This window comes from Geotrypetes seraphini, chromosome 2 (genome assembly GCF_902459505.1).
Source record: "Geotrypetes seraphini chromosome 2, aGeoSer1.1, whole genome shotgun sequence".
In the NCBI taxonomy this organism is placed as follows: Eukaryota; Metazoa; Chordata; class Amphibia; order Gymnophiona; family Dermophiidae; genus Geotrypetes; species Geotrypetes seraphini.
Window position 1 is genome coordinate 90,067,554 of NC_047085.1, and position 576,716 is coordinate 90,644,269.

Below are 576,716 nucleotides of genomic sequence, written 5' to 3' on the forward strand. Positions count from 1 at the left end.
CAGTCAAATAATTATTTGAATTAATTTTGTTATTCTTTTTATATGAATTATTATTAATTTTAAGAATCCAATAAAAATGTTTGCCATTACAGTAGACTTGTTTCCATAAGTGTTTATGTAATTTGCTGATGCAGTACAACTGTTGGGCAGATTATTTAGTTGTTTTTTGTTTTTCATAACTAAGGGTCCCTTTCAGAAAGCCCTGGTTGTAATTTCCCCTTGGCAAATGCACAGAAACCCCAAAGAATTGAATGGGCTTGGGTGCATTAGACACAGGGAAATCACTACTGTGGCTTTATAAAAGCAGCCCTTACAGCATTTTAAGTGCCTTGTGGCCATAGGTATAAAATAGGATGGTCGCCATTTAGCATGCTCTAAGATTTAGTAAAAGCGACCCCCCACTCCTGATGTCATATCCCCCTCTTCCCTGTTCTTTTACTTTGTTTTTAATGATGTATTTATTGACTCCCCCTTCCCCTCAAGTCCAAGTTTGTATTTGTAAATTGTCCTTAATGTTCACTCTTCCCCTTCTTATAATTATATATATATATATATTTTAAAACCTTTAAATTTTTTAGCATTGTAAACCGGCTAGATGCACGTCGATGGTCGGTATATACTAATAAAACTTGAAACTTGATCAGGTACTCTCTTAAGGGCGCTCTTTGCAGCTGTATACCTAATACCCAGCCCCAAATGACTTCTCACCACTGCTATTTAGCATTCATAAATAGAAAGCACCCTTAGCAGGGCCTAACAGAATCGGCATGATAAGCGTAATAAAGCAAATAGAACCAAACTATCGTTACCATCGAAAATCAGCTCCTAAGGCACAACAAAACTACGTATATCTTTTTGATTCCTGTGGCCGCCGAACCTTGTTTTGGCTGTAGAATTCCTTCCGCCCTAAACAAAATCCGCCACACCTTACCCAAACACCACTAGTCTAGAATGGTTGAAGGATGTGGATGACGTCACTTGAAACCGTTGCATTTCACGTCGTGAGGGGGGTGTGACTGAATGACGTCACGCAGGGGCGGTGCCGCAGCGGTTGGGTGGGCTGAAGGAGCGCGCAGTGGCGGATGTGGTGGCGGTAGTGTGATTTGCGAGTAGCTGTTGGAGCCTTCCAAGAGCAGCAGTCTGGAAAGTAACGACGGCCATGGATAACAGTAGTGAGCAAGGTGAGGATTTTTCAGCTTAAGATGTACGGCTTGTAACGTGTCTGGCGTCCTGTTCTGGACGTTGTGTTCGGTTGCAGTATGTTTGCTTTCTCACCCTTTTGTAGGGTGTGTGTGTGACCCCTGGCCTTGTCTGCGTTGTAGTGTGTATGTGTGCGCTCGCGCCCCCACCCCTCATCCGGGGGGGTGTTTGGTTTGTAGACCCTTTTTTCTTTTTCCCCCTATCCTTAAGGGTGAGGGCATTTGCAGGTTGTGGTGTGTCAGGTGGGAATGATGAGTTTTCTTTGACAGATCCCATTTAGGGAAGTGGGAATGGGCTCTGATTTTGTGGGAGAGCAGGCTTGTGTTTTGTCTCTTTTCTGATTTACTTCTTGCAGTGCATATAAATGTTTCATTTTCTTTTCTTCTCCCCTCCCCCCTTTTACATGGCTTGTCTTTGTTATGCAGTGTTTTGGAGTTTAAGGAGATCCCATGTTGTGCAATTCTCATGAGGGCTAACTAGCAGGTCCTCTTTTTGAAAGGGGGCGTTATGAACGTAAGTTGCTAACAGTGCAGACGTGTCTTATTTAAGTGAGATCAGACGGCCTATGGATTGGTTTCTTTTTCAAAAAAATAAGGAAAGCATTTGACACCGGAGGAAAGCTTCATTTCTTGTTGCTGGAAGCAAGTCTAACAAATATGAAAAAATAACCCTTTTTTTTGCATGATTGTATTTTCTGCAACTTTGGCTTCTGGTGAGCTTTGGAAAAGTGAAAAAGTTTGTGTGAGTGTGTGTATATAGATTCCTTTTTGGGTTTAAAAAAAATCTTACTTAACCTAACATGTAATTCACCTTTTTGGGGCATCTTGTATACAATATATGTTGTTTATTATTACCTTGTTTCCTGTTTTTAAAAGCTTATTTGAGTACTTTCATATTTTTAACACCTATCTTGTAGGATGGTTGGATTAGCTTCTAGAAAGAATCGGCAAAGCACACTGACTTGCTTAAATTCAAAGTAAGCGAGATTATCTAAAAGGAGTATTACTTAGGGTTATCAGATTTCCTCTTTTAAAAAAGAGGACACTTGGCCCTACCCTCACACGAACCTCATGTTTCCTTCCCCGAGCTCTGGGCTGTGTCTAGAGGGCCTCTGAGCATGCGATGACATCGCGTTCATGCTCGCATGCATGAGATATCATCATGTCGACATCTGCTTATGCGCAGAGGCCTTCCATATCTGGCCCTGAACTTGGGGCCTTCCAAAACCCTGACAAGCTGCCAACAAATATCTTCCTACTTGGGGCCATGACACCAATAGTGCTTCACAACATTCATTCCTACCAGAACACTTGGCCTTGGTCATACATGTAAAACACAGATAAACCCTATGCAAATACAGGTCCACAAACTAAACGTCCTAATACACACAAACGAAAACCTAAGATGCCAGACTGCATGCAGTACAACAACAGAGAAGTAGAAAGAAATACATTTCTTCCTAAACAGAGCAAAATATAGACAACAGATGTAAATTCTGAAAATTGACACACATTTCAATCACTAAATTGAAAATAAAATCACTTTTCCTACCTTTGTTTAGTGATTTTATTTTTCTGCTCCTCTTTTCTCAGTCTCTTGTTGCACTTCCTTTTGTCTGTTTCCATGGCCTTCTTATCCAATTGCTGTTTTTCTCTCCTTCATTTTCTACCCTATACTCATCTTTGTAATTATAATAATAATAATTTTTATTTTTGTATACCGCCTAACCAGCAGTTCATAGCGGTTTACACAATAGGTACTCAGCGTACAATATAATAATATCATATATAATAAAATTCTAAGTAACTAATAAAAGCATTAAAACTAATGATTAAGGAAAACACAAAATAAACTAAAATAAGTATCGATAAAAAGATTAAAAGTATATTATAACTACATAATATAAATCAATAATGTATATTATATTGTTTAAATAAGTGGGTTTTAAGATCCAACTTTCTTCCAGTTTTCTGCTTCCTCATCAAATCTATCAACTTTTCCATGTCTCCCCTTCCCATCTATCCACATGTACCATCTTCTCCCCTATTCCCATCTATCTATACACCGCATTTCTTCCTATCCCCTCTCCTCCCATCCTTATGCACCATCTCTTCCCTCGCTCTCCCCTTCTCTACCCCTCACATCTCTGTGCACCGAGTACTCCATCCCTCTCCCTTTCTTCTCCATCCCTGTGCACCATCTTCTCCCTCTTTCCTTCTCCTATGGCTAATCCCCCTTTCTCCCTCTTGTGGTCTGGGATCTTTATCCTCTCCTTCCTATAGTCTGGCATCTCTCTGTCTTTCCCCTTCCCCCTCCTCCTTCCTTTCCCTGGTCCAACATCTCTCTATTTTTCCCCCACTCCCTTCTCCATCCAATGATCTGACACATCTCTCCTTCCCTTTCCTTTCTCCCGTGGTCTGGTATATCTATCTACCCCTTCCCTGGAGGTCTAGGGTATCTTTCCTTCCCTTTTGTCCCCATTCCTGTAGTCCAGAATCTTTCTTACACCCCTCCGACCCTGTGCTTGCTCACCTTACACTGCCTTTGGCTATCTGGAAGCTTTTTCTCCGCAGAGAGAAAGCTTTTTGGTCACCAAAGGCAGCTTGTTTAGTTCACTGTTGCTGATGACTGCCAAAGAGTTACAAAAACACTGTGTGAGCAAGTACAGGATACCGCGTGTGTGTGTGGGGGGGGGGGATCTGGAGAGGGAGGAGGACTCTGGATAGGTATGTGGGGGCAGCTGTAGAGGGAGGAGGACTCCGGATGGGTGTGTGGGGGGGAGGGGGGCTGAAGAGTCAACAGGACTCCGGATAGGTGTGCGTAGGGAGGAGGAAGAGGAGGATTTTGGGTACATTGAGCTGCTATAGGATTAACAGATGTCCAGTTTACCTGGACAAAAGTTGTTAAATTGAAAAACTGCCCGGACTCCTGACTGTTCTCAAAAAGAAGACATGTCCGGGGAAATCTGGTAACCCTAGTATTACTACTTAAATATTGCATTAGGCATGAAATAATAGTTTAATATGAAACATGGTGCTCTTAATAACTTTTTGCTCAGCATGCAGCTTGGATTGAATAAGTTATTGATACTTCTGTTCTAATGTATGTTCTCTATGGATGGATGGATCTGTAAGAATTTTTTTTCTGTTGGCAGCCAAACAAAATTCTTCTTTTGTGACTAGGGCAGGATTAAGATATAGGGAAAGTAGGAATGCCCTTAATGTTCAAAAGTATAGGGTGTCACTGTGAGATGTGCTCAGGACTCAAAAGATTAGGATAGTCGACTCTGGCTTCATGCATAAAAGGCCAGAAGGTAGAAAGATAACAAATGTGACTGGACTGGACTTTTTTTTGTTTGTTTGTTTTTAGCATGCTATAGCTCTCTAGTTCTCCACAATACAGAGGCTGTGGTAGGATGCAACTAATGGGAAGGTTGCTCTAGACCAGGGGTGCCCACACTTTCTGGGCTTGCAAGCTACTTTTAAAATGACCAAGTCAAAATGATCTACCAACAATAAAATAATCCCCCCCCCCCCCCCACAAAGCACACTGTACACAGAGAAAATGTTAATTATCATTTATATTCTGGGATTTTTTTCAAAGAGGTCAAGGCAGATGACTCTATGGACTGTCACCTCGATAGCAACCATACAAAAATAGACAAAATATACACTTCCTCCTCCCCATTCGCGGTTCTTGCACTCGTGGTTTCATATAATCGCAATTTTTTCTGGGGAGGGGGAAAATAAAAAAAACAGTCTTAATGTAAAAAAAATCCATCTTTTTTTCCTCCCTGCCACCTTCCCAGCCTTACCTGGTGGTCTAGAGGACTTTCGGGGCAGGAGCGATCTTCCTACGCTCCTGCCCCGTGCAGATCGCCATGAGGAAATGGCTGCTGGGAGTTCCCGTAGTCTCTTGAGACTATGTCGGGAACTCCCTACAGCCATTTTCTGATGGCGATCTGCACGGGGCAGGAGTGTAGGAAGATCGCTCCTGCCCCGAAAGCCCTCTACACCACCAGGTAAGGCTGGGAAGGCGGCAGGGAGGTGGGGGTGGGTCAGAGCCGGATAATCGCGGTTTTTCGCGAATGACGAGGGATAAGTGTAACCTCCCCTCCCTTTTTACTAAACCACGATAGCAGTTTTTAGCGCAGGGAGCTATGCTGAATGCCCAGTGCTGCTCTCGACGCTCATAGGCTCTCTGCGCTAAAAACCGCTATTGCAGTTTAGTAAAAGGGGGCCATAGTGCAAAATATAGACAGCAGAAGTTTGAATATTTCAGTTTTTGGAGTCCTCTAAAGGTTATATTGCAAAAAGAGCAACATTACTGGTAACATTAAAATCTGAAATGGAAAAGTAAGCTATTCTTAAACTTTATTTTATTTATAAGCAAGCTCTTTTCTGTGGACAGAAATTAAATGTGTTTCCAGATGCTCCAGGCAAACATAATATTGGAGAAGACAGTTCCTACAACAGTTCCCTCTAAGCTGCGCTGGCGTGCGCTGGCGCACAAAATATTAGGTCGCAGCGCACAAGTTTCTCGTCACAGCGCAGGACCGGCAAGATTGACTAATTTGAACTTCCTGCCGGTCCGCGCAGGACCGGCAAGATCAGCATCGGAAGCGTGCGCTGGGCCGGAGAGATCTTGGGGAGCCTCCGACAGTGGCTTTCTCCCCTCTCTGCAGCTCTCCTTTACTTCCCAGCACAGCGATTCACGAAGGCAGCCTCGGGGCTTTTGCTGAGTCGCGGGTGCCTCTGATGATGCAACTTCCTCTTTCCTCAGAGGCGGCGCGACACAACAAAGGACCCGAGGCTGCCTTCGTGAATCGCTGCGCTGGGAAGTAAGAAGAGCTGCTGGGAGGGGAGAAAACCACTATCAGTCTGGGAAGCTGCTGGGCAGGGGAAAAAAGGGACAGCTGCTACTGGAAAGGGAGAAGGAGAGATGCTTCTGGGAGGGGAGGAGGGAAAGGAATCTGGGAAGCTGCTGGGCCAGGAAAAAAAAAGGGACAGCTGCTACTGGAGAGGGAGAAGGAGAAGGAGAGATGCATCTGGGAGGGGAGGAGGGAAAGGAATCTGGGAAGCTGCTGGGCCAGGAAAAAAAAGGACAGCTGCTACTGGAGAGGGAGAAGAAGGAGAGATGCTTCTGGGAGGGGAGGAGGGAAAGGAATCTGGGAAGCTGCTGGGCAAGGAAAAAAAGGGACAGCTGCTACTGGATAAGGAGAAGAAGGAGAGATGCTTCTGGGAGGGGAGGAGGGAAAGGAATCTGGGAAGCTGCTGGGCAAGGAAAAAAAAGGGACAGCTGCTACTGGAGAGGGAGACGGAGAGATGCTGCTGGGAGGGGAGGAAGGGAAGAGAGTTACTGCTGGACAGGAGGCTGGGAGAAAGAAAGAAAGGGGGCAGGCAGGGAAACAGAAGGAAAGAAGAGAAACAGAAAAAAAGAAAGAAAGGTCAGGGAGAGAGGAAGAAAAAGTTGGGGGAGGGAATGAGGTGTGGAGGAGAGAAAGCATACAGGCTGATAGAAGGGAAGAAAGATTGGATGCACAGTCAGAAGAAGAAAGTGCAACCAGAAATCACCAGACAAGATAGGAAAAATGATTTTATTTTAAATTTAGCAAAGTGGAGGCAGTATTACCACAGTTTTCAAAGGAATTTGCCCAAATAACTTAATAGTTAACTGGGTAAATTCCCAGAGATGAAAACTTCCCTTCACTTACTATGCACAGTTCTGAATTTATATCTGCTGTCTATATTTTACAATATGGTCCCCTTTTACTAAACCGCAATAGTGGTTTTTAGCGCAGGGAGCCTATGAGCGTCAAGAGCAGTGCTGGGCATTCAGCGCAGCTCCCTGCGCTAAAAACTGCTATTGTGGTTTAATAAAAAGGATGGAGGGTATATTTGTCTATTTTTGTATGCTATAAAAACCAAATACAGAGAGAGACTGAGAGCTGTTGACGAAGAGCTACGTGTGTGTCTTTCTTCCATTCCAGCCAGAATATCAGCTTTGTGTTCAGCCAAACAGGCCCAGGTTTCGCACTGAATAAAGTATTTTATAATTTTTATAATTTTTATTTCATAATAAAGTAATTATAAAATACTTTCTTTGTGTTTATTTGATTCCTATTCAAGAGAATTACTTTATATATAGTCAATATAGGCAGAGAGTTAAATTTTTTAACATTTTCTAATGGTGGTGTGCCTCGTGATTTTTTTCATGAAACAAGTGTGCCTTTGCCCAAAAAAGGTTGAAAAACACTGGTCTAGAAATTGAAAGCATCAAACGTATTGTCTTCTGGACTGTTTTTAATTTACAGTTTACACATATGGATGTAACAGACATAACTACATTTGTTGTAAAACATTTATTAAGATATCATTTCATCCCTACAATTTCTGTGTTCTTAAAAATATTATTTAACGTTATTTAATTTAGCGTGTAGGCCTAAAATTCCTTTGAATACCTCGTCCTCATGTATCAGCAACTTTGACAACATATTTATTTGGCTCATAACTTGCTGGCGCCCGATATTTTTAGCTCACAGTGAAAAAAGTTTGCTCACAACACCCGCCCGCTTAGAGGGAACACTGCCAAGACACAAGTTTTGGCAGTAGGAGCTTTATTCTTCCTTAAATTTCCTTGTAAATGTTTGGTTACATATGAGAGTAATAAGTATAGTTTTGTTGACCCATCTCAATTGGAAATTTTCTTACAAGATAAGCCTAAAGTAGTTAAATTACCTGAGATTATTACAGAGGTTGATGAGAAGTGATAAAAGAAAGGAATATAGATGTGTTTGCCAGATTATAATTTAATTATCTTGTAATTATGTGATTTGTCGGATGATGTCACAGTCTCAATAACGTGAACATGGAATTGAATTTATTTTCTTTGATATAATAATTAACTTGTCTATATTAGTGTGTATTCCTATTTTTATTTGTTGTAATAAATGATTAAATGTATACAAAAAAATAATATAGACAGCAGATATAAATTCTCAAAACGGACACATTTTGATCACTAAATTGAAAATAAAATAATTTTTCCTACCTTTGTTGTCTGGTGATTTCATGAGTCTCTGGTTGCACTTTCTTCTGACTGTGCATCCAATCTTTCTTCCCTTCTTTCAGCCTGTATGCTTCCTCTCCTCCAGACCTCATTCCCTCCCCCAACATTTTCTTCCTCTCTCCCTGCCCTTTCTTTCTCCCTGCCTTCCTTTCTTTTTCTTCTCTCTTCATGCCCCCTTTCTTTCTTTCTGTTTCCCTTTTTTCCTTCTGTCTCCCTGCCTGCCCTCTTTCTTTCTTTCTTCCCTCCCCCAAGCCACTGCCGCTGTCATCGGGGAACAGGCCCCAAAGCTGCCGCCCCAAGCTCTCCCTGCGTCAGGCCGACCAGTCTTCCTCTCCCTGACATCAACTCTGCCGTCGGAGAGGAAGTTCCGTGCCAGCCAATCGCTGCTTGGCTGGCCCGAAACTTCCTCTCCGATGGCAGAATTGACGTCAGGGAGAGGAAGGCTGATCGGCCTGGTAGATCTCCAAGGCAAAGTGAGTCTATCACGGAGCCCGGGATGGGCTCCGCAATCGACTTACTTTGCCTTGGCAATCTACCGGTCGATTGCGATCGACCTATTGTCACCCTGCTCTAGACATAGGAAGGACACTGTGTAAGGGCCTGGAAAAGAGCCAGTGGAACCAATGAGTGTCCTGGAAAGGGATTGTTGAAAAGGTGCAGGACCTTTAGAGGAGTAGGAGAAAGCATGAGAGTCTTGTGAATGCACACTGATGGGCAAAGATGGGGCACTAAAGAATGAGCAGCAGACAGCAACTCAACACCAGAAGATAGTGTTGTGTATGTGTATGTTTGAAGAGCAAGAGTATGCATCTGTGTGATGAATGGGTAAGCATGCATGTGTGACTGAAGAGTGAGAGCGTTAATTCATTTGTGTAAGTGTCCCCACCAGAGAGAAATTGTCATATAAATAGTTTCTTTTTGAAAATTTGGGCTGGTGCAGAAATTTGATCTTAATACTGTATTGTACAAAGTTCTCATCATTACTTTCCAGGCACCTTAGCACAGATTGTGATCCCTATCTGGGACAGATAGGGAGATTCTTTATGCCATACTTGCACATGGTTTAACCAATTTCAATATTATTAATTTCTCCTTTTATTTTTTGTACATTGCCATGAACCGAAAGGCATTTGTGCGTTTATATAAATAAAGAATTATGCTATGTTATCTCTCCTATCCTTCCTGTAGTCTGACACATCTTTCTCCTCTCCATCCTTTCTATTCCCTGGTCTAGCATCTCACTCGTCTTCCCTTTCCCCTTCCCCCTACTATGGGCTGGCATCTCTGTCCTGTCCTCCCTTTCCCTTCCTTCCCCTGGATGGAAGTGGACCTTGCTGCACCTCCCCACGGCTGCCGATTCTGCTCCGGAACAAGTAAGTGATGTTGGAGGGGGTGGACCGGCAGTCACGGGGAGGTGCAGGAAGGTCCCGTGGCAAAGTAGGGTGAGAGGTTCCGGACCCAGTGTGCCAGCTGTGCACCTCCCTAGAGTGTGCACCCTGGGCGGACCGCCCCCCCCCCCCCCCCCCGCCCAGCCCTTGGTACGCAACTGGGTATAGGCAATTGGAGGACAGTAAGATCTGCCACCAATATCTATGTGTGTCTGTCTACAATGTGTGTGTGTTTGGACAAACTCTCTTCTGGTGGTAGAACATATGCTTGTAGCTTAACTATTAGACTGAGTGTGTTTCTTTGTCACTAGTTTAGGCAAAGTGTTTTTTTTTCCATTGGAATTATCTTTTATACTGATCTACAAGACTTTCTGACTCCTGATGCAGGTGGAGACACTGAAACATAGCCTGTATTAGGTCCATCATTAAAGTAGAACTAACCGGAACTTGAAGGACGTTTGTGCTTTTTTTTATGTCCTTTGTGGTTTATACTCTGAATCCCTCTTTTCTATGTTTTGACCTTTATAGTCGTATGATTTGTGAAATTTGCATTAATAGACACTTATTTGTAAGGTATATCATATTCAGTAAATAAATCTTATGTTGGATAGAATTATTGAAAATGAAAACTTATTTAACCAGAGAACTGGAGAGTGTGGCATAGTGGTTAGAGCTACAGCCTCAGCACCCTGAGGTTGTGGGTTCAAACCCCATGCTGCTCCTTGTGATCCTGGGCAAGTCACTTAATCATCCACTGCCTTAGATACATTAGATTGTGAGCTCGCCAGGACATAAGGAAAATGCTTGAAGTATCTGAATGTAAACTGCTTTGACTGTGGTTGTAAAAACTTCAAAAAAGGCGGTATATGTCCCAATCCCTTTCCTCCTTCCTTTCCCTAATAGGATTTAGAATAGAGTTGCGTAGGGACAGAAATCCCGCTTGTCCCCACCCATCCCCACCATTATCCTGCCTGTCTCCCCCCCCCCCCCCCGTAAAAGTTACCTGTCCTCATAAAAAGCAGCAATTACTTCTGACAGTTTTGATTTTTTTTTAAAAGTCTTAGTTTATTTAAACCAACAATAAAATACGATATAAACAAATAACAGTGAACAGAAATAAGAGATGCATACATCACCGGAAAGAATTAGAATAGACATTAGGTCATGTGACTGTAGGATCAACCATTTCTTATTAAAAGAAATAAGAGTTGGATTTTTTTGGTAATATAAAGCTTGTATCTGTAGAGCAAACTAATCTAGTTCTACCATCTGGAATAGGTAACTTTGTGAGAGGTCCTTCCAAGATCCACAAATGGTTTTTAATGCAGCAATGAGTAAAGAAACAATACAGCATCAAAATCATTTAAAGCAGAATTGAGAGAGGCACTTTTCAGAACAATGGTTGCATAAGAAAAATGTGCCAAAACTGAACTGGAAACCCCAAAACAAACTTGGCAAGTACTTCATTTTGTACTAAACACAGTTGGTGGCATAACCATGAGAGGGGGCTGGGCCTCCCACTTTGAACTTAGCCCCCCTCAAAATGAACATCTCCCTTGCTGTAGCTGGTGGGACATTTTGTTTTTACATTATCTTGGTCCCAGTTTCTACTTTTGTCTATCTTCTACTAATTCTCTTTACAGCCCATGGGAGTCCCGTGAGCCTGGGGGGATGCCCGCAGGAGTCCCATAAGCCTGGGGGGGATCCCCACGGGAGTCCCACAATCCCTGTTCCTGTGCAGACCTCTGATTTGAATTTCCCTCTTCAGTTGTACCTAGTTTTATCCCAGGACAAGCAGGCAGCGTGTTCTCGTGTATGGGTGATGTCACCGATGGAGACCCGGTATGGACCACTTTAAAAGTGTATCGCCACTTTAAGTCTTTAGAAAGTTCATGATAGCCCGAACTGTGCATGCCCGAATGCCTTCCCACCCGACGTGGTCCCTCAGTTTCTTAGTTTCCGCGGAGCTATGAAGACGTGTTTTTTCAACGGCCATTGAAATCTCTTTTTTTGCTGCCTTCCCGCTCTTGTGGATCTCTGACTTTTTAGTCAGTTTTTGTTTTTCTGGTTTTAGTAGTAAAATTTTTTACTTTTTCTCTTTCGCAGGTTTGGCCCAGCGGGGCCTACTCTTCCACCTTGGCCTCGGATTTTAATTTTGCCGAGGCCACGTACCCTTCAATGTCCCATCTGCAAACGGGTTTTAAAAAGTGTGGACATTGTGCTTGCCCCATCTCACTAACTGATCCACATCGCTGGTGTCTCCAGTGATTGGGGCCCGTCCAGAGACTTGTTCCCGCTGCTCGTCGCTTCAAAAGAGAGCACTTAAGAATTGCCTTATCCAGCAATGACTCCTTTTTGGCGCCGGCATGGAGGAAGACTCGACATCAGTTTTGGTGTCAACAGCACCGTCTAAGTCGACACCGCAACTCTTGACATCGGGAGAGCCCTCTTCGGTGTTGCATACAGTTTGTAAGCTGGCTAAGAAGCCTTCCCCCACCCCTTCGGGTCCCCAGGTCACTGCAGCAGTGAGTCAAGTCCTGCTGATCTCGAGGAGACCCAAAAAGCGTTTCGCTTCAATTTCGTGAGTGCCTCGACATTGCGTAGAGCTGCACCGAAGGTACCGGCCACAAAAACAGCGGTATTGGTGCTTACTCTTAATCTTACAGATCAAAACACTCCACAGTTAATTTCTCCACAGACCCTTAGTTTGAAATACTTCACATATATGGATTCTATGGGTGGAACTTTATATTCTTAGAACTTTATATTCTTAGAGATTTCAATAGACCTCGGTGATACCTTCTGTATGCCATAAACTTTTTATTCATACAGAGTACTGGCACCCAGAATCGTCATCGGTCTAGTAAATATTTAATTTATATACTTTATATATTCAAAAGATTATACTCATCTTGTTCTATATGGGAGGGGGCAAACACTCCGACATAGAAACTATGTTTCACCCTAATTGCCCGATTAGGGCGAAACATAGTTTCTATGTCGGAGTGTTTGCCCCCTCCCGTGTAGAACAAGATGAGTATATAATCTTTTGGAATATATAAAGTATATAAATTTAAATATTTACTAGACCCATGACGAATCTGGGTGCCAGTACTCTGTATGAATAAAAAGTTTATGGCATACAGAAGGTACCACCGAGGTCTATTGAAATCTCTAAGAATATAAAGTTCTACCCATAGAACCCATATATGTGAAGTACTCTTAATCTTAAACAGCAGATTAAAGAATTGCTGCAAGAAGAATTAAGGGAGCAACTTCAAATGCCCATGCTGACTCCCATGTCGACATTGACTCCTCTGGTGCCGGTCCGGTCTGAGCCCTTGACACCGGTTGCACCTATTCAAGAGTCTCCATTGGTGCCACCGCTTCTTGTTAGACAACCGACACCAAAGACTCGTCGACACCGATCGTCTTCTACACAAACGTCACCTGAGACGATGTCTGTACGGTCTGGGAAGGCGCTGCGGAAGTCATAGCTTCGGTACCGTCTTTTCGACACCGAACTACTAGAGATTCAGACTAGAGAATGACACGGTGACAAAATTCATCACCGTTCCCGTCCCCACGGATAACCGCGGGAAATAATCCCATGTCATTTTCTAGTATCTATTTCAATCTCAGTCCTTCTACACCAGCATTCTTCAAAGCAAAGCTTATGGCTCAGTGGTTGTGGCCATTCATACTCTGATTCTTCCCTCTCTCTTTAAAGAATTACATGAAGATGGTTTCCCGCAGTTATCCGCAGGGACGGGAACGGTGATGAATTTTGTCACTGTGTCATTCTCTAATTCAGACCTCTGGGGGGATTCTGACCAGAAACCTCTATTCTCTGAAAATGAGGGTTCTTTGGAAGATGATTCTACTCGCTATTCTTCTCAAGAGGCTCCTTTACCATCTGAAAAATCTTCTTTTGCCAAGTTTCTCAGGGAGATGTCTGAGACATTATCCATCTCCGTGGAGGCTGATTCTAAGAACATAAGAACTGCCATCTCCGGATCAGACCTTCGGTCCATCAAGTCCGGCGATCCGCACACGCGGAGGCCCTGCCAGGTGTACACCTGTCGTAATTTATAGTCCACCATATCCTTATATGCCTCTCTTAAGGAGATATGCATCTAGTTTGCTCTTGAAGCCTAGGACGGTCGATTCCGCAATAATCTCATCTGGGAGGGCATTCCAGGTGTCAAATCTAAACAATCTAAAAAATCTAAACAATTCCTGGATGCCTTGGTCTATGATCAGACAATTGCTTATGAACAAACTTATGCAGACTAATTTTTATTATCGAACCTCAAACACCCAAGGCACTACTTTTTTATATTTTTTTGTCCTTAGTGGGGTGACGTGTTCATCATCGGTCTGATTTTGTAGTGTAGGCAAGACCCAAATGCATTAATATAATGCTATAATTGAATCATTTAGAAGAGCACTTAGCTTGTGGCGCAACGGCTACCCAGCCGTTTCACTGGCAAAGTTTCATCAGGGGCTGATAACTCTTATGGGTCCGATTACCATTCTCCCCGTACCTCTCTTAATGTCTGCAGTTCATTGGGGCAATCCTAGACACTACTCTCATGAGAGCTTTTCTTCCTTCAGATCGCCTTCAGGCTCTCATTTGCCTTTGTCAGCAACTGCTTCCTCTGCAGTCCCTCTCCGCAAGACACATGATGGTCCTGCTGGCCACATGGCTTCCACTGTTCATGTAACTCCACTGGCAAGACTTCACCTTCGCACTCTCAGTGAACCCTTGCATCTCAGTGGCCGCAAGCGACGAATCGTCTCTCACAGCATATATCTGTAACATTATTTCTCCTTCAGTCGCTTCAGTGGTGGATGACCTCCTCAAATCTTTCCAGAGGTCTCATTTTTCACTTACCCCCCTCATTACAAAGTCATCACGACGGATGCCTCTCCTTATGCTTGGGGGGAAAATATGGACAGTCTGCAGACTCAGGGTCTTTGGACCGCCAAGGAACAGAAATTTCACATAAATTTCCTGGAACTCAGAGCAATGTTTTATGCCCTCAAGGCCTTCCATCATCTTCTCTGCCCCCAAGTTCTCCTCCTTCGCACAATCAAGTAGCAATGTACTACATCAACAAGCAAGGAGGCATAGACTTTCTCCTGTTATGTCAGGAAGCCCAGAAAATCTGGACTTGGGCAGCTGCTCGCAACCTTTTCCTAAAGGCTGTCTACATTCAAGGGGAGAAGAATTCCCTAGCAGACAACCTCAGCAGAATTCTTCAACCTCGCGAATGGACTCTCATCTCTGCCACTTTCCAGTCCATCTTTGCTCAATGGGGCATCCCACAAGTGGACTTGTTTGCGGCTCCTCACAATCACCAGTTGCCCCAGTTTTGCTCCAGACTTTACTCTTCCCTCCGTCTGGAAGCGGATGCTTTTCTCCTGGATTGGACAAGCCTGTTTTTATATGCATTCCCTCCAATTCCTCTAGTGTTGAGAACTCTTTTCAAGCTCAGACGAGAAGCAGCCACCATGATCTTCATTGCTCTACGGTGGCCCAGGCAACATTGGTTCTCCCTTCTAGTTCAGCTCAGTTCCAGGGATCCAATACTTCTTCCAGTATTTCCCACTCTGCTTACTCAGAATCAGGAATCTCTTCTACATCCCAACCTGCAATCACTGTACCTGATAGCTTGGTTTCTCTCAGGCTGACTTCATCTGATGTACATCTCAAGCGTCCACCTGTGGTCTGGGACTTTAATGTGGTACTTTACAGTTTGATGAAGCCTCCATTTGAACCTATGGATATAGTTCATCTTAAGTTTCTCACACGTAAAGTGATCTTTCTTATTGCTATTACCTCTGCCAGGAGGGTCAGTGAGTTACAAGCATTGATAGCAGATCCACCCTTCACTGTTTTCCATCATGACAAAGTGGTTCTGCGCACATCCAAAGTTTCTTACGAAAGTTGTCTCAGTTTCATCTCAATCAGTTGATTGTTCTACCAGTATTTTTTCCAAAGCCTCATTCTCACCCAGGAGAAACCGCTTTGCACACTCTGGACTGTAAAGGGCTTTGGCTTTTTACCTTGACCGGACAAAATCACATTGCACTTCTCCTCAGTTGTTCATCTCTTTTGATCCCAACAAGCTGGGACGTCCTGTTTCCAAAAGAACGATTTCCAACTGGCTGGCGGCCCGCATCTCGTTCTGTTATGCTCAGACTGGACTGGCACTGGAGAATCGTGTCACAGCAAACAAAATTAGAGCTTATGGCAGCTTCTGTTGCTTTCCTCAGATCTACTCCCATTGAGGAAATCTGTAAAGCTGCCACCTGGTCCTCAGTTCAAACATACACTTCTCACTACTGTCTGGAGTTTTTCTCCAGACAGGATGGGCACTTCAGCCAATCTGTTTTACAAAATTTATTTTCCTAAAGGCCAACACTCTCACCATCCCATTTTTCTTAGCTTGGAGGTCACCCATACGTGAGAATATGCTGCGTGCTTGTCCTGGGATAAAGCATAGTTACTTACCGTAACAGATGTTATCCAGGTACAGCAAGCAGATATTCTCACAACCTATCTACCTCCCCGGGTTGGCTTCTTGGCTGGCTTATCTTAACTGAGGGACTGCGCGACCATATCAGGTGGGAAGGCACTTGCGCGGTTTGGGCTATCGCAAACTTTCTAAAGACTTAAAGTGGCAATGTACTTTTAAAGCAGTGCTTACCGGGGCTCCGTTGGTGACGTCATCCATACATGAGAATATCTGCCTGCTCTCCCTGGATAACACCTGTTACAGTGAGTAACTGTGCTTTTACTTCACCGTATCCCTTGACAAAAGTGCTTCAGCAGGTTTGTGATGATCTATTTTAACAGTTCAGTTGTGGTAAGTGGCATACATTACAAACAACTTTTTGCCCTGTCATCTCAGTGTGACAGGACATTGTCTTAAGGTTGCCATTATGACCTTGACTTAGAATTTCCTGAATTTTATGTGTGTGTTTTCTAATAGTTGCTGCTCTAGATACGCTCTGGTTTGTCAATCTCTTTCCATCAATGCCTAATAAAAAAATATTTTTTTAATTAAAACTCTGCAAAGTATTTTTAAAAATTTAATTTTGATGTGATTTGACAGCATTGATAGGTTAAATGACTAACATAATTCATGTAACTAATACTATTTATCTTGCACAAATTCTATTAGCCAGTCATTTTGATTAGTTATTGGATTTTAAATGTCTCTTTTGTATTGTAGGTTTATTAAAAACAGAGACATTAACAGAAGTTGGGGAATCTACAGCTGCAGCTAGTGCAGTAGAAGCATTGTCGGAGGAAGAACAAATAGAATTAAGAAAAGAACTTGAAAAGGTAAAGCTTTGTCATTATCAGCGTTTCCCACTGAAAGGTTCAGAAGCATTTGTATGAAACAATGCGCGCTCGAGTCCTAGCAATTTGATGAATTACAGATCAGTTTTGTGTTACAGATCAGTTTTGTCCTACAGCATCATACCCATAGTTGTTTTCAACATGTCCAGCCATCTGATTGCAGGTCGCCCTCTTTACCTGGTTCCTTTGATCTTTCTCTTCTGAGAGTGTGACCAAAATAAGTCATAACTTTATCATTTGGGCTTTGAGTGACATAGCCGGTTTGATCTCTTCCAGAATTGATTTGTTAGTTCTTCTGGCAGTCCTTGGCACACATAAAATCCTTCTCCAGAACCAAAGCTCAAGAGTCGATCTTCTTTCTGTCTTGTTTCTGTAGTGTCCAGCTTTCACATCTGTATTTGACCAGAGAAAATGTGTGTGGACAAGTCTGATCTTCATTTGGAGTATTATTTCCTTGCCTTTGAATACTCTGTCAAGAGCCTCATTGCTACTCTGTGAAGTATTTCTTCTCTGCTAGTTGCTTCTTTGAATTCCTTTACAACTTCTATTCTATCTCCTGTGTTCTTTCATAAACAATCACCTTCATAATTTTCCATGTTCATGATCTTTGGCTTGTTTATGTTCAGTTCTAATCCCATGTTATGACTTTTGGCTTTGACTTTTCTCAGCAGAAACTGCATGTCATCTCTGCTGCTGGTGATGAGCTTTGTATCATCTGCATAGTGCAGGTTGTTTATATTTTGACCACCAAGAACATAACATAAGAACATAAGCAATGCCGCTGCTGGTTCAGACCTGAGGTCCATCGTGCCCAGCAGTCCACTCATGCGGCGGCCCAACAGGTCCAGGTCATAGAAACATAGAAACATAGAAAGATGACGGCAGATAAGGGCCATAGCCCATCAAGTCTGCCCACACTATTTACCCACCCTCTTAAATCTACTGACCCCCTAAAGAATAATTGTAATTATAATGTCACTCTACTGACCCGCTCATTCAGTCCTAGTGACCCTATCCCTTGGCATGACCTCGTAGGGATCCCACATAGGTATCCCATTTGTTCTTGAAGTCTGAGATGCTGCGTGCCTCGACCACCTGCACTGGAAGCTCGTTCCAATGCTCAATCACTCTCTCCGTGAAGAAGTATTTCCTGGTGTCTCCACGGAACTTCCCTCCCCTGAGCTTGAGCGGATGTCCTCTTGTGGTCGAGGGTCCCCTGAGAAGAAAGATATCATCTTCCACCTCTACCCGTCCCGTGATGTACTTAAATGTCTCAATCATGTCTCCCCTCTCCCTACGCTCCTCGAGAGTGTAGAGCTGCAATTTGCTCAGTCTTTCTTCGTACGGGAGACCCTTTAGCCCCAAGACCATCCTGGTGGCCATCCGCTGAACCGATTCAACTCTGAGCACATCCTTACGGTAATGTGGCCTCCAGAATTGAATACAGTATTCCAGATGCGGTCTCACCATGGCTCTGTACAGTGGCATCATGACTTCAGGTTTCCTGTTGACGAAGCTTCTCTTGATACAGCCTATCATTTGCCGTGCTTTAGATGAAGCCTTCTCCACTTGAGTGGATGCTTTCATGTCAGCACTGATGATTACTCCTAAGTCTCGTTCTGCCGTAGTCTTGGCTAAAGTTTCTCCATTCAGGGTGTAAGTTCTGCAAGGATTTCCGTTGCCGAGATGCATGACCTTACATTTCTTGGCATTGAAGCCCAGCTGCCAGATCAAGGACCAACTTTCTAAAGTACGCAGGTCGTGCTCCATAGCATCCTGAAGATTATAGCCGTTTACTACATTGCATAGTTTGGCGTCATCAGCGAATAAGGTTACCTTGCCTTGGAGCCCTTGAGTCAGATCCCTAATGAATATGTTGAAGAGGAGTGGGCCCAGGACCGAACCCTGTGGCACTCCGCTGGTCACCTCTGACATTTTAGAAAGGGTACCGTTGACCACCACCCTCTGAAGTCTGCCACTAAGCCAATCTTTAACCCATGCAGTTAGAGTCTCTCCTAATCCCATAGATTTCATCTTGTTCAGCAGCCTGCGGTGTGGGACGCTGTCAAACGCTTTGCTGAAGTCCAGGTACACGACGTCCAGGGACTCTCCTGAGTCCAGTCTTCTTGTTACCCAGTCAAAGAAGCTTATTAGATTGGACTGGCATGACCTACCCTTGGTGAATCCATGTTGGCTGGGATCCCGGAGATTTCCCTCGTTCAGGATCGTATCTAATTTATACTTAATTAGTGTTTCCATGAGTTTGCACACTATAGAGGTGAGGCTTACCGGTCTATAGTTCGCAGCTTCAGCCTTGCAACCCTTTTTATGTAGAGGAACGACGTTGGCTGTTTTCCAGTCCAACGGAACTTTCCCCGTACTTAGTGAGAGATTGAAGAGCACCGCCAACGGTTCTGCCAGGACATCTCTCAATTCTCTGAGCACTCTTGGGTGTAAATTGTCCGGTCCCATGGCCTTGTTTACCTTTAGCCTTGCCAGTTCGTTGTAGACGTCCCCAGGAGTGAACTCAAAGTTCTGAAACGGGTCATCCACGTCTTGTATTATCATCAACTGTGGTCCGTGTCCTGGTGCTTCGCAGGTAAGACTGAGCAGAAATATTCATTTAGTAGTTCTGCTTTTTCTGAATCCGCCACTGCGTAGTTTCCGTCCGGTTGTCTAAGGCGTACTATACCGTCTGTGTTCCTTTTCCTATCGCTGATATACCTAAAGAAGGATTTGTCCCCTTTTTTAATGTTTTTTGCCAGAGTTTCTTCCACTCAACGTTTGGCCTCCCTAACTGCTGTTTTGACCGCTGCCGATCTGGTCTTATATTCTACTTTAGTTTCTCTTCTCTGGGTGTGTTTGTAGAAAAGAAATGCTTTTTTCTTCTCCTTAATGAGGAGTGAGATCTCTTCAGTGAACCATTGGGGTTTGTTGTTTCTTTGCCGTTTATCTACTGATTTTATGTAGCGATTAGTTGCTTCGTGTATGGATGATTTCAGGTACGACCACATAGTTTCCACATTGCCGGTCTCTGCTTGGTCCTGTAACGTCTGATGAACGTGATCTCCCATACGTGCGAAGTCGGCGCCCCGAAAGTTGAGCACCTTTGTTTTTGAAATTGATTTAGGGGATCCTTTCCCAATGTTGAACCATACCATGTTATGGTCGCTGGAGGCTAGCGTATCTCCTACTGAGACCTCTGAGATGCTTTCCCCGTTTGTGAGTACCAGGTCTAGGATCGTCTGGGCCCTAGTGGGCTCCGTTACCATCTGTCTGAGATGTACTCCTTTTATGGAGTTCAGAAGCCTCCTGCTGCTGCTGGTTGCTGCTGAAAATGTGTTCCAGTCTGCGTCAGGCATGTTGAAGTCCCCTAGCAGCACAGTGTCACCCCGTAGAGTTATATTCTCTATGTCTTCAATTAATTCTGCATCCATGTTTTCCGGTTGTCTTGAAGGTCTGTATACCACACCAAGATACAGGCATTTTTTACTACCTCGTGCCAGATTAACCCAGAGGGACTCCCCGGTATACTTGACATCAGTGATCCTGGTAGTTTTGATGTCTTCCTTAATGTATAGTGCTACCCCTCCACCTAACCTGCCCTCTCTGTCCTGACGAAGTAGATTGTACCCCGGTATAGCCATATCCCACCCATGTGCGTCAGTGAACCAAGTCTCGGATATTGCCACCACGTCTAGGTTGGCATCCCTTATTTCAGTTTCTAGTTCTAGAATTTTATTGCCTAAACTGTGTGCATTAACATACATGGCCCTCCACACTGTGCAGTAATCCTCTATCTATACCCTTCTATCCCCTTTTCCAGCAGGAAATTGTCCAATCCTTTCTTAAACCCCAGTACTGTACTCTGCCCTATTACGTCCTCTGGAAGCGCATTCCAGGTGTCCACCACAAGTTGGGTAAAGAAGAACTTCCTAGCATTTGTTTTGAATCTGTCCCCTTTCAACTTTTCCGAATGCCCTCTTGTTTTTTTATTTTTTGAAAGTTTGAAGAATCTGTCCCTCTCTACTCTCTCTATGCTCTTCATGATCTTGTAAGTCTCTATCATATCCCCTCTAAGTCTCTTCTTCTCCAGGGAAAAAGAGACCCAGTTTCTTCAATCTCTCAGCATATGAAAAGTTTTCCATCCCTTTTATCAGACGTGTCGCTCTCCTCTGAACCCTCTCGAGTAACGCCATATCCTTCTTAAGGTATGGCGACCAATATTGGACGCAGTATTCCAGATGCGGACGCACCATCACCCGATACGATGGCAGGATAACTTTTTTTGTTCTGGTTGTAATACCCTTCTTGATTATACCTAGCATTCTATTTACTCTCTTGGCGGCCGCTGCGCACTGTGCCGTCGGCTTCATTGTCATGTCCACCATTACCCCCAAGTCCCTTTCTTGGGTACTCTCATTCAATAACATCCCTCCCATCGTATAGTTGTACCTCGGGTTTCTGCTTCCCACTTCCCACATGCAAAACTTTACATTTCTCAACGTTGAACTTCATCTGCCATCTCGTCGCCCATTCCCCTAGTTTGTTCAGGTCCCTTTGCAATTCTTCGCAGTCCTCTTTAGTCCGAGCTCTACTAAATAGTTTGGTGTCATCCGCAAATTTTATTATCTCGCACTTCGTCCCTGTTTCTAGATCATTTACGAATATATTAAATAGCAGCGACCCGAGCACTGAGCCCTGCGGAACACCACTCGTGACTCTCCTCCAGTCCGAGTAGTGGCCCTTCACCCCTACCCTCTGTTTCCTACCCGCCAACCAGTTTCTGATCCATTTATGTACGTCTCCGTCCACCACATGGTTCTTCAGTTTCCAGAGTAGACGTTCATGAGGCACCTTTTCAAAGGCTTTTTGGAAATCTAGGTATATGATGTCTATGGGGTCTCCTCTGTCCATCCATTTAATTCCTTCGAAGAAGTGCAATAAGTTAGTTAGGCATGATCTCCCCCTACAGAAACCATGTTGGCTGGTTATCAGAAGTTCGTTTCTTTCAAAATGTTCATCGATGTTCATCAGTGCTACCACCATTTTCCCCGGAACCGAGGTCAGACTCACCGGTCTATAGTTTCCCGGGTCACCTCTTGATCCCTTTTTAAATATGGGCGTAATATTGCTATCTTCCAATCCTCTAGGATCACGCCTGTTTTCATGGATAGGTTGCAAATTTGCTGCAGTAGTTCCGCTATCTCCTCCTTTAATTCCTTCAGAACCCTTGGATGGATTCCGTCCAAACCCGAGGATTTGTCAGTTTTTAGTTTTTCTATCTGCCTGCGCACACTTCCATGGATATTAATTTTTCTGCTTGATTTCCATTGAAGAATTGCTCAGGTTTCGGTATGTTGGTTGTGTCTTCGTTTGTAAATACAGATGAAAAGAACATGTTAAGTCATTCCGCGACTTCTTTCTCCTCCTTCACCACTCCCTTCCTGTCTCCGTCGTCCAGCGGTCCCACCTCCTCCCTAGCCGGCTGCTTCCCTTTAACATATCTAAAGAACGGTTTGAAATTTCATGCTTCCCTGGCTAGCCTCTCTTCATACTCTCTTTTTTGGCTTCTCGAACCACACGGTGACATTCTTTTTGATACTTTCCTGTGCTCTTTCCAGTTCCCCTAGTTTTGTCCTTTTTCCATTTCCTGAATGAATTTTTCTTATTGCCTATCGCTTCCTTCACTAATTTAGTTATCCACGCCGGGTCTTTTGTTCGACTCTTTTTGCACCCCTTTCTGAATCTGGGGATATACAGATTCTGCGCCTTGCTTACCGTGTCCTTGAAAAAAGACCAGGAATGTTCTACCATTTGCCATTTTTTTGGAAGTGTTCCTAAGTTTCTTCCTTACCATTTCCCTCTTTGCTTTGTAGTTTCCTTTCCTGAAGTTAAAAGTTGTTGCTATGGTTCTCTTTCCTTTCGGTTTTCCTACCTCAACCTTGAACTTGATCATATTATGATCGCTGTTTCCCAACGTTCCCACTACTTCCACTTCCTTTGCAGGTCCCCTTAACCCATTTAGGATTAGATCCAGAGTGGCATTTCCTCTCGTCGGTTCTCTAACAAGCTGCTCCATGAAGCAATCTTGTGTAGCCTCCAGGAATTCTGTCTCCCTAGCGCATCTTGAGCTTCCAAGACTCCAGTCTATCCCGGGGTAGTTGAAGCCTCCCAAAATAACTGTGTTACCGCTTTTGCAACTTTATCAACTTTGAAACCAACGCGCTCTCCTTCCAAATTTTTCTGAAGATGGCTTCATTGTAAAAGTTGTATGAATAATGCAGGTATAGTGAAAATCAAATATCAAAATGAATAACACTTTCACATAGTAAAAGTGTTATTAATTTTCATTGTAAATATTGAACAGATAGGTGACAAAATGCATCCTTGCCTGACACCATGCTTTATTGGAAACCAATTAGTGCTGCCATATTCAGTTCTCACTGCAGCTTCTTGATTTTAATAAAGACTCTTATCAGCTCAGTTTTGCGTTTGGGTATTCCCATTTGTTCTAGATTTCTCCATAGTTTATCATGATTCAGATAGTCAAAAGCTTTTCTGTAGTGTAGTCGATGGAGCAAAAGTATTACAATGTGTTTAGGAAGCTATTACATGTTTAGGAAGCTGCTGAAGGCCAACAGACCTACATTAGGATAAAATGATGAAGGGTGCCAATTTTGAATGGTAAACAAAAATTCTAGGTTTTGTTTTCATTTTTGCATATGAATGCTTGAATTGTTCAGTGTTTATATATGGATTTTTCTTTGGACTAGAGACAGAAAAAATATTGAACTAATGAATGTCATACATTTTATTTGTTCAATACAAAATATTGCTGAAAATAATACAACAAAGGCTACAATCATACGTTGAGCAAGAACTACCCAAAGTTCAGGCTGGTTTCAGAAAAGGTTGAGAAACAAGAGACTTTATTGCCAATGTTAGATGGACATTGGAGAACGGCAAAGAATACCAAAAGCCACTTTCCTTCCTAAAGGCTTCTGGCAAAGAAACCCATAAGCTTGTAACTGAGGGCCGAATTCTTAAAACTCACTGGTAAAATCACAGACTTCTAACTTCAGACCAGTTGCCAATATATCTTTCTTAACCAAAATTTTAAAAACATTTGTGAATAAGCAGCTTTCAAGGTTCATTTATCGTTTTTCCTAACTACATGATACTTACGGCCTCTTTTACAAAGCCGCACTAGTGGCTGCTGTGCGGAAACAGCCACGAAGCCCTTTAATTCTCTATGGGCTTCGGGGCCGTTAGCGCAGAGCAGTCACTAGTGCGGCTTTGTAAAAGAGGCCTTTGGTTTGAGTTTTGAACCAAACACAGTACAGAGCTGCTATTGCTAACATTAACAACTAAAGTTAAGTAATGGTCGAGTCAAGGTAATCGATCTATTTTGTTTCTATTCAATATCGGTGCAGCTTTTGACTCGGGCGATCATATTTTTCTGATCAGCAAATTGAGTGAGTTGGGTATAGGTGGGTCTGTACTTAATTGATTTAACAATTGTTTAGTAACCAGGAATTATAGCTTGCTGAAGGATTGAACCTTTTCTAGGAGCTGGTCTTTTTTTCTGTGGAGTGCCAGAGAGCTCTTCGATTTCTCCTATGCTTTTTTTCCACTTGAAAGTTTATTGGAAAATTTTGTCAAATACAAAAAGGAAAAAGGGGAACCAAGATCAACATATTAACATCAACAAAATCAATAGAGAAATGCGTTATTCATATATTAGCTACAAAAAGGAAAGAAAAGAAACCATGAACAAACAAAATAATGATTCCTCTAAAATTGAGGTACAATATAATAAACTAGGGGAAAGATCTTAATAGGGAAGGGAGAGAAAGAAAAAGTAAGATGGGAGGCGAATAAGAGGGAGGAAGAAAGGAGAAATAACAAGGAAAAGAGAAGGAATCCCCCAGAGGCCAAAGAGAAGAAAGAAAAAGAGAGATATAGTAGATAAAGAAGCAATACTATGCCAATAAGAAAGCAAATTTTAAAGAGAATCCAAGTAGTTTTGGAAAAAGGCCCATTTCGTATGTGTTTTGGTATTTAGAGGCATAGTGGAAGAGATCAATATTTCATGTTTATGTTGTAACAACACCGATTGTAGCCAAAAGTGTATATCAACCGAGTCAAATGATTTCCAATTGGAAAGTATAAGCCTGAGAGCGATAAGTTTATCAAACAGAGCATGTTGAGAAGTAGGGATCTAAAGTGAAGGAGTCTCGGATTTCAAAATAATTGTTATAGGAAAGGTCAGACTGAAAGTTGAAGATATGTTGTATAGTGGTCCAAACATCAGTCCAAAAAGATTTCAAGCAAGGGCATTCAAAAATCATGTGTTGTAAAGTACCTGGCAATAGCTTACAATTCCAACAATGATTGGAGGGAAGAAGTCCTGCAACATGGAGTCTTTGGGATGTCCAATTTGTTTTATGATGTAAGAGGAACATAGATTGTAGCAAATTAGCGGAAGGGATAGTTCTAATAATTTTAGACCAGAGAATAGACTATTGCCTATCATATATACTACAGCTCGGGTCTGTTTCCTAAGATTTTTGTTGTGAATTCTGAGTATCAAATCAAAATTTAATGAATATCTTATAAATTTGTGAGGCTATATGACCAGTAGCCTGCAATTTAGGAAAGAGAGAGACCAAGGAAGGTAGGCCTATAGTTTTGGAATGCAAAGTCTTTGACCTTTTGAGAACACTAGTCATTTGGAGCCATTGATAAAATGACGATGATGGGAGTGCATATCTAGTTTGTAGCTCTGCGAAGGTCAAAAGCTGAAGGGAAGGAGTACATACGTCTTCCAGATCCCAAGATGCGCCCATTTAGGCCAGAATATGGAAGATTTATTTATAAAAAAAAATTGGGTTATTCCAAAGGGATATCTGAGATGAATCATTGATAGAGAATTCTAACAATTTGTTTAATTCTAGAAGGCAATGTACTGTTTGGGAAATGACTGAATTTGTTCTATGTAATAAAGTATCAGATGTCAACAAGGGGATTAGAGATGGAGAGGTATCAAAAAGGATATGTTCCAATGAAAGCCAGAGGGGGAAGTAGGCAGAGGCTGTGGAAAACCATTACTAGTTTGTTGTAGAATATAGCCTTATGATATGTTAGGAAGTCGGGCAATAAAACTCCTGCTCAATCTTTGGAGGCCTTACGTTTCTTAATAGCAATTCGTGGGGGTTTATTTTGCCACAAAAAAGCTGAAATTTGTTTGTCTATCTTTTTTTTTTTTTTTTTTATAAAAGGAAGCTGGGAATAGATGAGGGATCATACTAAGGACAAAATTAACCTTGGGTGCTACTACCATTTTAATTGTTTCTTTTATACCCAACCAGGAGAGATGGAGGAGATGCCAAGACTGTAATAACGATTTAAGTGTGAGAACGAGATTGTCACTATTGTGTTTGATTGTAGCTGATAAGGTAATCTAGAGATCAATACCTAAGTATCTTATATGAGAAGATGATCTAAGAAGATTAAATGGTTGGACCAGTTCTGGGTGTGAATAAACATTAAGAGGCAAAACTTCAGTTTTCCCCTGGTTAATTTTATAACCAGACATTAAGGAGCAGGAGTGTATTAGTGCAAAAAGGGCGGGAAGAGAACTTTCCAGTTTAGTAAGATATGACTACATCATCAGCATATGCTGTCAGTTTGTACTCCTTTTTTTTATGTATAATACCCGAGATCTTTTCAGTAGAATTAATGGCTAGGAGGAGAGGTTCAAGAGCTAGAACATAAGAATTGCCGCTGCTGGGTCAGACCAGTGGTCCATTGTGCCCAGCAGTCCGCTCATATGGCGGCCCCCAGGTCAAAGATTAGTGCTCTAAATGAGTCCAGCCTCACTTGCGTACGTTTCAGTTTAGCAGGAACTTGTCCAACTTTGTCTTGAATCCCTGGAGGGTGTTTTCCCCTATAACAGACTCCGGAAGAGCGTTCCAGATTTCTACCACTCTGAGTGAAGAAGAACTTTCTTACGTTTATATGGAATCTATCCCCTTTCAAATTTAGAGAGTGCCCTCTCGTTCTCCCTACCTTGGAAAGGGTGAACAATCTATCTTTATCTGCTAAGTCTATTCCCTTCAGTATTTTGAATGTTTCAATTGTGTCTCCTCTTGTCTCCTATTTTCAAGGGAAAAGAAGCCCAGATTCTCCAATCTCTCACTCTATGGCAACTCCTCCAGCCCCTTAACCATTTTAGTCACTCTTCTCTGGACCCTTTCGAGTAGTATCGTGACCTTCTTCATGTATGGCGACCAGTGCTGGACGCAGTACTCCAGGTGAGGGCGCATCATGGCCTGGTACAGTGGCATGATAACCTTCTCCGATCTGTTTATGATCCCCTTCTTAATCATTCCTAGCATTCTGTTTGCCCTTTTTGCCTTCACCGTACATTGCGTGGACGGCTTCATCAACTTGTCGATCAGAACTCCCAAGTCTCTTTACTGGAATGTCTCTCCAAGTACCACCTCAGACATCCTGTATTCGTGCATGAGATTTTTGTTACCAATATGCATCACTTTACACTTATCCACGTTGACCCTCATTTGCCATGTCAATGCCCATTTCTCGAGCTTGATTATGTCATGTTGCAGATCTTCGCAATCTCCCTGTGTCTTCTACACTGAATAACTTCGTATCATCTGCAAATTAAATCATCTCACTCATTGTACCAATGTCCAGATCGTTTATAAAGATGTTGAAGAGCACGGGTCCAAGTACTGAGCCCTGCAACACCCCACTGGTGACGCTCTTCCAGTCTGAGTATTGTTGAAAAATAAGGTGATGGTGGACAGCCTTGATGAGTGCCTCTTTGTAAAACAAAAGAGGACGATAAGATGTTATTGGTGAGAATAGTAGCTTTGGGGGAGGAGTAAAGAATCTTAACATAATCAATAAATCTAGAGTGAAATCCAAACCATTGCATAGTCTGAAACAAACATGGCCATTCGACCCTGTCAAATGCTTTTTCTGCGTCCAGTGAAATAGCTATACAGGGATCTTTAATGAATTGAGCTATAGAGGCTAAATGAAAAAACAGCCGGGAATTCAGTTATGAGTAAGGTGACCATTTTATTTTTTTCATCAAAAGGGGACATCTATTAATTCTCAGTCCTGCCCCCAATTTCTTCCATTCATTTTTCATGTACACATAATATCTTCATAATAATTCATAATGGTAACCTTAAAATTAAAAAAACACTACAAAGCACACTATACGCAGAGAAAATGTTAATTATCATTTATATTTGGGGGGTTTCAAAGATGTCAAGGCAAATGACTTTAAAATATGCAATGTCACCTCAGTAACTATAGAAAAATAGATAAATATAGTTCAAAATATAGACATCAGATATAAATTCTCAAAACTGACACGTTTTGATCACTAAATTGATCATGTTGAAGAGGAAGTTCGGGCCAGCCAGGCAGCGATTGGCTGGCTCGGAACGTCCTCTCCGAATTCAAAATTGACGTCGGGAAGAAGCAGCAGCGGCGGCCCAGGGTTAGAATCGGTGTGGCAGGGAGGGAAAGTGATCGCCTGTCCTGGTGTCCCCGCTCACAGCTTCGGGACGCTGTCCCTGAAAATGGGACATTTCGGTGTCCCAAAGCGGTGGGTCAGGACAATGGGACGGTCGGTCCGAAAACGGCACTGTCCGTTGAAAACTCCTAGATCTGATGGAATTTCAGTGTCTTATATTCATTTGAGGCCCAAAAAAGGCACTAGGTCTTATTTTTGGGTAGGACTTATTTTTTTTTCATGTACATGATCATCTCTCCCTTCCTCTCCTTCACTCCAATTCTTCCTCTTTCCTTTCTCTCCCCAACATGTGCAACATCTTTCCTCCCCTTGTGCCTTCCCTCTGCAGCATCTTTCTATCTCTGGGCAAGGGTTCTGTGCCCATCCCTCGTACAGCAGAACCCTTGCCCAGCTTCTACCCTTCGCTCCCATCCCTCATACAGCATAACTCTTGCCCAGCTTCCATACTTCCTTCCCTCCCTCCCATCCCTCGTGCAGCAGAACCCTTGAGCACCCACCGCCCCCCCTGCTGCGCAGCCGAACTGCCAAACCCCTGCTGCCCCTCCATCCTTCCCTCCCATCCGAACTCTGCCGACCGTGGCCATAAATACTTTCCTGCAGAACAGCGTCGGGCCAGCAGCACTCTAAGGCTACTTCGTGGCCTTCTTGCTGGGGAATTTCCTCTGCCGCATCACTGATGATGTTATCAGTAACACAGCACACAGAAGGCCCCAGCGAGAAGGACGTGAAGCAGGCTTAGAGTGCTGCTGGCCTGATGCTGCTCTGCAGGAAGGTATTTGTGCTTGCGGTCAGCAGGGTTCGGATGGGAGGGAAGGATGGAGGGTCAGCGGGGGTTCGGCTGCGGGGCGGGGGGAAGCACGGCTGCCAACAACTAGGGCTTATTTTTTGGGGTAGAGCTTATATTAAGACCTACCCTGAAAATCATGCTAGGTCTTATTTTTGGGAAACACAGAAATAAGTTGAAATTGAATGCAAGTAAGTCGAAGGTTTTTTTGTTTCATAATTCACTATCTTTGGTGCCTCTATTTCTTATTCTACAATCGGGTACTACCCTGCGAGTAGATAAAACATCCAAAAGTTTTGGGTGTTCTTTTAGACTCTTCTCTTACATTTGAAGATTAAATTTCTAATTTATGGAGGAAGATTTTATATATTGTGAGGAAACTTAGGCTAGTGAAGTTGTGCTTTTTTGAACATCATTTTGCACACATCAGATTAGTGTTACTAAACTAAACTAAACCTTAATATATACCGCATCATCTCCATGGATGTTGTGGAGCTCGGCACGGTTTACAAGAACTTAAAATATAGGAAGAGAAGGAAAAAAAAGGTTTACACGAACTTATATATAGAAAAGAAGAGTAAGGGGGGATAGAATTACATTTTAGTGAAAAGCCAGGTTTTCAGTTGCTTGCGGAATAATTGGAGGGAGCCCAGGTTCTGCAGTGGGGTAGTAAGGTCGTTCCAAAGACCTGTGATTCTGAAGAGAAGGGATTTTCCCAGTTTGCCTGCATAGCGAATACCGTGTAGAGAGGGGAAGGATAATTTATAACTTTGGGCGAGTCTGGTAGAGTCAGGACTCGAGGAGTTATAAGATAGTGGAATTAAGGGAGGATGGATGCCGTGAATGATCTTAAAAGCCAGGCAGGAGCATTTGAAATGGATTCTGGAAATCACTGGGAACCAGTGAAGTTTGGCTAGGAGTGGGGAGACATGGTCAGATTTGCGTTTTACAAAGATCAACTTGGCTGCAGTATTCTGGATTAGCTGGAGTCTTTGAAGACTTTTTTTTGATAGGCTTAAGTAGATGGCATTGCAGTAGTCTAATTTGGAGAGGATGATGGATTGGATAAGGACGGCGAAATGTTGTTGGCGAAAATAGGATCTTGCTTTCCTCAGCATTTGGAGGCTGAAAAAGCATGATTTAGCCAAGGAGTTGAGGTGGTCATTGAGGGAGAGAGAAGAATCGATAATGATGCCAAGGACTTTGCTTGAGAACTCAAGCTGCAGTGCAGTGCCTGAGGGTAGTGTGAAGAGGGTGGACAGGTGTTCTAATTTTGGGCCGAGCCAGAGTAATTTTGTTTTTGATTCATTCAATTTCATCTGTACCGAGAAGGACCAGGAATGGAGTCTCATTATGCAAGCTGTAATGTTCTCGTGGAGGTTGGTGAGGTTCTGGTCTGTCTCAAGGAGGACAAGGATGTCATCAGCGTATGTGTAGATCGTTTCAAGGGGGGATAATTGAAGGAGTTTCAGGGAGGACATATAGATGTTACCTCAACTTGATTACTATAATTCTTTGTTTGAGCTTCACATCAAAACTGATCAAAAAATTGCAGTGTTGCTGCAGAATACTGCGGTTAGATTAATTTTTGGTCTAAAAAGATGTGAAAGTATTGCATTAGCATAAAAGAATCTTCATTGGTTATCAGTTGAGAGGCAAATTAAGTTTAAATCAGCTTGCATAGTTCATGGTATATTATAGACTGACTCTTCAGATATTCTGATTTTGCTTTTTTTTCTCATTTACATTATTGTTCCACCATATTATGTGGTACTTTATTGCTACATTTTCCACAGATTAGATGAATACGGTATAAATGACAACTCAGCCTCTCTATTGTTTACACTGCCATTACAATTTGGAATAATCTACCTGTTCACATTAGGACTGATATCAATCACTTGATATTTCATAAAAATTTGAAAGCTTTTTTATGATTTTTGTAATATTTGTGTTATGTTGATATTTTAATTGATTGCTTTTGTATTTTCCCATAGATTTTACAGCCTCTTTGAATATAAATCGCCTTGAACCGTTTTGGTATAGTGCAATTAATAAGTTGGGTATTAGATTATATTTTCTTTTACTGGCGATTCTGAGCATAATAGCATGCAAATTATATGCATGGTGTTGCGGAGAATCACCGGTAAAGTTGGGGGGGAGGGGGGAGAACTGTGCCTGGTGCTTGCTCAGAAGAGTAATTGCTAGGTAAAGCTCCTCTCTCCTGTCAAGGCTGCTCTTCCTGTCCCAATCAGCTGAGCCACAGGTTTTTGTGAGTTTTGGTGGCTCAGCTGATGGACCGGCAGGGAGAGCAGCAGAAAGCAAAGTCCCCCTTTGCCTGCTGCTGCCCGCCCCCCCATCCCACATATATCCTGTACAAGATTGGCAAGAGGGATACTCCTCCCTCCTGCCTTGGTCACCACTGCCTAGACCCGCCCCCTCCCCACACCCCTGTGCCTTAGCAGGAAGGAACTCACTCCCTCCTGCTGGGTCCCCTGACAACCTCCTTCTTCCCCACCCCCCGCTATCTTTAAATTGAAAATGGCAGGAGGTATGCTTACTCCTCCTACCGGCAGGTCTGCCTCTTTTAAAATAGTAGACCTTCCCCTTCCTGGTGCATCCTGGGATGCACTAGGAGGAGTCTAAGGCCCTCATTGGCTCAGGTGCTTAAGGCCCCTCCCTATCCCAAGATGCACTGGGCAGGGGCCTAAGGCTCTGATTGGCTTAGGTTGTAAGGCCCCTCCTAATGCATACCATCCCAGGATGCACCAGGAAGGGGAAGGCCCACCATTTTGAATAGGCGGGTCTGACGGCTGGAGGGAGTGAGCATCCCTCCTGCAGTCCTTCAACTTAAAGGTCCGGAAGGCATGTCGGTGTTGGGGGGACATCGGTGGCCTGCCGGCAGGAGGGCAGTAGGAATTGGGGGCCTCTTATTTTATTTTGTGAGCAGGAGGGGATTTTTTTTTGTGATGGATCTGAGCTGTCAAGCTGTACTTTCCTGTCAGTGACTGAGCCAATCAGCGCTTAGATTAGAAAGTAAGGCTATGACAGCATGATGATACTGGGTTATGCTAGCAGGTCAGCAATTTCATATTTGAGGTCTTTTAGTACTCTGGGATGTATACCAGGTGATTTATCACTTTTTAACTTGTCAATTTGGCTTACTACATTTTTCAGATTCACCAAGATTTCTTTCAGTTCCTCCGCATCATCACCCTTGAAAACCATTTTCGGTTCAGGTAGATCTCTTACATTTTCTTCCGTAAAGACCGAAGTAAAGAATTTATTCAGTCTCTGCTCTATGGCCTTATCCTCCCTGAGCCCCCCTTTTGCTCCTTGATCAAACAATGGTCCCACGGATTCCCTTACAGGTTTTCTGCTTCTGATGTACCTAAAAAAATTATTATGAGTCTTGCCTCTTTTGCAAGTTTCTCTTCATATTCTTTCTTAGCTTTCTTTTATTAATGCTTTGCATCTAACTTGCTAGTGCTTGTCTCTCTTCTTATCTTCTTCATTCGGGTGCTTTTCCTATTCTTTAAAATATTTTTTTTTTTTTTCTCTAATAGCCTCTTTCACTTTACCTTTTAACCATGCCAGCTCTCATTTCCTCTTCTTTATACCTTTGCTGATATGTGGAATACATCTGGTCACGCATGGTTTACAGTCCTAACCTTTGCAACTGATCCTTTTAGCTTCTTTTAGCCATGTTCCTCATTTTATCATAGTTGCCCTTTCGAAAATTAAATGTCTCTATAGTAGATTTCTTTTGAGTTGTCACTCCCAGTATCAACTCAAATTTGATCATGTTAGATTACTGTTTCCCAGCGGACCCAACATAGTTAACTCCTGTGCTGTGCCTTGCATTCCACTAAGGACCAAATCTAAAATATCTCCCCCTCTTGTCGGTTCTTGGACCAGTTGCTCCAAGAAGCTGTTATTTATTACATCTAGGAATTTTACCTTCCTGGTACTCAATTTATCCATTCATTTTTGGGTAATAGAAACTGAACAAAATAGAGGAAAATTGAATATAAAATTACTATCAATATAACAAAATATCCAAGCTGCATTATTTAATTTGCATAGCAGTGAGATCTGTTGCATGCTTTGCTTCTCATTGTTTTGCTTTTGTAGCAGTTAAATAACTAGGAGTGTTCCAAGCTGGATTGGGACCTGTGTGACATGCCCTCTAATGCCAGTGCCCCACCCACTGTGCTGGGGGGGAGACCATGAATGGGGAGGGATATTTTTGCTTCCTCTCACCCTTGTGCTCTGCATGCCCACACGGCCTGCAATGCCCACACGATGGCCCTGTAACTAACGTGTTAGAGGCAAATAATAAAACACTTGACATTCAGTGCATTTTATTTGGCTAAAAACTTGTCATGCTCTTAACTCAGATTCCTTGTCGTGTGTACCAGGAGACTACAGAATTGTGCTGTTCATTTAATAGAATACTGTGCAGTTCAGGCAATGTGGTATTTATCTCCAGTAGTTGGTAGATGGTCACTGTGCAGCTTCTGGTATTAATTTTACTTTTAACTTCTGATTTGGTTAATGATTAGCCCTTCAGACATTAAGGGGGTAGGACAAATGAAGGGCTGCTAATATTGCAGTATAATTTGGTCTTTTGGGGTCACTTTTCATCTTTTCTCCTTTGTCCTAGCTTTCGTCATAATAATAATTTATTTATATGCCGCCATACCAGGGATGCAAGACCGAAGTGGCTCACAGCATGAGAAAAAAAACCTTTGTTGTCTCCCCTCCCCCAAGGCTTGACACCTCCTAGCTGTTTCTGGTCCTCTCACCCCCCCCCCCCAATTCCCTTGCTATCTCTAAGCACCCCCCAGCAGAACCTCCGGCTTTCTCTGTTCCCCATTTCATGTTGCCCCTTCCCCTTTTTCTCTCTTTCTCCATCAAGACCCACCCTGTTTCATTTCTCTCTTAGCCACTATCCTGTATTTTGGCTTTGAGCTTACCATTAGCTCTGACAAGCAGTACCCATGGCTAAAGCCATCTTTCACTAAAATTTAGAGTTGTGACCCATCATGCACAACACTCATGGCTGTAGCCTCCAAAATAGCCTTGCGAAAGTCAGCTCCCATTGCTGTAGTTGCATAGCTCTTCATTTTAGGCCCATGTATGCTGGCATGTACAGCTGCCGTTCCATTTAGATTCACTGAATTCATTCTTGCAGCCAGAGCTGTCTCGGCTTGTACAGCTGCGACCACCTCATCTCAAAACCACAGTGAGCTGGCATTAATAGTTGTGGCCATCCACCTCTGGGCTGCCATCATCTTGATTCAGGCAGACCTAGTTAATGATTACTTTTTGCTCTTTGCACAGAATTTTGCAAGGAAAATGCAGTTATACCAGGACAAGCAGGCAGCATATTCTCACATGTGGGTGTGTCATCCACGGAGCCCCAATGCGGACAGCTTCAAAAGCACTGTTGCACTTTAAGAATTGTAAGAAAGTTTGCGACTGACCGCACCACGCATGTGTGAGTGCCTTCCCACCCGACGTAGGCGCACATCTCCTAGGTTCTCCGTGGAGCTATGAAGTCGTGTGTAAAACATTCTGTTTTATTTTTGCTTTCCCGCTCGCAAAATTACTGATTTTTTTTTCCTTCTTTTCTTGTTTCTTAATAAATCATAAAAAAAACCCAAAAATCTTACTTTCTTTTTCTTTTTATGTTTAGCCGTTTTTGACGGCGGGGCCTTTGCTTCAGCCCTCGGGTTTCAATTTGGCTGAGGCGGTTTTCTCTCCCTTGTTCTACCCATTAACCGGCTTTAAAAGTGCGGCAGGTGCCAGTGCACTATTTCCTTAACTGATCCCCACAAGTAGTGTATCCAGTGCCTGGGCCCAGACCATCGCATAGAGTCTTGTTCGCGCTGCTTGATGCTTCAGAAGCGTTGCATAAAAAGTCGCTTTCTCCAATAAAAACTACTTTTTGGCACCATGAATGCATCACAGGTAACTTCGACATGGTCCAAGCCCTCGATGTCAAAAGGCATCGCCATCTGAGGAACCTGCTTCCATGCCACAGACTATAGCTCCATCAGGTAAGCCAGCTAAAAAGTCACCAGCTTCCCAGATTTCAAGGAGGCTTATACTCACATTCCCATTCACCCTGCCTTTGCAAGTTTCTCAGATTTTGGGTGGGAAATCATCATTACCAATACAAGGTTCTTCCCTTCGGTCTTGCCTCCAGTGACCACAACATGGTATGGTTCAATCTCAGGAAAGGTTTCACTAAATCTACCACACTGACCAAGGTCCTCAAATTCAAGGACACAAACTTCAAAGAAATGGGAGGCTTCGTTCACCAGGCGCTACAAAGCCAAGCAGAAACCGATAACGTGGAAGAAATGTGGTCGACTTTGAAAGCCACCATACAAGAAGCAACAAACCGCTATGTTAAATCAGTAAGTAAACGGTGAAGGAACAATAAGCCACAGTGGTTCTCTGCGGAGATTTCGGACCTCATCAAGGAGAAGAAAAAAGCATTCATCTCTTACAAACAATCAAGGAAACAGGACTCTAGGGAAGTCTATCTGGCCAAGTCAAAAGCCATCAAAACAGCAGTTAGGGAGGCCAAATTCCGCATGGAGGAGTCTCTCTAGCAAAGAACATCCAGAAAGGAGATAAATCCTTCTTCAGGTATATCAGTGACAGAAATAAGAACTCAGGCGGGATAGTACGTCTTAAGAAACCAGACGGAGGCTATGTAGAAGCGGACTCAGAAAAAGCCCAACTGTTAAATGAATACTTCTGCTCAGTCTTCACCCACAAGGCACCAGGACTCGGCCCTCAGCTACAGACAAGGGTTGACGCAGATGACCCGTTTAGTAATTTCGAGTTTACACCCAGCGGTGTCTAGTGCGAGCTGTCAAAGCTTAAGGTTAACAAGGCAATGGGGCCTGACAACCTACACCCCAGGGTGCTCAGGGAGTTGTGTGATGTCTTGGCGGAACCGCTATCTGCGCTCTTCAATCTCTCCCTTAGTACGGGTAACGTCCCTTTGGACTGGAAGACGGCTAACGTCATTCCGCTCCACAAGAAAGGCTCCAAGATGGAGACAGCAAACTACAGACCGGTGAGTCTCACATCAATAGTGTGCAAACTAATGGAAACTCTAATCAAACGCCAATTGGATAAGATCCTGAACGAGGAGAATCTACGGGATCCCCGTCAACATGGATTTACTAAAGGGAGATCCTGCCAATCCAACCTGATCAGCTTATTTGACTGGGTGACGAGGAAGCTGGATGTTAGGGAGTCCCTGGACATCGTATACCTGGACTTCAGTAAAGCATTCGATAGCGTACCACACCGCAGGTTGCTGAGCAAGATGAGTTCTATAGGATTGGGCAACACATTGACGAAATGGGTTGGGAACTGGCTTGGAGGTAGGCTTCAGAGGGTAGTGGTGAATGGCACCCCCTCCGAAATGACAGAGGTAATCAGTGGAGTGTCGCAGGGCTCGGTCCTGTGCCCGATCCTATTCAACATCTTTATAAGAGACTTGGCAGAAGGGCTGCGAGGTAAAATAACATTATTCGTTGATGACGCCAAACTAAGCAATGTAGGGGGCAAAAGCACAACAGACATAAATTCAATGTCCGACAACATGATGCTCGACCTACTCCTACTGGAGCGCTGGTCTAGGTCCTGGCAACTCAGCTTCAATGCCAAAAAATGCAAAGTCATGCACCTGGGCAGCCGAAATCCATGCAAGACTTACACCCTTAATGGCGAGATCCTAACAAGAGCTGAAGCAGAACGAGACTTAGGGGTGATCGTCAGTGAGAACATGAAGACTGCCAATCAAGTGGAGCAAGCTTCATCCAAGGCAAGGCAAATCATAGGTTGCATACGCAGGAGTTTTGTCAGCCGTAAGCCTGAAGTCATTATGCCATTGTATAGATCCATGGTGAGGCCCCACCTGGAATACTGTGTGCAATTCTGGAGGCCGCATTACCGTAAGGATGTGCTAAGACTGGAGTCGGTCCAGAGAATGGCCACCCGGATGGTCTCGGGACTCAAGGATCTCCCGTACGAGGAACGGCTGGATAAGTTGCAGCTGTATTCACTCGAGGAACGCAGACAGAGGGGTGACATGATCGAGACATTCAAGTATCTCACGGGCCGCATCAAGGTGGAAGAAGATATCTTCTTTTTCAAGGGTCCTGCAGCAACAAGGGGGCATCCGTGGAAAATCAGGGGCGGGAAACTGCACGGGGACACCAGGAAATTATTTTTCACTGAAAGGGTGGTTGATCGCTGGAATAGTCTTCCACTTCAGGTTATTGAGGCCAGCAGCGTGCCTGATTTTAAGGCCAAATGGGATAGACACGTGGGATCTATTCACAGAGAAAGGTAGAGGAGGGTCATTGGGGTGGGCAGACTAGATGGGCTGTGGCCCTTATCTGCCGTCTATTTCTATGTTTCTATGCATCATCTCCCAGAGTCTTTACTAAGTGCTTGGTGGTGGTGGTAGCGGCTTTACGAAATCATGGTTTCCAAGTTTTTCCATATCTGGACGATTGGCTCATCAAAGACCTTTCATCTCGATCTTATTGCTGACTTACAAGTGTGTTCATTCTGTTGCCCCTCAATATCTCTCCTCGCTTCTCTCTCATTATACACCTCCCAGAGAACTCCATTCCTCAGATAAGCCACTCTTAACGTTACCCTTCTCCTCCACTGCCAATTCCAGACTTCATTCCTTTAATTTAGCTGCCCCCTATGCCTAGAATAAATTACCTGAGTTTGTCCATCAAGCCCCTTCCCTTCCCTTGTTTAAAAGCAGATTGAAAACTCACCTTTTTTTATATAGCTTTCAATCCTTAACCCTACTCCTCTGCCCTTCAACCCAGCCATCTTGTTTGCCTGTCTTGCCTGTTTAGATTGCAAGCTCTTTTGAGCAGGGACTGTTTTCTTATTTTTTGTGACTCTCTGTATAGCACTGCATGCATCTGATAGCGCTATAGAAATAATTAATAATAGTAGTAGTCTCAGTGTGTTACTGTAGCGACACAACAGACTATACTATTACTACAAAATTTGGGATTCGAAATCAACTTTCCCAAATCTCAACTGCAGCCTTCTCGGACTCTTCAATTTATTGGAGCTCTTCTAGATACTGTGCAGCTCAGAGCATTCCTTCCCCAGCAACGTCAGGATGCTCTCATACACCTTGGCCATCGAGTGTTCCTCCTTCCTTTACCCTCGGCGAGGCACATGATGGTTCTTCTAGATCACATGGCCTCTACAGATCACGTGACTCCTTTTGCCAGACTTCACCTAAGGATTCCTCAGTGGATGCTGGCTTCTCAGTGGTCACAGGCTCTTGACCCGCTTTCCCAGCACATTACAGTAACATCTTTTCTTCGGCGATCTCTTCAGTGGTGGATGCTCTCTTCCAATCTATCCAGAAGTTTGCTGTTCCAAACACCACTTCATGAGAAGGTTCTCGCAACAAATTTATCAACTTACACTTGGGGAGCTCATCTAGATGGTCTCTGTACTCAAGGACACTGGTCCACCACAGATCGTCGCCATCAAATAAATCTGTTGAAACTTGGAGTGATTTTCAGTACTCTCAAGACTTTGCAACATCTTCTCCAAGATCAAGTCATCCTCATTCATACAGACAATCAGGTGGCCATGTACTATGTGAACAAACAGGGGGGAATAGGTTCTCTTCTCCTTTACCAGGAAGCTCAAAAGATTTGGCATTGGGAAATCCCTCAACATTTTTCTCAAAGCTGTCTATATCCAAGGAGAGAAAAATGCACTAGCAGACAAATTACACAGCATTCTGCAACCTCATGAATGGACATCAATTCTCCAACTCTACATCAAATTTTCACTCAATGGGGAACTCCTCAAATAAACCTTTTTGCGTCTCCCCAAAGGCCTTTTTGAAGTGGCATTTCTCAAGACCAAACACTGCTAAGCTAAGTTAATTTAAATGACAATTAAGTCACTTTTTTCAGGCAAATAAGAGTTGTGCACATAAAAGTGTGCTAGTGTGAAGTTATTTAATGAGCACAGAATGTGATAATAAGAAGAAAAAGTTTTAAAAAATATATACATTTTTAGAAGTTAAGATTTTATGGCACAATAATATTTAAGTATTAAAAATTTATTTAATGTAAACGGGTTTTTGGTGGCCAATGATTGGAGCTAGGAGCGTGGCAACTACGCTGATCAATCCAGTCGATGACTGTGCGTAGGCTCCATCTCTGAGGCCTTTTCCCGTATAGTAAAAGATTATTAAGGAAATGCACCTCGAATTAAGTGGGTTTTTCTATTATATTATTGGACTATTCCTACCACTTGGGTTAGTTTATTTAGGTTATAGTCTGCTTATATAGAGTCACGGTTCTCTTCTTCATCCCAACCTGCAGTCTCTACATCTGACAGCCTGGTACCTCTTGGCATAGCTTCACACTTTTAGTTTTCTCAATCTGTCGGAGACATTTTGAATACTTCCAGAAAACCAGCCACAAGACAATGTTGCACTTAAAAATGGACTAGGTTTTCTGCTTTGTGCAATCTTCATCACCAGGAGCCTCAGTCTACCTACTTGTCTTCAGTTCTGGATTATCTATTTCATTTATCTCATTCTGGCCTCAAATCCACCTCCATTAGAGTCCATCTCAGTGGAATTGCTGCTTTTCATCAACCATTAGATGGAAAACCTCTCTTCTCATTCTGTGGTTTTCAGATTTATAAAAAGACTTTTCAGTGTCAAAACCGCCTCTCAAACCACCTCCAGTGGTTTAGAATCTCAATGTTGTGCTTGCTCATCTAATGAAGCCTCCATTTGAACCAATGTCTATGGCTCATCTTGAATATCTCACTTGGAAAGTAGTCTTCCTCATTTCTTTTATGTCTGCTCGCAGAGTTAGTGAACTACGAGCTTTGGTAGCGGACCCACCATTTACAGTATTCATCATGATAAGGTGGTACTCCGCACCGATCCAAAATTCTTACCCAAAGTTGTTACAGAATTTCATCTCAACTAATTGATTGTTCTCCCAGTGTTCTTTCCCAAGTCTCATTCTCATCATGGAGAAATAGCTCTTCATACTCTGGACTGCAAACGAGCATTGGCCTACTATTTGCAAAGGACTAATTCACATAGATCTTCTACACAACTTTTTGTCTCCTTTGATCCAACCAAGTTGGGGCATCTGGTTTTCAAAAGGACAATTTCCAACTGGTTGGCTATTTTCAGCTCATGCTGTGCTGCAACTGGAATGTAGCGTTACAGCCCATAAAGTTGGAGCTATGGCAGCTTTAGTAGCTTTCCTCTACTCTGCTCCTATTGATGAAATATGCAAAGCTGCTACTTGGTCCTCTGTTCATACTTTCACTTCTCATTATTGTCTGGAATCCTATTCCAGATGGGATGGCCACGTCGGCCAAGCAGTATTACAAAATTATTTTCCTAAAGGCCAACACTTCCACCATCCCATTCTGGTTAGCTTGGAGGTCACCCACATGTGAGAATATGCTGCCTGCTTGTCCTGGGATAACTTTCAATATTTATAGTATATATAAAGAGAATCTCACTCTTTTTACACCAAAACAGTTCACTCCAACTTAGATAGTATAGTAGCACTAGATAATATATCAATGTTTTATAAATTCTTTCTTAGTCCAGTTTCTTTACAACAGTACATCTTAGGAATTCAGATATCCACCCTTATCAATAGATACAGGTGGTGGTATTCTTCATGATTCCAAGTACTATTTCCCAACTATTTACTTATTTCAATTATTTTATATAAATATAATAAATAATAGACTTAGCTTATTCAAAGTCCATTCCCCTTCCCGACATGTTTTGCCAAACTTTCTCAAGGTCGAGGGAACTGGACATTACAGCATAGCTTCTCCTAGTATAACCAGCCATTCAAAGATAAAGCATAGTTACTTACCGTAACGGGTGTTATCTAGGGACAGCAGGCAGATAGCCTCACAACCCCATCCACCTTCCCTGGTTCTCTTCTTAGCTGGCTATCTGAATTGAGGAGAAGCGCGCCTACGTCGGGCGAGAAGGCACTTGCACATGTGTGGTGCAGTCAGTCATGAACTTTCTTAAGTTCTTAAATGGCAACAGCGGTTTTGCAGCTGTCCACATCGGGGCTCTGTGGTTGATGTAACACACATGTGAGAATATCTGCCTGTTGTCCCTGGATAACACCTGTTATCCCAGGACAAGCAGGAAGCATATTCTCACTGATGGGCGATGTTACCACGGAGCCCCGGTACGGACACTTCAAGAGCTTGAAAAAAGCTCTTGACACCCGCACCGCGCATGCGCAAGTACCTTCCTGCCCGATGGAGGCGCACGGTCTCTCAGTTCTTTAGTTTCTGCGGAGCTAAGAACGGCTGTTGAAAAATTTTTCCTTTCGCTTCCTTCCCGCTCTCGCGGTTTCCTGACTTTTTGTCAGTTTCTTCTTTTGTTTTTCTAAGTTCATCTACTTAAAAAAAAACCCCAAAACTTTCATTTTATTTTTTCTTTTCATTATGGGTTAGGCCTTATGGATCGCCATTTTCTTTTCTCCCCTCTACATGGTTCTTGTCCCGGGCTGGTTTTTCCTGCCCATTCTTCATCCACATGGTTGTTTTGTGGGGGAACTTGTCTTCACCGACATCCTCCTGTTATTTTAGAAAATTCAGGGCCTTGACCTTGTCATTTTTTTCTTCCTTTGCTTTCTCCAGAAGCTGTTTCTAGTTGACGACGCCATCCATCCGGCACCGGTCAACGCCGGTGATCTGGTACCCAGCGTCCTTCCGACACCGATTTTCCAGCTGCACTGTCGGTGATGTTTCTTCTTTTGATAAGTTGGTTTTCTCATTTGAGTTTCAGTTTATTGTAATAGCTTGGTTTACCAGTGAGTCAAGTCCTACTGACCTTTTTTCAGTCCTCTCTAGCTCCGCTTCGATGTCGATGACTGTCTTGATATAGGCATGTTCATCTTGGAAGTGTGGAGCGACACCGATGGTGCTGATCATGAGACAAGGGTACCGGTGTTCTTTTCTTCTATTCTGCAGCCACACCTATGGTACCAGTCCTCGACCATGGGTACCGGTGTCCTTTTATCCTGCAATCCCACCTATAGTACCGGTCATTGACCACTGGTACCGGTGTTCTTTTCTTCTATTCTAAATAAATACGACCATATCACAGAGGCGTACCATGACTTATCTTATTTTATCTTTTATCTTATTTTAACTTGTAAACCGGCTAGATACTTGCTGATAGTCGGTATAGTAAAATTTAATAAACTTGAACTTGAACTCACACTGGCTCCCAATACAAGCCAGAGTGCAATTCAAATTCCACTGCTTACTATTCAAAGCTATAAACGGAGACAGCCCTACCTACTGGAACAATAGACTAACTCATTCCACCTCAACCAGACACAGGAGAACCCACACAATATTCACACACCCACCAACCAAAAATGTCAAACGAAAAATAATGTATGACAACCTACTGGCCACCAGAGCAGCGAAACTAGACCGACAACTGACTTCGACCACAGACTATAAAACCTTCAAAAAAGAAACAAAAACCCTACTCTTCAAAAAATACATAAAACCAATATAACTCAACCAAACAAGCCCCGAACTCCTCCTGCTATACCATGTACTCATCAACAAACCTGCAATACCATCTACCCATCAACAAACCAGGAAATGTTAAAACTATTCCCTAATATCTCTTATTATCTTAGTAATATGTATTTCTTAATATTTTAATCAACACTTATGTAATCTGCCTTGAACCGCAAGGTAAAGATGGAATAGAAATCACTAATGTAATGTAATGTATTCTAGAGTCACACCTATGGTACCGGTCATCGACCAAGGGTACTGGTGTTCTTTTCTTCCTGCTCTGGAATGACACCAATGATACCGGTTGGGGACCAGGGGTACCGGTGTTCTTTCTTTCTCCTCCGGGAGCGGCACCGATGGTACCGGTCATGGGCCCTGGGTGCCGGTGCTTTATTCTTTCTACTCTGGACTGACACCATGGGTACCGGTCATGGACTAATGGTACTGGTGTCCTTTTTTTTCTCTCTGCTTAGCAATGACACCATCGGTACCGGTCAGGGACCAACAGTACCAGTGTCCTTTTCCATCTGCTCCGGGTGCTGTGTGCCTTGATATCTAGGGAGTGTTGCACCTTGGTACCAGCGTTGTATCCCTTTGTACCGGTTCTTCCTTTTTCACATTGTTTTCTTTCATGCCATGATTTCGGTCGCCCTCGGCATGTTTTCACTGTTCCTGTCGGTGATGTCGACTTCTATATCGACGTCATGTTAATGTCGTCATTTCTGATCGATGTCGCAGTCCATATTGACATGCAAGTTGATGTCGGACTTTCTTGTCGACATGTTCCACTGTGATTCCAGTTATTTGGATTGTCAGCCTTGTTGACACCATCTCTTCTAGTGCTGCCCTGCCCGGTTGAGTTTTTTGTTTCCGGGGACATTTTCACTTGAGTCTTCTCTGCTTTTGACTCCTATCCCGTGACACCAGTTGTCATTGCAGTTTCCGGTGTCGATGTTGTTTCCAATATGGGAAGACTTTGCAGTCATCAAGCTGTATTTGGCCTTCAACATCGACTCCTTGCTGGTCTTGGTTTTGACTGGTTGAGAGACTTGGGGTGTTTTTGGAACTACGCCCCATCTCTCTTTGAAGTGGTGGGTGATTCTTCATTGTATATGCTTTTTTCCCTTGAGTGGGCTTCACAAAGCCTTCATAATTGTATGCCATTTTGTTTTTTCCAGATCTGTTAGGGAATTTTCTGTAAATGCATTCCTTTGGGAATTGACTTTTTACAGTCATTTCTTTCCCTATGGAATTTCTTCCTTGTATTTATCTCCTCATGGGTGGTTTGCTTCCCTTCCTTGATCTCTATGGGGACTTTTTTGACACGGCCTATGAAGCAGTTAACGGGTGTCTTTGTTTCCTTCCTGGTGGAGTTCCTCCTCACGGCTAGTGTGTAGCCTCTGTATTTCTGGGCAGAGAGAACAGGGCTAGGGACTGGTTAGCCAACTGGGCTTACTAGATTCCTCTACTGCCTGCAAGGATTTTCCTTGGCATACTTTTGTGTACACATGCTATGTAGCCGCTTTTCAATTTCAGTACTTGTTTTTGCAGATCTGTTTTTTATGGATCTGGTCTACATCTGAGTGTCTGTTTTTATCATTATTCAACAGCACAGGTTCTTGATTAAGTTTGCTTTGGGGAGGTGTTCCTGGGGCTGTGCTGGAACATGTTCTCTCTCCATTATGGACCTAGTGAGTTTCTCTGGCCGTATCTGTGTAGCAGTTTTCACTTTAATGGCGGCTGTCATCAGTTTTCATGTACTCCTATGAGTCTAGCTTCCCTGAGTTCTCTTCGTGTGGAGGCTTTATTCACTTAATTGTTTTCACTATTCTCAGACTCTGGTTTCTTTTGAGAGTCTACGTGGGATCTTAGGCTGTCATGTTTTTCTCCTGCTAATCCTCCTTGCAGGGTTCTCTTCATTTACCGGTCTTTATCTTAATTGTCAAGACCTCTGGATGTTGGTGTTTTTTCTGGATCTCAGACCTCATGGCTCTGCTTCCTGATTTTATGGGCAGCTGCTACAGGCTCCAATTCTTACGGCTTTTGAGCTGTATTCTTCATCCGTTCTCCTTCCCAGTTTTGGGTTGTTTCATTCCAGATTCAGGAGGTGTCTACTTGTGCTGGCCACATCTATTTGATTACAGGGTGTTCTTGTTTTTCCATTTCTGAACATCATAGCTTTTACCCGGTTGTTTTTTCCTTGAGAGATGGTTCAGCTGTTTTTCTCACCCATCTCATTTTCTTTACCGTTTCATTTTTTGTACCCGTTTTCTTTGGGGTACTTTTTCACTCCACTCTTCTGAGAGTGTTTCTTTTTCATATTGTTTCAATCTTCCTCATGCTGTTTCTTTTGAACAAAAGGCATTCTCCTGTTTCAGTTATGCCACGGATCGGACTACATTCTTGTACTCCTCAGTGGTCTTTTGTTTTCCAGTGGTACCAGGCAAGGGCTTGTCTCTCCACGCATGTATATCTTTGATCTCCTCTAGTCTCTACGGAAGTCCCCTTTTTTACTTGTTACCTCTTTGCATAGTCTTCCTGCTTGCTGCATCTTTTTTTTTATGCCTGGGGGGGTTTCTATAACCATTCTTCAGCCTCTGGGTCTTTTGCCTGCCAGGCATCAGATCTTTCCTCATTATTGTAATGATATTTTAGAACCTCACGATTTTCATCATCTACTCTGTCCTCAAGTCCTCCTTCCTTGCACAGTCCATTCAGGGGTTTTATACTACATATAATTGAGCAAGGAGTCTAGGGTTCTCTCCTGTTATCTGAGGAGGCCCTGTTTTTGTGACCTTGGAGGCGATTGGTCATCTGCTCTTGCTGATGAGAAGCTAAATTTCGTAGCAGCCAATTTCAGCAGGATTCTTTAATCCTTTTACCCCCAGAAATTTTCTTCGTCTGACAAGTTAATTTTCTCCTGGATTAGGCGAGCATATTTTTCTATGCATTCCCCTCGCTTCTTCTCCTGTTGACTTTTTTTTTCATCAAGCTCACGAGCACTGTTGCTGCATGATGCCCAGTCAACATGGGTTCTCCCTTCTTCGTCCACTCAAATTTTTTGGAACCCTCTGTTCTTCTCATTTTCCTGCTCGGTTCACTCTGACTCAGGAATCTTTGTTCTCTTCTTTGGTTTTTTTATTTGGGCTGTGTCTGTTTTATTTACATCTTTCTCAGCCTTTCTGTTGCCCTCTGCCAGGACACTAGCCACTTGCCTTTGTTGATATCAAATGTGGTTTCATTTTTTTTTCCTGGTGTCTTTATCTGCCTGTTTCCACCTTCCTAAAAGTGGTATTTTTTCTTTGTTGCGTCAGTCTTGAGTCTATAGCTTTCAGACTTCTTTTTCATGCTATTGCATTTTTTCCCTTGATCTCTCAAAGAGTACCTTCTTTTTAATTACTCCTCTGGTTCCCAGGATCATGACAGACGTTTTTCATGTCTGTAACCACATCTCATTCCTCTTCTATCCGCTGGACTATTCATGTGGTTCTTTACTGGTCGTCGATGCTCTCATTTGTAATATTGGGCGTCAGCTCCACTTGAGTTTCTTTCCTGGGAAATGTTTTTCCTTATGTCTCTCCCCTCTTCCAGGGGTAACGGTTAGTTTCATGCACTACTTACAGCTTCACCCTTATCAGTCTTTCAAGTCAGGGTGATTCTGTGTTCAGGTCTACAGTGTTTTCTACTGTTTTCATTTTGCTCAGTCAGTTCTTCTGTCTGTGTTGTTTCCCGCATCTCGTTTTTCCTACGAGGAGCCAGGTTTTCTTTTGTTTTTGTCCTTTACGTGCTTTTTTTCTCCTCCTTGTTACTCAGGTCGGAGCCGTAGTGAGTTTATCCAAACTTTTTCTTTTTGATTCACCTCTGTTCGGATATCCTATATTCACGAGAACGATCTTTTGGCTGATTGCTTTTCTCTCATTCTCTTTTACTCCGACTGGCTGGGCACGGGGATATCGTCTCCCAGTCCTTCAGTTCAAGTTCTGGCAGCCTTTCTTGTTTTCCTTTCAGTTACATTACTGAGGAACTCTGTACAGCTGCCTCCTGGTCCTCAGTTCATTTCTTCACATCTCCCTATTGTCTGGTTTTTTCTCCAGACGAGATGGGCACTTTGGCCATTATGTTTTCAATTGTATTTTCTTTGGCCAACTCTCCCACCATCCTATCTCTGTTAGCTTGGAGGTCACCATCAGTGAGAATATGCTGCCTGCTTGTCCTCGGATAAAGCACAGTTGCTTACCATAACAGGTATTATCCAGGGACAGCAGGCAGATATTCTCACAACCCTCCCACCTCCCTGGGTTGGCTTCTTAGCTGGCTTATCTTAACTGAGGGACCGCGCGCCTCCGGGTGGGAAGGCACTCGCGCATGTGCGGTGCGGATATCAAGAGCTTTTTTCAAGCTCTTGAACTGTCCGTACTGGGGCTCCATGGTGACGTCACCCATCAGTGAGAATAACTGCCTGCTGTCCCTGGATAACACCTGTTACGGTAAGTAACTGTGGTAGGGGAATTCTGTACAAATTCTGAATGACTTAATTGTGCATAATCCCCTCAAGAATATTTAATGATGGGTCCAATTTTACCAAATTGGCATGTGTGAGTTTGAGCTATATCTCTTAGGTTATGCATTATCTTGGAATACCACTGGGGACAGAATGGTGTTGGTGTACCACACTAAGATCTGAGCTATGAAGAGGGTCCCTTTCTCTGCCATATTTACAGTTAGTTATCTGAGTAGTCTCAAAAGCTAGTTAATTTTTAAAAGTTGTAGTATTTTGACCTTTTTTGTTAATGGGAATGAGATTTCAAATGATATCCTCCTTTAGGTATAACATTTTGTCTTGTAAAAATTAGTTTCTTTTTTCGGTTTCTCCTTAAACCTAGGTAGAAGAGGAAATCCAGACGCTTTCTCAAGTGCTAGCTGCCAAGGAGAAGCATCTAGTGGAAATCAAACGAAAATTAGGGATCACTTCACTAGCAGAGCTGAAGCAGAATATTACCAAAGGATTTCAAGATATGACTTCAACCACAGTGTATGTCATCATAAATTGTTTTATACTGACTTATATATTACTTCACCACAAAATATTCAGAAAAACCCACTATACCAGAGATTATCTAGATAAGTTCCTATCAACAAAGGAGAAAAGACCTCAATTCTTTCCAGGGATATTTGTCATCTGGAAAATTCTATGTTAGCTATAAAACTACCATAGGAAAAAAAATCCCTGGTCTGCAAAAACTCCGTATAATAATTATCAGTTCATTGCTTTAACAACACTGTTGTAGAAAAACTTCATATCAAAAATAGGAAACCAACACTTTTTTTTATTTTTTTTAAATTAATCTTTATTCATTTTTAAAGCTCACAATAAGTGTAACAAATAATACAATCATTAATACTTTAACATCACTTAATAAATCTTCAAATTCTAACTCGCATCAAATAACCCCCCTCCCTTATACCCAACAGTTATTCATAAGCAAAAGAAATCATAACATATTCCCACTCCCCACTCCACCCCGGACGTGTATGAACAAAAGGGAAAAAATTAATATTTATTCTATGCAGTAATTTCAATCTTTACAGTATCTTGTTAATGGCTCCCAAATAACCTGAAATTTCTTAAAATTTCCCTGCTGCATGGCAATTATCCTTTCCATTTTGAATATGTGACATAAGAGTTCCACCAAAAGCTATAATTCAGTCTCTCCCAATTTTTCCAGTTATTCGTAATCTGCTGTATGGCAACCCCTGTCATAATGAGTAGAAGCTTATTGTTATTAGAGGATATTTGGCTTTTAGCCCTCATTGACATACCAAACAATACGGCAGTAAATGAGAAACAGGGCCTGTCAGGAATTCTATAGTTTTCTCTCCCATGCGTTACAGTTACAGCAGCACTGGGAGAGTAGGATTATGAACTACTAAGCTTTTTACCACATCCAGAGGACAGAATACATTTAAAAGATAAGTGTTGTTTTCCTATTTTTGATATGAAGTTTTTCTACAACAGTGTTGTTAAAGCAATGAATGATAATTATTATACAGAGTTTTTGCAGACCAAGGATGTTTTTTCCTATGGTAGCTTTATAGCTAACATAGAGTTTTTCAGGTAACAAGTATCCCTGGAAAAAACTGAGGTCTTTTCTCCGTTGTTGATAGGAACCTATCTAGATAATCTCTGGTATAGTGGGTTTTCTGAATATTTTGTGGTGGAGTGATTTTATAGATATTCAGCTTGTATTTATTTATTTTTGTTATATATTACTTCATTAACTAACTGGTATGTCACTTCTTGCCCCCATTATTTATTAAACCTAAGCCAAAGATTTCTATGGGCCTTTCTGATAGTGGAATAGTATTGCTGAGGAAGTTATTGACTTTCATGTCAGAGCCTGAGGATGGGCCCAAAGAACAACACACTTGGCATGAAGCCTGTCAAAAACTTCTAGCATTAATGAGTTGCCTTTTTTTTCTCTCCTCTAATGGTTCATGTCCGTCATATTCAGTCATAAGAACATAAGAACTGCCATCTCCGGATCAGACCCATGGTCCATCGAGTCTGGCGATCCGCACACGCGGAGGCCCAGTCAGGTATACACCTGATGTAGTTTTAGTCACCCATATCCCTCTATGCCTCTCGTAAGGAGATGTGCATCTAATTTGCCTTTGAATCCCAGCACAGTGGATTCCTTAATAACCTCCTTTGGGAGAGCATTCCAGGCGTCTACCACTCGCTGCGTAAAACAGAACTTCCTGACATTTGTCCTGGACTTGTCCCCCCTTAGCTTCAAACCATGTCCTCTTGTCCGTGTCGCGTTGGACAATGTAAATAATTTATTTTCCTGCTCTATTTTATCGATGCCTTTCAGCATTTTGAACGTCTCGATCATGTCCCCTCACAGCCTCCTCTTCTCAAGGGAGAACAGTCCCAGTTTCTTGAGTCGTTCCTCATATTCCAAGTTCTCCATACCTCTTATTAACTTCGTTGCTCGTCTCTGCACCCTCTCCAACAGTTTTATATCCTCCTTTAGGTTGGGAGACCAATGTTGGACACAGTATTCCAAGTGTGGTCTGACCATTGCTCTATAAAGCGGCATTATGACTTTCTCCGATCTACTCGTGATTCCTTTCTTTATCATGCCTAACATTCTGTTTGCTTTCTTTGCCGCTGCCGCGCATTGTGCCGACGGCTTCAGGGTCCTATCTATCAGTACACCCAGTCATATAGGTGGTTCACGGCATCGACCCAGAATACATTTTCTAAAATTTTTCAGTGAAGACTTCAAATAAATATCTGGCCTTTGGGCATGTTGCAAACACTTGACTTTTTTTTCTGAGTGCAGCATGGATGATATCACCAACAGAGCCCGTGCACAGGAAGTACTCCAACCTAGTGATACTAAAAATCTTTTGAGCCCCCTTGCTGTGCATGCATAGTATTTCCTATCTGCCAAGTTCATACAGGAGCACATCAGTTTTTATCTTTCTGCAGATCTGGTTGGTCATGTGTTGACTAGAGCTCATATCTAGTCATGTATTTTCATTTTAAAAGTCACATTTTGTAATGTTTTTTTTCTTGTCCCTGTTGCCAACATGTGGTAACTCTTTCTATTTAGGTTTAGGATTGTTTTTTTACATTTTTTTTTATTTTTCATACTCTGTCCACTATAAGCCTCTGATTGAGAATCTCCGGCTCCCTGTCGGGATTTTGTTTAAAACTGAGTAATCAGATGTCACTTTTTTCTGGATGACATATCTGAGAAAAAGTTTCCCATTGGCTTTGACATGCACCCAGTACAATAGGACCATATCCATTAGGGATACTCACAACTGATGCCAGCAATTCTTGGGGCTTGACCATGAATCTTCTTTATAACATAATGTTCAGAGGTGTCTTTGTGGTTACAAGAAGCGGTGTAAATGAATTTTTGGCTGCCAACAAGTATGTTTCATCTACTTTGACGTTTTCTGGAAGCATTAACTGCATCAGATGTTGGGGATGCATTGGCATCAATACACTATTGATCACCCTTGACATTAAGCATCAATGGAGGCCTTTGGAACAGTTCATTCTCAGTCCTCCCTGGAGAAGCGGAAGGCTTTGTTTTCAGCCTTATTGGTGCCAAGGGCTTGTGATACCAAAAGTCAGGCAGAGACTAACCCATGTCGATGTTGCACCTTATTGGAGCATTATTCTGAGAACACTAAGGACACCATGTTCTTGAAGCTCAATTACAGGGCCCTTAGCAGCTTCCAAGGACTCCAATATTCCTCTATTTCGCAAACCTTTGTCAATAGCAGTATTTGTTGAGCCACTTTTGAAGATTTGATGAGTGGATGAAGCACTTCTTTGGTTGACATGATGCTGTAGCTTTAAAATCCATCTGGTCTTCGAGTGCTCTCTGCAGAAGCAGCATTGACGTAGAGAGCTCAGCCTTAGGGTCAATGTCGGCCACACTGTTAAGTATGTTGGGGAAGAAGCTTCACCAAAGTATTAGAGATTCTGTGCGTCTCAACTCCCTTGCCAGTCAGGTCAGTGGACCCACTATTTTCAAAGACAAACTGCAGACCTCACAGCATATCCTGAAGAAAGTCACAGTATGATGGCTGAAACATCTCTTCCTGAGAAGACTCAGCGAGACTCGGAAACCTGAAACAAGACCTTTGCCGAAAGCATGACGATGTCCTTGGATCAAAATAGGCAGAGGCTCAGACTTAACCATTGGAGTACTTTTTAGGGCCCAATTGAATGCTCTTTGGATTCTAAATATTAGCCAATGGTATTCTCTAAACTAGGTTCAAGTGGCTTACTATTGGACCCTTGTGAGAGAAGGAAGTCCCCATTTGAGGAACTTATTGATGCTATTCAGTTTAAGATGGAGAAGAGAAGAAACACAGGACAGAAGCATTCAACATACTTCAGTTCTCCCTTAAACTACCTTCAAGCAGGGAATACCCCCCACCCATACAGGCATGAGAGAGCAGGAAGTAAAAACAAAACAAAACCCTACCTGGCAGAACAGGATGGAGGGGGTGGTGTCCTGAGCAAGGATCCTCCCAGAGAGTGTTGGCTTGGCTTGAGTACTTAAGGGGGAATTCCAAAGAAAAAGAATGGCCCTAACTCAGATGCTTGCACACTGTTGTAGGAAGCCTCAAGTCTATGTCTCTAGGAATTGTGTGAGACGTACCTGAAGATTGTCAAGGTAGGTCAGTTATCCCTTGGCTATTGTTACTGTGAATATTCTAGAACAGTGGTTCCCAACCCTGTCATGGAGGAACACCAGGCCAATTGGGTTTTCAGGCTAGCCCTAATGAATATGCATGAAGCAAATTTGCATGCCTATCACTTCCATCATATGCAAATCTCTCTCATGCATGTTCATTAGGGCTAGCCTGAAAACCCGATTGGCCTGGTGTTCCTCCAGGACAGGGTTGGGAATCACTGTTCTAGAAAATTGCATATTGAAATGTTTAGCCACATCATGGTCAGGCTACTGAAACTTGGTCTATGCTTGAAAAGACATAGAAGTACCAAGTTTGTGAAGAAACACACTTTCCTTGTGCTTTGATTTTACCTGCAACCTGTGTGTGCCTCATTATATGAGGTCCTGCAGTTAGCCACTAGCCACGCTGCTACACCTCCACACCTTCTAGGATCGCTTACACTATCAAATAGTTCTCATCTATACCAACAATCAGGTTGCCATGTTCTACTTGAACAAACAAGGGGGCACAGGGTCTTGCCTTCTCTGCCAAGAAACAATAGAAATATGGATTTGGGCAATTGCTCACAACTTACTGCCCAGAGTGGTTTATCTAGCAGGGAAGTGGAACATTTTAGCAGACAAACTGAGCAGACTCCTTCAACCTCATGAGCGACTTCTCAATGCATCTACCTTATAACAGATCTTCTCAGATTAGGAGACCCCTAAAATAGATCTCTTGCTCTGCCCCCCCCCCCTTTTACAACAGACTTCCACTCTACACTCCTAGTCATATGAAGTCGAATGCCTTTCTCCTGAACTGGTGGTAGAAGTTATTCTAGGCATTCCCTCCCATGTGTCTTGTCAGTAAAACTGTACTCAAACTTCACCAAGATCAGGACATCATGATTCTTATTGCACCTCACTAGCCATGTCGGCCTTGGTTCCCTCTCCTCTTACAACTCACTATTTGGGAAACCATCACAGTTCATTTGTTCCCAACATTACTCCCACAGAACAAAGGCTGTCTTCTCCATCCCAATCTATGCCTGCTAGTGATCACCTTTCCAATTCTGGCCTGAAAACTACTTCAGTATGAGTTCATCTTGGTTCTTTCAGTGTTTTTCATTCCCCATTGGAAAATAAACCATTGTCTATGCATCCCTTTGGTATCCAGATTCATGAAAGGACTTTACCATACCAAGCTTCCTGCCTTTATATCTATAATGATCTCCTTTTGAATCATTCTCGACTTGTTCCATCAAACATCTTACTTGGAAAGTGGCATTCCTCAAAGCCCTTATGTCTGCACACCGGGTAAGTAAACTTCAGGTACTAGTATTGGATCCACTCTATACAAGATTCTACTATGATAGGGTTGTTCTCCGAACACATCCAAAGTTGCTACCAAAAGTTGTCTTAAGAGTTTCACCTCATCCAGTGTATAGTTCCACCATTCTTCTTTCCAAGGCCTCATTCTCACCGTGGTGAAGCAGCACTACATTCCTTGGACTGTAAACATGTTCTTGCATACTATTTGGATCTCATCAAGCCTCATAAAAATACCACTCAACTCTGTGTCGTTCGATCCTAACAGACATGGAGCTCCTGCCACCAAAAGGACTGTCTCCACTTGGCTGGCAGACTGTATCTCCTTTGTATATACTCAGGCTGGACTTATGCTTGAAGGCCATGTCATTGTTCAGAAAGGTCGAGCTATGGTGACATCAGGAGCCCATATTCACTGCATTGTTTTTGCATCTGTATTTACTGAAGAGGATATATCCAATATACTGGAAGCTGACAGGCTATATACAGGAAATGAAGACGGGAAACTGACAGGGACAATGGTCAGTCTAGAGGAGGTATGCAGACAGATTGATAGGCTTAAAAATGATAAATCCCAGGGACCGGACGGCATCCACCTTAGGGTAATCAAGGAACTGAAAGGGGTTATAGCTGTACTGCTCTAACTAATAGCAAATCTGTTGATCAAATTAAGAAAGATTGGAAAGTGGCGAATGTTACGCCGATCTTCAAGAAAGATTTGAAGGGAGATCTGAGAAACTAAAGACTGGTGAGTCTGACTTTGATACCAGGAAAGATGGTAGAGGCGCTGATAAAGGACCACATCTTCGATCACCTTGACGGACACAAACTGATGAGGACCAGCAAGCATGGCTTCAGCAAAGGAGATCTTGCTTGACAAACTTACTGCACTTCTTCGAAGGAGTAAATGGGTAGATAGACAAGGGTGACCTGGTCAACATCATCTTGCAAGATCAGGGATCTCAAAATCCCTCCTTGAGGGCCGCAATCCAGTCAGGTTTTCCCCAATGAATATGCATGAGATCTATGTGCATACACTGCTTTCAATGCATATTCATTGGGGAAATCCTGAAAACCCAATTGGATTGCGGCCCTCAAGGAGAGACTTTGAGACCCCTGAAATAGATTTTCAGAAGGCATTTGACAAGGTTCCACATGAATGTCTACTTCGAAGAATTGCGAGCCATGTAATTGAGGGTGATATACTCGCATGAATTAAAAATTGGTTGGCAGATAGGAAACGGAGAGTGAGGGGTGAATGGTAATACTCGGACTGGAAAAGCGTCACGAATGGAGTGCCGCAGGGTTCGGTGCTCGGGCCTGTGCTCTTCAATATATTTATAAACAACCTAGAAATGGGCACGATGAGTGAGGTAATTAAATTTGCGGATGATACAAAAGTTATTCAGAGTAGTGAGGACACAGAAGGATTGTGAAGACCTACAAAGAGACATAAATACGCTTGAGGAATGGGCTGCGAAATGGCAAATGAGGTTCAGTGTGGATAAGTGCAAGGTGATGCATGTTGGTAACAAAAATCATGCCGAATACAGGATGTCTGGTGCTATACTCGGAGAGAGCCCCCAGGAAAGAGACTTGGGAGTACTTGTAGACGAGTCACTAAAATCGTCCATGCAATGTGTGGTGGTGGCAAAAAGGGCAAATAGAATGCTCAGAATGATTAAGAAGGGGATCACAAACAGATCTGAAAAGGATATCATGCCATTATACCGGGCCATGGTATGCCCCCACCTAGAATACTGCGTCCAACACTGGTCGCCGTACATGAAAAAGGACATAGTACTACTCAAAAGGGTCCAGAGAAGAGTGACGAAAATGGTTAAGGGAGTTGCCATACAACGAGAGGCTAGAGAAACTGGGCCTCTTTTTCCTTGAAAAGAGAAGACTGAGAGGGGACATGATCGAAACATTCGAGATAATGAAGGGAATTGACTTAGTAGAAAAAGAGAAATTGTTCACCCTCTCTAAGGTGAAGAGAATGAGAGGGAACTTGCTAAAGTTAGACGGGAAAAGATTCCGTACAAACGTAAGAAAGTTGTTCTTCACTCAGAGTGGTAGAAACCTGGAACGCTCTTCTGGAGGGTGATATAGGGGAAAGCACCCTTCAGGGATTCAAGACAAGGTTGGATAAGTCCTACTGGAACAGAACATACACAAGTAAAGCTAGACTCAAATAGGGCACTGGGCTTTGACCTAAGGGCCGCCGCGTGGGCAGACTGCTGGGAACGATGTCCCACTACTGTTTGGAGAACCATTCCAGATAGGACAGTAATTTTGTTATACACAGCAAAATCTGCTCCCATACAAATGGGGGCAGAACAAATAGGGAGTCTCGTGTGTTACTGTAAGGAACTGCTTGCCCTTAAAGAAAATAAAGTTGCTTACATGTGACAGGTTTCTCTGAAGACAGTAGTTCACAAATCCTCCTTGGTCCCCTTCTGGAGTTTATCATAAGTTCATTAGCCTAATTACAGAACTGAAGCACAATGTGAATATACTGGGATTGCTGTACATACTTTAGAGAATGACCAAAGAATCTCTGGAAACACATGCTGTGTCTCTGCATTAGGATAGTGTCATCCATGTATGTGGTTGGTGAACTGTTACACAAATTAAGTATCTGTAGCTATATCTCTTGAATATGCATTGTCTACCAAAATAATATGTTCGGAACTTATCATAAACTTTAAATAGCTAATCTTCTATGAATATCTATACCAAAAAACTAGATACATTAAACCATACATTCAGTGAAGGGAGAGATCGTGGTTTGGACTTCCCAACCATTTGAGCTGCAGTATATGAATAAGTATGATAAAGCTACAAGTATGAGAATTGGAAGTGGAGCTGTGACCACAAGCTTCTGAAGACCTCTGATGGCAAAACACAGACACGTGTAGAGCTGGATGAAATTTCAATTTGGATGTGAAGGGGATGTTTACCATTATGAGATCAATTGCACGTATGTGAGCCATGGAATCGAGTGTGATATACTCACGTGGATTAAAAACTGGCTGTCGGATAGGAAACGGAGAGTGAGGGTAAATGGACACTGCTCAGACTGGAAAAGTGCCACGAATAGAGTGCTGCAGAGTTCAGTACTTGGACCCATGCTCTTCAACATATTTATAAATGACATGGAAAATGGTACGATGAGTGAGGTGATTAAATTTGCAGACGATACAAAGTTATTCAGAGTAGTGAAGACAAAGGAGGATTGCAAGACCTGCAACGTGACATAAACACGCTCGAGAAATAGGCCGCGTCGTGGCAAATGAGGTTTAAAGTGGATTAAGTGTAAGGTGATGCATGTCGGTAACAAAAATCTTATACACAAATACAGGATGTCCGGTGCAGTACTCGGAGAGACCCCCCAGGAAAGAGACTTGGGAGTACTGGTCGACAAGTCAATGAAGCCATCTGTGCAATGTGCGGCGGCGGTGAAAAGGGCGAACAGAATGCTAGGAATGATTAAGGGGATCACAAACAGATCTGAAAAGGTTATCATGCCATTTTACCGGGCCATGGTATGCTCCCACCTGGAATACTGCGTCCTTCACTGGTCGCCGTACATGAAAAAGGACATAGTACTACTCAAAAGGGTCCAGAGAAGAGCAACAAAAATGGTTAAGGGTCTGGGGGAGTTACCGAACAACGAGAGGCTAGAGAAACTGGGCCTCTTTTTCCTTGAAAAGGGAAGACTGAGAGGGGACATGATCGAAACATTCAAGATAATGAAGGGAATTGACTTAGTAGGAAAAGAGATTGTTCACCCTCTCCAAGGTGAAGAGAACGAGAGGGCATTCGCTAAAGTTAGAAAGGGGATAGATTCCGTACAAACATAAGGAAGTTCTTAATTTGCCCGGAGAGTGGTAGAAAACTGGAACGCTCTGCCGGACCCAGCCAGCTGAGAGGGTCCTTTTGAGGATCTTTAATTGCCGGTCCAGCCGTGAGGGAGCTTGCCGCCAGTGCTGTTTAGCACTTTCTACATCGGGACAGGCAGTCCCGCTGCTGCCTGACCCAGCCGGCTGAGAGGGTCCTTGTGAGGATCTTTAATTGCCGGTCCAGCTGCAGTATGCAGCCCGTGATCGCGAGCCGAAGGGGCGTGGCTAAAGGGGCTTGCCCCTTTTGAGCCCCTTCGGAGCCCAAGAGGAGCAGGGAGCAGGGTTCAATATGGGCAAGAGGAAGGCCAAAGCAATACAATCTGCTGCAACAACGGGCTCAAAGGATCGCCATCTTATGGTTCCCGTTTTGCCACATGTTGAAGAGCAGGCAACTCTAGATATTCAAGCTGTCTCTTTATCCTCTGGGGAACCAACACCACCTCCTCAACCATCATATTCTTTAGGGTCAGAAGAATCCCCCCCTTTTAAGGAGGGAGTAACTTCTTCCCCACAATTATCTTTATCATCTGGACTGGAGGTTTCAGGACAATCCTTGGGGCAAGCTAAAGAACTAATTCCAGTACAGATGATTACTGGGCAAGGCTCGGATGTTCTCCCTAAGGATAAAGTGATCACTCTAAATGATGTTTGGCTAAGCATTAATAGAATAGTTATCACTACAAAAAAACGTTTTGAATTTGTCAATTCTCATCTGATATAACAGTGGAAATTAAAGAGCAAGATGTTAAATTTGGAGAAACAGCTGTGAAGTTTGAAAAATTGGATCAGGCAGTAAGTACTTTACAAGCTAGTGCTGTTTCTAATATTAAGGATAGTATGATGATACATGCTAAATTAGAAAAAATGGAAAATTCTATCAGGGTTAAAAATCTTCGTTTATTAAATTTTCCAATTACACACTATCTGTCCCCGATGGAGCTCTTGAGAATATATTTGAAGGAGATATTACATTATACTAAAGTGGAGGCTTTTGAGGTTGATAATCTTTATTACATCTCAAGAGATTCTAAGGGAAGGGCAGATGAAGGTGAAATGGATAAAATGGTGTCACCTGATAGTTTGAATGTATCACAGTTTTTAGAATCATCCAATGACATAATAGATAAGCGAGCAACTCTTCTCATGACCTTCAAGACAGAGTTGGTAAAACAAGCTATTTTAAAATTATACTTTTTGAAAAAATAAGAGATGTTTTGTGGTCAACGGGTGATAATTTTCCCGGATGTCTGTAGACAAACCCAGTTTAAAAGGAAGCAGTTCCTTCAGCTAAAGCCGAAGGTTTTGACAGTTGGAGCTACTTTCTTTTTGAAATTTCCATGCAAATGCCTTATATCGTATGGAAGTGATAAATAAATATGTGTTTTATGATCCAGTCCAGTTAGAAGATTTTATTAAAGAGAAACCTTTGTAATTTCTATTATTGTTTTTTATTTTTGGAGGATGATGTATAATATATAAATGCCATTTGCCTGTCCTTAGATGGTAGACAGATAGATTTGATTTTTCTTTTTAAAATACTGGCGACCATGATAATATGGACTAGAACACGGTTAATTAATTGCCTTATACATGCTTTAATGTTCTCTATAGGGAGTTTTTTTGTGGTCATTCATGAATATTTGTTATCAATGTATTGTAACGAATAATCAAATAAAGAAATAAAAAAAAAAAAAAAAAAAGAACATAAGAACTGCCATCTCCGGATCAGACCTTCGGTCCATCAAGTCCGGCGATCCGCACACGCGGAGGCCCAGCCAGGTGTACACCTGGCGTAATTTTAGTCACCTATATCTCTCTATGCCTCTCGTAAGGAGATGTGCATCTAGTTTGCTTTTAAATCCTAGAACGGTGGATCCGCAATAACCTCCTCTGGGAGACCATTCCAGGTGTCCACCACTCGTTGGGTGAAGCAGAACTTCCTGATATTTGTCCCCCCTTAGCTTCAGTCCATGTTCTCTTGTCCGTGTCGCATTGGACATTGTAAATAATTTTTTTTTTCCTGCTCTATTTTGTCGATTCCTTTCAGTATTTTGAAAGTCTCGATCATATCCCCTCGCAGTCTCCTTTTCTCAAGGGAGAACAATCCCAGTCTCTTAAGTCGTTCCTCGTATTCCAAGTTCTCCAAACCTTTTATTATGTGTGTAACGATATATAAACCGTTTAGGTTTAGTAAAATAAAAATAAGTAGTAGTCTACTTTTTAATCAGTCCTCATATTTTCTTTATTTTAGTTATAATGAATATATGACACGTTTTCTCCATTTTAATCTATTTTTGAGCTATCTTTATTTATCTTTTTGTTCTCTTAGATACCGGAAGACATCTGAAACACTCACTCAAGCTGGACAGAAGGCGTCTGCTGCCTTTTCATCAGTGGGCTCTGTGATTACCAAAAAACTGGAGGATGTGAAGTATGTTTTCCCCTGTAGTACATTCAGGATCCAGTGCATGCCATTTTGCTTTTTGGTCATCTATAATCATGGCGGTCAGGGTAGATAAGAAAGATCCACCAAGCCATGGGGCGCATCATGCTGCCCTTTTAAGTAAGTCTCAGCATAGAGACCAAAAAAGAAAGGATAGATTCTGAAAATAATCTTTACCCTATGTGCAATTTTATACAGTGACTGCCTAGTCTATATGTTTGCTCTCATTAGATCTCTTCTGCTTTAGGAGAGTATAGGAAGTAATTACAACTATTACCACTATCATTTCTAGGGCACTATCAGATGTACGCAGTGCAGTACAAATCACAAAGGAGACAGTCCCTGCTTGAATGATCTCACAATCTAATCAATCAAGACAGATGAACAGGATACCAAGGATAAGGGTTACAGTTAGTGGGGATGGTTAAACTGCTGGCTAGGGAGGTGAGCAGAGGGCAGTGGAGTTGAAAGCGCTCTTGAAAAGGTGGATTTTCAGCCTACTTTTGAACAAGGGAAGGGGCCTAATGCAAGGACTCAGGTAGTCAATTTTAGACATATGGGGCAGCAAGGTATGAAATCTGAAATTGGCAGTGGAGGAGAAGGGTACAGAAAAATGCTGCTTATCTGAGGAACGGAGTTATCGGGGAGGCATGTCAGGAGAGAGGAGAGATACTGAGGGGCTGCAGAATGAACACACTTGTAGTTTAATAATAGGAGTTTGAACTGTATTTGAGAGCAAATATGAATCGTAACAGTGAAGTGGAGAGGCGGGAGCGGCTAGCGTAACCGTACCTCTGCATGCTGACAAAAAGGGCAGCTAGCCCATTGGGGTTGCCATCTCTATTTTTGGGGCCTGGAAATAGTGACCGTTCTGCACATAAGGACGTAAATGTCCCGCAGCCCAAGAAACACAATGCAAAGTCATCTCAGGGTGATTCAATTCAGTGCTCCCTAGTTAAGATGTCTGCTCTGACTTTCTGAAATTTTTGTGGAAAGCCTTTCTTGAAAGCTGGGCTTCTCCTGCGTAGTTCCTCTGTGCCTCAGTTTTGTTCCCATGTGGCAGTGTCTCCCAAGACATGTCTTCTACGCAGTCTGTCACAGTTCAGGACGTGGGAGACCTCTGCCCAGAGATACTGATGATGATGATCATTTTGCTGATTCTTTATATTCGGGGGATGCTCCTCATGTGGCAGGGGTCCCAGGACTGTATTCAAGCTCTTTAGATCATGCTTTGGCTCTTGAATCAGGGGACAATACCACGGTTTTGAATTTAAGTATGCAGCCTTGCTGGATCTTATTTCAGCTAGCTTCTTCTACTTTCTCCTCCCTTATGTGTGGAGTGAGAGTGCAGTCTTCAGCATTTCCTTGGCATCCTGATATTAACCTCTTCATCTTGGTGCAGTGAGACTTTCCGGAAGGAACTCCCAGGGTTGTAAGATCTATGTCCTGGCTGTATCCTATGGCACAGGGGTGTCAGCAGCTTTTTAGTCAGCATAAAGTGGATTTCCTGGTTGCACAGGTCACTAGGCACATCTCCCTTCTCGGCGAAGGAGGAGTGGTGCCTAAGGACATGCAGGACTGCTGAATGGATGTAGTTCTCTGGAGGCTTTTTGGGAGCAAATCTTCCTCGGCGGCATCCTTTGTCACACGCGCTTGTCTGTCCAGACTGCGCACTTAGAGGAGAGTGAGGGTGATGAACTCCTCCTCAACTTCTTTTATCTGGGGTAGATTATGTAGTTGACACCCTATATGACATTTATGTCTTGGGTAAAGCGTCAGCTTATTTGATTTTTGTGCACAGAATGCTCTGGATAAGACAATGGGCTGATTCCACCTCTAAAGCCACTCTTGCTAGACTCCCTTTTAAGGGGCAATTATTTGGTAAAGGCCTAGCTGATCTCATGAATTCTGTGGTGAACTGTCGCCCCAAGTCCCTGCCTGTTAGTAGATTCAGAACCTCTAGTAGCATTGGCTTAGCTACCTTACCTGAGGAAGACAGTGAGGATAACCCCTCCTCAGGAGAAGATTTATTTAGGTGATTTCCCCGAAGACTAAGACTTCCCAAATGAGGAAGGTTTGATTAAGGGCGAAGTGAAAATCGAGATGCCCGTAGAAGACTTCACTGGGTTCGGAGTGGAGGTCGAGGCTGGAATCAAGGTATCCATGCCACCAAAAAGCTTGTGTACCTGAAGTCTACAATGTTTCAGGGCTCGAGGCTGAAGCGAAGCACAGCGGGCACAAGACACGGTCAGGTCCTAAACACTGTACACACCATTTGTATGGGTCAATAAAGGAGATCGCACGCTGGCACTGGCTATACTTCTTGAAGCCTGTAACTGGTCATAGCAGGCTGAAGCTGCGGGGTAGGCCCCGCCGTGACACGAACAAAAAGGAAACTTAAATTTTTTTTTTTTTTTGAAATGAAACGTGCAAATAAACACAGCGACCTTGTAAAGAAATACATGAGCTGTGGTGAGAGAAGGCCCGAGTAGAACTAAGTCTGGCGCAGAGAGTCGAAACGAGTGGCTTCTCAGCTCCGCGGAGAACTGAGGAGATGCGCGCCCTATGTCGAGTGGGAAAGCACTCGCGCATGTGTGGTGCAGCAGTCGTGAATTTTCTAAAGTTTTACAAACAAGTCTGCTTGCGAGGCTGTCTGCATCGGGGCTCCGTGGATGATGACCCCCACATGTGAGAATATGCTGCCTGCTTCTCCTGGGATAATGGGAAATTTACTTAAACAAATCAACTGTTCTGTCAAACAGAACAACATTTGAACACTGAACCAACAAGTATCAGCCAACAGAAGCATCAAAGGAGCTCTGGTAGCACCTCTGTAGACAACAAAACATATTATACAGTATTCTTCAGGGCCCAAAGGGCTGACTGGCATCCAACAAACTTCTTGGAGAAGCATAAACAGAATGAGACAGTAGGCAGGCAAAGGAAGGACAGGGCGGGAGTCTAGAATGACACACCTATCTAGTGGAAAAGTTGGTATCAAGGTAAGGACAATCTCTTTTTCCAGTGCAATAAGTGTGTCATTCTAGACAAGCGGGACATACCAAAGCAGTCCCAGGAATTTAGGGCAGGCTGACTGTGCCAGCCCACAACATAGAGGAACCAAATGCAGAGTTCTCCCTTGCCGCAATGTCCACTCTGTAAAACTTTGCAAATGTGTGGAGAGTGGACCAAGTTGCAGCTCTACAAATCTCCTCTGGAGAGGCTGCCCTAGCTTCCACCCACAACAAAGCTACACTTCTAAGTCAAATACGCCTTCACAGAAACAGGAGACTGCTTCCCACAGACAATGTAGGCTGACGAAATGACCATGTTTAATTGAATGAGTCAGCACAAAAAGATGGTCAGAGAGCCTCTAGATAGTGAAGAAGCACTCTTCTCATGTCTAAATTCTTCAAAATGCGGTCCTATTTACTAGAACCTATAGGTTGGAAGACAGGCAAACAGACCTCCTGTTAACATGAAATACTGAAACCAGAAAAGAAGGAACAGTGTGTGTGTGTAAGGATATTCCAATCTCTAAAATTCTAAGGAAAGGCTCTCTACAAGAAAAAGTTCAGAGCTCCGCCGCTCTGAGGTCACAGCTACCAGAAAAAAGCATCTTTAGCGTAAAGTCCAGAAGGGACGCTTCTTCCATAGGCTCAAATGGAGCTTTGGTGAGGCCTTTGAGAACCACATTAAGGTCACATAAAGGGAATGGTGGCTTAATCTGTAGTCTAATGCAGAGAGCACCTTTAAGAAATCTGGTGATGTCTGGATGAGACTCTAGCATAGGTCTACCATCCTGAGCTCTGAAACAAGCGAGCCCAGAGACTTGGATCCGAAGCAAAGCCACGGTGAAGCCCTTGTCAAGGCCCACTTGGAGAAAAGCCAACACTACTAAACTGGAGCTGAAAAAGGCTCCACACGTTCTTGGGTGCACCAGTACTGGAAAGTCCTCCATGCCTTAGCATAGGCAGAAACTGTAGTAAACTTCTTAGACTTGAGAAGGGTGGCAATGACTACATCTGAATACTCTTTGAGTTCTATTGTCTCACGTTCAATAGCCATACCATAAGAGCAAAGTGATCTGGATCCTCCATGCAAACCGGACCCTGTGAAAGAAGGTCTGGATACATCTGCAACCAGAGGCCATGGCCTGTTTGAAGACGCATCAGGATCTGTGTACCAAGGTCTGCGAGGCCAATCTGGAGCCAACAGAATGACTGTGCTGTGATCTTGGGTATAGAAATGTGAATCTGAGAATCATCAGCATATAGGTGATACTTGAAGCCATGTGAGGAGATCAGGTCACCAAGGGAAGAGGTGTAGAGAGAGAAGAGGTCCTAAGACAGAACCGTGGGATACACTAACTGTTAGTGGGATAGCAGCAGAGGATGACCCACCAGCGCATACACTAAAGGTGCAATGGGAGAGATAGAAGGTAAACTAGGATAGGACAGATTCATGGAATCCAAGTGAGGACAGTGTATCGAGGAGTAAGCAGTGATTAACAGTATCGGAAGCAGCAGACAGGTCAAGAAGGATGAGGATTGAGTAAAGGCCCTTGGATCTGGACAGGAACAGATCACTGCAGACTTTAGTAAGGGCAGTCTTGGTGGAGTGTAGAGGGCAAAAGCCAGATTGTAGAGGATTGCATCGGTTGAGATGAAAGGAAGTCAATCAATGATGGAAGACGGCACGCTTGAGTAGCTTGGATAGGAACAGAAGGGAGACACGTATAGTTGGAGCAACAGGTGGGGTTCAGCAAGGGTTTTTTTCCAAATATGGCTTAGACACCACATGTTTGAAGGCATTGGGAACAGTTGCAGTGGAAATGGATAGGTTGAGGATATGACAGCAGAGTTAACAGTATTTGAGATGGGGTCAAGTAGAAGCGTGGAAATGAGTCAGAGGGTTTAAACAATACACTGCCAGTTTCACTTTATGCTTTGTACCATTAGGATCTGCAAGATTTTTTTTTCAATTAGTTTACTGGTATGCTTTTTTGCTAATACATTTGTATTACTGTTTTTGTAGCTGTAAGTACAACTGCAATATGAAATTTTGTCATGTTAACATTTAATTGCCATTCTAACCAGTGAGACATTTTCATCACCTATGAGTAATTTGTAATTGTGTACTTTTTTAATGTTTGCATTTGATGCTTTATGGAGACATATTTTTGTTTTTGGTGGGGTGTTTTTGTTTTGTTGGTTTATTTATTTTTTTTTTTTTTTTGCATTCTCATGCAAAGGGCCTGATTTTATTATTATGTTCAGCTATAACTGGCATTTAACTATTAAAAATAATAATAATAAAAAAAGCAAACCACTAAACACCTCTTAAGAAGCAAAGTGACTGATACCTTTAAAATATGTCCTGTTTTGAGTTTAGAATGGGATTAGTCTATTTCTAAAACTGCTCAAATTATTCACAAAGTAAAGACAGCCCTTACTTTCCTATACATAATCTGGTCCTGGTAAAGCAGCTTCTTTTACACCTGAAATGACAGCTTTGTTCATATATATTTTGTGCTATAATTAGAGCATAATAACCTCTTAGGTTATATCAAAAGATATAATGCATTTGCATTAGCTATCAGTGATAATGAAGTCAGTCCAGCTTTTTTTTGTCTTAAGTGCAGCCTTTCATTTCTATATTTTTATTTTTAAGGTTGCTTATTAGATGTAGCTTTTTGCTTCATTTGTATCATTTTTCATTTTTGGATTATTGAATTGTTAAATTTATTGGAACTTCCTTTTTTTTAAAACTGCTTACTCTGGCTTCCTGTAGATTGCAGGCCATTTCACACTCTGTTAGGTAAGGTAGTATCCAAAAAACGTTTTGTGAAACCATTTTCACTAACCATTTTCACAAACCATTTTCACTTATATATTACCATTCTTCTGGAGGTCAAATAAATCCTTCTTACTATGAGGAGCATTTTTTTCATTATGCATTTGCTTCAAATCTGTATCCAAGTCCTTGGGTAGATGTCTCCATGGTTTTTAGCTCTGATTTATATAATAAAATTGGGAATTGATTTAGGACTTTTAAACAGGAAGCCAACATTTTAAAATCACAGACCAGCATGTAAACACATTGGCCCGGATTCTGTAAACTGTGTCCCAATTGTAGGCAGCTGTAGGCGTCCGACAGCTGTCTAATCAGCCAATCGGGACGCACGTTCAAAAAAAAAAAAAATGCTCCCCAGGCAGGCCGTCTATGTTGAAGGCGCCACTGGGACCCTAGGAAGGCCCGCCAGCCAGCCAAGTCTAGGTGGTAGTCTTAGGCGGCCCTATGTGTATCCCTAGTAGAGCAGGAGACACTTACAATGTAGGCAAGCAAAATGCTGGCCGACATTGTAAGTAGATGCGGCCGCTATACTTAATTGCGGCAAAGGATCTCCCTGCCGCAATTAGTATAGTGGCCGCCAGTCTCCCCCCATCCCCCTAAATGAACGAGGCAGGAGGGATGCCCAATCCCTCCTGCCGAAAGACCCCCCTACCCACCCCTGTGATCGCTGGCAGGAGGGTGCCCAAACCCCTCCTGCCGATAGGCCCCCCACCCTTTCCCAAAAATCACCGGCAGGAGGGTGCCCAGTAACGTACATGGTTATACTCGGTTTGTAAAATCGTGTATAATGCGCGCGTTATATGCGTGAAAATACGGTAACCCTCCTGAATTTGCCTGCACAAAAATAAGCCTAGCTGCAGTATTCCGTAAAAGTTGGAGTTTTCTTTGCAGTTTCAAAGGTGCTGTATTGTGGAACAAATATTGATTGGGCTATAACCCCAAAACTTTCCTTACTCAGAGATGACTTAGTACTTCTTAACTGATGTAATTTGAATAAGAAATGTTTAATTAAGAGGTTTATCTGGAATTCATTAATTTAGAGTCCAGAATATCCACGATGACTATGCATGAAAGATTGTCATACATTATCACTCTATGCAGTGTTCTCCCCAGAAATTTTTTCCAGCCGGGTGGCACAAAAAAGTAGCTGGGTGGGGCGGGATGGGGAAATTTGGTAGTGCAAATTTGGTGCTATGCAAATTACCCCTCCCTGCTTATGGTGAAGGAGTAGGAGCGGGGAAAAGGGTTGGCGCACAGCCTGGAACGCTATGAAAATTACCCCTCCCTGCTCACGGTGAAGGAGTAGGGCAGGGTTGTCCAACCTTTTGGCTTCCCTGGGCTGCATTAGACAAAAAAAATTTTCTGGGGCCACACAAACTCTAACACTAGCTGATGAGAAAAAAAAAAGGATGAGCAGGTCTCATATTTGCAATCACTAATATAGAAGATGTACGTATCTACTATAATAAAATCCTAAGCGCACATGCGCACTTCAAACTTTGTGATCCCTGTGTCCGTGATCCGTAGATCCATGCCAGTAGAACGAGCCTGTGGTGGCGGAGTTTGTGACCACGGATGCAAGGAGGCGGAGAACATGCCGGTGACTCCCCCCTCCTGCCCTCACTCACTCTAACATGGTAGTAAATCTATTCATTCGCGTCTGCCCTCCTCTTCAAAGCAGCCTGCTGAGGATCACCAGCTGGCTGTAGTGAACCTCGGTAGCACGTTCCCTCTGATGCGATCCCGTCCCTCCTCTGACGTAAGGGATCGTGTCAGAGGGAACATGCTACCGAGGTGGAGAGCAGCCTGTGAGGTTCGCTACAGCCGGCCGACGATCCTCTGCAGGCTGCTTTGAAGAGGGCAGACGCGAATTAGACTACTGTCTTAGAGACTAGTCTAATAATAAACCTTCATTAAAGGGACACTGTGGAGAGGAACGAAAAAAGCAGTAATGCTTACCGTGACTGAGTGATCCTCCACGTGCACCACTGACAGTGGAAGCAGCCACTGGCTTCTGCATCCCCATTCTGATGAGCAGGGATGCGCACTCCTGGTTTTCCCATTCACATCTATTACAGCTATGGTGAGCCTCTTCAGAGGTGAGCCTCTTCAGAGGTGAGCCTCATCAGAGTGGGGATGCTACATCAGCTGTCATCGACGCACGTGGAGGATCATTCAGTCAGGGTAAATATTACTGCTTTTTTAGGCCTCCCACTTTGAGCTTAGGCTCCCTCAAAATGAACATATCCCCTGCTGTAGTTAGTAGGGATCCCCAAGCTTCACCAACTGACGGCCACCTCTTCCCCTCCAACTTCCCAAGTTCTGGAGCTGGCAGCAATATTCCAAAGTTGCTGCCTTCCCTCCTCCCTGCCCCCCCCCCACCTTGGCTTTCATGCATGCATGAAAGCAGTGGCAGCTTGAGGATATTGCCATTGGCTGCAAAGCTTGGAGATTTTGGGTTGTCAGACTGGAGGAAGATGTTTTCAGGTGGCAGGGCTTGGGGATCCCCAATAGCTCTAGTATTTGTAAATTGCACCCAGGCGGAGAGAAACTTTGGTGCCCATCCACTAATTTTGGGCTCCAGTCCCTCTCCTAAAACAGCTGTATATGACTATGCCACTGAATACAAAAATAATTGTGATGCACATATCCCAGTTAATAAATTCAAAATAAAACAATTTTTTCAACCTTGTTGTCTGGATACGTTGTTTTTCCATCATCTTGGTCCCAGTTTCTCTTTCTGTTTTTGTCCATATTCAACTAATTCTTTTTCCAATGCCTGCTGTTCTTCATCTTCTCTCGGTCCCTAGCTCTCCCATTTCCCATCTTACTCCTTTCCCAACCTTCTGTTTCTTTCTATCTACTTCTCACTCATCTTGTCATCTCCGTTTTGACCTCATCCACATGGCTCACCACTTTTAGAATCCCCTCCCTCTTTCCACTGGTCAGGCTATAACTCCCTGTCCCTTTCTTTCCATCCCCTTTCTTATCCCAGATCTTATCCCTCCTGTCCTCCCGTAGGTCCATCTATCCCCATGGTCCAACATTTTGATCTCTCTCGTTTCTGTTTTTCTTCTTCCCTCCCCTTTTGATGCTGAACAATGAAATGGAGGAAAAAAAAGAGAATGCTGCATCTCTCTGCCTTCCATCCACAGGCCTAAAATTTCTCCCTACCTCCCTTTTATCTCCAGATCCAACTTCTCTCCCTTTCTCTTCCCAACTGCCCCCCACCCCATCTCTCCCCATGTCTGCCTGCCTCCAGCCCTCTGGTCCACCATTTCTCCCTCTCTCTTGCCAACAGTTCTCCCTTCAAGTATCTATTTCCCTTTTCCTCCACACCACCCCAGGTCCAACTTCTCTCCCTTCAGACCATTGCCCACCATCTCTCTCTGTCTTCCCGTTTCTGGCCCCATAAGCTCTCCCCCCACGCCCAATCTGGCACTTCTTTTAATACCCTCCCCCTTTGTACTTTTAAAAAAATAACCCTGTCCAGGAGGCTTCCTTGGCCCAGCATGTTCTCCCCCTCCTCTCCAAGACAATGCATCTCTACCTCACTCCTCTCCCACCACCATGTCCAATAATTCTCTCTCTCTCCCTCCTTTCTCTAGTTCTCCTCTTTCTTCGTCTCTCCGTGTGAACCATCTCTTTCCCTCTCTGACACCCAATTCTCCCTTACTGTTCCCTCCCTCCCTCCATTCTTCAATCCTATGGTACATGCGCACTCCCTCCTTCCTTCATCATTTGTCCAAAGTGCTCCCTCCCTCTCGAGTCCCAACACGACCTTCTCCCTCCCTCCCTTCTGTGCCTCCCTCCAGCAGTTATTTACCTTCTGGTCGGCTCCCATGCTACAATCGTTTTTCTGGTGAAAGCTGCGGGTGGTGATGGCTGGCTCCTCAAACGATCCATGGCTGTGCTGGAAGCATTTATTTTATGGCCGTCGGCGATCCGCGCCTGTGCTGGAAACATTCCCTCCCTTCTGTGCCACCCTCTGGCGGGTAGTTTTCTGGCCCGCTCCCTTGCTGCAGTCGTTTGCAGGTGTCGTTGGCTCCTCGCACACGATTCATGGCTGATTCGGAAGCCTTCTCTCTGACATCGTGATATCAGAGGGAACGCTTCTGACACAGCCGCAGATTACGCACGAGGAGCCGATGAGGCCTGCGGACATCTGCAGCAAGGGAGCTGGCCAGAAAACTACCCACGGGAGGGAGAAGCTGGGCCGCACAAAACTCCTTGTTCGGCCGCGGGTTGGACACCCCTGGAGTAGGGGCAGGGAAGAGGATTGATGTGCGGCTTAGATGCGGAGCTCCCGGCTAAAACACGCTAGGAAGAACACTGCAGTACTGTCATTCCAGGTTCAAGCATTAATTCTATGAATGGAGCTTCTCTGAAGAGCTCCTGCAACTCCTGATCACTCATGGCCTCCAGTGCATCCATACTGCTGTGGTAGAGTGCAGTTGGGCATTTTTTGGCATATGCCAGCCCCTCTTTGCCATGAACAAGCTTGGTTATATCTGCTGCAAGGTGTTTCTGAGGCCCTAGCTTCTCTGGCTTTTTCTTGTGTATGTCCATGATGTGCACAATCTCTGGAAAAGGCAAAAAAGTGAAAAGTTTCAAAAGTCTTTCTACACAGGAGTCCTGTTGTCGGACAAAGAACTGGCAGACATCTTGCCTTGTTACGCTCTGGATGAACTCATAGCTGTCATTATGTTGCCCAGCTGGTCGGAGCCACCAATCTGGATCCGGCAGTCATAGTGCTGGTGTAAGAAGTAGAAGTCATAGGCCTGGAACATCTGATAAGACAAATTCAACTAGGCTCATGCCCTCTGGGCTCTATAGGTGAGACTGCACACTATGCCAGCTCAGCAGCGTGCCCATGCGAAAATGGCGACCCATCGAGGCCAGAAACTCCAAGGCTCTACGTTCCTCATACCAGGCGGAGTTCAGGATACTCAGGCTGCCTCACACCTTTTCCCTCTGCCCTCCAACCCAGCTAGCAATAGTTCCCCTTAACAGTATCCACGATATCCTGTTTGTGTCTAGATTGTAAGCTCTTTGAGAAGGGACTGTCTTTCTGAGTCTCTACAGCGCTGCATATGTCTGATAGCGCTATAGACATAGTTAATCATTGTAGCAGTTTTTCAACGTAATTACATTTAGATTAGATCCTTTTTTTTAAATTGCAGCTGAAGTTCAGATTCGCAACGTGACTTTGTACATGGCTCGCTGCTCCTGTGCTCTTTTTGATCCCCCAACTCGCCCTTCTCGGACTCTCTTAGGCTGCTACCTGGCCGACGGTCTCCAACCCCCGCCGTGCCCTCCCTGCATTGAGCTGCACTCTGCCGCAGTGACTCCGGAGCCCAGCGGCTCACTGGCCCGGTGTGGCTCGCGGCCACCATGGCCACCAAGATGTCGGACTCCCGGCTGGAGACTGAGATTGAGCGCTGCCGCTGCGAGTGCCAGTGGGAGCGTATCCCCGAGCTCGTCAAGCAGCTTTCGGCCAAGCTCATCACTAACGGTACAGAGCGGGCCTGGGCCTAGTCAAGCCGCGAAGCCTCGGACTTTCTTGCCAGGCAGACCCGGGGAGGGAGTGTTAATGGAAGCACCCATTCACTTCTGAATATTTATGACAGGGGGGAAGGACAGACAGGGCTTCAGCAATGGGAACTTTACAAAGTAAATCTGCAGGGGGAGTTTGGGTCAGGGCAGATATGTCAGCAGAACATAACACAAAGAATAGCTTTCCTGTAGGGTTATGGCCACTACATGACTAGATTTCCCCGTTGACGCACACGTCACAAACTCTCACGCAGCCCACACATGTTCTGCACCAGTTGCTCAAGTGAAAATGGCTCACGTACACCTATCTGTCCACTGGGGTCTCCGATGTGTGCGGTGACCTGCGCGCTGAAACTACAGGAACGCCAGTATAGCTGGCAAGTGGCCCACGTGTAAGGAGTCGGCTGTGGGATCAAAACCACAGTCTGTGCGCCGCTCTGCAGTAGAAAAAAAATCAGGCTGAGGTGGGAGTCAAATGTTGAACTTCCAGCTCTTCAGACTGTGCCTGGGGAATCCCCAAGCCGGTGAGAGGGTGTTTAAAAAAAAAAAAAAATTGAGCAGCAGGATTTGCGGTCATCTAAATTAGTCAGGTGGAGCGCCCTGCTAAAAGGCTCTAGGGAGAACACTGCTATGCAAATATACCTCTCACTTAAATTAACCTTATTGTGGGGTCTTGAAGACTGAAGCTGGCTATTCCTATACTTTATAAGGTCAACTGAGAGTTTGGGAAAAGGCCATATACTGTAAGACACACTTTTTGGCTTGTGAGCTACTTGTAAAATGACCAAGTCAAAATTATTTACCAAAAGTAAAAATTTTAAAAACACAAAGCACACTGTATGCACAGAAAATGTTAATTATCATTTATATTTGGGGTTTTTTTTCAAAGAGATCAAGGCAGATGAATTTAAAATATGCAATTTTCACCTCAGTAACAACTATACAAAAATAGACAAATATACCCCCTCCTTTTTTACTAAACCACGATAGCAGTTTTTAGCACAGGGAGCTGCGCTGAATGCCTCATGCTGCTCTCGACGCTTATAGGCTCCCTGCGCTAAAATCCACTACTGCGGTTTAGTAAAAGGGGGCCATAGTGCAAAATATAGACAGCAGATATAAATTCTCAAAATGGACACATTTTGATCACTAAATTAAAAATAAAATAATTTTTCCTACCTTTGTTGTCTGGTGATTTCATGAATCTCTGGTTGCACTTTCTTCTTCTGACTGTGCATGCAATATTTCTTCCCTCCTTTCTGCCTCCTGCATGCTTCGTCTCCTCCAGACCTCATTCCATTCCCCAACCAACATCTTTGTCCTTCCATGAGTCCAACTTTTTCTTCTCTCCCTGCCTGCCCCCTGCCACACTCCATTCCCTCCCCCTTTTCCTTCTTTTCTCCCTGCCCCCCTTTTCTTACTTTCTTTCTCTCCATCTTTCTTTCTGTTTCCATACCCCCCTTTCATTCTTTCTGTCTCCCTGTTCTTCCTCCCTATCTTTCTGTCTCCCCGTTCTGCCTCCCTTTCTTTGCCTTTTTTTTTCCTCCCCAAGTCATCACCCGGGCTGTGGTCTGGAAACAGGCCTCCAAGCCACTGCCAATATCTGGGAACAGGCCCCCAATCCACTGCTGACGTTGCCGCCGAGTTCTCCCTGATTCCCGACGCCGCAATAGGCCAGCAGCCTTCCCCCGACGTCAATTCTGACGTCGGGGGGGGGGGGGGGGAAGGCTGGCTTGCCTGGCACTTCTGCAGTCACTGCTGGCCTGTTGTGGCGTTGGGGAACAGAGATAATGCAAAGTCAACACGTTGCCTTTGGGATCAACTGGTCGATCGCGATCGACCTTTTGGACACCCCTGCTGTAAGAGGTATAGAAAATAATTGAGAATGGAACCATAAAGTCTTAAGTTGATATGAGTAACTTCACTTGTTTGGATCTTGGATTTGATTGTAGGGTTTCTGTATCATAATTTAGGGTTAGGAATACCATACCATACCGATTCTTGTATCCCGTAAATGTCAACTAGGCATCATTGCGGCTTATATAATATTAGAAATGATACAGAGGTGTATACTACATGTACATAAATACGTTACAACAGAGTTGTGTGTGGAGTTTTGCATACACTAAAATTTTGAGCTTGTTTGCGTTTCATCTTGTGATGTTGCTTGATTTTCTTGTTGAGCTCAATAAAATATATTTGGACATAAATACGTTACAACAGATCAGTGTAGTGAAGAGAATAGATGTGTTTTCAGTGCCTTCCTGAATTGGAAGTGTGTAGTAAGTCATCATAGGCTGCTTGGGAGTTCATTCCAGACTTTGGGTCCTTGGAATTCAAAGGTGGGGAGGGTAGTGGTAGCTTCCAGCTTTGAGTTGTCCTCGACTCATTAAAGGACTGTAAGACTGGGATGGCAGAAGTGAGACCAGCTGAGTTTTTTCCATATATAGCTTTATGGACCATACATGCAATTCTAAACTGAACCATGCTTTTAACCGGTAGCCAGTGCAATTCCTTAAGCAGTGGACTTGCTCTCTCATATTTGGTTTTGCGAAGGATGAGCCTTGCTGCTGTATTTTGGAGTACCGGCAGTTTCTTAAGGTCTTTTTCTGCAATGCGGCAGTAGAGGGAGTTATAGTAGTCCAAGTAGGGGAGGAGGACTGCTTGGGCCACTGTCCTAAAGTTTTTTGGGCTTAGGGCTGACCTGATTGTTCTCAGTGTCTTAATCGAAAGAAGACCACCTTGACTGGTGAGCTCACTTGATCTCTCATTGTCAGTTCTGAGTTGAGTATTACCCCGAGCACCCTTGATGTTCTGCTTATAGGTATCTGCTTGCCCGTGTTCAAGGTGGTGTGCTTTGGCTGCCAAATCAGAGCACCTTTGTTTTCTGTTTGTTCAATTTGAGGAAGCACTAGTGAGAACATGAGTTTGTCTTCTATTAGTGTAGTAATGTACTGAATTGTGTCTGGTACAGAGTTTTTAGCCACACAGAAGGTAGAGGTCGTCTGCATAGAAGACGGTGTAAACATTGGGGTTGGCGGCATGTTGACTCAAGGCACTTACATAGATATTGAATAGGGATGGTGAGAGAAGGGAGCCTTGAGGGACACCACAGGATGCCTTCCATGGTTGCGATTTCTTTTGGCCTTTCCTAACTTTGTAGGTTCTTTTGGAATGCTACAAGGAGATAGGAGTTTGTCCTCAATAGGGTGGATTTAATTTAAATCAAATTGATTTAAATCACTAGTCAGAAAGACTTGATTTAAATCATGCCTATGATGTTATGAATGGATTAATGGAATTCATTTACCCCCAAATTTAAACACTGCCTGAATAAACAGCCTCATGCTGTATAATTATAATGAATAACTTTTGAACTATAATATATCAAATAGAAAACTATCTTTATTTAGATAAGAGTTTACCTAAAAAGAGCATTTTATTAAAAAATTGTGATTTAAATTAAAAAAAGAAAAAAGATTTGTTTTAAATCATTGATTTTTATCCACCCTGGTCCTCAGACTTACGGCCTCATTTACAAAGCTGCGCGGAAACAGCCCCAAAGCCCTATAATTCTCTATGGTCTTCGGGGCTGTTTGCGCAGAGCATCCGCTAACGCGGCTTTGTAAAAGAGGCCATTTATGTCCTCATAAGTTGTGTTCTGAGGGGGAGCTATTGTTTTTGAGGTACTTGGCCAAGGTTACTGGCTGTGATTGGGCTAATTTGCGAGTATTATGCCCAGAGTAGAGGCAAGTGAGGGCTTATGATTTGTAGCCCAATGGCAGAGATACTAAGGGCTCCTTTTACTAAGCCGCGTTAGGGCTTTAACGCATGGAATAGTGTGTGCTAAATTGCCGCATGCTATACCTTAGCATTGAGCTGGCGTTAGTTCTAGCCGCATAGTGGGTTTAGCGCGTGCTAAAATGCTGCGTTTGCTAAAAACGCTAACACAGCTTAGTAAAAGGAGCCCTAAGGGAGAATCATCCCAAAGAGTGAGATTTACCACAACAGAGAGTGAGACTGGAGGCCAAAGAGTAATATTTTTCAGATGATGTATCCAGGGTATAGAGAATTGCTTATGAACAAACTTATGCAGACTAATTTTTATTATCGGACCTCAAACACCCAAGACACTACTTTTTTATATTTTTGTGTCCTTACTGGGGTGATGTGTTCATCATCGGTCTGATTTTGTAGTGCAGGCAAGACCCAAATTCATTAATATAATGCTATAATTAAACCATTTAGAAGTGCACTTAGCTTGTGGTCCGACGAAATAAGAGAGGAGCGGGGAGAACAGTAATCGGACCCATAAGTTATACAAGATACCAATGAATTTATGAAGAGTATCAGTCCCTGATGAAACTTTGCCAGTGAAACGGCTGGGTAGCTGTTGTGCCACAAGCTAAGTGCTCTTCTAAATGGTTTAATTATAGTATTATATTAATGCATTTGGGTCTTGCCTGCACTACAAACTCAGACCGATGATGAACACATCACCCCAGTAAGGACACAAAAATATAAAAAAGTAGTGTCTTGGGTGTTTGAGGTCTGATAATAAAAATTAGTCTGCATAAGTTTGTTCATAAACAATTGTCTGTTTGAATTAAGTTGAACAAACTGTTTTTCCATTGTTCATTTGGAATATCCAAGGTATATACATCAGTGGTTCCCAAACATTTTCTGTTCATGGCTCCTTAATGTTTCAAAATTTTTCCACTGCTCCCCAAGCCAAATGATAGTTCTGTAATCTAATACATACCTGATAGTTGTTAGCTTGAGACCACTATTAATTAAAAAAATTAAAATAACGTAATATAAAGATTATCACAATAATCTTGAATTTATTTTAAAAAATTCAACAACGAATATAAAAAAAATAATCACAAAAAAATTAATAGAACGATTCATTTTTTTTTTTGGGGGGGGGAGTTGGCAAGATGGCATTCTAAGCAGTAGCAGTGTTGAGAGCTCCCGTTCTAACAGCAACTGTTTTTTGAATACCACTCTGGCAAATAATTATTTCGATGCCTAAAAGAAGGGGAAAAAGAGGGGTTTTCGGACGGCAAGTTCTCGCTGAGCCCACAAGGATCGCACATGCCCCCAAAGCCCAGGAAAACATTGGCAGAGCAAACGATGCAGGAGGGCTTGCCGAATACATTGAGCACGGCACGTACTGAAACGGACCCAGAAGTGATTTCATCGATGCCGACTCTGGGATAGGAGCCGTTGCACTTTGGGAGCTTTGAACCTGTGGGAACCAGTGGTGGGGAGGGCGAGGGAGCCCAGAGTAGAGAGCTGCACGGGGATCCCGTGGGGACGCCCCCTAGGGTCGCGGGGATCCCGTGGGGACGCCTCCGAGGGTCGCGGGGATCCCGTGGGGACGCCTCCGAGGGTCGCGGGGTTCCTGCGGGGTTGGATCGCAGCGGGGTTGGTCGAGCCGCGAGGGTAGTCTCCTTCTCCTTACCTGCCCTGTCGCAGCACACATCCGAACGGAAATCTTCCCGATGTCAGCGCTGACGTCGGAGGGAGGGCTTAAGCAAAGTGCCTCGAGATTACCAATGAATTTTGCGTATTGGATCACCTTTTTTATTCTGATCAGTCATGCCATGAACAGGAAGCTGGCATCTAAGCCTCAATTTCCAGATGGATAAAAATGCCATTTCTTCATGTGGGCAGAGACTCGGGTGGTTTCACCCAAGAAAATCTATAGAGCAGCTACTTGATCTACCCCTCATACCTTTACCAGGTTCTACAGTGTGGACTTAGCAACTAGGAAAGACGCAGCTTTCGGGTCCTCTGTTTGGAAGGCAGGCTCAGCCGGCCCGCCCTAGACTATGGGGACTGCTTTGGTACATCCCTAGCATTCAAGTCCACTAGACACAATGCACTAGAAAGAAAGATTAGGTTCTAACCTTGATAATCTTCTTTCTTGTAGATGTCTAGTGGTCCTGAAGCCCTACCCTGTCAGTGAGCTTTACCTACCTTCTGCTGTGTTTAAATTTGGAGAATTTTTTGTCTCTCAGATGGACTGAGAGGATAGATTTAAAAAGAAAAGGAAAAATGCTCAAGAAAGTAAAAGCCTGATTTAAGACTGCTTGATTGGACATGCTAGTAACTACAAGCTCTAAATAAGATGGCGTGCTAGTTGCACACAGTTTTTGTATCTATTTTGTTCAGTTACTTGCATGTTATAATGTTGTTTCCAACAGTGACCAGCCCAGGTCCCAAGTATCTAGATAGATCCCAAGTAGTAAGACAGATTTTATGCTGCTTATTCTAGGAATATGCAATGGATTTCTCCACTCATGATCTCCAGCTTCGCTTTGGACACCAGTTTTTTCACCGCTTCTACCAATATCTTACCAGCGCTTCACCAAGAGTGTCCATGCGTACTGTATCAGACATCCAAGACAGACGCTTGATAAAGGCACAGATGCTGAAACACTGCCAGTGTGGAGTCTATGAGCCCTTGTGGCGTATTTATCAATAAAGTGACTTTTGAACTATACACCCTTAGCTGATTACTTGACATCTTATTCTCACGACTCCTATTGCCGTGTGTGCTTCCTTTGTCGTTGAGGCCTCTTCTTGGCTTCTGATCCAGTTTCTCCAAGCTATCTCAAATTCATCAGCTGCTGAAGTACCATGTATACTCAAATATAAACAGATATTTTTAGGCCAAAAAAATGGCCCAAAAATGAGGGTCTCTTTATATTCAGGTCAGCGCTGACTCGTCTCCCTCCTGAACCTATTGCAGGCCTCTACTGGGCCTGCCGTAAGACCTGGGGTCTAGTGGTGGGCTGGGACAGAAGGGATCCCTCCCGCCTCTTGTCTTGGCCGACTCTAAGAACTTTTACCTCCGTCCTACCTCCCTTGCGTAACTTTTGAATCCCTGGGAAACTAATATGGTATTTTCTTATCAGCGTAATCTGAATTTGAAAGATCAACTGTGTCCAGCATCTGTTTGGACAAGAGAGGGTTCAGAGAGGGAGGAATCGGGAATGCATCGGAGTTGTGGACACTGTTCTGCTTATATGCTAATGTTGGAAACTTCTGAATTCATTGATGTATGGACAAGAAGAAAATTGAAATTGAACTATCAGACTTCTTATTTCTCTACCAATGTGATTTATGCTTTGATATGTCCCTGCAAGAAGTTATACATTGATCAGACTTCCAGGCAATTTAGAACTAGACTGGTTGAACACAGGCACTGTATCTGTGAGGAAGGCAATTGAACCTTTGGTGGACCATTGTGAAGAACAGGGGCATATTTTTGCAGATTTTAAATGTGTGGTTCTTGAACAGATCAATGCTATTTGAGCGCAAAGGAGATATTAGAAATAAATTGAGAAGGAAGGAACAACGTTGGATTTTTACCTTACACACCCCTATACCGATGGGTTTAAATTTTTCAATCGAGTGGAAGGCGTTCCTGTGAAAGGCTGTCTCTCTACTGTTTGCTGTAATTGGCTGAGAGGTGGGGCCAGGTACTGAAGTCATGCTGTTCTGAATGTGCAAAAAGGACGCTAAGGGTCAGCCCTCCGGTGTGGAGCAGAGGGGTGTGTTGTCTCTTTTGTTTCCCCTGACAACGTTTGTGTGCAAAATGGGGTACGCCCATCGGGATTTGAAAATTCAGTGTGGGTGAGTCTCTTGGTGCCACAACGAGAGAGAAGTGCTTCTGCCACTAGTGCTTGAGTGCAGGATTTAGTGGACATGTCTGCAGTGCTGGAGAGTAGAACGGATGCTGGGAACAGCATCTTTCAGTTAAGTTTTGTTTTTCAATCTGTTTGGTCTGGTTGTTTTTTTTGTGTGTTGTTTTTTTTAAATTGTTCTGTTTTTGTATATTTTTGCTTGTTTTTTGGATATTGACATTAGGGAAATTATAGATGGAACTGAAATATATTGAACTGCATAGTATCGAATGTATCCTATGTTCTGTGCCCCTATATGAAGATTTACACCAGTGGTGGGGATATCTGCTGTATGCAGTTTTTATGACCGATTCCCATGCTGATTGGACATGTTAGAAATTTGAATTTTGCACCAAAATATTATTTCCATTATAGTTTCCAGGAGTTTGTGGGGATGGACCGTTAATAAAATTGATGTGTGGAGTTTTTTTCTAGGATTAGTGTGTTCCCTCTTGATTATTGTGGCTTTGCCTCTTTAAGAGGTGCGCTGTGAGCACTGAGGTCTTTTTTTTTCTTTTTTTTTTCTCTACATTATTAAAATTGTTGGAGCAGATTATTTCCCACATCTCCTGAAGAGTAGTATGTTGTATTATGTATATTGAGTTAATTCCTACTCTTGCCCTGTTGTGATTGTTCTGGGGATACTTGAGCACCCATCTAAAAGTTGCTTCTAAGCAACATACAGACTGAAGTACTGTTATAGGAGTGGCTATTAAAGGAATACTTGCAAGCACTTACCAGAATTTTTAAAACTGAATTGAGGGGAGGGAGGCAGACAATTTCTCCAAGCTGCATTGATTTGATGCTGATATGTGATATCGCCCACTGCCTATGGACAACTTCTGTTATAGATAAGCTATTTTGCTGAATTTTCTAGTAGAATATAGTATGGCGACTTTAATAAATTGAATACTATTTTGCCGATCTGTGTTTAGTTGCTAAGCCCACCTTGCAGCAGTAAGCATTTTTTCTCACCTTTTTAAACAACTTCCTACCCTGTAGGTTTAGAATTATAGGTAGTGGAATGGTGATATGGTGCTACTTCTTTTGGGGTTTTTAATTCACAGTTGTGGTTTAACTGTTGGCTACAGTTAATCAAGTTTTACTATACAACAGCTTCTTCTCTTGTTTGGCTAATAACCTTTGTATAGCATGCTTTGATTGGATTCAGCTATGTGCACTGTTGATGTAGGTAACCATTATTTTGCTACCTAGAAAGTGTGATCTTCATTATTCTAACCTAGGCAGTGAGAATCCTCCTTGGTCCTTCAGGGCTGCAACCCAGTTGGGTTTTCAGAATTTCCCCAATCATATGCATGAGATCTGTTTGCATGCACTGCTTCCATTGTATGCAGAGAGATCTCATGCATATTCATTGGGGAAATCCTGAAAATCTAAATAGGTTATGGCCCTCAGGGACTGATGTTGCCCACTCTGGCTATAACCACTTCCCAAGAAAATATTTCATATGGTTAGAACTTGTCTTTAATATGACTAATCTGTTGCTGTCTCTTTTTTTAATGCTGACCTGTAGTATACGCTCCATACAGCATTCAATTAGCATGCCTGCTATGAGGTAATGTATTTTATTGTTAAATTTAGCCATTGCATTCATGGAAAAAGTTTTTGAATTTTTTTGCCCCAATAATGAGAAGTTTGTTTCTAAGTAGATATTTTTCAGCATTGTAAATGTAACCCAAAATAGTCTTATTTGAAAATATTTTGAGGTGTAACATAAAGTAAGTCAAATTGTTTGATAAATAGATTTAGCCATACACAGGCTTTCTTCTGATTAATCACTCTGAATTGGTGATACATATATATATATATATGCCTACAAGACCATGATGTATGCATTTCAGGTATGATTAGCCTGGAGCTTACTTTTATAAATGTTGCTAGTTGATAACATTTATTTGCATTATGTTATACCAGGCTTTTACATGATTTCTGAAGAAATATTGACAATCTTCTGTACCATAACATTGTCATCTTTTTGTGCCACTTACACTGGTACAAACTCAGTGTGGGATTGTCTTTCTTCTTTTGCCTATATCTGATTTAAGAAAACAGTTACATTATCCAGAAGCATTGGTATTAGAACTCTTTCTTTCCTGCGTAGCACAACTGTAAGTGGCACTATAAACCTTCCATATAACCCTATACTGATAAAGGACATTAAACTTTTGTTCAGCTGACTCAGCATTCTTTCTCCTTTCTTCTAGAAATTCTCCCACTTTCAAGTCATTTGAAGAAAAGGTTGAGACTTTAAAGGTGAGTCTCTTAATAGTGGAGTGACCTGGACTTTGTGGCTTCATTTTCCATTGCTTTTTATAAAAACTCCAGAAGATCTCATGCCCTCTTTATATTTCCATCTGTTAAAGTCTGTAAAAGTAAAAAGAATAGCATGATCACACTTTCTATGATAAGGATTTTCAACAACTTATATCTTCATCCCACTCTTATCCACATTTTAGAAAACAATTAAAAACATTTCTTTTTTTTTTTTTAGGTTTATAGCTAATTAATCCCTCCATATGATGATCTCTTAATTGTACTCTATTAATCTTTTTGTAAACCGCACTGAACTTCACGGCTAAGCGGTCTAGAAATTCGATGTTATGTTACCTTAATATTTTTCAACAAGCTTTCAAGGACAGAGCCACCTTCAGATCAAGTATGAGCAAAAGATGACAATATCAGAATATACAGTACATGAGAAACATGAAAAGCTTTTCAATTAGGGTCTTAAAGGTCAAGGGAAAGATCTTCAGAAATTCTGTATTAGATTTATCGTTCCCATTTTGTGTGCTGGAGGTTTTTATTTTTTTTTTTTTGGGGGGGGGGGTATTTTTGTAATAGAAAGGCAAATAGGAAAATGTACAAAGAGGAAAGATACTGTTTACGTTCCAAAACTGAAACACTGTTGGCATAGCAAAAGCTAATGAATGTTTTCAGAGGAGAAGCAGGTATAATATTCTCAAATGTGGATGACGTTATTCACGGAACCTGGTATGGACGCAAACCAAGTGCACTGTCGCTATAAATTTTAACCAAAAATTCCAAAAACCCTTTAAAAAAATCTATTGTAAAAAATAAATAACCTAAGATACTAGAGTGTATTAGCTACAAAAATAAACACAACCAAAAAAGATTTAAGATTTAAAAAATTACCAATACATGCAGCTAATTAAAAACTGCCTTTATAGGTAAATAGTTTTATCCCAGGACAAGCAGGCAGCATGTTCTCACATGTGGGTGACGTCATCCACGGAGCCCCAATGTGGACAACCTTGTAAGAAGACTTGCTTGTAAACTTCAGAAAGTTCATGACTGCCGCACTGCGCATGCGTGAGTGCCTTCTCGCCCAACCTAAAGCGCGTCTCCTCAGTGTCTTCTCAGTTTTCCGCGGAGCTGAGAGGTCTCTATTCGACGCTCTGCGCTAGACTTAGTCTTTTTGTGCCTTCTCTCACTGCGGCTTGTGTATTGTTTTTCTTGCTGTGTTTTCTTTTTTGTGTCTTTTTCTTTCGTGTCACGGCGGGGCCTTCCCCGTGGCCTCAGCCTGCGGGCTTCGACATGGCCACGGCTATTTTCCCTTCTATGTCCTGACCGCTCACAGGTTTTAATAAGTATAGCTGTTGCCAACGCGCAATATCCCTCACTGACCCACATAGGTGGTGTGTTCAGTGTTTAGGGCCTGACCATCGTCCGGAGTTGTGTACTCGCTGTGCTACTCTTCAACCTCGAGCCATTAAACGTTGTTGAGTTCAGGTAGAAAAGATTTTCGACGGTATGGATACTCCAATCCCGGCTTCGACTTCGACCTCAAATCTGGTAAAATCTTCTACGGGGCTCCCAAGATCTACCTCATCCTTGGCCTTAATTAAACCTTCCTCGTTTGGAAAGTCCTCATCTTCGAGCAAATCTTCTCCTGAAGAGCAGCTCTCCTCACTGTCTCCCTCAGGTAGTTCAGCAGCCTCCTTCGGACATGCCATTCCCTCTCATTCTCAAGACTCTGGTCAAATTGAAGAACGATCATGCCACCATGATTCTAATCGCTTCTCGGTGGCTGAGACAACCCTGGTACTCCCTTCTACTTCAACTCAGCAGCAGGGAGCCATACCTCCTACCAGTTTTTCCTTCTCTGCTTACACAGAGTCAAGGATCTCTGCTTCATCCCAACCTGCACTCTCTACACCTGACAGCCTGGTACCTCTCAAAGTAACCCCTCTTCAGTTTTTTCAATCTGTAAGAGATGTTTTAGAAGCTTCTAGAAAGCTTACAACTAGACAATGCTATCACCAAAAATGGACTAGATTTTCTACATGGTGTTTTTCTCATCATAAGGAGCCTCAGCATTCCTCCTTATCTTCTGTTTTGGACTTTCATTTGCACTTATCCAATTCTGGCCTCAAGTCTACATCTATATGAGTCCATCTCAGTGCAATTGCGGTTTTCCATCAGCCTATTGAAGGGAAATCCCTCTCTGCTCATCCGGTGGTTTCCAGATTCATGAAAGGACTTTTCAATGTCAAACCTCCTCTCAAACCACCTCTTGTGGTTTGGGATCTCAATGTTGTCCTTACTCAACTCATGAAGCCTCCATTTGAACCAATTGATAAGGCTCATCTGAAATATCTCATCTCCATGGCGGCTTGTATCTCTTTCTGCTATGCCCAGGCTGGATTACCCCTTCACAGTAAAGTCACAGCCCATAAAGTCAGAGCAATGGCAGCTTCAGCAGCTTTCCTCTTGAGGAAATTTGTAGAGCTGCTACTTGGTCATCGGTTCATACCTTCACTTCTCATTATTGTCTGGATACTTTCTCCAAACGTGATGGACAGTTTGGCCAAACAGTATTACAAAATTTATTCTCCTAAATTGCCAACACTCCCACCATCCCATTCTGGTTAGCTTGGAGGTCACCCATATGTGAGAATACCTGCCTGCTTGTCCTGGGATAAAGCACAGTTACTTACCGTAACAGGTGTTATCCAGGGACAGCAGGCAGCTAGTCTCACAACCCACCCACCTCCCCTGGTTGGCTTCTCTGCTAGCTATATGAACTGAGGAGACGTGCCCTGTGTTGGGCGGGAGGCACTTGTGCATGCGCGGTGTGGGTGACTCGAAACTTCGAGTTTCTTCAAGCAACCTGCTTGTGAGGCGTCCGGGCTCCGTCGATGATGTCACCCATATGTGAGAATAGCTGCCTGCTGTCCCTGGATAACACCTGTTACGGTAAGTAACTGTGCTTTCTGGTTCCACTCACCTTGCTAAGGGAAACGCCAAGGGCAGATAGACAGCTGAGTTCTTGTTTTCTTCTGCTCGTGGACTCTCATTAGGTTGTTTCTTTAGCATGGACTCCTCTAGGTCTTTTCCACTTCTTTAATCCAGCACTTAGCTGTAGTTAAATCTTGGGGTATAGCAGCCCCTTTAACTGGGAATCGTGAAGACTGCTTCCCAGACTGCACCTGAGTTCCCTTTGTACTTCTGTAACCTCCTCTTTTCCTTTGAACTGCTATGAAGGAGGATTTGGTGCTCCTAAATATGGAACCTTTTATTTTTCTCTTCAAAAGAAATGAAGATAGAACTAATCTACTGTTAATTACTGATCAGGACATATCTTCAATTACTTTACACTGCAAGAAGAGTCAGATTAGAAGGGACTTGGCTACACATACAATATTGCACTTTTTTAGAGGCAGACTTGAATCAGAATTGGTTATCTGTTTGGATGTAGGGAAGAGATGATCAGGGTGACATTGCAGATCTAATTCATAAAAGTCAAAATGATTTTCTGATTTTGAAGGCATGACCAGCATATTTTAAATCTGATCAATCTTCTTTTGAAATTAAAAATTGCACCCAAATTGAGGCTGTTGCAACCCATAGTTTTTGAAATTTTAATGATCTTTGTCCTTATTTCCATACTCTATGCATTTGTCCTATTCTACAGCTAGTCATATCCTGTATACCCCACATGATTCCTTTGGTATCACTTTATTAACTGATTGCAGAGTGCTTTCAGCAGTGTCATTGGTACCCATTTCGTGGCATTCTGTGAACATGACTCCAGGCTTCCTGCAGCTAACTGGGTAGATTCAGCAGCAAAGTTGCTGAAATTGTATGGTACATTTGCATAAATTTTATGATCTGAACTAATGTGGAAGAAAAGAGGAAAAGTTTTAGTTTCAGGAAGGGAAGAAACTGAATAAGAGAAGGGCTGTGGAGGAGGAATAATGATTGGAGATATGGAGAGGGGAAGTAAAGGGAGATAATCCACTTATATCTCACTTTGTTTCTACCAATTGGTTCTTATTTTCTCTCCACCTTGGAATCTGTCTTTTTTTTTCTCCTTCCCAGGTACCAATATGTACACATGTAACTATTGCTCATTAAGCTCTTTGTCATGTGCTACAACCATTTCCTGAGCCTATTTTTCATAACTCCCATCTATCAGCCGCTCTTTAACACATTCTTTTCTCTTTCACAAAATATCCCATATTCCTACATTAATTAAACAATTCGGAACCAGCACCATTTCAAGCCATGTCATATTCAGCAGCCCCAGGGCTCTAGGTGTTCATAGAACTAGTATTGTCGTTCTCCATTTTTTTCTTCCTATTTTATTTTTTCCTATTTATCTAAGCTTGTGTTTTATCATGATTTGTTTCAGTTCAAAGTTGGAGGAACCAAGCCTGCTGGTGGGGGAGATTTTGAAGAGGTCTTAAATTCAGCTGCCAATGCTAGTGCCACTGAACCTCTTTCAGAAAAGAAACAGGAAGCCCAATGAGATACCTCTGCTGCCTTGTTCTGCCACACACTGCCAGATGCTGCAAACAAAAGTCAAGCACAGTTGTCTTATTCTTTGCTGTTTCTACTGGATACATGTTTCTTTTTTATCACTTTGCTTTCTATCATTTATTTTGATCAGAGAGATTGTGACTTAGGAAATAGAGGAGTGCCAACTTTTACAGTGACGATTGTAATTAAAAAAACGTGGAACTTGATTTAGATATTTTTTGTTTGGGGAAGAGGAGAGGTGCATGTTGTATTTAATTATCTCAGATTTTTGTGTTCTGCAAAAACAAGAACCCATAATTTTTTGCAGAATACAAAAATCCAATTACTGTGCAGAACTTATGCCTTTTAAAGGCAGTGCTCTTAGAAATTGTTTTGATGGCGCTCTTTTTTTGTTTTGTTTTTGGAAATTGAGATTTCCATAATGCTACTAATGGCCCATTTTTACAGATGTTAAGATGTTTCATTGAAAGGGAATTATTCAAATATACTGAAATTCCTGATGTAAAGTTAATTGTTGGTCACGTTCCAAAAGTGACTTCAATTTGATCACATGTTAAGAGGAAAAATTATTGTGGGGCAACTTTTTTGATTCTATGGCTTATCACTTTCTTCTTCTCTTGTACTGTTAAGAAAAGGCAACTTCACTTTTATTTATTTTTATGCTGAACTAAAGAACATTTACTGAGACTGACTACTATCCACTATTTCATTCAGCATACTTGCGATTACCTCATGTTGTGACAGATTTGAAATCTGAATGTTTATCAGTAGAGCAGGCAGTTTACAGACCAAAGCAAATCCTGGTTTGCCACTATGCTTAATTTTAAAAACAAGGGAAACTAAAAGGAGAAACACATACACAAAGAGGACCATTGCAAATTGATTTATCCAGACATCTGTAACAGGTTCTAGTTCTTAACTTGTGACAGTAACTAAAATTGCTTTAGCTATCAAAATTTAATTTGCCTAAGTAATGTAGGGGATAAATGTGTTTTTGTGACTCACCTTCATAAATGTCTTCTATAGGCCAGTTTAAAATTTGCTAACTTTCCTTTTTATTGGTATAGCTTTGAAATGGTAGCACAGAATCATACATAAATACACTGGACTCATGGCAGTGGAGATAATTTTAGGAGTCATTTAGGTATCCTCTTTGTTAATTTTCTGAATTTCTTTAAAGGGCAAATAACTCCAAAAAATAGAAGATTGGGAAAATAACTGCATCAACAGAGTGTAAAATTCAGTCTTAAGAGGAACTTTGATATTAACCACATTTTAACCATAAGAGTTACAGAAACAGGAATTTATTAATCAACAGTTGGTTATTTGTTGGTGCCTGTTATAATCTTAAGCATCTTCCTATGAGACTGTGTAACAAAAAATGAGCATCTTGATAATCAGAGGTATTGCTATGAAGAAAATAAATTTTATTTGTATACAATCCACTTGTAGTTTAATGCAGAGAAACATCCATCTATATTTATTATGATTGTTGTGTAGTTGAACTCGGAAAATAGTAGCAGTTAGGGAACTGATGCTCAATTTCGTTTAAAATGTTTTCTTTTTAGTGACAGCTCACCCTTTTGCTTAGGCCCGCAGCAAACCTTGTACAAAGGGCTATGCTTGTTTGCATTTCTTGACGGTCAACCTTGAGAGCACACATAGGCTTTGGGAGTATATTATTACAGCACACAATGTGCTGTTTGTCTCTGGTTTCTAAGTACCTGTTAAGCATGTTTCTTTTGCCAAATGTTACCAAACTTGGAATAAGTAAGGCTTTTAAAAATTTCTTTTTCAGAAGTCAGGAAAGCATAATTTAATGTCTGTTTCTGTTAGGAAATCAAAACCAAATTCAAAACTTTGCTGCTCTTGGTGGTGGTTAAAATTTATACACTGTATTTGCCTCTAGATTTCTGTAAGCACAACAGATTGACTTTATATGCTCAAGTTACATGTGAAAAGCATAATAAAGCTTCTGTACTTCAACAGTACTTTCTGTGTTTGGACTTTAATGTATCCATTTTATAATGTTTAATTTAGTCACTGATATAATTTATTAAATAAAGATTTTTGGATGACATGATAAATGTCATGAGTAATATACAGAACACTTTTCTGATTTTGTGTATTTTTAATTGTATTTTAATTGATTTATTAGTTATATTTACATGCCAAAAACACAAGTATATCCAATTCAAACACAGCATATAAATGCTCATCAAATAAAATCAAAGGCAATAGTTTATCAATGATCAAGTCCACATTAAATGGCCGAGAATGCCAAAGCTTAAAAAAAGAGTAAAGTAACAAACTTTAACATCTTGGCAGGCTAAGAGATGTGGCACATTCTTTAAATCATCAGTTACACTCTCCAGAAAAACAAATAATAATTTAAGAAACTGTCTTCAAAGGTTTATTTCTAAGAAAATTTTCTAACTGGACTGGTACCAGAAACACATATTTGTCACTTGCAAATGAAATAAGGCATTTACAAGGGAATTTTAAAAAGAAGGTCGCGCCCACCTCTAAGGCTTTAGGCCTAAGCAGTAGAAACTGCTTCCTCTTTATCTGATTCTGCTTAGAAACATGAGGAAATATTAACACTTGTTGGCCACAAAACAGAGCTTGTTTCTTAGCAAAGTTCAGCTTCAAAATAACCTGTTTCTCTAGTTCTGTTTTGAAAGCTACCAAGAGTGTAGCACTTTTTGTGATTGAGTCCTTAGAGGACTCAAGAAAATGAGACAGAACAAGACTATCTGGCGATACTAATTTATCTATTTCTCCCTCATCTACCACCTCCCTAGAAGCCCTCGGAATGTAAAAGAGATTATCAGGCTCAAAGGTATCCACATTAGAGTATTGCAAAATCTCCCTCATATACATTCTTAATAGCTCCAATGGAGATAGGTAATGAGTGATGGGAAAATTTTTAAAATGAAGATTTTTAGCTCTCATATAATTCTCCATTTTTTCCATTTTGGCATGAACCGTTATAATATCTTTAATGTTAGTAGAAGCAGTACTTTGTAAATTATTCACTGATTTATCTAGTTTGTTTCCTAGCTCTGTTATTAGAGTTTCATGCTCATTTATTTTAACTACTGTATCAGAGGAGAGCTGGCACAATTTCAAAACTGTATTTTGCAAAGAAGACTCAGTTCTATTGACAGTTAACCATACATCATTTAAAGTGACTACTTTATCTTTAGGGAGAACATTCAGGCTTGGCTCTACAACCATTTGTACAGGAGTCAAACTTTTTGTTCCTACCATACCAGATTGATCTGAAACACTAAGTCCAGTTATATCAGACAGTTGTAATGAAGAGGTTTCATCCTCAGTCTTGGAGGGTGTCTCTACTCTTCCAACAAAGCTTAATGGCTGGGAAGGTGGTGATGGCTCCCCAGAGGAGAGAGAGGCAGACCGTATACCTAAAGTTACCTGCTTTTCTATCTGTGGCAATGAGGAAGCCATAAGGTTGCCGATCCATTGGGCCCACGGCTGAGGCTAATAGGTGGATTTTTGCCTTTCTTTTGCCCATGGTGGAAGGAATTGATAACAGACCGCTCCCAACTCCTCACGGGCTCTGAAGGGGCTCAAAAGGGGCAGGCTGTGCCCCTTTGGCCACGCGACTGCAAGGCTGCGTACCACGGCTTCCCTTGGTTTTTATAGAGCCTCAAAGGACTCTTTCGTCATGCTGGATGCCGGGATTGCTGCGGGGACTACCTACCTCCGATTGAATGAAGAGTGCTGGCGGCTCCCCTTGGTTTTTATAGAGCCTCAAAGGACCCCTCTGGATGCCAAGACTGCTGCGGGGACTGCCTGCCTCCGATGGAATGAAGAGTGGATGATCTGCTAAATGTCATGAGTAATATATAGAACACTTTTCTGATTTTGTGTTTAAATAAAAATAAATTTTTTTGTCGCATTCCTCTGCTAAAAAGGAAACAGAAAGATCTTAGTAATTATTAGTAGGGGCATTTAATAATTTGTCTCAAGGTTACGCATTCACAGTTGCAACTCAGTGTGAATCTAACATTCCAAGAGACAGGATGTTAGGAAAATCCTCATGCAAATCAAGTAAGAAACTGCTAGATTTGGAGCACCATTCAGTGATAAAATTTATCACAAAAGAAGGGAAAAATCCAAAGGAGATCCATGAACGCATGACTACAGTTTATGGTGAATTTGCCCCATCAATCCTACAAAATAAAATTTTGGAGCAAGCAGTTTAAGTAGGATTTCTCTCTGTGATGGGAGAAGGGTTCCTTGGTGGAGACGCTGAGGGAGTTGTCTCCATCTTATATGCTGATACTGGTTTTTCGCTATATTGTACAATCCCACGCTATTCCTGAACAGGTAAGTTATGTGTCCCTTCTTGTGAGATTTCTTGTGGGAAGTCTCATTTACATATTTTTAATCCTCCCCTCTTGCCTCAGGACTGCTCTTTGACTTCCAGTTGCTTTCTTACAAGCAAAAGAGTAGGAGCTAGTCTTTTCTGCTTGTTTATTTTTCATTATTTTCAGTATTTATGCGGCTTCTTGCTGCAGAAGTTCCCTGCGGGGATATCTCTGGATGTGGGAGATCGCAGATTTTGCAGATAGTCTGCTTCCAGGGGGTTGGCTGCTCTGCTGTGCTCCCACCTGGACAGCCTGCATTCATGGATTGGAGCTCACAGACTGTTCTTTTGAGAGCGCTGCTCATCCCAGGTTTGTCCGATAGTGGGTTTGAGCTTAAGCTGTGTGGCTCCATTGAGGTGTTTCTGGAATTGGGGCCAACTGCGTTCCTCTACCCATTTACGTGTGTGGCGTTTCCAGGTGCAGTGGAGGTCTCTGGGCAAAGCGTTGGGCCTGAGAGGCAGTCAAGTCCAAGTTTTATGAAAGAAGAGGATCTCCCTGTAAGCTGTTTCAGCTTCCATCTTGCAGCTCCCAGCACACACCGCATGACACAGTGAGTACAAGGTCGAGACAGAAATCCTGCCCGTCCCCACCAGTATCCCACCTGTTCTACCTGTCCCCATGAGGAATCTCTTCTATCCCTGTGAGGAATTTCTTCTGTCCTTGCCTGTCCACCCATTTAGCAATTACTTCTGACAGTTCTGATTTTTTAAAGTCTTAGTTTATTTAAACTAAAAATAAAATACAATATAAACAAACAGTGCACAGAAATAAGAAATGCATACATCACCGGAAAGAATTAAAATAAACATGAGTTCATGTGACTGTAGGGTCAACCATTTCTTGTTAAAAGAAATAAAAGTTGGATTTTTTTTGGCAATATAAAGCTCATAGCTGTAGTGAGCAAACAAATCTGATTTCACCATCTGGCATAGGTAACTTGTGAGAGGTCCTTTCAAGATCCACAAATGATTTTTAATGAAGCAATGAGTAAAGAATCAAACAACACAGCATCAAAATAATTAAAAGCAGAATTGAGAGGACAATGGTTGCATAAGAAAAATGTGCCAAAACTGAATTGGAAACCCCAAAACAAACTCAGCAAGTACTTAATTTTGTACTAAACACAATTGGTGGCATAACCATGAGAGGGGGCTGGGCCTTCTACTTTGAGCATCTCCCTTGCTGTATATTAGTTAAAAATATTTTCATTTTTGATGTTAGCGTGTTGTTTATTATTTTGATTTGATTATTTCACACTTCCTCACTAGGAGTGTGTGTGTGTGTGTGTATGTATGTATGTATGTATATATATATATATATATATAAAATAATAAAATGCTAGCCCACGCATGCGCACTCGCGACGCTTGTTCCCTGATCCCTTTTCTGTCGGGATGTGGCCGCACGAGTGCGCATGCGTGCTTACTAGGTCACTGGCAGAAGACGAACCGTCACAGAGGGAGTGAACGCGGAGTCCTGCCGTCCCTCAAACGTAAAAGTCTCCTCCTTTGCCCGACTCCGGCCTCTGCTCCTCACCAGTCCTGCCTTCGGTCCTGTCCCTGTTAAACCGGCTGCCAATAACAAAGCCAGATGCCATGGGTTCTTCCCTTTTGCCAAATTGCTAAAGGCTCTGCTGGTTTCGATCCTGCCCATCTCTGAAGTTACTTCCTGATTTTGAGGGGCGGGATCGAGACCGGCAGAGCCTATAGCGATTTAGCAAGAGGGAAAGCCCCCGTGATGTCTGGCAGAGTTTGCCGTCGTCCCTCCCCGGCGCATCCAAACCCCTATTGACTTTCACATCCAACCCTCCCACCGCTGAGTCTGGCAATGAGAGGTTTCCTCAACAAGAAGCGTCGGGTCAAATTCAAATGCTCCCGGCAGGTCGGGAGAGGGCAGAGCAGGCTCGCACACCCAGCGGGGACAGGGCAGGAATGAGGCTCCCTGCAGGAGCAGGCCCGATGGCTGGAGTTCTCCGCTGAGTCCGGTAAGGAGTGGTTCCCTCAACAGGAAGCGCCGGGTCGAATTCAAATATTCCTGGCAGGTCGGGAGGGGGCAGAGCAGGCTTGCACGCCCAGCGGGGACAGGGCAGGAATGAGACTCCCTGAAGGAGCCGGCCCGATGGCTGGAGATCGCCGGACTGGACGGGGGAGCAGGTAAGGGGTGCTGGGAGGGGGAGCAGGGAAGAGGTTGTGCTGGACAGGGGTGAGGTAACAGGAAGGAAGGCCTACTGCTGGACAGGGGGAGCATGGAAGAGGTGCTGTTAGACGGGGGGGGGGAGGAGATAACAGGAAGGGAGGCCTACTGCTGGATAGGGGAAGCAGGGAAGAGGTGCTGCTAGACGGGGGAGAGGTAAAAGGAAAGGAGAAGACCTACTGCTTGGCAGGGGGAGAATGAATGGGTGCTGCTGGACGGGGGAGACTTAAAAAGAAGGAAGAAGGGCTCCTGCTGCACAGGGGGAGCATGGAAGGGGTGCTGCAGGACAGGGGGAGCAGGCAAGGGGTGGTAGTGGACAGCCGAGGAAAGAGAGAGAAAGAAAGTGGCTAGGGAGAGAAAAAGAAAGACAGACACACATATTCTAGCACCCGTTAATGTAACGGGCTTAAAGACTAGTATATATATATATATATATATATATATATATATATATATATATATATATATATATATATATACATACTAGTTTTTTAGCCTGTTACATTAACGGGTGCTAGAATAGAAGTGTAGACTTAGGCATTTCTTTCTTTCTCTTTCTTTCCCTGGCCCCATCTGTCTGTCTCTCTTCCTTTCTGTCTCTCCCCCATGTCCAGCGGCACCCCTTCCCTGCTCTCCCTTCCTTCTACCACCAATCACCCCCCTCCCCCCCCCCCCCCAAGGAAAGCAAGATTGTTCTCTGGGCCCCTTCCCCAGCACCCCGCCCCCACTCTGTCCTTTACCTAAATCAATGCACAATAGTTAACAACTTCCCCAGCACACACCCTTCACCCAAAACAAAATGCAAGTATTTTTTTCCTGTCCAGCAAACTGCTTTTATTAAAAAAAACAACAAACAACCTTGCCTTTGGCAGCAACCGTTGAATGCGCATGCTATTACCACAGAGGTGTTCCAGCTGTAAAGGTATTTTGCTCGTTAGAGTACTGCAATATCTTTGAATTAAGTGAGGGCGGGTATGTGGTGCAAAAGCGGTATTTCCCTCCACGTCGTCCCTTACCGGATTTTTTTTTTTTGTGTGTAAAAGTGCCCAGCGGCTTTTCTCAGGATCCCTGCCTGCCTCCCTTAGTCCCTTGCCACCCCCTTCCCGCGGTCCCGACAAATATCCTTACTCCAGCAGGGGCCGCAGCACTCTAAACACGCTGCTTCGTGGCCTTCTACTGGCCTGATTTGCTCTGCCGTGTCGGGCAGAGCAAATCAGGGCAGTAGCAGGCCGCGAAGCAGCATGTTTAGAGTACTGCAGCCCCTGCTGGAGTAAGGACGTTTGTCGGGACCGCGGGGCGGGAAGAGAAGAGGAGCGGTGGCAAGGGACTAAGGGAGCCGAAGGTAGGGTCGGAGGAGAGGCTGAACGGGGGTTTGGGTGTGCCAGGGATAGGAGCGAAGATGCCGACGCCGACCGGCCAGAGAGAGAGATTCGCGCGCATGCGCACTCCTACCTGAGGTACCCTACAGCTCACGGAAAACCGGCGCACGCAGGTGGGAGTGCGCATGCGCAGCTAGAGCTTTATTATAATTATAATTTCCTCCATTTTTGTTTTTGACTTGGGGCCTGTTTTACAAAGCGCACGGTAACGGCCCCGCAGCCCATAGAGATTTAAAGGGCTACTTTTATGCGCTCTCTTGTGCACCAGTAATAAGTGCCTAAACTATGCATTTACCAGAGGCTTCAGCGTTGGCGTCTAGTATGACTAAGATGATCATATGTCCTGTTTTCAATGGGACTGTCCCGTTGTCCTGAACCACTGCTTCGGGATGCTGAAATGTCCTGTTTTCAGGGACAGCGTCTCGAAGCTGTCCGTAGGGACAACGGGACAGGCAATTGCTTCCCCTCCCTCCAGTGCCGATTCAAACCCCCTGCCTGCCGCCGCTGCACCTTCTTGCCGCCCAGAAGCCTTCTTCTCGAGGTCAAATCTGACGTCGGAGAGGAATTTCTTGGCCAGCCAGGCAGCGATTGGCTGGCCCGGAACTTCCTCTCCGACGTCAGAATTGATGCTGAGATGAAGGCTTCTGGACAGCAAGAAGAAGGTGCAGCAGCGATGGGCGATCGGGGGTTTGAATTGGCGCTGGAGGGAGGCAGGCTTTGGCACGGGAGGCAGGTAGGCATTGGCATGGCAGGGAGGGAGGCAGGCTGACTGGCTTCGGGGGAGGGGGTGGGACAAAGGCTGGAAGGCAGTGAGGGGGACATAGGTGGAGGCACTGAGGGAACTAAGGACACAGGAAGGGGCACTAAGGACATGGGAAGCAGGCACTGGGGGCACTAAGAATACAGGAAAGGGAACCAAGGACATAGGAAGGAGGCACTGAGGGAACTAAGGACATAGGAAGGAGGCACTGAGAGCACTAAGAACACAGGAAGGGGCACCAAGGACATAGGAAGGAGGCACTCAGGGAACTAAGGACACATGAGGGGGCACTAAGGACATGGGCAGGGGCACCAAAGACATAGGAAGGAAGCACTGGGGGCACTAAGGACATAGGAAGGAAGGAGGGAGGGAATAGAAAGGCACAATTGTTGGACCTGAGTGCAGAAAGAAAGAAATGAAAGAAAGGATGCACAGTCAGAAGGAAACTCAACCAGAGACTCATGAAATCACCAGAAAGCAAAGGTAGGAAAAATTATTTTATTTTCAATTTAGTGATCAAAATGTGTCAGTTTTGAGAATTTATATATATATTTTGCACTATATTTGTCTATTTTTCTGTAGTTACTGAGGTGATATTGCATATTTTAAAGTCATCTGCCTTGACATCTTTGAAACCCCTCCAAATATAAATAATAGTAACATAATAGATGACAGCAGATAAAGACCCGAATGGTCCATCCAGTCTGCCCAACCTGATTCAATTTAAATTTTTTATTTTTTCTTCTTAGCTATTTCTAGGCAAGAATCCAAAGCTTTACCCTGTACTGTGCTTGGGTTCCAACTGCCGAAATCTCTGTTAAGACTTACTCTAGCCCATCTACACCCTCCCAGCCATTGAAGCCCTCCCCAGCCCATCCTCCACCAAACGGCCATATACAGACACAGACCGTGCAAGTCTGCCCAGTACTGGCCTTAGTTCAATTTTTAATATTATTTTCTGATTCTAGATCCTCTGTGTTCATCCCACGCTTCTTTGAACTCAGTCACAGTTTTACTTTCCACCACCTCTCTCGGGAGCACATTCCAGGCATCCACCACCCTCTCCGTAAAGTAGAATTTCCTAACATTGCCTTTGAATCTACCACCCCTCAACCTCAAATTATGTCCTCTGGTTTTACCATTTTCCTTTCTCTGAAAAAGATTTTGTTCTATGTTAATACCCTTCAAGTATTTGAACGTCTGAATCATATCTCCCCTGTCTCTCCTTTTCTCTAGGGTATACATATTCAGGGCTTCCAGTCTCTCCTCATACGTCTTCTGGGGCAAGCCTCCTATCATTTTCGTCGCCCTCCTCTGGACTGCCTCAAGTCTTCTTACGTCCTTCGCCAGATACGGTCTCCAAAATTGAACACAATACTCCAAGTGGGGCCTTACCAATGACCTGTACAGGGGCATCAACACCTTCTTCCTTCTACTGACTACGCCTCTCTTTATACAGCCCAACATCCTTCTGGCAGCAGCCACTGCCTTGTCACACTGTTTTTTCACCTTTAGATCTTCGGACACTATCACCCCAAGGTCCCTCTTCCCGTCCGTGCATATCAGCTTCTCTCCTCCCAGCATATACGGTTCCTTCCTATTATTAATCCCCAAATGCATTACTCTGCATTTCTTTGCATTGAATTTTAGTTGGCAGGCATTAGACCATTCCTCTAACTTTTGCAGATCCTTTTTCATATTTTCCACTCCCTCTTCGGTGTCTACTCTGTTACAAATCTTGGTATCATCTGCAAAAAGGCACACTTTTCCTTCTATCCCTTCAGCAATGTCACTCACAAACATATTGAACAGGATTGGCCCCAGCACTGATCCCCGAGGGACTCCACTACTCACTTTTCCTTCCTTCGAGCGACTTCCATTAACCACCACCCTCTGGCATCTGTCCGACAGCCAGTTTCTGGGTATAGTGTTCTTTGTGGGGTTGGGTTTAAAAAAAAAAAAAAAATTTATGGTTACCATTAGGAATTAATAAGATATTATGTGTACATGAAAAATGAATGGAAGAAATTGGGGGTGGGATTGAGGGCAGGACTGACAATTAATAGATGTCCTGTTTTGATGAAAAAATAAATGGTCACGTTAAGTATGACCAATAATTAAAAAAATGTGCGTTAAGCCTTCATTAGAAGCTATGCCTTAAATATTTTAAAATGAATAGTAAGGCATAATGGGAGTCGACCAATATTTTAAAATGACTGGAGAGGTATGATTAAGGTGACCATACGTTCCATTTTGAACGGGACCGTCCCGTTTTCAGACCCCCTGTCCCGTTGTCCCTACACACAGCTTCGGGACGTTGAAATGTCCCGTTTTCAGGGACAGGGTCCTGAAGCTGTGCGCGGGGACAACAGGACAGGTGATCGCTTCCTGTCCCTGACCCTGCCACGCAAAAAAACCCAAACAAAAAAGCCTCTTTTTCTGGCCTCTTGTAGCGCTGGAGGGAGAGAAGGGCAGAGATGAGGGCTAAGTGACGCACGGTCTTCAATCCCTTTCAGTGCTGATTGGTCAGAACAGTTCCTGGGGCAGGGAGAGTCATAGAAGGGTCCGCCCTCTAGCTCTGATTGGGGGAGAAGAGAAAAGAAGGCGTCACTCTCAGCTCCTTCTGCTACTCATAGCTAGGGCGGGAGGAAAAACCAGGGCTGGACATGCACCTGGGAAGATGGGTGCCCGATTTAACCCCTCCCCCATTGGCCGCCACCGCTTGTTCTCCTTCTTACCTCCCTGCTGATGCTAGTAATCGTCCCTCAGAAGCCTTCTTCCAGACGTCAGTTCTGACGTCGGAGAGGACGTTCCGGGCCAGCCAAGCAGTGATTGGCTGGCCCAGAACGTCCTCTCCGACGTCAGAATTGACATCGGGAAGAAGGCTTCTGGGCAGCGATTGCCAGCAGCAGCAGGGAGGTAAGAAGGAGAGTAGCAGCGGCGGGGGGGGGGAGGGGGTCACTTGGGCGCTGGAGGGAGGCTTTTTTTTTTTTTTTGCAGTGGCAGGAAGGGAAGGAGGTAGGTAGGCATGCAGGCAGGTTAGCTTCGGTGGTGGGGGTGGGACAAAGTCTGGAAGGCAGTGTGGGGGGGGGGAATCATGGGAAGGAGGCACTGGGAGCATAAGGACATGGGAAGGAAGCACTGGAGGCACTAAGGACACAGGACAGGTACTGGGGGGCACTAAGGACATGGGAAGGAGGCACTGGGGGGGCATTAAGGACATGGGAAGGAGGCACTGGTGGCACTAAGGACATGGAAAAGAGGCACTGGGGGGCACTAAGGACATAGGAAGGAAGGAGGGAGGGAATAGAAAGGAACAATTGTTGGGCCTGAGTGCAGAAAGAAAGGATACACAGAGAGCAGGAAACACAAGGAGAGACTCATGAGCAAAGGTAGGAAAAATGATTTTATTTTCATTTTAATGATCAAAATGTGTCAGTTTTGAGAATTTATATCTGCTCTCTATATTTTGCACTATATTTGTCTATTTTTCTATAGTTATTGAGGTGACATTGCATATTTTAAAGTCATCTGCCTTGACATCTTTGAAACATTTTCTATGTGTATAGTATGCTTTGTAGTTTTTAAAAATTTTTATGGTTACTATTATGAATTAATAAGATATGTGTGCATGAAAAATAAATGGAAGAAATTGGGGGTGAGGCTAGAGTGGGATTGGGGCGGGACTAGGGTGGGATGGGGCGGGGCTAGGGCGGGATTAGGGGCGGGACTGACAATTAATAGATGTCCCCTTTTGATGAAAAAAATAAATGGTCACCTTAGGCATGATAGGTGTCAGCTCTGTGGGAGCTTGAGAACCCCCAATATTGAACAAACATTGCCTGGGGAGAGAGAATATATGTTGGATTTAGCACCCCCAATCATTTTGAAATGTTGGCTCTTCTGCCTGGATGAACACAGTGAAGGAGCTTGCTCAATAGTGGGACTACTCAGCATTCACTGCAACTAGCTCCTATGCCTGAGACTCTAATCCTAGTTTTCTTCGCTTCGCTTCTTGAAAACAAATTGTCAGAGTAAACAAGCAGCAGCGCTCACCCTAACTGTCCTGCCACCTCCGTCTTCTCCTCCTCCTCAATCCTCCGGTTTATCTCCAGCCGGCAGAGGGCGCAGCTCTCGTTTAGGCTTGCTTTCTTTTTCTCCTCAGGTTGCCGCTCTTCCCCATTTTCACCTCGGGGATTCGGGATTTATCATGGCTGCGCAGTGCTGGAGAGTCGCTAGGAGCCGGCTGCTGCTGCTGTCACTATCAATGCGGTGCCCAGACCGCCTTTGCAGCAGCGGGTTTGAGATTGGAGGCTCCAGCAAACCTGCTTCATCCAGGCCAGGGGGCTTAGCGGTGGTGCTGGAACCAGAAAGTTCCTCGGCTGCTTCAGCTGAGAGCGGTAGGAAGGTGAGTTGAGCAGACCAAATAGAATGAATGAGTTCAGAGTTGATCATTTACCGAATCTTATCCCTGCATCTCAGCACAACATTCTTAAACTGAAACCAGCATTATTACTGTGTTATGTATGGCCTACCAAAAATTCAATTCGGTGAACATTCAGAGCTTTACAGTTTTCTAGAAAAGTGAAGTAATATATAAAGTCAGTATGGTACCGTTCAACAGTACGTTTAAATCATACACCAGTAGACATCTAACTTTGTGGAGGAGTAGCCTAATGGTTAGTGCAGTAGCCTGAGAAGCAGGGTTCAATTCCTGCTGCAGCTTTTTGTGATTCTGGGCAAAGTCAGTCAGTTAACTCTCCATTGCCCCAGGTACAAAATAAGTATCAGTATATAATATGATTTTATTGTGTGGTGTAATCAGATTTTCTTCCTTGCTTAAGAAGAAATGGAGACTTCTTTCTGACTGGTACCGTTTGAGTAAATGAACTACAACACTAACAGCAAATGCTACTTTTTGAAAAAGAAAATCTTAACATAAGTATTCAATTTACCAATTCAACCACCAAAAGGCTGAGGGGTAGTTTATTCCACACTCTTTTTACAAAACTGTAGCGTGGTTTTTAGCACCGGCCATGGCAGTAACAGCTCTGATACTCATAGAATTTGTGTTACCGCTGTGGCTTGTGCTAAAAAAAAGTGCTATGGTTTAGTAAAAAAAAAAAAAAAAAAGGGTGGGGGGGAGTTATTTATTTATTTATGTACTTCATTTATAACCCGCTTACAACTAAGCGACTTATATCAAATTTTCACATACACAATTGCATTAAAATAAAAAGGAGAAGCGTCATATTTATGAAAGAATGAACCTGAACAGAACAGGGAATCAACATATATAATAAAATAAATAGCCAAATTTTAAGCTACTTTCCAAATTGTTGGTTAAATATACGTAGTTCATGGGTTTGCTTCTTTGTGGATGATGTACAAGAAAAAAAGAAAGGGGGGAAAAGGCTTGCAGCACACACATAACTATCTAGAAAGACTTTGTTGATAATAGACAGAGGACCTTAAAAAAAAATACAGTGAAGGAGGAGGGGTAAACCATCAGTAATCAATTGAAACAGGTCAAAAGATCAATAAGTTGTTCCAGATCCTGTTTCCATCACTTGTCTAAATCCACTTTTCTCTTAAAAAAAAAAAGTTCTGTAGTCACTATTAAAACATACATTTATTCAAATATATTCAGTAAATCTAATATATACTTGTACAGTGGTGCCTCACACAACGGACGCCTCGCACAGCGCACGCTGCGCACAACGAACTTTATGTCTTGATTCGTACAACGAACTTCGTTTCACACAACGAAGTCGCCCGAGCTGCATCCTTCCGCGCAGGCACTGCGCTTAACTGCCCTCTCTCCGCCTGGCTCCCTCTTGCCCCCCCGACTCCCCGACACGATCGGGGCAAAAAGGAGCCCAAGCCCTCTTGCCCCGCCGATTCCCCAACTCCCCGACAATATCGGGCCAGGAGGGAGCCCAAGTCCTCCTGGCCACGGCGACCCCCTAACCCCACCCTGCACTACATTACGGGCAGGAGGGATCCCAGGCCCTCCTGCCCTCGACGCAAACCCCCCCTCCCCCCAACGACCGCCCCCCCCAAGAACCTCCGACCGCCCCCCCAGCCGACCCGCGACCCCCCTGGCCGACCCCCACGACACCCCCAACCCCCTTCCCCGTACCTTTCTGTAGTTGGCCGGACAGACGGGAGCCAAACCCGCCTGTCCGGCAGGCAGCCAACGACGGAATGAGGCCGGATTGGCCCATCCGTCCCAAAGCTCCGCCTACTGGTGGGGCCTAAGGCGCCTGGGCCAATCAGAATAGGCCCGGGAGCCTTAGGTCCCTCCTGGGGGCGGGGCCTGAGGCACATGGGCCCAACCCGACCATGTGCCTCAGGCCCTGCCCCCAGGAGGGACCTAAGGCTCCCGGGCCTATTCTGATTGGCCCAGGCGCCTTAGGCCCCACCAGTAGGCGGAGCTTTGGGACGGATGGGCCAATCCGGCCTCATTCCGTCGTTGGCTGCCTGCCGGACAGGCGGGTTTGGCTCCCGTCTGTCCGGCCAACTACAGAAAGGTACGGGGAAGGGGGTTGGGGGTGTCGTGGGGGTCGGCCAGGGGGGTCGCGGGTCGGCTGGGGGGGCGGTCGGAGGTTCTTGGGGGGGGCGGTCGTTGGGGGGAGGGGGGGTTTGCGTCGAGGGCAGGAGGGCCTGGGATCCCTCCTGCCCGTAATGTAGTGCAGGGTGGGGTTAGGGGGTCGCCGTGGCCAGGAGGACTTGGGCTCCCTCCTGGCCCGACATTGTCGGGGAGTTGGGGAATCGGCGGGGCAAGAGGGCTTGGGCTCCCTTTTGCCCCGATCGTGTCGGGGAGTCGGGGGGGCAAGAGGGCTTGAGCTCCCTTTTGCCCCGATCGTGTCGGGGAGTCGGGGGGGCAAGAGGGCTTGAGCTCCCTCTTGCCCCGATCGTGTCGGGGAGTCGGGGGGGCAAGAGGGCTTGAGCTCCCTCTTGCTCCGATCGTGTCGGGGGTGCCAGGGACCACACGGAGTCACCCACCGTACCACCCGATTCGGGTAAGCGCAGGTATCGGTGGGTGGCTTATTTGCGGGGGGGTGCCTTATTTTACATTTTTTTCTAAAAAGGGGGGGCTGTCTTATTTGATGGCCCTGCCTTATCATCGGGGAAACACGGTAGAAAAAAAAAAAAAAATGAACAGTTAAGTCCCAGTTTTTGCCGCTGAGACTCTGCCCTCTCTCACTGTAAAATTAGACTCTACTTAGTCTGTCTTTAAATTTAAAAAAATGTGTGTTGTTTTAAAAAACAATTATGTTTTTAGATGTATCTAAATAAAAATAATAACCAAAAATTTATCTTTTTTTATGTCATCTTAGCATATTTTATGCTACAGAACGAATTATTTTTTTTAACATGTATTGTTATGGGAAAACGCGTTTCACATAACTAACTTTTCGCATAACAAACTTGCTCCTGGAACGAATTAAGTTAGTTGTGTGAGGCACCACTGTATGTGAAAAAAGGGCCACTTATCTGTCAACCATAAAGCAGCACTGGCATTTGAATCAAATATCCATTGCTCTTCTGGGTTAGTTACACAGGTCCACAAGCAAAAGTATTTGAAATAGCATGATACCACTTCTAAAACTCGCGGCACCTTTTATGCACCTTGTGTCCTTGAAGACCATACCTTCTGTTAATACTATAGGCTATGATAGTTAAGTTTCTATCTGGCAGAAAGTTCAACTTTAAAACTTTAGAAAAAGCTATGGAAACTGGTTAATAAAGATTTTGGCTTATTTTAAAATTGAAACTTGTCTTTAGCAATAAACCTACAGAGGATGTGGTAAGATCGGTTAATGTAGCTGGTTTAAAAAAAGGTTTGCAGAAGTTCCTGGAGGAAAAGTTTATAATCTGCTGTTGAGACAGACATGGGGGAAGCCACACCTTGCCCTAGTTCGGTAGCATGGAATGCTGCTACTATTTTTGGATTTTGCCAGGTACTTGTGACTTGGATTGGCCTCTGTGAAGACAGGATCCTGGGCTAGATGGACTGTTGGTCTGACCCAGTAATGCTATTCTTATGTTCTTATCCCCAATCTTGAAATCACCAAAGCACAGAGCAAAATTCTCACTCGGAGAAATGTCCTCTTACGCTTTCTTGAATTCAGTTACTGTTTTGCTCCAACAATTCCTCTGAGAGGCCATTGAATGCATCTACCTCCCTTCTTAGCTCTTTCAAGGTTTAAAGTAATGAAATTGGTTCTTGTTTATCATGCAAGATAGAACATAAAAATGCTTGCATCCTCTACTTCATCACTGGATAGTTGTTAATATCTTCAGCTGCAGCAAAAACTATTCAACCCAGTGATTTTCAGTCATTATTTAGGTTAAGGAACCTCTAGAAGCAGGATGAGGTTCCCTTTTAATTTCTGGGAGGGACCTTCAGAAATAAAAATTTGGCCGAGGGGAAAAAAAGAATAATTTTTTTTGTATACTAGTAGCACTTTGTGACTCATTGAGTTCTAGTGGTATGAAAGGACACAGTTGTTTAGAGGGCTTGGGGGCATGTTCCCCGATGGTGGTGGCAGCAACCTAGTGGCTTGGGGGAGGGCAGGGAGAAAGAAAGCAAGAAAGGGGGAAGGGAGACAAAGAAATAAGGGAAACAGAAAGATAGGGGGCATGGAGAGAGAGAAAGGCAGGGAGACAGAAAGAAAGAAGGGGGCAGGGAGAAAGAAAGAAAAAGTTGGGGTAGAGAATGAGGTCTGGAGGAGAGGAAGCATACAGGAGGAAGAAATATTAGATGCACAGTCAGAAGAAGAAAGTGCAACCACAGACTCATGAAATCACCAGACAAAGGTAGGAAAAATGATTTTATTTTCAATTTAGTGATCAAAATGTGTCCGTTTTGAGAATTTATATCTGCTGTCTATATTTTACTAAACCACAATAGCGGTTTTTAGCACAGGGAGCCTATGAGTGTCGAGAGCAGCGCGGGGCATTTAGCGCAGCTCCCTGCGCTAAAAACTGTTATTGCGGTTTAGTAAAAAGAGAGGAGGTATATTTGTCTATTTTTGTATGGTTGTTACTGAGGTGACATTGCATAGAGTCATCTGCCTTGACCTCTTTGAAAAAACCCCGGAATATGAATGATGGTTAACATTTTCTCTGCCTTTCATGTGCTTTGTGTTTTAAAAATTTTTTTATTGTTGGTAGATCATTTTGACTTGGTCATTTTAAAAGTAGTTTGCAAGCCCAAAAAGTGTGGGCACCCCTGACGTAGGTATTTAAACATCTCAATTGTATCTCCCCTCTCCCGCCTTTCCTCCAAAGTATACAGATTGAGATCTTTAAGTCTGTCCCCATATGCCTTATGATGAAGACCACATACTGTTTTAGTAGCCTTCCTCTGGACCGACTCCATCCTTTTTATATCTTTTTGAAGGTGCAGCCTCGTGAATTGTTTACAATATTCTAAATGAGGTCTCACCAAAGTCTTATACAGGGGCATCAATACCTCCTTTTCCCTACTAGCTATACCTCTCCCTATGCAACCTAGCAGCCTTCTAGTTTTCGCCGTCACCTTTTCAACCTGTTTGGCCACCTTAAGATCATCACATACAATCACACCCAAGTCCTGCCCTTCTGTCGTGCACATAACCTTTTTACTCCCTAATCTGTACTATTTCCTTGGGTTTTTGCAGCCCAAATGCATGACCTTGCATTTCTTAGCATTAAATTTTAGCTGCCAAATTTCAGACCATTCTTCAAGCTTTGCCAGGTCTTTCTTCATGTTATTCACACCATCCAGCGTGTCTACTCTATTGCAGATTTTCGTATCATCCGCAGAGGCAAATCTTACCCAACAACCCTTCAGCAATATTGTTTATTAAAATGTTAAGAACAGGCCCCAGAACAGAACCTTGAGGCACAGCACTGGTAACATCCCTTTCCTCAGGGCGATCTCCATTGATCATTACCCTCTGTTGCCTTCCACTCAACCAGTTCTTGACCCAGCCCGTCACTTTGGGACCCATCCTGAGGGCACTCAGTTTATTTATTAGATGTCTGTGTGGAACACTGTCAAAGGCTTCTAAAATCTAAATACACCACATCTAGCTCACATCCTCTATCCAAATCTCCGGATATTTGCAATTCTGATAAGCACACACTCGGCTTATGTGCACAGATGTCATAGGTCCAACCTCTATTCTTTCATGTTATGTTCACTCCGGTTAAATGCAATCACGTTCTGACGTGAATGAACCACATGTTTTGGAACTGCCAGGCCTGGCCAGGTGTTCAAACTTTTGGAACTGCATCATGGCGTTGCGTGAGCAAAAATCATTGTATTTTGCTGAACGTGTCCACCATGCTGGACAAAAATCATTGTCTTTGGCTGAACCTGTCGATGTGTTAAAGAGACTTGACCAAAGATAGAGTTGGGTCTCTATTTGCAAAACATTACAGCATTCATCCTAGCCAGATTTCTCAGATTTATAAAAAAAGCAAGTGATATTCTACCAGAAAACAGAAGAGAATTGGGAAGGCTGGAGACGTTGAACAGGCGTTGCTGCGATGGTTTGCTGAACCTAGCTAGAAGTCGACAACTGCCAATCAGTGGACCTCTATATTTTGCACTATGGCCCCCTTTTTACTAAACGGCCAACCTCATGCTTCTGGAATGAATTATGCTCGTAAACCAAAGTTCCACTGTATTACAACCACTTAACCAGTTCTTATACAAGAAACTGAGCAAATGCCCACATAACATGGGGCAGAACAGTCAAGCATCCGCTTACCTGGATGGTATCATGGGACCCCCCCTAGAATTTTTAATGCTCCTGTAATTAATGTTCCTTATAGTAAAATTCTCAAGTGATGCTAGAAATGGTATTTTTAGATTTTCGCATCCCATTAAAACAGTAAACATTGTAGTTTGAAATATGAGGGGCATTCAATAATTTATCTACCTGAGTATGAAAGAAAGTAGCAAGCATGTTGCAACAAGTCTGTGCATGTTATGACATGTTTCAAGGTTGCTCATGCACAGTTGTGGCTTTGTACAAGTCTAACATTCCAAGAGACAGGATGTCAGGAGATTCCTCATGTGAATCAAGTAAGAAACTGCTAGATTTGGAGCACCATTCAGTAATACAATTTCTCACAAAAGAAGGGAAAAAGACACAGGAGATCCATGAATGCATGACTGCAGTTTATGGTGAGTCTTCCCATCATCCTACAAAGTAAAATTTAGCGCGAGCAGTTTAAGTGAGGTAGAGAGTCCATTGACAATGACCGTCACACTGGACGGCCTGTGGAAGCAACTTCCACAGAAATGTGCAAGAAAGTCAAGGATTTAATTTTTTCAGACAAACGAATTAAGGTTTTCCGAATAGCTGAAGAAATGGGCATCTCAGCAGGTACAGTTTGGAAAATAATTCATGAAAAGTTGGGCATATTCAAAATTAGTGCAAGATGGGTTCCAAGAATGCTGATGCCATGTCAGAAGTCCACCAGTGCTGTCGGAAGTTCTTGGAAATGTTTCGTGAAGCCCAAGTGGATTTTTTCATCATTTGGTGACTAGATCACAGAGATCCTAAGTCCAAAATGGAGTCAATGCAGTGGAAGCACAAATCCATACCCCACCCCAAAAATGTCCAAGACAGAAAATTCTGCAGGTAAAGTCATGGCAGCTGTCTTCTGGGATGATGCAGGATTTTTACTTCTGGAGTTCATTTCACACAAAACAACCATAACCAGGGAGAGTTACACCAACACAATAATTTCTTTGCAGGAGTCAATGAAGGAGAAAATATGAGGAAAAATCATAGCAGGTGCTGCTTTTTCACGACAATGTGCCAGTGCACATGTCATGATAATCCCAGGCTGCCATCCGAGAATGTGGGTTTCAGCAGCTGAACCATCCATCCTCCAGTCCGTACTTGGCTCCCTTGGATTATTTTCTGTTCTGAATTTTGAAGAAATCTCTCTATGGGACAGTAGTTTTCAAGTGATGAAGATGTCAAGGAAGCTGTGATATCCTGGTTTGAAGGTCAAACAGAAGAAATCTTTTCAAAAGGGTTAAAGTTATTTCAAACGTGGGTGAAGTGTATTGAGCTATCAGGGGACTATATAAAAGTTTTTTTGAAACTTTCCTCTTTCCTACTGAGGTAGATAAATTATTGAACGCTCCTCATAGGCCATTATTGAGATGGCTTGGGGAAATCTACTGCTTATTTCAAGGATAAGCATCATAAAGTCTTTTTTACTACTTGGGATCTAGCTAGATACTTGGGCCCTGAGTTGGCCAATGTTGGAGACTGGATGCAGGACTTGACGGATCTTCGATCTGTCCCAGTATGGCAATTCTTATGTTTTAATTTTTGGCTACTCATTCCATAATCACAATCATTTCTTAATGTATATACATATGTATTTCCATGTAGTTCAATGGATTTTGTATACAGTTCTGTGTAATTTGTATATAACTGTCAAACAGAAGTGTGCTTGTGGTTGTTATGAAATAGTCACAATAACCGAAAACTATTCCAATAACCACAAGGTGGAGATATTTGAGCAGAAAATGAATTCATTGCATCCTTAGCAGAATTTCAGATTAGGACAGCAGAGGGCATCTGGAAGTTACACTAGTATGAATAGTTTATTGCAAGGATTACATATAGGTTATGATTCTTGTCTGCTTCTGTAAACTTCAGCATCAAGGAAAACACCACCCTTGGTTCAATCTAATATCATATTTCTTGCAGATTTTGTTGTTTGCCTTCACCATTTTTGTTTGTGAATGTTGACATTATTTCGCAAGACTTAAAGTATTCATCTCATTCAAGAAGAATTTCTGGATTTTTTTTTTTTTCAATCCTTTTGGGTTTTTTTTTTCTATGTTTTAGGTATTTTTGTCCAAGTGAGTACATTTAGTATGTTACATTTAGTATGTCATATTTAGTAATGTTTACAAAAACATTCACTAACAAGAAAGGATGTCCAAATACTATATATCCAAAAACAACATCCAATGTTATTCAGCACAACCTCTACAGTACCTAAAGAAAAAGGAGAAAAGATCTCAGTGTCTAATAGGGGTTCCACAAAATTTTCCACATAGACAAGCCAATCTCAAAATCACCACTTTGAGACCAGCAGACACATCCTCGGTCAAAAACTCCAAGATAAGTGGAATTATATTATAAAATAACACAGTCTTTCAATATCATCACTTATCTGAAAAAGTAGTGTTCCAAATGTTCTTTAACGTAGTGCTGAGATGTGGAAGCAGGTAAAACCCACATAGTGGAGCATAAGCATACAACACAACAGCTAAACAGTCATCACCGCTGGCATAATGTTTCCACAACATTCAACAGGGCTCCCTGTTTCGCAATCAAGCTTCTTCAGGGATTTGCTATAAACAAAAAACGGTTTCTATACAAAAATAACCAAATTAAACACCAAAACAAATCACAGCCCAGCTCACAGCGTCAGTTAACCCGCTTCGTCTCCTGTTATAAAATGGCCACCCGGCGTTCTGTCTGACTTAAAGCTCCTAACGTCACCACGTGCATGTGATGATGTCACATCATTTCAAATAAAGTGAAATAAATCCTCAAAAAACTAAAATCAAAAACAAGCTCTCCATTCCACACAGCTATTCAATCCAATGGGTACACAGGTTTGCAGAAAAAAGATCCAACACTGTTCTCTCCGCAGCAGCAGCAGTTTAAAATCACCACCTCGAACAGAAGGAAACACTCGCTCCAGAACCCAGCATCGCAGATCTTCAAAATTATGGGCTGATCCATGCAATGCTGCATCATCGGGGCTTCCACGCTTTCTTAAAATACTTGATCAATGTTCTATAAGTCTGGTCTTGAAAGCCCTAGAAGTCTGTCTCACATAAAGTTTTTGACAGGGACATCTGATGATGTATACTATCCCACTGCTCTCACAGTCTGTAACTTGACATAAACTGTAGCATTTCTGATCAGCTAGGTTCACAAAGGATGAACACTCCTCCATAACATTGCACACAGAGCAGTGCCCGCATTTAGTATGACCCACCCTCCCACTCTTATCTTCCCGCATAGTAGAAGATTCAATTGCTACTTTACTTGCTGGACAAAGCAAATCTTGAAGTTTTGTTACGAGAAAATGCAAACATCACAGTGCATTCTCGAAAACAGGAACGCACTGACAAACAATTCCAAAACTTCTTTAAACTGTGACCATAGATACTCGCTTGTTGAGAATATGGGAGTATGCATGTAATTCTATGGTCATCGCATTTAGAATTGGAGTAATCCAGAAGATGATCTCTAGGATTGTAAAGCGCCCTAGTATATGCCCACTTCACACATTGTTCTATTTAACCTCTATTGCACAATTTATGTTTCAAAGTTGTTGCTTGAAATTTAAACTCATCTTTAGTGGAACAGATTCTTCGGTATCTCAAAAATTGAGAATTAGGTAAACTTTCCATTTGGATGAGAACTTTGATAGTGCAAAAATGTATTACGATCTTTATTTTTGCAATATACAGTAGGAAAAAAAGTTAAATTTCTAATCTTAATCAAAACATCCAAGAATGCTATCTTCTTCAAATCAAGTGTGCAGGTAAATTTGATGGTCTGGGTACATCGATTCAACTCATCCATTAAACATAAAAGATCTTCAGATAGACCTTCCCATAGCACAAAGATGTCATCTATATAATGGCACCATAGCTTAATCTGTGAGAACCATCTGGATGGATAAACATATGTGTTTTCAAAAATGTGCCATGAACAAATTGGCTAGAGAGGGAGCACATGATGCCCCCATTGCTGTTCCACTACAATGCTGATAAAATACATTCTGGAACACAAAAAAATTCTGTTTCAAAGAAATGGATAAAAGTTGAATGATAAAATTTGAAGGTACCAGATGTGGATGAGGACGGGATTCCAACATCAAACCAAGAACTACGAGAGTTTCTTCTTGAGGTATATTCGTATAAAGTGACTGCACATCTAGAGTTACAAAAACTGTAGTATTAGTAGGATGATGTTGTTGTAAAATTTTCAAAAAATGAGTAGTATCCCGTACAAAAGATTTAATCAAAGGAACTAAAGGATTCAAAAATAGGTCCATATATGTTCTTATGTTCATATATTGATTTAACACGTTCCAGCAGGGACCCTTTAGCTGATACAATGGGTCTCCCTGGCGGACAAGAAATATTTTTATGAATCTTCGGAAGAGTATATAAAAAAGGAATCCGAGAACATTTAGGTGTGAAAAACATGAACTCATGTTGCGTAAGGAAACCTTGTTATAACACTTTCCCTACAATTTCTAAAATCTGCTCTCTAATAATGGTGGTAGGATCTTCTTGCAATGGACTATACATAGTTGTATCTTGAAGCTGATGTGCAATCTCACCAATGTATTGCACCTTATTCTGCACCACAACTGCTCCACCTTTGTCCGCCCGGCGGATCACTAGTTGTTCATTATTTTGCAATCTCTTTACAGCCTCTTTCTCTTCCTTTAGACAAATTCCAGATAGGAAAAAAATTCTGTTTCTGTTTACGTTCAATATCTTGCAAGACCAAGTTCTTATATGTCTGCAACGCTGGATCCAAAGGTCCTGGTGGAGTCCAAGTGGATTTCTCCCTCACTACTGACCTATCTTGCCCTATATTTTCCTCTTTGTCTGCAAAAAATAATCGCAATTGAAGTTTTCTAAAAAAAATCTTTCTAAATTTACTCTAAATTCAAACGGGTCTATTTTCTTCTCGGGCACAAACGTCAGACCCTTAGCTAATACATCCATCTCTTCTTTAGACAATTGCACCTTGGAAATATTCACTACTACATTGTGGCCTGCTGTTGAGTTCTTGTCACAGGTCGATTGTTGTTCAAAAATCTCCCTCTGTTTCTTCTTTGGCCTCTTCTTCACTGGCCACCTCTCCCTAAGAAATATCTAGATTGTCCGTCACTAGAATCGGAAGACAGATGAAATCGCACTGGCTGTTTACTATTTTCTTGATCATTTGAACTAACCGGTTTCATCCATGTATATACATAGCCTTCTGAATAATCTTTTTCATCTCTTGAAGTTTTGATTCAGTTCGAAATTTCTCTGTCTTAGATTCTAATAAATTTAGTTGAACTTCATAATCAGCATTTGATTGTAAACTTTGTATTTGTGATATTAAATTAGCAGTGTCAGAACTAATCTTAGATTGGGCAGTGCAAATTAATAGGATCATTAACAGCGGTTTAATATTTTGTTCCATTGAGAAATAAAATCGCTGTCATCAATATACATTCTTGGAGCTTTTTGTATTCGCAGACCCCTTGGTATAATTTCTTGTTTGCAATAGTCTACCAAAGAAGCACTATGCAATTCTTGTTTAATTAAATTCTTCTTCAACAACCAAATATCATCCCATTGAGTGGATGCTAAATTACTGGAATCTCCAGTAAATAATGCTGGAGCTTGTAATGTAGATCTTCAACCGCCGGTCCGTGGACCGGTGTCGGTCCGCAAAAAAATCTTGCCGGTCTGCGAAGGATTCGGGTCCCCGCCGCAACGAAAGGTGCTGGCGTCAGCTGACTTGCAACTTCTTGTTGCCGTCGCTGTGCCGGGACTCCTGCCTTTGCTGGGACTCCTGCTGCGTATGCTTCCTGCCTTGTCTCCGCACCTTCAGACCAGCAGCGGCATCTCTGTGTGCTTTTAACTTCGGCACAGAGCTGCCCCTAAGCAGTAGTTTAGCGCGGTTTCATGAGGCAGCCTCGGGGCCTTTGCTAGGCCGGCCCGCTTTGATGATGCGATGTGGGCCGGCCTAGCAAAGGCCCTGAGGCTGCCTCATGAAACCGCGCTAAACTATTGCTTAGGGGCAGCTCTGGGCTGAAGTTAAAAGCACCCAGAGCTGCCGCTTGCCTAAAGACTCTTGGGCCGCTGAAGGAGGGCAAAGAGCAGCTGTCCTGGAGGTTTCCCTTCCTCTCACCTTTGCAGGTCCCTTTTTTCCACCTTTTTTTTTTCTTCAAACGGCAACGGGCCCTAGCATCGACATCAAGTAAGTTCCACTGTTCCATGCAAGCGGTTCTGCTCGGCCAAAGCTTCCCCTCTGACATGAGCCACCCTCAGGGGAAAGAAAGTGACCCACAAAGGTGCGGGGAAGGGGGGCAGATGATGGAAGTTGGGGAGGGGGAGAGAGAGAAGGGGACAGATGATGGAAGTGAGAAGAAGGGAGAGAGCAGAAGGCAGATGGATGTCAGTTGAGAGGGGAGAGCAGATGCTGAATGGAAGTGGGGAAAGAACACATACTGGATGGAAGGAGGAGATAAATAAAGGGAGAACATAAGAACATAAGAAGTTGCCTCCGCTGAGGCAGACCATAGGTCCATCCTGCTCAGCGGTCCGCTCCCGCGGCGGCCCATCAGGTCCATTGCCTGAGCAATGGTCTATACCTATCTGTACCCCCCAATCCCTTTTTCTTCTAGGAATCTATCCAAACCTTCTTTGAATCCATTTAGTGTTTTCTTGTCCACAACAGCCTCTGGAAGCCCGTTCCATGTATCTACCACCCTCTGAGTGAAAAAGTACTTCCTAGCGTTTGTTCTAAACCTGTCCCCTTTCAATTTCCCCCAATGCCCCCTTGTACTTGTGGTGCCCCTTAATTTGAAAAATCTGTCTCTGTCTACTTTTTCTATGCCCTTCAGGATCTTGAAGGTTTCTATCATGTCTCCTCTAAGTCTTCGCTTCTCCAGGGAGAAAAGTCCCAACTGCTTCAATCTGTTGGTATATGGGAGATTTTCCATTCCCTTTATCAGTTTGGTTGCTCTTCTTTGTACTCCCTCAAGTACCGCCATGTCCTTCTTGAGGTACGGCGACCAGTACTGGACACAGTACTCCAGATGCGGCCGTACCATTGCACGATACAGCGGCATGATAACTTCCTTCGTCCTGGTCGTAATACCCCTCTTAATGATACCCAGCATTCTGTTTGCTTTCCTAGAGGCTGTGGCGCATTGCGCCGATGCCTTCAGTGTTGCATCTACCATCACTCCCAGGTCTCTCTCCAGGTTACTAACCCCTAGTGGTGTTCCCCCCATTTTGTATGTGAACATCTGGTTCTTTTTCCCCACGTGCATGACCTTGCATTTTCCCACGTTGAAGCTCATCTGCCATTTTTCGGCCCACTTTTCCAGCTGCGTTAGATCTTTTTGGAGCTCCTCGCAGTCTTCCTTGGTTTGAGCCCTGCTGTATAGTTTGGTGTCATCTGCAAATTTAATGACTTCACACTTTGTTCCCGCCTCTAGGTCATTTATGTAGATATTGAACAAGAGCGGTCCCAGCACCGACCCCTGCGGAACTCCGCTCGTGACCCCTTTCCAGTCTGAGTAGTGACCCTTTACGCCAACCCTCTGTTTCCTGTTTGCCAGCCAGTTTTTGATCCATCGGTGGACCTCCCCTTGTACCCCGTGGTTCCATATCTTTTTAAGCAGTCTCTCGTGTGGCACCTTGTCGAAGGCTTTTTGGAAGTCAAGGTAAATGATGTCTATAGATTCCCCTTTATCCACCTGGCTGTTCACTCCCTCAAAGAAGTACAATAAGTTTGTGAGGCATGACCTACCCTTACAGAAGCCATGTTGACTTGGTTTTAGCTGCCCATTTTTTTCGATGTGCTCACAGATGCCGTCTTTAATCAGTGCCTCCATCATCTTTCCCGGAACTGAAGTCAGGCTCACTGGCCTGTAGTTTCCCGGGTCCCCCCTTGCGCCCTTCTTGAAGATGGGCGTGACATTTGCTATTTTCCAATCCTCCGGGATCTCTCCGGTTTTTAATGATAGGTTGCATATTTGTCGAAGTGGCTCCGCTATTACGTCTTTTAGTTCCTTGAGTACCCTTGGGTGAATGCCATCCGGACCCGGCGATTTGTCGCTCTTTAGTCTGTCAATCTGCTTGAGTACATCCTCTTGGCTTACCTCTAAGTTGACCAGCTTATCGTCTTGGTCTCCTATTACGATCTCCTTGGGTTCCGGAATGTTGGTTATATTCTCCATCGTGAAGACTGACGTGAAGAACTCATTTAACTTGTCAGCTATCTCTTTCTCTTCTTTTACAACTCCCTTTCGGTCTCCATCGTCCAATGGTCCCACTTCTTCTCTCGCCGGTTTCTTCCCCTTGACGTATCTGAAGAACGACTTGAAGTTTGTTGCTTCCTTTGCTAGTCTCTCTTCGTATTCTCTTTTTGCTTTTCTAACCACTCGGTGACATTCTTTCTGGCGTTCTTTGTGCCCTTTTTGGTTCTCCTCTGTTTGGTCCTTTTTCCATTTTCTGAACGATGCTTTCTTGTCGCTTATCGCCTTCTTCACTGCACTTGTTATCCACACTGGGTTTTTTGTTCTATTTTTTTTGCACCCTTTTCTGAACTTGGGGATGCATATGCTTTGTGCTTCGTGCACAGTCTCCTTGAGTAAGGTCCAGGCTTTTTCTACGGATTCCGTTTTCCCTATGTTGCCTTTGAGCTTCTTTCCCACCATTTTTCTCATGGCATCATAATTTCCTTTTTTGAAGTTGAGTGCCGTCGTTGTGGTTCTTTTCCCCTTTGTTGATCCAATTTCAAGCTTGCACTGGATCATGTTGTGATCGCTGTTACCTAGTGGGGGTAATACCGCCACCTCCTTTGCTGGCCCCCCTAGTCCGTTGAAGATTAGGTCAAGAGTGGCATCGCCCCGTGTTGGTTCCGTGACCAGCTGCTCCATGAAACAGTCCCTCGTGACTTCTATGAATTTTGTTTCTCTTGCGCAGTTTGAGTGCCCAATACTCCAGTCTATCCCAGGATGGTTGAAGTCCCCCATGACCACCACATTTCCGCTTTTGCATACCTGTTTCAGTTCAGCCTCCATCTCCTGGTCGATTTCTTCCGGTTGTCCAGGTGGGCGGTAGTACAGACCCAGTTTAATGTCTGCTCCTGCTCCTCCCTGTAGCTTAACCCAAGAAAATAGTAAGATAATGGAGGGGTGAGGGAAAGGGGTGACAAGTTGTGGGTAGACACAGTGAAAAAAGGGAAACAGGACTAAATAGTAAGAAAGAATTTAATTTAAATGGAGGCAGAAAATAGAGAAGGAAGACCAGAGAAGGGAAGAGAGAGCAGAGAGCGATATCAGATCTGAGTGGAGGAAATGAGAAGAGAGAGATGCTAAAAACCACAGGGGGGAGGGAAGGACAGAGATGCCAAACCATGAGGGGAACAGAAGGAAGATGATGGATGCCAGACCAAATTGGGGGGGGGGGGGCAGGAGGAGAGATGGCAGGGAAAGACAGACAGTGAATGGAAGGGGCAGATGCTAGACTGAAGAGACAGAGAAGGTTATCATGCCGCTGTACCGGGCCATGGTATGCCCTCACCTGGAGTACTGCATCCAGCACTGGTCACCGTACATGAAGAAGGACATGGTACTACTCGAAAGGGTCCAGAGAAGAGCGACTAAGATGGTTAAGGGGTTGGAGGAGCTGCCGTACAGCGTAAGATTAGAGAAACTGGACCTCTTCTCCCTCGAACAGAGGAGATTAAGAAGGGGACATGATTGAAACATTCAAGATACTGAAGGGAATAGACTTAGTAGAGAAAGACACTATTCACCCTCTCCAAGGTAGGGAGAACGAGAGGGCACTCTCTAAAGTTGAAAGGGGATAGATTCCGTACAAATGTAAGGAAGTTCTTCACCCAGAGAGTGGTAGAAAGCTGGAACGCTCTTCCAGAGGCTGTTATAGGGGAAAACACCCTCCAAGGATTCAAGACAAAGTTAGACAAGTTCCTGCTGAACAAGAACGTGCGCTGGTAGGGCTAGTCTCAATTAGGGTGCTGGTCTTAGACCAGAGGGCCGCCGCGTGAGCGAACTGCTGGGCATGATGGACCACTGGTCTGAACCAGCAGTGGCAATTCTTATGTTCTTAGGGCAGACGCTGGATGGAAGAGAGTGAAAAGGCAATGAAAGCAGAACCAGAGACGACAAAAAGGTAGAAAAAAATTATTTTATTTCTATCTTGTGATTCAAATATATCAGATTTGAAATATGTATCTTGCTAGACATAACTGGGGAGTGCAAAGCCCAGGCAGTGATTCTTTAGCTTCCAGCTGGCTTAAGGCTCTCTCTGACCAGGGGGCAGTTGCCCTAGTTCCACTCCCCTAACACCATTCCTGTCATGTGTGACTGTGGTATTCTGTTACATGATATTTGTGTAGCATTCTGTAATAATTTGGCTTATTCAGTTTTCTTGATAGTAGAGGGGATATATGTGAAGGGGAGGGGAGACAGGGGTTTTGTTGATCTTTGCCCTGTAGTATATGTATTTATAAAATGACAATTATATAGAATACTAGCTGATGCCCCGGCGTTGCACGGGTATTTAATTATAGCAATAACACTGTAAATGGATTCAAATAAAGATACTTTATAGTGGTGAATGAAATTATTTTTTAACAGCTTTATAAAAAGTACAATATTCAAATTATAATGTGAAATATTTGACAAAATGAATACAATACAACTAACACAAAACTTGATTATAAACAACATTTTTAGTTTCACCTCCAGGAGCAAGAACATATAAATTCTTGGGTGAACCCACCCTTTAGCAAGCAACATAGAGTTGTCCATAGGAAAAACAGGGGGATCTTAAATCCACTCCACAGTATGTAATAGTCTGTCCCTGTGATTTGTTGATTGTGATAGAGAATGGAAGTCTCACTGGAATTTGCAATCTCTTAAACTGAAAAGGAAGATATGTTGGAATAAGTGGCATCCAAAAGTTTCAGTATTGATTTAAACAACTCAATATGTGGAAACTCAGGTTGAAAAGAAACTCCATGCAGTTTTTTTCCCGGTTCAGAATGGAACCTGTGTTCCTAGTTCAGCATATGTGAGTACTCATGTAATGTAATAACATTATGAACTGGGGTGCATGAAGGAAACAGTTACAAACACAGTTAGAACATACAAACTCTATATGTATGGTGTCCGTGGTAGAATAGAAACGATGTCCCTAGTGGTTATAGTGTCATAGAAAGTGTTTTATAGTTGGAATTACTGTGAGAATGGCAGCTTTTTACATTTTTTCCATTGACATGAATGGGTGAAATCTGATGTTCTGTTTGTAGCTCCGCCCACGTGTGCAGGTGGGCTGCGAGACCCCCAGAACATATCACCCAGGTAGTGAGGGATCTGCATACCAAGTTTCGTTCAATTCGGTCAAGCCGTATTTGAAGTACTGTGAGAATGGCAGCTTTTTACAATTTTACCATTGACATGAATGGGTGAAATCTGATGTTCTGTTTGTAGCTCCGCCCATGTGTGCAGGTGGGCCGCGAGACCCCCAGAACATATCACCCCAGGTAGTTGGAATTACTGTGAGAATGGCAGCTTTTTACATTTTTACCATTGACATGAATGGGTGAAATCTGATTTTATGTTTATAGCTCCGCCCACGGGTGCAGGTGGGCCGCGAGACCCCCAGAACATATCACCCCAGGTAGTGAGGGATCAGCATACCAAGTTTCGTTCAAATCGGTCAAGCCGTTTTTGAATTACTGTGAGAATGGCAGCTTTTTACATTTTTACCATTGACATGAATGGGTGAAATCTGATTTTATTTTTGTAGCTCCGCCCACGTGAGCAGGTGGGCCGCGAGACCCCCAGAACATATCACCCCAGGTAGGTGGAATTACTGTGAGAATGGCAGCTTTTTACATTTTTACCATTGACATGAATGGGTGAAATCTGATTTTATGTTTATAGCTCCGCCCACGGGTGCAGGTGGGCCGCGAGACCCCCAGAACATATCACCCAGGTAGTGAGGGATCTGCATACCAAGTTTCGTTCAAATCGGTCAAGCCGTTTTTGAATTACTGTGAGAATGGCAGCTTTTTACAGTTTTTCCATTGACATGAATGGGTGAAATCTGATTTTCTGTTTGTAGCTCCGCCCACGTGTGCAGGTGGGCCGCGAGACCCCCAGAACATATCACCCCAGGTAGTGAGGGATCGGCATACCAAGTTTCGTTCAAAGCGGTGAAGCCGGTTTTGAATTACTGTGAGAATGGCAGCTTTTTACATTTTTTCCATTGACATGAATGGGTGAAATCTGATGTTCTGTTTGTAGCTCCGCCCACGTGTGCAGGTGGGCCACGAGACCCCCAGAACATATCACCCCAGGTAGTGAGGGATCGGCATACCAAGTTTCGTTCAAAGCGGTCAAGCCGTTTTTGCGTGATCGCGGCACATACATACATATACACATACATACCTCCGATTTTATATATATATATATATATATATATATATATATATATATATATATATATTGTTTCTTTTTATACTTTAATAAAATATGTTCAATATAAAATTATAACAATTTGAGGCTTGTGCGGATGGGATCAGATGTTTTGTGGGACCGGGCTCAAGGGGACGGGGCGGCGATGGTTTTTTAAAAAAAATTTCAGTCTTAGTAGTTTGCCGGTCCACGAAATAATTATTTTATTTCCACCAGTCCATAGGTGTAAAAAGGTTGAAGAACACTGATGTAGATTGCCATTCGCTTTCAGAAAAACCTAAGCCAGATTGCCAAGTATTGGCCATTTTATTAAACTTCTTGAATAATTTTTACAAAAACATTCACTAACAAGAAAGGATGTCCAAATACTATATATCCAAAAACAACATCCAATGTTATTCAGCACGACCTACAGTACCTAAAGATGTTACATGCATAGTGCTTTCCTAGGAGTGTTACTTGATTATCACATTTAACTTCTTAATTTTCTTAAACATTGTTTCATTTTTATTCAGAACTTGGTCCTTTTTATCATTTATTTTGTTTTTTGTCCCATGCTCACCAAAGAGCTCAGAATTAACATACTTACACAATTTTTTTGATTATGCCCCTCTAAGTCCTTTTATGGCCTAAGGTGGTAGGCGCCCAAAATAGACAGCAGGGAAATTCATTCTTAAAAAAAAGTCCAAAATGTGGGGTTTTTTTCCCGAGAATGGGCCTACCTGTAAATTCAGGCGTTTAATTGCCCAGACCACCACTACATCTACCATTAAGCCCTATTCTCGAAAAAAAAATTTGTCCAAGTCCAAAATGCCCAAAACAAGACCTTATAGGCATGGGAGGGACAAGTCCATTGCCTAAATCCACAATTCTCTAACCGGCGTCTGTCATACGCACTGGTTAGAGAATTGTGGAACCTCTGCCTCTGAGTTTTCCCCATTGCTGCCTCCCTCCCCCAGTTATGGAACTTTATCAGGTCTTCTCTGTCCTCTCTTTTGAGCTTTGATCATACACTTACTGATAGTCTTTACTAGTGCTGCGTGATTTAGGGAAAATAAGGCGGTATATCAAATTTTTAAATAAACCTGATTTGATTCAGCCTATTGAATTGATTTTTCGATTCGATTTTCCTGCCCAATTGGGTGTTTTGTTTTTGTTTTGTTTTTTCAAATGTCCTGGTGGGTTTATTTTGTAGCCTCTTCACCCACCCCACCACCTTTGCCCGCTCCTACCCACGCTGGCACTGTGGTGTAAACAAGCAAAAAAGACTAGATCCTAGCTCAAGCTCACTGTCTAATATCAGCTCTGGCAGGATAAGCATTTAAAATCTGACATATTGTAATCAGAAAACAGAAAGTTATTTTTTCTACCTTTTGTTGTCTGGTCATTATTCAAATCATGTTGGTCTCGGGCTCTGGTTTCTGTTTATCTTCTGTTAACTCACTTGCCAGGGTTTCCTGCCCATTTTGAGATTTTCTTCTTTCTCCTTGCTCGCTATCCATCTTCCATCTCAGTCCTTCCCCTCTGTTTCCCTTCCGTCCCACATAGGACTGGAACATCTCTCTCTCTCTCTTTTTTTTTTTTTTGGCCCCATCCCTGCAGTCCAGCATTTCTCTGACCACTCCCCCCATCCAGTATTTCTATCCCCCTCCTTTTCTCCATGCCATCCCTTGGGTTCATCTTCTCTCCCTTTTTTTCCCCTCCCTCCTTCTATTGTCCACCATCTATCTCCCTCTCCTCTATTTTAAGACCCCTTATTTCTTCCCCTTCATCCCCACCCTCAGTTCGACATATGCCCCTCTCTTTGAACCCCCTCCCTCCATGTAATTCTAATAGCTACTTCAGGGGGCCTCCCGAAGGCCAGCATGTTTTCCCCTTCTCTCCACCGTCGTCCAGCTTCCCCCTGGCCTTCTGATCTCACTTTCAAAACGAATTATGGCCTGCAGAGGATCGCCGATGATGTAGCAGTTCTAACAGGCTGCACATTCCCTCTGCTGCGGTCCCGCCCCTCCTCCACCATGAGAGGCACGTCCTGTAAGCAGTCTAGCTGGTGCCTCTTGGCACATCTGGAATATGCTGCGGCACACAGTTTGCGATATACTTGATTAAGAGGAACAACTGCAAAAGTTAAGAGTTTAAATAATGTATAAATGTTGTCTAAAAATAACACATAAAAAAGGTGTAAGGAAGGCAAAATGATTGCTAGTATGGTTAAAAGTGAGGTGAGGGAGGGTATTCTAGTCAAAAGAACCTCTTTCAAAACTGGAAAAGAGATCCAAATGAAGAAAACAGGAATCAGAATATGCACTGGCTAGTTAGATGCTCAGCACTGATGGTGGGGCAGCAAAAAGAATTTGAAAAGAAACTCGCAATAAAACCATTTTCAGATGCATTTGAAGTAAAAAAACAAACTGAGGGAGTCATTTGGACCATTAGATTATTGAGCTGTAGAAGGAGTGCAAATGGCGCATACCGATAGGCAAATTACTGTAAAACACTTCAACACATTTTGTGGTAAGCTTCCCCCCCCCATATTAAGCACATGTTGGCATTTAACACGGTATATTAAAGGGAGCCCTTAAAGAGAGAAGCCTTCTATTTGTTAAACTCTAAAATGAAAAATTTTTATCCAGCCTAAACTGAAGTTGGAAAATTATACAATAGACTAGTGTTTAAGCCCGTTACATTAACAGATGCTAGAGTAGATGTCTGTCTGTCTTTTTTTTTTTTTCTCTGTCTCTCTCTCCTTGGATGCTGTCTGTCTGTCATTCTTTCTGTCTGTCTGTGTCTCTCCCTGGCCTCCTGTCTGTTGGTTTGTCTATCTTTCTTTCTTTCTGTCTCTCTGTCTCTCCTTGGCCGCTGTTCGTCTGGTTTTTTTTTTTTGGGGGGGGGGGTGTTTCTTTTTCTCTATCTCTCTCTCCTTGGACGCTGTCTGTCTGTCTCTCTGGCCCCCTGTCTGTCTGTCATTCTTTCTTTCTCTCTCTCTCCTTGGCCGCTGTCTGTCTTTCTTTCTTTCTGTCTGTCTCTCTCTCTCCCTGGCCCACTTTCTTTCTATATGTCTCTCTGTCTCTCTCTGGCCCCCTGCCTGCCTATATTTTTCTGTTGTGCCATCCCTGACTGTCTCTCCGTGCCCCCCAGCATACCCCTCCCCCCCAAGCAGCCCCCTTTCCCTCTCCCTGACTGGCTCTCCGTGGCCCCCTTCTGTCTCCTCCCCAGAGCAAAGCTGTCTGCCTCCCAGCACACCCCTCCCACCAAAGCAGCCCCCTTTCACCTGCAGTACCAGCACGACACCCTCTAGCCATTCCTAAACTGCCACTCAAATTCCTCCAGCGCCTATAGCCGTCCAAGCCGGTGCATGCGCCTCAAGCCGCCGCACGCTGCCACTGTTGTAAGCCGCCGAATATGGCCACGGAGGGACACAGCATGAATCAGGTAGGACAGCCTCCTAAGTGCGCATGCGCGCTTAAAGGATTATTATAGAGGATGTTCAGAATGTTTCTTTAGAAACAAAATAATTGTCTGAAAATTTAACAAAATAGGGTAATATGTAGCATGTGGGAAGAAACTGGTAAAAAAAAGGTTCAAGTTCAAAAATGGGCCAGTTCAGACTGGGGATTCTAGAGAAATAAGCTCTCCAAAAAGCAATAACCAAAAAGACCAGATTCTGCAAGAAGACCAAGAAGCAGAACCAGCCTAGAGAGGAAGCTATAGCAATTTATTAAAAATGACACAACACAGCTGTGTTTTGGCGAATTGTATATGTCAGGGGTCCAAAATCTAAGATACAAATATATATAAAGATATAAACCCACATGTAGATGGATTATGGGCTATATATAAAGAATTGTATATAATGAAAGCGTAAACATAATTATTCAAATATATTGTGGGTTGAACATAATAGAAGCCACATATAAATACCAGATTATAAAATAAATTGTGTTAAAATCAATTGCTTGGTAATTACAATTGAAAGAAAATATAGACAACATGGTAAAATGGGGGGACAAGACATTTTTTAGGTTAGAGGAAAAATTTACCTTTTTGCTGATGTTGCCAAGATTTGCAAGAGTGGACTCCCTGAAGGGAGTGAACAGCATGAGAATAGATCTACAAAAGAATGGTTGAATGTTTGGCAGTTAAAATTTAGGGCTCCTTTTATCAAGCCGCGCTAGTGGTTTAACACGCGTAATAGCATGCGTTAAATCACCGGCTGTGCTAGCCGCTACTGCCTCCTCTTGAGCAGGCGGTAGTTTTTAGCCAGTGTGGGGGTTAGCACGTGATGAAAAGTCACACGCGTTAACCCCGCTTGCGCGGCTTGATAAAAGGAGCCCTTAATGTGAAGTAATGCAAAGTGATGCACTTGGGGTGTAGAAATCCAAAAGAGGTGTGTGTGCCAAGGTTGAGAGACCGACATGCATGGATCAGAAGAGAGACCTTGGGATGATAGTGTCTGAGGATCTCAAGGTGGCAAAATAATGTGATAAGATGGTAGCTGCTGCCAGAAGAATTCCATGCTGCATAAAGAGAGGGGTAACCAGCAGAAGTGTTGATGCCCCTGTACAAGTTGGTGAGGCCCCACTTGGAGTACTGTATCCAGTTTTGGAGGCTGTAACTCCTTAACGGATAAAAAAAACTTGAGATCCTTCTGAAGAAGGTGACAGAAATGGTGCATGGTTTGTGCCGTAAGATGTATGAGAAGAAATTGGAGGACCTGAATAAGTATATGCTAGAGAAAAAGGGAGAGAGAAAGGAGTGATATGTTACAGACATTTAAGTACTTGAAAGGTATTAATATTCAAACAGACCTCTTCCAGAGACTTAGGGGCAATAGAGCTAGATGATATGAATGAAGGTTGCAGAGAGATAGAAGATGATACAGTGGTACCTCGGTTTACGAGTGCACCGGTTTGTGAGTGTTTTGCAAAACATTCGCAAAATTGGGGCCTCGGAAACCGAGCTTGCCTTGATGTACGAGCGCTTCCCCCCGCGATCTGGCACTCCCCCCCCCCCCCCGCCGCGATCCGGCATCCCCCACGCATCCATCCACCCACCCACCCAAACACATCGCTTACCCTCCATCTGGCACCCGGCACCGGCACCAACACACAGGATGTGCCGGTGCCCGAAGATCTGACGTCCTTTTTGCTGGGCCTTGAGCATCTGTGCATGCTCAAGGCCTTCGAGTTCCCAATTTGTGAGAATGAGATAAGTCAGACATTCTTAACCCAGGAACTGCTTGTATATACTGTTGTTTATTGTTTATCTCTTTGGTTCTTGGCCTTCTAAGGATAAATTCCTGAACTTGACTGATTTTACAGGACTTGAGGAAAGTATGTGATTAGTTAAGCTTAGGTTCACCATACTCTTCCACAGATGATGATGATCCATTTTTCGTTAATAAAGTTTTCCTGATGAATTTCTTAAGTTTGCTTGCGATAACTAGTTTTCATGTGATGATCTCTTTTGTATCCCTCTGTACCTCTTGCAGTCTTCCTCCCTTTCCTTCTGCCTTTACAGTTTTGTTTCAGAGGTCATGGCTTTTTTTTAATTTGATTTTTTTTATTTGTAACAGAACCCATGTTCTTTCTTCTGAGTTATCTGTTTACATGTCTGAAATGAAAAAGTCTTTTGTTCAAAATAAATATCTAAATGAAGTACAGAATCCTTCCTGTCTTTGTGGTTGGCCACTTAAGCTCATGAGTTTGGTCTGTTGGGGAAATACTATGAACTTTAATTGTCTGATTTTTGTAGGCCTCAAAACCAAAGACATCTAATGAAAGAGAGGCAAAGAATTATGTTACACTGGGGGAACAAGATTTCAAAATACAATGTGGACTAAAACAGTAGACAGAGTGGTAATTATATATGTAATAGACTGAAGTTGTCAGTGTATGTAAAAATTGTTAAATTTTATTTACCTACTGATAAAAGTCCTGCCATATGTTGTGAGCGTTTGAGCACTTAGATCTTTCCCTAACATTTAGGACTCCTATACCCTGACCCTCACAACTAGAGAATGACACGGTGGCTGTTACCGCCGAAACGGTGTGTGTGTGTGGGGGCGAAGTGGTCACTGTGGGCATGGGGACAAGGCCATCCACTGCCCCGTGGAGCGGTGAATGGCCTTGTCCCTGCAGTTAAGGGAGGGAATGCGTGCGGCCCCCTCCCTACCAACCGAATCTATCTCCCTCCCTCCCCCTTACCTTCGCAGCGCGTTAGTAAAGTAAGTTGCTCAAGCCGGCCGAGCCTGCCTGCCTGCAGTCGCATGTGTGTGGACCGGTTGCGTCAGAGGAGGAGCTTCTGCTTGCACATACATGGTTGCAGGCAGGCTCGGCCGGCTTGAACAACTTACTTTACTAACGCGCTGCGAGGGGGAAGGGGGATTCTCGGGCTGTGCGAGGGGGTGCTGAAGGGCGGTGAGGTGGCGAGAGGGAAGGGTGGTGGTGGGGAGAATGCGCTGGAAAGGAAATGGGGAAGACAAGAGTGGGCAGAAGACGCTGGAAGGGAAATGGGGAAGACAAAGAGTGGGCAGAAGACACTGGAAGGGAAATGGGGAAGACAAAGAGTGGGCAGAAGACACTGGAAGGGAAATGGGGAAGACAAAGAGTGGGCAGAAGACGCTGGAAGGGAAATGGGGAAGACAAAGAGTGGGCAGAAGATGCTGGAAGGGAAATGGGGAAGACAAAGAGTGGGCAGAAGACACTGGAAGGGAAATGGGGAAGACAAAGAGTGGGCAGAAGATGCTGGAAGGGAAATGGGGAAGACAAAGAGTGGGCAGAAGACGCTGGAAGGGAAATGGGAAAGACAAAGAGTGGGCAGAAGATGCTGGAAGGGAAATGGGGAAGACAAAGAGTGGGCAGAAGACGCTGGAAGGGAAATGGGGAAGACAAAGAGTGGGCAGAAGACACTGGAAGGGAAATGGGGAAGACAAAGAGTGGGCAGAAGACACTGGAAGGGAAATGGGGAAGACAAAGAGTGGGCAGAAGATGCTGGAAGGGAAATGGGGAAGACAAAGAGTGGGCAGAAGATGCTGGAAGGGAAATGGGGAAGACAAAGAGTGGGCAGAAGACACTGGAAGGGAAATGGGGAAGACAAAGAGTGGGCAGAAGACGCTGGAAGGGAAATGGGAAAGACAAAGAGTGGGCAGAAGATGCTGGAAGGGAAATGGGGAAGACAAAGAGTGGGCAGAAGACACTGGAAGGGAAATGGGGAAGACAAAGAGTGGGCAGAAGATGCTGGAAGGGAAATGGGGAAGACAAAGAGTGGGCAGAAGATGCTGGAAGGGAAATGGGGAAGACAGAGATGCCAGACTATGGGGAGAGCGGAGGGAAGAAGATGGGTGCGAGACCAATTGGGGGGGGTGTGTATAGGGAGAGGCACAGTAACAGAGCAAATGGAAGTCGCTGAGAGAAGACAGTGGATGGAAGTAATTGAATGGGAAGATGAGGAAAGCAGAAACCAGACAACAAAGGTAGAAAAAAATTTCTATTTACGGTATTTCCTTTTTTTTTTTTTTTTTTTTTGCTTTTAGGATAAAGTAGTATATTAGTTGTGGTGATAAAAATTTATAAACAAAGCCCTGCCAGCTGAACATTTCTTTCTCTAGTTCAGCAGCTAGAACTTTGATTTGTAAGGAAGGAATAAGCTAAATATTGCAGTACTGAGGCTTGTATGGATGCTGGGGGGATGGGGACGAGGCGGTGAAGGGGATGGTGGTCCGGGGACAGGGCAGTGATGGGGACATAATTTTTTCCCTTATCATTCTCTACTCACAACAATGAACCAGAATATATAAAGGAGTAATTAGCTGCCAAAAGAACCCAGCACAAGAGATGACTGAAGCAAAATGCTGCAGGCACAATGAACAAATAACCAGCAATAGGTTAGCAAAAAAAGAGCAAGCATCCCAACCCACCTGCCCTTGGGGCATTTAAGTGGAAGCACCCAGTTGTAGAATTATCTTTCTAGTGTTTTGAGCAGGATGGATAAATTTGGTTTCCTGCAAATGGTGCCACAAGACTGCCAGTATGGGCTGTTAACCTATATTTAGCAGAGTAATATAGTACACATGGAAATATATTGTTTTCAAAGAATGTTTATGAATAATGTATAGCATGACATAATTTATTATGGTAAATAGCACAAGATCAGTAAAAGGAAATATATACAAGATAATTTCTTACCCTTCAAGACCAGTGCTCATAAAATGTAAATTCCTTAGCACCGGCAGCAGATATGGGATAGCACACATCGACCAGCAGGTGGAGATAGAGAACTGAGTAACAGGTGGTCATCTTGCACGGAACGTCTCTTGCAGCTTCAGTATGCTCTATCTCCCAGCAGGTCATGGTCGCTATCCTAATAGCTCCTGAATTCTGGCTGTCTATGGTCGTCTGATCTCCTGTTGAGAATTTTCTTCAGTGAGAAAGGGGTAAGAACATAAGTTGCCTCCGCTGGGTCAGACCAGAGGTCCATCGCACCCAGCAGTCCGCTCCCACGGCGGCCCATCAGGTCCATGACCTGTAAGGTGATCCTTTGTCTAAAACCTTTCAATCCCCTTTATCTTTCTATCTATACCCTTTCATAATCCTATCTCTACCTCTATCTGTATCCCTCAATCCCCGTATCCTTCAGGAATTTATCCAATCCTTCTTTGAAACCCCTTAATGTACTCTGTCCTATCACAACCTCTGGAAGTGCATTCCAGGTGCCCACCACCCTCTGAGTGAAAAAGAATTTCCTAGCATTGGTTCTAAACCTGTCTCCTTTCAATTTCTCCGAGTGCCCCCGTTTCAGCGGTTAAGGCCGGTCAGAGGGCGGTTGTTTCTACAAGGCAGAGCTCTATTCTACCGGCGGGGCAACTCGGAGCGGACGCGGTACCCAGTATGACTGCTGTACTTTCCCAGTCCCAGCATTTGCTGTTTTCCCCTGAGTTTGTGCTGCTTTTGCATAAAGCTTTTCTTCTCCAGAGCTCTCAGCCTTCTCTTCAGGGAAGGTTGCTTTACCTGCTTCTCCTCAGGCTCCCGTTGCCCTATCTCAGCAGAGTTTACAGGCAGCTAAAAGGTGCAGAGTGGCCCCTGTGGATGGCAGGGACAGTTCATTGGAACCCTCTTTATCCCTTCCTCCTCCTGAATCTCTAGCAGATAGAGATTTAGCCGATTTTGAGTTAGAAGAGGCTCTAGGTAGGGAGGTGGATGATCCCACAGTGCTCCGGCTTTTCCATAAGGAGGAATTGTCTTACTTTATTTCTAAAGCATTGCAGGGTTTAAATATATCTCAAGCCGATCCGCAGGTCTCAGAGATGGCTAACCCTCTTCTGGCGGGCACGAGGAAACCGCCTAAGGCATTTCTGGTCCACGAGGCTATGACAGAACTCGTATCTGCCCAATGGGACTCGCCTGAGGCAGGTCTCCGTGTGGCAAAGGCTATGCGGCAATTGTATCCGGTAGCGCAGGAGGAGCTGGAGATATTTAAGCTCTCGAGGGTGGACGCTTTGGTGGCCGCGGTTACCAAAAAAGACTACTTTGCCAGTTGAGGGAGATGTAGCGCTCAAGGACTCCCAGGATAGGAAACTTGAATCTACGCTAAAAATTTCCTTTGATATAGCGGCGCTTACCTTGCAAGCGGCAGTGTGTAGTTCCTATGCGGCACGAGCTTGTTTGCAATGGGCACAACGAATGGCGGATAACTTATTGGAGTCCGGGATGACTATTCCTTCTGACTTTCCGGTTATGGAAATGGGTTTAGCTTGTTTGGCGGCTGCATTGTATGATATTATTTGGGCTTCTGCTAAGCAGATGTCTCTTTCGGTTGTTGCTCGCTGCTCATTATGGCTCCGTCATTGGGCTGCGGATGCGGCATCTAAACTTCGACTCGTAAGGCTCTTGTTTAAGGATCATCTTTTATTTGGTGAGGATTTGGATAAGTTGGTCAAAGATTTTGGTGATTCTAAAACGCAGAGATTGCCGGAAGATAAACCTAAGGAACCTTTAAAGCCTGTAACTCCCAAACCCCGCTTCCGGGATGTTAGAAGATATAGGCCTGGGAAATCGTACTTTCAGAAAACAACAAACAGACTGCAGACAATGTACAAGATGCAGGCGTTGTTTATTAGTAAATGCAGTAACATATACAACCTTATAGCCAACCAAGGGACCCGACACGGTCCGTGTTTCGGATGACACGCCTTCCTCAGGGGTCCATGATGGTTAAGGTATAAAGCAAACTGCGTAAAAGATAACAAACACACGCCAATCACGATCAAATGGGGTCAAGCAAGTCTTACACAATGGTAAAAAAAAAATCGTACTTTCAGCCATCTTATGGGACCTCCTTTCATTCCAAGCCGAGGTTTCAACAAAATAATTCCTTTCGTCCTGCAAAGCTCCCAACCGCTCAACCTGCCTGTACCCCGGCCGTACGCAGTGCTCATTGACAGGGACAGGGACTTGGCTCTCTCCGCCATTCCCATCGGGGGTCAACTGTCTTCCTTTGTGGCGGAGTGGGCAAAGATAACGTCCGATTAATGGGTGTTGAACATTATTTGAGAAGGTTACAAATTAGAATTTTCTTCTCCGGTCACAGATTCTTTCTTGGTGTCCCTGTGTTCGGGGGCAGCCAAGAAAGAATCGGTTTGTGTCACCCAGATTCTTCTGGAACTAGGGGCGGTAATTCCTGTTCCTCTGGAGCAAAGGGGCCAGGGCAGCTATTCCATTTACTTTGTAGTGCCCAAAAAGGGAGGATCGGTCAGACTGGTGCTCGATCTCAAGCGGTTCAATCAGTTTCTCATTGTCGGACATTTCTGCATGGAAACTATAAGATTGGTTATTGCAGCGGTTCAGCCAGGAGAGTTCCTTACCGCGCTAGATCTCAAAGAAGCCTACTTACAGATTCCCATTTAGTCGCCACATCAGCGGTATCTTCGCTTTGCCATTCTCAGCCAGCACTTCCAGTTTCGGGCAATGCCATTTGGCCTTGCCACAGCTCCGAGGACATTTTCAAAGGTGATGGTAGTTGTGGCAGTGTTTCTTCGCAAGGAAGGCATTCGGGTTCATTCTTACCTGGACGACTGGTTAATCCCAGGACAAGCAGGCAGCATATTCTCTACATGTGGGTGACGTCTTATAGAAACATAGAAACATATAGAAACATAGAAGATGACGGCAGAAAAGGGCTACAGCCCATCAAGTCTGCCCACTCTGCTTATCCACCCCCTATCTATGCAAAAAGCACAAAAAAATAAACCCTTCTCTTTCCTCTGTTAAATCTTATTTCCTCTTCCTCTTCATAGGAATAAGGGTAAGTCTTATAGTCCCACCATATATAGAGACCCAAATAATCAGGACTACTCAAATCAAGTCACTTCACAACCAATCAAGATGACCTTTATTCTATGCAATCACTGTGGCGCTTTAATTCCAAGACATACTATTTGGAGGCTTAAGACTTGCCCCATCTGTCTTCAACTTGCTAGTATTAAGGAGGAGCTCTGCAAACTTAAACAAGAATTGAATACAATTAAAGCAGCTTTCATCACTCCACAAAATCATACCAACTTACCACCTCTACCTCAAAGAATAAAACAGGCCAGGAATAAATGGGTCACAGTAGGCTCAGGACATGTAACACAGAAACATCCACCTTCACAAATATTACCTCTACAGAATTCCTTCGCTCCACTAGTGCACTGCGATACTCAAGAAAACAGAAGGGAGGTGGGACTGGAACCAATGAAGGTAACTCAAGAGAGCAAGCACACCCTAAGCACAAATAAAAAGGCCAAAAACAGAAAACTATTACTGTTGGGGGATTCCATCATCAGAGGCATTAACCTTGGAACACAAGGCGAGGAGACCAAAATAGTGAAATGTCTTCCAGGATCCTCAGCTACCAGGAGTTCCAGGCAAATACAGACTATAATTAAGGAAGAAACTAAGGATTTTAACACTGATGTTGTCATCCATCTGGGAACAAATGACCTGGCCAACAACTCCACACTTGCAGCACAGAAAGCTTTTCGGGAGCTTGGTGAGGGCGTGAAACCTTTTGTAAACACTTTAGGGGGAGCAAAGAGTGAAAAACACAGAGGACTTTAATAGATGGCTCAAAGCCTGGTGTCATCAAGAAGGCTTCAGGTGCATAGGAGGATGGGGAAATACATGGAAGGACAAGAAGCTATATTGCACTGATGGGCTACATATTACTACAGCAGGAAAAAGAAACCTTGCAGAGAAATTTAGACAATATTTTTCTAGGCATTTAAACTAGAAGGTGGGGGTGGTGTATGTACGAAGGACAATTATAGAGACCACCCCCGGTAAAAGAAAAGATGTGATAGTAGTAAAGACTGCAACATAAGCAATATCGGCAACTCATTTCTTAGTATTGCAACGGAAAGTGAAACGAAACAAAAATCCATACGAAAAAGGAGATTATCGCTGAAAAATAGCTGGAAAGCGATGACCACAAATGCTCGTAGTCTAAGCAACAAAGTTCATGATCTGCAAGCCCTGATGTTAGAGGCAGATCTAGATATTGTCGCTATCACAGAGACATGGTTCAGTGAATCACATGGATGGGATGCAAACATACCGGGATATAATCTTTTTAGGAAGGACAGAGATGGCCAAAAAGGTGGAGGAGTAGCTCTCTATGTAAAAATCAATATCCAAGCGACCGAAATGCAAGGGACCTGGGGAGAGGAAGAAGCGATATGGATTGCTCTGAAAAGAGAAGATGGAACTTCTATCTATGTGGGTTTAGTCTACAGACCTCCGACTCAATCGCAGCAAATTGATAAGGATCTGATTGTGGATATCCAAAAGTTTGGAAGGAAAGAGGAGGTTCTGCTGTTGGGAGATTTCAACCTGCCGGATGCAGACTGGAATGTTCCGTCTGCAGAATCGGAAAGAAATAGGGAGATTGTGGATGCCTTTCAAGAGGCTCTGCTCAGACAAATGGTGACGGAACCCACAAGGGAAAAAGCGATATTGGATCTGGTCCTCACAAATGGAGAGAGTATCTCTAATGTTCGAGTGGGTGCTCACCTGGGAAGTAGCGATCATCAAACAGTTTGGTTTGATATAACGGCTAAAGTGGAGAGCGGCCGCACGATACTTAAAGTCCTAGATTTCAAACGTACGGACTTTAATGCTATGGGAGAGTACCTGAAGAAAGAGCTGTTAGGATGGGAGGACATAAGAGAAGTGGAAAGACAGTGGTCTAAGCTGAAAGGAGCGATAAAAATGGCTACGGACCTTTATGTGAAGAAAATCAATAAAAACAAGAGAAAAAGGAAGCCGATATGGTTCTCCAACCTAGTGGCTGAGAAAATAAAGGCGAAAGAGTTGGCGTTCGTGAAATAGAAATAAAACCAAGAAGAGGAGAGCAGAAAGGACTACAGGGTGAAACTGAAAGAAGCCAAGAGAGAGATACGTCTGGCGAAAGCACAGGTGGAAGAACAAATGGCTAAAAATGTAAAAAAGGGAGACAAAAATTTTTTCAGATACATTAGTGAAAGGAGGAAGATGAAAAATGGAGTTGCTAGGCTAAAAGATGCTGGGAACCAATATGTGGAAAGTGATGAGGAGAAAGCAAATGTGCTAAACAAATATTTCTGTTCTGTGTTCACAGAAGAAAATCCTGGAGAAGGACCGAGATTGTCTAGCAAAGTTACAAGAGAAAATGGAGTAGATTATGCGCCGTTCACGGAGGAGGGTGTTTATGAGCAACTTGAAAAACTGAAGGTGGACAAAGCGATGGGACCAGACGGGATCCATCCCAGGATACTAAGGGAGCTCAGAGAGGTTCTGGCGAGTCCTATTAAAGACTTGTTCAACAAATCTCTGGAGACGGGAGTGATTCCTGGGGATTGGAGGAGAGCGGATATGGTCCCTATTCATAAAAGTGGTCACAGGGATGAAGCAGGAAACTACAGGCCGGTGAGCCACACTTCAGTTGTTGGAGAAATAATGGAAGTTTTGCTGAAAGAAAGGATAGTGTACTTCCTTGAATCTAATGGGTTACAGGATCCGAGGCAACATGGCTTTACAAAAGGTAAATCGTGCCAAACGAACCTGATTGAATTTTTTGATTGGGTGACCAGAGAGCTGGATCGAGGACATATGCTAGATGTAATTTACTTGGATTTCAGCAAAGCCTTTGATACAGTTCCTCATAGGAGGCTGTTGAACAAACTTGAAGGGCTGAAGTTAGGACCCAAAGTGGTGAACTGGGTCAGAAACTGGCTGTCGGACAGACGTCAGATGGTGGTGGTTAATGGAAGTCGCTCGAAGGAAGGAAAGGTGAGTAGTGGAGTCCCTCAGAGATCAGTGCTGGGGCCAATCCTGTTCAATATGTTTGTGAGTGACATTGCTGAAGGGATAGAAGGAAAAGTGTGCCTTTTTGCAGATGATACCAAGATTTGTAACAGAGTAGACACCGAAGAGGGAGTGGAAAAGATGAAAAAGGATTTGCAAAAGTTAGAGGAATGGTCTAATGCCTGGCAACTAAAATTCAATGCAAAGAAATGCAGAGTAATGCATTTGGGGATTAATAATAGGAAGGAACCGTATATGCTGAGAGGAGAGAAGTTGATATGCACGGACGGGGAGAGGGACCTTGGGGTGATAGTGTCTGAAGATTTAAAGGTGAAAAAACAGTGTGACAAGGCAGTGGCTGCTGCCGGAAGGATACTGGGCTGTATAAAGAGAGGCGTAGTAAGTAGAAGGAAGAAGGTGTTGATGCCCCTGTACAGGTCATTGGTAAGGCCCCACTTGGAGTATTGTGTTCAATTTTGGAGACCGTATCTGGCGAAGGACGTAAGAAGACTTGAGGCGGTCCAGAGGAGGGTGACAAAAATGATAGGAGGCTTGCGCCAGAAGACGTATGAGGAGAGACTGGAATCCCTGAATATGTATACCCTAGAGGAAAGGAGAGACAGGGGAGATATGATTCAGACGTTCAAATACTTGAAGGGTATTAACGTAGAACAAAATCTTTTTCAGAGAAAGGAAAATGGTAAAACCAGAGGACATAATTTGAGGTTGAGGGGTGGTAGATTCAAGAGCAAGGTTAGGAAATTCTACTTTACGGAGAGGGTGGTGGATGCCTGGAATGGGCTTCCGAGAGAGGTGGTGGAGAGTAAAACTGTGACTGAGTTCAAAGAAGCGTGGGATGAACACAAAGGGTCTAGAATCAGAAAATAAGATTAAATATTGAACTAAGGCCAGTACTGGGCAGACTTGCACGGTTTGTGTTTGTATATGGCCGTTTGGTGGAGGATGGGCTGGGGAGGGCTTCAATGGCTGGGAGGGTGTAGATGGGCTGGAGTAAGTCTTAACAGAGATTTCGGCAGTTGGAATCCAAGCACAGTACAGGGTAAAGCTTTGGATTCTTGCCCAGAAATAACTAAGAAGAAAAAGTTAAAAAATTTAAATTGAATTAGTTTGGGCAGACTGGATGGACCATTTGGGTCTTTATCTGCCGTCATCTACTATGTTACTATGTAATGACCCAATTTCCTTATCTTGACCCTCGTAGGGATCCTACATGGGTATCCCATGTATTCTTAAAGTCTGGCACGCTGTCTGCCTCGATCACCTGCACTGGAAGCTTGTTCCAGTGATCAACCACTCTCTCTGTGAAGAAATACTTTCTGGTGTTGCCATTAAATTTTCCGCCCCTGAGTTTGAGCGGGTGCCCTCTTGTGGCCGAGGGTCCCTTGAGAAAGAAAATATCATCTTCCACTTCGACACGTCCCGTGAGGTACTTAAATGTTTCGCGGACAGCCTCTCAAGCAAAACTTGATTGAAGATCTTAAAGTTTGCTAGTGCTGCCCACGCATGCGTGCCTTCCTGCTCCACTAGAGGGTGCATCCCCTTCTCGTGGTCTTCAGTTCTTAGTTTTCCGCTGAGCCAGAAAGCCCTGTCTCTCTTCTCTGCGTTCTCTAAGTGCCTTTCTAGCACCGCGGCTTCTTTATTTTAATCGGGAGCCGTTGTGCGGTTTGTTTATTGTTTTCCTGTTTCAATCGTGTGTTTTTCTTTTTTCGATTCGGCGACCGGGGGCTCCCGGTTTTACGTGGCCTCTTGGTCTTGGCTGCCTTTCTGACTTATGTCCAGGTTTAAGAAGTGCTCCCAGTGTGGTCGGGTTATTTCTATCACAGACCCGAACCGCTGGTGTATTCTTTGTCTGGGTGCTGATCACCTGACGGACTCCTGCCCTCGTTGTGCCACTCTCCACCTCGGGCTGTTCGCCGTCGTAGGGCCAGGATTGCGGAGCTCTTCGCCATGGAGGCTGCTCCTGCTTCGACCCCGGTCTTGGACTCGACCTCGGCCTCGACGTCGGCCTCGAAGACCTTGGCCCCAGGCAAGTCTCCCTCAAGCTCGAAGGCCTCGGCAGTCTTGACCTCGGCTCCGGGTAAGTCCCCTCTTCCTCCTTCAGGTTCAGCTCAGCTACCGAAGAAGCCTTCCTCGGAGTCTCTGGCCATCCAGGCGGTGAACGTAGTCCCACCGGACTCGACGAGACCATCCGCAAAATCCTCCAAGCGTGCTTCTACAATATGGGAATACTCTTCTTCAAGGTCACCCTCAGTGGAACGCACTGCTGCACCTACCCGGCCTTCCATGGTCATGGTGCCGATGTTTAAGGAGGTGCTGAAGGCGATCATCTCCTCGGAGCTCTCCTCGGCTTTGGCTCAGCTAGCGCCGGCCTCGACCTCGCGCTCTGTGGACCAGCCTGAGCGTTGCGTCGAGGTTCCTCAGGGCAAGGTACGTCGGTCTTGGCGTCTGTCCTCATCGGATTCCTCGCCTCTTCCATCGAGGCACACTTCTCCTTTGAGCCGGCCTCAGTCGAGGCACCGGTCGAGGCACCTTGCAAAGCGTTCCCGGGACTCCCCCTCGAGGCAGGGTAGGTCTCCAGGACCTCACACTACCGGGTCCATTAAACCCTCGGACCTCACCTTGTCCGACCTGAGTCTGATGCGGTCTCCTGTCCGGTCGGGGACCCCTCTCCGCGACGCACCGGCCTTGGGGGACCCTACCTCCTTTTCCTGAGGCTTGTCTTCGGGACGTGGTTCTCCGGGGAGGCGTCGTTGGCCCTCGGTGGCCTGGACGCCTGGGTCCTCCCCTCCGGGGACTTCTAAACGCAGGTTTTCCTCGACCCCATCCTTCTCCCCCCCCCTGTTCTTTTAGCGGGGCATCCTTGGCGTCCATGATGGTGGATACGGATATGCCAGCGCAGTATTCCAGGGAGGCTTTCCTCTCCTTTTCCGCTGCCTTGAGGTCTCGTTCCACCACTCCACATGAGGGTCATTCTGAAAACAGGCCCTCTTTCTTTACAAGATTTGTTCAGGATATGGGGAAAGCGTTGAAGTTGGACCTCCAGTCGTATTTCTTTGGGCGGTGTATATCCAGGGCGCCCAGAATTGTCTGGCGGACAAGTTGAATCGCCTTCTTCGGCCGCACGAATGGTCGCTCCATTCTCAGACTCTGCGGCACGTGTTTGTTCGGTGGGGAACTCCGCAAGTAGATCTGTTCACTTCGCCCCTCAATCACAAGTTGCCTCGATTCTGCTCGAGGATGTACTCCCCAGATCGTCTCGAGGCAGATGCTTATCTTCTCAATTGGACGGGGAGGTTCCTCTATGCGTTCCCTCCCTTTCCTCTGATTCTCAGGACTTTGGTGCACCTCAAATCGGTCCGCGCCACCATGATCTTGATAGCTCCTCGGTGGCCTTGGCAGCCGTGGTTCTCTCTGCTCCTCCAGCTCAGTGTCGGGGATCCTCTGCTTCTTCCTGTTTTTCCTTCTCTGCTGTCTCAGAGTCAGGGTTCACTATTGCATCCCAATCTACAGTCTCTTCACTTGACAGCTTGGTTCCTCTCCTCGGGCCTTCCTCCTTAGATTTCTCTCAGTCGGTGCGGGAGGTTCTCGAGGCCTCCAGGAAGAGCTCCACGCGACAATGCTATTCCCAGAAATGGACCAGATTTGCTGCGTGGTGTGCTGAACGCCGTATGGAACCTTTCTCTGCCTCCTTGTCAGCTGTGCTAGATTATCTGTTCCACTTGTCTCGGTCTGGCCTCAAATCGACATCTATTCGGGTTCACCTCAGTGCGATTGCTGCCTTTCATCGGCCACTTGAGGGGAAGCCGCTCTCTGTCAATCCGGTGATTTCCCACTTTATGAAGGGCCTCTTCAATATTCATCCTCCCCTTAAGCCCCCCCTCCCCCCGGTGGTTTGGGATCTTAATGTGGTTCTTGCTCAATTGATGAAACCTCCGTTTGAACCCATTGACAAGGCTCATCTGAAGTATCTTACTTGGAAGGTGGTGTTCCTAGTTGCTTTCATGTCTGCTCGCAGGATCAGTGAGCTGCAAGCTCTGGTTGCGGACCCACCTTTAACTGTGTTTCACCATGACAAGGTGGTCCTGCGTACTCATCCCAAGTTCTTGCCCAAGGTAGTTTCAGACTTTCACCTGAATCAGTCCATTGTTCTTCCGGTCTTTTTTCCGAAGCCCCACTCTCACCCTGGTGAGGTGGCACTTCACACTCTTGACTGTAAGAGGGCTTTGGCCTTTTACCTGCGCCGCACCGAGTCTCATCGGACGGCTCCCCAACTTTTCATCTCTTTTGATCCTAATCGGTTGGGCTGCCCTGTTTCCAAGCGCACCTTATCCAACTGGTTGGCTGCTTGTATTTCCTTCTGCTACGCTCAGGCTGGTCTCTCGCTGCAAGGTTGGGTCATGGGGCATAAAGTCCGAGCGATGGCGGTGTCTGTCGCTTTCCTCAGGTCCACGCCAATTGAGGAGATCTGCAAGGCTTCCACTTGGTCTTCGGTTCATACCTTCACCTCTCACTACTGTCTGGATGCTTTTCCAGGCACGACGGCCAGTTTGGCCAGTCAGTTTTGCGTAATCTGTTTTTATAACTTGCCAACTTTCCCTCCGTCCCTTTTTTGGTTAGCTTAGAGGTCACCCACATGTAGAGAATATGCTGCCTGCTTGTCCTGGGATAAAGCACAGTTACTTACCGTAACAGGTGTTATCTAGGGACAGTAGGCAGATATTCTCGCAACCCTCCCGCCTCCCCGAGGTTGGCTTCTTTGCTAGCTATCTGAACTGAAGACCACGAGGAAGGGATGCGCCCTCTAGTGGAGCGGGAAGGCACGCATGCGTGGGCAGCACTAGCAAACTTTAAGATCTTCAATCAAGTTTGCTTGAGAGGCTGTTCGCAACGGGGCTCCGTGGATGACGTCACCCACATGTAGAGAATATTTGCCTGCTGTCCTTTGATAATACCTGTTACGGTAAGTAACTGTGCTTTCGGGCCTCTTCAAGACAGGAGAGTCTGATGGTGATCCAAAGAGTAATTTCTCTTCTTCAATCTTTGGGATGGGTGGTCAACTTTCCGAAGAGCTCTCTTATTCCCTCCCAGTCTTTGGAACATCTGGGGGGGGGGGGGGGGGTGTTCGATACAGAAGTGGGGAAGGTCTTCCTTCCCAGAGCTCTGGGAGAAAAGTTGCAGTCTCAAGTTCGTCTTCTTCTGCGGTCTCCCGCTCCAAGAGTATGGGATTATGTACAAGTTCTCGGATTAATGGTGGCAGCTCTGGAGGTAGTGCCTTGGGCTTGCATTCACATGAGACCACTCCCAACGCTCACTTCTCGCTCGGTGGTCTCCATTGTCTCAGGATTACAGTCGTCGACTTTGCTGGACTCCTCAAGCATCGCTCAGCATGACTTGGTGGGTCAGCGGGACCAACCTATTCAAAGGTATGCTGCTAGAATTGCCTGACTGGATCATAGTTTCTATGGATGCCAGTCTGTTGGGTTGGGGAGCTCAGTGCCTTCAGTCCTCGGCGCAGGGGGTCTGGTCTTCGGATGAGGCTCAGTGCTCCATCAATCTTTTGGTGTTGAGGGCGATTCGGCTGGCGCTTCTAGCGTTTCGGGCCTTGATTCAGAATCGGCCAACCAGGGTCTTTTCCGACAGTGTCACGGCGGTGCCGTATATCAACAGGCAGTGGGGTACCCGCAGTCCTAAGTTGGCAAGCGAGGCGGTGGTTCTGCTTCAGTGGGCGGAAGCTCTTTTTCCTCTTCTCTCGGCGGCTCACAATGCAGGACAAGCAAATGTTCAGGCAGACTTCCTCAGCAGAAATCTTCTAGATCCGGGAGAGTGGGAATTCTCCGCTCAGGCATTCCAGCTGCTGGTGCAGTGCTGGGGCGTTCCAGAAATAGACCTCATGGCCTCGTCTCGAAATGCAAAGCTTCCTCGGTTCTTCAGCAGACACAGGGAGCGGGAGTCAGAGGGGGTAGACGCTCTGTCTTGGCCTCGTGGTCGTCTTCTGTATGTGTTTCCCCCTTGGCCGATGATAGGTCTTGTGCTCCATCGGTAGCTCGATTTCAGGGCTCGGTGATATTGGTGGCTTCAGATTGGCTGTGCCGGCCGTGATATGTGGATCTGTTGAGCCTCTCGACGGGCAAACAGTTGCGGTTTCCGGTGACTCTGGATTTACTTCATCAGGAGCTGATAAACATGGAAAATCCGTCCCGCTTTGATTGTACGGCCTGGCTCTTGAAAGGTCGCAACTGAGACGTAAGGGTTATTCCGAGCCAGTTATTTCCACCCTTCTCCAAGCGAAAAAGAGATCTACTTCTGCGTCTTATGCTAGAGTATGGAGAGTGTTTGAGTCGTGGTGTGCTGATCAGGGTATTTCTCCTTTCCATGCTTCTTTAGCTAACATTCTATCTTTTCTACAAGATGGAGTTGCCAAGGGCTTGGCTTACAATTCTCTTAAAGTTCAAGTGGCGGCAATTGCTTGTTACAGGGGCCGCGTGTCTCGTTCTTCCCTTGTGGCTCAGCCTGATGTGGTTCGTTTTCTGAAAGGAGTGCAACATATTTGTCCGCCTGTTAAGAAGCTCTGTCCGGAGTGGAGCCTTAGGGTAGTCCTTGGAGGCTTACAGAAGGCTCCATTTGAGCCTTTGTCCACTGTGACTATAAAAGATGTCACGTTGAAAGCAGTGTTTCTTGTAGCTATGGCTTCAGCCCAGTGGGTTTCTGAGTTGTAAGCGTTGTCATGCAGAGACCCTTTTTTGCGCATTTTGGATTCAGGGGTCTCGATTCGGACGGTACCTTCGTTTCTTCCGAAGGTTGTCTCTGCCTTCCATGTCAACCAGTCTCTCTTCCTTCCTACTTTTCGTAAGCGGGATTGGGGGGGTGCGCTTTTCGTTGCTCTGTTTCCTGGATGTGCGTAGAATTCTTCACTATCTGCAGGTTACTAATGACTTTTGCTGTTCAGATCACCTCTTTATGCTGTTTGCGGGACGCAACAAGAGTATGGCAGCATCCAAAGCTTCCATTGCTAGGTGGATCAGGGAGGCCATTGCTTCCACTTACTTGGTGGTGAGGAAGTGTTTGCCGGAAGGTCTTTATGCTCATTCCACTAGAGCGATAGCTACTTCATGAGCTGAGTCTAGGGGCTTTTCATTGGAGGAAATTTGTTGTGCGGCTACTTGCTCTTCGAAGAATACCTTTTCTAAACAATACAGGTTGGATGTGGTAGCGCGTGCGGAGACTGCTTTTAGTGCTTCGGTCATCTCGGAGGTGACTTTTGCTTCCCACCCTGTTTGAGGATTGCTTTGCTATATCCCACTAGTCTCTACTGCCATTGCTAAGGAAGGAAAAATTACGTCTTACCTGTTAATTTTCTTTCCTTTTAGACGCAGCAGATGAATCCAGAGCCCCGCCCTTTCTGCATATTTTCTGTTGGGTTTGTCTTTCGCATGTTTCAGAAGTTTTGTTATAGTTGGTAGTTATGTTCTGCATGAATATCTTTGAAATTTGCTATTGGAAAGAAGTGTTTTACATTCTGAGAGTTTTCTGGTTCCGGATGCTTGAGCAATGAGCAATACTGAAGCTGCAAGAGACGTTCCATCCAAGACGACCACCTGTTAATCAGTTCTCTATCTCCACCTGCTGGTCAATATGTGCTATCCCACTAGTCTCTGGATTCATCTGCTGCGTCTAAAGGAAAGAAAATTAACAGGTAAGACATAATTTTTCCTTATTATTTATGAATTGTGACTATATAACTGCTCCTGCCTTACCATTTGTCTTCCTTGAAAATCGTTGCTTGGCAGACCTGCATTCTGTTTCATAGAGATTCAGTGTTACTGTTCAATGAGTGCAGGATTTTGAGCCAACATGTGTATATAGTTCCTGCAGCAGACCTGCATCACCTTCCCATTTTGCAAGGAAGGTGTGCAGCTGCTACAAGGACTGGGAATATGTGGGTAGCCAGGTGTTAGCTCTGAGTAATTTACCCCTGTTTTACAAATGTGCTCTAAATATCACGCACTAAACAAGCGCTAAATGCTAACGCGTGTATGTTATCCTATGGACACGTTAGCGCACTCATTGATTCAGCGCGTGCTAAATACATGCTAAACGCTTAGCGCGCCTATGTAAAAGAGGGGGTTAATGTTTGCTTTAAAAAATAGGGGCATTCCATGCTGGGAAAACTGCTGATCGCTGTCATGGGCTTTCTGTGTCCTACATGTTAACATAAGAATTGCCATACTGGGACAGACCGAAGTCCATCAAGCCCAGTATCATGTTTCCAACATTGACCAACCCTTGTTTTTTTTTTTAAATTTTTGATACTGTCCTGTCAACACCAATGAAAAGAAAAATTAGCCTTCCTAGAAGCCAGAGATGACTGTAGCTCTCATATCAGCTACCCCAACCTATGAGTACTAGTGCTGCCTGATTCACGATTCAAATCGGTTCACCGATTCACTTCGGGTGAATCAATTCGAATCAATTTAAAACAAAAAAATTAATCGGCTTCCCGATTCGGCTGATCCTCCCCCCTTGTCCCCTAAAGCAGGAGCGGCAGCGCTGCTCTTGCTGGCCGGCCGCTGCTGCACCTGCTTTAGAGGGCGAAGGAGGAGGGTCAGCCGGTTAGTGCTGGCGTCCAGTTCCCCCCCTGGTGTCTGGTTCCCCCCCTGGTGTCTGGTTCCCCCCCTGGTGTCCGGTTTCCCCCCTGGCGTCCGGTTCCCCCCCCCAGCCTCCCTGCACCGTTTACCTTAAAGAAGCAGCCTGCAGACAAGATCACGATGTTAGCGATCTTTGCAAATTGCTTCTGAGCTGTTTCCTCCGCCGCGATCCTGCCTCTGATGTCAGAGAAGGGGCGGGACTGCGGCAGAGGAAACAGCTCCGAAGCAGTTTGCAAAGATCACTAACATCGCGATCTTGTCTGCAGGCTGCTTCTTTAAGGTAAAAGGGGCAGGGAGGCCAGGGGAGAAAACCGGACGTCAGTGGGAGGCCAGGGGGAGCATGCAGGCCTTCCCGGGGATGGGGGGGGTGAGCAGTCCTTCTTGGTGGGGCAGGCCTTCGGGGGGGGCAGGCCTTCAGGGGTGAGATGTAGGCCTTCAAGAGGGGGGACAAGCCTTCAAGGGGGGACAGGCCATCAATGATAGTGGCACAGCCCTTCAGGGGGTTCAGGCAGGCCTTCAGGGGTGGGGTGCAAGCCTTCAGGGGGAGGTGTAGGCCTTCGGAGGGGACAGACCTTCAGTGGAGGGAGGCCCTGGTGTAGAAGAACACGGAGGGAGGGAGGGAAGGGGAGATTCAAAGAGACATGCATATGCTGGACTTTGGGGGGAAGAAATAATGGGTCTAAAAATAGAGGAGAGAGATGATGGACAATGGGATTTAGGGAGGGAAGGAACAGAAAGCGAGAGAAGTTATACACAAGGGGTTGTGTGGAGTGGGGGATAGAGATACTGGATAGGAGGGTAGTCGGGAAAAGGAAAGGGAGAGATGGTGGACCCTGGGGTGGTGGAGAAGGAGGGAGAGATACTGGATGAAAGGGTAGTTAAGAAAAGGTGGATCTGGAAAGGGAGACAAAAAAAGGAAAGATGCCAGACCTCCTGGGGAGGGAAGAGAAATGGAAGGGGAGGACAGAGAAGACAGGTGGATGGTTAGCACAGAGAAAGAAGGAGACCCTGGCAAGCAAGTTATCAGAAGATAACCAAAGCCTGAGACCAAGAAGATTTGAATATTGACCAGACAGCAAAAGGTAGAAAAAATAATTTTATTTTCTGTTTTGTGATTACAATATGTCAGATTTGAAACGTGTATCCTGCCAGAGCTGGTGTTAGACTGCAAACTTGAGCTAGGATTTAACAGAGAGAGGAAAAGTCTTTTTTGTTTGTTTACACCACTGCGCCAGTGTGGTTAAGAGAAGGCAAAGGGGGGTGAAGAGGCTATAAAATAAACCCACTAGAATCATGGTTACAACCAGATAAAAGCTTAATTTTTTTGAAAAATAACTTTTCAGATTAGTTTTACAGTTATATCAAAAGTTACTGAACTTATGGTAGGGCAGTATATAAAATAAAGTTTATTATTATTATACAGATGTAGAAGTACTATAACAAAAACATAGGTTCTTATAACTGCAAACTGCAAGAGTCAATCCATCCCAAGAACATCCCCCCCGCACCCAGCCTACTGGCGCAGTAGGATGAGTAAACCAAACTAGAAACGGCTAGCAACTCTGTCATGGTCACACACACACACATGTTATTTGCGGTTTTTCCATATTCACGCCTATATCCAGAACGCATCCACGGAGGGAGAAGTGTACAAGGCAGAACCCAAGACACCCATATTATAAAGTCTATTCTGGGACACATATGCCAACAAAAGAATCCTATATTGACAGTCCTGCAATTCTGCTGAACTAGCCCAATATGGGATAGAACCCAGGAAAGCAAAAAGATCCTGGATAGAAATAGTGTAAGCCAAATCAACACTCCAGTGAGCAGCTAGGGTGGAAAGATCTTTTTGTGGCAACTTCTGATGATAGAGTGAAATGGAGGGAGGGATGTCAGGGGGAAGGACCAAAAGATCCTGAATAGTAGTAGCCACAATCGGTGACAACAAAGTAGGTGGCAAGGGACCTATATATTGCCAAAGTTGAAAATAGGCAAAACGATCTGACCAAGTCGGCAAAGGACCCTGTAAGGATTCTAAGCTTAACAAGCTTCCCTTCCCCAACACCACATGCTGCACTCAACTTAAACCTTGTAATTGTCAAGTCAAAAAACAGGGGTTTTCCATGCCTGACAGGAATCCACCATTGCCCCTCAAAGGAAGTAAACAACTACTGCGAGGAGAAAAATGGCCCCAGCAGGCTAAAGACCTCCAGAGTCCAAGCAGAGAGCAAAATACAAGACTGGTTCCAAAATGGGAAGGTAAAACCCTAGCCTCTGCATGCAACATCTGCAATGGACTCAGTAGAGTTAACCCAATCTCCCAAGTGGCACACTAAGCAAGCCATATTATACATTTTCATATCTGGTAAACCCAAACCTCCTTGCTGCCAGTTACCAAACAGCAAAGAAAATTTCAGTTTCGCTTCTTCTCTCCTCCCCCCCCTCCCAGCAGAAGTACCGAAGCATTTTATACAACCGCTGGAGATCCTTACACAACAAATACAAGGGAAGAGTCTGCAAAAAATATAAACATAAATGAAATAGCACTATTTTAAATAAACCTAAGCATCCCATTACCAACAAAGGAAGGGTTGCCCACTGTTGAAAAGGTTGTTTCGAGATGGCCAATAAATGGGACACATTCAGTTGATAAACCTCTTTAGTATCAACACACAAACTCCTAAATATTTAAGTGAATCTGCAGCATTGTGCAACAGGCGAGACTGAGGTATGGATTGTTCTCCAAGAGACATACTAGATAAGTATTCTGATTTAGTGTAGATAAGTATTCTGATTTAGTGAGATTCAATTTGAACCCAGAGAAATCTCCATATTCTGCAAAGGTTTCCAATAAAGCTGGGTTCGTAATATGCGTTAAAATATCAAGTTTCAAGTTTCAAGTTTATTAGGATTTTATATACCGCCTATCAAAGTTATCTAAGCGGTTTTTACAATCAGGTACTCAAGCATTTTCCCTCTCTGTCCCGGTGGGCTCACAATCTATCTAATGTACCTGGAGCTACGGAGGATTAAGTGACTTGCCCAGGGTCACAAGGAGCAGCGCGGGGTTTGAACCCACAACCCCAGGGTGCTGAGGCTGTAGATCCAACCACTGCGCCACACACTCCTACCGTATAATTCACAAGGACTGAAAGTTTAAAAGTCTTCCTGCCCAACTTCACCCCTTCAACTTCCGAAGAGCAAAAATATCTCTAAGTAAAGGATCCAGAACCAAGACAAGCAAAAGGGGGAAAGCGGGCAATCCTGCTTGGCCTCTTATTTAAAAGGCAAGCATATTAAGCAACCTATTGCCAGTATTAAAGCAACTCTGGAGAGATTCACAATGGAAATCCTGGTTGTGTCCATTTAAAGGATATATTGGGAATAATAGGAGCCTGGATGGGGGAGGGGGTTTCAGGTCAGGATCAGCTTCTTCTGAAGGCGGTCTCTAGTTTCCACAACAGTCAGGAGGTGTGGTTGCCTGCCTTTGTTCCCTCAAACAAACATGACCAGATCTGAAGTCTTTAGATGTGCGCAGAATCTTGTTGAAATATTTGGAAGTCATGAAGGAGTTCCAAGTGTCTGACCACTTGTTCGTGCTGGTGGGTCCTGCCCATAGAGGCAGTTTGGCTTAGAAAGCCACCATTTCCAGATGGATCCGCATGGCTATTCATCCGCCTATATTTCAGCAGGAAAGATGCCTCTGATTTTGGTAAAGGCTCATTCCAACAGAGGCGTTTCCTCCTCGTGGGCTGAGTCAGCGGCAGTTTCCCTTGAAGAGATGTGTAGATCTGCTATTTCGTCCTCCTTGCATACTTTTACGAAGTTTTACAGGATCAACATGATAGCCAAGCAGGATACTGCTTTTGGTTCTTCCGTACTGGCAGCCAGCTCATCAGACCCGCCCTGACTTGATGTGACTGCTCTGTTACGCCCCATATGTCCAGGAATAGAGTGGGATTGTATAAGAACAAAAAGAGATTGTACAAAAACAAAAGATTAGGTTCTTGCCTTTGCCAATCTTCTTTCTTGTAAAGCCACACACTATTCCTGGAACCAATCCTGGGAGTTGCTGATTTGTTGATTGCCTTGATAAGTATTGGTAAACTGGACTTATGGTTTCTTGACCAGCCTTTCTAAGAGTAGCATGTTTTTCACTTTGATTTGGGGGTCGCTAGCTCTGGTGTCCTCCTCTGATGGTGCAGGCTGTGTCTCCTTATAGCACTTTTTTTCACGTTTATGCTGTTCGCTAACCCAGTGTTCTTCAACCTTTTTACACCTATGGACTGACGGAAATAAAATAATTATTTTGTGAACCAGCAAACTAGGTCTGAAATTTAAAAACCCCGTTTCCACCCCCCCTTCTCTGTGAGCTCGGTCCCCGCAAACCATCTGATCCTATCTGCACAAGCCTCAGTTATGATTTTATATTTAATGTATTTTAACTGCTATAAAAAAAACCCTTAGCATTCATGTGCACTTCAATCTTCATGTTATGTGCCTCCATGGCGGCATGCCGTGAATGCACAGTGCCCGCCTCAGCTGATTTCCTGCTCCGATCTCCGATGCTGGCTGACTAGCTGCCTTCTGACTACACTGCTGCTACCGGGATGCCTCTTCTTCTCACCCCGGACAAGCAGCAGCAGCTGTGGTTTCATCAAGCAGCCGCAGGGCATTTGCTAGGCTGGCCCACTTCGATAATGCGAGGCGGGCCGGCCTAGCAAAAGCCCCGAGGGGGAACAGGGAAGGGGTGCTGCTGGACAGCGGGAAGAGAGAAGGGCTACTGCTGGACAGGGGGAGCAGGGAAGGGGTTCTGCTGGACAGGGGGGAGGTAAAAAGAAGGGAGAAGGGCTACTGCTAGACAGGGGGAGCAGGAAGCAAAGAAAGAAAGAAAGGCCTCAGCGCCCTATTGTGCTAAAAGTTTACACATCTATTCTAGCACTCGTTAATGTAATGGGCTTAAACACTAGTTAAAGTATAAAAAGAAACAATATTCTGTGCAATTGTCATTTTATAAATACAAATAATACAGAGCATGGATCAATAAAACCCCTGTCTCCCCTCCCTTTCACATATATATCCCCTCTACTATCAAGAAAACTGAATAAACTTACAGAATGCTACACAGAAATATCATGCTAACAGAATACCGCAGTCACACATGACAGGAATAGTTTTAGAAGAGTGCAACTAGGGGGAGAGAACCCTAAGCCAGCTGGAAGCTAAAGAAGCACTGCCTGGGCTTTGCAGTCCCCAGTTATTTCTAAGATCAGCTCTAGCAGGATATATATTTCAAATCTGATATATTCTAATCACCAAAATAGAAATAAAATTATTTTTTTCTACCGTTTGTTGTCTCTGGTTTCTGCTTTCATATTCTTTTCACTCTCTTCCTTCCACTGTCTGCCCTCTCTGTCTCTTCAATCCAGCATCTGCCCCTTCCATCCACTGTCTGCCCTCTCCCCCCTTCCATACAGTATCTGTCTTCTTTCTATGCCCCTCTCCCCTTTCCATCCAGCCTGTCTTTTTTACATAATTCATTCCAACTTCACTGCTCTTTCATTTTTATCTCTCCTACACCAGATCTAGCATTTTTGTCCCTTTCTGCTTATTTCTATGCTGACCCCTTTCCCAACATCAATGTCTCTACTTTCTCATTCCTGTCTCTCCCCTTTCCCTCATCTGATCTCTCCATTCCACCCTGACCCCTTCCCCTCCTCTAATCTCCCTGCCATCTATTTCCTTCCTTTTTTCCTTCTCCCTTCCCAGTAACTCTCTTCCTTTCCATCCTCCCCTCCCAGCAGCATCTTGCCTTCTCCTTCCCTCCAGGTCCAGTAGCAGCTGCCCCTTTATTTTCCCTTGTCCAGCAGCATCCTAGACTCCTTTCCCTCCTCAGATGCATCTCTCCTCCTTCCCTCCAGTTCCAGTAGCAACTGTCCCTTTATTTTCCCTTGTCCAGCAGCTTCCTAGACTCCTTTCCTGCCTTCTCTCCCACCATTATCTCTTATCCTTCCCTCAAAGTCCAGTAGCAGCTGTCCCTTTATTTTCCATTGTCCAGCAGCTTTTCAGACTCCTTTCCCTCCTCCCCTCCCAGCAGCATCTCTCCTTCTCCTTCCCTCCAGGTCCAGTAGCAGCTGTCCCTTTAATTTCCCTTGTCCAGCAGCTTCACAGCCTCTAACAGTGGCTTTCTCCCCTCCCAGTAGCTCTAGGTACTTGCCAGCACAGGATTTCACTAAGGCAGCCTTGGGTTCTTTGATGGGTTGTGCCGCCTCTGAGGAAAGAGGAAGTTGCATCATCAGAGGCGGTCCGCGATTCTGCAAAAGTCCCAAGGCTGCTGAAGTGAATCGCTGCGCTGGCAAGTACCGAGAGCTGCTGGGAGGGGAGAAAGCCACTGTTGGAGGCTTCCCATGATCTCGCCGGCCCTGCAACGGCAGGAAATTGCACCTCGTCGATCTCGCCAGCTCTGTGCGGACCGGCAGGAATTTTCTGCACACAGGCACTGGTCCACGGACCGGCAGTTGAAGAACATTGCGCTAAACTGTTTCAATTTTGTAATTTCCTGTTATGAGCAGATTAGATGTGTTTGCCTGCCTTGTTCTCTACAGGTATAAACTGTCTGCTTTTGACAAACTGGTGACCAGTGGGCAATCCTGAGGTAAAAGGGGAGGGTCAAAAAAGAATTATGTAATGAGGCTTCCTATAAACAGTCTCATGACATGGATTTACAAGAAAGAAGGTTAGCAAAAGTAAGAACCTAATCTTTAATTATCCAGCATCTAACAGTTCTCATGGGGTATTACTGTATAAAGCATTGCAAGAAATGTGTCTCGGTACTGCAGTATATTCACCTTCTACTAGACTCAATTTGAATTCAATGGTGTCTGTATCTGCTGTGTATACATTTGTCTTTTGGAGGTTATATGCCAGTTGAGAAACGTACTGAAATATCACACTGAAATCTGCTCATAGTATTTGCTGTAATGTTCTGTGACCTGGAGGATATGCAAGATAATTCAAATTTTAGAAAAGAGTACAGTGTGTGGAAAGGTTGAAAACTACTGGCCTTGAGAACTACCATTTTCTGTCAGTTGCATATTCCTTTGTTCAATACTGCCCTGCCTTTTAGACAAAGTGGTTCATTGATGTGAACTGCATCCTGAATACTTTTTCTTAAAAATTATATACAGTATAATGATGCTCGTTAATCAGCCAGTACAGAACTCTATGGAGCACTCCCAGTCCCTGAGGGCATAAATAACAGTAGTTAAAACCAGGAATCTAAATAGGGCAGAATGCTATAAGCAGGGCATCTGATATAAAAAGTAACCAGCATTCAGTTAAGTGTTGAGGCCTTTGCAAAAAGGGTGAATTATATACCAAGAAGTAAGTTTTAAATGTTGAGAGGAAGGAATTAGAAGCTTGCTATCCCATCTGGGAGATAAATTACCACATGTTGCACCTTTTCTTTCTCTAAAGATACTTCAGCCTCTCACCGAGTTTTGTTTTAAATCATTTGTGTAGAAAAGGCTTTATATTGAGAGTATAAACTAAAATTATATAGAACTGTGGTAATCGTATCTTATGTTTTAATGCACCTGTCTTCAGATGTCGGACCTACGTAATTTTGCTAAAAATATACATTTTTAAAGTTTTATTTTTCTCATTATAAAATCAGATAGATGCCAGTTAATATCAGCTTTAGATTTTCAAATGACAGCAGAATATTTTTCACAAGTACTCTGATCACCTTTAATGTACTATGAGTTTGATATGCTTAGTCATAAAAGGCAGTGAAGGCTACTAATGAGACCTTTTGAATAGGTTAAAGAAAGATGGTGACAATCATGATACAGATTTTAAAATCTGAAGAACCTCACTTTCAAGTTCTGCATGGAGTTGAAATTTTAATTGTGATACAGTACTGAGGTGTTTGAATCTCAATTCTAGCTTCAAAATGTTCTCTTAAAGCATAAGAAATAAGATTGCATTTCTTAACATTTATTGTGAATTGGAAGTCTGACACTTTACTTGTTAAAGGGGATAACAGCCTGACTTGTACCCACTATTACTGAAAATAATTGGCAGAACAGTTTAATGACTGATAATTGGCAGAACAGTTCATCACTCACTGAATGAGATTAGGAAAATAACTTGTAAGATAGTAGGCTCCTTGAGGCAGGTATGTAGTAACTGTATCAGCCGTGTAATTTTTAAAAGGGTTGTTTTGGTTGGGTTGTTTTTTTTTTTTTTTCTTCATACAGTATAACAAGATGGCATGCACTTCTAGCCATACAGGCAATCTCAGGGGTATATTTTATAAAATAAATACCATATATACTCAAATATAAACTGATCCGAATATATATATGTCATCAGGGACGCGGCAGAGGAAATTAGGCCAGTAGAAGACCCGAAACAGCGTTTACTATGCCTGGGACGCTGCTGCTCCTGCCGGGTTTGTCAGCCCTGTAGCAGTGGGAGGGTCAACGGGGGTTTCAGTTGTGCCTGGAAGGGTTGGCCGGGGGGGGAAGGAGTCGGGTGGGGGGAGTCAGGCAGGCATCATAGGGGGGGAGGTTCAGTGGAAGGGGAATGGGAGGCAGGCAGGCTGGCATCGGAGGAGGGGTGGGGGGTTCAATGGAAGGCAGACAGGCAGGATGGCATGGGGGGGTTCCATGGAAACATGCTACTCAGGGGGATGGGAGGCAAGCAAGCAGGCAGGCAGGGGGATGGGGGGGTTTCAGTGGAAGGGGAATGGGAAGCAGGCAGACTGGCATGGGGGGGTTGCTGGAAGGGGGATGGGAGGCAGGCAGGCTGGCATTGGAGAGGGGGTGGGGGGTTCAATGGAAGGCAGGCACGCAGAATGGCATCGGGGGGGTTCCATGGAAATATTCTGCTCAGGGGGATGGGAGGCAGGCAGGCTGGCATGGGGGGGTTTCAATGGAAGGGGGATGGGAGGCAACGGAGGGGGTGTCGGAGGGGGGAGGAAGAAGGCACTGGGGGCACTAAGGACATAGAACGGGGTACTATGGACATAGGAAGGGGCACTAAGGACATAGGAAGGAGCCACAGGGACATTCACAGACAGAAAAAATGACAGAGAGGCAGCATGCAAGGAGAGAGAGACAAATAAAAAAAATACCCAGACAGACAGATATGAAGGGAAGGGAGGGGCCGACAAAGAAGAGGACTCGAGCCGCAAGGAAGAAGCTGGGCCTGCCTGCCTGTGGGGAACGCTATAAGGGAAGGGGGGGCCATGGAGCAGGCTACACCACGGGAAGGGAAGGGAGAGGAGCCGAACGGAGCAGCTAGATCGCAGCAGGCCACAACACGGGGGAGGGGCCAAACAGAGCAGGCCAGATCGCGGTAAGAGAAGGGAAGGGGTGGGGGAAATGCTGCAACTGCTGCACAGGAACCTGGAGGGGAAGCCAAATACTGCTGCTGCTGCACAGGGAAGTCGGGGGGTGGGGGGAAGGGAAATGCTGTTGCTGTTGCTGCTCCACAGGGAAGTGGGATGGAAATGCTGCTGCACAGGGAAATGGAGGCAAAGAATGACTGACAGACAGCAGGAGGGAGGGAGACAGACAGAAAGGAAGAAAGACACAGGGGCAGGGAGAGGGACAGAAAGACAGACAGAAAAAGGGAGCCAAGGAGAGAGAGAGAGAAACAGCGGGGGAGAGAGAGAGAGACAGAAAGAAAGAAAGACAGACAAACATATATTCTAGCACCCGTTAATGTAACGGGCTTAAAGACTAGTGGTATTAGAAGTACAAATGGAGTAGTTTGCATTCCATTTTTCTGCCTCCATCTCAAATCTATCTTTCCAAGTCTTCTCCTTCCCTCCATCTGTATGCCATCATCTTCTTCTTGCTGCCCATGGCCTCCCCTGCACTGTTCCTTTGCTGCAGTCCATCCAAGTGGAAACAGGAAGTTGCTTCAGAGGAGGGTGGGCCGCGGCAAAAGAAAAGTACAGAGGAGGCCACCATCTTAGGTACTCCTATCCTCCACTACTCGCTTCTCCCTGTCCCAGATTGACATTGCACTTAGCTCCCAGAACATCAGAACGGATGCTGATGCTTTGTGCTGGGCTGATGAAGGGCCTTGAGCATCTGCACATGCACAAAACTTGCTGGCTCCCACCCTCTCCAGGATTGCATCTGCGCATGCTCAAGGCTTGCTGGACTCCCTTCGAGAATCCCAGAGAGGGTGGGAGCCAGCAGGCCTTGAGCATGCTCAGAAGCTCAAGGCCCTTCAGCCCAACACAGAGTGTGGGTGTCGGCTTCCAGAGCATCAGGCTGTAAGTGCGATGTCAGTCTGGGGCAGGGAGGAGCCGGGTAGTGGAGGTTAAGAGTGCAGGTCATCAGGGAAGGGGGGAAATAGGAGTGCCAGTCATTGGGGGAGGGGGGAGAGATAGCAGTGCCAGTTATGGAAAGGGGGTGGAGGGCATTTGGAGGGTTAGAAAATAGCATTGTTGGTCATTAGGTGGGGAGTTAAAAAAAAAAAAAAAAAAAAGCACCATCATCCAAAGGAGGCTTGAATATAAATCAAGAGCCCCATTTTGGGTCATTTTTTGGCCCCAAAATCTCGGTTTATATTCAAGTATATACAGTATTTAAAACTATCCTGTTGTGAGCAAACTGCCAACACAATCAATCAGAAAACTCATAGAAATAATTAGCCAATGATAACATTTTAATGAAGGACCATTAGCAGAGAACTTTGTTTGCTCAATGTCAGTGTAAAACTGTTACCAAATATTAGTCATCAGTTTGTACAATGTCCATAATTAAAAAAAAAAAAAGCAAAAAAAACCCCAAACCAACTTAAAAAACCTTTCTTGTATGAAATTCATTTGCTTAGTTCTGTAAAACTGCTTCACAATCAGTATCTCTCCAATTCAAGCTTTTCAACTCTTCACTGATTATTCACTTTCTCTACTGAATATAAAAATGGTAGCATTAATAACTAAAGTCACAAGAGTATGTTCAATCGATAACGATCAAATCAGAGTCAACCAGATGGTAGAGTTAATTGGCCAATTTTCTTAAGGGAGGAGTGCTGCAGGGATCTATACTGGGTCCGGTGCTAGTTAACGTATGTATAAATGATCTGGAAGTTGGAACAATAAGACCCCCTTTATCAAGCTGTATAAGGGGTTTTATCGCAGACCGCTGTGGTAAAAGCTCCGATGCTCATAGAATTACTATGAGTGTCTGAGCTTTTTACCACTGTGGCCAGCGATTTAAACAAAAACTTAATGCGGCTTGATAAAAGGAGATGGGTAAGTGCGGTGATTAAATTTGCAGATGACATTAAGGGCTCCTTTTACTAAGGTGCGCTAGTGGTTTTAGCGCGCGCTACAATACCACACGCGCTAAATGCTAACGCCTCTATAGAGCTTACATTAGTATTTTTTGTTTAGCGCATGCAAAAAAGGCTAGCGCACCTTAGTAAAAGGAGCCCTAAATGTTACTGCTGGTTGCACTTTGATAGATGGCCTGTTTTGTTCCACTTTGTTATAAGTTTTGATTAACATTGTTTATTATACTTATTACAGAGCAGAACAGAAGTATCTTGTCAGGGAAGTTCCCCATACCCCTCCTCCTTATATTTCCTATTGTAGTGGTTATTGATTGCTTTGGTACAAACTGAAGAGAGGCAGTACAACCCACTGAGGAAGAAGGCGGAGTTGAAGAAAGTGTATGATTTTTTTTATTTATTTTTCATTTTTTTGCAACAGCTTGCAATTGGGGAAAGTTAACCCATTAACTAGGACTTGTATGCCCTGCTAACAGAAAGAAGATTATTGAGGTAAGAAACTAATCTTCCTTTGTGTTTTTCATTTTTATTATTTTATATTTATTTAATCATGTTTTGTTTTTTATCATATTTATCATATTTTATTTACATTAGGGTTTGTTTGTTTTTTAAATTAAACTACATAGTGTTTTTTGTGCATATGCAGAATATAAATGCTTTCAACATTTAGGGCTCCTTTTACAAAGGCACGCTAGCGGGGTTAACGCACGCAACTTATCACGCGCTAACCCCGCGCTGGCCAAAAGCTACCACCTGTTCAAGAGAAGGCGGTAGCGGCTAGCACGTCTGGTGTTTTAGCATGTGCTGTTACGCGTGTTAAACCGCTAGCGCGCCTTTGTAAAAGGAGCCCTTAAACTTAATATAAGATAGCATGTCTGCTTACCCAAACATATGGCTAAAGAGCAAGTAATTGTTTTGATATTCCATTATATTCAAGTGCTTTCTTCCCCTAGAAGGCTCACAATTTCTAAGTTTTGTGGAGTAATGGAGGGTTGAGTCACTTGCCCAGGGTCACAAGGAACTGCAATGAGAATGAAACCCAGTTCCCCGTATTCTCAGCCCACTGTGCTAATCATTAGGCTACTCCTCCATATATAGTAGAATTAAAAAAAACATACAGATATGCTAAAGAACCATCAATAGATCTTGCCAAAAAAGTAGATTTTGATTGCACCATTACATCTAATTACCTTCTGCATTCATTTGTCTGATTGTACGTATATATATTCTGGTCTTTGCTTTATCTATGATTGTAATTCATTCAGCAAGTGCTGTATATGCTAGTTCTTTTTAGTAATCTGGTCTTTTTGTCATATATATCTATTTTAGGGACCTGCAAAGCGCACAGAATCTTTTGCCTATCTTTTGAGACAGTCTCCTTTAATTCAGTTGGGACCTGCCAAAGATAAAATAGCCATTGGCAAAATCATCCATGTTTTGGAAGATGACCTCTACATAGAATTCGGAGGCAAGTTTCATTGTGTTTGCAAAAAGCCAGAAAAGGATGCAAAGTAAGTATGGGTTAATATAATAAATTCCTCCTGGGGTTTTTTTTGGTGTGTGTGTAACATTTTGATTCCATAATAATAAACAGAAGCAGATCACCAGTCTTGAAGAGAAGCATGGTTTAAATTAACCAAACACCCAATGTGCCCACGTTTCACCCTCAGGCTTTCTCAAGAGTGAGAACTATAGGGAATTGGTGACAAATGTTTCCCTATCAGTCAGCACATATATCCACTCAGCAACTCACAGCCCTCTCTCCAGTCCAGCAACATTTCTTCCTCAAAAAGGAAATGCTGCTCGACTGAAGAGAAGTACAGTGGTACCTCGGTTTACGAGTGTATCAGTTTGCGAGTGTTTTGCAAGACGAGCAAAACATTTGCAAAATTGGCGCTTCGGAAACCGAGCTTGCCTTGATTTGCGAGCGGTGCCCCCCGCGATCCGGCACCCTTCCCCCCCAGTGATCCGGTATCTCCCCACTCGCGTCGCACTCCCCCCCCCACCGCGATCAGAAATCCTCTAGCACTCACCCGAACACGCTGCTTACTCCCATCTGGCCGTCGGCACCGGCACCAACGCACAGAGCATGCCGGTGCCCGAAGATCTACGTCTTTTTCTTTGCTGGTCCTTGAGCATCTGTGCATGCTCAAGGCCTTCGAGTTCACGCATGCTCAAGGCCTAGCAAAGAAGAAGACGCAGATCTTCCGGCACCGGCATGTCCTGTGCGTTGGTGCTGGTGTCGGCGGCCAGATGGGGGTAAGCAGCGTGTTCGGATGGTATAAAGTCTATGCTGTACTTATATTACTTATACCATTTGATATTAAGCATCATTTGTAATTGAAATTGTTACTATACATTATAAAAGATTATATACCAGATACACCTAATTCACACATACCCATACAGTCTGATCTCTCTTCCAACTGACAAACTGCCATAGAACTTCAGGAGCTGTTTCTGACTGAATTCGTGTAGCCAATCAAAAAATGTTAAGCAGTTTAGTTCTTTTCAGCATTAGCTGTCATAGATACTGTCGCTGCTCATTCTTAACGTTAAACCAAATTGCACAGTCTTTTTAAATGGGTCTGTCTATCTGTTTATTTAATCTAGTGCAATGTGTCTAACTAGTCCTGAACAGTAGGGTTTTTTCTCTGAACTTGCAAGTTGCTGCAGAAGGATATAGCACATCTTTCGACTCTGCCTCCTTCCCAGAGGTCTGTGCCATGCTCCCTTAGTTTCCCTTCTTTAAGCAAGTTGAGAATAAGTCTTTCTGCTCTGCTATGTGGTTCTTTGTTATTTTGGGGTTTTTGCATTCAAAGTTAAAGGCCCATAGTTTCCCACTTGGTAGGATCTCTGCCTGAGACAAGACGCAGACTTGCGCAGCGATAGTCTACTGCTAGCAGTATCAACCTTTGAAGATACCTGTCTAGCCAGCCTGCTTTAATATTTTTGGAGATTGGGATCCATTCCCCAGTAATTGATTGCATCTCTGATTTATCAGGAACTTAAGCGAAGGCTGTTTAGCCCTGTGTGCAGCTGTTTGGTCTTTATCTGAGCTGACTGCGTTTCCCTCCCCCCATCGTGAAGCAAGGAGTTCAGAGAGTTAAGTCTCAGTCCGATTGGCAGCCAGAAGACCACACTTTGTGTGCAGAATTTGAGGCACAGTCTTCTCCAGCTTCCCAGCTGCAGGCTCTGAGCTGACAGAGACAGGCTCCACAAGGCACTATAAGTAAGGTTATTGTAGCCTATAGGAAAAATCAGGGGTTTAAAATTTTTAGAAGTTTCTGGGGCCAGGGATAAAGTCCCCCATCTTGAGAAACACATGTTTACAATTTTAGTTTTTCTTCTCCAGGCTGTTTTTGACACCAAGATCGCTGCTGTGGTGGCCATCTTGAATTTACCTTTTTTTTTTTTTTTTAAAAAAAAAAAAGCCTCAAACCCCCTTGATTTTGCTTAAAATCGATAGGGTTAGACTCCTCAGACCTTTCTGCCAGGTTTGTGCTGAATGGTCAGCCAAAGAGCATCTGTGTACTGTGTGTCATAGAGCAGTGGTCCCTAACCTTTTTGACACCAAGGACTGCTTTTATAGGAGTAGGGTTAAGGATTGAAAGCTATATCAAAAAGGTGGGTTTTCAGTCTGCTTTTAAACAAGGGAAGGGGTTTGACGGACAAACTCGGGTAATTTATTCTAGGCATAGGGGGCAGCTAGATGAAAGGAATGAAGTCTGGAGTTGGCAGTGGAGGAGAAGGGCAACACTAAGAGTGACTTATCTGAGGAATGGAATTCTCTGGGAGGTATATAATTTAAAACTGCAAATGCAAAACAAAAGGAATCTCTGTGAACCTGCCGAATGGACTGTCCTTCAATTCCTCAGGTCTCTCTCTAAAAGTGAGATGGTAGGAGTTGGTCTTTTCTGCTTGTGTTTATTTTTCAATTATTTATATATATATTTTGTTTTCTTATTGACCATTTGTGAGGCTTTTTGGTGCTGCAGAAGATCCCACTCTTGGGACAGCTCTGGTTTGGAAGAGCGCAGACTCTAAAGTCGAGGGTCTGCTTCCAAGGGGCAGATTGCTTTGCATTGCGCCCACTTGAACAGCTTGCACTACCAGTGTCCCCTTACCCTTCCCTCTTCTGTTTTCTCTCCAGGGCTGACCCTGCTTTGGTACGAACTGAGGAATTGCAGGACCCCCTAGAAAGATGGGAGGTGAAGCAAAAGAATGCTAATGAGTTCCTACAAGAATTCTCATGAGAAGGGATTAACTAACCACACCTTCAGGAATGGAGTGTCTGTCTATTAGAAAGAAGATTATCAAGGTAAGAACCTAATCTTTCCATACAACCTCCTAGGGATATTTTCCCATACTTTACTAGTATACGTATTCTCTCCAAACTCACCAAACCTAGTCATTGAAGTGATGGTCCTTGGCCCTGGGACCATGTACCAGGACTCCTTCCCATACCTTGTAATACTTGGCTTTAAGCTAATTACTAGATTCTGTAATTGTGCATTACTTGGACTCCCCTTTCCAGTGACTATCATCACAGAGTTCCTAGGCTTAGCCTTTGCCAGCCTTTGCAAATCACCCGTCCTGAGAATCAAACCTAGGAGTTTGTTATTAATTATTTCAACCAATAGAACTTTTGTACAGCCCAATTGTTTATATCTGTGAATGCAGTTAACTTGTTTGATACTGGACATTTATTAGTCACTGATACTAACTATTGTACTGGAATTACATGAAATTACATAAGTGCTCATTTACTTCAGACCTGTTAAAATAATTGTGATATCCAGATTCTGTGAATGAAGTAATTTATGACGTCTTCCAATATGGCTATTTCTAGGAGATCTTGGTGACTGAGGAGAGTTTCTAAGCATTTCAAAACATTTCTCCCCCCCAAAGGAGGAAAAAATGGTTGACTCAAATATAAGTCGGAGGCTTAATATTCAAGTGCCATACCCTGCCAGGATCTGCACCTAGTGTCCCCTCCGTCACACTCTCCCCTGCAAGGATCTGCACTCAGCTCCCTTCCCTCCCTGCACTCAGTCCCATTCCCTACCAGGCTGTGAACCAAGCCCCCTTCCCTGCCAGGCTCTGAATACTGTTCCCCCTCCCTGCCAGGCTCTGAACACTGTCCCACCTTCCTTCCCTGTACCCTCTTCCCCCTAAAAAGAGCCAACCTCATCAGTGATGTCACAATGGCTTAATTGTCCCGTACTCCCCTCTGCCCTCTAACCCAGCCAGCAGATTACCGGTAACCATTCCCCTTAACTTAAACCACCTAGTGGTAGGCCGGGGCAGGAGGGATCCCTCCCGTCTCCTGCCCCGGCCGACACTAACAATTACCACCTTCCCTCCCTTGCATATCTTTTGTTCCCTGGTGGTCTAGCGTGTATCCCGTCCTGAAATCCTCCAGAAGATTCTAAAGGTAAGTAGCCAGCGGCGCACCCAGGCCGGCACGCAGCAGCGAGCTTTTCGTGCTGCCGGCCAGCCCTGCACCGCTCCTTGATAGGCTGCCGCAAGTCCTCACGGGATTTGCGGTTCTCACGGTAGCCTATCAAGGAGCGGTGCAGGGCCGGCTGGCAGCACGAAAAACTCGCTGCTGCGTGCCGGCCTGGGTGCGCCGCTGGCTACTTACCTTTACAGTCTTCTGGAGGATTTCAGCGGGGGATACACGCTGGACCACCAGGGAACAAACAGGTACGCGAGAGAGGGTGGTAATTGTTTGTTTGGGGCAGGAGATAAGAGGGATCCCTCCTAAGGCAAGCCTGCAGGAAGTTCGGGAGGGTTTCGGGTGGTCACAGGGGGATGACCCAAATATAAACCGGGACCCCCATTTTTGGGCCAATTTTTTGGCCCAAAAATCCCGGTTTATATTAGATTATATACGGTAGTACAGAAAAGACATGAAATTATTTAACCTGATTTCATCCTTGCATATTGTCTTGTTAATATTAATGACCTAGAGCTGAGAAACTTCATCATTCACAGCTGCCATCTGATGTCTGTTTTTTTAATCTCTTCAATTTCTATCCCTGACCTTCAAGTGGTAAACTCCTGATGGAAGAGACCTCGAAAGAGCTCTATAGAATGGAGTGCAGGAGCCAGTGAGGCTGTGTAGCAGCAGTAACCAGACTTGTTTTTCTTGAGGTCTGTGATTGCTCTGTTTCCTAAGGCACATTATGGATAGATTTCTGTGGCAAGGGCTAGCAAAACCTGCAGGAGACTTTTCAAGATCATTTTGCAAATTTGCATGCTTTTTGCACAAAGTTTTACATTTCTATATACATAAATGAAAGCTACTCTTGTTGAAAATCTTTCATATTGTGCTTAAACAATATTTAAATTACAGTATAAAAAATAAAATACTTCTTATCCCAGGACAAGCAGGCAGCATATTCTTAACGTATGGGTGACGTCACCGACGGAGCCCCGGTACGGACCTTTTTAACTAGAAAGTTCTAGTTGGCCGCACCGCGCATGCGCGAGTGCCTTCCCGCCCGACGGAGGAGTGCGTGGTCTCCAGTTTCTTCGTTTCCGCGGAGCGAAGAAGACGCATGTGGTATTCAACGGCTGTTGAACACTCCTTTTTTGCCTTCCCGCTCGCGTTATTTTGATTTTTTCTGCTTTTTTCCTTCGGGTTTTTCCTTTCTGTCTAATTTACAAAAAAAAAAAAAAAAAAACAACTTTATTTTTTCCTTTATTTTTCAACAGGCCCCGGCGGGGCCTGTTGCCATCATACAAGCCTCCGACTTTGATTTCGCTGAGGCCGTATTCCCCTTCATGCCCCCTCAGCCGGGTTTTAAGAAGTGCCAGCGGTGTGCACGCCCGATTTCCCTTTCGGACCCACACAACTGGTGCCTACAGTGCTTGGGTCCGGAACATCGGGCTGACACCTGCACCCGCTGCGCGACTCTTCAAAAACGCACACTTAAAAATAGACAAATTCAGCAGAATCTCCTCTTCGGCACCGGTTCTGCTATGGATCCGACCCCGACGTCGACGGCACCGCCGAAATCGGCACCGTCAACATCGACACCACCTGATCCTTCTGCGGGGTCGATGGCGCCAGGTAAGCCAGCTAAGAAGCCTTCCACTTCCCTTGAGCGCCCTCCAGCCACGGCGGTGACACCGGTCCTTCCGACGTCCCGCAAGTCCCGTAAGCGCTCCGCTCCGATAACGGTGAGTGCCTCTTCATCGGCCTCCTCATCACCGGAGCGTAGAGCGGCACCTATGGTACCGAAGAAAAGTAAAACGGTACCGGTGCCCCCATTGGAGGACCGTATCTCGGCCATCCTCCAAACTAAATTACAGGAGCAACTCGAGCACCAGCTTCAGGAACTGCTCCCAACCCTGCTGGCACCGCTCCTTCCGGTACCGGTCCGGCCCGAGCCTCGCACCACTACGCCAGTGGCCACCCCCTCGGTACCGATGAATACTTCGATGCCGGTCTTATCGGCACAGCCTACATTACAGACCTGCACGGCGGAGGACCCATCCCGAACCCAAGATCGACATCGATCGTCTCGGGACCGGGATCGACACCACTCCTCCCGGGACAGAGATCGGCACCGGTCTTCATCCCCCGGCACCGTATCCATGAGATCTGGCAAGTCCCTTTCTAAAACCCGCCATGCTGAGCCGGCCATCAGGGACCCTGACTTATGGGAGCAATCCCCCCTCGGTACCGAGGAGGATGCCTCTTCCACTGATGAGGAACCCTCCATGGCTGAATCCACCTCCAAGCCCGAGCAGTCCTCATTTACAAAATTCCTTCGGGAGATGTCTGGGGCTCTTTCCATCCCACTCGAGTCCGACTCTAAGAAGTCCCAGGCCTTTTTAGAAGCCTTGGACTTCGACCAACCTCCCAAGGAATTTCTCAAACTCCCCGTCCATGATATTCTGCGGGAGACGTTTTATAAAAACTTGGAGAACCCCCTTACTGTTCCAGGTGCCCCTAAGAAACTGGACAGTTTATACAGGGTCATCCCTATCCCGGGATTTGATAAACCCCAGTTGCCACATGAGAGCCTCCTAGTAGAATCCACTCTCAAGAAATCTCATGGTTCCAGTGTCTATGCCTCCACCCCTCCTGGCAGAGAGGGTAAAACAATGGATAAATTTGGAAAGCGCCTATACCAGAATGCCATGCTGGCTAGCAGAGCCAACAATTATTCATTTCATTTTTCTTTTTATATGAAATATCTGGTACAACAACTTTCTGCTCTGCAAAAGTACATCCCTGAACGCAAGGTCCCTTTGTTTCAACAACAAATTTCCACCCTCCTTCAGCTCAGGAAGTTCATGGTACGCTCAATCTATGACTCCTTCGAGCTCTCCTCCCGTGCCTCTGCTCTGGCAATTGCTATGCGACGCCTTGCCTGGCTGAGAGTATCTGACCTGGATGTCAACCACCAAGACCGCCTTGCCAACGCGCCCTGTCTTGGTGATGAACTTTTTGGGGAGTCTCTAGATACCACCACACAAAAACTTTCGGCTCACGAGACCAGATGGGACACCCTCATTAAGCCTAAAAAGAAGACTCCGCCGACACGACCATACAGACCTCAGTCTTCTTACCAACGTCGCTTTTCTGCTAGGCCGCTGAATCCTCCTCAACAGCAATCTCGTCGGCCTCGCCAACAACAGCAACAACACTCTCAGGCTCGCTCGCAATCTCACCAGACAGCTAAGCCTCTCCCTCAAACTAAGCCTCCTCAGCCCTTTTGACTCTTTTCTCCAGGGCATAGCCAGTCTCCAACCCTCGCTGCCTCTGCCTCAACCTATCGGGGGCCGCCTCACCATCTTTCTACGACGCTGGGAGGCCATCACATCAGACCTGTGGGTTCTAAACATCATCCGTCACGGATACTCACTAAGATTTCAGACTCTTCCTCCAGACCACCCTCCCGTAGAGTCTGCTTCTCACTCCTCCCAAACTCCTCTCCTCCTCAGGGAGGTCCAATCCCTCCTCCTTCTCAATGCCATCGAAGAAGTTCCACCAGACCAAAGAGGTCAGGGATTTTACTCCCGCTACTTCTTGGTACCCAAGAAAACAGGAGATCTTCGTCCTATCCTCGACCTCAGGAACCTCAACAAGTGTTTGGTCAAGGAAAAGTTCAGAATGCTCTCACTTGCCACACTTTATCCTCTTCTGTCTCAACACGACTGGCTATGTTCCCTGGACCTCAAGGAGGCCTACACTCACATCCCAATCCATCAGGCTTCACGTCGCTACCTCCGATTCCAGATACTCAATCACCACTATCAGTACAAGGTGCTTCCCTTTGGTCTCGCATCTTCGCCCAGGGTGTTCACCAAGTGCCTGATTGTGGTAGCGGCCTGTCTCAGGTCCCACAACCTTCAAGTGTTCCCCTACTTGGACGATTGGTTGGTGAAAGCAACGACCGCTCCACTTGTGCTGCAATCCACTCACCACACCATCTCTTTCCTCCATCTCTTGGGGTTCGAGATCAATTATCCCAAGTCGCATCTGCTTCCCACGCAGCGCCTTCAGTTCATCGGAGCACTTCTCGATACCAACTCCATGAGAGCGTTCCTTCCTGCCGACCGGCACCGGACACTGCTTCACCTCTGTCGACAGGTGCTCATCCAACCATCCATCCCTGCTCGCCAAATGATGATTCTTCTGGGTCACATGGCCTCGACAGTCCATGTGGTTCCTCTGGCGCGACTCCATTTGAGGATACCGCAATGGACCCTCGCCAACCAATGGTCGCAGACCAGAGATCCTCTTTCTCATCCCATCTCTGTGACATCATCTCTTCAGCACTCTCTTCAATGGTGGTTGAACTCCTCAAATCTTTCCAGGGGCCTCCTTCTTCATCCGCCCCCTCATTCCATGATCATCACCACAGATGCCTCCCCCTATGCATGGGGAGCTCACATAGGGGATCTACGCACCCAGGGACTCTGGACCCCTCAGGAGCGTCAATATCACATCAATTTCCTGGAACTCAGAGCCATGTTTTATGCTCTCAAGGCCTTCCAGCACCTTCTCTATCCTCAGGTTCTTCTCCTGTGCACGGACAACCAAGTCGCCATGTACTACATCAACAAGCAAGGCGGCACCGGATCTCGTCTCCTTTGTCAGGAGGCCCTCCGAATTTGGACCTGGGCCACAGCCCACAATCTTTTTCTCAAAGCAGTCTATATCCAGGGCGAACAGAACTCCCTGGCCGACCAGCTCAGCCGCATCCTTCAACCTCACGAGTGGACCCTGGATCCTCCCACTCTCCACTCCATCTTTGCTCGATGGGGCACTCCACAGGTGGACCTCTTTGCAGCTCCTCACAACCATCAGCTGCCCCAGTTCTGCTCCAGACTCTACTCTCCTCATTGTCTGGCACCGGATGCATTCCTACTCGACTGGACGGATCGGTTCCTCTATGCCTTCCCTCCACTTCCTCTGATGTTGCGGACCCTGTTCAAGCTCCGCAAGGACAGGGCCACCATGATTCTCATCGCCCCTCGGTGGCCCAGACAACATTGGTTCTCCCTCCTGCTTCAGCTCAGTTCCAGGGATCCCATTCCTCTACCTGTGTTTCCTACTCTTCTTACACAGCAACATCAGTCTCTACTACATCCCAATCTGTCTTCGCTCCACCTGACAGCTTGGTTTCTCTCGGGCTGACCTCTCCAGAAAACCTGTCTCAGCCAGTCCGTCGCATTTTGGATGCCTCCAGGAAACCCTCCACACTCCAATGTTACCATCAGAAGTGGACCCGGTTCTCCGCTTGGTGTCTTCTTCATCATCACAATCCCACCTCTCTGGCGGTGGAAACTGTACTGGACTATTTGCTCTCTCTCTCCGACGCTGGCCTCAAGTCGACCTCAATCAGAGTCCACCTCAGTGCCATCACTGCGTTTCATGAGCCTATCCTTGGAAAACCCCTCACGGCTCATCCTCTGGTTTCCCGGTTCATGAGAGGCCTCTTCAATATCAAACCACCTCTTCAGCCTCCCCCAGTCGTCTGGGACCTCAATGTGGTTTTGTCAGCCCTCATGAAACCTCCTTTTGAGCCTCTGGCTACTACCTCGCTCAAACTTCTCACATGGAAGGTGCTTTTCCTCATTGCCATCACCTCTGCCAGGAGGGTTAGTGAGCTACATGCACTGGTCGCCGATCCACCGTTCACTGTTTTTCACCATGACAAGGTGGTTCTGCGTACCCATCCTAAATTCCTTCCTAAGGTGGTTTCAGCCTTTCACCTCAACCAGTCCATCGTGCTGCCTGTTTTCTTCCCTAAACCCCATTCTCATCCTGGGGAACAGGCTCTTCACACGCTGGATTGTAAGCGTGCCCTGGCGTACTACCTTGACCGTACCAGGGCTCACCGCTCCTCTCCTCAACTTTTTCTGACCTTCGATCCTAATCGTCTGGGTCACCCTGTATCTAAACGAACGCTGTCCAATTGGCTTGCTGCCTGTATTACGTTCTGTTATGCTCGGGCCGGCCTGTCACTGGAAGGACCTGTCACGGCCCACAGGGTCAGAGCTATGGCTGCTTCTGTGGCTTTCCTCCGTTCCACTCCTATCGAGGAAATCTGCAAGGCGGCCACTTGGTCTTCAGTTCACACATTCACTACTCACTACTGTCTGGATGCCTTCTCCAGACGGGATGGACACTTTGGTCAATCTGTGTTACAAAATTTATTTTCCTAATGGCCAACCATCCCTCCTCCCTCTCTGTTAGCTTAGAGGTCACCCATACGTTAAGAATATGCTGCCTGCTTGTCCTGGGATAAAGCACAGTTACTTACCGTAACAGGTGTTATCCAGGGACAGCAGGCAGATATTCTTACGACCCACCCACCTCCCCGGGTTGGCTTCTTAGCTGGCTTATCCTAACTGGAGACCACGCACTCCTCCGTCGGGCGGGAAGGCACTCGCGCATGCGCGGTGCGGCCAACTAGAACTTTCTAGTTAAAAAGGTCCGTACCGGGGCTCCGTCGGTGACGTCACCCATACGTTAAGAATATCTGCCTGCTGTCCCTGGATAACACCTGTTACGGTAAGTAACTGTGCTTTATGTAACATAAGACTTGCTACCGATTTTAGCGTGTGCTAAACGCTAACGCGCCCATTATATTCTATGGATGCGTTAGTGTTTAGCGCATGTTAAATCTGCTAGCGTGCCTTAGTAAAAGGACCCCATAGTGTTTTTTTTGTGTTTAAATATATTTATTGATTTTTAAATCATATAATCAAGAATACCTTGTACAGAAAGCAAATTAGCAATTCCACATAAAGCAAGAAACATTCCAATAACATTTAAATCATGTATAAACTAAAATGCTCAAGTCCTCAAATTTGGATCCAAGATTTCTTATCAAAAACAAAGATAGAAGAATTGAACAAATGTACACTCTTTCATAAAGTTAGCTGGAGGGCTGATTGCTGGGATTAATCAATAATCTTAGAGCTTATGATTTTTCTACCTCCAATCGGGAGAGCGCTAAAAAGGAAGTCAACTGATTAGGCTCAAAGAAAACATATTTAACTGATCGGTGATGCACTATACATTTACAAGGGTGTCGCAAATAAAAAGTAGCACCCAAAGATATAACACCTGGCTTCAACATAAGAAATTCACGACGACACTTTTGAGTCTCTCGTGATAAATCAGGAAATACCTGCACTTTACAACCCATAAATTCTTTCTGTCTATTCTTAAAGAATAGTTTTAACAACCATACTTTATCAATAGAGAGAGCTACTGTTATAATCAAAGTACTCGGTTCTACAGCCTCTTTATCAGATTTTTCCAATAACTCCGATACATCCAATAGTTCTTGTTCCGATGACTTTTTTGGTAATTTAATCTTATTAGGTAAGTAATAGACTCGTGATAAAGGAGGTAATGAATCTTCTGAGGTCCCCAAAACTTCAAGAAAATATCTTTTAAACATTTCTCTAGGTGATGTCAATGGAAGCCTAGGAAAATTAATTAATCTTAAGTTATTGTATCTGGAGTTGTTTTCTAAGTTCTCCATCTTTCTTCTAAGATTAATATTGTCTTTCATTAAAGTTTCCTGTAATTGTTTGGATGATTTAATTTCCTGTTCAAGCTTTTGAACAGAGGAATTAGAGGCAGTCATATCATTTTTCAATTCTTTAAGTTCAGTTGAATGTTGAGATAATTTCCCCTCAATTGACTGAAGTTTGGGACTTATGGTCTTCACTAGTCCGGCCATAAGATCCCATAGTGAGTCCAGAGTTACTTCTGAGGGTTTTTCCAAAGAAATTAAAGGTAAAGAAATGTCATAGTGCTCACCGTCCAGTTGATTAACTTGTCGCTGTCCCTGAAGGTTAACTCGCCTCTCCTCAGATGATTTCCCCTCAGCTTCTTCAAAGGAGCTCATATCCATAGGAGCTCCTGTCAGCAGGCTCTGTGATGGACTACTTGCCTAAGGGGAAGGCAAGACCCCGACCTCCGGGGTTTTCTTACCCCTTGGAGAGCTGCTTAGCTGAGGTTGCGGGGGCGGCGCCCTAACGTCGGGGCTCAAGGATGTCTCCAATCCCGGAGGAATCACCACGGCCTCACTGACGCCGCTACTCCTCTGCGGGCCTCCCTCCGATGCCGAAAATACTCCCTGCATCCGTCTGATGAGTTCCCCGATGTCACCAGCCACGGGGGTGGCCGTGGGCCGCGAGGCACCAGCGGCGCTACGGCCCCTCCGTTTAGGCATCGGGTAAGTGGTTAACCGCTAAGAAATTATTAGAAGAAAAATCCTCAGAGCGGCTCCTCAGCGCGTCCAGCCTGACGCCATCTTGGATCCTGGCTTATTTCCTTCCCCATAGTGTTTTAACAAGTGAAGACCTGCAGTACACTGCAGTCTTGTGAATTACCGTATATTTTGCTTTATAAGACATACTTTTTTATTCCCAAACCAACCCCCCCCCCATTACCTTAGTTAGATCCGGGTTTCTCACCCACCGCCGCTGCTGCTGCTACTCGTCACCCGCTGCTGCTAGTAGAGGAAGGGAAAGGCCAAGCGGATGTAGCGATTGCACGCTGCCGGCCCAGAAGCCTTACCCCCGACGTGAATTCTGACGTCGGAGAGAAGGTCCGGGCCAGCCATTGACGTCGTGGGTAAGGTTTCTGGGCTGTCAGCATGCAATTGCTGCACCTGCTTGGCCCTTCCCAGCAATTTGTTCTGTGCTGGATCCCCGCTCATCCATCACTCTTGGGCCGCAGCAAAGCCATGGTTTTCGGTGCCGCGCTGACGAGTTTGACCTTCTGCTGAGCCAGGCGTGTTCCCCCCCTGCTGCTGCTGCGTCCGGCCTGGAGCACACGCCCTTCGGTGACGTGTCTTCATGGCGGCAGCAGCGGGAGGTAATTAAAACGAGCATACGGGCAAGCTTGGGGGGAGAGGGATTTAGACAAAGGCTGGAAGGCAGTGAGGGGAACGTAGGAGGGATGAAGTGAAGGAGGGGGAAGGGACATTTGTTGGGCCTGAGGAAGGAAAGAAAGAAAAAGAAATCACCAGACAACAGGGGGAGGACACCGGAAGAGGACAAAGGCTGGAAGGTATTGAGGAAGGAAGGGACAATTGTTAGGCCTAAAGAAAGAAAGAAATCACCACACAACAAAGGTAGGAAAAATGATTTTATTTTCAATTTAGTGATCAAACTGTGTCAGTTTTGAGAATTTATATCTGCTGTCTATATTTTGCACTATATTTATCGCTTTTCTATAGTTTTTACTGAGGTGACATTGCATATTTTAAAAAGTCATATGCCCTGTTCCTGCGTGCCCTGTCCTGGCCTACCACTAGACTACCAGATGGGAGACAGAGTACAGAGTCTGGCAGGGAGGGGGGACAGGGTGCAGAGCCTGGTAGGGAGAATTTGGTTCAGCGAAAAATGCAGTACATAATATGGTTGTCACATTAGTATACTTGTCCATGGATATGACAAACTGAACACCGTTATCCATGGCTAAACAAAATAGCCTAAATATTTCATTGTTTTTTTAAAATGGTCCAAAGAAAAATATAAACCATTCTTAAGTTGGTACATTTTATCTCACTGAAGTTTCACTTAACGTTTATCAGTGAGACATTTGGGACTGATACACAGCAGACAAATTGGGGTTGAACAGTAGACAAATTCATGCTAAACTGTCTGCTGCAAGAAACTTTTACCCATTCTGGAATCTAAACAGAGCAGAGCTCGGATGTTTCCCTATGTATCTTGAATGATTAATAACCAAACCACTATGTAACGATGAAGATGAAACTGGAAATACTTTTTTATTGTCAGGGTTACAAGCCTCAGAATTTTGCAGTTATTTTTACCCTATTAGAGTTATTCAGTGGAAACTGCCCACTTGCTCCTGCTCATGTCACTGGCTGTAACCTGTGCTAAACTACTGCTAGTGGCAGCTGTGTGCTGAAGTTAAAAGCAACAGTGAGCTGCTACTAGCAGTGACAGGAGAGGTATTGCTGGACAGGGAAGGGAGAAGGAGTATTGCTGAACATGGGGAGCAGGGAAGGGGGAAGTAGTACTGTTGAACATGGGGAGCAGGGAAGGGAGAAGGGGTACTGCTGGACATGGGGGGAGGAGGGAAGGGAGAAGGGGTACTGCTGGACATGGGGAGCAGGGAAGGAAGAAGGGATATTGCTGCACATGGGGAGCAGGGAAGGAAAAAGGGATATTGCTGCACATGGGGAGCAGGGAAGGGAGCAGGGTTACTGCTGGACAGGGGGAAGGTAAAAGGAAACGGAGAAGAGGTGCTGCTGGATCTGGCAGAAAGGGAGAGAAAGGAAAGGTGCTACACACTGGAGGGGAGGGTGAGATGGTGCATGTGGAGAGTGCATGTTGGGTTGGGGGGTGGGAAGGAGGGATGGCACTCGAAAGAGGCAAGGGCAGAGAGAGACAGCGTGCAGGAGGGAGAAAGTGTTGGACTCATGGAGAGGGCGAGATGGATGGGGAGGATAGAAAGGTGAGAAGGAGAAATGTTATACTCTGGGGAAGGGGGAGAGGGCAGAGAGTGAAAAGTTGGACTCATGGAGAGAGAGAGAGAGAGAGATGTTGGTTGGGGGAATGAAGGAGGACCAGAGAAGAAGCATGCAGGAGGAAGAGAGAAAAAAACGTTGTCTGGTGGAAAGGAGGGAGAAATATTGGACTTGGAGGGGGCCCAGAAATGAGGAAGGGCAGGGAGATGGACTGCAGAGATCAAAAAGGAAGAAGGGAAAGGGAAATGTTATGTTACACTGGAGGGGGGGAGGAGAGATGTCTAAAGGAAGGGAGAGATATCAGATTAGGGAAGGAGGGGAGCCTGGTAGCGCTATAGAAATAATAATAGTACTGTAGTAAAGAGAAATGCTAGATTATGTGGAGAGGAGAGATATGCCAGACTGGGAAGGGGGGAAAGGAAGGAGAGAGATGTCTTCAGACCACTGAGGGGGGAAATGGAGAAAGATGTCTTCAGACCACGGGGGGGGGGGGGGGGGAGGAAGGAGAGAGATGTCAGACCATGGAAATAAGGAGGGAAAGAGAGAGAGAGAGTAGATTTTGAGAAGAAAGCAGAAAAATGGAAATATTGAATGTTAAGTTAATGCCAAAGATGGATGCAAGGAAGAAAGTGAAGATGGAGAGGAAAGCAGTCAATGAATAAGAAGGCTCTGTAAACATAGTTAAAAGCACAGAAAAATAGTCACCAGACAACAAAGGTAGGGAAAATGATTTTATATATAGTGATTGAAATGAGTCCGTTTTGAGAATTTATATCTGCTGTTTATATGAAAAATGAATGGAAAAAAATTACATTGCAATTAGTAAAGGGGGTGAGATCTGGGGAAGAGCTTAGGTGGGTTTAAGGTGGAGCTTGGGAGGTCTTTGATTGGGGGTACTCAGTTGATATTTGTTAGACTTTCTGGCACGCCCTACTGGCATTTCAGGGCCTGTCTGGAGGGCCTCTGCGCATGCATGGATTTCACCATGATGATGTCATCACGGCAACATCCGCGCACTTCTGGGTGCCTCGAGCTGTGGCTACCATCTTTAGTGTGCCCCGGCTTGAAAAAGTTTTAGAGACACTGATCTACGGTATGCAATTCTCAAATTAGCATTCTGAAATCTCCCTGTAATTATAAGCATTGGCCAGTGCTTTCTTAAGATTTTAGATACAATTGAGCTACACTTGTGATGTTTTCAGGCTGATCTTGTTGAGCCTATACAAGATCCATTTTTTCCTTTTTAGGGGCTAAGAGCATATTCCTATTATTGTTAAGAGCCCTTTTATATGCTGAGTTGATGATATATTTTGGGTAACCCCTCTTAGCAAATCTTTCTTTCATCTCTTTTGACAGGATCTTGAATTCAATTGCTGAAGAGCAAATTCTTTTTAGTCTAAGAAATTGGGAGAAGGGAAGGCTTTAAGGCCACTGGATGAAAACTGGAAAAATGAAGTGCAGAATTTCTATCTGTCTCTTTTCGATAGACCTTAGTCTGAAAATTTTCTTCATGCCATGCAATGTTTGCATCCAAAAAAGAGATATTCTTTGTATCATAAGAATAAGTAAATTTTACGTTTGGATGACAAGAGCTTATGTAAGTAATAAATTTTTCCAGTTCCGACTTAGTCTTCCCATATGAAAAAGATGTCATTAATATATCTGAACCAGATCAAAATTTTTGAAAAAAAGCTTGATGCATAGACCCGCCAGTTTTCAAATGCAACCATGAATAGGTTTGCCACTGAGGGTGCCAGGGTAATGCCCGTTTTCTGCTAGAACAGGTTTTCCACAAAAAGAAAAACTCTTTCATGGTAATCTCGGCCAGTTCTATAATAAATTTTGTTGGTACTAGATGGGGTCTCGGGCGTTATTCAAGGTTTTGCTGTAAAATATAAAGAGCCTCAGTTTGCAGAATTATAGTATATAGCGAACACACATCCGTAGTAACAAGAAAATCAGTCTTATGTAAATCGCATTGGATTTGGACTATGCGAAGTAATCAAAGAAATTAAATAAACTTGAAACTTGATAGTTTCCTCAAAAAATCCATGGTGTCTTGGATGCAAGATTGACTTTCAATCACAAAAGGTTGAAGAAATTTATCAACATATACAGACAATGCTTCCAATGAGTGGCTAGTATAACGAGCAATGGTCTAAAACTTCACTGCTATTTGGCAAGGAACAAAATGCTAAAAAATATTGAAGTGCTACTTCAGATAAGTACTAAGAAATAACTACCAAAAATGGTTTACATTTTTTGCTTGCATTAGCCTACCGATTCTGTGTTCTGAAATGAGGTGGAACATATATTAAGAAGCCATAAATTATTGATTTGTTAGATCACAAAAATCAAATTTTAAAGATATAAAAGAATTTTGAAAATAAAAAAATGAAGTGATTGTTTAAAGAAATGTTAGTGAGAGTTGAGGGTGAGTTACAGTCCGTGACGTGAGCAGGAGCCATTGGGCAGTTTCCACTGGATAACCCTAATAGGGTAAAAATAGCTCCAAATTATGAGGCTTGTAACCCTGACAATAAAAAAGTATTTCCAGTTTCATCTTCACTGTTACATAGTGGTTTGGTTATTAATCATTCAAGATATATAGGGAAACATCCGAGCTCTGCTCTGTTTAGATTCCAGAATGGGTAAAAGTTTCTTGCAGCAGACAGTTTAGCATGAATTTGTCTACTGCTCAACCCCAATTAATGGTTTGGTTATTAATCATTCATTGAATTTTGAGAACCACATATTTCTATTTTTGTGTCCCTATATATCTTGCCATCCAAATTTTGGAGACCATATCTGGCAAAGAACATAAGAAGATTTGAAGTGGTCCAGAGAAAGGCGATGAAAATGGTAGGAGGTTTTTGCCAAAAGACGTATGAGACTGGAAGCCCTGAATATGTATACTCTAGGAAAGGAGTGACAGGGGAGATATGATTTAGATGTTCAAATATTTGAAAGGTATTAACATAGAACAAAATATTTTCCAGAGAAAGGAAAATGATAAAACCAGAGGGCACAATTTGAGGTTGAGGGGTGGTAGACTCAAGAGTAATGTTTGGAAATTCTTTTTTACAGAGAGGGTGGTTGATGCCTGGAATGCGCTCCCAAGGGAAGTGGTGGGAGGTGCCTCAATGCTACACCGTTTCGCTTAACATCCACAATGAAACTTTTGGGAGTCATTTTGGATAGTAAATTAACATACCACCAACAAATTAGCTTTGTCATTCAGAAATGCTTTCACAGACTCTGGCTTGTATGCTCTCTATCCAAATTTCTCAACCCCTCTTCATTGAACATACTGATATATTCCCTTGTCATACCCTGTTTGGATTACTGTAATGCCTTATACAAAAAGAGATCAGGCATCTACAGATAATAATACGCAACACCTTAATAAAGCTCATCGAAAATGCAAAAAAAATATGATAGTTACACCGCTCCTAATAAAAGCACACTTACTCCCTCTAACCCACAGAATAACATATAAAACCCTACTCCTGACGATCAATTTTTTTTTTAATTTCTGTCAAAAATTACAAATACTAGGGGACACTCGATGAAGTTACAGGGAAATACTTTTAAAACCAATAGGAGAAAATTATTTTTTCACTCAGAGAATAATTAAGCATTGCCAGATGTTGTGGTAAGAACAGATAGCAAAGTTGGTTTTAAGAAAGGTTTAGACAATATCCTGGTAGCAAAGTCCATGGTCTGTTATTGAGAAAGATACTGCACCAAGTTGATAATAATAGATAAACCTAAGTGGAGGAAAAGATCTCAGATGCACCACTGAGGAAACATTTACTGTACTGAAGAGCATATAAAGTGCTATGTGCTTAGTAGCGTTAACAACTCATATTGCACAACTCTTTTAACTCGCTCAATGGGTCCCGTTTCACCTTATAAAGGGCTTCATCAGGAAATGAGCTGATACAAATATAAAATGTAAATTATTAGAGAGTCATTCAAAGTTAATACATAAAGTTGACATATTTACACATGAATCATATAACTAAAAGAGTATAGAAAAACTTACTGCTTGTGTGGGATAGATCTTTTCTATTCACATCAGATTTCATTCAAAATGGCGCTTTTAACCACACAGAACACCAACACAAGCGCAGTAAATATGCAAATTTGTTTGACGTCAATTAAAGCCCTACTGAACTATCATGGCTTTTTATAACACTAGCGCATGCGTGTCAACTGAGCAAAAATTTTTGACGTGCAGTTTAATTCCCACTCATCTATAATTTAAAATGATACATGTGAAAGATTTAAGTCACTTTAATAATGTTGGGCATTAATCCGGAAAATCCATTGATGTATTTTTATATGGACAATCGACCAAACTAAATAAACATGGACCACTCAACTTTGGTGTTGAGCCCATGAGGATATGTACTATTTAATCTATAAATCCATCTGGACTCTCGCTGTTTGAGACGGCAGAATCGGTCTCCACCTCTGATAGATTTCAGTTCAATGTCAATGACTAAACACTTCAAATCTTGAAAAGAATGATTCATCGATTTACAATGCTCAACTATGACTTCAGAGCACCGTTCAAGTTTCAAGTTGGATTTATGTTCGCGCATTCTAGTTCTCAAGTCTCTAGATGTCATACCAACATAAAACTTGTCGCATGGACACATGATCAGATAAACAATATAGGTAGTTTTACAATTAGTAAAATGTTTAAGAAAATATGTTCTTTGATCATGCGGGTTAGTGAATTCTTTGCATTCTTTAGTAATACTGCAGATGTTACAACAGCCACATTTATAATGTCCTAGCACAGTATCTCCTACTGAAGGTTTGATAGATCTTTGAGAAATGAAAGATGGATTTAAGATTTCTTTCAGATTTTGATTTCTAGAGAATGCAATCCTCAGTTGTTTGTGCTCAAATAATGGATGTAAATTCACTATGTCCCAATTTCTTTTAATAATATCAACTGCTATTTTGCTTTTAGAACAGTATCTCATGACAAAAGTCTCATAGTCGTCTTCTTGTGCTTCAGATGAGATTCCTTTAAGCTGATCTAGCAGATGATCTTGGTTTAAAAATTTTGCACGTTTACGAGCTCTATTGAGAATGTTCTTAGGATAACCTCTTGATTCTAATTTAATTTGCAAAGCTTTAGATTGTGTATTATTATATTCCTTCAAAGATGAACAATTTCTCCTAATTCTAACCATTTGGGAAAAATGAAGACTTTCTTTCAATTTCCTAGAGTGACTACTATCAAATTTCAAAAAAGTATTACGGTTAGTAGATTTGATGTGTACCTTTTGTTGAAAATTTTTTTTCAGAATCAAGTGAAATGTCGACATCTAAAAACTGAATATTATCAATAGATGAATTCATAGTAAATTGAATATGGGGATCACAGTTACCCAACCAAGTATGGAAAAATTCTAATTCCAAGAATGTACCTCCCCATAACATGAAAATGTCATCTATGAAACGATGCCAACTCAAAATTTTTTCTGCAAAAGGTGAATGAGAAATCCATTCTTTTTCAAAATTTGACATATACAGGTTAGCAATGGAGGGGGCAAAAGCCGCCCCCATTGCTACACCTGAAGTCTGCAGATATAAATCACTGTCAAACATGAAATAATTTTCAGTGACCGCTAATCTTGTGATGTTGATAAGAAATTCTGGTGGAATTAAATGAGGTCTTGGAAGATTCTCTACTGCTTTTTTCACAACTTGTATGGCAGCATCTTGAGGGATTGAGGTGTAAAGAGAAATGACATCCAATGTGACCATAATACAAGAAGTATCATTTAAAGGAACCCCATTCAAAATTCTCAAAAAATGTGCAGTGTCTTTAAAATACGATTCACTATTAGTGACCACATCTTGTAAAAAGAAATCAACAAATTTACTAAGAGGTTCCAGCAAAGAATTTCTTGAAGAGATGATCGGTCGACCAGGTGGATGGTCTAAATTTTTATCGATCTTCGGTAAGAATAGGGATACAAATATACAAATACAAAATAGGGATGACTGGATGAAATTTATTTAAAAATCTAACATCCCTTTTGGTTAAAAAGCCTTCTTTATATCCTGTATCGGTTAACTTTTTAATAGTATTTTGTAATCTTCTAGTAGGATCTAATTTGATCTTTCTATAGGTAATGGGATCATTGAGTTGTCTATATGGTTCTCCCATATAATCTTCCTTGTTTAACAAAACAATGGCACCCCCCTTGTCAGCTTTTCTGATGACGATAGAAGTATCTTCAGTTAAATTCTTCAAAGCTAATCTCAATTCTTTATTTAAATTATTGAATCCTTGTGTTTTGTCAATAAGACTTGATTCAATCTCTTTTAAAACTTTATCTCTGAAGATACTAAGAGTATTATCAAGAGGACCTGGTGGGGAGACAAAATTGAATGATCTACACATTCATTACCCTGAAAGAAAATTTTAATCTGTAACCTCCTAATAAATTTTTCAAGATCTATATTAAATTGAAAATAATCAAAATTTTTGGAGGGTATGAATGATAGTCCACAGTTTAGTAATTGCATCTCTTCTCTAGTTAAATCTTTATGGGATAAATTTACCACACTCGAATCCTGTCCCAGAGTTACTGCTGAAGCTGCTGTGACCTGGTTTGAGGTCGTCCTCTCTGGAGCCATTTGCCTCTTATATTGCCATAATGTCCAAAGAACATTTATTGAGAATCATTTTCCATTTTTCCACAAAGTCTTTGTCATCCTTGAAAATTTGTGGACTGGTGTTGACACGTAGGCCTCTAGGGATCCTACCAGTTCTGCAATATTCGATCAAGAAGGCACTATTCAAATCGATTCTAGTTAGATTCTTTTTCAAATTCATAAGTTTAGGCCAATTATTGTCATCGACCGATGGATTAAAATCACCAAATATGGATGGAACCTTCAAAATGTCCAACATCTTATCATTAGAGAAGCTCAAAGTTTGCAACAAGGCATTATCAGCCATCTTTCAAATACTTGAACTATCAAACAGGATAGTGAAAGATGTATATCAACTATTGTTCAAACAAGATACTGCACCAAGTTGTTAATAATAGATAAACCTAAGTGGAGGAAAAGATCTCAGATGCACCACTGAGGGAACATTTACTTTTTCTCCCTATAATCATGTGGTGTTGGGTTTCTTTCATCGAACAAAAACCTCCACTATTTTTAAACTTGCTAACCATTGATCATATTGTTTATTTATATTTTTTATGTTTTATTAAATCAATGGTAGCTTATTCAATTTTGAAATGACACGCATGGTGTTAACCATTAAATCATAAATTATGAATCAAACATGCAGAAAAGAAAAATTACTTATCTGCTGCTGAAGAGACAGGTTAAAGTGCTCAAGTGCTTCAATCAAAAGTACAAAATGCCAATGCTGAAAAAGATATTGCACAAAAAAGATAACGTGCTGAGTGCTCATTTATATTGCACAATATTCATTCTACTGATATTCATCAAATATGCAGAAAAGATCACTTATCTGCAATTAAAGGAGCAAGTATCAGTGCTGTACTGAAGAGGGAGAAAAAGTAAATGTTCCCTCAGTGGTGCATCTGAGATCTTTTCCTCCACTTAGGTTTATCTATTATTATCAACTTGGTGCAGTATCTTGTTTGAACAATAGTTGATATACATCTTTCACTATCCTGTCTGTTATTGAGAAAGCCATGGGGGAAGCCATTGATTGTCCTGGATTGGAAGCATGGAATGTTGCTACTCGTTGGGTTTTGGCCAGGTTCTAGTGACCTGGATTGGCCACCGTGAGAACGGGCTACTGGCCTTGATGGACCTTTGGTCTAACCCAGTAAGTCTATTCTTATGTTCTAAAACTCAGAACAGGAAATAGTCCGAGGGAGCCATGTCAGGTGGGTGCTGCTGAAATCCACATTCTCGGATGGCAGCCTGCGATTGTTGTGATATGTGTACCAGCGCATTGTTGTGAAGAATAGCATTCCTGCTGTTAGTTTTCCTCATATATTCTTGATTGACTCCTGCAAAGAGGTGATTTGTTGGCGTAACTTTCCCCAGTTATGGGCCTTGATGGCATGAACTCCAGAAGCAAAAGCCCATTATCCCACAAGATAGTTACAATGACTTTGCCTGCAGATTTTTCTGTCTTGAACTTTTTTTGAGACGCTTTCACTACATTGTCTCCATTAAAAAAAAAAAAAAAAAAAAAAAATATATATATATATATATATATATATATATATAATTTATTTATTCTTTCAACAAATTATACCAAGGCATTATTATCTTGTATAGCAAGATAGATTAAGACAATTATAATTGTTATTAACAGCAATATAGCATATACAAGAAATTAAACAATTCTTAATCTGTCTCAAGTCCTCAAACAGAAGAGCATGAAATCCAAGATTAACTTGAGTGACTGACAAAAGAAAAAAAGGAAATTTACCTTAAGAAAATCAGTAGTTACAGATGGATTAGAGACATTTATTCTTTTACAGCTGTTAAACTTTCTTCTCTCCCAAGACGTTTAAGAGACACAAAACTGGATAAATGAGAAGGTTCTTGAAAGACATATTTTGCAGACTGGTATCTTATTATATTCTTGCAAGGAAATCTAAGGTGAAATATACCACCTATCTTGGTTACTGCAGGTCTCAAAATCAAAAACTGCCGCCTCCTTTTTTGTGTTCCTTTTGAGACATCCGGAAACATCTAAATTATATATCCTAGAAATTCTTTAGAAAAAACATTCTCAAAATCCATTCTTCGTCCGGTAACAAAACTACTGTTAAGACTAGTGTTGCCGGACTAGGAACAGCTGTATCAGAGACTTCTAATAAACTTGTTACATCTAGTAGGGTTTGTTGTTGATTTTTATTTTCTGGCTGTTGTTCTGTTTTAGTTGGTACATAGTACACTCAAACAAATGGAGGAATAGAGTGTTCAGGTACATTTAGTACCTCTATAAAATAATACGTGTTATCATAGAAATTCTTGGAAAATTCAACAGACATAAATTATTAGCTCTATTTTGATTTTCCAGCATCTCTAACTTTCTCCTTAAGAAGGTATTATCAATAATGTCTCCTGGATTTTCTTAATTGATACTCCTTCTGTTGATATTTTTTGAGATTAATTTTTAACATTGGATACGTCTTGTTTCAAAGAAGAAATTTCCTCTCTTTGTACTTAATTTTTCTCCTAAGTCTTTAGCTTGTGAAGACAAAGATTTTCCAAGATTATCAACAAGGTCCCATAAGGCGCTTAGAGGAACCTCGGGAGGTTTAATCGAAGACACTCCAAGTGTCCCAAGTAATTTTTACTTTCCTAGTCGTACCTCTTGTTTGTCTTGGTCACTCTCCCTCTTCGATATTCCCACCTCAGGTAGTTTCACAGGGCTGGAAAATTCCCTCTCTGAACTCAAAAGCAAGCCCTCACTGGCCTCGCGTGGCAAAAACATTGCCTTTGAGGATGTGTTCAGCTCGCTCGGAGAGCTTGCACTCTGAGGCTGTGGGGGTGGAACTCTGGTGTCGGGACTCAGAGTTGCATCGAGCCCAAGGTGTTCCGCCATGGTGTCGCTCATCGCCGGCGTCTCCCATGGGCGATTCCCTGACAAATTAGACTCTCGTTGCAGACGTCGTAGAAGTTCATTAATCGTACTGATTGGGGGTATTTCTGAGCGACGAGAGGCTCCTCTGACACTTTCCCTCCTTTTCGGCATAATATCAGGTAAATCTCCAAATTAAAGGCAAAAATCCTCAGCGTCTCACCAGCTGCAAAGCACTGTGGCCATCTTGGATCCTGATGCATTGTCTCCATTTTGGACTCAGGATCTCTGTGATAGACCCCAGTCTCACCTACGGTCACCAAACATTAAAAAAAAATCACTTGGTCTTTACAGAGCATGGCGTCAGAATTCTTGGAATCCATCTTGCACTAACCTTGGATGTGCCCAACTTTTCATGAATTGTTTTTCAAACTTTACCTGCCAAGATGCCCATTTCTTCAGCTATTTGAGAAACCTTAATTTGTCTGACAAAATTAAATCCTTGACTTTCTTGCACACTTCTGCGGAAGTTGCTTCCACAGGCCGTCCAGTGTGAGGGTCATCTTCAGTTGACTCTCTACCCCACTTAAACTGCTTGCTTCAAAATTTTACTTTGTAGGATGGTGGGACAGACTCACCATAAACTGCAGTCATGCATTCATGGATCTCTCTTGGCTTTTTCCCTTCTTTTGTGAGAAATTTTTAATCACTGAACGGTGTTCCAAATCTTTCAGTTTCTTATTTGATTCGGATGAGAACTCTCCTGACATTCTGTCTCTTGGAATGTTAGGCTCACACTGAGCTGCAACTGTGCATGAGTAATCTTGAGACATGTCACTATATGCACAGATGTGTTTCAACACGCTTGCTACTTTGTTTTATACTCAGGTAGCTAAATTATTGAATGCCGCTGTATATAGATGTTTCCATTTGTAGTAATGTTTGCAGTTCTGGAGACACACCTTCAGAGGGATATAAACAGGATGGAGTCAGTCCAAATATGAGCATCAAAATAATCTGTTTTGTCATGAAGAGGGCAATTCTATAACTGGGCATCTCCATTTAGGTGCAATTTGTATCCCAGAAAGTACTTTTTCTGTTCCCCTTACATCTCATACACTCATTGTATGTATCTTGTTTTAAACATCTCTTACTTCTTGTTGTAAACATCTCTTACTCTCATTGTATGTAACTTGTTGTAAACCGCTTTGAACTTATGGTATAGTGGTATATAAGAAATACAATTATTATTATAATTGTTATTATTATTATTATAGGAGCCTATTTATAAAGATACCAGGGTGCCCAGGTGCCATTAGATAATTCTAGCATAACTTGGTATGAATGCACCTAACATTACATGCCATAGTTATGCCAGCCATAGATCTGGCTTAGGTGCGGGTGCCTAAATGTAGCATGAATACGCATAACTTAAAGCAGTCTATAAATTATTCACATAACTGGGAGCTCCGCACATTCTCTAGTTATGGTACTTTCCCCTTTCATTTATGCTGTGTAAGTGAAGTGCACTATTACAAAAGAGCACTTAGGCCCTGCTGGTACTTTCTTTACGGAGAGGGTGGTGGATGCCTGGAATGCGCTCCCGAGAGAGGTGGTGAAGAGGAAAATGGTGACAGAGTTCAGAAAAGCATAGGATGAACACAGAGGATCTAGAATCGGAAAATAATAGAAAATAGTGAAGAACTAAGGTCAGTACTTGCATGGTCTGTGCCTGTATATGGCCATTTGGTTGAGGATGGGCTGGGGAGGGTGTCAATGGCTGGGATGGTGTAGATGGGCTGAAGTGAGCTTTGACAGAGACTTCAGTAGTTGGAACCTAAGCACAGTACTGGGCAGAGCTTTGCATTCTTGCCCAGAAATAGCTAAAAAGAAAGAGAGTGTTTTTTTTTTTTTTTTGGATTAAATCAAGTTGGGCTGGTTAGGTCTTTATTTGCTGTCATCTACTATGTTACATGTAAATATACATTTATGCGTGTAAGTGCTAATATTTTAGATATTTACATATGCAAGGACTGTGTAAATGAAGGAAGCTAGGTTGTGGAATTGCCCTTGTACTTACGCTTGCCAATATGGGAAATTTAGGAGACACCTGAAAACATATCTGTTCTTAAAGTATATAGGAAACTGATTTGCACAATCTCTCTCACAACAACTGATCTCTAGAGCTGTTAATCAATAGATAATAACTATGTCAATTCTACTCAATCTGTAACATTTATAATCATTGTAAACCGCATAGAACTTCACGGTCATGTGGTATATAAACCGTTATTATTATTATTGTTGTAGTGTGCAGAGCCAGATTTAATGATCTAACTATTGCCATGTGCACTGGATGATGAGTCCTCAGGTGACCCAGGAAAAAGATTGCACTCCAGCAAGAACCAGAGGAATCCATGTAGTATCTTTGTTCAGGTTCACTAGTGGTTCTTGTTTACTCTTACTGGTACACTTAACGGTGAAATGCAAAACAATGAAATAACCAAGGGCTTATCAAAACAAGCAAGAGTTCTCCCACATGAAGTTCTCTCTGTAAGATGTGCTGCCTTCCTTGCAGTTCAGAGAAAAAATAGAGAGTAGCCTAATGGTTAGTATAGTGGCCGAGAACCAGGGTAACCAGTTTAAATTCCCACTGCAGATTCTCGTGACTCTGGGCAAATCACTTAATCCTCCATTGCCCCAGGTACAAAATAAGTACCTGTATTTAACATAAACCCCTTTGGGCTAGATTCACTAAGCAAACCAATCGAGTACTGATTGGTTTGCGACCCCTTTACTATCAAATTTCCATCTAGCCTGATTCACTTACCTCTCCTGCGATCTGCTTTGAATCCGTGCATGCAAATGAGGTAAATCGCATGCAAATTGGACAGCGACCCAATTCACTACACAAAATTTCGGATCCGACTGGGCTGGCCAATGACCCGAAGAAGTGACTGCTGGGGACCAGTCAAAAACGTCTTTCCCACTGGAAGCCCTGCTCTCTGCCCTGCAATCTCTCCTGCCTGCTCGCCCCGAATGCTGCCCTGTTCTGCCTCGCCCTTCCCCGAATCTCTCCTGCTGCATTGCCATTCTCCTGCCCTTCCCCGAAGCTCTCCTGCCCTTCCCCGCCCAGCGAGCCCCTGGCTTAAATCTGGAAAATTGAGCCCTCCTGAAAGTTTTGGAGGTTTCAGTTTTCGAAGCAAAATTTGGTGAGGCTTGTTGTTCCAAAGAAAGTTAAGCATTAGTTTTTCTAATTGTTTGTAAAAAGAAGTAGGTAGTAACAAAAGGAACATGCTTAACATATAGATGATTTTGGGCACCACCATCATTTTTAGGGTGTCGAGTCTACCCCACCAAGATAGGTGTAGGGGGGACCAAGAAGACAAAATGTTTTTAACCTTGGAGATGGACTTAGCAATAAGCAAATAAGAGGTGGATTTAATGTCCCTATCAAAAGGTATGCCCAAATATTTTATACCTGATTTAACCTATGTAAAAGGATAGGAAGGAATGGTGAAAGGTATTCAAGTGTCATTAAGGGATATGATAGAGACTTACAAGATTACGAAGGGCATAGAGAAAGTGGAGAGGGACAGATTCTTCAAACTTTCGACAACTACAAGAACGAGAGGGCATTCGGAAAAATTAAAAGGGGACAGATTTAGAACCAATGCTAAGAAGTTCTTCTTTACCCAACGGGTGGTAGACACCTGGAATGCACTTCCAGAGGGCATGATAGGACATGGTACGGTATTGGAGTTCAAGAAGGGATTGGACAATTTTCTGAAGGAAAAGGGTATAGATAGAGGGTTACTATACAGGTCCTGGACCTGATGGGCCGCCGCATGAGCGAGCTGCTGGGCATAATGGACCTCTGGTCTGACCCAGCAGAGGCACGGCTTATGTTCTTATGTTATGACATGTTAGAAAATAAAGAGATCAGTTGGACTAGGGATGTAAGGGAGGTCTTAGGATCTGACAAGTATAATAAAATGTCATCGGCATATACCGATAGTTTAAATTCTATGTTGGCTATTGAGATGCCTTTGATGGAAGTGGATTGTTGTATGGCAGATAGTAATGGCTCTAAGGCCAGATTGAATAACAGCGGGGACCTGGAACACCCTTGTCTGCTTCCTTGGTGAAGAGTAAAGGGAGCGGAGATTTCATCATTAACTATTAATTTAGCAACAGGTTGATTGTATAGTAAGAAGATTATATTAGTAAATTATTTAGGGAAACCAAAATGATCAAGACACAGAATAAGTATCTCCACTCTACCCTGTCAAATGCTTTCTCGGCATCAAGAGAAGCTACCATTAAGGAATGTTGATTGGACAGGGCAGAGTGGAGTACATGGCAGAATAACCTGGTGTTGTCCGCCCCATATCTTCCTTTTAGAAACCCGACCTAGTCCCTATGGATCAAAAGTGACATAACTTTTTCCAATCTAAATACAAGAATCTTAGCAAAGATCTTATAGTCCAGGTTCAATAAGGATATTAGGTGATAGTTTTTTACTAGATGGGTATGTCTATTTGGCTTTGGAGGTACGTTGATGTTCGCTTCATGAAAACGGTGGAGATTATCTGGAGAAGAGATGAAAGATCGGTAATAGGTGAGGAGATGCGGGGTCAGCATTGAAGAAAATGACTTGTAGAACTCAGATGGTAGGCCATCAGGTCCCGGTGCTTTTGATGAAGCCATGGAGGCTTTGGTGATTTCATCAGTATGAATGGGTCGTTGTAGGGATTGATGCTGAGATTCAATTACTGATGGTAAGTCAATTGAATGTAAAAAGTCCGCAATATGGTGTTCCGAGCAGGATATTTCCGACGTGTATAAGGATTCGTAGAAAGCATGAAAGTCTTCCAATATGTCCCGAGTGGCTGTACGAAGTGTTCCAGAGGGAGATTTTATGTGTGTCACTCTTTGCTTCATCCTATGACCTTTGAGGTAAGAGGCCAGAAGATGACCAGCTTTGTTAGAGTTAGCGTAATACATGATGGATTGCCTAAATAAAAAGGAAGAAGGAGAGTTGCTAAATATCTCATTGAACTGAAACTTGAGACGCTGCAAGTTTTTGTAGAGAGTTGAATTGAATTTATCATATAACTGAGTTTCATGAGAATGAATGTCCTTTTCTAAACATTGTAGTTCAGCCTTTTTTGTTTCAGGCGAAATGCTGAATAGCTGATGGTTTCACCCCTTAACCAGGATTTGTAGGCTTCCCATAGAATGGAGTAGTCAGTAACTGAGTTTTGGTTAGTAGAAAAGAAGAGCCGAGATTCACGAGAGATATGAGAAAGGAACTCCTCATCATGTAATAGGAAGTTTGTTAATGCTCCAGAATTTAAGTAGACTTAGGGGACCAGAGAAGGAAGCAGGAAATGGCAGCATGATCTGAGATTGTGATATCATGTTTCTTAGCTGCAGAGGTTTTGTCCAGTATGTCCTTGGATCCTAAGATATAGTTGATTCTGGAGTAGGTGTTATGCAGTGCGGAATAGAATGTAAAATCTTTTGTCGTGGGATGAAAAATCCTCCAAATATGAGATCTGCCATAAGTGTCCATTAAACTGGAGAGTGAAGATCTGGAATGGAGTTTGGAAGGTCGACATGAAGATGATCTATCAATGAAGGGGTCAATGGGAAAATTGAAATCTCCTGCAATGACTGTGTGTTTAGACAAAGAGGATCTACGCATAGTGTGAAAGGAGTGGAAAAAGTCTGGATTGTCTGATTTGGGAGCATATATATTAAGCAGGTTAAGTGGTAAGCCATCAATAGTGCCTCAATATAAGACCATCTTCCAGTAGGGTCATATTTGTGGAGAGAGAGTAGAAAGTTGAGAGATTTATTTATAAGAATTATTGTTCCATATTTTTCTTTTAACCTTTTTACCATCTGCAGGGGCTGCAAAGCAGTTTTGGATCTAGCCGCCAGACAATTTCTGTGCTTCTGTCATATTGAGGTGTGATTCCTGTATCTGACAGATATCAGCATTGAGATGTTTGAAATACTGAAGTATCTTTTTCCGTTTAGCAGGGTTGGAAATACCTTTAACTTTCAGAGAAACAAGATTAATCTTAAGCATTATGAATCACAAAGTGATAGGAGACTAGAGGACGTGTAGCGATTACTGATGAGAACACAGCAAAAAGTATTAGCTTTTGCCCTGGTAGATAGTGCGTGACAAATTTCTAGTATGAAGAAAAAGGTAAAATGGGAAAAGCTCCACAAAAAGAGAAAATTGTAGAAAAAAGAACAAGTAAGATCCATGATTGCACAAAACACGTTCAATAGAAAAAAAGAGAACCAGCGATGTGGTCACATGCTGACAAAATGTGCCCAGCATACAGCTCCTCAGCTTTCAAAGGCGATCAAAAATAGAATACTGATCAACCCACGAATGGAGTAAGGGATATTTGATTGAAGTAGAGAGATCATTCACATTGTCATCCAGAAATTTCTGTAAATCCTTAGGATCCTCAAAGTTCTTAGTGGTGTTAAGATAAGTTATTCTCATTTTAGCTGGGTAAAAAAGGCCATATTGCGCGCCAATACTTTTGAAATGAGGACGCACTGAAAGGAAAATTTTCTGGTTTTTTTGCAGATGATTTAGACAGATCTGGAACAAATACGATTTTTTTACTCTCCACAAGCAGCTAAGACTTTGTTTTTGCAGCTTGTAAAATTTGTATCATTTGTTGATAACAGAGGATCTTCATAACTACTGGCCTTGCAAATTTGAACTGGAAGGGAGGGTCAGAGGGCACCCAGTGTGCACGTTCGATCTCTAATGAAGGGTTAAATTGTATAGCCAGAATTTTGGGAATAAACTCATGAAGATAAGAGATGATATCCTTACCCTGTATGCCCTCAGGGAGACTGATTAGGTGAACATTATTCAGTCACATTCTGTTAGACATATCTTCAATGTCACGTTGCATGAGATCCATTTTGTGATGGCCTTGTTACACCTCTTGAATTTGGTTATCATGGACCGAGAGACGTTCTTCGGTTAAATCTAAGCGTGCACTGTATTGTTTTAACTGAAGTGTGATATTATTAATTTCAGATCTAATGTCTTCAGTCGCGGCTAGATTATCTTGCATGAGACTGCGTAGGATTTGTAGATCATTAGTAATTGAGGCTCCCTGATTTTTAAGAGCGGATGGATGTGCAGGCTTTTTCAGGTGACTTAAGCTTGTGGTTGGAGCGCTTTGATGCATTGTGCACTATTGTGGCACTAGAGGATGGCGAACCATCCATTTTAGAAGTTTTAGAAGACATTATTGAGCAAACTGAGGTATTTACTGACCTCTAGTCCAAGTAGAAAAGGTTGAAATTGGTACTTTTTTAGGAAGGCTGGAATGGAGGAGTTAGCTAGGCTTCCATCTTGTGACTGGTCACGTGATGTCCCATAAATTTATATTTTAACTCCAGCAAAATTATTCATATCATGCTACACTAACACACACATTTCACACTTTAACAGGCTTGCATGAGATGTGCCTTTAGCATACACACATGTATATTATATGGTTTCTCATAAGAACATAAGAACTGCCATCTCCGGATCAGACCTTCGGTCCATCAAGCCCGGCGATCCGCACACGCGGAGGCCCAGCCAGGTGTACACCTGGCGTAATTTTAGTCACCCATATCCCTCTATGCCTCTCATAAGGAGATGTGCATCTAGTTTGCTTTTAAATCCTAGAACGGTGGATTCTGCAATAACCTCCTCTGGGAGAGCATTCCAGGTGTCCACCACTCGTTGCATGAAGCAGAACTTCCTGATATTTGTCCTGGACTTGTCCCCCCTTAGCTTCAGTCCATGTTCTCTTGTCTGTGTCACATTGGACATGGTAAATAATTTTTTTTCCCTGCTCTATTTTGTCGATTCTTTTCAGTATTTTGAAAGTCTCAATCATATCCCCTCGCAGTCTCCTTTTCTCAAGGGAGAACAATCCCAGTCTCTTAAGTCGTTCCTCGTATTCCAAGTTCTCCATACCTTTTATTAGCTTCGTTGCTCGTCTCTGCACCCTCTCCAGCAGTTTTATATCCTTCTTTAGGTTGGGAGACCAATGTTGGACATAGTATTCTCAGCCCTATAAAATGTATTGTACATGCATTCGGTGGCCCAGACCTTTCATATACTCTTCTTGCATATGCATTTCAATGCTACTGGCAACTCTTGACCTTTTACTAATTTTGGATCGTTAAAGGCCACCAGGTGATGTCAAAGCATCGTCTGAAGTGCTCATTTTAATATTAATGACCTTATTGTATTACATTTGCATAGCAGAGTCAAAGGCTGCTACGAAGCATGGTGGAACCCAAGGTGAGCCATTATGTGCATCATTCAGTTAAATACTTCAACGCTAAACCAGTTAGAACTGTTTAGCATTGATTTTTAAATGCACAGCAGGTTTAGAGCATTAGGGCCTGAATGTACATCAGTATTTCACCTTTCACCTTTTGGAAGCTTTCCTGAAATGCATTTACAAAGAATTTGACACTTGACAATCCAATTTAGAGTTACTTTATGATTTGTTTCTAAAAACCTTATGTTGCTTGCAAGTGTTTCTGAAGTGAAGTGCATTGTAATCATGTTTGCATGGAAGGCATTATGGCCCTCTTTTACAAAGCTGCTGTAGAGGTTTCTATCATGGCCCACATGGAAGGCATTATGGCCCTCTTTTACTAAGCTGCTGTAGAGGTTTCTATCATGGCCCAGAGCGCTAAATGCTCTGACGCTGCTCCGATGCTCATAGGAATTATGAGAGTAGCGTCAGAGCATTTAGCGCTCTGGGCCATGGTAGAAATTTCTACTATAGCTTAGTCAAAGGGGGGGGTATATCTTATTCAAATTTAACATTTCTCTGTATTTTTTTAAAAATTAAGATACTAGCTCTTATTACCTCATATTTCTTAGTTGACTTCCTTAGATAACCAGGTTTAGATGTGGTTTATGAATGTATTGTTGATGGACTCGTTGGAGCCAGTACGTCTGGGGCTTAGGACATGCTGTGCTAATGCAAAAAGCATTAACACTGAGCAGTAAGGGAAATCCTGCCACCTGGTGCCAAATCTTTAACAAATATGTCACATTCTATTGGGGAAAGAAAAAAATCTCTATTGACAAAGATGTAGAATAATGAAGGGTCAGCTGCTAGGAGATATACAAGTTAATTTTTATTTTCAAGTTATCTCAATTATACCCGTGTAACTCACACTTAACATGATGAGAAATATCTAGTGGTGAGAGATGTAAACTACAACTGAGGAAAGAAAAAAGCTATATAAAGCCTAACACTATTATCAGTGTGGTAATGAATGGGGAATATAAAGCTTTTTCTACATTTTTCATATATGGAAAATGGCTCTTGTGTGTGGCTATGTCACTCAAAGCCCAAATGATGAAGTTACGACTGTCTTATTTTGGTCACACCATCAGGAGAGAGCGAGAGCACTGGAGGACATCAAGTTTAGGAAGATCGAAGGAGCCAGGTGAAGAGGGCGACCTGCAATCAGATGGCTGGACACATTGGAAACAACCATGGGAATGACGCTGGAGGACCTTTCCAGACTAGCACAAAACCAACTTCTTTTTAGATCCACAATTCATTAAGTCGCTAGGACTTGAACACGAGTTGATGGCACCTAACAGCAACAACATGCACATACAAAATGTAGACACACCACAAGACTACATGTTTTGATATGTGTTTAGATTTTCCTTGGATATAAGTTGGACAGAGTTTGGGCATAGCTGCACTGTGCATACATATTTTATAAAATATGTGTACCTGTATAAATACTCACATTTGCCTTATTTTTAGAATGAGTATAAATTTGTATGAGAGAATTTGTGTTAAGAATAATTCTGAAAGCCCTTATTGCATTTACATTTGTAGTGCAAAAAGCATATGAATCTTGAACCAGTGGGTTATTCACCTCTACTCATCAGTTTGTGCAAAAGGCGCCATCTACATTTTTCAGCTCCATCTCCTCTGATGCTGTTCTGTGCCCTTCAGTTTCTCCTTCTACATACAAATTGCTGTCTTATTTGCTCTGTTTTCAATTTATTATTTTTAGGTTTTTATTAACCACTTTCAGAGAGGCTTTTTGGAGCTACAGAGAGGATACATAAGAACATAAGAATTGCCGCTGCTGGGTCAGACCAGTGGTCCATTGTGCCCAGCAGTCTGCTCACACGGCGGCCCTTAGGTCAAAGACCAGTGCCCTATTTGAGTCTAGCCTTACTTGCGTATGTTTTGGTCCAGCAGGAACTTATCTAACCTTTTCTTGAATCCCTGAAGGGTGCTTTCCTATATAAAAGCCTCTGGAAGAGCGTTCCAGATTTCTACCACTCTCTGGGTGAAGAAGAACTTCCTTATGTTTGTACGGAATATATCCCCTTTTAACTTTAGCAAGTGCCCTCTCTATCTCTTCACCTTGGAGAGGGTAAACAATCTCTTTCTCTACTAAGTCAATTCCCTTCAATATCTTGAATGTTTCGATCATATCCCCTCTCAGTCTTCTCTTTTCAAGGGAGAAGAGGCCCAGTTTCTCTAGCCTCTCATTGTATGGCAACTCCTATAATCCCTTAACCATTTTTGTTGCTCTTTTCTGGATCCTTTTGAGTAGTACGATATCCTTTTTCATGTACAGCGACCAGTGTTGGATGCAGCATTCCAGGTGGGGGCATACCATGGCCCGGTACAGCGGCATGTTTGTGATCCCCTTCTTAAACATTCTTAGCATTCTGTTGGCCTTTTTCGCCCCCGCCGTGCATTACGCGGATGGTTTCATTGACTTGTCTACAAGTATTCCCAAGTCTCTTTCTTGGGGGCTCTCTCCAAGTATAGCACTGGACATCCTGTATTTGTGCATATGAATTTTGTTACCGACATACATCACCTTGCACTTATCCATGTTGAACCTCATTTGCCATTTCACGGCCCATTCCTTGTGTGTGTTTGTCTCGTCGTAGGTCTTGGCAATCCTTCTTTGTTCTCACTACTCTGAATAACTTTGTATTGTCCGCAAATTTAATCACCTCACTCGTGCCAATTTCTAGGTCGTTTATAAATATGTTGAAGAGCATAGGCCCGAGCGCTGAACCCTACAGCACTCCAATCGTGATGCTTTTTCAGTCAGAGTATGGTCCATTTACCCCTACTCTGTTTCCTATCCGCCAACCAGTTTTTAATCCACGTGAGTATATCACCCTCGATCCCATGGCTTGCAATTTTTTGAAGTAGACGTTCATGCAGGACCTTGTCGAACGCCTTCTGAAAATCTAGATATACGATGTCAACTCTTGTCTATCTGCCTATTTACTCCCTCGAAGAAGTGCAGTAAGTTTGTCAAGCAAGATCTTCCTTTGCTGAAGCCGTGCGGCTGGTCCTCATCAGTCTGTGTCCATCAAGGTGATCGATGATGCGGTCCTTTATCAGCGCTTCTACCATCCTCGCCGGTACCGAAGTCAGACTCACTGGTTTGTAGTTTCTCGTATCTCCCCTCAAACCTTTGTTGAAGATCGGTGTAACATTTGCCACTTTCCAGTCTTCCGGAATCTTTCCTGATTTGATCGACAGATTGGCTATTAGTTGAAGCAGTTCAGTTATAACCCCTTTTAGTTCCTTGATTACCCTCGGGTGCCTGGGTCAGCTCTGCCTTGGTGGAGACACAGATCTTTGGTGTCAGTTTTCTATAGATGGGAGGGACACCCTGTTTCAGAGCACCTACTTATCTAGCCTGAATTAATATTGTGGCTTGAGGACCTTTCCCCCTTGTAGCAAAGCTTGCTCTTGGTCGATACCGTAGTTTGAGCACAGTCTGGCATTTGTTTCGGTTCCTGGGACTTTAAAGGGTGCTAGCTGTGTGTGTCGTCCCCCCCCTCCCCCACCCACCCACAAAAGAGATATGAACTCTAACACAGTCTGACTGGCAGCCAGAAGAAACAAGCATCTGGAGGATTTTTGTATGCTTGTCTGAGTCAGTAAGTCTCCACTGTCATCCAGTTTCTGTTTAAGCTGAAGCAGGCATAGCACCAGTAGCACAGTGAGTACTGCCCATTGTAGTCTATGGGGCACATTGTAGGGGTGGGAGGAGGGGGTAAATTACTGTTTTGGGGGTTTCTGGGTTTTATTTTCAGGTTCTCTATCTCCAAAAACCCTTTTCCAAGTTTTTGAGCTTTATTTTATTCCATTGGGTTGGTTTTTGGCACCATCTTGGATTTTCCATCTCTTTTTTTAAAAGCTTCTATTTGCCTCAGAAATGCCTTCATTTTTAATAAAATTGATAAGTATGGATATTCAGGCTGTATTACTCCTGATTCATGCCAAATTTGCACTGGATGGCCATCTGAGGAGCATCCTTGTTCCACATGCTGCAGAGCACATGGGAGGGGAGGGGAAGGTTCACTGAGCATAGCCCCCTCCACCCCTCTAGGGTGGTGGAGTTGCAGGTGGCATGAGTTTTGGGAAAGACCCTGTCCCTGGAGCCCTCGTACAGCAACTCAGTGGCGTCTGAAATTTAGGCATATTACTGCTGCTACTATTTATTATTTGTATAGTGGTATCAGATGTATGCAGCGCTATACATTAAACACACATGAGATGGTACCTAATTGTGAACAGAAGTTTCTGGACCCACTAGGAGACAAGGGGTGTACGTGAAGGTTAACCCATATCCTCCTGTTTTGGGATTTACCCCTGATTTTGTCAGACTTATATTTTGAAGTCTATATGGGCTATCGAGGCTCATCTCGCCCCCCCCCCCCCCAAAAAAAAAAAAGAAAAGTAATGCCAGCTGGCTCACATGGGGGTTTTCCCTCTCAGAGTGTGACTACCCCTCTGGCAGTTCAGCAACATGAGCCAGAGGTCCAGTTGGAGAGACATTGGGGTCTGAGTCAATCCCCTTACTCCCTCAAGAGGAATCGTCATTTTTGGACAATGCGGGTTACCAATCAGAAGCTCCGAGTCAGGAGTCTTTGATATCTTTGGACCAGGGGGTGCTATCTATTTAAGCCATCCGATTTACCGGAGGTCATCACTGAGTTCTTGTGGGTCTTGAAGCTGGAGCCTCCACAGACCTCCACTGTTCAGCATTCAGTTATGAGCAGTTCCAAGCCCCAGACAACTTTCTTTTCCTTCATATCCAGATATTACTATGATTGTTACAGAGCACTGGAAGTCTCCGGAAGGTCCCTAGCAAGTTGCCAGGACCATGACAAAGTTGTATCTACTGGCTCCAGATTTTTAGGAGTTGTTTGTGCTGCCTAAGCTGGATTCCTTGGTTGTGCAGGTTACCAAATGCACCTCTTTGCTTACTGAAGGTGGGGTGATTCTAAAGGATGTGCAGGACTGCATGATGGATTTGGTCCTAAAAGGAGAATTTGAGGCATTGGCATTGGGGCTTCCTTTGTAGCACGCACCTGCCGTACTATCCTGCATCAAAATCCTATAATGGAGGAGGTCTACTGCCCCCAGCTGCTGGTTTTGAAGGTGGATTATGTAGTGGATGCTCTCTATGTTGTGTTCAGGGTAATGAGCAAAGTCTCAGTCTGCTCCATTTCCACTCATCGGATGCTATGGATTAGACAATGGGCTGGAGATTTGGCATCCGAGGCTACTTTGAGTAGACTACATTTCAAGGGTCACATGCTCTTTGATCAGAGATTACAGGGTCTTATGGCCAGTGTTGCAAATTGTCAACCTAAGTCTTTGCCAAACAGTAGACAATGTGCCCCTGGAGGGGCGGATCCCACAAATAGCTAAAGACAGAAGATTTGGCAGCTCCAGTATTATGTATGACTTTATTATCAACTCAAGGGGGAGGGGAAAACATCTTAAATAACAAGTTAAGTACTGTTAGCAATATTTTGGTTATAACATACGATGATACACTCGTATTTAACTGCCTATGGGGCTCATTTTCAAAAGAGAAAAACATCCAAACAGTGGCATAAAGAGGTAGATGGATGTTTTTCTCCCCAAACCCTTCCAATTTGGTATTTTTGAAACCTGTTTTCTAGATAGATTTCAATGCTGTTCATCTGCAGTTTGTCTAAATCTCAAGGGGGTGCATTGAAGTCGTGATGGTGTTGGTGTTGGGGAGGACTAGGGCAGGCTTATGATTTGGACATTTTTTTGCCAAACATTTAAGAATACATCCAAGGCACAGTTTGGATGTTTGGGGCTAGACCTGTTTTAATAATGAATAAGTGCCAAAAAGGTACCCAAACTGACCAGATGACCACTGGAGGAATGTAAACATGATGATCTCACACCCATTCAAGTGGTCACTAACTCCATCCTACCTCCCAAAGGTATGAATGAAATAGTACATACCTGCCTGTATGATAGCTTCAGATGGAATGGGCTGTCCTAGTGGAGCTGCAAGCAGGTCTGTGGAGTAGCCTGGTGGTCAGTACTACTACTATTTATTATTTCTATAGTGCTGAAAGGCGTACGCAGCGTTGTTTATTTTAATATACAATAGACAGTCACTGCTCAGAAGAGCTTACAATCTAATTTAGACAGGACATTTCAGGGTTGGGGAGGTTATAGTAGGTAAAGGTATCTGACAGCAGTAGAGTTGGGGAGATTATAGTGGGTATAGTGGACACCAGAGAAGAGGACCCAGACCCACATCCCACTCTGCTACACTTGTGGTAGAAAGTGTGAGCCTACCAAAAAAATAATTGGGAGATCTTTACGTAATTGTCCGACGCATTTTGTTTTTGATTTGCCAGAGGCTTTCAGACATTTGCCTAGGGGTCATCGGGTGCTGTGTAGGAAGATGAGTTTATTGGCCAAAAAATGTATTTTACAATATTGGACGGTCCCTGACCCCCTGAAGTTTTGGCATTGGCGAAACCAGTTACATCAGTTGGCCATCTGGGAGGCGAGAGATGCTGAAAGGCCTGAGAAGCGAAAGTTGATGTTTACGAATATATGGGAGCCTTACTTACAAACCTTGCATCCTAAGAGACGTAATGCGGTCTTAAGATGGGTGTCCTAGAGTGTATTGATGTGTCATAGTGAGGTGAATTAAAGAATACCATTGGGAGAGAGGGGGGGTATTTATGCTTCTTATTTTATATTATTTGATGCATTGTTGTTGTATTATGCAGGGCTTATAGAGGTGAAAGATGATATCTTCAGTCTTACAGGGCCCTCGGTAACCAGAGGGCACTCGCTGAAAATCAGGGGAGGGAAGTTTCAAGGTGATGCTAGGAAGTATTTCTTCACCGAAAGGGTGGTCGATCATTGGAACGAGCTGCCTCAGCAGGTGATTGAGGCCAGCAGCGTGTTGGATTTCAAGAGGAAATGGGATATTCACGTGGGATCTATAGGGGAGTAGAAGTCAGGGAGTGGGTCATTGGTATGGGCAGACTCGATGGGCTGTGGCCCTTTTCTGCCGTCAATTTCTATGTTTCTATGTTTCTATGTTTCTATTTTTGTTTTTGATATTGTTTGCATCAATAAAAATTGTTTGAATCTAAAACCTACTGAACCTACATATAGGTGATACCTGCAGATATAAGGGCTATTGATGTGGTGGTGTCCAGTAGGTTTTAGGTGGGATTGGGAGGGCTCACCATACACTATAAGGGGGTTATGGTGAGATGAATGCCTGGGACCTTTTATGTGAAGTTCACTGCAGTACTCTTCTAGGATGACTGGTGTGGCCAGTCTACTACAAATGCTCACCTACATTCTAGTGACTTGTTATGTGCATTTTTCATTTGTCTTAGACACACTAAGAGCAAACGCATCTAGAAATGGTCATTTTTTGGGGAAAGAAACATATTGTTTCAAAAATAGCCATTTTCTCTACCCGATTTTTGGGTGCTTCTCCAAAAACAACTGGATTTAGACTTCATATTGAAAATGGCCTTCTATATGTAGTTAGCATGATGTAAAATAGTCAACCAATGTTTAAGCATGCTAGATTATATTGCATTAGGGATTTTTATTCCGCCATTATCTTGCTTTTCAAGGCAGATTACAGAAGAGGATTTCTGGACATGTCTAGAAGTGTTACAGAGTAGAGCGGGTTGCTTCAGAGGATTGAAATGTTTCATTCAGTGTTAGTTAGTCTTCATGGATTTTTTGAATAGCAAGGTTTTTCTTTTCTGAAAGTTTTGTAGTCTGGGGTCGCGATTAGTAGATTAGAGAGTTGGTGGTCTAGTTTTGCTGCCTATGGTTAGAAGGCCATCGTACAGTTTTTTTCCGTTTGATGTCTCTGATTTTAGGGTGTGTGAATGGTGTCTGGGTTCTCCTGTGTCTGGTTTAGGCGGTTGTTCAAGTAGGCTGGGCTGTCACCATTTATGGATTTAAATAATAGACAGTAGAATTTAAATAGTATTCTTGCTTAAATTGGGAACCAGTGTGAGACAAGGTATGCCTCGGTGATGTGGTTGTGTTTTCTTAGTGAATAGATTAGTCTCGGGGCTGTGTTTTGTTCTGTTTGTAGTTGTCTTAGATTGAAGGTGAAATTCTTCTACTACTCTGCCGTCTTGCAATAACTCTTTATTTAACTGAAAGAAATCTCAGTAAATCTAGAAGATGTACTAAGCCAAATCAACAAGTTAAAAAGTGATAAATCACCTGGACCGGATGGTATACATCCCAGGGTACTAAAAGAACTCAACATGAAATTACTGACCTGCTGTTAGTGATATGTAACCTGTCGCTAAAATCATCTGTAGTACCTGAAAATTGGAGGAAGCACATAGACAAACATGATTTAATGAGACAGTCAGCATGGGTTCAGCCGAGGGAGATCTTGCCTCACCAATTTACTTGACTTTGAAGGTGTGAATAAATATTTGGATAAAGGTGAGCCGGTTGATGTAGTGTATCTAGATTTTCAGAAAGCTTTTGACAAAGTTATTCACGAGAGGCTCCTGAGAAAATTAGAGTCATGGAATAGGTGGCAAAGTTCAGTTGTGGATTAGGAATTGGTTTTCAGATAGAAAACAGAGGATAGGCTAAATGGTCATTTTTCTCAATGGAGGAGAGTAAACAGTGGAGTCCTGCAGGGATCTGTACTAGGACCAGTGCTATTTAACTTATTTATAAATGATCTGGAAATTGGGATGATGAGTGAGGAGATTAAATTTGCAGATGACACTAAAATGTTCAAAGTTGTTAAAACGCATGCAGATTGTGAAAAATTGCAGTCAGATCTTAGGAAATTGGAAGACTGGGTGTCCAAGTGGCAGATGAAATTTAATGTGGACAAATACAAAGTGATGCACATTGGGAAGATAACCCAAATCACAGTTACCGGATGCTAGGGTCCACCTTGGGGGTTAGCGCCCAAGAAAAGGATCTGGGTGTCACTGTAGACAATACGATGAAACCTTCCACCCAGTGTGTGGCCGCAGCCAGGAAAGCAAACAGGATGCTGGGAATTATTAAAAAGGGATGGTGAACAAGACTAAGAATGTTCTAATGCCTCTGTATCACTCCATGATGCGACCTCACCTTGAGTATTGCATTCAATTCTGGTCTCCTTATCTCAAGAAAGATATATAGCAGCATTGGAAAAGGTTCAAAGAAGAGCGACCAAGATGATAAAGGGGATGGATCTCCTCTTGTATGAGGAAAGACTAAAAAGGTTAGGGCTCTTCAAATTGGAAAAGAAACAGCTGAGAGGAGATATGATTGAAGTCTACAAAATCCTGAGTGGAGTAGAACGGGTACAAGTGGATCGATTTTTCACTCCGTCAAAAATTACAAAGACTAGGGGACACTCGATGAAGTTACAAGGAAATACTTTTAAAACCAATAGGAGGAAATATTTTTTCACACAGAGAATAATTAAGCTCTGGAATGCATTGCTAGATGTTTTAGTAAGAGCAGCTAGCAAAGCTGGTTTTAAGAAAAATTTAGATAATATCTTGGTGGAAAAGTCCATGGTCTGTTATTGAGAAAGCTATGTGGGAAGCCACTGCTTGTCCTGGATTAGTAGCATGGAATGCTGCTACTTCTTGGGTTTTGGCCAGGTACTAGTGACCTGGATTGCCCACCTTGAGAACAGGCTACTGTCCTTGATGGACCATTGGTCTGTCCCAGTAAGCTTACATTGTTCTAATTTTCTTCCTGTTTCCTTTGTTTACATCTCTTCAAGTAGTTACTAATGCTTGCTTTATTGATTTCTACAGGTCATAATCTTACCAATGGTAAGTTACCAGTTTGTGTTGACTTTGTGGTATACCATGATCCCAGGATATATGAGATGAAAGCTAATTAAAAAAAAAAAAGATGTATGTAATAAATGTCATGGGGCTACTTTTGTTCAATGTATTTGTGAGCGATATTGCTGAAAGGTTAGAAGCAAAAGCATGCCTTTTGGCAACAGAGTGGACATCCCCTGTGACCTATAAAAATTAGAAGCTAGGGCTAATGCTTGGATGTTAAGCTTTAATGTGAAAAAATGTAGGGTCGTGCATATGGGATGCAGAAATTGAAAGAAACTGTATGTGATATGAGGTGAGAGACTGATGTATATGGACCAGGAAGGAGACCATAAAATGATAGTATCTGCTTTCAGGTGATGAAGCAATTTGATAAGGCAATGGCCAAGGGTAGAATGATGCTAGGTTCAGTTTTGGAGGATATGTCTTGCCAATGATGTAAAAAGACTCAAAACTGTTTAGAGGAATGTGACCAAAATATTAGGGGGGGGTCTGTGTTGGAAATCAAATGAAAAGAGGCCTGAAGGCTTGAAAATATGTATACCCGGGAGGAAAGGAGAAATGGAGGAGATTGGATACAGATATTTAAATTCTTGAAAGACAGCAAAGAACATAACAATCTTTCCAAAAACAGAGAAGCTATAAAGCAGTGGTCTTAAACTCAAACCCTTTGCGGGGCTACATTTTGGATTTGTAGGTACTTGGAGGGCCGCAGAAAAAATAGTTAATGTCTTATTAAAGAAATGACAATTTTGCATGAGGTAAAACTCTTTATAGTTTATAAAACTTTCCTTTAACAGTTAAAAGAAAAGATATATAAACTATAAAGAGTTTTACCTTATGCAAAATTGTCATTTCTTTAATAAGAAATTAACTATTTTTTCTGCGGCCCTCCAAGTACTCTATTTTTTTCTGCAGCACTCACATTTAAAGTTCAATATCTTTTCTTTCTCAAAACTGGCACATTTCAATCACTAAATTGAAAATAAAATCATTTTCCTACCTTTGTTTGGTAATTTCATCAGTCTCTGGTTGCACTTTATTCTTCTGACTGTGCATCCAATACTTCTTCCTTTCTTTCAGCCTCCTGTATGCTTCCTCTCCTCCAGACCTCATTCCCTCCCCCAACTTTTTCTTTCTTTCTGTCTGTCTGTCTTTCTCTGATTCCGTGCCCCATTTTTTGCTTTGTTTCTGGTTCCCTGTCCCCCCTCCTTCTTTCTTCCTTCCTCCGTGCCCCATTTTTTGCTTTTTTTTCTGGCTCCCTGTCCCCACCCCACCTTCTTTCTTTCTTCCTTCCTTCCTGCCCTCCCCCATGCCGCCGCAGAATAGGCTGCTGCTGCTGCCGCTATCGGGAACAGGTCATCTCCCTGCTTCTCTTCTGCACCGTGCCGACCAACTCTCGCCGCCCGACGTCAATTCTAACGTCGCAAAGGACGTTCCGGGCAGCCAGGCAGCGATTGGCTAGCCAGAACGTCCTCTCGACATCAGAATTGACTTCGGGCCGTGAGAGTTGGTCAGCTCCGCAGGGAAGAGAAGCGGGGAGATCAAAGAACACGGTGCCGGCCTGATCCCCGATGGCAGCAGTGAGAAGGGAAGAGAAGCAGGTTCGGCACTCTAGGGAGAACAGTGGACCGCCCCCCCCCCCCCTTGGTACGCCACTGGAGCAGCAGCGTGTCTGGCCGACTCGTTCGTTCAAAGCCGCGGGTGGCGGCTCCTTGCGAGATCCGTGCCTGCGTCTGAAGCCTCTCTGATGTTGTGACATCAGAGAGGCTTCCGATGCAGGAGTGGATAGCGCAAGGAGCCGCCAACCCGCGGCTTTGAACGAACGAGCCGGCTGCTGCTCCAAAAGGAAGAGAATGATGCCTTCAGACTGCGGGCCGCAAATAAAACCTGGAGAGCCACATGCGGCCCACGTGTTTGAGACCGCTGCTATAGAGCTAGATGATTTGAAATAACATTGCAAGGAAGAAAACTTAAAAGCTATATAAGGAAAATTCCTTTTTATGGAGAGTGTGGTGGATACTTGAAATGATCTTTGTGGGAAGTTGTAGGATCGAAAACCATGATGGAATTCAAAAATGGCATAGGATAAAACTCAGAGGTTCCCTTTATTTATTTATTAGGATTTATTTATTGCCTTTGAAGGAATTCATTCAAGGTGATATACAGCAATAGCATGAGGATGGAATAAAAGTATAGAGCATTTCCACACAATAAAATATGAACTAACTTTTGCATTTTAAAGAAAAAAAAAGAGAAATAGAGGGGAGGTAGGCTGCACCAGTTGTCTGTTATAACTCTAAAGACAAATAAGATGTTACCGCACACAGTTGCAGGTACAACTCTGACCTACTTCCTGAGCAGACTGGATTGGCCATGCTGGTCTTTATCTGCTATCATTTACTGTGTTACTATGCATTACACATTCAAATTATCTGTACAATTTTGAATCAATTAAAGAGACTTCTATTTGTTGGAAGGAAGATGTTAGATTATCCCCCCCCCCGCCCCCGCTTCCATATTTGGCAATTTACCTCCATGAACTAAAAATGTAATTAAAGTATTCTGGAAAAATGACCAGAACACCAGGTTCAGTTTCAAATCCACATAACTGAGGATGACCTATAGTCGTCAACATCAAACATTATCTGGCACGCTTGTTAGTGCTTGGTCTTTTCACCCAGTTCCCAGGGGTACATATTTAGCAGGGTTGGTTCTGGTGTCCCATTCCCACAATGTTGCTGCAGTTTGGAAAAGGAAAACTTATTGTTTATTCTCAAAGACTATGAAATTCAGGAGGTGGTATAAAATCCTTTTTATAACAAAGCTGCTATAGAGTTTAATTCCTCCTTGCTTCTAGCCCAAAACAATACATGTGGTGCCAGCGAGTCTGCTGTCAAACAGCTTCAGCTCTTCCGTTCTGAAGCTTACTCATTCCTATAGCCATATGCTTACAGAGTTCAACTGTATCATGAAACAAATAATCATGGACATTATTTATAGCAGTGCAGTTTTTGAAAATTATAGCATCTTATCCCCCTGTGGACGTAGTATACCATTTGCTCAGTTCCTTTGTAATTTGACGTTTTACCACCCACTGTATACAGTTGCATAGTTGATATTTTGAATCTTCAATTGCGTGGGGTGGTTTTTTTTTTCATATAGCACTATACTACACAAAGATAGTGCTGTAAGATCTGCTGGAGTCTGTGCTACAAATAATTTTTTAAAAGTTTGGTTCTTTTGGAAGAAAAAAATTAAAGATTGGAGGTTGCGTTATATTAAGGTGATATTAAATGTTTTCTTTGAATACAAAGGCTGCTATAGTACCATCTTATAGATTTTTTTTTTGTTTTTTTTGTTAAAGAATATCTTTATTCAATCTCCAGCACGGTAATTACACAGGAACAGGGCAACAGAACAGTACAAGTCAAATGGTGAAAAAAAAAAAAATAGTACAAGTTATAACAAGCAGTCCACTGTTCACAACACTGCACCAGAATAACCCGGCCCTGGGTAAACCGGCCCGAGCCCGTATTTTAGAAGAGAAATCTACAAGCAATCCAGATCCCCTCCTAAACCAGAGGTGAACCTAAATCCAAGAGAAGTAGAAAGAAAAGAGAGAGATCACACCATTCATACGCCATACACCCCACATTCACCCCAAGATGCACTGATAGAGAAAGTCCCAGGCTAGAGCGCACAGGCTAGAACAAACAAAGAGAAGCCCTCGCTCCCCAATCCACCTCCAGAGATCTCACCACTATAGTCACTGCTGCCAGAGCCACATATAGCGGAGACGTGCTGGAGTCTGTCCCCTTCCCTGTTAGCAAACTACCCTAAAAATGATGAAATAATTTTTATATGCCCAATTCTTCCTCATAATTATTTGTTATAATTTGGATACTTTATATAAATCACCTGTTGATATTTTCTATCTATCTTATAAATTCTTTTTTTATTGTTTTGGCATTTGTTTGGATTTATGTTTTTGGTTTTTTTTTGTTTTTTTTTGCTATTATAAGTAAAAATCTGATGGTGGATGTAGGCAAATGAAACTTAGCATGAAAGAATGGCTCATTTCCTGTCGGAAAGGCCTGTGGAGTTTTCTTCTTGGCTTTTTATCTAAAATCAAATGTGATATCAAATACGGAATTCTTAGCTATGAGCTAAGAAATAGTCCCTTTTTGGCTGCAGCTGAATGCTGTGAATATTGTTAGTAAATGCCAGCTGATATCATTGATTCAAAAATCATTGTCAAAGCAAAATGATTAAACCTCCTGTTGAAAACTGTAAAAATATTCCTGGAGCTGCCAGAGAAATTCAGCACAATGAGATGACATAAGGGTCCAGAAGGAAACTCCTGAAGGGACGGGGGCACAAAAATATATTAAAGGGTGTGAAGGGTATGGGTATATTTCCCCCAGAAATCATTGATGGTTGTGTGGGATGGGAATGAAGTCTTCTTCCTCCCAGTTCTCAGAAATGTTCAACACTGGGAGGGCTTAGTCATACTCTTATTGTCACCTCACTTCTGGGGCCTACTGCCATTTTCTGTTACCACCACCTTCAAGAACAGGAGCACTAGATAGCAGCAAAAAGTTCAGTGCATAGGGCTTTGAAACTGAAGTGTTATTGCAGGCTTTTCAGAACATTACTCTTTCCTCCTGCTACCATGGAAAGCCGTGCAAAGGCAGGTCTTCTGCAAACCCTAAATTTGGATGTCATTTTCCATGTTCCATGTTAAGTTTTTGCAGTTCCGCAGTGTTCCTGCTGCTGTGCCTCAAAAGTCTTTTGTGGCAGGCCCAGATTGTGGCAACGTACCGTAATAGTGGCAGCTGTCTAGAGCCTATAAAAAGTTGGCACCAGAGGCAGTTCCTGACTTTGCTTATTCCTAAATCTGCGTCTTGGTGAATTTTGTCTCTTAGTGAATGTAAAGGAAGCTGTGACAGCTTTGCCCAATTCTGTTGTTTGTTTGTGTTATGTATTTATATATTTCTCAATCGCCTATCCAAGAAAATGCTTCTTACAACTTAAAAATATTATTTACATAGAAACAGGACAGAAGATAAAGGCCAGATGCTCCATACGGTCTGCCCATCCGCAGCATCTAATATTTCCTCCTCTCCCTAAGAGATTCCATGTGCCTGTCTCACACTTTCTTGAATTCAGACAGTCTTGTGTCTCCACCACTTCTCTGGGAAACTATTTCATGCATCTACCACTCTTTCTGTAAAAACAAGTATTTCCTCAGATTACTTCTGAGCCTATCACTTCTTAACTTCATATTACCGTATTTTTCGCTCTATAAGACGCACCCACCTGTAGAGGAGGAAAAACCAAGAAAAACATTTTTAAACCAAATGGTGTACGCCGTACTCTGTCCCCCCTCTGGTAGTCTAGTGGTAGGCCGGGACAGGGTACAGGGAACATCTAGAGGTGGCCATGTCTAATGGTAAACATGCGTAGTGGCAGCCAGCACGCCCCCCAGCCTCCCCCATATCTTTTTAAATCCTCCCCCTGTACTTTTAAATCATCCCCCCAGTATTTTTAGTGATTGAGTTTGATACCCCTGCGCTAGAACAAGAGTGGCAATATAGGGGAGAGTGGTGCAGTGGTTAAAGCTACAGCCTCAGCACCCTGAGGTTGTGGGTTCAAACCCAAGCTGCTCTTTGTGACCCTTGGCAAGTCATTTAATACCCCCATTGCCCCAGGTACATTAGATAGATTGTGAGCCTGCCAGGACAGATAGGGAAAAATGCTTGAGTATCTGAATAAAATTCATGTAAACCATTCTGAGCTCCCCTGGGAGAACAGTATAGAAAATTGAATAAATGAAAATAAAATAGAGGAAGAAGGAAGGTTAAAGAGAAAGAGAGAATGAGGTTTGAAGGGGAGATTGGAAGATCGGAGGATTTGGGGAGAGGAAGAGTAAGATTGTTGCAGCTGGGGGGTAGGAAAGGGCTGAAAAAGGATGAAAAGAATGCCTTGGTACGTGGAAAATGGAGGACTGCAATAAGATGAGATGAGGGCTGTCACTTTGCTAAAGAACTGCTATGTATTTTCCTCTGCTGCAATGAAATTATGAAAGGGTAGAGTGAGATCACATAGGAAATAAATTTTGTACCTCAATAATTCCACAGTAAATATTTTCTCATCTATCAGGCATCCCAAATATAATAAAACACCTATTTACAATTTGGATTAAGCATATATTTCTAAATCCATTCATTTAATGTACTGCAGTTCCGTGACACAGTGGTTAAAGCTAGAACCTCAGCACCCTGAGGTTATGGGTTCAAACCCACATTGCTCCTTGTGACCCTTTGCAAGTCACTTAATCCTCCCATTGCCCCAGGTACATTAGATAGATTGTGAGCCCGCCAGAACAAACGGGGGAAAATGCTTGAGTACCTGAATAAATTCATGAAAACCATTCTGAGCTCCTCTGGGAGAACGGGATAGAAAACTGAATAAATAAATTGTTGGTGGGCATTAGGATGAAAATGCCCACCACTTATGTATAGAAGTATTCATCATACATGAAAACATTACTGACATCTGCTTGATAATTGACCAAAAATAAAGATGGATTTCTGTTTCAATGTAATTCTATCCCCCCCTTACTCTTCTCTTCTATATATAAGTTCATGTAAACCTTTTTTTTCCTTCTCTTCCTATATTTTAAGTTCTTGTAAACCGTGCCGAGCTCCACACCTGTGGAGATGATGCGGTATATAAACTTAAAGTTTAGTTTAGTTTAGTTTTACCATCTGAATTTTAGAGGAGAGGAGAAATATTTTGCTAAATTAAGAACCAGCCCAAGATAATAGGTACAAGAAAATATTTTTCCTTGGAATCGCTTTTTTCCCCCCTTTTTGCTTTGTGTATTTTCTTTTTGTTTGTTTATGTTTTACTTTGTTTTCCCTTTGCTTCAGTTTCTTCCTTGCCATGCCTTATTCCATTCTTTCCTCCTCTCCTTCCAGCCAAACTCTTCACAGCCAGATCTATCCTCCTCCCACAAACCAGCCTGCCTCTCTCCCTCCTTTCAGCCTGCCTCTCCATCATGGCATCACCCTAAGCCACAGTTCCTCCTCTTGGCTTTGAGTTGGGTCATGCAGTGTCTGCTTTAAGATCTAAGTGAGGTTGGAGGAACAGCTTCTCTCCTTGGGTTTGGGCAGTGGCAGCTACTCTCTTGAATCTAGCAAGGAATGCATGCCAGATACTGAAAGTTAAGCAACCTGGCATCTTGACTCTTTTCTCCTTTGAGAGCATTCCATTTCAATTCCTACCTGCAAAAGCTGAAAGAAAGATCGACTTTATAGCAGTAATGTCCTGAAGCTGCTAAATTTTCCTGTTTCCAGACAGTCCAAGGAAACCTATTCTGTGGTTATCTTTGCTATTTGAGCTCATCTCTTGTGCTTTTTAAATACCCTTAAACATTGATGGGTTGCAATTTATTTATTACAATTTGTGTGTTTTAGCTTGCCAGTTTTCTACTGCTACTTTTATTATTTTCAGTTTGATTAGAACCAAAGCTGGAATCTGCTCATGAGCCTTCATTTGTGACTTCACAGGATTTTTTTCCTCTGTACTTCCCCCTATCAACATACTTACTAGCCTAATCATTGTAGTAATAGCCTGAACTCCTATAACTGCAATCACACTGTATACCACAGGGGAAATTTTTTTTAATAAGGTTTTTTTTTGCATGTGAAACATCCTTAACAAATAGATAAACCTTTATAAAATTATTCCCCACATGACTAGTAATAAGACAACTTAAAAAAAAAATATTGATATGGGTAAATTGCCCCAAGTCCTGGTGCTGGAATACTTTTCCTTTGATAATTTTTTTGGGGGGATCTGTTCTGTTTGAGAGTACGATTTTACAAGTGACTTTGAAACCTCTCAGGTGACCTGTCACGAGCCTCTAGAACGCATTGCTGGCTATGGGAGAGACCATGGAGCCTTTTTCCGCCTTCACTTCCTGGGCTCTTTAGCCCCTATTGAGTTGAGAACAGTGGCTGAGTACAAAAGCTGTATACACTGTACAAACAGAGCACCAAAGCAGCAGTACACTGACTCATTCTTCGCGCTGTGTGAGAACTGAGGGAGACTCTATTCACTTCCTTTGTGCTAGTGTCTGTCAACAGCGCTGTTTGAGGCAAGGCCTATTATGCTGGCCAGTGTTTCTTATTGACCTAAGTCTGTGCCTGCAGTATTCCCAGGGTCGAAGTTGCGAGTGAGAGAATGTTTGAAAAGGAGTAATCGTAGGCTAAATCCATTTTGCTGTATTGTCATCTGACCTATTAAATTTAAACTGTGGTCTGCGTTAATGCAAACAGGTAATTATGTAGTCACAGCTGCAGCTATTGACATCTGGTTACCGCCCTACAGAAAAACAATAGATGTGGTTTTATCTTCAGTGTCTTGGCCCTTAAATGCTGGGCTTTAATGATATTAAATGAAAATAGAGAATGGATTAGTGAAACTGACAGGTCAACAAGGTAGATACTTTATCCATGTAACCAAATCCAACTTTAGCCACAGCTGTTTGCACACTTCACCTACCTTGCGTGGCTGAGCTTTCCCATGACACCAGGTTTAACTACTTTCTACTTAGGAACTTTATTTATTCTAGGTTACATTCTTCTTTGTACAATAGGTTGGGAAATCTTAAGAGCACTGGAATTGGTTAGCAGCCTTACAACCATCAGATTATAGTATACATAAGTGTACAATGAGTATAGCATCAATACTTCCAAACTCATCTTCAGCAGAAAGCTTTTATGTTATGAATTGCTCTCAGTTCTCTTTTTCACTTAATAAGAATTTATCTGTAATATTGTAGTACAATACTATGATGTAAAAGAAATGTAAACGGTGAACAGTTCAAGACTAGCAAAAAGTAGAGATAAAATTATCTAACGGTACATCTTGTAATAAGTTATAGTCAAAGGCTAGTGGACGCTGGAATAGATTCAAATCCATTCATTAGGCAAATTGTTTCAACAGTGCAGGGAAACAGTCACCCTATAAAGCCATATTTATAGCTAGTGACCATTTTGCACATTTTGACTCACTTGCTTCTAGGCTTCTGGGATTTAAATTTATTTCATTATTTAGCCTGTCCTTCCAAGGAAGCTCAGAACGGGTTACAAATCAGGTACTCGAGCATTTTTCCTATTTGTCCCAGTGGGCTCACAGTCTTATCTAATTTACCTGGGGCAGTGGAAGATTAAGTGACTTGCCCAGGGTCACAAGGAGCAATGCAGAATTTGAATCCACAACCTCAGGGTGCTGAAGCTATAGCTTTAGCCACTACGCCACAGTCTTTGATTACTTGGGTTGGATAATAGGTTGGGCGTAGTGAGGGCTAATAAAAAAAGGAGAATAAATAGTTGTAGTGACATACTAGGATCACAAGATGATTCTTTCATGACTGATAGGGTTAACATAAGAACATAAGCAGTGCCTCCGCCGGGTCAGACCATAGGTCCATCCCGCCCAGCAGTCCGCTCCCACGGCGGCCCGAACAGGTCACGGCCTGTCTGAGTCACCAGAAGGGGCCCCCTTGCCACCTTGGTTTCCCATTGAGTCCTATCTTCCCATCGAAGTCCTAACCCTCCGGTCTTGCACATGCACGACCTGGTTGGATTTCTATACTTATTACCTGGTTAGCTTTCTATACCTGTGTTACATCCCAGCACCTCTCTCAGTATCCCACGATCCCCCTATCCCTCAGGAATCCATCCAATTCCTGTTTGAATCCTTGTACCGTACTCTGCCTGATCACTTCCTCCGGTAGCGCATTCCAAGTGTCCATGACCCTTTGGGTAAAAAAAAACTTCCTTGCATTTGTTCTGAACCTATCTCCCTTCAGTTTCTCCGAATGCCCCCTCGTTTTAAGTAAACTTATACTGTATATTGAGGTTCTTTTAGTGCAGCTTCTCTGAGAGTGGAAGGTGTATTTGTTTTAGAGGCTTGCTTAACACTTTGTTTTAGATTTTTTTTTTTTTTTTTTGTAACCTCTGTTTGTTGAACATTGATATAGAACTGGCAAGGACCAGAGGTAGGCATGTAGGTACATTAGATAGATTGTGAGCTCATCTGGGCAGACAGGGAAAATGCTTGAGTACCTGAATAAATTCATGTAAACCATTCTGAGCTCCCATGGGAGAATGGTATAGAAAATTGAATAAACAAAAAATTTAAAAAATATTGTTTTAATGCTCCATATTTCCTTGTGTTATAGTTGAGAAAATTCTGGGGTCTATGCTTTCTGTATGAAAGTAATGCAACAGAGGCTTGGATTTTGTGTCAGACTTGTAAAGCAGATGCTTCCATTTGGGAATTTTGAAGATCCTGTTAGGTTAAGGAATGAGGGCTTGAAGTTTCTTGCTAAAGGAGGTGATAGTTTTAGTTTCTAGAGATGGGAGCTGCAATAGGCCATTTAGACCTAGAAGTTATAGAGGAAAGGGAAAAGAGTCCAGGTCAGAGATCTAGCGCTCTGAGATGCAGTATGTCGTATAAACAGACAATTTTGAGTAATTTTATAAGGTGGGAAACCTTGTGGGGCCTTACCTAGATACTCAGAGACTTTTGAGCCATTTTTGTGAGAACTTGCAGTGTGCCTTCCCCAGGCATTTCTCAGATAGCTTTGCTAATCAGTTTTAAGAAGAATCTGATTGGTTGCCTTCCTACCAAAGGTAAGATATATCGTATATATTTGAATATAAGCCATTCAGGAAGCTGCTGAGCGCCGAGCAGAAGTGCCAAAGCACGCTATTGCTCGGTACCACTCAGCGGCTGAAGCCGGAACTCGCAGCAGCGACCGACCGGGTTAGCAGTGGGGCAGGAGTGCGGAAAGCTTGCTCCTGCCCGCTACACCTCTGGACCACCAGGGATTCCAGCAGCAGAGGAGGTACGATGGAAAGGGCAGAGAAGGGGGGATAGGATGCAGAGCCTGGTGACACAGCGGAGGCCTGAAATAAGTCTGGGAGGGGGGGCGGGTGGGCGCTGGCCCAAATATAAACCGGGAATCCCATTTTTGGGCCAAATTTTTGGCCCCAAAATCCCGGTTTATATTTGAGTATATACAGTCGTTTTTTTTTTGTAATCATTAGTGCATGGCTATTAAAAAAAATTACTCTGTTAGTACTTTCTGATACCATTTTATAGGCACTATGGGCTCATGTGGTAATCCTATGCTAATCGTTGCACAGTAATATAGTTGTGTTTACTGATTAGTGAAGAAAAAAGCCCACTCTCTGTCCCCAGACATGTCCTCTCTGCACAAAAATAAGAAATATTTTTTAGTGTGCAAGTAGCACATACAGTTTAGGAACTTACCGTGGGACACCTGAAGTGCATCCCGCAGTAAGACAGTTAAGGTATAATAAGTACACGCTAGCGCTTACTGAAGCTTAATGAAAGGACCCCTGCATTTATTATGTAACTAGCTGATCACACGGTGTTACCCTGATATTTATTTATCCCAATCTTCCAGCTTCGATAGACTTGTATTCAGTGATTACGCCTGGTAAAACGGGAAGTATTTGACAATTATGTCTACTTGGGTTCTGGTTTACATTCACTTGAAGATTTACATCACACAAATTTTCAGTTTTCACTTTCTGTTTAGGCTTCACCACAGCACAGCTGCACTTCCTTATATACTGTTGAATGACTGTGTGACATCATTCCCCAAGCTTCACACAGCTCCATCTATGTAACACACATGTCGTATATGTCACCCCCATCCTACCCCCACAGTATTTTTTCCCAGATAGTAAGTGATATGTACTGTATACCATGTTTGGTTGAAACCTCTCCATGCGTTTCAGAGTTATGTTGGAACAGACTTACACACACATAGAAATATAGAGATAGATATAGAGATATAGAGATAGAAATAGATAGATAGACAGACATACATCTTAGGAAGCAGTATTTTAAACCTGCCTTGGTAGTGACATATGCTGCAGTTCTTCCCTGGGTTACTAGAAGCTATTTTTTCCTCAGTACCGCCAACCTATTAGTCATCCTACATAATCTCTTTCCATCCCAGAAGCCTAGCAGCAAGTATGTCAGAACATGTGAAAATGTCACTGGCTGTAAATAATCATTCTGGTGACTGTGTTTTCTGTGTACTGTATAGAACTGGGTTGCAGAATCCACCTGTACTTCTCTCTAAACTTTTCCAAGATGCAGCAATAAAGAATTTGCCAATCTGGACTGACTGCTTTTTGTTAGTCTTCTACTGTGTAGCACTGTAATTATTATTATTTTTTTTGCCTCCTGATCCTGTGCTGCTGTATGGAAAGTAAAGCCCTTTGGCTACAACAAGAAGTATTTGTATAATGAGGATGCTGATAATGGGAAGCTGTCATTTTGCTTTTCATTAACACCTTTGTAAAGAAATTGCAAACGAATAATAATCACATCCTTTAGGCTGTGTACACATTTTCTTTAAGTTTTTTTTCCCCATAAATCTATTTTCTACATGGATCTCCCCATAAATCTATTTTCTACATGGATCTGTGTAGTATGACAGACTTATCTGTTAATGTCATTTAGAATTCTTAGCAAGTTTTGCATTTTTCTGTTTTCTGTTGTATGTGCAGTACTGCTAAGATTAAGCTCGCTATTACATGTGTAAGTGATGCCAGTAAAGCCATTTGAAAACAAAGGTAATGCAGAAAGCAAACAGGTTTGTCATATCTAAAGAAGATACTTAATAATTCTCTTTTATTATATGCTTATCTTGCAAAGACATCTTACTTATACTATATTTATGAGGTTTTGGATCTATAGATTCTTTTGTTTGCAATCTATTATTTGCAGTAATTTCAAGGAACTAACTTGAGAGTCCATCTTGGTTACATTAGGTTTGAAATGACAAGTTTGGAAATACAGAAATACATCACTAGGATGTATAAATTGTTTTGAGCATTTGCAAAATCACCTTGTAGGGATAATGCAGTGTCAACAACATAATGAAATTCTGCTGCTGTTTGAATGTCACCAGTACACAGGCTGAAAAGGAATTTTAAAAAGAATCCCCTGGGGAAGACAATCATTCTGCACTTGTCAGTGGGTTATATACTTGCCAAGGTGTACATGAAATTTACAGTTTGATAAGATCATCTTTATCAGTGCAAGAGTTGGCCTGCACTTGATAATTGCCAGCTTTAGGAAAAACCCTTTCCTCCAGGCAGCAAAGGTAAGGTTTATAAATACTTCCTTTGATAAAAGCATCCTTCCTCTGTGGATATGATAGCTTCCTAAGTAGATTTGAGATAAACAAGAATTAACCTATCCATAAATTGGTAAGGCATGAATAGGTGAGAGATCAGGCTTTCAATGCTTTGATGCATTGATTTTCACCTCTTTCTACTGTTTGGAGAGCCTACAAACTAATCTCAAAGGAATGGCCTCAGGCTTCTAAGGAACAGTAGAAATATACCATCAAAGCCATTAACTTTCCCAGATTAATTATAGGCCATTTGGGCTAGATTCACTAAACCTACTGATCCTATAACGACGTTTGGAAAATCAATTTTACTGGATTTGCGATCATTCCCAGACCCTTACCCGATTCACTAAGCTGCTGCCTGATCAATTTCCTATCCGATCCTATCCAACCCATGCAAATTAGTAAAACCCCATGCAAAATAGTCAAGCGATTGATTCACTAACAATTGCTTGGCTATTTTGAATTGGGTTTTACTATCCTAAAACCCGACTGCTGCAGACCTGCCGGTTTTTTGAAAGGCCTGCCTGCCTTCATTTTTTTTCCATGGCACAGATATTTTGCATATGTCACATACGCAAAATATCTGCCCCATAAAAAAAAATATGAATAAAAGACAGGCCTGTCAAAAAAACATGGCACCCTCCCCCGACAAACACGCCCCCCCTCCCCCCATGACCCACAAATGGCAGGAGGGATGTCGACTCCCTCCTGCCATCGGTGCTTCCTTTCCCCAAACATGAACCCCTACTCCTGTACCTATAAAGTTGGGAGCAGGAGGGGTGCTCAGTCCCTCCTGCTCCATAGGCATCCATCCAGCAGTGGGAGCAGGAGAAACTGCAAAGTCCTCCTTCTCCTCCACCCTGCCTGAGGTGAATGTGTGCCTTAGACCCTTCCCCGCAAAATATTTGCCCAATAAAAATTTTATTTTTAAAGCACCCCTCCTCCCGAACCAAAAAAAATGGCAGGAAGGGATGCCCACTCCCTCCTGCCACCACACTCTCGAATATGGCAGGAGAGATGCCCATTCCTTCCTGCCATTGCCCGCCCCTCCACCACCGAACTAATATGGCAGGAGGGATGCCTACTCCCTCCTGCCATTGGGTTCAGACGGGTTCCCCCCCTCTCCGCCGTTCCCATACCTCAGTCCCTCCTGCTGCTTGCCGTCACAAATGCAGGCCTTAGGCCCTGCCATGGTGCATCATGTGATGACCGGGGAAGGTCCTAAGGCTCTGATTGGCTCAGGATGCGGCGCTGGTGTGAAGAAGAAGGATTCCACTTTGTGCGCAATGGGACGATGTTCTGGGGGAAGGATGGGCTTCACCTCAGCAGAGACGGAATGAGGCTACTTGCTGGCAACATCAAGAGAGAAATTGAGAAATTTTTAAACTAAGAAGAAGGGGAAAGCTGACAGTCATCCAAGAGTCGATGGTTCGGGAACTGGTATACCCAGAGGATACCGTGCAGAAAGACAGCGGGGAAGACTCACTGGATCACAGGCAAGGCAGAAATCCCGATGGATCGAAAGAGACACAAGAGGGAAGGAAATGCAAGAAAGTAACAGGCCGCAAACTCAAGTGTATGTACACGAATGCAAGGAGCCTAAAGAATAACATGAGTGAATTAGAAGCTAAGGCACAAAAAGATAACCTTGACATCATCGGCATCACAGAAATATGTTGGAACGAGGAAAACGTCTGGGACACTGCTTCTGGGATACAAGATATACTGCAGAGACACAATGGCTCAAAAAGGTGGGGGCATTGTCATATACGTCAAAGAGGGAATTGAGTCTACCGGAGAGAACACGAAGAATAAGTTAGATTCTATGGGTCAAAATTCCAGGAACAGAAACGAAGATTGGCATCTACTACCGACCCCCAGGGCAGTCCGAAGAAATTGATGGAGAAATAACGGATGAGATTAAACGCAACAGCAAGGGAGGCAATGCAGTTACCATGAGTGACTTCAATTATCTGGGGATAGACTGGAACCTAGGCACCTCCGGCTGCGGTAGGGAGACCAAGTTCCTGGATGCTGTAGGCGATTGCTTCCTGGAACAACTTGTCAAGGAAAATACGAGAAGAAACACAATTCTGAACTTAATTCTAAATGGACTATGAGGACCGGTTTAAGGTGTAGAAGTAAAGGGGATGCTGGGAACCAGTGATCACAATATGATCCGCTTTGACCTGGACACAGGGGCAAAACATCTATCCAGAACGACGGGCATGGCACTGAACTTCCGAAAAGGGAATTGCAAAGGGATGAGACTCATGGTGGTGAAGAAGATTAAAAAAAGGATAACCACTGGTCCCTTTTTAAGGACACAATCACCGAGGCACAAAATCTATATATACCACGTATTGATAAGGGATCCAAGAGGAAAAAAAAACGAGGAACCGGCGTGGCTCACTGTAGTGGTGAAGGAAGCGATCAGAGACAAGAAGACTTCATTTACGGAATGGAAAAGGTCGAATACAGACAAAAACTGGAAAAAGCACAAACAGCATCAAAACAGGTGCCATAAAGGCGTTAAGAGGGACCAAAAGAGAATACGAGGAAAAAATAGTCAAGGAGGCAAAAAACTTCAAGCCATTCTTTTGATATATTAAGGGGAAGCGGTGGGGCCGTTGGATGACCATGGAATAAAGGGAGTGCTAAAGGAGGACAAAGCCATCGCCAACAAACTGAACGCATTTTTTGCGTCTGTGTTTACCGAAGAGGATATACACAACATACTGGAAGCTGACAGGCTATACGCGGGAAACAAAGACGGGAAACTGACATGGTTGACAGTCAGTTTAGAAGAGGTATGCAGGCAGATTAATAGGCTTAAAAATGATAAATCCCCGGGACCAGGTGGCATCTATTCGAGGGTAATCAAGAACTGAAAGGGACTATAGCTGAACTGCTTCAACTAATAGCCAATCTGTCGATCAAATTGGGAAGGATTCCAGAAGACTGGAAGGTGGCTAATGTTATGCCAGTCTGCAAGAAATGTTCAAAGGGTGATCCAGGAAACTACAGAATGATGAGTCTGACCTCAGTACCGGGAAAGATGGTAGAGGCGCTGATAAAGGACCACATCATTGAGCACCTTGATGGACACAATCTGATGAGGACCAGCCAGCACAGCTTCAGCAAAGGAAGATCTTACTTGACGAACTTGCTGCACTTCTTCGAGGGAGTAAACAGGCAGATTAAAAAAGGTGACCGGTCGACATTGTATATCTGGATTTTCAGAAGGTATTTGACAAGGTTCTGCATGAACGACTGCTTCGAAAAATTGTAAGCCATGGAATCGAGGGTGAAATACGTGGATTAAAAACTGGCTGGCGGATAAGAAACAGAGAGTGGGAGTAAATGGACAATACTCAGACTGGAAAAGCGTCACCAGTGGAGTGCCGCAGGGTTCGGTGCTTGGGCCCATGCTCTTCAACATATTTATAAATATCTAGAAATTGGCATGACGAGTGAGGTGATTAAATTTGCAGACTATACAAAGTTATTCAGAGTAGTGAAGACACAACGTGATATAAACACACTCGTGAAATGGGCCTCAAAATGGCAAATGAGGTTCAATGTGGATAAGTGTAAGGTGATGCATGTCTGCAATAAAAATCTTATACACGAATACAGGATGTCTGGGGCGGTACTTGGAGAGACCTCCCAGGAAAGAGACTTGGGAGTACTGGTCGACAAGTCGATGAAGCTGTCCGTGCAATGTGCGGTGGCGGCAAAAAGGGCGAATAAAATGCTAGGAATTATTAAGAAAGGGATCACGAACAGATCGGAGAAGGTTATCATGCCGCTGTACCAGGCCATGGTACGCCCTCACCTGGAATACTGCGTCCAGCACTGATCGCCGTACATGAAGAAGGACACGGTACTACTCGAAAGGGTCCATAGAAAAATGACTAAAATGCTTAAGGGGCTGTAGGAGTTGCCGTACAGTGAGAGATTAGAGAAACTGGGCCTCTTCTCCCTTGAAAAGAGGGGACATGATCGAAACATTAAAGATAATGAAGGGAATAGACTTAGTAGATAAAGACAGGTTGTTCACCCTCTCCAAGGTAGAGAGAACGAGAGGGCACTCTCTAAAGTTAAAAGGGGATAGATTCTGTACAAACGCAAGGAAGTTCTTCTTCACCCAGAGAGTGGTGGAAAACTGAAATGCTCTTCTGGAGGCTCTTATAGGGGAAAAACACCCTCCAGGGATTCAAGACAGACAGACAAGTTCCTGCTGAGCCAGAACGTACGCAAGTAGGACTGGTCTCAGTTAGGGCACTGGTCTTTGACCTAGGGGCCGCGGCGGGAGTGGACTGGGCACGATGGACCACTGGCCTGACCCAGCAGCGGCAATTCTTAAGTTCTTATGTTCTTATACTCAAAACTTTTTCTCTTACCTCCCTCCAACTATTCCACAAATTACCTCTAGCTAGCAAGTTGTCCATGGAGTCTGTCCTCTCTCTCCCACTTCCACTCCCAGCACCCCTCATTGCTCACTTAATTACTCATTCACTCTCTCTCCATCTTTCCTCCACAATATACACCATCCTAAGGAAGGAAGAAACTTCTAACATTGACCTCTGTCTAATGCACTAGCACGTCTGCCATATATTTAGTGTTTCCAGGCCTGTTATTATGAGGGACTGCTGAAAAGTTAGCCCAGTCAACAAAGTTGGGGCAGTCTCCGTTGAAAGCTATGCCCTAATCCAGTGATTTTCCACTTTTTTCGTTCTGTCGGAAACATACAGAACGAAAAAAGTGAAAAATGAAAAATTGCTGGACTAAGTGTATAGCCTTTGATGGAGACTGTATCAACTTTGTTGGTTGGGCTGAGAACTTTTCAGCAGCCCCTAGTATGCTCAAACAGCCTTGTATATCCTCCTGCTAATCTTCCTGCTGAGTTGAGGAGTAGCCTTATAGTTAGTGCAATGGGCTCAGGCGCCTCGGGCCCCCCTCCCCGTGCATCATATGATGCTCCGGGGCAGGGCCTAAGGCTCGCATTGCGTTGGAGGAGCAAGAGGGACTGAGCCACCCCTCCTGCTCCCAACTTCAAGGTACAGTTGAGGGGGACGCCCGGTGGCAGGAAGGAGTGGGCATCCCTCCTGCCGTTTGTTTCAGGAGGGAGAGGAGTGAGGGAGCGAGTGGGCAGGTGCCTTCAGGACAGGAGGGAGTGGGCATCCCTCCTGCCTTTTTCTTTGGGGGAGGGGAAGGGGTAGGTCTTTCCAGGTAGGAGGGAGTGGTCAACCCTCCTACCATTTTATTTGAGGGGGGGAGGGAAGGGAGGGAGCACCTTTGTGGCAGGAGGGAGTGAGCATCCCTTCTGCCATTTGTTTTATGGTCAGGGAGGGGCGTGATTGTCGTGGATTGTTGTGGGAGAGCTGTTGGCAGCAGTGGGGCGGGGGTGGGTTCTTTTTTTTTTAATGGGCAGATATTTTGCTTGTGTAATACACGTAAAATATCTATGCCATTAAAAAAAGAAATAAAAACCCCGGCATACCTGTCGGAAACACAGTTATCCCAGGACAAGCAGGCAGCATATTCTCACATGTGGGTGACGTCATCCACGGAGCCCCGATGCGGACAGCTTTTCAAGCAAACTTGATTGAAGATTTCAAGTTTGCTAGTGCTGCACCACGCATGTGTGTGCCTTCCTGATCCACTAGAGGGCGCATCCCCTCCTCATGGTCTTCAGTTCTTAGTTTTCCGCGGAGCCAGAAAGCCCTGTCTCTCTTCTCTGCGTTCTTATAAGTGCCTTTCTAGCACCGCGGCTTCTTTATTTTGTTAGGGAGTCGCTGTGCGTTTGTTGATTGATCGTGTATTTCTTTGTTTCAAAAAAAAAAAAAAAAAAAAAAAGGACTTTTTATTGTGTTTCTACTGGTTCCACCGGCAGGCCCTTCTTGGGCCTCAGCCATGCGGCTAGGCCTCATTTGGCTGCAGCTGTATTTCTTCTTCCCTGGCCTCTCTCTGGGCTCACCTCGTGTGAGCAGGATGGCCAGGACCATTTTTCCTTCGTTGGAATCGGACTGAGTAGCTTCGATCCCCGGTAAGTCTTCTTTCTTTCTTTCTGTTCTTCTAGCTGCGTTACCTCGGTAATGCCACCGGCTGAGTCTCAGGCATTCCAGGCATCGAGTGCAGTCGTGCCCGCCTCTACGAGACCTTCGAAGCGTGCCTCCTTTCATGGGAATACTCATCTCGAGGTTGCCCTTTATGGAGCGCACTGCTGCACCTTTATTACCAGTTTCATTGGTACGGTGCCGACTTCTGAACCTCGAGGTGCCTCGACGTCGACTGGAGCTTCGTGCCTCGACGTCGACTGAGGCTTCGTGCCTCGACGTCGACTGAGGCTTCGTGCCTCGACATCGACTGGGGCTTCGTACGTCGACGTCGACTGGGGCTTTGTGCCTCGACGTCGACTGAGGCTTCGTGCCTCGACGTCGACTGAGGCTTCGTGCCTCGACGTTGACTGGGGCTTCGTGCCTCGCCGTCGACTGGGGCTTCGTGCCTCGCCGTCGACTGGGGCTTCGTGCCTCGCCGTCGACTGGGGCTTCGTGCCTCGACGTCGATTGAGGCTTCGTGCCTCGACGTCGACTGAGGCTTCGTGCCTCGACGTCCGCTGAGGCTTCGTGCCTCGACGTCCACTGAGGCTTGGTGCCTCGTCGACTGGGGCTTGGTGCCTCGATGTCAACTGGGGCTTGGTGCCTCGATGTCGACTGGGGCTTGGTGCCTTGACCTCGACTGGGGCTTCGTGCCTCGACCTCGACTGGGGTTTTGTGCCTCGACGTCGACTCCGGCTTTGTGCCTCGACGTCGTTTGAGGCTTTGTGCCTCGACGTCGTTTGAGGCTTTGTGCCTCTACGTCGACTGGGGCTTTGTGCCTAGACGTCGACTGGGGCTTTGGGCCTCGACGTCGACTGCGGCTTTGGGCCTCGACGTCGACTGCGGCTTGGTGCCTCGACGTCGACTGCGGCTTGGTGCCTCGACGTCGACTGCGGCTTGGTGCCTCGACGTCGACTGCGGCTTGGTGCCTCGACGTCGACTGCGGCTTGGTGCCTCGACGTCGACTGCGGCTTGGTGCCTCGACGTCGACTGCGGCTTGGTGCCTCGACGTCGACTGCGGCTTGGTGCCTCGACGTCGACTGCGGCTTGGTGCCTCACCGCCGCCTGAGGCCCTGTGCCTCGACGTAGGAGGCGGCTTGGTGCCTTGACGTCGTCTAAGGCTTTGTGCTTCGACTTTCTGCCTCGATGTCGACTGAGGCTGGGTGTCTCGACGTCGACTGAGGCTGGGTGTCTCGACGTCAACGGATGCTTTGTACCTTCGACATCGGCTGCGGCCGGGTGCTCCGCGTCACTTGACGCTTGTGCTTCGGCGGCGCCTAAGGCTTGTGCCTCGACGTCGACTGAGGCTGGGGGCCTCATTGTCGGCTGGAGATCTGTGCCTCGTCGTTGCCGAGGCTTCGTGTCTCGCCGTCGACTGGAGCTTTGTGACTTGACGTCGCTTGGGGCTTTGCCCTTTGGTTGGCGGTGGCCTTGTGTCTCGATGTCGACTGTGGCTTGGTGCCGCAACGTCGCTGGGGGCTTTATATCTCGGCAGCGGCTGAGGCTTTGGGCCTCGGCGTCGACTGCGGGTTTGCACCCCGTTATCGACGGGGGCTTAGTGTCTCGACGTCGTCTGGGGCTCTGTGCCTCGGCGTCTCCGGCTCCTGTTCGAAAGGGTTCCCCGCTTTCTCTTCAGTTCATTCCGGGCAGCCGTGACGGAATCTTGTAGTATGGAGTTTGGTTGTCTGGAGGAGACTCTCTCCCTGCTCCGGCTCTATTGCTCCTGCCATGCGTTATCTCGCTTGGCGCAGAGTGTGGCTGAGGATCCGAACCTCCAGGATCGTCTCGCCACTTTTACTTGCGTGAGTTCTGCGCTTCTTGAGGCCTCTCTTGCGGTGGCCACTAACCGCCTCTCAGAACGCGATCGGTCCTTCGCCTATCGGGACGCCTTCAGCTGAATCCCGTCTGCCTTGGTGGTTTGGACTCCTTCTCCGGAGGGGCACTCCAGATACCTTTCTTGTGTTCTCGGCCTCCTTCGCAGCAGCCGCAATAGCTGCAGCAGCGCCGGGTTATGGTCCAGTTGCCGGCTTCGGCGACTCCTGGCCGTCTTTTTGACTATTCTCGCATAGCCTCCGGGCTGCTCTCCTTCTGGGATTCCTCCCCTCCCTTCGGGAGGGGTGTCTCCGTGTCTACGCACCGGGAGTATAGCCTCGCTTCTGTCGGTTGGGCATTCCCATCCTCCCATATGCGTCTGGTCCAGGCCCTTCATGACCTGCACTAGTTCTAGTCCGGGAGTGGTTCAGACTCTGCCCACCCCAGTCTCGGGAGTCCGTCGGGGCGGACCTGGACCCAGTTTGTCTGCGCTCCTTCTTGTCTCGGCCTCAGGGGGTGGCCCTTGTTTGTTTATGCCGAAAGGTGGCCCCTCTGTCCTCGGTCCGCCTCCGGTCTTTTCTGCCTCGGCAGGCCGCCTGTCTGCGCTTGAGTCAGCTGGTGTCTCCGCAGTCTTCGGCCTCGGCTGAGCTGATGCTGATCCTTTTGGGATCATGGGTCTCCACGGTTCATGTCTCGATGTTCGCCTGGTTTCATCTTCGTGTTCCCCGCTGGACCCGAGCATCTCAGTGGTGGCAGGATCGGGATCCCGCTTCCAAGCACATTTTGGTGCCTCCCTCCTTGATACGCTTGTTTTGTTGGTGTGCCACCTCTTCGTATCCCCGCATCAGAAGGTTCTGACGATGGACTCCTCGGCATAGGCTTAGGGGTGCACCTCGACGGCCTTCGGACTCAGGGTCTTTGGTCGGGTGCGGGCCGTCGCAGCCGCATCAATCTGCTGGAGCTCCGGGCCATTTATAATGCCGGGGTGGATTTTCGTTATTGGTTGCAAGATTGTGGGGTCCTGGTGCGTCCCGACATCCCGGTGGCGATGTATTCTGTGACCAAGCCAGGGTGTACAGGTTCCCTGTTACTTTGCAGGGGAGCCCTTCGTCATTGGCAGGGGGCGTTACACCACTACTTATTTCTTTGGGCGGTGTATTTCCGGGGCGAGCAGCATTGTCTGGTGGACACGTTGAGTCGCCCTTCTCGGCCGCATGAATGGTCGCTCCATTCTCAGACTCTGCGGCATGTGGTTGTTCGGTGGGGAACCCCACAGGTAGTTCTGTTCGCTTCGCCCCTCACTCACTGGTTGCCTCGATATTGCTCGAGGATGTTCTCCCGGGTTCGCATCGAGGTGGATGCTTTCCTTCTCGATTGGATGGGCAGGTTCCTCTATGCGTTCCCTCCCTTTACTCTGATTCTCAGATCTTTGATGCACCTTCTGTCGGGCTGCGCCACCATGATCTTGCTGGCTTCTCTGTGGCTCTGACAGCTGTGGTTCTCCCTGCTCATTCAGCGTGTCAGGGAGCCTCTGCTTCTACCTATGTTCCCTTCTCTGCTGTCTCAGTGTTGAGGTTTCTGTTGCCTCCCAATCTGCAGTCTCTACACTTATCAGCTTGGTTCCTCGCAACGTGCCTCCCTCCTGTTTCTCTCAGTCGGTGGGGATATTCTCGAGGCTTCTCGTATGGGCTCCACTCGGCAATGCTTTTCCCAGAAATGCTCCTGATTTGCTGCGTGGTGTGCTGAGCACTGCATGGATCCACTCTCTGCCTCCTTCCCTTCAGTGCTGGATTTTCTGTTCCACTTGTCTCGGTCTGGTCTCAAATCGACATCTATCCGAGTCCACCTCTGTGCGATTGCTGCCTTTCCTTGGCCACTGGATGGGAAGCTGCTCTCTGTCCATCCGACGGTTTCCCGCTTTCTGAAGGGTCTCTTCAATGTTCATCCTCCGCTCAAGCCCCCTCCGGTGGTTTGGGATCTTAGGGTGGTCCTGGCTCAATTGGTGAAACCTCCGTTTGAACCCATTGATAACGCTCTTTTGATCTGTTTCACCTGGCGGGTGGTATTCCTGGTTGGTCTCACGTCTGTTCGTAGAGTCCGTGAGCTGCAACCTCTGGTTGCGGACCCGTCTTCTGCTGTATTTTATCAGGACGCAGTAGTCCTGCGTACTCATTACAAGTTCTTGCCCAAGAAGGTTTCGGACTTTCATCTCAATCGTTCCATTGTTCTTCCGGTCTTTTTTCCGAAGCCCCACTCTCATCCTGGCGTGGTGGCACTTCATACGATTGACTGTAAGAGGGCGTTGGCTTTTTATCTTCAACGCACTCAGTCTCATCGGACGGTTCCTCAATTGTTTTTGTCCTTCGACCCTACTTGGGTGGGACGCCCTGTTTCCCAGCGCACCTCGTCCAACTGGTTGGCTGCTGGTTTGCTACGCTCAGGCTGGTCTCGCGCTGCATGGTCGAGTCCCGGGACATAGAGTCCGAGCGATGGCGGCTTCTGTAGCTTTCCTCAGGTCAACGCCTATCGAGGAGATTTGCAAGGCTGCCACTTGGTCTTCGGTTCATTCTTTCACCTCCCACTACTGTCTGGATACTCTGTCCAGGAGCGACGGCCGGTTTGGCCAGTAGGTTTTGCGTAATCTGTTTTATCCCAGGACAAGCAGGCAGCATATTCTTAACGTATGGGTGACGTCGCCGACGGAGCCCCGGTACGGACCTTTTTAACTAGAAAGTTCTAGTTGGCCGCACCGCGCATGCGCGAGTGCCTTCCCGCCCGACGGAGGAGTGCGTGGTCTCCAGTTTCTTCGTTTCCGCGGAGCGAAGAAGACGCATGTGGTTTCAACGGCTGTTGAAAACTCCTTTTTTGCCTTCCCGCTCGCGTTATTTCTAATTCTTTCTATTTTTTCCTTCGGGTTTGTTGTTTTCTTTCTAATCCAAAAAAAAAAAAAAAAAAAAAACTTTCTTTTTTCCTTTATTTTTCAGCAGGCCCCGGCGGGGCCTGTTGCCATCATACAAGCCTCCGGCTTTGATTTCGCTGAGGCCGTATTTCCCTTCATGCCCCCTCAGCCGGGTTTTAAGAAGTGCCAGCGGTGTGCACGCCCGATTTCCCTTTCGGACCCGCACAATTGGTGCCTACAGTGCTTGGGTCCGGAACATCGGGCTGACACCTGCACCCGCTGCGCGACTCTTAAAAAACGCACCCTTAAAAACAGACAAATACAGCAGAATCTCCTCTTCGGCACCGCTTCCGCTATGGACCCGACCCCGGCGTCAACGGCACCGCCGAAATCGGCACCGTCAACATCAACACCTCCTGACCTTTCTACGGGGTCGATGGCGCCAGGTAAGCCGGCTAAGAAGCCTCCCACTTCCCTCGAGCGCCCTCCAGCTACAGCGGTGACACCAGTCCTTCCGGTGTCCCGCAAATCCCGAAAGCGCTCCGCTCCGATATCGGTGAGTGCCTCTTCATCGGCCTCCTCATCACCGGAGCGTAGAGCAGCACCGATGGTACCGAAGAAAAGTAAAACGGTACCGGTGCCCCCATTGGAGGACCGTATCTCGGCCATCCTCCAAACTAAATTACACGAACAGCTCCAGCACCAACTTAAGGAACTGCTTCCAACCCTGCTGGCACCGCTTCTTCCGGTACCGGTCCGGCCCGAGCCCCGCACCACTACGCCAGTGGCCACCCCCTCGGTACCGATGAATACTTCGATGCCGGTCTTATCGGCACAGCCTACGCTCCAAACCTGCGCGGCTGAGGACCCATCCCGACCCCAGGATCGACTCCGATCGTCTCGGGACCGGGATCGGCACCACTCCTCCAGGGATGGAGATCGGCACCGGTCTTCATCCCCCGGCACCGTATCCATGAGATCTGGTAAATCCCTGTCTAAGACCCGTCATGCGGAACCGGCTGTCAGAGACCCTGACCTATGGGAGCAATCCCCTCTCGGTACCGAGGAGGATGCCTCTTCCACTGATGAGGAACCCTCTATGGCTGAATCCACCGCCAAACCAGAGCAGTCTTCATTTACAAAATTCCTTAGGGAGATGTCTGGGGCTCTTTCCATCCCACTTGAGTCCGACTCCAAGAAGTCCCAGGCCTTTTTAGAAGCCTTGGACTTCGATCAACCTCCCAAGGAATTTCTCAAACTCCCCGTTCATGATATTCTACGGGAGACATTTTATAAGAACTTAGAGAACCCCCTTACTGTGCCAGGTGCCCCTAAGAAACTGGACAGTTTATACCGGGTTATCCCTATCCCGGGATTCGATAAACCCCAGTTGCCACATGAGAGCCTACTGGTAGAGTCCACTCTCAAAAAATCTCATGGTTCCAGTGTCTATGCCTCCACCCCTCCTGGCAGAGAAGGTAAGACAATGGATAAATTTGGAAAACGCCTGTACCAGAATGCCATGCTGGCTAGCAGAGCCAACAACTACTCTTTTCATTTCTCCTTTTACATGAAACATCTGGTACAGCAACTCTCAGCTCTGCAGAAGTACATTCCTGAACGCAAGGTTCCGTTGTTTCAGCAACAAATTTCCACTCTCCTTCAGCTTAGAAAGTTCATGGTGCGCTCTATCTATGACTCCTTCGAGCTCTCTTCTCGAGCCTCCGCCCTGGCAATTGCCATGCGACGCCTGGCCTGGCTGAGGGTATCTGATCTGGATGTGAACCACCAAGACCGCCTTGCCAACGCACCCTGTCTTGGTGATGAACTTTTTGGGGAGTCTCTAGATACCACCACCCAAAAACTTTCGGCTCATGAGACAAGATGGGACACCCTCATTAAGCCTAAGAAGAAGACTCCGCCGTCACGCCCATACAGACCCCAGTCTTCTTATCAGCGTCGTTTCTCTGCTAGGCCACTTAACCCGCCTCAACAGCAATCTCGTCGGCCTCGCCAACAGCAACAACAACACTCCCAGGCTCGCTCGCAATCTCATCAGACAGCTAAGCCTCTCCCTCAAACCAAGCCTCCCCAGCCCTTTTGACTCCTTTCTCCAGGGCATAGCCAGTCTCCAACCCTCGCTGCCTCTGCCTCAACCTATAGGAGGCCGCCTCACCATCTTCCTACAACGCTGGGAGGCCATCACATCAGACCTGTGGGTTCTAAACATCATCCGTCACGGATACTCACTAAGGTTCCAGACTCTTCCTGCAGATCATCCTCCCGTAGAGTCTGCTTCTCACTCCTCCCAAACTCCACTCCTCCTCAGGGAGGTCCAATCCCTCCTCCTTCTCAATGCCATCGAAGAAGTTCCACCAGACCAAAGAGGTCAGGGATTTTACTCCCGCTACTTCCTGGTACCCAAGAAAACGGGGGATCTTCGTCCTATCCTCGACCTCAGGAACCTCAACAAGTGTTTGGTCAAGGAAAAGTTCAGGATGCTCTCCCTTGCCACGCTTTATCCTCTTCTGTCTCAACACGACTGGCTGTGTTCCCTGGACCTCAAGGAGGCCTACACTCACATTCCAATGCATCAGGCTTCACGTCGCTACCTCCGATTCCAGATACTGAATCTCCACTATCAGTACAAAGTGCTCCCCTTTGGTCTCGCATCATCACCCAGGGTGTTCACCAAGTGCCTGATTGTGGTAGCGGCCTGTCTCAGGTCCCACAACCTACAAGTGTTCCCCTACTTAGACGACTGGTTGGTGACAGCAGCAACATCTCCTCTTGTGCTACAATCAACTCACCACACCATCTCTTGGGGTTCGAGATCAATTATCCCAAGTCGCATCTGCTTCCCACACAACGCCTTCAGTTCATCGGAGCACTTCTCGATACCAACTCCATGAGAGCGTTCCTTCCAGCCGATCGGCACCGGACACTGCTTCACCTTTGTCGGCAGGTGCTCCTCCTACCATCCCTCCCAGCTCGCCAGATGATGATTCTTCTGGGTCACATGGCCTCCACAGTCCATGTGGTTCCTCTGGCGCGACTCCACCTCAGGATACCGCAATGGACCCTCGCCAACCAATGGTCACAGACCAGGGACCCTCTTTCTCATCCCATCTCTGTGACATCATCTCTTCAGCAATCTCTTCAATGGTGGTTAAACTCTGCAAATCTTTCCAGGGGCCTCCTTTTGCATCCACCTCCTCATTCCATGATCATCACCACGGACGCCTCCCCCTATGCATGGGGGGCTCACATTGGGGATCTGCGCACCCAGGGACTTTGGACCCCTCAGGAGCGTCAACATCACATCAATTTCCTGGAGCTCAGAGCCATGTTCTATGCTCTCAAGGCCTTCCAACACCTTCTCTGCCCTCAGGTTCTCCTCCTATGCACGGACAACCAGGTCGCCATGTACTACATCAACAAGCAGGGCGGCACTGGATCCCGTCTCCTATGTCAGGAGGCCCTCCGAATCTGGACCTGGGCCACAGCCCACAATCTTTTTCTCAAAGCGGTCTATATCCAGGGCGAACAGAACTCCCTGGCCGACCAACTCAGCCGCATCCTTCAGCCTCACGAGTGGACCCTGGATCCTCCCACTCTCCACTCCATCTTTGCTCGATGGGGCACTCCTCAGGTGGACCTCTTTGCAGCTCCTCACAACCATCAGCTGCCCCAGTTCTGCTCCAGACTTTACTCTCCACACCGTCTGACCCCGGATGCCTTCCTACTCGACTGGACGGATCGGTTCCTCTATGCCTTCCCTCCACTTCCTTTGATGTTGCGGACTCTGTTCAAGCTCCGCAAGGACAGGGCCACCATGATTCTCATCGCCCCTCGGTGGCCCAGACAACATTGGTTCTCCCTCCTGCTTCAGCTCAGCTCCAGGGATCCCATTCCTCTACCTGTGTTTCCTACTCTTCTTACACAGCAACAGCAGTCTCTACTACATCCCAATCTGTCTTCGCTCCACCTGACAGCTTGGTTTCTCTCGGGCTGACTTCTCCAGAAAACCTGTCTCAGCCTGTCCGTCGCATTTTGGATGCCTCCAGGAAACCCTCCACACTCCAATGTTACCATCAGAAGTGGACCCGGTTCTCCACTTGGTGTCTCCTTCATCATCACAATCCCACCTCTCTGGCGGTGGAAACCGTACTGGACTATTTGCTCTCTCTCTCCGACGCTGGCCTCAAATCAACCTCAATCAGAGTCCACCTCAGTGCCATCACTGCGTTTCATGAGCCTATCCTTGGAAAGCCCCTCACGGCTCATCCCCTGGTTTCCCGGTTCATGAGGGGCCTCTTCAATATCAAACCACCTCTTCAGCCTCCCCCAGTCGTCTGGGACCTCAACGTGGTTTTGTCAGCCCTCATGAAACCTCCTTTTGAGCCTCTGGCTTCTACCTCGCTCAAACTTCTCACATGGAAGGTGCTTTTCCTCATTGCCATCACCTCTGCCAGGAGGGTTAGCGAGCTGCATGCACTGGTCGCCGACCCACCGTTCACTGTTTTTCACCATGACAAGGTGGTTCTGCGTACCCATCCTAAATTCCTTCCTAAGGTGGTTTCAGCCTTTCACCTCAACCAGTCCATAGTGCTGCCTGTTTTCTTCCCTAAACCCCACTCTCATCCTGGGGAACAGGCTCTTCACACGCTGGATTGTAAGCGTGCCCTGGCGTACTACCTCGACCGTACCAGGGCTCACCGCTCCTCTCCTCAACTCTTTCTGACCTTCGATCCTAATCGTTTGGGTCATCCTGTATCTAAACGAACGCTGTCCAATGGGCTTGCTGCCTGTATTGCGTTCTGTTATGCTCGGGCCGGCCTGTCACTGGAAGGACCTGTCACGGCCCACAGGGTCAGAGCTATGGCTGCTTCTGTGGCTTTCCTCCGTTCCACCCCTATTGAGGAAATCTGCAAGGCGGCCACTTGGTCTTCAGTTCACACATTCACTACTCACTACTGTCTGGATGCCTTCTCCAGACGGGATGGACACTTTGGTCAATCTGTGTTACAAAATTTATTTTCCTAATGGCCAACCATCCCTCCTCCCTCTCTGTTAGCTTAGAGGTCACCCATACGTTAAGAATATGCTGCCTGCTTGTCCTGGGATAAAGCACAGTTACTTACCGTAACAGGTGTTATCCAGGGACAGCAGGCAGATATTCTTACGACCCTCCCACCTCCCCGGGTTGGCTTCTTAGCTGGCTTATCCTAACTGGAGACCACGCACTCCTCCGTCGGGCGGGAAGGCACTCGCGCATGCGCGGTGCGGCCAACTAGAACTTTCTAGTTAAAAAGGTCCGTACCGGGGCTCCGTCGGCGACGTCACCCATACGTTAAGAATATCTGCCTGCTGTCCCTGGATAACACCTGTTACGGTAAGTAACTGTGCTTTCTTGAATTGCCAACTTCCCTCCGTCCCTTTTTGGTTAGCTTGGAGGTCACCCACATGTGAGAATATGCTGCCTGCTTGTCCTGGGATAAAGCACAGTTACTTACCGTAACAGGTGTTATCCAGGGACAGCAGGCAGATATTCTCACAACCCGCCTGCCTCCCCAAGGTTGGCTTCTTTGCTAGCTATCTAAACTGAAGACCATGAGGAGGGGATGCGCCCTCTAGTGGATCAGGAAGGCACACACATGCGTGGTGCAGCACTAGCAAACTTGAAATCTTCAATCAAGTTTGCTTGAAAAGCTGTCCGCATCGGGGCTCCGTGGATGACGTCACCCACATGTGAGAATATCTGCCTGCTGTCCCTGGATAACACCTGTTACGGTAAGTAACTGTGCTTTACTGACAGGCCTACAGCAGTTGGGTTTTAGGATCGTAAATCCCGATGCAAAATAGCCAAGCAAACGTTATTGAATCAATCACTTGGCTATTTTGCATGGGGCTTTACAAATTTGCATGGCTGGATCAGGAAATGGTCGATCAATGGGGAAAACATGCGATGGGCCGTTTTGTGAATTGGGTTGGTTAGCAGCAAACATGGCTAAACCTATGAAAACAGGTTTAGCGACGATCACTGACTTTAGTAAATCTGGGCCAAAGTCATCTGGTGCAGCTATTTGTGGCATTGCAGTATAAACACTCCTCATTTGTTAACTACCCAGGGGTTTTTCCTTTTCATTTTTTAACCAATTTACCCTTTGAATGACATTCTTTGGTCAGGGGCCACAGATTATGGCTTCCTCCAAAACATAGTATTCATGCAACTGAGACTGGCAAGTGGATATAAATGATGCTTCTGCAGCATTCCTAAGCCAGCCAGTAAGCTAAACCCAGAAACTGAATCCAAATCTCCTGAATGCCAGCCAATAGTACTGCCATGAATCTGTCAAGGCAGGTCTATTTTAATTTTATTATGTATCTTTACATGAATAAGAAAAAAAAATTATTATGCATTAGAAGTCTGTCTACATTTACAATGAATAGATACACAGTGGTTTGTAGCCTGAAGTGATGCAGCTTAATACCAATAAAAAGAATATATGTACTGTGGTTTTACCCTTAAAACAAACCATATGCAGATCTGTTTGGAAATAAGAGAAGTACAGAACTCAAAAGAGAAGCATAACGTTCACCCTCAGTATTGAACATTAATAGAAACCATCAGAATTAGTCATCTTCTTAGTCCCAGACAAAGAAGAGGAATGATTTATCATTGGTTTCATTGCAGCTGAGGGTTTGTGATGCTGAATGCTAAGTGAAGAATGCTAGAAAGAAGGGGAAACATGCAAGCCTTTAGGGGGGGGGCTGGTGTAGAAGTACATGGAGGGAGGGAAAGGGGGGCCTGGTGTAGAAGTACATGGAGGGAAGAAAGGGGGGTCCAAAAAGATGTGCATATGTCGGACTGAGGGGGGGGATAGGGGAAGAAATGATGGGTCTAAAAACAGAGGAGAGGAAGAGCGATGATGGACAATGGGAGGGAAGGAACAGAAAGGGAGAGAAGTTGGACACAAGGGATGGTGTGGGGGGATAGAAATAATGGATAGGAGGGTAATTGGGAAGAGAAAGGAGAGCTTGTGGACCCTGGGGTGGTGGGGAAGGAGGGAGAGATGCTGGATGAAAAGGTAGTTGATAAAAGGAGAGATGGTCGATCTGGGGATGGTGGGGTCTATCGCTGCAACTGCATGAAAGAAAGGAAAGATGCCAGATCTCTGGGGGAGGGAAGGGAAACAGAAGGGGAGGACAGAGATGGAAGATGGATGGTTAGCACAGAGAAAGAAGAAAGCGACAAATGGGCAGGAGACCCTGGCAAGCGAGTTATCGGAAGACGTTTGTCGCAGAGCCTGGGACCAACATGATTTGAATAATGACTAGACAACAAAAGGTAGAAATAATAATTTTATTTTCTGTTTTGTGATTACAATATGTCAGATTTGAAATGGGTATCCTGCCAGAGCTGGTATTAGACCACGAACGTGAGCTAGGATTTACGAGAGAGAGGAAAAGTTTTTTTTGTTTGTTTATTTTGTTTACACCACAGCACCAGTGTGGGTAGAAGAGGGCAAAGGGGGTGAAGAGGCTATAGAAATGGTGAAGAGGCTATAAAATAAATCCACCAGGATATTTGAAAAAAATACCCAATTAATTGGGCAGGAAAATTGAATCGAATCAAAATTTTATTTTTTTTTTACTGGATCTGGCAGCACTAGTATGTACTGTATGGTGCTGTGTAAGCAAAATTTTGTTGGTGGGCATGGGTTCTCCCTTGATAGTGGTATGGATAGGCTGGCAAGAAGGCAACATTTAGACGAAATACAGGGACACTTTCAATGCAGATACTCCAAGCCTGGTTGTGAATAAGCTGGCACTTGTACAATTCATAGACTGAGGAAATGAGCTTGTGTGATTCTTTATCCTCCCTTCAGTGACCAGTGAAAGTGACTAGGTGTAGCTCTGGCACATAAGAATCAGGGATTTGACAGCTTTTCTGTAGTACAATCAAAGTGATTTACATTTATCATATAGAGGTACTTTCTTTGTACTACTGGGCTCACAATCTAAATTGTTGTATCTGGGACAATGGAGAGTTAGGTGATTTGCCCAGAATGACAAGAAGCCACAGTGGGAATTGAGCCCAGTTCTCCAGGTTTGCAGCCCACTCCTCAACTCAGCAGGAAGATTAGCAGGAGCATATTCAAGGCTGCTGAAAAGTTCTCAGCCCAACCAACAAAGTTTGAGCAGTCTCCATCAAGAGCTATACACTTAGTCCAGCAATTTTAGTCTCCCAGTATCAAAAATTCATCAAAAATCTGTATAAGAAACATTAAAGTGCAATGTGCTAACATTAAAAAGTTATTGAAAAACTGTAGCCATTAATAAGAAGTACTTAGCTGAATCGCATCAAAAGTTTGTATCGCCACTTGACAGAGCCCCATTTCGGTATCTTCATCAGGACTGGAGTGGAGATTAAAGTGCTGGTAAGATGAGATGCAAAAGAAACTGGTTCATTGTAAAGCAACAGGCAACCATAAATCCTGTAAACATAATCCACCAAAGCTTAGTGAAATCAAACTAATGCCTGTTGCTTTATAATGAACTAGCTTCTTTTGCATCTCATCTAACCAGCACTTTAATCTCCGCTCCTGATGAAGATACCGAAACGGGGCTCTGTCGAGTGGTGATACAAACTTATGATGGGATTCAGCTAAGTACTTATTAATGCCTACAGTTTTTCAATGACTTTTTAATATTAGCACATTGCACTTTAATGTTTCTTATACAGGTTTTTGATGAATTTTTGATACTGGGAGACTAAAACACTCTTAATTCTTTTATCCCAGGACAAGCAGGCATGATATTCTCACATGTGGGTGACGTCATCTACGGAGCCCCGATGCGGAAGCATTTTCAAGCAAACTTGATTGAAGATTTAAGTTTGCTCTGCTGCTCCACGCATGCGTGCCTTCCTGCTCCACTAGGGGGTGCATCCCCTCGTGGTCTCCAGTTCAAAATTTTCCGCGAGCCTAGAAGACGTGTTTTTCAGGCTCTGCCCCAACTGCCTTCTAGCACCGCGATTTTTTCTTGTTTTTTCACGATTAAGTCGCTGTGCGCGAATTCCTTACCTTTTTACTTGATTCCTGCTTCGTTTTCAACGACCCGGAGGCTTCCGGGTCCCCGTGGCCGCGTGGCTAATCGAGCCGCGGCTACTTTCGATTTAATGTCCCGGCCTTTGACCGGCTTTAAAAAGTGCACCCGGTGCGAGCGGCTTCTTTCTCTCACAGACCCGCATCGCCGGTGCATCCTTTGTCTGGGGGCGACTCATCCAACCGACTCCTGCCCCCAGTGCGCTATTTTCCAAAACCGGGCCCTCCGCCGAAGAAAAGCCCGCATGGCGGATCTCTTCACCCCGGACCAACCCTCCACCTCGGCCTCGAGGTCGGCCCTGGCCTCGGCCCCGGCCTTGACCTCGGCCCCGCAAACCTCGGCATCGCCTCGAGACTCGACCCCGAAGTCCTCGGGACAACAGAAAGCCTCGGCTCCGGGTAAGTCCCCTCTTCCCTCTTCAGGTTCTGTAACAGCGAAGAAGCCAGCCTCGGGGACAACGGCGACGCATGGCGGAAGCCCCATGCTTACAGCCCCGTCTAAGCCCTCCAAGCCTTCGGGCCGTGCCTCCACCACACGGGAATACTCTGATACGAGGTCGCCCCCGGTGGAGCGCACCGAGGCAGGGGACATGCCTTCGATGCTGTCCGTGCCCGTCTTCCAGGACCTACTCCGAGCGATGATCACGTCGGAGCTGTCCGCTGCAATGGGCCAGTTTCAATCGGCCTCGACCTCGAATGTGCCAGACCAACCTGAGCCTCACACCGAACAACCTCGAGGAAAGGTGCGCAATCCTCGCCGCATCCCATCCTCCTCGGACTCCTCGCCGAGACGCCCGAGACGTTCCCCCTCTGCGAACCGCCGAGGGGCAAAACGTCGGGCTAGAACGACAGAAACCTCGAACCGCCGTACCTCCAAGAAGGCCCGAGGTTCACCAACCCTACGAGGCCGTTCTCCCACACCTCGTACAGGACCACTAAGGGTGGCTGAGTTATCACTCTCCAACCCGCGTATCCTCCGAACTCCCCCTCGGACGCATTCTCCGAGGGAGTCCGGATCGAGGTCACCAATCCGACATCGATCGGTACCCCTAACCCCGGCATCGTCTCCGAGGGGCTCCTCGAGACGCCGAAGATCGACAACCCCGGAACACTCTCACAGTGCTTCCCCAACCTCGGAGCACGGATCAGAGCATGAACCTCGATACTCGAGGGAAGCCTCCTTATCCTTCTCCACCCGACGAAGGTCTCGTTCCCTGACCCCGCACGGGGCCCCGGGGACATCTCGCCCATCCTTCACTCGCTTTGTCCAAGACATGGGCCACGCATTGGACTTAGACCTCCAGTCCGACTCCAGATACTCTAAGGAGTACCTGGCGGAGCTGGATATGCCATCACTGCCCAGAGAGTCCCTTCGCTTACCACCTAACCGGGTACTCCAACAGGCCTTCTTCAGGAACCTGGAGACCCCCTACATGGTCACGGCCGTACCCTCCAAAATGGAGGCCAAGAACCGCACAGTACCTTATCCGGGATTCGAGCAACCACAGCTCTCCCACCAATCGCTGCTAGTGGAATCCTCCTTGAAAAAGGCTCACCCGTCCCGGGTCTCAGCAGCGGTACCCCCAGGCCGGGAAGGCCGAACCCTGGACAAGTTCGGCAGGAGACTATACCAAAACGCAATGATGGCCTCTAGGGTGCAAAGCTACACTTTCACCTTCACATCATACCTCAAACACCTCATTGGACTATTGAGAGCCTTTGAGACTGACCTACCGGCCTCCCGGCAGGAAACGTTCGGCCTGCTTTTAGAGTCCCTCTCCAACCTGCGCCTTCATCTATTCCACGCGGCCTACGATGGCTTCGAACTCTCCTCCAGAGAAGCAGCCTTCGCTATCGCCATGCGCCGACTAGCTTGGCTGCGCCTGGTCGACATGGACCCCAACTTACAGGACCGGTTGGCTAACCTCCCCTGCGTGGGAAAGGAATTGTTCGATGACACTATCGAGGCGGCGACAAAACGCCTCTCCGAACATGAACGCTCATTTGCCTCCCTTGTCCGGCAAAAGCCCAAACCGCCAGCGCCCAGGCCATACAGGGCCCCTCCGCGCCGCTACCCACAAAAGTCCACCCCTGCTTTCTCGCGGCCCCCACTCAGACGTCCGCAAGCCCATCACAGGGCCATGCCCAAGTCCCAACCGCCCGCGACCACCAAACCATCCCCGTCCTTTTGACGGGACACGCGGAAGGGGGCGGGCCCCCTCCGCCATAGTCCCAGGCCGCCTTCCCATCGGAGGTCGACTCAAAGCCTTTTACCCTCGCTGGGAACAACTCACGACGGACGCATGGGTCCTTGGCGTGATCTCATCAGGGTACTCTCTCAACTTTCGGGCCATTCCCCCGGACAACCCCCCAAGGAATTGCCCTCCCAACAGGACTCAGCTACCTCTACTCCTCTCCGAAGCTCGAGACCTGCTTCGCCTGAGAGCAGTGGAGAAGGTCCCCCCCGACCAACGGGGGAAGGGCTTCTACTCCCGTTACTTTCTGGTACCGAAAAAAACGGGAGACCTACGCCCAATACTAGACTTGAGACGCCTCAACAAATTCCTGGTACGGGAAAAGTTTCGGATGCTCTCACTACCAACACTCTACCCCCTGATCGACGAGGGCGACTGGCTCTGCTCCCTCGATCTCAAGGAGGCGTACACACATGTCCCAGTGCACCCCGCTCACCGCAAGTTTTTGCGTTTCCAAGTAGGGGACTGGCACCTACAATACCGAGTCCTCCCCTTCGGACTAGCATCATCACCTCGGGTCTTCACCAAGTGCCTCGTGGTGGTAGCAGCAACCTTACGCTCCCAGGGCCTCCAGGTATTCCCCTACCTGGACGACTGGCTAATCAAAGCCCCGTCCAAAGAAGGGGCTATCTCAGCGACCCAACAGACTATTACCTATCTACAAAGTCTGGGGTTCGAAATAAACTTCCCAAAATCTCCCTACAGTTCATCGGGGCCACGCTGGACACGGTTCGCCTCCGTTCCTTCCTCCCCCCTCCGCGCCTGGAGGCGTTAGTAAGTCTGAGCCGAAGGATCTCTCGGCTGACCTCAGTATCAGCCCGACAGATGATGACCCTCCTGGGCCACATGGCCTCCACCGTCCATGTCACACCCTTCGCCTGCCTCCATCTGAGAATCCCTCAATGGACCCTGGCGTCTCAATGGCGTCAAGACCGGGACCCGATCGACCACTCCGTGACAGTGACTCCTTCATTGCAACGATCGCTCCGCTGGTGGGCCGACTCTTCAAATCTTTCCAAAGGTTTGCTCTTCCTCACCCCACCCCACAGCAAGGTACTCACCACGGACTCGTCGGAGTACGCTTGGGGAGCCCATCTGGACGGCCTACGCACCCAAGGAATGTGGTCAGCACAAGACCGCCGCTGCCACATCAACGTGCTAGAACTTCGGGCCATCTACCTCGCAGCAGTAGCCTTCCAACATCTGCTCCGCGACCGAGTGGTTCTCATCCGAACCGACAATCAAGTAGCGATGTACTACGTAAACAAACAAGGGGGCACAGGGTCTTGGCCCCTTTGCCGGGAAGCCCTGCGCCTCTGGAAATGGGCAATCTCCAACAACACCTTCCTTCGGGCGGTGTACATACAAGGAGAACAAAACTGCCTGGCGGACAGACTCAGCCGCCTCCTCCAGCCACACGAGTGGTCACTACACTCTCAGGCCCTACGAGGAGTGTTCGAACGGTGGGGGACGCCTCAAATAGACCTGTTCGCGTCCCCTCACAATCACAAGCTGCCTCTCTTCTGCTCCCGGATATACTCCCCGGACCGGCTCGAGGCCGACGCCTTCCTCCTCGATTGGGAGGGAAGGTTCCTGTACGCGTTCCCGCCGTTTCCTCTGATACTGCGGACGCTTGTCCACCTGAAAACAGTACAAGCCACCCTGATCCTGATTGCCCCTCGCTGGCCACGCCAGCCGTGATTTTCCCTTCTACTTCAACTCAGTGTCAGAGACCCACTGCCTCTGCCTCTGTTTCCCTCTCTACTGTCACAGGGTCAGGGTTCACTGTTACATCCCAATCTTCAATCTCTTCATCTGAATGCTTGGTTTCTCTCCCCCTGACTGCTCTCCCCGTGTCTCAATCAGTCAAGGAGATTTTGGAGGCCTCTAGAAAAACCTCGACGAGAACCTGCTACTCCCAAAAGTGGACCAGATTCTCAACCTGGTGCTCCTCCCACAGCCAGGACCCGGTGTCGGTCCCCGTCCCCCTGGTCCTTGACTATCTACTTCAACTATCTCATTCCGGCCTAAAGACCAACTCCATTCGAGTACACCTCAGTGCGATTGCGGCCTTTCATCAGCCCCTGGAAGGGAAAGCCCTCTCGCTCCATCCCTTAGTCACTCGCTTCATGAAGGGCCTGCTGAACGTCCACCCCCCTCTCAAACCTCCCCCGCTGGTTTGGGACCTTAACGTGGTTCTGGCTCAACTAATGAAACCTCCATTTGAGCCCCTAGACAAATGCCATCCAAAATTCCTCACTTGGAAGGTAATTTTCCTACTCGCGCTCACGTCCGCACGGCGGGTTAGTGAGCTACAAGCTCTGGTAGCGGACCCACCCTTCACGGTATTCCATCACGACAAGGTGGTACTCCGCACCCATCCAAAGTTCCTACCTAAAGTAGTGTCTGATTTCCATCTCAATCAGTCCATTGTCTTACCTGTGTTTTTTCCCAAGCCCCACTCTCACCCCGGAGAAGTGGCGCTCCACACTCTTGACTGCAAAAGAGCGTTGGCCTTTTACCTCCAACGCACTCAGCCACACCGGAAAGTCCCACAACTGTTTTTGTCCTTCGACCCAAACCGGTTAGGTCACCCAGTTTCCAAACGCACCTTGTCCAACTGGTTGGCCGATTGCATCTCCTTTTGCTACGCTCAGGCTGGTCTCGCGCTGCATGGTCGAGTAACGGGACACAAAGTCCGAGCGATGGCAGCCTCCGTAGCCTTCCTCAGGTCCACACCTATTGAGGAAATCTGCAAGGCTGCCACGTGGTCTTCGGTTCATACCTTCACCTCCCACTACTGTCTGGACTCCCTGTCCAGAAGCGATGGCCGATTCGGCCAATCGGTGTTGCGAAATCTATTTGCTTAAATTGCCAACTTCCCTCCATCCCTCTTCAGTAAGCTTGGAGGTCACCCACATGTGAGAATATCATGCCTGCTTGTCCTGGGATAAAGCACAGTTACTTACCGTAACAGGTGTTATCCAGGGACAGCAGGCATATATTCTCACAACCCACCCACCTCCCCGAGGTTGGCTTCTTGGCTAGTTAAGTGAACTGGAGAGTGAGACCACGAGGGGATGCACCCCCTAGTGGAGCAGGAAGGCACGCATGCGTGGAGCAGCAGAGCAAACTTAAATCTTCAATCAAGTTTGCTTGAAAATGCTTCCGCATCGGGGCTCCGTAGATGACGTCACCCACATGTGAGAATATATGCCTGCTGTCCCTGGATAACACCTGTTACGGTAAGTAACTGTGCTTTTTCACCTGGTTTGATTTTATGTCTATGGTTCACAGATTTTTTGCATTAATAAATTTAAAATATTGGACACAATGATGTACGGGGCAGTCTGCTTATCAGCCACACTAGAAAGGGAAACTACCTCATTGGCCTCCCTCCCCCTCCTGCCTGGTGATATATAACAATGAATGTTCAGATGAAAAGATAGAACTTAGCTCAGGCAGGGTTTCATTCAAAAAATCTTCAGGTCTCTTTAAACGCTGGGCAAGCGAGGACAGCATTTAAAGAGACCTGAAGATTTTTTGAATGAAACCCTGCCTGAGCTAAGTTCTTCTATCTTTTCATCTGAACATTCATTGTTATATATCACCAGGCAGGAGGGGGAGGGAGGCCGATGAGGTAGTTTCCCTTTCTAGTGTGGCTGATAAGCAAACTGCTGGCAGCATATGGGGATCTGAGGCCCCTCCTCTTAGCATAAGAACTGTATCACATTTAAGTTGGGATTGGGCTAGTGTGTAGAACATTGAACACTGGTCTATAGTATAAGTTATAATAAAAGACTAAGCGCATATGCGCACATGCGTGTTGCCTGCCGCTGTGGTGTGTGTTCCGTGGCAGCCAACCCAGCGGCAGGGAACATTCTGACCACTCCCCTCCTCCCGCCCTCACTCACCGTGGAAGCCAGGCAAGCTCTCTCCCTGCCCACGTCCTCGGCAGGGAACACACCTCGGCCCTCACTTGCCGCTGCCGCTGCTGCTGCTGATCCTCCTGTAAAGAGCAGCCTGCGATGGTGGCCGGCTTTAGCGAACCTCGCAGGCCGCTCTCCAACTCGGTAGCACGTTCCCTCTGACGCGATCCCATGCATCAGAGGGAACGTGCTACCGAGGCTGGAGAGCGGCCTGTGAGGTTCGCTAAAGCCGGCCACCATCGCAGGCTGCTCTTTACAGGAGGATCAGCAGCTGAGAGGAGCCGCTGCCAGCACTTTTAAAAACTTAAAACAAAAATCTTCGGCCGCAGCAGGCCAGCCCATGGGAAGGGAAGGGGGAGGGGCCGAACGGAGCAGGCCAGATCGCAGGGAGGGACTGAAATGGAGCAGGACAGCTCAGGTAAGAGAAGGGAATTGCTTCAGCAGGGACCTGGAGGGGAAGGGAAATACGCTGCTGCTTCTGCAAATGAAAGTGGGGGAGGGGAGAGAAGGGAATGGGGGGTGGGGGAAAATGCTGCTACTACTTCACAGGGACCTGGAGGGGAAGGGAAATAACCGTTGCTGCTTCTGCAAAGGAAAGTGGGGGGGAGGGGGGGGAGAGAGACAGAAAGAAATACAGACAGACAAAAGAAGGCCAGGGAGAGAGACAGACAGAAAAAAAGACAAACAGGGAACCAGAGAGACAGACAGAAAGAAAGACAAACAGACAAAGGGTGCCGGGGAGAGAGAGAGAAAAATAGCAGGAGGGAGATAGACAGAAAGAAAGGAAGAAAGAGACAGGAGCAGGGAGAGAGACATAAATAAAGAAAGACAGACAGGCATATATTCTAGCACCCGTTAATGTAACGGGCTTAAACACTAGTAAGTTATAAAGTGTGCACAGAGAGGTATTAGTTTTAGTTTAGAGGAGCCTGATTGGCCCAGACGCTTAAGGCCCCTCCCATAATTGAACTAAAGCACACTGAAATGGCTTCTTTCACACAAGCAAACCAGACTGCATTCAGTCATTACCTGCAGTCATTATCTGTTGCTTCTTTGAACCCAGAACTATCTCCCTCTACATATGCTCTTTTTGGGACAAAAACTTATATAAAGTAGGTGGCATATTATTCTGTGAACTGTGTACTTCTGACAAATATTGTTTTGAAGTGTTCAGATAAGAGTAGAGTTATAAACACTTCAAAACAATATTTATCAGAAGTCTTACTCAATCTCCATATAAACTGTCTTCTTGTCTTTCTAACCATTTCCAACTGAACCACACTGAAATGGCTTCTTTCACACAAGCAAACCAGACCAGACTGCACTGCAGGCAACATTGAGAGCACTTACCCTGACTTAAAGGCAGTGGAGAGTAAGTTGAAATAGAGAGGGTAGTCTTCTGACTCTGCTCCAGCAGATCCAGACAGTGGACCTTGGGGTTTTGCTTTGTCCTCCCTGGCATGGACAGTGAAGCTCCAGAGTCTCTGTCCACACCCTCACTTCCCAGCACTCATTCTAGGGTCAGAGTGTTTAGTTTTACTCTCTCTCTGCTACTCCTGCCTGTGACAGACAGAGAAAAAGCAAAGCCATACTTGCTTTTTATTGTATAAAGCACCCTAAAAGTGATTTCATCTGACACTTCAGGTTGGAGAAAAATAGAAACATTTTCAATGAAAGGTGATTTTTTGCATTTATAACTAGATGTAGATTTGCCAAAGAATCCCAAAAACTTTAACACAGAAGTTTCTAACAATGCCACAGAAGATTACTCTGAGCAGAAATTGAGGGGCTTGACTATACATGCATACACATTCCTCTCTCATTCCCTTTTGCTGACTCCTTCTGTTGGAGTCCTTTATTAGTTTCTTTCATGGTTGCCTCCATGAAAGTAGAACAAGGAGAGGGTTAACAATTTTGACATTCTCAGTTGCTTCTTTAAGCCTTGGCAGTAAAACCTGCTCAGTGAAACAGGCTCCGCCTAAGAGCACAGCACAAATGAGTGGATTTGAGCCACTGTGTAAGGTTTGGAACACAGATCATCATTCTCTGCCTGTGCCTACCTGTTGCATGAAACTAAAAAGCTGTCCAGGCCTGAAACAAAGCAGCCAGCCATCTTCCCAGCTAACTCTGCTATTTTAAGAAAGGTGCCTGTCAATGTACATGTCATTCACAGTGATTCACTACGTGCCCTGGGTCTTATGTTGCAGCCTGGTTTAGTTAATATTACAGACCAAATCTATGCTTTCTCACCTGAGGCATAGGGTAAGGAAAGATGTTTGCTGTATAAAAGAAAGACCCAAGGATTTGAGATTTTCAAGTCGGCCATGTTTATCTTGTGTGAAGATTTTATGTGCTTGAATGTGTTGGTGCTTGCCTGTGGTATTTTCATACTTAGAACACATTTAGAAACTTGTTTTACTATCACTATGATTTTAGCCTTGGTGTTAGTAAAGGGGAAAAATATTTGACTACACTGACACCTGTCCCAGTTTTATTGTTTCCAACCCAATGGAATTTGGACAGAATTATGCAAAAGGGGTTGATAAATATTTGTCTATCTGGACTTTATATACTCAAATATAAACCAAGAAATAGCTAAAAATGGGGATCTCGGTTTATATTTGAGTCTTCCCCCTCTTACTGTGTGCAATTCTGGCCACTGTATCTCAAAAAAGATATAGCTCAATTAGAATAAATACAGAGAAGGGCAACAAAAATTATAAAAGGGATGAGTCAACTTCCCTATGAAGAAATGCTAAAGCGTCTAGTGTTCTTCAGCTTGGAGAAGGAACGGCTCAGGGGAGATATAATAGGGGTCTATAAAATACTGCGTGAAGTGGAAAGGGTAGATGTGAATTCCTTGTTTACTCTTTCCAAAAATATTGGGACTAGGGGGTATGCAATGAAGCTACTAAGTAGTAGATTTAAAACAAACTGGAGAAAATATTTCTTCACACAATATGTAATTAAACTCTGGAATTCATTGACTGATAATGTGGTGAAATCAGCTTAGCAGAGTTTAAAAAAGGTTTGGCTAATTTCCTAAAACAAAAGTCATAGAAACATGATGTCAAATAAAGGCCAAATGGCCCATCTAGTCTGCCCATAAGCAGTAACCATTATTTCTTCCTCTCTCTAAGAGATCCCATGTGCCTATTCCACGATTTCTTGAATTCATACACAATCTATGTCTCCATCACCTCTTCTGGAAGACTGTTCTTCACATCTACCACCCTTTCTGTAAAAAAGTATTTCCTTAGATTACTCCTGAGCCTATCGCCTCTTAACTTCATTCTACAAGCTCTCATTCCAGAACTTCCTTTCAAATGAAAGAGACTCGACTCATGCGCATTTAAGTCACGTAGGTATTTAAACGTCTCTATCATATCTCCCCCTCTCCCATCTTTCCTCCAAAGTATACATATTGAGATCTTTAAGTCTTTCCCCATACACCTTAAGACGAAGACCATGCACCATTTTAGTAGCCTTCCTTTGGACTGACGCCATCCTTTTTATATCTTTTTGAAAGTGCGGTCTCCAGAATTGTACATAATATTCTAAATGAGGTCTCGCCAGAGTCTTATACAGGGGCATCAATACCTTCTTTTGCCTATTGGCCATACCTCTTCCTATGCACTCTAGCATCCTAGCTTTTGCTGTCACTTTTTCAACCTGTTTGACCACCTTAAGATCATCACATACAGTCACACCCTAGTCCTGTTCTTCAGTTGTGCACATAAGTTCTTCACCCCCTGAACTTTTCCATTCCTCATTATTGAAATGGCTTGGGAAATCCACTACTTATTCCTGTTTTACTTCTTGGAATCTTGCCAGGTACTTGTGACCTGGATTGGTCACTGTTGGAAACAGGATACTGGGCTTGATAGACTTTCGGTCTCTCCCAGTATGGCAGTTCTTATGTTCAGACTCATCGCAGGCCTCTTCCTGGGCCTACCTTAAGACTTGCTGGTCCAGTGTTGAGCCAGGGCAAGAGTGATCTTCCTATACTCCTACCCCATGCAGTCTCACTACTCAAAATGGCTGACTCAAGTTCCCACAGTAACCTTGCAAGACTGCTGTGAGTTCGGTTTATATCTGAGTCAACCTTTTTCCCCCTTTTTTATGGAGAAAGGTCATCTCAATTTATATTTGGATGGGTTTATATATAAATATATATGGTAGCTTTTCGGAAATTAAATGGAATAGTATTAAACATGCCATGAAGAGGACTGGTGAAAAAAACACTGTTGTCGTAATCGCTGCCGTTTATCTCCCTAGTGTTTTTTCAAGATTCTCATACCCCAAAAATTTACTCTTTGAGATCTAATACTGATTGTGGCTCTAGCAATGTGATCTATTTTTTGATATGTCCGTGTAATCTTATATATGTGGGCCAAACCTCAAGATTTCTTAAAACTCTTTTGATTGAACATCAGCACTGTGTACCTACATAGTGCAAAGCATTAGAACTATTACTACTATTAAGCATTTCTAGTACGCTGCAAGATGTGCACAGCGTTGTACAGAGTCATGAAGGAGACAGTCCCTGCTTAAAAGAGTTTACATTCTAAACAGACAAGACAAACAGGATGCCAGGGTGGCGGATACAGTTAGGGGGGATGGTTAATCTGCTGGCTAGGATGGTGGGCAGTGGAGAATAGGGTTATGGATTGAAAGCTATATAAAAAAATATGGGTTTTCAGTCTCCTCTTAAACAAGGGAAGGGGCGTGACAGACTAATTCAGGTAGTTTATTCCAGGCATATGGGGCAGCTAGATGAAAGGAATGGAGTCTGGAATTGGCAGTAGAGAAGAAGGGTACAGATAAAAGCAGCTTATCTGAGGAATGGAGTTCTTGGGGAGGCATTTAAGAAGAGAGAAGAGATACTGAGGGGCTGCGGCATGAAAACACTTGTAGTTTAGTAATAGGAATTTGAACTGTATGCAGAAGTGGATAGAATTTTATAACTCTGCTAATTCAACCAGTAACCTTAAGCGTTCTACTTCTTCCATTATGTAAGATTGTATTGATGACTTTGTATTGTGACCTCTTTGCTGATTGTCCAGCGCTTTTTGTTGTAAACCGCCTTGAACTTTCATGGCTTTGATGGTATATAAGAATAAAATTATTATTATTATTATAGGGAGCAAGTGAAGTGATTTCAGGAGAGAGGTAAGATCAGGGTAGTGAATTTGGCAGGAGGGAAGTCATGCAGTTGAGTTTTGCACTGATTGCAGGGGGGAGAGGCGGTTTAGCGGGAAACCTATTAGAAGTAAATTGCAATAGTCTAAGCATGAGATTACAAGAATATGGACAAGGGTCCGGGTAGCATGCTCAGGGAGGAAGGGGTAAATTTTGGTGATGTTGTAGAGTTAGAAGCGACAGGCTTTAGCAATCTGTTTGATGTATATAGACTCCAAGGTTGCAAGCAGAGGAGACTGGAACAATAGTATTATTTACAGAGATGGAGAACAGAGGGAGAAGAGCAGAGGGGTTTTGGAGGAAGGAGAAACAGTTCAGTCTTCAACATGTTTAGTTTCAGGTGGCAGCAAGATATCTAAGCAGCAATGTCAGCCAAACAGGATGAGACTTTTCTTGGACTTTAGGTGAAATTTTGGGTGTAGAGAAGTAGATCTGGGAGTCATCAGCAATAAGATGATAACTGGAAGCCTTGGGAGGAGATCAGGGCACTAAGGGAAGAGATGTAGAGACAGAAAAGAAGAGGTCCTAAGACAGAACTCTTGGGTATGCCAACTGCTAGCAGGATAACAGTAGAGGAGGACTTACTAATGCATACACTAAAGGTGTAATAGAAGAGGTTAAACTAGGAGAGGAAAGATTTTCAGAATCCAAGTGAGGACAGAGTGTCAAGGAGTAAGCAGTGATTAACAGTATCAAAAGCACACAGATCAAGAAGGATGAGGATCGAGTAAAGGCTGTTAGATCTAGCCAGGAACAAGTCACTGCAGACTTTGATGAGAGCAGTCTCTGTGTAATGTAGAGAGCAAAAGCCTGATTGTAAAGGATCAAGAGAAGAGATGAAAGAAAGGTAAAGCAGCCAAAAAAGCAAGCAAGATACTAGGAATTATTTTAAAAGGGATGGTTGACAAGACTAAGAATGTTGTAATGCCTCTGTATCGCTCCATAGTACGACCTCACCTGGAGTATTGCATTCAATTCTGGTCTCCTTATCTCAAGAAAGATATAGTGGTACTAGAAAAAGTTCAAAGAAGAGCGACCAAGATGATAAGTCTACACCTAAAAGAGATTCATCAACAGACTCCTACCCTATCAAGCAGCCTCCAAAGATCCTGAATGGAGCCAGCTGGTCAGAACGTCAACCTCTTACATGAACTTCAGAAAGCTCCTAAAAATGCTCCTCTTTCCCAAACAGGACAACCCACCTTAAATTTTCCATGAAAGACTCTCGATCCATTGACTCTCTATTCCACATTGTTGTTCTAAGACTATGAAAATTCTTACCTATTTATCTCCTTTCTTATAAAATCCTGCTTAACTTCCCTCTATGCGATGCATACATTTATCAGTCCTTTGTCCATTGCTGTAGCTCGCTGAATCTCCTCAGCCATTTTTCCTGTAAACCGCCTCAAACTGAAAGACTTTCATGGTATATAAATAAAGATTTATGTTATGTCTTATCACTCATCCTTTTTTACTTTAGGTATCGTTATCTTTTCTCTGGAGGAACATTAGGAACCCCCCACTGACCCGTTTGCTGAAGTAGTCTTACTCTTTGGACTGGATCCAGCCTGTGGACTAGTTTGAAGACCCATTCTGTAAAATAGATTATAGGATTTTAAGTTAATATTCCTAAAACTAGAATTCTAGATTTCTCGCTAAATGTTCTGGAAACATTTTGCAACTTAAATGTTTTGTTTACCCAAGAATGTAGATAAATTCCTTTGCCTCTGAATAAAGTTACTTATTGTGCGCTCCAGCTGATGCAGGGATTTGTTGGTGGGATTGCTGCTGTTAAGAATGTTGTTCAGTCAGGCTTGAAACTGGCACCTGCCAGCAATAAATTGACAAATGATTTGTGAACAGTGGTACTTTATTTTCTGCTATGCCAGCACCTGGACCAGCTGAGAGTCAGGGTAGTGGTACTATGTTATCAGTCCATCACTCACCTTCAAACAGTGCTTCTCATAATGTTGTCTACTACTGTATAATTGTCTAGTATCATTTTAAAGTGTAAGCCAGGTATGTTTCCCATGCTAGGCTGTTTTAATCAAAATGGGTTGTATGTGTACGACATAATTTTGAAGACTAAAGATGAGTAAACATTGGTCTCTTAAATTCATATGCTGGAGAATACAGTAGAATCCAGATTATTAAGCAACTGGCACTCACCCAACCGGTTAAAAAATAAATTGTCCTCCCTCCAGCCCCTGAAGTGGCAGTGGTTCCGACCCAACAACCCTCCCTCTGTCCCTCCCTTCAACCCCCGAAGCAGCTATGGCAGTGATCCTGACCAGACAGCCCCTGACGTGGCAGCAGTCCTGACCCACCAAACTCCCTCTTTCCCACCCTCACTTCCATGAAGCAGTGGCAGCGGTGGTTGTCCTAACCTGCAAACCTGACCTTCTAACCCCGAAGCAGCAGCCACAGCGGTCCTGACCCACTAACCCCCCTCCCTCCCTCACATAAAACAGCAGCGATGGTGGTCTTGACTTGCCAACCCTCCTTCCCTCCCACCCTCACTCACATTAAGTAGCGGTGGTCTTGACCCTCCAACCCCCTTCCCTCCCTCCAGCTCTGAAGCAGCAGCCGCAGTGGTCCTGATTCGCCAATCCCCTTCCCTCCCTCACTTACCTGAAGCACAGCAGCAGCCGGTTAGCAGAGGCAACGCTGTAAACAGGCTGTTCATAGCTAACCCCGACAGGGTTTTTCATATGCCATGTCACTTCCGACGCTGCAGAGGAAAGGCCCTGCTGGGGCTGGCTGCAAGCAAACTATAGCACTGCCTCTGCTGTCCAGCTGCTGCTACAACTTCAGGTAAGTGAAGGAGGGAGGGGGAGTTGACAGGTAAGGACTGCTTTGGGTACGTGAGGGAGGTCCAGGACCCTGCAGAGGGAGGGAGGGCAGACCCGGGGGTATTGAGGTGCACCACAAAGGAGGGGGGGGGGCGGTCCATCAAAGTGAAGGGGAAATGGATGGATGCTGGACCCCTAAGTATGTGTGTGTGGGGGGGGGGGAGCAAGGGGCTAGAGAAAGTGACTCAGACCAGAAAGGAGGGTGGGAAGGGAGGAAAAGATGCTGGATCTATAAGTGAGGATGGGGGGATGATAGAGGAAGAGAATGAGGTAGGAAGGAAGAAAAAACTATTTTTAGAGTAACTCTCAAGCAACCAGAAACTATAGTTATCTGGCATCTACCAATCCCCATGGGTGCTGGAAAACTGAGAGTTTACTGCTCATAGTGATATGAGAGTGTTGAGCCACATCAGGGCCAGTTTGGATTGGTAAATCCAGACCTCGGACCATTTGGGTTCCTGGATTTGAGTTTATTTACTGAGCATGGTGCTTTTGGTGAAGCATTGTTTCCAGAAAATTTTGGAGTTAGGCCTGTCCCCAAAAGGACTGAGGGACTGTTATATACTTCCAACGTTATACAGGCAGTCCCCAAGTTAAGAATGAGTTCAATTTTCTAAACTGTTCTTAAGATGAATTTGTATGTAACTTAGATCTTGTTTCTCTTCACAAAGCCGCAGGCAGTGTTTCCTACACGCTGGTCCCAGCTGACCCGGAAGCCTTCCCTCTGAGCATAGAGTAGTGGAAAACTTTCTTTTTCTCTCCCAAAGTCTGATCCTAGTATTCTTCCCACTTCCTCCACCTCCCTGAAGTCCCTCTTGCATCCCTTTCCATCCATCCCACTGTTCCCTCTCCACCACCACATCCAACATTTCTTCCTTTCATCTCTCTCTTCCCCATGCATCTCTACCTCACTCCTCTCCCACCATCATGTCTAATATTATTTTCTCCCTATGCCCAAAATTCTTCTCTTCATTTCCCCATGTGAAGTTCAAGTTCAATTTATTTAATATACCGCAAATATAAAACCAAAGGTAAAGCGGGTTACAATAAAAATTTAAAATAAACACTATAAAAATAGGGTAGGGAACAAAATTAAAACTTTCAGTACAATTGAAAACATGAGGAAAGAATAGAATCCTCCATGCCCATCCATCACACACTCATGCCCAACAATTCTCCTTTTCTATTCCCTCCCCCACCTCAGAATCTTTCCATCACTCACTCCATTTTTCTATCCTATGATCTAAGTTCATACTCCCCCTCCTTCCATTCTGTGTCCCAAGTTTGTTCCTCCCTCCTGCGGGTGTTTACCACCTTCTAGCCGGCTCCCTCTTTCTCCTCCTTCCAGCCACACTCATTTCTCTTCACAAATATGTGTGCAGCAGCTCCTACATGCATCCCATGGCTGACCCGGAAGCCTTCCCTGTGATGTCAGAGGAAGCTCCATTTGACGTTAGAGGGAAGGCTTTCAGGTCAGCTGCGTGCCGCATGTAGGAGCTGCTGCCCACGGATTTGTGAAGAGAAATTAATGCAGCTGGGGAGGAGGAGGAAGCCAGCAAGAAGAAGGTAAACATTCGCAAGAGGGAGGCACAGACTTGGGACACAGATTGGAGGGAGAGAGAGGGGTGTGTTGGGACATGGGAGGGAGAGAGGCATTTGGGACATGGGAGGGAGGGAGAGGGGCACTGAAAGGGAGAAGCAGGACCCCCCCTTTCATAAGTACGAGTCCAACATAAATCGGATGTTCGTAATCTGGGATTGCCTGTATTATATTTTTCAGCTTATATGTATCTGAGGTCCTGTGTGAAATGTGCTTCAAAATTCAAACCCAATTGTGAGTGTTAGTTCTGCTTCTATCAAACTTCCTTGCTGTTAATGAGCCACAAGGGACCACCTACCAAAGAATTAAGATGTTTTAAAACATTTTACCTTTCTTGTCGATTCAAGAGATGGTGGCAGCCATATCTTTCTGCTGAGGTAAGTGAGAAAAACGGGCTTGCGTGACTATTTGGGGCATTTTATCTTAGGCTGTTATGGACCATTGCCCTAGGCCACAGTTCTTCAACCGCCGGTCCGCGGACCGGTGTCGGTCCGCAAAAAAATCTTGCCAGTACGCGAAGGAATCAGGACCCCACCGCAGCAAAAGGTGCCGGCGTCAGCTGACGTGCAACATCCTATTGCCGTCGCTATGCCGGCACTCCTGCCTGCCACCACCGACTCCTTCCGCGTATGTCTCTGCACCCCTAGAAAAGCAGCTGGCAGGTCTGTGTGCTTTTAACTTCAGCACACAGCTGCCCCTAGGCAGTATTTTAGCGCGGTTTCATGAGGTAGCCTCGGGGCCTTTGGTAGGTCGGCCCACATCGCATCATCGAAGCGAGCCGGCCTACCAAAGGCCCCAAGGCTGCCTCATGAAACCGTGCTAAAATACTGCATAGAAGCAGCTGTGTGCCGAAGTTAAAAGCACACAGAGCTGCCCCTAGCCTACATCGAGGAAACATTTGCTAGAGGGAAGGAGGGAAGGGAGTAGAGGTGCTCCAGGACAAGGGAGGGGAAGGGGCTACTGCTGGCAGGGGAGAAGGGGAAGGGAAAGGGAAGAGAGTTACTGTTGGATAAGGAGAGGAGGAAAGGGAGAAGGGGTACTCCTGGACAAGGGAGGGGAAGGGGCTACTGCTGACAAGGGAGAAGGGAAAGGGAAGAGAGTTACTGTTGGATAAGGGGAGGAAGAAAGGGAGAAGGTACTGCTGGAACATTGGAAGGAAACAGCTGGCAGGGAGATTAGAGGAGGGGAAGGAGTCAGGATGGAATGGAGAGATCAGATGAGGGAAAGGGGAGAGACAGAGGAATGACAAGGTAGAGAGAGATTGATGCTGGGAAGGGGGGATTAGATGAAAAATAAGGAAAGCGGGACAAAGATGCTAGATCTGGTGTAGGAGAGAGGGGCATAGAAAGAACGCAGATACCATATGGGAAGGGGAGGGGTAGGGGTAGAGGGCAGACAGTGGATGGAAGAGGCAGATGCTGGATTGAAGAGACAGAGGGCAGACGCTGGATGGAAGAGAGTGAAAAGACGATGAAAACAGAAACCAGAGACGATAAAAGGTAGAAAAAAATAATTGTATTTCTATCTTGTGATTAGAATATATCAGATTTAAAATATGTATCCTGCTAGAGCTGATGTTAGACATAACTGGGAGTGCAAAGCCCAGGCAGTGCGTCTTTAGCTTCCAGCTGGCTTAGGGCTTTCTCTGACCAGGAGGCAGTTGCCCTAGTTGCACTCCCCCTAACACCATTCCTGCCATGTGTGACTGCGGTATTCTGTTAGCATGATATTTGTGTAGCATTCTATAATAATTTGGCTTATTCAGTTTTCTTGATAGTAGAGGGGATATATGTGAAGGGGAGGGGAGACGAGGGTTTTGTTGATCCTTGCCCTGTATTATTTATATTTATAAAATGACAATTGTACAAAATATTGTTTCTTTTTATACTTTAATAAAATATGTTCAGTATAAAATCATAACTATTTGAGGCTTGTGCGGATGGGATCAGATGGTTAACGGGACCGAGCTCGCGAGGACAGGGCGGCAATGGGGTTTTTAAAAATTTCAGTCTTATTAGTTTGCCGGTCCACTAAATAATTATTTTATTTCCGCCGGTCCATAGATGTAAAAAGGTTGAAGAACACTGCCCTAGGCCATAGGGCTGACATTTCCCAAATTAATCTCCTGTTTATGCTCTTTGGGAGGCCATTCGCCTCTTCTCACAAGAACTAAAAGGAACCAAATTAAAGTAAGGAGGCTCTTGAGGGACATTCCCACTAACCCTAACCCCACTCCCCCACCATGTAATTACATCATCCCCTTTGTATCAGTAATTGTTGTTCCTTTCTTGCATACAACTAACTGGAGAGCTGTAACAGAATCATGGACCCATGAAATCTAATATAGAAATGTATGTGACACACCTTTTAATGTTTGAATAGCCTCACTTCTGTAAATGTTCTCAAACTAAGTTTTCCAAGATTATCCAGTGAAACTGCCATTGAAGCTGACAGTTTAATTTGTATACCTAAAAAATTCACATATAGGTTTACCCACATTTTAGTTGCATTTTGCAAAAAGAGAGTCTATTATTGAGACTGAGTTCGTCTTATTGTTGTACTGCCATCATCCATCTATTTTGTTAAAAAAAAACAACCAAACAAACATGGCCTGAGAGAACCATCCTAACCTCTTGATACCTACCCCTTGTGGTATTTTTGGTGTTCATTAAAGAACTTAGTTTTAGTAGAAATTTAGGGTTACAACCTCTCCAACCCCACATCAGCTCTGTGGTGGAAACAAAATAAATAAAAAAAGACTTTTCCTCTCTCTTTTAAGTCCTAGTTCACGCTTGCTGCCTAACACCAGCTCTGAAAGGATACACATTTCAAATCTGACATATTGTAATCACAAAATAGAAAGTTGGGTTTTTTTTAACCTTTTGTTGTCTAGTCATTTTGTTTTTACATCATCTTGGTCCCAGTTACTCTTTCTGCTTTTTGTCTATCTTCTAATTCTCTTTCCAGTGTCTGCTGTCCATTTTTTCTCCTCTTCTCTCTTGTTCCATTCCCTCCTCATGCATGTCTCAAATGTATTGATTTTTCCCATTCAGCTTTCTTAATTTTAATTTTCTTTTTTTGCCTCTGTCCACTCAAATCTTGCCCTCTTTTTAAATGTTCAGCTACCTCCATTTCTCCATCTTCTCTCAATCTCTAGCTCTCCCATTTCTCATCTCACTCCTTTCTTTCCCAGCCTCCTATTTCCTTCTATCTACTCCCCATTACCACATCTCTCCCCATGGTCCAACATTTTGCTCCCTCTCTTTTCTGTTGTTGTTCTTTCCTCACTCCTTGATGCTGAATAATGAGATGGAAGGAAAAAAGAGATGCTGCATCTTTCTCTCCCTTCCACCCCAGATCCTACTTCTCTCCCTTTCTCTTCCTAACTGCCCTCCCCATCCCATCTTTGCCCCTACCGCCTTGCCTGCCTCCCTCTTCCCAGGTCCACCATTTCTCCTTTTCTCTTCCCAACAATTCTCCCTTCAAGTATCTCTTTCCCTACACCACCCCAGGTCCAATTTCTCTCCCTTTAGACCATTGCCCACCATCTCTCTCATTGTCCTCTGGGCATGGGGGGAAAGCTTATGGGTCTGGCACTGCTTTTAATACACAACCACCCCACCAAAAAAAAGTTAGTCCAGGAGGCTTCCTCGGCCCAGCATGTCTTTCCCCTTCTCTTTGCGCCATTCTGATGTCGCCCTCACCTTGTGTCATGCTGAAAAATCTGCTGGCCTTGGCAGTGATTCAGCAACATTGCCGGTGGCTCCCCTTCCTGCTTTTCGTCTGTCGTAGTCTGTCTCCAATGATGCAACTTCCTTTTTCTGCCCAGGTGGACCATGGCAGATGGAAAGCAGAAAGGGGAGACGCAGGCAACGTTGCTGAATCGCTGTCGAGGCCAGCAGATTTTTCAGCATGACAGAAGGTGAGGGTGACATTGGACCAGTGCGGAGAGAAGAGGGAAGACATGCTGGGCCACAGGGACTACCCAGAGCCTTGAAACCGGGCCATGAGATGGAGAAATTCCTGGACCATGACTCCAACACAGGGAGCACTGCCATGGACCACATAAAACAGCCAGGCAGGCCGGATTTGGTCCGTAGGCCTTGTGTTTGACACATGTGCTCTAGAGGCTGTATTTTCAAAAATAATATTGCAAGGGGTGACCTCACAGTATCAGTAGACTACTGGTAGGGGCTTGGCAGTGCCATGTTTACATATGATTGGGGGTTGAGGGGAACCAGGGGAATGGTGGTATTTTTCTTGCAGGAAAGGCAGGGCCAAGAGGTTAATACTCTTGTATTCATGTGACTGAGGGTGCGAAATGAAGGACTTACTATTTTATTAGACCATCAGAGAGAGGTCATGGCTGAGGGTATATTTTTTTGAATTGTATGTCCAAATTAAGGCCCACTATGTGCATTGCTGTGGTGGTAATCTGAGCTGCAGCAACACTAAGAAAATTATCACAGGATTCATCCTTGACGTTAGGGGGACAGCCTAAACTGGAAACCATCAGCGCTGTTATCATCAGTTCACATCCCTCCCTTTCATATCTTGTTTGAGTGCTCCACATTCAATGTCTAAATTTTTTTTTCTTTTTCATGTTAGATTGTTTAAAGCTGCCTTCTACATTTCCCAAAAGCTACTTTTGCCAAAGTCTACAGGGACCTCCTTATGACCAGTGTCGAGGCATTTACTCTAGCCTCATTCTCCTTGATCTCTCTGCTGCTTTTGACACTATTGATCTCCACTGATACTCTGCTTTATCCAGGTTTTTTTCTTTTCTCTCCCATTGTACTTTATGTATCCTGTGAAGGTTTTTCCAGGAGTACCTTTAAGCTTGGTTTTAGGCACCCCTTCATATTTTTTGCTACACTTGTTCTCTAGTGCTCTGATCTTCTCTCAAGGATTTCAGTACTATTTTAATGTTGATAATTAATAATTTACCTCCCCTACTTTGGAAATTTCAGCAAGAATGTAATGCTAAATCTCAGCCTGCTAAGGGTTAAGACAGAATTCCTTATTCCTCCTCTTCACTCTTGTTTCTCCTGATGGCATGCCCATCCTTCTAGTTTTCTCATAGTTCCTCTCTCTCCTCCTCTATGTACATTCAGACATTGCTGATGTGTCAATTTTCATGTCATCATTGCTAAAATCTGCCCTTTTTTTTCTGTGTATAGGTACAAGATCCTTTATCTGAAATTCTTGGGACCAGGCATACTTCAGTTTTAGGAAAGACAGACCATAAGATCATAAAATTGCCTCCAGACTTTATTTCAAAATAAGGCACTTCAAAACGCAAACATAAATGAAGTGTCAAATTTTGGTTTTCGGAATTTCGGATAAAGGATCTTGTATCTATACTACCAAAATGCATATCCATGCTCATTGCCATCTGCCTAGACTATTGCAGCCTGTTCTTGGACTCCCATAGAACCTTTTTTGCCTCTGCAGTCTTCAAATTGCAACTGTACAACAGTTTCTTTGACATTGCTACAACCATGTAGGCCCCTCCTAAAGTCATTAAATTGACTTTGATTCTCATCCATATACAGTTCAAGCTTCCATTGCTTGCCTATGACCCTTTCACTCTGCAGCTCCTACTTATTTCTCTTCTCCCTGAACTCAGTTCATCACTTTTATCTGTGCCTTTCCCATTCTACTGCTCACTCCCAGTTTTGTCTTTTCTACCCTGCTGCATTATAATCCTAGAACAGCCATGCTCCTTTTCTGTCCATATTTAAAATACTGTATAAAACCTCACCTTTTTTGAGGTTGCTCTTATATTTTTACCACTTCTCTATATTATATTTCTTCCTCTAGTCCTTTATTGGTCTTTTTGGTTTGTCTTGATTAGATTGTAAGCTATTTGGGGCAGTAACACTTTTCTGTGTGTCTGCAGAGAGCTGTGTTTAACACTTTACAAAATAGTAGTAGTAGTGTCTTACGGGTGTCAAACTGTTCCTGTTTACAATTATGGATCTGACAGTACCCTAAGGAATATTCAAATATATTGCATTGTAGCCTTGCCTTAGTCTATATTTTAAATACCTTTATCCTAAAGTTGTTTTGGCAGCTATGTGTTTTACATGTTTAGACATTTATTCAAATTCTTTCATAGCTCAGGAATAGGTTGCTTCTTCATCTTGAACTGTTGAACCAACTGAATTGTGATAGAACAGAGATGGACTTTAATATTATGGCCCTGTTAAGACAAGTTTTGGAAATGGAGCTAATTTGGGTTTGTTAAGACAATGCATGGGAAGATTTACCCAGTTAAGACTTGTTGGTTTCTTTATCTTCATTATTTTTTAAAATATTTCTATAATTGTTCTTTCATGTAGATTGTTGTCTTGAACAGTGAAACAAAACTCCTGTTTTAATACATCTAGACTTCTATTTTTTATACAGCAGAATGTGAAGGATTTATCTAATCTAATGCAATTCTTAGTCTTGTATACTGAATCATCTAAAAATAGGAGCTCAATTCGGTTTACATAATTAGATCACAAAGAAAGATCCATTAACATTCATTGGCACTATAGCCTAAAAAGCAATGAAGCATAGTAGTTTTTAAGGTTTTGTAAAAGATCTGAAGAGATAAACACGATCTAATTTGAGGAGGTAGTCCATTCCATATCACAGTTTGTAAGTATGGAAAAGAGTGTGAAATTTTTCTGATGCACTTGATTCCTCTTAATGATGGAAAAGAGAGCTTATACATATGAGTTATTGTGCCCGAAGATCTCTTGATGTTTAGAGAGAAAGACATCAAAGGAACAAATAGTCTATTTATGAGAATGTGAAGACTTTTGCAAGGCAATGTATTTATTTGTTCATACATCTGAAGTCCTGGGAGTATCTGTATGATAAATTGCATTTTCAGTTAATGTTGGAGAAGAGTAAAAGGTTCTGAAGGTATGGTTGTCTTTTTAACTGGATATCCCACAAGTGATCATAAGAATTGCCGCTGCTGGGTCAGATCAGTGGTCCATCGTGCCCAGCAGTCCACTCACGCAGTGGCCCTCTGGTCAAAGGCTAGTGCCCTAACTGAGACTAGCCCTACCTTTGTACGTTCTGGTTCAACAGGAACTTGTCTAACTTAGTTTTGAATCCCTGGAGGGTATTTTCCCCTATGACAGACTCCGGAAGAGCGTTCCAGTTTTCTACCACTCTCTGGGTGAAGAAGAACTTCCTTATGTTCGTATGGAATCTATCCCCTATCAATTTTAGAGAGTGCCCTCTCGTTCTCCTTACCTTGGAGAGGTTGAACAACCTGTCCTTATCTACTAAGTCTGTTCCCTTCAGTACCTTGAATGTTTCAATCATGTCCCCTCTCAATCTCCTCTGTATGAGGTAGAAGAGGCCCAGTTTCTTAAATCTTTCGCTGTACGGCAACTCCTCCAGCCCATTAACCACCTTAGTCGCTCTTCTCTGGACCCTTTTGAATAGTACCGTGTCCTTCTTTATGTACGGCGACCATTGCTGGACGCAGTACTTCAGGTGAGGGCGCACCATGGCCCGGTACAGCAGCATGATAACCTTCTCTGATCTGTTCGTGATCCAGGAACTTAGTCTCTCTGAACTTGGTCTCTCTGAAACCACAAATAGAATAGTACACAGTATACCAATGAAATTCTTGTGTGTGAGGGAGAGTTTTCTGGTGCTTTTAAATGACTGTTTCCAATATGCAAAAAAAATAAATAAATAACAACAACAACATAAAATTAGCATGAATTTACATTGTACAAATAGCAGCAGCAAACAATTTAGAGTAAAAAGTTTTAAGAAACAATCTTGGAAGTTTAAAAAAAGTGTGATTGAATGCCAGCTGATAATACAGTTGTCTGTAACTGTTCAGTGAATCTTGCATACATTCCAGTGTAGAATGAAGTGTCATTTTTCTGTCGCCTATCTTTATCAATGTTTGAGTAAAGGTTAAATACCAGACCTTATCTGGCTGTTCCCTGTATACTGTAACATGGCCTCCTCACTGACCTGTTTGTTCTGAAGACCCTGAGCTTATTGCCAGCATGTGCTCCTCAGCACAGCAGTGAGAGAGGGAGAGGGCAAGAGTGTCATGCATGCGTCTGAGAGTGTGTTGTGTAGGCTGAGTGACATGGGCAAAAATGGACTTAAGCCGCACAGGCTGCAGCCCGCTGAACAGCAGCAGCTGCTGCTTGATGTCTCACACTGTGAGAGCACCTTTCTGACAGGTTCTCAGGCTCAGCTCTAAGGTCACCCTGGGATTAGTACTGGGAACCCACTCCGCCTGCATGGACAGCTGCACAGTTGAGTCAGCATGCTGTGACTTCAGTGCCATGGCCTCTAAGGAATGTTGTTTAATTAATTTACCTACTATCAAAAATTGTCTTTTGCAAAGACAAAACAGAGCACGTTTGTTCTATGGACCATGTCTATTAGTTCTCAACTGATGATGCTTGGAAACAAAAATTGTTATCTATTTAATCATCTGATCAAGTGAAACGATGAAGTTAGCATAAATGTGGGTGTTTTCTTTTGTGGTAAATTTAAATCAGGTTTAAATCGTCCAGGTTGGACTGATCTGATAATATTTCTAGTAGTCACATTTTCTTACAGCTGTCATTTTTTAATGTGACCTTTTAAAGTGTCTCAGGAGAATTAACAAAAAAAATCCAGTGTTCAAAGATGCCAGATTAGTAGAGTAGTTGAACAAGCAAGTCCCAGATTAATAAACATTAAAGCAAATAAAAAACAATTAACAATAATAATAAAAATATTTAATAAACACAATGCACACAGTAATAAAAATTATATCTTCCTTTAGAAGCAGGTTACTGCCACAGGGAAGCCAACCGCTGGGTCTCCACCATCGTTTCTCACAGAAAGCCTCGTAGCACCCAACTTCAAAGAAACAGCCCCAGGAGTTTCTCTTGAGAGAGAGGGGGAGATAATGGCTACTGCAAATGGGCAGTCTGGGTGGGCCATTTGACCTTTATCTGCCATCATGTTTCTGTGTTTCTATTTCTCCCCTCTCCTCCAATATATACATATTGAGATATTTAAGTCTGTCCCTGAACACCTTATGAAGTAGACCATGAACCATTTTAGTTGCCTTCCTCTGGACCGACTCCATCCTCTTTATATCTTTTTGAACGTATGGTCTCCAGAATTGTACACAGTATTCTAAATGAGGTCTCACCTGAGTCCTATATAGTGGCATCAATACCCCCTTTTTCCTATTGGACATTTCTTTCCCTATGCACCCAAGCATCCTTCTAGCTTTCAATCTATTTGGCCACCTTAATTTCATCACATACTATTGCATCCAATTCTCGCTCCTCTTTCGTGCACAAAAGTTCTTCACCTCCTAAAATGTAATGTTCCTTTGGGTGAAATTTCAGACCATTTCTCAAGCTTTACTAGGTCCTTCCTCATGTTTTCCACACCATCAGATGTGTCTACTCTATTGCAGATTTTGATATTATCTGCAGAGAGACAAATCTCACCATACAGCCCTTCAGCAATATCGCTTTCAAAAATGTTAAAAAGAGCAAGCTGAAGAACCGAACCTTGAGGCACACCACTGGTAACATCCCTTTCCTCAGAGTGATGCCCATTGACCACTACCCTCCATCACCTTCCACTCAATTAGTTCCTAACCCAGTCCGTCACTTTGGGGCCCATACCGAGGGCAGTCGGTTTACGTATTAGATGCCTATGTGGAACATTATCAAAGGCTTTACTAAAATCTAAATATACCACATCTAACACTCTCCTATCCAATTCTCTAGTCATCCAGTCAAAGAAATTGATTGGATTTGCCTGACAGGACATGCTTCTAGTGAATCCATGTTTCCTTCTGTCCTGTAATCCACTGGATTCCAGAAACTGCACTATCTGTTTTAAAAGTGTTTCAATTAACTTACTTACTGGCCTACAGTTCCCTACTTCTTCCTTACTTCCACTTTTGTGGAGAGGGACCACATCCGCCTTTGAAAAAGTCAGCCAGCGGAGCCACCAAAACTTTCTTAAGTTCTTCAGTACCCTGGGATGTACAGCATTTAGCCCCATCGCTTTATCCACCTTTAGTTTAGCGAGCTTCTCAGAAACAAAATCCTCAAAAAAAAACCCAAATCCAGGTCTACCGCACTTCCAGCCCTATTTGCTTTTGTTTCTGTGGTCCTGTTCCTGGCGCTAGAAATATTTGTTATGCAATTCAGCCTTATTTTTATCAGTTTCTACATATTCTGGTAAAAGGACCTGTGCTTGTGATGGTCCCATCCAGGACAGAAAGAGGGCAGTCTATGAAGTGCCTACATTTAGACACCTATAAAACATCTATTTGAGCCCATTCTACAATGTAAAGCGCACACACACTTTTTAAACATGGAATACCAGCATAACATGTTAACCATGCACCTAGAATTGAGACACAATCACTTAGACCAGCTATAGAGGTTATTTAATTTTTGTACTCAAATCTTTTATCTAGAACAGGCATGTCCAACAGGTAGATCACGATGTACCTGTAGATCGCGGAGGGGTCAGAAGTAGATCGCCAGCCCCACTTAGCTCCATCTCTCCAGCAGCTCGCTCCGTCGCTAGGAAAGAGCTCGTGCCGGCAGATTGTCTGCCGAGAGCTTGCCGCCGCTGCTGATCCTTTGCCTGTATTTTTTCCCTGCCTGTGGGTGTATTGTTTTCATGCCAATATTTTGTGGGTACCCCAGGGGGCCATCGAACACCCCCCGCAACGATACATCACAGGCCCAGCGTCATACCTGGTCTCCTGCCTCTCAGAATCACCCATTCCTGTCCCCGCCCCAACACCCCTTCGAAGTGTGTTATATACTGGGCGATATCCATTCACCCGGGCTTTACCTGTATACACTTACCATATTAGTTGTGTTGTATGCTGGTCTTTGTTCGCTTTATAGTTCGTTTTCATTAAATGTTTTCGGGCAGACACAACAAAGTGTCAAGAATTTGGTGATCTTGGCAGGCTTTACCAATTCTGTTCTAACTTGCCTATGCTTTGCCTTCGAATTGCTTCAAACCACTGTGACTTTTGCTTGCCTCTAATTTTATTTTGCCTAGCCTTTGCATTGATTCTACACTGTGTGCAGAATTTATTAAATTGTGTGTGGTGGTATTTGAACTTGTTTGGCAGTATTTGATTTTCTGGTTTGCTGGACAGGTGTTTGAGTTTTTTTGATGATTGTTTGGTGGTATTTGATAATTGGTGCTAGTATGAAGAATTCTTATTTTTACTTTTAGAATTGCATGTGTGGTTTTGGCGTCGCCAGTCCTTGTATTGCACATCATCCAGAGGTCTTCAGTTCCTGTTGATCTTTAATACTTTGGAACAGTGACAGTTTTGGACCAGATTCAGCCAGTGTTTATACTAACTTTGCAGATTTGGCCTTCTTAGATCCAGCCACCCCAGTATAACGAAGATGAGTGTTCCAAAGAAAAGCAAAACCTACCACTTTCATGATGAATGGGAATTGGACTACTTCTTCATCAAGGTGAAAGACAAGTGTTGTTGTCTAATTTGTAACGCCCCAGTATCCTTGCCCAAAAAGAGTAGTCTGGAATCTGGAAGGCTCTGCATAGGAATAACTTTGATGCTGATTTTCCACCCAAAAGTAAAATTCGTAAACTGACGCTCAAAGAACTTAAATTGAAATTGGCTACTCAGCAACAGTTGACGGCGAAGCCAAGGTCACATTCAGTCAATGCAACCATAGCATCCTTCAAGGTCAGCAACCTGATCGCAAAGAAATGCAAACCTTTCACTGAAGGGGAATTTGTAAAAGATTGCTTTCTTGAAGCAGCTGACAATCTTTTAGAAGGATTTAAAAATAAGAAAGAGATCATAGCTGCTATTTAAGATGTACAATTGACAAGTAACACTGTCATGCGGTGAATAGAAAAGATGTGTGGAGACACAACTGAACAATTGTTGGAGGATGTTTCAAATTGTGTTGCTTTCTTACTCCAAATAGATGAATCTACAGACATAAGAGACCTAGCCCAGTTTACTAGTCTTTATCCGGTTTTTGAAGACTTCAGTGTTAAATAAGAACTACTTGGAATGATTTCTTTAAAAGGGAGAATTACCGATCAGGAAATATTCATTTCTTTCCATTCTTTTGTGACAAGGTGTAATCTTCCATTGCATAGACTTGTTTACATCACTACTGATGGAGCAAGAGCAATGACAGGTAAGGTTAAAGGTTTCATAGCCCTCTGTAGACAACTTGACGACTTCCCAGATTTCCTTTCTTACCACGGCATCATTCACCAGTAAGTTTTGGCAAGCAAGAGACACAATACAAAGACTGTCATGGACATCACTTTCAAAATTGTAAATTCAGTTCGTGGAAGATCACATCAAAGACGGCTTTTCAATCTTACTCTTGAAGGGGCAACGGAAATCATTTTGCACACAGATGTAAGGTGGCTAAGTAGGCACAAATTTCTGCAAAGATTTTGTGATTTGCTGAATGAAATAAGAAGGTTTTTGAAGGAGAGGGGAGATGACTAAGCAGAGTTGGAAGATGAGGATTGGTTATGTGATCTGGCATTTCTCGCTGACTTTACAGGCAAACTAATTGATATGAACCTTGAACTACAAGGTAAGAACAAATGCATTGGCGAGATGATGAGTACAGTTTCATCCTTCAAGAGCAAATTTGAGCTAATGATGACTGACCTTGCAAACAACACTTTTGATCATTTTCCTAATGCGCAGGACCATCTGGGACAATATCCAAATTTTGTTTTTTAGAATGAGAAGTATGTGACAGAAATCTGTTCTGTTATCCAGGAATTCGAAAATAGATTCTGTGACTTCCGAAAATTTGGTACAGTTGGTGGAGTACTTGTCATACCCATGCAAAGTAGATGTGGACATTAAAGAAATTGCAGCTACTATCAGTAAAAATTACTCATTGAACAAGCCATCTCTTGAAAACGAAATATTAACCCTTAAAAATAACATTGTTCTCAAGACCCGTGCTGAGAACCCAACTTGAGAAGATGCAGTGAAAGCTGTACACTCCTGTTTTGGTTTAACTTATTTTATTTGTGTGAATCTGCGTTTTCCCATTTGAAAATGATAGAGTACACAATGTTCCAACATGACAGATGAACATCTCCAGGATTCCCTGAGACTGGCCCTCATGCAATATTCACCCAACTTCAAAAAGCTGGTGGATGAAATGCAGGCTTAGATGTCTCACTAATGAGCAAGAGCAAAATATTAAAGATTGTGCAAGATCAGCCTGGATCAATACTCGACCTAAATTTAACACAAATTACTCAATAAAAGTTAAAGAAAGTTATTACTCAATAAAACTTTAAGAAAAAATGTATTTTCCATTTCCCCTCACAGTTCTTACTGGATCTTCATCTTTCTGTTTTGTTTTTGATTACATCCAAGTAAATGACAGAAGGTTCATTAAAAAGGGGGGGGGGGGAGGAATCCTCCAACTTTATTGGGTTAAAATTTAATTTGAAACTTAATTTTCATAGTGGTAGATCACTGACATTTTTGGCCGGAAAAAGTAGATCTTGACCTGTTTGAAGTTGGACATGCCTGATATAGAATAATATTGTTGTATTTTTAGTATGTGGTTTCCAACTTGTTTCTATTCTTTACTGGTTGTAATGTCTGTGAGTGATTTTAGATTCAGCATTACCATACAGGAAGATCATCTTTGTTGACATCTAGCCTAGTTTGCATGTGGTGTATGAATATGCAGTTTAAAAGCTATATACACTGAACAGAAAAAAATATTTGTCTTATCATCCACCTAACTCAGCTGATTCTTATGAAATTTAATGTCATATCCTGAATGAAGTTGATATAAAATGTTGTAAATATTTCCTACCGTACAACAACACTATCTTGTGAAAATGAATTGTGAACTGAATAAAAACACATCAAAAAGTTTTATGGCATAGCTTGCAGAAAAATGTAAAATCAAAAAGTATTTTTATAATTAAACAAATGTTCGAATTACACTCTCTTTGCACAAAGGCACGCCCATTGATCTATGGACTTTTGGACGATGCTTTACTTCAGCTTCAACATCAGATATTACTGTCTGGTAGGCATGTTCCTGTATCAGTCCCTAGATCTGGTAGTGAACTGGGTTTAGGTCAGTGGTCTCAACTCACGGCCCATGGCCCGCCAGGTACTATTTTGAGGCCCTTGGTATGTTACCATTGTTCTGGAATGTTGCCCGCCTCACTGCTGTACCCTCACTCAAGTGCTTTCCTGCGTCTTTAGACAATTGTGAGGTGCCGTGGAGAGGACAATCGCGTATAGACGCAGGAAAGTGCTTGCGTGAGGTTACAGCAGTGAGGTGGGCAATGTTCCAGAATGTAAGGTAACCATTGGAGACAGTGCAGCTTGTGCATATGTACGCAATCTCATGAACTCTCGCAAAATTCGGCACCTCTCCTGGCGGTGACTGCTTTATGTAAGATGGCGGTTGTGTCCGGTGCTGGAGGAGGTGAGAGCTGAAGGCGGTTGCGGATGCGACCACTGGACACTTAAGGCACAAGTTGGATATTGATTCTCCCCTCAATAAAAAAGCCTAGAGGACTACACCAAAATCTTGTCTCTTGCAGTTGATACTTTAGAATCTAAATCACAATTTTGCATGAGGTAAAACTTTTATAGTTCATAAATCTTTCCTTAATTGCTTCTGATAATTTCAGCTATACACAGCTGAAAACAGTGCAACATGGAGAAAGTGAAAAACTATCTAAATTTTACTTTCTGCATGTTGCACTGCTTTCAGCTGTGTATAGTTGATATTATCCCAGGACAAGCAGGCAGCATATTCTTAACACATGGGTGACGTCACCGACGGAGCCCTCGGTACGGACCTTTTTAACTAGAAGTTTCTAGTTGGCCGCACCGCGCGTGCGCGAGTGCCTTCCCGCCCGACGGAGGAGTGCGTGGTCCCCAGTTTCTTCGTTTCCGCGGCCGTTGAAACCACTTTTTGCCTTCCCGCTCGCGCTTTTTTCCATATTTTTTCTTCTTTGCCTTCGGGTTTCTTTTTTCTTTGCTTTGTAAAAAAAAACTTTGCTTTTTTTTCCCCTTTTTTTCGATTTTGCCCCGGCGGGGCCTGTTGCCATTATACAGGCCTCGGGGTTCGATTTTGCGGAGGCCGTTTTCCCCTTCATGCCCCCGCAGGTCGGTTTTAAAAAGTGCCAGCGGTGTGCACGCCCGATCTCCCTCACTGACCCACACAATTGGTGTTTGCAGTGTTTGGGTCCGGAGCATCGGGCGGACTCCTGCACCCGCTGTGCCACTCTTCAAAAGAGAACCCTTAAAAACCGAAGAATTCAACAAACTCTCCTCTTCGGCACCGGGTCGGCGATGGACTCCTCGACATCGACAGCGGTACCACAGAAATCGGCACCGTCTACTTCGACACCGCCCGACCCCACATCGGCGTCTCTGGCGCCAGGTAAGCCGGCTAAGAAGCCTTCCTCTTCCCTTGAGCGCCCTCCAACTACGGTGGCACCGGTCCCGCAAGCGCTCCGCCCCGATCTCGGTGAGTGCCTCGTCATCGGCCTCCTCATCGCCGGGGCGTGGAGCGGCATCTAAGGAACCGAAGAAAAAGAAAGCGGTTCCGATGCCACCCCTAGATGACCGTATCTTGGCCATCTTAAAGGTTCAACTCCAGGAACAGTTACAGCAACAACTCGAGCACCTGTTGCCCACTATCCTGGCACCGCTCCTTCCGGTACCAGACCGGCCCGAGCCCCGTACCGAACCCCCGGTATCCACCCCTTCGGTACCTATCAACACCTCCATGCCGATTCTTTCGGCTGAGCAGCTTCATACCCATCCAGTGGTTCACTCCCATACCACATCGGATCCTCCTCGGCACCAAGCAGTGCGTCATTCTTCCCGAGACCGGGATCGACGCCGGTCTTCCTCTCCTGGTACCGTTTCGGTGCGTTCTGGGAAATCTTTATCCAAGACCCGCCATACCGCACCTTCCACCCCGGTGTCTCGACATGCACCAGAGGTCCGGGACCCTGACTTATGGGAGGAATCCCCTCTCGGTACCGAGGAGGATCCCTCCTCATCTGATGAGGACCCGTCGGCACCCGATGCCACCTCCAAACCGGACCAGTCCTCATTTTCTAAATTTCTGAGGGAGATGTCTGCAGCCCTGTCCCTTCCTTTAGAATCTGACTCAAAGAAGTCTCAAGCCTTCCTGGAGGCTTTAGATTTCGAACAACCTCCTAAAGAGTTCCTCAAGCTTCCCGTGCATGACATCCTACGGGAGACTTTTTACAAAAACTGGGAGAATCCCCTTACGGTACCGGGGGCCCCCCGTAAACTGGACAACCTCTATCGAGTCATCCCTATCCCAGGCTTCGACAAGTCTCAATTGCCCCATGAGTCCCTTCTTGTTGAATCCACCTTGAAAAAGACTCAGGGCTCCAGTGTCTATGCCTCTACCCCTCCTGGCAGAGAGGGTAAGACCATGGACAAGTTTGGCAAGAGGCTCTACCAGAATGCCATGCTGGCCAACAGGGCGAACAACTATTCCTTCCATTTTTCTTTCTATATGAAACATTTGGTCCAACAGCTGTCTGCCCTCCCAAAGTACCTGCCGGAGCGCAAGGTCCCACTGTTCCAGCAGCACATCTCTGGCCTTCTTCAGTTGTGCAAGTTTATGGTCCGCTTGATATACGACTCATTCGAGCTCACCTCCTGTGCCTCTGCCATGGCCGTAGCCATGCGCCGCTTGGCCTGGCTGAGAGTCTCCGACCTGGACATCAACCACCAGGACCGTCTAGCCAATGCCCCCTGTCTCGGGGATGAACTTTTTGGAGAGTCACTGGATTCCACCACCCAGAAACTCTCCGCCCATGAAACAAGGTGGGACACCCTGATCAAACCAAAAAAGAAGGCTCCGCCTGCCCGACCTTATCGACCTCAGTCATCTTATCAGCGCAGGTTCTCAGCCAGGCCACTCAATCCGCCTCCTCAACAACCTCGGCGGCCCCGTCAACAGCAGCACCATGCCCAGGCTCGTTCTCAGGCCACTCAACCCTCCAAGCCTCTTCAGCCTGCTAAGCAATCCCAGCCCTTTTGACTCTTCTCTCCAGGGCATAGCCAGTCTTCCACAACCAATCGGAGGTCGTCTCACCATATTCTCCAGCCGTTGGGAGGTCATCACATCGGACCAGTGGGTCCTCAACATCATCCGCCACGGCTACTCTCTCAACTTCCAGACTCTTCCACCGGACAACCTTCCCGTAGAGTCTGCTTCACACTCATCTCAAACCCCCCTCCTCCTGAGGGAGGTTCAATCCCTCCTCCTTCTCAATGCCATCGAAGAAGTACCTCCAGATCAAAGGGGTCAGGGATTCTACTCCCGCTACTTCCTGGTACCCAAAAAGACGGGAGACCTCCGTCCCATTCTCGATCTCAGGGACCTCAACAAGTGTCTGGTCAAGGAGAAGTTCAGAATGCTCTCCCTTGCCACGCTCTACCCTCTTCTTTCTCAACACGACTGGCTATGTTCCCTGGACCTCAAAGAGGCCTACACTCACATCTCCATCAATCAGAATTCTCGCCGCTACCTGCGGTTCCAGGTGCTGCACCACCACTATCAGTACAAGGTGCTACCGTTCGGCCTCGCTTCCTCACCCAGGGTCTTCACCAAGTGCCTTATAGTGGTAGCGGCCTTCCTCAGGTCTCACAACCTCCAGGTGTTCCCCTATTTGGACGATTGGTTGGTGAAAGCACCTACGTCTCAACTTGTGCTACAGGCTACTCATCACACCATCTCTCTCCTCCACCTCCTGGGGTTCGAGATCAACTACCCCAAGTCGCATCTGCTTCCCACCCAGCGACTTCAATTCATTGGAGCAGTTCTGGACACCACACTATTGAGGGCTTTTCTCCCCTCCGATCGTCAGCGGACCCTGCTCCACCTCTGTCGTCAGGTGCTCATGCATCCCTCCATTCCTGCCCGACAGATGATGGTCCTCCTGGGTCACATGGCCTCGACGGTGCATGTCCTTCCTCTGGCACGTCTCCACCTTCGCACGCCTCAGTGGACTCTCGCCAACCAATGGTCACAGACTACGGATCTTCTTTCTCATCCCATCTCTGTGACATCATCTCTTCAGCAATCTCTCCAATGGTGGTTGAACTCCTCAAATCTTTCCAGGGGTCTACTTTTTCATCTACCCCCTCACTCTATGATCATCACCACGGATGCGTCCCCCTATGCGTGGGGAGCTCACCTAGGAGATCTACGCACCCAGGGACTTTGGACCCCACAGGAGCGTCGTCATCACATCAATTTCCTGGAACTCAGAGCCATGTTCTACGCCCTCAAGGCTTTCCAACATCTCCTCTGTCCTCAAGTCCTCCTCCTGTGCACAGACAATCAAGTCGCCATGTACTACATAAACAAGCAAGGCGGCACCGGATCTCGCCCCCTTTGTTTGGAGGCTCTGCGCATCTGGACCTGGGCCACGGACCGCAATCTCTTTCTCAGGGCGGTCTATATCCAGGGCGAACAAAACTCCCTGGCCGACAATCTCAGCCGCATCCTTCAACCTCACGAGTGGACGTTGGACCCTCCGACTCTGCTCTCCATCTTTGCTCGATGGGGCACTCCGCAGGTGGACCTCTTTGCAGCACCTCACAATCATCAACTGCCCCTCTTCTGTTCCAGACTCTTCTCTCCTCACCGTCTGGCCCCGGATGCATTCCTGCTCGATTGGAGGGATCGGTTCCTGTATGCCTTCCCTCCACTTCCTCTGATGTTGCGGACCTTGTCCAAACTCCGCAAGGACAACGCCACCATGATTCTCATCGCCCCTCGGTGGCCTCACCAACACTGGTTCTCCCTCCTGCTCCAACTCAGCTCCAGGGAGCCCATTCCTCTTCCTGTGTTTCCTACTCTACTTACGCAGCGGCATCAGTCTCTACTGCATCCCAATCTGTCTTCGCTCCACCTGACAGCTTGGTTTCTCTCGGGCTGACCTCTCCAGAGAATCTATCTCAGCCGGTCCGCCTCATCTTGGACGCCTCCAGGAAACCGGCCACCCTCCAATGTTACCATCAGAAATGGACCAGATTCTCCTCGTGGTGTCTCCGGCATCATCAGGAACCCACCTCCTTAGCGGTGGAAACTGTATTGGAATATTTGCTCTCGCTGTCCAATGGTGGCCTCAAAACTACCTCCATCAGAGTCCACCTCAGTGCCATCACTGCGTTTCATGAGCCTATTCTCGGAAAACCCCTCACGGCTCATCCTCTGGTTTCCAGATTTATGAGAGGGCTCTTCAATATCAAGCCGCTTCTCAAGCCTCCTCCTGTCGTCTGGGACCTGAATGTGGTTCTCTCAGCACTCATGAAACCTCCTTTTGAGCCTCTTGCCACAACTTCGCTCAGGCTCCTTACCTGGAAGGTGCTTTTCCTAATTGCCATCACCTCTGCCAGGAGGGTTAGCGAACTGCATGCACTGGTTGCCGACCCTCCGTTCACTGTTTTTCACCATGACAAGGTTGTTCTGCGTACCCACCCTAAATTCCTTCCCAAGGTGGTCTCGGCTTTTCACCTCAACCAGTCCATTGTGCTGCCCGTCTTCTTCCCTAAGCCTCACTCGCACCCTGGGGAACAGGCGTTGCACACGCTGGACTGTAAGCGTGCCCTTGCTTACTACCTTGATCGTACCAGAGCTCACCGTACATCCCCTCAGCTATTTTTGTCTTTCGATCTCAACCGTTTGGGTAGTCCTGTCTCCAAACGGACACTTTCAAATTGGCTTGCTGCCTGTATTGCATTCTGCTATGCTCGGGCCGGTCTCTCACTGGAAGGTGCTGTCACGGCCCACAGAGTCCGAGCTATGGCTGCTTCTGTAGCTTTCCTCCGTTCCACGCCCATCGAGGAAATCTGCAAGGCTGCCACTTGGTCCTCAGTTCACACGTTCACTACTCACTACTGTCTGGATGCCTTTTCCAGACGGGATGGTCACTTCGGCCAATCGGTGTTACAGAATTTATTTTCATGATGGCCAACCATCCCCCCTCCCTCTTTGTTAGCTTGGAGGTCACCCATGTGTTAAGAATATGCTGCCTGCTTGTCCTGGGATAAAGCACAGTTACTTACCGTAACAGGTGTTATCCAGGGACAGCAGGCAGATATTCTTACGTCCCACCCACCTCCCCGGGTTGGCTTCTTAGCTGGCTTATCCTAACTGGGGACCACGCACTCCTCCGTCGGGCGGGAAGGCACTCGCGCACGCGCGGTGCGGCCAACTAGAAACTTCTAGTTAAAAAGGTCCGTACCGAGGGCTCCGTCGGTGACGTCACCCATGTGTTAAGAATATCTGCCTGCTGTCCCTGGATAACACCTGTTACGGTAAGTAACTGTGCTTTATCAGAAGCAATTAAGGAAAGATTTATGAACTATAATGAAATTTATCTCATGCAAAGTTGACATTTATTTAATAAGACATAATTTTTTCTGTGGCCCTCCAAGTACCTACAAATCCAAAATGTATCCCTACAAAGGGTGTGAGTTTGAGACCGCTGGTTTAGGTGCAGTGAATTTGCAGGCCATAGATCTGGACCAATGAAGTCAGGGGTCTTCCAATATAACAGTTCCGTACCCAGTGTGTTAGGGCATTGTCCTGTTGGACAATAAAGTAGTCTCCTGACATATGTCATTGTTGGCAACAGCGGGTGCATCAGAAGGACGTCCCAGTAGTATGCGCCATTGATCTTAACTACAGGATCGATTAAGAGCAGATATGTGAATCCGAGTTTCGTGATTGCAACCGAGACCATGACTGATTGGCTGAAGATCAGGCGGGTGCATAGTAAGCGTTTGACATTAATCTCGCACTTCAGTGTTGTTGAAGGCACGTACAGGCAATCATTCTGTGTTAATTGCTGGAGCTACTGTAAATATCTTTTCATCTGAAAATCAGACGAAACTGACGCTGTGCTCCGGATACTTGATCAAAAGCTGCTTGCACCTTTTCAGGCATATGTCTTTGTCGTGTAAAGTTAACTCTTGGGCTCAACGCTTTTTAAGAAACTTTAATTTTAGATTGTCATGAATTATCCTAACCACAGTTGTCTGGTTTATTCTTGCTATCTAATGGATCCAGTTCCATACCTGTTGCAGTACTGCAAAACCTAGTGGATATTTGGCTTTGCCTTCCTTTCCTTTGAACTAATGATTCTGTGTGCTTATCCCAGACCTCCTTGGATTCTTTTTTTTTTTTTGTCTCTCCACTACTTTTGCTGGGAAGCTGTTCTATGTATCCATCACCCTTTCTGTGTAGAAATGTTTCCTAATTTTACTACTGAGCTTAACACCTTTCAGCCACATATCATGACCTCTTCTGCTAGAACTTCTTGCCACTGAAACAATGTTTGTCTCTTGTACCTTTGAGGTATTTTGAGTGTGTCATTTATTTCTCCACTTCTATCCTATAAAACTCATGTATTAAATTTTAAAATCTGTGGCTTGTTGGTTCTTTGTATTTTATGCTGATAGTCTCGGTGGGTCTCTAAAAAATAAGAAAGAAGCAAAGATAAAAAGCACATTAGGGTATATAAATGAAATGTAAAAATTCAGTAATGTGCCTAACTTTAAAATATTTATTCAGTCTAAAGTTTTAGCCATAGGAGCAACCTTTTTCCTTAAATTAACTTGCAAATGTTTGAATATGAAAACAACAGATGTATATGTTTGTATCCCTTGCAGCTTGAATATTTTCTTTCTGGGAAACCAGTGAAGGGAAGGTCTAGCTACAGCTGAATTTTATTTTTTTTTTAATGGGGGGGGGGGAGTTCCCTTTGAGGATAAAGGGGAAAAATGAGTTATATGTAGTCTGAATAACCAATTATTTGTAGTGTTTTTATTTTTTTAGTATGTGGGCTAGAGTATTTGTTTATTTATGATGAAGATGATGATGATTCATAGACTAGATTTATAATAAACTAGTGTTTTAGCCCGTTACATTAACGGGTGCTAGAGTAGATGTCTATTTTGGGGTTGTTTTTTTTCCTTTGTCTCTTTCTCCTTGGACGCTGTCTATCTGTCTATCATTCTTTCTGTCTGTGTCTCTCCCTGGCCCCCTGTCTATCTTTCTTTCTGTCTCTGTCTCCCTGGCTCCCTGTATTTCTCTGTTGCGCCATACCTGCCTGTCTCTCAGTGGCCCTCTTCCTATGTCCATAGTGTCCTATCCTATGTCCTTAGTGTCCTCAGTGACTCCTTCCTATGTCCTTAGTGCCCCCAGTGCTGCCTTCCTACGTCCTTAGTGACCTCAGTGCCTCCCATGTCCTTAGTGCCCTCAGTGCTTCCTTCCTATGTCCTTAGTGCCCTTTCCTACGTCCTTAGTACCCCCAGTGCCTCCTTCCCATGTCCTAATTGCCCCCAGTGCCTCCGTCCTGTGTCCATAGTACCCCCAGTGCCTTCTTCCTATGTCCCCCTCACTGCCTTCCAGACTTTGACACAACCCCACCCCTGAAGCCAGCATGCCTGCCTGCCTCCCTCCCATCCCCCTGTGTAGTAGACCCAATGAACAGCATATTTAGATTTCTACCCCCCCATTCCCCCTGTACAGTAGAACCCGGCATTTTTATTTCCCTCCCTCCCATCCCCCCTATGCAGTAGAACCGGTGATCAGCCTGTTTCCATCTTCCCCCTCCCCCCCCGCCACCGTGCAGCCGACCCCATTGACCCTCCCATCCGCCCCTCCCACTGCCTACAAACTTTCCGGAACCAGCAGCGTCCCCAGCATTTTAAAGACGCTGCTTCGCGACCTTCTAATGCCGATTTCCTCTGCCGCATCCCTGATGACATCATCAGAGACAGAGACGCAACAGAGGAAATCGGCATTGGAAGGTCACGAAGCAGCGTCTTTAAAGTGCTGGGGACGCTTCTGGTTCCGGAATGTTTTTTTTGTTGTTTTGGGGTGGATGGGAGGCTCAATGGGGGTTCGGGTGCGGCAGGGAGGGGGGGGCGAAGATGCCGAACTGCTTCCTTATAGTGAGTCGAGGGAGGGAGTAGAAGCACGCATGCGCACTCTTGCCGGCGGGGACCTACAGGTTCATGGAAAACGGAACACGCAGGTAAGAGTGCGCATGCGCGCTTAGGGTTTTATTATATTAGATATATTTCTGTAATTGTAAGTGAAAATGTATTTGTTTATTTTTGGTATTTATTTATCATTTATTGCTTAAGTGGTTTACATTTAGGTACTTAAGCATTTTCCCCTATCTGTCCCGGTGGGCTCACACTCTACCTAATGTACCTGGAGCAATAGGGGATTAAGAGACTTGCCCAGGGTCACAAGGAGCAGTGGGTGCTGAGACTGTAGCTTTAACCACTGCACCATACATAGAACAGCTTCCCAGTGTCTCTCTTATCAACTGTGCTAGAAGTTTAAAGTGCGAGCTGGCGCAGTAAAAGCTCCGATGCTCATAGAATTCCTATGCGTGTTGGAGCACTTATCTCACAGCCTGTGCTAAAAACCTCTAGTTGATAAAAGGGTGGGATGTGGGTGTGTTGGGGGGGGTAATTTATTTTGTTTGTTAAGATTTAGTGCAGGGGTGTCCAACTTGTGGCCCCGTGAAGTATTTTGTGCGGCCCCGAGAGCGATGCAGTGTTTTCCTCTGCTGCCCCCGGGTGTTTACTATCTTGCCAGCTCCCTCCTCTGTCTTGCTGCAGCATTTGCGCGTTTGTGCGGCCCCAGAAACATTTTTTTTCGGCCAGTGCGGCCCAGGGAAGCCAAAAAGTTGGACACCCCTGATTTAGTGGCTGGCATTTTTGAAGAAATTCACTCTAGATGGTATATAGCAAGAATAACTAGACATAAGCACTTTGTATTTTTCTTATGGATGTTTTAATTGATGTAAACCGTTTAGTTGTTTTTTTTGTGTGTAAACGGTATTAAAAAAAGTTTTAAATAAATAAATAGTGGCAGTATGACCATAATAGAACAGTGCAATATCCACATAGTGCACAGTTCAAACAGGAAGATAAACTTGCAAACAAGCAATTAAAAAAAAAAGTAATAACAATAACAAATCTGGTAAGATCTTGTTTTCTCCAGCATCGACACATTAACTAGAACACTGCACTACTGATGTTAACACAAAATATATGTTGCCTGAAAATGACTAAACATGTTCAAAATTCCTTAAGTAAACTTCGTCTGTCGGAGCCTGACTTGTAAAAGGTTTTTCCTGCAAGCGCAGACTGAAAGAAAACTCTTGATTAATGAGACCATGTATTTTGCTGGCTTCCTACAAGAAAACTAGTGTTTGAAGTGCAAGACGCATTTCAGCCTCTTAAAGTGTGTGACTGTGTTGTTCCTGCAGGGAGCCCAGGGAACAGCAGAGATGAAATATGGCAACACTCGTCTGATTTCATGGTCATAAATGCAGTGTTATGTCAGTGCCTCTTTTCTTCCAAACCCCCTGAGACTTGACGTTCACTGCTAAAGCATTTTCCCACCAGGAGATGAGAGGAAAGGAGAGACTAAAAAGAGTGGATTGTGCCAGGGTAGAAGTGCAAGATTTTGGAAGATGGTCAGAGAGGTTGCATAGAGAAATGAAGAGAAGTTTCCTCACTGCCCCTCAACTATGGAACCTACTCCCCACTTATTTGCGTGAAGAACTGAATTTGGAAAGATTTAAGAGCCAATTAAAATGCTTTCTTTTTAAAGATGCATTCGACAATTAATAAAACTAGCTTTTGAACATTAATCAAAAATAGATTTCAATTCAGATATTTTAAAATCCCAATTATTAAATTTTCAGAAATTTATTGAATCTCCCATCCCTAATGTTTCTTTCCTGTAATGTCTTCTTTACTATTTTAACTTGTATTTCTTACCCCTTCCTTCCTTCTGTATCCTGTCAGTTATATTTATTTTATTTGTTTCCCCTCGAATATGTAACTTATATTTTTATCTTCTGTACCTCGCTTAGAAGTTGATATAAGCGATTAATCAAATACATAATAAACTTGGAAACTTCTATGCACACTGTGCTGTCTTTAGAAGCCTGCTCATTTTATGGACTGCAAGAGAACGTGGGGAGCCTGAAGCTTGGCTAGCTCCCCACATCTGCTACAGAGGTGTTTTCTGACACTTCAGCCATGTTGTATGTCTTTTTTCTGTCCATGCTGCATATTGTTAATTATGAGCTCTCTGGACAATGGTGGTTGGAAATTTTTCACCTGTCAGCAGACCCAATGGCTGAAAGCTTGGAATTTCTTTTTTTATTCATAATGTTCTAGTTCAAAAGAACGTAGTTATGTCAGATATGTCTAGTGTAAGTGCCATCCTATGATAAGTGATTGGGGCAAGGTATATTGCACTGAAATCAAATGATCCTTATGCCTGAAGAAGAAATTTTGCAAATCAACTCTGAGAATTTCTGTGAAAAGTGGAAAATAGACACTATATTGCAAATTTAGAAGCCTTTTACCAAACAGTGGTAAAAAGTGTTCTTACACTAAGGCCATTTTTTAACCACTGGAGTAAAGTGGCAGAATTTCTTTTTTCTTTTTTTGTATTCATGAAAATATGCTAATTTTGTCAATTGCCTGAGGCCATTAAAACAGATTAGTGCGTGAGCTCTTACTGCCATCCATTTTGTATGTGGTAAAGGCTCATGCGCTAATCAATTAGCGCACATCAGTGTAATTGTAACTGATTAGTGCGGAGCACGCCCATTGTCCTCATCCCAGACATTCCCCCCCCAATGGAAAAAATGATTTTATATTTTAGTGTGCGGATAGTGCATGCACATCCTGAAATAACCACGGTATGCCTTTTTTTGCCACAGTAAGCATGTGTTGGTGCTTACTGCAGTTTTGTAAAAGTGCCCCTTAAAGTGCCAGCTAAATACACATTTAATACATGAAAATATTGTTTTTTTAAAAAACAAAAATTGATAAAAGTTTGATCTAGAAGTTCTTCTTCCTGTTCCTTGGGCAAAAATTCATCTTGGAGGGGAATAAGAGGCCTGAAGTGACAAACTAAGAGGTAACCTTTCTCTCATTAAAGAGAGTGCGAATAAAATTTCCCACACCCCATTCAAACTAATTGAAGACCATATGAGAGGATTGAAAATTGTACTACCAGGCTCCATGCTGATTTCCTCCGTACAGACTACGGATGTTTCCGCCTCCTTCCCACCATGATAGCAAATGACAGCAGATAAAGAGCTGAACAGTGCATGCATTCTGCCCTATAGTCACACTTATTATACAGTACATTCATGGTTAAATTGTCTTTTCTTGAATATTTCTGGGCAATAGACCCTAGAAGTCCGCTCAGTACTGTGTTTAGGTTCCCACTGCTGGGATTGCCATTGAATCCCACTCCAGCCTATCCTAACTATCCTGTCACTGGAGCTTCTATCAAAGCCCTCTCCAGCTCATCCTAAACCAAATCACTATATATGGGACACAAACCGTGCAGGATTGCCCTGTATTGGCCTTTGTTTTATACCATTCATTTTCTTAGAGAATCTGTGTTCATCCCACACTTTTTTGAATTCCGTCCCCGCTTTCATCTCCACAACCTCCCTCAGGAGGGCATTCCAGGAATCTACCACCCTCTCCTTGAAAGAGAATTTCCTAACATTACTCCTAAGTCTGCCACCTCGCAACCTCAATTCATGCCTTCTAGTTTAGCATTTTCCTTTCTCTGGAAAAGATTTGATTCTATATTAATACCTTTCAAGTATTTAAACGAATATATCATATCTCTCCTGTCCCTCCTCTCCTCTAGAGTATACATTTTCAGGTCTTCCAAGCTCTTCTTGTATTTCTTTTGGTGCAAGTCCCATACCATTTTCATCACTTTCCTCTGAACCGCTTCAAGTCTTTTTATATCCTTAGCCAGATAAGGCCTCCAAAACTGAACACAGCACTCCAGGTGGGGCCTCACTAATGACCTGTACAAGTGTATCAACAACACCTTTCTTCTACTGGTTATGCCTCTTTCTATACAGCCCAGCATTCTTCTGGCTACAACTACTGCTTTGTCACACTGTTTCATTGCCTTCAAATCCTCAGACACTATACTATCACCCCAGGGTCCCTCTCCCCATCTGTGCATATTAGTCTCTCACCTCTCAGCACATAAGACTCCTTCAGATTTCTACTCAAGTGCATCACTCTGCACTGCTTCACATTGAATTTTAGTTGCCAAATATTAGATAATTCTTTACTTTTGCAGATCTTTTTTCATGTTTTCTACCAGGGCTGTGGTGACGGTAGATAAATGCTTTGACTCAGACTCCTCAGTTTCAGGTTCCCACGACTCCAACTCCGACTCCAGGTACCCAAAATTGATCTGACTTTAACTCCGACTCCACAACCCTGGCAGGGCTGTGAAATCGGTAGATAAATCCTTCGACTCTGACTCCTCAGTTTCTGGCACCCACGACTCCAACTCCAGGTACCCAAAATGTTTCAGACTCCTCGACTCTGACTCCACAACCCTGTTTTCTACTCCCTACGGGGTGTCCACTCTTTACAAACCTTGGTATCATCCGCAAAAATCAAATCTTACTTTCTAACTCTTCAGCAATATCGCTCACAAATATATTGAATAGAATTGGCCCCAATACTAGCTCGGTCCCTGTCCCCGCAAACCGTCCGATCCCATCCACACAAGGCTCACATAGTTATGATTTTATATTGAACTTATTTTATTAAAGTATAAAAAGAAACAATAACTGTACAATTGTCATTTTATAAACACAAATAATACAAAGCAGGGATCAACAAAACCCCTGTCTCCCTCCACTATCGAGAAAACTGAATAAGCCAAATTACTACAGAATGTTACACAGAAAAATCATGCTAAAAACATATCGCAGTCGCACATGACAGGAATAGTGTTAGGGGAGTGCAACTAGGGCAAGTGTCCCCTGGTCAGAGAGTATCCTAAGCTAGCTGGAAGATAAAGAAGCACGGCCTGGGCTTTGCGGTCCTCAGCTATGTCTAACACCAGTTCTAACAGGATACATATTTCAATTCTGATATATTCTAATCGCAAAATAGAAAATAAAATTATTTTTTTCTACCTTTTTTTGTCTCGTCATTTTATTCTTCAAATCATGTTGGTCTCTGGTGCTGGTCTCTGTTTACTTTTGTCTTAACTCACTTGCTAAGGTTTCCTGACCATTTGACATTTCTTCTTTCTCCATGCTCACCATCCATCTTCTGTCTCTGTGTAAGTATTGGTCCCCATTGTCAGCATCTCCCTTCTCTGTCTCCTATACGTCTCTTGCTAGTATTTCCCTGTGCCCTTCTCCCTGCTTTCATCACCTCACCATTCTATGATCCCCTCCCCCTGTGTACAGCATCACTCTTCTATATCCCTATGCCCCCCTGTCAACAACTTCCTTCTGCATTCTTATTCTTCCCCATGTCCATATATCTTCCCATGTCCTCTGTGAATGAAAAACAAAACTGTGGGATGGTCAACATCACAGAGTTGGTCCTGACTCCCACAGCAATGGACCTTGGTGCCACAAAATTCACAACCGAAGAAAAGTAGAACCAATTCCTGAACTCCCAAGAGTTAAAAATGGTGTAGTTTATTCAACACAATTTCAAATACAAAAATCACAATGTATAAAAGCCAAATGTATTACAGAGAATAAGTCACTTGCTGTATTCTGATGACCAGACCTTACACGGGCTGTGTTTTGGCAGGGTTTGCCTTCTTCAGGAGTCCTTTGTAATGCAAGCATATAAAACATGAACATATATATAATATAAAAACACATGAATAAATATATTTAGAAAATATATAAAATATATATCAAAACCTTCATTTACAATTTTAATGATTAAAAACAAAAGAATAAACAAATATGAAAGATATGTAGACTGTGTATGAAATGTATATTAAAAAACCCTTTATTTGCAATATTCAATGGTTCAAAGCAACAGATATAAACAATAAAGCAAGTGTACAAAAATGAACCAACCTTGTATACAGCAATGAAAACAGCAACTTCATAGAAACATCCTATAAAAATCCAAAAGCAATCAAACCTTGAGACATTCCGTGAAAAACAGACATGCTGCTGGAAAACCCTTAATGAAGACTGAGCATGATAAAACTAACCAAAAGTATAACAAAGAAGTAGCAAGGTGGGGGCCAACTTCCAGATAATAGGCAAGAAAATACCACAAAAAAACTTAAAATCACATCGGAAGACCTTGCATCTATAACTTGCATATAAACGTAAGGCATACTGAGGATATAATAAATCTAATAACCATGATAATCATGGGTGGGTTAAACTTGCCAATGCGAACTTAGGGCACAAAAGACGAAAAGACTTTAAAATGAAAAAAGGAGAGGCCTTAATGATGGGCTTACCATGAAGAAGTTCTCTAAAACTCCTGTCGTGCTGGCTAACAGTGCAAAGAATCAACAGGTGGCGAGAAAACAGTGGTTTAAAAGTCAGCAGGTGCTGTAAAGATCAAAGTACAGTGTGTGCATAAACTACCATGTGCAGCTGCAAAACATAGCGCGTGAAAGCGCGATGACGATATCGGCCATTTTTTAAAAATAACCAATTTGACAACTGACTTGAAAGATGAAAAACCATGTTGAAACTACATGTTCACGGGACCTGTAATAAAAGGTAAACAAAGTGCGATCAATAAAATCGCATTGTGATTGGAATCGGGCTCTAGCCATGTATAATGAGGAAGGTGTCTGTGGTTGTGACATCATATGCTCATGTGGTTTTGCAATGTAGCCTCAAAAATGAGACATGCATGGCATATTGCTAGGGGATTGTCATCAAAAACAAAAATCAAAATCAGAAAAATATTTCCAAATATCGTTGTCATGCGTTCAATAGATGGGGATGACAGAGAGTGTACCTATCCAATGCTAACACAATAACTTCACAATAGCAAGAACTTCAAGCGGGAAGAATTACATGGTTCTTCATCATCAGCCCCAGCGTTTTTTCTATTTACTCAAATATACTTTCAATAAATTAATTTAAAATTCATTCAATAAATATTCACTGAAACTTTAAATAAGCTTTAAATTTAACTTTATCATAGTTAGTTTTCCACCCATGTTTCGCAAGTGCGCTTTATCAAGGGTCCCCCTAAAAAAGAGAAACAGTCAATACTATCTATTAACCTGTAACTCCTAAATTATTTTTTATTTTATAATTTTTATTTTAACCCAAAATAACACCACGGCCGCTAATGCCATCCGACTCCTAAAATTCTTAAAGAGTAAGATGGCGACATACTACTATTCTACTTTTATTACACTCCCTCCAAACAGCTTACATCCCCTGCCTCCTATTGGACAAAAGCCCTTAACCTATCAAAGACGCCTATTACACCTCCATATTCAAACCCTGTGGTTCCACCGTATCCAGCTGATAAATTAATCGCTGTTCTTTTTCATTTAATATATTTTCAATATTTGCTCCCCACCACCCCTGCTGGATATTCTCGATAACTCGCCACCGTAATTCTTCCACCGAGTGCCTTTTCCTGATCCAGTATTGAACCATAGGGGCTTGAAGGCATTCAGTATTTATCCGCGACTTATGTTCTGTCAATCACAGTTTTACCAGCCTGCTCGTGTGCCCTATATAGATTAACTGGCACAGGCAAGCAATTGCATAGATCACATATGCACTAGAGCAGTTAGTAACACCCTTAGATTTTAAAACTATGTTCCTCCCTGGAACTTGCCAACATTTCCCCTCAATGGTCTTAGTGCACCACTGGCACCTCCCACACTTCACTTATCTACCGCTTGTCTTTCTCCAAATTTTTGAAAATTAAACCTTTGCCCTAATTTCCTCCCTTTGGAGAATGCTATTAGGAAATCCTGCAACGGGGGATGTGTCCTTATAATATACAAGAATTCCTTTATGATGTTAACTAACTTCAAGGCTGCTTGTGAATAAGGGAGATTATATGTTAATTTTCATTCCTTCCCCGCCTATATATTTTCCTTCAACAATAGTTCTCTCTGAGCATATCATGCCCGTACATAAACTTGACGAATGGCCTTATTCGGATACCCCCTATCAGCAAACCTCCGACGCAAACCCACTGCTTGGTCCTTAAAAATCTCTATTTTGATTTTAGAGTCACAATTGGCCTCAAACTGGGAACAAAATACTTTGCAGGCCCGGTTGAAAGCTAAATATAATGAGATCTCCTCACAATTGGCTAGGAAAGATTTGTTTGCTCAGCAAGCTCTGTATTATGGAAACTCGAATAAAGTGGGAAGATTGCTGCTATAAAAGATGAGAAAGATAAAATTCATTCTCAAATTGGAAATATTTTGAAATAATTTTTGGAGTATTATAAAGCTTTATATTCTTCTGAGCTTTATTCAAATAAAGAAAGTGAGGGTTTAGAATTTTTGAAGTCAATTCATTGTCCAAAAATTCCCGAGCATGTAAAAGGAAATGTAGACGCACCTATATCATTTAAGGAACTCCAGACAGCGTTGAAATCCCTCAGAGTTGGATCCGCTCCAGGTAGTGATGAATTCACTGTGGAGTTTTTCAAATCATTTCAAATGATACTTTTACCTCATCTTCTAAATTTTATATCAATCATAACTAACTAAAGCAGGGGTGTCCAACCTGCGGCCCCATGAAGCATTTTGTGCGGCCCTGGTGGAGAGCGATGCAGTGTTTTCCTCTGCTACCCCCGGGTGTTTACCGTCTTGCCAGCTCCCTCCTTGCTGTAGCATTTGCACGGCTCCAGAAAAAAAATTTTTGTCCAATGCGGCCCAGGGAAGCCAAAAGGTTGGACACCCCTGAACTAAAGGTTGTATTTCAGGTACTATGGCAGAATCTTTAATTATTGTTTTGCCAAAGCCAAATAAAGATCCTATGTTAGTTTCAAACTACAGGCCTATTTCTTTAATTAATATGGATGGAAAACTCCTGGCTAAGCTATTGGCTCTAAGATTAGCCAAGGCTCTCCCTTATATGATCGGTATGCACCAAACTGGTTTCGTTGCTCAAAGACATTCTTCAAATAATACTAGATTGGCATTTCATATGCTAAGTTTATCAAAAACAATGAATGATCCGGCTTTCTCTGTCTCTTTGGATGCAGAGAAGGCCTTTGATTGTATGGAATGGACTTTCATGTATCAAGCGATGGATTAGTTTGATATAGGATCCGGATTTATTCAAATGATTCAAGCCTTGTATAGTTCCCCTTTAGCCAGGCTATATATTAATGATACATTTTCTGAATGTTTTTGTCTGGGGAGAGGAGTTAGACAAGGATATCCCTTATCTCCATTGCTTTTTGATATTGTTCTGGAACCCTTGTTTTTGGCTATTCAGCAGGCAGAGGAGATACAGGGTTTTCCTTATGCAGGTCGGGAATATAAGGTCTCTGTTTATGCAGATGACATCTTGCTTCATTTGAAGAATCTTTAATCTACCATCCAGCATTTACTGGAATTGATTGATCGATTTGGTAAATTCTCAGGATGCAAAATAAATTGGAGCAAATCGGAGGTTCTTCCGTTAAACGTGCATTGTGTAAAAGGACTATTTGATTCATTCCCATTCCTCTGGAAGGAAGAGGGTATAAAATATTTAGGTATCATGATTCAAAAAACTCTGGAAGACACAATGACAGTAAATGAAAATCTTTATTGCTGAAAGTCAAAGAAATGTGTGAGCATTGGAATTCATTACATCTCTCTTGATGGGGGAGAGTCCAAAATGTCAAGATGATTTTGCCTGTAATTTGCTACCAAATGAGTATGTTGCCAGTTTATTTTGAGGGGTCCTTTTATAAGAAATTAAATGAAATTCTCACTAAATTTATTTGGCTGAGTAAAACTGCTAGAATTGCTTTAGTATCTTCCAATTGTGGTGGTGGGGTAAATTTTCCAAATTCCTATAGATTACCATCAAGCTTTTATTATGCGACAGGGTATGTATTGGATCCTTCCTGAAGTCTTGGAGCATCTTCCAGACTGGCTTTACCTAGAATGGCAACTTATGTTCCCATTGAGATTGTACACTAACCACTGGAGAGATATACAATATTACTCTGTGATGATTGTTAAATCACTTTTTACTTATATCACAGCTCTATAAATAAATTCAATATAATTTAAATATAATGATAATTATTATAATTATGAAGTGTTCAGACCAATACCCGTGAATTCAGCAATCTCGCCGAACTGGAGTATATTTGGGACCATCATATCACTTCTTTTGTCCCTTTGCCAGCCTCTTTCATTTATACACTACAATAGATCTTATTGTGTATGCTTGTAATGAGATAGATTCCACTTATCTTGAAGGAAACTTCAATGGGCTTGGCCTCTATCTCCTTTGTCTCCAGCTGCGGTGAGATTAAAGTGCAAAAACCTTAAAGTGCTTTGTGCTACTTGTGCTTGCCATTGTGATCGTGCTTGCTAGGCAGTTAGACTCTCAGCGTGCTCTTTCTTTGATGGTAACCCAGTAGTAGTAAGCCTTACAGGGACCCCTCCTGACGAAGGACCCGAAACTCGAGTCGGGGGGCCGGGCTTAATATCAACTAATTTTAGCAAGCACGATCACAATGGCAAGCACAAGTAGCACAAAGCACTTTAAGGTTTTTGCACTTTAATCTCACCGCAGCTGGAGACAAAGGAGATAGAGGCCAAGCCCATTGAAGTTTCCTTCAAGATAAGTGAAATCTATCTCATTACAAGCATACACAATAAGATCTATTGTAGTATATAAATGAAAGAGGCTGGCAAAGGGACAAAAGAAGTGATATGATGGTCCCAAATATACTCCAGTTCGGCGAGATTGCTGAATTCACGGGTATTGGTCTGAACACTTCATAATTATAATAATTATCATTATATTTAAATTATATTGAATTTATTTATAGAGCTGTGATATAAGTAAAAAGTGACCCATTGAGATTGTGTCATGTTTTGAGTATCAAATTACCACATATTTATAAGGACAATAGTATTTTGCTAGCTACATGTAAAACCTTAAAATTTATCAACAACTTAACATCTGTACTGGTACAACAGTCCACGTGTCAATCCTTATGGTTGAACTCCAAGATTCAAATTGGCGAGTATAAGATCCTCTGGAAGCATTGGATGCAGGCAGGTATACACATGTTAGATGAGGTGTTATCAAATGGGAAAATGCTTGATTTTTCACGAGTGCAACAATCATTTGGTATTACAAAGTCTCAAGCATATAAGTGGTTGCATTTGAAGCAGGCCATTCAGAAAGGGTTCCCTGATTGGCGAAATTTAAAGGATCAGTATAGCTTGCTGGGCCTATGCTTCCAGACAGATTTGCTAGGTCATCAGGCTGCCAAGTGGTATAAATTAATATCAGAATTTTTAAATAAGAAACCAAAAACTAGTCTTAAAGACATTTGGAGCATTGAGATAAAGCAGCAGATTTCTGCGTCTCAATGGCCACGAATTTGGACTTAGAGGATGAGATGTACAGCGTCAGCATCTATGAGACAAACATGGTGTTTTGTTTTGTTTTTTGTTGCATAGAAATTTTTGGACCCCTGTTAGATTACAAAAGCTAGACAGTTCAAAATCTAATAGATGCTGGCACTGTCATCTTGACATAGGGACACTGGATCATCTGTTGTTCTATTGTCCTTTGATACTCAATTTTTGGAAGTCTATATGGGGACATATTAATTTGATTCTGGAGATTGCGGTTCTGCTGTCGTACGAAGCGGTAATCTGTGGTATGTTGGTATCTTTTACTCCTCCAATAGGTAGACATAAGAACAGATTACTCGGTATAATGACCGGGGTAGCTATGCAAATGGTGACTACAAATTGGAAGAATTTTGATAGATCAAATTTCACCTTTTGGTGGAATTCATTATGCTGGTGTTATAAGTACGAGAAAATGAATTCTGAACAAACGGGTAATAATAAGTTGTTTAAATTGACGTGGGGGTCAATTGACCAATTTTATCAATTCTAAGTAAATGGTTTATTTCTCTATTTCTGGTTTGATTTGCACATCCAGGGGAGGGGGTGGGTGGGAGGGAGAGGGATATTAAATTAGGATTTGCTTATTAATTACATGTATGTATGTATTGTTGTATAGTTTATTTGGATACATTGGAATCAGGGTAGGTGGGAGGGGATGAAAATGGTTTCTCGTGTATTTATGGATGGATCTAAGTGCTGTTTTTCAAATGTATTCCTTTGTGCACTGTTTTTAGACTGAAAAATGTATGTATTCCTTTGTGCACTGTTTTTAGACTGAAAAATTAATAAAGATTAAAAAAAAAGAATTGCCCATAATTCTCAAGGTGAGGTCCCACGGAGCGGAATAATGTTTGTCTTATTTTCTATCCTATCCTAAATAGAATGTTAAGAATTATTAACATTATTGTCCACAATGACACCTAGATATTTTTCTTAGTTGGTGATCCCTAATATGGAACCTAGTATAAAATAACTATCATTTGGATTATTCTTTCCAATGTGCTTCACCTTCCAGCCCTCCAGCAATGAAAAATGTTTAAAAAAAAAAAGAACCAGACCAAAAACAGTATCTGTAGCGCACCATTTATAATGTCCTTGTCAGAGTGAATGCCATTTACTATTACTCTATTTTGCCTCTGCCTCAACCACCCAGTCAGTCACTTTAGGATGCTTAGTTATAAATCATAAGAGTATAAGAATAACCATACTGAGTCACATCAATAGTCCATCTAGCCCAGTATTTTGTTTTCACAGTAGAAAATCCAGGTCACAAATACCTGGTAGAAACCCAAAAAGTAGCAATATTCCATGCTACTGATCTCAGAGCAAGAAGTGGCTTCCCCTTATCTGTTTCAATAGCAGACTGGACTTTTCCTCCAAAAACTTGTCCAAACATTTTTTAAACCCAGCTACACTACCCACTGTCATACATCACTTTTGGAGGACCATGCAAAAGGCTTTGCTGAAATCTAAACTAGTAGATTTATTGGTAAAAAAAAAAGTGAATCAGATTTTGGGGTAACTGTGAAAATAGAGGCATATACTGTAAATGGCCAGAATACTTTTTGCACATGGAAGTTTACTTTAGAAATGCTTTAATCCATAATGTTTTAACTACACTGCAACCGAGTGTCAAGTATATTCACCTTTTTATTCTTTTTAAGCAGTATACCTCTTATGAAATGTATTGTAATAGATTTAAAATGCCTCAGCCTATTTGGAATTCAAGAGGTTTTAATCAGCACTTTTTTATGTGGCAAAAGAATGCAAGTGGCAGTTGGGTTTATTTAGTCTTTGACAGATAAAAGCTCCATTCTGGTGTGTTTGAGCTGGTTACCAGTAGCCAATAATAGGTAGAGTGTGGAAGGTCTTGTCTGGCTGAAATTTCCTTCTGTCAGTTACTCAGCCAGCATAGGGCTGAGAAGAAAAGGGATTAGTGGAAAGCCTGTGAGTACTGTGTATGACATAAAGGATTGCCATCAGCAGTAAAGCACTCAAGGACCACCACTAATCCACTTCAGACTCTGTGGATGGGGCTGAGTGAAGTATCGGAGCTGTACAGGAAACACCAACATTTTCACTTTTTAAACCAGAGGGAAGATATTTAATATTCCATTGTGGTGTCCTTTTCCACTTGGTCATGGCAGTCAGTGGACAGATTAGACTTAAGTGCAACAACAGTATGCGCTTATTGAATCTATTGCAACCTTTAAGTACTGCCCTAGTGTGCTAAGACTGTGTTTGAGGAGTAAATAATGCTTCATGAGAGGGTCTTGGTATTGATGAAAGTCTCTTCATTCATCTGTACAGAGGTCTGTAGATCATAAGCTTCTCGGTCACTATCAACAAACAGCTCTTGTGAGAATATCTTGGACTCTTTGATGTAAACCGGAAGGTATTTGAATGAAGCCTCTTTTCTTTGCACAGCTCCTGATTTTCATTCTTTATTCCTTTTTCTCTTTTGACCCCCTTTTTTTCTGAGAGAATGTGAACTAGAATTAAAACTCTCTCAGCTGAAAAATATTTATCTGTCCACACTGCCATAGAAAAGCGTAAGAAAGATGTCTACCAAACATTCCCAAGAATATAGCCGATAATAGATTTTTCAGAAAACAGAAAGAAAGATTTTCCTTTTGCAATATTGCATTCATATGTCAGTTTGAAAAGGAGTTAAATGGCATCTTGATAGAAGTCAAGAAAAGCTGAATATGAAAAGGTGAAAAAATATTTGAAAACCATTACATGATCAAGTATATTATTTTTGATTGTGTGTATGGATTGTATCAGTTTAGCTCCAAAAGGATGTTTTACAAGTGTTAAGTAGTGCTGCCCGATTCAGGAAAAAAAATTCCAATTCGATTCAGCCTATTGAATCGATTTTTTTGATTCGATTGGGTGGTTTTTTCCAAACATCCTGGTGGGTTTATTTTATAGCCTCTTCACCCTCTTTGCCCTCTCCTACCCACACTGGTCCTGTGGTGTAAACAAAATAAACAAACAAAAAATACTTTTCCTCTTTCTATTAAATCCTAGCTCACGTTTGCGGTCCAACACCAGCTCTGGAAGGATACACATTTCAAATCTGACATATTGTAGTAATAAAACAAAATAAAATTATTTTTCCTATCTTTTGTTGTCTGGTCATTTTTCAAATCTTGTTGGTCCCATGTTGGTCTGGTTGTCTTCTGATCAGGCTCTCCTTCTTTCTTTTTTCTCTGTGCTAACCATCCATCTCTGTCCTCCCCTTTTGTTTCCCTTTCCTTCCCCGGAGGTCTGGCATCTTTCCTTTTTTTCATTTCCATCCCCCCGCAGCTGCAGCGAAGGACCCCACCATCCACAGATCCACCATCTCTCCTTTTCTTATCTACCCTTTCATCCAGCATCTCTCTTCTGTGTCCCTGTTCCTATGCTCCCTCCATGCCCAGCATCTTATCTCTCCCCATATCCAGCTTCTTCTTTCTCTCTTCCTTACCTCCTGTATCCCCTTCCCCAGGTACAGGCTTTCTCCTACTATCGCTCCTGCCATCCTGCACCTTGCCCACCTACTTTGGAGCAGTATCAGTCCCTCTTGTACCCTTTCCCTTGTGGTCTTGCATTTCTCTCATCACCTTTCCTCTGCTTTCCTCCTCCTCTTTTTGGTCTCTCTCTTCCCTTCACTTCACCTCAGGTCTGGCATCTCCCCTCCCCTCTCTTACTCCTTCCTCCGCCTCCCTCTGCACAGGCCTGCCTCCCCACTGCAAAAGGAACTCTTCCTCCTCCTCCCTCTGCACAGGCCAGCCTCCCTGCCCTGAAGGCCTGCTCCCCTCCACGAAGACCTGTTCCCCCCACGAAGGGCTGCTCCCCCCAGAAAGGCACTTTCTCCCCGCGCAAAGGCCTGCTCCCTCCATGAGGCCTGCTCTCTCCCCCCCCGCCGCGAAGGTCTACTCCCGCCGCGAAGGCAGCCTGCTCCCCCCGCAGCCTGCACTTTCTCTGCTTTTACCTCCTTTATGCTAATAGGGCAGCTTAGACATAGACATAGACATAGAAATAGACGGCAGATAAGGGCCACGGCCCATCTAGTCTGCCCACCTTAATGACCCACCCCTACCTTTCTCTGTGAAGAGAACCCACGTGACGATCCCATTTTGTCTTAAAATCGGTCACGCTGCTGGCCTCAATCACCTGAAGTGGAAGACCATTCCAGCGATCTACCACTCTCTCGGTGAAAAAGTATTTTCTGGTGTCACCGTGCAGCTTCCCTCCCCTGATTTTCCACGGATGCCCTCTTGTAGCCGTGGGACCTTTGAAAAAGAAGATATCTTCTTCCACCTTGATGCGGCCCGTGAGATATTTGAACGTCTCGATCATGTCTCCCCTCTCTCTGCGTTCCTCGAGTGAGTATAGCCGCAACTTATCCAGCCGTTCCTCATATGGGAGGTCCTTGAGTCCTGAGACCATCCGGGTGGCCATTCGCTGGACCGACTCCAGTCTCAGCACATCTTTGCAGTAATGAGGCCTCCAGAATTGTACACAGTATTCCAGATGGGGTCTCACCATGGATCTATACAATGGCATAATGACTTCAGGCTTATGATTGACGAAACCCCTACGTATACACCCTATGATTTGTCTAGCCTTAGATGAAGCCTGCTCCACTTGATTGGCAGTCTTCATGTCTTCACTGATGATCACCCCTAAGTCCCGTTCTGCTACAGTCCTTGCTAGGATCTCGCCATTAAAGGTGTAACTTCTGCATGGGTTTTGGCTGCCAAGGTGCATGACCTTGCATTTTTTTGGCATTGAAACCTAGTTGCCAGATCCTAGACCAGCGCTCCAATAGGAGTAGGTCGTGCGTCATATTGTCAGATATTGAGTTTTTGACCATTGCACTCCTTTCTACTACATTGCATAGTTTGGCGTCATCTTCCATGCCAGCTTGCAGGCTCGCTGGTGTTATAACGATCCCTGCAGCTGCCAGTGGTCCTAAGTGGCACGTTCTTTTTGCTACATCCTGCCCCTGCTCTGACGTCAGGGACAGAATCGCGGCAGAGAGAACTGCCGCTGAGGACCATAGGCAGCTGCAGGGATCACTATAACACCAGCGAGCCTGCAATCTGCCCTATTAGCCTAAAGAGGTAAGAGTGAGGAAGCTGGGGGAGGCCTTTCTGACCGAACCTCCCCCCTCAAACAGGAGCAGCAGCGGATGGCCAGCAAGAGGCAGCACTGCAGCTCCTGCTTTAGGAAGGCACGGGGGAAGGGTTGGCCATTGAATCGGGAGGCCGATTTTTTTTTAATTGAACCGATTTGAATCGATTCATCTGATTCAAATCGGTGAATCGATTCGAATTGTGAATCAGACAGCACTAGTGTTAAGTAACTGGTAAACATGAAAAAAATCAACCCAGTATCAGTACATGAACAGCAGTGTCACCTTGGCTCCTTTTCCAATCTGTAAGGATCCTTTTTACCTAGTCCATGCTTTCAACTTTGAAGACGACCTCTTTAACCAGGGGTCTCCAATACGTCGATCGCCATCGACCGGTAGATCGGGAAGACATTGCAAGTTGATCGCGGAGCCCATCCCAGGCTCCGTGATAGACTCGTGTTGCCGTCCCGATCTACTGGGCGATCAGCCTTCCTCTACCACACTCCTTCCAGAAGCGTTGGACATAGGAAAGGAAGTTCTGGGTCAGCCAATCGCTGCCTGGCTGGCCCAGAACTCCTCTCCAACGTCAGAATTGACATCAGGTAGCGGAATGCTGGTCAGCGCGCCACTTCTACAGGGAGAGCTTGGGGCGGCGATGGCTTAGGGGTCTGTTCCCCGATGGTGGCGCCAGCAAACCTAGTGCTTGAGGGCCTGTTCCCCGATGGCGGCGGCAAACCTAGTGGCTTGGGGGAGGGAAGGGAGAAAGAAAGAAAGGGGCAGGCAGGGAGATAGAAAGAAGGGGGGGCAAGGAGACAAAGAAAGAAGGGAGTCAGAAAGAAAGGGGGCATGGAGAGAGAGAAAGAAAGGGAGGCAGGGAGACAGAAAGAAAGAAGGGGGCAGGGAGAAAGAAAGAAAAAGTTGGGGGAGAGAATGAGGTCTGGAGGAGATGAAGCATACAGGAGGCTGAAAGAAGGGAAGAAAGATTGGATGCACAGTCAGAATAAAGTGCAACCAGCCAAAGGTAGGAAAAATGATTTTATTTTCAATTTAGTGATCGAAATGTGTCCATTTTGAGAATTTATATCTGCTGTCTATATTTTGCACTATGACCCCCCTTTACTAAACTGCAATAGCGTTTTTTAGCGCAGGTAGCCTATGAGTGTCGAGAGCATCGCAGGGCATTCGCAGCTCCCTGCACTAAAAACTTCTATTGCGGTTTAGTAAAAAGGGAGGGGGGTATATTTGTCTATTTTTGTATGGTTGTTACTAAGGTGACATTGCATAGAGTCATCTGCCTTGACCTCTTTGAAAAAAACCCAGAATATAAATGATAATTATCATTTTCTCTGCATACAGTGTGCTTTGTGGGTTTTTAAAAAATTTTATTGTTGGTAGATCATTTTGACTTGGTCATTTTAAAAGTAGCTCGCAAGCCCAAAAAGTGTGGGCACCCCTGTCTTTAACAATACCTTTTCATCTATACAATGCCTTTTTAAAAAATCTGCTTGCTGGGGTTTTTTTTTTTTCAAGTTACATTCATATATTTTTTAAATACCCCCTACTCTTAGTATACTGTTTCTAGGTGTGTAATATCTCTATGGTCTTAATACATTATAATGTAAAATTAGGGGACTTTTTGGTTGGTAGAGATGGGGAGTTCAGCATTAGTTTTGAGGGGTAAGGGGAGGAGGAGTTCAATAGTATTTTTATATGGATCCACAAATATAGATGAGTTGCTAAATACAAATTTAACAACTCAAAATAAATATCCAAATCTAATTACTTATAAAGTAAATGGAAGGGGACTTCCGGTGATGTCATCACCCTGAATGGCAGGTTAGAGCCGGAGCTCTGATCCCAGCGAGCAAGTTCCCCCTTTCCGGAGGCGGTGGTGTGTTGTGCAAATGGTCGGCAGAGTGTGGGACGGAGAGGGGAACAGCACCATGCTGTCCAAAAAGAAAGGTGACGAGGGGAGACTGCATGAGAAGGTGCTGGAGAAAAGCGGCCTACGCCTGCAGCACGGAGCCTCGAGCGCGTCCCAGCGTGAGTCCGGGGAGAGCGGGTTGGATGACGAGTCGGAGAAAGGTGCCTCTCCGAGATTGCGGCGCACGGACTTTTCCTCAGTGGCAGTGACAAAGGCAGACCTCCAACAATGGGTCTGCGATATCAAGCAGGAGGTTGCCAGAGTGAAAGGGAAAATTAAAGATGCGATGAAAAAGATCAAGAGAGAGATAGCGGACCTCATGGGGAGAGTAGAGGAGATGGGAAGGCGAATGTGGGAGCAGGAGGAGGTGGTTCAAGATCTGAGTGGAGTGTTTGAGGCAGCCCAAAAGGACTGGCAGGACTGCTACAACCGGGCAGAGGACCTGGAAAACAGGTCCCGCTGGAATAATGTCCGCATCCGTGGAGTACCTGAATCGGCGAATTATTCCATTGCGGCGAAGGTGGTGCAGGAGATCTTTCATTCACTCTTCTCCACTGTTGAGGAAGGAGGAGAGCCCATCGCGGCATTGAAAGTGGACCGGGCTCATCGCACATTGGGGCACAAGCGAGATGAATATCCCAGGGACATTATTGCATGTCTTCATAATTATGCTGACAAGGAGCGGATAGTGCACAAGGCCAGGGATTTGGGCATGTTTGAGTGGAAGACACATAAAGTTGAAGTGTTTCAAGACCTCTCTGCCATTACTTTGCAACGCAGACTAGAGCAGTGCTCTTCAACCTTTTTACACCTATGGACCGGCGGAAATAAAAGAATTATTTTGTGGACCGGCAAACTACTAAGACTGAAATTTAAAAATACATTTTCACCCCGTCTCTGATCCCATCCGCACAAGCCTCAGTTATGATTTTATATTGAACATATTTTATTAAAGTATAAAAAGAAACAGTATTCTGTACAATTGTCATTTTATAAATACAAATATACAGAGCAAGGACCAACAAAACCCCTGTCTCCCCTCCCCTTCACATATATCCCCTCTACTATCAAGAAAACTGAACAAGCCAAATTATTACAGAATGCTACACAGAAATATCATGCTAACAGAATACTGCAGTCACACATGACAGGAATAGCGTTAGGGGAGTGCTGGAAGCTAAAGAAGCACTGCCTGGGCTTTGCAGTCCCCAGTTATGTCTCTAGCAGAATATATAGTTCAAATCTGATATATTCTAATGACAAAATAGAAATAAAATTATTTTTTTCTACCTTTATTATCTGCCCATTTTGTTCTGCTTTCTTCTGTCTTTTCTTAAATTTCTTTTCAAGATCTTCAATCTATCTGCCACTTCTGTCCCTTCCTGTCTTCTACCTATTATTCCAATATCCAGAGCCTCCTTTTTCTTCTTACTGCATCCACCCTGTGTCCAGCATGTCCCACCTACTCCGTCAAGTCTTACTCAGTCAAGTCTGCTTTTTTCCTTCACCCTACAACCTCCATGTCCAGCATCTTCCTGTGTTCTTTTTTTCTTCCTGTTGCTGAGCCATCCAGCCAACCCACCATCTTTCCCCATCCCAGTGCCTCCCCTCTTTTCCCCATCTTAATCCAGCAGATACCTTCCATCACCCTACTCCCTCCATTCCTTATTCGGCATCTTCTCCTTGTTTCCCTATTCCCCCTTCACCATGTCCAGCATATCTCCTCTGTCTCCCTACTCCCTCTACCCATGTCCAATATCTGACTTCTGTCTTCATACTCCATCCTCATGTTCAGCATTTTCCATGTCTCTCTGCCCCCTGCAAGGTCCAGCATCTATCTTTGTGTCCCTATTCTTCCAATTCCCACCTAGTTCCAATAACTATCCTCTCCCAAGGGGATCCACCATCTCCCTTCTGTCACACCAATCCCCCCTCCTGGGTCTACCATCCCCTTCCAACAACACCTATATCACATTTTTCCCTCTCCTCATAATCCAGCATCTCTTATTTCCTCCCTTGGCTGCAGGCCCTGATCCACTCTTCTAGCACTCAATTGCTATTAGTCCTGCCTTCGACCCCGGTCCTGCTAAACTTGGCAGCAAAAACAAAGACAAAACCTACCCTACCTTCAATTAGACGGCTAGAATGAAGACAGAAGCCGCGGGACCTTTCCTCTTGCATGAATTGCTATTCGCTACAAGCTCTGCCGGTCTCAATCCTGCCCCTCAAAAACAGGAAGTCACTTCAGAAGGGGGCGGGATCAAGATCGGCAGAGCCTATAGCGATGCAGGCAAGAGCAAAAGTCCCGCGGCTTCTGTCTTTCTTTTTGCCGGCTGTTTATAGCAGTACCGCAGCTGATCTTAACGCCGGCCTTGGAAGGGATAGGGGAACAGATGCCCGACAGGAAATTTAATTTGTAGATCTCGCCGGCCCTGTGCGGACCGGCAGAAATTTTGTGCGGACCGACACCAGTCCGCGGACCAGCGGTTGAAGAACTGTGGACTAGAGTTTCGCCTAATAGTGCTGGTCCTGAAGCAGAAAAGCATTACATATTGGTGGCTGTTTCCCTTTGGGCTCCTTATTACTATCAATGGCGTTCATAAGAAAGTGACCACTGTAGCAGAGGCAGGAAAATTGCTACGGAAGGAGAGGCTCATCAGTGCGGAGGACCTGACTCTAGGCTGGCAGGGGGCACAGAAGTCAGAGAAATTTTGCTGGAGAGAGAGTGGGCCCAGGTCTTGGAGACAAGGTGCTGGCAGTCGCGATGTGGTGGAGCCTACTGGAAGTAGTGGAGCTGGACCAGTTACCTGATGAGATGGCGAGTGAACGGTGGTGGACCCGACTGGCTGATTTCGGACAACCTGGGACTTCATATTACTGGAACAGATTGTTGTGCTTGTTGGAGTATGTATGTGGTTGGATGTGAGGGGACACTGTTACAGGGGGTACGTGCATGGGGGTTGATGCTTGATGGGGGCAGGGAAGGGAGGGGGAATGATTGATGATGATGGGGTGGGGTCACACAAAGTCATGGAGGGGCTAAGAAGAAGGAGGGGGAGGGGGGTGGGGTGGGATGGGGAGAGGGGAGGTAACGGCAAGGGCGTTAGGGGCTGGTGTGGGGGGGGAAGAGGGGTGACTGCTGTGGGGCTGGAGTTCTGGGTTATGGGAACTGATACATTGAGAGTGGGCAGCTTTAATGTTAAGGGCCTCAGTATGCCCCATAAACGCCAGCAATTGTTAACAGAATTAAAGAGGCTGTGCATTGATATTAGTTTTGTTCAGGAAACTCATTTTGTGCGATTGGAGGAAAAGTTGGTACAATATAGAGACTATCCGAGGAGGGTCTGAGCCTCCAATCAGAAAGAGAGAAAGAAGGCAGGGGTGGGTATTTTGTTTGCTAAGCATCTTAAAATAGTGCCGGAAGAGGAATGTAGGGAAGAGGTAACTGGGGTTATATGGTTGGATCAGATAAATGGGGAATTGGTTACTTTGGTGAATCTATACGCCCCGAATTCTGAGCAGGGTTCCTTCTTTGATGAGGTATTGGTCAAGGTACTGCTGGTAAAGAAGGGTTCGGTGCTTGTGGGAGGGGACTTTAACTTGGTCATTGATCCCAGATGGGACTCTACGAGGGTTGGGGGGATCGGCTTAAGTTGGATAGGAAACACCTTAAGCATTTTGTGGAAGTACTAAATGTTGTGGATGTGTGGAGATCACAGCATTGGATGGGCAAGGATTACTCTTATTACTCCCCTGTTCATGGGGTTTATACCCAAATAGATATGCTGTTCTTGGATAAGGGGTGGGAGGGTAGACTGATGGGGGTCACACATTGAGGACATTGGGTGGTCAGATCATGCTCCCATTTGGATGGGTGTGAGATGGGGGGATATCGAGGGTGGGGGACCATTACTGGAAACTGAATGATAGCTTATTAAGGGACCCGCTGCTGGTTCGTAAAGTGCAGCGGGTCATTTTGGATTTTTTGGAGCATAATAGTGTTACTCACTACTCTCTGATAACAATTTGGGAAAGTTTGAAGGCCGTATTGCGAGGGGAGCTTATATCTATGGCCGCTCATAAGAAGCGGCTTAAATTATAGATGGAGCAGAGTTTGTGATCAACATAAGAGGGGTCAGGGGGAGCTCCCCTTGGGCTTCGGATCCATGAGGTTAGGGCAGAATTGGGGAAGTTAGAGGATGAGGAGATCCAATTTAATCTCGAGCGTCTTTGTCTACGGTTTTTCGAATCTGGGAATAGAGCGGGGAAATTGTTGGCCCATCATCTACGCCTTCAGCAGACGCAATCTAATAGTATGGCTATTAAGGATGGCTCGGGCCAGACGTTGACGGCGTAGGGGGCCATTCATGCAAGATTTTGTGAATTCTATCAACAGCTTTATACGCCAGAGAGTCAGGGGACGGAGGAAGAGATTGGACACTACCTTAGGGACTTGGGATTGCCCTCCCTCGCGGATTCTGAGGCGCAGGGGCTGGATAAGGATATTACATTAGAGGAGGTGCATAATGTGATTCGACAGCAGAAACCAGGGAAATCCCCAGGGTTAGATGGGTTGATGGGGTTGTTTTATAAAAAGATGTCTACCTTGTGGCACCTCTGTTGGTGCGGTTATATAATGATATGAGAGAGGGAGCCCAATTGCCTTTCTTTATGCGGTTGGCGGGGATCACAATTTTGCCGAAGCCAGGGAAGTATCCCACTCAGTGTAGGAGCTATAGGCCTATTTCCCTGTTGGGTATTGATACCAAAATTCTTGCTCAAGTGCTGGCTGATTGTTTGTCACTTCATATGCTGGCACTTATCCACCCGGATCAGGTGGGGTTCATAGGGGGAAGGCAGGCGGTGGATGGGATACGTAAAGTTTTGAATTTGGTCTGGCAGGCCCGACGCAGTGGGGACTCCTGGGTAGCAGTGTCGGTGGATGCTGAAAAGGCTTTTGACCGCATGGATTGGCGATTTATGGAGGCGGTCTTTCAGGATGTGGGCTTGGGGACCTGCTATATATCTTGGATTTTATCTTTATAATGGACCCATGGCGTGTGTTAAAATCAGTGGGGTCTATTCCTCTCCTTTTGAGCTCCGGCGGGGGATGAGGCAAGGCTGCCCGTTATCACCCTTGCTTTTCATATTGGTGATCGAGCCTCTTGCGCAAAAGATCCGCCAGACGGCTCAGGTGCGGGGCATAACGGTTCAGGGGCGCGAGCATAAATTGTCTTTATTCGCTGACGATATTTTAGCAATTGTGGAGGGTTCGTAGGGATCGCTAAGGATCCTCCAGGACCTTATGACGGACTATGGGGCTTTAAGGCCAATATGACTAAAATGGAGATCCTTAATATATCGGTCCCAGAATCGGATATACCAGGTATTAAACAGAGGGTGCATTTTTGATGGGTTAAAGGCCCTATAAGATATTTGGTTATCCAACTGGGGGTGGATTGGATGTCCCTATTTCAACTTAACTATGTTCCCTTGGTGGCATCCCTGGCTAGGGATATGGAGCGAAGGGGACAAATTATATGGGTCTTGGCTAGGGCCCGGATGTTGATACTACCTAAGTTTCTCTATTTCTTTCAAGTTCTGCCTATAGAAATCCCTCGAAAGTATTTTCACCGGTGGCAGCGGAGCCTATTGCAGTTTGTGTGGGGAGGCAGGCCGTCCCCGGTTGGCTCAGTGGGCCATGTTTAAGTTTAAGAAGGAAGGGGGTCTGGGTATTTCCCACTTGGAGCATTACTACTGAGCGGCTCAGCTGCAGGCGGGAGTGGAGTGGCATGCGCCCTCTTCGAAGTTGTGGGTGCAGGTTGAGCAGGGTGTGTTGGGTGGTTCTTGGGGGGAGCGGACCTTTGGGTCACTCATGTGGGGGGACCTTTGGGCACATGAGCTGGGAACCATCTCTAATCCGTTCACTAAATGGACGTTGAGGGTCTGGAAAGGAGAAGCTCACAAATTGCTTGGTAAAACAAGGAGGTGTATCGTATCATTTGCCATTGCGGCATGCTGCTGATTTCTTGCTGGGTAGAGATGGGGGGCTTTTTGTGAAGTGGATGAGGAAAGGGTTGCAGTACTTTGGCCAATTTCTGGAGGGGGAGTCCATCCCTGCTTTTCCTGAGCTTCAAGCTCTTTATCAGTTAGATTCTAAGGACCTTTTCCCATATCTTCAAGTGAAAAGTTATTTGCAGAAGGCTAAACAGGCTGATGCGGCGGTTTATAGATGCTCTGCCTTTGAGCAGATGTTGGGGGTCACCAGTCCAGAGAGGTTGCATTTCGCTATTGTAGCAGTGGGTACATCAGGAGAGGGCCCAGAAGCCTTTGTACCTGGTGGCTTGGGAAGGGGACTTGAGGCAAGTTTTTGATGAGGTTACCTGGGGAAAAATATCGTTCCAGATACACCACGTAGCGGTGGCTCCTGTTTTGGTGGAGAATGCTCTTAAACTGCTGGTCCACTGGTATATGACCCCCCGGTTCTCCTGAGTAAGATGTCAGCTCAGGGTACTGATTTATGCTAGCAGGGGTGTGGACAGCGGGGAACATTCTTTCACATGTGGTGGAGCTGCCCTCCCATTCAGGACTTCTAGAGGCAGGTGTTTCAGTATGTGGGGAAACTCCTTCAGGTGCCCCTAGTGGAAAGGGCGGAGGTGGCCTTATTGGGGTTTCCCATGGGAGGGGAGGATGATTCCCAGGATAGATTGGCATGGCTGGCATTCACAGCGGCCAGGCTGACTGTGGCACTACTTTGACTCTAATGAGAGAGAAATTGGGGTGGGTATGTGAGCACTACAGGCTTTCGGCCCTGATAACAAGAAAATGGCAGAAATATTATGATATGTGGGGGAGATACTTGGAAGTGGAGGGATTGGATGTGGGGAATTCTGCTGTGAGCTGATTTGATGGTACTCACTATGGTCTGGTGGCATTGGGGGTTTCTTTTTTACTGGTTTTGTGCTCCCTTTTTTGATTGTGTTGAGGGCTGGGGATGACATCAGTAGGTTTTTTGCAGTTTTGGTGCATGTATTATTTTTGTGCTGTACTGCTGTTTCTCTGTATTGTTTTTTGTTATAAATAAACAATTAAAAAAATAAATAAATAAAGTAAATGGAGGATTTCTATTGTATTTATAGAGCACTGTGTTTCAATTGCCGGTCTGCGGACCGGTGCCGATCCGCAGAAAATTCCTGCCGGTCCGCGCAGAGCCAGCAAGATCGGATTGGGGCCATCGATAGCGTCTGGGCTGTAACGGCGATGAACAGCATCGGTGTCCCCCCCATGACACAATTCAAGATCGGCAACGGGCCTCCCCCCCTCCTTCGATGGCACTCAAGTTCGGCAATGGGACTCCTTCTCCCCCCCGGCAACACGGTGCTCAGCCCAAAGCTTCCCTCTGACTCAGCTTCATGTTTTCACCCAGGCAGTTCGAGTCAAAGGGAAGCTTTGGACTGAGCACCGCATTGCCGATCTGAAGTGCTGTTGATGCCAGGGGGGGAGAAGGAGGCCCGTTGCTGATCTTGACTGTCATCAAGGGGGGGGGGGGGCATTGCCGATCTTGTTGCCAAAATTGGAAAGAAAGGTGAGACGAAGGGAGAGAGATTGAGAGAAGGGAACAGATGATGGAAGTAGGGAGAAGGTGCAGATGATGGAAGTGGGGGGAAAGAGAGAGAAGGGGCAGATGATGGAAGTGGAGAGAAGAGGGAGAGAGAAGAGGGCAGATGAAGGAAGTGGGGAGAAGGAAGAGCAAATGCTGAATGGAAGTGGAGAAAGAGAACACATACTGGATGGAAGGAGGGATAAAGAAAAAGGACATATGCTGGATGGGGGAAGAAGATAGAGTTAGTGAGATAGTGGAGGGGTAAAGGAAAGAGGTGGCATGCTGTGGGTAGACACAGTGAAAAAAAGAAAACTGAGGACTGCATAGTAAGAAAGAATTTAATTTAGATGGAGGCAGAAAATAAAGAAGGAAGACCAGAGAAGGAAAGGGGAGAGAGAGATGCCAGAGAACGGGGAAGGACACAGATATATCAGATCTGAGCAGAGGAAATGAGAAGAGAGAGATGCTAAAAACCACAGGGGGGAAGGAAAGAGAGATGAAAGGAGAAAGATGCCAAACCATGAGGGAACAGAGGGAAGATGATGGGGGGGGGGGAGGTTAGAGGAGAGATGGCAAGAGGAGACAGACAGTTTCTGGAAGGGGCAGACAGTGGATGGAACGGGCAGATGCTGGATAGAAGAGACAGGGCAGGCGCTGGAAGGAAGAGTGAAAAGAAGATAAAAGCAGAAACCAGAGACAACAAAAAGTAGAAAAAAATCATTTTATTTTTATTTTGTAATTAGAATATATCAGATTTGAAATATATATCCTGCTAGAGACATAACTGGGGACTGCAAAGTCCAGGCAGTGCTTCTTTAGCTTCCAGCTGGCTTGGGGCACTCCCCTAATACTATTCCTGTCATGTGTGACTGCAGTATTCTGTAAAGAATAAATCCCCCCTGCACAGCGTCTTACTAAAAGCTAAGTACTTTTAGTATTTATATTTAATATTCAATTATCTGTAAGCAAATAAAAAACTTGTGCTGGTTCCTATGACGAGTGGGAGCGTAAAGCCATGCACAATGAGAGTTTTCGAGCGTGTGGTGGCCCGCCGAGGACCAGTGAATATTAAGTTCAACCTTAGTTGAATGAAGTCTAGCAAGGCTGTGAGATAATTTCCCTCAGCTGAGTTTGGTATTACATAGCATCTTCATTCTAATACACTTTACTAAACTAGTGCTGGTGTTTACATTTTGCAGTATTCTGTTAGCATGATATTTCTGTGTAGCATTCTGTAATAATTTAGCTTGTTCAGTTTTCTTGATAGTAGAGGGGATATATGTGAAGGGGAGGGGAGACGGGGGTTTTGTTGGTCCTTGCTCTGTATATTTGTATTTATAAAATGACAAATGTACAGAATATTGTTTCTTTTTATACTTTAATAAAATACGTTCAATATAAAATCATAAGTGAGGCTTGTGCGGATGGGATCAGATGGTTTGCGGGGACAGAGCTCGCGGAGACGGGGCGGAAATATGTTTTTTTAAATTTCAGTCTTAGTAGTTTGCCGGTCCACAAAATAATTCTTTTATTTCTGCCGGTCCACGGATGTAAAAAGGTTGAAAAACACTGTTATAGGGTTTTAAATATTTAATAATAAATGTTAACACTATTTTACCTTTATAACTAGAAATCTACAGGAAGGCTTGTAGAAAAAGTTTTATATGCAGTGCTTCTCTCTCTTTCTCTCTCTGTGAGAAAACTTTCCAAACAATCCTTCCCACTCCAAGAGGACTGTGGATTGCTTGTACTGTCAATACTTCTCTCAAATCTTTTGTTCAGTACAATAAACCTCCCTGTCCTCCTTTATTGAGAGGGGCGGTAGAATTTCACCCACCATTTAAAATGTAGATAATGTATTGTTTGGAGGAGTTTGTTTGAAAAAGTAGTTTAAATTCAAATGAATTATCACCTAGGCTGTATGTGTGTGTGCCAGGAACTCGATACTGTGGGAAAGCTCCAAGCCAGGTCCAGAGATGGTGAGAACAGAACGAAAGAACAGCTCAATTAATTTTGTCTTTTGGATTGTGTTTATGGCAGTGTCTATCTTACCCAACCAATCTTAAGTGATGGTAGTCTCGTAGAACAGGAAAGGAGGCCTGGAAAGCCTCACCTGCACATGGAGACAAAAAAATCTCTATGAAAAGTAGTTGAAACTAATATGCTTTCCAATAATCCTAACTTTTAAAAAATTGATATTAACTTTTATTTTTTTAGACTTTTATTACTACTACTACTTTTGAGGCCTTTTTACCAAACTGTGGTAAACAGTGGCCTTAGCATATCCTTATGCAGATCATTCCTGTTCTACAAGCTAAGGCCATTTTTGCCACAGAGGTAAAATGGACAATTTTTCTATTTTTGGTATCAGTGGCCATTGGCAAGTGAGCACTAATTGCCACCTATTTTGTAGGTAGTAAGGACTCATGTGCTAACTAACCCCCCCTTTACTAAACCGCGATAGCAGTTATTAGCGCAGGGAGCCGTGCCGAATGCTCCACGCTGTTCTCGATACTCATAGAGTTCCTATGTAGCTCCCTGCGCTAATAACTGCTATCATGGTTTAGTAAAAGGAGAGGGATATGCTAATTGGTTAGTGCGCAGCAGTGTAGCTGCACTAACCAATTAGCATAGAGCACGCCCATTCTTTACCCCCAGACTTATCCTCAGTGTTAACATATTTTATTTTATAGCGAGTGGGTGGCTCGTGCCGATCCCAAAATTACAACAGGGAGGCACCTTTTATAGAATCGGGGCCCTATTGCCTAAACATGGACTATGATGAGTCCTTTTTAACACTATTGACTACCATCTACAATTGAGAATTTCTTGGAGTTACTACAATCAAGATTTGTTCCTACAGTAAAATTTCTGTATATTCTGGTACTGTAGTGTCAAATTCCACTCTGATTTGTGATGTGGGTTTTTTGGTCCCTCTTTCTTGTATTTTACATCCCCAATAACACACACTTCATATCGTCCCCTTTTCCTTTAACGAGAATGTTATTTATCAGCAAACTACAACTTCAACCTCATACAAGACCAAGGAAAAAAAAAACCTCTTTACTTCCCTAACCTCAAACTCTAAACCAGGGATCTCAAAGTCCCTCCTTGAGGGCCGCAATCCAGTCGGGTTTTCAGGATTTTCCTAATGAATATGCATGAGATCTATGTGCATGCACTGCTTTCAATGCATATTCATTGATGAAATCCTGAAAACCCGACTGGATTGTGGCCCTCAAGGAGGGACTTTTGAGATACCTGCTCTAAACCCTTTCCACTGCACAATACTGTGTTTCTACCCTGCCAATCTAATATTACCCATAGACACCCAGAAAAGCCTCTGCCATGAGTAACTATTCATGTTAAAATTGTTTTCTAAACGCTTCTCCTATCAAGCATCACCACACTGTGAATGTAGATGTTCTAGGCTGCTCTTTATCAAAAGCTATTGCAAGCGTCATACTATGCCTATAAAGAGATTTTCTATAACAAGGGTGTCCAACCTCACCAGGATGGATTTTCAGGATTTCCCAAATAAATATGCTTGAGATCTATTTGCATGCAAATAGATCTCATGCATGTTCATTGGAGAAATCCTGAAAACCTGACACAATTGCGGCCCTAGAGGATCTTGTTCTATAAGCTAGGCCCCCTATTTATGGCATTGTTAGGTGCATAAATGTTTAGACTAATGGCATATTTGCATATATGTGCACATGTGAACATAAAAGTTTGCGGGAGCTAGTAAGGAAGCTGCTGAGTGCCGAGAAGCAACGCCAAATCGCATTGCTGCTTGTGCCACTCAGATGAGGAAATTTGATCGCGCAGTGGGGCAGGAGTTTGAAAAGCTTAATCCTGTCCACTGCACCTCCACCACAGATCGGCAGAGGACCCACTGCACCTGCACCACGAATCAGCAGAGGTATGATAGGGCAGGGAGGAGAAGGGGGGGTAGAGCCTGGCGGTGGCCTTAAAAAAAATTCTGAGAGGGGGCATTGACCCGAATGTAAACTGGGTCCCCCATTTGTGTGCCAAAAATCCCGGTTTATATTCGAGTATATACGGTATGCTCCTCTGGCAGGATGGGCTCTAGAGATGAGAACTTATGGCCCTTGAAGTCCAAATGATGAAGTTACCACTGTCTTATTTTGATCATACTGTCAGAAGAGAAAGATCATTGGAGGACATTATGTTTGGGAAGATCGAAAGAACCAGGCGAAGAGGGCGACCTGCAATCAGATGGTTGAACATGCTGAAGATGACCCTGGAGGACCTTACCGGACTAGCACAAAATCAATCTATTTTAGATCTGTAATTCATCAAGTTGCTAGGACCGAGCATGAATCAATGGCACCTAACTAACTTTCTACATTCTTGCTGGTACAATCTTGATATTGGTTTTATATTTGGAAAAATAACTTATTTGGTTATACAGTATTATTAGAAATACAAATGATTTCTCAATTTAGAATGAATGAGTCCAAAGGAAGAGAATATTCTTTCAAGTTTCAAGTTTATTAGGTTTTTATATACTGCCTATCAAGGTTATCTAAGCGGTTTTACAATCAGGTACTCAAGCATTTTCCCTATCTGTCCCAGTGGGCTCACAATCTATCTAATGTACCTGGGGCTATGGAGGATTAAGTGACTTGCCCAGAGTCACAAGGAGCAGCACGGGGTTTGAACCCACAACCCCAGGGTGCTGAGGCTGTAGCTCCAACCAATGCGCCACACACTCCTTCACTCATAGAACAGTTAAGCTCTGCTGTTAAGTGAGATCTTTTCCTTCACTTATTTGAATCACCTGGTTAACCTTGTTTGGATCTTTATAGTTGTATTGATTAACATATTTTTCACAGTATTGTGACTTTCTTTAAAACATCTTCGGCAAACACATATTTCTTGAAGGGTTCCCTCTTAGCTCTGAAGTTTATTATAGTTAGCATTACAGATGAATGATTCCTTTATACCCATGTCATAGCTGACTCCTCTTCTTTAGCACTTATGGTTTGACCCTGGTACTGGATATTGACAATAATTGCAAGAAAATGAGCTTGAAACGGTGCTTTTCCTGTTCATTTTTTTAACGCTTGTAATTTAATTCTGTCCTTGTGCAGTTCTAAGTACTCACTCAGATCCTTCCAAATTTCAACAGCATCAGCAATAAGAACATAAGAATAGCCTTACTGGGTCAAACCAGTATTTCGCCTTTACAGAGACTAATCCGTCACAAGTACCTGGCAAAACCCCAAATAGCAGCATTTCATGTTACTGATCCAGGGCAAGCAGTGGCTTCCCCCATGTCTGTCTCAACAGCAGACTATGGACTTTTCCTCCGGGAACTTGTCCAAACATTTTTTAAAACTAGCTCCATTAACTTTATCCTCTTAACCACTACCTTATCCTCTGGCAACACATTCCAGAGCTTAACTATTCTATGAGTGAAAAAATATTTCCTCCTATTGATTTAAAAAAAAAAAATACTACTCTGTAACTTCATTGAGTGTCCCTTAGTCTTTGTAAATCTTGATACAGTAAAAAATTGATCCACTTGTACTCGTTCTACATCACTCAGGATTTTGTAGACCTCAATCATATGTCTCCTCATCTGTCTCATTTCCATGCTGAAGAGCCTTAACCTCTTTAGCCTTTCCTCATATGAGAGGAATTCCATTCCCTTTATCATCTTTGATTTGCTATATTTTTGTTTTGAGATTAGACCAGAACTGAAAGCACCATTGAGCGATAGAGGTGTTATAACATAACATTTTTAGTCTTATTTACCATCCCTTGTCTAATTCTTACCATTTTATTTGCTTTATTGGCCACCACCAGCGTATTATCTATGATGACAACCAGATCTTATTTTTGATCACTGACCCCCCAAGGTGGACCCTAGCATCTGGTAACAATGATTTGGATTATTCTTTCTAATGTGCATCACTTTGCATTTGTCCACATTAAATTTCATCTGCCATTTGGACACACAGTCTTCCAATTTCCTAAGGTCTTCCTGCAGTTTTTCACAGTCTACATGCGTTTAGCAACTTTGAACAGTTTAGTGTCATCTGCAAATTTAATATCTCACTTGTAGTTCCAATTTCCAGATCATTTATAAATAAGTTAAATAGCACTGGTCCCAGTACAGAGCCCTGCAGCGCACCACTATTTACCCTCAACCACAGGGGTGGGAAGGTTAAAGGCAAGAGGAGATTGCTGGAGTTCGTTTGAGCATTGACAGTGAACAAGAATTCTTGCTGCTTTTACTGCTGTGTTTTAGTTTTGCCACTGTGACTTTGCATTTTATTGCTGATTTTATGACTCTTGGACTGCTTAAGCTAACTTTCCAGTGTTGTTGCCTGTCTCCTCTGGATCACCATTGAAACTCCGCCCCCCTGTGATGTCACAGGGGTGAGCAGGTTAAAGGCAGGAGGGCAGTGCTGGAGTTCGTATGAGCATTGACTGTGACTGTGAACAGGAATTCTTGCTGCTTTTACTGCTGTGTTTTAGTTTTGCCACTTTGCATTTAGTTTTGTGACTTTGCATTTGATTGCTGCTTTTTTGATTCTTGGGCTGCTTAAGCTAACTTTTCAACAGTGTTGTTGCCTGCCTCCTCTGTTTTAACATTGGTTTAGTATTGCTTATGAGATATTGATTCGTTTATCTGTCTCAATATCAGATTCTACTTTGGTTTGTTGGTTATCAGTTTGGATAGGTTTCTCTCTATTAGTGGTGGGCTTTTAATTTAAGAATCATGGATTCAGTGTTATGGTTACTATATTTACTAATTCTTTCCAGCACATTGGAATACTGTTTGAGCAATAAAGTCTGCCTAGGTCAGATAATTCCAGTAGTTGTTGGAAACAGAAAAAATCATCGTAGGAGATTAATTTATGGCAGAAACAGAATGTACTTAAGCCTATTTTACCATCTATTAGGCAGTCAGATCTGTATACCGAATCTCTCACCCCAGTACCAGCACTTTATTGTAATGCTAGATTTGTATGCAATAAGCAGCAGATTATTAAGGATTTACTTTTAGATACTGACTCTGGCTTAATGTTTATTACTGAGACTTGGTTGGATCAGAGCAACTCTTTTATCCAAAATGAGCTCTCTCTGTATGGTTTTAATAGTGTTTTTACCTCTAGGAGGGATAAGCGAGGTGGGGGATTAGGATTGATTTATAGATCATTTATCAATGTCCTTTTGACTGATAAAGCTAGCTATCCTGAACTGGAATATATGATAGTATCGCTTAGTGATGAGCTATCTATCTCAAGATCCTGTAGGAATTCTCGTTATACCGCCCTCCTGTGCCCTGGAAGGACTCTATAGAACTTATTTCTCATACTATTTCTGATGCTCTATTAAAGTACTCAAGGTTGTTGATAATTGGTGATGTTAACTTACATTTAGATGACATCACAAACAAAGACACTTTACATTTTATCCCCTTTTTTAATTCACTTAGTCTATCTCTACCTACAAAAGCTACTACACCTGAAAAGGACCATATGTTAGATTTTATTAATTTTACGGATTATACGCACCAACAAACTAGGTTAGATGAGGTTCACTGGTGGAGAGTTCCTTGGTCGAATTATTTTCTTGGGGCATTCTGTCTCCCAATTTTTATGTCCCCTATTAATACTTATGTACAGCAGAAACAAACTATAACTATTAGGAAAAAGATCAGCTCAGAGTTTTTCTGGTCCAATCTACTAAAAGTACTACCTTGGATATCTTCTGATAAGCTGTCAGAAAATCTATGAAAAGACTGGAAGGGATTATCAGAAAGTACCTTTCAAGCTCTCTCCCCTTTAGCAACCAAATCAGTGAGTTATGCACGGAAGGTTTTCATCTTATCATCGAGAGTTAAAACAGGAATGTAGAAGATTGGGAACGGAAGTGGAAAAAAACTAATTCAGAATCTGACAAGATTTGGAGAGTTAACATCAAGAAATATAATTTAGAAATTAGAATTGCAAGAAAAAATTACTTTGGGGTTAGGATAGCTAGTTCAGATAATCAAAATAATACCCTTTTTAAGCTCTGGCGTTCATTAACCTTAGTGAGCACAAATTCAAAACAAAACTGTATTCCAACTGCAGAGGAATTAGCAAAATTTTTTAATAGTAAAATTACACTCATTAGAGATACATTTCCAGTTGTAAACCCTGACAATTTCCTTTTAAGCCCCAATAAGCCAACGGTAATTCCAGTGGATCATTTTTGGGACATCTTTGATCCTGTCTCAGAAACTTATGTTTCAAAATTATGTGAAAAGTTGAAAAAATGCAGTTGTAAATTGGACCCATTTCCTTCTTATCTTTTTGGGGGTACTCCTTTACAAGCTATTATATGGCTGACTTCATTATTATATCATTTTCTTGAAAATGGTTATTTTTCGTTGAGTATGAGGAACATAACTTTGACACTGTTATTGAAAAGCGCCAATCTGGACTCTACAGTTCCCTCTCATTATCATCCGATCGCAAGTATACCCCTTTTGACAAAAATGATGGAGTCAATTATTTCTAGCCAGCTTTCTAACTACTTGGAGAAATTTTCTATTTTGCTACCATTTCAACATGGGTGTAGACCAAACTTTAGTACAGAGACTCTCCTATTATCATTAATCTCAAAGATTCAAAATTTACAGATACAAAATAAATGTGCGGTAATGTTGCAATTTGATCTGTCGGCTGCGTTTGATGTCGTTCATCATGACATCCTGATTCATATGTTATCAGATATTGGTTTAAACCAAGTTGTGCAGAATTGGTTTGTAAATTCCTTTCATTGCAATCTTATGATGTATATTTGGAGGGTGAGACTTCCTCCACTTGGAATTCCAGCTGTGGGGTGCCACAGGGCTCTCCGCTGTCGCCAATCTTATTTAATGTATATATGACTTCTCTGAAAAATTTTTGCCTTTCATCAGCAGAGACTATATATACCTATGCAGACGATATTTTCATTTTATTAGAAGTTGATCCTGATCTTAACAATCTGGTCCCTAATATAGACTGCTGCATTTCTAAACTTCAACTGTGGACTTTGTCTATTCAAATGAAACTGAACGCTGCCAAAACCAAATTGCTTTGGATTGGGCCAAAACTAGAAAACCTCCCTTCCTCCGTTACATTAAAAACAGGTATCGCATTAGATTTTTTCATCTAGAGACCTGGGTGCCATCGTGGACTCATCACTTACATTTCATGAACAGATAAATTCCTTGACACAAAAGTGTTTTTTTAGTCTGTGCATGTTGAGGAAGATCAGATCACACTATTCCATCAAGAACATTTCTCAGTATCGGTACAATCCGCTGTGCTTTCTCAGCTAGATTATTGTAACTCAGTTTGTCTGGGCATTAAGCAGAGCAGTCTAAAATGACTTCAGTTAATACAGAATACTGCAGCTAAGCTCATTTTTGGGAAACAAAAGTATGATCATGTTTCCCCTTTGTTGATAAAGCTTCACTGGCTCCCAGTTCGCTTTAGGATCCAGTTTAAATGTGCATGCATAATCTTCAAGCTTCTCTATGGAATATTTGATCTTTTTGTCCCCTTATGTTGGAATACTCTTAGACTTGCCATTTGAGAAACATACAAAGATATAAGTTAGCCTTCCCTTCCTTTAAGGGAACTAAATCTGCTGGGAAGCTCAGTCGATCTTTTGTTTTCAAGTTTGTAGAGATCTGGAATGAACTTCCTGACTCCATTAGGCTTTTAGGTCAGCTGCAATTATGTCGTAAATTCCAAATAGTTTAACTACAGCCTCAACGAATTGATAATATTATAGTTATTGTTCTTATGCTTTTCTTATGTACCGTATTTTCGCGGATATAACGCGCGCGTTATACGCGTTTTTACCTACCGCGCATACCCCTCGCGCGTTATACAAAAGTTTTTCTACATAGTTCCCACCCCGCCCGACGCCCGATTCACCCCCCCCAGCAGGACCGCTCGCACCCCCACCCCGAACGACCGCTTGCACGCGCTCCCACCCGCGATCGGAGCAAGAGGGAGCCCAAGCCCTCTTGCCCGGCCGACTCCCCGACAATATCGGGCCAGGAGGGAGCCCAAACCCTCCTGGCCACGGCGACCCCCTACCCCCACCCCGCACTACATTACGGGCAGGAGGGATCCCAGGCCCTCCTGCCCTCGACGCAAACCCCCCTCCCTCCCTCCAACGACCGCCCCCCCCAAGAACCTCCGACCGCCCCCCCAGCCGACCCGCGACCCCCCTGGCCGACCCCCACGACACCCCCACCCCCCTTCCCCGTACCTTTGCTAGTTGGCCGGACAGACGGGAGCCAAACCCGCATGTCCGGCAGGCAGCCAACGACGGAATGAGGCCGGATTGGCCCATCCGTCCCAAAGCTCCGCCTACTGGTGGGGCCTAAGGCGCGTGGGCCAATCAGAATAGGCCCTGGAGCCTTAGGTCCCACCTGGGGGCGTGGCCTGAGGCACATGGGCCCAACCCGACCATGTGCCTCAGGCCGCGCCCCCAGGTGGGACCTAAGGCTCCAGGGCCTATTCTGATTGGCCCACGCGCCTTAGGCCCCACCAGTAGGCGGAGCTTTGGGACGGATGGGCCAATCCGGCCTCATTCCGTCGTTGGCTGCCTGCCGGACAGGCGGGTTTGGCTCCCGTCTGTCCGGCCAACTAGCAAAGGTACGGGGAAGGGGGGTGGGGGTGTCGTGGGGGTCGGCCAGGGGGGTCGCGGGTCGGCTGGGGGGGCGGTCGGAGGTCTTGGGGGGGGCGGTCGTTGGGGGGAGGGAGGGGGGTTTGCGTCGAGGGCAGGAGGGCCTGGGATCCCTCCTGCCTGTAATGTAGTGCGGGGTGGGGGTAGGGGGTCGCCGTGGCCAGAAGGGTTTGGGCTCCCTCCTGGCCCGATATTGTCGGGGAGTCGGCCGGGCAAGAGGGCTTGGGCTCCCTCTTGCTCCGATCGCGTGTGCGGGTGGGAGCGCGTGCGAGCGGTCGTTCGGGGTGGGGGTGCGAGCGGTCCTGCTGGGGGGGGGGGGAATCGGGCGTCGGGCGGGGTGGGGGTAGGGGGTCGCCGTGGCCAGGAGGGTTTGGGCTCCCTTCTGGCCCGATATTGTCGGGGAGTCGGCGGTCCTTCGGGGTGGGGGTGCGAGTGGTCCTGCCGGGGGGGGGGGCAGGGCAGGGCGGGTAAACGGAGAGTCGGGACAGCGCACGGAGAGTCGGGGAGGGCGAAAGGAGAGTCGGGGTGGCCAGAGGAGAGTCGGGGCGGGCGAAAGGAGAGTCGGGGTGGCCAGAGGAGAGTCGGGGCGGGCGAAAGGACAGTCGGGCAGCATGCGCGTTATACCCGTGAGCGCGGTATACAAAAGTTTTTATACATAATATTGTGGTTTCTGCGCGCTATACCCGTGTGCGCGTTTTACACGGGTGCGCGTTATATCCGCGAAAATACGGTACTTCAGTTTTTAATTAGTTCTTCCTTCTCCTATGTTTTCTGCTATGTAGTCTAGTCTTAATTCCATGTGAACCGAGTCGAGCTCTACTGGGAGATGACCCAGCATATAAACCAAAGATTAGATTAGAAAAATGGCCGTTTAACCCTACCCTTTGTTTTCTGTCCAATAATCAATTCTTAATCCACAATTGAACATTGCCTCCTATCCCATGACTCTTTAATTTTCTCAGGAGCCTCTCGTGAGGAACTTTTATCAAATGCTTTCTGGAAATCTAGATACACTACATCAACCCTGCCTTTATCAACATGTTTATTCATACCTTCAAAGAAGTCAAGCAAATTGGTGAGACAAGATCTCCCTCAGCTGAACCCATTTTAACGCTGTCTCATTAACCCCCCATTTTACAAAACCGCAAAAGCAGTTTTTAGCACATGTTGGTTCGCTGAATGCTCTGCACTGCTCCTGACACTCATAGGAACTCTTATGAGTTTCAGGAGCAGCACATTTAGTGTGCTGGCCTGCGCTAAAAACCACTTTGCAGTTTTGCAAAAGGAGGGGGGGGGTGGTAAATCATGTCTGTCTACATGTTTCACAATTTTATTTTTTATAATTGTTTCCACTATATTGCCCAGCACTGTTAAGTAATTCTCCAAATCTCCCCTGGAACCCTTTTTAAAAATCAGCGTGACATTGGCCACCCTCCAATCTTCAGGTACGACTTTAATGACAAGTTATAGATCACTAACAACAGATCAGCACTTTCATGTTTGAGTTCTTTCAGTTTCCTGGGATGTATAGCATACGGTCTGGGTGACTTACCACTCTTTAACTTGTCAATTTGGCTTTGTACATCTTCCAGGTTCATTAAGATTTCTTTTACTTCCTCCGCCTCATCACCCTTGAAAACCATTTCCGGTTCAGGTACATCTCTTACATCTTCTTCCATAAAGACTGAAGCAAAGAATTCATTCAGTCTCTCTGCTAAGGCCTTATTCTCACTGACCTTATCTTTTACTCCTTGGTCATCCAGCAATACCACAGATTCCTTCACAGGTTTTCTGCTTCTGATGTACCTAAAAAAATTGTTACTTTTGTTTTTTGCCTCTTTGGAAAGTTGTTCTTGATATTCTTGTTTAGCTTTCTTTATCAATGTTTTGCATGTAATTTGCCAGTGCTTCGTATTTTCTTCGATGGGATCTTTTTTCAATTCCTAAAGCAGTGTTTCTCAAGTCGGTCTTGGAGTACCCCCTTGCTAGTCAGGTTTTCAGGATACCCACAATGAATCTGCATAAACTTGTCGTGCAGAATGTTTATTTTGTTTGATTCAATTCTCTCTTTAACATATAGCGCAACCTCCCCTTCAATTTGATCTACTCTATCATTGAAATATAATTTGTACCCAGGTAACACAGTGTCCCACGGATTGTCCTCCTTCCACCAGGTTTCTGAGATGCCTATTATATCTACCTCATCATTCAGTGCTATATATTCTTAATTCTCCTACTTTGATTTTTAGACTTCTATCATTTGTATACAGACAGTTCAAATTGTGTTTTTTCTTTCTATCTACAGAGTGCCAAGATGACAGGTATAACTTGACATCTTTATTCTGCTTTCCTCTTAAGCACTCTTGGCTTTCTTTCACCATTATTGAATCCTCTCTATTGGGACTCCCTGTGTGTTCTGATTCAACAGTATCCTTCAAGGATACTCCACACCGAACCATCTGCTTCTGGGCAACTATCTGCATTCCCTCCCTCCCCCATCTTAGCTATTTTTCTGTATTTTGTTTAAAGCTTCAGAAATGGGTTTTAGGATTCTCAGCATATCTTCAAAATTTCTCTTAAGTTCTATGTTGAGGATTTTGGCCATGACAGTGCCATGTGTTTTCTCTTAATTTAGTTCACAAACTGTCATTAGAATAGGCCAATTCTTGATATATTGTTCAAAACAGTTCACTACAGAGTTCCATCTAACATCTTATGCAGCAAAATGATTGTTATGGAAGTATTTAGCAATTTCAATGACATTAGTCTTTATTTTGGGGCACTGTAGCCTTTGGCTAGTAGGTGCAGCAAATGAGCACTGCAACCTGGGAGAACGGTATAGAAAATTGAATAAATAAGTATTCTGCTGTATGTGCATATATCAATTGTTTCTGCAAAAAAGACATTACCTCCCTCTGTTGTTAAACAAGTACATACAAAAGGATCACTGTGGACATTATTCCACCCATCAAGACTTAGATTTAACAATTTTACCCTGTAGTCCTGTTGCACATTGCTCCATTTCTCTGTCATACACTTTATCCAGCAGTTTCTCTGCAACACCTGCTCTGCTGGGTGGGCTGTATCCTGGGCCCAGTGACTGAGCCATATTAATAAAGTGTGGTTTTCAATCAGACAGAAAGAAGAGTTTGTCACCAGTGTTCCCTCTAAGCGGGCGGGTGTTGTGAGCAAACTTTTTTCACTGTGAGCTAAAAATATCGGGCGCCAGCAAGTTATGAGCCAAATAAATATGTTGCTTTCTACCACAGAACTTCCTTACGTTTGTATGGAATCTATCCCCTTTCAACTTTAGAGAGTGCCCTCTCGTTCTCCCTGCCTTAGCTACTAAGTCTATTCCCTTCAGTACCTTGAATGTTTCTATCATGTCCCCTCTCAATCTCCTCTGCTCAAGGGAGAAGAGGCCCAGTTTCTCTAATCTTTCGCTGTACGGCAACTCCTCCAGCCCCTTAACCATTTTAGTTGCTCTTCTCTGGATCCTTTCGAGTAGTACCGTGTCCTTCTTAAAGTACCAGTGCTGGACGCAGTACTCCAGGTGAGGGCGTACCATGGCCCGGTACAGCAGCATGATAACCTTCTCTGTCTCTTCAGTCCAGCATCTGCCCCTTCCATTCACTGTCTGTCTTTCCCTGCCATCTCTCCTCCTGCCCCCCCCCCCACCCCCCAATTTGGTCTAGCATCCATCATCTTCCTTCTGTTCCCCTCATGGTCTGGCATCTCTATCCTTCCCTCCCCCCTGTGGTTTTTAGCATATCTCTCTTCTCATTTCCTCCACTCAGATCTGATCATTCTCTGCTCTCTCTTCCCTTTTCTTCTCTGGTCTTCCTTCTCTATTTTCTGCCTCCATCTAAATTAAATTCTTTCTTACTATTTAGTCCCGTTTCCCTCTTTTCACTGTGTCTACACACAGCTTGTCACCCCTTTCCCTCACCCCTCCATTATCTTACTATTTTCTTCCCCCTTTATTTATCTCCTCCTTCCATCCAGTATGTGTTCTTTCCCCACTTCCATTCAGCATCTGCTCTCCCTTCTCAACTGACATCCATCTGCCTTCTGCTCTCTCTCCCTTCTTCTCACTTCCATCATCTGTCCCCTTCTCTCTCTCTCTCTCATCTCCTCCATTCCATCATCTGCCCCTTCTCTCTCTCTCTCTCTTTCCCCCCCCCCCAACTTCCATCATCTGCCCCCCTTCCCCTCACCTTTGTGGGTCACTTTCTTTCCCCTGAGGGTGGCTCATGTCACAGGGGAAGCTTTGGCCGAGCAGAACCGCTTGATTGACAGTGGAACTTACTTGATTGATGTCGATGCTGGGGGCCCGTTGCCGTTTGAAGGAAAAAAGGAACCTGTAAAGGCGAGAGGAAGGGAAACCTCCAGGACAGCTGCTTTTTGCCCTCCTTCAGCGGCCCAAGAGTTCAGACCAGCAGCGGCAGCTGTGTATGCTTTTAACTTCGGCACAGAGCTGCCCCTAATCAATAGTTTAGCGCGGTTTCATGAGGCAGCCTCGGGGCCTTTGATAGCCGGCCCGCTTCGATGATGCGATGTGGGCCGGCCTAGCAAAGGCCCCGAGGCTGCCTTATGAAACCGCGCTAAACTATTGATTAGGGGCAGCTCTGTGCCGAAGTTAAAAGCATACACAGCTGCCGCTGCTGGTCTGGAGGTGCGGAGACAAGGCAGGAGGCAAACGCGGTGGAAGGCAGGAGTCCCGGCGAAGGCAGGAGTCCCGGCACAGCGACTGCAACAGGAAGTTGCAAGTCAGCTGACGCCGGCCTTTCGTTGCGGCGGGGACCGAATCCTTCGCGGACCGGCAAGATTTTGTTTGCGGACCGGCGGTTGAAGAACTGTGCTCTACACTGTGTGCGCTGTGACGAGAAACTTGTGCGCTGCGAGGTAATATTTTGAGCGCCAGCGCACCCCAGCGCAGCTTAGCGGGAACGCTGTAAATTGTCACATAACTAAACTGAGCAATTGCTTTCATCAATTATTATATTTTTTGCCTCATAAGACACACTTTTTTTCCACCCAAATTTGGGTGGAAATTTGGGTGCATCTTACGATGCGAAGGTCACTTTTTTAAAACACCCCCACCCACCCCGTTGTACCTCTTCAAAATGTCCCATGCGTCAGCGAGAGGGAGAATTAGAAGGGCTTGAGCATGCGCAGATGCATGCTCAAAGCCGGCAGAGACTGGGAAGAAGAAGATCTTCAAGCGGCACCGGCACTTGTGGGCTGCGTGCCGGTGCCAAAGGGGGGGGTGAGTTAAAGTTGGTCGGGCGGGGGGTTCCTGTTCTCAAGGAGGGTGCCGGATCACGTGGAGGGGGGACTTTGCAAGGGGGGGGAGCAGCGCCCTGGCCTCAGGGGGGGGGGGGGTGGGAACGTATCAAAGCGAGTTTCCATTTTTTCCTATGGGAAAACTCGCTTTGATAAACGAGCATTTTGGATTACGAGCATGCTCCTGGAACGGATTATGTTCGTAATCCAAGGTACCACTGTATTAGTACACCATTTGGTACAGAATGTTTTTTTTCTGGGTTTCCTACTCTAAATCTAGGATGCGTCTTATGGTCCGGTGCGTCTTGTGTAGCAAAAAATACGGTACCTTTTTTTCTACTCTGCTGTTTTTCATCACAAACTTCTCTATGGTGGTTCCTGGATGGTCAGATCTTTTCTTTCTTTTAGGTGATATACTGTGGATATGCGATATATATGATGTGGCTAAAACACTCTCCTGGACAGATAACTCTGAAATTGTAGAACAGGAGGATGGTGATCTTGAAGGTGGATAGTTTCCAGAATTCTTTAGGTTGATAGAAATTGATGCTGTTTTTTTTATTATTGATACCATTTCTGCTTATTTAGTATTACTCATTTTATTCACAGCCACTCAGTACTGCCCAAAAATAAATATTTGCTTGTTTCAATTCTTTATTTCTTCATAATAACTGTATCAAAATGATGGTAATGTGCAGTAATAATAACAAATATATTTTTGCTCAAATATGACAGTTCCTCAAGGCGGTCTTTAAAATTTTCCCAAACTGGGACTCTTTTATAACCTGCTGTCATTATAGGTTTTCTTCTCCAAGGAGAGATTAATAAAATAAGCCTCAGGCTATACAGTACACACACAGATCCTAAGACTTGTGGGGTATTCTGTTCTAAAGGTTTCAGTTTCATTTTTACTGCTTGCTCCTCCCACCTCACACTTGGCTCCTTGTGCAGATATTTAAACTTAGCACTTTAGAGGTAAGGGTTGATTCTGTGTATATCTATTTGCAAAAGAACAATGAGGTCTTTTTCTCAACTCTATATCTTATAATTATTTTTGCTGTGAAGAAGAATCATGCTATCTCTGCAGACATATATTTATGGTTTTGAGAAATGCAAAACCAAGTATCTGTGATAATGTGTGCTGGATAGAAAATTTGCCCTTGACATTATGAATGGATTAATGGATCATTTACCAAAAAAATTCAAACAGTGCATGAATATACAGCCGCATGCTATATAATTACAAACGAATACTTTTGAACTATATTGTATGTTAAATAGGAAACAGATTTTTACTCAAAAAATCAATTTTTTAAAAATCCAGTTTGGTTAAATTATTCCTTACCATGACAGGAGTTGCAATGCAACTTATCACAAAAAATTGGAAGAATTGGGATAGGCCAAATTACAATTGCTGGTGGGAATCTTTGTGCTAAGTTTAGAAATTTGAACGTACACATGCAACACAATTGGGACACTACAGTAATTTTTTAAAAATTTGGGACCCATTAACAAAATTTTGTTTGACTTGATCATTAGTATTACCCTTTAGTTTCTCTATGAGTGTTGAACACATCCAGGAAGGGGGGTGGTAATATATACTTATTATTATATTTGAATGTAATTAGTGCTGTTTATTGAAATATTTGTTCATTATCTGTTGCACTTTATGATGGCTTGGAAAGGAATAAAGAATATATATATATATAAAAACAAATCATTGATTTTTATCTACCCTGGTTCACAAGTTGGGGCAACAGGGTTACATAGATGTGGTCTGAATATGGTAACAATACTGTGGACATGGATCTACTCTGTTTGAATCTGGACACTTATATGATGTAACTAGATGGGTGACGGGTTGCCAGGAATTTGCTTAGTGCCTTTGTGCTGGAGCAGGTCCTTTATGATGACTGATAGGGTTTGCAGTACAGTGGTGCCTCACACAACGAACTTAATTCGTTCCAGGAGCAAGTTTGTTATGCGAAAAGTTCGTTATGTGAAACGCGTTTTCCCATAACAATACATGTTAAAAAAAATAATTCGTTCTGTAGCATAAAATATGCTAAGATGACATAAAAAAAGATAAATTTTTGGTTATTATTTTTATTTAGATACATCTAAAAACATAATTGTTTTTTAAAACAACACACATTTTTTAAATTTAAAGACAGACTAAGTAGAGTCTAATTTTACAGTGAGAGGGCAGAGTCTCAGCGGCAAAAACTGGGACTTAACTGTTCATTTTTTTTTTTTTTCCTACCGTGTTTCCCCGATGATAAGGCAGGGCCATCAAATAAGACAGCCCCCCCTTTTTAGAAAAAAATGTAAAATAAGGCACCCCCCCGCAAATAAGCCACCCACCGATACCTGCGCTTACCCGAATCGGGTGGTACGGTGGGTGACTCCGTGTGGTCCCTGGCACCCCCGACACGATCGGGGCAAGAGGGAGCTCAAGCCCTCTTGCCCCCCCCGACTCCCCGCCACGATCGGGGCAGGAGGGAGCTCAAGCCCTCTTGCCCCCCCCCCGACTCCCCGACACGATCGGGGCAAGAGGGAGCTCAAGCCCTCTTGCCCCCCCCCGACTCCCTAACACGATCGGGGCAAGAGGGAGCTCAAGCCCTCTTGCCCCCCCGACTCCCCGACACGATCGGGGCAAGAGGGAGCTCAAGCCCTCTTGCCCCCCCGACTCCCCGACACGATCGGGGCAAAAGGGAGCTCAAGCCCTCTTGCCCCCCCGACTCCCCGACACGATCGGGGCAAAAGGGAGCCCAAGCCCTCTTGCCCCGCCGATTCCCCAACTCCCCGACAATATCGGGCCAGGAGGGAGCCCAAGTCCTCCTGGCCACGGCGACCCCCTAACCCCACCCTGCACTACATTACGGGCAGGAGGGATCCCAGGCCCTCCTGCCCTCGACGCAAACCCCCCCTCCCCCCAACGACCGCCCCACCCCAAGAACCTCCGACCGCCCCCCCAGCCGACCCGCGACCCCCCTGGCCGACCCCCACGACACCCCCAACCCCCTTCCCCGTACCTTTCTGTAGTTGGCCGGACAGACGGGAGCCAAACCCGCCTGTCCGGCAGGCAGCCATCGACGGAATGAGGCCGGATTGGCCCATCCGTCCCAAAGCTCCGCCTACTGGTGGGGCCTAAGGCGCCTGGGCCAATCAGAATAGGCCCGGGAGCCTTAGGTCCCTCCTGGGGGCAGGGCCTGAGGCACATGGTCGGGTTGGGCCCATGTGCCTCAGGCCCCGCCCCCAGGAGGGACCTAAGGCTCCCGGGCCTATTCTGATTGGCCCAGGCGCCTTAGGCCCCACCAGTAGGCGGAGCTTTGGGACGGATGGGCCAATCCGGCCTCATTCCGTCGTTGGCTGCCTGCCGGACAGGCGGGTTTGGCTCCCGTCAGTCCGGCCAACTACAGAAAGGTACGGGGAGGGGGGTTGGGGGTGTCGTGGGGGTCGGCCAGGGGGGTCGCGGGTCGGCTGGGGGGGCGGTCGGAGGTTCTTGGGGGGGGCGGTCGTTGGGGGGAGGGGGGGTTTGCGTCGAGGGCAGGAGGGCCTGGGATCCCTCCTGCCCGTAATGTAGTGCAGGGTGGGGTTAGGGGGTCGCCGTGGCCAGGAGGACTTGGGCTCCCTCCTGGCCCGATATTGTGTGGGGAGTTGGGGAATCGGCGGGGCAAGAGGGCTTGGGCTCCTTTTTGCCCCGATCGTGTCGGGGAGTCGGGGGGGCAAGAGGGAACCAGGCGGAGAGAGGGCAGTTAAGCGCAGTGCCTGCGCGGAAGGATGCAGCTCAGGCGACTTCGTTGTGTGAAACGAAGTTCGTTGTACGGATCAAGACATAAAGTTCGTTGTGCGCAGCGTTCGCTGTGCGAGGCGTCCGTTATGCGAGGCACCACTGTATAGGCTATTTTGTGCGTTTCTAGTGCTGGCATGGCAGTAGGCACACATCTAGTGCACTAGTGACAGGTCAAGCTCTCGGTAGCAGCAAGAGCTAAGGTTTATGGGAACTGCTTCTGGCTCCCTTATTGCACTTACCTGGGCGTATTGCATAACTGGCAGCAGTTATGAGGGCAAAGATACCAGTTTCAGGTTCTGAATAGATACTTGTATATGGTAGGCAGATGTGGTTGAACTTCATGTAGCAGTAATATAATTCCAACCCATCCTTGAGGCTCTCTTTCCCATCCTTGCAGTGCAGCGTACCATATGTACCATTCAGAAACTCACCTAATGAGGTTTTCTATTACACTGGGCACCATGCCATGTGATGGACACCTTGGCAGCAACCATCCTTCTCAGGCCAAACATATAAATGTCTGGCTTGCATCCAGTGGATAAAATCACCACATTAAAAATAGAGATTAAAATCACTTATCAGATTTGGCAGTGAATAAACTTGTGTTAAGCAAATTTGAAAATCTTTCCTTTTTCTGGTATGTTCTGATGCGTGGAGGAGAGCATATACTGAAACAGGATTTTGTACTACTGGAGTAGTGCTTCTCCACCCTCTCTTGGAGGCACACCTAGCTAGTTTGATTTTCAGGATTACAATGAACATGCATGAGATAAATTGGCAGACAATGGATCTCCAACACATGCAAGTTTCTCTCAGGCATATTCATTGTGATAATTGTGAAAATTCAGGCTAGGTGTAGGGCTGCATTATTACTTTTGTAGGTCCCTCCTTCATTGGCATTTAATATAAGACTAAGCGATGAATCCCATAGGAATTGAATGATCCTCGTTGCATTTACTTCATGGGAATTGCTAGTGCGGCTTTGTAAATGGAGTCTTTACTCTGAATTTTAAAAAATTAAAGCATTTTCGTGGGCCCTAAGCAATGTACGCTGGGACTCCCTCAGAAGAAAAGCTGTAGTAGTAGTTTCCATGCTATGATGGATATGAAATCCCATTTGACATGGGTGAAGTATGGATAGTTGATCACAGTGAGAGCCAAGTTAAGTGAAAAACCACCTTTTTTTGTTAATTTGTAGTCAAAACAAAGATTTGAAAAAGGGCAATAGTTCTCCAGAAGGGAGAGATCCAAAGGTGGTTTCTTAAGGATGGACTTGATGGCTGCCATTTTTCTAAGTTGTTGGGATAGAGCTAGTAAGATGACTCTCAGAGATCATTTGTAAACACGCTGGTAACAGACCATGTGCCAGAAGACGAATTCAGTTGGAAGGCATCGGATCTAGTGAACAGGTGGTAATGTTTATGGAATTAAGCTGAGTAAGTGTTGGAAGAGAGCAGCAATTCCAGGTAAACGAGGGGATAGAGGTAACAGAATTTTTCAAAGGTAGTGAATTAAGTAGTGGTCCTGAACTAGCAGAGGCCTGAGTTAAGGAGATTTGCAAAGAGGTAACTTTAGCGGAGAAATAAGATGCCAATAAAGATGCTGGTGGAGTTTGTGTCATGTTGAGTAAGATTGCCATCTATAGAGAATGCTTTCACAGGGGTTGTTGTTTTTTCAGTCAACAATGAGCTTGGAGAAATAGATCTTTTTAGCAGATCTCTGCTGAAGTGGTCATGAGCTATCTCTTGAGGTAGTCCCTGTCACTGTGATAAAATGCAAGAGATATCAGTTGTGTGACACAAACTGTAAGCATTGGTGATAAGTAAATGTCAAGATACATCTGCATAAATGTGAGGATACAGAGGGCAGTCCAACCACAATCAAAGTGCACACAGAGATGTATATATAGGTAAGTGCAGGTCTTATTGAGCCACTTTCAAATCTCTCACTGATTCCTGATTACAAGAGGGTATATGAGTCATAACAGGATCCTTGGAATCTGAGGAACAATCCTTATTCTAGATTTGGAAGATTATTTGCATGTTAAGAGAGTTATAGGCCTTTCTGCTGTGGTAGGTGGACTCCTCTTATGGGGCCTGTGAGGTAGGCAATTCCGGACCTCGAGAGCCACAGGCAGGGCAGGTTTTCAGGATATCCACAATGAATATATACGAGATGGATTTGATGCACTGCCTCCTTGAGATGCAAATCTATCTCCTGCATATTGTGGATATCCTGAAAACCTGACCGGCCTCTGGCTCTTGAGGACCGGAATTGCCTACCCCTGGTCTATGACCCTCAGGACAGATAGAAAGTAGGCTATCTCATAGAACAGAGCTATTGTTTGTTATGTCTGCTGCACAGATTAAGGGAAGGCTATGTAGCCTAAGGCAGGGGTGCCCACACTTTTTGGGCTTGAGAGCTACTTTTAAAATGACCAAGTCAAAATGATCTACCAACAATAAAATTTTAAAAAAACACAAAGCATACTGTATGCAGAGAAAATGTTAATTATCATTTATGTTCTGGGTTTTTTTCAAAGAGGTCAAGGCAGATGACTTTATGCAATGTCACCTCAGTAACAACTATACAAAAATAGGCAAATAATACCCTCTGCCATTTTTACTAAACCGCAATAGCAGTTTTTAGCGCAGGGAGCTGTACTGAATGCTCCCTGTGCTAAAAACTGCTATTGCAGTTTAGTAAAAGGGGGCCGTAGTGCAAAATATAGACAGCAGATATAAATTCTCAAAACAGACACATTTTGATCACTACATTGAAAATAAAATCATTTTTCCTACCTTTGTTGTCTGATGATTTTATGAGTCTCTGGTTGCACTTTCTTCTTCTGACTGCATCCAATATTTCTTCCCTTCTTTCAGCCTCCTGTATGCTTCCTCTCCTACAGACCTCATTTCCTCCCCCAACTTTTTCTTCCTCTCTCGCTGCCTCCTTCCTTCTTTCTTTCTTTTTGTCTCCTTGCCCCCCCTTTCTGTCTGTCTTTCTCTCTCCTTGCCCCCTTTCTTTCTTTGTCTCCCTGTCCCCCCTTTCTTTTTCTTTCTTTCTTTCTGTTTCCCTTCTTTCTGTCTGTCTTTCTTTCTGTCTCCCTGCCCCCCTTTCTTTGTCTGTATTTCTCTCTCCATGCAACCCTTTCTTTCTGTTTCCTTCTTTCTTTGTCTTTTGTCTCCATGCCCCCTTTCTTTCTGTCTGTCTCCCTGTCCCATTTTCTTTCTTTCTCCCTGCCCCCTTTTCTTTCTTTCTCCCTGCCCCCTTTTCTTTCTTTCTCCCTGCCTGTCCCCTTTCTTTCTTTGTCTTTCTTTCTCCCTGCCCTCCCCCAAGCCATCACCGCCGCAGTCGGGGAACAGGCCCCCAAGCCCCCACCGCCAAGTTCTGAGCTCTCCCTGCTTCCCAACGCGGTAAACAGAACGCAGAAGTGCCGGGCTGACAGCCTTCCACCCCAACGTCAATTCTGACATCAGAGAGGAAGTTCCAGGCCAGCCAGGCAGCAATTGGGGTTGGGAGGGGGAAGGTGTACATTTCTAAACAAACACAAAACTTTCAGATAGGAGAAACATAGAAACACAATGGCAGACAAAGGCCAAATGGCCCATCCAGTCTGCCCATCCACAGCATCCACTATCTCCTCCACTCCCTAAGAGATCGCATGTGCCTGTCCCACGCTCAAATTCAAATATAGAAACATGACTGCAGATAAATAATAATAGCTTATTTATATCCCGTCATACCTTTCAGTTCAAGACAGTTTACAAGAGAGGCTGCATGAATGCAGCAAAGTTACATCATGAGCATGAAGTAGGAGTAAACAAACAGGCGTATAATGTAATTATATATAACAGGAGGTAGGCGCATGCAACTAGACATAGAGGAAATAGTTTGAGGAAGTTTAAATAAATTTGTCAAATAAATGGGTTTTCAGTGATCTTCTTTATGATTGCCCATCAAGACTGCCTAGCCGCAGCATCCACTATCTCCTCCTCTCCCTAAGAGATCCCAAGTGCCTGTCCCATGCTTTCTTGAATTCAGACATGGTCTTTGTCTCTACCACCTCTACTGGGAGACTATTCCACGCATCTATCACCCTTTCTGTAAAAAAGTATTTCCTTAGATTACTCCTGAGCCTATCACCTCTTAATCTTATTCTATGCCCCCTCTCTCTGGGGTTTCCTATCAACTGAGACTCTCCTCATGTGTATTTATGCATCATAGGTATTTAAATGTGTCTAACTAGAAACAATACTAGCAATAACAATCTAAATAGATAAATAACTGCAGCAAAAAATGTTGCAAAAATGTTATAAGCCAAGTGGTAGAAATATCCTTTGAAAAACCATTTAAGTAAAGTGGAGAAAAAAGCCTCAACTAGTTTTATATGCAGACGGCAACCCAATGAGTTTTTTAGCCGTTCTTAATCTGTGTCATAGGCAAAAAAACTCTGCTACTTCTTTAAATGTAATCTTTCAAAATAGGAAAATATTTCACCACTGTGCACAGGGAACAGGAAAAAGAACCTCCAGGAAGGTTACACTTATCTTCACAGCTGTTGATGTAAGCCAGGACCGCGATTCAAAAATGCAACGATCTTCCTACAGTCACGGTTCTGGCATTGAAGTGAAGATAAGGAACCAATGTCCAAATCCAACAAGGCACTTGTTTCACCAACGAATGGCCGCTTCAGGGAATTCCCTCCTATTTTTTGCTGCAGTTATTTAAATGTGTCTGTCATATCTCTTCTCTTCCACCTTTTCTCCAAACTATACATATTGAGATCTTTGAGTCTGTCCCTGTATGCCTTATGGTATAGACCATGAACCATCTTAGTAGCCTTCCTTTGGACCAACTCCATCCTGTTTATATCTTTGTGAAAGTGTTTTTTCCAAAATTGTACACAATATTCTAAATGAGGTCTCACTAGAGTCTTATACAGGGGCATCAATACCTCCTTTTACTTACTGGCCATTCCTCTCCCTATGCACCCAAGCAGCTTTCTAACTTTCACTGTTGCCTTTTCAACCTACTTGGCCACCATAAGATCATCACATAAATCCCACTCCTCTTTCATGCATGAAAGTTCTTCACCCCCCTAAACCGGGGGTGTCAAACTCAATCACACTAAGGCAGGGGTGTCCAGTGTCGGTCCTCGAGGGCCGCAATCCAGTCGGGTTTTCAGGATTTCCCCAATGAATATGCATGAGATCTATTAGCATACAATGAAAGCAGTGCATGCAAATAGATCTCATGAATATTCATTGGGGAAATCTTGAAAACCCGACTGGACTGCGGCCCTCGAGGACCGACATTGGACACCCCTGCACTAAGGGGTCGAAATCCAAAACACAGGCAAAGTCGCAGGCCAGACTCCGCCCAATCTCCACCCCAGACCCCACCACCATAATAGTACTAATTATAACACAATTTTTTCCATTCATTTTTCATATATACACACACACAATATAATCTTATTAACACATAATGATAATGGTTAACCACAAAATTAAACTACACAAAACACACTGTATGCTTCTCAACATTCATTCCTACCAGAACATAGATAACCCCTATGCAAATACAGGGCCAAAAACTAAAAGTACTAATATATAAAAATGAAACCCTAAGATTCAAGACTCTGCATGCAGAGAAAATTAAATAAATGTATTTCTTCCTGAGCAGTGCAAAAGATAGCAGATTAAAACTCTCAAAATAGACACAATTCAAACACTAAATTGAAAAATAACATCATTCCCCCTACCTTTGTCGTCTCCCTCCCTCACTACTGCAGCTGTGCAGAATATTACTGGAGGCAGGATAGGTACTCATGCTCCCCCACCCCTGCGCACATTGTACTGCTGGGAGGTGGAGCTGGAGGAAGAAGTCAGGAGGGTAGGTAGAGTTGGAGGTGGAAATCAAGAGTGCAAGCCTATGGTTATAATTAGCGCCCCACCCCCACTCGCTGCCTCAATTTTCTCTTATGTAGTAATTTAACAGTGCCGGCCAGTAATTTACACCACTGGTGTGGTGTTAACTTGCGCATGCCAGTAGCGCACCAGAAATGAATTTAACTGTGCCGGCCCCAGTGATACTTCCCAGCTAGAGCTGGCACAGTTAAATTCATGTCTGCTGCGCTGCCAGCACGTGTAAGTTGACAATCACACTGGCGGTGTAAATTACTGGCCGGCAATGGGATGCTTCGCTGGGGTAGTTTTTGTTGTGTTGCCGACACGTACAAGCTGATGATCACCCACGAGTGCTGCTGTTGCCGTTAGGTGAGGGTCCAAAACAGAAAGCAAGGCGACATCGTGAATTCCTGTTTACTTCCCCTTAATGCTGGCCCTGAAACGCAGGTCGCATAAAACAGCCAGGCGGGCCGGATTCAGCCCATGGGCCTTGTGTTTGACACATGTGCCCTAAACTGGACCATTCCCTCGGCTTTCTAAAGCTCAAATGCATGACCTTGCATTTCTTAGTATTAAATTTTAGCTGCCAAATTTCAGACCATTTCTCAAACTTCACTAGGTCCTTCCTTTTGTTTCCCACATCATCAGAGATATCTACTAGAGAATGACATGGTGGTTGTTACCCGTGACTAGCCGCGGGTAACCCGCCAAAACGGTGACAAAAAAAAAAAGGTCACCGCGAGATCGGGGACAAGGCCATTCACTGCCCCGTGGAGCGGTGAATGGTTAGACGGGGCGGTTAACAAGAGTGAACGCGCGGTGAACGAGTGTTCGATCCGGCAGCCCACACTCTCCCTCCAGCCATGCATCTCACTCCCTCCCTCCCTCCTTTTCCCTTACCTTTTCTTGTTGAAACTGGCGATTTCCATAAGACTATGAGCTGTATTACAGCCGGAGCCTTGAAGTTGCATTGCGTTGCCTGCTGGAAAAGTCTCCTCTGACTCAACTTCCTGTTTCCAGTTGCATCGGAAGAGACTTTTCTAGCAGGCAACCCGACGCAACTTCAAAGCTCCGGCTGTAATACAGCTCATAGCATGGAAATCGCCAGTTTCAACAAGAAAAGGAGGGAGGGAGGGAAATGCACGGCTGGCCGACGGGAGGGAGCTGCTGGACCGCGTGAAGGGTGCTGGGGGTGGGGGGATGGAGACGAGAAGACGCTGAAGATGGGGACAGGGCGGTGAAAGGGTCAGCGGGGATGGTGATGGGGCGGTGAAGGGGACGGCAGAGACGGGGCAGTGAAGAGGATGGTGGTCCGGGGCGGTGACGGGGACAGAAATTTTCCCCGTGTCATTCTCTAATATCTATGTTATTTTATTGCGAATTGCATTGGTTGCCTGTGGAAGCTTGGGTATTGTTCAAGTTGGGTTGTTTTTGTTACAAGGTTTTATATGGTGCAGCCCCTACTTATCTGGCTAATAGTTTTTCCATAGCTATGCACAAATGCAGTAGAAAAACTCATTCTCTGTTCAATTTCCCTTCTGTAAAAGGTTGTAAAAGCAAGACATTTCTAAATCACTCATTAGCATCTCAGGCAGCTTCTCATGAAAAAGAATTTCGATCATTGTTGCTCACAGCTGTTTCTTACAGACATTTTAGAAAACAGCTAAAAACTTATCTTTTCTCCAAATACCTGACTAGCTGAATCATTCAAATATATGATTATGTTTAATGTTTATAATCTTTTGTAAACCGCGTAGAACTTTTTGGTAACGCGGTCTATAAGTATAATGTTATGTTATGTACTCTTGCAGATTTTTCTATCATCTGCAAAGAAGCAAATCTTACCAGTCAGCCCTACAGCATATCACATACAAAAATGTTAAAAAGGGCACACCACTGGTAACATCCCTTTCTTCGGGGTGATCTCCATTGACCATTACCCTCTGTTGCTTTCCACTCAACCAGTTCCTAACCTAGTCTGTCACTTTGGTGCCCATTCCGAGGGCATTCAGTTTATTAGATGCCTATCTGGAACACTGTCAAAGGATTTGCTAAAATCTAAATCCAGCACATGTAGTGCATTCCCTCTATCCAATTCTTTGGTCACCCACTCGAAGAAATTGATCAGATTTGTGTGACATGACCAGCCTCTAGTGAATCCATGTTATCTTGGGTCCTGTAATCCACTGGATTTCTATTAACATTAATTTACTTACGACAGAAGTCACACTTACTGGCTGAAGTTCCCTACTTCTTCCTTACTTCCACTTTTGTGGAGAGGGACCACATCTGCCCTTTTCCAGTTCTCCAGTACCACTCCCAACTCTAGAGAAGCACTGAAAAGATCAGCCAGTGAAGCCGCCAGAACTTCCCGGAGTTCCTTCAGTACCCTTGTATGTACACCATCCGTCCCTAAGAAGACATTCTATAATATAACAGTGTACTGTATGTGCCGGCTCATAAACATTTATGTTCTGGTTTTAATTTTAACCCATTGAATTTTTCATTGTTGTACTATATGTTTCAAAAATGTGTCCACATCATAGAAAACTGGACTCCAACACACCACCTCAAACTAAATAAGAACAAAACCAAATTCCTTTGGCTAGGACCTCAACTGATCCATGCTACACTCCAAGGATTATAGTAGATGACACAGACTTTCCATTAGAAAAACAATCCCGAATCTTAGGAGTAGAAATTGATAACTACCCATCCATGAAAAGCCACGTACAATCAATAATAAAGCATTAGGTACAGAAGGTAGTGTGTGAGCTTACTGGGACAGATAGGGAAAAATGCTTGAGGACCTGAATGTAAACCACTTAGGTTATAAGTGGCATATAAATACTATAAATAAAAATAAATCTTTCCTTGTGATGAGAAAGTTAAGATCCATCAGAAAATACTTTGAAACAAAGGCTTTGTGAATTTTAGTGCAATCCCATCTTGACTAGACTACTGTAGTGTAACACTAGTTCTTTGTTCTAAAACGTTGCTATTGCATCTACAACTAGTTCAAAATGCAGCAGTAAGACTCCTACACGGATATGGAAATCGGAACACCTATAGCTCTACTATATGAAACTACATTGGCTGCCCATAATCACAAGGATCAAGTTTAAATTAGGCATCACTGCCTTTAAGATCCTGAGAGGGAATGCCCTGACTACCTAACAGAGTTGACCATCCTACTCCAGAGTGCCTCCAACAGATATTCCACCAGAAATCTTTTCCACTTAAAATTCCCAGCATACAACCATATAAAGTCTACCAGGCAAATTACCTTATCCATCCAATATTAATTAGCAAAATGCTATAACCAACTATCGCTTACACTATGATCTAGTGACCACTATCTCAGGTTCAGAAAACATTTAAAAGCATTTCTGTACCAAGACAAGGAGCTAACCCTGAAGTAACTGAAATGGTATTTGTAAACGCCCATTTCTAAACTGTGTAATGCAACTCCTGGGACATAATGATGAGCCAACGATGACCTACTTATACCTGTATATTTGTAACTATGACATAACTGTATTAATAATTGTACTTATCTACCTGTACTAGCAATCCTATTGAATGTCCATGTCAAACTATTGTAACTTCCTGGGTAACTGACCCAACCTTTTGTAATGTAATTTGACCTTGAACCGAATAGGTAAAGGCAGAATAGAAAACCCGATTAACATAATATAACATGTTAAAAGTACTCTGTGTATAAATATTCATTTCTCTTGTATTTAGAACAGGCTCAATACTAATGAAACTAGAGATGTCCTGAACTGGATGTCTCAATTCTGATTTCTAATTCATTTCTTAAAATGGAGCTGATAGGATTCTGGATTGGAGGATGTGCGGGAGGTGGAGTAGGATCAGCACTTGTGCATGTATATGATAAGAATTGCACTTATATGTATGTTTTTATAGGATAAATGCAAAAGTTATTCCTGTTATTCCAGTTGTAGGTTTGAGTGGAAGCTTTTCAGCAGCCACATTGGAGCTAATGTTGTCATTATAAAAGAATATCCCAAATCTAATATAGGGTGATAAAAACGTTTGTCAAATATTAAACAATAATGCACCTCTCCCTTAAATTATCACAATGTAACATAACATAACGTAGCATTGTACTTGTTGACCGCGTAACCATTAGTTCAACACGGTTTACAAAAAATTACTAAAGAAAATCATAATTCATGGAATGAAGAGAGTTAGTTGGTCAGGTATTTAGAAAATAAATAGGTTTCAATTGTGATCTAAAGTTTTTATAAGAGTGAGCTGCTAGCAACAAAGCTTGAAATTCTTTATCAAGAAGGGCCGCTTGGGATGCCAAAGTGTGATTGAGAAATTTTATACTTTTACAACTCTGGATTGAAGGAGAGTTAAACAAAGGATGAATTCTTCTACTATGTCTGTATGATGCCAAGGAAAATCTATTAACCATGTATAGAGGAGCTGTGGCGTAGAGACTATATGGACCATGAAATAAAGGAAGACTCCTAACATTATTCAGTACATTTTAGTCTCCTATTGTCTCATCAGTCCAGTCATTAATTATCTTCATCCAAATTATCAGTAAATTCTCTAAATCTTTTCAAATGAGAGCTCATAAGTCTCCTTTATACAGCCAGTCCATCATTTCTGACATGAAGTCATATTTCAAATCCATATCTGCTTCAGGGATCCAGATTCCTTGTTCAATATGATGTATCTTTCATGAGGTCTACACATTTTTTTTTATCCTGTTAGTCTACAAAATAAGATGGTGTGAGTGTTTTATCCAAGTTCATGTGACTTCTATCAACCAATTATACCAAGTTCATCTAACTTCTATCAACCAATTATATTTATGCATTTTAAGCTACAAATTTCAAGTCTATGTGACTTCAGTTGGCCAATTATAGTGATAGGTATGGGGGAGAACCCCTATATGAGAATAATGAAAACTATTCTAGTTCCATATTCAGTCTACTCAGGTCAACAATTATTAACTGATGTATTAAATATTGCTCACAATATTGTAATCAGAAATCACCAACTTGCTAATCAACATCAATTATTCTTCATCAAACATCTAAGACTGCATAAGAACATAACAATAGCCTTACTGGGTCAGACCAATGATCCATCAAGCCCAGTAGCTCGTTCTCACAGTGGCCAATCCAGGTCTCTAGTACCTGACCAAAACCCAAAAAGTAGCAACATTCCATGCTACCAATCCAAGCAGAGGCTTCCCCCATGTCTTAATAACAGACTATGGACATTTTCTCCAAGAATTTGTCCAAACCTTTCTTAAAACAGCTACGCTATCCACTTTTACCAGAGCTTGACTATTCTCTGAGTGAAAAAATATTTCCTCCTATTGGTTTTATAAGTATTTCCCTGCAATTTCATCGAGTGTCCCCTAGTCTTTGTAATTTTTGATGGAGTGAAAAATCAATCCAGTTGTACCCATTCTACTCCACTCAGGATTTTGTAGACTTCAATCATATCTCCCCTCAGCCATCTCTTTTCCAAGCTGAAGAGCCCTAACCTTTTTAGTCTGTACTCATATGAGAGAAGTTCCATCCCCTTTATCATCTTTGTCGCTCTTCTTTGAACCTTTTCTAGTGCCGCTATATCTTTCTTGAGATAAGGAGACCAAAATTGAACACAATACTCCAGGTGAGGTCGCACCATGGAGCGATACAGAAGCATTATAATATCTTTAGTCTTGTTAGCCATCCCTTTTTAAATAATTCCTAGCATCTTGTATGCTTTTTTGGCCACCACCGCACATTGCTGCTGTTTAAACATCCAGTGTTGCACTAAGGATGCTGATGTTTGTTTGCCTTCCCTGCCTAGGCACTCTTTTGTAAAATTATCCTCCCTATGTGTATTTATCAAATGTCCATTGCATAAGCATAAAATACACGGTTAATTGAACCTGAATGCTAGTTGGTATATGGTTGTATCATATGATCATTTTCCCTTTATTCTTTGGCTTTCTACTACATCTCTTTAAAAAAAACAAAAAACAAAAACGCACCCAATATTTTAAATTATTAGGAAATGCCTAACTATTCTTTCTTTTAATTATTCCTTGTAGTTGAGCAGAATTCTCTTTTCAAATTGTGTTGTGTTCATATGGCACACACTATTCATAATGAAAACTATTTTTACACAGGTGTGCATTGACATATAGGAGGGAATTTGAAGTGTGACAGTTTTCACATGAGTATCAAATTTAAGTAAACACCCTCACATTGCACACAACAACAGCTGATCACATGTCTCATAGTAGTCAAGTTAGCTGTATTCCAACAATAACAATGAAATGATGGCAGAGAGGGAAATGCCAAATGTAATTGAATTTGAAAGGAAACTTTGTTATGACCAGGCAGGGTTCCTAGTTTAATGGGCTTGACAGTTGCTGCTATATATTTCTCTTGCTCTGCAACTCTCTACACATCTAGTCTCCACTATCAGCTTGCAGGAAGGATGAGAAACTGCAAAGGAGATAAAATCAGGGGAAGAAGAGACTTGAGAAGCTACAGAGGAGGGAGGGGGAAGGTATGAGAGTGGTGAAGCAAACAGGAATAAGGAAAGATTTCATAGAAGTAGGGATGTAGAAGGGAAGGAAATGAGAAATGGTGTGAGAGAATGTGAAAGAAGAGGAGAGCATGGAAATTATTAGACTGAAGAGGTAGGTGAGAGAAACAGAAGAGAGAAAAAACTGAGCATAGAGGTAGGAAAAAAAAAAAAAAAGGATAAATTAGCCAAATGCCTACAACAAAAGCTGGTGATCATTTTAGAAAGATTATTTGCATTTGAGACATGCAAAGACCAACACTTAAATATTTGTTTATTAAGGTACTTACTATATGTAATGCCCTTCACAAGCCCATCAAGGTGGTTTTTACATTCAGCTACTCTGACATAGACTTCTGTTCCCATTTTAACATAGGAATTAACCATACTGGGACAAACCAAAGGTCCATCAAGCCCAGTATCCTGTTTCCAACAGTGGCCAACCCAGGCCTCAAGTACCTAGCTAGATCCCAAGTAGTAAATTTAATTTTATGCTACTTATCCTAGGAATAAGCAATTAATTTTCCCAAGCCAGCTCAATAATGACCCATGGACTTCTAGAACATAAGAGTTGCCTCCGCTGGGTCAGACCAGAGGTCCATCGTGCCCAGCAGTCCGCACCCACGGCGGCCCATCAGGTCTACAACCTGTTAAGTGGTCCCTGCCTTTTCCTATAACCTATCTCTAAATCTATCTGTAACCTCTACTTCTATCTGTACCCCTCAATCCTCTTATCCTTCAGGAATTTATCTAAACCTTCCTTGAACCCCCGTAGCATGCCCTGCCCTATCACAACCTCCGGGAGCGCATTCCATGTGTCCACCACCCTCTGAGTAAAGAACTTCCTAGCATTTGTTCTAAACCTGTCCCCTTTCAATTTCTCTGAGTGCCCCCTTGTACTTGCGGTGCCCCACAATCTGAAGAATCTGTCCCTATCTACCTTCTCTATGCCTTTCAGGATTTTGAAGGTTTCTATCATGTCTCCTCTAAGTCTCCACTTCTCCAGGGAGAAGAGCCCCAGCTTTTCTAACCTGTCAGCGTATGAAAGGTTTTCCATATCTTTTATCAATTTAGTTGCTCTTCTCTGGACTCCCTCCAGTATTGCCATGTCCTTCCTGAGGTACGGTGACCAGTACTGGACACAGTATTCCAGATGCGGGCGCACCATTGCCCGATACAGCGGCATGATGACTTCCTTTGTCCTGGTCATGATACCCTTTTTGATGATACCCAACATTCTGTTTGCTTTCTTGGAGGCTGCTGCACATTGTGCCGATGCTTTCATTGTTGTATCCACCAACAAACCTAGGTCTCTTTCAAGGTTACTTACCCCTAGCAGTGATCCCCCCCCATTTTGTAGCTGAACATCGGGTTCTTTTTCCCTACATGCATGACCTTGCATTTCTCTACATTAAAGCTCATTTGCCACTTTTTTGCCCATTCTTCCAGTCTCGCTAGGTCCCTTTGCAGGTCTTCACAGTCTTCCGTGGTTCTAACCCTGCTGCAGAGTTTGGTGTCGTCTGCAAATTTAATAACCTCACATTTCGTCCCCGTCTCCAGGTCATTTATGAAGATATTGAACAGGAACGGTCCCAGTACCGACCCCTGCGGAACTCCGCTCGTGACCCATGCATCTTTTAGGAAATTATCCAACCCTAAGCTAACTAATTTCACCATATTCTCCAGCAACAAAGTCCAGAGTTTAATTTAGGGCTGCTGAACAGGGATGGTATACATCTAACTACTGAAGAGGGTTTTAAACTAGAAGTGATGGGACAGGGTGATCAAATACCTCGGGTGAGTATAAGCCCTCAGGTAAGTAAATCATTGAATACCTCTACATGGATGGGAAAAGGGGGCAATGTTTGTAAAGCAGAATATACTAATGCTCGAAGTATGGGAAACAAGATTCTGGATCTGGAAGCTGTGAATAAGAAAATGAGTTGGATATAATGGCGATCACAGAAACTTGGTTCACAGAGAATCACAACTGGGATGTAGTTATACCGGAATATCTGTTCAGGAAAGTCAGGGTAGGAAGAAAAGGAGGGGGAGTAGCATTATATGTTAAAGATTATATTAAAGCCACACAATTGCAGGATCTGCAGGGCAAGGAAGAGGCACTGTGGATCAATTTGGAAAGAGAGAATGGTGAATATATTTACATTGGTGAGATATAAAGGCGTCCTTCACAGACAGAAGAAGTGGACAGAGATTTAATAGTAGACATTCAGAATATATCTAGAAAATGAAGTTTTATTAATAGGTGATTTTAACATGCCGGTATTGACTGGGGTATCCCTATTGCAGGGTCTTCTAGAAGTAGGAAGATCCTGGATTCTCTACAAGGAGAACTGTTCCAGCAGTTGGTAATGGAAACCACATAGGATGGGACATGCTGGACTAAGGGCTAGATTCACTAAACCTTCCAATCCTGTACTGACGATTGCAAAACCAGTTTTACTGGTTTTGCGATTGTTTCCCGACCCCAACCTGATTCACTAAACTGCTGTCCTATCATAGAAACATAGAAATAGATGGCAGATAAGGGCCACGGCCTATCTAGTTTGCCCACCTTAATGACCCTCCCCTACCTTTCTCTGTGAATAGATCCCACGTGTCTATCCCATTTGGCCTTAAAATCTGATCCGATCCTCCCATGCAAATAAGCAAAATCCCATGCAAAATAGCCAAGCAATTCATTCATTAAGAATTGGCTATTTTGCATCGGTTTTTACTATTATCAATCCCGACTGCTGAAGGCCTGCCGGTAACTGTTACCGATAAGTCTGCCCGGTTTTCAAAAAAATTTTATTTTAATGGCACTGATATTTTGCGTGTATTACACACGCAAAATATCAGCCCAAATAAAAAAAAAACAAAAAAAACCCTCAACAAAGTGCCCCCTTCTGCCACCCGCTGCCACCTGCCACCACCGCTTGAAAATTATGGCAAGAGAGATTTCCACTTCCTCCTGCCATCGTGCCCACTTCCTACTTCCCCACCCCCCAAAAAACAAATGGTAATAGGGATGCCGACTCCTCAGTGAATCAATCGCTGTTTTAAAAGCGTACAGGAATTGGCCAACAGTGATTGAATCACTATCTTTAGTGAATCTGGTCCTCAGTGCTTACAGAAGGGGAAAGTGTTTCTGATGTTATAGTGGGTGATCTAGCATCCAATAATCACTGCATGGTATGGTTTAATATTAAGGCAGGTATAGAGAAGGTTCATTGAAAAGCAAAGGTTCTAGACTTAAAAAAACCTAACTTTGTTCGGATGGGGGATTACAGAATCTGTTTCCATAGCTTTGATTGGCTGGTTTATGCAATTAATGCAGTGGTTACAGGCTATGATTCTGATAATGGTCTACTTTTTTCTCATGGCTGCAACCAGATTCAGTCTTTCTGCATTAAGGGCCAACTTCTGTAAACAGCATCCCAATTGTAGGCAATGGTAGGTGTTCTACCACTGTCTAACCATCCAATTGGGACATATTTTTTCTTTAAACCCCCTCCCCCCAAGGCAAGCCGCTTGCACTGTAGGCGTCTGTCTCAGTTGAAGGAGATGCTTAGGGACGCTTAAGCCCGCCCAAGGCTGGGTGTGGTTTCATCCAAAAGTGGCCTTAGGCAAGCTTAAGAGGCCCTAGGTGTCTCCCTAGGGCCGTGATAGGCGCCTGAAATGTAGGCCCCACACACCCACCCCCGGCAAGTCGGCCAGCAGGAGGGATGCCCACTCCCTCCCTCCGTGTACTTCTACACTAGGGCCCATTCCCCATTTTGGGTGAATTGGTTTGAATTGATTCAAAAGCCAAAAAAATTGGCCTCCCGATTCGGCATCTGACCCTCCCCCCTCGTCCCCTAAAGCAGGATCGGCAGCTCTGCCTCTTGCTGGCTGGCCGCTGCCGCTCCTGCTTTAGTGGGCGAGTGGGGACTGTCAGTGCTTCTGTCCAGCTTACCCCCTGGCCTCCCAGCATCGATTTACCTCATTTAATCAGCCTGCATAAGATCGCTAGTGTTAGCGATCTTTGCAAGCTGCCATCTGGTCTTCCGAGCTGTGTTCTCTCTGCCGTGGTCCCGCCCCTCCTCTGACATCAGAGAAGGGGGCGGGACCATGGCAGAGAGAAGACAGCTCGGAAGACCTGACAGCAGCTTGCAAAGATCGCTAATACTAGCGATCTTATGCAGGCTGATTAAATGAGGTAAGTCGATGCTGGGAGGCCAGGGGGAACACACAGGCCTTCCAGGGAGGAGGGGGGTGCAGGCTTCGGGGGTTGTACAGACCTTCAGGAGGGACAGGCAGGCCTTGGGTGCAGGCCTTCAGGGGGGGACAGGAAGGCCTTCAGGGGGGGAAAGGCAGGCCTTTGGGGCGGGGGACGACAGGCAGGCTTGGGTGCAGGTCTTTGGGGAGACAGGCAGGCCTTCAGGAGTGGGGTGTAGGCCTTCAGGGTAGACAGGCAGGCCTTCAGGGGTGGGGTGTAGGCCTTCGGGGGGACAGACCTTCAGGGGAATGGGCCCTGGTATAGAAGTACACGGAGGGAGGGAGGGAAGGGGGGGTTCAAAGAGACGTGCATATGCCGGACTTTGGAGGGAAGAAATAATGGGTCTAAAAATAGAAGAGAGGGAGAGAGATGATGGGCAATGGTATTTAGGGAGAGAAGGAACAGAAAGGGAGAGAAGTTGGACACAAGGGATGGTGTGGAGGGGGATAGAGATACTGGATAGGAGGGTAGTTGGGAAAAGCAAGGGAGAGATGATGGAGCCTGGGGTGATGGGGAAGGAGGGAGAGATGCTGGTTGAAAGGATAGTTGAGAAAAAGTGAATCTGTGGATGGAGAGGAAAAAAAAGGAAAGATGCCAGACCTCTGGGGGAGGGAAGAGAAACGGAAGGGGAGGACAGAGATGGCAGATGGATGGTTAGCACGAAGAAAAAAGGAGACCTAGCAAGCAAGTTATCAGAAGACAACCAGAGCCTGGGACCAACAAAAGGTAGAAAAAAATAATTTTATTTTCTATTTTGTGATTACAATATGTCAGATTTGAAACATGTATCCTGCCAGAGCTGGTGTTAGACCGCAAATGTGAGCTAGGATTTAACAGAGAGAGGAAAAGTCTTTTTTGTTTGTTTACACCACAGCGCCAGTGTGGTTAGGAGAAGGCAAAGGGGGTGAAGAGGTTATAAAATAAACCCACCAGGATGTTTAAAAAAAAAAACACCAATTGGGCAAGAAAATCGAATCAAATCGAAAAATCGATTCAATAGGCTAAATCAAATCGAATCAAATTTTTTTTTTCCCTGAATCAGGCAGAACTAGTTGGAATCCATATTTGATTAAGTGTACAGCATTGCATATGTTTAGCAGTGCTAAAGAAATGATAAGTGGTAGTAAGTGCTAAATATTGGACTGTTGGAATGTTGACCCCTAAATATTTATATGTCAGGCATCTAGGTTTGAATCTGTGGTTATATACCTCTAGCCCTAGAATATTGTCTCTGTTTTTGCAGACTTTAGTTGTAATAAGGGTCATGCTGAAAACTGCTTATGCCATTTACATTACATTCTCATATGGAGCCATTAGAGTCGCTTACAGTTTTTTCAGAAACAACTATTTCTGGTTATTGAAATGTTAATTCAGTGGAAAAGTATGCAAACTAGTTAATTATCCTGCCTTTAACTGCATTTGTTCAAGATAAACTATCAGGCAAGCTCTAGATTTTTCTGCTCAGAAATTCACTTTTGTTTTTCATCAATCAAAATATGACATTAACTTCCTTATCTTCATATCCAGGAAGAGCATTAGAAAAATGCATAATAACCTGAGTGATAATATAATATAGATGTGCCAAATGCATCTGAGACTTATATATAGGCAAATTTATTCCTTGGTGTTCAGGTAGAATTAATTCAGTCTTTTAATTGTTGGTCTATTAACTTCATCAGAATGTTATCCCATCTTGAAAGTATTTTTTTTTAGTTTGGTGTATATTTCTAGTTTTCTGCCCAAGTGTTAGTGAATAGCATTTTCAAATTTGCAATCACTTATATGTGGTTCCATCTTTGAAGCAGAAACAAAGAATTTGCTCCTCCTGTCATCATTTTGACATCAGACTGTAGGATGACATAATTTTTGAAAATACATGAAACACTCTACAATGCTAGCTCTCGAGATGACTGACATAAATTGGTATTTTGTGCCAAAGTTATGCCAAATACAGGCGTTGGTTTTTGTGGGGTTTTTTTTTAATGACAGGAGCTACCTTTCCCCAGATTAACTTGTCAGATCTTACCATGACCTGCCATGTAGAAGAAAAGATTACAGTATTCACCATTTGATCTAAAATGCAAGGACTGTGTGTGTACCTGTACAGTTGGGAGCCTAAGTATGTCCACTCAGTTTTTAAAAAGTTGCCAAGGGTGATAAAATTTGTAAATTAAAAATTAAATGAAAGTAGGAAATGGCAAGGAAGCCAAAGGAATTATAGTTTCTTGCTCATTTGTATATAACAGTCATTGAAGGAAAAACATTACTGCTTCTGTTATAAATAAGTGTTTTATGACTGAAAAACAGCTAATTTGCTGAACAGTCAGAATTTCTCACAACATTCTCTGAGGATTCTGTGGTTCAATTCCAGTCTTGTATTTAAGAGGCTTTGTATTATTTAATTTATTTATATCAAAGACATACCAAGGGTGATCCTCTCTATTTTAAGTATGAGAACGATCATTAAGAGTGCAGTGGCAGATACTAAAGAATGCCTGTGGAAAGAAAAGTCTAAAACCTCTCCAAAGGGGAAAGTCTTTAAACTGTGCCCTTCATAGAGGAATGCAAACCCCAGATTTAATTACCCTTTTCCTATTCAGCTCAGACAGGCTGGCTTGTTCAGCAGGACATATGGTGTGAGTGCTTGGTGTGGTGGTGAGCAGCCATGGTAAAAGGCTGGAACTAGTGCCAGAGTTCATAGACATCAGACACAGTAAACTTCCTGAAATTAAAAGAAAAAAAAAACCTCCCCCACTAAACAGTATAGACTATATTAATTGCAAGAGTGCTTGTCTGAAACAATTCTTTTTCACTGCATGGCAAAAGGTTTACATGTAGAATATAAAATCTCTGAAAATCCTTGCTTACAGCCATTTTCATTTAGCTAAAGAATGGATAGAGAAAATGAAATGGCACCATGTTTCATGCTTTGTTAATTATTGCAGAAGATGAAATTACTGCTGCCTTCAAATCTAGGAACAGTTAACTGCATAACCATTAGATTCCAGTAGTCGAAAATAATTAAGGGCTCAATTTACTGTATATACTCGAATATAAGTCGAGACCCCTTCCCCCTCCAAAAGTAGGAAGAAAAAAAACTATATATATATATATATATATATATATATATAGTTGACTCGAATATAAGTCGGGTGGCTTAATATTCAAGTGCCCTGCCCTGTCAGGCTCTTCACCCAGCACCTTTCCTTCCTTCCCCCATCATACTTTGCACCCTCCCAGGCTCTGCCCCCTGCCCCCCTCCCTGCCCTAGCCTCATACCTCATCTACCGATCCCCAGCTCGATAGTTAACAAGCAAACACGCATTTCATCATCCGTTATCTGCAGTTGTTCTTTTTTAAAAATTTAATTTCAGTTAGAACAGAAAATCCAAATCTGCAAAGATAAGATCCAAACTCTAACAAAGCCTTGATTGTTTTGTTGCTCAAGTTAGGACCAATCACGTCAAAGAATGATGATTGTGTGGGTGGTTGTATCTTTATGCACCCAGATACTCATAACATTGACAGACTCTTGTGTATGCAGTCTATCCTAGTATATACTTATGAAGGGAATTTTTCATAATAAAGTAAAATTGTGGCACACAGTTGAGAGACACTGGGCTATTCTTTATAGATGACGGGGGAGAGAAGGGTTCTGAGCTTATCAATACAAAAATTAAGGAAAAAGTAGCTATCCTTGGCCTCTCTATAAATGCAATAGTTGGGGAGTTAGCATATCATGAACCTTTGTTGGGAGTGAGGGATGGGAGCTTTTGCGAAATGGCAAGGAATTGTCCTCTCTCTATATATAAATACAGATGATGATAGAAAGCTTTGGTCTTAAAGGGGAACAAGGAACTATTTCTGACCTTTTGGGAGATGCTAAGTGTCCCTGACCTCCCTATTTAAAAAATGTAGCATGTGCACAGACTGGATAGTAGTTTCCCTCTCCCAATTCTTCTCTTACTATCTCCGCAGGTGCCAAGGCCTCCCCTCCGGAGGAAGCCGCACTGTATTTCTTGCTGCTGCATCAGAGAAGAACAAGAGCTGGAGCGTGAGGGGGCAGGGCGTCGAGTATAGGTTCTCCAGTCACCCGGTGCGCAACAGCTCACTTCGCACACTGAAGCGGTGGCGACAGCGCGCACACATCTACGTAAGCCGGCCGGGGATGCCTCACAGCGCCAGCAAAATGCTGTCCCAATTGCCGCATGGGGAATGGCGGGTCCGAGACGTGGGATGCTTAGAAAATAATAGTATCCGTTCTTACAACCATATTAAGACACTCACCATGCTGCTTGCTGGGATTAGCAGATGAGTCTAGGTCAGATGAGTCTAGGTCAGGGAGTCTAGGTCAGGGAGGGGGCAGGGTTCAAAGCCTGGCGGCGGCGGCTGGGAATAATTCTGGGAGGGGGTATTGGCTTGAATATAAACCGGGACCCCCATTTATGGGCCAATATTTTGGCCCAAAAATCTTGGTATATATTTGAGTATATACGGTATGCCTTGTGTTTGAGCTCTGGAAAATCAATATCTTGGTATATTTGGGTATGCTGAATAGAACTGTGATATAAGGTCTATCTAATATTCAAAGTTATACGTTCACCAGCAGCCTGTGTGTTGTATTGGTTTTCTGGAATACACTATCAAAGGCCATGCTGTGGTTGGAACACAAAAACATATAGCTGTATGCATAAGCCAGCAAGGAAGAATTTTGAATATAATTCTAAGTAAATAAAGGATGATATAGAGAAGTAAGTTAGAAACATGAGTTAGAATAATGCAAGATTAGGAGTTGGTTGGTTTATTGTAGACAACTGTAGCGGTATATGATAAAATTTGAAGTACAGGCAGTCCCCGTGTTAAGAACGGGTTCTGTTTTTTAAACCGTTCTTAAGTTGAATTTGTATATAACTCTGATCCTAGTATTCTTTCCACCTCTTTGAGGCCTCTCTTGCATCCATTTCCTTCCATCCCACTGTTCCCTCTCCACCACCACATCCAGCATTACTCTCTTCTCTGTCTTCCCCATGCATCTCTACCTCACTCCTCTCCCACCACCCTGTCCAATAATTCTCTCACCCTCCCTATGCCCAAAAATTATCCTCTTTCTTCATTTTCCCATGTGCACCATTTCTCTTTTTCTCTCACTCAAGACACTCAATTTTACCTTTCTATTTCCTTCCCCACCTCAGCATCTCTTTCCCTCACTCCCTACATTCTTCCATCCTACATCCTCCATTCTGTGTCCCAAGTTCCTGCCCTCTCCCTCCTTCCATCCTTTGTCCAAAGTTTGAGCTCCCTCCCTCCTGTGTCCCAACATGCCCTTCTCTCTCCCTCCATTCTATGCCTCAAGTGTTTACCTTCTGGCCGGCTCCCTTCGCCTTCCAGCCGCAGTCGTTTCTCTGCATAAAGCTGCAGGCAGTGGCTCCTACACGCATCCCGTGGCTGAACCATAAGCTTTCCCTCTGATGTTGGAGGAAGCTCTTTCCACATCAGAGGGAAGGCTTCCAGCTCAGCTGCAGAACACGCGTAATAGCTGCTGCCCATAGCTCTGTGCAGAGAAACAACTGCGGCTGGAAGGAGGAGGAGCCAGCCAAAAGGTAAACACCCGCTGGTGAGAGGCACGTACTTGGAGTACAGAATGTAGGGAGGGAGGGAGAGGGGTGCATTGGGATACTGAAGATAGAGCAGGATCCCCATTCATAAGTACGAGTCCAGTGTAAGTCGGATGTTTGTAAAACGAGGGACTGCCTGTACAATATTTTAAATTTCAATGTGTATTTCAATATGTATTGTGTGGTGGTAATATTTTTGTTTTATGCTAGATGAATACTTTGGATATCATTCTTTGTATTTATTTTATAGCTCTTGTTGCATGCCTTGAGTATTTATAGGAAAGTGTGGAATCAGAAATGCATTATTAACCTAAAACTGTCTCTTGTCTCATATTGCTTTCACTTTCTATCTTACCTTATGTTTCTCTATAAAATACTAGCACAAATCCTGCAAAAATTGTGCCTAGATTGTGAATGTTGTTTAAAGTATTAGGTCAAAGTACTTAAGTAAAGGTAAATGCATAGTTTGATACTTAAGTAAAAGTATAATGGAAAACAAATTAAAATTTGTTCAAGTCAAAGTAAAAAAGTGCCTAAAATAATACTTATTGAGTAAAAAAGTAGAAGTACCGCAATTACAATGTCATCAAGACTTACTACATCTTTTTATCAGGACTTACTACAAGCTTCAGCTTCATCTGCACTTTAAAGTGACCCAACTCATCTAATCAGTTCAAACACAGGCTATAGGCTATATTCATTACACAGTAAAATGTAAGATGAAATGGTCCATTGATTGCGTGAAGAGGTTTGCAGTAGCAAAATCCTGTTCCTGGTCTTGCTGTTTCATTTGGTTTACTGAGGAATTGTCATTTACATCTCCCTTTCACTTTACTTTACTTTTAACTGCAGACATCAAATGTAATGTAAAGATTGACAAAATTATTACTTCAGTAAAGGTAACATAGTAATACAGTAGATGATGGTAGATAAAGACCTGAATGGTCCATCCAGTCTGCCCAACCTGATTCAATTTAAATTTATCTATTTCTGGGCAAGAATCCAAAGCTTTGTGCTTGTGTTCCAAATACTGAAGTCTCTGTCAAAGCTCACTTCAGCCCATCTACACCATCCCAGCTATTGAAGCCCTCCCCAGCCCATCCTCCACCAAACGGCCATATACAGTCTGCCCAGTACTGGCCTTAGTTCTTCAATATTTACTATTATTTTCTGATTCTAAATCCTAGATCATTCCATGCTTTTTTGAACTCTTGTCACCGTTTTCCTCTCCACTACCTCTCGGGAGCGCATTCCAGGCACCTACCACCCTCTCCGTAAAGAAGAATTTTCTCACATTGCTCTTGAGTCTCCCACCCCTCAGCCTCAAATTATGCTCTCTGGTTTTACCATTTTCCTTTCTCTTGAAAAGATTTTGTTCTACGTTAATACATTTCAAGTACTTGAACGTCTGAATAATATCTCCCCTGCCCCTCCTTTCCTCTAGGGTATACATATTCTGTTCTTCTTTACAAGACCAGTAATTAGTTACATTTACTTAGTTACTATGCAACACTACAAAGTACATGCTCATTTTATGAATGGAAATCTTGACTCCACCCATACTCCTCCCCTGAGCATGCCTACTCCATAAGCTGCATTCAATCTGGTGGACCACACCATCCTACTACAAATTTTGGACACAATAGGTATCACAGATAAAGTGTACTCATGGTTTGAAGGATTCGAAAAATCAGAACCTTGTTCCAACCCATGTGGCGTACCCCAAGGATCTTAACTGTCCCCTACTCTCTTCAGCCTCTACACTGCCTCCCTCAGTGTCCACCTGGACAAACTATGCCTAACTTTCTACAGCTATGCAGATGACATAACCATTCTCATACCTTTTGGTCAACTAAAGCCCTCCATGACAGACACACTACACCAGGGGTGCCCACACTTTTGGGGCTTGCGAGCTACTTTTAAAATGACCAAGTCAAAATGATCTACCAACAATAAAATTAAAAAAAAATACTGTACGCATAGAATTGTCAATTATCATTCCTATTCCGGGGTTTTTTCAAAGAGGTCAAAGCAGATGACTCTATGCACTGTCACCTCAGTAATAACCATACAAAAATAGACAAATACCCACCCCCTCCCTTTTTACTAAACCACGATAACAGTTTTTAGCGCAGGGAGCTGCGCTGAATGCCCAGCGCTGCTCTCGACACTCATAGGCTCCCTGCGCTAAAAACCTCTATTGCGGTTTAGTAAAAGGGGACCATATTGTAAAATATAGACAGCAGATATAAATTCAGACACATTTTGATCACTAAATTTAAAATAAAATCATTTTTCCTACCTTGTCTGGTGATTTCATGAGTCTCTGGTTGCACTTTCTTCTTCTGACTGTGCATCCAATCTTTCTTCCCTTATTTTAGCCTGTTTGCTTCCTCTCCTCCTGACTTCATTCCCCACCCCAAACGTTTTCTTCTTCTCTCCCTGCCCTCTCTTTCTTTCTCTCTTCATGCCCCTTTCTTTTTTTCTGTTTCTCTTCTTTCCTTCTGTCTCCCTGCCTGCCCTCTTTCTCCCTCCCTGCCCTCCCCCAAGCCACTGCCGCCGGATAACAGGCCCCCAAAGCCGCCCGCCGCCGGCCAAGCTCTCCTTGCTTCGGGCGCACCAGCATTCCTCTCCCCGACGTCAATTTTGCCTTCGGAGAAGAAGTTACGCTGGCCAGAACTTCCTCTCTGAGGCAGAATTGACGTCGGGGAGAGAAAGGCTGATCGGCCCAAGATCGACCTATTGGGAGAAATGCTGCCGGGTCCTGCCTTTGAGGAAACAGAAAGTAGGCAGGACCTGGCAGCAAGAAGAGCAAATCGCAAGCTTCACTGACCAGTCTCCCGCTTTAGCGCGCGAATGGGGCTCTAACATGTGCGTGCCAGCTTCCCTTCTCTCCCCCCCCTCCTGACATAACTTCCGGTTTCAGAGGAAAGAGAAGGGAAGCCAGTACAAGCGCACGTTAGCCCCCGGAGCATAAATTCTCCAAGCCGTTTTTTTTTAATGTTGAGCAGCGGAGGCAGCAGCAGAATTCAGGAGCAGGCCAGTCAGGAGGGGAAAAAAGAGAAGGGAACCCGCTCTGCGATCGACTGGGGTCGCCTGAGCGAGCGACCTGTCGATCGCGATCGACGTGTTGGGCACCCCTGCACTACACCAAACACTTGAAACAGTAGCGACTTGGATTAAAGATCACAAACTGAAATTGAACCCAGACAAAACAAAATTCATCCTCCTCGAAAATAACAAAACCATAACCAACATAAAAATCAATGCAATCAATTACCCCATACAACCCACCCTAAAACTACTAGGAATAACAATAGACAGATGCTGAACCATGCAATCACAAATCAATAAAATAATACAGAAATTATTCGCTGTTATGAGAAACTTAAGACAAGTTTGAAAATTCTTCGAGAAAACACAATTTCAGCTCATAGTACAATCCCTAATACTAGGACTACTAGACTATTGCAACATCCTCTATCTCCCATGCCCTGCCACAATAACAAAACAATTACAAACAATTCAAAACACAGCGCTAAGACTCATCTACTCTTTGAGGAAACACGACCACATTACAGAGGCATACCTCAACTCACACTGGTTTCCAATCCCAGCAAGAATACTATTCAAATTCTATTGTCCACTATTTAAGACTTTAAACGGAGACAGCCCAACCTACCTGAACAAGCACCTCATCCAAAACACCTCAACCAGGCTTAGGAAAACTCACACCCCATTCACACACCCTTCAATCAAAGAAGTTAAATGGAAAAAAAACTATATGATGGCCGCCTAGCCACTAAAGCAGCAAAACTAGACAACCAAACCTTCAACCTACTGATGACGACCCCAGACTATAAAACATTCAGAAAAGAAATAGACTATACTTTTCAAGAAATTCCTGAAAAAGACTTAACATCACAAGTTTCCTTCTATCATCCCACTGACTCTCCAACCTCCCAAAAAACCTGATCTACTCTTTATTTTCCCTGAAAAGGACCAGATATCTTTTTGTAACCCACCCTCTTTAACTCTTTTGTAATCCGTCATGAACCGCAAGGTAATGGCGGAATAGAAATCTCTAATGTAATGTAATAAGCATTCACATGCTGGTACCACATATATTTTTAGGTGTGCCATAATGTTTAAGAAGCCTTTTACATATTTTAATCAGTGTTTTGGTACCAGGTCAAAACAGCCCTGACAAAATAGCTCACACAAATAGGCTCAAACACAAAATAGCCCTGACCAAAATAAAACCTGTCGGTATAATCCCATACAAATGAGCCCCTGACAAAAAAATGAAGTACTTGCTCATGGCTAGTCTTAAGACAGAGGTGCCCCTTCCAGGTCCAGACAACAGCTGTCTACTCCCCACTTCAAATCCAGTGTCTCTTCCTCCCTCCAGACTGGAGGAGAGAAGGCAACCAGGGTGGGGGTTGGAAAAGAGGAGGAGAGATGCTGGACCCACAGATGGAGAGAGGGTGTTATGTCAGATCATGGGAGAGGGGCAGGGATAGAGAGGGAGAAATGCTGGACCCAGGATGTGGGAGGAAGGGAAGAAGGGGGGAGGGATGGGTAAGTATAGAGACAGAGACACAAGGAAATGCTGGAAAAGAGGTGGATGGAGACACTGAGAAGGCAGATGTGGAACAGGGACACAGGAGACATGCTGGACAGGACAGATAGAGACACAAAAAGAAGACAGATGGCAGATCATAGTATATCATACAATTTCTTATATCCCACAAATTTCTACAAGGATTCAGTAAAGCTTACAATAAGATTTTTTTCAGGGATCCAGCCCAATTACAGTAAGGATTTGGATTTACAACTGGATGGTGATCATGGAAAGAGAAGAAATGTCAAGGGCTATTTTGGCAGGGTTATGTCGGGATGCCCAGTGCTTTACATGCAGTTTTCAAGTAATTTTATAAACCATTTTTGAACCCATATAGAGTAAGGAACCCTTGCTCACGTGATCTGTCATCATGATCACATATACTGTTACAAATAGCATGGCTCCAAGAAAAACCATAGAACTTAAAATATATCAAAGTACACATTTAGTACAAGACACTCAGGACTTCAAGATGCTCATGTATGATAGCATTACATAAAACTACAGTAAAGTCTAAAAATCTGGATACCAGAAATCCAGACATCCAAGAATCCAGACCCTTTAAAATTGCAATCTGGACTGTCCAAGAATCCGGACTTGGAGCTTTTACAGTAAATGTCACAAACAGGAAAAAGTGAACATTCAAAAATAAATTTTATAGTAAAATACCTATGTTTTCGGTTACTCTCCTAATATGATCTAATTCAGTGAGACATAATACAGTCGAACCTTGGTTTGCGAATAACGTGATTTGCAAGTGTTTTGCAAGACGAGCAAAACACTCGAGCAAACTTTAACTTGCAAACTGAGCATTGACTCGATAAGCGAGCTGACACAACCCCACCTCGGGAACTGGCTTCACTTCTCCCTCGAGGCCACCGGTGCTGTTCCCTCCCTTTGCGACCAAGATCAGTGCTGCTGTCCACCTCCTCCCCCCACTGACCAGAAGGCCTTGAGCATGCGCAGATGATCAAGGTCCTGCAGCAGCCCAGCATAGAACCAGCGGCAGTCACTTTAAGCTCCGGTGCACGGATAAGAACAGGGCTGGTCAGTGAGGGGAGGAGGTAAACAGCAGCACTAATCTCGGTCGCGAAGGTAGGGAGCAGGGCCGGTGGTCTTGGGGGAGATGCGAAGCCAGTTCCCAGGGTGGTCTCAGGGGATAAGGGGGGGTCAAAGTGGAGGACAGCAGTGGAAGAAGTGTTGAACCAGAAGAAGGGATATGGGTCTGGGGGAGGGAAGAGGACAGATGTATTGATCATCCGAGTTGCCATTATGGACTATGGGGAACTTTGCTTTGATATACGAGCACTTTGGATTATGAGCATGCTTCTGGAACGAATTATGCTCACAAACCAAGGTAGCATTGTATTTAAGTTTCTTTTGCATGTTTTCCTGTAAACATGCTTATTTTGATAATTTTATTTATTAGGATATATTAACCACTATTATGAAGAGATTCACTCAAGACATATTCTATATTAGTGAATAAATCAACAAAATTGGCTTGTTCATCTCTTCTTTATTCCCACGACAACAAGAGGGCATCCGTTGAAAATCAGGGGCGGGAAACTACGAGGTGACACCAGGAAATTCTTTTTCGCTGAAAGAGTGGTTGATCGCTGGAATAGTCTTCCACTACAGGTGATTGAGGCCAGCAGCGTGCCTGATTTTAAGGCCAAATGGGATCGGCACATGGGATCTCTTCACAGGGCAAAGGTAGGGGAGGGACATTAAGGTGGGCAGACTAGATGGGCCGTGGGCCCTTATCTGCCGTCTATTTCTATGTTTCTATGTTTCTATATTCCTTAAATTTGCCTGAGAATCTGGAACATCTGAAAATCCAGACAGACCCAATCCCCGAGCAGTCTGGATTTTTGGACTTGTACTTTATCCTTTTCAATACTGCACCTTATACATAGATTTCCATATATCTATTCCAACTTACAAGACTTTCTATCATATAGCTACATTCATTTCTTGTACAATATACATATCACGCTGCACATAACTATTCCTTGAAGAAATTATTCAACATAGTTGTGAGCATGGACGAATGAAGGCCTAATAATATAGGTATAAACATTTCCTGTAGTTCTCATAAATGTAATATAGAACAAAGAGTGGAAATGTCCAATAAACCTGGTGAATTCAATCTTCATAAAGAGTCCTTTATTCATCCAGAAAATCAATGACCCGACATGTAGATGTTTCAGCCTGAACGGCCTGCTTCAGGAGTCTCAAATTCTTCTGAATGTGGGAATCTTAAATATAAAAACTTCCTTGTCGTTCGTTTTATGTTGTGGCTATTTGTAGAAGAAATAGCTGCTGGCAGAAAAATGTACACATTGCTCGTTTATTCATAACTGTGTAATATCTATAATCTGTGACTTCCATAAACAAAAATGAGAAGATTATAACGCTAACTCTGTATTTAACACCATTACGGAAGTTCACGTAAATGGCTCTGAATTGACTCCCCAGAGATTAGTAGCGGTATAGAAGTTTTCAATAAACAAGCAATTCACCAAAGTCTCACGAATGGGTCACTTGACCATGATTGCTATATCATGGCAGATTGTTCCACCACATGCTGGGAAAAACCTAAAAGCCTTTCACTGATAATGCATGATAGTTTCTACACTGTTGTGGGCCAAAGGCTCTCCTCATTTCCTTTTAACACTGGAAAAGGTTCCCCTCTCTCCACATTGCCTTGTGGAATTGCTGACAAGATCTCTCTCTTTGTTCTGGCTTTGATTTTATTTTTTTATATAGTTTTCCCTTGTTTAGATTATTTTAGTTTTGGAAGTTTCACTTCCTTAATGAACTGATCTGTATTTCTTTTTCCTACGATGACTATTGTTAGCAGGCTGCTCAGTTTTTTCTTTTGTTTGAACTATGAACTAGCTAAAATGTTGCATGGAAATTTGGGATTTCACTTTTTCAGTTTTCCTCATTATGTCTGAGAAGCAGATTAGTGGCTTCAAGCTCAGTTGCAGTTGAAAGAGACGATTTTCATCTCTGTTTTGACATTTGTTACAGCTAAAAATGACTTGGGCTGTGGCATCTGCATAAGGATGAAAAACCCAACAATTCCACAGTGAATGGAAAGACCAAAAAGCAAAAGAGACTGTGGAAAAGATGTTCTTGATGCAGGCATTTATTCAGGCAATTAAAGTCCACAAATGCATTTACCTTCAATACTGAGAGCTCAATATATCTCTATTGGGAATAATATAAGAAATTCAACACCGACTGATACGGCTAGAGAGGAGGATGTTCAGACGAACTTAACTAATTTTCTGGAAAACTCCTTGGAAGTAATTACAGCGAGATCTACCCTCATTGTGACATTTGCTCTGGAATTTGATAGGGACTTAGGACTAGATTCACTAAGCCCACCAACCGTGTCCCGACCACTTTGCGACCCCGACCCGATTCACTAACCTTCCTCCCGCACCCAATCTGCGTATACAAATGAGGGGAAATGGCATGCAAAGTAGGAAGGGCCTTGATTCACTAAACAAATTCAGGAACACCGACTGGGCTGGCCGATCAAAGAAGAAGCAACTGCTGAGGACCAGTCATTCACGTCCTTTCCTGCTCTCTGCTGCCCTGAAATCCCAGCCCTGAAGCCCTGAAAAAACCCTGCTATCTGCCACCCTGCCTCTTTCCTGCTCTTGCCACCCCTGACTTTTCTCTTGCCACCCTGACTCTCCTGCTCTCCTGCCCTTCCTTGAAGTGCAAGCCCATGGTTTTAACCCATGGGTTTAAAGCAAGGCTGCACTATGGCGTGTTTTGTTCTGTTCCAGAACATGCCGCAGTGCAGCCCCGCTTTAAATCCATGGGTTAAAACCACGGGCTTGCGAGTAAAAAAGTAAAAAATAAAAAAGCAAAATTTTGTTCACGGACAGCAAGCGTATGTACAGACCATCTACAGGCAAAAAAGATGGTCTACACATGCATCGGGATCGCTCTGCAGTGATCCGTGTCATCGGTGTGGGGCATACCTCCAATTGCCCCCATTTGCATGAGGACGTGTTGTGGATCAGTCAGCCAGCCGCGGAACGGATCGCCCATGGAGCGGTAAGGTTAGTGAATCTAGCCCTTACTTCTTCTGACTTATTTTAGACACATTATTGAGCAATTCCTAGGTTCCAGACATATCTCAAGTGACACAGAAAAGATGGAAAAACTTTTTGGCATATAGGCCTAGAGTCCATGCCTTTGATGCATCCTTCATATTGAAATTTCATGCAAAATGTTTTGTGATTTTTTAAGTGGAAAAAATTACCTATTTTTTTTTAACCTAAGCAATTGTTAGACTTTATTGTGGCCAAAGAAGGGGGAAGAGTAATGATTAGGCCACTAGTCTCTCCTATAATTTAAAATGAACCAGCTGCCAATTTCTACTCTTGTCACTGCTCCCTTGTATTGAAAAAGGTTCCCCCCCCCCCTTTGTTTTATTTCCTTGACTTGGTCTCAGATATTGCGGACTAATATCAAAGGGTGATTTCTTTCACTGTAGAAGTTTTAGCTGGCAGGGGTTTATTTCTAGATCTGTATTCAAGTATTACCGTATTTCCCCATATATAGGCCGTGGCTTATACATGGGTTTTACAAACCCATGTATGAGGCAGAGCCTAGTTAAATGGGGTGACCTATAAACATTTTTTTAATCATCCTCCCACCCCTGGTACCTTTTTCATAAGCCCCCTTGCTGGCACGCAGCTCGGGTCTCCAGCGGTTTAGGGCAGCCGCAATCTTTTCGGCAACCGTCTTGCCCCCGCACCACTTCTTGAGTGGCTGAGGTCAGTTCTCGCGAGTCCCATGAAAGCTGACGTCAGCCATTCAGCGGGTGGTGCGGGGGCAAGCCGGATGCCGAAGAGATCGTGGCTGCCCTGCACTGCTGGAGACCCGAGCTGTGCGAAAACGAGGAGCTTATGAAAAAGGTACCGGGGTGGGGGGGTTGAATGGAAAAGGCAGGGGAGGTACTGGAAGATAAACTGCGGTTAATACCATGGGACGGCTTATCTTCTGGTTTCTAAACATAGGTCACCCTTTTCTGCTGCCTATACCTGGGTGGAGAAATACGGTATATGCTTTTCTGTATACCGTAGTATAATATTTGATAAAAATAAAATTATAAAAAGTCCACAAATGCATAGAACAAAAAATGATCCTATACGGTCCGTGTTTTGAAAGACAAGTCTTCCTCATGGGTCCTAATTGAAATTGAAAGATGGAAAATCAACATATGCCCAGACTGAAAGCTGTGCTTAAAACTCTGCACTTGTATCAAAACGGCATCAAATGCTCTCTGTCACCACCACTGATTTTACTGATTGGGAAAGAGCTCCCATGTTCCCTCCCAAGTCCCACTGCTTCTCGATGACTCTCACGACTTCTGCCCTGTAGTTGGGATATCCCCCACAAAAGAAACATCGCAGGGCTCCACTAACTTAGCCGCAACTATTTCAGGGCACGGTGGAGGAACAGTCGCCAGAGGGGAGAGTGAAACGTCCCAATACAATTCCTCGACTCCTCTTCTTGCCGAGGACATGCCGGTTAGTCCTCCAAAATCAACCTGGAAACTCCCAGGTAAAGTGATGAACTCAAAAATAGAATGCTGCGTGGGGGGGGGGGGGGATAGATGTCTAAACCACAGGGGGTTCAGCATGGATGCTTCCCTTGCGTTTTGTGTGGGGCATAGCAGCTTGTAAGCAACTTTGAGCTCCTCTTAATGATCTCTCGCAGAGACACCGACATGAAGTTGCCGCCTTTTTGGGCTCTCTCTTTGGAATGTAAAGTTCTGAGCATGAATGTGCCTTCCCTTACCCCATAGTCGTTTCAGCTTCTCAGTTTTATTTTTTCATTGCATCTTTCCAACATCAATTTATGGCTCTTATAACCTAGATCAGTGGTCTCAAACTTGTGGCCCGGGGGCCACATGCGGCCTGCCAGGTACTATTTTGAGGCCCTTGGTAAGTTTATCATAATCACAAAAGTAAAATGAAACCGTTTCTTGATCATATGTCTTTTTAGCTATAACTGACAATATTATTATTAAGACTTAGCCAAAAGGAAAGATTTATAAACTATAAAGAGTTGTACCTCATGCAAAATTGTCATTTCTTTAATAAGACAGTAACTATTTTTTTCTGAGGCCCTCCAAGTACCTACAAATCCCAAATGTGGCCCTGCAAAGAGTTTGAGTTTGAGACCACTGACCTAGATGTTAAGACGATGTAATCTGAACTTTTGGTTTCTCCAAATATATGTATAAAACCTTTGGGCCTTCTAAAAATAATCTACCATAAGATCTTTTTAAATAGAGAAGGTTTGCCATCTTGGGTTGAGGACAAAGAGCTAGACTGTTAAGATTCACTTTAGTGCAGTTGGTGTTTGTCAACTTTTGAAAACTCATTTTTCTGCTCATTCATTTTTACACTAATTGTTCCCTACATTGAGCAGAATATATGATTTTGTTGAGACAGTTTATAATAAAATGTCTAGTAAGTTACCTTTAATTATTTTTACTCTTGTTTGCTGGTAAGAACTATGAGATTTGTGTGTTTTAAAGATTATATATGTTGAATTGTGAGCCGCTTTGGCTAAAAGCGGAATATAAATGTTTTAAATAAATAATCATATAGCTGAACACCCCATTTCAGAATCATATGGAGCTTGCTTCACTTGCCAATCCTCCCAGGTTGTCATGGGATATCAATGTGGTTTTCACCTAGCTGATGGATGCTCTGTTTGGGGTTAAGTGCTTGAGTCTGCAATCTCAAAGGTTGGATTTTTCTTTTGTGGCAGTCATTTCAGCTAACAGTAAGAGTAAGCTCTAGGCTCTATTTGTAACTTATTTGCCTTCAGCTAGATTTCCTCATATTAAAATGTTGATTTACACACTTTACAATTTCTGCTTAAGGTAGTATTGGATTTACATGTTAATGAGTGAGTTATCTTTTCAGTGTTTTCTCAAAGCTGCATCTCAATAAAGAAATCTCTTTATTCCCTGAGCTGTTTTTAGATGTGCTGCCTTCTACTAAAATCCATAGAAAGTCCACCCAGCTCAACCTTAATAGCCCTGTGATTGAAGTGCAAAAGTACATAATTAAGAACATAAAAATAGCCATACTTAGAAGAAAAAATAGCTGACGCTAAAATGGAGAGACAAAACATTGTGATACTTAAAGGTGAAGGAGAGGAATATATAGAAGCCGATAAGGCTGAATTGCTTAACATATACCGTATTTTTCGCTCCATAAGACGCACCTGACCATAAGACGCACCTTAGATTTAGAGGAGAAAAACAAGAAAAAAACCCATTCTGAACCAAATTCTCCCTGCCAGGCTCTGTACCCAAACCCCATAGTCCTTGTCAGGCTCTGCACCCTGTCCCCTCTCCCTGCCAGGCTCTGTACCTTATCCCCTCCTCTGATGGTCTAGTGGTAGGCTGGGGCAGGGACAGGGCATAGAGCAGGCAGGTCTAGTGGCAGGCAGGCCTAGAGACAGGCAGGCAGGCCCCATACCCCCCACGTACCTTAAATTATTCCCCCATTTCCCCTATGTACCCCCCAGTACCTTTTTTTAATCATACCCCCCATACCTTTAAAAATCCCTCCCTCCCTAGATGGCTGTCTTGGTATTTTAAACATCCCCCACCCCATCCCCTGGCACCTTTTAAAATCCCTCCCTAGATGGCTCTCTTAGTATTTTAAACATACCACCCCGGTACCTTTTAAAATCCCTTCCTCTCTCGTTATCTGTCTCCTCTTATTTCCCAGCCAGCGGTGTGGAGGTCAGAAGAGTGTGGCGGTCAGGAGCAAAGCTTTCCACGCTCCCGCTTGGGCCCGCACTGCTTTCTGAATGGCTGCGATCAGTTCTCATGGGACTCGTGAGAACTGATCGCAGCCATTCAGAAAGCAGCGCGGGCCCAATTGGGAGCGCGGAAAGCTTTGCTCCTGACCGCACCGCTGGCTGGAAAATAAGAGGAGACGGCTAGCGAGGGAGGGATCACGCTGGACCACCAGGTCATTTGTAACAAGGCGGGCGGGCAGCAGTGAGCGGGCGGGGGTTGGGGTTTTAAAAGGTGTGGCGGCGGTGGGCGTGCAGGGGGTGGGGTATTTTACAAAGGTGTAGCAGGTGTGGGGTGGTGCAGTGGGCGGGGTGTTTTAAAAAGGTGCAGCGGCGGGAGGGATGTTATTAAACAGTACGGGGGGGTAATTTTATTGTACCTTCGCTACATAAGATGTACCGAGATTTCCACCCACTTTTGGATGGGAAAAAAGTGTCTTATGGAGTGAAAAATACGGTATTTCTGTTCTGTGTTCACAGCTGTAGCATCAAGAGTGGACTGCAGAAGACAAGCAAATAGGGTTGGAGGTGTGGTTAGACCTTGATCAATTTTCAGAGGATTGTGTTTGGGTGGACAAAGTTATGGGGCAAGATGGCGTACATACAAGGGTACTGAAGAAACTTAGTGAACTTCTGACGGCTTCACTGGCTGACCTTTTCAATGCTTCTCTAGAGTTGGGAGTACTATTGAAGGACTGGAGAAGGGCGGATGTGATTCCTCTCCACAAAAGTGGAAGTAAGGATGAAGTAGGGAACTAAATACGTGCAAGTCTGATTCTGCAGTAAGTAAATTAATGAAAACATTTTTAAAACAGAGAATAGTGACGTTTCTGAAATCTAGTGATTACAAGATCCAAGGAAACTTGGATTCACTAGAAGCAGGTCTTGTCAGACAAACCTGATCAATTTCTTTGACTGGGTGACCAAAAAATTGGACAGAGGGAGTAGACTAGATGTGGTCTATTTAGATTTTAGCAAAGCCTTTGACAGTGTTCATAAAATTGTCTAATAATTAAACTGAATGCCCTCAGTATGGGCCCCAAAGTGACAGACTGGGTAAGGAACTGGTTGAGTGGAAGGCGACAGAGGGTAGTAGTCAATGGAGATTGTGCTGAGGAAAGGGATGTTACCAGTGGTGTGCCGCAAGGTTCAGTTCTTAGTCCTGTTCTTTTTAACATTCTTGTAAGCGATCTTGCTGAAAGGCTTTTTGGTAAGATTTGCCTTTTTGTGGATGATGCAATAGAGTAGACATCCCTGATGATATGGATAACGTGAGGAAGGACCTAGCGAAAGTTGAGGAATGGTCTGAAATTTGGCAGCTAGGATTTAATACTTAGAAATGCAAGGTCATGCATTTGGGCTATAAAAACCCAAGGGAACAGTACAGTTTAAGGGGTGAAGAACTTTTGTGCATGAAAGAGGCGCAGGACTTGGTTGTGATAGTATGTGATAATCTTAAGGTGGGCAAATAGGTTGAAAAGGCAACAGTGAAAGCTAGAACCATACTTGGGTGCATAGGGAGAGGAATGGCCAGTAGGAAAAAGGAGATATTGATGGTCTTGTATAAGATTCTGGTGAGACCTCATTTAGAATATTATGTACAATTTTGGAGACCACACCTTCAATAAGATATAAACTGGATGGAGTTATTCCAGAGGAAGATTACTAAAATTGTCAGTGGTCTTTGTCATAAGGCATACAGAGACAGAATTAAATATCTCAATATGTATACTTTGGAAGAAAGGCAGGAGAGTGGGAGATATGATGCGTTTTAATAACTTTGAATGGTTTTGTGTCATCTGCAAATTTAATCATCTTACTTGTTCCGAGTTCCAGTTCATTTATAAATCTGTTAAATAGCACTGGTCCCGGCATTCCATTATTCAACCTCCTCCATTAAGAAATATGGCCATTTAAGCCTACACTCTGTTTTCCATCCAGTAACCAATTCCTAATCTACAACAGAACATTGCCTTCTATCCTATGACTTTTAATTTTCTCAGATGTCTCTCATGAGGAACTTTGTTGAAAACTTTTGAAAATCTAGATATACTGCATCAACTGATTCACCTTTATCTACATGTCAATTCATACATAAGAATAGCCTTACTGGGTCAGACCAATGGTCCATCTAGCCCAGTATCATCATGTCTTCATGGTGGCAAATCCAGATCACAAATACTTGGCAAAAATCCAAATAGTAGCAACATTCCATGCTACCAATCCAGGGCAAGCAATGGTTTCCCCCATATCTGCTTCAAAAGCAGACTATGGACTTTTCCTCCAGGAACTTGTACAAACCTTTTTTAAAATTATCTCCATTAACTCTTCTTACCATATCCTCTGACAGTACGTTCCAGAGCTTAACTGTTCTGTGAGTGAAAAAATATTTCCTCCTATTGGTTTTAAAAGTATTTCCCTGTAACTTCATTGAGTGTCCCCTAGTCTTTATAATGTTTGATGGTGTAAAAAATTGATCTACTTGTACCCGGAAATGAAGCAAATTGGCGAGGCAAGACTTTCCTTGGCTAAACCCATGCTGACTCATTAAACTATGTTTATTTGTGTTCTGTAATTTTATTCTTTATAATAGTTTCCACTATCTTAACTGGTACTGAAGTCGGACGTACTGGTCTGTAATACAGACCACTCCTGGATCCCTGGTCTGTAACACAGATCACTCCTGGATCCCTTGGAAGTGGCTAGAGAGAGGTGGTGGAGAGTAAAACTGTGACTGAGTTCAAAGAAGCGTGGGATGAACACAGAGGATTTAGAATCAGAAAATAATATTAAAATATTGAACTAAGGCCAGTACTGGGCAGACTTGCACGGTCTGTGTCTGTATATGGCCGTTTGGTGGAGGATGGGCTGGGGAGGGCTTCAAGGACTGGGAGGGTGTAGATGGGCTGGAGTAAGTCAGAACAGAGATTTCGGCAGTTGGAACCCAAGTACAGTACTGGGTAAAGCTTTGGATTCTTGCCCAGAAATAGCTAAGAAGAAAAAATTTAAAAATTTAAATTGAATCAGGTTGGGCAGACTGGATGGACCATTTGGGTCTTTATCTGCCGTTATCTACTATGTTACTATGCTAGCAGGTTGTGTCTCATTCTGTTATTTCCAGATAGGTCAGAACAAAGAGGGGCATGTCAAAGGCCATAAAGTTACTTGACTATTCATATAAGATGTACCTCCATTGAGGAAATCTACAAGGTTATGGCATGGAATTCAGTCCACCTATTCAACTTCATGTACTGGTTTTTCAACAGGATAGTAGATTTTGGCTGTTCATTCTCTATGCCATCTTTGAGGGATGGAGCATAACTTCATCGCTTATAGGAGCCCATTTTTTAAAGAAAGCAAAAGGTTGAAAAGGGGGGTGGGATCCCCCCAACAAAAATACTGTCCATCCATTGGCAGTTCTTATAGTTTCTCTTTTTATTCTGAACACAATCCATAGCTAAGGAGTCTCATATATGATTGTGGCAAACTGCTTGTCTTAAATTTTTTTTAAAAAAAGGTTTCCTGAAGACAGCAATTCACCAGTCACATAATCTCTTCTCTTGCTTTTGGAATTGTTTTCTCCTTAGTCAAAGCTGTTATACAAAATTGAGGAGAGCTGCAGGGCATGACAACATGGGAATAACTGCACATGAACAGTGAATGGAGCTTTCCAGAAAGCTCTGTAAGAATCCATTCAGAGCCAAACACAGACCTGTGATTCTTGTTTGTGACTTGTCTTCAGAAAATACTTGTTACATGCAAATTGGTTTTACTACTATAGCCCTCTGACTTCCACAATAGAAGTGTTTAAGGTGTTCACTAGTATAAATATGTTTGGTAGAACATTACCTTTGAGACTAATTTTGAAAATGGGTAAATAACTATTTTTTTTTTTTTTTAAATCAATTTTCTCATTGGATCTTTAAACTTATTGGAACTATCCCACTTTCTGAAAATAACTATCATAACAATAAAAAAAAGTATTACCTTATTTCCTTTGTTTTATTTCTATATATTACCTTGAAAATAACTAAATACCGACTTTGTTTTTGGATTTTACATAAAGCTTCTACCTTAAACACAGGATAGCCCTGGGTTGGTTTTTTTTTTTTTAAGGATTAATGCTTTGGTGCCTAGATATAATGAGGGGTTTTATATATGATTACCACGCCTGCGGCAGCCTATCATTTGCCCTTCCTTCTTCACTTGGCTGATGGGAACCACTGCAAGTAGTATTCATGTTTCCGCTTTCTCTGCACCTTCTATTGATCTTTTATGCTAAAATTCTCTAGCTGTAGGGAACAGCTGTCACAAAAGACAATACCCAGCCTCTCATAGACTGACAGTTGTGTCACATGCCATAGGTTGATGTTCTTTAGTACACTTTTATAAGCAGGTGCGACATGACTGAGAAAACTTTCTTTAATAATTGGATTAGGCATAATTAAAGTATCTTAGGCTTGTGTTTGTATTACATTACCTAAGCAGTAGTTAAGGTTTATGGCATCTGTGCCACAATTTAGCTTCAGTCTTTTTTTTTTTTTTAACAAATATGTGCCTCTAAGGCAGTGGTCTCAAACTCGCGGCCCAGTAGCCACATGCGGCCCGACAGGTACCATTTTGAGGCCCTCGGTATGTTTATCATAATCACAAAAGTAAAATAAAACAGTTTCTTGATCATATGTCTCTCTAGCTATAAATTGCAGTATTGTTATTAAGACTTAGCCAAAAGGAAAGATTTATAAACTAAACTAAACTAAACCTGGGTTTTATATACCGCACCATCTCCACGAATGCAGAGCTCGGCACGGTTTACAGGAAGAAGGATGAGAGAGGAACTACAGTGGAGAGATTAAAGAGTTAGGTGTAAAGGGGGAAGGTGAGAGGCCTAAGAGGGGGGAAGTGTTACAGTTTTGAGAATAGCCAGGTTTTTAGGTGTTTGCGGAAGAGTTGGAGGGAGCTTGAGGTTCGGAGTGGGGAGGTGAGGTTATTCCAGATCTCAGTGATTCTAAAGGGGAGGGATGACCCAAGTTTGCCTGCATGGGAAATACCTTTTATGGAAGGGAAGGATAGTTTAAAAATTTGGGAGGATCTGGAGGAAGTAGGGGTTGGGGAGTTCCAGGATAGAGGGATAACGGCAGGAAGGATGCCATGTAGGATCTTGTAGGCCAGACACGCACATTTGAAGTGGATCCTGGGGATTACTGGGAGCCAATGGAGCTTAGACAGGAGTGGTGAGACGTGATCAAATTTACTTTTCGCGAAAACAAGCTTAGCTGCGGCGTTCTGAATCCGCTGAAGTCTGTGGAGGCTTTTCTTGGTTAGGCTGAGGTAGATAGAATTGCAATAATCCAATCTGGAGAGGATGATGGATTGTACTAGGACTGCGAAGTGTTTTTGGTGAAAATAGGGTCTGACTTTCCTTAGCATGTGAAGGCTGAAGAAGCATTTCTTCACCAGGGATTGGAGATGTTCGTTGAAGGATAGAGAAGAGTCTAAGGTGACACCCAGAACTTTGCTTGAGAACTCGAGCTGTAATGGGGGGCCGGAGGACAATGGGATGGAGGAAGGTAGATGGTCTAATTTTGGGCCGAGCCAAAGGAGTTTTGTTTTGGACTCGTTTAGTTTCATATGCATTGTGAATGCCCAGGATTGGAGGTTCTTTATGCATGAGGATATGTTTGTGGAGAGATTAGTGAGGTTCGAGTCGGTCTCAAGGAGGACGAGGATGTCATCAGCGTAAGTGTAAAGAGTTTCAAGGGGGGATAGTTGGAGTAGTTTCAGGGAGGACATGTAAATGTTAAAGAGGATTGGGGAGAGGAGTGAGCCTTGTGGGACATCACAAGTCGGGGTCCAGGGGGAGGATGAGGTGCCGCTCATGTTAACCATGTAAGAGCGGGAGCGCAAGAATTTGGAGAACCAATCAAGAACTATGGAGCTAATGCCTATCTCGGAGAGTTGGAAAATTAGAATGTCGTGGTGGACAACTTCAAAAGCTGCGGAGAGGTCGAATTGTAGAAGGACAGCAAACTTGTTACGAGAATGCAGTTGCTGAACCTTAGAGATTAGAGAGGCCAATAGGGATTCAGTGCAGAAGTTGGGTCTGAAGCCATATTGGTAAGGTAAGAGGATGGAGAATCTTTCTAAGTAGGAAGAGAGCTGGGTAGATATGATAGACTCGAGCAGTTTGGTGAGGAGAGGGATATTTGCTATTGGACGGTAGTTGGATGGTATGGAGGGGTCTAGGTCAGTTTTTTTCAGTAAAGGGGTCAATGCGATGTGTCCCATTTCAGTGGAGAATAGGCCTGATAATAGGGCAGAATTTATGAGTTTGGTAAGAGATGTGATGGCCTGTGCAGGGATTTTCTCAAATAGGTAGGAGGGAAATGGGTCCAGGATGCAGTTGCATGATTTTAACTTGAGGCAGAGTTTAAGGGTCTGAGAATCAGATATGAGCTCGAAGACAGTCCAGGATCTGTCGGCAGGGATGGGGTTGAGAGCAGCTAGGGTGGGGTTGGGTTCAGGGGGCACCAGAGAATTGTAGGAGATTGCGGGCGGGAAGGAGCGCCTTAAGGTAGAGATCTTATCATTGAAGAATTTTGCTAGGACCTCGGCTGAAGGAGATGAGGGAAGAAGGGTGGAGTCATTTTTAGTGGTTAGGGAGCGCCAAATGTTGAACAATGTGCCATTCTGGTTTTTGGATTTGGAGATCTTGTCTCCATAGAAGTTCTTCCTTGCTTTTTTTAATATTGAGTTGTAGAGTTTGATATTGACTCTCCAGGCCTGTCTGTCAGATGAGGATTTGGATTTTTTCCATTTTCGCTCTAAGGCTCGACATTTTTGTTTCAGGTCTCTATGGAGTGGAAGGTACCAAGGGGCTTTATGGGGATAGGTGATGGATTTAGTGGTTTGGGGGGCGAGGGAGTGGTAGGTGGACTTGGAAAGGGCGATCCAGTTGTGCCAATTGTTTTCAGAGTCTGCAAGCTTGGGAATGGAGGGGAGGAGGTTGAGGAATTTGGTCCAGAACAGATCGCTCGAAATTTTTTTCCGGAAGGTAATAGAATTGGGGGATCGGGGTGGGGATCCCAGATGAGACATGAAGATGGGGAGGCAGAAGGCCCCTAGGAGATGGTCTGACCACGGGATGTGTTCCCAACGGGTGTCTTCGGCAGACGTTTTATAAGCGGTGAGGTAGAGGAACTGGATGAGGTTTAGGGTGTGCCCTTTTTCATGGGTAGGAGCGGATGTGGGGGGGGGAGAAACCTAGGGAGATGAGGAAGTCATTGAATTCTATCGTGTTCTTGCTGGTGGAGTCATCAAGGTGGAGATTAACGTCTCCGATGATTAGTACCGTATTTTCACGCATATAACGCGCGCGTTATTCGTGTTTTTACAAACCGTGCATAACCTTGCGCGGTATACGCGTGAGCGCGTTGTACAAAATTTTTTTTACATAGTTCCCCCCGACGTCCGATTCACCCTCCCCACGCAGGACCGCTCGCACCCCCACCCCGAAGGACCACTTGCACGCGCTCCCACCCGCACCCGCATCCCCACCCTGAAGGACCGCTCGCACGCACTCCCATCCGCACCCGCACCCCCACCCTGAAGGACCGCTCGCACGCACTCCCGTCTTCTTGCCCCAGCCAACCGCGGCACCCCCGACACGATCGGGGCAAGAGGGAGCTCAAGCTCTCTTGCCCCGCCGACTCCCCAACTCCCCGAAACTGCCGCGGTTGGCTGGGGCAAGAGGGCTTGAGCTCCCTCTTGCCCCGATCGTGTCGGGGGTGCCGCGGTTGGCTGGGGCAAGAGGATGGGAGTGCGTGCGAGCGGTCCTTCGGGGTGGGGGTGCGAGCGGTCCTGCGTTGGGGTGAATCGGACGGGGGGGGGGGATCGGGTTTTCAGGGTGGGGACAGGACTTCAAGGGGGAGAGGAGAATCGGGGCGGGCGAAAGGAGAGTCGGGGTGGCCAGAGGAGAGTCGGGGCGGGCGAAAGGAGAGTCGGGCGGTGACGGGAGAGTGGCTGTTTCCTCCGCCACGGTCCTGCCCCCTCCTCTGACGTCAGAGGAGGGGCGGGACCGCGGCGGAGGAAACAGCCAAAGCAAGCAAAGATCGCTGGCATCGCGCAATTTTGTTGCAGGCTGTTTCTCCAGGGCAGTAGCGTACCAAGGGGGGGGGGCGGGGGGAGGTCCGTCCCGGGTGCCGCCTTAGGGGGGGTGCACAGCTGGCCCGGCCCCTATTGCGCTCCTACCCTCCCAGCGAAAGCAGCATCGGAGCCATTACCGAAAAAGGTAATGGCGCCAGGCCTTGGAGCACCGAGGCAGACCGCTTCTCCCCCCTCCCAGCCGAAACCCCGCTGACCATCCTATCTCTCCCCCCCCCAAGTGAACCTTTCCGACCCTCCCAGCGAAAGCAGCAAACCTCCCTCCAGTAGCGTCGGTTTTATCCTCCCTCTGCCGCATCACTGATGACGTCATCAGTGACGCGGCAGAGGGAGGAGAAAGCCGCGAAGGAGGTTTGCTGCTCTCGCTGGGAAGGTCGGAAAGGTTCACGGGGGGAGATAGGAGGGTCAGCGGGGGTTCGGCCGGGAGGGGGGAGAAGCGGACTGTCTCGGTGCTCCATTACTTTCTTCGGGCAGCAGCAGCGTTTACAATTCGCTGCTGTTGCCGGCTTCAGGCCTTGTTCTCTGCCGGGTCCTGCCTACTTCCTGTTTTCATGAAGACAGGACCCGACAGAGAGGAAGGCCTGAAGCGGGCAACAACAGTGAATTGTGAATGCTGCTGCTGCCCGATGAAGTTCAGGACATCGGGGAAGGAGCAGGGAGAAATCGGCTGCTGGCTTGGGGGTGAGGGTAGGGAAAGAATCGTGGAAGTGGAGAAATTGGAATGATGGCTTTGTGCGGGCTAGGGGGAGAGAGAAAGAAAGGAAAAAATAAAGAGGGGGGCCAGGGGGAGAGAGAAAGAAAGGCAGAAATAAAGAGGGGTCAGGGGGAGAGAGAAAGAAAGGCAAAAAGAAAGAGGGGGACCAAGGGGAGAGAAAGAAAGGCAGAAATAAAGAGGGGGTCAAGGGGGAGAGAAAGAAAGGCAGAAAGAAAGAGGAGGGCCAGGGGGAGAGAGAAAGAAAGGCAGAAAGAAAGAGGGGGACCAAGGGGAGAGAAAGAAAGGCAGAAATAAAGAGGGGGTCAAGGGGTAGAGAAAGAAAGGCAGAAATAAAGAGGGGGCCAGGGGGGAGAGAGAAAGAAAGGCAGAAATAAAGAGGGGGGCCAGGGGGAGAGAGAAAGAAAGGCAGAAATAAAGAGGGGAGCCAGGGGGAGAGAGAAAGAAAGGGGGGGGCAGGAGAAGAAAGAAGAAGGACCAGAGACTCATGAAATCACCAGACAAAAAAGTAGGAAAAATGATTTTATTTTCAACTTAGTGATCAAAATGTTTCCGTTTTGAAAATTTATATCTGCTGTCTATATTTTGCACTATGGCCCCCTTTTACTAAACCGCAATAGCGTTTTTTAGTGCAGGGAGCCTATGAGCGTCGAGAGCAGCGTGGGGCATTCAGCGCAGCTCCCTACGCTAAAAACTGCTATCACAGTTTAGTAAAAAGGGAGGGGGAATATTTATCTATTTTTGTATAGTTGTTACTGAGGTGACATTGCATAAAGTCATCTGCCTTGACCTCTTTGAAAACCCGCGGAATATAAATGATAATTAACATTTTCTCTGCGTACAGCGTGCTTTGTGTTTTTAAAATTTTATTGTTGGTAGATCATTTTGACTTGGCCACAAAGGTAAGGGGGAGGGAGGGAGGGGAGCTGCTGAAAGACATCTAGTAATCCTTGCAGGCTTGACTGTGCAGGGAATTATTTTTGTAAAATCATGTTTTGTTATGTGACTGGCATTATCTAGACTTTAATTTCTATGAATGAATAGAATGAAAATGATATAAAATTACTTGCTTGTTTTTATGTGCGTGCGCTGAAGGAAAGTGGAGAGAGAGTGGGCTGAGGATGCTGAAGAGAAATGGGGAAGAGAGTGGGGAGAAGACGCTGATTTATAAATTGACAATTGTACAGAATATTGTTTCTTTTTATACTTTAATATAAACAATTCAAGGCTTGTGTGGATGGAATCAGGTGGTTTGCGGGGATGGGGACCGAGCTTACGGGGATTAGTCCAATAAAATGGTATTTTTTTATTTCTCATTATTTGTTTTATTTTTATTTGTTAATTTGTAAAGTGATGATTGTTATGTATCAGTTTTTTCAAATTTACATCTATTGTCTTTATATTTTGCACTGTATTAGAGGACATGTGTTACTGTTTTTTGTGGTGTTGCATTGTATCCAGGGTCTGGTTTCTTGGCGGATCAGTTTAACTTTTGCCTACATATTTCTATTTTTAGTTTGTGATTATTCCATTTTGGGCGAGGGTGTATCTCTGTTCTGTGTGTATGAAAAGAACACAGTTTTCAGTTGGCATTGACTACAGGATCAATTGACTGCGGGATCTGGCTTGTTTAGTTTTACAATGTATGTGTTGGTGTTCTAGTGCTCACTGCAGTGTTTAAGATGCAGCCTTTTCCTAGGTACACTCTTGTGGTGCGATGTGTAGATTGTTACTAAAAATCATATTTTTCATATAGATGGGGGGGGGTGTCAAAAAATGATGGGCCCCGGGTGCCACATACCCTAGGTACGCCACTGGTGCATGCAAATAGATCTCATTCATATTCATTGGGGAAATCCTGAAAACCCAATTGGATTCTGGCCCTCGAGGACCGGAGTTGCCCATGTCTGGGTTAGGGGCTTGTAACAGTTTTCTTTATACCCAGTCAGTTCACCAAAAACCTTTCATCTAAAATGGAGTCCTTTTGTGTCTTAGCTCCCTCTCTGGAATTTCCTTTCCCAACAGTAGAGGGATAAAAACACTTATCCTAGTTTTAAGCTGGGTATAAAATACTTCTCCCCTATATACAAAGCCACACAGCAACAGCACCGAAGCCCATTAATTCCCAATGGGCTTTGGTACGATTATCACGGGCCATCGTAGTAATTGGCTTTGTAAAATTGAGCCTTGGTTATTCTCACTGATTCATGGCAGCTGTTAGGGTGGTTCTGAGTTTAGATAGATGCTACCCTTCCCTCATATGTCTTCCAGGTGGTTTCTGCAACAGATTGTAACTTCTTCCATTTTCTTTTTACCTGTTGTCTCTAAGTCTTACCCGATGCTAGATGCCTGCTTGGCTTTTTATTGGTAAACTGTCATGATGTATTTAGGAATGACAGTATGCCAAATCAGTAGGTTCAAATTCAAATTAGCCCCCACTGATTGCAAGGTTGTTTTTTGTTGCAATTAGTAGGCATACACTACTTCCATACTGACAAGAAAGGAAGTTAGAGCCCCTGGAGAGAGTCCAAGTCATCACTAAAAATGCAGTGCCTAAAGGTGCAATTCCAGGTGCACATACAGTATAACAGTTTCTGGAAAAAAACAGCTCTCTGTGGGCCCTTTATCAAAAACTTTTATTATAGCAACTCAGTGATGAAGGGACAAGGGTGGGCCCCAATCATGGAAAAACTCTGAAGGTGGCAAAACAGGTAGAAAGGTGACTGTTAAAGCCAGGAAGATGTTTGGATGCATAAGGAAAGGAATGGCCAGTAGGAAAAGGGAGGTGATAATACCATTGTATAAGTCTCTGGTGAGGCCCCATTTGGAATACTGTGTGCAGTGTTGGAGACCACAACTTCAAAAAGTTATAAAGAAGATGGAGGCGGTCCAGAGGGATTATACAAAATTGGTTATTGGTCTTTGTCATAAATAAGAACATAAGAAATGCCGCTGCTGGGTCAGACCAGTGGTCCATCCTGCCCAGCAGTCCACTCACGCGGCGGCCCTCAGGTCAAAGACCAGTGCTCTAAATGAGTCCAGCTTCACCTGCGTACATTCCAGTTTAGCAGGAACTTGTCCAACTTTGTCTTGAAACCCTGGAGGGTGTTTTCCCCTATAACAGACTCCGGAAGAACGTTCCAGCTTTCCACCACTCTCTGGGTGAAGAAAAATTTCCTTATGTTTGAACAGAATCTATCCCCTTTCAACTTTACAGAGTGCCCTCTCATTCTCCCTACCTTGGAGAAGGTGAATAGTCTGTCTTTCTCTACTAAGTCTATTCCCTTCAGTATTTTGAACGTTTCGATCAAGTCCCCTCTCAGTCTCATCTTTTCAAGGGAGAAGAGGCCCAGTTCCTCCAATCTCTCACTGTACGCCAACTCCTCCAGCCCCTTAACCATTTTAGTCGCTCTTCTCTGGACCCTTTCAAGTAGTACCTTGTCCTTCTTCATGTACGGCGACCAGTGTTGGACACAGTATTCCAGGTGAGGGCATACCATGGCCCGGTACAGCGGCATGATAACTTTCTCCGATCTGTTAGTGATCCCTTTTCTAATCATTCCTAGCATAAATCCGTATGGGGACAGACTTACGGCTAGATTCACTAAGCCCATGGATCGGATCCGATCCAATTCGTGGGCGGGAGGTTGATTCATAAAGTGTTCTCATGCAAATGAGGATGCTTGGAATCACGCCCCCAACCGATTGCACGGATCGCTGAATAGCAATCCTGACTCATGTGCAGACCAGCTGTAGATGGTCTACGCATGCTTACAGAGCAGTGACCTTTTTTTAAAAAAAAACTTTTTATAGCGAGCCCGTTAACCCGCTTTAAACCCACGGGTTAAAACTACGAGCTCGCACTGCGGGAGAAGGCCAGGAGAGTCGTGGCAGAGAGCTGGAAAGTCGTGGCAGAGAGAGCAGGACGGCAGTTGGGGCAGAGAGCAGGAGATGCAGTTGGAAACGACGTGAGTGACTGGTCTCCAGCAGTCGAATGTTTGTTGATCGGCCAGCCCACTCGGTGTTCCAGTTTTTTGTTTGTGAATCGCTGCCTGTCTACTTAACATGCCATTTTCCCTCATTTGCATGCGCGGATCAGATCGGATTGGAAGATGATCAGCCACAAGGTTAGTGAATCGGGTCGGAGGGAAATCGGGTCGCTAAGTGGTCGGGACTTGATCGGTGGGCTTAGTGAATCTAGCCCTTAGAAACCATAATATGTATACTCTGGAGGAATGATGGGAGAAAGAGGATATGATAGAAACATTTAACTATCTCCATGATGCTAATGTAGAAGGGGAGAGTCTTTTTCAAATGTAGAAAAACTCCGGAAGGAGAGGGCATAGGATGAAGTTAAGAGGTGATAGGCTCAGGAGTAATGTAAGAAAATACTTCTTTACAGAAAGGGTGGTAGATGCATGGAATAGTCTCCCGGTGGAGATGAAGACTGTTTCTGAATTTAAGGTAGCATGTGACAGACATATTGATCTCTTAGGGCAGTGTATCGCAAACTGTGCGCTGCGTGATATTCCAGGTGTACCGCCAGATGCCGGGGAGGAGGAGAGGCGCCAGCCTTCAAGTGTCTGTGTGTGTGTTGCTGAAAAAGAAAAGGCACGGAGAGGAGGAGAGACGCCAGACGCCTGCCTTCAAGATGTGCCTCTCTCCGCACATCTTTTTTTTTTTTTTTGCAATTGTTTATTTATAACTAAAAATGCACACCAACACAGCATCACAGTACCAAAACAGTACAAGCAATACAATCAAACAAGCATCAGAAGAGCACAACCCTCTGAGAACAACCCCCCCTCCCCCCCCGTAACAGCATACAACACCCATCATCCCCTGTAAACCAAAAATCACCCCCACAGGCGTATAAGCACCCTAGGAAAAGGAAGGATAAAAAGTACAGAATCAACCAAAAACCAACCAAAAAAAAAAAAAAGGCAAATCCAGAAGAAATCATGCCCCCAATGCCCATAGCCTGGTCAGGGCCAGTAGTTCAACTAACAGCAGCGCTCCCCCCATCCAAGTTCTCCACCTCAAGGTATCTCCCCCAAATATCATAGTATTGCTGCCATCGTCGAGTCAGCAGGGCCGAAAGCCTGTATTTTTCGCAGACCCATCCCAATTTATCTTTCATAAGAGGCAGTGTAGGCAGAATCGTGCTACGCCAAAGGCGAGCCACAGTCAGCCTGGCCGCTGTGAAAGCCAACCGTACCAGTCTATCCTGGGTATCGTCAGCTCCTTCCGTGGGAAACCCCAATAAAGCCACCTCCGCTCTTCTTTGGAGGGGCACCTGAAGAAGAGCCCCCACATACTGAAACACCTGGCTCCAAAAATCATGAAGTGAAGGGCAGCTCCACCACATATGAAAAAAGGTTCCCCGCTGCCCACAACCCCTCCAGCATAAGGCTGAGCCCTGAACAGACATCTTACTCAGATGAACCGGGGTCATGTACCAGCGGACCAGCATTTTAAGAGCATTCTCCACCAGCACAGGAGCCACTGCTATATGATGTATCCTAAGCGATATAGTTTCCCATAAGGCCTCATCAAACACCTGCCCCAAGTCTCGTTCCCATGCCACCAAATATGAAGGTTTCCGGGCCCCATCCTGATGCACCCACTTGTATAGCAGGGAAATGCAGCCTCTGCGCACTGGAGATCCCAGCAACTGCTCAAAGGCAGAACAAGTATAAACCGCGGCATCAGCCCGTTTAGCCCTCTGCAAATAACTTTTCACCTGGAGATAGGGGAAAAGGTCCCTGGATTCTAACTGATGAAGAGCCTGGAGCTCAGGAAAAGCCCGAATAGTCTCACCCTCCAAGAATTGGCCAAAGTACTGCAACCCATTCTTTGCCCACCTCACAAATATCCCCCCATCTCTCCCCGGCACAAAATCAGACGCATAGCACAAGGGAAGAAAATACACCCCCTTACTCTTACCTAGCAGTTTGCGAGCTACTCCTTTCCAAACCCGCAGTGTCCAGTTAGTGAACGGGTTAGAGATTGTCCCCAACTCCCTCACCCCAAATCTCCCCACATAAGCGACCACAGGGTCCGAGCCCCCCACAACACATCCAGCACACCTTGTTCAACCTGCACCCATAATTTCAAAGAGGGCGCATGCCACTCCACTCCTGCTCGTAACTGAGCCGCCCGGTAATAATGTTCCAGATGGGGGATCCCCAAACCCCCCTCCGCCTTAAACTTAAACATGGCCCATTGAGCCACCCGTGGCCGTCTGCCTCCCCACACGAACCGCAAGAGGCTACGCTGCCAGCGAAGAAAATACTTCCTAGGGATTTCTATAGGCAAAACCTGAAAAAAATATAAGAACTTAGGTAACACCAACATCCGAGTTACCTCCAAGCGCCCCATCCAAGACACATATAATTTATCCCACCGGTCCATATCCCTGGCCAGGGACGCTACCAGGGGAATATAGTTAAGTTGAAATAAGGTCGCCCAGTCCACCCCCAACTGGATACCCAAATATCTAATAGGGCCCTTAACCCAACGAAAGGGCACCACCCTCTTAATACCCGGAATATCCGCATCCGGGACCGATATATTAAGTATCTCTGTTTTAGCCATATTGGCCTTAAAACCCGAAAAAGCCCCATAAGCTGTCATAAGGTCCTGAAGGGATAGAAGGGACTCCGCCGAACCCTCCACAATTGCCAAGATATCGTCAGCGAATAAAGACAATTTGTATTCGTTCCCCTGGATCGTTACCCCCCGCACCCGAGCTGTCTGTCGAATCTTTTGTGCAAGAGGTTTAATCACCAGAGCAAACAGCAAGGGTGACAAGGGACAACCTTGCCTCGTCCCCCTCCGCAATTCAAAGGGGGAGGAGTAGACCCCATTGATTTTCACACACGCCATGGGCCCATTATACAAAGATAGAATCCAAGACACATAGCGGGCCCCCAGGCCTGCATGTCGGAGGACCGCCTCCATAAATCGCCAATCCACGTGGTCAAACGTCTTTTCGGCATCTACCGCCACTGCCACCCATGAGCCACCAGACCGTCGGGCCTGCCATACTAAGTTCAGAACTTTACGAATCCCATCCGCCGCTTGCCGACCCCCTATGAATCCCACCTGATCAGGATGGATAAGGGTTGGCATATGAAACGCCAAACGATCAGCGAGCACCCGGGCAAAAATTTTGGTATCAATACCCAATAGAGAAATCGGCCGGTAGCTCCCACACTGAGTAGCATCCTTCCCCGGCTTCGGTAAAATCGTGATCCCCGCCAGCCGCATAAAGAAAGGCAATTGTGCTCCATCCCTCAGATCATTATATAAGCGTGCCAACAACGGTACCACCAGAGTAGACAACTTCTTATAAAATAATCCCGTAAACCCATCTAACCCCGGGGATTTCCCCGGTTTCAACTGTCGAATCACATTATGCACCTCCTCCAAAGTAATATCCGCATCCAGCCCTTGCGTCACAGAGGTCGGGAGGGATGTCAGGCCCAAGTCCTGAAGATACTGTTTAATCTCCTCCTCCGACCCCTGACTCTCTGGCGTATATAGCTGCTGATAAAATTCACAAAAGCGGGCGTGAATAGCACCCTCATCTGTCAACGTCTGTCCCGAACTATCCTTAATAGCCATAATATTAGATTGTGTCCGCTGCAGGCATAGACGATGAGCCAACAGCTTCCCTGCTCTATTACCAGAATCAAAAAACCGCAAACGAAGACGTTCAAGATTAAATTGGATTTCCTCATCCTCCAACTTCTCCAATTCTGCCCGCACCTCACGAATCAGAAGTCCCAGGGGTGCTCCCCCTTGACCACGCTTATGTTGATCAACTAGCTGCCGTAGAGTCTCTCTCAGACTCCGTTCCTTCTGCAAGGTATGCCTTTTTTTATACGCGGCCATCGATATAAGCTCTCCCCGCAACACGGCCTTCAGACTCTCCCAGATAGTCATCGGAGAGTATTGACTAACATCATTATGTTCCAAAAAATCCATAATAACCTGCTCCACCTTACGGAGCAGCAACGGGTCCTTCAATAAACTATCATTTAATTTCCAGTATCGGTCCCCCACCCGGGTCTTCCCCCAGCGGACATCCATCCAAATGGGAGCATGATCCGACCACCCAATGTCCTCAATGTGAGTCCCAAGTAATCCACCCCCCCACCCCTTATCCAAATACAACATGTCTATTCTGGTATACACCCCATGCACAGGGGAGTAATAAGAGAAATCCTTACCCATCCAGTGCTGGGAAAGCCAGCCATCGACCACATTGAGGACATCAACAAAATGCTTAAGCTGCTTCCGATCTGACTTAAGTCTGTCCCCCCCAGCCCCCGTAGAGTCCCTGCGAGGGTCAATAACCAAGTTAAAGTCCCCTCCCACCAACAATGAGCCCTTTTTTACCAACAATACCTCATCAAAAAAGGACCCCTGTTGCGTATTCGGAGCACACAGATTCACTAGAGTAACCACTTCCCCATTAAGTTGTCCCACCCAGATAACCCAACGCCCCCCCTCATCCCGCCATACCTGTTCAGGCACTAATTTAAGATGTCTAGCAAACAAAATACCCACCCCCGCCTTCTTCCGCTCGTTTCGATTAGAAGCCCAAACCCTTTCAGGATATTCTTTATATTGTATCAACTTTTCTCCAGGTTTCAAGAAGTGAGTTTCTTGCACAAAACTAACATCAATCCGCAACCTCTTTAATTCTTTTAACAATAACTGACGTTTACGGGGCATGTTGAGACCCTTAACATTAAAGCTGCCCACTCTCAATTTATCAGCTGCCATGACCCAGAATATCATTTCCACACCAATCACCCCTCTTCCTTCTCCCCCCCAATCCTCTCCAAAATCCCATGCTGTTACCCCCATCCCCCCTTCACCCCACCCCCCTCCCCTCCATCCCCACTCCCACCACCTCCATCTCCCGTCCATGGCTTCGTGTGACCCCCACCAAAGCCCCTGTCCCCATCCCTCCTCCCCCTCCCAAAAGTGCTGCCCATCATACACACACTACAAACACTCGCCTCCACTGGAGACCCCGCTCTCATACCCCCAGATATACCCCCACACACATTAACACTGTCCATCAGGTCTCAAAGTCCCCAGCATCCGAAAATCTTCATCAGGACTAGACCACTGCCTTCACAGCTCCTCCTCAGGTGGCTGGCCTTGAACCACTGCCTTTGGACTCTCCCACGCCATCTCTACCATCCGGCCTGCATTTGCGGGACCACGCCAGTCTAGCTTGCCACTGGAATCGCTCCGCCATCGGGCCCGATGAGGTCCCCAGAGGGGGATCCTCCGCACTCTGAAGACCTTCCCTCCGCAGCAGTGCCCCAGCTTCTTCCAGAGTGGTGACTCTCTTGTGCGCTCCATTGATGGTAATCAGGAGCCCAAAAGGGAATAGCCAGCGGTATTTCAAATTATGCTTTCTCAAAATCTGCACCACCGGGCGAAATTCCCGCCTCCTCTGCAGAGTAATTGCGGAGAGATCTTGAAAAACTTCCACTTTATGCCCCTTCCAATCGAACGTGCCCAGCTCTCTGGCCTGCCTCACCATCCGGTCCTTGTCCACAAAGGCAATGATATCTCTAGGACTATCATCCTTTTTGGGTCCTAGTGCCCGGTGGGCCCTGTCCACTTTCACCGCCCTGGCTCCAACAGCGTCCCCATCCTGCGGGCAAAGGGCCACAAAAATCTCCTGAACCACATGGACTGCATCCTGATATTCAGCTAGCTCCGGCACCCCTCTGATACGCACATTATTCCTGCGTGACCTATTCTCCAGGTCTTCAAGGCGCGTAAAACATTCATGCCAGTCCTTTTGCGCTACCTTGAACGCCCCACTCAGATCCTGCACCACCACCTCTTGATCCCCAATGCGCCGCTCCGTCTCCTCCACTCTCCCCAGGAGGTCAGCAAAGTCCTTCCGGATTTCTTTAACGGCATCTTTGATCTTGTCTTTCACAGCTGCCACCTCCTGTTTGATATCATAAGCCCACTGCTGGAGATCGGCTTTGGTTACTGCTGCGGCGCAGTCCTGGCGTCTCAGTCTCGGAGAGGCGCCTCTCTCCGACTCGTCCTCTGACGCGCTCTCCCCCGATTCGCGCTCGGGCGCTCTGGAGGCCCCACGCACATGGCGCAGGCCGCATTGTTCACTGCCCGTATCGGGCCGCCGCCCCTCAGCGCTCGGTTTTTTTGAGGGCATACTGTGCACGCGACCCACTTCAGGCTTAGAATAACAAGGCTCCGTGGCAGGAGGAAACACCACAGCACCCTTGGGAAGGAGGTATGTACCCACGGAGGTCAGAGCTCGAACTCTAACCGTCCACCATGCTTCGTGACGTCACCGGAAGCCTCCGCACATCTTGAAGGCAGGCGGCTGGAAGGCCTCTGCACATGTGTGGATGTCGACGTGATTCCATCATATCGATGTCCGTGCATTAGTGTGCCGTCGGCTGCAAAGTTTGAGAGACACTGTCATAGGGAGAAGTGGAGATGGTGGATGCTGTGGAAGGGCAGACTGGATGGGCCATTTGGCTTTTCTCTGCCATCATGTTTCAGTGTTTCAAAATGATGAGTGGAATTGGGGCAGGTGAGCAAGAGAGAAAGCTACGCAACACAGTGCAGCTCTGAAGTAATTCTTTAACAGGGCACCTAATAGGAGCCTATTCTGTAAAGAAACACAAATGCCTTCTTTCCTTAAAAGAGCAAAAATAGGCACCTAAAAAATAGGCACAAATACTTATGCTGGCGTTAAGTATATGCACCTAAGTTGTGGCGATACATGTGTAATTGTACACCCACCCATGCCTCCCTTCCCGTGTGTACCCACCTACAAACTATATGCTGTTTAAGATATGTGCATAATTACAGACTAGCACTTAAGCAGAATATTAGCATATACACTTGTATACACATAATTCATACATGTTAGCATTCTAAACATTTATTCATGTAATTGTCATGTAAATGTTAGCACTATTGTATAGAATTGTTGTCATGCACAAGTGAATTAAAAACAATAGTCCAAGGTACAAGGTTATTAGTGACAGGTCTTATAAAGTATTTACAGACATCTCAATAAGAACACAAGCAATGCCTCCGCTGGGTCAGACCTGAGGTCCATCGTGCCCAGCAGTTCTCTCACGCGGCGGCCCAACAAGTCCAGGACCTGTGCAGTAATCCTCTATCTATACCCTTCTATTCCCTTTTCCAGCAGGAAATTCTCCAATCCTTTCTTAAACCCCAGTACCATACTCTGCCCTATTACGTCCTCTGGAAGCTCATTCCAGGTGTCCACCACACATTGGGTAAAGAAGAACTTCCTAGCATTCATTTTGAAAATGTTCCCTTTCAACTTTTCCGAATGCCCTCTCGTTCTTTTATTTTTCAAAAGTTTGAAAAATCTGTCCCTCTCTACTCTCTCTATGCCCTTCATGATCTTGTAAGTCTCTATCATATCCCCTCTAAGTCTCCTCTTCTCCAGGGAAGAGTCCCAGTTTCTCCAATCTCTCAGCATATGAAAGGTTTTCCATACCTTTTATCAAATGTGTCGCTCTCCTCTGAACCCTCTCGAGTAACGCCATATCCTTCTTAAGGTACAACGACCAATATTGGACGTAGTACTCCAGATGCGGACGCACCATCGCCCGATACAACGGCAGGATAACTTCTTTCGTTCTGGTAGTAATACCCTTCTTGATTATACCTAGCATTCTGTTCTTTCTTTTAGCGGCCGCTGCGCACTGTGCCGTTGGCTTCATTGTCATGTCCACCATTACCCCCAAGTCTCTTTCTTGGGTACTCTCCTTCAATAACATCCCTCCCATCGTATAGCTGTATCTCGGTTTTCTGTTTCCCACATGTAGTACTTTACATTTCTCAACGTTGAACTTCATCTGCCATCTCGTCGCCCATTCCCCTAGCTTGTTCAAGTCCCTTTGCAATTCTTCGCAGTCCTCCTTAGTCCGAGCTCCACTAAATAGTTTGGTTTTATTCTATACAGTAAAAAGAGGTTGTATGTTTCATTTTATTTCATGTCCTAAAGTTTCATTTTCATTGTTAAACAAAAAAAGTAGATCAATTGTAACTGGAAAACAATGATTACAACTTTATGAAATGTTTATTATCGTTTATGAAGTTCATCCAAAATAATCTATGTCCTCTTCCCAGCACATTGTCAGTGTATTATCATTGTCTCTTTAAGGAAGGTGAAAAAGATATTTTTTTTCTTCTCTTGTTTTTGACATTTATCTCAAGTTCTCTAGCATTAAGGTAATTAATTAGTCACTAATCTGATAGATAGAATAAGACTTCAAGTATAAAATTTACACAGTCGTTAATTGCCAACTGCTTTCTGGAGTCCGTACTATACTTCTTTGAACAGATAATAACTATGTTACCAATGACTTAGTGATATACTGTCCTCCCCTAGTTTTCTGCATGATACCCTCTGCTGCAATAGATCAGCAAAATGTTTTTCGGAGTACAGGAAGGAAGATTTCTCTGGAAACTCTTAGAAATTCTCATCTTTTAATTTACTTTATTCATCACTCCTTTTTTTTTGTTTAGATTTGAATGCTTGCTAGAATATTCTGCAAATATCTGTTGATAGCACAAGTGTTTTGCTCTCTATGAAATATGTCCTTTCGTGAGAGCATTTGCTTAGAGCAGGGGTGTCAAACTCAATCACATTAAGGGGCCGAAATCCAAAACACAGGCTAAGTCGTGGGCTAGATCCCGTCCAATCTCCGCCCCAGACCCCGCCCCAATAATACTAAATATAACACCATTTTTTCCATTCATTTTTCATACATAAACAAACAATATAATCTTAACAACACATAATGGTAATGATTAACCACAAAATTAAACTACACAAAACACACTGTATGCTTCTCAACATTCATTCCTACCAGAACACAGATAACCCCTATACAAATATGGGACCAAAAACTAAAAGTATTAATATATTTTTTAAAAACACCCTAAGATTCAAGATTCTGCATGCAGTACAACCCCCAGAGAAAAAGAAACAAATGTATTTCTTCCTGAGCAGTGCAAAAGATAGCAGATTAAAATGCTCAAAATTGACACAATTCAAACATTAAATTGAAAATAAAACCATTCCCCCTACCTTTGTTGGCTCCCTCCCTCCATGCTGTGCCTCCGGTGGGTGTCTAACCTGGCCGGCTCCAGTCTGGCCATTTTATGTGGCCCGCAGTCCGATGCCCCCCGGTGCCATCTTGTGGCTGGCTCCCTCCTCCTCACAGCCATAGTGTGCAAGGAGCCGCATTATACAGCGGCTCCTCGTGCGTGCTGCACCTGAACCGGAAGCCTTCTCTCTGATGTCGCAACAGCAAAGGAAATGCTTCTGGATGAGGTGTAGGACGCGCAAGGAGTCGCTGCACGCAGCTTCGTGCACATTACGGTTATGAGGAGGAGGGAGCCGGCCACAATGTAAAACTGGGGGTATCGGACCCCGAGCTGCATAAAACGACCAAGCAGGCCGGATTTGGCCTGTGGCTTAGAAGATGCCAGTGTTAAATGGAATCTTTCTTTCTTTCTTTTTTTGGGGGGGCCCTTGCTTTGGGGCTTCCAGATCCGCTCTGCTTTGCTATTGGTTAAATTATGCAAAGGTACCAACCCAAACTCTTAAGAACCAGGAGATAAAAATATCTGGCTATCCTTTTCTTTTTATGTTTGGTTTTTAAATTATTTTTTTTATGTATTAACTTTCTTTTCCTCTGTTTCCTTCTTTTAAGCCTCTCAAATGCTACAACTTTATTCTTGCCCAGCTCCAACACAAGCAGCTCCTTTCCTGCTTAATCCCTAGAGCGACTTCTCTTACACCTGAGCGTAGCCACAGTGGTGGTTCTTTTCCAGCCCAGAGACAATGTAGATTTTCTTCCACTGTTCCTGTTGACTGTGTTGGCAGCAGGCAAAGAAATTTAGGGGCCTGTCTAAAGTGGTTAAGATTTTGCCAAAATGAACACACAATAGGATAAATTCTATATATGGCACCCAAAAAAATCGGTATCAAAAAAAGCGCTATTCTATAAACCATGCTTAAAGTTAGATGCAGTTTATAGAATAGCACTTACACCTGGGAACTGCAGCAAAATTTGGGCATGACCATTTGCACCAAGGAAAACATGCAAATTCCTGCACCTAAATCTAGGTGCGGATACCTTAGTCTGTAATTACATATATAATTTAAAGTAACATCCTCAATCTGCCCATAGTCCTGCCCATTTCCGCACCCCCTTTTTGATTCATGAGTAAAATTTAGGCATGGATCCTACACCTAAATTTATGCACATAACTTGTACCGTGTGTCCCCGAAAATAAGACCTACCCCAAAAATAAGCCCTAGCAGGATTTTCGAAGTAGGTCTTATATAAACCCTACCCCCAAAATAAGCCCTTGTCCCAGGATTCGTCAGCAGTTTCCCTTCCCTCGCTCCCATCCCTTTTGCAGCAGGACCCTTGAGAGAGCACACACCCCCCACCCCCCGAATCCCCATCCTTCCCTCCCTCTCATCGGAACTCCGCCGCGAGCCCTCCTTACCTCCCTAAGCAGCGTCGGGCCGGCAGCACTCTAATAGGCTGCTTCGGCATTGTCCGCCTGTGAACTCTACCTCGTTACTGATGACATCATCAGTAACACGGCAGAGTTCACAGGGGGGGGCAAGGCTGAAGCTGCCTGTTAAGAGTGCTGCCGGCCCGACGCTGCTTAAGGAGGTAAGTAGGGCTCGCGGCGGAGTTCCGATGAGAGGGAGGGAAGGATGGGGATTCGGGGGGTGGGGGGGTGTGCTCTCTCAAGGGTCCTGCTGCAAAAGGGATGGGAGCGAGGGAAGGGAAACTGCTGACGAATCCTGGGACAAGGGCTTATTTTGGGGGTAGGGTTTATATAAGACCTACTTCGAAAATCCTGCTAGGGCTTATTTTTGGGGTAGATCTTATTTTCGGGGACACACGGTACAAGTTATGTGCATAAATTTAGGTGTAGGATCCATGCCTAAATTTTACTCATGAATCAAAAAGGGGGTGCGGAAATGGGCAGGACTATGGGCAGATTGAGGATGTTACTTTAAATTATATATGTAATTACAGACTAAGGTATCCGCACCTAGATTTAGGTGCAGGAATTTGCATGTTTTCCTTGGTGCAAATGGTCATGCCCAAATTTTGCTGCAGTTCCCAGGTGTAAGTGCTATTCTATAAACTGCATCTAACTTTAAGCATGGTTTATAGAATAGCGCTTTTTTTGATACCGATTTTTTTGGGTGCCATATATGTCATCAGTAATGAGGCAGAGTTCACAGGCAGACCCCCCCCCCCCCCCGTGAACTCTGCCGTGTTACTGATGATGTCATCAGTAACGAGGCAGAGTTCACAGGCGGACAATGCCGAAGCAGCCTATTAGAGTGCTGCCGGCCCGACGCTGCTTAGGGAGGTAAGGAGGGCTTGCGATGGGGTTCTGATGGGAGGTAGGGAAGGATGGGGATTCAGCTGCGTGGTGGGTGTAGGTGCTCGGGGGGAGGATGCTCTCTCAAGAGCACCTGCTGCACAAGGGATGGTGGGGAGGGGAGGAAAGATGTTGCACATGTGGGGGAGAAAAAGGAAAGAGGAAGAATTGGGGTGAAGGAGAGGATGGGAGAGATGATCATGTACATACCCCAAAAATAAGACCTAGTGCGTTTTTGGAGCCTATAATTAATATAAGACACTGTCTTATTTTCAGGGACGCACAGTAGTTGATTTTAATTAATACCAGTAATTGCTTGTTAAAAAGGCAACTATTGGCACTACCAAAATTGCATGCTCAATTGGTAGTGCCATTTGTAGATTGTTAATTCGCAATTTAGTGCAGATGCACGCAACATCTCCTATTGAGAGGTATTAAATGCATCTGCATTAGCACGTGCTCTTACTTGTGTGGCTAATTACCATTCACTGACTGCAGCATGCTGTCTGTATCCAGTCTCCACCCCATCCTGAGCTAAACAGCACAGAATTTTAGTATGCAAGTGTGCTGGCTGTTTTATCCCACTGTGGTTGTGCAAGTTAGTGAACATGCTCCTTAAATGTCCTAGCTCACAGGAATTTTTCAGCCCTGATCAAAAATATAATTTAATGTTCACATAGATCATGGAAAGGTAAAATTTAATGAAAATATAATGGATAGATTCAAGAAAGAGCATCAAAATTTACCCTATATACTTGAATATAAACCAATCAGATTATAAACCAAGATAACCTTCCCCCCCAAAAAAGGGAAAAGGTTCACTCAAATATAAACATGGGGAGGGAGGGGGGTTATATTCATTTGCCCCACCTTGCACACAGCCCTCCTTCCCTTCCTGCTCAGCTCTGCACCCAGCCTCCGATGCCTACTGCAGGCCTGCTTTAAGCCCTGGTGGGCCAGCGGTGAGCCAGGAAAATAAGACCGGTGACAGTTGTGTGCCTTACACGTGCACAACTTCAATCATTTATACCATTGAGCAGCAGCTCCCTTACAATTACATAAAGAAATGTTCTCATGTTTTGAATGTATGAGTTTTTTCTTTGCAGTACAATAGTAGAAAATGGAAAAATAATTCCATATTCCTGTAAGAATTCTGTATGCAAAATCTTGATAACAAGAAACTCTTGATGCTATTATTTTATTAGTTCTGTAGATCTTTTGAAAACTGATATTTATAGTATATAAGTATAGTGTTCCACTGATAATTAGAATCAAGTATGCCGGTAGCCTTCCAATACCTGCAATGCAAGGCACTTGTATGTTCTGAATTCATACGGAGAGTCAGAAGACAGCCATTTTTCAAAACCTAATGGGACTTTCAAACACTGCTGGATTCATACCTGGATAATGTCATAAATAATACATGAAATTAAAAAAAAAAGAGGGTTCTACCAAAAGAAAATAGTTTAAAAAAAATTTAAAAAATTTTCTTATTACTTTGCATAATCTTGTATCTCATACAATATATAAAATTAAATCACACAACCTTATTGTCCCTATTATGTAAAATAAGAACATCTGACAGACTGAAAGTTCATCAAGTCCAGTATACCATTTCTAACAACGGCCAACCCAGGTCCCAAGTACGTAGCTAGATCCCAAGTAGTAAAACAGATTTTATGCTGCTTATCCTAGGAATAAGCAATGGATTTCCCCAAGCCATCTCCATAATGGCCTATGGACTTCTCTTTTAGGAAGTTATCCAAGCCTTTTTGTTAAAACCTGCCAAGCTAACTGATTTTACCACATTCTCCAGCAATGAATTCCAGAGTTTAATTACACGTGTGAAGAAATATTTTCTCCAGTTTGTTTTAAATCTACTCTTAGTAGCTTCATCGCATGCCCCCCTAGTCCTATTATTTTTGGAAAGAGTGAACATGCGTTTCACATCAACCCTTTCCACTCCACTCAGTAATTTATAGACCTCTATCGTATCTCTAAACCGTCTCTTCTCCAAGCTGAAGAGCCCTAGCTGATTTAGCCTTTCCTCTTAATTACAGTAAAACCTTGGATTGCAAGTAACTTGGTTTGCAAGTGTTTTGCAAGACAAGCAAAACATTTTACTAAATTTTAACTTGATATACAAGCAATGTCTTGCAATACAAGTACATACAGTACACACACATCACAACTGAGCTGATGGTTCTCTCTCTGAGGCTGCAGGAGTGTAGTAACTGTTCTAAATGAACAAAGTCTTGCAATACAAATACATACAGTATTTTGTATTAAAGTTTTTGGGTTGTGGAATGAATCGTCTGAGTTTCCATTATTTCGAGACAGATACCTTAAATGTAGGCCTCTAAAATGCTGGCCTACATTTAAGACACCAGTGAGAAAATTAGATGCAATTCTCCATAGGATGTCGATGCGTGATTGACATGAGATTAGCAGCTGCCTCTTAGGTGGCCTATAGAGAATCAGGCCCTAAATGTTTTGTAACCATCTAGGAAATCTTTCTGGGGTCACTGACAATACAGCTCTGTAGTATTGTCTTAAATAGCTTACCTATTTAAAAATGAGAAGTTTGTAGAAATAGTGAAGGACTGAAAGAGGGAAGCATTAATGGGATTATTGTATAAGTGGGGAATAAAATGAGAGGGAAAAGATAAGGGAAACAAGGAGAGAAGTGGGGACAGTGAAAAATTTGTGTACCATGTTGAGTATTCTCAGCTCCTGTGAATGGAAATAGAGGTTAACTGTTCAGTTTAAATTTATTGACATTAATTACACAATATAATCTTATTAACAAAACATAATGATAACCACATACGCAGAGAAAATGTTAGTTATCATTTATATTTGGGGGGGTTCAGAGGCAGATGGCTTTAAAATATGCAATGTCACCTCAGTAAGAAAAATAGACAAATATAGTACAAAATATAGACAGCAGATATAAATTCTCAAAACTAACACATTTCAATCAATAATTGAAAATAAAATCATTTTCCCACCTTTGTTGTTTCGTGATTTCATTAGTCTCTGGTTGCACTTCCTTCTGACTGTGCACCCAATATTTTTTTCTTTCTGCCTCCTACACATTTCCTCTCCTCTGGACCTCATTCCTTTCCCTAACCAATATCTCTCTCTGTCCCTTCATGAGTCCAACTTTTCTTCCTCTCTCCTCCACCCCCATTGGCAACACGTTTTTCTCTCTCTCTCACTATCCTTCTCTCATTCCCTCTCTTGCTGCAATTGGAGTGGGGAGAGAAAGATCCAGGGTGCATCTCTCCCACTCCCTCTACTGCAACGTCCAACATTTCTCCCTCTCTCATCCCCCAGATCATGTGCATTTTTTACCACTGCCCACTATCCCCATGCCCAACTTTTCTTTTTCTATCACCCCTCTCCAGCATCATGCCACATTTCCCTCCATCACTATGTCCAACATTCTTCCCCCTTGCATCCCCTTCAATCTGTCTCTCTGTTCCCTCTCCCCTACCATATCCAACATTTCTCCCTCTCATCCTTCTCTTCCCCATGCATCCCTACCTCATTCCTCTCTCTGCTCAATTTTCCTCTTTCTTCCTTTCCCCATGTGCACCATCTCTTTCCCTCTCTCATACACCCATGCCCAACAATTCTCCCTTTCTGTTCCCTCCCTCCCTGCTATGTCCCAAGTTCATACCCCCTCCCTGCCTTCCAGCCTTTGTCCCAAGTTTGTGCCCCTCCCATGTCTAAGCGCGCTCCTTCCCCCCTTTGTCCCACATTGATATCCCTTCTCTCCCTTATTTGCTCTCTTCAGGGCCATCCAAATGGGCTGCTCCTTCAGCCGCACCCATTTGCAAGGATACTGGCAGTGGTTCTTGCATGTGGCTGACCTGCCCTCTGATGTCAACTCTGACTTCAGACAGAAGGCTTCTGGGTCAGCAGTGTGCAAGGGCCACTGCATGCGTCCCTGCAAACAAGTGTGGCTGAAAGCAGGAAGAACTGTTGAGGTAACTGGAATCCCTGCCTGATCTGGAAGTATTCCCTCCGACGTCACCTCTGACATGGAGGGAAGCCTTCCGGGTTGGCTTCGGCGATGCAGTTGGAGGGCAGGAAGGAGGGCATGGGATCCCCGGTGGCAGTGGCGATTGAGGCGGAAGGGGGGTGGGAGACCCGCGCAGTGCCGCGTATCCTCTATAAGCGGTTCACGAACCCATGTTGAGAAACACTGGAGTAGAGGATGGGGAATGAGCTATCAATGGAGTTGCAGGAGGCTATCACTGTAACAGTTTTTAGACATGTCTGAAACAGTACTTGAGGCCTGTGATGGGAAAGTAACTGAGAGATCAGTTAAGAAATGGTTTGAGGGTTTCTGCTGGTGTTTGCATATAAGAAGTTATACACTAATCCGGGGGTCGGCAACCCGCGGCTCCAGAGCCGCATGCGGCTCTTTTCCACCTCTGCTGCGGCTCCGGTAGTGTGTCACGCAGGAATGCAGCTTACAAGTCCGGCGTCGCGGCAGGAAATAGCCATGCTGAGCAGTGAGCTCAGCACTACACAGATGAAAGCCTTGCTTGCTGATTGGTCCGGCGGCCCCGCCCCGCCGTGCCGCCGGACCAATCAGCAAGCAAGGCTTTCATCTGTGTAGTGCTGAGCTCACTGCTCAGCATGGCTATTTCCCGCCGCGACGCTGGACTTGTAAGGTGCCTGAAAAAGAAATCATCCTGGCCGGGGTCGGTGTCATGCTCCGGAGATCTACAGCCTTCCTATCTCCCTCTCCCTTCTACCTGCTTCCGGCCACATCCCCTGCTCCGCAGCTCTCTTCGACAACTCAGCAGCAGCTTCTGACGTCGGGGCCTACCCTCTGCGAGTCCCGCTTGTTTCAACTTCCTTTTTCCACAAAGGCGGGACTCGTAGAGGGAAGGCCTCGATGTCGGCAGCTTGTCTTGATCACTGCTGCTGACGAGTTGCTGAAGAGAGCCGCGGAGCAGGGGGGTGTTGCCAGGTGCAGGTAGAAGGGATAGGGCCAGATGCAGGACTCGTGGGTGAGGGAGCAGAAAAGAGAGAGAAAGAGAGAGGGGAGGGAAATAAAAGGAAATATTTCATACTGGGCTGGGCCGGAGTGGAGGGAGGGTGGAAAGATTCTAGCTACAGGGTGCAGTAACAAAGGAAAAGGGGGGAAAGCTGAAAATAGAGATAGTGACACAAAGAAGAGAAAGAGTAAGCAGGACCTACTGAATAAGGATAGAGATACAGAGGGGACATGAAGAGGAGGTGAAATAGAGACATAGAAGTAATACTGAAAAAGTGTGTGTGTGGGGGGGAGATAAAGACATTGAAAGGGCAAATGGTGAACATGGGGTAAAGACAAGGACAGAGACAAATGAAGATTCTGAAAAAGTGGTGAGATAGGGATATAGGTGAGATGGACACAAAGAAGGGTGATGCTGGAAAATAGGTGGAATGGTAATTCTGACAGACACAGAAGGGAAATGCTGGATCAAGGAGAGATGGGGCTCAGGCTGGATGGAATGAGGAGAAATGCCTTGTTGGCCCGGAACTTCCTCTCCTACATCAGAATTGACGTCAGGGAGCGGAATGCTGGTCAGCGCAACACTTCTGCAGGGAAAGCTTGGGACGGCGGTGGCTTGGGGGCTGTTCCCCGATTGCGGTGGCAGCAAACCGAGTGGCTTGGGGGACGGCACGGAGACAGAAAGAAGGGGGAACAGGGAGACAGAAAGAAAAAGTTGGGGGAGAGAATGAGGTCTGGAGGAGAGGAAACATACAGGAGGCTGAAAGAAAGGAAGAAAGATTGGATGCACAGTCAGAAGAAGAAAGTGCAACCAGAGACTCATGAAATCACCAAATAGCAAAAGGTAGGAAAAATGATTTTATTTTCAATTTAGTGATCCTGTATATAGCATTAAGATAAAAAACAATATATGCAGTGTTAGATTTGTTTTATAATGGTTTTGCGGCTCCAAGTTTTTTTTTCTTTTCGAAAACGGGTCCAAGTGGCTCTTTATGTCTTAAAGGTTGCAGACCCCTGCTTGACTAATCTAATAAAAATAATAGAAATCCAGATAGGAAGAATGTCAGCTGGGCAGGCTAGATGGCCAATTGGTCGTCTCTGTGGCCCAATTTGTTACTGTGTTACCTTATATATTGTAGCAGATGAAATTTCATCTCTGAAGTGCAGTTATATTTAATAAAATACACTTTTTCTTTTGTGTTAATAGGAAATATCAAAAAGGGACCAGAGTGCGGCTAAGATTGGTGGACTTGGAACTTACTTCAAGATTTCTTGGAGGAGCCACAGATACAACTTTACTAGAGGCTGATGCAGTGCTACTGGGGCTTCAAGAAAGTAGAGAATCCAAACAAAAAGAATAGAATGGAGTAAATTATTTTGTATGCCTTATACTTCTGTTTCCTTGTAATTCAATGGGTTTTGAATTTTTAAATCATTATCCTTGTCTTAGTACTTTAAATACATATTTTCACATCAGTATCAGTTATAAGATTATTTGGTATGTCATGTTTAATTCACATATTATAGAAGAGTAATTTGAAAAGTTTGGTTAAAAAAAAAAGCAAGTTAAACAACGTTTAAATACCTACTCCTCTCCACTTTTTACCATTCAAATACTGACAAATGTTCTACTCTTTACAACTCTTGAAATGACAAATGATCTACTCTTTACAACTCTAGTAATGACAAATGTTCTTCCATTGTAACCCCCCTTTCATAAATCTTTTGTAATCCGCCTTGAACCGCAAGGTAATGGCGGAATAGAAATCTCTAATGTAATGTAATGTAGTCTCCATCGAGGGCTATACACTTAGGGCTGCGTTGCCGCCCGCGCTAACCCCGCGCTACACGCCAAGAACTAACGCCAGCTCAATGCTGCCATTAGCGTGTAGCGTGTGCTAAAACCGCTAGCGCAGCTTAGAAAAAGGAGCCCTTAGTCCAGCGAGTTTCCAGTTTTTCCTACGATAAGAAAAAACTGGAAACTCACTTGGAGCTCCTTTTACTAAGCTGCGATAGCGTTTTTAGCGCTAAACCTGTGCTACGCGGCTAGAACTAACGCCAGCTCATCTAGCGCGCACAGCAATTTAGCGCGTGCTAAAACCGCAATCGCAGCTTAGTAAAAGGAGCCCCGAGTGTATAGTCTTTGATGGAGATTGTTATTTAACTTGCTTTTTTTTTTTAACCAAACTTTCCAAACTATCCTTGTACATACAAGATTCTTACCAGACAATGACCCCCTAACATTGTTTCCATCCCTAGAAAAACAAAATAGAAAAATGTCATCCCTTTTATGACAGTTGTCTACAGACTATTGAGAAGTTGTGAGAAATCCAACATTTGTGTTAAAAATTCAGGCCTTGGGTTCTATAGCAAAGGCATTGCCTACAAGATGCAGGCAAACTTTGTGACAGTATACTCAAGAGGTAATATTTTATTTTTTTGTTTTCTTACGGTCTGGCTTTTAACAGTCTGTATAATTTTGTCTTACTTTTGAAGAAGCTAGGAAATGACATAAATTTAAGAGACTCTTTTTCATGAGATATTAAAATCCTTCCAGTAGAGCTAGATTCTAACAAACTGCCATCCAAATGAGTTGAATGGCAGGGTTTGTCGTCCACTTTCTACATGCTGGCATTTTCTGCCTGAAAGTCAGCTTATGATTCAAATCTTTGGACACATCCAAAAGGGCTGAGAAGCAAAATTACGAGCGGAAAGCAAAGATGTTTGGTATTAAAATTATGAGGTTGGTATTCAAATCTACTTTGCTAAATATATAGAAGCAGTATCTTGGCAATGTAATAATAATAATAACAGCTTATATACTGCAATACCGTGAAGTTCTATGCGGTTTACAGAAGATTAAGCAAAGGTAACAAATTGATTGACTTTAAGAGGGGAGGAAGGAAGAGAATTAATAGGACAGGAAATTCATTGTTGAGGAGAGAGTGATCAATAGGATAAGTTAATCACTATAGAGGGGAGAGAAAAGAGAGGATCAGTTGTCTAGATGCTTTAGGAACAAGTGTGTTTTTAGACGTTTCCTAAATTCCTCATAAGTAGTGGGCGAAAGCAATTGTTCTAGGTCTTTACCCCATGATGCTGCTTGGTGTGAGAGAAGGTGTTCATGGTGTTTTTTCGAGAGTTGTATTCCTCTTGTATTATTTAACTTGTATTTTTATTTAGAGATAAAAGCAACATTTGTGTTTAAAGTAGGGGTATTTGCTTAGAGTCCTCAAAGATTACACATAAGGTTGGTTTACAGGATGTCCACAATGAATATTCATTTGATATATCCATGTACATTTGGTCTTAGAATTAGGTGAGTTTTCATATTGTGGTTATCTTATAAACCAAACCTGATATAACTCTTGAAAGACTATTATGAATCCCCTGATATAATGCAGGTCATTTGACCTTCAGATATTTGTGCCCTGCAACATTTTGGATAGCCTTATATTTCTCTAATGCTTTCAGTCTAAAATTATATTTGAATTTTGACACCAGGAGGCTAAAAGGATTCCTTTAGGGCTCCTTTTACTAAGCTGCAATAGCGTTTTTAGCGCACGCAGGATTTTAGCGTGTGCTAAACTTGCGCTACGCGGCTAGAACTAACGCCAGCTCAATGCTGGCGTTAAGGTCTAGCGCGCGTGGCAATTCAGCACATGCTAAAATCACTATCGCAGCTTAGTAAAAGGAGCCCTTAGTGATGCTGGTTTTTCATTGCTAAGATGATGGAGAACACACTGCCCCCTATATTTAATGCATGGCTACTCTGATTGCAAAACCTGAAATCTGCACATATCTCCAAGTTGCTAAAACTCAACCGGCCTGCTTTTAACATCCTAAGAAAATGCTACAGTAGAAGTTGAATAAAATGTAAATTGAACTGGATAAAAATTTTTAGATTTATATTTGCTGGAATGATTCCAGAATGAACATTTGACATAGGAAATTGTAGGAGAGTAGATATCCACTTTATACTCTCTAACAATAAAATACAATTGTTAACAAAATGTGATTGGAGAATTCTTGATAAGAGGAGACCACAGAACATATGAAAATGTACTCATATACTTTGAAGTGGATCAGAAAAAAAAATTAAAACCAGATTTAGGGCCCCTTTTACAAAGCTGTAAATGCACCGAAGCCCATTTAATTCTTATGGGCTTCAGTGCATTTACTGTGGCAGCATTGCTACTGTGGCTTTGTAAAAGGGGCTCGTAGGCTTATATCTTGAAATTTTGCCTAGGTGGTACACCAGACGAGTATATGTTTTTTTTTTTGCCTGCAGGTCATTTTCTCCTCATAATAAATCAGCTAATCAATAAGGCATCAAAGCCCTGATCTATTTTGACCTTGATACTGTTCACCATAGCACAGGGCTTCTCAACTCAGTCCTTGGGGTACCCCAAGTCCAATCGGGTTTTCAGATATCCAGAATGAACATGCATGAGATAGATTGGCATGCACTTCTTCCTGATATGCTAATCTCATGCATATTTATTGTGGATATCCAGAAAACCGATGGAACTCTGGGTTGAGAAGGCCTGCCATATCTGACAGAATTGTCTCAGTATAGCAATGTGATACTGCACTAACTGAAACTTCAGGTACCAGAAAGATTGTTTCCTCACTTAAAGATGTACTGGCAGTACCTGATACAAATATGTAATAGTGATCCCTTCATATAAGAACATAAAAGTTGCCATACTGGGACAGACTGAACATATAGGTAACACTTGAAGGCATAAGGACAATTGGTGTGGTGTTCAGTTGGGTCCAGTAGGGTTTGGAGTACTTACCTTACACTATAAGGGGGTTATAGTGAGATATGGACCTAGGCCTTTTTATAGAACCAAAAGAAGGGAGGTCCAACCTTGTCTGCAGTGAAAAAACCAGCCAGGAACAAACAAACCAAAACTGCAGATATGTACAACGATGTAGGCGAATTTTATTGTGACAAGCAAACTATATATTAAAACCTTTTTACCAAACAGGGGACCCAACACTCTCCGTGTTTCGGACAACCTTCATCAGGGGTCCATGGTAGATAAAGGAAAAAACATATGTCACAACAAATATTGAAAAGGATAATATAAAACCAAACTTTCACCATATGCATGCTACAACACGCCTGCTTTTCGTCAACCAAGCTTACGTATGACGTAGGTCGACTTGAATGCTAGCGGCGCGTAAGCTTGGTTGACGAAAAGCAGGTGTGTTGTAGCATGCATGTGGTGAAAGTTTGGTTTTATATTATCCTTTTCAATATTTGTTGTGACATATGTTTTTTCCTTTATCTACCATGGACCCCTGATGAAGGTTGTCCGAAACACAGACCGTGTTGGGTCCCCTGTTTGGTAAAAAGGTTTTAATATATAGTTTGCTTGTCACAATAAAATTCGCCTACATCGTTGTACATATCTGCAGTTTTGGTTTGTTTGTTCCTAGGCCTTTTTATGTCATTCATTGCAGTGCCCCCTAGGGTGCCCCACTACTCTGCTGGGATGTCTGTTTGGCCAGTCTACTGAAAATACTGGTCCCTCCTACATTCCAATGGCTTGTTTTGTGTGTTTTTTTGGATTTTTTTAAATGTTTCAAAAAGATAGACACACTGAGGATAAGCACATCTAAGACATGGCCATTTTCAAAACAAAAATACATTTTTATGTTTTAAAAATGGTCATATTCACTACTGGAATTTTATGCATGTTCTGCAAAACGTTCAAACTCAGATTTGGAAGTTTCAAGTTTATTTAAGATTTCATATACCACCCAATTAGCCTAAAAAAAAATCATTTAGGGAAACAGCACATCATTAGAAACAATAATAGTTATTAAAAACAAACAAACATAAAAAAATGCCCCTCCCCATATCCAAAATATTGCAAATTTATCTGGATACTACACTATCTTTAAAGCCATAGATTAATGCTATGGTTAAGACTCTCTTCTTTAAAATTTTGTCAACTTAGAAATGTTTGGTCTTGTTTTACTTTAAAAATATTTGCTATTCTTGTACAATCACACTTTATTCCGGGGCCAGTGGGGTTATTTCCCTCCACCTGCCATGGTCTGTAGGAAGCCTCAAAACTTCAAGGGCTTCCCCCACCCTTACGTACTCCCTGAGCATGCTCACTAGTTAGTCTGAAAGCAGACAGGAACATCTGTGGAGGATAAGAACAAGAGAGAGAGGGGTACAGGGATACTCCCCAATAAGTAAGTATATTCTGCTCACAATTATAAATGCAAAACAGCACCAAGGGCACATAATCAAATCAGGATCACAAACATCAGTAACCTGAATGACAATAACAGTGCTAGAAGTAGAAACAAAATGCACTGAGAGAAGAGGGCGCCCTAACCAGGGACCCCCCAAACTGAGGGCTAACCCCATTCTGATGGATTCTAATCAAAATTGAACGGAAACGCAGCTTACCAGTATTTGTAAAAGCAGACAATCGGTGAATCAACAAGTAAAGGGCGGGTACCCGGAATAAAGGGTGGATTTACAAGAAAGAAGATTAGCAAAGGTAAGATCCTTAATCTTTTGTTCAGACTTAATCGGTGATTTTGTCATCTTTGGACTATTGTAATGACCTTTACTGCCTTTTATCAGTTAATTTACTGTCCAGATTCCAGATTGTGCAGAATGCAGCAGCAAAGATAGGGGCAAATTCTATAAACAGCATCCCACCGCTGTCTAACCAGCCAATCAGGACACACATTTTTTTTAAACCCACCCCAAGGCAGGCAGCCTACATTGTAGATGTTTTTGCAAGCCTAGGGAGACATATAAGCTGCCTAAGCTCGCCCAAGGTTAGACATGGGTGTGGTTTCGCCCAGAAGTAGCCCTAGGGCCGCAATAGGTGCCTGAAATATAGGCCAGCAAAATGACCTGAGTGCAGCAAGGAAATCTCCCTACCGCAATCAGTTTAGCAGCCAAGGCAGAGAACCAGTCCTCCTGTAAACTCAAAAGAATAGCCTTACTGGATCAGGCCAATGGTCTATCAAGTCCAGTAGCCCAGTGGTCCCCCAACCCTATCCTGGAGGACCACCAGCCAGTCGGGTTTTCAGGATAGCCCTAATGAATATGCGCGAGAGAAAGTTGCATATAGTGGAGGTGACAGCATGCAAATTTTCCCCTTGCATATTCATTAGGGCTTTTCTGAAAACCTGCGTGGTTGGTGGTTCTCCAGGACAAGGTTGGGGACCACTGCAGTAGCCTGTTCTCACGGTGGCCAATCCAGGTACCTAGTACCTGGCCAAAACCCAAGGAGTAGCAATATTCCATGCTACCAATCCAGGGCATGCAGTGGCTTACCCCCATGTCTTTCTCAATAACAGACTATGGATTTTTCCTGCAGGAAATTGTCCAAACCTTTCTTAAAACCAGCTATCCGCTCTTACCACAACCTCAGTCCCTCCTGCCATAACCCCCGAAGTCCCCCCCCCCTCTCGAATGTCTGTGGCAGGAGGCATGCCCAATTCCTCCTGCCACCATCCCCCAAAGATCATGGCAGGAGGGATGCTCAGTCCCTCCTGCTAGACCCCCCTCCAAAGATCAACAGCAGGAGGGATGTCCATGACCTCCTGCCGGAACCCCCCCCCTAAAACTTGCTCGCACCCCGCCACCCCCCCTCCACCCCCGGAACCCCCCTCTCCTGTACCTTTTTCTTGTAGGCCGGCCAGAGGGATGCTTACTCCGTCCAGCTGGCAGGCCTGCCTCCACAGAATAACATTTCTGTGGTACAAATAGATGTAGGTTGGTGTAGGAAAACTTCAAAAATGGGAGTTGTATCACCTTTGCAGAAATAAATACAGGAAGATGTGCTACAGTTAAGAGTGTATGGATAAGTTTTTACAGCAGGGCTTATCAACTTCTCTGTGGCCAAGACTCCATTTCAGCAGCCACAAACAAACATGTAACTCCCAGCTTTACCTTCGTGCCTGCTCCTGGCTGCCCTGTATTGACTCGGGAACACTAGCACTCCATAGGTTTCTAGTAACTGAGCATTTTCAGTGGTGTAGTATCTTAACAGATTAACACTGGTTCCAAAATAGGTGTTAAATGTTTAGCTTTATCAGTACACACTTTGGAAGGCAACTTTAAAAGCCATTCATGTAGGTAAAACAGTGCATAAACTGCAGCATGACATGAAAGGTTAACACGTGACAAATGGGGCTCAGATATTTCTGAGTAAATAACAGTGTATAAGCCACAATGATTTTACTGTTTATTAGGGAGCCGTTCTATAAGCAGAGTTCCAAGTCCCAGGTTCAAAGATGTACAAACTTGCCAAAAAGGCTTGGACCTTGCCCAGAGCTCTACAGACCCGCTGCCAAGGTTGGAATTCAGTACTATGGTTCCAGGTGCACAAGATGAAGTTGAAAGCCCTAGGGCTATGGTACTGTTGCTCTTCATAGCTTTTATGCCAGTTGACAAGTTCAGTGCTTAAGAATTGAACCAAGTTAAGGAACAAAGTGTTCAACTTTCCTGAACATGTTAGATGCATTCTCCAGCCCATTATATCGTGAAATATTTATCAATTAGCTCATTTTGCACTGGGGTGTCCTTTGAGGAATAGGTTCTCAGTATCCCCATCCTTTTAATCATTCTCTTGGTTATGTGCATTTCACAAAAAAAGAGAAAATACGAGTATTTTATTGTTGAGCAACTGACTTGTCCATTCAGGGGTAAGAAAACAAGAAGGCAGCTGGTCTATTAGATCCACTGTAGGGGAAAAAAAAAAGAAGCAAACCAAATCCAGATGTAAAGTCTTTATGAAAAGTACTCCCAGGAACACAGCCACCTAATAAAGGTTGTAGAGAAGAACTTCAGTGTTTGTGAGGACCCCAACCTTTCAGACACACATAAATAAAGTTCCAGTAAGTAGTATTAAAATTGCTGTACTAGCAGGCACCAAAATCCTACTGGTATCAGAAATCTGTGCTGTTGTGAAATTATCAGTGCACCGACAAGCCACGCAATCCCTGCAAACACTGGAAGAAGCAGCATTCCTGCAGAATTGGCAGGAGTAAGAGACGATGAAAGTCCTTAGTCCCTGCTGGTGTGATACTGGCTTCTGTAGCACAGCTGAGGAGGGAGGAGAATATGGAAATGGAAGGAGGGAAAGGAGATGGAGCTAAGCCAGAGGTTCTCAATGTTTTTGGTTATGAAGATTTCTTTTCGACTAACAAACATTTTAGGGACATCTGATCTGTCCCCACATATTCACTCCCCTACTCCAGACTCTCCTCTCTTCTTAATCCTCCAGTGCATCCCCCTCTGATATGTCTCTCCCCTGCCCAAGCCACTGCCTACTGCCTACCTCTCTCTTCACCCACTTCATCTCCTTCCCATTGTTTGTTTATTAGAGATCTTATAGACCACCCCTCATAAAACATCAAGGCAGTTTACAACAATTTGGGAACAAGAAAGGAACTTCATCAATTTAGTAAAAGAAAAGCAAGGAAAAAAGGTACTTCATCAAAAGAGCTATATAGGACCACAAGACTACAAGTTGGTAATCTCAGCCGTCCAGACATAATGCATGGGTAAACAGATGAGACTTAAGGAGTGCACAGAACCTTGGATAAGAAGGTTCAGAGTGAAGTTTAATGGGAAGAGAATTCCATAAAAAGAGGAAATTGGCAAAAAAAAAAAAGTGGAATGGCATGTGGAAACTAATACAGTCAAACCTCGGTTTGCGAGTAACACGGTTTGCGAGTGTTTTGCAAGACAAGCAAAACATTTGCAAAATTTGTGATTAGTGGGAGTGTGTCCTTGTTGCGAGGTGACTGGATCTGAAGAGGCGCCTTCCTCCGAAGATGGGACGGTGCACACGTTCGCTCGAGGTGGGGCTATTTCTGTGCAACTAGCGTGCCTGGTTAGAACTCCGGTACTTTGCGCGGTTGAAGCTCCAGGAGGCGGGGTCAGCGCGTGCGTACAGGTTCGGCCAGTGCTGGTGGTGTTTACGTGGATGGCGCATGTGTACAGGTCCAGTGGTGTTAAGGTTCCTGCAGGGTGTGCACTGGGACTCTGCGGAGCCTGGGAAAGAATGACGAATACCGCCTGCGGATTCACTCCTTCTGCTCCACACAGTGCGACGCCTACTTCTGCAGCAATACCAAGCCCAGCTCTGGAAGCAATGGTGGCTGCTAAGACAGGAGCAGCAGTACCGGGGAGCCAACCAGGCTGCGGTTCTTTTCCTTCTTCTCCTCCTCTGGCGGCTCAGCCTCTTTCTCCTTTTTATTTTTTTTATTTTTTTTATACTTTATGTTTAAAACAATTTTATTAGGTTTTGTACATAAACAGAACAATATTAGCCAGATCATCAAGCAAGGTACCTAAACATCACTACAGTACCCAATATGTCCACCCTCCAACCCCCATCCCCCCTCATACCTATTCAGGTACATTAGTTTTTGGGTTATTTTATTCTGTACATTAGTTTTTGGGTTGTGGGACGAATCATCTAGGCCTCCATTATTTCCTATGGGGAAATAAGCTTTGATATATGAGTGCTTTGGATTGCGAGCATGCTTCTGGAACGAATTATGCTCGCAAACCAAGGTACCACTCTATAGTCATATGAACTGATGGAATGGATAACTGATGGGATTTTGCAAAGTGAAGGGAGTTTGTGGGCCTTTAGGAGACAAGAAAGGAGGCCTAATAAAGGGTAACACCAGAATGCATAATTTTCAATGCTAATGTAAGTAATTTGAACTCTATATGAAATTTAATCTGAAGCCAGTGGTGGTCTTTTAAAGTGAGGGGGTCATGTGGTCATAATGGTGTACATGTGTAAGTAACCTAATGGATATATTCTGTATTGTTTAGAGCTTCTTAAAAACTACAGATGGAAGTCCTGCATATAACACATTGCAATAATCTAGTTTGGAAGAGACTAGGGAATACAGAAGTGTTGCAAGGATGATCGAGGTATGAGCGAATTGCCCATATTAGATGGAAAGAATGAAAGTAAGATTTAGAAACTGCTGAAATTTGTTGACAGAACATGAGTACATTATCAATATGAACTCTAAGATATTTCATAGTGTTAACCATCTTAATGGGTGTAGAATGCAAGGAAGGGATTGAGAGTGGGGTAGTAGAAGTACCTGTGATCCAGAGAGCTAGAGATTTTGATGGATTGAGAACCAGGTGATTGGTGAGGATGAAGTCAGTCCAGAGGAAGGCTACTAAAACAGTGCGTGGTCTTTGTCATAAGGCTTATGGAGACAGACTTAAATATCTTGATATGTATACTTTAGAGGAAAGGCGGGAGTGGGGAGATATGATAGAGATGTTTAAATACTTACGTGGGGTAAATGCGCATGAATTGAGTCTCATTTGAAAGGAAGCTCTGGAATGAGAAGGGCATAGGATGAAATTAAGAAGTGATAGGCTCAGGAGTAATCTAAGGAAATACTTTTTTACAGAAAGGTGGTAGATGCATGGAACAGTCTCCTGGAAGAGGTGGTGGAGACAGAGACAGTGTCTGAATTCAAGAAAGCCTGAGATAGGCACGTGGGATCTCTTAGAGAAAGGAAGAGATAATGGTTACTACAGATGGGCAGACATTTGGCCTTTATCTGCCATCGTGTTTCTTATCCATACAGGATTGTATAGTAGTTAGGTTAGGACTCGCAGAGGCCTGGGAAGAAAGTAAAGAGTATCATCAGCATAGATGTAACACCTAATTTGTTATTCCTGCACCAGTAGTGCAAGAGGGCTTAGAAAGATATTAAATAGTAGAAGGGATTAGATTGAACCTTGGAGTCCTCCACAAGCGAGGGAAGAGTGATTTGAGATTGGTGATGAAAGTGAAACAGAAAAAGAGGAAAACCAACTTAGAACTGTGCCAGAAATCCCTAAGGAAGTCCGATATGAGATGAGAAATGAGTGAATGACTGATTAGATCAAAAGCAGTGGAAAGATCAAGAGAAAGACACACAAAACAAGCCCTTGGGATGTAGGAGGCCCCAGCATTTATAGTAGACTAGCCACACATATATCCCAGCAGAGCAGTGGAGCACCTTAGGGTGCATTGCAATGAACTTCACATAAAAGGTGCCAGGCACACATCTCACCATCGCCCCTTTATGGTGAATGGTGAACCCTCCAAAACCTACTGTACCCAACTGTACACACATTCAAAATAAAAGAAATGTGTCTTGTCTGATCACTCATATTTATTTATGTATTCATTCATTCAATTTTCTATCCCATTCTCCCAGGGGCGCTCAGAATGGTTATGCTTTCCATAAATGGTACATCTTAAGACAAATTCTGCCAGTGGTGTGTAAACTTATGATCACAACTAAATGTGTGCACCTACATACAATAGTTACTTGCATATCTGGCAGTAGTCTAAAAGCTGAGGCCCAGATTCACTAAAATCACCGATCTGGATCGTCGTTGGGCGATTCGTGGCTAAGTTCTGCCGAGCGACCGATTCACTACAGATTCAGCATGCAAATGATCTGATTGGACGCATGCTCTAGAGCGATCGAGACGCATGCGCAGATTATCCTTGTGGGTTGTAGATGCCATTTGCGCATGCGCTTGCTCTTCGCACAAGCGAGCTGAAAATAAAGGGGGAGTGGGGGCTGCAGTTTACTTGTCGGTCCTACGCTACCACAGGCTGTAGCACATACCTGATTGTTAATGGCCGCAGTAGGCAAAAAGGGGATTTGCACTGATATTATACCTATGTGACATTAAAACACAGTATATTAAATTGTAGGAAAAAGAGCTATTAATTACCCCGCAGCACTTCAGAGCTGTGCACTGTCTAATGCAGGGACACAGAAGCCAGAAAACACTTTTTGTGCAGCTAGATTGTGGAACAGAACACGCTTTAAACCCGTGGGTTAAAACCACGAGCTTGCACTGCGCTTTTTGAAGAATGTATATAAAAAGGGAGTAATGTACAGTTTTATTTTTTATTTTGATGGTTGTTTTGTAACCTCGGTACTGGGATTTCAGGGCGGCAGAGAGCAGAAGAGTCGGAAAGGACAGTAAGCGACTGGTCTTCAGCAGTCACTTCATTTTGGATTGGCAAACCCATTCGGTGTTTCTTCTGTTTAGTGAATTGATGGCTTCCTACTTTTGCTTGCCATTTCCCCTCATTTGCATGGGCGGATCGGATCGGGTGGGAGATTGATCGGGCACAAGGTTAGTGAATCGGATCGGGGTTGGAGAATGATCGCAAACTGGTCGGGACATGATCGGTGCGTTTAGTGAATCTGGCCCTTAGTGCTAAACTGGCTGTAGAACTTAGGTGCTAACATTGTAGAATAGCTCCTATGTACAGTTAGGCTAGCAAATGCAAATCAGAACCAATTAACTCCAGTAATCACTGATTATTGGTTGTTAGTGACAATTTGCACTTAATTAGGCAAGAAAGTTATGCATGTAACTAGCAGTATTCTATAACCTGTGTGCGCAATTTTGTGCAAACTATAGAACCTTCTTCCACCCCATTTAAGACTACAAACTTCCTTAGACAAATTTGAGGCTGATCTTAAGACCTTTCTTCTCAGATGTGTACACCTGACCCCTCTCCATTCCCTGCTTCCACAATGGCAGTAGGGCAGGCAGATCAGAGACATGTTTTGTTCCTCCTCTATCCTATAATTTACTGAAGTTCTTCCCCGTTTCCTCCACTGTCATGTCTTGACTAGCACACACCCCTCCCCATTTTACTTTGAGAATGTAAGCGGGATAACAAATTCTAATTAAAGCTTGAAAATGGGCATGAGTTCTTCCAGTTCTACTGTACTCCCAGGCCTTTAATGGAAGAAACAATTAATTTGCTAGTCTTACATATACAAAGACTAACACCAGCTGCACATACTGTAGCAGGGCTTGCTTCTCCATTCCTATCATAGCTGGGATCATATTCATGCACTTTTCTGGTTCCACATGCAATTTTCTTCAAGTTAGTTCCCTTATTCTCTAACTCCTGATACTCTCTCTTATCTGTCTGTGGGGTTCATTTTCAAAAAGGAAAAACATCCAAAAAGTGGCATAAAGGGGCAAGCCCTTTAATACTATGGCAATTCTAAAATAGTCCCTTTAAATGCTAGCCTATGAACTGTAATAGACATTGTATGCTAAGACATTCTATCCCGTAAATCTCCCTTGTTAAGGGTTAGATTCACTAAGCCCACCGATCATGTTTGCGATCGTTTACGACCCGATTCACTAACCTCTGTGCCGATCATCCTCCGATCCGATCCACACATGCAAATGAGGGGGAATGGCATGCAAAGTAGGAAGGCTGCGATTCACAAAACAATTTCAGCTATACCAATGGGGCTGCCCAATCAAAAAACAAGCAACTGCTGAGGACCAGTTGCTTGTTTAAAAACCCCTGCTCTCTGCCCCGATCCTGTGGTTTTAACCCGCAGCGCTTTCAACCCATGGATTAAAACCACGGGCTTGCAAAAGTTTCCAGTTCTGTGATAACAACAACAAAAAAGTTTCAAGCTCTATCTTCATGGTGAGCATGCACAGACCATCTACAAGCAAAGAAGATGGTCTGTGCATGCGTCAGGATTGCTGGAGAGCGATCCGTGTGGTCGGTGGGGGGTGTGCCTATGATCACCTCCATTTGCATGAGGACACGTTGAGAATTTGTCGGTCCTTCCACGGATCAGATACGATCGGGAAGGTAAGTGAATCTAGCCCTAAGTGAGAAGAGTACTTAAATTAAATTCCCTCAGCTTACCTAATTTAAATTTACCCTTCCCCAAGTGTATAAGCAAAATCCCAGTAAAATGCTTACAGCACCTTTTCTGTATCTCCTTATTGTGCATACTGAAGCAGCCATACCACTTTGTTTCAGAGATGCCTGTATTTCAGTAGAAGTTGCTTGTCAGACATATGGACAAGAATTCTCTTTATAATTCACTTGGACAACAATCTGCCTATGTCATATAAATCTTCAAACCCAGATACTTCTATACTACCACCATTCAAAAATATTTTTGATATTATGATTGCTTTAGCTACTTATATTTTTTACAACTGAAAAGACAACTCCAAACTCAACTTCCATGAATGGTGGAATCATCTTTGTACCATCAGAAAATATGAAGAAATAATAGAATTTAAACAAAATAACATCTCCAGCTTTACTAGAACTTGGGCTCATCTTGATGCATTCTTTAAGACTTTAAAAGTCAACTTCATCTGACTCCTTATATCTGTGATCTATGAATTTGCAGCAATGTATTGATATTGTTTTTGTTGATTTTATAATTTTATTGTATATTTCTTGAAAACTTTAAATAAAATATTGATACTATTAGAAGTTGCTTGTGGGTTTTTCTTTGCATCCGAACAATGTTTCCTGGCAGTTGTGTTTGAAATCTTTCTTGATCCACCTGACCAATAAAGTGTAATTTGAACTGTATACCCGTGGCTGAAATTGACATCTTATTCTCACGACTCCTCCGTTGTGCCATGACATGGTACCAACAGAACCCATAATTTTCCACTTCTTGATCAGAGTTTGAAAGTACTGATTGGCATTTTCAAATCTTTGAATATCTTTTATATAAATATATATCCTTATATATATATATATATATATATATATATATATATATCCTTCTCCTGATTTATAAAGTTGGACTACTTTTGCCTTTTGCTTGCAGATCCTTTGGCAGTTCTTTTGCCTTTTCCCTTCATCAGTAATGAGCAAAGTCAGTGCAATCCTGGATGAAATGCACAAGGATTTCTCAAGAGTTAAAAAAAAAAAAAAATCATTTATTTATACACAACCATTAATCACAATCGAACAAAGTACAGGTATGGATACTTACTCTTCATTGCCATCTCAACCTGTGTGTATCAGCTTGAGTGTAGATTATCAGCCCATTCAAACTTTTGATCGGGACAATCTGTAAGAGTTCAGTTATCATAATGATTACTAAAGGACAGATGCAATTCTGTGATCTTAGATTCATCTGACCAATATTCCTAAATTAAAGAATGGTGATTTGCAGGATCATTCATATTTTCCCCAGATGGTACTCATTTTACAAATTCTGCCAGGGGTATGTAAACCTAGCTGGTTTTAAGAGAGGTTTGGACAATTTCCTTGAGACAAAGTCCTTAGTCTGTTATTGAGACAGACATAGGTGAAACCACTGCTTGCCCTGAATTGGTAGCATGGAATGTTGTTACTATTTGGATTTTTGCCAAGTCCTTGTGATCTGGATTGGCCACCGTGAAGACGGGCTACTGGGCTATATGAACCACTAGTCTGACCCAGTATGGCTATTCTTATGTTCTAACAATACACATTATTCTCTGGGTTTAAATGTCCATACCTAAGGTACATGTATAATTGCATACTTATTGTAGTATTCTATAAAGGCAACCAAGTGCTTAATTGATGCCCTAGAATTCACATTTAGCCTAACACTAGATAACCTGTATAGAATTACCCCCTGAAAGCCCCACCAGTCTCTTTTCAATCCCAAACTCCAGCTCATCCCAACCAATTTACCCCCCTTCACAGCCCATCTCCACAGTACTCTTTCTATCACTTCTAGTGCAGCTTGGCGCATCCAACTACCCACAATTTCTTTCTCCTACTTAGTCCTCAGCAACCTCTCTTTCTCATCCATCCCATTCATACTATACTTCTCTTAGACTATCCTCATTTCTTTTTCAACCTCCATTTTTTAAAAATCTCTTTCTTTTTCCTCTCTCCGTCCTATTTTCCTTTGGCTTTTTACTCTCTATGGATAGTTTTACTTATGTTTGGGGATGGGGTACTTAATACTCCCTAATTGCTCTCTTTCTTCTCTAAACATAACATGTTCTGCTCCCCCAAATTCCAATTGCTCTTCCTATCAGGTTCTACCAGCTCCCCTACAGATTAGACACTCATGTCTTCACTGATCTCAATCCCTCAGCTGATTTGGTTCATTTTTAAATTTGTTATTCTTTCTTTCCTTCATGTGTGAATCACTTCTTATTCTTCCTTTCAGGAGCCCCAGCATATTTGTTCCCTGAAACCATTCATTTCTTCAAATGGCATGGTAAATGAGCATATCCCTTGCCTCATTCCAGACTCCATCTATCTCCTATGCCTCTTCTTCCTGTTTTTCCATGCTATTTCTTTGGGTCAATGCTGCACAATGAGCACTCTTGAATTATTACTGCTGCCTCCCATAGAATATAACAGGAGAATTACTGTTTTCTGTCAACAAGCAGCATTGAGTTAGGCACACAAGTGGTTGATATCATTACACAGCACCAGGACAGAAATGCTCTCTACAGAGCTCATAACTCCATTCACTACTGATTTTCAATTTTGTAAATTGTTGTGGCATATTAAAATATTTTGTCAATAATCTCTTTTCACTTTATATATATATATATATATATATATATATATACACATATATATATATATATTCAGAACGCCGTGGCTAAGCTTATTTTCGCAAAAGGCAAGTTCGATCATGTCTCCCCACTCCTCTCCAAGCTTCACTGGCTCCCAGTATACTCCAGAGTCCTCTTTAAATGTGCCTGCTTAGCCTTCAAGATCCTACATGGCGTCCTTCCTCCCGTTATCCCACTCTTTTGGAATTCCTCAAAACCACACTCCACCAGACCCTCCCAAAAACTGAAACTATCATTCCCCTCTATAAAAGGTATATCCCGCGCAGGAAAACTTGGAACATCTCTCCCCTTTAGAACCACAGAACTCTGGAACAACCTCTCATCCCCACTCAGAAACTCAAGCTCCTTCCAATCCTTCCGCAAACACTTGAAAACTTGGCTCTTTGCAAAAATCTAATCACCTCCCATTCTCCAGTATTCTGTCCCTCTCTTTCCTCTTAGTCCCTCTCCTTTATCCCTTATTGTAGTTCCTTTCCTCTTAACTCTGTAAACCGTGCCGAGCTCTGCGCTTGCGGAGATGGCGCGGTATACAAACCTAAGGTTTAGTTTAGTTTAGTTTAGTTTATATATACACATAAAGGATGTTTTGTGTTTTTATGACTCCAGTTTCCAGAGCATTCTCATTTTTTTCTTCAAAAAATGTTTGCTGGTTTTGTCGCAGGTTAATTCAAAAGCCTTTCTGAGGTTCCTTCACCACCATACCCTAAATTGTGTTTTCACTGCCAAGGCCTTATGCCAGTGCAGAGAGAGATTCAGATATCATTGCCTCACTCTTATTTACTTCAGACTTGGAACATGAACCTGCATATTCATTTCCTCCTTCCTCTCTGAATGCTCTTCTTTATAATGTAGAAGACGTTTTAGGTTACTTGGATATCTAGCTGCTCCCTCCAGTCAATGTAAAAAAAGGGTGCTACAGGAATTCCATCTGACGCTTCTCCTCCACTGCTAAGGAATGAGTTATTTCCAAAATTTGTCAACAGGATGATAAAGAAGTTCCTTTTCTTTATCAGCAGAAAATGGACCCAAGATCTGAAATTTTGGGCATTCTAAAATATAGTATAATGCCAACCAATTTTTGTTATATTTGTTCTTGCATACTTAAGGACCAACAGTTCTTGAGATGGCAGAATCCACTTACTGTTCGGCCTTTTATAAGAGGTTGGACATAAACTATCAAATCCAACCAAACCTAGGATTGCACTCTTTAGTAGTAGCTTATGTCTTATATTAGATTTCAGATGCGAGCTGAATTTGATCTCCCTCATACTGACTATTTTGCTTACATGCAAATCCATCATTACATCTCTTCCTTACCTTCTAGCTCCTTGCAGGCCGCCTGTCATGAGACTTTGTCCACGGCCTTTACCCTTGGTTCTCAACAACCGGTCCCTCTCACGTTTCATCACCGCCACTTGAAGGATGAATGCCCTTTGTTTGACCATTCTAAGCTGCGTGATGCTTGGTCCGGTGATCTTGCTGTTGATTTGCCTTCTGATATCCTCCTTCAGGCTGTCCGGCGACTGCCTGCTTTTCGTAAATACACTACCTTTTGGGAGCAACATTTTAAATTGATTTTTCGTTTATATATTTCTCCTAAAAGGGCATATTTGGCTCACTTCTGTCCCCACGCAGCCTGCCTTCGTTGTCAGGCTCCGGAAGCCAGCTTAGGCCACATGTTTTGGACTTGTCCTCAGATACAACTTTTTTGGACTGCTATATTTGCTTTTGTGGAGACTATTTGGCAAGTTACTGTTCGCAGTTCCCCTTTGCTTTTATTTGGGACTGTTCCTCACTACTTTCCACGTTCCAAGGGAGTTGCAGCTTTCCTCAAGTGGTCTATCCTGATCGCATTGAAATGCATCCTGCTGAAATGGCTTGAAGCTGAGGCTCCGAACTATTCCCTTTGGAGGAGCCGCATGATCGCTCTTTTGATGTGGGAGCGAAGGGATGTGACTGACTTGTCTTCTCGCCAAGGTCGTCTTTTCCAGACCACTTGGGAACCTTTCTGGAATACTTTGACCCCTCTGGCTCGTAGCCGGATACTTAATTGAAGCTTTTGTTTGTACTTACCCTTTTGTGACTCTTTTGTATAGTTTGTTATTCAGATTCTTTGTTAATTTGTGTTTCGAAGGAGGACCCAGGGGTGGAAATGGTGGGAGGGGGGGTTTGGGGGGGGTTTGGGGGGGGGGGGTTCTTTTGGGGAATATTTCAAAATTTTGAGCTGGTTCTGTACTTTGTGTTACTCTGTTGTGTTCTTGATTGCTCAATAAAATATATTTGACCATATTAGATTTCAGAGACCTCAACCATGTCCTCATCAAAGAAAAGTTCAGAATGACAACTAATCACTCCTTTCCTGGACTGGAGGTGGGCCTGGATGCATACACGCATATCCCAATCTTTGTTAAGATTTACCTCAGGTTTACCCTTCAACCATTTCCAACATATTGCTCTCCTCTCAGCCTCTCATTAGCCCCAGGGTTTCTGTTTGAGTGTTTTGTGGTGGTGATTGCCCACCTGAACAAACAAGGGTATCTAGTATTTCTGTACCAGGACAACTGGCATCTGGTGGCTCAGTCACAGTCATAGGTCTTAACAATTCTGAAGAAAATAATTCCTCGTATTGAGTCTTTGCGATTTTTAAAAATCAGCTTTGTAAGTCCACCCTACATCCAATCCACTTTGTTTCTTTTATAGGTGTACTTTTGGATATAATCCAAATCCAAAGCCTTTTTTAGAAGAGGACAGGACCTGAATGCTAGCAGCCCATGTTCATGCTACAATTAGTGCCCAAGGTCACAGCCAAATCATAATTTACAAATGCTGGGTTACATGACCCTGGGTGTTCATGTCATTCACTTGACTTGATTAGAAGTATTAATCCCTCAGATGGATCAGCACTTCCAACACTTGTATTTTAAAATGATATGTACACCATCTTGAAGTCTGATTTGGCGGTATAATAAGATTTTAATAAACTTGAACATTTCTCCTCATTACCTTGACTCTGCCTCTGCCTCATGTTGCAGTGGTGGACTCGCAAACCTAACCTACCAGTGGACATTGCCTTTGCACCATGGCAGCCTCTGTTACTCCTGACTACAGATGCTCATCTTGACAATCAGCAATCACAAGGAATGTGGTTAAGATATGAGATAACCTTTAACATTAATCACTTATTACTCAGAGTAATCTTCCATGCCATACGAGGGTTTCTTCACTGCCTTCACAATTCTGTACTTATTCAGATAGACGATCAAGTGGCAATGTTTTATGTGAACATAAAAGGGGGTACAGGCTCTGCACCTTTGCTAAGAAGTAGCCAGAATCTGGGATTTTACTATAGTCAACTGCATTTAGATACAAACTACCACTTGCATACCTAGTCCACAGAACTAGCCAGCCGACAAACTTAGCAGAGTGCTTCAACTTCACAGATGGTCCCTGGATGCAACTCTTTGGTTCCCTCTTTCAGGTGTGGAGAATGCCTCAAATTGGCCTTTTTGTAAGTGCGGAGAATGCAAAGCTTCCTTTGCATTATTCGATTCTTCTTTTCTCCTTATATTTAGCTCCAGATACCCTGGCAACTTGATCATCCTTCTACACTTACCCTATTCCTCTCATACTGAGAGTTCTGTACAGGTTCCAGCAAAGCTGAGGCACTATAATTCTTATAGTAACATATAATAATAAAAAAAGTTTATATACCGCAGGATTGCAAAGTTCTATGCAGTTTACAATAGTTAAAAATACTACAAATTGAGTCGAACTTAACAAAGTTAAAAACTACTAACTAAAAACCTTAAGATCAGTTATTGTATAAGATTTTGCAAAACAGCTATCTAAGTGCTTTAAGAACAAATATGTTTTTAGGTGTCTTCTAAATTCCTCATAAGTATTAGTAAGCAAAAGCAATTTTTCCAAATCTTTACCCCATAATGATGCCTGATACGAAAAAAGATGATGATATTTTTTAAGTTTACATTCTCTAACCGGTGAGGAAATAAAATTCAAGTGTGAGCTTCTCTTGTGCCTATTGGTTGAAAAAGAAAAAAGGTCAGTTATATATTTAGGAGCTAACCCAAATAAAACCTTAAAACAAAAACAGCCAAACTTAAATGTCATACGCGCCTCCATCGACAGCCAATGCAGAAGTCGATAAGAAGGTGTTGCATGATCAAATTTCTTCAGCTCAAAAATCAACCTGACTGCCGCGTTTTGCACCAATCGTAATCACTGACCTGACAGGTGACATCTTTTCACCTACATGAAGAAATACTTCCCACCTTCTATCCAAAGCCCTATTCAAATCCTTGTGAGAAAGTTGTCCATACTCTGGACTGTAAATGTGCTCTCACCTGCTACCTGAAAAGAACTCAATCCTATAGAGCATTGGTTCTCAACCCAGTCCGTGGGGCAGTCAGATTTGCATACCAAGCAGGTATATATCCTGAATCCCTGACTGGCTGGGTCTGTCCCAAGGACTGGGTTAAGAAGCACTGCTATGGAAAATCTATTTAATTTTTCATCTCCTTCAATCCAAAAAGATCTGGTTTGCCAGTTGCTTAAAAGAACTTTAGCAAACTCACTGGCTTCTCATATACAATTCTGTATGAACGAGCAAATTGCTCCTCTCAGCTTCAAGATCAAGTCCTATCAAATTAGAGCTTCTTCAGGGACAGTGGTCCTCTTAAAGTCTGCCTTGCTCAATAACATCTGCAGAGCAGCCAGTACATAGACCAAGCATCACAGGGGGAACAGTACTTTTAGTCCACTGGGGCTAATGTCCCTCTGAACCTGGCATCAGATAAGACATATTTCTGTGCTGTATCAATGCTGCTGTAACATAGTAGATGACGGCAAAAATAGCCTGGAACGGTCCATTCACTCTGCCCAACAGTTGCACTTCTTATCAATTCAAGATTAAACGAACAATGAATGTGGTATAAAATATGTTTACTTGAGCCTGATCTTTCTTTGACATTTTTGAGACACAGACCATAAAAGTCCACCCAGCACTGTCCTTAAATCCCAACTATTAAAGTTGCCATCAAAGTTCATTATAATCTAGTTCCCGCTGCTCCGCAACCACCTCCCACTGCTGCTACAACTCCGGGAAGGGCCAGGCGCGTGCAGCAATTGCAAGCTGCCATCAGAGAGAAGGTCCGGGTCAGCCAATCACTGTTTAGCTTAGCTGGCCCGGACCTTCTCTCTGTCATCAGAATTGACGAGGGAAGGCTTGTGGGCTGGCAGCGTGCAATCGTTGCATGCGCCTGGCCCTTCCCTTTCCAGAGTGCAGCAGGGGAGTAATTAAATGGAGTGGGCAGTCAGCAAGCAGTGGCATAGGCAGCGGCGGGCAGGCAGTGAGCGGGTGGCGAGCAGTGGCAGGTCGGCCAGTGGCAGGTGGTCAGCAGTCAGACCTCGTACCCCTAACAGGCGGTCCGCGTACCCCCTAGGGTACGCTTACCGCAGGTTGAGAAACCCTGCTCTATGGTATACATATTTGAGTCTTGCAGTCTTTTCACATACCATTTTCATCAATTCTTTTTACATCTTTAGCAAGATACAGCCTACAAAAATGAGCACAATACTCCAAGTGGGTCTTACCAATGACTTGAATAGGGGCATCAATACTGCCTTTCTTCTGCTGCTTATGCCTCTCCCTATACAACCTAGCATCCTTCTGGCTACAGCCACTGCTTTTTCACACTGTTTCATTGCCTTGAGACCTTCAGACACCATCACCCCCATGTCCTTCTCCCTGTCTATGCATATCAACCTTTCCCCATTCTGCTCTTCTTCACGTTCTTGTAATCTTTAATGTTGTCTACCCCCTCTGGGGTGTAATGCTTTTGCACATCTTGGTACCATCCATAAGAATGCAAACTTTACCTTTTAACTCTTCAGCAATGTTACTCAGAAATATTTTGAATAGAATTGGCCTATAGTGTTGTTCCCTAGCCTACCTTTACAGGCTTGAAGCTTGACTATGCCATGAATCATTTTCTGAGTACTACTAGGCCAAACAGTTGAATTTCTCTGTAATAACTGCTAAGAATTCACAGCTTCCATTAGAGACTGGCATTCCATACCAAGCAGGGCATTATCGGGCTTACTTCTGAAACGATTCAGCCGTCACTGGCCTTGCTCACTGTTTCAAGCACAGCAAGAGCTACAAAAGGAAGATCCTATCTATTCCTGGCCATGTCGTTTTGTTCTGCTGATCTAGGAAAATGCAGGAGCAGTCACAGCACCCACAGAGATGGTGCCTATGTTTCTAAAATTTCTATGTATTTTTCCTTTCCTCACTACTCTCTGTTTTCTCTTTACACCACTACCTCTCTCTCTCTCTCCCTTTCAGTTCTTCCCTACCCTTAGTCTGTCTCCCCACAAGCACTCCGTGTCCTCACTAGTCTCTCAAACTCCTCCTCAGTAGTTTCTTCCTCCCCTGAGTTGCTAGCCTACCAGTTTCTTTCTCAGTTCAGCCTCTGTTAGCAATTTCTTTCTCCAGTCCTTCTCATACTTTTGCCCAGTCCCTCTCCTTTTTGGCCACCCTTTCTCTAAGCAGTCTGGAAGTGAATTTTCCAAAGAAAGTTTCCAATAACATTTTGCTTTGAAAATTCTGAGTCCAGTGGCAGTGAAAGCACTTTAGTACATGCAGACTTTAGATCTGGAATTATTTTTGTCCCTCTCACCCTCTGACTTGATCTCTGGCAGCTGCCTCCCCCATCTTAATCCTTAGCAGTCATCTCTCCTTACTACTGTATTTCCATGGCTCATTACTAAACGTTTTTCCTTCTGCCCTGTTTCACCATACTCCTGACCCCTTTCCAAATGCCTTTCCTCTTGCATTCCCTTAGGACCATCCCTCCTGCAGTGCTTCCTTCCACCTGTGGTCCCTTTTCAACTGCCATCTCTCCCTTGTGGTCCCTTCCTTGGTTCTTTAATTCCTGCTTTCCCCATTGCTCTTTTCTAAGTGTTGACCCCAATAGTTTCTTTTCAGGTGACTACCCTTAAGTATCATCCTACTTCTCATGGTCCTTTCTGTACTTCATTTAGCCTGTCCTCCTGACAGCACCCATAATGGGTTACAAAATAACTCATAAAAATAAGACATACAAAGGATTAGTCAAATGCAAAAATACACCAGAAGTTTCAGCCTACTAAATTTTCCTGCCTTCTACACTTTTCCTATGGCCCCTTCCTTAATGCTGACTCCATGGCGCTCTTTGACTGCCAGCCCCTCTGCCCTGCTTTTTCCTGATCGCATAACTTTTTCCCACTGAGAGCCCATCTCCAATTCTATCCCTGCTATCTTCATCTCATAGCCTGTTCACAAGTGCTCTCTTTCTTGCCTTCCTCTCCCTGAAGGACACTTTCTACCCTCTACCCACTGTTGCCCTCCTGCCTTCCTTTCTCTCTGATTGTCAAGTTAGAAGCACAGTCAGAGCCAAGGCTAGTGTTTGACATTCAGGGGCCCAGGACAGAAACTGGGGAGGAGGTCCCAAAACTATCACCTATAGGCTCTCCCTCCTTCAGTGTGAGGTAAACACAGGGCTCTTTGTGGCATCAGAGCCCAGAGCAATTGCCTTGTTTGCCACCCCTTAATGCCAGCCTTAGTCAGAGACCATGCAACACTGCCCAGAAGTGCTTCTCAGGTTTATCACCCTGCATGTTGTGCCAACGTGGTTTTCTTTCTCTTTTTACTATGGCTGCTGGCCCCTGGTGATGGATTAACCGTGCTGTTCCCCAGTGCTCTCTGTCCTGTTCAATCATGTTGATAGCATCCTCCCCTCAGCCCCATAATGAGCTGGTCTTCTGATGGTGGTGATTAATTGCACTCTTCAAGGTCCCTATTACAGCAATCGGTTGCACTCTTCCTCTTGTCTTCTCTACACAGATCTGGGCTCCTGGAGGTTGTGATCTTCCCAACTTCACATAGCAAAAACTTCTAAGAAGGGAGGTCAGCCTGCTCTTAATCTCAGCACCTGATCTTTTTTGTTGTTGTTATCTTCTCCCTTCTGGAGGACCTCTGTGATAGTCTTATAGACCCTCAGAAGTCCATGAAGCCAAGGTATGGTACCATGGCTCTATATCCATCACTCAAATGCTAACACAAACTCCAGACAGATCACACCCTGTTTGCAGCAAAAGGAAATGCACCACTGTGTTACACTACAAGGTTGTACTTTATAAAAATTTCTGATGAGAAACAGAATGAAAATGCTCCAAGCAGAGATCTCCTAGCATTTAGCCTGCCAGTGACATTTTATCCCTATGTTTTCATAGGAGGCAGTATACAGAATATGGGCAATTATAGTTCAGTGTAATGAGCAATGATTCTGGTATTTTTGTAGTCCTTCTTGGGCCTACATTGAAAGTATTGCAGCTACATGCTTGTCAAAGAAAGAGATTCAAGGGAAATATTGACAGCTTTTTTTAACTGATAACTCAGTCTGATCACACACCCTTTACTAACAGAGCTTGCTACTATACTAGTGCTGCTACTACTAATCACTTCTATAGCAGTACTAGACCTACACAGCACTGTATATCAAAACACAAAAGAGATAGTCCCTGCTTAAAAGAGCTTACAATCTATTCAAGACAGACAAAATGAAGGTGCATCAATGCACTGTGCTCAGGTGGGGGAATTACAGAGGAAATGATAAGGTGCTTAGCAGGTGGATTGGACTTTGGAATTGAAAGCATCATCCAAGTGGGCTTTGAGTCTGGACTTCAATACTAACAGAGACAGAGCCTTACGTATCTAGTCAGGCAGTTTGTTCCAACAGGAGTCTGGAGCTGGCTGTAGAGCAGAAGGGTACAGGTAAGCGAGAGCTTAAAAGATAAACTCTTGTATATATTATTACTAATTATTATTATTTCTAGAGTGCTATGTACTATTAAGTGATGCCCAATAATTGGGTCTGGTCTGCTGACTGAGGTTTAAGCAGGCTGGAGCCTTATCCACTGAAATGCCTTTGAAAATCTATCACTTAAGACTCCAGTTGCAGCATTTTGACTCACTGATAGAAATACCAAAAGGAAACAAAAATTGATTTGAGATACTATACTTCATGATTTAAATTTGTGGTTTGGTTAAAGGTACAGGTATGCCCAAAGCCTGGAAGGAAACAGTTATTCATCCTATTATTAAGGATCAAAAAACTAGTCCTGAGGATAAATCAAATTATAGATCAATCGCAAATATTCCCTTCCTAGCAAAGCTGACTGAGAAGGTGGTATTTAATCAAATATCAGAGTTCATAAAAAAAACACAACATTTTACATCCAAATCAAACAGGCTTTAGGCATCATCACTCTACAGAACATTCGTTGATTGGCATGTCTACCTCCATACTTTACTTTCTGGATCATCATAAATCTGTTCTCCTGATTTCTATTGATCTTTCAACCGCTTTTGACAAAATTGACCACAACCTTCTTATAGATAGATTGCAGTCTATTGATATCACGGATCAGGTCCTCTCTTGTTTTAAATCCTATTTTGCAAATCGCTCCTTGATTGTGTCCTTTAACAATACAACCTCCGAAAGTTTCTTGGCAACATATGGCATTCCCAAAGGGGCCATTCTCGCACCACTTTTGTTCAATATTTTTCTAACACCCTTGATGACTCTGCCAATCCATTGGTTTTAATGTATTTCTTACGTAGATGATATTCAGCTTTTACATCTGCTAGTCTCCAATAACCCTCTTGAAACAAGAGCAATCAATAAGAAACTCGAACAGATTCACCAGTTGCTTGATGCTAACAGATTAGCTCTCAACATTAATAAATCAAATGTTATGTTCTTTCCCTGGAAAGATGGTTCTAAGCTCATTTTTCCAATCACTTATCAAGGGTACCACTTTACAGTCGATAAGTGGCATTAAGATCCTAGGGGTTATCTTTGATTATAAACTAACTTATCACGACCACATTAGTAGTATTGTTAAATCAGCTTTTTTCAGACTCCATCAAATCCGTTCAGTTTTGAAATTTATATGTCCAGAGTCACTTAACATATTAATTCATTCCTTGTTAATCTCAAAAATTGATTATTGTAATGCTCTATTCAAGGGAATTGCCCAAAATGAAATCAGACATTTACAGATTATCCAAAATGCTTCAATTAAACTTATAATGAAAACTAAGAAATTTGATCACGTGACACCTCTCCTTAAGAAAGCACATTGGCTCCCAGTTGCTAGCACACCATATAATATATAAATTAAGTCTGCTAACTCTCAAATCTTTGCTATACAAAACTCCTGCTTTTATTCATAAATTATTGATTCCCTACACCTCAACAAGATTATTGAGGTCAAACGATCAACATCTACTAATAATTCCCTCACTTAAAATTATTAATACCCGAAGGCAATTCATTTTTTCTGCCACAGCCCCCCAAACATGGAATTCCCTCCCTATTTATTTAAGGGAAGAACGCAATTTAGACAGATTTAAGAGCAAATTAAAAAGCTTTCTTTTTAAGGATGCATTTGATAGTTAGAAAGCCTCATTTCAATTCCACTTCATAACTTCTCTGAAGTACAATTGCTCTCTCGCTTCCTATTGCTTTTTCCCATAAGTGTCTTATTTACTATCAACAATTTCTCTTCCCAGCCTTTCCCTTTGTTTTAATATGTTTGTAAGGTTAGTCTTTAATATGTTTTGCAAGGTTGAGTTTTTACCGTTTGTTTTGTTGCTTCCTAAAAATTTATAATTTTATTGATGTGTACATCGCTTAGAATTTTGAATAAGCGATCAATCAAATTTATAATAAACTTGAAACTTGAAGTTGGGCTTCTAATCAGCTATTTATGAACTGTAAATTTAGATGTTTATTTTTCCGCTAATTAGGGGTTCTTTGCGGATATTTAAAAATATATATACATATTTGGTGTTGTCACCCACAGTTGCTATTGGTGGGTACTTTTTTCAGATGGAATCAAATATGTACATTTATTTCACTTAGAAATCAGTGCAGAAAAGGCTCAAAAACTGAGTGGAGTGTACAAGACAAGCCAAGGAGCAGTAAGAGAGAAATTGGAGCAGTGGAGTTTTCCTATTTACATTATAAACACCTATTTTAATTTTTTATTTTTGCAATGATGTTTATGGGTTATAACTTAACAATCAGAAGCCCTATATATAAGTGCACTCAATTTATTTTTCCTGGCGATTTAAAATTTAAAAAAAATGGTTGAGGCTAGTTTATAAGACTGTACTACAAGCAGTGATTTTTTTTTCCCAGTTCAAAATCCCTGCAGAATTCCTGTGTTCTGGTTTACTGAAGTCCCAGACATTTTTGTTTTCTCGAGATTGGTCTAGTGATAAGGATCCAAGGGCTCCTGTCAATGAAGTCAGCAAACTGCAGAGGAGGAAAAGTGAAAACTGTTAAAGAGAGCAGCGTCTGTTTTGAATATTTCTGCCTTGCCCCTAGGACCTTGGGCTGCAAGTTCCCTGCACACGCTAGATCACAGGGGAGCTGAAGTTTCATTTACCGACTCAGCGACTTTGAAAAAGTCCCTGTTCCCAATTAGTGTTGCAAGTTGTACAGATCAATGCTGGGTTAAACTGAGCTGCCCACTCAAGTGGTGGGCGTAGCATTTATTAAAGGAGAAGGGGGGGGGGGTCCTCTCTCTTTCAAGGAGCTGGATTCTTTCAGCTGAGCTGCAGTGAGCTAGAAGCTTGTGTGAAAAACAAGTGCCACAATACTCAAGTGCTAACTTCTTCACCTCTGACGGCATGGGAAAGTGCACTCCTCAGCTGTTAGTTATAGAAAGGCCCCTGTAGTCATGAGAAATGTTGATAAAATGCAGCTTAAAGCCTGCCCTCCTACTCGGCACATGACATCCTGCCTATCATACAGTCTAATTGGAAAATTGGACTTGCCTTAATTTAGAATGCTGAAAGTTCATGTACCAATGATTTCTCAGAGACTCTTTCTAAAGATTACATTTAGTACATTTGGGAAAATCTCCGAGTTGATTTATTTTCCAGAGGGCTCTCATCATTTTAGAAGCCCATCAGTTTAATTTGGAGGCTATGGAATATTCAACACCTTACCGTTTGTGATTCATCCTACTCCGGGGCCCTTTTATTAAAGCGCGTTAAAACATTTAAGGGGGGATTCAATAAAGGTTGCCCAAAGTTAGACACTGGGATGATATGTGCTAAGCGATAATGCTATACAGTACTCCCCAGAAATTTGCAGGGGTTACATTCTCGGAGTGACCGCGAATGTTGAAAAACCGCGAATATCGGAAGAGTACTGTAATCGGATAAAGGATCCCTTTTACTAAGCAGCAATAAGCACTAATATGTCCCGTGGTAGTTTTTGTATGTATGTGTGCAACCTACAAGTTTAAAATAGTTTTTATTTTTAACAAAGGGGGTGGAGAGTTGGTATTTTGGCCCTGATTCTATAACGGTGTCTAACTCCATGGTTTTCAATCAACTGCTAGGTGCCATGTATAAAATCACACCTAGCAGAGCCTAAGCTTTCCTAGGCACCGGTAGGCATTGAATCCTTACGCATACTGGCATTTAGGTCAGGGTTTTCTTAGCCTAAATGAGTGCACCTAAGGTAGATGCCTGAGTCAATCCACACTCAAACTCTGCCTCCAATCTGCCCCTAACCACGCCTACCTGCCGTGTAGGTGCCAGTAACTGCCTTGGTGTAAACGCCTACCTCTATTCTATTCTATGCATTTCTATACCACCTCTTCCCTCTGAATGAGAACTCAAAGTAGTTTACAAAGTATAAAACATACTACAAGAAAAAACAATACTAAAAATAATATTTAACCAAATTGATGGACTAATATTTGCTCAAAGATTTATCAAAATAAAAAAATCTTAAGGTCACACTGAAACAAATAATAGGAATTTAAGCTTCAAATCTCACCTGGAATACCATTCCATATTGAGGCCGCCTGAAAAGAAAAAGATTGCTCAAGAATCTTTTTTAAACAAACAGCTTTGAATGAAGGGAACATCAAAGTAAGACAATGGTTTTGTCTCCAATCATGAATACTAAAAAAAACAACCCGAAACAGTTAAGCCTATACGTAAATAAGCTCCACAGGTATCACCCCATAAAAAGCCACAAAGACTAAACAAGAAACCTTAACACACTGTATCCTCTCATTGATTGGGAGCCAAAGAAATTAGTCGAGCAACGAATTTTGAATCAATTGAAGTCTATGACGCAGATGAGCAGAAAGACTAACATACAATCAGTTGCAATAATCCAGGTAAAATAGGAAAATATTCCGAGTCAAAACTGCAAAGTGCGAACAATCAAACAATGACTGACTGAATCTCAGTTGCCTAAGCTTAGTGTTAAAATATTTTTATTGAAATAAATGCCATACAAGAGATGACAAAAGAAAAGAAACAATCAACAGTAACACACCTCCAATATCCCCAACCCCTCCCCCTACAGCACTCCCCCCCCCCCAACCACCTTCAACAAAACCCCAGGAGGGAGTCAGGGCACATAAGACATTCCAAAAAAACTACAAAACAGTGACCCGGGAATCTGGACTCTGATAATCCCCAAGCCCCTGCAACTGCACGGGCCCTCCCCCCCATGCCCATTCAAAGCACACAATACAAGAAAACCATCCCCCCCCCCAATATCCCCCCACCGACATCCACTGCAAAAGAAATAAAAAATCCCCATATTCCATCTGGAGCTAAAGGCAAATCCAAGAAGCAATAGAAAATCACAGCTCATTCAAGATCAGACTGCGTTCTTTGGAATGTAAAATCTGAAGATAGGTATCCAAAAGCCGCAAATATCGTTGACTCCCTTTCCTGGAACCCTTCGCATCTCGGGCTTCCCAACAGGCCAACTGATGCACGCCAAAGCCAAAACCCTGGAGGCTCAGAAGAAGTCCACTATTTCTAAATACCCTTCCGAGCCAAGACTAGCTTCCAGCATAACAGCTTATGCACCCCACCCATCGTCCCATAAGCCCCAGCTAAATCCAACACTTGCTGGTCCGGTACCTGCCAGCGCGAAACCCAGCCCTGTATGCATAAAATGTAAAATCTCCTGCCAATATGGTTGTACAACAGGACACCACCAGAACATATGTCCAAAGGTCCTTTCCACCGACCCACATTTAGTACACAACTTAAGACTCAGCACCCCCACAATAAGGCGTAAGATAGGCTCTAACAATCACCCTATAATAGCATTCCAGAAGGGGAGCCGCGAACTGCGGGTTAGGGCTGGAACTCCCCGGATCTGCGCAACAATATCCCACTCCTGTAAGGATACCTGCAAATCTTTTTCCCAACTCCTACAGTATAAACTCATATCCTTACACGTCAGTTGCCTAAGCTTAAAAAACATTTCTGTATCAAGTAGTTAATATGGGGTTGATAAGTTAGCATTGAATCAAACATTATCCCTATCTCTATCATTTTTCCCTTTACACATGGAATTCTAAGGTGTGTTTCAGTTCCTGTAGAATTTTTAGTCCATTCGATTCAAGGCCCTCCTTAACATGTAATGCAATGCCTCCACCAATTTGATTCACCCTATCACTGCGAAATAATTTGTACCCTGGTATGACAGTGTCATGGTCTGTTAGTCTCCAGCAGCCGTAACAATGCACATACACTGTGTGTGGCCTACTCCAAAGCTTTCCCTTTGGCCTGTCCTGCCTTCTCTGACATCACTTCCTGTTTCTGCATGGGTGGGATGGGTCAGCATAGGGGTACCAGATGTCTGGATTTCCCTGGACATGTCCTCCTCTTGAGGACATGTTCGGGGGTCTGGACGGCTTTTCAAAACCTGGCAATTTGTCCGGGTTTTGAAAAGCCTCTTCAAATTGTGTTGGGCAGGGAGGAAGTCCACGCATGTGTGGATGCCATACAATGTGTGCATATGTGCATGTGACATCATCGCATGGCATCTGCGCATGCATGGACTTCCTACCTGACAAGAGCAGGCAGTGGGGAGCGGGGCTAGGGCATGACTGGGGGCAGGATTAGGGCATTACAGGGCGGAACTGAGTGGGCCTGGGGGGCGGGTCTAAGGGGGTCCAGATTTTCCAATTGGAAAATCTGACAACCATAAGACAGCAGGAAAGCTTTGAGGCAGGCCGCATGCAACGATGTGCAACATTGCTGCTGTTGGGGACCAATAGAAGCTACCTTTAAGCTCTATAAGTGGGGGTGGGGTAGGAGGAAAATTGCCAAATTGTACCAAGGACAAAGATTGGGAGTGGAAGAGAGCAGAAGAGATGTTTGGAAGAGACAGGAGACACTGCAAGGTGATTAATTTTTTATTGCAATTAATAATTAATGCATTAATTGCAGAATAGACTGTGGTTAACTTGCAGCCCTAATATCTAGAGAACAGTAGAACATTTTATGCCATTGTTGGGTCTGGTAATACAGCACTTTGAAAACCACGGACACGTTCAGTCTTATGGTTCAGTAGCTGAGATATGCAAAGGGGAGCAAATGGATCGACTCTTTCAGCTGAACTGCTGTTCAGTACATTACCATATTTTGCATGACCTTGCTGCAAACTAACACTATGGGCCCTAATGCTTCCAAATGTTCATGAAAATGATTCGTTAGAAAAAGAAGCTATGTATAAGAACATCAAACCAAAAGACCCCCCCCCCAAAAAAAAAAAAGACTAAAAGTAATAGCAAGCTAAATATGTGGCAGGATCTTACACTGATTTTCAAATTGCCATTTTATCAACTCAAATCTTTAATGAAAACCTTTCATATTATTTTTGTGGGGCAGCTATATATTGGCGTGGAAGAGTCATCTAATGGATACAGCATGAGACCGGTGAAACTAGGGTTTAAATCCTGCTTCTACCACTGAAGCTCTTTGTGACTCTGGGCACTTCATCAGCCCAGAGAGAACTTCAGTTATAAATCCACTCAGACAGGGAAATAACTTGTGTACCTGGATTTCTAGCTCAGATCTGAAAAAGTGAGTAATTACATACTGCACTTTTCCTGGACAGCAGCAGCAGTTCATCTAAAAGATCGCCATGGGTTCTACACATATGCTTTGGAAATCTAAGCTGAGTGACTACGCGACAGAACCTATTATTCTCAGCAAAACTGTCCTGGTTAATCCATGTCTCTTACTTTGTAGTTTAATCGCCGTCCATGATTTAAATATATGGAGTAATTCTATGGGGGCTTCCAGAAAGGAATCTGATCCTGCTGTGGCACAGATGTGAAATGGCTGGCACTGATAAAGAATTAATGCAAATAGGTGCTGGTACTAGTGGGCACCCTCAAATTAGACATGTGGTGAGCGTTTAACCACAGGACCAGCTACTCTCATTTGAACATCTGACATCCCTTAATAATTCATTGAAAGCAAGCGCTGAGACCCATAGTCCATCTAGTAACTCGGATCTAGTTGCCACATTACATTAATTACAGCTATTAGTTTATGTTGACGGTGGCATTGCAGACAGCCAGACTAGCAGCATTTAGGCATCGAGGGCTGGATTTTCCCAAGGTCTCAGAGTTCTCTATTTTGTATATATTAGAGGGGTGGGGGGGGGGGGTTTCCCTTTATGGAATTGGAAAATCCTCATTCAATGACTCCCATATGCTGCTTCTTTACCCTGCTCTCTTCTGATTGTAGGCAAATGCACCTTGCCAAAAAACTTAATAGGAGCCTGGAGTAAAATCGTGTCTTTATTCCACACACACAGAGTGGGAGATCAGCTTTAGAAAATCAGGCCCTTAGAAAGATGGCAGAACAAGTGATTCCTCTGGCATTAGAAGCCAAGGAGGTACAGAATGTATGTGCATTGCTAATAAAAGAGGATGAGCAGATCCAAAGTAGAACTAAAATCTTTATTCAATAAAAAGTTACCTGACATGGACCACGTCTGCAGCATAATTTGTGGCAAATCACCCTAACAACTATTAGGCTGATTCACCACACGTTGTGCTGCAGATGCTGAAGAACAGAATTGCTGTTTGGTGCTGATTAGTAGCTTTGGCCTCAGGGATCAAAGCAGCTGTAGTAGCCTCTTTTGTACAACTGACTTGCCATACCAAGATGCGTGGGCTGACCCTGGCAGAGAATGAGCCTTTGCCCGAGCTTTTGCTGGCAGAGATGAATTATGTGGCTGATGATCTCTATGACTAGGATTACCAGATTTTCTCGAAGGAAAATCCAGACCCATGGCCATGCCCCCAGGACCACCCCATTCTGCCCCCATGCCCTGTCTCCAGACGGCTTGCACGGATGCCCCTTTCTGACGCAATTTTGTCGGGAAGCTTTTCAAAACCCGGACAAAGTGCCGTGTTTGGAAAAGCAGTCTGGACCCCAGACATGTCCTCAAAAGGAGGACATGTTCGGGGAAATCCGGACATCTGGTAGCCCTATCTATGACATCAGAGTCATGAGCAAAATCTTGGTTTAATCAATTTCAACCCACAGAATGCTCTGGATCAGGCAATGGGCGGGGGATTCCACCTCCAAGGTTACTCTCAGCAAACTCTCTTTCAAAGGACAGATGTTGTTTGGAAAGGGTCTGGATGATCTGATAGCCAGCGTGGCAGGCTGCTGGCCAAAGTCTCTGCCTGACAGTAGACTGAGAACCTCTAGAGGTTCTGGGTAGTCTAATTTTCATAATTCCAGGTGCTTTCATCAGTACTCAGGTGAAGTCTCATCTCAGAGATCCTATCTGGGATCAAGACAGAGATTTACAGGGCCTAGGCGAACCCAAGCTGCCAGTTCTTGCTCCACTTCATCCTCCAAGAAGACACAATGATGCCAGATCCAAAGTCTTCCCCCTGCAGATAGGAAGAAGGCTCTTGGCATATGTGGAGGTCTGGGAACAGATCTCGTCAGACTGCTGGGTGCTGGAGATCATTTGAAGAGGGTACTAGCTCAAGTTCATCCATCCCCCAACACAGGGGTAGGGAACTCCAGTCCTCGAGAGCTGTATTCCAATCGGGTTTTCAGGATTTCCCCAATGAATATGCATTGAAAGCAGTGCATGCACATAGATCTCGTGCATATTCATTGGGGAAATCCTGAAAACCCAACTGGAATACGGCTCTTGAGGACCGAAGTTCCCTACCCCTGCCCTAACAGATTGGTTTGTGAACTCCCTAGTGGGGTGCCCAGAAAAGTCATGCAGAGTCTTAGCAACAGTGCAGAGACTTGTAGAAATTCAAGCCATAGAGTCAATGCTGCCAGAAGAATCAGGCTTGGGTAGATACTCCATATACTTCATAGTGCCCAAAAAATACTCAGAAGATTGGAGACCCATTCTGATCTCACACATGTCAACGAGGCCCTGAAGGTTCCATGCTTTCGCATGGAACCATGCAGTCAGTCATTGCAGTGGTAGCTCGAAGTGAATTTTTAGCTTCCTTAGACCTGACAGAAGCCTACCTGCACATTCCCATATTTCTGGAACTCAGCAGGAGATTCCTGAGATTCCATGTGCTAGAGCAGGGGTCTCAAAGTCCCTCCTTGAGGGCCGCAATCCAGTTGGGTTTTCAGGATTTCCCCAATGAATATGCATGAGATCTATGTGCATACACTGCTTTCAATGCATATTCATTGGGGAAATCCTGAAAACCCAACTGGATTGCGGCCCTCAAGGAGGGACTTTGAGATCCCTGTGCTAGAGAGACATTATCAGTTCTCAGTGCTCCCCTTTGGGTTGGCAACAGCACCCTGCAGGTTCACCAAAATGATGGTGGTGGTATTAGCAGTACAAAAGGAAGTGGGAACGGACAATGGACACTCCACTGAAGATCACTGATGTAAAACCAACTTGTTTATTTCATAAAAGGATAAAATCACTGAAAAGCTATGGAAGCATTAAAAAATAAATGCTTCCATAGCTTTTCAGTGATTTTATCCTTTTATGAAATAAACAAGTTGGTTTTACATCAGTGATCTTCAGTGGCGTGTTAATTGTCCTTTCCCACTTCCTTTTGTACTGTTTTTTACCCTTGGGTTCTCTGTCCTGTTAGACTTTTTGGTGTTTTTTGGTGGTATTAGCAGCACATCTCTGCATGGCAGGGTTGCAACTGCACCCATATCTCATCCAGATATGGCTGATCAGGGCTTCATTGTTTTCAGAAGGAGAATGAGCAGTGGCTTAAGTGGTCCAACTCTTGCAGAGCCTGAGCTAGTTAGTGAGTTTTCAAAAGAGTCAACTGGTTCCATCCAAATCTCTAGAAAACCTTGGAGTGCTATTCAACATGGCAGAAAGCTAGGCTTATCTTTCAGAAGCATGCAGAAAGAAACTTTGCATGCAGATAACTGGGCTGATGGCCAAACCAGTCTCATCTGCATGGCCCCACCTTCAAGTGCTGGGCTCTATGGTGGCCACTATAGATGTAGTCCCTTGGGTAAAGACTCACATGCACCCTTTCCAGAATGCACTGCTGTCTTGGTGGTCTCCACAAATGGACTCCCTTCAAATAATTCTCCTGTGGACTCTGGAATCTCGCTGCATTATAGGTTGGTGGCTCTGTCCACAGTCATTATAGCAGGGCATACCCCTCAGGATAACTTCATGGGTGATTCTCACAACAAATGCTAGCTTGTTTAGCTGGGGAGGCCATTGCAACAGATACCCGCTACAGGGGCGGTGGTTGACCTCTCAGATAAAGTGGTCCATCAACAGACTGGAGCTTTGAGTCATTTATCTAGCATTACAGAAGCTGGAATCTGGAAGGATAGATGGTCTGAATTTTCTTGGACAATGCTACAGCGGTGGTGTATGTCAATTGCCAAGGAGGCACTAAGAGTGCGCAGCTGAGCCTGGAAGGCCACTTCTTGTTAAGGTGGGCAGAGCTACTCCTAAAGGTGATTTCCACAGTAGATGTAGTAAAAGTGGACAATGTTCAAGCCGATTACCTTAGCAGGAAGACCTTAGGCCTGGGAGAGTGTCCGTTATCTGCATTCCTGTCCATTCTTTTTTTGATGAGGTCAGCCAAATTTCGATCTGATGGCTATGGCGAGGAACGAGAAGGCAGACCAAGTCTTCAGTCATAGGTCTGAGCCCAAAAGTGAATGCCTACATAGATGATCTAGTCCAAACATGGCCAAAGAATGAGCTCTTGTACATATTTCCTCCATGGCCCATGTAAGGGTGAATACTTCGCAGGATAGCAAATCATCCAGGGAGAATGGTCCTCGTAGAACCAGATTGTCCACAGATGTGGATCTAGTGCATCTTCAGAGGGACAAGTATCTCAGGTGCAGCCTGATCTTCTATCTCAGGGCCCAGTGGTCATAAAAGATCTGGATCACTTTGGTCTTACAGCATGTCTTTTGAGTGCATGGTGTTAGAGCAGAAAGGATACTCAGGGGTAGTCATTGCTACTCTCTTCAGAGCCATGAAACCTAGGATAGTCTCTGCTTACACTAAGGCATGGAAGACATTTCAACACTGGTGCACAAAGAAGCAGGTAGAGCCATTTAGTGCTCCAATCTTTATTTATTTATTTTGATTTCTATCCCGTTCTCCCAGAAGCTCAGAATGGGTTATGATATTCACAATCGTTTGAAAACAGACTAGTCATGACAACAAATAGGTTACAGTAGACAATAACAGAGCTTATTCTAGAGACCAGACTGGTCATAGCGAAGAGTACTAGTAGTATATTGAGGAGACAGTTTTTAATGGCCCAATTGCCGGAAGAGGAAGGTCTTTACTGCTCTACGAAAGGTCATTAGTGAATCTAGCGACCTGATCTGTGTGAGTAGTCGGTTCCATAGCTGAGGTAGGAAATGGCTGTAGGATCTTTTGTACTCATTCGGAGGGATCTCCCTGCAGGAATGCTGAGTCTTTGTTCTGCTTTGGAGCGGAGGGGGCAGTTAGGGGTGTATAGGCGTAGCTTGGATGCTATGTAGGCTGGGGTTTTTTGGGTAGAGTTTCTTGTGTGTCAAAGGCATCTTTGGAGGACAAAAGGAGGTTGGTTGGTCTCTCCTGTCCACTCAGGGGCTACACAAAGCTGGTGGGCAGAGCTGGTGGGTGGTGATAGCATTCCTCCAAGCAGGTCTCAACAAAGGCCTAGCGGTGGCATATCTCAGGATCCAAGTGATAGTCCTCTTATGCGTAAAGCTCTTCTGGCTTTGCATCCAGACATAGCCAGATTTATAAAGGGGACACTGAGTCTCAGACCACCAGTAAAACAACCATTTCTGTTGTGGCACAGTAAAACAACCATTCCTGTTGTGGAACCTTAATGTGGTTTTGCAGGGTCTCAGTCATCCTCCATATGAGCCTATTCAAGAGGCATCCTTGTTGGATCTTACCATCAAGACTGTTTTCCTCATGGCCATTATGTCAGCAAGATGAGTCTCGGAGCTGCAGACTCTATTATGCAGGGAGTCCTTCCTTAGGATCACAGAGGTGGGAGTGTCCTTGCATACAGTTCTGTCCTTTTTGCCAAAAGTCGTTTCCGCATTTCATGTCAATCAAGAGGTAAGATTACCATCATTCCAGTCCATTGCATCCCCCCAAAAAAGGACCGTATTCTGGCTGTCTTGTCAGCATATATTGCCTGTGGCAAGCAATTGCCAGTCTTCTTGAAAGCACATTCCACAAGAAACGTAGCCTCTTCATGGGCGGAAGCTCAGGTGATTGCACCTGGAGAGATTTGTAGGGCAGTGACCTGGTCCATTCTGCACACATTCTCCAAGTTCTAAAGAGTGGGCATGGCAGCATGGAAGGACACCATCTTTGGGTCCTCAGTGTTACGAACAGGAACATATGGTCCCAATCTAGATTTCTGGGATTGCTTTTATTTATTGTTTGTTTATTGTAAGCTTCTATACCATTGTTAATGACTGGGGGAGTCAATTCAGAGCACCCTACTATTCAAAATGGCACACTTATTGCACTAGAAAAAGAGATTAGTTTCTTACATTGCTATTATCTTTTCTAGTAGATAGGTATGTCATTCTGGAACCCTGCCTATTCAGTTATTTCTCTGCCTGCCTACTGTATCAATCAGAAGTTCAAGTCAAAACTGAGATTTTTATGTCAGTCAGACCTTAAGGGTATAAAGAATTATCTATTGCTATAATTCATTGGGGGAATGTTTGAGCTCCATAAATGTTTCTGATTGGTATGGTTATTTTGATGTTTTGATAGTTCAATTAACATGTTTAACATGTTTGATATACTTTCAGAGCAGAACAGATTTGTAGGTCGGGGAGTCTCCCCATACCCCTCCTTCTTATCTGTTCCTATATAGGACTATCACCTGCTTTGGTACAAACAGGAGGGGGCAGCAGAGCATTCTGGAGAAGGAGGTGGAGTTGGAAACCTGGAGTGGATTCCTTCTGCATGGCTCGTGATCATGGGGAAAATACCCTACTTTCCAGAATGACACACCTATCTACTAGAACAGGGGTGTCCAATATCGGTCCTCGAGGGCCGCAGTCCAGTCGGATTTTCAGGATTTCCCCAATGAATATACATGAGTCTATTTGCATGCACTGCTTTCATTGTATGCTAATAGATCTCATGCATATTCATTGGGGAAATCCTGAAAACCCGACTGGATTGCGGTCCTCGAGGACCGACATTGGACACCCTTGTACTAGAAAATATATTAGCAAGGTAGGAACCTAATCTTTTTTTCCAGTTCAGGTAGATCTCTTACATCTTCCGTAACAACCGTAGCAAAGAATTCATTCAGTTTCTTCGCTATGGTCTTATCCTCTCTGAGTGCCCCTTTTTCGCCTTGATAATCCAATAACCCCATGCATTCCCTCATAGGCTTTCAGCTTCTTATGTACCTGAAAAAGCTATTACTATGAGTTTTTGCATCTTTGGCAAGTTTCTTTTCATATTCTTTTTTAGCCTTCTTTATTAATGCTTTGCATCTAACTTGCCAGTGCTTTTATTGCTTCTTATTTTCTTCATTTGGATCCTTTTTCCATTCTTTAAAGCCGGGGTAGGGAATTCCGGTCCTCGAGAGCCATATTCCAGTTGGGTTTTCAGGATTTCCCCAATGAATATGCCAGCACATCCCGACAGATCAGATCTCAGGGAACATGCGGTGAGAGTACACATGCGCGCTTAGCATATTATTATTATACATATATCCAATGTTAGAGCTCATGCAGACTCATACTTTGCACACTTTCACTTTCACCGATCCAACCATGCAAATAAGTTGATTAATATTAAAATACCTTGTAAAGTAGTAGAGCGATTGATGCTCTAACATGGCTTCCTGATTGTCAAAAAAAACAGTTGCTTACCTGTCTAACCTTTTATTTATTTATTTATTTATTCAATTTTCTATACCGTTTTCCCAGGGAAGCTCAGAACAATTTACATGATTTTATTTAGGTACTTGAGCATTTTTCCCTGTCTGTCCTGGCTCTAATGTACCTGGGGCAATGGGGGGATTAAGTGACTTGCCCAGGGTCACATGGAGCAGCATGGGTATGAACCCACAACCTCATGGAACTTAGGCATATGCACAATATTGGCCCCATTAGAAAAAAAGTAACACCCCCTGCTGATGACTGCTCTTACCACGAACTAGCACCATGAACTGCTCCCCCCCGTGCCTGCAAAAACAGCAGAAGGAATGCCCACTTCCTCCTGCCATTCTGACACCCCCCCCCCGTGAAAAAAAATTGGCAGGAGGAATGCCCACTCCCTTCTGACATGGTGACTCCCCCCTCGTGGTAGCAAAATGACAGGAGGAGTGCCCACTTACTCCTACTATGCTGAAACTACCCCCCCCCCTCGTGAAAAAAAATTGGCAGGAGGGATACCGATTCACTCCTGCCATGCTGACCACTCTTCCCCCGTGGCAGTGGTAGGGGGGATGCCCACTCCCTCCTACCATCGGAGGTCCTCCATAACCCCACCCTGCAAACCCCGCGTACCTTTTTACAGATGTTGGAGCAGGAGGGAAGCTCAGTACATCCCACTCATAGGCTTACCACTTCAAAATTGCAGGCCTTTTCCTCCCCGGTGCATGGGGAGGTTGGCTCAGACACCATGGGAGAGAACTAGGGCGTCTGAGCCAATCAGGGCTTTAGGTTCCTCCCTCTGTATCCTAGGATACAAGGGGGAGAAGTCTAAGGCCATGATTGGCTTGAGTGAGTCAATTAGGGCCTAGACTCCTCCCCCTTGTATCATGGGATACTGAGGGAGGCGTCAAAGGCCCTGATTGGTTCAGTCAAGCCAATCAGGGTCTTAGACTCCTCCCCTTTGTATCCCAGGATACAGAGGGATGTTTGGCAGGTGCACCTGGCGCAGGGGTGGTCCTTTGGTGGCAGGACGGACTGGGTATCCCACCTGCCATTTTTCTGCCATGGGGGAGGGTGGTTGGCATGGCAAGAGGGAGTAGGCTTCCCTCTTGCCAATTTTCTTTCGCGAGAGGGGGTGGGTTTGGCATGGCAGGAAGAAATGGGCATTCCTCCTACTGTTTTCGCTGCCCATTTAAAAAGAAAAGAAAAGAAGGGTTTCCTGCCCTGAACAGTTGAGTGGTAGGAGGCTGCTTTTGGGGCTTCCCTTGCCTCTCAGCTGTTCAGGCTTCCCTTGCCAGCTCTGTGCATGTGTGAGAGTCGCTCTCACAATGATCATCGGACGGCAGAGTCAGGGTTTATGATGAACAGCCGTGTGAATCATTTACATGCAATCTTTTTAGTGCATCAATAGCTCTTTCTAAATCGACCAAAAAAATGGATTGGTGCAGACCCACACAATCTTACAGATCCAATCAGTGCATCTAGGCCCTAGCCACTTTAGCCTTTCCTCATAGGGAAATGGTCCCATCCCTTTTATCATTTTTGCCACTCTTCTTTGTACCTTTTCCAATTCCACTATATCTTTTTTTGAGATGCTGTGACCGGTACTGCACACAGTATTCAAGGTGCTAAAAAAAAGTGTCTTTTTGAATGGCCAGAGAAGATGCATGGCACATCAACTCAGGAAATCCATTCCAGACATCCTGTGTAAGACATGGAATCAGGAACTGGCGATAGAAAAAGACACATTGCCTTTCTGGATGATTGGAGGACAAAAGGAAGAATGTAAAATGAGAGAAAACTATTGAGGAGCTGCAGAGTGAATGCATTTGTATGTGAGGAAGAGAAGCTTGAAGTTAATAGAGCATTGGTGCTTGTTTTGCCTTCTGTGTGCCCTTAATATCTGTTAACAAAATATGTTGAAATGATGTTTCTGCCATCATGTTTCTATGTTCATCTCTGTACCCTGCAAATAAATGCTTTTTTGACAGTTGATGTTCAGCAAACCCTGAATATCTGGCACTGTTTGTCAAGTGAAGGCCCAATGTAATGCGACTGAATTCATCCCCCCCCCCCCCCGATAAGAGACATGCTGAGTCAAACCAAGGTCATTCGAGCCAGGCATCCTGTCTCCGACAGCAGATCCCAAAAAGTAAATCCAATTTATCATAACTTATTTCAAGGAATAAAGAATGTTTTTCCCAAGTCTACCTAGCTAGTTTTCAAGATTATTTAAGATTTATTCAAGTTTATTTAAGATTTGTCATACCGCTTATCATACTTCTAAGCGGTGTACAGTTTATAAAAAAAAGGATTTACAAATTGATGAGTGCTTTGATACGGGCATACTAATCTTGGAAGCGTGGAGCAACACTGATTGTTCCGGTTCTTAGATCATGGTCCCAGTGTTTTTTCTGTCGAGCTCCGCTTCGATATCGATGAGTGCCTTGATAAGGGCTGACTCATCTTGGAAGCGGGGAGCGACACCGATGGTTCTGGTTCATATATGCCTGGTACTGATGTTTTTCCTTTCCTTCAAAACTTTTTTCCTACACGGTTGGTACCGGCGATGCAGCCAGCGGTACCGGTGTTTTTTCCTTTTTGGCATATTTCCTTCATGTTAACACTGTCATGTTTAACGGTATGGTTAGTTGTTACTGTTGACTTCGGGTGCCATTCTGGTATCCGTTCTTGACATCGGAAACACTTTCACAGGAGGCTTCTGCATATAAAGCGACGCCAGTCTTTAACGTTGCCGGTGTCAATCGATTTGGTGTGGGAAGGCCTTGCAGTCATTAAAGTGTTTTTGGCCTTTGACACCGACTCCCCGACATTGATTCTGTTTAGTTGGGATTGCATCTCTGAGAGGAGGGGTTTTGTTTGTTCAAGACCCCATATCTCTCTAAAGCGGTGGTTTTTTTTTACTACATAAGAACATAAGAAGTTGCCCTCGCTGAGTCAGACCAGAGGTCCATCTTGCTCAGCGGTCCGCTCCCGCGGCGGCCCATCAGGCCTAGTGCCTGAACAGTGATCCCTGATTAATTTTATAACTTACCTCTAATCCCATCCCTATAATCTACCTCTACTCTTATCTGTACCCCTCAATCCCTTTGTCTTCCAAGTACCTATCCAAAGCTTCTTTGAACCCCTGTAGCGTGCTCCTGTTTATCACATCCTCCGGTAGCGCGTTCCATGTATCCACCATCTTGTTACTTTAGTGGGAACGATTCCATAGGAGCATATCTACCCTTTGTGCCATTCCTTTGGAAATTACCTTTGCAAAGTCGTTTTATTTTCCTTGACCGTCCTATACCTTTCAAAAAACACTAAGAATGTTTCAATACATACCTACTAGGGGAGTCCACTCTACAGGCTAGTGTGTAGGCCTCTGTCTTTCTGGGCAGAGTGGGCTAGTCTAGGGATTGATTGGTTAATCGACTTACCAGATTCCTATGCTGCCTCACTGGTTCAGTAACCACTTGGCATACATTTTCTATGTCACTTTTCTCTGTTTACACGTACAGTGCCTATGTTTTATATGATTACCCACCAGGACAGGCTAGAAAATATGCCTTGTTTGGGGGACGACCTTTTTGGTGCTTCCATGGGCCCGCTGGGACATGCCTATTCAGCATTTGTCTTTTTTACTAGACCAGGTGAGACTCTCAGGTCAGGACCAACTAGATGTCTTCACCTTCATTTCAATCTTCTTCACGAAGATTTGTAGTTACTTTTTCCCTATATTTAGGGCATACTCAAGTACTACATTCGGATCAGTTCCTCATGCATCGCTAGGAGTTCATCACCTTAGATCTCTGGAGTTTCTTCATAAGGCAGGTTTTTTATAATTAATGTTTTCATCCTGCTCTCAGACCTTTTTTCTAAAAGAGTCTGTTTTGAATCATGCACAGTCCTCCCTTTTTTCTTTTGCTGATTACCTTCGAAGGGTCCTCTTAGATTTGTGGAGTCAAGGATTCTTATCCCATTTTCTGCTTGATTTTCAAGTACTCTGGAGGGCTGAGATTTTTCCTGGATCTCAGAGCTCTCCTCAATTTTCTGGTTGGGGGGGTATTTTACTCATTTCTCCTCATTCAGACCCTCTAGCTATGCTTCCTGGATCTCAAGGAAGCCTCCATATATCCCAATTCCTACTGTTTTTGGAATATACCTTTGAGTTCAACTCATTTGTTGCCATTACCAGTTCAGTCTGGCATCTTTTCCCAGAGTCTTCACGACGTGTCTGATTGTGTTGACCGAATCTCTTTGATTACACAGCCTTCATGTTTTTTCTTTTTCTGAACATCTGGTTCATCAAGGCTGCTTATTCTCTGGAAGTGATTTGAACAATCTCTCAGACCATCTCTATTCTTCTGGTTCTAGACTTTGAAATTACATTCCATGTAATTATGTCCATAATTCATTGGAGAAATCTTAGCCACCACTCTCATGAGAGCGTTTCTTCCTCCAGATCGTCTTCAGACTCTCATCCGTCTGTGTCAGCAGTTGCTTCCTTTTCAAACCATCTTTGCCAGACACACAATGTTTTTTTTTTTGGAGCCACAAGGTTTGCAACTGTTCATGTTCTACCACTGGTAGGACTACATTTTTGCATTCCTCTGTGGTTTCTTGCTTCCCAGTGGTATCAGGCAACGGATCGTCTCTCAAAGCATGTGTATCTATGACATCGTCTCATTTACAGTCGCTTTATTATGGATGATCTCTTCTACTCTCTCCAGAGATCTTTTTTATTTATCCCCTTATTATATGCTCATCACAACTGACGCATCTTTTTATGAATGGGGGGGTTCATATGGACGATCTGCAGACTCAGGGTCTTTGGACCGCCAGAAAATGAAACATTTCAATTCAAGTTCCTAGAACGCAGAGTAATGTTTTCTATCCTCAAGGTTTTTTCTTCATCTACTCTGCGCTCAAGTCCTCCTCCTTTGCATGGACACTCAAGTAGCTATGTACTACATGAACAAGCAAGGAGGCACGGGCTCTCTCGTCTTGTGTCAGGAGGCCTAGCATATCTGGATTTGGGTGACAGCTTGCAATCTGCTCTTGCTGCCTGTCTACTTTCATGGGGAGTAGAATTCCCTAGCAGAGAACCTCAGTAGAATTCTTCAATGAATGGACTCTCAACTCTACAACTCTCCAGCCCATCAATGGGGCACCACACAAGTGGACTTGTTTGCGATTCCTCACAATCACCAGTTGCCCCAGTTTTGCTCCAGACTTTCCTCTATTCTCCGTCTGGCAGCAGATGTTTTTCTTCTGGATTGGACGGGCATGATTTCTATATGCATTCCCTCCACTTCTTCTCCGGTTGAGCATTTTATTTAAGCTCAAGAGAGAAGCAGTCACCATTTTCTCTTTGCAGCATGGTGGCCCAGGCAACATGGGTTTTCCCTTCTCCCTCAATTCAGTTTCAGGGAGCCCTTGCCTCTTCTGATATTTACTACTTGGTTCACTCCGACTCAGAAGTCTGCTTCATTCCAATCTGCAATGATTTGCCCTCTCAGTTGATTTTTCTCGGGCTGTATCTTTCTCAGCCTGTTGGTTATCTCCTGGATGTCTCTAGGACACAGCCACTCAACAATGTTTCCATCACAAATGTGGGAAATAACACTGTGCTCCAGACTTAGATATTGAATCTAAGCTGTATTAGGCTAGAGGAAATAAAGGAAGGAAACCTGGTGAGAGGACAATGCTAGACTCAGGTTTTCATGAGGTCTTACAAAAGGGATACTGTTCTCTCCCAGAAGCTAAAGAAGGGTGGGAAGCTCTCTGGTTGCAGCCTGGCTCTCTGGGAGAAGAAAGGCCTACTGAGAATTTGAGTTCACAGAGCATACTTTGCTTTCACATCTTAGCATAAACATTCATATACTTGATTTATACAAGAACTGAGAAAATGCAAACATAAAATGGGAGCAGAACAGTAGGCATGCCCTGCACTAATCAGTTAGCACATGGGCATTGGTGCATGTTGACCGATTAGTTTGAGAACCCTTACTGTCTACAAAATAAGTCATGGTAACAGTTCACACTCTAATGGCCACCTGCTAATTTCAAAATTAGCACATGGCCACTATAGGGAAAGCCAATTGTGGCCATTTTAGAGCCATGTTAAAAGTGGCCTCAAAGCATGGGTAACCCATACTCTAAAAATAGCGCAGGCCACTTTTTAGCACAGCCCCATACAAGCACAAGGGCTTCATAATATTTATCAGCAGAAAACATTATAAAGGAAAAAATATATACTTCTGTCTATAAAGTCACAATATAAAGAGGTCAGAGCAAGTATATGGGAAATAAAAGACAACATTGCAATGTTTGATGTAAAATTTAAAATGGATCCATGAAAACATAAGGTGGTGGTATTGAAAAGCATTTCTGTTCAATTTATGTCCACTTTCTAATGCTCCAATAAAATTAGTGAGAGGATTATACTGTATATTGAAGGGTTTCTTCAAGTTTACACTCTCTCAGATAATTGTAGTGCCACATTTATTTGAGTCAACCAAATAGCTGCTAAAAAAAACCCAAGAAGAGGAGAGCAGAAAGGACTACAGGGTGAAACTGAAAGAAGCCAAGAGAGAGATACGTTTGGCGAAGGCACAGGCGGAAGAACAAATGGCTAAAAATGTAAAAAAGGGAGATAAAAATTTTTTCTGATATATTAGTGAAAGGAGGAAGATAAAAAATGGAATTGCTAGGCTAAAAGATGCTGGGAACAAATATGTGGAGAGTGATGAGGAGAAAGCAAATGTGCTAAACAAATACTTCTGTTCTGTGTTCACAGAAGAAAATCCTGGAGAAGGACCGAGATTGTCTGGCAAAGTTACACGAGAAAATGGAGTAGATTCTGCGCCGTTCACGGAGGAGGGTGTTTATGAACAACTTGAAAAACTGAAGGTGGACAAAGCGATGGGACCAGACGGGATCCATCCCAGGATACTAAGGGAGCTCAGAGAGGTTCTGGCGAGTCCTATTAAAGACTTGTTCAACAAATCTCTGGAGACGGGAGTGATTCCTGGGGATTGGAGGAGAGCGGATGTGGTCCCTATTCATAAAAGTGGTCACAGGGATGAAGCAGGAAACTACAGGCCGGTGAGCCTCACTTCAGTTGTTGGAAAAATAATGGAAGTGTTGCTGAAAGAAAGGATAGTGTATTTCCTTGAATCTAAGGGGTTACAGGATCCGATGCAACATGGCTTTACAAAAGGTAAATCGTGCCAAACGAACCTGATTGAATTTTTTGATTGGGTAACCAGAGAGCTGGATCGAGGACATATGCTAGATGTAATTTACTTGGATTTCAGCAAAGCCTTTGATACAGTTCCTCATAGGAGGCTGTTGAACAAACTTGAAGGGCTGAAGTTAGGACCCAAAGTGGTGAACTGGGTCAGAAACTGGCTGTCGGACAGACGCCAGAGGGTGGTGGTTAATGGAAGTCGCTCGAAGGAAGGAAAGGTGACTAGTGGAGTCCCTCAGGGTTCGGTGCTGGGGCCAATCCTGTTCAATATGTATGTAAGTGACATTGCTGAAGGGTTAGAAGGAAAAGTGTGCCTTTTTGCAGATGATACCAAGATTTGTAACAGAGTAGACACCGAAGAGGGAGTGGAGAATATGAAAAAGGATCTGCAAAAGTTAGAGGAATGGTCTAATGCCTGGCAACTAAAATTCAATGCAAAGAAATGCAGAGTAATGCATTTGGGGATTAATAATAGGAAGGAACCGTATATGCTGGGAGGAGAGAAGCTGATATGCACGGACGGGGAGAGGGACCTTGGGGTGATAGTGTCCGAAGATCTAAAGGCGAAAAAACAGTGTGACATGGCAGTGGCTGCTGCCAGAAGGATTCTGGGCTGTATAAAGAGAGGCGTAGTCAGTAGAAGGAAGAAGGTGTTGATGCCCCTGTACAGGTCATTGGTGAGGCCCCACTTGGAGTATTGTGTTCAGTTTTGGAGACCGTATCTGGCGAAAGACGTAAGAAGACTTGAGGCGGTCCAGAGGAGGGCGACGAAAATGATAGGAGGCTTGCGCCAGAAGACGTATGAGGAGAGACTGGAAGCCCTGAATATGTATACCCTAGAGGAAAGGAGAGACAGGGGAGATATGATTCAGATGTTCAAATACTTAAAGGGTATTAACGTAGAACAAAATCTTTTCCAGAGAAAGGAAAATGGTAAAACCAGAGGACATAATTTGAGGTTGAGGGGTGGTAGATTCAGGGGCAATGTTAGGAAATTCTACTTTACGGAGAGGGTAGTGGATGCCTGGAATGCGCTCCCGAGAGAGGTGGTGGAGAGTAAAACTGTGACTGAGTTCAAAGAAGCGTGGGATGAACACAGAAGATTTAGAATCAGAAAATAATATTAAATATTGAACTAAGGCCAGTTACTGGGCAGACTTGCACGGTCTGTGTCTGTGTATGGCCGTTTGGTGGAGGATGGGCAGGGGAGGGCTTCAATGGCTGGGAGGGTGTAGATGGGCTGGAGTAAGTCTTAACAGAGATTTCGGCAGGTGGAACCCAAGCACAGTACCGGGTAAAGCTTTGGATTCTCGCCCAGAAATAGCTAAGAAGAAAAAAAAAAAAAAAATTTAAATTGAATCAGGTTGGGCAGGCTGGATGGACCATTCGGGTCTTTATCTGCCATCATCTACTATGTTACTATGTTTAGGACAGGGTTGAGAACCTTTGCTACATATGACCAATACGCTGGATCTGGAGAGGACATGAAGGGCCAGAATGGAAGGACCAGCTTGAAGTCTGAGCCACATGAGGGTGCCACAGTTCTAGACCTCCAAAGACACCCTGCAGATCAGTGAGCGCATGCTACTTTGATCCTGTCTCAGTGATCTACTCCCCACTGGCACCGTTGCAATTTTATATGCAAGACTCGTACTTCCTAGTCTCGTGTTTAAAGTTGCAACGGCATAGGTGGCTGTGTGGGGAAGAGAACACGGTGGGGAAAGAAAAATCATCATGCTTTTGCTGCTCTTGAAAGGAAAGGAAGGGAGTCTATGTAGATGGGGAGGAGGGAACCTGGTTAGAAGTGAGCTGAAACAGACGTGTGGTAGTGACGCTAAAGTAAAAATTTGGCTTACTGTAGAAAGGGTGCTCTGTACAGCGGTGGAGAGAGCATGGCAGCTCCTGAATTTGTAATCTCTTCATTGTCCTTGTTCTCTCTGAATGCCTGTGGCAATTCCTCATGCTTTCTAAACTAAGATAAACACACACATACACATGCACAACATACCCATTGATAAGCAACCTTCGCCTATTAAAATGAACCTCAACCTGACATGACAGTTGGCTGTCAGGTGTGTGGCTTTGTATGCACAAGCCAATTTTCAGATTAGTGCTAATTGCTGGGCGGGTTGACATATTAACCAAGAGGCCGTAGCTGAAGTGTATGGGGCAGTTCAATAGTGTTAGTAAGGGAGGGGTGAAAGCGACCTGTCTCCAGAATGCTGGCATTTTGACTATGGACTAAAGGAAGGGAGCTGGCAGGGTGGAATCAAACACCAGCCAATGAAGATTTTCCCACAGGTCAGAGCTTGGGAAATAAAAGGACATTTTTGCTGCCTAGGCAGCTGGCACGTACTATCCACTGGGATAAAAAAGCCTGCAGAGGGAAAGAGCACATGACAATTCCCAGCGATAAACTGGTGACAGATTATAAATTGTAAATCATACTCAGCAAATTTTACTGCCTCTGCTCTTTCCCCCTCCACCCCTTCTCTCTTATGTTTTGGTCCTGCAGTGTCTACTCAGATGTTCATGAAGCAGGATCCAAATATCCAGTGGGGTAACTGTGTTAGTCTGGAGCAGGTCGATGTTCCTCCTCTATTAGTAAACATTGCTTGCTTTTACAAAATTGAGGAGATGTTAGGCCTGGAAGAAATAATATGCTTTTCTTTCCAGCCTTAAAAAATGTGAAATATGAAAGCCATCATCGATTGACTTTTGTTTATCTAGGTGCAAAGATTTGGAATGCTATTCCTGTTCAAATTAGATCAGTCACATCGTATTGGTTATTTCTAGAATTACCAGATGTCTGGATTTCCTCGGACATGTCTTCCTTTTCAGGACATGTCCAGCTTTTCAAAACCCGACACTTTGTCTAGCTTTTGAAAAGCTTTCCTTTGGTCAGGAGAGCATCCGTGCATGGCGGATGTCCTGCCCGACGAGAGCAGGCAGCAGGGGGGGGGGGGGGGGGGGGGGGAGAGCAATCTTGGAGGCATGGAGGCAAAAAAAAAAAAAAAAAAAAAATTTAGGTTTGATTAAAAGCGTCCCGAAATAAGAAAGTCTTTAGATTGGTCTTGTATTTGGCTAATTGTTGTTCGTCGCGGAGGTATTGTGGAAGTGAGTTCCATAATGTAGGGGCGGTTATAGCGAAATTTGTTTTTCTATTATACTCGCAAAACAAATTTCGCTATAACCGCCCCTACATTATGAAACTCACTTCCACAATACCTCCGCGACGAACAACAATTAGCCAAATTCAAGACCAATCTAAAGACTTTCTTATTTCGGGACGCTTTTAATCAAACCTAAATTTTTTATTATTTTTTTTTATTTTTTTTAATTTTTTTTCTCTTTCATCAGGCAAGCATCCATCATCTTAACGCTCCCCCTTCCCTTCGTTCAATCCCCCCCCACTCTTTCCATCTCATCTATACAATGTAACTTTTTCCCTTTCCTCCCCTATTGCCCTCACAATCCAGTACGTCAAGTCTTTGTCATTTATGTTTAATTTTAGACATCTTTATGCACATTCTACTACATTTAAACTCTTTATTAATTTTATTGTTAACCGGCCAGACAATTGTTTGATGGACGGGATATTAAAAACTAATAAACTTGGAAACTTGGAAACTTGGATGATGGGGCGGAACCAGGGCAGGGGTGGGTGGGTCTAGGGTTCCGGATTTTCCAGACGGAAAATCTGGTAACCCTAGTTATTTCATAACCCCGCCTCCCCCTTTTACAAAACCATAGCGTGGTTTTCAGCACCAGCTGCAGTACTAACAGCTCCGACACTCATAGAAGTCCTAAAAAAAATGCACTACGATTTTGTAAAAGCGCGTGTGTGTGTGTGGGCGGGGGACATGCTGAATACCTATTTGAGAGCTGGATCCGTTAGGAATTTTTGGTAATTTATTATTCTACTATTTTTCTTGCTCTAATCTGCCTTGTAGTTGTGGAGTATAAGACATTGTAGGAAAGCACAGCATAGCAAAGAGGCTGGTAGCAAGTCATAGGTGAACCGATTTATTACTACTACTACTATTTTTTATTTCTAGAGCGCTGAAAGGCGTATGCAGTGCTGTACATTTTAACATACAATAGACTGTCCCTGCTCAGAAGAGTTTACAATCTAATTTAGACAGGACATTTCGGGGTTGGGGAGATTATGGTAGAGGAAATGATACAGTGGATCTAGGTATCTGACAGCAGTAAGTGGGAGTTAGGAGTTGAAAACAGATTCAAAAAAAGTGGGCTGCAATAATGCATAATGTTGCAATAAATAAGTTAGCCTGTAAGTAGGGCCAGTGGCGTACCTAGCATATGTGACACCCAGCGCCCATCATTTTTTGACACCCCCCATCTTTATGAAAAACATGATTTTTAGTAACAATCCACATGTCACACATGAATATCTAGGAAAAGGCAGCATCTTACATACTGCAGTGAGCAGTACGTCAATAAACCCATTGTAAAACTAAACAAGCCAGACTAGTACAGATCAATCCTACACAGTCAATCCTAACAGAAAACCATGTCTTTTCAAATACAAAGAACACAGAAAACACCTTAGCCTAGTATGTAATCACAAACTAACCCCTCCCCCTTTTACAAAACTGTAGTATGGTTTTAGCCACGGTGGTAACAGCTCAGATGCCAACGCTAAAAAACACTATACAGTTTTGTAAATGGGAAGATAGAATAAAAATACGTAGACAAAGCTTAAACTGAAGCACCAAGAAGCTGGACTCTGCATACAATGCAACATCACAGAAACAGCGATGCATATCACCTAAAGCAAAAAATAAATAATAAATAGAATTTTTTTCTACCTTGTCTTCTCTGGTTTCCGCTTTCCTCATCTTTTTGTCACTCTCTTCCTTTCATCCACTGTATACCCTCTCTCTGCCCCTTCTATATGGCATCTTCTCTCTTTCTACTCCCGTTCTAGAAACTTTATGCATCCCCCTCCCATTTCACCCCCATTAGTCTGGCACCAATCTTCCTCCCTTCCCTCCTCCAATGGTCTGGCATCTCTCCTCTCCTCTTCTTCCCTTCCCTCTCCCACACCCACATGGTCTGGCATTTCACTCTCTCCTCTCCCTTCCCCCCACTTCCATCAGCATCTGCCCCCTTTCTCTCCCTCCAACCCAATTCCATGCAGTATCCTTCTCCTTATGTCTCTTTCCCTGCAATTCCATCAGCATCTGCCCCTTTCTCTCCCTTCATCACGCTTCCATACCACCCTGACACCCTTTCTCACCCTTCACCATGATTCCATACCACCCTGACCCCCCTTTGTCACCCTTCACCATGATTCCATACCCCCCTTACCCCCCTTTGTACAGTAGGACAGCCATTTGTTAGAAGAAAAACTAAGCTTTGTGAATGTTTATCAAGATAAGGATAGAAGTCATAATAATTGGTTGAAATATTTCTGACAACATGGGAAAAAAAACCCTTTTTCCTGAAATCAGATCTTTCATGTGTTCAGTTTGGTTGATTTGATGCAGTTTCAGTAAGGAATGGCACAGACGGTATATTGTTGTTTTACTCTTCTTTTGAATCAAATAGCATCCCATCTCATTGCTTGAAAAACCACAGTATATTTTATGGTTTACATCTCTTTAGTAATTTTGGCTATCCTTGTCTTATTTTACATGATAATTTCTTTTTTTGGGAGAGGGGAGATGGTAGATCGTTTCTTTACAAAACATTCCTACTGAACCAAAGTATAATTGTTCCTCTTTTATAGTCATTCCACTAAAGCAGTGCTTCCCAACCTTTTCAAGTCTATGGCATACCTGGATTAACATACTGTACATATGTGGTACACAAGTCCTCACAAAGCAGGTAGTGTGGACAGGGAAAGGATCTATTTGGCCTAAAAGGAGCTGGGGAGGTTCTGGAAGTCTCATTAGTATCTCTTCTAGATTTTAAAATGAAGGGAGAGGGGTTGGGTTGGGGTGACAAAAACACACACAAATATGTCACAGTGGACCAGCTCCCATTATGCAGAAGAAAGAAATCAGATTTGGATGGGCAGCTAACTTGGGGGCCAACGCTGAAAGCTGGGCACTAAAGCTCACAACACAACAGCACAGAAGGCAATGACCTCCCCCCCCAAAAAAAAAAAAAAGCTAAGGAATACTCCAATATAATCATATTTAAATTTTATACAAGGTTAAATTGTGCTATGATACTGACAGCAAGAGGAGGAATATGCCTGACACATGCACCAAAGTGTTTTGTGGTAAGCGTAGCTTCTGTGCAAATGTCCAGACAATATTGGAAGTGCAAGCACACATTGGAGCTATTCGGCACTTTGAAATATGAGCCTTTCAAAAACTGTTTGCACTTGAAAGGCTCATATTTAAGCACAGATAAACAGGTGTAGAAGTGTGCCTTCACTTTTGGTCTTGCTTGGACTCGCATGTGTATGTGTGTGTGTTTCACTTCAGCGCTTAAAAATTGCACGGGTTTCCTTTGGCTTGTGAAAAAGGACAAAACCAACAGTTCAATCTGAAACACTAATGAGAAATCCTCTCTTCAAACCCCTCAACATGTTAATTTTTCAGTGTTAGAGGCCATCATATCATTCGGTGCATTGCAGTGCTACTATCTGTGCATTTTAAAGGAATACTTGCCTCATTACATCCATTTTCTTTTCTTTTTCTTTTTTTAAAAAATATCTTTATTCATTTTTAAGCCATACATAAGTGCAACATATTATATGATCACATTACATTATAAAAGCACTGAAAATCAATCAAATCTTAATCTATGACAAATAGATATATCGATATATCACCCCCTATACTCATATTCAAAATTTACACTCAAATTAAAAAAAATATATATATATTTTCAAACTCTCCCTCCCACCCACCCACCCACCCTGGACGTGCATGACCAAAGGGTAAAATCAACCATCACTCTTTGCAAAATTTTGTCAATGGCTCCCAAATTCTCAGAAACCTTTTGTAAAGTCCAAGTTGTATAGCCATTTTAAACATGTGACAGAGACTCCCACCAAAAGGTATAGTTCAGTCTATCCCAGTTTTTCCAATTCCTTAAAATAAGCTGTATGGCAACCCCTGTCATAATAAAGAGAAGCTTATTATTGTGAGATGATATTTGGCTTTTAGCTCTCATCATCGTGCCAAATAGCACAGTGTCGTATGTTAGTGCCACAGGATTTTCCATTACTTTGTTTACTTGATCCCAAATGGATCTCCAAAATTGAAGTATCAAGGGACAATAAAATAATAAATGATCTAATGTCCCAGGTTCAAGTTGACAGAGCCAACACCTATTAGACTTGGAACTATCTAATTTCTGTAACCGAACTGGGGTCCAAACTGCTCTATGTAACAAAAAAAACCAAGTTTGTTTCATAGATGCAGACACCATACATCTCATCCTCCAAATCCAGATTCGTGGCCATTGAGATGCAGTAATCTGATGCTTTATCTCAATGCTCTAAATGTCATGAAGGCCAGTTTTTGGTTTCTTATTCTAAAATCCAGATATTAATTTATACCACTGAGCGGTATACTATTTATACTATCTGTGCATTTCCAAGGAATACTTGCCTCATTACATCCATTTTCAATAAAATTTGTGGCCACCTTTATCGCTGATCTTAATTTCTGCACTTAAGCCCTCTGTGCATTCGGCACATATTAACGTGCGTACACAACCGGCATGAACTGCTTTTTATCACTGGCATTAGTTTTGAGCATCAACCCCTGGGTTAGTACCTTGGCTGCCACTTGTGGCTACAAGAGCTCTTCAATTGCCTCCACTTTCAACACTCAGAGTGAGTCAAAGAAAGATGGCGGCAGATAAAGGCCAAAAGGCCAATCCAGTCTGCCATTATCTCTTCCTCTCTCTAAAAGATCCCCCGTGCCTATCCCATGCTTTCTTGGATTCAGACACAGTCTTTGTCTCTGCCACCTCTACCAGGAGACTATTCTTTTTTTATATAATTTTTAAATTAAATACAAAGCATATACTTTGAAAGAAATATACAGAATATGATACTTCCAATTTCCCCATTGGGGATTAAAGTTATACAATATAGATAAAAAGGAAAAAATAATATATAATATAGTCCTCAAACTAAGTGGGGTGTAATGATATTAATCCTCCAGGGAGAGGAAATTAAGAAAGGAAAATAAGATTTACTAAACCATAGAAATTGAGCAATTCCTTCAACTTTCTAACTGACTTGAATCTTACACTTTTCGCCTAAGCTGCAAATGAAATCCCAGGAGACTAATTGTACACATCTACCACCCTTTTAGCAAAAAAAATCTTTTTTAAAAAAAATTATTTATTCATTTTAAATCATGTAACAAGTGTACAGTAATATATCATTATATATGTTTATAAACACTTGAAAATCTTACTAACATCAAAGATATTTGAAATTACACCAATTCCCGCCCACCCTACCTCCAATAATTCACTTAATCAAATCAAAAATAATTTACTTAACTAATCAATTAGTAAAAATTCCAAAACAAGCAACCCACCCCCCTAATTGAACACATATTATCTAAAGAAAAGTATCTTCTTAAATTACAACGTGGAGCACAAAATGAGTAGACCAAATTTCAGTGAATAAGTTTATTGAAAATGCTGCTCTGAGGGTTTTGCCTGTGCGGCTTCTTCAGAGGCATATAACTAACTGAAGTTAAAAACTGCTTTTGCCACCAAAAGTAACAACAGCTGGTGTCCAGTGTATGCTTTTCAAACAAGAAGATGTCCAACAAGACGCATGTGTAAACATATATGTTCTCCTGCACGTTTAAGAGTCTTGGCTTATGTCTTTCGTTACTGTGACATTGAGGGCCAGATTCTATACATGGCGCCACTTGGCACAGTTTTTAATCAACCGCTAGGTGCCTCTTATAGAATCCCATCTAGCGGCGCCTAGGCATGTTTAGGCATTCTAGAGGTAGGTACCGGTATATTAGGTCAGGTTTTACTTGGCCTATTCTCCACCCCCAACCACACCTTCTTTTCAGATAGGCTTTGGAGGGCACCTTGACTTATGTATCACTAGGCGTTCTAAGAGTTCAGCGCCAAACTCTTAATGGGTAATTAAAAAAAAATTTGATTGGCTGAAAAGTAGCGCGGTCAATTACCACACCAATTAAAAAAAAGTTGTGTGCAGTTCTGGAAGTTAGGTGTTGCTATGCGTCCTTGATTAGGGCATCTGGCAGTGCCTAATGAAGGCATCCTGTACAGAATCTGGCCCTGAGAGCAGAGCCTACATTCTAATCTGGATTTGAACATCAGGCAGTATCAACTTTTTGTGGTACGCTTGAATGGCACGCTGGTTGGGAAATACAGCACTAGATATCTTCATCAATATTGTAGGGTTTGTTGTTGAGGGAAAAAAATGGAAGTTTTATTTGTGACTAATGTGACATATGTACAGTGCTCATGTTCAAACGTGGGACTAGGTAGGGTTGTGGTTTTAAAGAAGCATAATCTATGGTTTCTGTAAAATATCTTAGTGTCATTGGCTTGAAGTTCTGTGAGAGAAAAATACGTGTAATTGAAAGTTCAATTACGCATGTGTACTTTTCTCCCTGAGCCAGAAATATCCTCAGGAATGCTTATTTTGACAGCAGCTATATATAGTCATAGAGTGAAATCACATAGCTTCATTTAGCTGCTCTGTCCAAGGCATATTTGAAAATGCACGGATCAAGGCACCTCATTTGTTTGAAAATTGTCTTCTATGGGGCATGTTTACTTAAATGTGATAATGTTCTGCAGTTATCAAACGTTATTTCCAAAAATTCACAAACAATAACTGCAAAGGCTGTATAGCAATGCTGGGGGGGATGGGGGCAGTATCTGCTCATACAGTTACTGCACATGAAACCATTTTACTACATGGTGAGTGCAGATATATGCTGGAAAAAAAAAAGAAAAAGAGGTGATATGATAGACCTTTAAGAACCTGAAAGGTATTAATATTCAAACAAAACTCTTTCAGAGACATAGGGGCGGTAGAACTAGAGGACACAAATGAAGGTTGCAGGGAGGTAAATTAAGGAGTAATGTTGAGAAATACTTTTTTCTTAGAGAGGGTAGTGGCTGCTTGGAATACTCTTCCGAGAGAGGTGGTAGAGCTTAAAACTAGGATAGACACAGGGGATGCTTGAATAGAAAAAAGAAGGAAATGCTGCATGGCTGTTCAGGTGCAACCTTGTGCAAGACTAGTGGGAGCTGAGGCTGATGCCAGACAGACTTAAATGGTCTATCTTGCATATAGAAACATGATGGAAGATAAAGGCCAAATGGCCCATCTAGTCTGCCCATCCGCAGTAACCATTATCTCTTTCTCTCTCTGAGAGATCCCACGTGCCTATTCCAGGCCCTTTGAATTCAGACACAGTCTTTGTCTCCACCACCTCTTCTGGGAGACTGTTCCATGCATCTACCAACCTTTCTGTAAAAAAGTATTTCCTTAGATTACTCCGGAGCCTATCACCTCTTAACTTCATCCTATGCCCTCTCTTTGCAGAGTTTCCTTTCAAATTAAAGAGACTCTCCCGTCTTTCCTCCAAAGTATACAGATTGAGATCTTAAGTCTGTCCCCATACACCTTAAGATGAAGACCACATGCCATTTTAGTAGCCTTCCTCTGGACCGACTCCATTCTTTTATATCCTTTTGAAGGTGCGGCCTCCAGAATTGTACACAATTTTCTAAATGAGGTCTCACCAAAGTCTTATACATGGGCATCCTTTTTCCTACTAGCCATACCTCTCTCTATGCAACCTAGCATCCTTCTAGCTTTCGCCGTCGACATTGTTTATCTGGATTTTCAGAAGGTGTTCGACAAGGTCCCGCATGAATGACTACTTCGAAAAATTGTGAGCCATGGAATCGAGGGTAAAACACTCACGTGGATTAAAAACTGGTTGGTAGATAGGAAACAGAGAGTGGGGGGTGAATGGACAATACTCGGACTGGAAAAGCGTCACGAGTGGAGTGCCACAGGGTTCGGTGCTTGGACCAGTGCTCTTCAATATATTTATAAACGACCTGGAAATTGGTACGATGAGCAAGGTGATTAAATTTGCAGACAATACAAAGTTATTCAGAATAGTGAAGACGCAGAAGGATTGCGAAGACCTGCAAAGTGACTTAAACATGCTCAAGAAATAGGCCGCTATATGGCAAATGAGGTTTAATGTGAATAAGTGTAAGATGATGTATGTCGGTACCAAAAATCTTATACACGGTGCGGTACTCGGAGACTTGGGAAAGAGACTTGGGAGTACTGGTCAACAAGTCGAAGAAGCCATCCGCCCAATGAGCGGCGGCGGCGAAAAGGGTGAACAGAATGTTAGGAATGATTAAGAAGGGGATCACGAACAGATCGGAGAAGATTATCATGCCACTGTACCGGGCCATGGTACGCTCCCACCTGGAATACTGCATCCAGCACTGGTCGCCGTACTTGAAGAAGGACACAGTACTACTTGAAAGGGTCCAGAGAAGAGCGACTAAAATGCTTAAGGGGCTGGAGAAGTTGCTGTAGAGTGAGAGATTAGAGAAATTGGGCCTTTTCTCCCTTGAAAGAAGGACAGTGAGAGGGGACATGATCAAAAATTCAAGATAATGAAGGGAATAGACTTAGTAGATAAAGACAGGTTGTTCACCCTCTCCAAGGTAGGGAGAACGAGAGGGCACTCTCTAAAGTAAGGAAGTTCTTCTTCACCCAGAGAGTGGTGGAAAACTGGAATGCTCTTCCAGAAGCTGTTATAGGTGAAAATACCCTCCAGGGATTCAAGACAAAGTTAGACAGGTTCCTGTTCAACCAGAACTTACGCAGGTAAGGCTAGACTCAGTTAGGGCACTGGTTTTTGACCTAAGGGCCACCATGGGAGCATGATGGACTACTGGTCTGACTCAGCAGAGGCAATTCTTATGTTCTTATGTTTTCAACCTGTTTGGCCACCTTAAGATCATCACAAACAATCACACCCAAGTCCCGCTCTTCTGTCGTGCACATAAGCTCTTCACTCCCTAATCTGTACCATTCCCTCAGGTTTTGCAGCCTAAATGCATGACCTTGCATTTCTTAGCATTAAATTTTAGCTGCCATATTCCAGACCATTCTTCAAGCTTCGCCAGGTCTTTCTTCATGTTATTCTAACCATCCAGCATGTCTACTCTATTGCAGATTTTTGTATCATTCACAAAGAGGCAAATCTTACCTGACAACCCTTCAGCAATATCGTTTATAAAAATGTTAAAAAGATATAGTGAGAGACAAAGAAGAGCAGCCAAATCCAACATAGGGGAATGGAGGCCGATGCCATACAGACTTGTACGGTCTGTATCACACTATCCTCAATGCAGTTTCCACAGATCTCCCAACCACTTACAACACTAGCATCTTCAATAATACCCCCCACCCTACACCTTTAACTGTACTTCACATCTCCCAACAGCCCCACTTCTTATTGGGGGGTTTCTTGGTTATTAGGGGGCAGGATCTGTGGACATCACTGGGTATGAAATGGGGCTTGTGATCTCTAGCTACTACTGCTAGGGGCTAGGCCGATAAATAAGATGTGTGAATTATCCAGAAATGCAAGAAAATGACAGCAAACATCTTTGTTTTTATAAGGTAAAACAATTGCACATGCTTCTCAAGAAGATGCTTTGCGTTGAGCTCTGAAGAGTAGGAGTTAGGAATGGAGAATTTACATGGAGCAGATTGCACTGTGTCTTCTCATCCTCCCCTATTCTGATACCTTTAATGGTAAAAGTTGAGTTCAGAAACCATGAGGGCAATACAGGAGTTGATGAATGTTCTGAAGGTAATAAAAACTATGTTTGTCATCTAAGTTGTCAGCTTTATGCTTTCCTGTGCTAAATAAATTTTATAAACCAGAGGTTTTCAACCCTTTTTTGTTATGGTGTGGCTTTAACTGATCAATGAAACCCTTGTACCCACTTCCTAAACTTGTGGCATAGCTATGGGTGTGCCTGATAATTCAGCAATGGCTGCCTTTCTCCCTTCTCTCCTACACCTGGATATGACATTTGCTCCTACTCACCAGCTCACAGGGTCGCCATCAGAAATTTCTGGGCCCCTTACTGAGCAATCCTATTGGGCCCCCCACGCACCCCTTCCCCCCCCACGATGCTCCCCAGCCTTCTTCCATGGGCCGAATACACACATACTTTTCTGCTAATGCTCCACCTAAGCCAGTCCCGTAAAATCTTCTCACGTCCATTGGGTGATTTGGCATAGAGGAGATATTCATAAAAAGAACGTCCGTCAAGATCTTTACTCATAGACTGTGCCATTTGCTTTAAATCATCTTCCATCATTAATCCAAATTGCACAATTCTTTCTCTGTCTTTGTCCTGAATGGCATCTGGCCGCATTGCTGGATCCTTCCAGTCAACAAATTTATGAGCAGGCGCGGAGAATGCATTTTTAAACAAATGTAAATTATCCTTGTACTCCTTATGTAATTTTAATCATCTATGGATATGTTTGTATGTTTATTGTTCAAATGGTTTTATTTATTTGTGTTATACGCATTGAAAATATTTGATATTGCGTTTAAATCAAAATCTCAATAAACTTGAAACAAGTGCCCGTGAGATTGTGGGAGGGTTAAATACTCAAAACTTAGAAGAATAACAATTTACTTAAAGTTTTTGCTACGCCAGCTTTCTGGTATCTTTACATACACTGGCGTACGTAGCATATGTAACACCCGGGACCCATCATTTTTTGGCACCCCCCCCCCCATCTGTAAGAAAAACATGATTTTTAGTAACAAACCACACGTCACACATGAGTACCTAGGAAAAGGCAGCATCTTACATATTGCAGTGAGCAGTACATCAATACACCCATTGTAAAACTAAACAAGCCAGACCAGCACAGATCAATCCTACACCATCAATCCTAACAGAAAACCATGTCTTTCGAACACACAGAACCCAGAAAACACCTTCGCCTAGTATGGAATATGTCATCACAAACTAACCCCTCACTCTTTTACAAAACTGTAGTGTGGATTTTAGCCACAGTGGTAACAGCCCTGATGCTCATAGAATTCTGAGCATCAGAGCTGCTACCACCACGGCTGGCGCTAAAAAATGCTCCACAGTTTTGTAAAAGGGGGGATAAAATAGAAATACACATTTTCAACGCTCTAGCTCAGAGGTGCCCAAACTTTTTGAGCTTGTGAGCTACTTTAAAATGACCAAGTCAAAATGATCTACCAACAATAAAATTAAAAAACACAAAGCACACTATACGCTGAGAAAATGTTAATTATCATTCCTATTCTGGTTTTTTTCAAAGAGGTCAAGGCAGATGACTCTATGCATTGTCACCTCAGTAACAACCATACAAAAATAGACAAATATACCATCCATCCTTTTTATTAAACCACAATAGCAGTTTTTAGCGCAGGGAGCTGCGCTGAATGCCCAGCGCTGCTCTTGACGCTCATAGGCTCCCTGCGCTAAAAACCACTATTGCGGTTTAGTAAAAGGGGACCATATTGTAAAATATAGACAGCAGATATAAATTCAGAACTGTGCATAGTAAGTGAAGGGAAGTTTTCATCTCTGGGAATTTACCCAGTTAACTATTAAGTTATTTGGGCAAATTCCTTTGAAAACTGTGGTAATACTGCCTCCACTTTGCTAAATTTAAAATAAAATCATTTTTCCTACCTTGTCTGGTGATTTCATGAGTCTCTGGTTGCACTTTCTTCTTCTGACTGTGCATCCAATCTTTCTTCCCTTCTATCAGCCTATATGCTTTTTCTCCTCCACACCTCATTCCCTCCCCCAACTTTTTCTTCCTCTCTCCCTGACCTTTCTTTCTTTTTTTCTGTTTCTCTTCTTTCCTTCTGTTTCCCTGCCTGCCCCCTTTCTTTCTTTCTTTCTCCCTGCCGTTCCCCAAGCCACTGCCACTGCCACTGCTGCTGCCATCGGGGAACAGGACCCACCAATGGATAACAGGCCCCAAAGCTGACGCCGACGCATGCTCTCCCTGCTTCGGGCCGATCAGTCTTCCTCTCCCCGACGTCAATTCTGCCATCGGAGAGGAAGTTTCGCCCAGCCAGGCAGCGATTGGCTGGCCCGAACTTCCTCTCCGACTGCAGAATTGACGTCGGGGAGAGGAAGACTGATTGGCCCGATATATTAGATCGCCAAGACAAAGTGAGTCCTGGGTGATCGACTCACTTTGCCTTGGCGAGCTACTGGCGCCCCTGCCTTAGAACACTGCCTAGGACCCTGGGGGAGCCCGGGCCCCCTGTCAGCTCCGGGCCCCTGAATGCAGGACTGGTAGTACTGCCCTGATGGCGGCCCTGCCAGCTCATAGCCAGATAACTCCCCTCACTCTAAACCTTCCGCTTCCTGAACCTCATCACCTTTGCATACAGGAACAGTGATGAGTATTCCCTTCCTGTGTTGACCCCGCAGACTTTCCCTCTGCTGCACCCTGCCCTCGATGATGTCACTTCCTGTTTTCTCTCTGGCAGGACGTGGCATTGGGAAGCCTGCAGGATCAGCTCAAATTGTGGATGCACATTGCCGCTGCTGAGGAACTGAGGTACGAGAGGGGGTAAGATGCGAATAAATTATGTAGTGTTAGTGGTGGTGGTGGGGTAGTTTGGGAAGACCCACACAACATTCTGTGAGCCCACCCAAAATAACAGGTCTGCTTGCGCTACTGTCCTAATCCACACATCCAATAGTGACTACTGACTGTTACATACTAACTGTCGCTGAAATTACAGCAGTACCAGTGGCGTACCTAGCATATGTGACACCCGGGGCCCATCATTTTTTGGCACCCCCCATCTGTACGAAAAACATGATTTTTAGTAATAAGCCACACGTCACACATGAGTACCTAGGAAAAGGCAGCATCTTACATAGTGCAGTGAGCAGTACATCAATACACCCATTGAAAAACTAAACAAGCCAGACCAGTACAGATCAATCCTATACCGTCAATCCTAACAGAAAACCATGTCTTTCGAATTCACAGAATACAGAAAACACCTTCGCCTAGTATGGAATATGTCATCACAAACTAACCCCTCCCCCTTTTACAAAACTGTAGTGTGGATTTTAGCCACGGTGGTAACAGTTCTGACGCTCATAGAATTCTGAGCATCAGAGCTGCTACCACCATGGCTGGTGCTAAAAAAACGCTCCACAGTTTTGTAAAAGGGGGGATAAAATAGAAATACATAGACAAAGGTTAAATTGAACCAGCAAGAAGCTGGATTCTGCATAAAATGCAAAACCACAGAAACAGTGACACATGTCTCCTAAAGCAATAAATAAATAGAACATTTTTGTTCTACCTTTGTCTTCTCTGGTTTCTGCTTTCCTCATCTTCTTGTTACTCTCTTCCTTTGTCTGCCGTCTCTCTGCCCCTCCCTATATGGCATCTTCTCTCCTTCTATGCCCCTTCCAGAAACTGTATGCCTCCCCCTTCCATTTCTCCTTTCACCCCCATTGGTCTGGCATCTCTCTCCTCTCCTTCCCTCTCCCACACCTCTTTTCTGCAATCCCTTTCTTCCCTCATTTTCCTTTTCAATTTATTTTCTGCATCCATCTAGATTATGTTCTTACTACCCTCTCATCAATTTCCTTTTTTACTGTCTACCTACAGCTCACCACCTCTTTCCCTCACCCCCTCCAGTATTTCCAAAACTCAATCCTTTTCCCCATCATCTGCCCTCTTCTCTCTCCCCACTTCCATCATCTGCCCCTTCTCCCTACTTTCATCATCTGACCTGAATTGGCCACTGTTGGAAACAGGATACTGTTCCAGTATAGCAATGGTGCCTTTTGCTCTCTTCCTGCATAAAAATGGAGTTCAGAACAAACATGCCTGAGAAGGCCAATGACCGGTGGTGCTTGAAGCTGCAATGCTTTTAGAGAAGAATGCATCATGAAGTGACTAAGATATCTATCCAAGGGCTGCTATGCCAGCTATACCTTCAAGCCCAGAAGCCTGGCTCCAACTCTACAGAAGAGGCTTCCCTGGGAAAAACAGAACCAAGATTTACTAACACCAGGGGAGTGGAATTGTCCTTCACCTTGCCATCTGAAGGAAAGTTTGAGTTAGGTATTGAAGGAAATACCTATGGGTACAGTAGGGATGGAGCAGATTAATTGCAAAAATAGGTGAGATGGAAATGATTTTAGTAAGAACAGATGGGTGTGGGTTAGATTCCAATGGCTGATTTTTCTGTCCCCATGCAACTCTCTAATCTGAAGCCACAGCTGAACCTTCAGCCATGCCCCTCTTACCCCCATGGGCAGCTCAAGACCCTCCCCCTGTAGTCCAGCAACAACTTGTGCCCTCCCTCCCTCCCCCACTCCCAGTAGTCAGTATCTTCCCTCCCTCAGATCCTCCCTGAGATCCAGATTCCCCCTTCTTCTCCTCTCAGTTCCAATATCTCATCTTCCTTCCTCCTTCCCATCCAGTATTTCCTTTCCCTTTCACTTCCCCCTCCCTACCCCTCTCCATGACCAACATCTCATCTCCTAAATCTTACCACTGTCCTGTATCCAGTATGCTTCCCTTGCTGCCACCTCCGCCACTGCTGCTGCACCTCTTCCCAGCTGCTTGAATAGTACTGCATGCCAGCAAGGGGCCTTATAGAAGATGCATGTGCTCAAGTGATGAGAAAATAACAAGGCAAATAACCCACAAAATCCAATATGAAGAACAGAAGAGAAGCATACCATACCAAAAACAAAGTCTTTATTTGCCATTAATTCCTAAATCTAAACAAGGTTGTCCAACATGGCCATATTTGGCTAAAAAGCTGCTTCAGGGTCAGATGAATACCGTATATACTCGAATATAAACTGAGGTAACCTTTTTCCCCCCCAAAAAAGGAGGAAAAAAGGTTGACTCAAATATAAACTGGGGGAAGGGGGGAGATTTTCAATATTTAAGTGCAGTGCCTTGCCTTGCCTTGCCAGGCTCTGCACCCTGTTCCCCCTCCCTCGCTACTCTGCCAGGCTCTGCATCCAGCCCCCTCACTCATTCCCTTCCCTGCCCTGCTAATCTCTGCACCCAGCCCTCTCCCTCCCTGCCAGGCTCTGTACCCTTTTCCACCTCCCTCCTGATGCCTTTCAGGCCTCCACCAGGCCTGAAGTGAGACCTCATGGTCTTCCTTCGCTCATGCCCATGCAGAGTTGCTAGCTGATTGGCTGCCACGAGGTCTTGTGGTTCTGCGAGGACTTGTGACAGCCAATTAGCTAGCGGTTCTGCACGGGCAGGCACAAAGGAAGGTCGATACTGCCGCGATTCATCGCTGGACCACCAGGGATACTTAAGGTACATGGGGGAGGTTGGAGGAAAATAAAAATAATTAGAATTGGGCTGGGACAGGAGGCGGGAGGGATCCATCTTGTCCCAGCCACTGCTGGACCACCAGGTCTCATGGCAGGCCCGGCAGAGGCCTGCAAACAGGTTTTTAGAGGGGGGCGGGTCAGTGCTGACCTTAATATAAACCAAGACCCTCATTTTTGGGTCATTTTTTTGGCCCATAAATCTCGGTTTATATTCGAGTATATATGGTACCAGCTGATATGAAATTTATCATTTACTACTATTTATCATTTTTTTAGTGCTGAAAGGCGTATGGAAAGCTATACCTTTAACATCACCGAACTAATAAAAACTGTGTCTCCAACCTGGGTTAGCTTGTTATGAGTCAAAAACCTCTCATCCTTTCCCCAACAAAGGACACTGTCAGGGCAGGTTGGGAAGTAGCAGCACTTGAGTATGAGCCTCTACTGCAAGGCCTTAAGCCGTAACCTTACACTTTCCAAATGACCAGGAAGAGGTGCAATGGTGGGGGCAGTAGCAACAGGGAGAGTATGTTAGATGTGGGTACAGGACATGAAAGGGGAGATTAGATGATTTCATGCCATTCTGCTACTCCCTAAATTCTGCCATCCTAGGTGGTCACTTAGTTTGCCTAGTGGAAGGACCGGCCATGCAACCGAAACTGATGGCAGGGAAATATGGTAACTTAATAAAGACAAAATTCAGTAATGGGATTCTTCTGGACCGGATATAGTTTTTATAGAACTGAAATCTTCCTTAATTAAGTTCACTTTAACCTGCTCAAAAATAGTGCTCAGAGGGGTTATAAAACTTTATGGGAGTGTGAGGTCTGCAGAAAAATCAGTCTTGATATCTTTTACATCTGTTCAGGCTCTTGGCCTTAATCTGGGTCAGCTGCCTTTAACTTCATGACTGCACAAATCTACTCTTGAACAAAAGAGCTCAGCAGTTGCTGAGTGGCAGGTATAGGATATCTGGCCTGAGAGCACCGAGGACAGAAAAACCCAAGAAGGGGGCTGCAGGGAGGAGTGGAGGCGATTGAGGGTTGCTGCTGCAGACAGCCCCCATGGACTGACTGGTTGACATTGTAAATCTATACTGAGAAGCTGTGTGAGGGGAGTCTGTCAGACTGACAGTGTAAATGTGTAGCACACACAGCCTTTGAGAAAGAGGAGCCTGCTGGCGGGTGGGAGAGCGCTGGCTGAGCGCTGGTCACACGGAGATTGAATTACAGCTGAATTAGATCAGAGCTGTGGGAAACAGCACCTCCTAAACACACACATACACATACACACAGACAGGGTCGCAGAGGGAGATGGAGGAGGGCAGCTGTGGGGAAGTGCTAAGGGCACCTAGCAGCAAACTTAATTACTATATAGCTTCCCACAACATGTTTGCCAGTATTTGTAGGCTCCACTGCTTTAGACTGGAAGGCTCCACCATGTCAGACCAAAGTTGCGGACAGTCAGCATTTAACACAATCTCCCTTGTTTTTTAAAACAAGAAGTGAAAGTATGACCAAAGTATCTACAATGGAATTTTCTATAAAGGCTTCTGGAAAAAAAAAAAAGAAGGATTCTCCTTAATTGCAGAATGCAAGATTAGATTAACATACCACAAGATTTCTGCCATGCTAAAAAAGAAAAGATAAAGAAAATAACACGAATGTCAAAACATATTTCCTGGCCTTACATAAGGTGCTGCTGTGGGCTTACTCTTTCAATCTGTCACTGTGTGCAGGCAGGCATGGAGCTAGAATTTCTGGCATTCCCCTGCAATTTTTAAATTCGCCCCCGCCTCAACAATGTTCAGGATATCATCATTTCTTCCTTCCCCTACTGGATCTGATACTGCCAAAAACCTACCTCTGCCTGGGCCCAAAATAAATCTATGTGGTATGTGGTCTTCTACCACAGACCTGTGCTCCAGCATAGGCACATCCTGGCTAAATCACTGAATACCTCTACATGGATGGGAAAAGGGGGCAATGTTTAAAAAACAGTACAGTAAAACCTTGGATTGCAAGTAACTTGGTTTGCAAGTGTTTTGCAAGACAAGCAAAACATTTTATTAAATTTTAACTTGATATACAAGCAATGTCTTGCAATACAAGTACATACAGTATACACACATCACAACTAAGCTGATGGTTCTTCTCTATCTGATACTGCAAGAGTGTAGTGACTGTTCTAAATGAGTGAGGTCTTGCAAAACAAGTAATAGTGCTGCCCAATTCAGGAAAAAAAAAATTGATTCGATTCAGCCTATTGAATCGATTTTTCGATTCGATTCGATTTTCCTGCCCAAGTGGATGTTTTTTTTTCAAATATCCTGGTGGGTTTATTTTATAGCCTCTTCACCTCTTTTATAGACTCTTTACCCACTTTGCCCTCTCCTGGCGCTGTGGTATAAACAAAATAAACAAACAAAAAACACTTTTCCTCTCTCTCTTAAATCCTAGCTCACATTCGTGGTCTAACACCATAAAATAGAAAATAAAATTATTTTTTCTACCTTTTGTTGTCTGATCATTATTCAGATCTTATTGGGCCCAGGCTCCGGTTGTCTTCTGATAACTTGCTTGCCAGAGTCTCCTTTCTTCTTTGTCTGTGCTAACCATCTATCTTCTGTCTCTGTCCTCCCCTTCCATTTCCCTTCCCTCCCCTGGAGGTCTGGTATCTTTCCTTTTTATGTCTTCATCCACAGATCCACCTTTTCTGAATTACCCTTTCATCCTTCATCTCTCTCTCCTTTCCTACCACCCCAGGGTCCACCATCTCTCCCTTTCTCTTCCTAACTACCCTCCTATCCAGTATCTATATCCCCCATTCCACACCATCCCTTGTGTCCAACTTCTCTCCCTTTTTGTTCTTTCCCTCCCTAAATCCCATTGTTCACCATCTATCTCCCTCTCCTGTTTTTAGATCCTTATTTCTTCTATCTTTCCCCCATCTCCACTCTCCATGATCTCCCCCAAGTCTATCTCCCCCTCCACCAAGTTCATTTCTCCCATCTTTCTCCCCATCTCACTTCTCCCTCCATTTACCTTTTTTAATTTTTTTATGGCACTTCTAAGAAGGGCCGGATTTAGATGAAAAGAGGCCCTAGGCTATTCCACTTATGAGGCCCTTTCACCTCCCATTTTTAAGTTTGTAAATTACATGAGAGATAATAAAATACATCATTACTGTGATATATATCAATATGTTAAATGAAACATGTTGTTATTGGTACTAACCTTTATAAAAAATGCGACACGGATAATAAATAAAAAAAAGTCGAGAACACTTATTTGAACATTTATTCTCAGCACCATATATAGTACTTGTAACAATAACTAATCAAACATAACACACAACATTGCCCCTTCCTATGTCCATAGTGCCCCCAGTGCATCCTTCCTCACCTCACCCCCTCCGATGCCCGCCTGCCTCCCATCCCCCTTCCATGCCATCCTGCCTGCCTGCCTTCCATTAAACCTCCCCACCCCCCTCCGATGCCAGTCTGAGCCGCCCTGTCCTGACGGATCCACGTTTTGCCTCTCTCCCTGCGGGGCTGGGCTTTGCCCAGCTGTTTCCGGACTGACGTCTTTCCCTCCCCGATCCTCCTCCCAGGGCGAGAAAAAGAAAGGGAGAAGCCGAGTCGGCGCCCTGTTGCGGCCGGAGCCGGTTCCAATCCCGAAGTGTAGAATTTCTCCTTATTTTCGGTTCAGTGTTTTAGTGTTCACTGTTTTTAGAATAGTGTAATTTTAATTTTGCTAACAATTTGAATGTAGGCCCCTCTTGATCTTGAGGCCCTAGGCTGAAGCCTAGTTAGCCTATAGGAAAATCCGGCCCTGCTCCTAAGCCCCCACCACCACCACACCCCCGCACCTTTCCCAAAGAGAGTCTAGAAGAAGTGTGCCGGTGGCGGTAGCGATCCAACTCTGCCACTATTCCTAGCGTCTTCTCTCCACTGCGGCCTGCCCTCAGTGAAAACTTCCTGTTTCCACTTGAGGCGGCCGAATGGAGAGAAGACGCCCAGAGTAGCAGCAGGATAGTGAATTGAATTTGCTACCGCCGCTTTTGCCTGGCCAGGGAGGAGAGGAGAAAGCCTTGCTTGCAGGAAGGAGAGAGCCATGCTGCCCCGATCTGCACCAGAGATCCGTTCGGGCTTCCTCTCTGCCACCGGAGTCCTTGCTTCGATGTAGCATTATATGTTAAAGATCATATTAAAGCCACACAATTACAGGATCTGCAGGGCAAGGAAGAGGCACTGTGGATCAATTTGGAAAGAAGGAATGGTAAATATATATTTTTTCATTAAATTTTATTAATTTTCAAAGTTAAACATAGTACAATTTCAGGATATATACACACAAAATGATTGCAAAACCATTCAAAAAAACCCCCAACAAAACCCATCAAGTATTTATCCTATCCACAAAAGTAACTAACATACGGTCATGAGAAAAAAATGATAAAAACTGAAAAAAACAACTAAAATTATAAAAAAAATAATAATAACAAAAAAACAAAACGTACTTCAGGGGTAGTTTGGAAAACAATGCACAAGACCTCAATCTAATGAATTAGAATTAGGTGAACGCAAAGAAATACGAGGCATGTAATCTTCAAAAAGGGCTCACTTTTTATGTGTTTTAGTACATAGTGGAAATGTTGGAGATAACAAAACTTCCCGCTTAAGAACATAAGAATAGCCTTACTGGGTCAGATCAATGGTCCATCAAGCCCAGTAGCCCGTTCTCACAGAGGCCAATCCAGGTCACTAGTACCTGGCCAAAACCCAAGGTGTAGCAATATTCCATGCTACCTATCCAGGGCAAGCAGTGGCTTCCCCCATGTCTTTCTCAATAACAGACTATGGACTTGTCCTCCAGGAACTTATCCAAACCTTTCTTAAAACCAGCTACGCTATCTGCTCATACCACAACCTCTGGAAACGCATTCCAGAGCTTAACTATTCTCTGAGTGAAAAAAAATGTCCTCTTATTGGTTTTATAAGTATTTCCATTTAACTTCATTGAGTATCCCCTAGTCTTTGTAATTTTTGACAGAGCAAAATATCGATCCACTTTTACCTGTTCTACTCCACTCAGGATTTTGTAAACCTCAATCATATCTCCCCTCAGCCGTCTCTTTTCCAAGCTGAAGAGCCCTAACCGTACTGACTGATTAGTACTGACTGCCACCAAAAATGAACATTAAGAAGACCATATGATTTCCAATTGGACAGACTCAATCTCATAACAAGTACTATTAAAGTATTAAACAAAGAATACTGTGCCTTAGATAGTTTAAGATTAGGTGTCTCAGATTTAAGAATAACCAAGTGGCAGAAATATCTTCCTGCAAATCAAAAACAAGTTTTATGACAGACCAAATCTTTGTCCAAAAGGATATCTGCATGGAGATAGTGGTGTTCTGCTCTAAATGGTGAATGGTGAGGATTTGTTTGTGGAAATTGCTCTTTGAAATGTTTATTACTATGAAGATTTATGGTGCTTTAAGCAATGCCGATGGTATGTTTAATGTTGTAGGGCAGGCATGTCCAACTTTGAATAGGTCGTGATCTACCACCATGAAAATTAAGTTTCAAATTAAATTTTAACCCAATAAAGTTGGAGGATTCCCCCCCCTGCCATTTTTAATGAACCTTCTGTCATTTACTTGGATGTGATCAGCTGTTAAGCAAATTAAGCAAAAACAAAACAGAGAAACGAAGATCCAGTAAGAGGGCTATGAAACCCTTAACCTTACCTGTCATTGCTCTTGCAAGTCTATGCAATGGAAGATTACAGTTTGTCACAAAAGAATAGAAAGAACTGAATATTTCCTGACTGGTAGTTCTCCCTTTAAAGAAATCATTCCAAGTAGTTCTTCTTTAACACTGAAGTCTTCAAAAACCATCCGGATAAAGATTAGTAACTGGGTTATGTCTCTTATGTCTGTAGATTCATCCAGTTGGAGTGAGAAAGCAACACAATTTGAAACATCCACCAACAATTGTTCAGCTGTGTCTCCATACATCTTTTCTATTCGCCGCATAACGGTGTTTTTTTGACAATTGTACATCTTGAATAGCAGCAATGATCTCTTTCTTTAAATCCTTCAAAAATCCTTCAAAAATACTGTCAGCTGCTTCAAGAAAACAATCTTTTACAAATTCCCCTTCAGTGAAAGGTTTGCATTTCTTTGCGATCAGGTTGCTGACCTTGAAGGATGCTATGGTTGTATTGACCAAATGTAACCTTGGCTTTGCCATCAACTGTTGCTGAGTACCCAATTTCGACTTAAGTTCTTTGAGCTTCAGTTTACGAATTTCAATTTTGGGTGGAAAATCAGCATCAAACATTGCTATGCAGAGCCTTATAATGACGTTCCAGATTACCCTTTTTGGACAAGGATACTGGGATGTTACAAATTAGACAACACTTATCTTTCACCATGATGAAGAAGTAGTCCATTTCCCATTCATCATGAAAGTGGTAGGTTTTGCTATTCTTTGGAACACTCATCTTCGTTATACTGGGGTGGCTGGATGTAAGAAGGCTAAATCTGCTAAGTTAGTATAAACACTGGCTGAATCTGGTCCAAAACTGTGACTGTCCCAAAGTATTAAAGATCAGCAGGAACTGAAGACCTCTGGATGATGTGCAATACAAGGACTGGAGATGCCAAAACCACACATGCAGGTCTAAAAGTAAAAATAAGAATTCATCATACTGGCACCAATAATCAAATACCACCAAATAATCATCAAAAAAACTCAAACACCTGTCCAGCAAACCAGATAAAATCAAATACTGCCAAACAAGTTCAAATACCACCACATGCGATTTAATAAATCCTGCACACAGTGTAGAATCAATGCAAAGGCAAGGTGAAATAAAATTACAGTGTAGAATCAACACAAAGGCTAGGCAAAATAAAATTGCAGAGGCAAGCAAAAGTCACAGTGGTTTGAACCAATTCGAAGGCAAGGCATAGGCAAGTTAGAACAAAATTGGAAAAGCTCGCCAAAATCACCAAATTCTTGACACTTTGTTGTGTCTACTTGAAAACGTTTCTTGAAAGCGAACTATAAAGTAACCAGCAACCAGCACATGACACAACTAATGCAGTAAGTATATTCAGGTAAAGCCCAGGCGAATGGATATCACCCGGTATATAACACACTTCTAAGGGGTGTTGGGGCGGGGGCAGGAATGGATGATTCTGAGAGGCAGGAGACCAGGTATGAAGCCGGGCCTGTGGCATATCATTGCAGGGCATGGGCGGTGGCCCCCTGGGGTACCGACAAACTATTGGCACAAAAACAACAAGCGCCCCCAATACACCAGCAGGCAAGATTCCGCAGGCAGGGAAAAAAGACAGGCAAAGGATCAGCAGCAGCGGCAAACCTTCGGCAGACGATCTGCTGGCACGAGCTCTTTCCTAGCAACGGGGCGCGCTGCTGAAGAGATGGAGCCAAGTGGGGCTGGCAATCTACCTCTGACCCCTCCTGTAGATTGCGATCTACCTGTTGGACATGCCTGTTCTAGAAGATGCTCCTTGAGACAGCTCCTATGTGAAACGCGAATTCACGTCAGAGCCCCATTCAGTTTGCTAACTAAGATAAGTTGCGCTATTTATGAAATTAATAAGAATATTTATAAGCACACATTAAAAGTGACTGATGAGGAGGCTGGCTACTGGCTACTCAAACTTTACATGAAATATGATGTTCGAGTGTAGTTGCTGAGGTCACAGAAGGGATGATAAATAAAGTATAAGAGATTATTAAGAATATGAGTGAAATTATCTACAAAATCACCAAATTGGTACTTTTCATGTTATAAGAGTGCAGCTTTTTATGCGATTATCATTCTTTGAGATATACATTATCATATAAAACCTATTCAGCCTAGTCAAAAAATTCAGGAGCAGCATGCAAAAGATATACTGAATTTAAAAAAACGGTATGCTAGCCTTGGAAATGCTGATTGTCCCTGCCCATAAAATGTACAGTACAGGCATTCCACTCCCTGAGTTCCTTCTGTATTTGTCAAACTATGGGAGCATTAGGAAATATGACTAATCCTTAGGAAGACAGATGCCTAGAAAAGTGAATCCATTACAGGCAAATTGTGATTATATATTTTACTACTACTAATAATAATTTCTATAGTGCTACTAGACATATGAAGCGCTGTACATCACAACATAGAAGAGACAATCCCTGCACAAAAGAGCTTACAATCTAGTCAAGACAGACAAACTGGACAAGAAGGTGTATCAATACACTGTGCTCAGATGGGGGAATTATAGATGGAATAATAAGACAGATACTGGTGCTTAACAGTTGGGTTGGAGTTTGGAATTGAAAGCAGCTTCAAAGAAATGGGTTTTGAGTCTGGATTTGAATACTGCCAGAGACGGAGCTTGATGCACCGAGTCAGGCAGATGGTTCCAGCATATGGTGCAGCAAAGTAGAAGGGATGGTGTCTGGAGTTGGAGAGTCTTACCTGATGAATGGAGTGCCCGGGGGGAGGAGGGGGGGGGGAATGTAGGGAGAGAGACGAGATACTGAGGAGCTATGGAACTTTGATCCTATACCTACTAAGAGTATTACAGTATTATTATTTATTTAAACAGTTTTACTAGTGAAACTACAGTACTATATTCTATTAACACTTCCAGAAGCAACATTGTCCAAATATAAGAGATCTTATGATTTAAAATCCAGAGATCTGTGTATCCAATCATATCTTTTGAGCTGTTAACTCTATTGCAGGGTAATAGGAGGGTGGATAGAAGACACCCCTGTCTAAAGGCATTTAGAATCAGAAAAAATCTTGACTGTGAACCGTTTGTTAGTATTATGACCTGCGACTTCCGGTTGACGTTCAGGCAAGATGGCAGTGTGAGCTGTGAGCTCCCACTTCCTGTTACAGAAAATCGATCTAAGACTGTCTTTCTAAAAAAGTTTTTACCGTCTCTGGACTCATTTGTTGCATTTCTTAACCTTCTCTAACACAATGACGACCAAGAAGGCTAAAGCGGATTCCCTGCCTGCCAGCGCCGCCTTCACCGGAGAAATCAGGTGGAAAGGATGACCACGAGGCCGACGACGATCCCATACTGGCCGAGTTAAGGAGCCTTAAAACGATGATGACAACCCACATCGACATATCTAAGGATATGAGAGTTGAACTTGAGTCCATACACTCGCAAATTGCTACTTCGCAACAGCACTTTGAACAACTTACACTTCGGCTCTCCACGGTTGAAAAAGACCTGCTGGCTGTTCGCGCCAATTCAGCTGCCATACAAAAGCTGACAACCGATCTTGAAGATATGGCGAACCACAGCCGACGGTGCAATTTGCGTATACTCGGAATGCCCAAAGGAAATGATACCTTAACTTTTATGACCTTGTGGCTGCCGAAATTTCTTGGGCTTGAATTTTCTCCCTTACTTGAACTGGAACGTGCGCACCACTCCCCTTCAAAACCAACACAAGAAAACAAACATCCTAGACCCATCGTTGTCAAAGTCCTTCGATTCCAGCATGCCCTACAGATCTTAATGGCGGCTAAGGGGATGGCCTCCATGTTTCATCAGGGCTGCAAAATTATCATCGTTCCTGACCTGGCGCCCTCAACAGCAGCGAAATGGAAGGCCTTTTTGACTCTGCACCAGGAGCTCAAGGATCTCAGTGCTCAATATGGACTGTTTTACCCAGCGAGGTTCCATGTGACTTACCGTAACCAGATTGATAACTACTCATGTAGTGGGGTGACATTTACATGACTTTTTACTGAGATCCTCCCTTTAATGCGCCTCTACGATACAATCCGATCTATGTTTGAGCAGCGACAATTGCCTTTTTTTGGACTGCAGCTTTAATGACTGACTCATATTATTAATTCCTAAGGGGGTTTGCTGCAGCCACTCTCCTCAGCTCTAATGCGATATTCTACAATTTATATTTCCTTATACTGTCCTCCTAGTTTCCTTTGCGTGGCTTTGTGTCTCTCAGGATCAATTTGACCCCTTTTTTTTTTCTATTTTATCATTCTATTTTTTCGGACTTATACTTCTACAGTATGTGCTTAACTTAATATGTTTTCCTTGACCTCATTGTTTGTACTATATATTTTTATATGAATATCTTTATTAACATGTTGTTTTGGTTTACCTTCTGAATACTCTTTTATTAATTAAATCCCGATGTTGGATGCCCTTGAATGATATCATGTCTTTGTTCCTCTCCTCCTTCACTCTAACAACACCGACTTTTATTAACTCTTGTCTACTTGTTGTCCTTCCTTTCTATTAACACCTATGAATTCCATCGCCTTATATACCTTTAATGGATTGTCTCACACCGATTTCACGTCTTCTCTAATACACGGTTTAACTGCTATATTTGATCTCTCCTATTTTTCTTATCTACTCTATCCTTAGGATGCAACGGACAGCTCCGTGGTGTCTTGTCCCTTTCCTATTTTTCGCTCTTAATATCCTGTCGTCTTTTGTCTTTCTGTTCCCCTATTCTACCTATTCCGTTTTGCTGTTTCTGACCCATGCTCTCTACTAGAAACTTATCTTCCTCTCTCTTCTATCATTACACTTTCCCTAATATTGTACTGTCAATCTTCTGTGTTTTACTCATTTTTACTTTTTGGGTTCTTTTCTATCGGTCTTCCTGTATTCCTTATTTTTCTCTCTCTGTCTTCTCCTTGGGTTCTTACCTAATCATATATATTTTAATGCTATGAGATGAATGGTTTGTCTCTATTTTAACCTGGTTGTAGATTATTTATGAGTTTGTTGTTTACTTTCTATACTCCTGCACACCGCACACGATTACATATCTGTGCCGTTATTAACTTTATATTTTATCCGTTGATTCCAGGTTTCTTTCTCTATTTGGTATTTTCATCTGATATATGTCTCATTGTATGTATTAAGTTGGATTTCATTTTCTCCTTGATGATACTTGTACATTCTATTTATTGACCAGAATCTGATTTAATGTTGTTACAGAACATTTTTTACTGAATGTTTTTTACTTCTCTATCTGTATTTCTTTCTGCTCCCTCTGCTTTTTCAGTATTTATCACCCCTTTCTACCTTTAGTGATATACCACAGTGCCTTATTGTTTACCATTATGAATTCTATATCTTATTGCTATTTTTACTATCCAGCTCCCTTTCACTCCCTGTATGTTTAACTCTAATTGTATAACAACAAGATGAATTTTTAACCTCACCCTCAGACGGGTGCCTTTACCTGTTTAGACTTTTTCTACACTCCTTCCCTACTGTACCCTTTCCCCTTTTTTTTGTATTTCTTATTATCATGATTCAGATGTTTCCCACTCTGATTTGAGCGAACTTAACGCTTCTCACATATCGTATTGCTCATATCCTGTAATCGTAGGGAGAATTGATGATCCTCGATATTGCAGTTCACACCACGTCACCTTGACCTAACACTTTGAGTTTGCATGACTTGCATTTTCATGTTTATCCGTTACGTTTTCTTTACTTACTCAATCGTTTACTATAGGGTATTGCTCACTCAAACTGAACCTGGCCTGCCTGTTGTGTCAGAGTGCTCCTATTCCTATAATCCTTTAAGATGTGAGCATCTTACGAGCGATTTTACTATTAAGCAATTTACCTGTCTATGTTGCACTCTATGTGGTGTTTTGATTGTTTCATATCAACAGTGATGTATACTTTACTTGTTGCCCTGGACTTCGGCATATTTTATTATGACTTTTTGATCATATCACCTTACCACAGTTCAAGCAATGCTTATATGAGAATGTGTCTTTGTTATATATAAGCTATGTCCTGGCCATACTCAGTGATATTTCTATTTACTTTACTCTTCTAGCTTTCTGGAAGTGGGTCTCTATGGCCCTGCAGTCATATGTTTGGCAAATTGGTTTGTGCTCTTTCTTCCCCTCTTCCTGGAGAGGGCTCCCTACTCTTCTCTTCATTTCTGATGTTATTCATTACTGCTTTTCTGATATAACCCCTAGCAGGGTGGGCATCTCATACCATGGAATCTGTCTCGATAACTCCCTCTTCTTCCAATATGACATCACTTAAATTTGCTTCATGGAATGTCTTAGATTAAAAGATTACAACATTCTACTATTACAAGAGACCCATCTCAACTCCAGAGATTGCTCCCTTCTTAAATTGCCTGGGTATAATGTACATTTATTCTCTCCTGCTCTAAACAAGAAAAGAGGTGTTTCTATCCTATTTAAAAATTTCACCAATGCTCACATTATACACCAATCCTCTGATTTGGAAGGTAGATGGATTGTCGCTACTGTTAGGCTGGGCTCTATACTGCTATCAATTATGAATATCTATGCACCTAACATTGACATGCCCTCCTTCATGACTTCTCTACGAGAAACTCTTTTAGATGTTTCTGACCATTCTCTTTTAATTGGTGGTGACTTTAACCTTCCACTTGATACTCTCAAAGATAGACAATCCATTTCTTCGTTCTGTATCCCTAAAATATGGACTGAACTTCATCATGTTATCCAAGATTTGGGCCTCTGCGACCCTTGGAGACTCTTACATCCGGAGGAGCGCTCCTTTACTTTTTACTCTGCCCTCACCGGTCTTACTCCAGAATTGACTTCTTCCTTATCTCAAAATCTCTGCTTCCTTTGGTTCATGCATCCCTAATACATCCTATTGTTCTATCGGACCATGCTCCTGTTGGTCTACATATTGAATTACAACATACACACCCTAGACATCATTGGAGGTTGAACACTTCCCTCCTCTCCGACACTACCTTTCTAGACAAAATTCGCAGCTTTATCTCTGACTTTTTTCATAATAACATAAAGTCTGTATCCTCATATAACACTGTCTGGGAAGCTTTCAAAGTGAGTCTTAGAGGAGAAATTCTAAGTTATATGGCTTGGAAAAAGAAGTCCGAATCCTCATAATTAACTATTTTGGAACAGGAAATTTCCTTACTGGAAGCTCAACAGATTAGAACCAATGCCCCACAGTTATCCCCTGATCTAATACAAAAAAAGGTTGAATATAATCAATTATCCCAAAGTAAGGCTCAAGACTTTCTGATCTCCAAATCTGGTGCATATATGTCTGCCAATAAATCTGGTCGCTTTCTTGCTCGATACCTAGCTAACCGTAAACAACGCTCCAGAGTTGCAGCCATTATTGGAGAGGATGGTGCTTCCGTCACTGATGATTCCTCCATATCCAAAATATTCACAGCCTTTTATGAGAAACTCTATGCATCCTCAATGGCCTTGTCTTCTCCGTCCGGTGATGATTTCTTTCATGATCTTTCTCATCCTTCTTTAACGCAATCTCAAGCATCTAGTCTTGGTGCTCCTATAGAGGAGACTGAAATATTGGAAGCAATTAAATCGTTATCCTCTCACAAATCACCCGGACCTGACACCCAATAGAATTCTATAAAATACTCTCTGCTGAACTTGTGCCTTTGCTGAAACAACTGTATGACTATCTTTTCTCCTTCCCCGAAGACCAGGGATGTTTTGCAGAAGCTCATATCATAGTACTGCCCAAATCAGGAAGAGATGAAACCAATGTAGTGAATTATAGACCCATCTCGCTTCTCAATACAGATTGTAAAATTTTAGCTAAAATGCTATCTTCTAGACTGGTCAATATATTAGGCCTTCTTATCCATCCAGATCAAGTAAGATTTATGAAAAACCGCTTTATTGGAGATAATGTACGTACTTTTAATTCAGTAATAGATGTCACTCACTCATCTCCCACCCCATTGATAGCTATCTCTCTCGATGAGGAAAAGGCTTTTGACATGGTGGAATGGACCCATTTGTTTAACACTCTTCATTGGTTTGGCTGTGGTTCTAAATTCGTGAGGTGGGTCCAATTGCTCTAAACTAAACCTTTTTCTAGATTACGAATTAATGATTCTCTTTCCACATCTGTCCATCTTTACAGAGGAACTCGTCAGGGCTGCCCATTGTCCCCTCTTCTGTTTAATTTAGCACTTGAGCCTCTTCTAATTGCTATTCATCAACATCCAGATATCACAGGCATTCCTGTCGGTTCCCTACAAATTAAAACACTGGCATACGCCAATGATTTACTCATATTCCTGTCTAAGCCTGCTTCTTCTATTCCTATACTACTCCAACTGGTTTCCAAATTCTCAAATTGTTCTGGTTATCGTATTAATTGGGATAAATCAGAAATTATGCCCTTAAATGATAACACCTCTATTTTGGACTGTGGCTCCATCTTGTTTCGATGGGCACATTCATCTCTAAAATATCTTGGGACTCTTTTTCACCATGATAGAAATACTATGATGTCTCTTAATCTATCTGTCATAACTGCCAAAGTGGATACTCTGGTGAGATGCCTCCATATGCCCCCCCTGTCTCTATCGTGGTGGGGGGCGTATGGAGGCGATAAAAATGACCATTGCCCCGATTGTTAACTAAATTAGCTCCTAAACTAGCTCCGAGGGAATTTTATAAATCCATCGAAAGCAAATTATCTGCCTGTCTCTGGTATAAACCCCCCCTCCCCCGCATTGCCTTGAAAATACTTAAATCCTCCAAAGAGGATGGAGGGATGGGCTTCCCGGATTTCTTCCTTCGGTACAGTTCCTTTTGGATGCGAGATTCGAACTCAGACGAACGTTTCTCTGCCTGGTTCTCTATAGAACAACATCTGGTATATCCTATTCCTCTTTCTTGTCTACCGTATATTCCTATGCATATATTATCCACTAATTCCGCCACTATCCATGCGATAAATCACTTTGACTCTATTTCTCATAAGAATCGGTGGCATACCACATCCTCTCCTATCTGGTACAACTCCCACCTCCAAATTGATAATCGCCCTGTCCACTGGCGTACATGGATGGATAAAGGTATTTGAGCACTTAATCAAGTTATGGTAAATGACTCCCTTCTATCCTTTTCCCAGCTTATGGATAAATTTTCCCTCCCTCCATCTGAATGCTTTCGATGGCTCCAACTCTCTCATTGCTTAAAACAATACTCACCCTCTGTTTTTGGCTATCCTCAGACATTGGCCTTTTTAACATCATCTCATTTGGGAATGTTTTGGGCCACACTATGTCCCTGTTTTATAAGGAACTGAGATCCCATTTATTTCCCAGATCTAGGAAATCCACTGACATTTGGTTTACAGACACGACTTGACGCGACAATGATAAAGATTGGGACTATTATTTTAGTAAAACTGTTCGCTCTACGGCCTCTTCTAGTATTTCTCAGTCTTTGTACTTTCTATCCTATAAAGCCTTTTGGACTCCTAATAAAATGTTTCGTGCCGGACTGAGGGACTCTAATCTCTGCTGGCATTGCCACTCGGATATGGGTGATCTTCGATACATGATCTTTGCTTGCCCCATCCTTGCCACCTTTTGGTCGCAGGTCTGGCACACCATCAAACTAATTCTACCGATTCATTCTGATTTCTCTTTTGATATTCTCATTTTTAGAGCTTTAGCTATTGTTGATACCCTCACTTCCGCTCAGAAATCTCTATTTAATATCTTGATTGCCATAACAGTACAAATAATTCTACATAACTGGAAATCTGCGGAATTCTCTAATAGACAAGTAGTTATAGCCAAGATTTGGGATCCTATAAAGTATTTCTCTCCATAACTGCTGACATTTTCATTATCTAATTTTCTAGAGTATTCCAATTTTCAACTCTGGCATTCCTGATACTCTACAACAATCAATATTTTATTTTATTTATATTCTACTTATCGGATTGAGATGCTCACCCTGCTCTGGACTAGTAATGTTTCTCTATTAGATACATGATATCTTTTTCTTTTCTCTTCTCCCTCTCCAGGTTGTCCTTCAGTCCTTTATGGGACTACCTTGTACAACCTACTTGATTCATTGTGGTAATTATTGCTCGCTATACTGTTTTGTACTGTTGGATGGTTCTTGAATGTTTGAAGGGAATAGACTTAGTAGAGAAAGAGAGATTGTTCACCCTCTCCAAGGTGGAGAGAACGAGAGGGCACTCTCTAAAATTAAAAGGGGATAGATTCTGCTATGTATTACTTCTCCTTACCTCTACATACAAAAAACAAAGAGCATCAGCCACCCTGCACTTTCAGCATTTATGTTAGGCCTTTAATAGCCCATGCCTCTTCTTCTTCAGATCCACCAACAAATCTGGGAAAGTATAACTGGGTTTAGTAAGCTAAACTTCTTTTTATAATTTGACTAACCTCTGTTGCAATAGCTGGGTGGTTTGATTTTGCTTCTTCATGAATGTGAGTTGTACGCAGGAATTGTTAGGGCCTGGTGCACAAGATCACATTGCAGCACCACGAGAACTTGTGGCAGCCATTTTGCAAAGTTGCTGCAGAGGGGCAGGAGGAGGGGACCCAATGACCCCCCACTGAACCACCAGATACAGAGGTAGGCCCAGGGAGGTCTATGTACATATAGGGTGAAGGGGGGGGGCTGGCAGGGAGGGATCTGCTGTTGGCAGAGGGGAGGTGAAGGGGGAGGGAAAGAGGGGAAAGGTTATGTTGGCCCCTGCCCGATATTCAGCTGGGGTACACATAGGGCTAAGTGGGTAACCTGCTTAGATGTGAGCCTCAGCTGAATATTACTGGGGCCAGCATAAGCCCAGCATCGCTCCTGACTGACTCACTTTTTCTCAGGCTAGTGAGAGACTATATTCAGCAGCACTGCCAGGCTTAGGGCTGCTGAGTATTGGTGGTTGAGCAGCCATGGGCAATTTATGCAGGCTAGAGCCTTTCTTGCTCACTTAAATTGCTCTGAAAATTGGCCCCATTGTATATAAATTGATCTTATGCATAATCATGGTGGAGATCCTGAAGATTTAACTGGCTGCTGGATCCCCAGGACAAGTAGCCCTGCTGTAGATCAGCCTATGGGTCATCATTCTCTGTGCTCTTTTCATGACTTGTTTTTGGCAGGTGACAACATTCAGTGAGCCCTCATGCTCCTCCGTTGACTGATTGTTTCACTCACAATAGCAACAAGATGAATCACTACATCTACTGTATTGACTGTATTGAGAAATCAAAACCTTGCTATTCAAAAAATCTATCCAGACGTCCTAATTCTAACCCTGTGTTTACCCTCTGGGTATTCCCCCCCCCAACCTATCCTCATCTCCAGTTATTCTTTCTCTTCAAAGCCTCAAGCATGTCTACCGCTTCCCAAATATTATATTTACTGGAATTGCACTATCTCCTATTTGTACAGCTCCCCAAACTGTAAATCTACTGGAATAGCACAGTCATCTTTACTGCATCCTAAACCCTAATTTGTAATTCTCCAGTCTTCTTGTAATCCTCCTGGAAATGTCCTGCTGTTTCTTTTGTAATCCGCCCAGAACTGCAAGGTACGGGCGGAATAGAAGTCATTAATGTAATGTAATGTAACTTTATTTATTTATTCAATTTTCTATACTGTTCTCCCAGGGGAGCTCAAAATTGTTTTACATGAATTTGTCCAGGTACTCAAGCATTTTTCCCCGTCTTTACTGGTGGGCTCACAATCTATTTGATGTACCTAGGGCAATGGCTCTGTGCAGCGCTGCAGCATGCATCTGGTAGCGCTATAGAAATCATTAATAGTAGTAGTGGTATTAAGTGACTTGCCCAGAGTCACAAGGAGCAGCATGGGTTTGAACCCACAACTTCAGGGTGGTGAGGCTGTAACTTTAACCACTGCGCCACATTCTCCCCTATAATTTTTACATATGTACACTCGTGTGTATTTTGGCTCTGATTGAATTCATTTACATTCCATACTACCTCTCTAACCTTGCTATATAGAAAGGCAATTTGTCGGAGAGCTTCTCCTCTGTAGATCTCTGTTATGCTGGTTGCCCAGCCCACATCATAAGGATGGATTTCCTGGTGATCGCTTTTTGTCAATTTCCTCTGGGAAAAGGGCCCTTATATTGATGAAACAAATATGTACACAGGAGCAGCTCACATCAGCAATCGCTTATCAGCAGAGTCTGCATGACTGGAGAATGTCACTTTTAATGTAAACTTAGGACAAAATGAGTCCAATTCACATATCTTAATCTCTCTCTCTCTCTTTTTTTTTTTTTTTTTGAAGGGACAGAAAGTCAGTTGGCTTTGAAATGATTTCACTCAGCAGGGGTAAGAGAGGCAGTTCCAGGACACAGTTGGAAAGCCATTCTTTCTTTTCTTGGCACTGAAAGGCAGAGCTGCAGCACAGCACACAAAGAATGGCATTTTGTGGTAATGCAAGACCCTTGTGCCTTCACATTATCTCAGTGACCTACAATGGGGGAGGAGGAAGAGCCTGCAGAGGAAAACCCCACTGTGATTTTTATTGGGCTGATGAGGAGACGATCTTTGCTTTCAGCCTCTTTAATCTTCTGTCTCCCATAGTGACCTCTAAAACTACAGCATTATGCCTTTTTACTGTACATTGTTGAGTTCATGTTCTCGAAATCTCCTCTTCAGATTCCATTCTCATATGTGTATATACGCTTCCTTTCTGCTTCCTCAATGTGATAGTATTAACCTGCCAGCTCTCCTACTACTACTATTAATTTTTTCTATAGTGCTACCAGATGTCCACACTACACAGTCCTGTACAGAGTTACAAAGAAGACAGTCCCTGCTCGAAGAAGCTTACAATCTAAACCAGTGGTCTCAAACTCACGGCCCAGGGGCCACATGTGGCCTGCCAGGTACTATTTTGAGGCCTTCGGTATGTTTATCATAATCACAAAAATAATATAAAACAGTTTCTTGATCATATGTCTCTTTAGCTATAAATTACAATATTATTATTAATCTAATCTAATCGTTAGCCTTATATACCAGGTCATTCCCCTGAGGGACTTAAACGGTTAACAAAAATTAACTTAAGGATACATTAATAAACAATATTAAGACTGGCAGAAGTCAGTAAATGTCAACATTCAGTCAACAACTAGAGAATTCTTAATAGATACATCATCTTTCAGTTATCAGTTAGAAATTTCTTAAACAGAAAGGGTTCCCTGATTGGCGAAATTTAAAAAATCAGTATAGCTTGCCGGGCCTTTGCTTCCAGACAGATTTGCTAGGGCATCAGGCTGCCAAGTGGTATAAATTAATATTTGAATAAGAAACCTAAAACTAGTCTAAAAGACATTTGGAGCATTGAGATAAAGCAGCAGATTTCTGCAACTCAATGACCACAGATTTGAACTTGGAGGATGAGATGTACGCCGTCAGCATCTATGAGACAAACTTGATTTTTTCCGTTATATAGAATTTTTTGTTCGTTTACAAAAGTTGGACAGTTCTAAGTCTAATAGATGCTGGCATTGTCATCTCGATATAGGGACACTGGAACATCTATTGTTCTATTGTCCCTTGATACTTAAATTTTGGAGGTCTATTTGGGGACAAATCAATATGAAATTGGTAGTCTCACTGTGATTGTCATATGACATAGTATTGTTTGGAACACTATGTTTTAAAAAAATCTTTATTAAATTTTCAAGGCTAATACAAAGTGCATAAAATTATACATACATTAATAATCAGAATTAGCACTTACAATCCATCAGTAACAATACAAAATGAATTACCCCCCTCCCTTCCAGTACATTCAATCAAGGAATACAACAAAGGAGATAACCCCCCCAAACACCCTTCCCTGAATGTGTGTATAAATCTAAAGGAAATTAAAGGTAAAAGACAACTATACCGAAGTAACAAAAGTCGTTAATGGACCCCAAACTAATCAGAATAAATTATTATGCCCCAACATGTCAGCATGACGCTGAAACCGTGGATTGAAGACAAAGTTTTATTTTATTTTTCTTTCCAGCTTATGATTTATCTTTAATCTTATCTATTGTTTTGCCTTTTGTCTTTGTTTTGTTCTATTTCTATCATTTAAATTTCTCCAGATTTCTACTGTTCAACGGCTCCCCCTTCTGCTTCTATTCCTTTCTCTCCTCTCTTCTACCTTACAAAGTATTTAGATCAATGCTGTCTTGTTAAAATGTTTATTTTATTTTTATTTTTCCTCTAACTCTACTTTTCACTTCTCTATTACCCTCCAGGTACTTTAGTTAGATTGTGAGCCTTCGGGACAGTAAGGGAATTTTTCAAGTACCTTTCTTATTTCTAATCTTAATGTATATTTTCTGTAAACCGCTTAGAACCTGACGGATGTAGCGGTATATAAGAAATAAATTACATTACATTACATTACATTCATTTTCTCATACTTATAACACAAACATAAATTCGTCCACCAAAAGGTAATAGTAAGCCGATCCCAATTTTTCCAATTGTGGGTAACCATTTGCATGGCAATCCCGGTCATAATGAAAAGCCAGCATTTATACAGGTCTAATGGGGAGTTAATATGCAATAGTGTTCCACAGATGACTACATCATAAGTCAATGGAATCGATGATTCCAGTATGTTATTGATATGTCCCCATATTGACTTCCAAAAGAACACTATTAATGCCCAAGAGTCCAATCAATGCAAGTAAGAATAGATTACTTCTTATCATGACAGGAGTTGCTATGCAGCTAATCACGAAAAAGTGGAAAAAATTGGAAAGAATAAATTATAACTTTTGGTGGGAAACGTTATGCCAATTTTATAAGTTTGAACGTATGAATTCATTACAATTGGGACACTATAATATATTCAAAGAGATTTGGGATTCATTAACAAAATTTTGTACAAATTGACCATTAATATTACTCTTTGATTTCTGAATGAGTGTTATGCACATCTAGGAAGGGTGGGTGGGAGGGAGGGGCGGGATATGTACTTATCTTATTATTTAATTGTAATGAGTGCTGTTTTTTATACCAATTGTTGGTAAATCTGTTGCACTTTGTGTTGGCTTTTAAAACGAATAAAGAATTGGAAAAAAAAAGAAATTTCTTAAACAAATACGTTTTCAAGGTTTTTCTAAAAAGGAAACATTTATAAACTATAAAGAGTTTTACCTCATGCAAAATTGTCATTTCTTTAATAAGACATTAACTATTTTTTTTCTGAGGCCTTCCAAGTACCTACAAATCTAAAATGTGGCCCTGCAAAGGGTTTGAGTTTCAGACCACTGATCTAAACAGACAAGACAGACAAACCTGATGTCATGGATAGAGTTACGAGGAATGGTTATTCTGCTGGCTAGGGCAGTAGGGAGCAGGGTTATGGATTGAAGGCTATATAAAAAAGGTGGGTTTTCAGTCTGCAGCTAGATGAAAAGAATGAAGTCTGGAATTGGCAATGGAGGAGAAGAGTACAGCTAAGAGCAGCTTATTTGAGGAACAGAGTTCTCTGGGAGGTGTATAAGGAGAGAGAAGGGAGATATTGAGGGGCAGCAGAATAAAGGTCAGCAATAAGAGCTTGAACTGTATGCGAAGGCGGATAGGGAGCCAGTGAAGTAATTTAAGGAGAGGGGTGACATGAGTGTATTGAGATTTGTAGAAGATGAGTCATGCAGTACAGTTTTGCACAGATTGCAGGTTGGGGGGCACAGTGGGAGACCAGTTAGAAGCAGATTGCAATAATCTAAGTGTTAGGTTATGAAAGTGTGGACAAGTGTTCGGGTAATAATAATAATAGCTTTATTTATATCCCGTCATACTTTTTCAGTTCAAGACGTATACAACAAGGGGAGCTGTAAGGACAGCAAAGTTACATCAGTTAGATTTGGGAAAAATAGACAGATAGGTGACTGGCAGAAAAGAGGGAAGGGTGTGTAAGGCATTGAAGGGTCAGATAAATCTGTCAAACAGGTGGGTTTTTAGTGATTTTCTGAATGAATGGTATGTTAGTGAGTTCAGGATGAGGTCACTTAAGGTGTTGTTCCAGATCCCTGCTTGAAAGGAGAGTGTCCTGTTGAGGAATCTTTTGAATTTGCATCCTTTGGGGGAAGGAAATGTGAACAGTGGTGTTCTGCGTGAAAAGTGGAGTTTAACTTGTAGGGTGAGATGTTTCAGGAGGTAGGTGGGTGCGGTGCCAAAGAGAATCTTGAAGCAGAGGTAACCAAATTTGAACATAATTCTGGCCTCGATAGGTAGCCAGTGAAGTTTCTTGTAGTATGGGGTGATGTGGTCGGATTTTTTCAAGCCAAATATTAGTCGAACGGCTGTGTTCTGGATAAGTCTCAGTTTCTTGATGGTTTTTTTTGTGAGATCCTAGGTCGATTATGTTGCAGTAGTCCAGTGAGCTTAGGACCAGGGACTGGACCAGCAGTCTGAATGATGTGAAATCAAAGTATGGTTTTAGGGTGCGTAGTTTCCACAGTAATCAGGATGTTGGTATGGGCTTCTAGTGTCAGTTGTTGATCTAGGGTGACTCCTAGGATTTTGAAGGTAGGGTTAATTGGGAAGTTTCTTCCATTTATGCTGATAGTAGATTCGGTTGGTTTGTTTGTTGGGGAGGCCATAAATATCTTGGTCTTTTCTGGGTTTAGCTTAAGTTTGAAGTTTGTTGACCATTGTTCTACCTGGTTGATGATAGATGAGAGGAAGTGTCTGGTTTCGGTTGACATTGTAGAGATGGGGACGATAATTGTGATGTCATCAGCATAGGTGTATGATTGAAGGTTCAATTTGGACAATTCCTGGCCTAGGGAGGATATGTATAGGTTTAATAGAGTGGGGGATAAAGGGGAGCCTTGGGGGACACCACAGGGGTTGTTCCAAGCTTGGGAGTAGATTTGTTTGCTGATGACTTGTTAGGATCGTTTTTTTAGGAGGCTTTTAAACCAGTTGAGTACGTGGCCCGAGTTACCTCTGACGTCTAGACAGTTGAGTAGGATGTCATGGTCCACCAGGTCGAAGGCACTGCTAAGGTTAAATTGGAGTATTAATGCGTGTTTCCCTGAGCTGAGTAGTTGTGTGGTATGATGTTATCTATGATGGAGGTAGGGCTGTTTCGGTGCTGTGATGTGAGCAGAATCCTGATTGGTATTCGTGAAGTATTGAGAATTTATCCAGGTAGTTCATCAGGGCAGTGTTGATCAGACCTTCCATTAATTTGGTGAAGAAGGGGATGTTGGCTACTGATCTGTAATTGGATGTTGCTGATATGGGGTCTTTGCGATTCTTAACAATGGGTGAGACGAGGATGTGGCCAAGGTAGGTTGGGAATTTGCAGTTTGCCAAAGAGTGTGCTCAGAGAGGAAGGGGCAAATTTTGGTGATGTTGTAGAGACAGAAGTGGCAGGCCTTAGCAGTTTGTTGGATGTGCATAGAAAATGAGAGATCGGAATCGAAGATAACTCCAAGGTTGCGAGCAGAGGAGACTAGAACAATGACAGTATTATTGACAGAGATGGAGAATGCAGGAAAGAGGAGCAGCTCAGTCTTGGACATGTTTAGCTCTCCTGAGAGTTTATAAGAGCAAGTATTGTACCATAGTGCTCAGTCACTGCTGTTAGGGCTTCTTTTTTTTAATGGCATAGATGTTGTGCATGTGCTACACATGCACAATCTGCCCCATTAAAAAAAAGAGAAAAGTCCCCCCCCGAGCTGATGGCCCTCCCCAGTGACCCCCCATGGCAGTGAAAATGGCAGGAGGGATGCCTACTCCCTCCTGCCTGGCCAAATACCCCCGTGCCATGCCCCCACCCAATCCTGCCTCCCCTACCAACTCCCTCAAACCAATACCTTTCACTTCCCCAAAAATAGGCAGGAGGGATGCCTACTACCTCCTGCCATGCAGAACACCCCCGCAGTATGGCCCACCCCTTTGCCAGGTATCCCCGAGCCACTGCCCTCCCAAACCCCCCCAAATGGCAGGAGGGATGCCTACTCCTCCTGTCACTGGCTGCCCCCCACCCCCCCAAACCTCCCCCATACCTTTTTAAAAAGTTGGAAGCAGGAAGCACACTCTTAGGCTCCTGCTTCACGCCCGCCAGTCCTAAATGACGGGCCTTCCCCTCCCTGGTGTATCATGTATTGCACGGGGAGGGGCTAAAGGCCCTGATTGGTTCTGTTGCCTAAGGCCCCTCCCAAGGGGAAGAAGTCCAAGTGTGAATGTAGAACATGCATCTTCAGTGACATGTTGTACTTCATGGTTTTGCATGCTCTAAGACGTTTGTCAATCAGTTGAATATAGTTTGATGCTCTGTAACTGTCTTAGAGCTATATTATAAAAACTAGCATAAGACTGCCTTGGGGTAACCCACCCCCCCAAGTAATTTTTACCCTCAAACACTCAGACTACAAGGAAAATGCAAAAGAAAAGAAGCCCCTAGTGCTAAGGTTCTAGGTTTCAATGTCAGAAACTCCTGGTGTCACTTCTGAGTTTAGATAAATCAAGAACATAAGAACATAAGCAGTGCCTCCGCCGGGTCAGACCATAGGTCCATCCTGCCCAGCAGTCCGCTCCCGCGGCGGCCCAAACAGTTCACGACCTGTCTAAATCACCAGAAGGGGCCCCCATGCCTCCTTGGTTTCCTAATTGAGTCCTATCTTCCTGTCAAAGTCCTAGCCCTCCGGTCTTGCACCTGCACGACCTGGTTGGGTTTCTACATTTATTTTCTGGTTAGCTTTCTCAGTTAGCTTTCTCAGTATCCCACGATCCCTTTATCCCTCAGGAATCCATCCAGTCTCTGTTTGAATCCCTGTACCATACTCTGCCTGATCACTTCCTCCGGTAGCGCATTCCAAGTGTCCACGACCCTCTGGGTGAAAAAAAACTTCCTTGCATTCGTTTTGAACCTATCTCCCTTCAGTTTCTCCGAATGCCCCCTCGTACCTGTTGTCCCCTTCAGCTTGAAGAATCTGTCCCTATCCACCCTCTCTATGCCCCTCATGATTTTGAAGGTCTCTATCATATCACCCCTGAGCCTCCTTTTTTCCAGAGAGAAGAGCCCCAGCCTATCCAATATTCAAATTTTTGAACCCAGAAACAGATCATTCATAAATTTAAAGTAAAGATGAAAAACATTGTTATGATCCAACTGAAAGGCAAAAGTAACATAGGAAATGATGGTAGATAAAGACCTGAACGGTCTATCCAGTCTGCCGATTAGTTATATACATTATAAATTCATGATTAAATTAATTTGTCTTTTTTCTTTGATATTTCTGAGCTATAGAACTTAAAGTCCACCTAGTACTGTCCTAGGTTCCAACTGCTGGAGTTGCTGTCCAAGCTCACTCCAGCCTATCCAACCATCCTATTATTTGCAGGATACCTACCATAAAGTCTGGCCAGTTACGTTCTCATGTTCCAAGTTACTGGAGTTCTCATTGATGCCCTCCTCAGCCCATCCTACACCGAGTCACCAAATATGGGACACAGACTATGCAAGTCTGCCCAGTACCAGCATTAGTTCTTTAATTTATACCATTCATTTTCTAATTAGAGATCCTCTGTGTTTATCCCACACCTCTTTTAATTCCGTCACTGTTTTCTTCTCCATCACTTCCCTTGGGAGGGCATTCCAGACATCCAACACCCTCTCCATGAAAAAGAATTTCCTAACATTAATCCTAAGTCTTCCTCCCTGCAACTTCAATTTATGTCCTCTAATTTTACCATTTTCCCTTCTCTGGAAAAGATTTGGTTCTATATCAATACCTTTCAAGTATTTAAATGTCTGCATCATTTCTCCCTTATCTCTTCTCTCTTCCAGAGTATATATATTTAGGTCTTCCAGTCTCTTCTCATACTTCTTTAGTCGCAAACCCCTTACTATTTTTGTCGTCTTTCTCTGGACCGCTTCAAGACTTTTTATATCCTTTGCCAGATATGGCCTCTAAAACTGAACACAATACTCCAAGTGTGGCCTTACCAAAGATCTACTGTATACAGAGGCATCAACACCTCCAAAAACAATCAAGGCGGTTCTCTGTGTAATAACATCTAGAGAAGATTCCAGAAAAACTGTTAACTTCATCACATTCCCCTGATTTTGAATGCCCTTTCATCCAAACTTCTTCCTACTGAGCTCTGACTATAGGTGGTATTGAACCTGCTGGTACCTCTGATACCTCTAAAAGATATTTCTTAAACATATCAATTGGGGCAATCAATGGTGACTTTGGAAAACTAAGGAGTCTCAAATTACAGCATCTAATCTGATTTACCAAGTATTCCAGTCTACAGTGTTCATAGTTCTTATCTTTGACCAATGTGGTAGTCACACTCTGCATTTGCTGTACATTATTCTCCATAACATTCATCTTGGTTGCTTGCTTATCTACTTTCTCTGAGTTAGCCAAAACAGCTTCATCAACCATCGTCAAAATCAGTAACAAACTTTCCAGACAGCTTCAGCAAGGAGTCATTTAAGTCCTGTATGGCAACCCAGAGGAACTCTGAAGTCACAGTACCCGGTCTTTTAATCTTCCAGACCTATAAATATGAAGTAGTCTTCCCTTTATTCTGTGTGATATCACATATTGACGAATCTATTGTCTCCCCACACTGAGGTTCGCAGAACTTATTCCAGAGGGAGCTAGCACATCCTGCAGGAACCTCTCTGATGAAGGCAGTTCGTTCATCTGATCCTGGTTCAAACTACATTCCTCTCCCACGGCTGTACTATTTCTGGGTTGCAGTGGAGGTACATGTTCAATCAGGCTAAGAGAAACCTAATCATCACTGCTCTCCACTACTGCCATGAAGGTGAGCGGAAGGAGGATTAGAGGTATCACTGAGAGCATTGCCTGGAGAAGTTGTGGTGCACTCTGAGGAGTGGAGGAACTCTTCCTATGAACTCCCTCCCTTCCTCTTCTCCATGGCTGGCTGCACGATATCCAGGTTAGTCTGGCTGAATGCAATAGGTCCAAGGAACTTTCCAAGGTGTCCTAACATGCTGTCATCTTGCATCCTTGTGCTTCAGTAAATGTAAGTTTATTAAAATTGCTTAGAGAGATACAAAAAGATTAATTGAGGAATGAATGTGCATCTTCAAGAAAATTACTCTATTTGCTGATGAGAGGAAGAAATTTGAGTATTGTGCAGTTCACGGATTTTACTTTTGGAATGGGAAGATAGAGTAGTTACTGAAGAAACAAAAAACGTACTTAGGAGCATAGTAAAGGACTGGAATAAACAAAACAGTTTTGCTGAAGTAGGAGCCCTATCTACCAGTCTAGAATATGTCTTACGAGTAAAGTGCATGTTTGTAGGGACAGCTAGCTATTTAATGTTTCTGTTGTACATTGTGTATACCATTTCCTTACAGCAAAGATGCAATTTCAGAAGTCTCAAACTGGAATGGGAACATGGGTCCTGCATTTTAGCAATATGGCTTATAGACTGAAGTGGGGCAATCTTATTCAAAGTAGAAAGTGCAGTAGTGTTTCAAAGTTAATCTTCTTGTCCAGGGGAAGTAGAAAAAGAGTCATAATCTAATTTTAGTTTGGTGTTTAGGATCAATGGAATGAAGAGATCTAATCTGATAATTATGGTGAGAATGGTTCATCAGAAAATAGCCTAAAATGTAATCCTACTTCCTCTAGTACACTCTTGCCCTTTCCTGGCTTGTCTTGAATCCTGCACCCAGTTTTTATGCCTTTTCTATACTAATGCTTCTTAAGAGACACAAACACATATTTGATTCCACCAGAAACAGTACCCAGCAATAGGACTGATGGTACAAAACCACTGATAAACACCAATATTTTGTACCCTCAAAGAACCCATAATTATTTGGAAAATACCTAAATTTATCATTAAAAAAATAAAAATAGAAGCTCTGCATGTAAGCATCCTTTTATAAAATCATGTTTTTGAATCCTATTGTTGATTCCAAGGCTGAAGAGGTTCTTCCATATCATGGTTCTGCCATATTTTTTTCTAAACCAGAATATATACTTATATGACATGCATATTTTTACAGTGGGGTTTCAGCAGAGCCAATTGGTTTTTTGGGTGTCCGAGGCATGTCCTTTAATGGAATGCCATAAACTAAATCGTCTCCCATTCCTTAGCCAGCAGAAAAAGACAACGCTGAAATGGAACAGGGTCTTCTGTTTAGTTGAAATGGCAGGCAGTTGCTTTTGCAATGGATCTATAAGCCCTGAGGGACATCAGGAATTTCCAAGCACCCCTCAGCTGCTCCTCTGCTCCAGTTCACATATCCTCATGTCTCCTTTTGGAAAGGTGGGTGTTCGTGCACTGCTGTGCAAATTGTGCATGTTTCACAAGTATTGACTAACTCTATTGCTTTGGCTGAATTTGGTCCTTTAAGTTTTTCTGCACATGAACAGATGCAAATGCTGATACCTGACTTTCTTTTTTAGGCAGTTAAATATACTCTTGCTTGTGCATTCCAAAATTATAGCCACCTGTTTGCTTCTACTCAGTTCATATCAAGTAAAGGCTTAAAGAAGGACTTTAAGAAATGTGAATGATACTTTTTGTTCACCTAGGGAAAGTGACACCAGACTATTTTTTTTTTTTCTTTTAGCACTGAGAAATAATAATATGTTCCCTTTGAAAATGTCAAATCCATGTTTACTTGATCTAAATAAGTGGTCAAATGCAGCAGAGAACCTGGGATACAGACCCTTCTTTTAAGACCAGCTTTCTTTCCTACATTTCTCTAACCCCCTTTTGACACTCTGGAGAAGCTCTGTTCTCAGTAGAGTCTGCATGGGAATGGGGATTGCGGGAATCCCGCGGGGATCCCGCGGGAATCCCCCCAACCCACGGGACTCCCACGGGGACCCCCCTCTGGCCCACGGGACTTCCACGGGGACCCCCCACTAGCCAATGGGACTCCCACGGGGATGGAAGGCTTTGGAAGCAGGGTTCGTCCATATAATATAATGGACACGTCAGCCTTAGTAAAAGAGGGGGTTTATAAGTTAATTACCTGAACAGAAAACAAAAAAAAGGTTCCACCAAGAGATTCCACAAGGAAAACAGCAGCGCAAACACAAAAGAAACTGGAATTGATGATCCTGTCAGAAGTAATTACTGCTTTTTATGGGGACGGGCGGGGATGGAGGTAATTCCTTGCGGGGATGGTTGGGGATGGAGAGGATCTTGACGGGGACGGGTGGGGACGGAGAGGATCCTGGCGGGGACGGGTGGGGACGGAGAGGATCCTGGCGGGGACAGGCGGGGATGGGTGGGATTTCTGTCCCCGTGCAACTCTCTAGTTCTCAATAGATGCAGATTTCAGAAGAAAGACTAACATGGGCTTTACACTAGGTGGTACATAACACTGCTATACTGTAGAAAATGGGACTGAGGGATGAGCCCACAGCAGGGTGGCAAGAGTTAACAAATTCTATGGAGTGGCTTTTTAAAATTGTGGTAAGACTGTGGTGCATTGTTTCATTTAAACATATTAAATAATGGAAATGTTAATTGATACAACAGAAATAAAGGAACCAATATTTAAAAACATTTACCCCCTCCTTTTACAAAACTATAGCATGGTTTTTAGCGCTGGCTGTGACGGTGACAGCTCCAATGCTCATAGGAATTCCTATGAGAAGTTGTGTATGTAAATGCCATTATAGAATATTAGCGTAAGACTGCATTTTCATGCCCAACTTCATGCCATCCCCTGAATTCTGTATATTGCGACCAAAGATGCACATGTAAATCTAAACCAATCAGCACCAGTAATTACCAATTACCAAGCAATTACTGGCCCTAATTAGAATGTACATGCATATGTAAATTCTAGTACACAGATCTCAAAAGGGGGCATGGCCAGGAGAGGAGCATGGGCAGGTTATAGGCATTCCTAAAAGTTAGGTGCCCTGTTATAGAACACGTCTGATCCACAGACAACTTAGGCACAGGCATTTAGGCTTAGTTTTCATTGGCATAAATGTATGCACCTAGAAGTTAGTTGTACAGACAGGCGCTATGCAAGATTCCATGAAATGCTGATTTTTTAGGTGACATATGTGTACAGAATTTACTTTCATATGTGTAGCTGCTTGACAAGACCCTGAACCACCATCCCAAGTTCACTCCCCCCCCTTGAAGTTGCTCTCTTCCCTAATGAAGCAACTCCACTAGAGCTAGTCTTGAACCCAACACCCACTACTTATCCTCTGGAAAGGGAATATATCATTCTGGAGATCTCCGCTATGTTTAGGGACAAGAAGGATGAGAGAACCCTCCTACCTTCCAAACCACCAAACTCTGAATGATATTACCTAAGGATGTGCATACAGTAAGAGGATGAGGACATGAACAAGGTGGCCCTGATGTAGTATCAGCAATGCACACAGCAGTCCATCATTTGCCACCACATTCCCACCCAGCTGACTACTGAGGCACAGAAAAGTTAAGAGTGAGCAAGGCCTAGTCCCTTTCCTCCTTCTCTTTTTCGACCACATAAAGGAGAATGAATCTGTTGACAAGTGGGTATTCATCTACTCTTGCCCATTCATCAGCTAAAGCCTGCCTGTCTAATGAAGCAAAAAGGAACCAAAGCTGTGTGTGACTCTCTGTCTTTCCACCGCCTCACTAAGAATACCCATCTCTCCCACCTTCATCAAAAGTGCTTTTATATTGTCTTTATACACATATATTATATACTCATATACAGGGCCAGATTTTCCTATAGGCTAACTAGGCTTCAGCCTAGGGCCTCAAGCTCAAGAGGGGCCTACATTCAAATTGTTAGCAAAATTAAAATTACACTATTCTAAAAACAGTGAACACTAAAACACTGAACCGAAAATAAGGAGAAATTCTACGCATATGACTAATAAACAAACATAAAAATGTATTGGTTAAGATCAACGCGATCGGCTCATTGGGTCTGTTCGTTTGTATATACTAGATTGCACCAAAGTATAGTTCATACGTTCACTGATTGCTATGGCAAATATTGACGTGCCTTATGCTACTAAGCTCTGGTTTGTTCTTGCATAAATAAAGTGCAGATTGGTGTAGATTGGAGCAGATAAACGAACAGACCTATTGATATCCCGACGTGTTACTTCGATAATATGAAACACGTGTTAATGTTATTAGAAAATATTCTTATTTTAGGATTGCGTACACGATCATTTGATTCTCGCCTTTTGAGTTCAGTAGGTTCAATACTTTAGTGAAGTGTTTATAGACTATTGAAAATTATTTTTGTGATAATATCTTCATTTCACGGAATTCTAAGTAAGTTCTTAACATATGTTTTAATTTGCATATTTTAAAATGTATATTACGTGCTTTATTTTATATTTTCATGATTATATCATAAATAATAAAATCCTAGAGCGCGCATGCGCTGTTGAAATATCGTGAGTCCTGGTGGCGTGAGGTGTGCTTCTGTGTCACTCCTCACTGCATCTGCGCCAGCGACTCATCAAAATTCAGCCGGGGGTGGGGAATCCGACTTGCACACATGCTCCAGCTCCGGATCGGATCCCGCTGCTCCAAATAAGTGTTCTCGACTTTTTTTAATTTATTATCCGTTTCACATTTTTTATAAAGGTTAGTACCAATAACAACATGTTTCATTTAACATATTGATATATATCACAGTAATGATGTATTTTATTATCTCTCATGTAATTTACAAACTTAAAAATGGGAGGTGAAAGGGCCTCATAAGTGGAATAGCCTAGGGCCTCTTTTCATCTAAATCCGGCCCTGCTCATATATATTATATATTTCATATTCTCTCTTTTTGGGGTACTTTAGTTTAGATTGTGAGCCTATTTGGGACAGAGAGGGAAGTTAAATATGCCCTTGATACAATATATACAAATTGTAATCCGCCTAGGTTTTAAGCACAATATAAATGTTAAAAATAAATAAACTGCCAGCCCACCTCTACCAAAGGTGAGGGGATCTAGAAAAGGATACCACTTATTTCACTGCTGAAGAACAGACACCAGCGAGTCACTTGCCTCTTTGCCACACAAGGAAAGAAGAACCACAGAGTTGCCTCTTCCCCCTCAGCACCAAAGAAAAAAGGAGAGAAAAGGAGGCATAGGCAGAAGGAGCCAGAGAAGTCTTCAATCTTCATATATGTTGCGTTTCTTTTAATAGATAAAATTAATTAAGGTGGTGGAAATGGTTATGTTTTGCAAAACAAAGCATAAGCAGGGTTTCGAATCCATATAAAGAAGTTGCGGTGGGGACAAAAGCATTGCCATAAGGAGATGTGGGAGAAAACAGGAAAAGTTATCAGTATCTATGAGTGCAGTATAGGAAGGAATAAGGAGAAAGATTTTGTAAAAGTAAGAAAAATTTTTTGCATGACTTGGGCAATGAGTGTGTCTCCCAGTCTGTCTATCCAGTTGTAATGGGCCCTGGTAATAGCGCATAAAATAATTTACACCACCACCCCTACCTATATAAAATCCAAGCTAACCCCGTACACCGTCACCTGCCCCCTCCGCTCAGAAATGGAGAAACGCCTGTGCATCCCCTCCAGGAAGGTCCCTCTTGTCAGAAACCGCCCGCAAACGCTCCTAAAGCCACTTCATCCCCCAACTCTGGAACCAACTCCCCCCACAAATCAGACTACATAACTCAATATTACCTTCCGGAAAGTGGTAAAGACCCTCCTTTTCAACTAAAATTCAACCACAGTCTACGCCTCACCCCCCTTAAACCCTCCTCCCCTCTAACCTCTCTTCCCCATTCGAAACTTCTTAAATTGCTGTACAGTCCATTCTTAACCTGTACTTAAATTTATTTGTACTTACTTGTATTTAAACTACTGTATAGTCTTTGTATTGTCCAAATGTACTCCACTGTGAATGTTTTCTTGTAGACCGTTCTGAGCTACTGGGAGGACGGGATAAAAATCTAAATAAATAAAATAAATAATAGGGTGGATAGAATGGTGGTGCTTTGCGAATGATACTGGTTAATATTCTCTTCTGAGCACTTCCCATTCAACAGCCTTTGCTAATATCAAAACTCCCTGCCTGTGTTATTATTGAAGAGAGACATTCAGCCACAGGACCTACTCATTACAGTCATAACTAGTCATAAATAAAAGTAGTGTTTTAGAGGAGGGAGGGAGTTGGGGGGCCTTCACTTAAAGCAGTAGAAGAGAGCAGAAAGTTCATGAGTTCAGATCCCTGCATCCCAGTGAGGCTGTGTGTGATCAGCCCCAGTTCACCCTGTTCACAAACTAGAAGATAATAGTAAGAACATTATTCTTTCTCTCTACCACACGTTTTGGCACTGAATGTAGCTGTGAAAGGTCACTTGGACACACAAAGTCAGAGGCGTGAAGAAGTACAAGTTTTATTCACAGCATGCATGCTGGACCCCTGAGCTCCAAGCTGGCTCAGAAGTGCCGAAACCAGGAAGTTACAGAGATATTTATTCATTTTTCTGGCTATACAACTGAATTCTAGAAAAAGCTTTTCACGTGTTACTTTTCTTAACACTCATTGGTTCTAAGCTCACACTAGCAGGTCACTAGCAGGACACCTATCTAACTCTTACAGATAAATGTACAGAAGGGCAGGGTACATCATGGCTCAAACTCTTATCTATTCAGCTTACAATGTGGTAAGGTAGGGACATACATTTTAGGCAGATGCAGTCAATAGATTATACACTGTTTTCAGCTATGTAGGCCAGAGCAATATTTTAAACAACAGTTAACTATTTCATGACCCTACATTCCCCCCTTTCAGGCTGGCGTACCTAAGGAGCCAAGCCTGACAAAATAAAGTTAGGGGTCAGGAAAGTCGGGGTTCCCAGTGGGTAAGGGACGATACTGGGAGAGGGCCAATGCAGCAGTGGAACGTTTGACAGCAGAGTCCATAGTTCAGTGGAGCAGCTTTATGGCTATGGGGACCATACAGGGCAGGCAGCAAAGGAGCAGAGAAGACAGGGCAGCAACCAGCAAGATGATCTTCAATGCTGAACCAGAGGGCAACCAGGAGCTGAAGGTACCAGAGATCCAGTCTGCAGTAAGGTCACGCCAGGTCTGGTCAGGAACATGAGCCAGTTTGGTGATACGATCCACATCGTTCTCAATCACTTTACTCAAGTTCAAGGCAGCAGTTGGAGAGGTTGAATTTATCACAGGCACAGCAGCTAGTAAATAGTCCAAAGCTAGACGATTCTGATAAATAGCAGTGCGCATTTTAGCATTCGCTCTGCCAATGGTACTCAAAGCTCGGGAGGTCTCATTGGTTATCAGTTCAAGTACAGCTTATAGACAAATAATGCAGTTCAGCATATAGATTGGGGTCCGATAGCCCCAGGTGTCATCCTCGGTCCATGTGGCAGGTCCATAAACAGCAATGATCCGTTCTGCAGGCCAGTCATCACCCCATTCACCTATTTTAAGGGAATTGGTGGAAGTAGACCGCTTTTGGCGACCTCTGGTGTTGAATACAGGGGCTCCCAGGTGTTCACCATCGGCCAGCGGTAACAGGAAGAAGCTGGGACGGATCATGCAAAGCACACATGTACCAGTCCATTAAGCAGGCAACCAAGAGTAGGCAAACGGATCACAGAGCCAATATCAACTATCAGGAGCTGACCATAATTCATAGGAAGTTCCATTAAGCAGTGTCTGAAGGGCTGAAGACAGTGGGAAGCAACAATGGAGGTTCACAAGGCCCATCGTGAAGGTCGTGGACCTGACGTAAAAGTGAGGGTCTGTGAAGTCAGGTTTAACATGTCCAGCTGCATTGCCTCCCATAGCCACTGTTCTCCCATACCAGTCCCTCCTCATACAAAATAATTGCTAACATTAAGAGTCTGACCTATAGTTTCAGCAAACTATATAAACAGATTTCTAGTGATTACAGGATATTAGTATCTACTTTCATAAAACTGGGGAAACACCACAGAGTGATAGACAGGAGCACATGAGTGGGATACAATTCGGACATATACATCAGTACCTGAGTCTCACCTTTTACCATCAATATACAATGCCATGCAGTCTCTGGCCTTCTGGACTTGGACATTGGCATTCCAGTTATATGGGTCAGTGATAGTGAAAACCATGGGATTACAGTAGCCTGTAGTACACAAGGGGCCGGAGCTAGGACCTATAGTAAGGGAGGCAGACGGGGTATTCTTTCTCATAAAGGACAGGCTCCACCATTAGTGAAGGTTTCCTCATAGGGGCAGTTCTTAAAGGCATCAGGTTATACAGACCTATATACTTAGCACATTTGGTATAATAACGCTGTCAATCTAGGGAGCCACACAAAACTGAATTAGGGGTAGTACCATGACCTTGAGAAACATCAAATAGCACACATGTATCACAATACAAAGACACCGGGCGAGTGGGGTCTACAATAAGAGTCTAGTTGATAAGTGGACCCTCAACATTATAAATGCAGATTTCCGCCCACTTTTAAACTTCATCACCAGTAGGTTGGAAACAGAAAATACCCTCAAATGTTTGACACTTTCTGTACTTAACTCCTTCATGCAAACAAACATCAGGCAAAGGGGCTGCACTTGTTAAGTACAAAATACAGAAGAAAGAAACATAAGTGAGGGCAACACAAATATCATATCTATATATACTAACATAGGAAGCTCATTTTTCTTTCAGGCACAACTTAGAAAACTTCAAACAGTTATACTCAAGACACTTGCTAAAGGCAGTGTGAACCACAGGCAGTCAATTAAACTCAAACACTTATAAAGAATTATATTCAGAACACCTGCTAAGTACAGTGGTAAATATTCAGAACTTTTGAGGTCTTAGAAAGCTTCAGCTGAAGATCCGTGTTGTAGTGGAACCAAGTTTCATGTCCGGACACCTTTGACAACTGTAAGAGAAGAAATTAGGACAGTAAAAGGACCTATCCACCTAGGTTTCAGGGGGTCTGACTTCCAAGTTTTAGCCATACTGTATTTACAGGGACATACCCATGGACTTGTGTAGCTATCGATAGTGGGGCCCTTTCCAGGACCCATTTGTGGAGCTCTTAAAGGGCTTTAGCTAAAGACTGGACCTGACTCTGGAGGATATCTGATCCCAGAGTAGCAAAGGAACCAGGATCTGGGTTCACAATGGGTGGTGGCCGGCCGGACATGAGCTCAAATGGGGCTTAGATGGGATGCATCTAATCTGAAAAAGAACAGAAGGCAGCAGGACAGGTCAGGACAGATTAGTTTCTTCAATTCATTTTGTGAGAAGGGTCTTAAGAGTTCTGTTCATTCTTTCGACCTGACCAGAGCTCTCAGGATGGTAAGCAGCATATAATTTCTATTCAATTTGGAGGGCCTGAGCAATTTGTTGGACAACATCGGCAATGAAAGCAGGGCCATTGTCACTGCCTATAAAAACAAGGAGATCAAGGCACGGAATTATTCAGGAGTTGTTTGGTTACGTCTCTGGCGCGTTCAGTGCAAGTAAGGAAGGCTTTGACCCATCTAGTCAGGGTGTCTGTGAAGACTAGGAAGTGACTGAGGGAACGGGAAATGGGCATGTGGGTAAAATCTACAGACAGAACCTGCATTGGATATGTTCCAATAGGTTGGTATCCAAGAGGTGGCAGTCATCTGATTGGGAATTTTATTCTAGAACCGACAACACACTGTCGGACCATATTCCGGACTAGCTGATCAAGGTGATTGATAAAGAAATGTCTCTTGAGAGTCAATTTTCATAGCGGGTTCTCCAGAGTGTGCCAGATCATGGCATCTTTTGACAATCGTGAGGGCCAGGTGTTGAGGAATAACTATGAGGGTGTTGTGCTTGCTTTTGAAGTATCAGTGTGTGGGTCTGGATTGGCACTTGAATTGGCGCATTTTGTATCCACCCCCCTTTCAGGACAGACTGGCCCAAAATAATGCATGCCCAAGTCTGTTCCTGAGAAGCGTACTGGGGTGTAAGGGAATCCAGAAAAGGAATGATTGTATACAGAGGAGCCGAAAGAGGGGGCAGAGACTGGCAGCTCGGGCTGTGCGGTTGGCAAGGGCATTGCCACGAGAGACAAGGTCCATCACGCGTCTGTAAGCATGGCAGTGCATAACAGAAACACGTGAGGGTAGTTGTACGGCCTCAAGAAGGTCAAGAATGAGGGGAGCATGATGGATCAGGCGGCCGGAGGCTATAATGAAACCTCGATGTTTCCAGATGGCCCTATGGGAATGCAAGTTAAGGAAAGCATATTTGGAGTCAGTATATATATTGCAAGACTGAGAGGCAGAGTGGCGCAGGGCAAAAGTGAGGGCATAAAGCTCAGCTTCTTGGGCAGAAGGGCCAGAAGGCAGGGGCCTGAGTCAGAAGTTTTTGGAGGCAGCGAAAAGACCGCTCCTGAAGTTGGGTCCAGACAAAAGGGGCTGAGTCAGCGCCTTTGGTGGAATCATACAGAGGACGAGCAATAGTAGAGAAATCAGGGATCCAGATGGGACAGTATCCTGCAATACTGAGAAAGGTGCTCAGAGCCTTGCAGTTATCAGGGACAGGGAGACTACAGACAGCCTGGACCTCGGTGTAGGAAGGGACCTGGTACCCTTGGAGATTTGAAATCCAAGGTAGGTGACACGAGGAAGGCATACTTGAAATCAATGTAAATATGGCCACAGGAAAATTTAAAAGGCAGACCCACTATCTGAAAGACTCAGATAAATAATAATAATAACAGTTTATATACCGCAATACCGTGAAGAGCTATGTGGTTTACAAAAGATTAGAGAAGGTACAAAATAATTGAACTTAAGATGTGCACTAACACATAAGAATTGTTCTCAATCCCTATTCTATATCAGGTTCCTACCCCAAAGAGCTGACTTATAAAATTAAGCTAAATGCAGTTCTGGATCCACCCACTAAGCAGGGTAGTCTGACACAAGCGCTCTCTAAAGCAGCAGTCCCTTCACTATCAGCTGACTGGCAAAAATATTTACTTCAATACAAAAGCATTCCTAAAAATTACATTCTTATACCTAAACTTACAATTTTTATATACAGAAATACAAAACAAAGATTGGAATATACAGTAAAACTTTGGATTGCAAATAACTTGGTTTGCAAGTGTTCTATAAGACAAGCAATGATTAAATTTTAACTTGCTATACCAGCAACGTCTTGCAATACACGTACATACAGTATAGAAGCATCACATTTTCACAACTGAGCCAATGGTTCCTCTCTATATGACGCTGCAGGAATGCAGTGACTGTTCCAAACGAGCAAGGGCTTACAATACAAGTATGTATATTTTTGTACACTAGTGCCCTGGAATACAAGCATACTTCTGGAACAAATTATGCTCCCAAACCAAAGTTTTACTGTACTCACAAGTTTAAACATTGTTCATTTTTATTTTTTTTTACAATCAACATGGGTCTCAGTAGAGACTTACTCCCCCTTCCTACAGAATTTCACAAAGGAGAGAGAGTTGCTTAAAGATCAAAGAGATCAAATTACAGATGTAGTCCTTTTCAGAACTTTTAAATTTAGACAAATAACTACTAAATTTGGACAAAGAACTTCTTTTTAACATGGAATATAAGTTCCAGAAATCATATTTTTCGTTTATATGCATTTCTGAATATGCATATACATTTTATAACATAGCCAAAAACTTCAAATGCAAAACCACTTATCTGTTTCAGGAGAAACCACATTGGAAGTGCTACACACTTCATGGCCCTTATCAGCACAAAAGGAAAAGTACTCTCCTCTCATGCTGTGAACAACTGACAGTTTAAACTTCACTAATACATTTGGACAGACAGAAGTCATAAAGAACCCGGGATACTGCAGGACTTGGGAATCAGATGAAGGGAAGAATTTGGCAAGGTCTGAAGCAAGGGCAGTGCTGAATAGAGAGGGGCTATTTTTAAAGCCCTGGGGTAGACGGGTCCAGGTTACTTAGGAGGTTTGTCCAGTGGAAGGGTTTTCCCATTGGAATGCAAAAATTGGCTGACTGGAAGAGGAACTGACAGCAAACGAATGCATAAAAACCTGACGAGTTATGTCCTCTTCCAGGGAGCCAGAGGGGGCCAGCCCACACCAAATATCGGCCATTCTAACTGGCACAGACAAATAAGGGTTGATTTGTTAAGTATAATCAAAGACAAATTCCTTTTTTAAAATTAGCTAACATATCAAGGGATCCCCACAGGTAGACAGACATCCCCCCATTGTGCAATGGAGGACAAAAACACTTCCCTGTATTCCTGGCCCCGCCCGTCTCCGGGCTAGGGAAACGCAGTACTAACAGGTCCACACTCGCTTCGTCCTCAAGGACGTCTCAGACACTCTCAAACACACAAAACACAACAGATTTCAGTTCAGTTACTCAACCAGAAAATAACAGTTCCTAGAATCCCTTTCCCACAACTTTTCAGCGACAGATCACGTGGCTTACTAGGCAGGAGACGAGAGACAGGATAGGGATGATCAATCCCCACTTACCAGATAGTGGCCACTCCAGGTACAGATACAGATACAGATACAGATTCTTGTACTTTAAACTGAGACTAGATAAGTCAGTTGAAGCGGTCCAACGTCCTGAGGTCTGCCAACCCCCCAAAAGGAAGGCAGCCGGCTAAGCAGACATATCAGCCGTAGGACCAGAAACAAGTGACCAATCGAGTAACCAGTGGTCAAGAGACCTTCAAGTCCCTGTTCGGGCGCCAAATGAAAGGTCACTTGGACACACAAAGTCAGAGGCGTGAAGAAGTACAAGTTTTATTCACAGCATGCATGCTGGACCCCTGAGCTCCAAGCTGGCTCAGAAGTGCCGAAACCAGGAAGTTACAGAGATATTTATTCATTTTTCTGGCTATACAACTGAATTCTAGAAAAAGCTTTTCACGTGTTACTTTTCTTAACACTCATTGGTTCTAAGCTCACACTAGCAGGTCACTAGCAGGACACCTATCTAACTCTTACAGATAAATGTACAGAAGGGCAGGGTACATCATGGCTCAAACTCTTATCTATTCAGCTTACAATGTGGTAAGGTAGGGACATACATTTTAGGCAGATGCAGTCAATAGATTATACACTGTTTTCAGCTATGTAGGCCAGAGCAATATTTTAAACAACAGTTAACTATTTCATGACCCTACATTTGTAGCTGTTTCTAGTTCCTTTTTAGTCAAGGACACTTAAGTTTCCCATGACCTGCTCTTTCTGTAACATGGTAAACACTTTCAAAGCTTGCTTTATTTGTCAAAAAGCTGATCCCCCCTCCCCCTTCCCCACTACAAAATCTCGTAACTAGTCTGTTTTCAAATACAGTAGACTTTCAGTTAACCAGAACCCGTGGGGATTGATAGATGCCGGATAAATGTAATTTCATAAGAGTTACTATTAAAAATAGGCCTAATTAATACCATACCCCATACTATGTTATACCATAAACTGTTTCAGACAAACTACCGGACATGTGGTGAGCAAAGTGTGGATGTACTTTGATATGACATGCCAAGTTTACACTTAGGGCTCCTTTTACGAAGCCGCATTAGCGGCTTTAGTGCGCACGACTTTTAATCACGCGCTACCCCTGCGCTAGCCGAAAAACTACCGCCTGCTCATGAGAGACGGTAGTGGCTAGCGCGTCCAGCAGTTTAGCATGTGCTATTACGCGTGTTAAACCGCTAACACGGCTTCGTAAAAGGAGCCCCTAATTTTCTGTCAGAAATTGATTTTATTTTCATTTTTATTTAAAGTATTACAGCATTTCTTAGATTTTTTTTCTGGTTGCTTGAGAGTTCTGGTTAACCTAGTTAACATAGAGTCTACTGTATAAAGTGAATCTTAATGTACTAATTTAATTTTAGCCAATTCCAGTTCTTCCAATTCTGTTGAATGTCAGCAATATGAGAACTAAATAAAATGCATGAAATTTTGTACTGAAATTCAAAGCAATTGCTGAGAAAACAGCAAAAAACTTTAGGGAGTTACTTTTTATGCCTCACCCTGTATACCATACCACACCATATAGTTTCTTATATCCCGCAAGTTTCAGCAAGAAGTCATTGCGGTTTACAATAAGTTTTGGGATCATTTATTACATTTAAGAGTTTAGAGAACGTAGTGGGTAGTGAACAGGCATTAGAAAGAAAAAAGACAAGTCTTTAACCTTTTCCTGAATTTGTAATAGGAGTGGGCCTGACACAAATATAAAGGTAGGCTTTTCCAGCCTTTGGGGGCCAGGGGATTTGAAGGTAGCCTCAAATAGTTTTTTTGCGGCGAACATGGTGTGGAGAAGGGAAGGTTAGTTTAAGACGTTGTGTCATTCTTCAGTTGTAGAAGGAATGAAGAACCTTGCCATCTGATACTAGTCCGTCGGAGTTTTCACCATAAATTGCTTTATAGACCATACAAGCTATCTTGACATGAACCCCTTTTTTCATTGGCAGCCAGCAGAAGGTAGCCCTCTCAAATTTGCCTACTCCAAAAATCAATCTGGCCACCGTATTCTGGAGTAGTTGCAATCTCTTATGCTCTTTCTCAGTGATGCCGTAATATAAGTAATTGCAATAATCTAGGTATGGGAGTGCATAATAGTTCTAAAATTAGCTTGGCCTAAAAGGGATCTTTTCATTCTTCCTGGGAGAGTGTGGCGCAGTGGTTAAAGCTATAGCCTCAGCACCCTGAGGTTTTGGGTTCAAATCCACACTGCTCCTTCTGACCCTGGGCAAGTCACTTAATCCCCCCCATTGCCCCAGGTACATTAGATAAATTGTGAGCCTGCCAGGAAAGACAGGGAAAAATGCTTGAGTACCTGAATAAATGAATGCAAACTGTTCTGAGCTCTCCTGGGAGAATGGTATTTAAATTGAATAAATAAATAATTTTTTGACGAGGGAGTTGATCTGGGCTTCAAATGTTAAGTTGGAATCTAGGGTAACGCTTAAAATTTTTGAAGTATTTTTTTTGTCCTTCTAGGCATTTTTAGTATGATTTGGTGGTTTTCCTCTTTTTTCTTTAATTTTTTGTGGCTTTGATTTTTATTTATTTTGGTTTTGGTTTCTTTTTTTTTTTTTGGGTCACACACTTATATCATTCACAACTATTGGTTGTGTGTGAGTGACCAGAAAACTGGTATGGAGCCCTTGATTCAGATAAAATGCTTAAACATGGGCTATAATTCAACAGTTGCACTGAAAGGGCTACTGGATGCTAGTCTGCAAAGATTTTTATGCTTTTAATTTATTATTTACAAAATTCATATTTGATGTGCATAAAGACAGTGCTCTTGTGCTGGTAGATCTACACTGCTGGGTGGGGTTTTTTTTGGGGGGTATTATATATTGTGAAGAAAAATTTGCTTCTGTGATGTTTGCCATTGTCTAGAATGCCAAAATGATGTGTGGGCACTGATCCTGGGCTCTTAATATATGTAGAAGGAAGAGAGAACATTTTTTCTTATCTGTAATGTTGCTTGGATTTTATAAGATTATGCAAACTGAGAAGAATCCTATTGTGACTTTAACTTGATCCCTTTCACATGCTCCTTGATGCCTAGGAATTCCCATCATGTGTTGCTCTTTCATCTGAAAGATACTGAAAAATAATGGATTACTGTCAGCACTAATTTGGCGGATGAACATAAAAGTTGCTGCTTTTGTATAAGGAATGCTACTGATTAGTCTAAGAAGCTGAGATGGCCTGAACAATGCTCTGTTTGGTATATTTCAGATTTGAATGTGTGCCCTTTGCAAGTATGCCTTGCTGGTATGGTTTCCTAGGATGGTACTGCTCCTCTTTATAAGGAAAGAATCTCTTATGAGTGTACAACCAACCAGTACACAAATAAAAAATTCAGATCACAAACAAAATAGTATCTAAATATTTCATACTATTATGATCATACAAAAGAAATCTTCAAACTGCTAAAATTTAAATGGAGAGACCTCAGATAAAGGGCTCCTTTTACTAAGCTGCGATAGCGTTTTTAGCGCACGCAGGTTTTTAATGCGCACTGAACCCGCGCTATGCGGCTAGATCTAATGCCAGTTCAATGCTGGCGTTAAGGTCTAGCACGCGCTAAAATCGCTATTGTAGCTTAGTAAAAGGAGCCCAAAGTGATTGCAAGGACTCATCCTGCTTAATGTAGATCTTTTTTCATTATTCTTATCTCCTCATTACCATCATGTCATTGTGCAATGTTGGAATGCGATGTGTTTTAAATTTTTGTTAAATGTCAATACAATTTAAATTGCTCTTTCGTATATATGATATTCATTTGTATATATAAGAACATGAGACTAGCCTTGCTGGGTCAGAAAAAACGGTCCATCTAGGTCAGTATCCCATCTTCATGGTAGCCAATCCAGGTCACAAGTACCTGCAAAAACCCAGAGTAGCAACATGCCATGCTACCAATCAAGGGCAAGCAGTGGCTTCCCCCATGTCTGTCTCAATAGCAGAATATGGACTTTTCCTACAGGAACTTGTCCAAACCTTTTTTTAAACCAGCTATGTTAACCACTCTTACCACGTCCTCTGGCAATGCATTCCATAGCTTAATTATTCTCTGAATGAAAAAATATTTCCTCCTAATGTTTTTAAAAGTACTTCTCTGTAACTTCAAGTATCCCCTAGTCTTTGCAATTTTTGATGGAGTAAAAAATTGATCCATTTGTACCCATTCTACACCACTCAGAATTTTGTAGACTTCGGTCATATCTCCCCTCAGCCATCTTTTTTCCATTGGGCATCCCTCCTGCCAGTAGTCTTCGCCTATCGATGCCTGGCTGGCCCGGAACCTTCTCCTCGACGTCAGAATTGACGTAGAGGGGAAGACTTGTGAGCTGGCTGTGTGCAGCGTGTGAATCGCTGCGTGCACCCATGCCCGTCCCTGAGCAGAGTTGCTGCTGGATGCTGCTGCTGGAGCGTGTCGGCTCCAGCTCCGGTGAGGTGGCAGGGTTAGCTTTGGGGGTGGAGGGTGGTGCAAACAGGGGGGCAGGGATGGATCTCCTGCGGCGGTGGCTTCAGCAGGGGGCAGGTAGGGATCCCTGGCAGTGCCTGTGGCTTCTGTGGATGGGTCAGCTTTGAGGGGCAGGGAGGGGTTACAAACTCAACACAGAAGGAAGGGAAGGGACATGAACATGGGGGCACTAACTTGGGACATAAGAGGGAAGGAATGGAAAGGGAGAATTGATGTGCATGAGTGTGTGAGTGAGAGATGGTGCACATGGGGAAAGGAAGAAAGAGAGGAATGAGGTAGAGATGCATGGGGAATAGAAGGATGAGAAGGAGAAATGTTGGATATGGTGGTGGAGAGGGCAAATTGAAGGGGATGCAAGGGGGAGGAATGTTGGGCATATTGATGGAGAGAGAAATGTGGCATTGTACTGGAGAGGGGTGATAGAAGGAGAAATGGGCATGGGGCTGGTGGGCAGTGGTGAAAAATGCTATACATGATCCAGGGGATGAGAGAGGGAGAAATTTTGGATGTGGCAGTAGAGAGGGTGGGAGAGATGCCTGGATCTCTCAAATCAGATGGACAGTGAGAGAGAGAGAGGGAGACATATTGCCAATAGAGGTGGAGGAGAGAGGAAGAAAAGTTGGACTCATGGAGGGACAGAGAGAGATGGTTGGGGAAGGGAATGGGGTCCAGAGGAGAGGAAGCATGCAGGAGGCAGAAAGAAATATTGAATGCAGTCAGAAGGAAATGTAACCAGAGACTCATGAAATCACCAGACAACAAAGGTAGGAAAAATAATTTTATTTTCAATTTAGTGATTAAAATGTGTCAGTTTTGTGAATTTATATCTGCTGACTATGTTTTGCTCTATATTTGTCTATTTTTCTATAGTTGTTACTGATTGCATATTTTAAACTAAGCTGCTTTGACCTCTTTGAAAAAACACCCGAATATAAATGATAATTAACATTTACTGTGCGCACAGTGTGCTTTGTGTTTTTTAAATTTTGTGGTTACCATTATGTATTAATAAGATTATATTGTGTACAGTCGACTCCGCTTAAGTGCAAGGCCTCCAGACCAGACCGCCATGTGCGCTTATATGGAGTGTACGCTTAATTGAAGTACCACTTTTTAGTCATGAAAAATCACAGTATGCTTTAGTCAAATGCAATAAAATTTTTATTCAGCAAAAAACAATTTAACACGGTTTAGTTATAGAAACAGCACTGTTCCATCTAATGCAATACACTGTAAACATTTTTTTAAACCAACATTCTACTGAAATAATCAGTCATTTTTTTCTGCACACAGGCTGCATGATTCAGGCTGTGTATCTGACTACTGATTCTGTAAAACTGTCCATAGTCGTGACATCCATTTGACTTCAGTGCATCCGAGAAGGAAACAATCTCTGCAGGTGTTTCATTAGTCGTGATGACCGCAGCAGTATTTCCGTCCTCATCAGACTTGGTTGTCTGCAGTGTCCTTTATGACTGTACAGATATCGGAATTAGTGCTGTCAGATGATGTGGGCACATCGTTGTCAATGGCAACGTATAGCTCAAACTCTTGTGGCGAGAGTCCAACTGGGAATTCAATGGACAAAGTGTCAGCTTCAGTTGTCTCATCAGATGCGTGAATGAAGCTCGCCCGTTGAAAGCAATTTGAAATCGTTGATGATGAGAATTGACTCCATGCCTCCCGTACCATATGAAGAGACTGTCATTTTTCTCGCGAGCTCAGCAGCTTGGGGGCTGGATTCTGTGCTTGCATCAATCACTGCCATCACATATTTTAGGATGAGCGACCTTTAATGATGTTTGAAGTTTGCGATTATCCCTTGGTCCATCGGTTGGATCAAAGAGGTCATGTTTGGGGGAAAAAACACGAGTTTGATGTTGGTTAATCGAACATCATTGCTGTGTGCTACACAGTTATCGCACAGCATTACAATGTGCCTCCTACACCTTCTCATCAGATTGCCAAGCTTCAGCAACCAACCCCTCTAACCATCCATTTGTTGCTTTGAAGTCTTCTACACCCAGTTCTTCAGATAGCTGTGCTGCTTTCTCCATCAGCAGAGGCCCACTGATTGGCAGTTGTCGACTTCTAGCTTCAGCAAACCATCATAGCAATGCCTATTCAACGTCTCCAGCCTTCCCAATTCTTTTTCGTTTTCTTGTAGGATTGCTGTTGTTTTACCAGTCTTTAAATATGGTTTGCTTTTTTTTGTAAATCTGACAAATCTGGCTAGGATGAACGCTGTAATGTTTTGCAATAGAGACCTGACTCTCCCGTTGATCAAGTCTCTTTAAGACATCGACATGTTCAGCCAAAGACAATGACTTTTGTCTAGCATGGTGGACACATTCAGCCAAAGACAATGATTTTTGTCCATGCGACGCCATGGTGCAGTTCTGAAAGTTCAAATACCTGGCCAGGCCTAGACTGCTGTTCCGAAACACGTGGCTCATCCACGTGAGAACGTGATTGTTTTTAACCGGAGTGAACGTAATGTGAATGAATAGAGGTGGAACCTATAACATCAGTGCGCATGTGTGCTTATCAAAATTGTAATTATCTGGAGTTTACGTCCACTGACTTTAATGTAAAAAAACGGGACCATGGTGGTAGGCTGCAGATAACCGAAGCGTGTGCTTAACCAACGTGCACTTGGGTGGAGTCGACTGTATATGAAAAATGGATGGAAGAAATTACGTTACAATTAGTACTATTATTATGGGAGTGGGGTCTGGGGCGGAGCTTCTCAGTTGGTATTTGTTAGGCTTAGGGCAGGGGTAGGGAACGCCAGTCCTCGAGAGCCGTATTCCAGTCGGGTTTTCAGGATTTCCCCAATGAATATGCATAAGATCTATTTGCATGCACTACTTTCAATGCATATTCATTGGGGAAATCCTGAAAACCCGACTGGAATACGGCTCTCGAGGACTGGAGTTCTCTACCCCTGGCTTAGGGGATACTTGGCTTGAAGAAGATGAGAAACACTGCTATAAACAGCACTCTAAGTTGGGTGCCATTTATAGAATACACTTACTGCTGAGATCCATAGCAAAGTTTTAGATGTGGGGATTTACACCAACTGAAAGCTGGGGCAATTCCCAATGACTAGCTTAGGCGTGGACAGGCATATTCTTAAAGTGCAAGCAAATTGTTAGAATGCCCATGACCCACTCATGCCCCTCCCATGGCCAGGCTACCTTTTCAGATCCACACACTAGAATTTACGCGCTCCTCTTTTTAGGATTTGCCTAAAAAGATGCAAGCAAAAATTCTAATTAGTGCCAGTAATTGATTATTTCTGCCCAATTATCAACACCGATGCCCAATTATCAACACATCATTATTCAATTAAGTTGTGCTCACAAATTGGGCATGTGTCCAAATTTGCAAATGCAACACAATGGGCTAGATTAACTAAGCAAACCAATCGTGTACTTATTGGTTTGTGCTCACTTTCTGACTACGGCTCGATTCACTAACCTTCCTCCAGACCCCATCCGCACCCGATCCAATCTGCGCAAGGCATTGATTCATGAAACCATTTCATCCAAATTGACTGGCCTTTCCGATCCAAAAAGTTTCGACTGCTGAGGACCATTTGCTTTACATCCTCGCTGACTATTTATGCCTAGCAACTGCCGCGTGCATGTTAAGAACCCCATTAAAAATATATATCTACCTTGCAAAAAATCCAAAATATATCTAAACTTTAAATATATATGTAAACTGTCATGAACATAAGTGTTGGAAATATTTTTTTGATTTTTTGGGAATGCGCATAGTGAGCGCGGGAGTGAATCTCGAATTTGTAATGTGCATGGCGAGTAAATCACAGATTAACCCTGTGCTCTCCTTGCGCATCGTACATTTCATATATCAAGGCCAAATTTTTTTTAAAAAAATCAAAAATAACTTTTAAGGGCCAGCTATCCCTCCCCTTTCCTTCCAGCTAGATTGTCATGTGCATCTGATGTCACGGGGGTCACCTTTGGTTGCTTCGTGCTTCACAGCAGAAAGAGCAGCACAACCTCCTGGGATTCGTAGGCTGTATATAACAGCGCGTGATCCCAGCGCATTCAACAGCTGTTAACTATTGTGACTTCTAGCAAATTAACAGTTCTTTTCCTGAGAAAAATGGATGGCGCTCGTCGGTTACGCTATCTGCTTCTTATGGAACACGAGTATGCCAAGGAGAGGTTGGTAAAAACTACAGTTTTTATATTGCATTTTTTTACGACAACAATGCTTTGCAGTAGGCACATTCAGAGCCCGCCAATGAGGTCCGCGATTAAACCCTGCCCCATTTCTACACAGTGAAGTCCTAAAGAGCTAGCGCATGTGTTATGTGCTTCAAAACCAACAAGGATACAGTGCACATGCGTGTCGATCGATGTTACAGCGAGACGTGTGCACGAATGGGGGCATGTTTACGATTTGATAATTTGCATGGACAAGCTTTACTGAATCGATCGGCCAGAATGACTCGGAAACGGATAGGACACAAATCAAAGCGATTTGTGGACTTTAGTGAATCTAGCCCAAAGTGCCATATGAGTATAAAAATTAGATTGTAAGCTCTTCTGAGAAGGGACCATCTATTGAATGTTAAATGTACAGCACTGCATATGCCTTTCAGTGCAATAGAAATTATAAATTGTAGTAGAAGTGGTGAAAGCTATTGAGGTGGTGCACATTAGTGCTGCCCGATTTCCAATTCAAATCGATTCACCAATTCTAATTAGGTGAATCTATTCGTTGTTAAGAAAAACCGGACTCGTCGATTCGGCCCCGAGACCCATTCAGGTTTTCCCTCTGCTGCTGCCCGTCGGAATCATTCCCATCTAATGTAACTTCCTGTTTTGCGAAACCAGAAGTTACATCAGAAGAAACGAAAGGACCTTGTGTAGATTGGCGCTGGCGGCAGCAAAGGAGATATTTGTATTTTTGGTTGGCTCTCTCCTTTCTCCTTTGCACATTTATCCTCTCCTCCCCAGGATTCCACATCCACAGTGTACTGTAAGTATATGAATCGGGCAGGGGCGCTGGTGAAACTGAGAACTGGGCAAGGGGGCTGGTAAAATGAGAATCGGCAGGGGGGCTGGGGAAACTTTGGGATGATTTGCTTTGGGGCTGGGCAGTAGGGAAGCTGAGAATTGGCGGGGGGGGGGGGGGGCTGGGGAAACTTTGGGAATTATTTGATTTGGGGAAGCTGTGAATCTATGTTTCTAACTAATTTTACAGCTATGTTATAGTTTGGCTGTTCCTATTTTTGACATGATATTGCCTTGGTTAAATAGAATGTTTAAACTTAAAAAGCTGTGTCATTGAAAGTGAATCGAATCAAAAAATCGATTCAACAGAGTGAATCGAATTGAAATATTTTTCTCTGAATCGGGCAGCGCTAGTGCACATTGGGGTACAGCAGGAATTTCCCTGTCTCCGGCCCCGGCGTTTGTGGTGAAAAGCCCCTCCTGTAGTCAGCCGGTGTCTCTCCTCCTCACCAGCGCCTCTGCTCCTTTTTCCTCACCTCTCCTTCTGCAGCACCCCTACCCACCGGCAGTAATAAGAGGCTCAGGGCCGCGGCTGGAGGACATCCGCACATTTCCGGGTGCCTTCCAGCCGCGGCTGTGAGATTAGTGTGCCACACCTTAAAAAGTTTGCGACAAACTGGGTTAAGCACTTAAGAAGCAACAGTGAGAGAGAATACTAAGCAGGTGAGTGAAAAAAAAATGACAAGCTGTGCATCATGTACAAATTCAAGAAAATGAAACTCGCAGACAATGTGAATAAACGGAGAAAGCAAAATGAAAACCAAAATTCCTAGACATAACAAGATAAGTGACAACAACACATTCAGGGATCACTCATAACAGCAACAGTTGTGGTTTAGTAAAGTGCTGTTTCTAAGTTTTTTAATTTTTAAAACCACACAGACCTTCAGATGAAGAATTGCTGCAAGTTACAGTCATAAGGCAATCCTAATTATCATGATTTTTATTTTTAAATCTTATAATTTAACAGCCACTATTTCCTACAAGTATAGAATTTTTGTGTTGCAGTGACGTGTAATTCCTACAAATATCCTTAGCCTTATATAGTTTGCAGTGAAATATGTCATTTTATCTTTCTAGAGGCATACCTAGCTCTTTCTAGATAAAATGCCTGTCAAAAATGACATATTTCATAGTTTCAACAGTTCACATTCAATTACATGAGTGGATTTAGGGCTAGGGATATATTGTAGGAGTTACTTGGCACCTTTGAAAACATAAACATTCTATACTTGTGGGATATACAGTAATGGTGTATAATGAAAAGAGAGTGCTGTCATGTTTATATTTGGATACCCGTATATACTCAAATATAAAGCGAGATTTTTGGACCCCAAAAATGGCCCAAAAATGGGAGTTTTGGTTTATATTAGAGTCTTCTCCCTCCACTGCTGCTATGACCCCCCTGAACTGGCAGAGCTTTGCTGCCATGATCAGCGCATACCTGCATCCTCACCCATGCTCCAACCCCCACCTAAACATCAGCTAATGCTCCCTTCCTCCCAAGCAAGAGTAATGCCCACACCCCTGCTACCACCAGAACATCAGCTATTGCTCCTTCCCAAGCCAGAGGAACACCCATACCCATGTCCACACCCCCGTCTGCACATCAGGCAGCGCTCCTTCCCTCCCCACCAAGCAACACTGACACCCCCAGGCCCACCGTGATCTCCTAAACTAAACTAAACTAAGCCTTAGGTTTATATACCGCATCTTCTCCACTGAAGTGGAGCTTGACACGGTTTACAGAGTTTAAAAAATATGGGAAGAGAGAAGAGAAAGAGTTTACAAAGCATAAAAAGAGGGGATGTAATCAGGAGAAGAGATTATTATATGCTAGAGAAAAGCCAGGTTTTCAGTTGTTTTCGGAATAGTTGGAGGGAGTCCAGGTTCCGCAGCGGGACAGTGAGGTCATTCCAGAGGCCGGTGATTTTGGAGAGGAGGGATCTACCCAGTTTACCTACGTGGAGGATGCCATGTAGAGAGGGGAAGGATAGTTTAAGTCTGTGGGCAGATCTGGTGGTAGTTGGTGTCGGGGCGAGGAAGGATAGAGGGATTAGGGGCGGAAGGATGCCGTGAATGATCTTGAAAGCCAGGCAGGAGCATTTGAAATGAATTCTGGAAAGTACTGGGAGCCAGTGAAGATTGGTAAGTAGAGGGGAGACGTGGTCATATTTGCGTTTAGCAAAAATCAGCTTAGCCGCAGTGTTCTGGATAAGCTGGAGTCTGCGAAGACTTTTTTTCGTTAGGCCTAAGTATGTGGCGTTACAATAATCGAGTTTGGATAGGATGATGGATTGTACAAGGACGGTGAAATGCTTTTGGTGAAAATAGGATCTAACTTTCCTCAGCATGTGGAGGCTGAAAAAACCTAGTGGTCTAGCGGTGCATTGGGGCAGGAGCAAGTCCCACATGTTCCTACCCATTCTTCCTCAGCAGTAAAAATGGCCACTGGGGGGAAAGGAGGGGACATGGATGCTGGACTGCAAGTTTGGGGGGGGGACCTAGAGGAGGGGACATGAATTCTTGACTGAAAGTTGGGGGAGGGGGAGATAAGAAAGGACTTGGATGCTAGACCTGCAGGGGGAAGAGGAGATGGGAGGGGATACGTATGCTGCACTGCAAGGGGGTGGGGGAGAAGAGGGGACATGGATGCTACACCTGCAGGGGTAGGAGGAGAGATGAGGAGTCATGGATGCTGGATCCATAAGTAGAGGGGAAAGGGGGTGAGAAGGAAACCCAGGCCAGAAAGGGAGGTGAGAAGGAAGAGATGCATGACTGTAGAGAGTGGGAGGGAGAGATGCCAGACCATGGGGAGTAGAGAAGGGATTCAGGGTGCACTCAAGATAGATGGTAGGTAAGGGAATATGGATGCTGGATCTGCAAGTGGGGGTGGGGGAGATGGTTAGGGTTGCAAGGACTGATTGAGTGCCCAGTTAGGGTTACAAGGACTGATTGAGTGCCCGGATGGTTTTTCAAAAATGAGGAGTCTGTCCAGATTTAGCCGGCTCTCCTGACTCCCCCACCTACCTCTTCCTCAGGCCGGCCACTGAATCTTTGGGCCGCAGGCCTGCCCCAGAAGTCACCTAGCTGCAGTGACTTCCTGTCCCTGCATAGGTGGGACTTACAGTGAGGCAGTTTCCAGGGCAGGCCGGTGGCAGCAGGCTTACCTCATTGCTACTGCTGGCTGCCCAAAGATTAAATTACAGCGGCTGGCCCAGGGAAGAGGTAGGTAGGGGAGTCAGGAACTAGAGAGCAGTGTCAGAGGAAGGAGAGAAATGGCTGGAGAAACGGCATGGAGGAAGGGAGGGGGCTGGAAAAATGGCATCTAGGGAAGGAAGGAGGGGGCTGGAGAAACAGCAGGGAGGGAGGAGGGAGAGGGGCTGGAGAAACAGCATAAAGGAAAGGAGGGATGGCTGGAAAAACAGTATGGAAGGAAGGAGGACTGGGAAAACAGCATGGATGGAGGGAGAAATAGCCTGGAGGGGGGCGAGGGCCAGATAAACAGCACGGGTAGAGGGAGAGAAGGAGGGAGAAATAGCATGGAGGGAGGGAGGAGGGCTGGAGAAGCATTGTAGAAAGGAGAGAGTGCAAGAGAAAAGAGCATGTAGTAGGGTAGTGCTGAATGGGATGGGAAAGACAGCAGGAGGTTGGAAGGAGAGGGGCACCTCCAGGGGGGGGGGAGGGGAGGGTGAGGAGGGGAGGGTTGGAGGTTGGATATAGGGTTACCAGACATCCAGGAAAACCCAGACATGTCCTCCTTTTAGAGGACTCTCTGGGTGCCTGGAGGGATGATAGAGAGAGGAAGAAAGAGTGACCAAGACTAGAAAAGGGATAGGAAGGGAGGAAGATATTGTTAGCCAGTGGAGAGAGGGAGAAAAAGATGCCAGATTATGGGGGACAAGGACGGGATTCAGGGTGCATTTGAGAAAGGAGTTGGATTTAGAGGGAGATAGAACTGCAGTTGCAATGAGAGAGGAAACTGGAACCTGAGAAAGGAAAAGGCAGGAAGGAATTTCAGGCATCAGGATAGGAGAATAAACTTTGCGGAATTTTGAAATATTGAGCACAGAATTTTCAAAAATTCCGCCAGGAGTAATTATGGGCTTTGAAAATTGGCCCCCTGAAGTCTACAGTTTTGATCCAGGTCAGGTCAAATAGAGTAAGTGGCAACTCTTGGGGCTCCTTTTACAAAGGTGCACTAGCGTTTTTAATACACGCACTGGATTAGCATGCGCTATAATGCGCGCTAGCTACCCTGCTCAAAAGGAGGCGGTAGCGGTTAGCACGGCAATTTAGCGTGTACTATTCCGAGCGTTAAAGGCCCTAGCGTGGCTTTGTAAAAGGAGCCCTTGGTGATCTAGAGCAGTGTATCGCAAACTGTGTGCCGGGGTACACTAGTGTGCCTCCTGAGATTCCAAGTGTGCCACGGCACACTGAGGAGGAAAAGAGGCACCTGCCAGCTGACTTCCCTATGCGGTACAGCGCCAGCGGCCTGCATGTTTCCCCCTTCGCCCTAGCATCCTCCAGCTTTCCCCCTGGCCTCCCGGTCTCGCCTTTAAAGCTAATTACAGCAGAGGATCGCCGGTAGGTAAAATGATTTTATTTTCAATATAGTGATTGAAATGTGTCAGTTTTGAGAATTTATATCTGCTGTGTATATTGTGTGTATATGAAAAATGAATGGAAAAAATGTATTACAATTAGTAAAGGGATCTGGGGCAGAGTTTAGGTGGTTAGGAGGTCTGTGGTTGAGGTACTCAGTTGATATTTGTTAGACTTAGCTTGAAGTAGTTGGAAAACGCTGCTGTAGGCAATCAGCTGGTGCCAGTGCTTCTCCTCTCCGGCCCTCTTCCCTGCTGGCACCCCCTATTGGTGTCTTAGGGCCCATCTGCAGGGCGCGGATGTCGATGTGATGATGTCACGCATACACGTGATGTCATCACGGCGATGTCCATGCATTTCTGGCTGCCTTAAGCCGTGGCCGCTACCTTTAGTGTGCCTCGGCTCGAGAAAGTTTGAGAGACACTGATCTAGAGCACAGTTCTTCAACCGCCGGTCCGCGGACCGGTGCCGGTCCGCAGAAAATTCCTGCCGGTCCGCGCAGGGCCGGCGAGATGGACGCTGTTAAATTTCCTGCCCTGGTGGTGTTCGGGGAAATCTGTTCCGCCCAGCCTCGGGCGATCAAGACAGGCTGCTGACGTCGGGCATTCCCTCTGAGTCTCGCCTATGCGGAAACAGGAAGTTGAAAAAAATAGGCGGGACTCAGAGAGGGAAGGTCCCGACGTCGGAAGCCTGTCTTGATCGCTGCCCCTGCCGAGTCGCCGAAGAGGGCCGCGGGGAAGCGGCAAGTAGAAGGGAGATGCGCGGTGGTCAGCGCGCGCGGTGGGGGCAGCGTGTAGATTGGGACCATCAGCAGCGTCTGTGCTGAGAGTCTGCCCACGTGCAGGATGCGGCGGATAGGGGCCTCCGGCTCGTCTTGGGCGGCAGGGCCTGCGGTGCAAAGTTTTTGCCGGCTTGGGGGGGGGGGGGGTTGCGAATGTGCAGGGAGCCTTCAACAGTGGCTGTCTCCTCTCCTAGCAGCTCTATACTTACCAGGGCAGTGATTCACTTTGGCAACTTTACCTTCCTCAGAGGCAGCAACGACTTAAGGCTGCCTAAGGAAATCACTGCTGCAGGCAAGTACTGAGAGCTGCTGGATGGAGAGGAAGCCACTGTTGGAAGCTGGGAAGCTGCTGGATAAAGGGAGAGCTGCCACTGCACCTGGAGGTAGAAAGAGAGATGCTGCTGGGAGGGGAAGAGGGAAAGGGATGGTTAGAGAGTTACTGTTGGATAGGGGGGAGGAGGGAAGGGAGAAGGAAACAGCTGGCAGGGAGATTAGAGGAGGGAAAGGGGAGAGACAGGAATGAGAAAGTAGAGAGAAATTGATGCTGGAAAGGGGATCAGCAGAGAAATGAGAGAGGGATAAATATGCTAGATCTGGTGCAGGAGAGATAAAAATGAAGAAAGCAGTGAAGCTGGAATGAATGATGTAAAAAGGAGAGAGGAGGCACAGGCTGGATGGAAAGGAGAGAGGGGCATAGAAAGAAGTCAGATACATATGGAAGGAGGAGAGGCCAGACAGTGGATGGAACGGGCAGACGCTGGAAGGAAGAGTGGAAAGAAGATGAAAGCAGAGACCACAAAAGGTAGAAAAAAATCATTTTATTTCTATTTTGTCATTACAATATATCAGATTTGAAATATATATCCTGCTACTGCTAGAGACATAACTGGGGACTGCAAAGCCTAACACTATTTCTATCATGTGTGACTGCAGTATTCTGTTAGCATGATATTTCTGTGTAGCATTCTGTAATAATTTGGCTTGTTCAGTTTTCTTGATAGTAGAGGGGATATATGTGAAGGGGAGGGGAGACAGGGGTTTTGTTGGTCCTTGCTCTGAATATTTATATTTATAAAATGACAATTGTACAGAATATTGTTTCTTTTTATACTTTAATAAAATACGTTCAATATAAAATCATAACTGAGGCTTGTGCAGATGGGATCAGATGGTTTGTGGGGACCGAGATTGCGGAGACGGGCGAAAATGTGTTTTTTTATTTCGGTCTTAGTAGTTTGCCGGTCCACAAAATAATTCTTTTATTTCTGCCGGTCCACGGGTGTAAAAAGGTTGAAGAACACTGATCTAGAGGAATTCACAAAGCAGTTGCAAGGCGAGCTCTCAGACTCTGCAGCTCCTGAGCAGCTCTTTTAATGATTACCCAGTTCCTATTGAACATGAACAGTGCTGTGTCTCAGCGCTGATAAGGTGAAGAGGCTTGTTGTGTTGAACTTCAAGGAATCTAAAAATGCATTTTACCTATCCATGCCTCTAAACCCAGTGCCTCTCCGCTCGCTGCTTAAGAACACGTTGCCTCTTGATTTGGGGAGCAAAGAGAGAATTAAATGCATAAAGCTGGGAGATTTGCAGCCTGCCTAGCTGATGCAGGCTTTGGGTTTGCCACACGCCTCCCAGCAGCTCCGACTAATTAGCCCAGCACGTGATAGGAATAGGAAACAAAGCAGCAAACAATGGCGTGGGAACGCTGTGCAAAGTGCGGTTCCAGAGCCCTCCCCTCCTCCCAGCCTGCAGAAAGAAATAATAATAATCTAAACCAAAAGTAAGCAACAATAATCAAAGCTGCCAGCATGAGAAGCTGCTGGAAAGGAAAACAAAACCAAACATCCCCCTCCCCCCACCGAGCCTGGGCTGAGGTGAAGTCTGGTAATGCTTTCCCTTCCGTGCACCTCCATTGAAGTGGCTTCTTTTCCTTATACTTAAAAGGCTAAGACGCAACAGGGGGAAAATTGTGTTTTGGGAATCTAAGTACTTGCCAGGTCACTGGGGTGAGGAGGAGGAGGTCAACTAACTTTTGTAGAAGGAGAGGGGAAAGAAAGAGAGCAATTAAACATCCTGCTGGAAGCAGCTTCCAGACACATGGACTTTTGCAGCTAGCGACCAAGAACATTGCTCTGTCTCCTCCAACGGCAGGGAAGGGGACTCAGGAAGCCCCTGGCCTAGGCTGCCCCTTTTAAATTATGATTTATCCCAGAGGTTGGCAACCTTTTTAAAGCAAAGAGCCTTATCCTAAATGTTTGACTCGAGATTTATAAAGAGCCGCAATGGGTAGAGAAGGGGATTTGAAATATTCCAGCTCTCTTCCCTCCCCAAGGTCTAGCTTCTCTCCCCTCTTTCTCCTCCCCCAACCCCTTGCAGGTCTTTGCACCCCTCATCCCCCCTCTAGGCCCTGACCCTTTGATCTCCCTCCTAATGCAGGATTCCCCCTCCCTCCCCCAAAGGGACCACTACAGTAGGTACTGGGTCCAGAAAGGGGGATCTTTGAGGCAAGAGCATGGTCCTCTCATGGCAGATGATCCCTACAATGCCTCGTACCCTCCACTCCACCATGTATAAGTAGTCCCCTCCCGGACCTACTGAGGTACTTGGTGGTCTAGCATGGATCTTTGTAGCAGGAGCGTGACCTTTTGTCTTCTAAAATGCACCTTTCACAGGTGCTTGTGGCATTTCCTGTAGTACCATGAGTTGCCGCGAGAGGTCAAGGCAGCCATTTTAGAAGGCAGCTGCGAGGAGGCAGTAGCGAGAGGGCTGCACTCCTGCCACGAAAACCCCCCACTGGACCACCAGATAATTTGGTGGTCTGGAGGGCCAAGGGAAAAGAGCCACAGGTTGCTGACCCCTGAATTATCCCCTTACTACCAAGCCCAGAACAAAAATTAACATGCTAGAGTCTGAGCCATTGGTTTAAACTTGGCTGCAGCTTTATTTATAAGCCTGGAACACAGCAATTCACCAGGAACAAGCATGTGGCAAACTTATCTAAGTCCTTGAATTTTTCCTATTCAGGCTCTCCCCACGTCATATATTTGCCAGTATAGGAGCAATAAACTGCCCACAGACCCAGCTTGGCTAATCACCTTACCATGGCAGGAAAAAGAATCCTGGCTGAGAAATTCAGGCAATATGTTTCAAGGCATTTAAACTAGAAGGTGGGGGTGGCATATGTATGGAGGTTACTTCTGGTGACTACCTCCAGCAAAAGACAAGATTTGATGATGATAAAGATAGCAATGAAAACAACATTAGCAATTCACTTTCTAGCGATGTAACAGGAAATGAGCTGAAATTTAAAACTATACAAAAAATGAGATTGTTGAGGAATAGTAGCTGGAAAACAATGACAACAATCGCCCACAGTCTAAGCAACAAAATTCAGGATCTACAAGTCCTCATGTTAGAGGCAGACTTGGATATTATTTCTATCTCAGAGACATGATTCAGTGATTCCTATGGATGGGACGCCAACTTTTTAGAAAGGACAAAGATGGTCGAAAAGGTGGAGAAGTAGCTTTCTATGTAAAGACAGATATCCAAGCAAATGAAATGCAGGGGGCCTGGGGAAGAAGCAATATGGATTGTTTTGAAAAGAGAAGATGGAACTTCTATCCACTTGGGTGTTTTCTAGAGACCTCCGACTCAAAATCGCAGCAAATTGACAAAGATCTGATTACAGATAAACAAAAGTTGGAAAAGAAAGGGGAGGTGCTGTTGCTGGGTGATTTCAACTACCGGATGCAGACTGGAAAGTTCCATCTGCGGAATGGAAAGAAGTAGGGAGATTGTGAATGCCTTTCAAGGGGCTCTGCTCAGACAAATGGTGAGCCCAGTGGACTTGTGTGCCTAGGGGCCCTCAACGAATTAATCCTGCCCTGCCTATATAGGTCATTGGTGAGGCCACACTTGGAATACTGTGTTCAGTTTGGAGGCCGTATCTGGTGAAGGATATAAAAAGACTTGAAGCGGTCCAGAGGAAGGTGTCGAAAATGATAAAGGGTTTGAAAAAAAAGAAGTATGAGAACAGACTGGAAGACCTAAATATGTATACTCTGGATTATAGGAGGGACAGGGGAGATATGATACAGACGTTTAAATACTTGAAAGGTATTAATATAGAACCAAATCTTTTCCAGAGAAGAGAAAATGCAAAACTAGAGGGCATAATTTGCGGTTGTAGGGAGGAAGATTCAGGAGCAATGTTAGGAAACTCTTTTTCACAGAGAGGGTGGTAGATGCCTGGAATGCCCTCCCGAGGGAAGTGGTAGAGAGGAAAACGGTAATGGAATTCAAAAAAAGCGTGGAATAAACATAGATGATCTCTAATTAGAAAATGAAGGATGTAAATTAAAGAACTAAGGCTGGTACTGGACAGACTTGCACAGTCTGTGTCCCATATGTGATGATTTGGTGTAGGATGGGTTGGGGAGGACATCAATGGGAACTCCACTAACTTGGAACATGCGGATATTACTGGACAGACTTTATGGTAGATATCCTGCAGGATAGTTGGATAGGCTGGAGTGAGCTTGGATAGCAACTTCAGCATTGGAACCTAGGACAATGCCAGGTGCATTTTACAGTCTATAACCCAGAAATATCAAAGAAGAGACAAGTTAATTTAATCATGTATTTTTAATGGGTATAACTAAAGGGTAGACTGGATGGACCGTTCAGATCTTTATCTGCTGTCATTTACTATGTTACTATGTTAGCTGGGACCCAGATTTTCATCAACATATTTCTCCCCTAATCCTTTTCCAGATCCCTACATCCATCATCCCAGAAGAATCTAGGGGTGAATGATCTTCCCTGCTATAACGGTTGTCAATGGATGCTGCACTCCCACAGTACTGACACCTTTTGCCCCACTGGTTCTGGCTTTCTGACACAGCCATGAGCTGCTTAATTACTCGGGCTTTGAGCTTTTTTCCTCCTTCACATACAATAGCTCTCCTATGGTCTTTGTCAGGGGTAAAGCCACCATTTTGACCCTCCTTAAATGAGCGAAGGCAGCTGGGTTTATCACGGTGTGTGGAAGTTAAGAGGGTCAATGGGAGCATCAGTTCAGCGCCCTGTCCTCCACACAGAGTGTAGAAGCTGTGGGAGTGGGGGTTACAGAATGGAGGCTGCATGGGTGGCGATATGGACTCATCTGGCAAATTATAGCATGTGTGAGGACATTTCAAATCCTTTGTGTGCTGATTGGCTGGTTGAGAATGAAGGGCAGAGATAGGAGACTGGCGGGCTCAAGTGGAATAGGGAAGCCCATAGAGTAGGCTCTGCTGTTTTCCTGCCATGATCTCAGTCTGCATCCAGTCAGAAGAGTCATGGAGAGCAGGGATCACTTTGATCGTAAGGCCACAAGGTGAAAGCAGGCAGCTGAGTCTCCTGCACAGTGCGCTCAGGAGTGACTGACTGGAGTTCAACTCAGAGGCAACAGTTCTGCTATCAGCAAGCTGGCTACTGTTGGTGTCTCTACTTTAGTTCCAGAGAGAAATGAACAGAGGGTGATCAAACATCCTGCTGGAAGCAGCTTCCAGTCACATGGACTTTTGCAGCTGGCAGACAAAGACATTGCTCTGTTTCCTCTGGGGGGGAGGGGGTGGTGGTGGTGGTATGTTATTTAAGGATAAAGAGGCTTCACCCCTAACAAAGGACACAGGAGAGCTATTGTATGTGGAGGATAAAGAAAGCTGTGAGCCTGTGAGCACCTGTTGACACCTCACTGCTTCAGTTACAAGGCTGGTGCAAGGGTGTTAGACGCCTCTAGGCAATGCTTCAGCTTTTGGCTTCTTCCAGATTCCCTTTCCCTTTGAGAGTTTTGATAATTAAAATCAATCATGATTACGCCAATGCCACTTTTCCCACAACAATCATACTTTTAAATAATAAATTGTGTTTAATTTATATCTATGTGTGTGTGTGTGTGTATATATATATATATATATATATATATATACACACACACACATATAAAGACAATTTTCTAAGGCCATCTATTGGGGTAAGTGGGGTGTTTGATAAAGTATTTAAAGACAAGGAACTATTTAATTTTTGTAATCTAACTGGGGTCCAAAAAGCTCTATGTAACAAAAAAACCAAGTTTGTCTCATAGACGCTGACATTGTACATCTCATTCTCCAAGACCAAATTTGTGGCCATTGAGATGCTGAAATCTGATGCTTAATCTCAATGCTCCAAATATCTCTAAGACCATTTTTAGGTTTTTTTTTAACCAGATCACTAATAGTTTTATACCACTGCACGGCCTGGTGACCCAGAAAGTCCACCTGAAAACATAAAAATTCCATTCTGAACTGAGTATTAAGAGTTTTCCATTCAGGGAACCCTGCCTGAATGGCCTGCTTCAATTGCAACCAAAGAAAATAATGTGATTTATGAAGCCCAAATTTATGTTGCAATTGTGTAAAATCAAGCAGTTTACCATTAGAGATGACATCATTTAAAGTTCGAATTACTGCAATTATCCAATGCTTCCAGACGACCTTGAATCCGCCAATTTGAATCTTGGAGTTTAGCCATATGGTTTGATTAGTTGAGTTATTAATAGGAATATCTGTTAAGTTACTAACAAATCGTAAGGTTTTCCAAGTATCCATTAAAATTCTATTTTCTTTGTATAATCTGGGCATCTTGATACTGAGAACATGAGAAAGATGTAGAGGAAACATGAGTCGCCATTCCAAATATAACCAATCAGGAGTGTACTCAATGAGCTCCGGGAGGACCCAATACTGGACAGACTTGCACAGTCTGTGTCCCATATGTGATGATTTGGTGTAGGATGGGTTGGGGAGGACATCAATGGGAACTCCACTAACTTGGAACATGCGGATATTACTGGACAGACTTTATGGTAGATATCCTGCAGGATAGTTGGATAGGCTGGAGTGAGCTTGGATAGCAACTTCAGCATTGGAACCTAGGACAATGCCAGGTGCATTTTACAGTCTATAACCCAGAAATATCAAAGAAGAGACAAGTTAATTTAATCATGTATTTTTAATGGGTATAACTAAAGGGCAGACTGGATGGACCGTTCAGATCTTTATCTGCTGTCATTTACTATGTTACTATGTTAGCTGGGACCCAGATTTTCATCAACATATTTCTCCCCTAATCCTTTTCCAGATCCCTACATCCATCATCCCAGAAGAATCTAGGGGTGAATGATCTTCCCTGCTATAACGGTTGTCAATGGATGCTGCACTCCCACAGTACTGACACCTTTTGCCCCACTGGTTCTGGCTTTCTGATACAGCCATGAGCTACTTAATTACTCGGGCTTTGAGCTTTTTTCCTCCTTCACATACAATAGCTCTCCTATGGTCTTTGTCAGGGGTAAAGCCACCATTTTGACCCTCCTTAAATGAGCGAAGGCAGCTGGGTTTATCACGGTGTGTGGAAGTTAAGAGGGTCAATGGGAGCATCAGTTCAGCGCCCTGTCCTCCACACAGAGTGTAGAAGCTGTGGGAGTGGGGGTTACAGAATGGAGGCTGCATGGGTGGAGATATGGACTCATCTGGCAAATTATAGCATGTGTGAGGACATTTCAAATCCTTTGTGTGCTGATTGGCTGGTTGAGAATGAAGGGCAGAGATAGGAGACTGGCGGGCTCAAGTGGAGTGAGGAAGCTCATAGAGTAGGCTCTGCTGTTTTCCTGCCATGATCTCAGTCTGCATCCAGTCAGAAGAGTCATGGAGAGCAGGGATCACTTTGATCGTAAGGCCACAAGGTGAAAGCAGGCAGCTGAGTCTAGTCCTGATGGTACCTATAAAAATATAGTCCTGATGGTACCTATAAAAATTTGGAAAATTTACCCCACCCTCCTTAATTGGCTTTTGCAAAGATACTAAAGCAATTCTAGGAGTTTTACCAAGCCAAATAAATTTGATAATAATCAAATTCAATTTTTTTATAGAAAGACCCCTGAAAAAATACTGGTATCATACCCATTTGATAGCAAACCACAGGCAATATCATCATTTTAACAGTTTGGACTCTCCCCCACCAAGATAAATGTAATGGATTCCAATGTTCACATAATTCTGTAACCTTTTTTAACAAAAGTATTTCATTCTCTTTTACCGTATCATCTACTATATTTTTAATCCAAATTCCTAAATATTTTAATCCATCTTCCTTCCAAACAAAAGAAAATGAATCAAACATACTTCTTAAACAATGAACATTGAGTGGAAGAATTTCAGATTTATTCCAATTTATTTTGTAACCTGAAAATTTACCAAACATTTCTATCAATTCTAACAGGCAAGGAATGGAGGAACCTGGATTTCTCAAATATAGTAAAATATCATCTGTATAGATGCTGACATTGTAATATGGATGTAGGGACTTTGGATCATCTTTTGTTTTACTGTCTCTATATCTTAGCCTTTTGGAACTCAAGTTTCAAGTTTTAAGTTTCAAGTTTATTAGGATTTTATATACCGCCTATCAAGGTTATCTAAGCGGTTTTTACAATCTGGGATCAAATAAATTGTTTATTGGAAAACCATGTAGCATTATCTTATGATACTGTGATATTTGGAATGTCTATGAGAAAAAGGAGTCAGATATCATCGTGTAATAATAAACTTTTAATGATCATGACTGGAGTCGCCATCCAACATATTACTAATAACTGGAAAGACCATAGTAGGCTTAATTTTAATTTCTGGTGGAACTCGTTATGTCACATATATAGAATGGAAAGATCATTGGCGATACAGAATGGAAAATATAAAAATTTTATTAAAATATGGGAGCCATTAACATCTTTTTGTCATGATTAAATGCCATTTTTCTATTAATTATACACCACTTAATGTTGGGTGGGGGGAGGGTTTCAAGTGTAGAGTTTATGATCTTATAATGAATAATGGGCTTTGAGGGAGAGTGGGGGGAGGGTTATATTTCTATCTATAGGATATAATGATAAGTTGTTCAAGTGGTCAAATTAATAGTGTTTATTATGAATTTCTGTACACTTGATGAAAGTTTAAAAATCAATAAAGAATTAAAAAATAAAATAAAATAAAGGCAAGGAAATAACACTTCAAACGAAGATCAGACTTATTCATGCACAGAGAGATTGATTCATTTGAGCTTTGGTGTTGGAGAAGGATTTTGTGCATGCTGTGGACTGCCAGAAGAACTAACAAATTGATTCTGGAAGAGATCAAACTGGCTATGTCACAAGAAGCCCAAATGATTAAGTTACGACTGTCTTATTTTGGTCATACTGTCAGAAGTGAAAAATCATTGGAGAAGGAGACCTTGTTTGGAAAGATCGAAGGAACCGGGCGAAGAGTGTGACCTGCAATCAGATAGATGGCTAGAAGTTGAAAACAACCATGGGGCTGACCCTGGAGGACCTTACCGGACTAGCAATAATGTTTCTTGTTCCTCGACCTTTTCTGAAACCAGCCTGAACTTCGGGTAGTTCTTGCTCAATGTATGATTGGAGCCTTCATTGTATTATTTTCAGCAATATTTTGCTAGTGTGTGGAATTAATGCAATTGTTCTGTAGTTGCTACATTTCTTGGCATTACCTTTCTTCAGTATAGGTATGAACAGTGATCTTCTCCAATTGGTAGGCCATGTTTTTTCCTTCCAAATCTGTTGACACAGTCGAGTGAGGTCCATGATAGCACCTTCTAAGTCTTTTATTAATTCAATTGGAATACCATCGATGCAATAAAATATACATAGTATAAATAAATTTACACACATTGAAAAAAACCTCATATAGAATCAGGCTCATTTAAAAAAAAGATAGATGTTCAAAAGACAGCATAAACTGGCACTTGGATGTCTTACTAGACAAAACATTCTAGTGGGCATTTTCAACACTGATTTTCTTGATGCCTTTCTGGTTGTTTTGTTTCCAGTGATTCAAGACAAAGTTAGACAAGTTTCTGTTGAACAAGAACATGCGCTGGTAGGGCTAGTCTCAGGGTGCTGGTCTTAGACCAGAGGGCCGCCGCGTGAGCGGACTGCTGGGCATGATGGACCACTGGTCTGACTCAGTGGCAATTCTTATGTTCTTATGTTCTTAAATGTTAAGGGGGGTGTTAGAGGCATGTTTTGGGCTAGATTAACACTTGGATGTTTGGCAGGGATAATCAAAGCTTTAAAGAAACATATGGAGCTAGACCTGTTTCAAAATGCATAAGGGTCAAAAAGGTGCCCAAACTGACATGATGACTACTGGAGGGATTAAGGCATGACCCCCCCTTACTCCCCAGTGGTCACTGATCCCTTCCCACCACCCAAACAGTATTGTCCAGCTTGTCCAAACGGCTTGTCATCAGCTGATTGCAGCAGGAGAATTCCAGTCAGCTGAGCCGGTTCAATGGAGTCCTGCCAGCTCAGCTGATCGGGGATTCCCATGTCAGGATCAGCTGAACTGGCAGGGAGAATGTGATTCCTCTTTCTCTCCCTCCTTCACATTCACCGATCCCCCCTCAGTCATCCTCCACAGAGAGCTGCTGTCCTCTGAGCCCCACACCCCTCCCTCCAACATCCCTGACACCTCCATCATCCAACAACCCCCAACATCATCAGACACCTCCTTGACATCACCTAATACCATCCCAAGATCCCCCCACCTTAATACATCACCCGACACCCCTCAAGATCCCTGACACCTCCCTCCTTAATTGGCACCTACCAAGATCCCCCGACACTCCCTGTACCTTCTGATGAAAAATCAGGAGGGAAGCCCATTCCCTCCTGCTGATAGGGCTGTCTCTTCAGAATGACAGACTTTTCCCTCCCATGAATCTTGGGATGCTGTGGGAGGGGCCTAAGGTCCTGATTGGCTTAAAATGGAAGTCCTGCCTTTCCTCCAAAGTATTCATAGATCACCAAATCTTCCCAGCATATCAAAACATATTCATAGTACTATCTTATAAATCACTAAATATTTTTCAGAATGAAATTCACTGGAGCGTGACTTGAGAACTGCCTGCTAATGTTGGGCTGGGAGCCTCGACCCTGATGAAAATTTTGAAACGTGGCATGTTGGTGGAGGCGCTCCCATAATGCACTTTAAGAATAAGATAAGTTCTTATGCATCTTCTATTTATTACTGCTAAGTCTGCACAAAAAAATGCTGCATTTTCACTTTATATATAAGAAGAAAAAGTTAAAAATATACAAAAAAAAAGTATCCATTGAAGATATTGGCTCATATTATCCTTCTATGAACTCTAAGGGCTCCTTTTACAAAGCCGCATTAGCGGTTTAATGCGCATAATAGCGCATGCTAATTTTCCGGCTGCGCTAGCCACAACCGCCTCCTCTTGAGCAGGCAGTTTTTCAGCTAGCGCGGGGGTTAGCGCTTGCTAAAAAGTTGCATGCGATAAAGCCACTAACGTGGCTTCGTAAAAGGAGCCCTAAATAAAGGAAAGTGAGCCCTCTGAGGATTCTACACACTTTAGAAAAATATTCAGTGGTTTATAAGATAGTACTATGAATATGTTTTGATATGCTGGGAAGATTTGGTGATCTATGAATATTTGAAAAGTCCCAGATGAAGTTTAGCCAAATAGTGAACTGAGTACATTTCCTCCAAAGAATACATATTGAGATCTTGAAATCTGTTCCCATATACCTTATGATGAAGATCACTGATCATTTTAATAGCCATTCTCTTGACTGACTCCATCCTGTTTATATCTTTTTGAAGGTGAAGTCTCCAGAATTGTACACGATATTCTAATTAAGGTCTCACCAGAGACTTATACAGGGCATCAATACCTCTTTTTTCCTACTGGCCATTCTTCTCCCTGTATGCGGAAGAGTAGCATTGTTTGGGGCTATATAAATGTAAGCCCAGGCATCTACACATGTAGGCTCTGTTTTCTGCAACATATGCATTTATGTTCCAGGGCATGTGTATGTGTTGGATGTTAAAATGGTGCACATACAGGAGCCAATTAAGTTGCCAAGAAAAATAATTCTTTTTAATGAATGTTTGAGGTGGTTTTAAACAACACAGATAAGCACAATTCTCCCATGAATCACTCACTGATTGAGTCCCTAGCTTCAAACAATCAAATTGCTGGCACTAGGGCATAGCCAGAAGGCCAATTTGGGATGGGGCTGAGCCTGAAGTGGGTGGACACCAATTTTGTTTCTACTTTTTGAAGCTCATATACTGTGAAACAGGAACATTTCATACTTTATCTTGAATGTGCTTTGTTTGAACATAGGAGGCTGTTGAACAAACTTGAAGGGCTGAAGTTAGGACCCTGTAAGGTTTGTTAGTGCATAAGTTATGCCAACTGAAAATGCTGAATGCTAGCGATAGCTATGCTGACAGACCCAAAGTGGTGAACTGGGTTAGAAACTGGCTGTCGGACAGACGCCAGAGGGTGGTGGTTAATGGAAGTCGCTCGGAGGAAGGAAAGGTGAGTAGTGGAGTCCCTCAGGGTTCGGTGCTGGGGCTGATCCTGTTCAATATGTTTGTGAGTGACATTGCTGAAGGGTTATAAGGAAAGGTTTGCCTTTTTGCAGATGATACAAAGATTTGTAACAGAGTAGACACTGAAGAGGGAGTGGAAAATCTGAAAAAGGATCTGCAAAAGTCAGAGGAATGGTCTAATGCCTGGCAACTAAAATTCAATGCAAAGAAATGCAGAGTAATGCATTTGGGGATTAATAATCGGAAGGAACCGTCTATGCTGCGAGGTGAGATGCTGATATGCACGGACGGGGAGAGGGACCTTGGGGTTATAGTGTCCGAAGATCTAAAGGCGAAAAAACAGTGTGACAAGGCAGTGGCTGCTGCCAGAAGGATGCTGGGCTGTATAAAAAGAGACGTAGCCAGTAGAAGGAAGAAGGTGTTGATGCCCCTGTACAGGTCATTGGTAAGGCCCCACTTGGAGTATTGTGTTCAGTTTTGGAGACCGTATCTGGCGAAGGACGTAAGAAGACTTGAAGCGGTCCAGAGGAGGGCGACGAAAATGATAGGAGGCTTGCGCCAGAAGACGTATGAGGAGAGGAGACGTATACCCTAGAGGAAAGGAGAGACGGGAGATATGATTCAGACATTCAAATACTTGAAGGGTATTAACGTAGAACAAAATCTTTTCCAGCGAAAGGAAAATGGTAAAACCAGAGGACATAATTTGAGGTTGAGGAGTGATAGATTCAAAGGCAATGTTAGGAAATTCTACTTTACGGAGAGGGTGGTGAATGCCTGGAAGGCGCTCCCGAGAGAGGTGGTGGAGAGTAAAACTGTGACTGAGTTCAAAGAAGTGTGGGATGAACACAGAGGATCTAGAATCAGAAAATAATATTAAAAATTGAACTAAGGACAGTTCTGGGCAGACTTGTACGATCTGTGTCTTGTATATGGCCGTTTGGTGGAGGTTGGGCAGGGGAAGGCTTCAATGGCTGGGAGAGTGTAGATGGGCTGGAGTAGGTTTTAATGGAGATTTCGGCAGTTGGAACCCAAGCACAGTACCAAGTAGAGCTTTGGATTCTTGCCCAGAAATAGCTAAGAAGAAAAAATTAAAAAAAAAATTAAATTAAATCAGGTAGGGCAGACTGGATGGACCATTTGGGTCTTTATCTGCTGTCATCTACTATGTTACTATGTTACTATGAACAGTGGATCAATTGGACTCTTGAGGAAGGCACCCACTGCCAATACATGGACTGTGTTGAGTTCCATATTTCATCCGCTATCCCATTCATATTTGAGAACTGTTTAGAATCTACTACAATCAAGAATTGCTCCTATAATAAAATTGTGTGTGTACATCCAGATAACATGGGTTTTTTTTTAAATCTCACTTTGTTTTGTGACTCTTTACTACTGGTGTAGGTAATTTGGCCCCTCCTTTTTTGCTTTACCCTATTTTTTCTCCATTCTCAACCTCCCTGCCCCTGACGCCTTACAAACTCAAAATATAAATATCTGCGTTGCATGAAAGCTGAACATGCATAGGGGGCTGGCAATGGTAGTGGTAACAGCTCGTGAACCATTGGCTACCAAGCTTGGAAGTGTTCTGACCACCGGAGGAGGTCTTCAACTGGTAGGTATGGGGATCCCTGCCAGCCACAGCAAAGGTGTGTGCCAATTCTGGGTATTCCTGCACCCAAAGGAGCCCACCAAGGCCTACCTGTAGGTGTACCAAGGCCTAAAATGTACAAGATGCAGGCTATGTTTATTGTACCAAATATTAATGCACTTACTAATATCACCTTATTACAAACCAAGGGACCCGACATGGTCCGTGTTTCGGAGAACACGCCTTTATCAGGGTTCCTAATGAATATGAATAAAAAACTTGATAAAGTGCAAATAGTACATCATAGATACAAAATGATGTGCATGAGTGACAAAGTGATACTCTTTGTGGGCTGATAAGAAAGTAATATGATACTTGAATGAGTGCAGGTGATGTGAAAAACTCATAGAATACATGTGATCAAAATATAATCTATATATATAAAATCGGAGGTATGTGTGTATGTATGTGTGTATGTGCCGCGATCACGCAAAAACGGCTTGACCGATTTGAACGAAACTTGGTATGCAGATCCCTCACTACCTGGGGTGATATGTTCTGGGGGTCTCGCGGCCCACCTGCACACGTGGGCGGAGCTACAAACAGAAAATCAGATTTCACCCATTCATGTCAATGGAAAAAATGAAAAACGCTGTGGGACCGATTTGAACGAAAATTGGTATGCAGGTCCCTCACTACCGGGGGTGATATGTTCTGGGGGTCTCGCAGCCCACATGCACATGTGGGCGGAGCTACAAACAGAAAATCAGATTTCACCCATTCAAGTCAATGGAAAAAACGTAATAAGCTGTGGGACCGATTTGAACGAAACTTGGTATGCAGATCCCTCACTACCTGGGGTGATATGTTCTGGGGGTCTCGCGGCCCACCTGCACATGTGGGCGGAGCTACAAACAGAAAATCAGATTTCACTCATTCAAGTCAATGGAAAAAAATGTAAAAAGCTGTGGGACCGATTTGAACGAAACTTGGTATGCAGATCCCTCACTACCTGGGGTGATATGTTCTGGGGGTCTCACGGCCCACCTGCACACGTGGGCAGAGCTACAAACAGAAAATCAGATTTCACCCATTCAAGTCAATGGAAAAAATGTAAAAAGCTGTAGGACCGATTTGAACGAAAATTGGTATGCAGATCCCTCACTACCGGGGGTGATATGTTCTGGGGGTCTCGCAGCCCACATGCACATGTGGGCGGAGCTACAAACAGAAAATCAGATTTCACCCATTCAAGTCAATGGAAAAAACGTAATAAGCTGTGGGACCGATTTGAACGAAACTTGGTATGCAGATCCCTCACTACCTGGGGTGATATGTTCTGGGGGTCTCGCGGCCCACCTGCACACGTGGGCGGAGCTACAAACAGAAAATCAGATTTCACCCATTCAAGTCAATGGAAAAAATGTAAAAAGCTGTGGGACCGATTTGAACGAAACTTGGTATGCAGATCCCTCACTACCTGGGGTGATATGTTCTGGGGGTCTCACGGCCCACCTGCACACGTGGGCAGAGCTACAAACAGAAAATCAGATTTCACCCATTCAAGTCAATGGAAAAAATGTAAAAAGCTGTAGGACCGATTTGAACGAAAATTGGTATGCAGATCCCTCACTACCGGGGGTGATATGTTCTGGGGGTCTCGCGACCCACCTGCACACGTGGGCGGAGTTACAAACAGAAAATCAGATTTCACCCATTCAAGTCAATGGAAAAAATGTAAAAAGCTGTGGGACCGATTTGAACGAAACTTGGTATGCAGATCCCTCACTACCTGGGGTGATATGTTCTGGGGGTCTCGCGGCCCACCTGCACACGTGGGTGGAGCTACAAACAGAAAATCAGATTTCACCCATTCAAGTCAATGGAAAAAATGTAAAAAGCTGTGGGACCGCTTTGAACGTAAATTGGTATGCAGATCCCTCACTACCTGGGGTGATATGTTCTGGGGGTCTTGCGGCCCACCTGCACACGTGGGCGGAGCTACAAACAGAAAATCAGATTTCACCCATTCAAGTCAATGGAAAAAATGTAAAAAGCTGTGGGACCGATTTGAACGAAACTTGGTATGCAGATCCCTCACTACCTGGGGTGATATGTTCTGGGGGTCTCGCGGCCCACCTGCACACGTGGGCGGAGCTACAAACAGAAAATCAGATTTCACCCATTCAAGTCAATGGAAAAAATGTAAGAAGCTGTGGGACCGATTTGAATGAAACTTGGTATGCAGATTCCTCACTACCTGGGGTGATATGTTCTGGGGGTTTCGCGGCCCACCTGCACACGTGGGAAGGGTGGGTTCACCCAAGAATGTATATGTTCTTGCTCCTGGAGGTGAAACTAAAAATGTTGTTTATAATCAAGTTTTGTGTTAGTTGTATTGTATTCATTTTGTCAAATATTTCACATTATAATTTGATTATTGTACTTTTTATAAAGCTGTTAAAAAATTTTTTCATTCACCACTATAAAGTATCTTTATTTGAATCCATTTATAGTGTTATTGCTATAATTAAATACCCGTGCAACGCCGGGGCATCAGCTAGTACTGTATATAAATAAGAAGTGAACAGGGATACTTAAGTGATCTGAAGTACAGAATGAGAAGAAAGGGAAAAAAGGGGGGGGGGGAGAAAGAGGAAGATATATGGAACAATAAAAGTTCTAATGTGCTAATATCCATTTGAGTGTACATAAGGTGCTACATGCGCAATGTAAATCACAACATGAGCTGCAATTGGATAAATGAAGTGGGCATAAGGGGACCTACCATGGTTGATAAGGTTTAGGATAAACTTCACTTCTTTGAGGGAGTAAATAGGCAAATAGACAAAGGCGACCCAGTCGACATTGTATATCTGGATTTTCAGAAGGCGTTCGACAAGGTTCCGCTTGAACGATTACTTCAAAAAATTGCGAGCCATGGAATCAAGGGTGAAATACTCACATGGATTAAAAACTGGCTGGCAGATAGGAAACAGAGAGTGGGGGTAAATGGAAAAGCATCACTATTCTCTGTTTTAAAAGCGTTTCCATTCATTTACTTACCACAGAAGTCAGACTTACCAACCTTACTGACTTAGTTCCCTACTTCTTCCTTACTTCCACTTTTATAGAGAGGGACCACATCTACCCTTCTCCAATCCTCTGGTACCACTCCTGACTCTAGAGAAGCATTGAAATGGTCAGCCAGAGAAGCCACCAGAAGTTCCCTAAGTTCACTCAATACCCTCGGATGTATGCCATCTGGCCCTATCACTTTATCTACCTTTAGTTTAGCTAGTTCCCCATGAACACAAGCTGCTGAAAATCGATCAGGATCTACCACACCTCTAGCCCTACTTGCATTTGTTTTCTGCGGCTATACTCCTGGTGCTTCCACTATGAACTCAGAACAGAAATATTTGATAAGCAATTCAGCTTTATCTTTATCAGCTTCTACATATTTTTCCCCTTCTCAAATATACAAGGAAAGCATCCAATGCTCTGTTGCTTGGAATTAGAAAGAGGACTGAAAAATTCACTTAAATTGAATTCCTCTACTAGATGGGAATTTGAGGAAACAATGATGGCAACTCCATGAATGTGTAGATGCAAATAATGATAAAGAGTGTGAAAAGTACTCTGGGTTGAAACCTGAAGAATATTAAAATTATACAAGCCACTTAAATATATTTTAAAACAGAGGATCCCTTGTCTATAAGTCAATATTCTGAAGAAGCCAGGCCAGAGTCTAATGCGAAGCAGGCAGGGTAGTTAGGTGTAATGTAACTTACTCTTTCTTCTCCACTGTGACCTGTCAACATCCTTGCTTACTTCATTTTAATGTACCTGGCTGTCCTGCCCCAACCTTCTCATGAACAAATATGTGCTATCCTGCCAAAAGTTATTTAGGTAATTCAAAAGTTCAAAGTGTTTGACAGGCTGAAACATTTTACAATAGCAAATTTGTAGCAAATAGCATTCACCAAAGTGAATGCTCAGGTTTCTCCTTTACTTTATCCTCAGCAGACATTTGTGTACAGAAAAAAAAATAACCCTGAATTTAACAATAGCCGTAATGCTTCTGTATACATAGCCAGTTTGTAGATGATCATAAACATAATGCTAGGTATGGATAACTTTGGTCTGGAGTGTGTATTTATGTCAACGGAAGATACAAAAAAAGCACTTTGCTTCCTAAACCAGTTATTCCACACATGCAGAAAAAGCTCAGGCTTACTTTAAATAAAGTTTATCTTCAGAATAGCAAATATGCAATTCAGTCAATAAATCACACGTGAACCCAAGGAGATATTGCCATAGATGAAGAAGTTCATTCTGAAATGCTGGACTAGTAGAGGAAAAAAAGATTTTACCTTATTTGGCGTTTTTCCACTGGGAAAACCTAGTTTCCATAGCATTCTTCCCACTATTCCATACCAGTGGGATAGTTATGTTCATTGACCAGCAGGTGATGTCTCCGATCAAACACTCTTGGGCTGTGTAGTACGCCAAGCATTAGAGTTGTGTGCTGAAGCTTAAGAACATAAGAATAGCCTTACTGGGTCAGACCAATGGTCCATCAAGCCCAGTAGCCTGTTCTCATGGTGGCCAATCCAGGTCACCAGTACCTGGCCAAAACCCAAGGAGTAGCAATATTCCATGCTACCAATCCAGGGCATACAATGGCTTCCCTCATGTCTTTCTCAATAACAGACTATGAACTTTTCCTCCAGGAAATTGTCCAAACCTCTGGCAATTCGTTCCTGAGCTTAACTATTCTCTGAGTGAAATTTGTTTTCCTCCTATTGGTTTTAAAACTATTTCCCTGTAACTTCATTGAGTGACCCCTAGTCTTTGTAATTTTTGACGAAGTGAAAAATCGGTCTACTTGTACCCGTTTTACTCGACTTAGGATTTTGTAGACTTCAATTATATCTCCCCTCAGCCGTCTCTTTTCCAAGCTGAAGAGCCCTAACCTTTTTAGTCTTTCCTCATACGACAGGAATTCCATCCCCTTTATCATCTTGGTTGCTCTTTGTTAAGCAATTCAGACTTTTCTTTATCAGCTTCTACATATTTACCCCCTTCATTTTTGAGTTTCACAATGTCACTTTTGCACTTCTTCCTATCACTGATATATCTAAAAAAAAGTCTTTTCTCCCTGTTTTACCGTATTTTTCTTCCATTTGTATCTTTGCTTTCCTGACTACTTGACCAGTCTCTCTTAACTTTTACAGATATTTATACTTGTCTTCCTCTTTCTGCGATCTTTTGTAGTTTATGAAATCTAACTTCTTATTCCTTACCTTCTCAGCTGCTACTTTTGAGAACCAATGCGGCCTTCTTTTCCTCTTACTTTTACTTACTTGCCGCACAAAAAGGTATGTCGCCCTTACAATAACTCCTTTCAGTTTTGCCCATTGCATTTCTACTCCTTCCAGATGTTCCCATCCAGACAATTCCTTGACGTAATCCCCCATCCAAACAAAGTTAGATTTTTTAAAGTCTAGAACCTTTACTTTTGAATGAGCCCTCTCTATACCTGTCTTAATATTAAACTGAACCATGCAGTGATCACTGGATGCCATCAGAAACACTCCCTGTTTGTAAGCATTAAGTCCAGTATGACCCCATCCCTCAAGGTTTCTATTACCAACTGCTGGAACAGTTCTCCTAGTAGAGAATCCAGGATCTCCCTACTTCTAGAAGACTCTGCAATAGGGATATCCCAATCAATATTTGGCATGTTAAAATCACCTATTAGTAAAACTTCCCCTTTTGTAGATATATTGTAGATACATTTCTGTCTACTTCTTCCATCTGTGAGGGGCGCCTATATATCACCCCAATGTAAATACAGGTCCTTGTTGACTTATGACCTATACAACTTACGATGGTTCAACTTTACGACGCGTTTCCCCCATCTCCCATCCTAGCCCATACTAACTATTTTTTATTCCTCACCGCTGGACCACCAGGGAAAAGGTACATGGGGAGGGGTAAAAAATACTATAGTTAGTATAGGGCGACTTACATCCAGATCAACTTGCGAACTGTCAGTCGAAACCAATTGCGGTTGTAAGTCGACGAGGACCTGTATATTCACTATTCCCTCTTAACAAATTGATCAACAGTGCCTCTTCCTTACCCTGCAGTTGTGTTACTTTACTATGATCTTTAACATATAATGCTACTCCTCCTCCTTTTCTTTCTACCTTGTCTTTCCTGAACAAATTATAGCCCAGTATAACAACATTCCAGTCATGGTTCCCCGTGAACTATGTGATCACCATTATATCCATCTCATCTTCTTCCATCACAGCTTCTAGATCTAGAATCTTGTTTCCCATACTTTGAGCATTAGTATATACTGGTTTCCAGACATTGCTCCCTTTTTCCATCATTGTAGAGGTATTCAGTGATTTACTTACCTGAGGGCTTATACTCACCCGGGAGCAACTTCTAGTTTATAGCCCTCTTCAGTAGATTACCCAGCCTGCCACCAAAGACACTTCTTCCCTTCTTTGATATATTTATACCATCCCTGCTTAGTATATGCTAGTTTTCTGGTCATTTAAGTGCATACTTGGTGCCTAAATGTTGGTATCCCCTTTATAGAGTTACCTCTTAACCATTCATTGCTTTAGGTATAAACTTAGATAGCAAGCCTTTGAGGGACAGGAAAATACAACGTGTCTGAATGTAGCTCACTTTGAGCTATGAAAGGGTGTGATCTGAATTTAAAATCTTGCCCCTTTCTCTATCTTGGTGCATTATAGGATCCACAGCACTGATTTCAATAGGGACACTGTGTTACCTGGGTACAAATTATACCGCAAGTATAGAGTAGATCAAATTGGAGGGGGGTTGCGCTATATGTTAAAGAGAGAATAAACATTCTGCATGACATAGATAGCACTGTGGAATCATTATGGATAGAAATTCAATGTGTGAAGGGAAGGAATATAAAGGTTGGGTAATATTACTGTCCCCCGTGACAAAATGAGCAGACAGATGAAGCAATGTTTTCAGAGATTAGGAAAGCTGGAGAAATGGGCAACACTATAATAATGGATGATTTCAATTACTCCAACATTGACTGGTTAAATGTTACATTGGGGAGTGGTAGGGAGGTAAAATTCCTAGATGTCATAAATGACTGCTTCTTGGAGCAACTGGTCCGGGAACTGACGAGAGGGGGGTGCTATTTTAGATTTGGTCCTTAGTGGAATGCAAGACATAGTATGGGAGTTAAGTGTGTTGGGTTCGCTGGGAAACAGTATCCATAATGTGATCAAATTTGAGCTGATACCGAGAGCAACGTCGCAAAAGAAATCTACTGTAGGGGTGTTTAATTTTTGAAAAGGCGACTATGATAAAATGAGGAAAATGGTTAAAAAGAAGATAAAAGGATCAGTTGCAAGGGTTAGGACTGTAAACCAGGCGTGGATGCTATTTAAAAATACCGTCATGGAAGCCCAGACCAGATGTATTCCATGTATCAGCGAAGGTTGAAAGAAGAGGAAACGAGAGCCGTAATGGTTAAAAGGTGATGTGAAAGAGGCTATTAGAGCCAAAAAAATTCCTTTAAAGAATGGAAAAAGAATCTGAATGAAGAAAATAAGAAGAAACACAAGCACTGGCAAGTTAGATGCAAAGCATTGATAAAGACAGCTAAGAAAGAATATGAAGAGAAACTTGCAAAAGAGGCAAAAACTCATAGCATCAAGGAGTGAAAGGGGCACTCAGGGAGGATAAGGCCATAGCGGAAAGACTGAATGAATTCTTTGCTTCAGTATTTACGGAAGAAGATGTAAGAGATCTATCTGAACTGGAAATGGTTTTCAAGGGTGATGATGTGGAGGAAGTGAAATAAATTCACTGAATCTGGAAGATGTACTGAGCCAAATCGACAAATTAAAAAGTGATAAATCACCATGACTGGATGGTATACATCTCAGGGTACTAAAAGAACCAAACATGAAATTGCTGGCCTGCTGTTAGTGATTTGTAAACTGTCGCTAAAATAATCTGTAGTACCTGAAGATTGGAGGGTAGCCAATGTTACGCCGATTTTTTAAAAGGGCTCCAGGGGTATACGAAAAAATACAGACCGGTAAAATGGTAGAAACAATTATAAAAAATAAAATTGTGGAACACTTAGACAAACATGATTTAATGAGACGGAGTCAACATGGGTTCAGCTGATGGAGATCTTGCCTCACAAATTTGCTTGACTTCTTTGAAGGTGTGAATAAACATGTGGATAAAGGTAAGCTGGTTGATATAATTTATCTAGATTTTCAGAAAGCTTTTGATAAAGTTCCCACAAGAGGCTCCTGAGAAAATTGAAGTGTTATGGGATAAGTGGCAAAGTTCATTTGTGGATTAGGAATTGGTTATCGGATAGAAAACAGAGGGTAGGGTTAAATGGTAATTTTTCTCAGTGGAGGAGGGTAAACAGTGGAGTGCCCCAGGGGTCTGTACTGGGATCGGTGCTATTTAACTTATTTATAAATGATCTAGAAATTGGAATGAGTGAGGTGATTACATTTTCAGATGAGCGAGGTGATTAAATTTGCAGACGATACGAAGTTATTCAGAGTAGTGAAGACAGAGAAGGATTGCGAAGACCTACAAGATGACATAAAAACGCTCGAGAAATGGGCTGTGACATGGCAAATGAGGTTTAATGTGGATAAGTTTAAGGTGATGCATGTCGGTAACAAAAATCTTATACATGAACAATAATGTCCGGTGCAGTACTCGGAGAGACCCCCCAGGAAAGAGACTTGGGAGTACTGGCCGACAAGTCAATGAAGCCGTCCGCGCAATTCATGGCGGTGACAAAAAGGGTGAACAGAATGCTAGGAATGATTAAGAAAGGGACCACGAATAGATCGGAGAAGGTTATCATGCCGCTGTAACGGGCCATGGTACGCCCCCACCTGGAATACTACGTCCAGCACTGGTCGCCGTACATGAAGAACACAGTACTACTCGAAAGGGTCCAGAGAAGAGCGACTAAAATGGTTAAAGGGGTGGAGGAATTGCCGTACAGTGAGAGATAAGAGAAACTGGGCCTCTTCTCCCTTGAAAAGAGGAGACTGAGAGGGGATATGATCGAAACTTTAGAGATAATGAAGGGAATAGACTTAATAGATAAAGACAGGTTGTTTACCCTCTCCAAGGTAGAGAGAATGAAAGGACACTCTCTAATGTTAAAAGGGGATAGATTCCATACAAATATAAGGAAGTTCTTCTTCACCCACAGAGTGGTAGAAAACCGGAACGCTCTTCCGGAGGCTGTTATAGGGGAAAATACCCTGTAGGGATTCAAGACAAAGTTAGACAAGTTCCTGCTGAACCAGAATGTACGTAGGTAAGGCTAGTCTCAGTTAGGGCACTGGTCTTTGACCCAAGAGCTGCAGCGGGAGTGGACTGCTGGGCACGATGGACCACTGGTCTGACCCAGAAGCGGCAATTCTTATGTTCTTATGTACATATGACACACTGAATTAGAATGTTGGGAACCAGGGGAAGTTAGACAAGTTATTTTAATCATAGGTTCCAAGTGTGGACTGCCGCACAAAGTAAGATTTGCAGGTGATGTGCTGAGGTATAAATTTACAAGGTTTTATTTGTGAGAAAATCTTCACAAATTGAAGAAGCATTAGAAAATTAAAGCTTTCTGTGGTGCTTCTGGTAATGAATACAAAAGGAAATAAGGTGATATTTTTTTTATTGGACTAACAAAACATTTTTGCCAAGCTTTCAAAGGCAGAACCTTCTCCTGGTCAGGTATGAGCAAAAGATGACAATATCTATCTCTCTATCTATCTATGGTTACCAGATTTTAGTTGAAGGTATGGGGGGGGGGGGGTTGTTATCTGAGGATGTGTGTGTGTGCGGGGGGGGGGGGAGGGACGAAGATGTCAGGGAGGTCCGGAATGTCGGGGGATGTCAGGGGGATAGGGCTTTGGCTCTGCTGATCTTGACAGGGGGAATCCCTATCAGCTGAGCCACTAGGAATCGCTGAAACTGGCTCAGCTGATAGGGATTACTCTGCCGTGATAAGCTGATGGGAAATCTATGGGGTTTTGGTTTTTATTGCTCTTTGGGGAGGGGAATGTGACCACTGGGGGAGTAAGGGGGGTCATGCCTTAAATCCTCCAGTGGTGGTCTTGTCCTTTTGGAGACCTTTGTGGAACTTAGACGCAACTCAAACAGGACTGCTGGCATCTAAGTTCCCTCTAGGACAGCTTTGATTATGGCTGATTCCCACCCATAACACATCTCCCAACATGACCCTTTTATCCCTGGACACACAGCAGCTTAGAAGTGCTGCTGCATGTCCAGAAAGTTGTTTTTGATTATTGGCACTTGGACGTCCCTGCTATTAGGACGTCCAAGTACTGACAGGCTGATTTTTGGACGCTTTAAAGTTTTGATTATTAGCCCCCATGCACTCTCATTCTTAAGTCACACAACCATGAAGATGTATGCATGTTCTCATTCTTCAGATATATGCATAGTCTTGCTCTTCAAATAAACATATGCATGCGCTCTCATTTTTCAGGCACACATGTATGACGCATGACTATCACTTTTCAGATGTTCTCTCTCTTTTCTGGTGATGTTCTCATTTAGTCAGTACCCATCTCAGACAGCTCTCCCACTATCATATAAAGTTCTTACATTTGTTGCCAACTCTCTTTGTCAGCCTACAGCAGCAACCCCCTCATACACTCCCCCCAATTACTCTTACATTCCTATCTCTTCTCAACACTCCCCCTTCCCAGGATACTCATTTGTTCCACTGGCTCTCTCCAAGGCTCCCTGAAGAGCTCAGTCTCCCCCATGGTGCTTGCAGCTCACTCCTCCTTCATGTGACTACAGCAGCTTTCCCTTTGGTTGGATCCTACCACAGTATCTGCACTAGAAGGGAGAAGAGTGGAAAGCTATGGAGGGATAAACTGAAAAATATCCAGACACTCTAGCCATCCATCTGGCTTCAAGAGAGATAATACTCAAATATGTAGAATCTTGTAAAAATCCAGACAGTTGGCGTGTGCCGTGGCACACTAAGGAGGAGGAGAGGTACCGATGCCAGCTGACTGCCTAAAGGACGTACCTCTTGTGGAGAGAGGCACATCCTGTAGGCAATCAACCGGCACCAGCACCTCTCCTTCTCGACGGCCTTCTTCCCTGGTGGCACCCACCACTGCCATCTCAGGGCCCATCTGGAGGGCCTTCGCGCATGCCTCAAGCCGCGGCCACTACGTTTAGTGTGCCGCAGCTCATGAAAGTTTGCGGGACACTGCCCTAAACATTTGCTTTACCCAGTCCTGTAAGCATCCTAATACTTTGTAAATGAAAACTGCAAAATTACACGCTATTTTCTTTTCTTTGATGCCTTTGAAAAGATACAGATATGTAAGCAATCTTCCGTGGAGTTATCTGGGAGAATTCCCAGTGGCTTCAAGAATGCAGATGGGTTTCATGTCAAGTGTACTTGCAGGTGCAGGGAGAAGGCAAGGGGCAAGGGAGGCAAAGCATGTTTAGATTTCTTCCTACTGGTTGGACCACGTGGCTTTTCTTCGGCTTGCTTCTCAGGAAAGTAGTGATCAGGACCAGTGCGCTGGCACTGAGGCTCTAATCAGTGAAAGAAGAATCTCAAAGTGTGAAAGACTCCTAGTGAGTGAGACATGACATTTCTTGGTTTTAAGTTCATTTTTTTTTTTTTTTTTTGCTATAACATACTGTATTTTCTTATATTTTGTTTCTCGGATTATTTATTTGGGGGGGGGGGAGAAGAATAAAAGCTGTGCTTCTCTACTCTTGATCAGGTCCCATTTTTAACTACTACTACTTGTGATCCTTCAGCAATATCCTGGATTTTTGTGCACTATATTACTACTACTATTAATTATTTCTATAGCGCTACCAGACGCACGCAGTGCTGCACAGAGTCACAAAGAATAAGAAAACAGTTCCTGTTCAAAAGAGCTTACAATCTAAACAGGCAAGACAGACAAACAGGATGTCATGGATACTGTTAAGGGGAACGGTTAATCTGCTGGCTGGGTTGGTGGGCAGAAGGGAGTACATTGTGACATCACTGATGAGGTTGGCTCTTATTGGTGGAATGAGGCATTATGACATCACAATCTCAGCTCTGCTTCCCAAAGACAAACAGGATGTCATGGATACAGTTAAGGGGAATGGTTAATCAGTGGGCTGGGTTAGAGGGCAGAGAAGTAGGGATAAGGATTGAAAGCTATATCAAAAAGGTGGGTTTTCTGTCTGCTTTTAAACAAGGGAAGGGGCCTGACGGACAAACTCTGGTAATTTATTCCAGGCATAGCGGGCAGCTCGATGAAAGGAACGAAGTCTGGAATTGCCAGTGAAGGAGAAGGGTAACACTAAGAGTTAATCTCCCCTGGGGTCAGTTCTTCAACTGCTGAAATGCCGAGATCACTACATGTTATAAGGAACAGGCTGAACTAGTCCTCGTTTCACCCTACTGCATCTTTCGACTTGTAGTCCTGCTTCTGCAAGAGAAACTGGAAGTGCAAGTCTTATAATGTAGTAAAGCCATGACAGGTTCCATCCATCCATGGTGACACATAAGGATCTGGTTGTCTGGGTTTATGCTGAGCTGGTGCCCACATCAGGATCTGATAAGGGCTGGCAAAGCAGCCCCCTCTGTGATTTACTTAAAGCTTCTGTTGGTGGGAGTAGATATGGAAGCCTCAGAATACTAATATACACTTAGGCATAATTGCTTGGGAGTTTGGCAAGATAGCATGTTAACTGTTAACATTTCATGGAGATAATGGTCAGTCTTCTGTAGTTTAAGAATAATTAGATAATTATGTCATTGCTTCATCTTCACGTGCTTCCCTCCCCCATCTCCCCCAGTCCCCGAGTCTTCTATTTTCTATTCCCCAGGCATCCTTCTCTCCATTCCGTCTCTCAGGAGCTGCTATCCTCCATCCCTTCCAAATTCATGACTCTGCTCTCTCTCACTCTCTCGCAAGTTCCTGCTCTCTAACTAAACTTCACAAAATCTATTCACCCCCTATGTGTCTTATCTCCCCTCACAAATGCCCACCTACTAACCGGTGCTGGATTTACCTTTAAGCTAAATAAGCTACAGCTTAGGGCCTTACAATCTGCAGGGGGCTCTGAACATTTTATGTGGATTTTTATCAAACTTTTTTGAATGTTCAAGAGGTGGAATTACTTTCATCTGTATTTTTAAAATGGTTTCATGCGTAATGAATTTAGGTACATAAGAACATAAGAATAGCCTTACTGGGTCAGACCAATGGTCCATCAAGCCCAGTAGCCCATTCTCATGGTGGCCAACACTTTAAGCATAGATATTTTCAGGTATCAATTTTCTGATTTTGCAAACAAGTTCATGATTACTTATATTAATAATAAAAGTGATCCAGATTACTAATTTTGTCAGCTAATGTACTCTAAAATTATTTTAAAATTCCAAGCGATGAAGCGACTAGGTAGTAGATTTAAAATAAACTGGAGAAAATATTTCTTCATACAATGTGTAATTAAACTCTGGAATTCATTGTTAGAGAATGTGGTGAAACTGGATAGCTTAGCAGGGTTTAAAAAAGATTTGGATAATTTCTTAAAAGAGAAGTCCATAGGCCATTATTGAGATGGCTTGGGGAAAACCACTGCTTATTTCTAGGATAAGCAGCATAAAATCTGTTTTACTACTTGGGATCTAGCTAGGTACTTGGGACCTGGGTTGGCCACTGTTAAAAACAGGATACTAGGCTTGATGGACCTTCGGTCTGTCCCAGTATGGCAATTCTTATGTTTCATTTCTAGGGTATAAGAGTGGCTTAGGGGAAGAAAAGATGTAGTTGGCTGCCTTGCTCTCCTTCTCCTCCCGCTGCTTAGTCGCTGGCTTTTTTTTCTCTCGCTCCTCCCCTCCTCCATAATGCTCTACCACTCTGAATAATAACTGCCTCTTCCACACGCAGGAACTATGGGTGCTATTTTCATCAGTGAACTGCAAGGAAACGGTTTTGTCCGTTCACTGCTCCACCATGAGGATTGAAAGAAAGAAGAAAATGAAAGTTTGCACTGGTCAGGAGGCACTCCCCCTCCCCTTTAACAAAAGTGTAGTGCGGTTTTTAGCGCTAGTCGCAGCGGTAACAGCTCCTATGCTCATAGGAATTCTATGAGCGTTGGAGCTGTTAAAACCGTGCTACGCTTTTTAAATTTTCTTTGGAGCACAGACGGTTTGCAGCCAGCAGAGATCAATGCCAGCTCTGAGCTGGCAGTAAGTTTTCTGCGTTAGGAGGATGGGGTTTTGTGTGCTGTTCCTCTAGGCATTGGTATGGAATACTTAATGACCCCTTTTACATCCATTTAAATATGACGTGGTAATCTTTGCTGGGCAGGTTGTTTTCTGCTCTAGTGCCCTCTAAACATGAGTGTAGCTTAATGCTGGCACTAGAATAGTGCTAATTGACTCTAGCGCCAGTGTTAAGTTGTGAGCATCTGCCTGTCCCCACTCAAAACTTAAAGTGACTTTAACGTGGTCGCTAAACCGGTTCCAGCTGGTTTATCGTGCATGTTTTTTAGCGGCAGATTATCAAAACGGCTTACCGTGGTCTTTTCCGAGCTTCCTAGCAGTCTCCGATTCTGCCATGCAAATGGGCTCATCAATATTTAAATGAGCACTCCGGGTGATTCTTCATCATTGCCAAGTGATTCTTCAGCGCGGTGTCAGCTTTTGGTGACCAAAAATCAGCGACTGGTCCGAGGGTGCCGGTACTGTGCCAGCACTGTGAAAAGGGCATGTCAGGCATGTGTTCTGACTGTGGCCCCTGAAAAATAAATAAAAATGGCAAGATTTACATAAATTATAGTAGGTTGTTGTTGGTTTGTTTTTGAACATATGTATTATAGGAATGTCCAATGTGTTTCTGGCTGTAGATCATGTTAAAATTTGACATAAAAAACATTAAGTTTTTGGGTGAGAAATCAAAAGCACACTTCTTGATCGCGTGTAGTATTTATTTATTTATTTCTACCATTTCTAGACCGCCTATAACTAAGCGGTTAACAATAAAAGCATTCATAATAGTTTGTGGACAATACAGTTACAAAATACCTTCAGTTACATCGCAATCACATAATAACTTAATCCACTTAAGTTAAAGGCATGTCTTATGTGCGCTTGTTGAAAGTTGATGTTTGTATCTCCCCTCCCTTCCTTTCCCCTTCATCAATAGCTCTGGCACGCCTATGATTGACACACTGCCCCTGATATCTACCCATACCATCTATGGGTGCAATTATATGGCGTGCTTACGGCGTTGATTTTCCCGGCACATGTGCACATTTTTGCCTCTTTTATGGTGCATTCTGCGCATGTGCCAATCGCTACTACCAGCGACTCATTTCAAGTAAATTTAGTGAGCCTCCGTTACTCTCCGCCAATCTCATTTGCATGCGTGGTTTTTTTTTTTAGAATGACTCGCCTTTTTGAAATCACTACAGTAACAGCCTGTCAGTTTTTACCACAAAGTTTTGAGAATGTTCCCCTCATTCCCTAACAATTCCCCACCCCAAAATGCCATTTTCCATGCTAGCTCTGTTTTCTTTTTTTTCATATGCTGTCCTTTATTCTACCTCTTGTTGCTTTTATTCATTGTAAACCATTCTGAATGGATTTATTCCACTAAGAAGGTATAGAAAGCCTCATAAATAATTAAAACAGAAATATACTAACAGTTAATGTAGTGCATTAACTATTACTGCGGACCCACACTGCTAGTGCATAATAATTCCTGTGGTTAAGCTATTTGCGCACCTTAGTAAATAGGAACCTGAATTATTCATTTGATAAAAAGCAACCAAGAAAGTCTTCTGTACAATCTGAAGAACCTGAAAGGGGGTTATTTAAAAACATATTACAACCCCTCCCCCCAACCTCCCCCCAACAAACCAACAATCTGGATTCCAAGCCCTCTTGATAACATGAGAAAAGGGAAAGGTACTGTCGTATATGTCTTATATAGCATTGCATAATACTGTATAAGGCTTATTGCATTAGAATGAAATACAATTTTGAATGCCAGAGCCAGGAGCAGCTGAATTGAAAACAGTAACCATAGGAACGTTTAGTTTCCGGCACTCACTGTGACAGGTTGACTGGATTGCTCTTCAAAGCACTTAGTTGTTCCCTTGGGAGAGAAGAAAGAGTTTTGAGTTCCCTTGGCACACAGAAAGGGGGGAGGACAATAGCCAGCACTGGCAGGGAAGTCTGCAGGGCAAGAAGCAAACATTCTGTATGAGTTGAATCCTGCCTAAAGACGTGTGCTGAGGCCGGCTTAAAAAAGAGACAAAACAAAGACAGGAATCATGTTTACAATAAAATGCATACCCTCGCAAGTGAAAACCGTGTTAAAGAAAGGACTCTCTTAACTACATCAAGCTATCTTTTACTGCTGAACTTAAGAATATAGCTAGAATGTATGAGCAGTGGCGTACCTTAGCATATTTGAAACCTGGGCTAATCATTTTTGAATGCCTCCCTCCTCTATATGAAAAAATTATTTTCAGTATTAATCCATGAATCACACAACAAGGGTGTATCTAGTAAAAGGCAGCATCTTAAACACTATCAATATACCCATTGTAAAATTAAACAAGCCAGATTAGTATAGATTGGTCCTACACAGTCAATGCTACAGAAAACCATGTCTTTTTCATACACATAAAACATAGATACACCCCCGTCCAGTATGGAATAAGTAATCACAAACTAAAAATAGAAATATGTAGAAAAAGATAACCTGAACCGCCAAGAAGTCAGACTCTGCATACATTGCAACACCTTAGAAACAGTGATGCATGTCCCCTAATACTGTGCAAAATTTAAAGATAGCAGATGTAAATTTGAAAAAGTTAGCAAATACCAATCACTACTTTACAAATTAACCAATAGAAATAAAACAAAAAAAATAAAAGGAAAATAAGAAAATATCATTTTATTGGACTGATATATTTTTTCAATTAGCTGTTAGAGGCCAAAACCTCATTCCTCAGGTCAGTTTAGAATATTTCCATCCAGCTGGCAGTATATCAAGTCTGGAATAAACTTGAATAAGGAACAGTTATTAACCCCTGCAGGTAATACTGGGACGGGAATACTCCATGAAGCTAATAGGCGGTAGTTTTAAACAGCACACAGTTAAACTGTGGAGTTTGTGCCAGAGGATGCAGTTAGCACAGTTTGATTTAAAAAAAGGTTTGGACAAGTTCTTGGAGCAAACATCCATTAACCAGTGGTACCAAATATAAAGTCCATGAGCCATTTTTGGCACACAAGGCTCTTTAGTCTGGATATCATGGATCAGGCTTTTAAACAGCACTCTCTGCCTAGTTGCTTCTCTTTAACAACTCTGTCAGCATTCAGATCAGCAGAACTGACACTGAAAACCTCAAGGGTATCCTGTAGTCCTTCAGTTGAAAACTTTCCTCCAGGGAATTTCTTCTTGTCCACATCTTTTAGCTCAAAACTGGTCGAGCATTTTGCTACACCCTCCCCCTCCTAGTTTGACTCAGAGTTTGAGGCAGGAATGGAGCAGCTCCATTTTGATATCTAAACTCCACTTGGCAAAGTGATTGTGCAGTAGGCTGGAGTTTTAAAAATCACTTTGCCCTTGCAGAGCCATTGCTGTCCAAAGAACTCCCCTTGAGAGCAGGTTTGCAGCAGCTGAAGAAAAGGGGCAGCCAACGACATTGAGCAGGTTGGGTCATCCTGCAGTATACTGTACACTACATTTTAGCTCATATCTGATTTGGGTCTTTTTTGGTGTGATTTTCAAGATATCCCTAATGAATGTGCATGAAATGTATATATTTGAGACACAGTATTTATTTATTCAATTTTTCTATACTGTTCTCCCAGGGGAGCTCAGAACAGTTTACATGAATTTATTCAGGTACTGAAACATATTTTCTCTGTCTGTCCCAGCAGGTAATGGAGAGATTAAGGGCTGGATTCACTTAGCTCACTGATCCGATCCGATCCAATCCAATCCGATCCAACTGATCCACAATGTGTCCTCATGCAAATGGGGGAGAATGGAGGCATGCCCCACACCGACCACACAGATCGCTGCACAGCAATCCTGATGCATGCGCAGACCATCTTCTTTGTCTGTAGATGGTCTGTGCATGTGCTTGCTCTCCGTGAAACCCAGCACTTATCTAAACTTTTTGCTCTATAATTTTTGACTTTTCTCACTAGCCCGTGGTTTTAACCCGCAGATTTAAAGCGGGGCTGCGCTGCAGCGTGTTCTGGAACAGAACAGAACACGCCGTAGTGCAGTCCCATTTTAAACCCTTTTGTAACTGGGTTGAAGCTTTCTACGCAACCCCTAAAGCGTGTTTGCGGATTAATAGGGGATATACCGAGTTTTTCCCCATAGTACGAGGCACCAGACAGGGGTGTCCTCTTTCTCCTTTGTTGTTTGCACTTTATATTGAGCCTTTGGTGGTAATGGTTAGGAATCATCTACATCTTCCGGGGAATGTGATGGGAGGGGTGAATCATCATATTGTGTTGTTTGCAGATGATGTCTTACTATACAGTATATTACAGAGCCGGAATCCTCTATTCCAGTCTTAATGTCTATTTTTGAGGAATAAGGAAGGCTTTCTGGCTTTCAAATTAATCTGGAAAAGACGGAATTATCTCCCCTACTATTCAATATCTTTCTGGCCCTTCTCCTAACATTAGGGCAATCTATTGGCTTTACTATGTTCTCTTATGCAGAAGATGTCCAACTAGTTCATTCGATAGACTTACATAACCCAAATAAAGTAATACTCATAAACCAAAAAAAGGAAAAAGATCAATTCTTGGCTCGATTCTAACCTGCTTTCTTTGAAACTCAAAGCCCTATCTATCAACGTCGTATCTTCATTAAAATTACTTGGAGTCACTTTTGATAGCAAATTCAATTATTATCTTCATGTTAGTACAGAGGTCCAGCGTTGCTTTTACCGGCTGCGCATGATCACAGCCCTATCCAAATTGCTAGAACAAGCCTCTCTGAACATTTTGATCCACCCCTTGTGATCTCTTGTATAGATTATTGCAATGGCCTTTACAAAGGCATAACAAAAAGAGAAATAAGAAGACTCCAGATAGTACAGAATACTGCAGTAAAAATCATATTCAATGCAAAAAAATACGACCACGTTACTCCTCTTTTACATAAAGCTCACTGGTTACCAGTAGAACACAGAATCACCTATAAAATACTTTTGTTAACTTTCTAAATCCGACAAAATAACCAGCCAGAATTCATTAATAATCTTCTTATCCCATATAACCTTTCCAAGACTCTTCGATCGTCAGCCCAAAATCTTCTTTTTGTTCCGTCACTAAAATACATAAACACAATGAGGTCTTCCATTTTTTTCGTGACGGCTCCTTCTCTTTGGAATAGTATCCCAACTTATTTACATGAAGAAACAATTCTTAATCAATTTAAGACAAAGGGAGCAGTTACCCTTTTGCTGGGCACCCACAGGGTTACACTACTTAGGTATTCATATTCTTAGAGATGTTACTAGGTTATATGCTGTTAATTATTTTCCTGTACTCCAACAGATTAGATCCGTTTTGCAGCACTGGCATGGTCTTTGGTTATCATGGTGGGGGAGGATTGCAGTTCTTAAAATGAATATACTGCCAAGACTTTTGTTTCTCTTCTAGATGTTGCCTATACCTGTCCCAACCTCGACTCTTTGGAGGTTGCAGGGTGATTTCAAATGGTTTGTCTGGCAAAATAGGCTGCCATATATTTTGCAAAAAGTTATGTGGGGAGCGAGGGAAGCAAGTGGTAGGGGTGTGCCTAATTTACTCTGGTATTTCCATTCTGCTCAGCTCCATATCCTTTTGGAGTGGGACAGAGGGGACACCAAATGGGGGTCCAATTAGAGCAGAGTATACTTGGTCCGGGAAAGCTGCGTTCTAGAATGTGTTCATCCTTACCGGAGCGATAGTAGCTGGCGGAGATAACTAACCCCTTTTTAGTTCATTTAATCAGGGTCTTGGGGACAGGAGAGGTGCATGTTTTATCATCACAGGGTGGTCTCCTCTTTAGTATCATTGCGAGAGGAACCTCAGTTTCCAGGTGGTCTGACAAATTGGGTATTTGAGAAGTGGGCCAACTTGGGGTTGGTGACTTTTCAAGATTTTCTTCACATAGGGGGTATAGTGCCCTTCACAGTTCTGCAGCATAATTTTGGGATTCCTGAGGGGGATTATTTAGCTTATCTCCAGGTGAGACATTTTATGTGTTCTAAGCGTTGGGTCCGAAAGTCACCAGTGGAGGGGGAACATTTGGAAAACCTATGGATTTTGTTGAGGATGGTCCCTCGGCCTCTTTCCATTCTTTTTAAATATTGGAGAGGTAGCGCGGTTCCAGTTTGTTCTTTTAGGACATTTGGGGAGCGTGATCTGGGGAGTATTTTTTTCTTTTAAGGATTGGTCTAAAATCTGTGTTGAAGTGGGTAAAGTGACGTCTTGTGCATTAGTGCCAGAAAATGCCTATAAGGTTCTCTCCCAGTGGTACTACACACCTGAGCGGTTACATCTCCAGGTATCAGATCAGTGCATGCGCTGTAATGTCGGTGTCAGTTCTTTAATACATACTTGGTGGGATTGTGCAGTTTTGTCACCTTTTTGGGAGGGGGTCATAGAGTTTTTGAGTTGGTTGTTGGGCATCTGAGTGAATCAGAGAGCTATTTGTTGGGGCTATATAATATTTGCTCTTTGAAGTGGTGAACCCGCTTGTTACGATGGGGCCTGGCAGCAAATAAGTGTTTGATAGCGGGTTCCTGGAAACTTCATACTGCACCTGATCTGACTGCCTGGAGATTGTGATTCTATAATATGAGGAGGATGGAACTGATGATTGCTAAGCGGAAAGGTTATTACGCTCAATTTTAGACGCCTGGACCAAGATATCTACTAAATTGGAGCTTTTATGAATGGAGGAAATGGTTGTGCTTCTTTTGCTTGGGGGATGATGGGCAATTGTACTGTTTGATGTTTCTGCACCAATCTTGGGTTTTGACATTGCAGGGGGTGGGGGTGGAGGGATGGGAGCCTGCTTTATTTGCAGGCACTGGGTTTGTTGTTCACTCTGCTTGTGGGGACTTTGTTTTGGATGGTTGTACTTACCTTATGATAAGAACATATGAATAGCCTTACTGGGTCAGACCAATGGTCCATCAAGCCCAGTAACCCATTCCCACGGAGGCCAATCCAGGTCACTAATATCTGGCCAAAACCCAAGGTGTAGCAATATTCCATTCTACCAATACAGGGCAAGCAGTAGCTTCCCCCATGTCTTTCTCAATAATAGTCTATGGACTTTTCCTCCAGGAAATTGTCCAACCCTTTCTTAAAACCAGCTATGCTATCCGCTCTTACCACATCCTCTGGCAACGTGTTCCAGAGCTTAACTATTCTCTTAGTGAAAAAAAATTTCCTCCTATTGGTTTTAAAAGTATTTCCATGTAACTTTATCGAGTGTCCCCTTGTCTTTGTAATTTTTGACGGAGCAAAAAATCGATCCACTTGTACCCATTCTACTTCACTCAGGATTTTGTAGACTTCAATCATATCTCCCCTCAGCCATCTCTTTTCCAAGCTGATGAGCCCTAACCGTTTTAGTCTTTTCTCATACAAGAGGAGTTTCATCCTCTTTACCATCTTGGTCGCTCTTCTTTGAACCTTTTCTAGCGCCACTGTATCTTTCTTGAGAGAAGGAGACCAGAATTGAATGCAATACTCCAAATGAGGTCGCACCATGGAGCGATACAGAGGCATTATGACATTCTTAGTCTTGTTAACCATCCCTTTTTAATAATTCCCAGCATAATGTTTGCTTTTTTGGCCGCCGCCACACATTGGGCGGAAAGTTTCATCGTATTGTCTACAATGATACCCAGATTCTTTTCTTTTGCGCTAACCCCCAAGATGGACCCTAGCATCTGGTAGCTGTGATTCAGGTTATTCTTCCCAATGTGCATCACTGCATTTCTCCAGTCTTCCAATTTCCTAAGGTCCACCTGCCATTTTTCACAATCCGAATGTGTTTTAACAACTTTGAATAGTTTAGTGTCATCTGCAAATTTAATCACCTCACTCGTCGTTCCAATTTCCAGATCATTTATAAATAAGTTAAATAGCACTGGTCCCAGTACAGACCCCTGCGGCACTCCACTGTTTACTCTCCTCCATTGAGAAAAATTACCATTTAACCCTACCTTCTGTGCAGAAGAGGATCCCTTCGACTCGAGTTTCGCAATATACATGCTTTCTCAGGAAGGGATTATCTAATAATTCAAAACAAAAACCATAAATATATAGTGCTTCATAATTTCTTTTAAACACTTTACCTCAACTTAATTTTAATAAACTATCATCTTATCACTGTCTTAGCCAATCACCAATCAAATACCTTACTCAGCTACCAAGGCAGGAACAAACCATACTGCTCATACAAAGCAGGCTCTTGACTCAGATTACTGACGAAGCGACGCTGCCACTGTCCTTCCTTAATATGAATGGAGAGGGCTACGTCACCTCCGGTGTTTTGTTTCATACACTTAAACACTGAAGGTTGTGGGTCTGAGCACTATTTATAAGAATGTTTTAATTAAAATATTGTGATATACATGTAGAAAATAACATACAAACATCTATGTATAAATGAAGAAGAAAATCAGGACAAGCAAACGATGAATGTAAGTAACAATAAATCAAATAAATGTGAAAAAGAGAACACAAGGAGTGGTTGCTCATAGTCCATGTGCCATACATACTATCACAAGCTGTAAAGAAGGAACGCTGAAAGAGGGTTTCACAAAATCTGTAATAGAGATTGAATTGATTTTAGAGAGAAAATCAAGCACTGCTGGTAAAAGACTAAAGAAAAAAATGTTCTAGCAAAAGTGAACATATCAGACCTGTTATGGGAGTATTCTAAAATGTGTAGGATGGGATTTGGTGATGTTTGTTCCATTCTAATCTTATCTCAACTAAAGCAGCTGTTGTGTTAGGCACTCGGTCTAATTATTAGTAATTAACTAGAACAGGTGTTTCACAGTTCAAAAATGTAAAATAAATATGTCAAAGATGTCTGTACCTGTAAAACACTAAACAGTCAAGCTGTTAATTGTCTGGACCACTAAGGTCTGCAGGCCTGTTAATATAGCCACAGGACAATCCAAACAGCACAGGCAGCAAAAAAATTTCGATATTAGCAGTTCAAAAGAATCATTTGTTCTGAGTACTTTTATGCAAACAGAACATTTACCAGTTGTGCAGTGCTGCTACTCCTGAAGAGAATAACACCTTTTTCAGAAGTTCACAGGCAAAAATGAAGCCAGAAAAAAAATCTCCCAGGAATAGTCCATACAGAAGTATAGCTGTTGGTCTAAGGGTAGCCCTATAACTTCCCTTGTATAGTTAGGACGAGTAATGGGGACCTTGCTGTGAAAGGTGGTAGCTGATCAGTGAAGGCCAGGTGGGAGGTGGCAGGGGTGGGCTAACATTCAAGTCCCTGGTTATAGAATTCCCTGCGCATTGGGAAAGACAATTTGATGCCCAACTGATGAGCTGAGGACATCCTTTACATGTTCATTTACATAAGCCAGAGAACTTGATAAAGTTCCAGAAGGGAGAAAGGACCCTCTCATGCCTGAAAGGGGCTGGGGGGGGGGGGGGGCGGTAGCTCTAGGCGTCACTGGAGGGTTTAAGGCATGACCTCTCCCTTATTCCCACAGTGATCACGACCCTCCTCCTCCTCCTACCACCCAGAGATTGGGGGGGGGGGGGACCAGCACATTGAGGGCATGTCATCAGTTGATCGCGACAGAGGAATCCCCAACAGCTGAGCTGGTTTGGGGGATTCCTGCCGGCTCAGCTGATGGAATCCCCCTGCCAGGATTAGCTGAACTACAGAGCCCTACACTCCTTCCCCCATCTCCCTGACATCCCCTACATTGCTGGACCCCCTCCCCACCATCCCCCCACATCTCTCAACATTGCTGGACCCACCCACCCACCGACATCCTAATTGGCAATTTTGAGCCAATCAGTGCCTACATCCCAAGATGCTGAGGGAGAGAGAAGGCCTGCCATTTGCAACACACAGTCCTGTAGGAAAGAGGGAGCGGAATTCCCTTCTGCTAATCTGTCTTTGGCAGGAACAGGGGAATCCAGGGATGTGGGAGGGGGGTCCAATAATGTTGGGGGATGTTGGGGAAGGTCCAGGAAAATTGGGAGAAGGGGGATGTCCAGCAATGTGGGGGATGTGGAGGGGGATCCAGGGATGCTGGGGGGAGGGGTGTAGGGCTCCTTGACTCAGCTGAACCTGGAGTCCTGCAGAGACACATCTTCACATCAATCTCCTGGAGCTACAAGCAGTGCCCTGTCCACTTTCCAGGATCATCTCCTCAATAAAGTAGTACTGGTTCGAACCGACAACCAAGAGGCCATGTACTACATGAACAAGCAGGGTGGAATGGGATCTCATTGCCACTGCCATCCAGATTTGGTCCTGGGTCACTGCTCACATTTTCCTGAAAGCAGTCTTAGTTAGATGCCACTGACTTGAGTTCAAGTCCTAGCAACTTGATGAATTACAGATCTAAAAAGAAATTGGTTTTGTGCTAGTCTGGTAAGGCCCTCCAGCATTATCCCCCATCGTTGTTTTCAACATGTCTAGCCACCTGGTTGCAGGTCACCCTCTTCGCCTGATTCCTTTGATCTTCCCAAACAAGATGTCCTTCTCCAATGATCTTTCTCTTCTAATGGTGTGACAAAAAAAAAAAAAAAAGTCGTTGCTTCATCATTTGGGCTTCGAGTAACATAGCTGGTTTGATCTCTTCCAGCACCAAAGCTCAAATGAGTAATCTTCTTTCTGTCTTGTTTCCGTATAGCGTATAGCGTCTAGCTTCTGCATCTGTAATTGATCGCTCAGAAAACGTGTGCTTGGACAAGTCTATGTGGAGTGTTATTTATTTGCCTTTGAATTCATTGTCAAGAGCCTTCATTGAAGAGTGACCAAGTGCTATTCTGTGAAGTATTTCTTCCCTGCTATTTGCTTCTTTGTTTACAAATGAGCCCAGATTAAAATCCTTTATAACTTCTACTCTATCACACCCAAGCTTAAAATCTTCATCATATTTGGCTGGGTAGACTTGCTAGAGTCGCCTTAGTATCTCTACAAAATTGCAGAGGGAGGGGTAAATTTTCCAAATTTTTATAGGTATCATCAGTCCTATATTATGCGCCAGGGTATGTATTGGGTCCTCCCAGATCTCATAGAAAAGCTCCCAGATTGGCTGAGGTTGGAATGTCTTGTTTCCTCTGAGGCTGTGTCATGTTCTTAGTATCAAAATGCCCAGGTTGAATAAAGAAAACAAAATATTAACAGATACACGGAAAACTATAAGATATATTAATAATTTAACACCTATTCCAATAAAAAATTCTACAAATCAAACTATATGGCTTAACTCCAAGATCCAAATTGGTGGATTTAAGATCGTCTGGAATCATTGGATTATAGCAGGAATATGTATTTTAGAAGATGTTATATCTAATGGTAAACTGCTTGATTTTTCACAGTTGCAACACAAATTTATCAAATCGCAAAGTTATAAATGGTTGCAACTGAAGCAGGCCATTCAGGTGGGGTTCCCTGAATGGAAAAATCTTAATAATCAATATAGTTTAGAGTTCTTATGCTTTCAGACGGACTTTCTGGGACACCAGGCCGCACAGTGGTACAAATTAATATCTGGATTAATTATTAATAAACCAAAAAATGGTCTTAGAGACATTTGGAGCATTGAGATTAAGTATCCAATTACTGCATCTCAGTGGCCATGCATTTGGTTTTGGAGGATGAGATGAACAGTGTCTGCATCTATGAGACAAACATGGTTTTTCCTGTTGCATAGAGCCTTCTGGACCCCTGTTCGTTTAAAAAAATTAGATAGCTCTAAGTCTGATAGATGCTGGCATTGTCATCTTGAAGCAGGGACTTTAGACCATTTATTATTCTATTGTCCATTTATTATGGAGTTTTGGAAATCAATTTGGAGCCAGATAAATTGCTTATTAGAAAATCATGTGGCACTAACATATGACACAGCATTATTTGGCATAGCGATGAGGGCCAAGAGCCAAATATCCTCTAATAATAATAAACTATTGCTCATTTTGACAGGGGTTGCCATACAACAAATAACACATATTTGGAAAAGTTGGAATAGACTGAACTTTAGTTTTTGGTGGAATTCAGTATGCCATATTTATAAAATGGAAAGAACATTAGCCATTCAAAAAGGGAATTTTAATAAATTTCAGGATCTGTGGAGGCCATTATCAGAATATTGTAAAGAATAAGTATATATTTTTCTTCCCTGTTATGTATAAATGAAAAATAGGGCAGGGGGGAGGGGGGATTTTATTATTGAAGACAATGATTTTATGAAATATAAAATGTAGGGAGGGAGGGGGGATAAATTTAATTTGATAAAGATCAATTGTAAAATCTCAAGTGAATTATCTATGTTACAATGTTAATATCAATATTGTTGTACTTGATGTAAGTTATAAAATGAATAAAGAATTTAAAAAAAAAAATCTTCATCATTTTTCATGTTCATGATCTTCTTTTTTTTTATGTTCAGTTCTAATCCCATGTTATGATTTTCAGCTTTGTGGATACAGCATGTCTACATAGGTATGCATGACACACAAATAGAAGATTAGATTAGATGTCTTCTTTCCTGCTGGTGATGAGCATTGTATCATCTGCATAGCGCAAGTTGTTTATATTTCGGCCACCAATTTTGAAACCAATGCTCTCTTTTTTCATAATTACTTTTCTGAAGATGACTTCGCTGTACAGGTTGAACAGGTAAGGTGATAAGATGCTTCCTTGCCTGATACCACCACTGATTGGTTTGGGTATTCTCATTTGTGCTAGAGTTCTCCATAGTTTATCATGTTCCACATAGTCAAAAGCTTTGCTCTAGTCAATGAAGCAAAAGTATAGGGGCTTTTGGTATTCTTTGCTCTTCTCCAATATCCATCTAACATTAGCAATAATGTCTCTTGTTCATTGACCTTTTCTGAAACCTGCCTGAACTATGGGTAGTTCTTGCTCAATGTATGCTTAGAGCCTTTGCTGTATTATTTTCAGCAATATTTTTCTGGCGTGTGGGATTAAAGTAATTGTTGTGTAGTTGTTACAGTCCTTGGCGTCACCTTTCTTCGGTATAGGGATGAACAGTGATCTTCTCCAATTGGTTGGCCATGTTTATTCCTTCCAAATCTGTTGACTGTCATGTAAGGGCCATGATAGTACCTTCTGAGCCTTTAATTTAGTTGGAATATCGTTACCAGTTGACTTGTTTTTCAATAAAGCTTTAATTGCTGCTATGACTTCTTTTAAAATATCTGGTTCTTCTTCGGCATCAGTTTCCAGTTCAATTTCCCTAATGTTAGCCTCATTTTTTTTTTTTGCATAAATTTTCTGTATATTCTTTCTATCTTCTTTTAATGCTTTCTGGATCATTCAATATCATTCCATTGGCATCTTTATGCATCCAATCAAGGCTGGAATTTCTGCCGCAATCTCTTGACTTGATCCTGGAGTCCTGCTAATATCATTTTTTTAAATGTAAATCGAATAGAAATTATATAAGCGTTTTATCAAATTTTTAATAAAAACTCGGAAACTCCTGATATGCTAATTTGTTTTTTTCCGTTTACATGTTCTGATTCAGTTTTCTGACAAATATCTTTTAGATATCGTTGTCTTGCCGAACTTGACATTGAAACACTTGGTTCATTTATGATACTTTTTTACCTATCACTGGAAAGTTTTGCTTGTCTTCTTTATTCTGCTACTTTTCTGGTTTCTTCTGAGATCAAAGATGATTTCTTCAATCTTTCTAAAACACATACTATATGTATGTAAAATAAGCCTGGAAATCTATATGTGTATATTTTGTATGCTTGGAAATGGTAATCCCCTACCCTCTGCTGAATATGTACATACTTGCACCACATCTAGGGGAGTTTTTAATAAATGGTGTTGAAGAGTTTATGAAGGAATAGAATAATCACACTGCAATTCCAAAGTCATGCTTCTCACCAGAACCTCCATTATTATCTCTAATCCCGCAATCACCACTGCAGGCACACTAGTTTCTTTTCAATCCTCCTTGGAGTCACTTTTGATACTACCTTCTCCTATCATTCTCACATCTCCACAGTTGTCCAACACTGCTTTCTTAAACTTAGACTGATCTCATCTATTCACCATCTTTTCATTACTCAAGCTTTTTGAGTCTTCATTCATTCACCTGTCATTACCAAATTGGATTATTGTAAGTCTACTATTCAATACCACCCATAAAGAATGACGTAGGCTTCAACTGATACAAAACACAGCTGTAAAGTTAATATCAGGTTCTAAGAAATATGACCATGTAATGCCCCTCTCAAATGACTACACTCAGGCATACCCCTTCATCTATCCCCCACATCTAATTTCATACTCTCCCCTTCTAGGGGGTCCATGGATGGGTTTTTGGGGGGTCTGTGAAGGTTAGATAAAAATTAACATTTATATTCACTAGTAGTAGTAATGGTAGTAGAAAATGTAGTAGATCTGTTTTGATTTGCACAAGAGGATTGTATTTCATAATTATAATGAGTGGCCATTATTTTTGCATAAAAAAGGAGTGTTTTTTTAGATTGTTTACTTTAAAGTTTAATAATACTTTGGGGTCCTTTTATCAAGCTGCGGTAGGGGTTTAACGCACGTAATATCGCGTGTTAAACCGCCTGCCGCGCTAGCTGCTAACGCCTGCATTGAGCAGGCGTTAGTTTTTTAGCTGGCCATGGGGGTTAGCGTGTAATGAAATATCCGACGCGCTAACCAAGCTAGCGCGGCTTGCTAAAAGGACTCCTTTGTGTATGTCACATATGTATGGGACAATCAAATCAAGACAAATAAAGTACATTATAATTCATTGCATGCAAGGTTGTGTTTATGTGAATATTTCTGGGGAAGGGGGTCCACAGCTTTCATCAGATTCTTAAAAGGGTCCGTGACTCAAAAAAGGTTAAAAATCACTGTTCTAGAACCTTGAGATCTTCACAGGCCAATCTACTATATGTTCCTTCACTTCATCAGATATGCTACAATTCAACCTGCTCTAAAATTTTCTGCGTCACGGGCCCCACTCTTTGGAACTCACTACCCCATGACATTCATTCACAATCGCATCATTTTAACTTTTGTATTACTCTCAAAACTTTTTCTATTTAAGGATACATTTCCAAGCTAATCTCCTGAAACTCCTTGACATCTCCCCTTGACTGCATATTCCCAGCACAGGGATGTGTGGATAGTCTTTCAGAGCATCAATATCACTATATCTCTTTCTTCCCTTTCCTAGCACAATGGAATTCCTGATCCACTCGTCTCCCTCACCTCTTTCTTTCTTTTATAATTTTATGTACTATGTAAACTGCTCTGACGGCTGCTGCTAAAGGGCTGTATATCAAATTAATTAATAAACTTGAAACTACTGTGTTTCCCCGAAAATAAGCCACTGTCATTAATTATGGGTCCAAAAAACGCATATCGCTGCTCTGAGGCCTCCAAAAACAGAAGGTGGCAGCGCTCTGAACGGGCTGCATCGCGGTCTTTCCTGCCGGGGACAGGTCTTCCCTCTGCAGCATCTTTCTATCCCTACTACCCCACTGACCCTCCCACCGTACCGTGGCAGAGGGAAGGCCCCAGCGGGGAAGGCCACAAAGCAGCCCGTTCAAAATGCTGCCGCCGCTGCTGCTTTAGGAGGCCTCGGAGCAGAGGTATGTCAGGTCTCATCAAGGTGGGGGGTCGCTGAATTAACAAGTTTGATTTTTTTCAGCGAATCAGGCAGCACTAGTGTCAAGGATGGCATTGTGGAGTGTTGGGGACATGGGGGGGGAGCTTCGGGGCAGGGGTCGATCTTAACTAGGGCTTATTTTGGGGGTAGGGCTTATTTTCAGGTAAACAGGGTATTAGCAATAGGGCCATGCTAACAGTAACACAGCAGTACATTTGAGAGTACTGCTCCTGGCCAGGAAAAGAAATGAAAAAAATTAATTCTGATATTTGTCATGTTATGTTCTGATATTCCTGCCATGGTATGCACAAAACTAACCCATTTGAAGAAATTGCACCCCCCCCCCCCCTTTGGAGGGGAGAAGTGGCCTAGAGGTAAGAGTTGCTGCCTCAGCACCTTTAGGTTGTGAATTCAATCACAGCCAGCTCCCTGTGACCTTAGGCAAATCACTTAACCCTCCCTTGCCCCATTGCTATACTGCGAACCTGCCCACACAGTTAGGGAAAATACCCAAGCATACCTGATTAGTATTCAATGTATTGTAAACCACTTTGGGTGAATCTTTCATGAAAAGGCAGTTAAAAATCTAAATACACAGCAACTTGACTGCACATGCTAATTCCTGCATTAACTGCAATGTGGAATAGAGCAGGAAATAGACATGGACTGCTTTTTGCAGGTAACACGCAATAACAACACAGAACAGTTAACACCACCTCAGCAGGTAATGCTAAATACATCTACCAGTAATGCTAAATACAGCTACCAGTATTTGCAATGCAGTTAACGTGTAGTAAGTTACTGCAGAGATTTGCAATTACCATGCCTGGATTTTTGCAGCTAACGTGTGGTCACTGAGAAAAGCACTTGAAAGAGGCCCATAGATCAGTTATTTTCTAAAAGAAGTAATTTCTGTGCCTAAACCTGTTTTATATGCAGAAATGTCTTTTAAAATGACCCCTCCATATGAAAACATGACAGCTTCAAACAGGTGATGGACTACCTGGATGTTTAGACAGATCTGGAAGTTTCTGGAAGTTTACTTCCAGAAGTATTAGTTTGATCTGAATTAGAAAGCTGATGCAAATGCATTCGACAAAATGCCCGCACCCCCACCCACTTATTTTTTTTTTTTAAAACAAAGTAACTGTGGGAGAACATTCACATCAACAAAAGAAAGGAAATTCCATAGTGAGAACCGATCTTATTGTTTGCTCCCATGGGAAAACAAAATTCAATTGCAATCCAACACTTTTTCTGACTTTAGCCCACAATGAGACCTTTCTATCCTACAAACTGAAGCCCTGCACTTTGTTTTTAAAGGTAAAGGTAGCTCTCCCTTTACTCAATGATCAAGTCATGAATGACCTATGGGAGCTGCTACTTGGGTGACAGTTTCATGCTTTTCCCAATTATCTTCCCCCTCTCTCCTGTCCTCAAGATATTCAATAACATCCTCTCAGTGTACTAAGTAGAGGTTCTGATTTTTGTCTCATAGAGGTACACAATGAATATTTATAAGGAATATTTGAATTACTAACTGCTTACATGTAAATATGGTAACTGAAGAATTTATTTAAATATGTAATCAAGTTTATAACATACACAGTTGTATAACTGATGAAACTTGGCGTACCCAAAACACTGAATTACAGAGCTATAACCCTGATTTTGCCCATGTTGAATCATGTAAGATTCATGCAACTGAAAAAAAATAAGGTAAATTTTAAAAAGCCTTGCTCCTATATAACTTGATACTCTGTGAACTTAGCTCACTTTCCAGATTAATTTGAAAGTGCTCCGTTAGGAGGCTTAACTCAAGAGTTTTAGAGAAAAAAACCCACTGATACTGGATCTCACTTATTATGAACTCTTTGTGCTGGGAATTTCCAGTAGCAAAAAAAAAAAAAAAACCAACCAACAACCATGTTTTTCATTTTCCTCACTCCCTAGCCCTTTTCCAAGAAAATCCAGTGGTTTTTTAATCCCCTCTGGACCCGCACACTCCTTCCCTCCCAGTCTACTTTTCTTTACAATAAGAATTGTGAGCGCAAGTCTGTCATTGTGATCATTACGGGTGATAGCCGGATCCCATGCAAAGAACAACAAACAGTGGGAGGAAGCAGACTACTAGAGGGGGCTCAGGCTCCTGCAGGACTCTTGTCTCTGTGTGCCAGCCTCGCTGCGCTGCCAGCAGCTCCTCCCCGGGACACAGGCTGCAGCCGAGCGTTGATTTACAAGTACTGGGAGCTGGGAGTTGCATTACCGCTTCACACGGTTAGCTGCAGACCGCCCGTCACCCCAACCAATTGCTCCATTCATCGCAGCGCAGAGCTCAGCCGCCGCCCCCGGATTGGCTGTCAGCGTTCGGCTCAGGAACTTTCCCACGGCCTGCACGTGCTTACAGGCAGCCCTGCAGACTCCTTGACTGGCCCCAGGCCCTCCCAATCCCCAGCGAGCCGCCGGGAAGAGGCGGGACCAACGCTGCAGTCAATCACCCCGGACTAGGGGGCGGGCCCGGCGAGGAATTTTATTGCCTTCCATTGGTTGTTGTGACGTCTCCAAAGGGGGGGTCGGGCGGAGAAGCCCAGGTGGGATTGGCTGTCGGGGCGTGCAGGCGTTGCCTAGGGGGGGGGGGGGGGTTGGGGGTAGGTCCCGCCCGCTGTACCGCCGAGAGAGGAAGCGTGGGAAAGAGATGGTGGAGGTTTAACCGGAGGGAGAGCCTGAGGTCGGAACAGTGTGTGAGAAACAGCGGCAGAGCACAGAGCAGACTGTGCGCGCAGACAGAAGCGCATTCCTGCTGTTAACTCCTTCCTACCCGCGGCCATGAAGCGGACGCACGATTACAGTTCCTCGGACAGCGAGCTGGACGAGACCATCGAGGTGGAGAAAGAAAGTGCGGACGAGAACGGGTAAGGTGGGCACGGATGTCCCTGTTAAGGGTTATGCAGCAGATAATTGTGTATACGTGTGAAAGGACCCTGTGCTCTCTCAATGAATGCCATCACAGGCTGATTCCCGCGAACTAGGTTTGTCAGCCAGCTTCTAGTTTTCTTGGCTCGTGAATGATGCTCGTCAGTTAGACTTGCAGCAGCAACTTATTTCTGTCTCTCTCTCGTCTCTTTTTGATTCTGTTGTATTCAGAAACTTGAGTTCCCCTCCGGGATCGATGTCTCCCTCAACAACTTCTCAGATCCTGGCCAGGAAAAGACGCCGAGGCGTGAGTATTCGCTGCATGCATTGCTCCAGGAAATGAAAAAGAAAAGAAAAAAAAAAAAACAACCCAAACCTTATGATATTTATGTTAATTCCACTTTAGTTGCACGGAGCTTAAGTAGCTTTTGTCTCCCCGCTTCAGATCATAGAAAAACGTCGCCGGGATCGAATAAATAACAGTTTGTCTGAATTAAGAAGATTGGTGCCTAGTGCTTTTGAGAAACAGGTAAATAATGCATTGAAACAGCCTTCTCATTTTTTGTGGAGTTACCTGATGTGTCTGCCCAGATAGGGTTCAAATAAATCCATGGTTTCATTTCCTCTCTATTGTTTCTCTTTCTTATTCTCCTCAGGGATCAGCAAAATTGGAAAAAGCTGAAATTTTGCAGATGACTGTGGATCATCTAAAAATGCTGCATACAGCTGGAGGGAAAGGTAGATGTTGTGGTTTTAAAAAAAACCAAAAACAAAACAACAGAAAGGGTGCAGGCTTAATAATACTGCTAAAGGCTTCATAGGAACAAAACTATTGTAAACTTGACTCTACAGTTGGTAAATGTGTTGGGTGCATTACAATGAGATTATAATCCCCCCCCCCCAATGTGACAACTTTAGAATGGACTTTCAAAGCAGAGGGTCCACAGCAGAAAATTCACAAGCAGCCACAGGTGGTCATCTTTATTCCTTGGGGGTCCACTGGTTGGGTGTGAAGCTTGGAGAATATATCATTGATTGGTCTCATCTTCCAGTAGACTTTCTTAAAGAGTTTTTACTACAGGCTGCAGAATACAAAAGAGCCTAAACAAAAGCTTTCTTGAGAAAATTTACTGCTGCCCTAAGGGTCTGTTCAAGTTATATAATGCATATTCAACTGAACTAACCCTTTGGTTTAACTACTAAAATCCTTAGAATTCTTCCTGCACTTCCCAAAGTGGAAAGAAATGCTGGTGATCAAGCAGGAAGGGAGCATTGTATTGACTGGAACTGTTTAAATATGCCTTAACTCTTTGTGGTTCTCCTCCCTTGCCCAGGTTATTTTGATGCTCACGCACTTGCAATGGACTATCGGAGTTTGGGATTCAGAGAATGTTTGGCTGAAGTAGCCCGTTATCTCAGTATTATCGAAGGCCTGGACTCCTCTGATCCTCTGCGTGTTCGACTAGTCTCTCACTTGAACAACCATGCCTCTCAGCGAGAGGCAGCCAGCAGTGCACACCCTGCCATTGGACATATCCCCTGGGGCAGTGCCTTCGGACATCACCCTCCTCTCTCTCACCCTTTGCTGCTGGCACAGAACAGTCACAATAATAGCAGTACCACAGCCTCTCCTTCAGAAGCGCATCACCAGAGCAGACATGGGGAAGCTGCCTCGCTTAGAGTGCCCCCCAGTGGCAACGTTGCATCTGTGCTCCCTATGGTGGCTGCCTCCAAACTCTCCCCTCCTCTGCTGTCTTCCATGGCATCGCTGTCTGCATTTCCATTTTCCTTCAGCTCTTTCCACCTTCTGTCCCCAAGTGCATTGGGCACATCCACACCAGCGCAGACAGCAAACCTTGGCAAGCCATACAGACCATGGGGCACAGAGATTGGAGCATTTTAAGAACTTTGAGCATTTTATAGGGCGTGGGGAAAGGGGTGGGTGGGAAAGGCTAGAAGCCTAGCTGGGCTGGGCGTTTTATCAATGTGACTTCAAGTACATCCATCAGCTTTAGAGAGAAAATGGTACCGTTTCAGAAGCCTTTGTAAGCCTAACAGCTGCTTTTTAAAAAATAATTTTCTCTTGTTAGCAGCAATTTAATTAGTTTATTCAAAATATTAAGGACCCGACATTGTAAAGGGGTTTTCCCAGTTTATGTTTATGGGAGAAATGCAGTGTACATAGGGCCTTAAATTAACAAACATTTGACATCCTGTTGTGCTGCGTATTTAACTTGCTTTGTAAAATTTACTTGTCAGAATGACTTATGCTTTTTGTCTGCAAACAGTGGAACCTTTTAAATGAGAGTACTAACGTGCTTTTTTTTTTGGGGGGGGGGAGGGATTACTGGTTAAGAGTAACAACATCTATTCAAACCTTCTAAGTTTAGCACTAGCTTCTTAAAGGCCCCTTTTTACAAAGCCACGGTCAATGTACTAAAGCCCTTTCAGTTCCTATGGGATACTCCACCTTTGTAAAAGGGGGCGCCCTAAGTTCTTGTTTGTTTAATATTTGGAAAGATATGTTTTATAAAAGAGTATTCTTCCCTTTTTTTGTAAAGTATATTTTGAGTTTTATATTTGTAAGTGCGATGACAAATCGGACCTTAGCATTGTCCAAGAGACTTAATGATGTGGAAGAGGTTATTTTCTCCTGGAGGCAGACAGTTCATACACTGTAGAAGCCCAAAAATGACTCGGAGCATATTAGTTCTGTGCTGGGATCAGAGTTTTGTTTTCACCTTTTTTTTTTTTTCCACTAGAAGTTAACCCTTCTAAGAAGTTGCCTGTTTGTTCTTCTCTTAATGGATTAATTTTGAAGGGTTTTCCTGTATGCCTTTCTGTACATATTAGCATTGTGCATGGAAATCTATTACCAGGTTGATTCTTTTAACAGATATTTCCTGTAGGCTGAACTATACTGGGTGTGATCACTGTTGCACTGGCCTGTTGTGAGTAAATAAAAGGAGAGAATGGTATGTTTTATTGGGGAAGGCCCCGAGTTGCAGATGTGATTTGTTTGAAAACTAGGTGGTGCATATTACACTTTGCATCCTTTCTTGCCATCTAAATACATAAAGTACAAACGGAAACTGTATAATTTGGGGGTTTTTCTGACGACTTTTTTTTTTTTATTGCAAAAAGATATAGTTTAGCTTCTAGTAATTTATAAACTGTCCTCTAAATTTTTGCATAAAGTTTGAAGTTTTTTTTTTCAAAGGCCCCACAACTGCAAAACTCCCTCTGTTTTAAAAAACACAGGATCTTGCATTCCTTACAGTGAAACTGTTTACTGGGGATGGTGCTGAATTAAAAACATTTGCTCATGTCTTGAATGATCTCACATTAAAGGAACTAAGTTGTTTACAGTGCTCCGGTTCTTTGCTGATAACTATTTGTTCCTTCTTTTTATTTGGTTGGAAGCTTCTATAACATATGGATCTGGAATGGCCAAGTTGTCGTCCCCTCACACCCCGTCAAATCTATCCCCAACCCCCCAATTTACAAGACCCTCTTCAAGGTACTCACGCATTTATATCCTCAGCAATAATGTTAATGATAAATAAAACTCAGACATTTTATTGATGGTAATAATCAGGCTGGAGCTTAGTTTATTGGGACTACCAAGAAGCAATGAACAATTGCTTCACCCCAAGCTGCAAGACATTGCAATTTTACAAAACTTACAATTGTATTCCCCTGACCCTGCCATCTCAGCAAGATGGTGGCATGGATCTCCATGCCACGGGCCTCAAGACATATTCGCTCACTTGAGCTCGCTTCCCCTTAACCGCTCATCCCCTGATGAGCCTAGGGGGTTAGGCATGGACCGCCCTGCCCCCCCTTTACAGGGTCACCTGACCTGTGGCATCACCATTCAACTGAGCTGACTGCCAAATACCCACTCATCTTCCGATGAGCCAAAAACCTTGTAGCTGGGTTTACTGCTGCTGCAACAACCCTAAACCCCTCAATCACCTGAGTGAACCCTATATCCAAAGGGGAGGGTGAGCGGGAAAATTGCCTCCAAGGGATAGGGATGCATACTGTTCCTAGGAGGGATGCAACCTATAAACCCCTTCCCATCATTCCCTGCTTCCCCTTGCACAACCATTCCTTTCTCAGCCTCTTGCCAGGAAACCAAGTCCCTCCTTTCCACTTCCAACCCACTCTTACCCAGCTACCTCCCCCATACCCTTGCAAACTGTCTCAACATGGGTGACTACTTGGGCCATCCAGCCCATTGTTATAGTTGCCCATTGAGACTAGCTCTTGGGCTCTTTTTTTCACTGATACTTCATAATGAGTTCTGGGGTCTGTGCTTGCCTTTCCCACGTGCTTTTGAATTTTCTGTCTTTTGCCTCTGCACCATCCAGTAGGGTGAGAAATGAGGCACGAGACTAAGTGAAGTTGGAAATCTGGCAAATGCTTTTTAGCTTTTCAAGTACTGACCTACCAGAGGACATTAGGAACAGTGGCCACGTCCAGCTAGTGCACAAATGCCAAGGCTCCTGCCTTTTATTTCTGGCACACAAGGGTATTCACAATTAAATGCACACAGGTAGTGGAGGTGCACATTTATTATTGCTAGCCTGACAGTACACTTCCCCCTCCCCATTCGCGGTTTCGGTAATTGCGATTCCACATATTCGCGATTTTTTGGGGAGGGGGAAAAAAAGAAAAAAAAAACACAGTTTAGCCTTCCCATTGGCATCCCAGCCTTACCTGGTGGTCTAGCGGGCTTTCGGGGCAGGAGCGATCTTCCTACGCTCCTGCCCCGTGTAGATCGCCAATAGGAAATGGCTGTGGGGAGTTCCCGTCCTCTCGAGAGACTACGGGAACTCACGGCAGCTATTTCCTATTGGCGATCTGCACGGGGCAGGAGTGTAAGAAGATCGCTCCTGCCCTGAAAGCCCGCTAGACCACCAGGTAAGGCCGGGATGTCGGAGGGAAAGCAGGAGGGAGGCGGGGGTGGGTCAGAGCCGGACCAGAAGATATTCGCGGTCTGGCTCTGCCCCTATCCCCCGTGAATCCAGAGGGAGAAGTGTAGAGCCTAGTGGTATGCTAAGTGGGTCTGAGAACAAAGGGGGCTCCTGCAAAATCCCAAACACTAAACTACATATGCAACAAAGTTGCAACAACTTATTTTATGTGGCTTGCTATTGCTATGCTAATTAGGTGGTTATATGAACGGCACTACAGAAACCAGGAGTAGCCTAGAGGCCCCTGTAAGGGCAAGAAGTGTTCCTTAAAATGCCTTGGACTAGATATGAATTATACTGTATGTGAGTTGCAGGGTGCACTCGTTCTTGTAGAGCCCTTACAATCTAGTTCCAGCATAGCACATAAGCCTGCTGTACCAGGTCTAAGGTTCTTTGACCCCCCAGACTCTCTGGAGGATGGAAAGAGGGATACAGGACTTCCTGCCTGAATCTTGCCCCACAGAAATGGTGAGTTGGATGTGCAGTTAAATCTGCTAAATAAAGTGCTAATGTTAAGGGTGAAAGTCAGAAGTTTGGGCATTAATAGACGCTCTAGAAGATCAAAGATTGAGTGGCTATGCCAGCTGTACTTTCTGTCCCTTGAATGTGGTTTTTAACTAAAGTCAGGAGAATTAAAAAGCCAAGCCTTTTGAGGGTAAGCATGCTCTTACTTCTAAAACCTGGGTCCCCAGCAGGGCAGTTAGTCAGAAATTCTGTTAACTGCCCACCAACCCAGCCAGCAGATTAACCGTTTCCCTTAACTCAGGAGTGCCCAACTCCGGCCCTTGAGGGCCATAATCTAGTCAGGTTTTCCCCAGTGAATCTGCATGAGATCTATTTGCCTGCAGGTTCATTGGGGAATTCCTGAAAAACCTGACCTGGCAAGGGCTGAAGTTGGGCACCCCTGCCTTCACTGTGTCCATGACATCCTGTTTGTCTTGTCTGTTTAGATTTTAAGCTCTTTTGATCAGGGACTGTCTTTTTGTGACTCTGTACAGCGCTGCGTAGATCTGGTGGCACTATAGAAATAATATGAGTAGTAATAGTAGTAAGCAGAAAATTAAAAAAATTCATTCTTAAAGAGTAACAGCAATCACCCCTGCCTCACAAGCCAATTCTACTTTTATGCTCTCTTGACTGAAGAAGTACATGGTTGTTGCTGGCAGGACAAGAGTTAAAGATTATGTCATTCAATAGCAACTGTTTTTGCATTCTAATTTCCTGCCTGAGCTGGGATACTGTGGCATGTGAGTGAATGGATGATGGTCTTTGTAACTTGGCTGGCAAGTGTTTGCTTGCTGAAAAGAGAGAGTTGTGAGTCTGTAATGCTGCAGTTAAGAAAAAAAAAAACAAACAAACTAGTAAGCATGGGCTTCTCTTCGAATTTGTACCAGTAGATGCTAAAACAAAATTCTGAGGAAGGAAGATAGTTCTAAAGAAACAACACAAAGTGACCTCTGAAGAAGGAACCTGTTTCTTTAAAAAATTGTATGTGTTTATGACTTTTTTTTTTTTTGTTGGGCGCTTTTGAGATCCTAATTTTAATTTTTTTTTAATGTGTATTGCCATTGTATTTTGTTGTTTGTTAATTGTTTTTGTATGTTTACATTGGTCCCCGCCTAGACTTGTAGACAGGCAGGCTACAAATAATTTTAAATAAATAATAAATAAATAATAAGGTCCTGGAGGCACACTGAACTGATTCTGGTTTTCAAGAGAGCCACGTCAACTGTCTGTGAGATGAATATGCATAGGTCTCCTATAATTGATGGTTCAAACCAAAATCTTATCCAGAACATTAATATTTAGACGTTAGCAATCAAAATCCAGAACTGGATATGGAAGTTCTATCTTATTTGGCCTCAGACCCACCACTCCACCGCTTAGCAAAGACTTTTAGCAGGGAGAATTACATGGCTCTTCATCATCGGCCCAATCTCATATACTTTAAATTCTCTATTGTATTTTATTTAGTTATTTTAATAATTTATAGTAAAACTTCAAAGATTTAAGCATTCAAAATTTAAAAAAACTTAGCTTTAGTAAGTACAGCCTGGGATGGTCGTTTCCTCCCAGGCTGTATTTACTAAAGCTAAGTTTTAAAAAATTTTGAATGCTTAAATCTTTGAAGTTTTACTATAAATTATTAAAATAACTAAATAAAATAAAATAGAGAATTTAAAGTATGATATTGGGCCAATGAGGAAGAGCCATTCAGTTCTTCCTGCTTTAGTCTTTGCTAAGCAGTGGAGTGGTGGGTCTGAGGCCAAATAAGATAGAACTTCAATATCCAGTTCTGGATTTTGATTGCTTATGCTAAGTCATTTCATTTCAAAATATATCGCATTTCAAAATATATCGAACATGCTTAATACAGTAAGGGATCAATATTCCCTATCATTTTAAAGCAGGGGTGTCCAACCTTTTGGCTTCCCTGGGCCGCATTGGCCGAAAAAAATGTTTCTGGGGCCACACAAACGCTGCAGCAAGATAGAGGAGGGAGCCAGCAAGACAGTAAACACCTGGGGGCAGCAGAGGAAAACACTGCATCGCCCTTGACTGGGGCCACACAAAATACTTCACGGGGCATCAGGTTGGACATCCCTGTTTTAGAGCATTGGGTTAGGAAGGGAGGCTAGGGTTCAAATTCCATTTCTTCCACTTCCCTCCCCCTCCCCCCCCATATTTCATCTAGTGCCTAAGGGCTAGATTCACTAAGGGCATGGATGCGATTTGCCCTCATGCAAATGAGGGCGAGCGGAATAATGCCTCCAATTAAGCAGGGAAGGCAATCAGGGCAGAGTGCTGGAATGTCGGGCTGAGAGCAAGAGATCGGGGAAGACAGAGCTGGAAAGTCGGGGACAGAAGCAGGGTGGTGATCGGGGTAGATGGAGCTGGAAAGTTGGAGGCTGAGAGCAGGAGGTTGGGGCAGAGAGCAGGGCAGTCGGCAAGGACCTGAGCGCCTGGTCCTCAGCAGTTGCTTATTTTTGGATCGGTCAGCCCAGTCGGTGTCCCTCATTTTGTTTAGTGAATCGCTGCCTGCCTGCATTTGAATGCTGTTTCCCCTCATTTGCATGCACAGATCAGAAGATGATCAGGATAGGTTAGTGAATCGGGTCGCAAAAGAGTCACAAACTGATCGGTACACGATCGATTTGCATAGTGAATCTATCCCTAAATACTGTATGTGCTATTTATGCACTAACTCCCAAATTCTGTATATAGTGCCATATGTTGTGTGCGCCAATTTGCACAGACTTTGTTTAACAAGACCAATGGGTGCTGATTAGCAATTAACATCTCATAATTGACACTAATTGGAACTAATTAGAAATTATGAAGAGCATGAGGGAAGGGGTGTTGGGTGTTCCTAAAAGTTAGCACTGGTATACATAAGAACATAAGAATTGCCGCTGCTGGGTCAGACTCGGGGTCCATTGTGCCCAGCAGTCCACTCACGCGGTGGCCCTCTGGTCAAAGACCAGCGCCCTAACACCAACCCTACCTGCGTGCTAACTGAGACTAGCCCTAACAGCGCACGTTCCTGTTCAGCAGGAACTTGTCTAACTTTGTCTTGAATCCCTGGAGGGTGTTTTCCCCTATAACAGCCTCCAGAAGAGTGTTCCAGCTTTCTACCACTCTCTGGGTGAAGAAGAACTTTCTTACGTTTGTACGGAATCTATCCCCTTTCAACTTTAGAGAGTGCCCTCTCATTCTCCCTATCTTGGAGAGGGTGAACAACCTGTCCTTATCTACTAAGTTTATCCCCTTCAGTACCTTGAATGTTTTAATCATGTCCCCTCTCAATCTCCTCTGTTCGAGGGAGAAAAGGTCCAGTTTCTCTAATCTTTCACTGTAAAGCAACTCCAGCCCCTTAACCATCTTAGTCGCTCTTCTCTGGAACCTTTTGAGTAGTACCGTGTCCTTCTTCATGTACGGCGACCAGTGCTGGACGCAATACTCCAGATGAGGGCGCACCATGACCCGGTACAGCGGCATGATAACCCTCTCTGATTTGCTCGTGATCCCCTTCTTTATCATTCCTAGCATTCACAACTTAGGTGCAGGTATGTAAGCTCGTTTTTTTTTTTTGGTTTAAATGGGTGTGCCTAAATGTTATGCTGCGTACGGCTGCTAATCATGATTCTATATAACAGGTGCCTTTTATAGAAACATGCTAAGTGCTGCTATGATTGGTGCTGATTTTTCGGTGCTATATATAGAATCGGGCAATAAGATTATAAAATGTTACATTCACACATGTACGATGACAGCAGATAAAGATCTGCATGGTCCAGGGAGTCTGCCTAAAAGATATAGTTGTAGCATACGCTTTGAATGCAACACATGTATTCTTGATCTTGTTCTGTCCTTTCCATTTTCACAGTACAGACTGTAGAGGTCTGGCCTGTACTGGACACACTGCTCAACTACTGGAGTTGTTGTGGAAGCCAGTCCATACAGATCTACGCCGCCATAATTAGGAGACAAACCGTAGAAATCTGCTCAGCATTGGCCTTATTTCCCAACTACTGGAGTTAACCGTCTAAGAACCGCTAAAGTTTTGTTTTGATTCCATTCTGTTTCCATAAAGGAGCCCTTTGTGTTTATCCCACACTCTTTTAAATTCTGTTACCGTTTTCGTCTCCACCACCTGCAGGAGGGCATTCCAGGCATCCATCACTCTTCCTGTGAAAATGTACTTTCTGACTTTACTCTGAGTCATCCCTCATGCAACCTCAATTCATGCTCTCTAGTTCTACCACTTCCCCTGCTTTGGAAAAGATTTGTTTGCATATTAATACCTTTCAAATATCGAAGCCCCTCCCAAATGTTCCCAACTCCATCCCTGGATTCGCCAGCAGCAGCAGCGCTCCCCCTGAACCACCCATCCCCCTGCACAGCATCTTTCCATCTCTCCCTCCCATCCGAACCCTACTGACCCTTCCACCATGAGACCGACATACCTCCCTCCAAACAGCAGCGTCGGCAGCACTTTAAGGCTGCTTTGCGGTATTCTCCAGCTGGGTCCTACCCTCTGCCACATCACTGATGATGTCATCAGCGACATGGCACAGGGAAGTCCCTGGAGGGAGAAGGCCGTGAAGCAGCCTGTTTAGAGTGCTGCTGATGCTGTTTGGAGAGAGGTATGTCAGTGGCGATTCGGCAGAGGGTAGGACCTGGTGGGAGAAGACCATGAAGCAGCCTGGTTAAAGTGCTGCCACCGTGGCTACTTGGAGGAAGGTATGTCGGTCTCGTGGTAGGAGGGTTGGCATGGTTCTGCACAGGGAATGGGAAGGAAGGAGGGATAGATGCTGTGCAAGGGTTCTGCTGCACAGGAGGATGGGAAGGAGGGATAGAAAGATGCTGCAGAGGGAAGACACAAAGGGATGGGTGAGAGGGGAGGAAAGATGCTGCACAGGTGGGGGAGAGAAAGGAAAGAGGATTGGGGTGGAGAAGAGGAAGAGAAAGATGATCATTGTAAGTGAAAAAAATAAGATATCCCTTGAAAATAAGCCCTAGTGCATTTTTGGACCCAAAATTAATATAACACTGTCTTATTTTCGGGAAAACATGGTATGTAGGTGCTCTGCAAGATCCAAGCTAGACAACAAGCCAGCAGATTAATGACAATAAAAGTCCAATATTTATTCCCCACATAAAAGCTTAAATACATAAAAGCCCTAAAAGCTTTTAAATATTTAACTATTATCTGTTTAGAATATGCCACTTGGTTTTTATCAGTCCCTGATGCAGCCCATTAGAGCAGGGGTCGGTAAACAATGGCCCGTGGGCCAAATCTGGCCTGCTGCCTCTTTTGTACGGCTCACGAGCTAAGAATGGATTTTACAATTTCAAATTCTTTCAAATTTCAAAATACGCGCTATAACAGCTGACATCCAAATTGCGGTGTTGCGAGAGAGACTGCATGTGGCCCTCCTGTAGCTTCTCATTCTCTCTCTCTTGGTGGCCTCTGCTATGACGCCATGCGTTTGCAGTTACAATATGGCAGCGTTTATAGTACTATGTGATTGCTATTCTGCTCGTGCTGTTCTATCATGAATCTGTAATAGTTCTCTGTATTGTTTATCATTCTCGTTTTATGACCAGTGCATATCCATATCCAATATTTCATCGCAATTTCTTCATGAAAATGAGGCTGCAACTAAAGTAAGTTTACGATTATCGCATTTATTAGCCAAGGAAGACGAGTTAATTAAATCATGTTTAATTGTCGCAGCTGAAAAAATGTGTCCAGAGAAAATTGATTTATTTAAATCTATTATTTATATTTTATATTATTATTTTGATCACTATGGTATATTTTGTTCAATAATCCCCCTTTTACTAAACCGTGATAGCGGTTATTAATGCAGGGAGCCCCGCTGAATGCTTCATGCTGCTCCTGACGCTCATAGCAGGAGCATTCAGCGCGGCCCCCTGTGCTAATAACTGCCATTTTGTAAACAGGGGTTAAATTTGTAAAAACTTGTTTTTTGCTTGTTATTTAAGTAAAAATATCCTTGAGTTTGCCCCTTGGTCCGCAGAAACAAAAATATTTACTATTTGGCCCTTTAGAAAAAATGGTTGCTGAACCCTGCTTTAGAGGGCGAAACATGACTGTGTCAGGCTTTAAAAAAAACCAAATTATTTATGTTAATGCATTTTATCTAATTGAATTCATCTAGGATACAGGATATGGAAATTAAAAGGAAATAATACAAAAACAAAACTTTCAAATAATACTACATTATTCCACCAAGCCCATAGCAAGAGAGAATAATACCTAAATTTTAAGAAAAACTTTTGGGAAATCTTGGATCATAGAATCTAACATTTTATAACATTTGAAACTAACATATTCAGGAAATTTTATAAAGCAAAAATCCAACAACCATGTTAGGCTTTTAAATATGTATGCTTTTATGTGGTGAATAAATATTAGACTTTTATTGTCATGGATCTGCTGGTTTGCTCCTTAATGTTTAGATCGGCCATAGAATTCCTCTTTGGTACCTGGATGAAGCATGCTGACCACTAATTCTTTACAAGCACCTTGGTGCCAAGATTATGTTACGGTACAATTCTATAAATTGCATCTATGAACCTAGATTTAGGCATGTCCACTTATGCCATTTCAATAACAAGCGCAAATACATGTGTCTAAGGGGTCCTTTTACAAAGGTGCGGGTAGCGGTTTAACGCCTGGAATACCACGCGTTGAACCACCTGCCGTGCTTGTACCTAATGCCTCCATTAATGAGGCTATGCTGACGATATCCTCATCCTCCTTGAGACCGACTCGAACCTCACTAACCTCGCTGAGAACATATCCGCATGTATAATGAATCTTCAATCCTGGGCACATTCTGTACAAATGAAATTGAACGAGTCCAAAACAAAACTACTTTGGCTCGGCACAATATTAGGTCATTTACCCACCTCCATCCCATTATCTTCTGGCTCCACTCTTCAGCTTGAGTTTTCAAGCAAAGTCCTTGGCATCATCATAGCTCCTCTTTCTCCTTCAATGACCACCTCAACTTCTTGGTAAAAAAATGCTTCTTTAGTCTTCATATGCTTCATTCTCACTTCGTCGTCCTTGTTCAATCCACCATCCTCTCTAGACTGGATTATTGCAACTCCATCTATTTAAGCCTAACTTAAAAAAAAAACTCCATAGACTTCAGCTAATCCAGAACGCTGCGGCCAAGCTTATTTTCGCTAAAGGCAAGTTCGACCACGTCTCCCCACTCCTGTCCAAACTTCACTGGCTCCCAGTTCACTCCAGAGTCCTCTTTAAATGTGCCTGTTTAGCTTTCAAGATCCTACATGGCATCCTCCCTCCCGTTATCCCACTCTTCTGGAACTCCTCTAACCCTAATTCCACTAGATCCTCCCAAAAACTGAAACTATCATTCCCCTCTGCAAAAGGTATATCCCGCGTAGGAAAACTAGGAACATCCCTCCTCTTTAGAACCACAGCACTCTGGAACAACCTCACATCCCCGCTCAGAATTTCAAGCTCCCTCCAATCCTTCCGCAAACACCTGAAAACTTGGCTTTTTTCAAAAATCTAACACCTCCCGCTCTTTGGTACCCTGTCCCTCTTTATCTTCCTAGCTCCTTTCCTATAACCCTTCATTGTAGCTCCTTTTCAACCTAACCCTGTAAACCGTGCCGAGCTCTATGCTTGTGGAGATGGTGCGGTATACAAACCTAAGGTTTAGTTTAGTATTTTAGGCTGCCGCAGGGGTTAGCGCGTGATGAAATGTCTGACGTGCTAACCCCCGTAGCGCGCCTTGATAAAAGGAGCCCTAAATGTAGCACTGTAGTTACATGTGTAAATGTTGATCCTGTCCATGTTCCTCCCCTGCACACCTGTGTAAGTTCTAGCATAATTTAAGCACCATGTTATAGAAAGGGGCTTAGATGCAAGCTGATTTGTGCTAGAGTCCTGTTGTGCCCAGATACGGTGTCAGGTCAAAAGCGCGCCGGGACAAAGGCGCGCCCAGACAATTGAGCGCAGCGCGGAGGCGCGTGCTGCTCAAAATTACTGTTTTTAGGGCTCTGATGGGGGTGTGTGGGGGGGGGACCCCCCCACTTTACTTAAAAGACATTGCGCTGCATTGTGGGGGCGTTGTGGGGGGCGTGGGGGTTGTAACCCTCCACATTTTACCGAAGACTTAACTTTTTCCCTGTTTTTAGGGAAAAAGTTAAGTTTACAGTAAAATGTGGAGGGTTACAACCCCCCAAACCCCCATAACGCCGGCGGGATGTCTATTAAGTAAAGTGGGGGGGTTCCCCAACAAACCCCCCCCCGTTGGAGCCCCTAAAAACTGTAATTTTCTTTGGCGCGCGCCTCCGTCTTGCGCTCAGTTGTCGGCGCGCGCCGTTGTCTATGAACCCCCAGATACTTATCACAGTTCAATGCTATGGCTCTGATTCTTTATATTTTGCCCCCAAAATTGGCGCTGACTAGTGTGGCACTAAGCACGATTCTATAAAAGTTATGCATCCTGTATGGAATCGCGCATAGTGCTACCTACATGACCTTAGGTATCACTAGGCGTTCTTTTTCTTTTAAACTTATGTTTATTGAAAGTGAAAAAGATCACAACCAAACAGAGTACAAAATGCAGTAAAGTACAAAAACAGCAAAATGTAGAGAAATTGCAACAAAGGCAGTGATACTCGCACACTAGACATTCTTATATGCGCATCGTATTTATGCATCATGCTTTGTCCCTAGCCCTATTCAAATCCAGGCTAAAAGTCCACCTTTTTGTGGCTGCTTTTAATTCTTAATCTCTTATCCACCTGTCCATCCCAAAATAAATATACTCTGTAATCCCTTATTTGTTCTATTTGTCTGTCTTGAATAGCTTATAAGCTCTATTAAGCAGGGGCCATCTCTTAGGTGTTTGTATGCAATGCTGTGTACATCTGGCAGAAATTACATTACATTTAAATATTTGTATTCTTCAATGCTTATTAGGTAGTAGGAGAAGAAGTAATATAGTAGGTGTGAACAGAAGTGATCCTCGGCCATTGCTGCCTTGGTGGCTCCATTCTCAAAAATGCCTGTCAAGTCAAAAAACAAGCGGTTGGGTACCTACATTTTATAGAATTGTGTTTTCGATTTAGGTGCCTAACTTTCAGTTAAATCCAATTAATGCCAATTCTGAGGTGTTAAGTGTCAATTCCTGGTGTTGATTAAGCCTATTAATCAAGTTAGGCAGACTTTACAGAATTGGGGGGAATGTGTATAAAGTATCACTGATAAAATTATTAATCTTGAAAAGGAGACTGGTGTGGTGTGCCTTCAGGGTAGTGTTGAAAACCAGTGTGCAGTATAACACGCTGATCTTGATGGGATTCTTATGCATAGAGGCACCAGCCTGCTCTGATTTGGTCACAATTATTGTATCACCTACCATTCATCTTTAGCAATTCTTGAGGGCAAAATGTAAGTTTTGATTATTTCAGCCCTTGACAGATTTCATTTAAAACATAGAATCATGATGGCAAATAATGGCCAAATGGCCCAGCCAGAGCATCTACTATCCTCTCCTTTCCCAAAGCAATCCCACGCGCCCTGTCCCATGCTTTCTTGAATTCAGATATAATCCTTATCTCTACCATCGGGAGGTTAATCCATTCATCCACCACCTTTTCTGTTAAAAAAAAAATATTTCCTTAGATTACTCCTGAGCCTATAACCTAGTGTATCACAAACTATGCCGCCTGAGATTCCAGGTGTGCCGTGAGAAATGGGGGAAGGAGGAGAGGCGCTGGCACCTGCTGACTGCCTCACGGTGAGAGGCATATCCTGTAGGCAGTCAGCCAGCGCCGATACTTCTCCTCTCTGCGCATCTTCCCTTCCAGCACCTCTCACTGGCGGCCCCTCTGGAGGGCCTTCGTGCATGACATTACGCATATGCATGATGTCATCACATCGACATTTGCGCACTTCTGGATGCCTCTAGCCGCAGCCACCATATTTAGTGTGCTGCGGCTAGGCAAAGTTTGCGAGACACTGCTATGACCTCTTAACTTATAACCTCTCGTTCCATTTGAAAAAAAGTTCACCTCCTATGTATTAATGCCACAGACATATTTAAACATCTCTTATTATGTTGAACTTAGAAGCCATACCAAAAACTTAGGAGTCAACAATCGAGAATTTTCACACCCTCTCCCTTCCCACACCTGTTGTCTCTACTGAAATTCAAGGGTGGAGGGAGGAAGATCATTCTGGCATGTTACCACAGCTGCTTAAGGGCCTGATTTACAAAGGGTGTTTCCCCATTTGGTGTTTAAGGGAAGCTTAGTAAATCAAGGTCAAGAGTCATGGATTTGACATACTGCATTTCTGTGGTACAACCAAAGAGGTTTACATTTATTATGAAGAACAAAACAATCAAATGATGGGTAGTAGGAAAAAAATCACCAACAAACAAAAATTGCTCCAAAAGGGGCTCAATTTGACTGTTATTGATTTACAACTATAGTAGGTGAGCCCCTTTTGGAGCGATTTTTGTTTGTTACATTTATTATATACAGGTACTTTCTCTGTCCCTAGGAGGATAAAAATCTAAGTTAGTCACTTGGGAGCAATTCTATAACAAGGCACTTCCATTTGGGCATCCTGAAGGCAGCTAGTAGGAGCCTAGTTTAGAAAGGAACCTCGGCCCTCGGTATTATAAAGAATGATTCTTTATGGAAAACATGTGCCTTATATGTCCGGCAGTCACTGCAACCTCATGCAAGCGCTTTCCTGCATCTGTACGCGATTGTGAGGTGGAGTCCAATCGCGTGCAGACACAGGAAAGCACTTGCGTGAGGTTACAGCACTGAGGCAGGCAACGTTCCAGAACTTAAGGTAACCATTGGAGGCAGTGCAGCTTATACGTGTGTCCGGTGCTGGAAGAGGTAAGAGCTGAAGGCGGTTGTGAACGCAACCGCCGGACACGTAAGATACAAGTTTTCCATAAAGAATCATTCTTTATAATACCGAGGGCCTCAAAATAGTTGGTCCAAAATCTTGTCTCTTGCAGTTGATACTTTGGTAGTTTATCACTTTCTGCATGTTGCACTGCTTTCAGCTGTGTATAGCTGAAATTATCAGAAGCAATTAAGGAAAGATTGATAAACTATATTACAACTATATGAGTTATAGTTATAAGATTTATAAACTATATTACAACTATGCGACAACTTTGCATGAGGTAAAACTTGTTATAGTTACTATAACGAGTTTTACCTCATGCAAAGCTAACATTTCTTTAATAAGACATTAACTATTTTTTTCTGTGGCCCTCCAAGTACCTACAAATCCAAAATGTGGCCCTGCAAAGGGTTTGAGTTTGAGACCGCTGATCAAAGTGCACCAGGGACATGTATAACCTAACCGTATTCTGTAAGTATGGGCATAAGTATAATTCTGCCGATGTTCCAACCCTGTGTACGCCCTCCTTGCCAATGCACACTACAGAAGTTAAGCAGGTATTTGCAGCCTAGCATTTAGCATGCTAGCATATGCTAATATTCTAAATTTTTGCGTAACATGCTTGTAAATATTAGTGCCTAGTTTGTAGAATTGCATGTGCTGAAATATTATTCCTGAAATCTTTATTTATTTCCTAGCGGTTTTGGTTGGGTACAGGCACAGAACTAGCTACCCTGAGCGCAGAACCTTGTGTGCATGCGTCTAGCCCACTCTTCCTCATGAGCTCACAAATTCTGTGCACATTTGTGTGTGTGAAAATAGATGAATGTGATACAGTTCATTGAATGGATTCACAAACAAATTTCAGTGCTGATGAAGTGAATAAGTGCGGGAGCCCTCCGTTCACAGCCGTGGCTTCCAGCATCAGTTCTGTCAAAAAGTTCTTTAACGGAATTATGTGATTATAACAGACATTACTGTATAATGTGCTTTTATTGATCTTTATTTGAGACTAATCAGTCAGTTATCACAGTGTTAAAGAAACTGTGTGTGTTTAAAATATATACACATTTTTACACACAATAATATATAGAACTTAATTGCACATTATACAGTTGTGGGAGTCTGGTGATGAGTAGTGAGCATTATTGACAGCCCTGTATGGAGGAAGTATTTATTTAAGCTCTTACAAAACAAGCGCTGGGTGCCTTGGTTGTACATAAGAACATAGCCTTACTGGGTCAGATCAATGGTCCAATTAAGCCCAGTAGTCCATTCTCATGTTGGCCATTCCAGGTCACTAGTACCTGGCCAAAACCCAAAGAGAAGCAATATTCTGTGCTACTGATCAAGAGCAAGCAGTGGCTTCCCCCATTTCTTTCTCAATAACAGACTATGGACTTTTCCTCCAGGAAATTTTCCAAACCTTTCTTAAAACCAGCTACGCTATCTGCACTTACCACAACCACTGGCAATGCGTTCCAGAGCTTAACTATTCCCTGACTGAAAAATATTTCCTCCTATTGGTTTTAAAAGTATTTCCCTATAACTTCATTGAGTGTTCCCTAGAATTTATAATTTTTGATGGACTGAAAAATCGATCCCCTTGTACCCGTTCTACTCCACTCAGGATTCTGTACACTTCAATCATATCTTCTCAAGCTGAAGAGCCCTAACCCTTTTAGTCTTTCCTCATGAGAGGAGTTCCATCCCCTTTATCATCTTGGTCGCTCTTCTTTGAACCTTTTCTAGTGCCGCTATATCTTTCTTGAAATAAGGAGACCAAAATTGAATGCAATACTCCAGGTGAGGTCACACCATGAATTGATACAGAGGTAATATAACATTCTTAGTCTTGTTAACCATCCCTTTTTTAATAATTCCTAGCATTTTGTTTGCTTTATTGGCTGCCACCACACATTGGGTGGGTGGTTTCATCATATTGTTTACAATAAGACCCAGATCCTTTTCTTGGACGCTAATCCCTAAGGTAGACCCTAGGATCTGGTAACTGTGATTTGGGTTATTCTTTCCAATGTGCATCATTTTGCATTGGTCCGCAATAAATTTCATCTGCCACATGGCTGCCCAGTCTTCCAATTTCCTAAGGTCTAACTGCAATTTTTCACAATATGCATGTGTTTTAACATTGTTGAACAATTTAGTGTCATCTGCAAATTTAATCACCTCACTCATTCCAATTTCCAGATCATTTATAAATAAGTTAAATTGCACCGGTCCCAGTACAGATCTCTATGGCACTCCACTGTTTACTCTCCTCCATTGAGAAAAATTACCATTAAACCCTACCCTCTGTTTTCTATTCAATAACCAATTTCTAATCCACAACTGAACTCTGCCACCTATCCATGACTCTTTAATTTTCTCAGGAGTCTCTCATGGGGAACTTTGTCAAGAGCTTTCTGAAAATCTAGATACACTATATCAACTGGCTCACCTTTATCCACATGTGTATTCACACCTTCAAAGAAGTCAGGCAAATTGGTGAGGCAAGATCTCCCTCGGGTGAACTCATGCTGAATCTGTCTCATTAAATAATGCTTGTCTATGTGTTCCACAATTTTATTTTTTATAATTGCTCCTCCATTTTGCTCAGCACTGAAGTCAGGCTTACCGGTCAATAACTTCCCAGATCTCCCCTGGAACACTTTTAAAAAATTGGTTTAACATTGGCTCCCACACTTTTTCATTTCATCATATAGATGGCCTGTGTCAAACATCTCATTTCGGTGGCAGGACTAAAGCGTGCGGGATAATCACATGTGGACAAATGAGCAAAGACAAATGCACACAGGACGTCAGTGCGCCGGATTAAAAGTTAAATTTAAAGCATTCCAAGGGGGTTGGGGGAACCCCCCCCATTTACAGAGGAAACTAATTTTAACTTGAAACAGGGAAAAATTACACTTTCCTCTGTAATGTTATTTTTTTTTACCCCCCTGAACCTTCCCCAATGGCAATGGCAACACTTCTAAGTAAACTGGGGGGGGGGGGGGGTTCCCCCCAAACCCTCTCGGAGCGCTTTATATTTAACTTTTAATCTGGTGCGCTGATGTCCTGCGCGCATTTGTGCGTGCTCATTTGTCTGTGGGCGATTGTCCCACACGCTTTCATTTCACTAGTGACATATTTCACTAGTGGCATATAGGGAAACTGTTTGCCTAGGCATTTTTTGTGTTTTTCCTAGTTGTGTTTGTTTGATTTGTACCTTCTTGCAGTGGCAAATCAAATCTTTGGCATGATGTTCACATTAAAAGCTGTGAACTCATCCATCAGTGCATGGCTCTAATGCAAACTTTTCTGCATTAATCCTTCAGTTTCTTGTTTCCCCACCCTGTTGTTACCTTGGCTCCCTTTTTTATCCTTCTCCCCATCACTCTCCTTTCTCTGACCCACCTTTTCCCTCTTCCTTCAATCAATCACTCCAGCTTGCCCTCTCTTACAGGACTTTTGTCAGCTTGTTTACTTTAATTCTCTCAGCTGGAGATGTGGGGCAGGATTTTCACTGCTAGTTTGTGAATTATATTGATAGTAATTGCATTATCCTATATAATAAAATCCTAAGGGTTTCGTGTTCCCTGCCGCCATGGTGTGCGATCCGTGGCCGTGTTCTATTTTAGAACCCGGTGGCAGGGAACACTCTGGCCACTCCCCTCCTCCCGCCCTCACTCACCACCGCTGCTGCTGGAGGAAGCTGCAGGCAAGCTGTCTCCCAGCGGCTCCAGAGACGCATCATCGCCGCCAAGTACCGCTGCCGACGCCGCTCTTCAAAGGAGCCTGGTGAGAATAGCGGCCGCCTGTAACAAACTTCGCAGGCCGCTCAGCACCTCAGTAGCACATTTCCTCTGACGTACGCGATCGCTTCAGAAGGAACTTGCTACTGAGGTGCATAGCGGCCTGCGAGGTTCACTTCAGCTGGCCGCTATCCTCACCAGGCTGCAAATGAACATGCTGGGCAAGGGGAGCAGGTAAGGGTGCTGATGGGCCGGGGAGCAGGGAAGAGGGACAGGAGGAGCACGGAAGAGGTGCTGAAGGACGGGGGAACAGGAAAGAGGGACAGGGGGAGCACGAAAGAGGTGCTGATGGGCCGGGGAGCAGGGAAGAGGGACAGGGGAGTACGGAAGAGGTGCTGATGGACGGGGGAACAGGAAAGAGGCTGCAAACGAACATGCTGGACAGGGGGAGCAGGTAAGGGGCGCTGATGGACCGGGGAGCAGGGAAGAAGGACAGGGGGAGCACGGAAGAGGTGTTGATGGAACGGGGGGAAGGAAAGAGGGACAGGGGGGAGCACAAAAGAGGTGTTGATGGACTGGGGAGCAGGGAAGAGGGACAGGGGGAGCACGGAAGAGGTGCTGATGGACTGGGGAGCAGGGAAGAGGGACAGGGGGAGCACAGAAGAGGTACTGCTGGACACGGGGGACATAAAAGGAAGGGAGAAGGGCTACTGCTGGACAGGGAGAGCTGGCAAGGGGTGGTGGTGGACAGCGGAGGAAAAAGAGACAGACAGAAAGAAAGACAGACAGAAAGCAGCCAAGGAGAGAGAGAGAGAGAGAGAGAGAGAGAGAAAGACACATCTATTCTAGCACCCGTTAATGTAACGGGCTTAAAGATAGTATTCATTATATTTACTCACACACAAGCTCTGATGTCTGTTTGTCTTCTGTTAACTCGCTCCATGACCAACAAGTTGAACAGACTTACTGAATTGGTGCATCATGCTCTGTCCCTAGCCCTATTCAAATCCAGGCTAAAAGTCCACCTTTTTGTTCTCACTATGATCTACCACAGTGGTTCTCATCCTTACTAATGCTGCAACCTCATGTTGTGGTGATCCCCCGAACATAAAATTATTTTCGTTGCTACCTCATAACTGTAATTTTGCTACTGTTATGAATCGTAATGTAAATATCTGATATGCAGGATGTATTTTCATTGTTACAAATTGAACATAATTAAAGCATAGTGATTAATCACAAACACAATATGTAATTATATATTGTGAAATATTTATTTCTAATTACAAATAAATGTATGTGGGTGGACCCGCCTTTTTATTTATTTTACCTCGATGTATTTTTGCACCTTCCTAACCTTGGATCCTCCTGTGTCGGTATGTTCATGTCTAATAAACATATTTCTTTTATGAAATGTCCCCCCTTTTTCTTTACTTTTATCCTTACTCTCTTTTAATCTTAGTATTGTAGGTACACGTCTGGGTACGCGTTGATAGATGGTATATCAAGAACAGAATAAACTTAGATTAAACTTAGATTGGAGCTATAGCCTAAAAAAAGATGAAACAGTGATTTTTAAGGTTTTGCAAAAGATCTGAAGAGATAAACACGATTTAATTTGAGGAGGTAGTCCATTCCATATCGCAGTTAGTAAGTATGGAAGAGTGTGAAATTTTACTAATGTACTTGATTCCTCTTAATGATGGAAAAGAGTTTATACATATGAGTTGTTCTCGTACCCGAAGATCTCATGGTGTTTAGAGATAAAAACATCAAAGGAACAAATAGTCCATGTAAAATTTTAAAGACTATACAGGTTATACAGGTACATTTAAATTGAACTCTCAATTGAAATGGAAGCCAATATAATTTCCTCAACAGAGGTGACACGCGATCAATTTTTTTGTTTCCAAAAATCAGTCAATTGCTGGTGTTTCTCGTTTCCTTTGCATAATCCCACATAAATGGAATTACAGTAATCCAGCTGTCCTACCTGTTCAGCATTTCTTCTTCCCATCACCAGTGTGGAAATAGGAAGTGGCTTCAAACAGAAGACTCTAATGTCAGCATGAGCAGCGCATTGTGAATCACTGCTTGCTGCCGGCAACCTTTTAAAAAAAATAGACAGCTTTGAAAAGGTATAGGGGTAGGGAGAGGGAGGGAGGAAGGGATTCCATCACCCATTAGATGCACCGGAGAGGGGAAAGACCCATTTTAGATGATGCAGTAGCTGGGAGGAGGGTGTCCACATCCCTCCAGATCTATTTTGTGGTAAGGGAGAGGGGGCGGCAGAGACAGGGAAGGGGGGTCACTTGAAAGTGGAGGAGAGTAGGCATCTCTCCTGCTGTTAGGGGACAGTGAGGTCGCAGCGGGGAGTTTAGTGCAGCAGGAGAGAGTGGGTATCTCTCCTGCTGCAAGGGTGGATGTCACTGCTGTTCGGGGCGGGGGAGTGTTGTGTTCGCTACTGCAGGGAAGGGGTGTTGTGATGCAGTGGAGAGAATGCGCATCTCTCCTGCTGCAAGGGTGGGTGTCGCTGCCATTTGAGGGGGAGGGGTTGTGTTCACCACTGCAGGGAAGGGGTGTTGTGATGCAGTGGAGAGAATGGGCAACTCTCCCATTGCATCACAACACAGGGGTTGTCTAGCAGCCTCTGACACTGACCGGCACCCCTGGACCAGTCGCTTATTTTTGTTGTCAAAAGCTGATGTCGCTTTTTGAAAATGGCTCGGCAATTTTTAAGAATCCACCAGAGGGCTCATTTCAATGTTGAAGAGTCCATTTGCATGTCAGTGTGGGAGACTGCTAGAAACCGTGCTAAAGACAGAGATAATCTCTTTACTAAGTCCTTCTACTTTTCAATGTAGTTCCTTTCTATATCAATTCTTGTAAACCGTGCTGAGCTCTACTTCTGTGGAGATGATGCGGTATACAAACTTAAGGTTTAGTTTAGTTTAGTTTAATCCCTTTTGAAAATCCGCCGCTAAACTGCGACAGGCTAAATTGCCAGAAAACAGTTTCGTGATGGCGTTAAAGTTTTGAGAATCTGGGCCTGAGGGCATTATCAAGCTGTATTAGGGGTTTTCTGGCATCTTGTTTGTTTGTCCTGTCTGTTTAGATTGTAAGCTTCTTCGAGCAGGGACTGTCTCCTTCGTGACTGTACACCACTGCATACATCTGGTAGTGCTATAGAAATAATTAATATTAGTAGTATTTAAGTTGCATTATTCACCCCATAACATGATTTAAAGGACCCTAATGCAGCTTGACTTAATTTACTGTGGTGATATTTAAGTAGCCATTGGTTACATATTAATGAAATGCAAAACATGTGTTAGGGCAACAAATCACAGTAAAATAACCCCAGCTTTTTAATGGTGTTATTTCACTGCCCAGGAACATCAGGCATAGATATAGTTCTAGGGTGACCATATCTGTGAAGGCAAAAGAGAGGACACATGGCCCCACCCCTTGCTCTTCCCCTCTCCTAAGCAATTGCCTGCTGTGTGCAGTCAGGTTCATAGCAAGCTATAATTGCACTCCTTGTGACTTGCTCTCCATGGTGCCCCCATCTTTTCTTGTGCTGTGCCCATGATATATCAGACTTTCAATTGTGAATCTATAAAATACTGAGTGGAATGGACCAACCCTTGAGTTGCTAACTATGTGGAAACAACATTAAACAGTCCTCCAGCCTAGGGTTATCATATGGCTCCAGAAAAAGGAGGATGGATTGAGATATCCGAGTTTTATTTCCATCAATTTTCCTAGAGCCATATGGCAACCCTACTCCAACTGTAACAGATCTGAAGCATCAGGGGCAATTGCAAACACCAACCAAACCCCCAAATAGCAAGCTCTGTGGCCTTTATTTCAAAGCCTAGCCAGGGAAACTAGCACTCTTTCTTGGCCATAGTCAGGTTCAGTACCTCTCCTTCCCAACCTTTTGAAAACATTCAGCAAATGGTCACATATTGCAAACAGCCCCAGATGTCTCAGCAACGCAGAGCACAAGTTACAGATAGTCACCCCACAAAAACAAACAAAAGAAAATCCCAAAACAAAACAACTCTACTTATCTTAAATCAATAGCATCCATTCCATTGGAGTTTATTTCTTGAGGACTTGACAGCCAATCCATAGTCTTTTCTTTTTCTCTTTCCCAGGGAACAGGCAATTGGGAAGAACTTCCTGGTACATCAACCTATTGGTTGCCCCTAATCTTAGGATAGAGAACATATTTTATTTTGTCCCAATTTTAGGTTAACTCAGGCAGCAGAACACTGGTGCACCTGCCCTGTCCATGCAGGTCCTGGCTGGCCTCTTGAATCTTTCCACCTCTCCTCGGGCCTCAGCGGTTACCAGCTACGTGTAGTGCAAAAGGTTGGAAGAGAAAGGAGGCTTGCACCAGAAGATCAGGTGATCGGCGTGACCTGGCACATCTATTGGCACATGCTGGGTATTTGCTGCAGCATCAGGTCTGGAGCTCAGAGTCCAGTCAGCAGTGGCACAGGTACCTAGCATATCTGACACTCGGGGACAATCATTTTCAACACCCTCTTATCTATATGAAAAAAATATTTAGTAATGATCCATGAGTTACACCCAGTGTTATAGCGCCCCTCCCCAGCTCTTTTCTCCACCCTTTCACCTCATCCGCTCCTTCCATTCCCCCTCCTGCCACACATGCACCCCGACGTTGGTGCGAGCAGAAGGTTGGGGTTGCTTCTTGTGCCCGGAATGTTAAAGAGGTACAGGGAAAGAAAGGGGTGCATACCAATTGCAGTACTTCCTTTCTTGGGGAAACTTATAGAGAAGTCTGCCTTGTTGCAATAGGAAGGATTTGTAGAGATAGTGAAAAATGATTGGATGACCCTCAATATGGCTTTGGCATGGGTCACAGTGTTGAGTTACTGTTAGTTACAACGGTAGATGAAATACGGAAAGGCATTGATAAGAACAAAATATTTTGTATGGTATCTTTAGACATATCAGCATTTGATACAGTTGATATTAAAACCTTGCTGCGGATGCTGAGGAAGATGGGGATAGGGGATGGGGTTTATAGCTGGTTTGCTTCATATTTTCATGACCGTTCAATTGCAGTGAAGAGTAGTGGACGGGTATCACAGACTATGCCCGTTTCTAAGGGGGTACCTCAGGGATCTGCTCTCTCAGCTCTGCTTTTTAATTTGTATCCCTCTACATTAGGCTCTATATTTCAAAAACTGAATGTCAGCTATCGACTTTACGCCAACGATATCCAAATTTTTTCCCCCCAATGTCAGACTAAAACAGAACTATGTACAAAGCTAACAAGGTGATTGGCAGTCATGAGTTATTTGATGATAGCACATAAGAACATAAGAATATAAGTATCGCCTCTGCCGAGTCAGACCATGGGTCCATTGTGCCCAGCAGTCCGCTCCCGCGGCGGCCCCCCAGGTCAATGACATGTAAGTGATCCTTTACTAAGACATCTTATCCTGTATATTACCCCTCTAATTATACCCTTCAATCCCCTTTTCCTTCAGGAACTCGTCCAATCCCTTTTTGAAACCTAAAATCGTGCTCTGCTCTACCACTTCCTCTACTCTGTTCTAAACTGGCATTAAATCTAGCTAAAACAGATAGAATGTTGATTGGCAGATATGAGGATCCCATGTGACCTTAGTGTATAGAGGTAAACAAAATGCAACTTGAGATACATAAACAGCTGAAAATCTTGGGAGTGTGGCTAGATACAACACTGAGCATGAAAACCCAAATACTGGCTGTAATTAAATCTACATTCTACCAAATGTATCTGCTTAGCAGAGTCAAGCCGATGTTATCTGGCTACGACTTTCGGTTAGTGGTACAGACCACAATTATTTCGAGGTTGGATTATTGCAATGCCCTTTACTTGGGTATACCATCTTCACGATGTAAAGCATTGCAAACAATTTTAAATGTGGCGGCATGCCTGATATGTGGCGGAAACAAATTTGATCATGTTTCGCCACTATTGAAAAAACTTCACTGGCTGCCTGTGCATTGTCGCATCATTTTCAAAACCCTTACACAAGTTTTCAGAGTAATCCATCAAAAACTCCCCTGGTATTTGGCACAAGTGATGGAATTATATCCACCGATTATTATGAAAGCACAAGAACATCAGTAATCTCGATAGCAGGGAAATAATCTGAAGGGATCCGCTGCTCCTTGTGACCCTGGGCAAGTCACTTAATCCTCCATAGCCCTAGGTACGTTAGATAGATTGTGAGCCCACCGGGACAGATAGGGAAAATGCTTGAGTACCTGATTGTAAAAACCGCTTAGATAACCTTGATAGGCGGTATATATAGGCGGTATATATAGGCGGAGGAGTGTGTGGCGCGGTGGTTGAAGCTAGAGCCTCAGCACCCTGGGGTTGTGGGTTCAAACCCCACGCTGCTCCTTGTGACCCTGGGCAAGTCACTTAATCCTCCAGAGCCCCAGGTACGTTAGAGAGATTGTGAGCCCGCCGGGACAGATAGGGAAAATGCTTGAGTACCTGATTGTAAAACCTCTTAGAAAACCTTGATAGGCGGTATATAAAATCCTAATAAACTTAAACTTAAACTTAAACATAAAATCCAAATAAAACTTGAAAACTTGATATTAACAAAGGTGGAAAGAAGAGAAAATGACAGCTGGCATGGTTAAAAAGTGAAGTGAAAGAGGCTATTTTTCCTATTTGTCCTGATGGGCTCACAATCTATCTAATATACCTGGGGCGTTGTAAGATTAAGGGCTCCTTTTACAAAGGTGTGCTAGCGTTTTTAGCGCACGTGCCGGATTAGCGCGCACTAGCTGAAAAACTACCACCTGCTCAAGAAGAGGCAGTAGCGGCTAGCGCGCGCGGCATTTTAGTGTACGCTATTCCACCCGTTAAGGCCCTACGCACCTTTGTAAAAGGAGCCCTAAGTGACTTGCCCAGGGTCACAGGGAGCAGTGCAAGAAGCAACATAAACACTGGCAAGTTAGATGCAAAGCATTGATCTAGAAGGCTAAAAGCGAATATGAAGAGAAACTTGCCAAAGAGGTAAAAGCTCCTAGCAACCACTTTTTCAGGTACATCAGAATCAGAACACTTGTAAGGGAATCCGTGGGACTGGTTACCCTTACAGGGGGACAGGATGGTAATGGGACTCAAGGATCTCACGTATGAAGAAAGACTAAAGAAATTGCGGTTGTACTCACTTGAGGAAAGAAGAGAACGGGGAGATATGATTGAAACGTATAAGTACATCACGGGATACATCGAGTCAGAAGATGATATCTTCGGGCTAGTGGGACCCTCGACCACCAGAGGGCATCCGCTGAAATCAGGGGAGGGAAGTTTCATGGCGACTCCAGGAAGTACTTCTTCACTGAAAGAGTGGTGGATCACTGGAACAGACTCCCACTCCAGGTGATAAAGGCCAGCAGCGTGACGGATTTTAAGAAAAAATGGGATACTCACGTGGGATCTTTAAGGGAGTAAATTCTGGGGAGGGGATACCTGGAATGGGCAGACTTGGTGGGCTATAGCCCTTTTCTGCTGCTTTTTTCTATGTTTCTATGACTGTTGGATTATCAAGGAGAATAAGGCCATAGCAGAGAGACTGAATGAATTCTTTGCTTTGTTCTTTACAGAAGGGAGGGGAGGAGTGGCCTAGTGGCCTCAGCACCCTTAGGCTGTGAGCTCAATCCCAGCCTGCTCCCTGTGACCCTGAGCAAGTTACCCAACCCTCCATTGCCCCAGGCGCCTGCCAGATCAGATAGGGAACATACTCATGTAACAGCATGAAAAGAAATGCACCATATTTCTGTGTGCATATACAGTATTTCCTTTGGCTGTTTATCAGCTATCAGCTCTTACCCAGTGATGGCTGGCAGTTCCCCTTAGCTGACAGCTTTGCAAAAGGTGCATTATTAGTGCCATGGATTTTTCTTGTAGCCTTAGCTAATTAAAGCTGCTCTTTTGAGTTCATGTTTTTCTGTTGAATCTTTCTGCATCTGCTAAACCAGGGGAACTTCAAAAGAAATGTTACTTCTTGCAGACCTGGTGGCTCCAGTAGCTATCGGAGGCCCTTTTCAAGGTTTCTGGTCATTTCTGGAAGCAGATCCTACTAGAAGCCAAAGTAGTTCTTGGATTTTCTGAAGGGGTGGGCTAGTGGCGGTAGCTACACTCCCAAAGAAGTTTTAAGGTTTGCTTTTTGGTGTCAAAATTGACTTTTGGATTCTCTCCTGCCATCTGACCAACCATTCTGAAGGAGAGCATCTTTATTTGCCTATGCCTGAAGCTGAACACCTGAGAAAATTAAAGACTCAGCCTGTGTATACCACCCAGGTTAGACATTATAGGCACTTGCTACAAGAGCAAGGAATCAGAGACTGGGGCAAGTACCATGCCTGAAACCCAATTCTGGCTTGCTATAGTGGGAAAGTATGGGGAACCCTTCTCACCCTGTGGAGTCTGAGAGGAGTTTAAGGAGAGCCTCAGGGATTGTGCAACACTATTATCCAGGTAGCCCATACTCTATTCCTACATCTGATGTAAATCCTGCACAAGGTCTGGATTTACAAAGATAAATTTATGTGAACAGCTTTTACCATTTGATAAGAACTGTGATATTCTGAACTATGCATTTACCATCTGAAACACCACCAGCCTCATATTCATTCGCCCCTTCAAAGAAATGCAGTAGATTGGTGAGGCAAGATTTCCTTTGACTAAGGGCTAGATGCACTGAAGTCAGTGATCATCGCTTTAGCGATGATTGCTTTTACCAACCCGATTCACAAAATGGGCCACCGCATGTTTTTCCCCTCAATTGCCAGTTTTATGATCTAGCCATGCAAATTAGCCAAGCGATTGATGCATTAACATCGCTTGACTATGGAAAAAAAAAAAAAAGCTGTGCCATTAAAAAAAATAAAAAAACAGGCAGAGGCAGACCTGTCTACCAACAGGTCTGCACCAGTCAGTTATTTTGGATCGGTAGGAGTGATCGCAACTTTGTATGAAATTTTAGGGCATCGTTCGGTGGGCTAGTTTGCATGAGATTTTAATATTAATGGGGTAATTTGCATGGCCGGATCAGAGAATGAGCGATTACTTGAAGTTTTGTACATAGTGTCAGCGAATCCGATTAATCGCAAAACCAGTCAAACCGGTTTAGCGACGATCTTTAGACAATTGGTAAGTGTAGTGCATCCCCTAGTTTGTTCTTTATAATAGTCTCTACCATTTTGCCCGGCACCAATGTCAGACTCACCAGTCTATAATTTTCTAGATCACCTGTGAAACCCTTTTTAAAAATTGACATCATGTTGGTCACTCTCCAGTCTTCCGATACTATTCTGGATTTTAGAGAAAAATTACAAATTACTAACAATAGCTCTGCAAGTTCATTTTTAAATTCTATCAGCACTCTGGGATTTATACCATCCGGTCCAGGCGATTTATTACTGTTAAATTGAACCATTACACCTTTCAGAGATTTGTTTGAGTTTCTCTGATTCAACAATGTCACCTTGATAATAATTTCAATTTCAGCAACTCAAAACAGCTGAAAAGTGGTATAGCAGTGAAATGGAATTCAATTGATGAAAAAGCTGAAATTGGAATTATTATTAAGGTAACATTGTTTTAATGCACAAGTCTGTGTGATCCCTCAATAAACTTGAACACTCTTGTTTGTATCGCTGATCTTGTTTGTATAATTGACTATTGTTTTTAGTATTTTTGTCATTTTATTCAGTGACTTTATATATGCAATAAACCTGTGATTTCCAGTTCATTAACTCCACTTTGCCAACTTCTATTTGTCGATTAAATGAAAAAACAAAATACGGAAGAAAAATATTCCAAAAAAAGGAAAACGTGAAAAAAAATCACACAAAATAAATAATACAACACGCTTTCATAAGATTTTTGTTATTGAAATTAAAAATAAATTAAACTTATTCTCATATTATTTTTTATAATTAGAGGGTTGTGCTCAGATACATGGAGGAAAAAGGGGAACAAGTTCCCCCCCAAAACCTCACCACCCAATCATTGCTATACCCTCGAATAAACATCAAAAAGTAAACGTGAACTTATCTGTTAAACAGTGTTCTTTGGCTTCGACGTGCCACGTTTCACTATTTCTTCAGGATGCCAAATAGAAGTTTCAAAAAGACACAAAGGGCTCCTTTTACAAAGGTGCGTTAGGGCCTTAACGTGCGGAATAGCGTGCACTAAATTGCTGCACGTGCTAGACCTTAACGCCAGCATTGAGCTGGCATTAGTTCTAGAAGCGTAGCGTAGGTTTAGCATGCGCTAAAATCCTACGTGCACTAAAAACGCTAGCGCACCTTAGTAAAAGGAGCCCAAAGTCTTTCCTATGGATGTCAGTCTCTGATTTTCCTGCCAAGTACTTGTTTCTTGTCTTTTAATTTTTGGTTGCTGAGGTCTGTTCCTTCCAGAGATTTCAGTAACTCTGAAGGTTTGTGGCTGCCTTCTATTTGTCGGCATTGTTTTTGTGGTTCTCTGATATCAAGTGGAGTCTGAGGTTTTTCTTTTTGTTGCTTTAATAGATGGATTATAAACAGAATAAAATGAAATGAGATTTTAAAATGTATTTTAGGGCTGCATAC

General features: G+C 43.6%; 3 protein-coding genes across 7 annotated transcripts; all 3 read left to right on the forward strand.

Annotated features, from left to right (window-relative positions):
- The first annotated feature begins 1,029 nt into the window (after positions 1 to 1,029).
- Positions 1,030 to 87,827, forward strand: TPD52 (tumor protein D52). 2 transcript variants are annotated; one of them, XM_033933287.1, is made up of 7 exons: positions 1,030 to 1,181; positions 16,901 to 17,013; positions 47,921 to 48,069; positions 59,810 to 59,911; positions 80,567 to 80,608; positions 81,258 to 81,306; positions 85,709 to 87,827. In XM_033933287.1, the coding sequence occupies exons 1-7, from the start codon at positions 1,160 to 1,162 to the stop codon at positions 85,823 to 85,825; spliced, it is 594 nt and encodes a 197-aa protein (XP_033789178.1). In that variant the 5' UTR covers positions 1,030 to 1,159; the 3' UTR covers positions 85,826 to 87,827. The 2 variants fall into 2 exon arrangements, with proteins under 2 accessions (XP_033789178.1, XP_033789179.1); XM_033933288.1 differs by lacking the exon at positions 80,567 to 80,608.
- A 9,600-nt stretch (positions 87,828 to 97,427) lies between these two features.
- MRPS28 (mitochondrial ribosomal protein S28) lies at positions 97,428 to 379,968 on the forward strand. 3 transcript variants are annotated; one of them, XM_033933284.1, is made up of 5 exons: positions 97,428 to 97,486; positions 98,733 to 98,975; positions 153,513 to 153,694; positions 334,721 to 334,895; positions 379,424 to 379,542. In XM_033933284.1, the coding sequence occupies exons 2-5, from the start codon at positions 98,778 to 98,780 to the stop codon at positions 379,523 to 379,525; spliced, it is 657 nt and encodes a 218-aa protein (XP_033789175.1). In that variant the 5' UTR covers positions 97,428 to 97,486; positions 98,733 to 98,777; the 3' UTR covers positions 379,526 to 379,542. The 3 variants fall into 3 exon arrangements, with proteins under 3 accessions (XP_033789175.1, XP_033789176.1, XP_033789177.1); XM_033933285.1 differs by lacking the exon at positions 334,721 to 334,895 and having other exon boundaries at positions 379,424 to 379,968; XM_033933286.1 differs by lacking the exons at positions 334,721 to 334,895; positions 379,424 to 379,542 and adding an exon at positions 269,375 to 269,890.
- A 165,657-nt stretch (positions 379,969 to 545,625) lies between these two features.
- HEY1 (hes related family bHLH transcription factor with YRPW motif 1) lies at positions 545,626 to 549,251 on the forward strand. 2 transcript variants are annotated; one of them, XM_033935164.1, is made up of 5 exons: positions 545,626 to 545,884; positions 546,112 to 546,187; positions 546,326 to 546,409; positions 546,537 to 546,618; positions 547,215 to 549,251. In XM_033935164.1, exons 2-5 carry the CDS (start codon positions 546,137 to 546,139, stop codon positions 547,781 to 547,783), a joined length of 786 nt encoding a protein of 261 aa, XP_033791055.1. In that variant the 5' UTR covers positions 545,626 to 545,884; positions 546,112 to 546,136; the 3' UTR covers positions 547,784 to 549,251. The 2 variants fall into 2 exon arrangements, with proteins under 2 accessions (XP_033791055.1, XP_033791054.1); XM_033935163.1 differs by having other exon boundaries at positions 545,626 to 545,879.
- The last annotated feature ends 27,465 nt before the right edge of the window (positions 549,252 to 576,716 follow it).

Bases quoted from the DNA above. Each gene is read 5' to 3' on its own strand.
- HEY1 (XM_033935163.1), top strand. From the start codon at position 545,794: ATGAAGCGGACGCACGATTACAGTTCCTCGGACAGCGAGCTGGACGAG. The intron at 545,880-546,111 runs GTAAGGTGGGCA...TGTTGTATTCAG, and splicing joins GAAAGTGCGGACGAGAACGG to AAACTTGAGTTCCCCTCCGG. The intron at 546,188-546,325 runs GTGAGTATTCGC...TCCCCGCTTCAG, and splicing joins CCAGGAAAAGACGCCGAGGC to ATCATAGAAAAACGTCGCCG.
- TPD52 (XM_033933287.1), top strand. From the start codon at position 1,160: ATGGATAACAGTAGTGAGCAAG. The intron at 80,609-81,257 runs GTAATGTATTTT...CCTTTCTTCTAG, and splicing joins ATTAGCATGCCTGCTATGAG to AAATTCTCCCACTTTCAAGT. The intron at 81,307-85,708 runs GTGAGTCTCTTA...GATTTGTTTCAG, and splicing joins AAAAGGTTGAGACTTTAAAG to TTCAAAGTTGGAGGAACCAA.
- MRPS28 (XM_033933284.1), top strand. From the start codon at position 98,778: ATGGCTGCGCAGTGCTGGAGAGTCGCTAGGAGCCGGCTGCTGCTGCTG. The intron at 98,976-153,512 runs GTGAGTTGAGCA...TATCTATTTTAG, and splicing joins CAGCTGAGAGCGGTAGGAAG to GGACCTGCAAAGCGCACAGA. The intron at 153,695-334,720 runs GTAAGTATGGGT...CTATCTCCGCAG, and splicing joins AAGCCAGAAAAGGATGCAAA to GTGCCAAGGCCTCCCCTCCG.